This window comes from Phacochoerus africanus, chromosome 15 (genome assembly GCF_016906955.1).
Source record: "Phacochoerus africanus isolate WHEZ1 chromosome 15, ROS_Pafr_v1, whole genome shotgun sequence".
NCBI classification, from domain to species: Eukaryota; Metazoa; Chordata; class Mammalia; order Artiodactyla; family Suidae; genus Phacochoerus; species Phacochoerus africanus.
The window spans coordinates 134,093,902-134,587,190 of NC_062558.1; the positions used below are offsets into that span (position 1 = coordinate 134,093,902).

The 493,289-nt window shown below is 51.7% G+C and overlaps 6 protein-coding genes, 1 long non-coding RNA gene and 1 other non-coding gene across 16 annotated transcripts; 3 read left to right on the plus strand and 5 right to left on the minus strand.

Annotated features, from left to right (window-relative positions):
* Nucleotides 1-43,149: 43,149 nt before the first annotated feature.
* OAT (ornithine aminotransferase) lies at nt 43,150-65,367 on the minus strand. The gene is made up of 11 exons (XM_047760889.1): nt 65,286-65,367; nt 59,749-59,835; nt 57,990-58,217; nt 53,315-53,539; nt 53,107-53,202; nt 49,431-49,558; nt 48,723-48,845; nt 47,702-47,830; nt 46,425-46,538; nt 45,244-45,388; nt 43,150-43,965 (listed from the first exon to the last, which is right to left on the minus strand). Exons 3-11 carry the CDS (start codon nt 58,186-58,188, stop codon nt 43,805-43,807), a joined length of 1,320 nt encoding a protein of 439 aa, XP_047616845.1. The 5' UTR covers nt 58,189-58,217; nt 59,749-59,835; nt 65,286-65,367; the 3' UTR covers nt 43,150-43,804.
* A 23,809-nt stretch (nt 65,368-89,176) lies between these two features.
* Nucleotides 89,177-91,709, minus strand: NKX1-2 (NK1 homeobox 2). The gene is made up of 2 exons (XM_047760165.1): nt 91,496-91,709; nt 89,177-89,907 (listed from the first exon to the last, which is right to left on the minus strand). Exons 1-2 carry the CDS (start codon nt 91,707-91,709, stop codon nt 89,177-89,179), a joined length of 945 nt encoding a protein of 314 aa, XP_047616121.1.
* Nucleotides 91,710-99,894: 8,185 nt separating this feature from the next.
* LHPP (phospholysine phosphohistidine inorganic pyrophosphate phosphatase) lies at nt 99,895-236,656 on the plus strand. Of its 2 annotated transcripts, none has more exons than XM_047762170.1 (7): nt 99,895-100,119; nt 117,044-117,231; nt 126,119-126,272; nt 134,488-134,551; nt 135,382-135,474; nt 152,547-152,638; nt 235,861-236,656. In XM_047762170.1, the coding sequence occupies exons 1-7, from the start codon at nt 99,995-99,997 to the stop codon at nt 235,955-235,957; spliced, it is 813 nt and encodes a 270-aa protein (XP_047618126.1). In that variant the 5' UTR covers nt 99,895-99,994; the 3' UTR covers nt 235,958-236,656. The 2 variants fall into 2 exon arrangements, with proteins under 2 accessions (XP_047618126.1, XP_047618127.1); XM_047762171.1 differs by lacking the exon at nt 235,861-236,656 and adding an exon at nt 152,733-152,821.
* TRNAE-UUC (transfer RNA glutamic acid (anticodon UUC)) lies at nt 129,391-129,462 on the plus strand. Its single transcript has one exon. It is a non-coding gene; the product is annotated as a tRNA-Glu (tRNA).
* Nucleotides 216,629-226,234, minus strand: LOC125116708 (uncharacterized). Its single transcript, XR_007132409.1, has 2 exons — nt 221,541-226,234; nt 216,629-217,727 (listed from the first exon to the last, which is right to left on the minus strand). It is a non-coding gene; the product is annotated as an uncharacterized LOC125116708 (long non-coding RNA).
* Nucleotides 236,657-241,206: 4,550 nt separating the features above from the next.
* On the minus strand, nt 241,207-357,482 carry FAM53B (family with sequence similarity 53 member B). 3 transcript variants are annotated; one of them, XM_047760700.1, is made up of 5 exons: nt 357,360-357,482; nt 319,543-319,804; nt 310,683-310,737; nt 295,605-296,383; nt 241,207-243,950 (listed from the first exon to the last, which is right to left on the minus strand). In XM_047760700.1, exons 2-5 carry the CDS (start codon nt 319,618-319,620, stop codon nt 243,582-243,584), a joined length of 1,281 nt encoding a protein of 426 aa, XP_047616656.1. In that variant the 5' UTR covers nt 319,621-319,804; nt 357,360-357,482; the 3' UTR covers nt 241,207-243,581. The 3 variants fall into 3 exon arrangements, with proteins under 3 accessions (XP_047616656.1, XP_047616655.1, XP_047616657.1); XM_047760699.1 differs by lacking the exon at nt 357,360-357,482 and adding an exon at nt 356,814-356,900; XM_047760701.1 differs by lacking the exons at nt 319,543-319,804; nt 357,360-357,482 and adding an exon at nt 315,558-316,305.
* A 14,899-nt stretch (nt 357,483-372,381) lies between these two features.
* Nucleotides 372,382-396,472, minus strand: EEF1AKMT2 (EEF1A lysine methyltransferase 2). Of its 6 annotated transcripts, XM_047759933.1 has the most exons (7): nt 396,308-396,445; nt 394,353-394,418; nt 393,776-393,890; nt 380,516-380,623; nt 378,460-378,522; nt 377,887-378,103; nt 372,382-372,940 (listed from the first exon to the last, which is right to left on the minus strand). In XM_047759933.1, the coding sequence occupies exons 1-7, from the start codon at nt 396,421-396,423 to the stop codon at nt 372,846-372,848; spliced, it is 780 nt and encodes a 259-aa protein (XP_047615889.1). In that variant the 5' UTR covers nt 396,424-396,445; the 3' UTR covers nt 372,382-372,845. The 6 variants fall into 6 exon arrangements, with proteins under 6 accessions (XP_047615889.1, XP_047615892.1, XP_047615890.1 ...); XM_047759936.1 differs by lacking the exon at nt 394,353-394,418 and having other exon boundaries at nt 396,308-396,449; XM_047759934.1 differs by lacking the exon at nt 378,460-378,522 and having other exon boundaries at nt 377,887-378,118; nt 396,308-396,442.
* A 3,395-nt stretch (nt 396,473-399,867) lies between these two features.
* On the plus strand, nt 399,868-430,785 carry ABRAXAS2 (abraxas 2, BRISC complex subunit). Its single transcript, XM_047759940.1, has 9 exons — nt 399,868-400,349; nt 404,709-404,799; nt 409,983-410,019; nt 412,216-412,282; nt 419,935-420,125; nt 420,950-421,069; nt 422,097-422,181; nt 424,772-424,886; nt 428,611-430,785. The coding sequence occupies exons 1-9, from the start codon at nt 400,203-400,205 to the stop codon at nt 429,081-429,083; spliced, it is 1,326 nt and encodes a 441-aa protein (XP_047615896.1). The 5' UTR covers nt 399,868-400,202; the 3' UTR covers nt 429,084-430,785.
* Nucleotides 430,786-493,289: the final 62,504 nt, after the last annotated feature.

The following is a 493,289-nucleotide window of genomic DNA, read 5'->3' on the forward strand; positions in this document are numbered from 1 at the left end:
TTCCTACACGGTGACCTAGAATTAGGAGGAAGAAGCCAAGGCAGGACCAAGCGCTGGCCCCACCAGGACCCTGTTGGACCCAGGCATTAAGGGGAGTTCCGCTGAGGCTCAGCTGGTTAAGAACCCGACTAGTATCCACGAGGATGGGGGTTCAATCCCTGGCGTTGATCAGTGGGTTAAGGATCCAGCGTTGCGGCCAGCTGCACAGCATAGGTTGCAGATACAGCTCAGATCTGGCGTGGCTGTGGGGTAGGCCGGCAGCTGCAGTTCCGATTGGATCTCTAGCCTGGGAACATTCATATGCTGCCAGTGCGGCCCCACAAAGCAGAAAAAATAAAATAAAAATAAAAAAGACATCAAGAAAGTTGGCCCAGAGGACAGGCATGTCAGGGGCCCTCCGAGGTGAGCTGTCCCTGGCCAGGTTGGCTACTGATGGAGAACGAGAAAAAATTGAGACCGTCTAGCAGCCAGGCTTAGCCTCTGGCTGGAACCCACAGGCCTGCCAGAGCTTGCAGGCCTGACCCAGGGGCGTCACCACATCCAAGGTCACAGGGTCACCACATCCCAGCGTTACTAAGTCACAGCCTTACCACTGGTGCCTCTGGAGGGTTTTCTGGGTCCAGGCCATGGCAGCCGAGAAAATATTTTCCGCAAAGCCATGCCCAGTGACCCACCAGAATCCCCCCGCCCACATAAACATCTCTGGATCCCCGCAGCCCGTCAGCAGGAAAGGTTCATGTGCTTCCCTTAGGGCTTCAACTCTAAACGGTGCCCAGAAATTTTTATAGATCTATTTTTAAAATCAACTCTGGGAGAATTTCCTCATCAGCAGCTGCGGAAGCACAGCCGGGTCCAGGAGCAGGACGACCTGGCCAACCTCCAGCCCCTCCGCCTTCATCAAACCGTCCCCCTGGGCAGAACACATGTCCCCCAACACACCACCTCTGCCCCCAGAGGTCATTTCCTCGCAATCAAGACAGCCAACAAGGCCTATCCTTTGCCCCCAAGGAAGCCTTCAGAGCCAGCTGCTTTCATCCAACCCCCCATAAGTATGCTCAGCCTGGGGCAGGCTTCCAGCAGAAGCACCAGCCCGAAGGTGAGCACCGCATACTTTAAAATCCCAATCCGGGAGTTCCCAGTAACGAACCTGACTGGTATCCACGAAGATGTGGGTTCGATCCCTGGCCTCACGCAGAGGGTTAAGGATCCAGTGTTGCCGGGAGCTGTGGTGTAGGTTGCAGACACGGCTCAGATCCTGCGTGGCTATGGTGTAGGCCAGCAGCTACAGCTCCGATTCGACCCCTGGCCTGGGAACTTCCATAGGCCGTGAGTGTGGTCCTAAAAAAAGCAAAAATAAACAAATGAAATAAAATGCCAACACCACCTACTTCCAGGGCCCTTGAGGCACAAAGAAATAGTTTCTCTGTCTGAGTTTCCAGGTCCCCGGGGGTCAGGGAGCACGAGAAGGACAGTTCTTGGTGCCAGGCCTGTGACGTCATTTCCCCTCCGCATCTGGCTCTGTCACCGTGGAGAAGTTACTTCCCTTCTCTGAGCCTCAGCACCCTCCTCAAAATGAAGGGATAGCACTGACCCCTCTAGCAAGTTCAGCCCAGCCTCCCGAAGCTTGGAGACACGGCTCGGCCACACCCTGTCCTGGGCCAGGCTCAGCAGGCCTACGGCAAACATTGGCTCCTGACCCCGCAGCCCCTGGCATGAAGCCTCAGCACCAGAGGAAGGTTGGAGAAAACGGTGCTCTTTTTTTTTCTTTTTTCTTTTTAGGGCCGCACCTGCAGCCTGTGGACCCAGGCTAGGGGTCGAATTGCAGCTGTAGCCACCAGCTTATGCCATAGACAAAGCAACACCAGATCCGAGCCACATCTGCAACCTACTCCGTGGCTTGTGGCCATGCTGGAGCCTTAACCCACTGAGCAAGCCAGGGATCGAACCCCCATCCTCATGGACACTAGTTGGGTTCTTAACCTGCTGAGCCACAACAGGCACTCCAACAGCGCTCATCCTAACAGCCTCGGGAGCCCTCCTTTGCGGATGCTCAGGCCCTGCAGACTAGAATCTGCTAGAATGGTGGATCCAGACTGAAGGGATCCAGTCCCCGGGGACAATCTGTCCCCACAGGGCTCCTTCCCCAGGTTGTACAGCACGAGCAGAGGCCCCGAGGGTGGTCTTGGGTCGGTAGGAGCTGGGCCTCACAGGGCGGCAACCTTCTCAGAAAATCCACAAGGCCCTCGGGGCCCCTCCATGCTCTGAGTCCGGAGCACAGCAGCCTCTGGGAGGACTTTGGTCGGGGGATGAGTCCTGGGGTGTTCGCTGCTGGGAGCAGAGAGAGCAAGACGGGCTTTTCTGGGGGAGAAGGACAGTCCTAACGGCAGCCTTTCTGCAGGACATCCTGGCAGCCCGAAGTCCTAGGCCTGGCGCGGGTCTCCGCGCGCTCTTGCCAGGCTCACTCACTTAAAGGTTGATTTCGGCCCTTCAGCAGGGGACGTGGCTGTGGAAGATGCCAACAAGAATCCTGCCCTCCGGAGCTTGCAGACAGACACAAATCAAACCACCAGATGAAAAACTCACCCTCTGTGATAAGTGCTCCCCCAGGGAGACAAAGAGGGGGGTGCCCAGGACGAAAACGGCAGAGCCTCCCAAGGAAGAGCTTCCTGAAAAGATGCTGGGCCAGGACTCGCAGGTGAGGGGCCCACCTGGCCGAGAGCAGGGCCACAGAAGCGTGAGTGCCCAGGCTCAAGGTGGGATCACAGCTAAGGTCGAAGGAGCTCTTACCTACACCAGGCACGGGTCCCAGGCTTCACAGGTGGTGTTTTCTCTCCAAAACCCAATCAGGGAGCTGCTGCATTTACTCTTCACTGATGGGGAAACTGAGGCACGGTCCAGTTAAGGGACTTGCCCACAATCATGCCACTGGAAATGGAAGGTGGATTTGAACCCGAGTGATCCGGCTCCACAGGTGGTGCCCAAGGTCACTCTGGCCCAGGAATGGCGTGGCTTGCCCTTTAGCTCAGCCCTGAGGCCAACCTGTGTGGCTCAGGGCAGATCCCGAGCTCTGGAATCTGAAGACAGGGTTCAGCTACTCCTGCAGCTTGCTCCTAAAATCAGAGCTGCACGCGAGGACATTATCAGAGCCTGAACACCCACTGCAACGCAGGGCAGCCGTGTGGCTCAGGTGAGGCCCAATCTACCTTGGGCGGGCAGACGGCTCCCAACCTCCCGAGTTCAATTCCCAGCCCCACCGCTTCCTGGCTGTGCGACCCCGGGGAAGTTACTTACCCTCTCTTTGCCTAAGTTCCCTCCCCTTTAAAACAGAGATGATGGAGTTCCTGCTTCGGCTCAGCGGTAAAACACAGCCACAACGGGAACTCCGAGACCGGGAGACTCTTAAGAGGCAGTTGACGATGAGGCCCTGCTGGACAGCACACGGAACTACATCCAATCGGTTGTGGTAGCAGATAGAAGATGCTGTCCTGGAGTTCCCGCTGTGGCGCAGCAGAAACGAGTCTGACTGGGAACCATGAGGTTGCAGCTTCGATCCCTGGCCTTGCTCAGTGGGTTAAGGATCCAGTGTTGCCACGTGAGCTATGGTGCAGGTCGCAGGTGTGGCTCGGATCTGCCGTCGCTGTGGCTGTGGTGTAGGCCGGCAGCTACAGCTCCGATTCAACCCCTAGCCTGGGAACCTCCATATACCGCGGGTGTGGCCCTCAAAAGACAAAAAAAAAAGAAGATAATATGCCAAAAGGAATGTATACATATGTATGACAGCAGAAATTGACAGAACATTGTAAATCAACTACAATTTTAAAAATTTTTTTTAAAAAGAGGTGGTTGAACAGCCAAGCTGAATGGTAGGTAGGCATGTCGGGGGGGCGGGGGGCAGGTCACCAGACCTAAGAGAAGACCACAGCTGCCTTCCCACTGTGACGTGAGGCTTGGGGTGCCTGTCCTGGGCAAGGGTCACTGACACCTGAGGCTCGCCCCCCTGGGATCCAGCACCTTCTGCTCGCGTTCTCTCACAAGACCACCTCGGGAGCCGGGAGCCCATCTCCAGAGCAGTCTCAGTCCCAACAGGGTGTCCCCAGGTCGCACCCCAGCGAGCTCCCTCCTTCTAGGCCCATTGCTGCCCTCCCTCACCCAGCTCCCTTTCTGGGCCAGGTGGCTGCCAGACCCTAAGTTCTGCAGAGCCGGGAACTCAAGAGCCCCAGCCCCACACCCATCCCCCAGACAGCTGCGGTTAGTCCTCTGAGCCTGAGGCCTGGGGGCAGACAGCACTGGCCGGCTGAGGCCAAGTCCAGTCTGGCTGGACTCTCAGAGGTAGAAAAAGCATCCCCCCTCCACCAAAGCCCTCCCCCAACCCAGTGCAGCCTCCTCCACAGCCCACCCCTGCCCTGGCACCTCCAACCCCACACCTGGGTTTAGAGGTGCAGGCCAGAGGCTTTCCCAGCATCCTACGCCACAGGGTACAATTCCTTGGGGCTTCAAACCAGATGCCAGCTCCCGGCAGCAGCCAGAGCCGGGCTGAGGCAGAGGGGGGAGGAGCCCACAAGGCCCCAGCCCTCACCTTGAACGAGGCTGGAAGTCCTGAGCCGCCCCTGGAGTGGGCGTGCCCATTTCCCCCACCGTGTACAGCCCGTGGTCTCGGGTTCCCTGTGGCCAGAGAAAGCAGGCCAGCGGCGGCCCACCCAGCTCTCCCCCACCACTGCCAACACTCCGGCCCCAGGAAGGAAAATCCTTTTCGCTATGCTCCCGAGCTCTGCTGAGACAGGCAAATTATCGAAGAATTGCTGAGGACAGTGGAAGGCAACCTGATCCTAAGGCTTAGCAAGAGAGCAGGCCCTGGATTCCACACCGTCTCCTCCCACCGAGCTCCCAGGGCCCCTGCTATGGTTCCAGGTCTTTCTTAACTCTTTCTTAGCTTTCTGTGCCAAACCAGGCAGAGATGCAAAGATTGGAGGCAGGCCTGAGCCAGTAAAGGAAACACCCTCCTGGGCACTGCAGGGCGGGGCACTGGGCCGGCCTGGGGTCACGGCACCGGCTCTGGCCGCAAGCCCTGTGAGCCTAGAGCACCGTGGGGATTAGGAGTCCTGGGGGCAGTGCCCGGTGCCTGACGGGGTGGGCATGCACAGCCCCAGCGACCTCACCCCTCAGGTGGTGTCTCCTGGGGTCTCCCCCAGCAGCTTTCTACCCAGCTCGTCACCCCTCGGGATGTTTGGTCTGGGCTGGCCTCCCAGGTGCGCCCTCTCTCTCAAAGCCTGGTCTCGGGATCTGCTTCTCGAAGGTAGGCCAGGAGGGGGAGGGGAGGACCAAACAAGACGAAGGGTGATGAGAAGGAATGCGGGTCCCAGAGCACCTACGGTGCATTGAATTCTCACCCTGGTCCTTGGGGGGTAGCTGTTATTATGCCCACTTCTCATATGCAGAGACTGAGGCTTGGACCTGCCCCAGGTTCCCAGCCAGGGATAGGTGGAATGGGCATTCAAACCTGGGGCCCTGGGATTAGGGCCAGGTCCCTGCCCCTGGACCACGGTGCTTCCAGGCAGGGGGGCAGAGCTAGGAGAAAGGCCGTGTTGCCCGGAAGTGGAGCGTGAAGGCTATACGGGCCCATCAGGTCCAGGACATTGACAAGAAGGTGGTCCGCAGGCAGGATGGTCCGTGTTCTGTCCTCAGCCCTCCCAGGGACAGGCCCCCATGGACCTCGTCAGCCCAGGCACACGGACGGCCCAGCCCGTGGCCCGCACTGAACAGCCCTTCCCCCCGGCCCATCTTAAACTGCCCAGCACTCCGCTTTCTCTTTAAAAGCCCAGCTAATTAGAAGCATATTTCATTTTCTCAGGGGAGACAGCTGTGGGATAAAAGTCGGAAGGATAAACTCTGGCGGTGGATGAATCATCACATTGCTTTTTATTAATTTTTTGATGGTGAAGTTTGTATGGCTTTCCAAAAACACACAGAAAGATAAGCTCATCACTCTCATTATCGGCGATGACTAGGCTAGAGTTCAAGGCTAAGGCTTTGCTCAAACAACCTCCGGGGATGGGGGGACGGGGGCTGATCACCAAGCACCACGCCCACCCTGGGACCAAAGAAAGCGTCTGGTCTGTCCGAGGCCAGACAAGGGGAAGGAGACAGGTGGGCACCTTGGACCTTCCAGGTCCGCCGTTTGCGCAATGAGTGTGTGTGACGAATGAATGAATGAGCCGACTCTACTAAAACCTGTTTAGTCAAGGAAATTAAAATATTTGATGTGTGGTCTGTTAATAAGGCAGAATATGGAGTTCCCATTGCAGTTCAACAGGTTAAAAACCCAACTAGTATCCATGAGGATGCAGGTTTGACCCCTGGCCTCACTCAGTGGGTTGAGGATGTGGCATTGCCACACGCAGCAGTGTATGTCACAGATGTGGCTCAGATCCTGCATTGCTGTGGCTGTGGCATAGGCTGGCAGCTGCAACTCCAATTCAGTCCCCTAACCTGGGAACTTCCATACGCTGCAGGTGCAGCCCTAAAAAGAAAGAAAAAAAAAAAAGGAACTGTGATAGAGCCAGAAACATAATGGTTGGAAGAATACTTAACAATAAGGGGAAAGCATCACCTTCTATCATTAACTGAAAAGCATATGATAAAACAGTGTGCAGAGGAGGAGCCAAGCTCTATCTTCAACATGCAGCCTATACCTGTATAAACAGATGGAAATGCAAGGACAGGCACAAATGCTGATGGCAGTTATCTCCCAATGGCGAGGTAATGCCCGGTGTGTAATTTCTTCTTTATCTTTCTCCGTATTTTCCAGTTTCTGACAATGACAACGAGTTACTTCAGCAATCGGGGAGAAAGCGTGTTCCAGTAACAATAGGACAAAATAACCCACCACAATTGACAGCCTGACGTCCTTGCATGACATGCAGACATGACTGGTTGGAGCCCTTCTGAGATGCTCAGGGACCCCTGGGAGGGAAAGGGACAGAAGACCTGGGCCGACAAGGCGTCATCCTCCCGTCCTGCCTCTACCAGGCAGCCCTAACCGGGCTCAGCCTGGATTTTACTCCACCGACCCTGGTGCCAAGAAATGGAACTTGGTATTTTTTCCAAAGCAAATTAGATCTGACCCTATGATCCCATCCCGCTGGGCTCATGGAAGATTCACTCATCATTATATTAGGGCTCTGTCTCAGACTAGGGTGCTAGTTGCAGCAAATAAAAATGCAGGATGCCCAGATAAATACTCAAATTAGCATAAGTATATCCCATGTGATACTTGAGATATACGTATCCTAAGATATTCTTCATTTCTTTCATCTGAAATTCTATGGGTTTTTTCCTGGCAACCCTATCTCTGTCCCCTAAGGGTCCTGCAGAGGCCTGGGGAGGGTATATAGAGCAGAACAGGTGAGGAGACCCCAGGCCTGAGTGCTGAGTCCAAGCCATGGACCCGGCATAGAGAAAGCAGCGCAGGACCCAGGGCGACCAGAGGAGTGAGAGGAGGGAGTGCCTTCCAGAACCTGGGCACAGAGATCGTGAAGGGGGCTGCTGAACAGACACTGAGACCCTCAGAGGCCCCAGAGGGCAAGATCCCAGAAGAGCCACTCGGCTCCCCTCCCCTCCCCCACACGCCTCCTGCCCCGCTTCCCACGGGCCAAACCAACTAGAAGCCATCGAGCCCAGTAAGGCAGACCCCAAGGGTCCCCAGACAGGCCCAGGGCAGGTGAGAAGGGCAGAGAGAGCAAACGGGGGCGCACAGACAGTGCCCCTCCATGGAGGGGACTCTCTGCCCCAGCCCCTCCTCACACCATTCCCACCCATCATCCTCAGCCGTCCCCCCACCCAAGGCGCCCCCCACAGCCCCTTCAATGAGCCAGACAGAAGGCCAGGGACAGACAGGTCTTCAGGCAATAAGTGGCCCCGAAGCAAGAGGACACAGCAGCCCGTGGTCCTCCTAGAAGAGGGAAGAGGAAATATAAGAGCCCCAACACGGGTTCACATCCCATCTGTCTTGATCCCACCTGCCTCGTGTCGACTCCCACCTAAATGCTAGTTCAAAATGGTTTTGGAGGAGTTCCTGTCATGGCTCAGTGGTTAATGAACCTGACTAGCATCCATGAGGATGCGGGTTTGATCCCTGGCCTCCCTCAGTGGATCTGGTGTTGCTGTGAGCTGTGGTGCAGGCTGGCAGCCACAGCTCCCATTTGACCCCTAGCCTGGGAAGCTCCATGTGCCAAGGGTTCAGCCCCCCCCCCTACAAAAAAAAAAAATGGTTTTGCAGCTGAAAGAATAAAGAAGTGAAAACCAGGGCTGTATGCAAATCAAACAAACAAATGCACCAACTCAAAACTAAAACCCCTACTCCTGGAAACACACAGGTAAACTAAAGCAAAACTGATGATGTATTTTTAGCGTGGACATTAATTAGACCGAGACAGACCCCACTCCACAGAGGATGACTTCCTGGGCTTTTTCTGACCCAAGGATGTGGCTCATTTTCATAAGCCAATCAGAAAATTCCATTTTCCCTGGCCTCGATAATTGGCTCAGGAATGGGTACCCAAGCCAGTCAAAATCAGTGAGGCCTCTTCTTCCATTAGAAAGCAATTAAAAGAGACTTAACCTTTCCCTCTAGAAAAAGAAAAGGAAAAAAAAAAAAGGAAAGCTATAGCCCCAGGAGCTTTGGCATCCATTCTGTGCCTAGGAGGAAAGAATTTGTCAGAAAATACGCTAGTGTCAAGGAAAAAAAGCCAAGAAAGGAAATTAGAGAAGCAAGATGTTGGTTATATCATTTGAGCCCTGGATCAAACCATTCCTGACACAGCTGAGGTACAGACCAAATAAAATCCCACATTTTGCTGAAGTCAGTTTGTGTCAGGCTTTCTGATACAAGTCGGATTCCTAAATAGCACATGGCATATTAAGAACCAGAGGCATCATAGGAGCGCCCTGGTGGCTCAGTGGATTAAGGATCTGGCAGTGTCACTACTGTGGCTCAGGTCACTCACTACTGTGGTATGAGTTCAATCAATCCCTGGCCTAGAAACTTCCTCACGCCACAAGCACAGCTAAAAAAAAAAAAAAAAAAAGAACCAGGAGCATCATTCTTGCTTCTTTCAAGTCCAAATAAATAGAAAACTTCCAGCTTCCTCAGGAGAAAACTGCTCAATCCATCCAGCTGGGAATTAAAATGTTGGTCTCTGATGGAGTTCCCGTCATGACTCAGTGGTTAACGAATCCAATTAGGAACCATGATGTTTCAGGTTCGATCCCTGGCCTTGCTCGGTGGGCTAAGGATCCGGCGTTGCCATGAGCTGTGGTGTAGGCTGGTGGCTACAGTTCCAATTCGACCCCTAGCCTGGGAACCTCCATATGCCGCGGGAGCGGCCCCAGAAAAAGGCAAGGAGACAAAAAAATAATAATAATAAAGTAAAATAAAATAAAATGTCAGTCTCTGCTCAAAGGACAAGTAAGAGACAACCAGGAATCCAACCTTATCACCAGGGCAGCAGGGAAACTCACTACTTTGCCAAAGGTGCTGAGTCTGCTCAGCTCCTTTTGGAGAGACCAGGACACCCCAGTGGTTATGAGCAGGGATCCAGGGCCAACTGCCTCTGCCTCCTGGGATAGACACCGGCTCTATCCCTAGCTAGCTGATCACCTCGGGGAACTTTCTAAACTGCCCTGGGCCTCAGCCTCTGCCCCCGAGGTGTCATAGCAGTGCTGGCCACGTGGGCTATGGTGAAGGCTAATTACGGGAACATCTGTCAAGTCCTCAGGGCAGCGGGTGGCACAGATCTAACCTCATTAAGAGACTTGAGCTGCTCTCTTGGTTGTTGTTGTTACTATTATTAATCCATAAGCCCCTCGGATGGGTTTCGCTCTGGAGGATTGGGATCCTCCTGACTCTTGTTCACATGGGGGGGAATCCTGTGGTCTGCCCTGCGTGAGCCCCACATCCCTTCCCGCCTCCGTGCAAGCTCCCCCCTGCCTGACCCTGAACCTGACCTGTTGGGTTGCCCCAGGGCCCACCTGATGGTCCAGAATCACACAGCCCGAACCAGACTGTGGAGCTTCTCTGTTGCGAGGGACAGATAATTCTCCACAAACTAGGTAATGAGGGAGGTAACTTTACAGTCAGGGTTTGGGGGCTCCTGAGTTGCCCCCCCGCCCCGCGCCCCAGGCCTCCTCTCCCAGGCTTGCGTACTTCTGGGTTGGCTATGCCTTCTGGTAGGTCATTTTCAAATTAAAAACAACTTTTTAAAAAGTCTAAAAGGTTTTTTTTCTTTTTTGTTTTCTCTTTTTTTTAATGGTCGCACCTGCAGCATTTGGAAGTTCCTGGGCTAGGGATCGAATCAGAGCTGCCGGCCTACACCGCAGGTCACAGCAACGCTGCATCCTTAACCCACTGATTGAGGCCAGGGATCAAACCCCCACCCTCACAAACACTATACTGGGTTCTTAACCCACTGAGCCACAGTGGGAACTCCATGGCTGATATCATTCTTAGAGAAAAATTCAAAGCCTTTAACATATTAATGAGACATCAAGAAAAAATGAAAACAAATGTGCATGGCTCAAAGGACTAGGAAAAGAACAACAGTCAACTAATACAAGGGACAAGAAAGACCTAAGTAAACAAATATGGGCAGAATTCAATAAGATCAGGAACAAGGAGTTCCTGTCATGGCACAGCAGAAACAAATCCTACTAGGAACCATGAGGTTGCAGGTTCGATCCCTGGCCTTGCTCAGTGGGTTAAGGATCCAACGTTGCCATGAGCTGTGGTGTAGGTCGAAGACGCGGCTCAGATCGGATGTTGCTGTGGCTGTGGTGTAGGCCTGCGGCTGCAGCTCCAGTTCAGCCCCTAGCCTGGGAATCTCCATATGCCACGGGTGTGGCCCTAAAAAAAAAAGTGCCCCCCCCAAAAAAATTGAGAACAAGACAGAAACAATGAGCACAACAAAAATACAAAAATACATAAATATAAAAAGAGAACAGTAAACAACTCGACATAGCAAAGATTATGTTTGATATTAAATATTTAAGGGATATTATTCACAACCACAAGCCAATACTGTAAAACAAATTAAATGGAAATATTTCTGGAAAAAAAATATGAAGTGCCAAAACTGGCTCAAGAGGAAATTGAAAATTTGACTAGATCAATAGGGGTGGGGGAAAAAAGTAAAAACCCAAGAGAACGGACAGACAGACTCTTAGGAGGAATGGGAGCGTTCAGAACGGCTGCCAGATACATAATCAACATGAGAAAAGCAACAGCCAAAACTAGCTGGGAAAATGTAGCCAAAAATATAATAGCAGTTATCATAGCAATAAAAAATAGAAAACAGCTACGAATTAGCCTATCAGAGATGCACAAGATGGCTATGGAGAAGATTTTGAATCTAGCAAAGACACAAAAGAATATGTGAGGAAGCAGGGATCTGGGCCCTGTTCATGGCTGGCACGGCTTCACATTGCCAAGGTCAGCTCATCTCACAGCATCGGTGAATTACAGACAATCCAACCAAGGTCATGGCCACACACTTTCAGGAAACTTTAGAGATGGACTTGAAAATTCATGTGAACAATAAAGATCCAGAAAGGGCTAAAAGGTCAAAGACCTGGCACTGGCAAGGGAGCAGACGAGACAATCAAAGAAGCAGAAGAGAAATTCCAGTGTCATGCCCAAATGCTGTCGGCACCCTCAAAACGCAGAGAGGAAAAGGTGAATTTTTTAGGAAATGAGGCTGGAGGCATTAACCGGCCATGTGAGGAAGTCCACTCCTCGTGGAGAACCCAGGGCCCGACAGTGACTCACTGACTGGCCGAGTTTATCACCTAAATATCCGGTGGCCTCTTTGACAACCATGAGCCTGGGTATCGGGGTCTGTCGTATAACTGCAACATACATCTGCGATATTTTTCATGTTTAATGCATATTAAGTGCTTACATAATCCCAACTTTTCCCGCATGGAAGAGCAGTTGAAAGCAACAAGTTCTCGATGCAAAGCAGACTTTTGAAATCTTTACACGGAATCGAGGAAGCAAATAATCAGGCTGCTTCATAGGGAAGATAAGCTACTGCTTCTCAAAATGCAGAAGGAAACCAGCCAAGATGAACAATTGCCATCCATCGTCAACACAGCAGCATCGGGGAAGTAAGAAACAAGAGAGGAAAATATTTTGCCCTGGATATTTCACTTCCTCTGAAACTAGAGATATTTTAGATTCTCGGTACAGGTTACAAGGAAAGAAAATAAACACTAAAGCTCTTTAGATACAACTATCAATGGTATTTAGAAAGCCTCCATATTGTACATAAGACAAAAATAGAAAAATGAAAGATAATATATATGTAAAGTGATATTACAGAAAAATATAATATAATACAATATAATATAATATAGACATACATATTCCAAATAGCTTAAGGACTGAAATATGCAAGTTAAATTATAAAGCTAATTTTTTTAAATTTTTTATTATAGTTGATTTATAATGCTCTGTCAATTTCTGCTGTAATAAAGCTAACTTTTTAAAAAAGAGAAAAAGCTTCATGGCATCAAAGATGGGAAGAGTTTCTGAAACAAGATGCCAAAAGAACAGACCATGCAAAGAAAAATGACAGATTCAACTTCATCAAAATTAAAGATTTCTGTTCAATAAAGAATACCACAGACAAGCTGAACAGATGAGTGACAGACCGGGAGAACTTGGTCTTCAAAGTCTGAAATTGATTGTTTTTAAAGTATTATGTAAATTACACAAATCAGTGAGTGAGAGTCAGGCCTCAGGAAAATGAGCAGAGATAGACAGATGGTTAACTGGGGGGAGACGGCGTCTGAGGAGGTCAGGCTGCTGGAGGAATGCGGAAAACCAGGAGGGTACCAGCTACCTCTGCAGCACCCAGGGTGGGCGTGTGGCTCCTGCACAGGGTCCCACAGACATGCCCACAGGGCCACCAGGAGGCACGAAGAAGAGCCCTCTATTCTTGTTACAAAGGCGGGTAGGGCCTTGGCTAAGGAATGGAAAAGGCTGTGTGTGGGGGGAGGCAGGTGTGTGTGTGTGTGTGTGTGTGTGTGTGTGTGTGTGTTGTCTCTGGCTGCTCAGGCTGCTCTACCACCACCACAGACTGGGCGGCTCATAAACAACAGCCATTTGCCTACCACCGCCCTGGAGTCTGGGAGTCCAAGATCAAGGTGGCAGCAGGTTCAGATCCAGTGGGAGCCCTCTTCCCGCTGTCTTCTGGGTGTAACGTGCCCTGGCAGAGGCACGAGGGAGCCCTAGGGGGTCCCTTTAACAAGGGCACTAATCCCATTCGTGAGAGCTCCAGCTCCATGACCTTGTCACCCCCCCCCCCCAAAGACCCCCCCTCCAAATAGCATCTCCTGGGGTGATAGAACTTCAACCTATGAGGTCTGGGGAGACACACACATTCAGCCTATAGCATAAGTACCCTCACATAACGAAAATTCCACACAGCCACCCAGGGTATTGAACCAGACTCACATATGGCAACAAGGTCCCATCTCAAAGACTTAATGTCTGGCCAAAAAAAAAAAAAAACTGAGAAAGACCATGAGATTTATGAGCCAATACCGTTGATGAGGATTTTGACACATGCAAAATGGCACTCTATTCCAAGCAGTCCCTTATATTTTAATAACTGTACAATGTATTGAGAGTGGATTGGCGAGGATGTAATTAAATGCACTAAAGTAGGCACCGTTGGGAGGCGGGAAGGGGTGAGGAGGGAGGAGGGAGAGGGGAAATAATGAAGTAAATAAAACTGAGTGCGGCCTGGCACAGGCCCCTGGCCAAGGGAGCCAAGGCCTCAGCTGGGCTCTGGGACGTGTGTGTGTGCTACACGCATGAACCAGGACGGGGCTGGGGGCCTTTCTCCCCACAGGAACGGGGTCTGCAGAGGGACAGAGGTGGACTGGATCGCATCGCAGTCAGTAGGGGTTTCTGGGACCTTCCCAGGGGCCCCCTCCCATCCTTCTCCCCTCCCCCAGCCCCAGGCCAGCACCCTTGGGCTTTCCTTACCAGTCACAGCTCAGGCCCGGCATCCTCTGCCTGCCTTGGAGGCCTCTGCCCTCTGGCCCAGCCCACCTAGCCCACCCAGCCCTACGCCCCTCGGCCAGAGGTACCAACCCAGGTGAGGAGCCAGAGGCTGCAAGGCGAGCTAATTTCCCCGAGAACACGTCAGCTGTCCTGGGTCCGAGGGTTCCATGCTCTGCCCCTGCCTCCTCGCCACAAAGCCCCCGAGGAGCCCAGCCCACCCTGAGGTGGTCCCTAGAGACCTCTGGGACCACAGAGTCCAAGAAAGACAACCCAGGGAACACCCCAACGGCAGCCAGGCTCAGTTGCTGTCTGAACACTGCTGAGTGTGATTTCTTGGCAATTAGATGCTTCGGTCCTGAGAATTGTGGAGAATGGGAAGGTCCACCCCTATTTCAGGCATCCCTTGGACAGCGAGGGGTGGGCACGGACCTCCTGCAGCAGCAGCAGCAAAGGCCAGAACTTTTTGGAAGGGGCACCCTCAGGGGGTGGCATTGGTTTACCTTCCCAGCAATTATTTACTTTTTGAGGATGAAAGACTGAGACATGGGGGCATTGGGATAAGGCTGGAATAGCTCCCAGAGCACAGGTGCCCAGGAAGTGCCCAGGAATCTATGGCAGAAGGACAGGATGGACGGATGGAAGGCAGGGAGAGAAGGATAATAAACAGAAGGAGGGAGGGAGGGGGAGTCACGCAGGTGTACAAACCATCCAGGTCTGGCAGGCACACCCACTGAGCAAGGCCCTGTGACAACACAGTGCGTTTCATGCACATGTCCGGCTATGAAATAAACCTGTTTCATCTAAACACGTAGCAAGCCGAGCACATCTTAGAATCTTGTGGGCAAATGAAACTTACCCTTTAAGCACCAGTCTTTGTATTTTAACCCATTAGGATAAAAACGCATTGCACAATGTGCTAATGCTCCCGCTTTTCATTACCCACAAAGGCCAAGCCTGATGATGTTTTCACAAAAGGAACATCACTTGGGGCCATTCGTGTCCCCAAGGGTTGGAACCTTGGGCCTGACGGTGCAACCTGCCTGCCCCCAGCCCAACAGCCTCATCCCTCCCCGCTCACCCCCACCCTTCTCCCCTGAACCTCATTCTTCTGTCTCTGACCCCGGCGCCTTCTCTCAGGCTATTCCCTAAGTCAGGACCAACCACTCTCTCCAGGACACTGTGTTGGTTTGGTTCCTCACCTGCTTCCACCTACATTCGGCCAAAATCCTGGGCTCAATCCCCTGTGTATCCCATGCCCAGCTCTGAGCCGCTCAGTCTGTGTTTAGACAAGAAGGGCTGGTCCCCACCTGCCTTGGGGGCCTGGCAGCTACTGCCGGGGAGAGGGGAGGTTCCCAGCTCCCTGGAGGGACCTGACTCCCTTCGTGGAGCCAACAGAGGTCCGAGAGCTGTGACTTGGCTCAAGATACAAAGCCCTCAGCAAGGCCTGGCCTGTGATGGGGTAAGGACGCATGAAGATGCTGGCTAGGACCTCAGCTCAGAGAAGACAGGGATGGATGTGGCCCAGACCGTCTGCCCTCCCAGCTGAATGAGTTTGTGTTCGCAGGACACAGGAGCGAGGGCAGTGGTATGAGAAAGACTTTTGCCCGAAAAGCCTGTCCAGCAGCCTCCCCGTCACCCCCAGACCCTCTGCGCCTTCCTGACACTGCAAGATCCAAGTGCCCGGGGCTTGGTCCTTGACCCTCTTCTCTTGTCTCTCCACCGTCAACCTTGTGACTCTCATCCAGTTTCAAGACCTTAAGACTCTGTATGTCAGAGTTCCTGTTGTGGCTCAGCGGTTAACAAGCACAACTAGGATCCATGAGGACGCAGGTTTGATCCCTGGTCCCACTCAGTCGGTTACGGATCCGGTGCTATCGTGAGCGGTGGTGTCGGTCGCAGGCACAGCTCCGATTCAACCCCTAGCCTGGGAATTTCCATATGCAGCAGGTGCTGCCCTAAAAAGAAAAAAAAAAAAAAAAAGACTGGATGTCAAAATTTTCCAGAAGCTCCAGTCGTGGCTCAGTGGTTAACAAATCTGACTAGCATCCATGAGGACACGGGCTTGATCCCAGGCCTTGCTCAGTGGGTTGGGGGATCTGGCATTGCTGTGAGCTGTGGTGTGGGTTGCAGGCGCGGCTTGGATCTGGCGTTGCTGTGGCTGTGCTGCAGGCCAGCAGCTGTAGCTCTGGTTTGACCCGCAGCCCAGGAACCTCCATGTGCCTCAGTGAGGCCCTAAAAAAGCAAGCAAGCAAGAAAGAAAGAAGGCAAGAAAGCAAGCAAGCAAGAAAATTCCCACATTGATCCTTCCAGCCTGATCCCTTCCCTGAACTATCCAGCTGCCTATTCACACATTTCCACTTGAGTGTCTGACAGATACCTCCGTCAGCCCAAAAATGAGTGGCCCAAAAAATCAAGGTTCTGTTTCTCTCTCTCTCTCTCTTTTTTTTTTTTTTTTTTTTTTTTTTTTTTTTTTTTTTTTGCTTTTTAGAGCCACACCCACAGCATATGGAAGTTCCCAGCCTAGGGGGTGAATCAGAGCTGCCACACACAGCAATGCCAGATCCTTAACCCACTGAGTGAGGGCAGGAATCAAATCCACATCCTCATGGATACTAGTGGGTTCCTTTACCACTGAGCCAGCACGGGAACTCCAGGTCTTATTTCTCATGATTCTCTTGGTTGGGAGCTTGGGCAGGGCTCATCTGGGTGGTTCATCTGCTCTGCGTGCTGTCAGCCGGAGTCACTCCCAAGGCTTCATCCTTCTGGGGGCTCAGCTGGGGCTGGAATGTGGAACGAGGTCCTTCTCCCAGGTCTGGAAGTGGGTCCTGCCTGTGTGTCCACCAGCTTCTCCTCTGGGAATCTCTCCCAGCCACTTACAGCTCAGCGCCTGGATCCCAGAGAGCAAAGCCAAAGCTGCCGGCTCTTCAAGATGAGGCCAGGAATGAACACGGCCTCCTTTCCCCCCATCTCTAGAGATCAAAGCAAGTTACAAACCCGGCCCTAATTCAAGGGCGGGGGAGAGGAAGGGAAGCCATGGCCTCCTGGTGGAACAGGGGGCGGGGGTGGAACAGCAGGGCAGGGTTTGTCCCCGGTCATCTTTGGAAACTCTCTACCAGGACGAGCCAGACGCCTGGCTGACATCTACCCCGTCACAAGTCCTGTTGGCTCCGTTCTCAGAAGCCATGTGGGATCTGACCACTTCCCTCCACCCCCACGGTGCCCAGCCTGGTCTGAGTCACCAGCATCCTTACCCCATTTCCTGGCCAGCCTCCCGAGAGAGCTCCCTAGTTCTCCTCTTAGAGTCTCTTCCCAACACAGCAGCTAAGTTGAACGTTCTAACCTTGAGGTCAAATCATGTCACTCTTCTCTTCACCCCTCCCTGTGGCTTCCTGTTTCCCTGGGAGGGGACCCAAAGCCCTTGGGATGGCCCCAAGGGTGCCTGCAACCCCCACGCACCATCTGGCATTACCACTCTGACTTGGTCTCTGACAGTCGTTCCCCTCAGGCCCAGCCCTCCAGCCAGCCTGGCCCTTTGTCCATCCAGAGAGCGCCCTGCTGCCTGCGAAGCATTCTCTTCACCAGAAGCAGCTACTTGCAGGGCCCAGTGCAAAATGAAAATACAGGCCCTTGGAGAATCTGCTGTGGCTCAGCAGCAACAAATCCAACTAGGATCCATGAGGACGAGGGTTCAATCTCTGGCCCCGCTCAGTGGGTTAAGGATCTGGCATCGCCCTGAGCTGCAGTGTAGGTTGCAGAGGTGGCTCGGGCCTGGTGTTGCTGTGGCTGCGGTGGAGCCTGGCGGCTACAGCTTCAATTCAACCCCTAGCCTGGGAACCTCCATAAGCCACAGCTGTGGCCCTAAAAAAAATAAAAGAAAGAAGATACAGGCCCTTGTTCCAAATTACTACGATTTGTAAGGAGGCAACAGGAGAGCATTAAACCAACAGCAAGGAAAAGTGCAGAAGGTATTAAACGTGTAATCTGGAGCCCAGGGGCCCCCAGCCCCGGGAGCCCCAAAGGGCCCGTCAGGACTCAAGGCAGAGCCCAGCAGGATGGGGCTGAGGGGCAGAAACACCAGGGCTCTAATGAGAGGCTCACAAAACCTGTGAGTTGGCCACTGCAGGTCCCAACCCTGCGTCTGAGTCGGGCCAGACTTAACGACCTGGGCTGGAGTCGCCACCAACATAAAGAATCTTGTTCCCAGCAATTTTTACAAGGTGTTTATGGCCCCAGGACAACCTGGGGCTGAGACTCAGCTTAGGAGGTGGCTGCCCAGACAATGGGGACAAAGAGTCAGGTCAGCACAGGGCCCTGCAGAGCCGAGACCATTCACCTCCTATGCAGGACGGGGGATTGGACCCTCACCCTGTTACCTGGCAGCCCCCCACCCACCACTCAACCTTGAGAAACACCTTCCCCCCCAACAGACCAGAGTGGGTACCCCGCACTGTACCCAGATTCCTGGGGTCTGGGAGGTCTACCCCCACCAGTGTTTAAACGCAGCCCCAGTAAACACCAAAAACAAGGGGGTAGGGTCTCTGAGTCACTGCCCCCAACAGCACCAAGGACCCTGGGAATGCCCTCCGCTCCCACAGGCCTCCCCATCAACTCGATCAGCCCACATGCTTCATAACAGTTCATCCGATGTTGCATTCCCACTACTCAAGCACAGCCGTCACAAGGGTCCAAGGTGCATGAGCTAAGCGCCCACACGGATGCGATTCAAGCATTTTACTTGAAGGCAGCTACCATTTACTGGGAACTTAACATGTGCTGGACTCAGGGAAAGGGCTTTGCATGAATGATGTCATTCAGGCCTCACAGCACCTTGGGAGGTAAGCTTATCATCCTCAACCTATGTCACAGGTAAGGAGTCAGGTTTGGACCAGCTTGAAAACACGCCGAGAAGCCATGGGCAACCCCGGATCTGCAGAGGGTAGCACTGGGCTCCTTCCATCTTGCTGTCCAGGGCCACTCCTCCTGAGAGGCAATCGTGCTACCAGCATAGGGAAGAAGCAGCCTACTCCACCGGGCACAATCAAAGGGGGCTTCCTGGAAGTGGTGATGTCTAAGTTGGGCCTCAAATGATAAATAGGATTTGGCTAAGAAAGAGAAGAGGGAGCGTGTGTAGGGGTCCGAGCATAGCAGGCAGGAACCACAGGCATCCTGGCACCGTGATGCACATCCTCGGAGGCACTGATGCTTGGGGCTCTGCCCGATTGTTAGTAATAGTAACAGCGTCCACGCACACAGCCAACGCTTCCTATGCACTTCACAGAATTACATTTCATCCTCACAAACATCCTAGAAGCAAAGACACTATTGTTGGTCCAAAGGGCCAAAGACCGAGACCCAGGGATGTTAGGAAACCCACCGACTGCATGATCTCAGGCGAAAGGTGAGGCCAGGTCCACATGGTGGGTTTCATTGGCAGCCAGTACTTATGCCCTCAGTCTCCATGCAGGGAGCCTGTGGACGGGGGCTCGTGGGAGCTGGCGGGGACACACTGGCACTGGGATGGGGAAATCCTGCTTCCACGCTCAGCTCTGGCCCTCGCTTCTCAAGCCCAGGCGAGTGACTTCACCTCTCAGCATCTCCACGATGCCGGGGGATGGCATCTCTCTTCTCCTGGGGGCATCTCTCACAGGGGCAGCAGCGGGATTGCAGCACCCAGCCAAGGGACCAATTTTCTGGCTATGGTAGACCCAAGAAAACCCCATGGTTGCTCAACCCTCATCCCTAGAACGGTGACTATGTCACTTTACATGGTAAAAGGGACTTTACAGCTATAATTAGTTAATAATCTAGAGATGAGAGGTCACCCCAGATTATCAGATGGGCTCAATGAAATCACGCAGGTCCTTGTGAGAGGGAGGCAGGAGGGTCAGAGTCAGAGAAGGAATGATGGAAGCAGAGATCAGAGTGCTGGGCTTTGGAGATGGAGGGAGGCACTGCCATCCATGGAATGCAGGAAGCCTTGGGAAACAGGCAAAGAACGTGGTCCCCCCCCCTCCCCCAAGCCTCCAGCAGGAAGGAGTCGCTCACAACCTGACATTCACCCTGTGAGCCTGACTTTGGACTTCTGACCTCTGGAACTGTAAGATAATAAATTTGCGCTGTGTTAAGCCACCAAGTTTGTGGTAATTTATTACAGCAGTGAGAGGAAATTGATATGCTGGCTCTCATACTCTTCTCACGTGGGAGGGATGCCAGCTAGTATTCCGCACCCTGGAAATTTTAACAAGTGTGCCCTTTGGGCGGAGCAAAATGATTCCAAATGCTGGTCCTTGAGTTAGAAAACAGGCTTCAGGAGTTCCCTTCGTGGCATAGCAGAAACGAATCCAACTAGGAACCATAGGGTTGCAGGTTCAATCCCTGGCCTCGCTCAGTAGGTTAAGGATCTGAGGCTTTGCCGTGAGGTGTGGGGTAGGTTGCAGATGCAGCTTGGATCTGGCATGGCTGTGGCATAGGCTGGTGGCTACAGCCCCAGGTAGACCCCTAACCTGGGAACTTCCATATACTGCATGTGCAGCCCTAAAAAGATAAAAAAGAAAACAGGCTTCACGGAGTTCCCATCATGGCTCAGCAGAAACAAATCTCTTTGGTATCCATGAGGACTCAGGTTCGATCTGTGGCCTCGCTCAGTAGGTTAAGGATCCGGCGTTGCCATGAGCTGTGGTGCAGGTCACAGACGCGGCTCAGATCTGGTGTTGTGTGACCGGCATAGGCCAGCGGCTACAGCTCCGATTCAGCCCCTAGCCTGGGAACCTCCATATGCTGCGGGTGCGACCCGAGAAAGACAAAAAAAGAAAACAGGCTTCAGATAATTCCATCCTACTTCCCACAAAGAATTTTGTTTAAAGGAGCTGAAAAATACATAATTACACAAAAAAACACTGTCTCTCTTGATGCCCCCAAATGAAACACATTTTCTTCTCAGAGAGTGATTTTAAGGTGTTTTCTGACAAAACCAGACCTGTTTGGACAGCGTCCGCTGCCTGTCACCAAGGTGGCCCCGTCTGCCCATGGATGCCGAGGCCCGTCGGAGCCAGGCTGAAATAACAGCGCTGGGAAAAGGCACACTGCTGGACAAGCAGGGGTCCTGGCAGAGTTGGGGATGGAGGTTTTGAGCAGGGAGACTTCCAAGAGCTTGAGTATAATAAGTCGACTTTGTGGGCAGAGGAATATGGCCAATTTTATTAATAAGCCTAATGAAAATGCATGGAGTGGGTGTGGGGGAGGCAGAGCCAGAGACATGCTGTCCCCCCACTGCCCACATCACAGAAAACAGTCAATGGATGGTCCTGGACCAAGGTGGGCATCAGTGCTTGGCCATGGAGTCTGCCTTCCTCCACTCTGGTCTGAGCAGAGACGGACTGGGTCATCAGAGCCCAGACAGTTCTGATGGCAGCCTGCCAGCCAGTCACACCCTGCCAGGGAAGAGAGGCCGAAACACGAGCGCCAGAGACAGAGATCTAGTCTCTGCTGGGAGACCAGGCAAGTTGCTGCCCATCTCTGGACCTCGGTGCCTCCAGCCAAGACAGAGCTGCCTGGACAAGAGGACCCAGCCTGAAGGCCCTGCCTCCCTTGTCCAGGTCCTCAAGCTCAAATCTGGCTCCACCTTCAGCTTCTCTCTCGTCCCTCCTTCCCAGATGCGGTCCAGTTCCAGCCAGAGCATCTGCTGCATTCTGACAAAGGAAACTCTTTTCTGCATGCCCCGCCCTGCCCCATCTCCCAGAGGTCTCCTTGAACTTGACCTCCTTTCTTGATCTTGGAGCCAATGGATCATTTATTCTTAACTGTCTCCTTCTCTGGGCTTGGCTCCCCTTTCTCTTTTCTTTTCAGATCTTTACCCTCCGTCTTGGTTTAGGACCCCAGAGACAACCCAGGCAGAAGGACTTGGAGGCAGGCGATTTATCTTGGAGGTGGTCCCAGGAAGCACAAGGAAGATATGGGAAAAACCAAACAAGGTGCTGTGAGTTGAATTCTGTCCCCCAAAATGATTCGCTGAAGTCTTCATCCCTGATAGCTATAAAGGTGGCCTTATTTGGAAATGGGCTCTTTGCAAGGCAGGGATAAAGTCTTCACATGTAATTTAGTTGTAAGTTAGGATGAGGATATACTGCAGTAAGATGGGCCCTTAATGCATATGGCTAGAGTCCTTATAAGGGGAAGAGATGCAGAGATATCTCTGCACAAGGAGGAGACTACCACGCGACACACAGAGGGAAGGCAGCCACATGGAGACAGAAGCAGAGATTACAATGATGGGGCTGCAAGACAAAGACACCAGTGTGGCCAGCAGCCACCAGAAACTGGGAGAGCAAGCATGGCCAGCACCTTGATTTCGGACTTCTGCCCACCAAAACTGTAAGAGAATAAGTTTCTGTTGTCCTAAGCCACCCAGTTTGTGGTCGTTTGTTACAGCAGCCATAGAAGGTGTGAGTGTGTGTGTGTGTGTGTGTGTGTGTGTTTCTTTTGGGCCACCCGGCATCTTTGTATGTCCCTTCCCCACTTCATGTATCTTGGAGAAAGGCAGGGATCCTGCCCTATTGCAGAAGCTGAAATGCCAGAGACCTGTCTTCCCAGCCTCTCAGGCCTCTGATAAGGGGGCTGCCAGCTAAGTACACATGGGAGCCAGTGACTGAAAGAGTTTGACTATTTGGACAGCACGCTGGGGAGGTTGGGGGCAACTGAGACACCCACATGTTTTAGAAGCTTCCAGGGTTGGGTTCAAGCAGCAATGGCCAGCTCATCCACTCGGGTCACCCGCACCTGTGGAGGTGTCAGTTTCCACCGGAAGTCTCAGGTGTCTCTTCCGGGGCAGCCCTGTCTAGTTAGTTTGAACATCCGTCCTGGCAGCACAGCCTCCAAACACAGCTGTCTGACCCATACAGAGATCCTGGGAGCTGCTCGATACCCTTCAGTACATTTCTGTTTTGCTTTAATGAACAGAATTAACTTCAGCTGCTGGCAGCCAGGCTCCCTGATCAATGCAGTTTCTCACGCACAGCTCTTCTGACTTTTGCTGGCAGCCCCTCTGGCTCTAAGATTCTGGTGGGCAGCTTGGGGAGTGGGCTGGGACTGGTCCCTGTGAGTGAGGTCCTGTGGTCAGCATTCAATGTGTTTTTCTTATTTATAACAACTCTATTGCCTAGATAAGATCATTGCTCGATTGTAGAAATGAGGAAACTGAGGCTCAGAGAAGGTTTGCGACTTGCCAAAGGCAGCACAGCTTGAAAGATGGGGCATTTGCTCTGGGTTTGTCCGACTCTAAACCCTATGCTGTTTTTCTGCCATGGGAGGGAGAAGGCTGGCCTCCTGAAATGCTCAAGACATGGGTGAAGGAGGAGAGCCCTGCCGGCAGGGGCCTGAAAAGTCAGCTGCTGTGGGAAGGGTGGGGCTGAGCAGCCTGAAGACCTGTGTATTCTCCAGGGGGTGGCCCTTCTCCCAAGCCAGGCAAAGACAGGCAGTCCTCAGGGGGAGCTCTCCGGACGGAGCAGCTGGCCTTGGCTCGTGTTCTGTCGCTCACTAGCCGTGAGACCAGGGACAAGTCACGTAAGCACCCGTTCGCTGGCTCGTCCCTTCCTCTAACCAGGACAGACAGACCTGAACTAAGACCCTGAGTTTCTAATCATTTGAGGCAAACATCCTGCCTCTCCCAGCATTAAAGCTGTTGCCAATATGAGCTTCTCATCACCCCAGTGCTAACCGGACTCAAACAGTCCAACTCCTTTCTTCTGAATGCAAAATGCCACTTTCCGACCTCACAGCGGCCGATTCCCAAGCGCACGTGACTTCACGGCTCGCAGCACAGGAGACCCTGGCCTTTCTCCCCCTACCCATTATCCCATGTGATGTTAGACTCATGAACCTGTGTATAAGGAACTCTTTTTCTACTATTCCACTTCAAAAAGCTGGTGTGTGCGTCAGTGGCCCCCGACCCTTGAGGGGTGGGAGCTTGGGCAATGAGGGCTGTCCTGCACTCTGGGGCCCTCCATCCCAGAGCTGAACACATCCCAGATATTACAAAGACTGAGGAACACAGCTGGCGCCCCTGCCAACCAGGTGAGCCCACAAGTGAGCAAGGATGTTTGCCAGCTGCCAGGGTGTCTTGCGCGCCACTCTCCCAAAGGTAAAGGAACACGGCTGCTGCTTCACTTGCGCCTTCAAAATCTCATGCAGGGAGGTCCCGTCGTGGCTCAGCAGAAATGAATCTGACTAGCATCCACGAGGATGCAGGTTCAGTCCCTGGCCTTGCTCAGTGGGTTAAGGATCCAGCGTTGCCATGAGCTGTGGTGTAGGTCACAGATGCAGCTCGGATCTGGTGTTGCTGTGGCTGTGGTGTAGGCCAACGTCTACAGCTCTGATTCGACCCCTCGCCTGGGAACCTCCATATGCCGGGGTGGGTGCAGCCCTAAAAAGACAAAAAAAAGAAAAGGAAAAAAAAAAAAGATTCACCAGCTGGGTGCCAGCTTGCTCTCTATCTGCATAACTAAGGGAGACCACAGATGGGACTCTTCAGGTAAGCACAGACAACAAGTTAACTTCCGCCTTACCAGCTGCTCCCGAGGTGTTGCAGTCCTGGAAGCAATGACTATGTGAGGGTATAGACAGAAAACCTCTAGGGAAAGGTGCTAAAGAGCTTTCTCTAAGAGATGAGATTAGAGATGATTCTTCTGCCCTGCTGGGTTTTTTTCCCCCCTATATATTAAGTGCTTGGGGTTTTTTTATTTGTTTGTTTCATGGCTGCACATGCTGCATATGGAAGTTATCAGTCAAGGGGTCGCATCAGAGCTGCAGCTGCCGGCCTCCGCCACAGCCACAGCCACGCCAGATCCAAGCTGCGTCTGTGACCCACCCCACAGCTCACAGCAACGCTGGATCCTTAACCCGCTGAGCAAGGCCGGGGACTGGACCTGCATCATCATAGATATTAGCTGGGTTCTTAACCTCCTGAGCTCCAACGGGAACTCCAAGTCTTTCTCAATGAGTATATACTACTTTTATAATAAAAAAGAACAAATAGAATGTAATCGGGTTTTCCCTCCCTCCTTCATCCCCTCAGAGCAGTTCCATTTAGTTAACAGGTGAAACGGCCAGGGAGGGCTCAGGGCAGAGACGAGCCACCTGTGTGCTGCCTGCTGGCATTTCAGAAACATTCCATAGCTGAGCAAGGCCACTTCTCAGCCTTTCAGACACAGAGGGCATATCTGGGGCACGAAGCTAACCAGGTTCAGCCATCGATCTCTGGTCTTCACGACAGCTGGCCAGTTGTCAGCAGAAATCACGAGGTAGGGAGCTGGCAGACAGGTATCCTCAAGCAGGTGAGATTTACCGGGGGGAGAGGGGCTGGCCCTCTCAGTCCCAGGGGCTGTGTGTGTAATCACCGCCCTGGCCTCTCTGGGGTCACAGGAATCCTAGCCCAAGACCAAGACTGTTTCCAATGAAGGCTCAGGCCCAAGAAGAAAACCACCAGCCAAGAGCCTCAAGGGTTCAATCTAGCTTCTCTCCTGATCCCTTCATTTCCATCGGCATCTGGGAGAGCAGTGCTGGACCATGGACCACCTCATTACATGGATGCAGAGCCCCACGTGGATATGAAACCATCAATCCAGGACCAAATTTGGTTTCCTGTAGCTCAGGGTACATGCCCGACTCTAAGGGCCAGAGAAGCAGCAGGTACTGGAATGCTGATGAGTTTGTACCTTCTGGTTGATACTCTTGATATATGTGTTTGCATTTATCTGTGGAGCTCAGGGAAGGAACCAACCCTTCCTGCACAGTGTACAAAGGTGAGATGTCATCACATGTGACTTTCCAACCCAAGCACTGCCTTGGGGCAGCGGAGAAGCTACTCACTTCTCTCCAACTCCGGAACCCAAGTTTCCATTTTGCCAGGTAGGTTTATTTCCTGGGAGGCTATTGTGCTCTTTAGATGGGTGGCCTGGGCTGTCGTCTGCTGGTGTGCCCCTCAGCCAGCTCTGCCCGCTCTGTGGCCAGGAGGAGGCACATGCATCCCACCACCAACCTCTAGGCCTGACCCATTTTCCTTGGCCAATCACACTCCTGCACAGGCTGCAAAGCCCCATTTAAATGTCACCTTCTCCATGCACATGCCTGAGGCCCCAGCTCCTCCAGGCACCTCCCCTGATGCTCCAGCTCCTCTCCCATCCTCACTTACAGGAGTTTTGCTGTTTGGCCTCTCCCTCCCCGTGACCTTGAGATGCCATATGTCTGCCCTTAGCTCTTGCCCTCTGGCCCCTGGCACTGTTCCTGGCTCCGTAAGCACGCTACAAACTCCGCTTGAAAGTGAAATTGCTCATCGATTTCTGAAATTAACCCAACTCAAGCTTTTCTTGGCAGTTGTCTGTAAATCGATTCAAGATGCCCAGGGGCAAGGGCAGGTGTGCTGAGGAAATCCAGGAAGCCAGCCTCTCCCCTTCTTTGGAAAACCTTCCAGACTCATTCGGCTGTTTTTCCGTCACACGTGTACAAACGCCGGGGAGCAGATGTCCACGCCTGGATAAATATGCTGTTCCCGGTCAGCATCAATGCCGTGAGCACCATAAATCATTAGAAGCAAGAGACACCTCTGGCGGAGGAGGGCGGGAACTGCTTTCCCCAGCACTATCTGAAAGGCAGCGACACCAATAACGCTGCCTGTCAGAGCCAACGGGGGAGATCACAGCGCTTGCTATTGAGCATCCTGTTTAATTGATGAGTTGCGTTCGTGGATTAAGGCTGTAATGAACACAGAGACAGTGAGGATCACACAGCCAGCGGTGTCAGAGCAGGACAGGCGCCAGAGGGCGGTGAAGACAAGCCCCACCTGAGATCAGAGCTGCAGGCGGGGGCTCAGGATGCCTAATCCGATTTCTACCCCTGCTGGGCACCTCTAAGCAGAACCGAGAGACGGCGTGAAGCTAACCGGCTGGCCTCTGGGGGTGCCTTCTGCGGCACCCAGCTCCACATCGCCTGCCGCACTCGTGGGAGGGACTCGATAAAGCTTGCTGGATTACGGATTCTAAACTCTCAACGCTGGCAGTGGGTCAGCCACGGAACCCATAATCACAAGCTCGTGGTCTGACTCAGTCCCCGGAAAACAAATGTGTCAACAGATGCCATGGATGAAATCATTCCTTACTCGAGGGGTGGGTGATGCTGGTTTGCATCTCATCACTGACCAAACCTTCTGGGTCTGAGCAGCGAAATTTTGTTCCAAGGTTTCTCAGCCCAGCTGCGCATCAGAGACACCTGGAAGTCTGATACGAAGATGCGGGTGGCGGACCCAGCCAGGCTGGGTGTGGGTGCTGTGACGGCTCCTCCCACGTGTCTCCAGAGGGCCCCAAAGACAGAGGACCCCGGGTTTGCAGAGGAAGGGTCACTGCCCCAGCTCCGCCACTGGACTCCTCTGAAGTCAGTGCTGGGCATTTCACAGAATCTCTTTTCAGAATCTCAGCTTCCTCCTCCATAAAACAGGGCCCCTTTGACTGCCTGGGCCCACCAAGGCACAGGAACCTCTCTGCAGACCTTATAAAGCAGCTACCTGCTAGAATAGTATTTGATTTACGTAGCAAGCATGGCTTTGCTTCATGACACTCAGATTTGATCAACATCTCATTTGACAGTTTTTCCACATAAAAGTAAACTTGGCTGGAGTGCCCATTGTGACTCAGAGGTTAACGCACCTGACTAGTATCCATGAGAATGCAGGTTCCATCCCTGGCCTCGCTCAATGAGTTAAGGATCCAGTGTTGCCGGGAGCTGTGGTATACGCCGCAGACACAGCTTGGATCTGGCATGGCTGTGGCCGTGGTGTAGGCCGGCAACTGTAGCTCTGATTCAACCCCCAGCCTGGGTACATCCATGTGCCACAGGAGAGGCCCTAAAAAAACAAAAGACAAAAAAAAAAAAGGAAACGTGGCTGAGGCCGCTGACAAGCCCCAGCCTGGATGGACTCCTGGCCTGCCTGCCCCAGGTCTGACTCAGGCACATCTCATGAACAGCTGAGTTGGCCGGACACCAAGCCCGGCCAACACCTCGCACAGGCAGCAAGCCCCCTCTAGCCAGCCTGTGGTTTTCCAGCCATCACCCTGAGACCCTGCAATCCTGCTAAGTTCAAGGTCTTTGGGCTTTGGAAGACCTACGTTATTTTTCATCTCCCAAATCTTAACCCTGCCCAACACCTGGTCCCTGGGCCGGACTGGACTCCCCAGTTGACAGTAAAACACTGCCACTCTGCACTCGAAGTCAGGATGCTTAGGGTTTTGGTTTTTTTTCCAACACTTCACTCACCGGGGTTGACCAGACACCCAGAATTAGTAACACTGGGCCTTTCCTCTGCCCCCTAAAGACAGTTCCTGTTGCGGTTCAGTGGCAATGAACCCAGCTAGTATCCATGAGGATGCTGGTTCCATCTCTGGCTTCACTCAGTGTGTGAAGGATCCAGAGTTGCCGTGAGCTGTGGGGTAGGACCACAGATCTCAAGTTGCTGTGGCTGTGGCTGTGGCCGGCAGCTGTAGCTCCAATTGGACCACTAGCCTGGGAACTTCCAGATGCTGTGGATATGGCCCTAAAAAGCAAAAAAAAAAAAAAAAAAAAAAGGCAGCTGCGCATGAACCCAGGGCCACAGCAGAAGTGGACCGGTCACTCCCACTGTGCCTTTGATATGCCGACCATGAGCTTGGCCATGTGGTCTGTAGCACCTGGTATCTCAGTCCCCAGTATCCAGCCCCGTGCCCACCCCCAACATCCATGCATCTGGGGGGGACACGAGGGCACCGATCCCGGAATCCAAGCCCCAGCCCGTCCCTCAAAGCCCGCAGGCCCTCCCTTGCAAGGACCCAAAGAAAGGCTGTCTTTAGGGCAGCCCCAGAAACACAAAGAACTGTCCACCTGCCTCCCAGGCTAAGGAGGTCGACTCAGAACTCAGAACCTTGGCTCTTGTTCCAAAAAGGGAGACCCACAGAGCAGAAATCAACCTTTTCATTCTTTTCAGCCTCCCGTAGCAGCAAGACCAAGTCCGGTTTCCCACTCAGCAAAGCCACTGGCGTACCAGCAGCCATGTTAGCCAAGTAAGGCACAGTTGGTCTTAAGCACAGCGGGGGCAGGGAAGGGGGGCCAGAGCGCCTTGATACAGATGGAACCTGTGATCTGCATCCAGTCAACAGAATACAGCAAAGGGACGGCCTAGTCACTCAGCTCATTCACTTGATCATAACACATCACGGGATGCTCGGTATCAACAAACTGGAGAGGCAGGCCCTCTGCTAGCCGTCAGGAAATGGGCTGCCAAAGCATATGAGCAGGCCCATAAGGGGGCCCGTGAGGGGGCCACATGGAAAGGTACTTCGGACCCCAGGAACTGAGAGCAGGCCCTGGCCCACAGTCAGCAAGAAAGTGAGACCTCAGTCCTACAACCAGAGGGAGCTGAATTCTGCCAACAACCCCTCAAGCTTGCAGGAGGCCCCCAGCTCTTGAAAGGACCCCACTGGGCGGCTGACACCTGATCTGCGGCCAGGGACACCCTGATCAGGGAACCCAGCTAAGCCCACCCAGATTCCCGACGCACAGAAATGATGAGATCATGAGGGCACCTGCTTTAATCTGCCAAATGTGTAGGAACTTGTGACACACGGCCACGGAAAACCCTGTTTTCGGTTTCTTTCCTGTCTCACGATGCTGAGCAGGATACGCGAGGTAGCGTGTAAGGGTCTGGGTATAAAAGAGAGCAAGTAAAAAGAAAAGGAAATAAATGAATAAAAGTTTAAAAAAATGAAAGAGAGCCGACCCAAACCGGGACCCTTTGCTCTGACTTCTGACTCCAGAAAGAGTGCCGGATCAGAAGTTCAAAGACCTGAGTTCAAGTTCAACTCCTGCTATTAACCTGTTGTGCGTCCTTGAGCAAGTCTCTGCTGCCTGGAGCTCTTCGCGGTCTTAGCTTCGAAATTCAGAGGCTCTAGTTTCAAAAGTAAGACCTTGGGCTTAAGGAGCTCACATTTACTTCCAGATTCTCTCCTCTGCAATTTTATCTGCCCTCTGATCCTTCATGCGTCACAAGAGCAGAGGGTGGGGGAACAGAGGCAGGTGTCGCCTTTCCCGGGGACTAAGATGCCCGAGGTGGGGGCTCCCTGGGCTCCACGCAGGCTCACAGTCCCCAGTCAAGTTCCCTCTCCTGCCCGGAGCTGGAGTGAAAACCCTATTAGGCCTCAAGGCACAGCCGAAACCGCAACCCACTCTTCAGTCCAAATTGGGAATAGCTTTGGGAACAATCTGCTGGCTGGCAAATTTTTCCTACTTTCTACTGTCTGAGCACATTCTTCTGAGCCTTGAGGGGACAATGGGAATCACAGCTCCCCCTTCACGCCAGTCAAGGAATAACTCACACGGGAACTCACTCAGCCCACGGCTTCTGCACAGGGGTCTGCCCAGGGTGGGTGAGAAACCTGTTGCAGGGATGTCCCCAAGCCTCCCTGGCTGGCCCATCAGCAACATGGCAGAGAGGGCCAAGACCTGGGTGCAGCCGTGGAGATCAGGGAGCACCCAAGACCAAGAGCTGTCAGGGCCACCACGGCCACCTGACACCAGGAGCCCCGCTCTGCCCATGCCACAGACCCAAGTGCATTGCAGGGAGTAGCTGGGGACCCCTCTTGCTCAGGACCCATCGGCCCTGTTTGGGACACTCACACTCTGCCCCTGGTGGGACCACCTCGCCCCCCTCAACCTCAGGCCTTAACTCCAGCAGCAGGCAGCTGGTGGCTCCACTCGTCACCTAACTGGATGAGTCCTAAATGAATGCCCTCGGCACAGAGGGTGGGCACAAAGCCAGGGGACCCCAGAGGACCCAGAAAGTGCCCCCAAGGGTCATTCAGACTATTTTTTTTTTTTTTTGGTCTTTTTGCTATTTCTTTGGGCCGCTCCCGCAGCATATGGAGGTTCCCAGGCTAGGGGTCGAATTGGAGCTGTAGCCACCCGCCTACACCAGAGCCACAGCAACGCTGGATCCGAGCCGCGTCTGCGACCTACACCACAGAAAAATTTGCCAGCCAGCAGATTGTTCCCAAAGCTATTCCCAATTTGGACTGAAGAGTGGGTTGCGGTTTCGGCTGTGCCTTGAGGCCTAATAGGGTTTTCGCTCCAGCTCCGGATCGTTAACCCACTGAGCAAGGGCAGGGACCGAACCCGCAACCTCATGGTTCCTAGTCGGATTCGTTAACCACTGGGCCACGACGGGAACTCCCATTCAGACTATTTTTAAGCAAACGAGTTGCTGCTATGCCAAGAATAGCAGCATCTCCAGAAGGAGCTAGTGGTGAGTCTCAGCTGCCACCACTGCCAAGTGGGACAACAGGAGTGGCCATGGGGGCGTGGTTGGGGATCCCCGCAGAGAAGCGGGTCCTGCTCCCCAGAAGCCCGGGCCCTCCCTGGACCTGTCCTCAACTGCCCATCAGCACGTTCAGGAGATTCCCCCTCCCCCACACCCAGAGCCCTGGGGGCCCTGAAGTGTGTCCACCTGCAGTGAGGCCACATGGAGTGGTACCAAGAGGACATCTGGACCCCTGAGCAGGCTGCACACTGATGTCAACTGCACGTCCCCAGCTCCATCCACCCCCAGAAGGCAGAATCAGGGGTAAAGGCCCACCCGGGCACAGCATGACCTTGGGCAAGTCACTCACCTCTTGCTTGGAGCCTCAGTTTTCTTATCTGTGCAGTGGGGCCAATGCAGCACCATCCTGCCACAAGACGAAAGGACAGAATCTGGTGTTTCTCAACCTCTCTCCCGACAGCGCACATGGGAACTGTGGAAATATTTGCACACAGGGAGTTCCTACTGTGGTGCAGTGGAAAGAAATCCGACTAGTATCCATGAGGATGCGGGTTTGCTCCCGCACTGCCGTGAACTACAGTGTAGGTCAAAGACAAGGCTCAGATCCAGCAGCTCTGATTCAACCCCTAGCCTGGGAATTTCCATATGCCTCAGGTGTGGCCCTAAAAAGCAAAAAAAAAAAAAAAAGAAAGAAAGAAAGAAAATATTTGCACAGCCGCTGAGTAAAGGAACGAGGCTGTTTGTGGGATTCCTCCTGCCCCTGAGCCCACCCAGCACCCAGAGCTGGAGGGGGTCCCATCTGGCAACATGGCAGGATGCCAGGGGGCCTCGTGCCCAAGGCCTGGTCCCCAAAAAGCACCAGGCAGGTGCTTCAGCCCCCCACCCAGTGCAGGATTTTCTCGTCTCATCAGGGAGGCCTGGGACAGGGCTGTGCCACCATTTTTATTTTATTTATTTATTTATCGTTGCCACTCCCATAGCATGTGGAAGTTCGGGGGCCAGGGACTGAATCTGCAGCTCCACAGCAACCCGAGCCACCACGGTGACAACACGGGAGTCTTAACCCTCTGCATCATCAGGGAGCTTCACAGCACCACCAATTTTTTTTTTTTGTCTTTTTTGTTGTTGTTGTTGCTGTTGTTACTATTTCTTGGGCCGCTCCCTCGGCATATGGAGGTTCCCAGGCTAGGGGTCCAATTGGAGCTGTAGCCGCCGGCCTACGCCAGAGCCACAGCAACGCTGGATCCGAGCTGCGTCTGCAACCTACACCACAGCTCACGGCAACGCCGGATCATCAACCCACTGAGCAAGGGCAGGGACCGAACCCACAACCTCATGGTTCCTAGTCGGATTCGTCAACCACTGCGCCACGACGGGAACTCCCAATTTTTTTTTAAGGGCTGCACCCATAGCACATGGAAGTTCCCAGGCTAGGATGCAGCTGCCAACCTACATCACAGCTCATGGCAACGCTGGATCCTTAACCCACGAGCGAATTAGCCAGAGATCGAACCCTCATCCTCACGGATCTTAGTTGGATTCGATACCACTGAGCCACACACAACAGGCACTCCAGCACTGCCATTTTTAACCAGCTCCTTGGTGGTTCTGGAGCAGTGGGTGTGCAGGGCCAGGTTTGGATTTTCAGTTCTAGCTGCTCAGAGCCAGCAGGCTCTTCCCCTGTGGGGTCACTGCTCCCCAACCCATCCCACCCCTTCCTGCAGCCCACCCACTGCTAAGGGTCCTCCCCAGCTAATTAGCAGGCAAGTCTCACTCTGGGAGAACTGAATGGGTCCCTTCTGCTCCCCGGCATCCCTCACAGTGTCCCTTTGTAGCCGGCCAGCATCCCGACCAGGCCAAATGGGGTCCTCGGCTGTTTACTCTCCATGCAATTTTGCCTTTGCCTCCTGGCTCCCACCTTCAAAGCTGTGATGGGGCGGTGTGGGGGCTCCTGTGGGGCCACGTTGCCCTCTGGAAAAGTGTCTGGCCATGGGCAGGGCCTGGTACCACAGACAGGTCTTGGGCTGGCTGTTTGCAGGGGCATATCGACCCAAACAGCCAAGGCCTGGCGGGAAGGGAGACAGAGTTCTGGCAAAGGGGGCTGGCGTGGCTCCCACTCCTCTCCTCCCACCAAGCTCCCCCAACACCCATCTGCTCCCCCAGGATGCAGAGCCCCCTCCTTGAGGCGGCCCAAAGAAGGCTCCACGGAGGCAGACATCCCTCCAGGAGAGACCCCTGGTTACAGTAAAGGGCAAACTGGCACAGCCTCCCCGAGAGGGCCAGGCTGCCGTGGGGTGGGGCCCGGCTGGGCCCCAGGCAGCCGGAACAGGGAGGGGAGTTCGAGCCAGGGGGGAAAACTACCACCCCTCCCCGGATTATAGAACCAGCTGGACCCCACCCCACCCAGGCCCTGCTTACCAAACCGGCCCCAAACACTTAGGCTGGGGGGCTCAGGGTCACTGCTGTCTTTAGCATGGGGTCTGGAGTTACCTCCACAGCACAGACGTGGGCAGCAGGTTCTGTGGGGGTCCAGCCTCGCCTCCCACATGAAGACTCTAAGCGCTGTCTGCCGTCTGCAGGACCGGGCCTGGGACCTCCCAACTCGGCAAGGCTGCTGCGGGGACTGAGGAGCTAAAGCATAGGTTGGCCCTCAGTTGGGAAGGAAGGACGTAATCATTATCACTAGTCACCCATCAAGTTAAGGAAAGGCAGGCACCAGGCAAGTGAACCCAGGTCAGAACCCGGGCCTTGAGCACGTGACTTCAGGACTAGGACCTGACCCCCAAGCTACCCAAACCCAGGGGGTTCCTCATTTCCTGGGAGCAATGACACCTCCTAAGCGAAACATCAACTCAGGGTCCTGCCCAGTTTCGCCCGCCCAAACCACGGAAACCCCTCACTCTAGACGTAGCCTTGCAGGTTAATGAGTCTGGGGTGGGTACCACCTTCAGAACCCACCACCCTGGCATCTCCCTGCCCAATGCTGGGGGCCTGTGGGGTCCACAACCAGACCCCAGGAGAAGTGTCCCCAAGGGGGAAATCCCTGTGCCACCCAGACCAACAGCGCCCACCTCTTGGAGCAGAGCCCCAGGTACCTGCACGTTTATCAAGTCTCAGGCAATCCCAGCATCCTCTGGAGCCTGTGAATTCCCAGAAGAGAAGGGCGGGGGCAGAGGAGGAATGAGGCAGGACCCGGAGGACCCAACACTGCCTCTGCTGGCACCCTACTCCCCTTTTCTAAGGGAGGAAACAGATGAGGCTTCAGAACTCCAAGGTTAAGGCGCTGGTAACTGACTAACCTTGACGGACTCCGAAGCCCGGTTGGGGGATGGGCAGCGCCTGGCTCCTGCCTGGACGCCCTCTTTGGCTCCCCTGTCCCGGGCTCCCAGGAAGACTGCACTTGAGTCCAGCTCTGGACCCAGGCTCTGGCCTTGCCCTTGGCAGTCACACACCCAGGGCTGGCAGACCTCGCTAGTGGGCAGGACTGTCGCTATCTCAGTGATCAGGGGCCAACGTCCAGTCACAGCCAAGGGAGCCCAGGCCCCCCAAGTTCACACCCAAGACAGAACTCCCCTCCCCAACCACCAGGGCAGCTATAGTAACCCCACTGGACAGGGACAAAGACTGAGGCCCTGAGAAGCAAAAGGACCCACCTCCCCTCACACGCACACCCCACTCCCTGCCTTACGACCCTGTCCTTGAAGGACCCAGGCTGCAAATCCCTCCCACTGCGCCCCCAAAAGGAGCTTTCAGAAAGTCCCAGGAGGCCCTTTCCACAGGGTCGGAGCGCCCCCTGTCCCTTGCCGTGTGGAAACGCAGGCGACCATTGCTACCTTGTCGGGTAGACTAACAGGCTCTTTAAAAATCACTATCCCTGCGCGGTGGGCGATTCTCCAGGGGCTCAGCACACAGTGAACCGAAGGGGGCTCCAAAGGGGATGCGGCAGGTGGTGCCTGGGCTCTCAGTGGGCCCACGCGACTCACAGAAAGCCCAGAAAGCCGAGCCCCAGAGCCGGGTGTAGGCGAGAAAAGTCTGAACCCAGGCCCCTAAGTAGCATCATGCTTGCAGAGTGTGGCCGTGGGAGATTTGTGTCTACGTTTCCGATTTTCCTAAAAGGAGCACATTTAAGTGTAGTCATGAACAACTTCTGCAAAAGTACACTGCATTCGGCGAGCAATCGCGAGGCTCGGGACCCCACCCCTCGCCCAGAACCCCTGCACCTCCGGCTACCCGCCCAGCTCTCCCCCGCGGGGCTCCGGGACACTGGCCTCTCGGGACACAGGCCCCGCCTCGCCCCGGCCCTCGGAGCCCCGAGCCTCTGCGCAAGCGCAGGGCAGCACTCTGCTGGGGCCCCGGAAGCAAAGCTTTGCGGACAGCGCCCCCTGCCGTCACGAGGAGCCCTGCGCCCCGCGGCTGCCAGCGGCTCCCGCCAAACCCGACGACTCCTGGTTTTGTTCAGTTGTTCTGGGGGTGATGGATCATGGACGACGAGAGGGCAGCTCGCCACAGCGCTGTCCCCCAACCAGAACCCAAAGCCCCCTTCTCTGCGGCTGAGGAACTGACTTTGGGGGAAACTCAGTCAAGAGAGGATCTTGAAACCCGAAACGGGGCGAGTATCTATGAGGGTGTGGGTTCCATCGCAGGCCTCGCTCAGGAAGATCCAGCTGCGGGCATAGGTTGCAGACGCGGCTCGGACCCTGCGTTGCTGTGTCGTAGGCCCGCAGCTACAGCTCCAATTCAACCCCTAGCTTGGAAACTTTCATTTGCCCTGGGCCCTAAAAAAAAAAAAAAAATATATATATATATATATATATATATATATATATATACAGGAAATGAACAAAAGGTGAAGGATATTTACAATCTTCTGCCTGGGGTCAACGTCCCCGGCTCCCCTATGGGTTCAGAAGGCTACTGGCCTGGATGCTCACCGGTTGGGGGTTCAGGCCGCCCAGGTCAGTCCCAAACCCCACCCCCAGAGACCAACTCAGTCAGGACCACCCTTTCAGAAACAATGGCTTAATTTGACCCCTTTATTTCATAAAGGACAGATAGACAGTGACTTGTCTAAGGTCGCAGAACCACGGCACAGCTAGAAAACTAGCAGACTCTCCCCAGTTTTCGTCCCAGCTCTGCAACCACTGCTGTGTGCTCGGTGGCAAGTCCCTTCCCGGAGTCTCCACGGTCTGCATTCTAACATGAATTGATGGGCAGTGGACCCTCCATCATTCCACAATTCCAGAAGTCCATGCATATCCTCACCCAGACTGGAGCTCCCAGATCACCAGATGAACTCCTGCCGCTTTGTGTGTGCTCTTTGCTTTTCTGTTTATAAATTACTCTCAGGAATAATTACTTCTAGGTCGATAATAAGTACATGGCTTGGCCCTCTGGAACCACTAAATTAAAGTGCTTTGTGATTTTAAAAAAAAAAAAAAAAAGGGCAGAAGAGGTTGGAGGCTAATGGCTCTTACTGGCATCTTCACCCTTTTCACTTTCCATCTTAGAGAGGAAGATGCACCTCAATGGCCTGGCAAGGCTGACAAGATCAGAAGGGTCCCAGGCCTTCCACAGCCAATTGATTCAGGAACCAGAGCTGTAAATGTTCCTACCGAAACAGGATGCTTTGAGCCAGGTTCTGCCCTACTCCCATTTATCTTTGGCTGTATCTTTGGCTGCCATCTGCTCTACACATGAGTATTGTGATGCAAATTATAAAGACCATATTTGCCAGATAGTTCATTAACAATTTGAGGGACTGGACCAGTGCATGGGGTAGGGAGAGTCTCATTTCCAAGGTAATCAAAATAAAGGCTAGGGAGCTAATAAGACTCCTCTGAGCCATTACACATGCGTGGAACAGTAGAGGCAGTCCTAAAATCTGTTTTTAAAGAGTGTTTCTTAAAAGGACTAAGCTGTTTACAAAACAGAATCAGGCTGACATATTTAGAAAACAAACACATGGTTACCAAAGGGGAAACGTGGGGGAAGGATAAATTAGGAGTTTGGGATTAACATATACCCACTGCTATGTATAAAATAGGTAACCAACAGGACCTACTGTATAGCACGGGGAACTCTTCTCAATATTCTGTGATAACCTATATGGGAAAAGGATCTGAAACAGAGTGAATGTACCTGTAATCACTTTGCGGTACACCTGAAACCAACACATTACAAAGCAGCTATACTCCAGTTTACAAAAAAGACTAAGCTGCTTTTGTGTCTTTATTATTCATTCGAATGCCTCCTGCTAGTATTTTTAAAAATCCATTCCCCCGAGTTAGGAACCAATTGAAATGCTCTTACACACATCTGGGGCCTCTCAGCCCTGCTCCTGGAGGAGCAGTCCCCTGCCTGTCCCCCCTCCTCCAGCCACTGGGGCACCCGGACCAAATCCTGCCTCCCCTAAGAAGCCTGGTCCAGCCCACCCAGGGCGCCACGGCTCCACCACTTACTGTTTCACCACTTAGTATTTCAACAGCCTAATTCAAGTTCGCCTCTCAAAGCCTTGGTTTCCTCATTTGCAAAATAATGGGGATATTAGCACCTGAGATAAAACTTAACACATTTGGAGTAGCGCCTGGCACATCCTGCTTAACAAATGCTCTTTCTTGGAACCACTGCCTCTCCTCTTGGGGCTAGCCACAGGGTACATATACTACAAGTATATTTATTTTCCAAATAAATATACTTGTAGTAGGGAAGAATAAATCTGACTCCGTATTGGATCTGTTTTTTAATTTAACCTTTGTAGTCTGTTGTTTGTATTCTACAAGAACGCAACCTATAGACTGAAATAGACAGGATTGCTCATTCTCAAAGCTTTGACCTTCAAAGGTATAACACTTTTCATTCGTAGAGAGATTTACAAGTTGTAGAACAAAGATGGAGTTCCCTGGTGGCACAGCAGGTTAAGAGCCTGACATAGTGTCTGTGAGGAAGCGGGTTCGATTCCTGGCCTCGCTCAGTAAGTTAAGGATCCAGTGTTGCTGCAAGCTGTGGCGTAGGTCACAGGCGCAGCTTGGATCCAGCTGTTTTGACCCCTAGCCCAGGAACCTCCACAGGTAGGGGCTGTAAAAAAAAAAAATCCTGCGTTGTCACTGCTGTGGCTCAGGTTGCTGCTGTAGTGTGGATTTGATCCCTGGTCTGGGAACGTCCACTTGCCAGGAGGCCCCTCAACCCCCCACCCACCTTCAAAAAAATAGCATTTGTCTCATTGGAGGTTTACAGGAACATGGTGACCTGACCTACACAGACGGCTGCAAGAACAAAGGATTCTGGGAGTTCCCATCGTGGCTCAGTGGTTAACGAATCCGACTAGGAACCATGAGGTTGGGGGTTCGATCCCTGGCCTTGCTCAGTGGATTAAGGATCCAGCGTTGCCGTGAGCTGTGGTGTAGGTCAGACACGGCTCAGATTTGGCATTGCTGTGGCTGTGGTGTAGGCCACTGGCTACAGCTCCGATTAGACCCCTAGCCTGGGAATCTCCATATGCTGCAGCAGTAGCCCAAAAAATGGCAAAAAGACAAAAAATTAAAAAAAGAACAAAAGATTCTGAGACGTCTACAACAGCCATCAACAGCTCCCTCCCCTTTCAGTATAAAATTCTGACTCGGGTATGAAGATTCTTTGGAGCACCAGTCTGCCATCTTCTCTGTCTACCGACCTTCCGAATAAAGTTGCTATTCCTGCCCCAACAGTGCATCTCTTTATCCGTCTGTCGTGCAGCAAGGAGTATGACCTCAGCCTCAGCAACATACTGACTCAAAAGACCCATGAGGCCAAGTATCATGTCCATCCCTTTCACCAATGGACCCTCAGTGCAAGCCCAGTGCCTGGCATGGTCGTCTAAGTCAATGGCACCTGCTTTGCAGTCAATATCTACTCATGCCCCCACTTTCCAAAGGCTGCACACTAGATGCCTGGGAAGCATTTAATATAGATTCCTAGGCCCTGTACCCAGAGATTCTAATGGAATTGATTTGAGGGAGGGGGCCTGGACATTGATGTTAAGTTTTAAGCACACCAGGTGACTTCAATAGGCAGCCAGAGTGGAGAGCACAGATCTAAGCCTACGAGAGGTCCTGGCCCAGGATTCCAGACTCCCCAACACCACTGGCTCCCTTATTGTTCCCCTGTGTTCTAACTGTTCTCCACAGCTCCCTCTGCTATTCTACAGGGCCTTTCTCAAGCCATTAAGGGCTTCAAAGCATTTAGCAGAAAGCTTACGGATTTGTTAAATTCACCTCCCTTTAGGGCTTCTCTGATGGGTGAGAATTGCTGATGAAAATTGAACTTGACTCCTGAAAAAGAGCTTATGCCTCCAGGCAGCATCAGTACCTGCAAGGACTGGGAGCTAATTGGAGATGCAGAACCCCTTCCCACACACCAATCAGAATCTGCATTCAAGAAGGTTCTCCAGCCCGACTGCACACCAGAATCACCTGGAGACCTTTAACCTTACTGATGCTGGGTGCCACCCCAGATCCTCCAGTCTGGGATAAAGCCTGAGAAATAAACTCAAAATGGACTTTTTAACATATATATATTTTTTATTACTCAATGAATTTATTACATTGATAGTTGTACAATGATCATCACAAGTAATGGATTAAAGACCTAAATGTAAGAAGGGTAAGATTTAAAATGTTCTTTAATTACTGTATGATAGATAGTTTCTTACCACTATGCACTCAGAATTGTCAATTCAAACTGTTTCCAATTTGAATTCTACCAAGTTTTCTTAATTAGTTTCTAACAAGATTTGCTTCATTAATGGAGTTTTTATTATTGTTGTAATTAAAAATAATTATGGAATATGTGCACACTCCTCAAATAAATAAATAAATAAAAAGACCTACATGTAAGATGGGATACTAAAAAACTCTCAGAAGAAAACATAGGCTGAGGACTCTGACCTTCTCAGACCCACCTCCTAGAGTAATGACAATAAAAACAAAACAAGTGGAACCTAATTAAACTTAAAAGTTTTTTGCACAGCCAATGAAACCATAAGCAAAACAAAGAGACAACCCACAGCATGGGGTTGTCTCCAAAAAAATACAAACACCTCCTGCAGCTCAATATCAAAAAAACAAACGAATGATTTTTTTTTTTTTTAAATGGGCAGATCATCTAAATAAACATGCCTCCAAAGAAGACATACGGACGGCCAAAAAACACATGAAAAGATGCTTCACATCACGAATTATTAGAGAAATGCACATCAAAACTACAAGGAGATACCACCTGACACCAACCAGAATGGCCACCATCAAAAAGTCTACAAATAGTAAATGCTGGAGGAGGTGTGGAGAACCTCTTACCCTGTTGGTGGTGGGGATATACTTTGGTGCAACCACTATGGAAAACATTATTGAGGTTCCTCAAAAAAACAATAGAACTACCATACGCTCCAGCAATCCCACTCCTGGGCATCTATCCAGAAACCCTGGTGATTATAATGCACGGCCACAAGGTGACCTGGGGCTCCAGGTTTCGAGATAAGGTCGGGAGCAGCTCCAGCCATCCCCCTTCCTATATATAGTCCCAGCCAGGGGTGAGAACTGGCAGCCTCTCAGCATTTTAGGAGGGACCTCACACTCCAGTTTGCCACGTGTCTTACGAGACTTAACATCTGCAGGGGCTGGGCAGGTCTAAGTCAGAACCCCCCACCCAGACCAATAAGCATTGCCATTGACAGGAGCAGACCCTCCTGTAACAAACCTGGTCATGAACTCCCATGCTGCTAAAAGGCGACTTGTTAGAACCTCAGGGCGGGCAGGGAGCAACAGGGCACTACTGATTAAAATTGTTCCTGCCAACACAGCAATGTACCTCTAGGGGTCTACTCTGCAGAGACACTCACAGGACTGTGTCAGCTTTGTTTAAAGAGTGAGAAATTGTTCACCATACATGTAAATCCAAGTACAGTACATGTCCCATCACACTGTGTACCTTAAACGTATGCAGTGATGTGTGTCAATTATTTCTCAATAAGACTGGAGGAAAAGACAGTGCTATGAAAACTATGCTGCATTTCTAAAAGAAAAAAAGAGTGAAAAACTGGAAAAGACTCAAACATTCCCCGATTTGCAATTACAATATATCCACTTAAGATGAAATACTCTAGTCATTAGGGTGTGAAATAAAATTCCTATTTTATGGCAAGACAAGAAAAACTCGAACAGGAAAAATCTCCTCTGTCCTTTGGTCTCCTCTCTCCCCCACTGTGCACCGTGCATCTGCAATCGACATCCACTCAGCCTCCCCGCAGACAGAAATAACTGCTCGGCCAGAAAGAGCAACGTTCTCCCAGCCACAAAACAACTCCTCAAAGATAACACTTCTTGTAGTCCCCGTTGTGGCACAGCAGAAACGAACCCAACTAGTATCCCTGAGGACGCAGGTTCGATCCCTGGTCTCACTCAGTGGATCAAGGATCCAGCATTGCTGTGAGCAATGTGTAGGCTGCAGACGCGGCTCCGATCCTGTGTTGCTGTGGCTGTGGTATAGACTGGCAGCTATTAACTCCAATTCGACCCCTAGCCTGGGAACTTCCATATGCCACACTTGAGGCCCTAAAAAGCAAGAAATAAAACAAAATAACACATCATCTAATGTATGGCCTCTGTCTCAAAACACTTAACTGTGCTTTGACTTCTAACGGGCAGAAGGGTCCTTGGGACTGTCTGACAGGGTGTTCCTGGGTTATCCCTAACTTGGCTTGAATAAAATTTTCCATCTCTTTCTTGGATTGACTGATTAATTTTTCATTAAAAGAATGAAATACATTTATAATTACCGACATAGAAAAGCACTGTTCAGGAGGACAAGATAAAAAAAAGGCAGAAAATTGTACAATACCATGCATTACTGGGATACTATAGTAAAAGTGGTAAATACTAGTATACACATGGGACAAAAGCACGAACTTTTTTCCTCTTTTTTTGTTGTTGTTGTTGTTGTTGCTGCTATTTCTTGGGCCGCTCCCGCGGCATATGGAGGTTCCCAGGCTAGGGGTCCAATCGGAGCTGTAGCCGCCGGCCTACGCCAGAGCCACAGCAACGCGGGATCCGAGCCGCGTCTGCAACCTACACCACAGCTCACGGCAACGCCGGATCGTTCACCCACTGAGCAAGGGCAGGGACCGAACCCGCGACCTCATGGTTCCTAGTCGGATTCGTTAACCACTGCGCCACGACGGGAACTCCTGTTTCCTCTTTTTTGACCACTCCACGGCCAATGGCGTTCCCAGGCCAGGGGTCAGATCCAAGTCTCAGTCGTGACCTACACCACAGCTGTGGCAATGCCAGATCAGTTAACCCACTACGCCGGGTCAGGAACTGAACCGGCATTCTAGTGCTGCAGAGATACCGCCAATCCCGTTGCGCCACAGTGGAAGCTCCAGCAGTAATTTTGAAAAGGAAGAAGGTTAAAATCATGAGACTTTCTTTTCATAATTTCTCTTTTTCTAGAAATTACCAAGGAAGCAAAAATGTTCTTAGAAAACAGATGAAAAAAAAGCAAGTGAGAACATTCTCAGAAACAGGAGAGTTCCCCGGTGGTCTAGGGGTTAGGATTCAGCACTCTCACCACTGCTGTCCAGGTCTGATCCCTGGTCTGGGAACTGAGATCCAACAATCAAGCCTCTTCACATGATGGGCAAAAAACAATAACAGCAACATTCTCGGAGAGCTTTAAAATGTGAGGTAATTAATAACTCCACAGTAATCACACTGGTCCCAATGTAGACATTTTAAATATGAGATTTATTTAAATTTAAAGAAACACTGAAAATAAACACTTTAAACAAATTATATCAAAACACTTAAAACATAATCTAGGAATGTTAAACATAAATTCTCAATTCAAAAAAAATGACATTCATAGAATACATCTTGGAGTTGGCCAATTTGGAGTTTACTCAAAATCTAGCATTTTTATATAAGCTTCACCATTAACCCTTCCTAAAAGTCTGTGATTGCAATTCAACTTCATAAGGTGAATCAAGTCTTCTATGCAATATCCTCACCTAACTTTTTCCAACACCAACACTTATACCAGCCCGGAAATTATAAAATCGTATGAAACGTACACTGAAGGGCTTGATGAAAAGGCTGTGTCTATATAGTCTGCTTCTCACCTCAGCAAGCACGCACGCACACACGCAAAACTCTCAGATATAAATGCCAGGACAGTCTCTTGGTTACGTTACCCAGCAAAGTGCACGTTTATAAATGGCATTCTATTATGTATGAACTAAAAAATATGTTTTAAAAAGCCCTTGAAACGGGGGAGTGGACTAGGCCTGCATTAAGCACAGAAACGCAGAGGTTTTTACAAGACGTCAACGACCTGCCTGTCTCCAGCTGGCTCCGGGGGGCCGCTGCCCACTGGCATCGCCCTCAGAAAGACAAGATGGTCTTGTTAATGATTTCCACTGACTCCAGAATCTCATCCTCCTTGATCACAAGCGGAGGCGCAAATCTGATGATGTCGCCGTGGGTTGGCTTGGCCAGAAGTCCATTATCTCGAAGTCGAAGACACACCTTCCAAGCGTCATAATCTAAAGACCAACAGTTAAACATGTAAGCTGATCCAAGAGGAACGCCTGCACCTTCCCTTGCCGTGGGCACGGATGGGCAAGGGCGGCCTGGCCAAAGAGAACTCCCACTCACTACTCAAGAAAGGCAGCTCTGAGTTGCAAGCTTGCTTTGTTCCTACTCTTACAAATGAAGTTACTTTTCAGCAATGGTTTTCTGTTTTTTTTCCTTTGGGGCCGTGCCTGTAGTAAGCAGAAAGTCCTGGGCCAGGGATCAAACCTGCACCACAGCAGTGGCCCGAGCCACAGAAGTGACAATGCCAGATTCTTTACCCGCTGAGCCACAGGGAAATTCTAGCAACGGTTTGAACGGTTATGATTAGACATGGTTTCTGTTCGTTTTTCATAAGTGAAAAGTGAAAAAGACCAAGCAAAAAAATTACACGCTGAGGTGGATGTAATTAATTACACAAGGAATCAATGCAAAAAGAGCCGGGGTAGGATACGGAAAATGCACCGGCCTAGAATCAGCAATACTCAAAAACCCATGTTCCTCATCCGGGTTTGCTTCCTGAGCTAAAAGAACTAGACTCTCATTATTTTATAGCACGATCCTCAACCCTGGCTGCAGCAGAATCACCAAAGGGGACCAGTCAATGCCTGAGCCCCCGTCCAGACCCATCAGATCAGTATCTCCATAGTGAGGCTAGGCTTGGATTAATTTGTCTGAAAGCTCCCCAGGTGACTGTAAAATGCAGTCAAGGTTAAAAATCACTGCTTTAAAAGGAAGGGTTATGGCAAGGAAATCCAGCATGGACTCCTTAAGGGTTACAAATGATGCGTTGAACATCAAACACTCAATTAAGTGGCAGCTGGGCTTATTTTTATTATCAACATCATCATTCCTCTTATTGCTACTGCTCCCACTGTCTCTACTGATATGCAAAGAACGAAAGTAACGGAGGAGAGCAGAGCAAAGAGGAAATGGATTGGAAAGTGCCCTGGGCAGACTCACGAAGGGAAAATAAATGGAAATCTAGGGCTGTGCAATTAACCTGACTAACAAATGACTTAGAGGAATAAAAACAGGTGAAATGAGTTAAATGAGCCTTCATGCCGGAAAGAGCTGGTTTTTTAAATCCATTAACAGAAAGCAGGCAACGCTCTGCCCAAAAGACGTGGTCAACGGGAGGCCGGTAGACGGTTTCGACCAGCGGAATCCAAAGACCAGATAAGATGCCACATGTGTTTGGAGCTCTTCCTCCAAAAAAGAGTATCTGGTAACATGGTGGGACTCCGTACCTTTGGTTTCTCTAATGACAATCGCATTCAGTAATCCTTTCCCTCGTACGGTCGTTACGATGTCAGAAGGGAGCTTCATGAGTTCATTTCTCAAGATGGTGCCCATCTTCTCGGCATTTTCAGCAAGGTTTTCTTCTTCCAAAACCTAACGTTTCAGGAGAAATTACACACTCGTTAAGATTGCCTCCTTTGGAGTTCCCGTCGTGGCGCAGTGGTTAACGAATCCGACTAGGCACCATGAGGTTGCGGGTTCGATCCCTGCCCTTGCTCAGTGGGTTAAGGACCCGGTGCTGCCGTGAGCTGTGGTGTAGGTCACAGACGTGGCTCGGATCCCGCGTCCGACCGGCTCTGGCGTAGGCCGGTGGCTACAGCTCCGATTGGACCCCTAGCCTGGGAACCTCCATATGCCGCGGGAGCAGCCCAAGAAAAGGCAAAAAGACAAAAAAATAAAATAAAATAAAAAGATTGCCTCCTTTTACGCTGTCCATCGGAGCGGAATGTGGACTCTAAGCAAAGGAAGAACACGATCAGGTAAAGTCCAGGGTAACTTAACTTCCATTTGCTTCGAAGCCTCACCAGTCGGATCTCTAAGTAAACATACGGTACCGCAGAGCCTTGTTTTACTGACAAACCCATCACCGATCTGATTTCTGTGCAAAATAAGTTTATTTAATGCAACTGGTATGCTTTCTTATTAGGTGAACCAATCAATGACCTAAATATACTTTAACGTTTTAACGGCAATAGTTTCCTTTGCTTTTTTCCCCGAATAAGTCCATCCTCAGAGGGAAAATTTTACGCCTTCCGTAGGCACGTAAGGAAATAGGTCTAAATGCACTCAAACCCACACTTTTAACAACAAAAGGCCAAGCAAGCTAAGCCAGGGGCCCCACAGGCCAGGCCCGTCAGAATGGGAGCTGTGAGGACCCCCCCAGGCTCAGGCGCCCAGACACCCAGGAGACTGCAAACAGGGACACCCACAGACAAGAGTCCCATCTGCTCGGCCACGGTCTGATGACTTTTTGAGAATTCCTTGTCCCGAAAAACCTTTCCTCTGTACTTCCTGCTCTGTAACACTGGGCGATCTCACGGCATTTCTCACACACCCGTGACTCAAACTTCAAAGTCAACTTCACACTTCAACAAGGACTAGCTACTGTACAGCCGCCTCCAGTCCTCACCTCAAGGGCTGCGATGGCCACTCGGCAGCCCAGGGGATTGCCACCATACGTTGACCCATGCTCCCCTGGCTTAATGGTCAGCATTATTTCATCATCACACAACACCGCGGAGACCTGAAAGACAGAGAACTCGGCACTGACTGCGTCGTTTCTCAGACCAACTATCCATATTCGTTTTTTTTTTTTTTGAACTATTCGTATTCTTTTTTTTTTTGAACTATTTGTATTCTTACCAAGAACACAAATATTTATGAAGCTGATACTAAATTTAACATAAAGCTTTACAACAAGAGCTACCCATCTGCCACCTTAGCTACCAACGAAAAACTGAGCGATGCCCTAACACGTGACAAGCACCCCGGGCACCCTTCAATGCATGGAAGAGCTTGGGGCAGGGGGCAAGGGGGAGTGCCTATGCCATGCGGAAGTTCCCAGGCCAGGGATCAAACCTGAGCCACTGCAGTGACACTACCAAGCCCTTAGCTGCTAGGCCACCAGGGAACTCCGCAGAATAGCATTTTATAACTAACCATAAGAAAGCTCTTTCTGCAATGATATAATTTAGAATTCTTTCCACTCTCAAGGTGAATTGTTTTGCTTAACTGCTTAGCAAACAATGTGCTTGCACTATATTCAGAGCCCTTTAATCCATACCAGTTGTTGGCTCTGAATAGCAAACCCAAGAATTACAATCAAACATTAATTCTTTCCAATCTCTATCAGTCATGGTTTTAAACCATTAGTAATGGTACATTTATGAACAATGGGGAAAAAGCATAGCGTCTACCAGAGTACTTCAGGGATAAGATGTTTCCACCCAATACAAGTGCCATGGAACAATTCTCAAGGCACACTCAGTTCTTCAGTTAAAATTAACTAAGTGCATCACCCCATGGAACTCTGAAATGTTTTATTACACATACTCTAGATGACCTATTTTTATAGCACACTAGGTAAAAGCAGGCCATCACAAAGGCATCACTGGGGAGTTCCCTGCTGTGGCTCAGTGGCAGTGAACCCGACTGGTACCCATGAGGACGTGGGTTTGATCCCTGGCCTCGCTCAGTGGGTTAAGGATCTGGCATTGCTGTGGCTATAGTGTAGGCTGGCAGCTACAGCTCCGATTTGACCCTTAGCCTATGAACTTTCATATGCCACAGGTGTGGCCCTAAAGAGGAAAAAAAAAAAAAAGGGCATTATTGTTACAAATGGCTAATGTAAAAATATCTAAGGACTCATGAGAGTAGGGAATAGAAGAAGCTGGACCTTCAACTTACAGGGTATAAGCCACCGGAAAGTGCCTTTCCCAGAAGGATGATATCAGGTCTGACATTTTCATGATCAACAGCCAGCCATCTACCAGTTCTGGCCAATCCTGTTTGTATTTCGTCAGCAATAAACAGAACCTATTGGAAAACAACAACCCAGCATTAATTATCATTTCCATTTCCACAGAGAAAGAGTGAGCTTTATTGTATCTGTCTCTGCACAAATCTGTCATTCTGACCTTCCCTCAGATTTGCGAAAACATCTTAATTAGCCGTGCAACTTCCACAATGTCCCAGGAAAATCCTGCAGACACACCAGCTATCTCCTGGGCCAGGCCACGCTCTCCCCAGAGGCCCACGCTGCACTGCTCTACACGGTGCAAAGGCACGTGTGCAAAGGGAGGGTAGGGGGGCTGAATATAAGTACTCTGGGAAGACATTCATCTCCCTGTTCACTCCCCACATTTATTAATATTTACTGTGAGACAAAAAAAAAGAAGAAAAACAAAAGAGTTCCCGTCATGGCGCAGTGGAAATCCAACTAGAAACCATGAGGTTGCAGGTTCAATCCCTGGCCTCGCTCAGTGGGTTAAGGATCCGGCATTGCCATGAGCTGTGGTGCAGGTCGCAAACGCGGCTCGGATCTGGCGTTGCTGTGGCTGTGGGGTAGGCTGGCAGCTACAGCTCCGATTAGACCCCTAGCCTGGGAACCTCTATATGCCCCAAGTGCGGCCCTAAAAGGACAAAATGAAAAAAAGAATTTTACTTTGTATTAAATGTGTATTAGCTTGGTGGGAAAAGAGGCGGAGAGAGCCTAAATTCCGGAGCAAAGGGACATGACAGTGTCTGACAGGAAGGAAGGTGATGAGGGCCTGGCCAGCACAGCCTCAGCTTCTCTGCAGGTGCTCAGGAGGGCGCGAGAAGCTTCTGGAGCTTGTAGAATGAGGGCTCCCTCTAGTGGAGAGGTGAGGGAAGCGCCCGTGTCCCATCAGCTGAGCCCTAAGAGCAGGAGTGCCGGACCGGACACCACCTGGTGCTGGGTGCAGAGCTCGCGCACGCCCACGAGGTAGCCTGGATCCGGAACCACGACGCCGGCTTCGCCCTGAATTGGCTCTACCATGAACGCGGCAACGTTTGGATCCTGAAGCGCGCGCTGGAAAACAATACGGATATGTCTTTAGGAACTTCCTTTCGAACCTGTTTGGAAATTGGAAATCATATAATGCACGTATTTTCCCATTCATTACAAGTGTGCATGAGTTCCTGTCCTGACTCAGCAGATATGAATCTGACGAGAATCCACGAGGTTGGGGGTTCGATCCCTGGCCTCACTCAGCGGATTAAGGATCGGGCGTTGCCTTGAGCTGTGATGCAGCTCGCAGATGTGGCTCCGATTTGGCGTTGCTGTGGCTGTGGTATAGACCAGAGGCTACAGCTCTGATTGGACCCCTAGCCTGGGAACCTCCATATGCCGAGGGTGCAGACCTAAGAAGACCAAAAGACCAAAAACAATACTTTAGCGGAAGACAAATCTAAAGCGGTTAGTTAGTTGTCAGGATTAGACCACAGAACCTAGATTCTCCCTGTTGGAAACTGACCGATACAAAGCACAAGTCTGAAGCCTTGGCCTAACTTTTTAGATTCTCTGTACAGATGTTTGTTTTTAATTCATACATTCAACAAATTTAACTTCTATTGACCATGAGCAGAAGCGCCAGGATGCTAGTCATGCAAGTACCTCGAGAGCAGGCAGATCACTATATGGAATGATTTCGAAACCTGGCATAAATGGTCCAAACCCGTCGTAACTGGTGGGGTCTGTGGAACTGGAGATCGCAGACAATGTTCTTCCCCAAAAGTTTCCAGCTAGGATGAAGAAATAAACAGTCATTATTTCAAACAAACACCCACGGTTAATAAGCACTATCCTCCCAAAAGATCTTAGGAAGCCTGATTTGATTTGATTTTTTTTTTTTGCCTTTTTGCTTTTTAGGGTCGCACCCGCAGCATATGGAAGTTCCCAGGCTAGGGGTCAAATCAGAGCTACAGCTGCCGGCTAGCAACGGGAGATCTTAGCTGAGTCTGCAACCTACACCACAGCTCACAGCAACACTGGATCCTTAACCCACTGAGTAAGGTTAGGGATCGAACCCGCGTCCTCATGGATGCTAGTCAGGTTCATTACAGTTGAGCCACATGGGAATTCCAGGAAGCCGAATTTTTTAGAAAGCAAGGGTTTCCTACTTTAGAGAGCCTCCAGTGAGCTTATTAAACAAAATCTGATACTTAGCACACTGGTTCATATGACCACTGAGGTCTGGCCTTGCATTTACTATTCTAGGTACTTCTCCACGGAGCCTCCCAACTGCAATACACAGCCCCTGGGGATAGATATTTGTCTTTTCTTTCAATAATCCCAACTCTAACAACGGAGACATTCCATGTATATTTTCCTAGCAATAGTTCTTCTAGACACATTTATGACAGTGATAATGTCACAGAGACGGTCCTTCGAGATCCAGCCCTACAGGCTGTTCTACAGAATGAATTTTTAAATTTCACTTAGATAAAATATCCTCAGGCAGGAGTTCCCGTCATGGCTCAGCAGAAAGGAATCTAACTAGGATCCATGAGGGTGCAGGTTTGATCCCTGGTCTCACTCAGTGGGTTAAGGATCCGGCGTTGCTATGAGCTGTGGTGTAGGTCGCAGGCGCGGCTTGGATCCCGAGTGGCTGTGGCTGTGGCGTAGGCCAGAAACTACAGCTCCCATTTGACCCCTAGCCTGGGAACCTCCATGTGCCGCGGGGGTGGCCCTAGGAAAAAAAAAAATCCTCAGGCAGTCTGACCACCATACATCTTCCCAGCTATTATAAGTTGTTATGTGCGAAAGGACAGACACCGGCCTTTGTTCAGGAACACTTTTTACCCATTAATATATGTAATTTATAATTGGAGGATGGATCAATGACTTTGAATTTGCATTTACTTCATCATGAGTGAGTTTAAGCATCTTTTCATGTGGCTAAGGGCCATGGGCCCATCTTTCGTTATAAACACTTTGTCTCCAGCCTATTTATCTATCAAGTAGATAGAAACTTTTTCTCCTGTTTTCAGAAACTTTTTATTTAAGACTATTGAAATTTTTTGTCTGTAGTTTCAATTGGAATTTTCCCAGGTTAACATTTGTCTTTTTACCTCACATGGTATTGCTTTTCCCGTGCCAAAGTTTTGATTATTAACTTTTTTGATTGATTCTCTCGGTTTTATTTCAGAACCAAGCACAGTTATTGGAGTCATTTAGAAAGAAAGAACCCTGATCTGAGTTGCCCAAGTTCAAAGAAATCACTGTCAGGCACCGGGAAGACGGGAAGACGACTGGCAAGCTCCCTGCGCTCACGGAGTTTCCACGCTGATGGGGAAGAAAGGAGACCCCACAGCACAAGCCAGGGAAGCAAATGCACGAGATAACTTCCATGTGGGTAAGTTCAAGGAAGAGAAGAAACAAAGCAGAATCAGAGAAGCTTGGGGGGTTTCCCACTTTTTTTTTTTTAATATCTTTCCACCACTTCTGCCAGCAGCAACTCAATTAATCCAGTACTGGATTCTCTTCAGTTGGCTTCATTGCGTCTCCAATCCTCCCCTTGCAAAGCTTCTCTCAGCTAGGGCTAATCCCCACGTTACGTATCCACAAGCAGTCACCTACTGGTTCTGCCCAGGCTTGTTTACGAGAAAATGCACCAACCAGCCCATGAACCGATTTGCTCTCCTCCATCCAGCCTCAGGAGTCTTGGGCTCTGCAGCTCAGCCTGCAGGGTAAGGGACTTGCGGCTGGGGACAGTCTTCTGTCTCCGCCCACTGACCAGCCTCCTTCACCACCCAGGGAAAACACCTCTGTACCCCGTGCTGGCATGGGACAGACTGGACACAGTCTGTAAGAACCAAAATCACCAGAAACTCCATTCTTGTTTGCAAAACAAACAAAATGTTGCCCTACAGCTAAGAAGGCACAGGATTCCAAACCACAGATCACAGAGACGTGCGGACTTTTTTCTTCAGAAAAAGAACTGTCACCCCTCCTCCAAATACCAGTCATCAGGGCAACTCTGGATCCTACTATATTATGGGGTTTATACCTTAACTGCACGTGTTCACAAGACAAAATATTTAATGATTTCAACGATCACAAGACAAGCATCTTGACCATGCACAGGGACAAATTTATCCATATTTTTGCTTTTACAAATTAAAATTTTTACAAATTAAAATTGAAGCTTAAAAGTCAGAACGAATGTCTTTTTTCTCCTTTTTTTTTTTTTTTTGCTTTTTAGGGCTGCTGATACATACGGCATATGGAAGTTGCCAGGTAAGGGGTGAAATTGGAGCTGCAGCTGCTGGCCTACACCACAGCCACAGCAAAGCAGGATCTGAGCCGTATCTGCGACCTACACCACAGCCCACGGCAACACCAGATCCTTAACCCACTGAGCGAGGCCAGAGGTCAAACACATCCTCATAGTGCTAGCCAGGTTCATGACCTGCTGAGCCGCAACAGGAACTCCCAGAACCAATATCCACTGAGCTCATTACCAAGATCCCAAAAGTCAGACTATGTCGATAATCTGCATTAACTGTTGGCCTCCCCAGTCAGTACGCAAGTCCTTCCTCTCGGCCATTCGCAGCAATACCTCCAGGGCACCTCCAGCCCTCCACTTCCCACAGTTTCTCATAACACGACACAATAACATATCAAATGCTGAGATTCAAGCTTCCTGTCGTACCCGGGACATGGCCCCCCTGTAACATAACCCAGCCTCAACAACCTCACACAAATGCTCCACCAGTAAGACCAACCAATTAACCAGAAAACTGCTATGGAACAAATCAGAGAAGCAGAGGAAAAATAAATCAGCCAGTCACCCATTTTAGGGAGGGAGGCGTGTTTAGGAGAGAAAAATCCTATATATGAAGAAATACTTGGAGTTCCCATCATGGCTCAGTGGTTAACGAATCCGACTAGGAACCATGAGGTTGCAGGTTTGATCCCCGGCCTTGCTCAGTGGGTTAAGGATCTGGCGTTGCCGTGAGTGGTGGTGTAGGTCGCAGACGCGGCTCGGATCTTGCGTTGCTGTGGCTCTGTCGTAGGCTGGCGGCTACAGCTCCGATTGGACCCCTAGCCTGGGAACCTCCATATGCTGAGGGAGCGGCCCAAGAAATGGCAAAAAGACAAAAAAAAAGAAAAGAAAAGAAATACTTGGAAATAAACCCAAGAAAAAGAAATCCCACAATTTTTATGAAACACACGGCAAATAACACATATATAAGGCAAACACATTAGGAAGATTTCATTGGTAAATTCACATGGTAAGTGATACTGTGTGTTAGAAGCACAGCAGTTAATGCTGAATTTCACATACCTGCAAAAATGATCTTTGCTTTGTATTTTGGGATACCCTTCACCGTATAGCCCCATCTACGAGCGATTTTGCAGGCAGTCTCTCCAGCCTCCACCCCTATTATCAAAAGAGAACGTTTCTCCGGTTTTAAAAATGTTTTAAATGATCGGAAATCCTAAGACTTCCCTGGCTATTTCACAGTGACAACCACAAAAAGCAAACACGTTACCTGTATTCATAGGCAGGACCTTGTGGTAGTTGAAAAGCTTTGTAATGTACTCTTCGTATTCCCCGAGCACGTCATTGTAGAAAGCCCTCGACGTCAGGGTCAGTTTGTCCACCTGACGTTTCAGAGCGTTCACGATCTTTGGGTGGCAGTGCCCTTGGTTCACAGCGCTGTAGGCACTCAGGAAGTCGAAGTATCTCCTGCCTTCTACATCCCAAACGTAAACACCTAAAATGTAAGGGAATTAATTTTAGAAAAATCACCAAATGACATAAAGTTCAAAGATTAAAACTGCTGGCCACCAGCCCTCTGAATACCTACACATAACTCCTAGTCAATACAGAATTGTGGTTACAGCACAATATAGAATAAATTATATTTCATCTGTTCAGCTTTAAACTACATATGTAACAAAAACAGCAAAACATGAAAAGCTTTTATAAACTCTGATTTTATAAAAAGTGAAAGCTTTTCTCTCCTTTTTTTTTTTTTTTTTTGGCCCTGCCCATGGCATGTAGAAGTTCCTGAGCCAGGGATTGAACCTGCAACACGGCAGGGACCTGAGCCACAGCCGTGACAACACTGGCTCCTTAACCTGCTGAGCCACCAGGGAACTCCTAGAGTGAAACCTTTATTCCTGGAAAACTGGAGTTTGGAATTTAAAGCTGGAATTTAATGGTAGAAGTTATGTATAACGTAAAAATCACAATTGGTTGATTACAAAAACCAAAAGAATAGGCAGAAAGGACTTCCAAATCACATCTATATAAAAAGGATCTAGTAGCCAGAATTCTTACAACTCAAGATATACAGAAAGATATACATTCCAGTGAAAAAATGGGCAAAGAGCTCCAATGGACATTTCTCCAAAGAAGATATGCAAGTGACCAACAAGCACACGAAAAGATGCTCAGTCTCATCAGTCATTAGAGGAATACACATCAAAACACAATGATAGCATTTGACACCTACCAGGATGGTTATTCTTCTCTTAAAAAAAAGAGAAGGGTGGAGAAAATGAAATTCTCATATTATCACTAGTGGGATGTTAAATGGTGCAATACCTGTTGAAGACAGTTTGGAGTTCTTCAACAAGCTGAACGGAAAATTACCATAGGAGAACTTCCCGTCGTGGCTCAGTGGAAACAAATCTGACCGGCATCCATGAGGATGCGGTTCTATCCCTGGCCTTGCTCAGTGGGTTAAGGATCCAGCATTGCGGTGAGCTTTAGTGTAGATCACAGATGCAGCTCAGATCTGGTGTTGCTGTAGCTGTGGTGTAGGCTGGCAGCTGTAGTTCCGATTAGACTCCTAGCCTGGGAACTTCCATATGCGGGTGTGGCCCCAAAAAGAATAATTAATTAATTAATTAATTAATTAAAATAAAATTACCATATGACCCAGCCATCCCACTCCTAGCAAGACGTCAAAAAAAAAAAAAGAAATGAAGTGGAAGACAAGTGTCCAAACACAAATGTGTATACTGATGATCAGCGCGGCGTTATTTAAAAAGGTCAAAAGGTAGAAGCGCTCCAAACGTCCAGCAACTGATGAACAGACAAACGTGTGGTCTATTCCTAAGACCGAAGAGAATTCACCCAGAAAGAGCAACGAAGTACCAACCCATGCTACCACCTGGATGAACCTTGAAAACACTGTGCCAAGTGAATGAAAGCAAACATTGACAGTTCACGTACTATGATTCCATTTATATGAAATATCCAGAAAAGGCAAATTCGTAGAAACAGAAAGCAGATTAGTAGCTGCCAGGTTCTAAGGGGAGGAGCACATGGGAAGCGACTGTCTAATGAATATGGGGTTTCCTTCTGGGATAAAAATAAAGTTCCAGAACTAGCTAGAGGTGATAGTTGTACAACATTCTGAATGTACTTAATGCCACTGAATTTCATGGTTAAAGTGGACGATTTTATGTTGTATGCACTTTACGACAATTTTTTAAGTTGATCGTAGATATTAAGTATTGGGGGCTTAACCTCTAATTTCTACCATGTACTTAACATACTGTCAGGTGCTTTTGTCCCTTAGCTCATCAAAAGCCCCAGTGAGAATGTTACTATCCCTACAGAACAGAGATAAGAAGCAGATGCTTATAACCTACATGGGAAAAGAATATGAAAAAGAATGGATGTGTGTATACATGCAACTGAATCGCTTTGTTGTAGCCTGTGTTGTGAAACTAACACGACATTGCAAATCAACTATACGCCAATATGAAAGAAAAAGTTTTTAATTTAAAGAAAAAAGAAAGAGAGACTTCCCGTTGTGGTGCAGCGGAAACAAGTCCAACTAGGATCTATGAGGATGCAGGTTCGATCCCTGGCCTTGCTCAGTGGGTTAAGGATCAGTGGGTTAAGGATCTGGCATTGCTGTGAGTTGTGGTGTAGGTCACAGACACGGCTCGGATCCTCTGTTGCTGTGGCTGTGGTATAGGCCAGTGGCTACAGCTCTTATTCAACCCTTAGCCTGGGAATTTCCATATGCCTCGGGTGCGGCCCTCAAAAGCAAAAATGAATAAATAAGTAAATAAATAAAAGAAAATGGAGTTGCTAAACCATCAAAAACAAACAAACAAAAAAAACCTAGATGTTTGGATTATAACTAGCCCAAGCTGGCTAGAATCAGGAATTGAACCTGGTCAGATTCTAGAGTATATACTCTGCTACTATAAATAAAGAGTATTTTTGCAAACAAAACTGATTCCAAATCTGTACTACATAAATCTAGATTTTCATTTGTTCAAAAGAAGCTTTATCTATATTACAGTATTGGTCCCAAATTTAAAACACCAGCAAACAGGAGTTTCCGTCGTGGCTCAGTGGTTAACGAATCCGACTAGGAACCATGAGGTGGCAGGTTCAATCCCTTGGCTTGCTCAGTGGGTTAAGGATCCAGCATTGCCGTGAGCTGTGGTGTAGGTTGCAGACGCGGCTCAGATCTGGTGTTGCTGTTGCTGTGGCTCTGGCGTAGGTTGGCAGCTACAGCTCTGATTCGACCCCTAGCCTGAGAACCTCCATATGCCACAGGAACAGCCCCAGAAAAGGCAAAAAAGACAAAAAAAAAAGAAAAAGAAAAGAAAAGGTTAATACTCTCACGTACCATCTTCTGGCTCACAGCTTAAGTGATAAACTTTGGTTTTATTTAGTTATGGTTATTATTTCAACATGTGGATTAAATCATCATTTGGCAACAATTAGCAATCATTTACTCAGGCAAGAATCATTAACGGATGCGAAAAGTGGGAGTAAAAATTTGCTGAGTAACCCTGTCTCCACAAGATGTTTAAAAGGGAAAAATAGTAAATTCGCAATGGAGAGGCCTGGCAGACGCTACCTACCAGTACACCCCAAACTGAGGTTCATTCGAAAAATTACTGGCCTGTACTCTCCAAAAACATCAAGGACAGTGTTCCTATCACGGCTCGGCAACAACGAATCTGAGAGCATCCATGAGGACACAGGTTTGATCCCTGGCCTCGTTCAGTGGGTTAAGGACCCAGCCTTGCCATGAGCTGTGGTGTAGGTCGCAAACGCAGCTCAGATCTGGCGTGGCTGTGGCTGTGGTGTCGGCCAGAGGCTGCAGCTCCGATTCGACCCCTCGCAGGGAAACCTCCATGAGCCGCAGATGCGGCCCTAAAAAAAAAAAAGACAGAAAAAAATATATATCAAGGTCATGAAGACAAAGACAGAGGAAACGGTCTGGACTGGATTTATCAGACCTGAAAACTGAACGCAACCCAAGACCGGAGATCTTCATTTGCTACACAGAGCAACAAACGAAACCTGGGTCGGGCCTGCAGATCATCGAACAGAGCTGTGTCAATGTTTTATGTGGTTTATTTGTCCTGATTCGGATCATTCCATTTTGTTCTAGAAAACAAAGCCCCTGTGTTTCAGGGAAGTTCCACCAAGTACTTAGGGTAAAGAGGCATCAGGTCTGCAACTTCCTCTCAAACGGTTCAAGAAAAAAAAAGTGTTGTCCGTGTGTCTGGAGAGCAAAGATTAAGCAAATGCAGTAAAACGCTGGCACTTGGGAAATCTGGGTGAAGTGTAAAGACAAGTTTTAACACCACGGTTAGAGCTTTTAAGCCTAACATTATGCCAAAATAAAAGCGAAAGGGAGGGAGTTCCTGTCGTGGCTCAGAGGTCAACGAACCCGACTGGGATCCATGAGGCTGCAGGTCCGATCCCTGGCCTCGCTCCATGGGTTAAGGATCCGGTGTTCCCATGAGCTGTGGTGTATGTAGGCTGAAGACGCCACTTGGACCCCCCGTTGCTGTGGCTGTGGCATAGGCCAGCAGCTGTAGCTCTGAATGGACCCCTGGCCTGGGAACCTCCACTCTGCCTCAGGGGTGGCCCTAAAAAGACAAAAGACAAAACAAAAAAGCTAAAGGGAGGCAAAAATGACTGCAATATTATAGCACTTGCTGCATGTCCTACATCTCCGCCTGGCAAGGTCCCTCGTGACAAAGGCTGAGTAAGTGCATCTCTGTACCAACACAGCCCCAACACAGCCAGTTCTAGACAGTCACGGAATGTTGAGTTGATCCTCCCTGCAAGCGAGAGATTACACACGTCTGGAAAAACAGCTAGGGAGAAAGGCAAAAGCAATGTTTACAAAACCTTAAAGCAAACCAAAAAAGGGGTGGGCTGGAACGTACCTTTCCCTCTCTCCAGGGCCACAGGTAAAGGATGGTAGTTGTGGGCCCCATACTTAGCTTCCCGCTCAAAAATGTAATCAGAGGATGGAGGCCCTTGGACGGTTCTTTTCGTTGCAACAGACGTCGCAGAAGCCACTGTAGAATGAACGCCACGACGAAGGACAGCGACGGTCTGCAGATGGGCTAGTTTGGAAAACATGGTGTCCTTCAAGGAGGAAGACCAGCAACCTATCCAAAAAGGGAAGGCGTAGAGAGTTAAGACCTTCCAGAGCAGAGGCAGGTCAACTCCCTTGCTGAGCCTTTACCAAAGGGTCAGGAAAAGAGAGAACTAAGAGCCGACTTGAGCCTTGCCTCTGGGAAGCCTGAAGGCGCCCCTGGGAGGACAAGCAGGGACACATTTACAGTAAAACCCAGCAAGCACTGGCATGGTGTGCAAAGTGCTGCAGGCTGGAAACTGCAAGGAGACCAACGAAAGGTGGAAAGGCTTTTTCTTTCCACCAACTCCTTCGAGTACCCCCCGAAAGGCTGTAAAGACACACACACAGGTACACCTTCTCCCTGGGGCATTCAGCCAAGGCTGAACAGCGGAGTGACTCAAGAGTTGGCACCTAATCTTGGAGACTGAGGAACCACTCAGAAAATATTTATTTACGTGGGGGTGTGAGACTTTCAAAGATAAGAGCCCAGAGCCAGAGACCAAATCAGAGGTGCAGGATGCCTGGGAGCCGTGGGGGGGAGGGGGGGGGAGGCAGAGGGGATGAGGACTGCTGTGCATATCAGCTCTGTCCTAGTGAAATTAAGAAAGGATTTGGCTCTACATAGGTAACAGGGATGAACCAAAGCGAAAAGAGATGAGGAAAGGAAAAGTGATTTCTTGGAGGAAGGGAAGGGCTGCTTAGAAAGGCAAAACCTGTTTCTTAGCCACAATTATCTAAAACTTCTATAGGTCCAAATCATCATACACAAAGGTGAAAGGTAAAAAGATGGGGGAAAAATGTTTTGTAATGTGTAGCAAACAACTTTTGAGGAGCTTTTTAAGTGGAAGAGACCAGACACAAAATAAAACAGTATGTATGAGATGCAATGATGCAACTCTGAAAACTGTCTACTCTGCTAAGACGGTGGTTCCTATTAAATTAACCCCCAAAAAACTGCACCACAAAAGCAACTGTTTAAAGGAGAAAAAGGCAACCAGGAACTAGAGAGTATCAAGTTATGACAAGCCAAGAAGTTTAGTAATCTTAAATTGCAAACTGGCATTCATTAGCTCACAATCTATTTATATATTTCAGAGTCAATTTCTCTCCTCTCACCAGCACCAGCCCTAAGACCAGCCCCCATCACAGTTCTTCACAAGGCTTTGTAACCAACTGTATCACTGAGAGTCCTGATAAGGCATGAAGTACATTCTGAGCTAAGGAAGAAGCCAAAAGTAACAAGAAAACGGGAAAATACGCAGCAACCATGTGAGGGCAGGGGGTGGGGGGATATTTTTTAAAGATAAATTCAAGATTAGTGGAAAGTTGCCAAACATGAAACGTACTTAATATGTCTATAGCTATTTTTTTTAAAAGAGTAGTTAATTCATGTTTCAACAGAGCTCTGTCAATAAGTCAAGCCAGCACGCAGTCTGAACTGCCAGATTAGCAAAACCTATTACTTGGAACTTGGCTCACTTCCCAATCAACTTGGCACTACCCAGTAAATCCAATATGTTCAGGCATTCGCTAAACAAAATCCAGCACTTGCCAAGACTCACCTAACTATCCTTTCTTCCCACAGAACAGATGAAACACAGATTTTTCCACTGGAGATCCAGCGACGTCCTCAGAGCGTTCAGTAACTCCTGAAATAAATTGCAGACGTATGTGCATAAGTGCATTTTTCGAAGATCCCTAATTTCCACTAGATTTTATTTCAAAGAAGTGTATTAACCACAACAAAAAAATTACGTACGAATCGTTACACTGGAGATAGCCGCTAGCAGAAATGCAAAAAACTTCTAGTTATACTTGACAGAACTCACCCAAAATATTAAGTCTCAAACATTGACTTTAGGACTTCTCTTGTGGCGCAGCGTTATCACTGCTGTGGCACAGATTCAATCACTGGCCAGGGAACTTCCATGTGTTGTGGGCCCGGCCAAAAAAAAAAAAAAAAAGCAAACAAACAAATAAATAAAACATTGATTGGTTTTTAACTTTATTTCTTGACTAGAGACGCAGTAAGCATTAATGCTCTGTTTGACCAACTTAAAAAAAAAAATTTACTTTTCGCCTTGATCAAATTAGCAGTAAAACACAGTGCCATTTAGATACCGTTTTTTTTGTTTGTTTGTTTGTTTGTTTTGTCTTCTTGCCATTTCTTGGGCCACTCCCGTGGCATATGGAGGTTCCCAGGCTAGGGGTCGAATCAGAGCTGTAGCCACCGGCCTACGCCAGAGCCACAGCAACGCGGGATCCGAGCTGCTCTGCAACCTACACCACAGCTCACGGCAACGCCAGATCCTTAATCCACTGAGCAAGGCCAGGGATCGAACCCGCAACCTCATGGTTCCTAGTTGGATTTGTTAACCACTACGCCACGACGGGACCTCCTAGACACTATTTAAACTGAAACACTTTCTAACCACAATAAATAAAAGCCTTAAAAGTGTTTGTGCTCTTAGACAACTAATTTCACCTTTTTTTTTTTTTTTGGAGGAAACAGAAAAAGTTGCTTTAATCGCCAGGCTACTTAATGCTGTGCTCTCTGACTTCACTCTTAAGATTCTTTTTTTTTTTTTTTTTGGCCGCACCTGAGGCATAGGGAAGTTTCCAGGCAAGGGATAAAATCCCAGCTGCAGTTTCGACCTACACTGCAGCTACAATACCGGATCCTTAATCTGCTGCGCCACAGTAGGAACTCCCAGTTTCAAGACTCTATTCGAAAGAAATAGGACCGCGGACATTTGTGAATAAAGGATGTTCAACAATGTGAGAATGGTTCAACATAATCACATAATACATTCTCATTTAAAATAATTACAGTTCTTAATGACAAGGAGAGATTTTGTTCATTTGTTTTTGGGGTTTTTTTTTCCTTGTCTTTTCTAGGGCCGCATCTGCGACACATGGAGGTTCCCAGGCTAGGGGTCGAATCGGAGCTGTAGCCGCCGGCCTACACCACAGCCACAGCAATGCGGGATCCAAGCCGCGTCTGCGACCTACACCACAGCTCACGGCAACACCGGATCTTTAACCCACGGATTGAGGCCAGGGATCGAACCCGCAACCTCATGGTTCCTAGTCGGATTCAGTAACCATGATGGGAACTCCCATAAAGATGAACTCTGAATATTTTTTCAACTGGGAAGTCAAACAGTTTAATGCATCAAATGCACTAGGATCCTGAAAGCACGTTTCTATTAAAGGACCTTCTGTGTTCAACTTACTGTGCTTGGCATAAGAAGCATTAGACCAGAATTAAGATGGGCTTAAAAATAGCCAACATCAACAATCTCCTCCTACAAAAAGGCTTGGAAAACCAGGACAGTAGCGTGTTAAGTTCCTCAGAGTTTGGAGACCAGGACTTAAATTCTAGCTGGGGTTCTTAAGAGTAGCTTTGTTTGAATGACTGTCAATCGTTTGTAGTTTCAATGCCTCAATTTGTAAAATGAGGTTAAAGTCGTTCAAGGCCATTATTGAGGATTAAATGGGATAATATTAAAGCACTAAACAGAGCACAAAATGGCCCCTCAATGAGTTCCTTCCCTTAAATTCATAACGGAATTAGCCATTTTCTGCAACATGAAAATCAACAGTGCATGGTTTCTTTTTTAAACTGGAGCTTTTCCTCTTTGAAAAAAAAATTTTCCTATTAGGAAAAAATTAGAAACACAAAGCAGTTACCTGCAATTCCATACTTAGGAGAGGTAGCCATTAACTTTTCATCTTTTTCTATGCATAAATAGAAAATTATGTATAGAACACATTAGCTTTTCTTCACCCTTCCCTATAAAATAGACCTTCTGAAGACTCCCAGGAACCTTGCTCGGATGTTTGCCACAGGTCCTAACACTTCAGGACACTTGTTTTCATGCCTGTCCCCCTGATAGAATCCTACCAGGCTCTTTGAAAGGCCAGTAACCATGCCGTAAAATTCACTTTGCATCCCCAAAACCTAGCCCAGGTTTGAGCACCCTGTCAAAGGAACAAGGGTATTTATTCCTAGACAGACTTCAAACTTTAGAGGGAGCCAGGGCAGCAACAGAGAGCAAGGCCATCCAGAAAAATGGTTAAACAAACCACCCCTGATGGAGCTAGAGGAGGCTGGCATGGCGTGACCAAGAATTATCTTTCCAACAAGAATTCACTTCATTAGGTTAGTTCACTCCAGGCTGTGCATTTAAACTTGACCCTCACTCACATCCTGGAGACGAGGTCGAATTGGTACTGACAGCAAAAGGTTTTAACACTGAATGCTTTCAGTAATCCATAGAATTAACAAGGCCCTTCTGGGCGTTCCCTGGTCATCTCGGTGTGGTTAGGATTTGGCATTTTCACCACTGAGGCCTGAGGTTCAATCCCTGATCTGGGAACTGAGACCCCACATCAAGCCTCTGCAGGCCACGGCCAAAAACATAAAATTTAAAAATTTTTTAAAAAACAAGGTCCTTCTTCAAGTTACTATTACTCCCACCTACCTAATCCAAACTATCTATGCTAGAATGTTCCTAAAATAAAATCCCATAAATGGCTGCATTTTGAAGAGTTAATGTCGCAATCACTATGAAATACTATTTTTTTTAATCGCTCTCAACGAAAAACCAGCATAAATTCATCAAAAAGCCATTTAAAATACCCCACTGGAGGGATAAACTTGGTTTTAACTACGTTTGTCAAATATTTACTTTTCCTGAGACAATCACTCGCAAATACAGTTCTTTTTGAAACATTCTGCCAACAAACGTGTTTCTTTATTTTCTTTTTCTTTTTTTTTTCTTACGTAATCTGGCTGAAATTCAACTCCAAGTGCGTCACTCGCAAACACCTTAAGCATTACAACCAAAAAAGGGCTGGCTCAATCATACCACACCTTCCCCACACCTCCAAAATCCATTCATCACTATTTTTACATGTTTGAGATTTCACCCAGGTCCGCTCAGTAAAGGGCATAAAATATCCCCAAGAGTAACTGTAATAAAGTCAGGTTATGGGTGAAAATACAAATATTTTCAGACAGGCTCTTTGAGGGGGAAAAAAAGTCTTTTCAAGAATTGTTACCATTCCAGGAGTTCCCTTCATGGTTCAGCAATTAACGAACCGGACTAGGATCCATGAGGATGCGGGTTGGATCCCTGGCCTTGCTCAGTAGATCCCACGTTGCTGTGGTGTAGGCCCGCAGCTGTAGCTCTGATTCAACTCCTAGCGTGGGAACTTCCATATGCCGCGTGAGTACGGCCCTAAAAACCAAAATTGTTACCATTCCAAATTATACTGGGGGTTTTTTGGGGGGAGCAAATGCAAAACTGGAGTTCCCGTCATGGCTCAGTGGTTAATGAATCTGGCTAGTAGCCAAGAGGTTGCAGGTTCGATCCCTGGCCTTGCTCGGTGGGTTGAGGATCCGGCGTTGCCGTGAGCTGTGGTGTAGGTTGCAGACGCAGCTTGGATCCCGAGGTGCTGTGGCCGCTGGTGTAGGCCTGTGGCTACAGCTCCGATTAGACCCCTAGCCTGGGAACTTCCATGTGCCATGGGTTCGGACCCAGAAAAAGGCAAAAAGACAAAAAAAAAAGAGCAAAACTAATCTTGAATATCATGAAAAACTGTAAAACTAAAACATTTTACTATTTAATTTTTTTTTTTTTAGGGCCACACCCACTGTACATGAAAGTTCCCGGGGTCTAATCCAAGCTGTAGCTGCCAGCCTAGGCCACAGCCACAGCAAGGCAGGATCCGAGCCACGTCTGCGACCTACCACAGCTCTCGGCAAGGCGGATCCTTAATCCACTGAGCGAGGCCAGGGATAGAACCTGTGTCCTCTTGGATACTAGTCAGGTTCTTCTCCACTGAACCAAATCTTGTTTTTATTAAAAAATTCTACTTTCCTACTTGGATCTCTTTTCATAGTCAGGGACTAGATTCTCCAAAGATGGGACCAGGATATTCTAATGAAAGAAGCCTACTGTCTCTTTCAAATGAGTAAGATGACTTTGGATCACATATCTAAAGCTCCAGCTTCAAGTTGAGAGAACCTGTTTACCACACAGAAACTCTTACGCACCCAAAGAGATGCAGAACCGAGAAACCGGAGTTCAGCAGTTTCTTAAAGCCACTTCATTCCAAAGACACGGCTTTTCCCCTCAATTTATCACCTTAATTTATCAAAGAGGTAAAACTCAACACCAAGACGGTTAGAGCTATAGTGACAGAGGGAGGAGACTGTAGGTCACTGAGGGCAAATGTCCCACTGAATTCCACCAGAATTGATTACTGCTCAGCACTGTTGGCAATGGAACTCGAGGGATGAAGGCTTCGTGCTGAAAGCCCTATCTATTGCCCCTAATAGCCTGATACCATGTAATTAACCTGCACGGTACCGTTAAGGTAAGGCTCTACTTTTTTCATTTTTTATTTGGACAAAAGCTGGAGGAGAGAGATAGGCAGGTTGGCTGCGGAGTCCAGGAAACCTACCCGGAAGGACTCGGACCCCGTCCCAATATCTCTATCGGCACCCCCCGCCCTATAATAAAGCCCACCCTTTACTGAGCAGTGCCCGGGTATCCAGAATGCGCCCTCCTGGCCGACCTCAAGAACCCAGCATGCCCGCAGCCCCCGCCCCATGCGCCAGGGCCCTAAACACCTCCCGGGAAACCAAGAGGCGCCAGAGAGGCTCTGGGCCGAGACTCGGAGATCCCGGGGCGCCTGGGCTGCAGGCCGGGAGAACCGAGCACCAGCCTCTACCGGCAGCGCGCCAGGGCCCGGCCAGGCTCCGCCCGCCCTGGCAGGCGAAGATGCCACATCCACGGCCTCTCCTCCGGCCTTCTCCGCCCGCCGCTCCGGGCCAGGATGCGCTGCGCCCCTGCCTGTCCCGACTGCGCGCAGGTCGGTGTGTCTCCCGCCCCCGGTGCCTGCCGCCAGCCACGGAAACCGGGGGCGGAGGTGGAGCCTGCCTACCGGCGGAGGCCCAGAGCGCCCCCTCAGCCCCCTCCCCACGAACCCCAGACCAGAGCCACCCGCACCCGCCCGCCTCGCCCACCAGGATCCGCTGAGCCTGGGCCCCGCCCTATCCTCGGCCCCGCGGTGCCCGAGCAGATACCTGGAGGCGCCGCAGACCACTAACCGGAACACACCGTGTCAACCGAGCAGCAGAGACGACAGAGGCGCGTCACAGAGCTTAAGACACCGCTTCTGCCCCGCCCCCGGACGCCCTCGCCGCCCATTGGCTGGCGGAGGAGGGCTGGGCACCAATCGCCGTGGGCCCGCCCCCTGCCCCCGGAGCCTCGCATCCCCGACTGAGGCTGTGAGGCGGAGTTCGAGCCCGCCTCACGCCTTTTGGGAAGAGTTTTGAGTCCCCGTGTTCAGTCGTGACCAGGGCCTTTTTTAAAATCGTTCACTGGCGGGAAGACAAGGTCCGAAGGGATGAAACGTCGGTTGGGCCCCCTCCTCTCGAGGCTGGACGGTAGGCTGGACCTCCAGCGCTGCTTTCCCCTAGCTGCGCTCCCAAGTCCTTGCTTTGCCGAGCCTTATGCGCGGCGCCAGCCCATCCCAGCCCCAGACAAAGCTGCGGCCCCCATGCCCTTGAACCCTGATGTGCTGCAGCGCTCTTGCGCTTCTCGTGGCTGTTGATACTGAAGTGACTGCAACACCCTCGGCGTAAGTTTATCTGTGGCGCGACTCCTACAAGCCCTTAGAAAACTCAGAGGTCAGAATAGATAGGCCAGATAATCTCTTCTTCGAATTGGAAGGGACTTGGACATTTTTGTTATATACTGGGAGACAGAGCTGGAAGTGAGGAAGCGACTTTTTCAGGGTTATCCCGGAGGTGAGGGGCAGCCCACCCCCGCGTGTCGACCCCCTTCTCTGAGGTTGATGGCAGACAGCTCAGGGACGGGAGTGCACATCAGCGACATGTTCCATTAGACCTCACTCATCAGTAAGGTCCCAACTGCAAATGGGTGGCACACTCCAAAATGGAAAATTGAAGTGTATATTTTTTCCTCTGTCTCTGTGGCCACACCTGCGGCATATGGTGTTCCAAAGCCAGGGGGGTCCAATCAGAGCTGCAGCTGCAGGCCTACACCACAGCCACAGCAACATCAGATCCAGCTGCACCTGCAACTTATGCTGCAGCTTGCAGAAATCTGGTATCCTTATCCAATGATCAAGGCCAGGGATTGAACCTGCATCCTCATGGGTACTATATCAGGTTCCTAACCTGCTGAGCCACAACAGGAACTCCAGAGTGTTTGGGTTTTTTTTTTGTTGTTGTTTGTTTGTTTGTTTTTAAGGAATAATTTAAGCATGAATGCACTACAATGGGATATGAACTACAATGGGGAATGAACTATAAGGGGTAGAGGAGTAAGCTGGGGCTAGTGCACCAGGGAGGCCATTGTCACCCCTTTAGGCAAAGGGGGCTGTTTCCAAGACCAAAAGACAGAAGAGGATAACTGCAGAGTTCCCACTGTGGCTCAGCAGAGAGGAATGTGACAGGCATCCATGAGGACTTGGGTTTGATCCCTGGCCTTGCTCCGTGGGTTAAGGATCCTACATTACTGTGGCTGTGGCATAGGCCAGCCACGGTAGCTCTGATTTGACCCCAAGCCTGGGAACTTCCGTGTGCCAAGGGTGCGGCCCTAAAAAAAAAACAAAAGAAGAAGAGGCCACCTGTCTGGGCAGTGGCCATCAGTGACCTCCTGGGAAGGAAGCTAGGATGAGAAGGATCCTGACCTCTCTCGTGTCCTGCCTGGGTTCTCCATGGACCAAACCTGTTAAGAAGCCAGAGACCTAGGGAGTTCGCCAAGGGCAGGTCGGCCTTCTGCCTCACAGGCAATATGGGGAGAAGATGGCATAGGAGGCCAAATGGAACTCAGTCCACACCCAGAACCATCTGAGATGAGCCTTAGCTTGGTGGAGAGAAAAGTCGAAGCTATATGCGCTGGAAGACGATGGCACAAAGGCCAAGCTGTAAACAGCAGAGTCCATGCCTGCAGCCGTCTAGGGCAAGAGAGCAAGAGATTCAGTCCTCTGTGGCCCCATCTGCCTTAGGCCAAGGTCACTCACTCTGATTGCTATGTCCATGCCCTCTCAGGAGCTCAACGAAAGTAGGACTTTGCCTTTTTTTTTTTTTAATGTGGCTCCATATCCCTGAACACAATGTGAGTAATTTCTTGGTAGTTAGATTGTTCTGCCCGCAGGCTCCAAGAAGAATTGTTTCTCCATGGTCCTTCTTCACAAATCTGGCAGAGGTGTCCAGCCAAGCCCAGTTCTTGGAGCACTTACAGGGCCCAGTAATCGCCACTTCTGCCTTGGCAGGTAGGAACAGGTGCTTCTGTGCTCATGAAGGGGTTGTGACATCGTCCAAGAACTGAGTAACATCAAAATGTGTTGCAATGCTTTGGGGCTTACAGATAAAAGTGCTCTTTAAAGACAAACTTTTCATGTGCCAGAAACTGCTGAGACTGTCTGGGTGGCTTTATCTCTTCTCCCTTATCAGAAAAATGCAATGGGTACAGGGAGCATGAAATATTTTATGGTTTTTCTAGCTAGTTGAAAAATAACTAGCCATTGTTTTTCAGCTTAAGGTGCTCTTGAGGACCTAGACTCGAAAGCAGCTTGTTTTCAACCAAGAAACAGAGCTGCTCTGTTTGTATGCATTTTGTTTATACAGTCTAGGAACATGTGAGGGCAGAGCAGTGACTACAAAGATTTTCAAGCTTTTAGATTTTAAAAATTGCTGTAGCTTCAAGTAGTTAACTATATGGAAACCGTGAAACTAGCAGATGTAAAGACAGACCCCATTACAGATATCCAACACCTAAATTAACCTCTTTCATTCGGTCCACAAATGTCACTTGAGCGCCTACCTGCCAGACCCAGCAAGCTTTCAGATTAGGCAAAAACATGTGAGACTCGTTAATAGGAGGGGGAAGTTCAGGAAGCGCCTCCTCAATGGGTGTGAACTGAACTCTTGAAACTTTGAAAACACTGCAACTACACAAAAAAAGGAGAGCATTCTTCTTTTTCTTCCTTTTTTTTTTTTTTTTTGGTCTTTTTACAGCTGCATATGGAGGTTCCCAGGCTAGGGGTCCAATTGATGCTGAAGCCATTGGCCCACGTCACAGCCACAGCAAAGCGGGATCCAAGCCGCGTCTGCAACCTACACCACAGCTCATGGCGACACCATATCCTTGACCTACTGAGCGAGGCCAGGGATCAAACTCAAGTCCTCAAGGATACTAGTTGGGTTCATTAACCGCTGAGCCATGAAGGGAACTCCTCTTCATTTTCCTACACAGGCAACTCTCAATTGTTCAATCACAGAAAAGGAACATAGGGATTAGGCTGGCCTCTTGCTCTCCATTGCATCCTCTCTTGCCCACTTTGTTGCTACTTGTGATGAATATAGCCCACATCTACATGGACTTGAAATGATTAAAAAGGAAAATCCGAGCTGACAGTCAAGGAGAAAGTCTCATAATGAGACTCAGAAAATGTTTGGTACTTTTTAGCCAGCAGAAGAAAAATTTTCCCCAAGGTTATATTCATCCTAAAAGACATCTTCCAGCAGATTTGGCAAATATACAGAACTCAGGCCTCCTGCCACTACTACAGTGAGCCGGGTCAGGCATTTATATTTGGAGAAAAGTTCTGGAATGGCAGGGATTTGGCAGGAGCCAAGTAAGCAAAACAGTGAGGAGAATTAGAGAGAGACATAGCTGGCAAATACTGTGACCTTAACTCTGAACTGTGGGTGACAGGCACAGATTCAGAAATTGTGCCCTTAAAATCTTGGTTTTGGGGGGGAGGGGGAGGGAGGGGGATGGACGGGGTGTTTGGGGTTGGTAAATGCAAACTATTGCATTTGGAGAGGATAAGCAGTGGGGTCCTGCTGTACAGCACAGGGAACTATGCCCAATCTCTTGCGTTAGAACACAATGGAAGATAGTATAAAACAAAGAATGTATATATATTTAGGACTGGGTCACTTTGCTGTACAGCAAAAATTGAAGGAACATTGTAAATCAACTGCCTTTTTTTTTTGTCTTTTTTTAGGGCCACACCCCAGGCATATGGAGAGTCCCAGGCTAGGGGTCCAATGGGAGCTGGAGTCGCCGGCCTACGCCAGAGCCACAGCAATGTGGGGTCCCAGCTGTGTCTGCAACCTACAGCTCACGGCAACACTAGATCCTTAACCCACTGAGCAAGACCAGGGATCGAACCCACATCCTCATGGATGCTAGTTGGGCTCGTTAACCGCTGAGCCACAACGGGAACTCCACACATTGTCTATTTTTTTTTAATCTTGGCTCTTAAAAATAAATAAAATAAAGTCTTGGATCTGCCCATAAGGATACGCCTGCTGGGATGCTTGTGTTCTCCTCCATAGCTGAATTCCACCTAAGACCTCCAGCTGCAGCTCCTGCTTTTCCCCACAGGATACCCTCCCTGACTCTCCAGGTCAAAAGGATCCCCCGTCACCATCAGCACTGCCTGTCCACTTGTCATAGCACTGCCCGCGGTCATTGTTTGATTACTACATACCTCTAGTTCTATGTCTTATCTTCCTAACCCGACTATAAGTTCTTGAAGGTAAAGCATATCTTACAGGATTTTACAGCCTCCCAGAACCTATCTCCCTGTAACTTTTAGTAGGAATACTTTTTTCTTTCTTTCTTTCTTTTTTTTTTTTTTTTTTGGTAGGAATTCTCATTCACCACTCGCCCCAACCCATCTTTATTCCCCTGAGGCGGAATTAGAGGCAGAGTAAGTGCCATTCTTAGACTAAGATCCTGGGATTCCAAAGCCTAAATGGCCCAGAGCGGCGGTCCCCACTCCTAGAACAGTAACAGCCGTTCAAAGCACTGGAAGCCTGAGTTGAAAGAAGGATACCTCAAACCTTTAGTGTCTACTAACCTAATTCTGCTTGTCCAAGGGCTGAAGCGTTGTCACGTGGGCCTGATACTTTTATAAAGGCATGGGATCTGGAACAGAGCTGCTCCAGAAGGGGAGGCTCAGAAAGGATCTTTGAGGTTGGTGACTGCAGTTGGAAGACAAGGGTGCCTGCCAGCCTGAATTAGGAAAGAGAACGGAAAATGCCCGAAGAAGGATGGAGATGAACCAGGGCAACTCGGTAAAGGGCTATTTAAATCAGCTCCATAGCGAAAATTTAAAAAGAGGCTCAATTCATGGAGCTGTACATTTAGCTAATTCTCAAGATTGAAACATAATAAATGTTATTTTGAACGTATGAAGAGGTAGATTCGATTTTAGAGCTACAGAGCCTGAAAGACCTAATCTAGCACTTTTGAGGACAGAGAACTCCAAGATTCCGAGGTAAAGGGGCCCCAGACAGTGCTACAAAAGAGATGATGGCGCAGCCAGGAAGCCAGGGGCTCCACCGTATCGCGTTCTGTGTTCGAGATACTTAATCAAAAGTAAGAATTTCAACTAAGAGTAAAAGAAAGTTAAAGGAAAATTTTTTGACAAAAATTTGAGTAGTATATTAGCAGCAGCATTTATTTGGGAAATATGTACATTGCTCATTAATTAAAAAATAAAATAACAGACATCGCAAGTACTGGTTAAATATTTACAGCCTTATCTAGTCAGATACTAAAAGTTCAGTGTATTTTGCAACGATTTTTTTTTTATTGATTCCGTGGAGGCCAAATGAATGTGAGACTTGATAATTTTTATTACTTTTCTTTTGAGACTAGTTGCGCTATAGAAAAACAAACAACCCTCCCCCAGAAAACCTGATTTACTGTTTGAAAATAATTCAACTATTTCTCCTAAAAATGTTTTTTTAATTTCAAAGTTAAATGTTATTAAGGAAATATATTATAAAATCATTTCACCTTTGCTGAAGACACAATGTTTGTTCTAAAGTTTTTCACCGTGTTGGAAGGCCAAGTCACAGACAGCAATGCCAGTCTGGTTTTTGGGTCACCAGTATGCTCTGTATTTGTGGCTGTCACATCCATAATCATAGTATATGAGCCTCTCTTTTCTTTTGACTTGAATTCTCCTCCAAAATGATTTTAGCGATCAAGATGAATTAAGCCTTTAAATTAAATTAAGGATGAGAAATTATATTCTGCTCTGACACCTCGTTTGAATTACTCCATTGATTAAAAAATAACTTTGATTTTCTGGTATTTGTATTCATTTAAATATAGATTAAAGCATCAAAAGATCTTCACTATATTGGGCTCCCCATTTTATTTATGTATTTATGTATTTATTTATTTATTTATTTGGCTGAGCCCGTGGCATAAAGAAATTCCTGGGCCAGGGATAAAACACACAACACCGCTGGGATTAGAGCCACAGCTGTGTCAATGCTGGATTCTTAATCCACTGAGCCACCAGGAAATTCCTTTTTTTTTTTTTTTTTCCCTCCTGTCTTTTTTCTTTTTCTTTTTTTTCCCTTATTTTTGGCCAAAAGCACAGCAGGTGGAAATTCCCTGGCCAGAGATCAAACCCAAGCCGCAGCAGTGAAAACACTGAATCCTTAACTGATAGGCCACCAGGGAACTCCTAGAGTAAAACCTTTATTCCTGCTAATTCATAAAACTCAGTGAAAGAATCTCAAGAGAGAATCTAGAAATTGAATAAATTGCAGCTCCTGACTTCAGGGATGTGAGTTTTACTATAATCAACACTCTAATAAAGGTATTATTAGAACATGTGCCAAGAGTTCAAGTTGTGGCTCAGTGGGTTAAGAATCCCATGGCATACCGAAGTTCCCAGGCTAGGGGTTGAATCGGAGCTATAGCTGCCAGCCTATGCCACAGCCACAGCAACACGGGATCCAAGCTGTATCTGTGACCTACACCACAGCTCACGGCAATGCCGGGTCCCAAACCCCCTGAGTGGGGCCAGGGATTGAACCTGCATCCTCATGGATACTAGTAGGGTTTGTTACCGCTGAGCTACGATGGGACCTCCTTAAATAGGTTTTTAGATTAAACAAAATAAAATACACAAAATGAAAATGTTTTGTTTAAAATGTACTATTGAACACTTTTATAGTTATACTTGATATAAGTAAGATGGCCTAGCCAAGAACCAATCTTGTATTACACCTGGCAAACGGATACTGTAATAAGACAGGACACTGCCTTTATCTTTGCATTATCACAGTATGTTTCCTCTACTGGATTATAAGCAACTTGAGACCAGGATTGTGTCTTACTCATTTTTGCGACCCCAGACTCTAGAGTGATACCTGGAAATTATAAATATTAACATGTGTTTGCTATCTGTGTAGATCTTTGCTGATCTCTGAAGCAGACACTCGTGAAAAAGAACACAAAGGAAATGATATCTCTCTTCAATGTTGTATGCTTGGGACAATACTCCGTCATGAAAGAACCTAATAATTTTAATTTTGTGTTGACCCTCAAATGAATATGAATGGCGCAGTTTAATAACAGGCAGGGATTTTGGTGAAAAACAGATTTCTTGTTTAATTTCGGTTTAAAATACCATGATATGCCTTGGTTATCACAGCCTTCACAAACCAACAAGCCAGGGATCCTATAACATTTAGGACACTGATAGGAGTTTAAAAATATATAAGGTTTCATTTAATGTCTGCAAGTATTCTTTTTTTTTTTTGTCTTTTCTAGGGCCGCTCCCCAAGCAGCGTCTGCAACCTACACCACAGCCCACAGCAATGCCAGATCCTTAACCCACTGAGCAAGGCCAGGGATCGAACCCGCAACCTCATGGTTCCTAGTCGGATTCGTTAACCACTGCACCACGACGGGAACTCCTAAGTATTTTTTTTTTTTTGTCTTTTTGCTATTTCTTTGGGCCACTCCCGCTGCATATGGAGGTTCCCAGGCTAGGGGTCGAATCGGAGCCGTAGCCACTGGCCTACGCCAGAGCCACAGCAACTCGGGATCCGAGCCGCATCTGCAACCTACACCACAGCTCACGGCAACGCTGGATCGTTAACCCACTGAGCAAGGGCAGGGACCGAACCCACAACCTCATGGTTCCTAGTCGAATTCGTTAACCACTGCGCCACGACGGGAACTCCTTTTTTTTTTTTTTTTTGTTCCCTAAGTATTCTTGATCGTGATATCTCCTTGTCATAACATCATATTGAAATACCATAGCAACTTAAAAAGTATTTATACAAATGTTAAAAAAAATTAAAAAACTCATGAGACAAACAGCAAAAAAAAAAAAAAAAAAAGAATCCTATGGCTCATCGGAAAAGAATCTGATTAGGATCCATGAGGACGCAGGTTCAATCCCTTGCCTCGCTCAGTTGGTTAAGGATCCAGCGTTGTCGTGAGCTGTGGTGTAGGTCGAAAACGCAGCTTGGATCCCAAGTTGCTGTGGCCAGATGTGGGGCCCTAAAAAGCATATAATAATAATAATAATAATAAAAAGAACATGTGCCAAAAGACCTAGCGTGCACGCCTCGTAGCGGCTAAGATGCAGCCTTTGGAATCAGACAATCCGGAAGTCAATCCTGGATTTTTCTGGTGGTGCAACAGGTTAAGAATCCAGAACTTTGGAAACCTTCAAATTACAGGAAGTCGCTGTAGAACTACTTTCCTCTCTGATGTTTTCTCCCCCAAGCACCTTCTTCTTGTTTTGTAAATAGTTGATACCTTTACGCCATTTACAAATCAAAGCAAATGAAAAAGTACACTCTGGGAAGTCATCCTCTGGCCCCAACCCCATTAGCCCTGGACCCCACCGAGGGCAGCCCTTTAGATTAGCCTCTTGTTTATCTGCCCAGTGACCCTTCATGGAAAAGAAGTCTATATATATACATGTCTTTATTTTCTCTCCTCTATAAACCTGAGACAGCAGCTTTTATGTGCTCTTTGTACCTTGCCTCCTATACCCTCGAGTTCTCTCTGTGTCAATACAGTAAGCTCACCCTCATTATTTTGTTTATAGCTGCATTAATAGCCCTATATTGCTGCTCACTTGGGTTAGTTCCAACCTTTTGCTTTTGAAAACACTGTCGAAAGAGATAACCTCATCTCTGACATTTCATGAAGGTATATCTGTGGGATAAAGTCCTAGGAGTGGAATTGCTGGGTCAAAGAACTGGCCTACATTTCCAATTTCAAGGCTGAGTCTTCTAAATCCAGGGCTCGGAGGAGCGTAGAGCAGGCTGTTCAAGCCTTGCCCGTGGACTGGTGCTGGCTGCTCTCTGCAATGAGATGGTGCAGAAATTGAGAGGAGTGAGAGAACTTGGAGCAATTTTCCTTTGCTGTGACATCCAAGTACCTGATCATCTTTCTAAGTAGTTGATTTTTATTGTATTTTATTATTATTATTATCATTATTATTATTCAGGGCTGCACACACACAGCAGATGGAAGTTCCCATGCTAGGGATCAAATCGGAGCTACAGCTGCCAGCCTGCACCATGGTCACAGCAACACCGGATCCTTTAACCCACTGGGCGAGGCCGGGGATCAAACCAAACGTCCTCATGGATGCTGGTTGGATTCGTTACTGATGAGGCACAAGAGAAAATATAGTAGTTGATTTTTTACCGATTTTATCTGTCTGTGATGACTGGAAAGTTAAAAATGATTTCCGCGACTATGCAAAATCACAAACGGCTGCTTCGTTAAGATGAGACTTCCTTTCAAATCAGTTTAAATTCAGTTAAGTCTGTCATCCAAACTTCTGAAAAACTTGAAAAATAAAGACCCTCCCAGAGTTCCCTGATGGCCTGGCAAGTTAAGGATCCAGCATTTTCACTGCGGTGGCTCAGGTTGGTGCTGTAGCTCCCTTTTGATCCCTGGCCCGGGGAGATTCTGCGTGCTGCTAGGGCACAGGCAAAAAAAAACAAAAACTGGGTTTGTCTCTTGGGAGCCAAAAGACCAACCCAAACCAAAGATCAGGAGAAGGAAGATTTTATTACTTGCAACAAGTAAAGAACACCAGGTATCTTTCCCAAAGCAGTGTCTCCCTGAGCAGCAAAATTCGGGAAGTTTTAAGCTGAGGATACATGCATATTCATGAAGGGGCTTGAGTAGAGGAGAATTCAGCAGAGAATTGGGGCAAAGGTCAACAGAGGCCAAACTTTGTTGAACTCATGAGCGATTGAAGAGGTCAACACCAGCATTCCTTAGCTTCCGGATCAGTCTGGGGTCTCAACACGTAGTTAACCTCCATGCGGGTGGGGGCCTTAGTTCCCAGAGAACAACTCAAAGACCCTTATCCGATTGTCCTTGAGGAAGAACTAGGACTCCTCTGTGTTACTGCTGAACTTTTGTTTCTTGACTGCTTTTCTTCTGTTTCTGCATTCCTTTGTTCTCTTAAGATCACTAACTACTGGAGTTCCCGTGTGGCACAGTGGTTAACGAATCTGACTAGGAACCATGAGGTTGCAGGTTCGATTCCTGGCCTTGCTCCGTGGGTTAAGGATTCGGCATTGCCATGAGCTGTGGTGTAGGTTGCAGATGTGGCTCGGATCCCGAGTTGCTGTGGCTCTAGCATGGGCTGGTGGCTACAGCTTCGATTGGACCCCTAGCCTGGGAACCTCCATATGCCGCAGGAGCAGCCCTAGAAAAGACAAAAACAAAAACAAAACAAAGATCACTAACTACTAAGACTTGTTCAAGGACAAGCATTGCCAGCCAGGCTTAGATGACAAAGTGGCTTAGGTCCAAATGGCTCCTCTTATGTCAAAAAACTCTATCTGGTTCTTTTCCTCTGGGGACTTCCTACCCTATCTGCTTGCAGCCGTTGGTGGAATACAGACATAGTCTGGTGTGAGATGTAAGAGCCATAAAACAAATGGCACAGTTGCCAGGGATGGCGGGCGGTTCCCCCAGATGAAACAAGTAGAAAATGATACAATTCAACAGGTAGAAGAAGCTGGGTGCTACGGTGAGGCCTTATCTTTTCACAAAAGGATCTGGCCACCCAGCGAAAAAGCAAGTCCAGATTCAAATTTTGCCCTGCCTGCCAGGACACCAGTCTCCAAAAAGTGGGAAGGAGGTATAAGATGAAGTAGCGATGCCGGAAAGATGTTGCCAGAATCCGGGTTCTTGTTCACACAGTCGAAGGATGATCTCCGCAAACACACGGGCAGCAAGCAAGCAAAGGCTTTATTAAAGGAAAGCAAGTAGTTCCCAGGGCTGCTGGGATGGGGGAGAAGAGCCCCCCCCCCCTCTCTATTGTCCAATAGGGTTTTTAATCCCTTACACATGGGGGGGTTCCAATGTGGGGTCCAGAAAGATGTGGTTTTCCCCCACTGGCCTTGCTCAATTAGCCAAATCAGTCCTTGTCCAATAGGGGTCCGAGGGGTGGAAAGGTCCTGTAAGTCTCATGGTGTCTTTGTCCTTTTCTTCCCGTAAACTGAGTCACAGGGGATTAGGGATTAATGTACACTCCCTAGAGTAAGCAAGGCCTGTGGGGAAGTGACTCCCTGGAGCCCTTAAGGCACAAATGTTGATCAATGGCCAAATCAGAGAAGGCCTGGAAGCCCAGGCTCCTTCACTGACTCCCTGAGATTATTCTGCCTCAATAGGATTGCATAGGAAGGAAATGCAAAGAGTCTATTTAATTATCTTATCCTTTTAAATCTATTTTATGTGTGTGTGTCTTTTTAGAGCTGTACCCAGGTCATACGGAGGTTCCCAGGCTAGGGGTCCAATCAGAGCTGTAGCTGCTGGCCACAGCCACAGCAGCACCAGATCCAAGTCACATCTGCAACCCACACCACAGCTCATGGCAACGCCTCGGATCCTTAACCCACTGAGCAAGGCCAAGGATCAAACCTGTGTCCTCATGGATACTAGTCAGAATCATTTCCACTGAGCCACGATGGGAACTCCCCTCTTAAGTCCTTTTGTTTTGCAAAGTAAAGAATCTGTTAGCATGGGCAGATATACATACAACCTAAACAGTTGTATATATACTGGGAGTGCAGGCTCACTAATTTTTATTCTGAAAGATTTGAGATTGGAGTTCCCATTGTAGCGCAACGGAAATGAATCCATCTAGGAACCATGAGGTTGAGGGTTCGATCCCAGGCCTCGCTCAGGGGCTTAAGGATCTGGCTCTGCTCTGAGCAATGGTGTAGGTCGAAGATGCAGCTCAGATCTGCATTGTTCTGGCTCAGGCTTAGGTAGCTCTGATTCGACCTCCAGCCTAGGAACCTCCATAGGCCAAGGGTGAGGCCCTAAAAAGCAAAAAACAAACAAACAAATTAAAATTAAAAATAAAAAAAGAAAAGATTTGAGATCAAAACTAAGGGATTGGATGGGAGTGCCGTGACTAGTATCCATGAGGATGTAGGTTCAATCCCTGGACACTCATTGGGTTAAGTTTCTGGCATTGCCGTGAGCTGTGGTGTAGGTCACAGATGATGGTCGGATCTGGCATTACTGTGGCTGTGGCATAAGCCAGCAGCTACAGCTCTAATTCGACCCCTGGCCTGGGAACTTACACATGCACATGCACCAGTGCAACCCTAACAGAAAAAAGCAAACAGAACCCCAAAAGACAAAAAACTAAGGGACTGGAGTTCCTGCAATGGGATCAGTGGCCTCCCAGGAACACTGGGACGCACGTTTGATCTCCAGCCTGGTACAGTGGGTTAAGGATCTGGCATTGCTGCAGGTGCGCCCTAGGTCATAACTGCAGCTTGGATCTGATCCCTGGCCCAGGAATTCCATATGCCAAGGGACAGCCAATAAAGAAAAAAAAAAATTGAAGAAGGGCAATTGCATTGATTGTGTGGAAGGGCCAGAGGCGGGGGGCGGGGGGGGGGGGTAGGCAGGGACCCAGTGTCTTGCACCATTGCACCCCCAGGGACACTGCCTGACACGGAGCAAGCCAGCAAAGAGGAATTATGTGAGCTCTGATAAAGCCTTGGAAGTAAGTACCTGCAATCAAGATATCAGACACTTCTGCAGGTGCAGTGGCTAAATATTTATGCTTCCAGAGATAAAGAGATTCTCAAAATGTCCTATCGTGTAGTTGTTACTCAAATAGTTTTTTTGCCTTCTAGCTGACAGATCAAATTACATCTGTTCATACTCTATAAACATGTGGAGGAGTTCCTGCCCTGGCTCAATGGTTAACGAATCTGACTAGGAGCCATGAGGTTGCAGGTTCAATCCCTGGCCTTGCTCAGTGGGTTAAGGATCCGGCATTGCCGTGAGCTGTGGTGTAGGTCGCAGATGTGGCTCGGATCTGGTGTGGCTGTGGCTGTGGCATAGGCTGGCGGCTACAGCTCCGATTGGACCCCTAGCCTGGGAACCTCCGTATGCCAGGTGGGCCCTAAAAAGACAAAAAAGAAAAAAAATGTGGAATCGTGCTGCCAGGAAAGTATGGATTTCTCTAAACCACTGGAGGTCGTTCTACTTCATCTGATTTTTTTTTTTTTTTATGTGCTTTTTAGGGCAGCACCTGCTGCATATGGACGTTCCCAGGCTAGGGGTCGAAATTACAGCTACAGCTGCCAGCCTACACCACAGCCACAGCAACATGGGATTCGAGCCACGTCTGCAACCTACACCACAGCTCACAGCAACGCCGGATCCGTAACCCACTGAGCGAGGCCAGGGATGGAACCTTCATCTTCATGCATCCTGGTCGGGTTTATTAACCACTGAGACGTGATGGGAACTCCGACCTCATCTTATTTTAGAAAAGCCATGATGGAAGCTACCAACTTTATAAGGGGAAAACGCAGTTATGCTTCATCTCAGGAAAACATATAAATCTAGTCCTTTGAACTTACCTTGGTAATGCCATTAGCGTCTTTGTTAGTCAATGTTCTGCCAGTTCTCCTGTGGCAGTGACAAATGCCTGCAAGACTTTCCTAAAACACAAACCAGGTCTGTACAGCACCAGCACAGCCAAGGTGAAATTAGTAGCATATTTGTTTCCAGTCTGAATTCCAATGACATCAGTGCCAGGAAGAGTGTTTCTCTATACGGAAATAGCTGACAAGACGGCCATGGTGGGGGAGCTCCCACTGTGGCTCAGGTTAAGACTCTGACTAGTATCCATGAGGATGTGGGTTTGATTCCTGGTCTCGCTCAGTGGGTTAAGGATCTGGCATTGCCGCAAGCTTCACTGGAGGTCACAGATGTGGCTCGGATCTGGCATTGCTGTGGCGGTGGCATAGGCCAGCAGCTGTAGCTCCAATTCCACCCGTAGCGTGGAAATTTCCATATGCCCCAGGTGCCACCCTTAAAAAAAAAAAAAAAAAAAGCCGGCCATGGCATTTTCTACATTCTGTTGTGCTGTGCTCATGCCTGTGACGTTCACTCACCGGTCCCCTCTTCCATGCCCAGTTATCATCTTTCTGTTGCAGTCTCAGAGTTTAAGGTGGTGCCTGGCACAGAGCTGGTACCTAATAAGTGTGCTTGTTTGTTTGTTTTTGTCTTTTTAGGCCGCACCTGTGGCATGTGGAGGTTCCCTGGTGAGGGGCTGAACTGGAGCTACAGCTGCTGGCCTACACCACAGCCACAGCAATTTGGGATCTGAGCCACATCTGTGATCTACACCAGAGCTCACGGCAATGCCAGATCCTTAACCCACCGAGCAAGGCCAGGGATCGAACCCACATCCTCATGGATACTAGTAGGGTTTGTTAACTGCTGAGCCACAACGGGAACTCCCCAAAATGTTTTTGTGCAAAGGAAGGGAGGAGGGAGTCTCTGGACAATGTGTTGACTATAATGTACAAAAGAAATAAGGGGGGAAGGATACAAGTGTGTTTTTCTTGTTTTGTTTTGTTTGTTTGTTTTTGGCCATTCCCGGGGCAAATGGGAATTCCCATGCCAGGGATCAAACCCAGGTCACAGCAGCAACTCACGCTGCTGCAGTAACAATATCGGGTAAAGATATAAGTGATTTTAATACATAAAGAATTCTGAAAACTTAACAAAAAATAAGGGATTATTTAAACAGAACAAGGGATTTAGATGGATATTTCTCCAAAGAAGATATACAAATGGCAGCATGCAGAAGTTCTCCTGTGGCACAGCGGGTTAGGGATCCAGTGTTGTCACTGCAGCGGCTTGGCTCAAGTTTTGGGGTTTGTGTGTGTGTGTGTGTGTGTGTGTGTGTGTGTGTCTTTTTAGGGCTGCCCCCGTGGCATATGGAAGTTCCCAGGCTAGTGGTCCAGTCGGAGCTGTAGCCACTAGCCTATGCCACAGCCACAGCAATGCGGGATCCAAGCCACATCTGCAACCTACACCCCAGCTCACGGCAACACTGGATCCTTAACCCACTGAGCGAGGCCAGAGACCAAAGCTGCGTCCTCAGGGATGCTAGTCAGACTTGTTTCTGCTGAGCCACGATGGGAACTCCCTTGGTTTAGGTTTGATCTCTGGCCTGGGGATATCCACATGACTTGGGCTAAGCCAAAAACAAACAAAAACAACAACAAACGGAACGGCAGCAAGCCTATGAAAAATGCGCGATATCATCAATTATTAGGGAAAAAATACAGATCAAAACCACAATGAGCTACTCCTTCCCACCTACTGGAATTTTTTTGGGTGGGGTCTTTTTTAGCGCCACACCTGCAACCTATGGAAATTCCCAGGCTAGGGGTCGAATTGGAGCTGTAACTGCCAGCCCACACCCATAGCCACAGCCACTTGGGATCTGAGCTGCATCTGCGGCCTACACCTAAGCCTGTGGCAATGCTGAATCCCCACCCACTGAGCAGGGCCACTGATAATCTGCATCCTCATGGGTGCTGGTCAGGTTCTTAACACGCTGAGCCACAGCAGGAACTCCCAGGAATGGATTTGTTTTAAATAAGAAATTTGACAAGACTGCCCGCTCAGCTCCTGCATGTGGACTGCTGTTTCCTGCATGCAGTGTTCTTGCCAGGGGAAATCCTGCAGAGGAGGCTGCTCCTGAAAGAGAGATTTATTTAATTTTTTAAAACTTTCATTCTTTCTTTTTTCTTCTTTTCTTTCTTTCCTTTTTTTTTTTTTGTCTTTTTAGGACCTCACACTCAGCATATGGAAGTTTCCAGGCTAGAGGTAGAATCAGAGCTACAGCTGCCAGCCTACTTCACAGCCACAACAATATAGGATCCAAGCCATGTCTGCGACCTACACCACAGCTCATGGCAACGCCATATCCTTAACTCACTGGGCGAGGCCTGGGATGGAACCCGAGTCTTCATGGATACTAGTCAGATTCGTTACCACTGAGCCATAGCGGGAACTCAGAGAGTGGTTAATATAAAATGCAGTTCCCACTTTGGGGCCCGGCTCCAAGGCCCGAGGTTAAATACACCCATTTATAAACTGGCAGGAGGGGACTTAACACGTACTGAAGGGATATTATGGGCCTTGCAGAAGCTTAGAACATTTAGGAAAATAACCGCAGGGGGCAGAGCCAGTAAGTGGTGATGAGAGGAGGTAAAGGGGCTTTGTCCCCGGGACTCCACAAACCACCGTAGCCGTGAGAAAGGAAGGGAGAACGCAGACGGTAACTGGCCCATGCCTGGGACCTCATTGGCCTTAATAAATTCCCATCACCCAGAACAGTTGGCACAGAGTAGGTGCTGCCAGTGTGGCAGGAAGGAAGGAGGAAAGGGAGGGAGGGAGGAACAATGGACACCTTTTCAAGACTGACACTTGACCCATAACTACGAAATGCCAAGCAGCTCTCAGATCATCTAAAAATATATAAATATATTTTAACCAACTATTCTATAGGATTGACAACCCCTCGTACAATTCAAGTTACCCAGGATTTATCTTCTCGTACCAGCTGTGGGACCTTGGGCAATGTCTTCGCTTCTGCATTGCTGCAGCTGTGGCGTAGGCCCAGCAGCTGCAGCTCCAATTCGCCCCCTGGCCCGGGCACTTCCATGTGCCGCAGGTGTGGCCCTGAAAAGGCCCGAGTCACAGTTTCTTAAGTAACATGGGTGATCTTGGGTAAGTCACCTTCTTTCTAAGACTCAGTTTATTTTAACAGTAAATGAAAGGGTTAATCAGGGCAGAAGATCGGATTTGGCCCTTAGTCAAAATAGGGACCCAGTCGCCAATAGGCACAAGGAGAAGGAGTCAGCGTTATTACCCATCAGGAAATGAAAGCTGAAACTCGGAGTTCCTGTCGTGGCTCAGTGGTTAACAAATCCGATTAGGAACCAGGAGGTTTCGGGTTCCATCTCTGGCCTTGCTCAGTGGGTTAAGGATCCAGCGTTGCCATGACCTGTGGTGGAGGTCGCAGATGCGGCTCGGATCCTGCGTTGCCGTGGCTGTGGTGTAGGCCGGCGGCTACAGCTCCGATTAGACCCCTAGCTTGGGAACCTCCATATGCCACAGGAGCAGCCCCTGGAGAAGGCAAAAAGGCCAAAAAAAAAAAAAGAAAATTGAAATGCAAGTGTGACACGAATACGCACCTTCTGGAATCATTGGAATGAAAACACGGTCAATCCTAAGTGATGGCAGGAGGTGGAACACCTGGAGCCCTGGCCAAGCCTGTGGGAATGTAAATTGTGATCACCTCCTGTGGCAGTGGCTCCTGAAGCCAGACCTATGCCTGCCCTGTAACTCCACTCCTAGATGTATTCTCAAGAGAAATATGGAGAAGTATTAACCAAACTATATGAAGACCACTGTTTTATTTTATTTTATTTTCCTTTTTAGGGCCACACCTGCAGCATGTGGAAGTGCCCAGGCTAGGGGTCAAATTGGAGCTGCAGCTGCTGGGTCTACGCCACAGCCACAGCAATGCAGGACTCAAGCTGCGTCTGAGGTCTACACCGCAGCTCATGGCAAAGCCAGATCCTTAACCCACTGAGCAGGGCCAGGGATCAAACTCGGAATCCTCATAGATACTAGTTGGTTTCATTACCACCGAGCCACAATAGGAAATCCTGAAGACCAGTGTTTAATCAAAATGCCCAAGAGTTCCCGGGTGGCTCTGCAGGTTAAGGATCTGGCATTGTTACTGCTGTGGCAAGCGTTCCATGCCTGTCCAGGAACATCACATGCCTTGGGTGCACACACACACAAAAAAAAGGCCAAGAAGTATTTGATCACCCATCAGTCATAGACTGGGCAAATTGTGAACGTGCATACAATAATATGCCAACAAAAACAGGAATAAATGATTGACAATAAGCATGTGGATGGAACTCACAAATAACACTGAGAAAAGTCAGACCCCAAAGAGTGTACACCATAGGATTCAATTTTTATAATTGAAAAGACAGGCACAGCTCATCCACGCTGTTAGAAGTAGGATAATGGTCACCCTGGGGGCAGAAGCATGGGACGATGACACAAGGGGGCTCTTGGGTGCTGGCAGGGTTCCGTTCTTCTTGATTTGGATGCTGATGACAAAGGTGTTGGGTTGGAGAGTTCCTGCCATGGCACAGTGGGTTAAGAATCCAACCGTAGTGGCTCAGGTCACTGTAGAGGTGCAGGTTTGATCCCCGGGCTAGGGCAGTGGCTTAAATGATCCGGCGTTGCTGCAGCTGTGGCTCAGATCCAATCCCCTGCCCAGGAACTTCCATATGCCCTGGGTGTGGCCATAAAGCAGGGGGAGGTGGGCTCTGTGAGGCATCTTTAATGTCCTTTCCACCTCCGACCGGGACAGTAGTTACCTCACTGTTTCGTGCTTTCCACATAAGCTCTCGTTGAGTCCCTCTCTTAAGGCCTCAGAGCCAGGCGCTGTGGGAAGATGCTGAGGCCCAGACACACAGGGAACTTGGCAAGTTCACGTATCGATTGAGGGGTGGAGGTGGCTTTGAACCTGGACACTCAGAGGCCAGGGTCCTCAACCCTAGTCCTTGAAAACCGCAGCCCAAGGGAACCAGGAGGCCTTGGGAGCGGCGAGAACAACCCTACTGGGCACCGCTTACTGGGTGCCGCTTACTGGGTGTCGTCTCCCCCTTTACCTCCACAGACTGGCTCCTCCCCTCCTGAGTTTTCCTCCCACTGGAGGGAAGCGGGGGGCCCTGTTTCCCTGGGTTTCTTTCTCTGAATCTGTGTCTTCCTACTTCTCCTTAGACTTTTTTTAGCAATGCCAGCAACATGCAGAAATTCCCAGGCCAGGGATCCAACTCAAGCCAGAGCAGTGACAACAGTCAAGTCCTTAACCTGCTGCACGACCAGGAAGCTCCCTCCCTTTAGACTCTTCGATGCTTCCCTTCAATGACCATAAGATGGGATTATGTTTTTAAGTGTATTTATTACACATTAAATAATTTCTGTGTTAGCCTACTCATTTTTTTTTTTTTTTGGTCTTTTCTAGGGCCACATCGGCAGCATATGGAGGTTCCCGGGCTAGGGGTCTAATTGGAGCTGTAGCTGCTGGCCTATGCCAGTGCCACAGCAATGCCAAATCCGAGCCACATCCGTGACCTACACCACAGCTCATGGCAACACCGGATCCTTAACCCACTGAGCAAAGGCCAGGGATCGAACCTGCAACCTCATGATTCCTAGTTGGATTCGTTCACCACTGAGCATGATGGGAGCTCCTACTCATAATTTTAAAAGCTAGTTAAATAGATTTTTAAGAGTCATCTCTAAAAAGACAAAGGCACTAGGTTGATCTGTGCGCATAAGATGGATGGGGCTTTCTCCATGGAAGAAATGCTCTCTAATCACTCCTTTAAATAAGGTTCCCTGGCTGCAAGGTTTCAAGTGGGAATCTTAAATGGTCCTTTATTTTTTTAAAAAAATATAATTGTGTTAGCTTCTGGTGTACCATGAAGTGAGTCAAAAATATATAGGTATACAGGTATTCTTCTTCTTCTTTTTTTTTTTTCCAATGGCTGCACCTGCGGCATACAGAAGAAGTTCCCAGGCTAGGCTAGGAGACGAATCCGAGTTGCGGCTGCTGGCCTACACCACAGCCACAGCCACGCCAGATCCTAACCTGTCTGTGACCTACACTGTAGCTCACGCCAACACTGGATCCTTAACCCACTGAGAGAGGCCATGACTGAGGCCAGGGATTGAACGTGCGTCCTCATGGATACAAATCGGATTTGTTCCCGATGAGCCACAACGGGAGCTCCTGGATATTCTTTTTCACACTCTTTTCCATGACAGTGGTTTATCACAGGATTTTTTTTTTTTTCCTTCTGGCCGCCCATCGGAGTTCCCAGGCCAGGGATCAGATCTGAGACGCAGTTGTGACCTCAGCTGCAGCTGGGGCAACACCAGATCCTTTAACCCACTGTGCGCAGCTGAAGATGGAACGTGTGTCCTGGTGCATCAGAGAAGCTGCCAATCCTGTTTTGCTACAGCAAGAGCTCCTATTACAGGATGGTGAGCATAGTTCCTTGTGCTGTGCGGTAGGACTTTGTAGTTTATCCATTTTCTGTATAGTAATTTGTGTCTGCTAATTCCAAACTCCTAATTTATACCTCCCTCACCCTCTTTCCCCTTTGGTAACTATAAGTTTGTTTTCTATATCTGTGAGTCTGTTCCTGTTTTGTAAATAAGTTCATTTTATTAATGAATGCATTTTTTGGCTGCTCCTGTGGCATGTGGAAGTTCCCAGGCTAGGGATGGAACCCAGGCCACAGTAGCAACCAGAGCATAGCAGTGACAACACTGGATCCCTAACCTGCTGAACCACCAAAGAACTCCTAAATAAGTTTATGTTTTTTATTCTATTTTTTTATTCTATGTTTTTACTTTGTTTATTTTTGTGTCGCACATGCAGCATATGAAAATTCCTGGGCCGGAGATCAACCTGGAGACACAGCAGCGACCAGAGCCACTATAGCGACAATGCTGATCCTTAACCTGCTTCATCACAGGGAAAATTCAATAAGTTCACTTTAAAATTTTGTTCATTTGTTTGTTTGTTTGTTTTCCTTTAGAGCCACATCCATGGCATATGGAAGTTCCCAGGTTAGGGGTTGAATCAGATCTGCAGATGCTGGCCTATGCCATAGCCACAGCAACACAGGATCTCTGTGGCCTACACCACAGCTCACAGCAATGCCAGATCCTTAACCCACTGAGCAAGGCCAGGGACTGAACCCGCAACCTCATGGTTACTGGTCAGATTCGTTTCCACTGCGCCACAGCGGGAACTCCAAAATGGTCATTTTTAATATCAGAAACTTATGACCCGTGGATGGTCCAAGTCTGAACAGTTATCTACCAGGCTGTTTATGGGGTATTCAGAACTTGTAAGTTAGTTAATGTACTAGAAATCTGATGTTGATACAATTTACAGCCACTAATTAAAACTCTGAAAAGATGCTTTGCTTTTGCTGGGAAAATGGCTCTACGTGTGTGTTTGCACATATGGCCGGCAAGTGGAGACACTATGTGTGTGTCCAGCAAGGGTCCAAAAAGGATAATTTAAGAAAGACGTGTTAGAGTAGAAATACCCTGTACTGTACTGGTAAGTGCTAGCTGTGGAGGGTGGGGGTGGGGAATATACATGTGTATATGTATATACATAAAACCTCTGATAATTATAAAGTTATTTAAAACTTTGCTGCCAAGAACAAGAAATAAACCAGAAATTATTACAAACAAAATTTATTAGACAAACACTTCAATAGTCTGAGTCTAAGAATTTGGTTGGAAAGCCGCTGGGCCTTTTAAAGCAGCAGAAGTCCAAAGTCACACACTTCAAGCATAATTCTGTTAAAATCTGTAGAAACAGAAAGGTCGGGAATGAGAATATTCCATGCTGGTCCACAGACAGGTAAGGCTCCCACTTCCCTCCCTGGGCCCTCTCTTCGACTGGAGTCTTTTGGGATTCTGGTACCTGAGAGGAATGGAATATTTCCCTGTGTCTTACAGAATTCAGCTTCCTTGTGCCAGATCTTGCCTCTGTACCCTTGAACTGCCTACTCACAATACCTGGAATGTTGCTTTTGAGAAACTTAAGAATTGTTACTGAGGACGTGCTTATCAACAGGCAAAGTGAATAAAATAGTATTTTCTAGTACAGTAACTGCATTTTTAATCTCATCTGGCATCGACTGTCTTTTAGAAAGTTAAAATGCATTGTTTGGGGACACTTCTTGAATAGAAAGAAAAGAATGTAATTAATAAATTACAATTAAATAGGAGTTCCCGTCATGGCTCAGTGGAAACAAATCCAATAGGAACCATGAGGTTGCAGGTTTGATGCCTGGCCTTGCTCAGTGGGTTAAAGATCCGGCATTGCCGTGAGCTGTGGTCTAGGTCACAGACATGGCTCAGGTCTGGCGTTCCTGTGGCTGTGGTGTAGGCCAGCAGCTACAGCTCCAATTCGACCCGTAGCCTGGGAACCTCCATGTGCCATGGGTGCAGCCCTAAAAAGACCAAAAAAAAAATTTATAAATAATACATATTTTCAAATCTTATAAGAGTCACATGAATGTGATATCTTCATTTAATTTGGAAGAAAGGGTGGGATAGTTTCAAATTTCCTGATAATACAACTTCAAGTTTATAGTAATATTAGGTGTTCAGAATTTCAAACTGTGTGAATATCAAACACCTTTAAGAAGCCATTGGTCATTAAATTTAATTATTAATGACAAAGACTACCAAGAAGTAGCAAGGAATATGGTATCCATATAGACATCATGGGCCTCAGGTCACTGAACAAAGATGAGAGTGAAATATAACATGACTTAGATGGGGAGGTCCGGGTTCCTGAGATATGGGCTACAAATCACACTACATGAAAAAAAAAAAAAAAAAAAAGGAAGCGCATTGCAAACAAAGCTGGCAAGAGAATTTTACAGAACTAATTCCTACGGGAGGTAATAGAAGCAGCAGTTAGAATGCACCCTCCATATATTAAATTACTGCAGCTGAATCCATTATGAATATACCTTTTGCTTCCGGGGTACCTTTTTACACTCTAAACCTTTTTGCTTGTTCTTTTACAGCCCCTAAAACTCTTTAGCTTGTTCATCATGCCATCATGGGGAGTCTGTGTGGGACAGATTATCTTTCAGGTCAGAATCTTAGATGAAGCTCTAAAAATGCTGAGTTGGTGCTTTAAAAAAAAAAAAAAAAAAAAAAAGTCCAATGCATCTCAGTGTGTCAGAAGAGCTCTTTCCCCCGCTCTGATCGCTATTGGGAGCCTAGGATTTGAGACATGAGCCAAGACTGAAGTGTTACAGCATCAAATACTGCAAACCAAAATGGGCATTCTCGTGCACAGACCTCAAGATTTTAGCTGAGCCATTGGTCCCTTTGTTCTTTTTGTGCCTTTGGGGCCATTGCCGTGGTCTGTCAAAGCTGTTCTCAAAACTTGCAGTGGTGCCGAACTGCGTCTACGTGAGCGGGCAAGTCGAGCTATCAAGCTGTTGCGTTGCCCAGCACGAACTTCTGATCTCCGAATAACCAGGTACCCAGTGTCTCGGGAATAGTCTGTGGAGAGGCTGTTTGGAACAAGAGTTGCGCTCAAGTCCTCCTCTTAGATGAAGATCTAAAAATGCAGCGTTTTATGCATTTTAAAAATAGTCCATTACCCAGCGGCAGTATGCGCTCATAGACTCAGCTCTCTTCAAATCTGTCCAGTGTCTGGGAAACAATCAGCTATGAAAAGGGAAAGCTGCTCCCTCTGAAGGAGCCAAAATCTTTTCCATCCTAGATGTGAGCAGCTGGAGGGCGGGTCTTGGTTCTCTCTTGCCTCCATCCCCGCCGCTCCCCCAAAAGAGCCCTTGAACAGAATGAAGCCTGGATGAGAGTGAAGAACAAGGTCCAGAAACAGGAAGATTTAAGGACAGACTCTGTCTCCGGATATTATTAAGGATGGCAGATCCTTCACCCTCGTTAGGGGACCGCGTGGATTCAGGTGTTCTGCGCGATGAGAAGGCGCGCACATGGGGTCAGCAGGCGGCCTCTCCCCGCCCTCTGGCGGCGCCTCCCGGCAACTGGAAGGGAAGGGGCGCGGAGACACCCGTGCACCAGGAGGGGGCGGTCCCTGCGCATTGTGAACCCCTCTGCGAGGTGGGGATCACAAGTCCACGCCAACTACTCGTGAGTCCGGAGAAGTGGGGAACGTGGGGCTCTGCGTTCATAGATGCGGGGCGTAGAAAGGGTTCAGGTAGGAGGGCCCGAGAAAGGGCGCAAAGGAGCCCCCGGCGGCTGCGGCGGCGGCGGCAGCTGTCAGCGGGAAGGAGGCGGCGGCCGGGAAGAGGATGTTGGCCGCCGAGTAGGAGGGGAAAGTCTGGAAAGACATCGCGCCGGGGCCGGACGGACCCGGGCTGCCTCCCGAGCCGCCGCCGCCCGCCCCCGCCGCAGGTGGCTGGGGCGCGCCACCTGCCGCCTGCGCCGCGCCTTCGGCGCCGGGGTTCTGCTTCTTCCACTTGGTCCTGCGGTTCTGGAACCAAATTTTGACCTGCGTCTCGGTGAGACTGAGCGACAGTGCGAGGTTCAGGCGCTCGCACACAGATAGGTAGCGCGTGGCCCGAAACTTGTTCTCCAAGGCCACCAGCTGCTCGTAAGTGAAGGCGGTGCGCGCGCGCCGCGGCTTGGAGCAGCTGGGCTCTGAGCGCCGGCGCCGGGGCCGCGGGGAGCCCGGCGAGCCGGGGGAGCCCGCGAGGCCTCCGCTACTGCGCTCCCCGGCCGCCAAGGCCCCAGCCCGAGCCTCCGGGAAGCGCGTCGGGCCCTCCTGCAGGCGCGCAGCCCGCTCCCGCCGCCGCTGCCCCCCATCCTCGGCGTCTTCCTCCTCCTCCTCCTCCTCCGCCTCCTCCGCCTCAGAGCCCACCAGGGGGGACGCCGCTCCTGCGCCTCGGCCCGCAGCATCTAGGGGAGAAGGGACGGTGATCAAAAATCCAGAACGACCCGGCCCATCCAAGTCCCCAGACCTGCTCCTCGAGAGCATGCAGTGCTCTTCCCCACCCAGACCCCAGCTCTACCCCTCGCGGGTATCGCGCTTCCCGCCACTCCACTCCCACCCCCGAGACAGCACAGAGTGGAAAGTCCTTCCCAGGAGTTGGGGTTAGGGTTGCAATGTCTCTTTTCTCTTTACTCATCTACTACTTAGCATCCAAGAACTGTATTTTGAATGAATGAATGAATGAATGAATGACACCCCGCATTAGGTAAAAATAACGACCTTATTGGGCAACTTTATAGGACGGTTATACATGAAGACATCGAGATGTCAAGTCCGTTTAGGGCTGTGTCTCCTCAGTCCCTAGAAGCCTATTTTGGTCTGGAACTCCTAGCAATTAAAAAAGAAGTTATTAAGCGCCCCCTCCTCCCGTTTAAAGTGAAATTCCCTCTTTCCCATCTTCTCTCTCCTGCCGTGTTAATAGAGTTTCAGATTTGTGCGCGGCCGGATCGATAGATGTCATCTATTAAAGGTAAGTTTTAATCGAACAATATTAGGATCAGACAGGGAAAGGGGGTTTGAAGTCGGTACCTGCAAGCTGCGGGCAGGAGATATGCAGGCTCCAGTAATAGAATATCGATCATGGGGCTGGGGAAAGGAGAGCGCAGCCCCTGCGAGGGGCGATCGGAACAATTACTAGGCCGACCGCTCCGGCCCAAGCGCAGCCGCCAGAGGCGCCCAGAGCCCCAGACAATCACCGCTAAACTTGGGGAGGGGAAGCAGGGGGCTTGGAGACTTCAGGCCGCTCCCTGACCTATGCCCCGACCTTTGGCGTCCTTCCAGGGAAACACCGGCCCAAGCCTCACCCTGCTCGGGTCCTGCTGTCTTTTGTCTTTCCTTTCAGACACCAACTTTCCAGGAGCCCTCATCAGGTGTCCCTCAGAGTTAGGAGTTAAGCCAAAAAGGGGGGAAAAGGACCTCAAGCCTCCCATCTCCCCATCTGGCCGGGTCCCAGCACAGTCAACGACTGGGTACAGGGAGAGTGACCATGTGGGGCCTTGGGGTCTCTGCAGCTGTCTCCAGATGTTTGGAAGTGGGCACTGGGTGCATACACCGGACCTCACTGCCTACCAAGACCCCGGACACAGGATTTAGCCCCAGCTTCCTCCTCCAGAAGACGGAGGTGATGTTAACGATGCTGCTACCTCGCAGCTTTTGGACTTTTTCATGACTTTTATTTATCCCAGTCTCCAGCCCCGGGTCCTGGCAGGTGGAGGGCCTCCTAAATGCCCAATACATGAATAAGCCTGGATAAGGTGGGCACCAGGTAAGTATTAGTTTCCACTGCGAGTAAATCAGAATTGGGGTGCTTCCTCGCTTAGCCCCAGGATGCTGGGGTTCTTTCTGCCTAAATTTAATTGAGACAGGCGCTACACTTCGCTCCTGGTGCTAAGGACTACTCACCCGGTCCACGGCTTTTTCCATCCCCCACCCCCCGGCCTGCGCCTTCCCATCGTGTGATCTAGGCTGGGGGCTTTCCAGGCCTCGCATCCTTACCAGGCGTCTCTCGCTGCCGGGCTGGGTCCCCCGGGGTGGCGTCCTTCCCTGCTTCGGCCTCTGCCAAACTTTTCTTGGCTTCCCGAAGAGCAGGGCGCACGGCCGGAAGCGCAGCACGAGTGAATTTCTGCGGGTCCAGGATGTCCAGAACCGAGAAGGAGATCTTGTGGTGGGAGGGGGCCGCCTTGGCCCCGCCGTCCTGCCATGCCAACATACCCGCCGCCTGCGGGTCGGAGGCCGGCGGCGCGGGGTCTGGGATCGCGGCGCTCCGGCTTGCCTTCGGCTGTGGCTCGGCTGCAGCTCTCAGCGGCTAGAAGGGTCCGGGCGGCCAAGTGAAGATGGGGAGGGGGGCGTGGAGGCGGGGCGGAGAGAGAGCAGCGGGGGGCTGTGCGCAGATTGGCACTTGCGGGGCCCAGGCCCTTGCCAGGTGCAGGGCGCGCTCGCAGCAGTCCGAAGACGTCCCTGCGCCTTGCTGGGACCACTAACCTCGGCAGGGGGGCACGTTGGTGCATCCGATGCGCGCGCCCGCCAGGACAACGTCGCAGGCTTGGCGCGCCTCTGCTCAACCTGCGGGTACTCCGGGTGCGCGAGGGCGGGAAGTCCGGACGCTTTCATCCGGGAGATTCCCCCCAACACACGCGCTGAGTCGGGCTTGGATTCGCACCCTTCCCCCAGCGCACCCGCCTTGAATTGAGGATGCCGTTGAGGCCACCACTGATCACTTCAAGGCGTGCTCTGCGCATCTCCTGCCTCGCCAGTGAATCACAGTAATGGCCTCAGACCTGGTCACTCGGATTTAAAAGCCCTCGTGTTTTCACAATTTACAGTTTACAAAGCCCTTCGGCTTGCGTGGTCTCATTTGATCTCTGAGCCTCCTCGTGAAGTGGGTGTGGCCTGGCAAGACCCCGGTTTTAAGATAAGGAAATTAGGGTTCAAAGGTGAGAAGTGATGTTGCTCAGGGTCACTGTTGGTTGGTGACAGTCTGGATTCGAACCCAGGTCTCCTGTCCGGGACCAATATTCTTTTCGGTCCGTCCTGCTCCCTAGGAAATAACGGCAGAAAGTCCTGTACGTGTCAGAGGCTTTCCCTTCCACCCTGAAGCCTAGACAGGTCGGGGCGCAGCAAGGGGTTTGCAGAGGTGTCCCAGCCCCTCGCCAAGACGCCTCACTGCTTTGGAAACCTTGGCAGATTGTGGTCCCAGAGCCAGGTGTGATGCCCTGGTGAGGGCAGGTGAGTCAGGTGAGGGTGGCTGAGCACAATCCTTGATGCCCTTCGTGCCTTCACAGTCACAGATCTGGTTATTTGCAACAGCTATTGTGTCTTTGGGAATAAGGTCACATCTTTGACCCCTATCCTCCCACTAGCCCCAAGAAGAAAAAGGTTAAAAGTTGCTTGTTTGGTTTGGAGTTAGGATCAGAGAATAGAGAAGACGGAAAGGCTTCCATCTGCCTGATGAAGTCCCTTGGGAAGGGCGTACATCAGTCTTTGGGGGAAGCATCCACCAGCCACGTCCTTCTAACACTCCTTCCCCTTTTATCGCTTGGGGAGCAGACTGTGAGCGCTAAGCATTTATCTCAGCGGCAAATTCTGAGGCTTCTCCTGCCCCTCTGCCCACAGCCACCTCTAAGGCTGCCTGTCCCTTTCTTCCCTGCCCCATGGGGTTTCCAAACAATGACTTGGCAATTAAGATTGTGGAGCAGGTAGGCGTAGGAAGGGAGGAGAAACCTTCTCATTAAAGGCCAGTTGGGGGAGGTGGGGCTGCTAATCCCATCTGTTCTTGAAGAGAAGGCCTTACAGACCAGCTTTTCTCATTCAAACCTCGTGGCTCCTCCCAGAGGCCGCCACTGTGTTCCCTGGGGACTTGAAAGCCCTGCCGAAAGTCAAGCCCGCTCTAGCCCTAAAGCGGAGATGGAAGGTGCTTTAAAAGGAAATCAGGAAAGGAAGTGCGCTGGCCAAGCCTGCTGGACCACCTCCCATCAGAAGGAATGCACGCCTTGCAGAAAACAGAGAAAGATGGCCAAGGCACTAAACCTGGTACCCAGGAACCAGGATGGCCCGTCACAGAACCTTCCAGATCAGATAGGGTACTTCGTTTTGTTTTGTTTTGACAACTCTTTCTCACCCAGTTCTCACTTGATTTTTTTTTTAATCTTTCTTTTCTTCTCTCCTTCCTGCACTGATCCCAGCCCCCTTTTACTTTTTTCACCCACATTTATATTTTTTCATGTTTATATTCTTCAAGAGAACCAAAAATAGATCTCTTTAAGGGAGCTCTAGGATGGACATTGCTGGCTTCCCATGGTCCCTCTTCTTATCTGTTCTGTAAGAAATACTGAGGCCACTTTCTCAGGAAGATGGGCGGGCATTCCAGAGAGCACACCATACCCCCAACCAGACGGACAGGGAAGGCACAGAAGCCAAGGGCAGGCCAAATCTGGGTCATTTTCATTTCACTTTATCAATTATCTACACAAATGTTGTATAAATAATGTGAATCATCTTTCCCTTGAGGTCCACAGGTGTTAAATACAGAAACAGAAAGAGGAGAAGCAACACATTGCAAAGTCAAGGACACATAAAGGCCATGTGCTTTAAGACTGTGAATCTTGGGGTTCCCTAGTGGTGTAGCAGAAATGAATACAACTAGGAACCATGAGGTTTCGGGTTCAATCCCTGGCCTCGCTCACTGGGTTAAGGATCCCTCCTTGCTCTTGCTGTGGCTGTGGCCGGCAGCTACAGCTCAGATTCGACCCCTAGTCTGGGAACCTCCGTATGCCGTGGGTTTGGCCCTAAAAAGACACAAAAAGATTGTGAATCTTTAAGAACTCCTTCTATTTTAGTTGGCTTCCGACCCTCCCCCCGCCCCCAGTTTCTTATTTTTCCTGTATTTCTTTGGTGCAACACAAGGTTATAGGAATCCTGGCCCTCAGGACATGGCTTTTGGAGACAGATGATGCAAGAAGCTCCACTGTGTCTCCTGTCAACATCGCAGGAATAGAAAATACTCCTTCTTATCCACCCAACTTAAAGAGAAGCACCCCACCCAAAGAGCAGGCTAAATTCTTCAATTTGGTGAGGTGTGTGTGTGTGTGTGTCGGGGGGTGGGGTGGGGGGGGCGTCTTGGGAAGTTGCTTTTCTGGCCACTTGCTTTGCAAACAACCAGAAGGCAGTGAAACTTCCTGTAGGAACAATCTGGTGATGTATTGACTCGCTAAAGTCCTCACGTGTGTATTTCTGTGCCAGGCGTTCCTACATAATAAGTATATCCATACCCAGCGAGCCGCCTTCCCCCCTGCCGGGAGTTGATTTGTGTTTTCAGCGTGGGCATTAAAATTCTGCCTGAGTGCTGTCTTTAAATTGCTTTGATGCTAGGTGGGTTCCATCCCTGACCTGTCCTGATGGCAAGTGACGGCTGTAACAAGCTCGGGATCAATATTCATAGCGGGTGTCCCGGGCTGATAACACTAGCCGAGACAATGTTCGCTATCAGTGCAGACAGCTGAGATATTGCGCCATTAGGGATGTTGTGTTAAATAACCTGATCCATTTCTGGGGCTATTTAATGAATTTCACAGTTTAGATAGTATCTTTAAGGAGAAGGCAAAGGCTATTCCGGAGGTACTGATGCAAATCCATGGTGCCAAGCTTCCCCAGCTATTCCCCAAACAAAGTGGCCTATAATTCCAGCACAGCCTTGAGGACCCAATGCCTGAGCGGTGAACAATGTTAACATTGGAAAGGATTTGCCATCTCTGCAGAGGAAGAGCAACGTTATAAGCTGCGTTAAAGCACCTTAGATAAAAATCTTGTTTCTCCGATAAAATACAACTTAAAATCTCTAGGTAAAACCCTGCAGCTTGGGCCAGCCTTCGGGGTGGGACATCTGTGCCAAAGAGACAGCTTCATAAGACACCGTTTGGGGACAAAGAGGGGACTTTAACCACGTGCAGCCGTGTGGGCATCCCCATCAGTGATGACCTCAGCCAGCTTCTTCCAAGATTCTTCAACTCAAATTGCCTGCAGAACGGGAGGGGGAGGAACTGGATTTTGAAAGGAAACCACTGATAGCAGTAGAATCAGTTGTTAAATGTTTACTTGACTCTTGCCCTTGTTGCTGGAGAGTTCATTTACAGTCAAAGGTCGAGTTTCCCATTTCCCACCAGGGCTTTGAACTCTGGCTGCCAATCAGAGCAAGTATTCCTTTTAAAGACCTGCCTCGGAGACTTTGATTTGTGAAAGCTCAAAATGCAGCCTTCTTATCTGTCCTCAGACTGCCACCAAAATAAAAATATCTACTCATTGTATTTTGCTTTAAAAAATCAGTATGTCTTGGAGTTCCTGTCGTGGCTCAGTGGTTGACGAATCTGACTAGGAAGCATGAGGTTGCGGGTTCGATCCCTGGCCTTGCTCAGTGGGCTAAGGATCCAGCGTTGCCGTGGCTGTAGCAAAGGCCGGCGGCTACCGCTCCGATTCGACCCCTAGTCTGGGAACCTCCATACGCCTCGGGAGCAGCTCAAGAAAAGGCAAAAAGACCAAAAAGAAAAAAAATCGGTATGTCTTTTTGGAAATCAACAGGTTAAAAAAAATCGACTTCTTTATTTCAGCAATGTGGAGGAAGCATCAAAGAAGGTGATAAAGTAATGGAGGCGGTATTGGTAAGTAGAATACGTGTGAATTGGTCCTGATAACGACAATTAGCGATAACAATAACAGCCATTCTTTCTGGGGCCCTTGCCTTGAACCAGGCACTTGGCTAAGGTTTTTGCTTACTTTGGGTGATTTTATTTAACCCTCCCCATGACCCCAGGAAGCAGGCACTATTATATCCCCAATTTACAGTCCAGAAAACCCAAGCTTAGATGGCTTAAGAGCAAGTTTGCCCCAGAGCTAGGAAGTGGTGAAGCTGAGATTTGAACCAGGGTAGTGAGATTTCAGAGGCTGGCTCAGTAAATTTCTTCTCTGAAGGGAAATTCCATTCCTGCCCCAGGGTGAAATCCAATTCCAGACATTTACTAAATGGCTTTCCTTCAAGTAACCACACAGCTGGGGGATGGAGGAGGACCTTCCAGAAAATAATGGAACCCAACCACTGCCTAGGAGGAGACTTGGTGCAGCTTCCCGGATCCAATTTTGGAAGCTCTTACATTTAGTGTTTCCTAGCATTTTAAGATATTCCCAGGAGGAGCCTAGGAGAAGGGAATTGACAGGCAAGCCAAATTGCTCTGGGCATCTGGAAAAGTAGAGAAATGTCATCGGGAGAAAGAGAAGGGGGTGGGGTGGAGTGGAGAATAGCAGGTGACAGGCTGAGGACGTATGAGGCGAGAACTGGTGGAGGTTAGGGACAGAAGGAGCAGAGGCAAAACACAAGCTCTTTCTGGCCTTTTTCTCAGTGTGAGCATCGCATGTCATGTTCAGACTGTACCAAAGAGAGACTTGTGCAAAATACTGACAAGGGGGTGAGGCAGGACTTGGCCAGTGTACAAAGCACCTGCTCCCTGTTTTAGTGGTGGTCCGTGTGCCCCACGCACAGTGAGGCCAAACAGTCCAAAACATCGGGAGTTCCCGTCGTGGCGCAGTGGTTAACGAATCCGACTAAGAACCATGAGGTTGCAGGTTCGGTCCCTGCCCTTGCTCAGTGGGTTAATGATCCGGCGTTGCCGTGAGCTGTGGTGTAGGTTGCAGACGCAGCTCGGATCCTGCGTTGCTGTGGCTCTGGCGTAGGCCGGTGGCTCCAGCTCCGATTCGACCCCTAGCCTGGGAAATTTCATATACCGCGGGAGTGGCCCAAAGAAATAGAAAAAAGACAAAAAAAAAAAACAATCCAAAACATCAAAGTTTGGAGTGGAGGAAGGTTTGCTGCAGGGCCATGCAAGGAGATGGGTAGCTCATTCCCCCACAATATCCTAAACTCCAACCAAAATTGCAAAGCTTTTTTTTTGGCCACCGGCAGCATATGGAGCTCCAGGGCCAGGGATCAGATCTGAGCGGTAGTTGCAACCTAAGCCACAGTCGCGGCAATGCCGGACCCTTGACCCACTGTGCTGGGCCAGGGATCAAACCTGCATCCCAGTGGCCCCAAGGTGCTGCTAATCCCATTGTGCCACAGTGGGAACTCTGCAAAACTTTTTCTTTTTTTTTGTTTTTTTTCTTTTTTAGGGCCTCACCTACAAGCATATGGAAGTTCCCAGGCCAAGGGGGGAATCAGAGCTGCAGCTGCCTGCCTACACAACAGCCACAGCCACATCAGATCCGAGCCACATCTGTGACCTACACCAGAGCTCACAGCAACGCCAGATCCTTAGCACACTGAGCGAGGCCAGGGATGGAACCCGCAACCTCATGGTTCCTGGTCGGATTTGTTTCCGCTACACCATGACGGGAATTCCTGGAAATCTGAATTCTTATATGACATCTCCAAAAAGTTTTCCATGCTGGCAACCAATTCAAAATGCTGAAAAAACAGGCCATCACAAACATGTCTGTGGGAGTTCCTGCTGTGGCGAAGTAGGTCAAGAATACGACTGCAGGAGTTCCCATCGTGGTGCAGCAGAAACGAATCTGACTAGGAACCATGAGGTTTCGGATTTGATCCCTGGCCTCACTCAGTGGGTTAAGGATCAGGCATTGCCGTGAGCTGTCACAGACGCAGCTCAGATCCTGCGTTGCTGTGGCTGTAGTATAGGAAGGCAGCTGTAGCTCCAATTTGACCCCTAGTCTGGGAACCTCCATATGCCATGGGTGCAGCCCTAACCCACTCCCCCCAAAAATTCCGACTGCAGTGGAGCTGGTCACTGCAGAGGCATGGGTTCAATCCCTGGCCTGGCACCGTGGGTTAAAGGATCTGGCATTGCTGCAGCTATGGCATAGGCTGCAGCTGCAACTTGGATTCAGTCCCTGGCCAGGGAACCTCCATATACTGCAGGTGCCTGTGGGTCAGGAGTCTGCCACCCCAGCTCTGTATGCGTCAAGTGACCTCACCTTCATGGTTTGGGCAATGCCATGGCCACTGTGGTTCACAGGGTGAAGACTAAAGGCCTTGGCACCAAATGTGAAGCTCTCCACGATCTAAACCAGCTGCCTGTGCGGAAATTCCTCCTGCGTCTCTGGAGAGGCTGTGTCCTGGGTGAGGTGAACTGGGTTCCCTGCCCTGTAGGCTATCTTCTCTGAGAGCCTGGTCAGTCCCTGGACCTGGTGAGTGAGCAGTGGGCCAGGTGAAGGAGACATGTGACCTGTGGGCTGGCCTATTCCTGGGCTGCCTAATGCAGAGACCTCAACCAGGTGAGCTGGACCCGTCAAAGCCCTCTTCCAGGAGTTAGGCATGCCCATGGCATGCAGAAGTCCCTGGGCCAGGGATCAAACCCATACCACAGCAGTAACCCAAGCCATGGGCAGGAGCTGCATTTTACTTTTCTCCTGTATGATCAGTCGAGTACACAGTTTCTCCAGGAAACTTATGACCGTGACCTGCACAATTCACTGAACTGGGTTAAAAAGTTCAAATATTCTGATGAATTCTTCACGCTCTCTGTGAATCAAGAGCCTGAGACAAGGTGGCCATCCCAATATGGTCTTCTTTTGTTTTATTTTATTTTCCAGTATAGTCTTCTTTTGAAAATTTAAAGCTAAGTCAGGCCAAGTGAGGTCAAATTTTTTCAAGGTTCCGTTTTAACACTTGAAAGGGTCAGAGGGGAAGTCACTCTTTCCCTTTTCCATGAAATTTATTTATTACAAAATGATGTACTATTAAGCAGAATGTAGAAATTCATCCAAAATCTCACTGGGCTAACACAGTGAAATGTTGCCATTTTCTTCCCAGCCCTATTCCTACCCATCCCTCTTTTTTTCAGGCTGGGGTCTACACACAATTTTTGTATTCTGCTTTTCCATGTAATGTTATAACATAAGCATTTTCCATATTGTAACCTAGCCTTCCTTTTGGAGGGCATACTTCTTCTTTCAGTAGCCTTCTTATAATTTCTTGAACAAGTCCGGTCCTTGAACCTTTATTTTTCCTCTGGCTTGCTTCGGCATCATAGTTTACACTGCAAACATGCCTTTAGACTCATTTCCTTATCATTGATGCACAGGCGCGCGGGAGTGCCAGGTCGATGGGCCCAACTATTTCCATTGTTTTCAGGACGGTCGTCTGGCCACAGGATGGAAACACCAACGAAGATCTTGCCTGTGCTCTTACATTTTTGCTCCTTTTACTTCTATTGCCTCAATTTGCGTTTTTCTGATTTTTAGGGAGGTTGACTCTCTCGTAGGGGAGTGTTTTCTGCTTTGCCTGCCCTTCGTGCAAGGAGCTCTAGGGGGAAACGATCCCATTTCCCGGGCGAGTGGACCCAGGGTCCGTGGCAGCGCCCGGCCGCTCCCCGCCAGCCCCGCCCGCGAACTACACTTCCCAGGAGTCTCCGCGCGACGAGCGCGGCCGCGGCTTGCAGGCACCGGTTGGGACGCGGGGTGGGGGGGCCCCCTTCAGGTGCAGGTCGGGGCGCCATGGCCGCGTGGGGCGAGCGGCTGGCTGGCGTGCGCGGGGTGCTGCTCGACATCTCGGGCGTGCTGTACGACGGCGGCGAGGGCGGCGGCGCGGCGATCGCGGGCTCCGTGGAGGCGGTGGCGAGGTGAGTGGGCCGCGCTGGCCGCCCCGCGCGCGCAGTTCTGAGCTCGGCCGGGTCCCGCCGGCCGCCGCGGGCCGCTGCCCAGGGAGGGGAGGGGAGGGGGGGGCGGGGGCGGGGCTGCTGCTCTGGCCCCGCCCCGCCCGTCGCCCCTGGGCGGCACCTGCTTCTGCTGCTTAGGGTAGGGCCACTGTCCAGCAGGGCAGCCCCTCGCCCCTGGCTGCGGGGCGCTTGGAATATGGCTAGCCTGAATTAAGCCGTGTTGTAAATACACATCTTGTACATCCGGTGCGCAGTCCACACCGGCTTTCGAAGACTGAGAAAAATGTAAAGAGCTCGTTATATGGTTTTATATTGGTTACATGTGGAAATGATATTAATCTGAATATATTCGGTTGAATAAATTGTATTAAATTAATTCCAGCTGTTTCCTTTGACTTTTGTTAATGTGGTTACCAGAAAACTTTAAATTGTATATGTGGCTGGCATTATTATGGGGTTGGACAGTACTGTCTGCTTAGACAGTAGGAGGGTGTCTCACCCACCAAGTTCTTGCGCTCGGAGAACACTGCCAGGACCCCCATGGCGTCGCTGGACCCTGGGCTTTGTAATTGCCATTGGCATCGCTGGCCCGTGCTGCTGTGATGCTGAAGGGCTGCCAGGAAGGGTTACTTCCACAGGACTTTGCCTCCTAGAGTCACTAGCTGGAGGACCCAGGCTTGGTGGCCTGACCTGGCTGGGACTCTCTTTACCTACCTGTAGATGGCAGGTAAGTGAGCTCCCGGACCTCTTCACACACCTCACCCCCATCTGTCTGTATGGGAGCCAGCTGCCCTGCACAGCAGAGCAGGAGGTGTTTGGGAGGCCCAGAACTCAGGAAAGGGAGACAGGGCTTCCAGGAGAGTGTGCCAAGAACACCCCAGCCCAGGAGACTCCTGGGAGCCCTAGGGGTGCAGTCCAGTTTAAGTGGCTTCCTGGCCTCTGCCTTCATCTCCATTTACCCCAGGGCTTAAGACTAGCTCTGTTGCAGATAAGAGCATGGGGGCGGGCAGCACCCATGGGAATGGAGCAGAGGGCGCTGGGCTGTGTTTGGGGATGAAGCAGGCCCAGGATAGGGGAGCAGAAGGCCCCGCCTTGGGACTATGACCTAGGTGGGAGATGGACAGTAGACCTGGACACAGATACATAAATCAAGTCACCAGGTTGGCATAAGAGATGTGAAGTGTGTGACAAGGCCTGTGCTAGAGAGACGGTCTGGTGACAGCTCTGAGGAGCAGGCCTTGGACTGAGCTGGAGCATATAAGGAAGGGGCCATCCAGCTGAAGGGAACAATGGCTGCAGAGCCTGGGGCAGAAGAGAACTCACCACATTTGCATTCACAGGGCTTCGAGGGGCAGGGATGCGAGGGTTCTGGAGGGCTGTCTGGATTTCATCCTGAGTGTATTGGGAAATCAGTGAAGGATAGTTAGGCAGTATAGTCCTGTAGTCTTTTTTTTTTTTTTTTTAATTACTCAAATGAATTTATCACATCTGTAGTTGTATAATGGTCATCACAATCCAATTTTATAGGGTTTCTATCCCGCAACCCAAGCACATCCCCCCACCCCCAAAAACTGTCTCTCCTCCGGAGACCATAAGTTTTTCAATGTCTGTGAGTCAGCATCTGTTCTGCAAAGAAGTTCAGTCTGTCCTTTTTTTTTAGATTCCACATGTCAGTGTAAGCATTGGATGTTGGTGTCTCATTGTATGGCTGACTTCACTTAGCATGATAATTTCTAGGTCCATCCATGCTGCTAAAAATGCTGGTATTTCGTTCTTTTTAATGGCTGAGTCATATTCCATTGTGTATATGGACCTCATCTTCTTGATCCACTCCTCTGTCAATGGACATTTAGGTTGTTTCCATGTCTTGGCTATTGCAAATAGTGCTGCAGTGAACATCGGAGTACATGTGTCTTTGCGAGTCATGGATTTCTCTGGGTAGATGCCCAGGAGTGGGATTGCTGGATCAAATGGTAGTTCTATGTTTAGTTTTCTGAGGCATCTCCATACTGCTTTCCACAGTGGTTGCACCCATTTACAATCCTACCAACAGTGTAATAGCGTTCCTTTTTCTCCACACCCTCTCCAGACTTATTGTTTGTAGACTTTTGGCCATTCTGGCTGGTGTAAGGTGGTACCTCAGAGTGGTTTTGATTTGCATGTCTCTAAGAATGAGTGACATTGAACATCTTTTCATGTGTTTTTTGGCCATCTGCGTGTCTTCTTTGGAGAATTGTCTGTTTAGATCTTCTGCCCATTTTTTGATGGGGTTGTGATAGTCCTGTAGTCTCATATGTTTGTGTGTGTGTGTGAGTGTATTGGCCATGGCATGCAGCAACTTGATAGGGGATCTCAGTTCCCAGACCAGGGATTGAATCCAGGCCACAGTGATGGAAGTGCCACATCCTATCCACTAGACCCACCAGGGAACTCCCATGATCTGATTTATGTTTTAAGGGAATTTAAATGTAAAAAGTGACTGATATAAGTAACAAAAAAAGACAGGAGAAATTCCCTTTGAAATCTTGGCATGGAAGACCTTCTTAGCTATGCTTCAGGGTCTAGAAACTGACGACAGTATCAAATCAACAGTCCCGTAGAAAAATCCAGCAAGGATAAAAACAATTAATTCACAGGAAGAGAAAAACAAATAGAAAACCAAAGGACCAGCACAGGAAAGATGTGCTCAGCTTTACGCATATAAGAGAAATGCAAATTAAAACTATCCTGAGATGCTTCTTTTTTCATCCATTTGAGAACATTGGCAAAAATGCAAAACTTTGGGAGTGCATTCTCCTGATGAGAGTTTGCGGAAACAGATCTTGTCTGATACTGCTGTGGAAGATACATTTTGGCATATAGTCTCCCAGCAGTTCCGCCTCTGGGAACTTGTCCTGCCTCACACATGAGAAGGGACCTAAGTGCGAGGTCATTCATGGCAGAGCCTTGTGAAACAGCCCAAGACTGGAAGCAGCTCAGCTATCCATTGCTGGGGGAGTAGTATGGTCTATTGGTCTACACAGTGGAATACTGTGCTGCATAAAAAAGAATGAGCACGCCTACCATGTAGACATACCATCAGTGAAGACAGGGTATGCATTGTACTGTCTTTTGGGTGGAAAAGGCAGAAATGCAAGCATGTATTCCTGCTGGTGGGTTTGCATAAAGAAACTGGAGGGAAGAGCCACACCTTGTGAAGAACTGGGCGGTTGGGGGAAGGGGTGGGAGCCAGATTCTTTTTTGGTAACTTTGTATATAAACTTTTTTTTTTTTGGTCTTTTGTCTTTTTTTAGGGCCCCACCCCGACATATGGAGGTTCTCAGGCTAGGGGTCTAATCGGAGCTGTTGCTGCCGGCCTACACCACAGCCACAGCAAGGCGGCATCTGAGCCGCGTCTGTGACCTACACAACAGCTCACGGCAACGCTGGATCCTTAACCCACTGAGCAAGACCAGGGATCAAACTCGAAACCTCATGGTTCCTAGTCGGATTCGTTTCTGCTGCGCCACAATGGGAATTCCTGCATGTAAACATTTTTTAAAGCTTCTGAACCATGTGGATGGATTTACCATTCAGGATAGCATATTACAGATATTTTGTCCGTTTCATCTCAGTAAAGCTGGATAAAAAATACCACACCCCCAAAAATATTTTAAGAAGATCTCTCTTGCTGCAAAATGGGGAGTGGGCTGACTTCAGAGGAAATGGGAGACACTTGTGTGGTCCAAGGAGATGAGATGGGGCTTGGACCAGGGGGTGGCAATGGAGGTGAAGAGGAGGTGAATTAAAGAGCTGTTTTGGAAGGAGGACCACGGGGACCTGCTGGTATATTGGATATTGTGGGGATCAAGGGGGATGTGAACAAGAGAATGGCTCCAGGTTCAGACTGGAGCACCTGAGGGGGTGGAGAGGGGGCGGGGAGTGGTGCAGGCAGGTGCCGTGACGGCTCGAGACGTAGGTCAAGTTCTTGGCTCAGTGCTTGGCACGTAGTAGACCCCATATCCCATGTTCATGTAGGAATTCTTGTTATATGTGTTCCTAATTCTTTTAAAATCAAGGCCACTTAAAAACAACTTTCTATTAAAGTAAAATACATATATATTCTTCGGTTGAGGGGGGTATAGTTTCCTGTTTTCAATTATTTTAAATAGTCTGGCCACAAACATTCTAGAACATGTCTTGGTGAATGTGTGAATGTGTTTCTGTTGGGTACAGACCTAGGAGTGGAGTCGCTGGTCGTAAGACAGGTGTACTTTCAGCGTTAGAAGATGCTACAGAATCATTTCCCAAAGCATATACGTGAGAATCCCCGTGGTTCCATGTCCTCACCAACATGCGGGTTTGTCAGTCCTTTGCATTTTAGCAGGATCATTTTTGCCTCTAAAAAACCTAAGAAGTAAAGCAGGTCAAGGCTGTGGACAGAGCCTCGGTCCCTCCTCGTCCACATTCTGCTGAGGCACCAGGATGGATTGAGCAGTGGCCTTGGCATAGGTAGGGTGGTCAGTAGCTTGGGTCTGGTGTGCACCCTTGCCGGCCAGCTGCTCTCAGAGAGCATTTCCTCTGTGCTGGAGGTCCCTGCCTGTGCCATTTAGTCCCTCTGACAGCGGTGGGGGGTGGGGGTTGTCATCTCCTTGGGTCAACTGAGGTCACTGTGGCTCAGGCTTGGCAGTATCTCAGCTGGGATGGGCCAGGGACCATGAACCAGAGCTGCCTGACCCCTAACCATTGTGCCAGACCTGTCCTTTGAGGGAGAAGCAGGCATTGAAAAAGGTCAGGGGAAGAGTTCCTGTTGTGGCTTGGCAGGTGAAGAATCCAACCAGTATCCATGAGGATGCAGGTTCCGTCCCTGGCCCTGCTCAGTGGGTTAAGGATCCGGCATTGCTGTGAGCTGTGGTGTGGGTAGCAGATGCAGCTCGGGTCCCTTGTTGATGGCTGTGGCCGGCACCTGTAACTCTGATTTGACACCTAGCCTGGGAATGTCCGTACACTGCCGGTGCGGCCCTTAAAAACAAACAAGCAGGGAGTTCCTGTCGTGGCGCAGTGGTTAATGAATCCGACTAGGAACCATGAGGTTGCAGGTTCGGTCCCTGCCCTTGCTCAGTGGGTTAACGATCCGGCGTTGCCGTGAGCTGTGGTGTAGGTTGCAGACGAGGCTCGGATCCCGCGTTGCTGTGGCTCTGGCGTAGGCCGGTGGCTACAGCTCCGATTAGACGCCTAGCCTGGGAACCTCCATATGCCACGGGAGCAGCCCAAGAAATAGCAACAACAACAACAACAACAACAATAACAACAACAAAAAAGACAAACAAACAAACAAACAAGCAAACAAAAAACCAGAAAGAAAAAGGTCAACGGCTTTTCTCTAACAGCCTCTCTTGGGTGATTGTCCCCAGTTTGGGGTGAGGCGGGGGTGCAAACACCTGCACAGATTCAAGGGTGTGGCGTTAAGGAGCATGATCCCCAGTCTGGTAACCTTGTGGGTTTGGCACTGGTGTCTTCTGACACATCCCGGGAGGTTTTTGGTTTTTTTATTTTTTATTTTTTGTCTTTTTGCCATTTCTTGGGCCACTCCCGTGGCATATGGAGGTTCCCAGGCTAGGGGTCCAATCGGAGCTGTAGCCGCCAGCCTACGCCAGAGCCACAGCAACGCGGGATCCGAGCTGTGTCTGCGACCTACACCATAGCTCACGGCAACACCGGATCCTTAACCCACTGAGCAAGGCCAGGGATCGAACCCGCAACCTTATGATTCCCAGTTGGATTTGTTAACCACTGAGCCACGACGGGAACTCCAGGGAGGTTTTTATTTTGATTTATCTAGCTGGGTGTCTTTTGTAGCAGCTACACTGTTTAAATCCAGCAGCGATACAATAACAGTCCTGAAATGCATCCCAGCCAGTTTTGTAGCTGAGAGAGGGGAGAAAGAAGTGCCTTCCCCACAGCGTGTGAGATTGTTTTGCTCATAATCTCAGGGATTTATCACTGTGCTGCCCAGGGGCCTGGTCCCTCTGAAACCTCCAGGGCCATGTCCCCACACCTCTTCCCGCTCCACCAGGGCCCTCTCATGGGGTCTTTGCTCCCCTTCTCTCCCTCCGACCCCCCTCCTTCCATTTGCAGGTGGGGTTTTCACTGACAAGCCCTTAGCAGCCCAGCACCCACGGAGCCTGCCCACCCCCGCCCTCCCGCCCACCGCATCACCCTCACTTTGCTTTTTCTCTCTTTAAAGACAAGGCCCCTCCACCCAGGTCTGGCCTCCAGTGGCCAACTGATCACACTCAGGCCCAAGGAAGCCCCCACACCCGCCTGTGGGTGCCCCTGGAGCCCAGCGTCCATTCCCCCTGGCAGTGAGCCTATGTGGGCAACTTCCCCCGGTAAAACATGCCAGCTTTTGGACTTTCCGTGGGGACGTCAGACATGCGGACACAGCTCTTTCCCTCTTGTGGTGGCTGAGCCAAGAATGGGCTCTCCCAGGAATCTTGGCGGGGCGGCCCTGCTGGCCCAGGTGAATACGCTGGGCTTTCCCTGATTTTTGTAGTTTTTGCAGCCACACCCTGCACTCTGTGGCCGCCTTGATATGCGAGGGTTGCTTTGAAGTTGAAACTCCGCTCAAAGGAAGTTCCTGGGGTGAGAGCAGCCCGCAGAAGGGCAGCGTGATGGGGCCCCAGGGTCGGGGAGCATTTGCCTCGAGGCAGGTGCCCAGCACCGTGGGTTCCCGAACAGCAGCCTTTGTTCTTCGAGCCCTGGAGGGGGCGACTCACCACTCTTCTTCCTAGACTTTCTGTGGTGGCCTCAGGTTTTCTGAAAGGTTCCCACCTTTGGGGGGGGACACAGAGCACGTGGGGATATCACTGCTGCTTTTTAGGACAGCATCCACCGCAGTAGTCGCAGTCACCTGTGATGGAGGGAGGCCCGAGATGTCCCAGGTAGATGTTTGGCCGCACGAGCTCCCTTCACAGCCCGCCCTTTTCAGACCAAAGACTGCGGCTCAGAGCGATTCTGGGAGCCGCAGAAGCAGAGAGCGCCGGGTCCGTCTGACTCGGTTGTTTTCCTCGTAATACCGCGCTGCTTCTCGTTCATTTGTTCATTCCCTCACGCACTCAACAGATAGTTCCCGGGTGCTTTTTTCATGCGAAAAACGTGGCTGTAGGCACTGGGACAGTGGGCAGTGAATGGGCAGATGGAAGTTCCTGCCCCCAGGAAGCTGACCGTCCCAGACGGGGAGATCAGCATAGACAGCGCCTGGAAAGGCTGATGTCAGGAGAGACTGAGTGACAGGCAGGGGACAGGCAGGTGTCAGGTGGAGAGAGACTGAGCCGGCAGGAAGCTGGGGGGCCTGAGTGGGGAGCACGGCCTCCCAGATCTGGCGATGGGGGAGCTGGGCTCTGTCATGTCATCAGGCCCAGATGGGAGAACAGGAGGTCCCGGCTTCTGAGCCCACGCTGGTTCCTTCCTGGAGCTGCTGGCCAGGCGGGGCCCCCACAGCTCTGGGACTTGTGGGCGGGGTGGTCATGGGACATCTATAACAGGCCTGGGTCCCTGCAAAGGGCTCTTTATTGGAGTCCATTCTTGGGCAGTTGGGCTCCCGAGGGGGCCATTCAGAGGCAGGGCTGGGCACAGCAGGGGTTGCAGGGCTGGCCCGGCGGCATCTGCATGTGAAAGGCTGCTGGGCATTTACTGCATCCTGTCTCGGTCACTAAAGCACATCTGCCGGCCGGCAGCCCAGCCCTTTGGCGGCCAGCGGAAGGAAGCGGGCTCGGCCCCAGGCAGCCTCATAAAGCAATTCCCGCCCGGGACTAACAGAGCCGAGACCCGAGTGTGCGCTGGAGTGTGCGCCCTGGGACCCTGTTAGGACTCAGGCGCCTCCCAGCAGGTCTCAGAACCCCCTCCTTGAAGCTCGGCCGCCCTGCAGCATCAGGCCCCAGGGTCACGGCTGCCCAGGAGTGGCAGTCGTAATAGTAGCTACTGGGATTCTGGGAGAGCCAGGAGTCTCACTGTTGCCTCGTCCCATCCTCCACGTGTGGCCCGGCACCTGCCCCGGTGGGGGTGGGGGCGCTTAAGGATACCCCACCTTGTTTGGGTTCGTTTAGGCCAACGGGAGCACTCCTGACCCTGTCTGGACCTTGGACAAGGTGTTTTTCCAGAATGCCCTGTCACTTGTGCTGCCCCTTGCTCTGGGGGCTGAGCCGGGCTGTCTTCCGAGTTGGGGTGGAGGTGGGGGTGGCGCGGTGAGAGCAGGATGTTCTCCCAGGCTGAGGCCTTATTTCATACCATCTACAGTTTAAGCTGCACAAGTCAGAGGCGGCTTCCTTTTTGTAAACCGTCCCACTATGCGTGAATACCCTAAGGAAAGTGTCCAGGAGTTCCCATCGTGGCTCAGCGGCAATGAACCTCACGAGCATCCACGAAGACGTAGGTTCTATCCCTGGCCTTGCTCAGTGGGCTGAGGATCTGACGTTGCTGTGAGCTGTGGTGTAGGTTGCAGACGTGGCTCGGATCTGATGTTGCTGTGGCTGTGGTGTAGGCTTGGCAGCAACAGCTCCGATTCGACCCCTAGCCTGGGAACCTCCATCTGCCACAGGTGTGGCCCTAAAAAGCAAAAAAAAAAAAAGTCCAAACCCTGGAGTTCCCTCATGGCTCCGTGGGTTAAGGATCTGGTGTTGTCAACTGTTGTGGCTTGGGTTGCTGCTGTGGTGAGAGTTCGATCCCTGTGGCCTGGGAATTTTCAGATGCCCCGGGTGTGGCCTAAAAAAAAAGGTGCAATTCCTCATCACCGGCCCCATCACAGTCATTCCCCCAAGGGACCCTGCGGTTCCTTCCACACGTTCCCTCTCAAAAGCACAGAGGATCTTAAGAAGTGGCCCCTCCCTGGCTCTCCTCCAACCCCACAGTCTCCCCATCACACCCTCCATGGCCCCCACACTCCTTGGGCAGCCCAGATGGTCCAAGAATACGTTTTGTTGGTTTACAGCTCACCAGAAGCTGGAATTCCCTGTGGATCCCAAGCCCGGGGTTTTGTACTTATGTATCCTCAGAGCATGTATCCCCTAAATGAAATCTGGGGTAGAACCCTCCAAATTTTAAAAACAGGTAAAGAAGCAATATATGAACGGCGTATATTTTCTCTGTTCAAATCTATGACATTGATGATGAGGTCAGCTAGTGGAAATGACAAATGTGTCTTGAATAATAGGACTAAAGTCTCGAGCAGTGGACAGCTCAGTGGTGTAGGGGTGTGTAATTTTATGTTTGTGGCTGGAAGCAACCTGTGTGTCTCTCAGGAGGAGATGAGGGAATAAATTATGGTTTACAGATTGCGGAATGTTCTGCAGCTATAAAAAAGGATGAGGTAGCTCTCCTTGCTGTTGACATTCGTTTCTGTGACATGAATGTAGTATGTGGTCAGGAAAGAAGTTACAGAATCGTGCCTGTAAACACCATGTTCTGAGAGGCAAAGGAGACACACCTGCCGTCTGGTAGAGTAATGACAGAATCGTGACTCTGACTTGCGCGGAGGGAACCTGAGGGGACCCTGGTGGCCGTGTCAGGCTGCACCACAGCCCCACGGCTGGGACAAGGGCTGTTTCTGGGTTTCTGAGCTCAGCCTCAGTGAGATCTGCATCAGGGGGTATAAGAGTTAAGTGAGCTATGGTCCTTTTTTTTTTTTTTGGTTGTGTGTGCGGCAATGCGGAAGTTCCTGGGCTAGGAGTCGAATCCAAGTTGTAGCAGTGACAATGCCTAATCTTTAACCGGTAGGCCCCCCAGGGGACTCCTTAACCATTAAAAAAAAATTGAAGGAGTTCCCCTTGTGGCTTAGCAGAAACAAATCTGACTGGTAAACATGAGGATGCAGGTTCGATTCCTGGCCTCATTCAGTGGGTTAAGGATCCAATGTTGGCATGAGATGTGGTGTAGGTTGCAGATGTGGCTCAGATCCAGAGTTGCTGTGGCTGTGGCTGTGGCCAGCAGCTATAGCTCTGATTCAGCCCCTAGCCTGGGAACCTCCACATGCCTCAGGTGCGGTCCTAAAAAGCAAAAAAAAAAAATCAAGTATAGTTAATTTTGGAGCTCCCTTTGTGGCTCAGCTTTAATGAACCCAACTAGTATCCATGAGGACTTGGGTTCAATCCCTGGCCTTGCTCAGTGGGTTTAGGATCTGGCATTGCCGTGAGCTTGTGGTGTAGGTCGCAGACGTGGCTCAGATCCCACATTTCCATGGCTGTGGTGTAGGCCAGCAGCTACGGCTCAGATTTGACTCGTAGCCTGGGAATTTCCATATACCACACTTGTGGCCCTAAAACAAACGAACAAGCAAAAGTATAATTTACAATGTGTTGGTTTCAGGTATATAGCAAAGTGATTCATATATGTATTTATATTCTTTTTCAGATAATTTTTCGTTATAGGTTATTGCAAGATGTTGAATACAGTTCCCTGTGCTATGAAGTGGGAGGTATTTTCTCTTAAACCAACATTGTGCTTGTTTCACATCTAGGAGCTGAGGGAACATTTCTTTGCTTGAAGGGTCAGCTAATGGTGAAGAGACTTTGCAAATAAGAAGAGTCTTTCAGTTGTTGAACTTGGTGCATGTTCAAAACAGAATCACCAGGCTCAGCCCAGGGAGCTGTAATTTTCACATTTGTCTCTATTTTCACGGGACCAGTGTTAAAGGGTTCGCATCCAAGTTCTGTCCCTGGACCAGTCCCTTGGCCCCTCCCAATCTCAGGTCCTCACCTATAGATGGGAATAGTGACCCGTTTCCCAGACTGTCTCGAGGATTCAGTGTGGGCCTGTGGGGACATGGGGGTCAGGGAGGAGCAGCCACTCATGGGGAGCTGCTGTAACTACCTTTGGGCCTTCCTCCGTCCTGGGTGTCCCAGGGGAGCAGTCAGCCCCGTTTTGCCCCAGGCTCCCTATGCTGGGTTGAACTTTGCCCTCCTAAAGGTGCCCCTGGGTGAAGCTCTCTGCGCTCCATCCACAGGCCTCCCTCACCTGCTGGCTCCTCCTGCTGTCCCAGATTCCTTGCGCATCTGGCTTCCTGTCTGACTGCCTGCCTGGAGGGCCCAGATGTCCCCAGCACCCCGCACGGGGCCTGCCGGGGTGTGGCTGTCGTCACCACCATCGCCTTCACTGTTGTTTATTGAGTAGTTGCAACGGGCCAGGTGCTTCAGGACAGCGCTATCAGGTGGCTGCTGCCAGTGCCCCATTTTACAGACGTGGAAACTGAGGTTGGAGAGGGTGAGCTGGCAAGCCCGGTCATGCCAGGAGGAGGTGGTAGAGGAGCCATGGCTGAGTCTTCTTCCTGAGCCAGGCTCCTGCCTCACCCTGAGAATGCCTGGCCTCTGTTCCCTGCAGTGCCCAGCACTGGACCAGCCTGTGACCACACTTGGAGGTTGGAGAGGGGTCCGACAAATCCATGTCTCCTGGAAATGTGCCCTGTGTCCCTCTGGGTCTCAGTCTCCCTTCTGTGAAAGAGACACTCACGGAGTTCTTGTCATGGCGCAGTGGTTAATGAATCCGACTAGGAACCATGAGGTTGCGGGTCTGATCCCTAGCCTTACTCAGTGGGTTAAGGATCCGGCATTGCCGTGAGCTGTGGTGTAGGTCGCAGATGTGGCTCGGATCTGGTGTTGCTGTGGCTGTGGTGTAGGCCGGCGGCTACAGCTCCGATTCGACCCCTAGCCTGGGAACCTCCATATGCCGTGGGAGCGGCCCCAGAAAAGACAAAAAGACAAAAAAAAAAAAAGGAGGCACTAGCTTAGAAAGGCTCCAAGGTCTCCTCTGGCTTCTAGATTCCAACCTGCTTGATTCTGAGTTGTGCTTGTTAATAAAGAGTGAATCAGGAGTTCCCGTTGTGGCTCAGCAGTAGCGAACATGGCTCATATCCAGGAGGATGCTGCTTCGATCCCTGGCCTTGCTCTGTGGGTTAACGATCTGGTGTTGCCATGAGCTGTGGTGTAAACCGGCAGCTGCAGCTCTGTTTTGACCCCTAGCCTGGGGTGCGCAGTGCGGCCCTAACAAGAAAAAAAAAAAAAAGAACTCAGCAATGCTGTGGGCCCAGTGTGTCCCTTTGATCTGAGCTCAGGCCATGTGTTTCGTAAGGGCCCTGGTTTGGTCTTTTTGACCTCACTGCTGTCCCCCTGAGGTTGCTGGCTGCGTGGCCCGAACTAAGAGGTTCAGCCAAGGCCCCGACTACATGCGTCACCGCCTCTCTCGTTCTCTGTCTTTTATCCGACCAGACTTTGGACTCCGTTTCTTGCCTGGGCTCTGACGACACACTCTGCCCAGGGGAGTGTCAGATGGAGAGTGGGGAGGGTCTCCGGGGACCTCACAGCTGGCCATCAGCCCGGCCAGAAGCTCCCCTCTGGTGGGTCAGTGGAAAGAAGGGGGCAGTGCAGCGGGCCAGCCAGAGCCACCAACAGGGGCCCCTCAGGGTTCCTGCTCCGCTGGTGATGCCAGCACTTGGCAGGGCTCACAGTGTGTCCACTGTCCCCTCCCCACCTTGGAGAGCCAGAGGGCCAGGTGTTTCTATTACCCCACTTCATGGCCAGGACTCAAGACCTGCAAGAGTCTGGCCCGTGGATGCCCAGCCAAGGGCACGTGCAAAGTGCAGGTGCACGACCCGGAGAGCCGGGCCTCACTCTCCTGGGGGCAGAAGCCCTTCTCTTCTGCTTCAGCCACAAGGCAGCCCCCGACTCTGAGCTGATGCCCATCATCCGGGCACTTGGGGAGCTGGACTGGGTCCCCCCGAATCAATGCAGTTGCCTCTAGTGTACATCAGGAACTGGTTTCTTTCTTTCTTTTTTGTCTTTTTAGGGCTGCACCTGCAGCATATGGAGGTTGCCGGGCTAGGGGTCAAATCAGAGCTGTAGCTGCTGGCCTATACTACAGCCACAGCAATGCAGAATCTGAACCGCATCTGCAGCCTACACTACAGCTCACGGCAACGCCGGATCCTTAACCCACTGAGCAAGACCAGGAATCAAACCTGGGTCCTCGTGGATGCTAGTCAGATTTGTTTCTGCTGAGCCACGGTGGGAACTCTTGTTTTTCTTTTTCAAAAAAATGACTGTATGTTTCAACTGCTGAACTGTCCCTGCTTTGTTCATGGGCTCCTGTTTGACCTTCTATTTAAAAAATTGTTTTTTTGGACATATACACACTTTGTAAGTTTCAATTTTCCAAATGTGTATTTTTAATCTCTGCGCCTTTTTTTTTTTCTTTTTATGGCCACACCCACGGCATATGGAAGTTCCCAGGTTAGGGGTTGAATCGGGCGCCAGGCCTACGCCACAGTCACAGCAATGCCGGATCCTTAACCCAGTCAGCGGGGCCAGGGATCGAACCCACATCCTCATGGATATTAGTTGGGTTCTTAACCCACTGAGCCACAATGGGAACTCCTCTGTGGCTTTCTAAAAGGGAAGCAGCCAAAGATCTCAAAAGCAGACTGTGGCTGTTATCCAGCTCCACTGTGCCTTCTCCTGTGGAATCCTCTAGAAACCTTGCACCAGAAAGGATTACAGGCAGACGCTGGAGCAGTGGTGAAGTAGTGCTGCCCACGGGTGGGACTGGCAGGGTGGGGGTTCCTTCCCAAGGTCCTCCAGGGACCAGTGACTTAGTTCTGTTACCAGGGGGGCCCATCCGATCCCGAATGTGGGTCCCTTAGGTGCTTCCCACAGAAGTGTTGCTGTGCTTCGAGGGCTGTGAAAGCCAAGTGGGACGAGAACGGGCTCTGTCTGGGCAGAGACGGCGGTCCAGGGGGCTTCCTGGAGGAGGGGGCATGTGAACTAGGCTTGAAGGAGGAGCAAGATTTGGCCGTTGGGGAGGGGGAAGGCCAAGGTTCAGAGAAACGAGAGGGCCCTCTGGGTCGCCGAAGGGGACAGATTCTCAAGGGCCGGGGCGGGGGGGAGCCTTCTAACCCCCCCCCCACCCCGCCCAGCCCCTCCTCAGCAAGCCCAGAGGGCAGCGGGCTGGGGAGCTGTGCCAAGGTCAGTCGGGATGTCCAGTGTTCGTCCTAGCGCTCTACCTGCTACCGAGCGATAATGAGAGGGTTTCCATTATTTTCGGGTGAGCGCCCCTGGCAGATGCCGACAGCCAGCAGATGTGTGAGGTCCGAGGTGATTTGCAAGGGACCAGTTCATGTGATGCACGGTAATTGCACCGGGCGAGGATGTCACTCAGAGCTCGTCCTGGCCTCCGGCACGAGGTAAAGGTCAGTTCACAGATCCTGTGTGGCCTGGGGAAGTGGGGTGAAGCCCCACCCTCTGGGGGTGCAGTGGACTGAGACCGTGGCCGTCTCAGAGGGGCTACCTTGCTGGAGCCACACCCTGTCCCCAGGGTTCTTGGGTGTTGGGGTACGAGGTGACATGGCCCATCCTGGAGCTGGGCCCAGCCCAATGCCAAAATCTCTGGGTTTGCTCCCTTTGGGAGGCCCTTTGCAGGCTCTGCCCTGAAGCCACACTGGCTCTGGCTTTCCTGACATTGAGTTGGGGTGTTCCAGGCCTCCCGAGGCTGAATTTGACATCTGGCCACAGACCCTCTGAGACATGCTGAGGACTTGGTTCCTCGACTGTCTTAGCACAGAATTCCGCGGCCTGGGGGCTTGGCAGCAGAGGTTTCTCTCCTCTCAGTTCTGAAGCCTGGCCGTCCAGAATCAACGTGCCAGAGGGGTCGGTTTCTGGAGAGAGTCCTCTTCCTGGCTCCTGGGCAGCCACCTTCTTTATTTTATTTTATTTATTTGCATTTTAGGGCCACACCTGCAGCATATGGAGAGTCCCAGGCTAGGGGTTGAATTGGAGCTGTTGCTGCTGGCCTACACCACAGCCACTGAACGCCAGACCCGAGCCGCATCTTCAGCCTACACCACAGCTCACGGTAATGCTGGATCCTTAACCTGCTGAGTGAGGCCAGGGATCGAACCTGCAACCTCATGGTTCCTAGTCGGATTCGTTTCCACTGAGCCATGATGGGAACTCCTGAGTGCTTTGATTTTAAAGCCTGTGTTTGGGGCGAACTTGCGTTGGTGTTTCCAAAGAGAGCAGTGGCTGAAGTGTCCTGAAGTGGGGTCTGTTATTTCCTCATGTTTTATGGGCGTTGAAGTTGTGTTTGGACTAGCAGATGTGAGACACTGTCATCTCACTGTCACACCGATTGCTCACTGTTCTGAGAAGGTCACATCATAATCCATTAGCAATAATTAGTCCCCCGGGACCCCCTGCCTTCTTCTCTCAGCTGCTCCATTAACTTGGGTGCGATCCCACCTCCCCGGCGCCAATCAAGGAAGATCTGTCCGTGACGTACTGGGTGATGCTATTAGTTACAAAGTATTAACTACCCAATTTAAAAATACAAAAAGCTGTCTTTATGAAGGGCAATTAACCACTCAACATAATTGATAATTCATAACCCTCCAATTAGGAAAGACAAATACTAAGAAGGGACTGAATCCCCTGGGCTATTGATTACGACATTGTCAGCATCTCCGGCCGCCTTTGCCCCGTGGATGGGGTGATCTGCCAGTATCTTCCCAAATTGCCTCTGTCGGAGCCCATGCTTGGAGTGTCTGGAGGCTTATTGTTACGTAGGAATGGGTGTTTTCACCCTGGAATCCCACCTGTTTCTGTTGGGGCTTGTGAGGAGGCTGCAGGCTCAGGGTGCCCTTGGGGTGGGGGGAGGCAGAAGGTGTGGCCCTAAGGAACAGTCCTCACCAGCTGACTGTCCATCACTCAGTCATTCAGCAAACGCATATAGAGGTGAGCGGTATGCCAAGCCCTGTGCGTGGGAAGCACTGGGGGAGCTCAGGGGTGTGTGGCAGACCCGCCCCCTGACCTGGTGGAGCACACGGGTCTGGGAGATGAGGAACAGATACATAAGGGAGATGACTGGGGGTACCGTTAGTGTTAGAAAGAAAACAGATAGCAATGGGATGGGGGCGGCGTTCCACAGGATGCGGGGCGAATGGGACGCCTTTTCCCTGGAGCTTCCTGGGCCTCCTGAATTGCAGCCTGGTGTCTGCCGTGACCCCACGTGCTCTCTGCAGATGCTAAACATGACCGCTCCCTCCCCATGGTCCAGGTCCATCCCCGGAGGCCTCCCGCACCTTCCCGTCCTCCCTGGCCGCCGGGTCCCTTCGCCCAGTGGTCCCTCCCAGCACCTCTCTCGTCTCCATCATTAATTCCCCTTGGGAGGTCTCCCCCTCAACTCCATGTCCCCACTGACTGAGGGCTCCAGGGGTCAGAGAGCCTGCCTGTGGGTGCTGTTGCAGTTCTGGGGGCCCAGCCTGGCACTCAGTAGGTGCTCGGCAGCCGTCTGAAGAAGGGTCAAAGTTATTTCCCTGGGGCCTCTTTAGGCCTCGGGCAGGGAGGATGTCAGTGCCGCTGACATCCTGCAGGCATCCCAGGGTCACAGTCACCCGCCCGTGTCCCTGACCACTGCCTGGCAAGCTTTTCTTCAGTGACTGCTCCGCTCGGTCCCTTCATGCTTTGGGGAAATGTGGGTCCAGAGTTAAGGCGGGACCGCTCAGCAAGATGCTAAGTGGAGATGCTCGTGGTGGTGGGAGGTGACCTTCAGCCAGGCAAGGTGGGAAGGTGTCGAGCCGGCCTCGGGTGGTGGGAGAACTGGCACGTGTACCCTGGTGGAGGGTGGGCTCATGATCAGGTAGAAGGAGAGGCGTGGGCAGAGGTCGGGTGGGAGGCTCGGGGAGTCTCAGACGGTGCCAGGCTCAGCGAGGGTGAGAAATCCCAGCCTGGAATCCATGGGGTCAGTCCAGGCCCAGCCCGGGGACCCGCGGCGCCCTGTGCCCTGCCCTGCTCTGGGCCGCGTGGGTTGCCTCCCTCCACTAGGAGGCTGCGCGCACTGACAGCCCCCGTCCCCATCTCCCCACTTCCAGGCTGAAGCGGTCCCGGCTGAGGGTGAGGTTCTGTACCAACGAGTCACAGAAGTCTCGGGGGGACCTGGTGCGGCTGCTTCGGCGGCTGGGCTTCGACATCTCCGAGGGCGAGGTGACCGCCCCGGCCCCGGCCACCTGCCTGATCCTGAAAGAGCGAGGCCTGCGGCCACACCTGCTTGTCCACGACGGTAGGCCTGCTGGACCCTGGCACCTGGGGGTGAAGGTGCCCCCATTCCAGGTGGGGGCTGGGGAGGGAGTCCTTCTTATCTGGGCCAAACCACTGGGCAGGACACAGAGGTAACACCTGACTCCTATGGGCTCCTGGGGACCTGGCCTGGTCCATCCTTGCCTCCCGCAGAGGGCGGTTAGAGGCGGGCTCCACATGGCTCTTTGGAGGAAAACCTTGAGTTTGCTTCCTGTGATTTAGGATGGAGCAAAGGGGCTGGGAGTCGTCAAGGGGGCCAGATTCCATCGTCTGGGTGTGTGTGTGTGTGTGTTTGCGGGGGCTCGGGGAGGGGGGCAGGGGAGAGAGATGGAGGATGAAGGCTGGATTGAAATCCGTAGGTTTCATCGTGGCTCAGTGGTTAAGGAATCCAACTAGGAACCATGAGGTTTCGGCTTTGATCCGTGGCCTTGCTCAGTGGGTTAAGGATCCAGCATGGCTGTGAGCTGTGGTGTAGGTCGTAGACGCGGCTCGGATCCTGTGTTGCTGTGGCTCTGGCGTAGGCTGGCCACTACAGCTCTGATTCGACCCCTAGCCTGGGAATCTCCATGTGCCATAGGAGTGGCCCAAGAAATGGCAAAAAGACAAAAAGACAAAAAAAAAAAGAAAGAAAGAAAGAAAGAAATCCGTAGGTTTCTGAACTGTCTTTATTTGTGCAAACTAGCCCTGCTCTCTGGCAGATGGCATGGCTTTACTTCCTGGTACTAGTCCGCATGCAAGAAAAGAGCCCCTTTGACCCTTAGCAGGGAGTTTTTCTGGAATGAAGAGGAAGGAACAGTATTAGGTACCTTCAGAATTTTTTCTTTTTCTTTCTTTCTTTTTTTTCTTTTTTTGCTTTTCAGGGCCGAACCCACGATATATGGAAATTCCCAGGCTAGGGGTCAAATTGGAGCTGCAGCTGCCGGCCTACACCACAGCCACAGCCACAGCCACGCAGGATCCGAGTTGTGTCTGTGACCTACACCACAGCTCACAGCAACGCTGGATCCCTAACCCACTGAGCGAGACCGGGGATCCAACCCGAATCCTCATGGATACTAGTCAGGTTCGTAAGTAACCTGCTGAGCCACAACAGACATTCCTTTTTCTTTTTTTCTTTTTTGCCTTCAGAGTATTTAGAAAGAAGATGCAGAAGCCTCGGCTTCAGAATTCAGGACACTTTCTTGTCATTGCACTGAGCCCCTTCCTTTCTCCCTTTGCACTTGGCATTTACAAACCTCTGGCAGAAGCAAGCCTGTTTTCCTGCCTCTTCGCGGGGGCGGGGGCTCCTAGAGAGGGAGGGTGCTCTCTGGGGGCTGGGCGTCCAGGCCACAGCCCTGGTGCCAGTCGAGGGCCACATGCCCAGTCTTTAGAAATCATGTTTCTCAAAGCGTTTCCTCTGTGATCTAGGATCTCTGCCAATGTCTTTAGAACAGGTCCTCAACGAGACAGAAAGACTTAAGAAAAATCTTCCCCTCCCAGGGGCAGAGGGAGGGCAAGCGGGTTGAACTACCCGAGATGAGGAGGCAACAGCATGAAGCAGACATTGGAGCTGGAGAGGCTGTGGGGAAGGCCCATGCCCTTCCTCACCTGAGTCCTGTATCTGTTTTCCGTAGGTCCACCCATTTTCAGCCTTTGAATCTTTTCCAAATTTTATTGTTTTTTTTATTATTCAATGAATTTTTATTACATTTATAGTTGTACGATGATCATCACAACCAAATTTTGTAGCATTTCCATCCCAAACCCTCAGTGCATCCCCCCACCCCCCAACCTGTCTCCTTTGGAAACCACAAGTTTTTCAAGGTCTGTGAGTCAGTATCTGTTCTGCAAAGAAATTCCCTGTGTCCTTTTTTCAGATTCCACATGTAAGTGATAGCGTATGATGTTGGTGTCTCACCGTCTGTGTAACTTCACTAGCATGATAATTTCTAGGTCCATCCATGTTGCTAAAAATGCTGGTATTTCGTTCTTTTTAATGGCTGAGTAATATTCCATTATGTGTATGGACCACATCTTCTTTATCCACTCTTCTGTCGATGGACATTTAGGTTGTTTCCATGTCCTGGCCATTGTATATAGTGCTACAATGAACGTCGGACTACATGTGTCTTTTTGAGTCATGGTTTTCTCTGGATAGATGCCCAGGAGTGGGATTGCTGGATCAAATGGTAGTTCTATTTTTAGTTTTCTGAGGCATCTCCATACTGCTTTCCACAGTGGTTGCACCCATTTGCAATCCCACCAACAGTGTACTAGGCTTCCCTTTTCTCCACACCCTCTCCAGCACTTATTGTTTATAGACTTTTTGATGATGGCCATCCTGGCCAGTGTAAGGTGGTACCTCATAGTGTTTTTTTGTTTTGTTTTGTTTTTTTGTCTTTTTGCTATTTCTTTGGGCCGCTCCCTCGGCATATGGAGGTTCCCAGGCTAGGGTCAAATCGGAGCTGTAGCCACCGGCCTACGCCAAAGCCGCAGCAACGCGGGATCCGAGCTGCGTCTGCAACCTACACCACAGCTCACGGCAACGCCGGATCGTTCACCCACTGAGCAAGGGCAGGGACCAAACCCACAACCTCATGGTCCCTAGTCGGATTCGTTAACCACTGCGCCACGACGGGAACTCCTCATAGTGGTTTTGATTTGCATTTCTCTAATAGTGAGTGGTGTTGAACATCTTTTCATGTGTTTTTTGTGTATGTCTTCTTTGGAGAATTGTCTGTTAAGATCTTCTGCCCATTTTTTGATGAGTTGTTTGTTTTTTGGTATGGAGCTGCAGAAGATGTTTATAAATTTTGGAGATTAATCCCTTGTCAGTTGCTTCATTTGCAAAGATTTTCTCCCATTCTGTGGGTTGTCTTTTCATGTTGTTTAGGGTTTCCTTTGCTGTGCAGAAACTTTTAAGTTTAATTAAGTCCATTTGTTAATTTTTTTTTTTTTGGTCTTTTTGCTATTTCTTGGGCCGCTCCCGTGGCATATGGAGATTCCCAGGCTAGGGGTGCAATTGGAGCTGTAGCCACCGGCCTATGCCAGAGCCACAGCAACGTGGGATCCGAGCCGTGTCTGCAACCTACACCACAGCTCACGGCAACGCCGGATCGTTAACCCACTGAGCAAGGGCAGGGATCGAACCTGCAACCTCATGGTTCCTAGTCGGATTCGTTAACCACTGAGCCACGACGGGAACTCCTAATTTTTGTTTTTATCGTCATTACTCTAGGAGGTGGATCTGTGAAGATGCTGCTGTGGTTTATGTTGGAGAGTGTTTGGCATACGTTTTCCTTTAGGAGTTTTATAGTATCTGGTCTTATATTTAGGTCTTTAATCCATTTTGAGTTTATTTTTGTGTATGGTGTTAGGAAGTGTTCTAATTTCATTCTTTTACACATGGCTGTCCAGTTTTCCCAGCACCATTTATTGTACAGGCTGTCTTTTCTCAATTGTATATTCTTGGCTCCTTTGTCATAGAGTGGTTGACTGTGGGTGTGTGGGTTTAATTCTGTTCTTTCTATCCATTCCACTTATCTATATTTCTGTCTTTACGCCAGTACCATACAGTTTTGATGACTGGAGCTTTGTAGTATAGTCTGAAGTCAGGGAGCCTGATTCCTCCAGCTCCATTTTTCTTTCTCAGGATGGCTTGGCTATGCTGGGTCTTTTGTGCTTCCAAACAAACTTTAGAATATTTTGTTGGAGTTCTGTGAAAAATGTCCTTGGTAATTTGATAGGGATTGCATTGAATCAGTAGATTGCCTTGGGTAGTATAATCATTTTGATAATATTGAGTCTTCCAATCCAGAAGCATGGTATGTCTTTCCATCTGTTTGTGTCATCTTTCTTTCATCAGCATCTTATAGTTTTAGAGTATAGGTGTTTTGTCTTTTTAGGTAGATTTATTCCTGAGTATTTTACTCTTTTTGACGTGATGGTAAACGGGATTGCTTCCCTAATTTCTCCTTCTGATCTTTCGTTGTTAGTATATAGAAATGCAGTAGATTTCTGTGTATTAATTTTGTATCCTACGACTTTGCCAGGTTTATTGAGGAACTCTAACAGTTTTCTGGTAGTGTCTCTAGGATTTTCTAGGTATAGCATCATGTCATCTGCAAATAGTGATAGTTTTATGTCTTCCTTTCCAATTTGGATACCTTTTGTTTCTTTTACTTCTCTAATTGCTGTGGCTAGGACTTCTATAACTATGTTGAAGAGTAGTGGCGAGAGCAGACATCTTTGTCTTATTCCTAATCTCAACGAGAATTCTTTCAGCTTTTCGCCATTGAGAATGATGTTAGCTCTGGGTTTGTCATATATGGCCTTTAAAAAAAATTTTTGTGTGTGTGTGTGTGTCTTTTTTGCTATTTCTTGGGCCGCTCCCGCAGCATATGGAGTTTCCCAGGCTAGGGGTCAAATCGGAGCTGTAGCCACTGGCCTACACCACAGCCACAACAACGCAGGATCTGAGCCGTGTCTACAACCTACACCACAGCTCACGGCAATGCCGGATCCTTAACCCACTGAGCAAGGGCAGGGACCAAACTTGCAATCTCATGGTTCCTAGTCGGATTTGTTAACCACTGCACCACAATGGGAACTCCTAAAAAAATTATTTTTTATTTTTTATTTTTCCCACTGTACAGCATGGGAATCAAGTTACACATACATGTATACATAATTTTTCCTCCCATTGTTGTGTTGCGATGTAGGTATCTAGACATAGTTCTCAATGCTACGTATATGGCCTTTATTATGTTGAGGTAGGTTCCCTCTATGCCCACTTTCTGAAGGGTTTTTATCAGAAATGGGTGTTGGATTTTGTCAAAGGCTTTTTCTACATCTATTGAGAGGATCGTATGGTTTTTATTTTTCGGTTTGTTAATGTGGTGTATCACCCTGACTGATTTGCAGATATTGAAGAATCCTTGCATCCCTGGGATAAGTCTCACTTGATTGTGATGTATAGTCCTTTTACATTTGCTAGTATTGTTGGATTCAGTTTGCTAGTATTGTTTTTTATTGTTTTTAATTTTTTTAATTTTTTGTCCTTTTAGGGCTGCACCTGCGGCATTTGGAGATTCCGAGGCTAGAGGTCGAATCACAGCTCTATCTTCGGGCCTGCACCACAGCCACAGCAATGCAGGATCCAAGCCTGGTCTGTGACCTACACCACAGATCACAGCAACGCCAGATCCTTAACTCACTGAGCGAGGCCAGGAATTGAACCTGCGTCCTCATGAATGCTAGTCAGATTGGTTTCTGCCTGAGCCATGGTGGAAACTCTCCTCACGTTTTATTGTTGATAATTTTCCTCCCCAACATTTTATTATCAGAGTTTTCAAACATATAGTAAAGCTGAAAGAATTTTACTTGGAATATTTCTATGCCCTTCAATTCGATTTTACCAATGACATTTTGCTGTGTTTTCTTCATTCTATACTGCCCATCCCTCCATCCGTCTCTTCATCTTTATCTTTTTGATGCATTTCACAGTAAATCACAGGCATTGGTATGCTTTCCCTAAACACTTCACATCATTAACTAGAGTTCAATGTCTGTTTACTTTTTTCCTTTGATGTGAAATTTACATACACTGAAATATGAAATGCTCAAGCATACTTTTTTTTTTTTTTTTAGTCTTTTTGCTATTTCTTTGGGCCACTCCCGCGGCATATGGAGGTTCCCAGGCTAGGGGTCGAATCAGAGCTGCAGCCACCGGCCTATGCCAGAGCCACAGCAACGCAAGATCCGAGCCGCGTCTGCAACCTATACCAAAGCTCACAGCAACACCGGATCATTAACCCACTGAGCAAGGGCAGGGACCGAACCCGCAAGCTCATGGTTCCTAGTCGGATTCGTTAACCACTGCGCCACGACAGGAACTCCTCAAGCATACTTTTGACAAATGCACACATCTGTGTAACTCAAACCCCTATCAAGAGCCTAGAACAAGGAGTTCCCCTTGTGGCTCAGCATGTTATGCATCTGACTCGTATCCATGAGGATGCGTGTTCGATCCCTGGCTCTGCTCAGTGGGTTCAGGATCCAGCGTTGTCATGAGCTCCAATATAGGTCAAAGATGCAGCTTGGATCTGGCATTGCTGTGGCTGTGGTGTAGGCCAGCATCTGCAGCTCTAGTTCAACCCTTAGCCTGGGAACTTCCATATGCCACTGGTGCAGCCATTAAAAAAAAAAAAAAAAAAAAGACCTAAAACATTATCTTAGTGCCTCCTAAAGTTCCCTCCTGCCCTTTTCTGTCAGTATCCATCCCCAGACCTCTTTAAGGCACCCACTACTTGGATTTTTTTCCATTATAAATAAGTTTACTATGTCTAGAATCTCTTATAAATAGATTCATACAATATCTAGTTGTGTCTGGGGTTCCCAAGGCTACCCTCAGACTTGATGATTTGCTAGAAGGGCCCACAGGACTGAGAAAAGTGGTCCTATTCATGGTTACGGTTTATTACAGTGAAAGAATACTGATTAAACTCAGCAAAGGGAAGGGACCTGTGGGCAGAGACCAGGAGAATCCGAGCACCACCTGACAGTGGTGATGCACTGAGATGCACTTCATTCTCCCAGCGGGGTGTGGCAGTCTATGGGAAGGGCTGTCACCCAGAGCGCACTGGAGCCTTGTGCCATAGTTCTTATCAAAGATCAGCCAATGAGTTCCCATTGTGGTTCAGCAGGTTAAGACCCAACATAGTGTCCATGAATATTTGGGATCCCTGGACGTGCTCAGTGGGTTAAGGATCTGGTGTTGCTGTGAGCGGTGCTGTAGGTCACAGATACGGCTCGGATCCAGTGTTGCTGTGGCTGTGGTGTAGGCCTGCAACTGTAGCTCTGATTTGACCCTTAGCCCAGGGACTTCCATATGCCACAGGAGAGGTGAAAGAAAGAAAGGAAGGAAGGAGGAAATTAAGAAAGAAAGAGAAAGGGAAAGGAAGGAAGGAAAGAAAGAAGGAAAGAAAGAAAGAAAAAAGAAAGAACGAAAAGGTCAGCATGCAGCACTTGTGTGGCTGACCTTGGCTACTCAGTCTCCAGGAGCTCAGGGGCCATCTCCTGGGAGAGGGTGGTGGGCCTTTCTCTGGATATGCAGGGTTTAAGCTCAGGCCTGCGAGCAGCCCCGAGTTTGTGTGCAGGGCCTCCTTCACCCACCTTCCTGTTTGGTGGACGTATCAGTGGGTCTTTTCTCTTGACTGTGGAATGGCATTCCATGGTTTGTTTATCCGTTCCTCTGATGATAAACACCTGAGTCATTTCTGGCTTTCGGCTGTTAGGGATAAAGCTGCTGTGAACATTCCTGTACAGTTCTTTTGCTTAAGTACCTAGGAGTGGTCCCAGGCTAGGTGTCTGTTCAGTTTTATAAGAAACTTCCAGCCCTTTTCCCAGAGGGGCTGTATCATTTTTCATTCCTGCTGCTCGGTCTCCTCGCCAGCACTTGCTCTTGTCTGTCCTTTTATTTTTTATTTATTTATTTATTTTTTGCTTTTTAGGGCCACGCACATGGCATATGGAGGTTCCCAGGCTAGGGGTCCAATTGGAGCTGCAGCTGCTGGCCTACACCACAGCCACAGCAGCACCAAATCTGAGCCTTGTCGGTGACCTACACCACAGCTCATGGCAACACCGGATCCCTAACCCACTGAGCGAGGCCAGGGATCAGACCCATATCCTCATGGATGCTAGTTGGGTTTGTTAACTGCTGAGCCATGAAGGGAACTCCTTGGTCAGTCTTTTTAATTCCCACCCTTTCTGTGGGCTAGGAAGTGGTACCTCACTCTGATTACTTTAATTTTTTATTTATTTATTTTTATTTTTTATTCTTTTTTTTTTGTCTTTTTGTCTTTTCTAGGGCTGCTCCCGCGGCATATGGAGATTCCCAGGCTGGGGGTCGAATCAGAGCTGTAGCCACCGGCCTACACCACAGCCACAGCAACACCAGATCCGAGCCACATCTGCGACCTACACCACAGCTCACGGCAACACCAGATCCTTAACCCACGGAGCAAGGCCAGGAATCGAACCCGCAACCTCATGGTTCCTAGTCGGATTCGTTAACCACTGCACTACGACGGGAACTCCACTTTAGTTTTTTAAATCCATAAAGCAGGACAGCGGGACCTCATTGCTCATCCATTCTAAATGCGATAGTTTGCATCTTACCAACCCCAAACGCCCAGTTCACCTTACTCCCTACCCCTTCCTCCTTGGCAACCACAACTCAGTTTGATCTCAGTCTTAACCAGTACAAGGTATTATGCTGTTTTTTTGCCCTTTTTTGGAGGTCTGAGGTCTTCTGCCAGTGTTCAGTAGAAGTTCTGTGAGAATCGTTCTACCTGTAGATGGTTTTTTTTGGGGGGGGCTGTTGATGTGTTTGTGGGAGAAGGTGAGCCCCATGTCTTACTCCTCCACCATCTTTTTTTTTTTTTTTTTGCTTTTTAGGGCTGCACCCTTGGCATATGGAGGTTCCCAGGCGAGGGGTCTAATCAGACCTACAGCTGCCGGCCTGCACCACAGCCACAGCCACGTGGGATCCGAGCTGCGTCTGCATCTTTCTCCTAACAAGTTCTCTTTATTTATTTATTTATTTAATTTATTTTTTATTTTTTTTACTACTCAAATGAATTTATCACATCTGTAGTTGTATAATAATCATAGCAATCTGATTTCACATCTAACAAGCTCTCTAACTGTGGGGATCCAGAATTCTTTCCTTGGTAAAATGAGAATAACACCCCTTCCATGCCCACCTCCCACGGCAGTGGGAGGTTGGGAAAGAGCACCTGAGAACGGGCCAGGCAGACACAGGTGTTTCCAGTGGGAGGTGGCAGGTAGACCACGTCACCCGGGGCTTTATCCTTCTCTCTTTCCAGGAGTCCGCTCGGAATTTGGCCAGATTGACACGTCCAACCCAAACTGTGTCGTCATTGCTGATGCAGGAGAAGGCTTTTATTATCAAAACATGAATAAAGCGTTCCAGGTCCTCATGGAGCTGGAAAAGCCCGTGCTCTTCTCGCTGGGAAAAGGGTAAGTGGGCTGCGGGGAGGCTCCTTTCTGGCTGCTTTGGACAGTGCTCTGTGGGCCTCTGACTTAAGGGAGTCAGCTGAGAAGACGGGAAACGTGGGTGCGGGGGGCGCAGGGGGACGGTCCTCTTCCTTCCCTCCCTTTTTCTTGCGTTTTTCTTTCCTTTCTGCTGATAACTTTTGGAGGAAATGCCCTGTGTGTGTTCAGGAGCTGGTTGGCTAAGCTTCCATGGGGCCTTGGGGCTCAGAGAGGCTGGAGGCAGGGGACGGTCACTGCAGGGGAGACCCCTGGAGATCTCAGGGGACAAGTGTTGACTGTCCCGAGTTCAGGTGCATTTTCACTGGACTCAGCACAAGGCAGCGACAGATCTTGCCAAGGGGACGCCTGAGGAGTGAAAAACAAACTCCCAGGCCTGTGGGGTGCCCTCATCTGGGCCCTGTCTCTGGCTGCAGAGCAGAGTCTCTGAAAGTTGCGATCTCACGTTTTTGTGACCAACATTTTTGTTTGAGTCTTGTTCTTGGGCCTTAGTGTCTCTTTTATTTATTTAACTCAGCGAATTTTATTATATTTATAGTTGTACAATGGTCCTCACAACCCGTGAGTGTATCTTTTAAAAACGCTCTGTTGGAGTTCCCGTCGTGGCACAGTAATTGACGAATCCGACTAGGAACCATGAGGTTGCAGGTTCGATCCCTGGCCTTGCTCCGTGGGTTAAGGATCCGGTGTTGCCATGAGCTGCGGTGTAGGTCACAGATGCGGCTCAGATCCCGTGTTGCTGTGGCTCTGGCGTAGGCCGGTGGCTACAGCTCTGATTCGATCCCTAGCCTGGGAATCTCCATATGCCGCGGGAGCAGCCCTAGAAAAGACAAAAAAAAGAAAAAAAAAATGCTCTGTTGGTCATTTTTCTTAACATCTTTTACCCCCAAGACACTACATGTTTATTGAAGAAAAATTAGAGAATACAGATGAGCACAAATGAAGAAAACGGAATTTATGGTCCCCTTTGAGAGCAAACGGCTGCCATCACTTTGGTGTGTGGCCTTCCATATACTTTCCTGGGCAGAGAGAGCTTCACAGAGAGTCACAAGATCGGTTCAGACCTGACCTAGTTCTGTCGCCCATTTGTAATTGTTCACCAAATAATATTTTGGGAACCATTTTCCAGACAGTAAGGAGGTGTCTCTGTCAGGAGGTTATTCCTATTAATTTCTGTACAGGCTCTCCTGTAGTTACTTTATTTTATTTTTGTCATTTTAGGGCTGCCCCTGCAGTGTATGGAGGTTCCCGGGCTAGGGGTCGAATTGGAGCTGCAGCCGCCAGCCTCCACCAGAGCCACAGCAGTCAGGGATCTAAGCCACATCTGCGACCTACACTGCAGCTCAAGGCAACAGCAGATCCTTCACCCACTGCGTGAGGCCAGAGATCAAACCAGCATCCTCACGGAGACCACGTCAGGTCCTTAACCCGCTGAGCCACAACAGGAACTCCTCCTGTAGTTATTTTATTTTATTTTTTTGTCTTTTTGCCTTTTCTAGGGCCTCTTCCGCGGTGTATGGAGGTTCCCAGGCTAAGGGTCGAATCGGAGCTATAGCTGCCAGCCTACGCCAGAGCCACAGCAACGCAGGATCCAAGCCACATCTGCGACCTACACCACAGCTCACGGCAACGCCAGATCCTTAACCCGCTGAGCAAGGGCAGGGATCGAACCCGCAACCTCACGGTTCCTAGTCGGATTCGTTAACCACTGAGCCATGACGGGAACTCCGAAGCCTGTTTTAAAAACTGGGAAATTTTACATAAAATTCTTTTGAATTTTTCCAGATTCTTTTGGAACGTTAGGTCTGGCAGTACTGGCCCCACATTCCTGAGTGCACAGCAGCTTGGCTGGAGCCACTGGCTCTGTTCGTTCCCCGCACCAAGGACCCCACCTTGTCCTACTGTCCCTTCTCCAAGCCTCAGAGTTGGTGGCCATTCATCTTAGACCGTTTGTCAGTTTTCTCCCAGTGGAGAAGTATTTCTTCATGTCTCAAAATAAGCAAATGAAAGGGATTTCAAGAAAGAGAGACGATTTATTTCCTTTAGGAACTGCCAGTATTCCAGCATGTTTACCATGCCAATAAAACGTATCCTGTCTTAGGCAGTGTTCTCCAGAGAAGCAGAACCACAGGGTATGGAGATGTGTGTGCAGATAGGGCCTGACTTAATCACGAATGGTTGGTTCAAATTATGATTTTTTTTTTTTTTTGAGTTTGCGAGGGTGTGAAGGCTCTGCACGTTTGGTAGAAACCGCATTTCGAGCTTTGAGTTTCACTGTTTGCCTGCGTGCAGTGAGATGTTCTCGTGATGCTGGGCGGGTCCTTGAGCCTCAGCGCCCAGGCAGCCACGCGATCACCAGGTAAACACCGGATACACTTACAGCCGCTCTAAAACCAGCCTTTCTGTTTTTCACGTTCAGTGTAGTAGTCACTAAATTACACGAGCTCTTCCACGTTTTAGGATAAATAGACTATGGGACTTCCTCTTGTGGCTCCGTGGAAGCGAATCTGACTAGCATCCATGAGAACGCAAGTTCAATCCCTGGCCTCTCTCAGTGGGTTAAAGATCTGACATTGCCATGAGCTGTGGTGTAGGCTGCAGATGCTGCTCGGATCTGGTGTTGCTGTGGCTGTGGTGTAGGCCATCGGCTACAGTTCTGATTCCACCCATAGCCTGGAAACCTCCATATGCTGCAGGTGTGACCCTAAAAAGACAGGCAAACAACAACAAAAAAACCAAACTGTGTTGAATGATTCTGCCCATCTGTAGGGTAACGTAGGTGTTCTGAGCACACTTTAAGGGAGGCTGGGCTGAGCTATGGTATTTGGGACGTTATATTTATTAAATGCATTTTTGTGGCCATGCCTGTGGCATGAAGAGGTTCCCGGGCCAGAGATTAAACCTGCACCACAGCAGTGACCTGAGTCATAGTAGTGATAATGCTGGATCCTTAACCTGCTAGGCCACCGGGGAACTCCAAAGGCATTTTTGACTTAATGATATTTTCAATTTATGATGGGCTGATCAGGACATAACCTCATCCTAAGTGGAGGAAGATCTGTGTGTAAAGAGAAATTGAGGGCATTCCCTGGTGGTCTAGTGGTTAGGACTTGGCGCTTTCACTGCTGTGGCCCAGGTTCAATCCCTGGTCTGGGAACTGAGATCCCACATCAAGCTGCTGCGTGCAGCAGCCAAAAAAAAGCAAGAAAAAGAAAAAGAAATTGATTTTTGAGTCTAGGTAAGTCCGAAATATGCAGGGAAGGCCAGCAGGCTGGAGACTCAGGGAGGAATTGCAGTCTGAGTCTCAAGGCTGTCTGCTGGCAGATTCCTTCCTGCTCAGAGAAGTCAGACTTTGTTCTAGTTGGGCCTTCGACTGATTGGATGAGGCCCACCACATTATGGAGGGCAGTCTGCCTTATTCATAGTCCACTGATTTAAAGGTTAATCTTATCACAGAAGCATCTGGTGTACTGTTGGATCAAATATCTGGGCAGCTTGGCTCAGCCAAGTTGACATAAAATTAACTGTCACCTTCTCTTCCTAACCTTACAGCCTGTAACTTAGGTCACTGCAAACCACAGAACCTGTCCTGCTTAACTCTTTTACGCTCCTGGCTTGGTCCTCTAGGCATCCCTAAAGTTACCAACCCCTCACTAGAGAACAGCACAATTAAGAAGCTCTACTTTTTTTTTTTTGTCTTTTTGCCATTTCTATGGCCGCTCCCACAGCATGTGGAGATTCCCAGGCTAGGGGTTGAATCAGAGCTGTAGCCTCTGGCCTACACCAGAGCCACAGCAACGTGGGATCCAAGCCATGTCTGCAACCTACACCACAGGTCACAGCAACGCCAGATCCTTAACCCACTGAGCAAGGCCAGGGATCGAACCCGCAACCTCATGGTTCCTAGTCGGATTCGTTAACCACTGCGCCACGACGGGAACTCCAAGAAGCTCTGCTTTTTTATTTCATTTATGTTAAGACTTTTTCCTTTAAAATTGTCTCAATTACTAAAAGTTATTATTTGAAAAGTAGTCAAAATAGGTATAGTGTTGAAAAAGAAAAAGAAAACGGGATCCGTTTCTTTCAGCTTTGTCATTCTGCAGGAAATTCAGTAGTAGGCAAGGGTTTGTTTTCCAGATAAGCAGTTAGCGGGGTGTCTGGCTGATGGAGGTTCTGACTTGGACTGTGGGTTGGGTGCTCGGAAATCAGAGAAAGGAGCTGACAGCTTTCGGGCCCAGGTCACAGCTTCTTGAGATAGCCCAGGGACCGTTGCAGAGCTGCTGTCACACCTAAGCGGCGGGAGTGGGGGAGTCACCGATGGTGAGGGGCTGCTCTCCGCCAGAGCAGGGCCCCCAGGAGGCGGGATGGCGGGGGCACTGGGGCAGAATGTCCTCCTCCTGGAAACAGAATGATTTACATTTGGCATCTGTTTGGACCGAGAGTGGGAATTGCCTTTGTAATTTCTTCTGTCATGCCGCCGTCAGAAAATTAAGCTGTTTACGCGACAGACTATGGAAGGTTAATGGCTCTTGTGGGATAGGTCGAGTGATCATTTTGAAGGGAGGCTGTGCTGGGTAATCAGAGGCAGAGGAATAAAGCGTACAATCTGTCTGCTTCTCCCCAGCTTTTTCCTGTCTTTCCAGAATATCCACAGTTTCTTCTTTGTGCCTGAAACACTCAGGTTCTCTCCAGGCCTGCTCTTGCTTTGATTATGCCAGTCACAAAAGAGAAGGATATTAGATCTCTTATGTTTGGGGTATAACTTGGGCCTTTATTATAATAATAATAATAGGATTTCCCCTGTGGCTCAGTGGGTTAAGGATTCACCGTGGTCACTGCAGTGGTTCAGGGTGCTGCTGTGGCAAGGAGTTTGATCCCTGGCCTGGGAACTTCCTCCCGCCATGGCTGCAGCCAGGAAAGAAAGCTTTAGCTTCAGTACTGCTATTTACTCTCACTCTAAAAATGTTTTCAGCTAACGGATGGCCTTCAAGATGCCTTTTTATTTCCCTGAATGAATAAGAAATAAAGATAACTCTGGGCAGTACAAAAACAAGACCAGATTGGAGTTCCCGTCGTGGCGCAGTGGTGAACGAATCCGACTAGGAACCATGAGGTTGCGGGTTCGATCCCTGGCCTTGCTCAGTGGGTTAAGGACCCGGCGTTGCTGTGAGCTGTGGTGTAGGTTGCACACGCAGCTCAGATCCTGCATTGCTGTGGCTCTGGCGTAGGCCGGTGGCTATGGCTCCGATTAGACCCCTAGCCTGGGAATCGCCATATGCCGCGGAAGAGGCCCTAGAAAAGGCAAAAAGACAAACAAACAAAAAAAGACCAGATTTAATTTAAAAAGAAATATTAAGGTTTTTTTGTTTGTTTTTTGTGTTTTTTTGGTCTTTTTAGGGCTACACCCACTGCATATGGAGGTTCCCAGGCTGGAGGTCCAATCACAGCTGTAACTGGTGGCCTACACCACAGCCACAGCAATGCTGGATCCTTAACCCACTGAGCGAGGCCAGGGATTGAACCTGTGTCCTTATGGATACTAGTCAGATTTATTTCCTCTGAACCAAGATGGGAACTCCAATGTTAAGTTTTCTAATTTTGATGTAGGGAAGTCAGTTTTTTCTTTAGGTTCTAAAAATTAATGTAAGAGACAAGGTTTTGTCTTTTTTTTTTTTTTTTTAAGGGCCTCACCCGTGGCATATGGAGGTTTGCAGGCTAGGGGTTGAATCAGAGTTGCAGCTGCTGGCCTACACCACAGCCACAGCAATGCGGGATCTGAGCTGCTTCTGTGACCTACACCACAGCTCAGGGCAATGCCAGATCCTGAACCAGCTGAGTGAGGCCAGAGATTGAACCCACGTTCTCATGGATACTATTTGGGTTCCTTACTGCTAAGCCACAGCGGGAACTCCAGTAGACAGGTTTCGAACGAGTATTTTCAGCAGCACATTCATTTTTTTCTTCCTACCAGGACTACATTTAAACTTAATCAAGTGCAGATTTCTGTCACTCTGGAAGGAGGACTTGGAGGTGGCTGAGACGGGCAGAGGCGGTGCTGCGGGGGTGTCCCTGGGGCCTTTCCAAAGGGCGGTGCCCTCCACTTCTGCCTCCTGCAGTCGGCTTGGAGCTGAGGCTGCGCTGGGCCAGAGGCCTCTAGAATCCTGAGCTCCGCACAGAGCTGTGTCTGTGGCAACAGAGTGGCCTTGTTTTATTTCTCCTTGGCGCCTCTCCAGTGCTGGCCGCCTTCTTTCCGCACCTCTGTCCTCCGGGCCTGGCTCACTTCATTATGCCCGGTCCACGGGGGCCCCTCCCCAGCCCTCTGTGCCCAGGCTGGCTCGCACTGCCCCTTCTGCCCCTCCCGCTGCAGGCACCTCATGGGGGCAGTTGTTGGGAGGGGTGCTCTCTGAGCATCTCACAGATGCCTGGGTGCCTAGAGCAGCATCTGGCCCTCGGTGGGGCAGAGGGGGCCAGGCAGGGTCCCTGGGTACGCAGAGCTGGAGGAAGGGCGCAGCCTTGAGCAGCTCCCGGGAGCTCAGTCTTACCACGTCCAATGGGTATGTTTCAGCCCCCACGGACTGGAAAGACCTGTGCTTGTTGTTTCTTCCCCAGGTCGCATCTCACTGCCCATCTCAGTCTGGGCGAGCAGCTATTTATGATGATATTCTCTGACATTTTTGGAGCAGTTTCCGCATGCCAGGCGTCACATGACGAACTTGGCATGCGTTATTCTGTTCAAGCCTCACAATCACTCATGAAGGGGGTACTTCTTTTTGCCCTCTTTATGGATTAGGAAACTGAGCCCAGAGGGCTTAAGCAGCCCAAAGTCCTACAGTTAAAAAGAAGTGGAAAGAGGATTTGTTTGTTTATTTAATTTATTTTATTATTATTTTAATTTATGTTTTTAGGGCTGCGCCCCCCGGCATATGAAAGTTCCCGGGCCAGGAATTGAATCCAAGCTGCAGCTGCGACCTACGCTGCAGCTGTGGCAGCGCTGGATCCTTCAACCCACTGCACTGGGCCCGAGATTGAAGCCACACCTCTGCAGTGACCCAGGCTGCTCCAGTTGGATTCTTAACCCACTACGCCACAGTGGGAACTCCTGGAAAGAGGATTCGAACCCTGCAGTCGGCATGCTTTTCTAGTCTTCCCTTTGCTTTTCCGCATGTTTACTTGTATCTTTTTTTAGGTGCTGCATAGAAGTGACATATGGTATCTGTCTTTCTCTGTCTCACTGACTTCACCAAGTGTAATCATCTCTCGGTCCATCCGTGTGGCTGCAAATGGCGTTACTTCACGCTGTGGCGGCTGAGCGGTTTTCCGTGGTGCATCCACGTGCCGCGTCGTCTTCATCCATTCATCTGGCAGCAATGGACATTTAGGTCACATACACGAATCCGAAGGTTGAGGGAAGGGAGCCAGGTGGCTGATGCGATGGGTCCCAGGACATCTGGACGTCCCGGGTCTCCGTCACCCTGTCTCCGGAGCAGCACAGAGTCAAGTGGCTCTGCTCAGAACTGGGCTTGGTTCCCGTGTGTCCCCAGGGGTCTGTGTGTGGCCTGGGGTGGGTCTCAGCACAGCACCCATGGGAGGGAAGACCCCAAACCGTCTCCAGAAGGCGCTGCTGTGAGCCAGGCCGTCTCAGCCTGCAGCGAGACGGGGAAGAAATAGCTGGCTTGTCATAGGAGCATCTGGTGCCCGTGAAACCTGGCACCTCTCCTGACCTCGGGCTAACAGGAGGCCCGGCAGGGAGCTGCGGAACTAGTGAAGTTTTCTTCTCCAGGCCGCAATTGGGGGTTAATCGTTAGCAGTTAGGGGTCTGCCACCTGCTCCGTGGACCGGCCGTCCTTTCCCAGAACACAGGTCACTTGTGTTTCTCTGCGTTAGCAGCTGGATCCAGCTGCCCCTGGGTCCCCCATTAATCACTGTGGAGGGGTCCCCATGGGGCTGGCAGCAGGGGGCCATTCTGACCAGAGCTGCCGGGCCACCATCTCTCCCACCCGGCATGGTGGCCACTGCTGGCCCCGGCGCGCTGACCTCCCTCGGTCGCTCTCAGTGTGGCTTCTGGACCGACCTCACCTGTGACTCAGCTCTGCTGGGCCGGCAGAACCAGGACAGGGCAGTTCCCATGGCGCCTCCCAGGCCCTGGCCTCAGCTCACCTTGTCCCCTTCTGCTCTCTTCTAGACGCTATTACAAGGAGACCTCTGGCCTGATGCTGGACGTTGGCCCCTACATGAAGGCCCTGGAGGTACATGCCTGGGTCTGTCCCAGCTCTTTGCAGATCTCAGGGCTGCCCGAAGAAGGGGGTGTTTTCGGAGTAGGCCCCCCTATTTGAGGCTTCAGGCTGGCGCTCCCTCTCCTCCAGAGTGGGGCACCCTGGCCATGGCTCTGCTCCCCAGGTGCTCCCCCCCAGCACCCCCCACCCTCATCGCTGACCCCGCTGGCCCTCCCAGGTGCTCTCTGCCGCTCCCTCTCGGATTCTGGGCGTCTGGATCCCTGTGACCCACCTGCCTCCTTGCTCTGCATCACCTCGAGCTCAGTGTGTCCTAACTGGACTACCTCCCCACTCCCTCCTCCAGTTGCCAAAGCTCGGCTCAGATGGGGCTCCCGCTCTGACCCACGCCCTGCCAGCTGCCCCCGGCCGGGCTCCTGGCCCAGGTCAGCTCCTCTCACCTCCCATCTCACTGCTACGTGGGCTCCTGCCCACCTGTGCTCAGGTGAGAGGGGTGGACGGACTGGCGGGCCAGGCCCTGGACCTTCCCCCGGGAGGACCTGTGGCAGAGCTGGGGGCCTGGGAGGCGAAGGGAAGGGAGGAGAAGGAGGAGCAGATGAGAGCACATGGGGCTGGCCCACTGTGGACCGCCTCCTGCTGAGGCCGGGACCTTGGGCAGGTGGCGGGGTGCCTGGCAGTGGGTGCCCTGCACGTCCTGGGCACCCCGACATGGAGCTCAGTTGCCCTTGCCTAGGCACACATTGGGGGCAGCCTGTCCTTGATTCTCCAGAGGGAGGATGCCCCTGCGGGTCGGTATCACCTGTCACCGGGTCCCAGACCCATGCCTTGTCCTTCTCTTTTCCCAGTACGCCTGTGGTATCAAAGCCGAGGTGGTGGGGAAGCCTTCTCCGGAGTTTTTCAAGTCTGCCCTGCGAGAGATGGGGGTGGATGCCTCCCAGGTAGGCTGGCTCCTCCTGAAACGCGTGCGCCGAGGCAGCTGTTGGGGGAGGCCCAGGGTTCCCCGGGTTGGCCTTGGTCCCAGGGATGGGTGTGGGGGCTCAGTCAGCCTGGGGGGTTGTGGCAGCTTCCCTCCTGCACCTCCACTGAGCGCGGACTTGACCGGATAGGGGGAGAAAGATGGCAGAAGAGGCACACTGACTGTTTTCAACCCGTCAGATTAGTTTAGTTTCAGTGTAAGAGTGAGAAACAGAAATGCCTGTGGCTCCTTTTTCTTTTCTTTTGAGGGCCGCACCCAAGGCGTATGGAAGTTCCTGGGCTAGGGGTCTCATTGGAGCTGTAGCCGCTGGCCTATGCCACAGCCACGGCAATGCCAGATCTTCGATCTACACCACAGCTCATGGCAACACCGGATCCTTAACCCACTGAGGGAGGCCTGGGATTGAACCCGCGACCCCATGGTCCCTAGTCGGATTCATTTCCGCTGCGCCACGAAGGGAACTCCCATTCCCTTTCTTATATTATTTTCCATCGTGGTCTATCCCAAGACCTGTGGCTTTTTTTTCAGCAGCTTTAGCTTCTTCTTTGGAAGGATCGGAATTGACAAGTCCTCTCAGTGCATCAGAAGTATTTCATTGGAGAAGTTCCCTGGTGGTTCAGTGGATTAGGGATCCAGCATTGTCACTGCCGTGGCTCAGGTTCCATTGCCGTCCCGGGAACTTCTGCATGCCACAGGTGCAGCCAAAATAAATAAATAAATAACTTTCGAAAAAGTATTTCATTGGAAGGACAGAATACAACAAGACTAAAAGTATATGTAAGAATAAAATCACACAACTTGCCGCTTTTCAGTATAACTATTTTTGAGACAGGTTGCCTTCCAAACATACATCTTAGAACGGAAAACAAAGCAGCTAGGGAGTTCCTGTTGTGGCGCAGTGGTTAACGAATCCCACTAGGAACCATGAGGTTACAGGTTCGATCCCTGGCCTTGCTCCGTGGGTGAAGGATCTGGTGTTGCCGTGAGCTGTGCTGTAGGTTGCAGACGTGGCTCAGATCCTGTGTTGCTGTGGCTCTGGTGTAGGCCAGTGGCTATGGCTCCGGTTCGACCCCTAGCCTGGGAACCTCCATATGCCACGGGAGCAGCCCTAGAAAAGATTAAAAAAAAAAAAAAAGACAAAAAACCAAACCAAACAAAACAAAAAACCACGAAGCAGCTAGGATTTCAGTGCCCACCCCCCCATCCCCCTTCCCAGATGGTGCAAACTCATCCCCTGCAGCCGGTGGCTTCCTGAAGGAACAGTGGGCCCGTGTTTGCAGGCCAGGGCTGCCCTGCTGTCTGATTTGGACACGGCCCCAGGGGACAGTGTCAGCATCCTGTGGCGAGGCTGGTGCCCAAGGAGCCCTGTGATGCTCCCTTGTCTTGGGAGCCGAATTTCTTGTATGTTCTGGTCTTTCATGATGCTGAGAGAAAGATGGACCACAGCCACGAAGCCTAACACCTCTGTGCCCGCATGTCCCCTGAGATTCACAGGTGTCAGAAAACACAGGTCTCGAGGGTCCCCAGGAAATTCCGGGCAGTGCCTTGTGAGGCTCATAGACAAGGAGAGGCTGGTGTTTTGAATGAGTAAAGACTGCAGGAATAAATCACTGGTTTTCGTGACTTCATTTCATAGTGACAAACTTAAGCTTTGTTTTATTGTGCCAAGTTTCAAACATACACAAAAGCAGCGAGGATTCATCACCCATAGACCCTTCATCCAGATTCAATAATTAAAAGATTTTGTCACATTCCCTTCTTCTATCCTTTTTCTTTCTTCTCAAAAATTGACCTCTTTTTTCCTTTGGTTATTTTATTTTAGGCCATATCCATGGCATGCAGAAGTTCCCAGGCCAGGGATCAAACCCAAGCCACAGCAGTGACCTGAGCCATAGCAGTGACAACACTGGATCCTTAGCCCACTGAACCATCAGGGGACTCCTTTTCTGGTATATTTTATTTTATTTTTTATTTTTTTGGATTTTCTAGGGCCTCTCCCACGGCATATGGAGACTCCTAGGCTAGGGGGTCTAATCGGAGCCGTAGCCACCAGCCTATGCCAGAGCCACCGCAACGCAGGATCCGAGCCGCGTCTTCGACCTACACCAGAGCTCATGGCAATGCCGGATCCTTGACCCACTGAGCAAGGCCAGGGATCGAACCCACAACCTCATGGTTTCTAGTCGGATTTGTTAACCACTGCGCCACAACAGGAATTCCATCTGGTGTATTTTAAAGCAAACCCCATACTTAATGCTTTTCTATCCTTTCACGTTGTAGTATACCTTTCAAAAGAAGATGGGTGTTCTAATTACAGTGCATTAAGAAACCTAACAGTGGCCAAAAAACACACAAAAATATGTTCAGCATCATCAGTCATCAGGGAAATGCTAATCAAAGCCACAATGAGATCCCACTTCACACCCACTCAGATGGCCATAAAAATTTTTTTAAATTTATTTAGTTATTATTCTTATCTTTGCTTTTTAGGGCCGCATCTGCAGCATATGGAGGTTCTCAGGCTAGGGGGCGAGTCAGAGCTGCAACTGCTGGCCTACGCCACAGCCACAGCAATGCTGGATCCTTAAACCCCTGAGCAAGGCCAGGGATCGAACCTGCATCCTCATGGATACTAGTCAGATTTGTTTCCACTGAGCCACAAGGGAACTCCTTAAACTTCTCATTTTAACTTTTTAAAAAATTTGAAGTGTTTTTTTTCCTATTCTTTTGGCTTTTTATATACTTTTTATGATTTTTTTTTCATTATAGTTGAGTTACAGTGTTCTATCAATTTCTACTGTACAGCAAAGCGACCCACATATATATACATATTCTTTTTCTCACGTTATCCTCCGTCATGCTCCATCACAAGTGACTAGATACAGTTCCCTGTGCTATACGGCAGAATCTCATTGCTTATCCCCTCCAAAGGCAATAGTTTTCATCTATTAACCCAAACTCCCAGTCCATCCCACATCCCCCCTCCCTCTTGGCAACCACAGTTCACTTCTTCCAAGTCCGTGAGTTTCTTTTCTGTGGAAAGATTCATTTGTGCCGTATATTAGACTCCAGATATAAGTGATATCATATGGTATTTGTCTCTCTCTTTCTGACTTATTTCACTTAGTCTGAGAGTCTCTAGTTCCATCCATGTTGCTGCAAATGGCATTATTTTGTTCTTTCTTCTTTTTGGAGAAATGTCTATTCAGGTCATTTGCCCATTTTTCAATTGGGTTATTGGTTTTTTTTGCTGTTGAGTTGTATAAGTTTTGTGGATGTATATTTTGTTAGGTCCTCACCTGCAGCATATGGAGGTTCCCAGGTTAGGGGTCAAGTCAGAGCTGCAGCTGCCGACCTGCACCATAGCCTCAGCAATGCTGGATCCTTAACCCCCTAAGTGAGGCCAGGGCTTGAACCCGAATCCTCATGGATACTGGTCAGATTTGTATCTGCTGAGCCATGACGGGAACTCTAGTTGTTTGTATGTTTTAGAGATTAAGTCCTTGTCAGTTGCACCATTGGAAACTATTTTTTTCTTTTTAACATTTTATCATAAAACATTTCAAATATCTGTGCAAGTTGAGAAAGCAGTAGCATGAGCACCCAGGTACTCATGATAGAGCTTCGATAGTTATCAACTGATAAGCACTTTTTTTTTTTAATAATTTTTTTTATTTCCCCACTGTACAGCAAGGGGGTCAGGTTATCCTTACATGTATACATTACAATTACATTTTCCCCCCACCCTTTCTTCTGTTGCAACATGAGTATCTAGACAAAGTTCTCAATGCTATTCAGCAGGATCTCCTTGTAAATCTATTCTAAGTTGTGTCTGATAAGCCCAAGCTCCTGATCCCTCCCGCTCCCTCCCCCTCCCATCAGGCAGCCACAAGTCTTTTCTCCAAGTCCATGATTTTCTTTTCTGAGGAGATGTTCATTTGTGCTGGATATTAGATTCCAGTTATAAGTGATGTCATATGGTATTTGTCTTTGTCTTTCTGGCTCATTTCACTCAGGATGAGATTCTCTAGCTCCATCCATGTTGCTGCAAATGGCATTATGCCATTCTTTTTTATGGCTGAGTCGTATTCCATTGTGTATATATACCCCATCTTCCGAATCCAATCCTCTGTCGATGGACATTTGGGTTGTTTCCATGTCCTGGCTATTGTGAATAGTGCTGCAATGAACATGCGGGTGCACGTGTCTCTTTTAAGTAGAGTTTTGTCCGGATAGATGCCCACGAGTGGGATTGTGGGGTCACGTGGAAGTTCTATGTATAGATTTCTAAGGTATCTCCAAACTGTTCTCCATAGTGGCTGTACCAGTTTACATTCCCACCAACAGTGCAGGAGGGTTCCCTTTTCTCCACACCCCCTCCAGCACTTGTTATTTGTGGATTTATTAATGATGGCCATTCTGACTGGTGTGAGGTGATATCTCATGGTAGTTTTGATTTGCATTTCTCTTATAACCAGCGATGTTGAGCATTTTTTCATGTGTTTGTTGGCCATCTGTATATCTTCTTTGGAGAAATGTCTATTCAGGTCTTTTGCCCATTTTTCCATTGATTGACTGTTTTTTTTGCTGTTGGGTTGTATAAGTTGTTTATATATTCTAGAGATTAAACCCTTGTCAGTTGCATCACTTGAAACTGTTTTCTCCCATTCTGTAAGTTGTCTTTTTGTTTTCTTTTGGGTTTCCTTTGCTGTGCAAAAGCTTTTCAGTTTGATGAGGTCCCATGGGTTTATTTTTGCTCTAATTTCTATTGCTTTGGGAGACTGACCTGAGAAAATATTCATGATGTTGATGTCAGAGAGTGTTTTGCCTCTAATAAGCACTTTTAAAAGTTGTTTTTAACTGTTCCTTCTGAAGCAATGTCCCTCACACAGTGAGGCTGCAGAAAAAGTACAGAGAATGCCCGAGTACCTTCACACCTGCTACCCCAAATGCTGACATCTTAGTAACCATCAGAGAACGGGTATAAATGCAGGAAACCAGCCTTGATGCAGACGGTGACTAACCCAGGGAGCCTCCGGTTTCGGACACGTTGTCTCTGGCGTCATGTCTCCTCGTGCCCTTGACTCTGAGCAGTTCCTCAGTCTGTCTTTGTTTCCCAGGACTGGGGCGGTATTGAAGAGCTAGGGTTAGGGTCAGGGTTAGGGTATGCTGAGGTCGCTGAGGTAGCCTCATGCTTTAGCTGTAGGTTATGCATTCCCCGCGTATTTAACTCTGGTTGTGCGCGTCACAGACCCAGGGCTCTGCCCTGCCGCGGTGGCGTCAGCCCGTTACTGGTAATGGTCTATTTGGATGCCCATCCGAGGTGCTGGGTTCTCTGTGACAAAGCTCTTGTCGTCCCTTTGGGACTACAAATGTCTTGTGACAGGAGTTCCCATTCGTGGCTCAGTGGAAACGAGTCTGATTAGTATCTATGTGGGGTCGATCCCTGGCCTCGCTCAGTGGTGTTGCAGTGAGCTGTGGTGTAGGTTGCAGACGCGGCTCAGATCTGGCGTTGCTGTGGCTGCGGTGTATGCTAGCAGCTGTATCTCCAATTCAGCCCCTACCCTGGGAACCTCCATATGCCCCAGGTGCGGCCCTAAAAAGCAAAAAAATAAATAAATAAATAAATAAATAAATAATAATAATAATAAATAAAAATTAAAAACATTTAAAAAAAGTGGCTTGTGGGGCAGTACTGTGACACCATGGGCCTATCCCTTTCCTGTCATTCTTTTCTCCTCCTAATTTTAGCTTCCGTCGACACTCTGCAGCAGTTGCTAACATGGCCTTTGCCAAATAGTGATTTTCTAATTCCATCGTTCCTTCTACATTAATTGATTAGAATTTACTGTAAGGAAGAGCTTTCCTTTTTCTCCCATTTACTCTTTTATTTATTCCAATAGGGACTCAGGGACACCTGCTTTATTCCATGTGTTGCAATCTAACACGATTGCCATTTTTTGTTGCTCAAGTTGCTCAAATCACAGTAAGAATGATTACATGTACTTTTTAAGACTCTTTCTTTTTTGTTTTTGACTGCGCCTTCAGCATGTGGAAATTCCCAGGCCAGGGATTGAACCCATACCACAGCAGCATCCCGAGCCCCTGTAGTGACAATGCTAGACCACCAGAAAACTCCAAGATTTCTTTTCTTGACAGTTGTTTCTTTTTTCTTTTGCCTAGAGCAAATCCCTCTAGAGATTTACAGCCAAAACGCTGTTTTTTAAAGCTACCATCATTCCTCTAGGAACACTTCCCCTTAGGGTGGTTTGTTACCAACGAGACTTTCCTTGAATTCACCTTACTTCTAATTTTTACGGAATTGGCTTTGCAGCATTTAAATTTATTTTATAGTTAGGTAAACATTCGTGTGGTTCTGAAATCAAACCCACAAAACAAGAGACGTTCCAGGAAATCTAGCTTCTGTCCTTTTCCTTCTGTTGTCTTCCTGCCCGTCTCTCATTGTATCCATTTTTAGAAATAATATGGCTTATCTTTTCATTTCTTAAATATAAACCACTGTGTATTCATAGAATGAATGTAAGAGAGTAAATTCTTAAGATAATTTGTTATAGAGTGGGAGAAAGTTTACTGTTATAATGTGAATTAAAAAACCTGAGTTCCCGTCGTGGCTCAGTAGGTTAAGAACCTGACATAGTGTCCACAGAGGACACAAGTTCGATCCCTGGCCTCACTCAGAAGGTCAGGGATCCAGTGTTGCTGCAAGTTGCAGCATTGGTTGCAGATGCAGCTCAGATCTGGCTTGGCTGTGGCTGTGTCCTAGGCCAACAGCTGCAGGTCTGATTCAACCCCTAACCTGGGAACTTCCATATGCTGCACATGTGGCCCTAAAAAGAAAAAGCAAGAGCAAAAACAAAATCTAGAAAATAAGACCAGAGCACCTGAATATTAAGATGTTTTCTTTGGGAGTTCCTGTCGTGGCACAGTGGTTAACGAATCCGACTAGGAACCATGAGGTTGCGGGTTTGATCCCTGGCCTCGCTCAGTGGGTGAAGGATCTGGCGTTGCCGTGAGCTGTGGCCGACTCGGCTCGGCTCGGATCTGGTGTTGCTGTGGCTCTGGCGTAGGCCGGTGGCTACAGCTCTGATTCGACCCCTAGCCTGGGAACCTCCATATGCCATGGGGGCAGCCCTAGAAAAGACAAAAAAAAAAAAAGATGTTATCTTTGGTTATCTTTGCATAGTTGACCTTGGCTAACTCCCTCCCCCGCTCACCCTGTGTTTGTTTGGCATTTTTCGGGCATCGTTTACATTCTAAACAAGAAACTGCTTTCCTCACCCTCTAAAGCAGAGCCAGGGCTCGTTTGGGGATCGGGGTGACCGGGCTTCTCATTTGGCAGATGTGGGGCTGTGGGGGCTGGGGTGGAGGGTTGGGATTTGGGGCCCCTGGCAGGGTGTGGTGTCTGCTGAGCTTGGGGTCACTGTGCTGTCCAGGCGTCGCCAGCGTCTGTGGCCCTGGATAGCCAGGGACTCCGGTGGCTCTGAGCACATGTGGCACAGCTGAATCTTACCCACCTCCCGCGTTATCATTCTCGCTTCTGCCTTCAGATGTCAGGTCTGTCCCCCCCCCCTTGACAGACAGTGGAGTGGCAGTGCCGTGTTCTTAACCCGTCCCCCCGACCCCACGCTTTTCCTAAGCTGTTTATTAATGTTGATTGAGCCTCAGGAGGTAGAGACATTTTAAAGCTGCCTTTTTGAATGAGCTGGGTCATATTCACCAGGCAAGAATTCTCCGTTCCTGCTTCTCTATTTTTAATGAAAAATGCCTGTGAGGAGCTATCTTGCGCTGAAGTGCCAGGCTGCGGCAAATCTTAAATTTTTCAGGCCGCCGTAATCAATAAAGTTACCACCAGTCATGTGCCTTGCTAACTGCTTCTTCCCAGACCCACACTTGGTGGTTGCTGCTGAGGAGTTTTCCGCCTGCACCCAGAATGGATGTAACTCCCCCAATCCAATTTTCATTTTAACCTTTCCTCAGTAGCCCAGGAGTAACAGATTGCTGGTGTTACTCTAATAGATTGGAGATGCAGACCTCTTAGAGGGGACCAGAACCTTTCTCGGATTCAATAATACGGCAAAGAATAACACACGGGAAAGAGTACTTCGAGGAATACCTGATTCTCGTGGTTTAAGGCTTCTGAATTAATGCGCGGTCTTATACCTTCCTGCTAAAACCCTCATGATGCAAAGATTTTGGCCGTTTTCCAGCATTGTAAGATGTTCCATCAGTTGCAAATTGTGCCGCTTTAATGGAAATGGGGCCTCTTGAGACCAGAGCGTTCGGTCAGCACCAGAAGCCAGTGTGGGGTGGCCTGGAAGCCGGGGGCGCCCATTTCACAGATGAGGACCCGAGGCTTGGAGAGGAAGGGCCTTGAATGCTTTGAGTAACCTGTGTGCTCCCCCCACTCGCCCCCCGTAACTGCCCGCACGCCTTTCCTTCACGAAGCCCCTCCTCCAGCCCCCTGCGTAGGCACCCAGGCTGAAGGTTAAGGCAGGATCTCTCAGTTTTGGCACCGTTGACATTTTGGGACCAAGTCAAATAGTGGGGGCGGGTACCCCCTCTTCCCCGAGTTGTGAAATCACAGATGTCACCAGATGCTGCCAAATGTCCCAGGGGAGTGGAATGGATGGCCCCCAGTTGAGGACCAGGACCCTGGGGAAGAGCCACTGGAAAGTCTGCGAGCGAAGCTGGTGGAGAGAGAGGCGGGGACCCAGCCCCCTCCAGCCCTTGCTGTACCCCAGTTCTCAAGGAGGGTCCAGTGACATACCAGAATGCTTAGGTTTGAAAAGGCCTATTTAGTAGCACAATGTCATTTTCTGTTTTGGAAAATATTAAAATATATCTTGTTGGCAGAATACAGAAAATACAGTGAGGCAAGGTCCTGGGTGGTGCGAGTGAGTCCTCTAGAACAGTGTGTTGACAGGCCCAGTGGGTTAAGAATCCAATTGCAGCGGCTCGGGTCACTGCAGCGGTTCCGGTTCAATCCCCGCCTGGGCGCAGTGGGTTTAAGAATCTGGCATTGCTGCAGTGGCAGCTAGTCCTTGGCCTGTGAACTTCCATATGCCTTGGGCCCGGCCATAGAATTAAAAAAATAAAAATAAAAAATAACGGGGGTGAGGTTTGGAGGTTTGTCCACAGGCAGCTGGGCATAAATGTGGACGTTGCCCCATCATTATCCTCCCTGGCTCTCAGGTTTTTTTTTTTTGGGGGGGGGGGGACCATACCCACGGCATATGGAGGTTCCCAGGCTAGGGGTTGAATTGGACCTGCAACTGCTGGCCTACACCATAGCCACAGCAACGCAGTATCCAAGCCATATCTGAGACCTACACTGCAGCTCACGGCAACGCCGGATCCTTAACCCACTGAGTGAGGCCAGGGATGGAACCCTCATCCTTATGGATACTAGTCGGATTTGTTTCCGCCACACCACGATGGGAACCCCCTACCCTCTCGGAGGGAGAAGCGCTTCTCCTGGCAGAGCTGGAGGATAGCTGGAAACCTTGTGCAGTGTGGGCTTTCTTGGGAAAACTCTTTGGCCTTGGAAGTTTGTGTTCTGGACATCGCCACTTGCTAGAATGAGCTTCTCCCCCGGCCAAGGATGGAGAAGCGGAGATCACGGCCAGTGGACCAGTATTTAAGAAGAGGGGATGAGTCTGGTTTTTGAACCCAAACCGGAAAACCTGCCGAACAGGCTCTGGGGCCGCCTCCGGCCCTCAGGTCTCTGTTCCGTGGCCTTTTGCACTGTGACTCCGTCTTCCCGTAAGCGAATTGCCGTCAGAAAGGCAGTGCAACCCAGGCCTGACAGGTGGGGTTTTTTATTTCCCCCGACAGCGCACCTCTCGACCTCTATCTTCTTGCCAATGATTTTTTAAATCCTAAATGATTTGGCAATAATTGCTCCTCCTTGCGTGATTATTGCCCTTCACCGATAGTAAATCCGTGAAGTCCCCAGGGGCCGAGCGCGTTTTGGTATGCGGAGCCCACAAGCTGGCCCAGACAGGCATCGCTGCGCAGGGCGGCTGCACACCCACGGCGTCCCTGAACCCTCCCCTCTGTCTCACGGCCCTGGGCTCTGCCTGGGCTTGGCTGTCGGTTTATCATGCAGAACCACAGCTGCTGCTCCACCGTGCTCTTCCTCCAATTGCCCAGATTTCTCTGGTTCCAGCTCCACGGGCCCTATTGACAAATGTCCTTGCCCAGGAAGACTGGGGAGTCCCTGTTCTGAGTGGGGATGGGCTTCTACTACCTTGGGGATTCTTGCGGCTGGCAGTCGTCTGCATGCACAGAATCTTCTTTTCTCCAGAGCCTGGACGATGCTAGGCATGACATTTAATAATTGGAAGACCCAGTTCATGTCCAAGGAACCTTCTGGAAGGATGGCCCCCAGAGCCTCTGATAGCTGTGGACCGGGTCCTAAGCTGGAATGCTGTGGATGCTCAGAGGCTGACCTAACAGTGCTGGGAGAATTTGAGAAAAACTAGCATCTCATGTTGGGGCTTGTGGCCAGCCCGGCCGCCTAAGCAGTTGCCCGCCTGCCCCAGCCCTGTCCTCCCTGATGAGCTGTGTGGTTGCCCAGGGGACCCTGGCTCATGCAGGTACCCTTAGGCTCACGTGTGTATGCAGCGGTCTCTGTGGCTGGTCCCAGTGCAGGGAACGTACGTTGCCACTGGCTGTTTCTTCTTTGGGTGATGGGTGATTTCCACACAGCTGCGTGGGAGCTTGTAGACACAAAATTAAATCCATTTGGATTTGGCTGTGTTTTCTCCAGCGTCACTCATTCTAGAAAAAGAAATATTCCAATTTTACCATATCTGGATACTAGCCGCTGGTGCTATTGTTACTTAATGTTTCTTTAAATTGACCCATTTTATCAACTTAAATGTATTTTAAAAGGAACTTTTGATCATGACCATAAATGGAAAATCAGAATCACTCACCATAAGTAGATCACTCTGAAAATAGGATTACATTAAAATGTATGTCTTTGTTATACTGAACATCAAATAATATGTCACCAGCATGCGTGACACACTTTGGGGAACATGGGTTTAAGTGGAGGAAAGATCAGAGAAAATGAGTGACAAGTATGCAGTTTAGAAACTGCATACTTGTCACTGGGAAGAAACGCAGTTTATTTCAGGTACCTCGTGTTTCTGTGGGCGGGCAGGTGGTGAGGCGACTACCAATTGGCAGAATTCTCGGCCATCAGCCCGGCTCCCGAAGCTTTCCCGGTGTCTAGGATGGAGGCCCCTCTGGCCTCCACTAGAATGTGATGACACAGCAGGGGCCTGGTCCCTCTTTTTTTTTTTTTTTGTCATCTTTTGTCTTGTCTTTTCAGCGCTGCATCCACAGCATATGGAAGTTCCCAGGCTAGGGGTCAAATCGGAGCCACAGCTGCCGGCTTACACCACAGCCACAGCCACACAGGATCCTTAACCCACTGAGCAAGGCCACGAATCAAACTTGCATCCTCATGGATCCTAGTCGGGTTCGTTAACCCCTGAGCCATGACAGGAACTCCCAGGGGCCTGGTTCCTCTGAGGGAGCCCCATGCTGGTGGTTAGAAAATCCCTGTGTTTACCTGAAACTACCTTCCCGGCGTCTGGGGCGGTGCCAGCTCAGTTTTTGTCCTTGTCCACAAGCTCCTCCTGATTCCTCCTCATTTGATGAGGAATGAAGGCCTGTTCAGGAGCTGTTTCCAAGGACACTTGCCGCAGGTTAATTGGCCTGTGCTTCTGGGAATTCGATGCGTGGCCTCCCCAGCTGAGCGCTGGTGATGGTAGTTGGCACATAGGTGGTGGCTTCTCCTGGGAAGTCTCTCACTCCTCCTCCTAACCCCCCTTACCTCTCTTGCCCTTCAGGGCCAAGCTCATAGCCACACCTCCTCTAGGAAGCCCTCCCTGGCCACCACCAACCCCATGAGATCAGGCCTCACAGCCTCCAGCACTTTTCCTCCCTGTGCTTTATCACAGGTCCTAGCCGTGTTTGTGGAATTATCTGTCTTCCACCTTGACTGGGAGCTTCATGGGGTGGGGACTGTGTTTCTGACTCACTGTGTCCTCACCGCCCGGCCTGATGCAGAGGCGCTGGGGCACCGGAGTGCCGGGTGTAAAGGCCGTGGACGGTCTCCCGCAGAGTTAGGTTAGGAGTTTCCTCAACAAAACATTTTGTCATGTTTTTTTCCCTTTGTTAAAAATTTTATTTTATTTTATTTTATTTGTCTTTTTAGGGTGCACCAACAGCATACAGAGGTTCCCAGGCTAGGGGTCAAATCAGAGCTACAGCTGCCAGCCTACACCATAGCCACAGAAACACCGGATCTGAGCCATGTCTGCAGCCTACACCACAGCTCATGGCAATACAGGATCCTTAACCTATTGAGCAAGGCCTAGGATCGAACGTGCGTCCTCATGGATACTAGTGAGATTCGTTTCTGCTGAGCCATGATGGGAACTCCTGTTTTTTTCCTTTTAAACATGTATAGATAGGGGGTTCCTGTTGTGGCTCAGTGAGTTAAGAACCTGACTAGTATCCATGAGGAGGCAGGTTTGACCCCTGGCCTTGCTCAGTGGGTTAAGGATCCAGTGTTACTGTGAGCTGTGGTGGAGGATGTGGCTTGGATCCCGCATTGCTCTGGCTGTGGTGCAGGTCAGCAGCTGTAGCTTCAATTTGACCCCTAGCCTGGAAAGTTCCATATGCTGTGAGCACGGCTCTAAAAACAACAACAGCAAAAGGTGTAGATAACATTATATACAGACACTGTCCTTGTTGCTTAACTTACATGATTTCATTTCAGCATCACACCAATTATACCAATTTTGCGGATTGGAATGGATTGGATCACAGAGCTAGCGAATAGCAGAGTTGGGATTCGGGCCTAGTTGCTCTGGCCCCATCTGAGGCCTGAGCTCAATCTGTCCATTCTGCTGGCCACACAGGACCAGCCTCTATTTTCACTGCCTGCTCCCCTGCCCCTCGCTCCGGCCAGGATGGAAGCAGATTTCATCTGGACGCCTGTCCTCAGACAGAGTCCAGATCGAAGGGGAAGAGTGCCCTGGTTGGTGACTGCTTCATGGTCATCATTTTGGGTTTTCTTGGTTTTGGTTTCTGTATGTGTCCATTGGTTGGTCCTGCCCAGCATCTGAATTCCAGAGCAACTGGAAGTAACTGTGGAGTAACTGTCAGTTTCAGAGCTTCTCTTCCCATCAACATGGGGACACTCACCCGCCACGGGACCCCGTCTCCCAGGCCTGTCCGACCTCTGACCCTGGACATTTCTAGCTGGACTCAGGAGTGTGTCTGGAATGCGTTGGCATCTGAGGGGTCACACTTTCCCCCCAGTATCAGAATCATTTCCTGAAAAGATTTTGAAGCTTTTAATCAGTGTGGTAGTTGAGTGAGGGAGGCTGCTCTTTTTTTCTTTGAAAATACGTTTATTTATGTAAAGAATACGAGTCAGTGTAAACAGTGACGTGAATAGATGTTGAGATGTCGCAAGGAGATCCACTGATGGTTAGTTTCAACAGCATGAGTGTCGCCTGTGCCACCCACCCCCACTCTTCGTTGGTAACCCTTGCGGGGTTCTCTTGGCTGGGCCTCCTAAGTGTTTCTAGACGTAGACAGCCACGCCTGATTTCAGACGCTGACTCATGAGCAGACGTGTATGGATCAGCAGCGAGCCCCAGGATCAGGGTGAGCCTGCCCTCAAAGGGCCCACGCGTTTCTGAAGGCGTGAGATAAGTGAAGTGACTGTTGCGGTGCGGGGGCATGTGCCATGCAAGGGGTACTCACAGAGCACCCCAGAACCCAGCGGGGTGTTGAAAGGTGCTGGTCCCCTGAGCTGAGTCCCAAAAGACTGTTTGGAGTTGGCCAGCCGGAGAAGGGAGGAGATGTTGGGCAGAGAGGTCACCATGTGCCCGTGGACACCCTTTGTGTCCTTGCTAGATCCATATTGCTAGTTGGTACCATTTTCCTTCTGCCTCAAGGACTTTCTTTTACATTTCCTGTGTGTGGCTCTGTAGGTGATGAAGTCTTTTAGCTTCGGATATCTGGAAATGTCTTTATTTCACCTTTGCTTTTGAAAGAGAATTTTGCTGTGTATAAAATTCTAGGTAAACAACCCCCCCTTTTTAGTACTTTAGACGGCCCTCTGCAAGGATGGTGTTCCACTGTTTTCTCATAAGCATTGTTTTCAACAAGAAATCTTAAGTCTTATCTTTGTTTCTCTGTACATGCCTTTTTTTTTTTCTTCTAGCTGTTTTTCAGATTTTCTCCTGGTCACTGGCTTTGAGCAATTTGATTGTGTTGTGCTTTGATGTGGTTTTTTCATATTTCTTGTGCTTGATGTTGATTGGGATCTTGGAGCCATGGATTTATCGTTTTTGTTGAATTTGGAAGATTTTCAGCCATTATTTCCTCAAATATTGTTCCTGTCGACTCCTCTCTTATCTTGCATTCAGGACTCCACTTATAATACTAGGCCCTTTGAAGTTTTGTTTCTCTGTTCATTTTTTAAAAAATTTTATTCTCCTTGTGTTTCATCTTGGATAGTTTCTATTGCTATGTCTTCAAGTTCATTAATCTTTTCTTTTGCATTGTCTAATCTGGCTTTAATCTCATCCAGTGTTGTGTGTGTGTGTGTGTGTGTGTGTGTGTGTGTGTGTGTGTGTGTTTCACTCCAGTCATTATAGTTTTCATCTCTAGAAGCTTGATTTGGATCTTTTCTTTTATCTTCCCTGTCTCTGCTTAACTTTGGTAAGATGTGGAACCGTTACAATAATTGGTTTAATGCCCTTGTCTGCTCATTCTCACATCTGTGTCAGTTGCAGGTCAGTTTGATTGACTTTTCTCATCATTGCAGGTGGTATTTGTCATCTTTGCTTGCCTGATCTTTTTTTTTTTTTGCCATTTCTTGGGCTGCTCCCACAGCGTATGGAGGTTCCCAGGCTAGGGGTCGAATCGGAGCTGTAGCCACTGGCCTACACCAGAGCCGCAGCAACACGGGATCCGAGCCACGTCTGCAACCTACACCACAGCTCACGGCAACGCTGGATTGTTAACCCACTGAGCAAGGGCAGGGATCGAACCTGCAACCTCATGGTTTCTAGTCAGATTCATTAACCACTGCGCCATGATGGGAACTCCTGATCTTTTTTTTTTTTTTTTAATTGGATGCTAGTTGTTGTGCTTTTTGCCTTTGTGAGTGCTGGACATATATATTTTATATATATATATATATATATATATATATATATATTTTGTGTGTGTGTGTGTGTGTGTGTCTTTTTGTCTTTTTAGGGCCGCGCCCGCAGCATATGGAGGTTCCCAGGCTAGGGGTCTAATCAGAGCTGTAGCTGCCAGCCTATGCCACAGCCACAGCAATGCCAGATCCAAGCCACGTCTGCGACCTACAGCACAGCTCAGGGCAATGCCGGATCCTTAACCCACTGAAGAGCAAGGCCAGGGATCAAACCCTCAACCTCATGGTTCCCAGTTGGATTCGTTTCCACTGTGCCGTGACAGGAACTCCAGTGCTGGATGTTTTTATATGCCCATAAATATTTTTGTGCTTTGTTCTGGGATGCAGTTAAATTGCTTGGAAACAGTCAGATCCTTCCAGATCTTGCTTTTAAGATGTGGGAGGCAGCATTGGAGCAGAGTTCAGGCTAAGGCTAATTATTCCTCACTGCTGAGATAAGATGCTTCTGAGAATGCCACCCAGTGTCCTGTGAATGATGAGATTTTCCCAGTCTGGCTGGCACTGTTCCCAATGCCTGTGTGAGGTCCCGGCACTGTTTTAATTTTTTGATGTGAGTTGTGCCCTGGCCTTGGGTGGTTTCCTCACTCACCTGTGCTCATCAGCAGGCTAGCCAGCACCACATCCTTTGGGGGGCCCTCTGTGGATCTCCTCTGTTCTCCAGGTAGCCCTCTTCTCAGCTACGCTGTCTTGGTCTCCCTGCTCTTAGCTCCATCCCCTCAATTCAGGGAGTCTGCTGGGCTCCACCTGGCTTCCCCCAACCTGTGCTCACGTCCTGGAAACTCTGCAGGCACTTAGCTGGGAACGTTGGCAGGACCCAGGTGGTTGGTTTCCTGTGTCTCAGGAATCATCCTTTATTCCTTGGTGTTCAGTATCTTGACAACTGATACTCCATTTGGTTTGTCTGGTTTTCCATTGTTTTGTGTTGGGGAGGTTGCTTTTTTTTTTTTTTTTCCCCTGTCTTTTCCTGGGCTGCACTTGCGGCATATAGACATTCCCAGGCTAGGGGTCGAATTGGAGCTATAGCTGCTGGCCTATGCCACGGTCATAGCAACGTCAGATCCCGAGTCACGTCTGCGACCTACACCACAGCTCATGGCAACACCGGATCCTTAATGCACTGAGTGGAGCCAGGGATTGAACCCGCATCCTCATGGATACTAGTTCGTTACCACTAAGCCACAACAGAAACTCTGGGGAGGCTGCTTTTTGAAATGATACCCAGGCTGTGAGCATTTTGTGTGTGTGTGTGTGTGTGTGATGTCTTTTTGTGTGCATATTATTTTGCTTTTTATAGGTAGTATCTTTACTACTGAAGACAAAACCTCCTCAACTGGGCTGCAGAGATTTGCCAGAAATTTACTTTGTTTTCACAGAGCCTACAGTCAGCAAAATAATCCGGTGGCAGGGTATCTAGCTGAGGGCGAGAGCCAGTGTGTGTTTGGGTAGAGGTGAGACGGCTGCAGTCTCCCAGTGTGTCCTTTGGCCCCTGTCACTTTCATACCTGCCGAGTGATTTTAAACTGTCCAATTATGCACCGTGCAGAGCTGCGGCCCATGGCGGGCAGTGGGAGATACATTATTCGAGGTGGGCTGACTTTTAATCAATACGATAACAGTGTTACCTTGTTTCATTTGTATGACTGGTGCTTGTAAACATCAAATCGAGAGGCTTATTATGTCAAAAAAAGATGAGGGCGCGCAGGACTAAAACTGCCCTGACACCACTCCTGAGTGCCTTTCGCTGCTCGACAGGCCGTCATGATCGGGGACGACATCGTGGGCGACGTTGGCGGTGCCCAGCGGTGCGGCATCAGAGCGCTGCAGGTGCGGACGGGGAAGTTCAGGTGAGTGCCCCCCGGGAGGCCGGCTCCATCTGCCCGCCCGCCTCCGGGGACTCCGGGGGTGACCAGGTTCTCCTCGTTCGGTTTCCTTCTCCAGAGTAAAAGGGAAAGTGTGGGCATCTGATGACTTTTTGGTGACTCTCCTCTACGGACTGGCCTGGATGCTTTTGTAGCAGAGAGTGGCAGGTAGAGCAGCTTTCCACACGGGGTCTGAGTGTCAAAACTGGGATCGGAATAGGGCGTGGGCCGGAGACGAGTTGAAGGCTCTGGCTGGCATGGAGCCCACTGCCCACGGAGACCGCGCGCTTTTCCTGGCAACGCAGCCGATGCTTCGCTGTGCATGGAGGTTCCAGCTCCTGGGCGCTGGGCCCCTCTGGTCGCCTCCCCCCTCCTTTTCCTCCCCTGCACGCGTCTCTCACCAGGAGTCGACAGGGCTGGACCTCCACCTCCGTGTGTTCAGCTTTGCTGGGTCTGAAGTCACCCTGGCCTCACCCAGGTCACTTGCGGCATGTGGAGGTGCCCTGTGGGGTCAGGGTCTGGCTCACTCAGCCATTGAGAGCGTCTCAGACACCAGAGTGTTGTCTCGCCTTGTTCTTGATGGTTTTGATGGCAGCCATTCAGAGCAAGTACGTTTGCGGATGCTGGAGAGACTTGGTTGAAACGTGATTACCAGGGGTGTTTGCTCGTGGGGGTGGGTGGATTACACCAGGTCCGAGGGATCTGCCTTGAACAGGCTCCGAGGAACAGATTAGAGGGCCCGACCCTCATTCTGAGGCTCGTCTCCTCTGAGAGATCCAAGGGGCCTTTGGGTTTGGGGCAGTGCATGGACACAAGGTGAGCAGGGGGTCGGGGGCCAGGAAGTCTCTTCCATCACCTCCTGGACCTCCCAGGGAGCAGAGGCCCCCTCGCCGCCCCTGGCACACCTGAAGTACGGACTCCTTTCTTCCTCAGGTCCTCAAAGAGGGTTGCCTTGGCTTTGTCAGGCCTACGGGCGTGAGGGAGACCCCTCTTGAAACCCCGTAAACGTCCTTTCCCAGAGGCCAGCCTGGAGCCCCGAGGTCCCCAGTCCCACTTCCCTGGAAGTCGCTGAGCGGTGGTGTTGGTGCCCTGTGGTGGATGCTGTGTGGCACGTGCTGCCCGGCCCGGGGAGCGCCTTGGACCCGTGAGCCCAGGTGTGGCTCAGAGGAGGGCAGAGCGAGAACCATGAGGTGTTTTGCATGGGCTTCTCCGGGTTTCTTAGGGAAAATAACGGGTCTGTCTTGATTAAATCCAGCCTCAGCCCCGTCTTTGAGCCTGGCTTAAGCCACACGCCTGTCAACTGAGGAGCTCCTAACCTTGCCCCGGGCCCCAAGTGTGCCCCCACGTCGCTGGGTCCCTGAAGAAGGTCCGCACACACAGGAAGCCCACCAATGGGCAGGTGGGCGTGTGGGCGGCCGTGCCCCACCTCGCACCACCAGGCCTGGTGCTTTGCCGAGGTCCCCATCGTCCCGTCTCCCTGAGAGAGAAACCCCATCGACAGTTGGCCAAAACCTTCTAGACTGCCTTTTCTGTGTAGGTAGCAGATGGCTAATATTTTGGTTTCTTCTTTTACAAAAACGAGGTTATGATATTTCACAACCTGCCATTTTCCTGAACGATCATGTTTGGTGGCATCTCGCCATGACCGTTCTTCATTATTTTATTTTATTTTATTTTTTATTGTAGTTGATTCACAGTGTTCTGTCAAATTCTGGTGTACAGCAGAGTGACCCGGTTATACAGATGTGTGCATGTGTGTGTGTGTGTGTGTGTGTGTGTACACACAGTTTTTTCTTATTATCTTCCATCACGTTCTATCCCAAGAGACCAGATAGAGTTCCCTGTGCTGCACAGGAGGACCTCATTGCTTATCCATTCTGAACGTCATAGTTTGCATCTACTAACCCCACCTGTTCTTCATAACTGTAAATTCCTAAGAAGATGCTGCAGGTAAGTGCTGTTGACTGCGTGGCGCCCAGTGAGCCCTCAGCAAAGGTGAGGTGACGCTGGTGCCGTTGGCGACGTCACCTGGCTTCCAGGGGCAGCCACACCTGGCCCTGAGTGGCGAGGATGGCCGTAGGATGTCTTTTCTTGGAGGTACTTAACATTTCAGACCTTTCGATTTGTTCCTTATGAGGATATAACTCTGCCCTTGTTGGCAGGTGGGGGGGAGGGGAGGAGCCTCAGTGCAATGGAGCCACCAGGCCCGGAGGCCACGAGGCGGGGCAGGAGGCCAGGCTCTGTGCGCATCAAGACAGGCAGATGCCCTCTCTGCCGTTGGCCACTCCCCAGAGCTGTGCCGTCTGCTGCGGTAGCCACGGGCTGCAGGTGGCAGGGGCACACTTGAAACACGGCTGGTCCAAGACGAGGTGGACTAAAAGGGCTCGTACACATCAGCATCCAAAGACTAAGTGGGAGACAACGTGAGAAGCTCATCGGTGATGTTTTATACCAGTTAACATGTTGCCGTCCTGATGTCTTCTGTTAACTCCACCTGCTGCTTCTTCTTTTTGTTCATGTGACTCCTAGAAAGTTCTCACTTGCCTCTGCGCTGGCATCAGGGCTTAGTGCATTTCTGGTGGACAGACCGCGGGGCCCCTGCACCACCTCCTTCTCCCTGCAGATGGCACTCTCGGTACTTTGCATGGTGCTCTCTGCAGATGTCGCTGGGTTGGCGCCAGTGAATGGCCTTGATACTTTGGCACCCGTGTGAGGAGGCCAGCGTCCTTGCCTCCAGCCCCCCGGGCAGCACCCAGCGCCTTTTTCTCGGGCTGCCCTGCCTGACCCTGGAGCTCTCCACCCCTCTGGCCCCTTCTGAGCCAGCGACCTTGGGTTTGAAGGTCGTCGTGGCCCATGTATCTGCACCAGACGCGAGCCGAGCAGGGGCAGGGTCTGTGGCCTCTCGCCTGCTGGGTCTCTCCTCCGAGTGGCTCCCAGTGGCCTCGCAGGAGCCGAGGGCCCCTGCTGGGTCAGCAGGGCACTGGAAGGCCCTGTGTACCCTGTCCTCTGTTGGTGGCCTTGGTCTCTCTACCCTTGACTGAGTTGGGGAGCAAGGTGGGTGGAGGCTGGCCTTGTCACAGGGCACAGGTGGCAGGGAGCTGATCCGTGAGGGAGCTTGGCATTCCCATCTGGCCACGTGGCTTCTCCACTGGCTTGAGGCCAAGGGCGGGACGGGGAGGCCGAGCCAAGTGCCAGTCTCAACTTGGGAGCTGCCTGTCTCTGGCCCTGGAAAGAGTGGGAGGCAGGAGGGGATGATGTGGGCCCTCCCCCCCAACACTGCACGAGGCCCCTCAGGCCAGCATTTCCTAGCATACGCGCACGTACTCACGCATACACACACATGCGAGATTGTGTGTCTGAGGCCACAGCATGGCTGGGGTTGGGATTTGAACTTGCCCATGGCTGTGAGGCCCCCTGTGTCCTTCTGTGTCTCCATTCCCCTCACTTCCTTCTGCTTTTATTGCACAAGGGCCCACAGAGGAAGAGGTCAAGTGTCATAGTAGGGAGAGGTCCCTGGGTGGGGGGCGGGGGCTGAGCTTGGGAAGGAGGGCTTCACAGGCCTGCCCACCAGGACCACCAGGAAGGCTCAGGCCCCTCGCAGGAAGGGGCTGGATCCCCTCCAGCAACCCCGGCCTTTGGAGCCAGAGAGACTCTCGGGCAGACACTTGCAGACACGGCCCGGCTCCGCAGGCCCGCTGTGGACAGAGCCACACAAAGCTTTCTTTTCATTCCTTGCTCTGTTTGGAAGTCCAGGCCAGCCAGGGTGTGGCTCTCACCTGGCTGGCAGGTGAAGGCCTTTGGGGCGTTCCTCCCACCTGCCCTTTCTGGCATGTGTGACGCACTGAGCCTGCTGGCAGGACCTTCCAGCCTGAAGCCAGGAGGCCACTGCTCCTCCAGGTGCCTCGGAATCCCATCCCAGCTCCACGGGAGCCCTGTGACCATTGATGGCCAGTCTTCCTGGTCCCAGTAAGTCCTGGAGACCTAGAGAGTGCTCGCTCCCCCCAGCCCCCACCCCCCATCCCCCAGACCAGAGGCCTTTCCAGCTGAGTTGGCTGGAGCCTTGCCTGGGGCCACCTGGCGGGGTTTGCCAGAGGCTGGGCTGGAGCCTGGCTGCTCCTTCCCCAGCTGGATGCTTTTGCCACTGTTTCCTCCTGGGAACTTCCAGCCCCTGTGGCCAGATTCTTAGGGGCAGGGGAGTTCCCGCCGTGGCACAGCGGAAACAAACCCAACCAAGATCCATGAGGATGTGGGTTCCATCGCTGGCCTTGCTCAATGGGTTAAGGATCCGGCTTTGCCACGAGCCGTGGCGTAGACTTGGATCCCGAGTTGCTGTGGCTGTGGTGTAGGCCGGCAGCTGCAGCTCTGATTCCACTCCTAGCCTGGGAACTTCCTTAAGCTACAGGTGCGGCCCTAAAAAGAAAAAAAAAATTCTGAGAGGCCGTGGCAGTCCGGCTCCCAGCCTGGCTTCGGGGCATAGGCAGGGCTCCGTGGCTGAGTGCCAGGTGGGGGGTATATGCTTCCCACCCCCAGGCACCTTAACCCCCCTTCTTCTCTCCATCTTCTGTGGGGGCTGAGGCCTGGCCCTGTGTACCCCGCTTCTGGCAAATTCAGGCAGGGGGCATTCTTCCCAGGAGCGGGAGGCCCTGTCTGTCCCCAGTGGAGGCGGCAGCTGTCAGCACACCTCCCTGGCCCTTCATACCTCCTTGTGTTCCCACCCCACCCCGCCTCCCGGGGACACGCTGGAAGTGGAGCAAGGACACCCTGAACACTTTCCCCGTCACTCTGTTCCCCCTGCCACACTGCCCAGCACGGCTGGCACCTGGCTCTCAGGCGCAGGGTCAGGGGTCACTCCTGAAAGGCCCGCACCAGTCACGCTATGTAAATAAACCGGCCCCGCGAAGCCTGCTTTGGGTGTTCTCTTATTTGTTTTGTACTCATGGCTGGAAGATGTTTTATGAGCCCAGAACCTTCTTGACACAGTTTGCCCTTTTGGACTCCTGGGCCCGGATTCTGGATGTCCCTGGGCCGAGGCTGGGTCTCCACCTGCACCGAAGTTCGGCTGGGGCTGGGGTGCCCTTGGGCACGTCCCTCCCAGCAGATCTGAGGTCCCGGCCTCTTCACACAAGGCGGGAGGATGCGGGAGGCAGAGGACTTGAGGGTGGGGCCAGAGGCCAGAGTAGAACCTCCCAGAGCCCGACTCAGCTGCCCTCCCGAGACAGCACTGCCAGAGTGCTCCCTTGACCATGTCTCCTGGGACGTTGCAGCCACTGACTTCATTCCCTTAAGAGGAGGCTCTGATTTTTCTCTTGGGAGCGAAACAGATTTTCCTTCTAGTGTTTGAGGTGATACTGGAGGGAAGAGGTTGAACTGGGCGTTCGTTTTTCAGCAGCTGCAGTTGTCACTGGATATTCTTGGAGTCCGGGGATGCGGGTGGTGGCCGGATCGGCAGACCCAAGAGTCAGGAGCCGTCCGTCCCCGTGACCCGTCGTGGCACATCGTCATGTGTGCCCCAAGAGCACCCCCTGCCCTCCCGGATGAACACTCCCCAAGCCTCAGGCGGGGGAGGAGGCTCCAGGAGCTTCAGGTGGGGCTGTAGGCCAAGCACAGGAACACTTGGCAAGACCACCAGCTAGTGCCTGGCTGCATTCAGCCCGGGCCGGCTGGGGGCACAGGTTGATGCTGGGTGGGGGCTCTCCCTTGGGTCCCTCAGCTCCAGTCCCAGCTACAAGAACAAACCTTCCGGGAAATGGCCCGTGGCACATCAGCGAGCACCCCTGGGCTTTGAGAGGTCACTCGGCTCCTCTGGGGTCACATGGGGGGAGGGGCACATGTGGGCTGGAGCCTGAAGGCTGCCTTTTGTGTTTTTAGTAACCACTTTATAGAGAAACCATTCCTGTGCCACACCGTGCCGAGTTTTTCAAATATTCACAGATTCGCACAGCCAGCGCGACCGTGCTGTACCTTCAGCCATCGTCCCGAACCCCTTCGTCCTTCCCGGCCCCGGGAGGCCACTAACCTCCTTTCTGTCCATTTTATTACAAACATTTCCCCCCAAATCTTTATTGTGGTGAAATAGATAGAACATAAAATTTGCCATTTAAAAAAACTGGGAAGTGGAGTTCCCGTTGTGGCTCAGTGGTTAACGAATCCGACTAGGTACCATGAGGTTGCAGGTTCGATCCCTGGCCTCGCTCAGGGGGTTAAGGATCCGACCTTGCCGTGAGCTATGGTGTAGGTTGCAGATGCAGCTCGGATCCCGTGTTGCTGTGGCTCTGGCGTAGCCTGGGAACCTCCATATGCCGCAGGTATGGCCCTAAAAAAAAAAAAGGTAAAAAAACTGTGACGTGACTAAAATGAGAGTATATGTTTTGTAGAATCATGAAGCCAGCACCCCAGCACCAGCTCTGAGACGTTGTCACCTCCCTAGGAGACCCTGTTCTTGCAGAAGGGAGCCAGGCCACCCTGGTCCCGGTCGCCTCTTGGTTTTCTTTGTGGTTCTCCCACATGGGCCTGCTCCCTGGACAGCAGAGTCCACTCTTCCTGTGCTGACCTTTAACTGGAGTCGCCGCATATGTCGCCTACCTGTGGCTCCTTCGTCCTGGTGGCCGGGCGTCCTCCGTGCTCTGTGATGTGGACATACCTCTCCCTGCCCCTCCCGTGGAGGAGCCACTGGGCAGGGGTCCTGGCGTGGCCTTTCTCCACAGCGCTGCCAGGACCATGGCACACTTGGCACCAGGCGCGAGTCCCTCGGGGCGGGGGATCTGCTTGCAGGTGGAGTTGCTGGGTTGTGGGGGACACACAGGGTTGGCTTTCCCAGATAATGCCGGACGTTTCCAAATCAGCTGTGCCAGTTTCTGCCCCATCATGGTGGGTGAGCCCCGCTGGCTCCCGCCTTCGTCACCACGTGGCTGTCCTGGGAGGGAGGCCTGTGTTCCTCCCAGTTCCTAGTCCTAGGGGCTCGGGGGCACTGCCCGCACCCAGCACTTGGTCTCCAAAGACCCCAGGCCCTATGAGGACTAAGGAGGGACCCCAGGGGCCTTGGGTGGGAGGGTGCTGGAGAGGGAGGGGGCCTGTGTGGTGGGGTCAGTGGCGGGTCAGGGTGGCATCCCCACTCATCGGCTGCTTGGCTCTGGTCGAGTTCACTTCTCTGCACTCTGCTTCCCCTGCCCCCTGATTGGCTGGTCACTGGGAGCAGAACTAGGAACAGCAGCGCCTTCTGGTACTTGACCTGTATGATCCTTCGTGGTCCCTGACCACAGCTGCTTCGTGCCCAGGGCAAGAGAAAAGGTTTTCAAGCTGCAGACAGTTCCGCTGGGCTCTGTGCCCGCCTCGGGGAAAGCAGCCCACTGAGAGCCGGGGCCTCTGGGCTGAGGACAGGGGTCCCGGGTGGAGGCCAGGAGGCGGCTGCAGAGTGAGGCCCCAAGGCCAGGGTCCCCAATTAAGGTCCCTGTTAGTGGCCTCCTGCCCCAAAGGGTTGGCCTCCTGGGAACCTGTAGGCAACCTGGTGGGGGAGGGTGTCCTCGAAAGCTCCGGGTAGTGGGTCGGGGTGGAGAAGGGCTTAGTAGGGCCTCCGTCCCATTGAGCCCAGCCCGACCATCTAGCAGTCCCTCAACAAACGTTGGAAGGTGTGTGCTCTGGGCCTGCCCCTCACATTGGCTCTTCTCACCTGTGTGACACCCGTGAAGGGGGCCAGGGTCACGGTGCCCTCTCTGCCAGGAGCTGGTGAGGTGGATGGAGGAACAGGGCGGGGCCTTCCAGGGGGCATCTCCCCACCAGAGCTGGTACTAGTGCTCCCAGGCTGGTGCTCCCATTCATCTTACTTCAGCCCATCCAAACCTCAACTCCCTGGAGGCTGCCCCTCTCACCCCACCTTATAGATGTGGCGATGGAAGCTCAGAGAGGTCGATTCACCTGCCAAAGGCCACACAGCCCACCAGTGTGGGAGTCGGGGTTCGAACCCAGCTCTGCCTGACTCCAAGGCCTATATCCTGAGCCCTCTCACACCCTGCTGCACCCCAGTTAGCCAAGCCCGCTGGAGCTCCGAGCTGGCGCTGGTCTCCCAAGGAAGGGGGTGCCCCTATGGGGCTCTCAGGACCTCACAGGCCCCTCTCCCCTTGTTGCCCCCACCACACTCCACACTCAGCACTGCCTGAGGAGAGGGGCCTCGTGAGGATGGGCTGTGATTTGAGCAGGGCCTGGCCCTGAAGTCACCTGACCCCGCCCAAGGGCCTGGCTGGGGGAGGTGACAGGTGGCAGCCCCAGAAGTTGCATCTTTGCTGCCTCCGCAGTTGGAGTTGGCTACACCCAAGCCTTCTCTGCTCCTCCAGTGTGGGGTGAGGGGTACCAGGCAGGTCTGGGCAGCTCCTGCTGGCCGCAGCAGACCAGAGAGGGAAGGGGACACTGAGGGCACAGCAGGAATCAGCCTGGCCGCCCTCCCTGAGTGGCCTCTAACCCCGACGCAGCCTTAGCCACAGGCTTCTCTAGATGCCCCGCAAGGACTGCCTGCTGTGGACGCCCCTCCGGGATCTGGAGACACCCTCTCGCTGCAGTACCATTGGCTCCAGGCAGCTGGGTCTGGGGACCCGGAGGGTAGGGGGGCATTCCCCAGAGCTTTCATTGTTGCTACTGTTTATCAACACCCCAGAGAAGACCAAGCACTTTTGCTCCGTGGACGGCATCTCTGACTCCTGGCCCCCGATCCCTCTCCTTGCAGACACGGCTGGATGCAGTTCCTAGCTCTAACCACCGTGCTGTGCCCTATTTGGTTTTCTTTGTGCTGCGGTTCCTCTGTGCTGTGGGCAGGCCCAGGCTGAGTTCCCGGCCCCAGCGCGGTCTTCAGGGTTGGGGCAGCCGGGAGCAAGGCCACACCCCCATCTTCCCCCAGATCCCCAGGCTGGACGCTGGTGCCCTGTGACCGGACCCGCCTGAGCCCAGAGTCAGGGGATGGCTCTCTGCCTTCCCTGTGCTGAGACAGGGCAGCAGAGAGTCAGGGAGAGCATGCTGTCCAGGTGGCCAGAGTCCCAGGGACAGGGGAGGGGAACAGTGGCGGGGGGAGAGCCCAGCCTCCGGGAGCTGGTGTCAGGTCCCGTCGCTCTGCCCCTTGCCAGCCATGTAACCTTGGACATGATGCTCACCTCTAAACCTCCTGTGTCTGGCGGGGGCGTGGGGGGGGGGGGCGGGGAATGGCAGCTGTGTGGATGCTCAGGGGAGGGTTAGGCTTGCCCCCCCCACCCCAGGGGGATGGCCTGGGGACAGCACCCCAGGCCCTGCTTGACCAGCTGATGGGATACCCCCCACCCTGTTGTTCTGGACTCCCCGAGCCTCCCCACTGGCCTCGCTGCCTCTGGGGCGCTCTGCTCACCATGGGTGCCCCCACTGTCCCACTGCCAGCAGCAGGAGGCCCAAGTCCAACTCCTCTTTGTCTCGCCTCCTCCCCAGGTATTTCTTGAGCACCTAGTATGTGCCAGGCACTGTCTGGGGATGAGGGACAGTGATGGGTCCCTGCCCTCCAGGACGGGTCTTTCCAGTGGAGAGAGGGCAGCAGGAGACAAGCGGACCAACCCACGAGCAGATCCTTCCAGAGAGCGAGCCTCAAGGCCCTTTCCAGCACCAGCTGGCCCGGCAGCCCATTCCCACCGGCTCGCTTGTCTCTATGCACCCGGTCCCCGAGCGGGTGGCCCTTCATGCCCCCTGCCTCACTCACTTCCTTCCGCGGCCCTGGCTCGGCCTCCCCGCCCATGTCCCTGCCATCACAGCTCCTCCTCGGGGCCTGGCTGCCCTCTCGGAAGGAAAAGCCTGTCCCTCATGGGGTCCCCATCAGGCTCAGGCCATCTGCCCGCCAGACCCAGTGGTCTCTGGGGCAGCAAGCTGACCGCCTCAGGCACAGGTCGGGGGTGGGGGTCGAGGCCAGGCCCTGCTGCCTCCTCTGCCCCTCACCTGTGGGTCTGGGTCTCAGCCCCTCAGTGTCTGGTCCTCGTTTAGCCCGTTCATTCCCAGTGGGGCTGATGTCGCCCCCAAGGAGGCCAGACTCTTGGGGGTGATAAGCCCTAGAAGGTACGGGGTTTGTGGCCTTCCGAAGGGCAGGGTGCATAGGACGGGCTGGCGGGCATGTGCCTGCCCTCGGTGTGGTCCCTGCGTTCCTTTGGGTCACCTCTTCCAGCCCAGCCCGCCCCAGGACCGCATGTTCCGCTGCGGAACTCAGGCGTGGCTGGTCTGGAGCAGGTGGAGTTCCCGGCCATAGGGATGGGCATGTGATCTGAGCCGGGTCAGTGAGCTGGCCTGGGATTTTCCAGAGCCCCTAGGAAAATGGCCAGTGAACTTTAAGCTGAGAAGTACCAGTGGCCCTCTCTGTCATCCCAGGGGGAAAGCCTGTCTGAGGGCGAAGCGGACCAGCAGGAAAGCAGAGCCTAGAGACGGAGAGAAAGAGAGACTTCCAGTTACGTGGTTTGAGCACCTGGATATAGCTCTACCTGCAGCTGGTCCCAGCCTCCGGCCTTTTTAGTCAAGTGGGCTAGTAAATTAATGTTTTCGCGAGCAGTGCCGCAGGAGCACTGTGTTATCTCAGAGTTGGTCCAAAGAATCTCTGAGGGTCTCCTCAGCTGGTCGGCCTTGTGGGCTTCTTTCTGGTGTACGCCTGCTGGGAGGCGGGGTGGCTGCCCCAGTGTCCTGCTTCCTTTACATGCGTGGGTGACATGAGGTGCAAGCCCCGGCCCCCGTGCCGCCCTTTCCTGAGGGGCAGCTGGAGACCTCGGCAAGGGCCTTCAGCTCACACCCCTCTGGCTGTCTCTGTTCTCTGGAAAGTGCTGGAAGGAACCTCATTTAACCTCAGAGGAAGCTGCCTACGAAGGTGTGTCAGAGCCGTCCCAGAATAGAACGGGCTGCCTAGAGAGGGGCGAGTCCTCGTCACTAGAGATGACCTGGGCAGGCTGGCAGCAGAGGCTGCAGATGGCAGAGCAGCCGCCAGAAGCCGGGGCTAAATAAAGCCTCAGCCCCGTCCTGGGTCTGCTGACATTTAACGGGCACCTGTGGACGCCAGGTCGTTTCTGTACCTCTGGTCCCCAGGACAGTCCTGTTGCCAGTGTTGCCGCCTTCTATCTGCAGATGCGGAAACTGGCCCAGACCGGGCAGGAGCCTGGTGCTCAGCTATTCCTGCTGGGCCTGTCATTCAAGCCTGGCTTCTCAGTCTCTGACCTCCTCCTCTGGGTCATGGGCTGTTGGCCTCAGCGCTGGATCCCAGTCGGTACAGCCCCAGGTCCAGATGCAGGTGCACAGGTAGGTGAGCAGCAGAGACAGGAAGGAAAGTATCCACTTGTTACAGAGGCGTCGGTTATATATATCTTTGCCCCTCGAGGACCGTGTAACACTCTTATCAGAACAAGAGTTTTGTTTTTTTTTTTTGTCTTTTTGCCATTTCTTGGGCCACTCCTGCGGCATATGGAGGTTCCCGGGCTAGGGGTCGAATCAGAGCTGCAGCCGCCAGCCTACACCAGAGCCATAGCAATGCAGGATCCGAGCCGCGTCTGTGACCTACACCACAGCTCACGGCAACGCCGGAACCTTGACCCACTGAGCAAGGCCAGGGATCGAACCCGCAACCTCATGGTTCCTAGTCGGATTCGTTAACCACTGCGCCACGACGGGAACCCCAAGAGTTATTTTTTAAAGTACGTTTGCACCCTCCATAGGTTCGTGAACTTGCAGAATTCTTAAAAAGAAAGGCCTCCTGAAAGTGCAACATTAATAGTTTAAAAACAAACCAGCCTACATGCCCGACACCCCTGAGCCTGCACACGGTGCTAATCTCGGGGCCCAGCCCGGCTCCCGGCTCACACCCAGGTCGGTGGGTCACTGGACACAGGCCTCCTTGTAATGCAGCTTCCACTCCTGGCCCGTGAGCGGGCGCTCCGGCTCCTCTGCCTCCCCGAACTGGGCAGGGGTGCAGCTGCGGGCATCATGCCGCCTCCGGGGTGTTTCATGCAGAAAGGACCAGGGTATGGGCTCTGGTCCTAGTGACTGAAATCAGTGCCCCCTCTGGGCCCCACGCAGCAGTCTGTGACCTCACAACCCAGGTCCGGCACCCTAGTGCGCGCGCGCACACACACACACACCCACCCCTGAGCGGGGGTCCCAGCTGCCCAGCACAGAATGGGTGCCCAGGACTCTTGTGTCTGGCCCCACAGATGCCGACCCCAGGCTGGGGTGATGGGTAAGGGTGTGTCTGGGCAGAGGGGCCTGAGTTCAGCCTTCCCTGGACAGAGGGGGTCAGAAGGCGGACTCAGGGCTCTCCTTGCCCAAGGCCCAGGCCAGCCCCGCTGTGTCCTATGAGGCCAGTCCAAGCCTACCTGCCCCTTGTCACTCCGGAGGCCGCCTCTGACTGGCAGAGGAGGGGCCTGGTGAAGACCAGAGCGGGGTGGGCAGGGGTTCGGCCTCTGGGGCCAGCTGTGCCCTGAGGAGGGTCCCAGGGGAGCCCGCACTGGGCTTTGTTTCCTCCTCCAGACCCACCCCTCCGTGTCCCTATCCGTCCCATCTCCTGTCCATCATCTCTGCCTCCTCCCAGCTCCTTCAGGGCCCGTTGCTCATCTTTCCTCCTTCCTCTCGCCGCTTTTAGATAGGCCGCTAGAGGGCGCCTGGCCGCCAGGCCCCAGGTGCAGTGGGCGCACACCGGCTGCCCTGTTGCTCACGCAGCACACTCCTGCACGCTCACAGCCAGCCCCTCCCCTCCCTGCACACGTAGACCAGCTCACACATCCCCACACCCCCATGCCCGCGCCCACGCACCCTCCCCTCCTCTCTGCCCTGAGGTTTCTGCCCCTGAGAACCAGGCTTCTCTGGCCTCCCCTCCCCCACCCCCAGCCCAGGGCCTCATCCCTCCTCTGCCACCCCTGGTGGGTGCAGATGATAGGGTGCTGGGCCCCGGGTTTCCTGCAGCTGCAGCAAATCCTTCCTGGCAGTGGGATCCCGGCCCTTCAGGCAGGTAGAGCTGGACCCCATCAGCCTTTTTCCTTTTCCATCTGGCTCCTGTGCAGGAGGGGTGCGCCCAGGAGACCAAGTCTCCACTGAGCAGGCTGCCCTCCAGCCCCTCCAGCTCCCCTCCCGTCCCTGTCCCCACACCCCTTCCCCGGGTGGTATGAATCCTGCTGTCTTGCGGGGGGTTCCCCCATGTTGGAATTCTCATGAGCTTCCCACCTGGAAGGGCCTTAGGGGACCCCCAGCTCTATGTGGGGAGCTGGCAGTGGGGGCGTCTCAAGGTCAAGGGGATCCTGTGTCAAGCTGGGGTCCGTGTGGGCTCCCACTCCAGGGCCGCTTCTGTTCCTCCCCAAACGCAGCTCACCTCCGGGAGAATTACCTAGCATTTCGTAGAGGTCTCATAGCCTGCTGATTTCCAAACTGTTTTTGAGATTTTCAGAAAAGATTCCTCTTGTCCTCCTCCCAGAGCCAGATCCTATCCAGCCTCACCAGTTATTCCCTTAACTCCTCTGCTGGGATTCAGTCTGGGGGCCAGTAGCTCCAAGGTCCTATCTCTAGACGCTGATCTAGGGCACTTCCGAGGTCTCGCCTTGACTGTGACATTGAGGTTTTGAAGACTAATCCTGTAGGACGGTCGTTTTTGTCTGATGCTTCCTCCTGATGTGCATTTGGGGCCAGAACGTCTGAGGAAGGATGCTGCATGCGCGCGTCTCAGTGCACCTTCTCAGGGGGGTCCCGTGTCCATTTGCCCCAGTATTGGGGTGATGTAACATTGTTTCATTGAGATGGTGGCTGCCATAAACTTAAGTTATGGGTTTTTTCCTCTTTGTGGTTAGTGACTGTGTGTGGGGAGATACTCTTGAGACCGTAAGTCCTGTCCTTCACCCTCCTTTCACCCACTGGTTTTAACATCTGTGGCTGCTCCTTGAGTTGATAATTTCCGGAGCGTTGCAAGTAATTCCATCGTTCCTTATATTTGTTATCGGCGTTCTGCTGTACGGAAGAGCATTTTCTTCCCCCCACTTATTTGTGTATACCGGGGTGGACTCATGGATTCCTATTCAATCCATAATTGTTGATGCTCAAATGGTCCCCCGTGTGGCCATTGGCAGCCTCTTCAAGCTGGCTTCGTGTCCTTGGGACACCTCCCCACCTCCTCCATTCCTGAGCCCTTCCTTACTTTCTGGCACAGAAGGTGTTTCAAACTCACCAAGTTCCGTCTTTGCCTCAGCCCGGACTCAGCCATTTCTCCAGGGAGCCCCAGTTCCTTTGAGTGGAAAGTGCTATTTAGAATCGAAAACCAGGGCCCTAGAGGTTCTTGTATTGCCTCTGGGTGTTCCTGCTCTCAGACCCTCTCCATGGACAGAGGTAGGCAATGTGCATGTATGTTCACATGTAATTCACACGTCCATCCATTCTTTGTGGCTGCATCCATGGCATGTGGAAGTTCCTGGGCAGGGATCAAACCCATACGACAGTAGTGACCTGAGGAAGAGCAGTGTCAACACTAGGTCCTTAACCTGCTGAGCCACCAGGGAGCTCCCATCCATATGTGTCTTTATTCCACTCTGTTACCCACAGAAAACCATGAGTTTACACTGATACCTCGATTCCAGTCCCGCATCGCATGGCTCACAGAGCCTGTGCCTTTGCAGGTTTGTGTCTTTGTCCTCCAGCAGGCAGCAGCCTGCTTTCGCGATTCCCTATTTACCTAATCACTCGGTCCCCCTGCATGTAGCCAGTCTCCGGCCCTGCTGCTCTGTGCCCCTCCCCCACCTGCCCACGGCTCTCCCTGCGTGGGACTCCCCCCCTCCCCCGTCCCACCGACCAGGACACGGGCTGCCTTCCCACCAGGCAGGAAAAGCCCACACCTAGCTGGCAGCTCCGTCTCCCTGCTCTCTGTGTCTCTGCTCGTGGCGTGGAAGGATGGGATCTTTGCCCATTTTGTTGTCCCCACAACGCTTCGCTTGCTCCTGGTGGACGCTCTGGTCTTTTAAACTGAATGACAGTGGTCGTGGGCATTGGGGGGGGCCAGAAGACCTCTGGTTTGCTAGTCTGTTTTCATGTGTATGGTTCTCATCCAAGCCTCACGGGTAAGCAAAGAAAGTCTTGTTTTCTGGAGGAGAGGCTTGTCCGGGGCCACCGGCTGGTCAGGGTTTTTGTTCCGGTTGCCAGCGTGTCTGTTGATGTTGTCCCTTTGCCCCCATGAAAGCCTAGCCTGGTGATGTAGGAGTGTCACCTGGGCTGGTGCTACTGTGGAGAACTTGGCCTCCAAAGATGGAGAAGAACCAAGGGCTCAAATCCTGGCTCTGAGCCTCAGTGTTCTCATCTGTAAAATGGAGACGTTCTGGAACATTCTCTCGGTATCCTCAGCACCTCTGGTACAGGAGCTCGATGACAACATGATTGCAGGAGACATGTCTGTGAGCCGCACGTGCACGGCACACGGGGCCCGAGGCTGCTGGCCGGACCCGCCCATGCCCGGCCTCCTGAGGGCAAGCTTGGCCAGGTCCGTGCTCCTGCGTAGAATCACAGGGATCACGAATCCGGGTGGTCAGGGCACCACTTTGAACATCCCCCCCCCCCCCAGAGATGCCCCCCCCTTGGATTTCCAAAACACATTCTCCCAGATGGGCTCCCAGCCTCCCCTGGGGTTCATGATCTTGTTGCCATGGAGCCAGCTGCTCTGAGAGGATAGATGCTTGATTAGAAAAGTTGACTTTTCTGTAGGGAGTTCCCTGGTGGCCTAGTGGTTAGGATTCGGCACTTGCACCACTGAGGCCCAGATTCAGTCCCTGATCTGGGAACCGAGTTCCCACATAAAGCCTCTGCATGCCACAGCCGAAAAGAAAAGAAAAGAAAAAGAAGAATGGACTTTTCTTTAAATAGGGCCCAGTTGGCTCTATCCGGCTTACTGCGTGGGGAGGAGGGGCGGCTGCTCCTTTCCCATGCCCACCCCATCCAGTGCAAGGAGATGCATCCTGCCCTTGCCCGGGCTGCCTGCTCCTACCACGCAGAGGGCACCTGAAGGGCAGCCCAGCTTTGCGGGCACCTTCGTGTGCTTAGCGGTTTGTGGGGAGACCATGTGTCCTGGAGGGTCCCCTGCCCAGTGCTGGGCACAGAGTGTGTGTCCTGGGGACTTGGGGGCAGCCAAGGAGGAGTCCATGAGATGCAGAGTGTCGGGGAAGAGGGACATGGGGTGGGGTGGCAGTTCTGGGACAGTACCTGCCCCGTCGATGTCCTACCACGTGTGTTCATAGGACCGGACGTGCTGCAGCCTCTGAATGACAGAGTTTGGAGATGGGGCTGAGGATACGGGGGCCTGGGATGGGAGCCCTGAGATGACGGGCCTGCTGCAACAGAGCCCTTGCTGCAGCAGGAATCCCTTCAAGGCCCCAGCGGTGGGTGGGCTCAGGAGGTCCCCCTTTAGGAGCCTGGCCTCGCCATCTTTCTCCCAATACCAGGGAGCTCAGGTGCTGCATCTGCCCGGATTTCTTCCTCCACCACAGCACCATGCTGCTTGCTTTCATTTTGGGGAACCTCCCATATGTGAGGTTGTAAAGAGAGCCCGTGGCAGGGAGGGGGCAGCATCGGCTTGTCCAAAGCTGCAGCAGCGTGGGCAGGAGGCCTGGGCCGGTGGCTCTTGGCCTGACCGCCCTGGCATAGGATGGAGGTGCTGGAGGAGGGGCCAGGGCTTTGGGGTCTATGGCAAGGGATGACATGACTGAGCCACCGCCTAGCCAAAGGGGGACCCGGCGTGGGCCACTTTACCTCTCTGTGCTCCATTCTCATCTGTAACAAACAGCTGGAACTCCTACTCTTGCAAGATGCTGTGAGATCCTGCAAGGGACACAGGTGAGCCGGGCAGGGACAGGTGAGGCCATGATGAGCCCTGTCCCTCTCTGGTGCCTGTCCTGGGATCTCTCACGGTTTCTGGCCCTGTAGTCGGGCTTACACGGGGCTGGGGAGAGCTCGCTGCCTGGGCTGTATAAAGTAGCAGTCAGGACTTGCAAAGAGTTCCTCCTAAAGCCTTTCACGGGACCTGGGTATTGTCTCATGAATCTTGGTCCTTGGAACCTAGTGGTTAAGCGCACAGGCTCTAGGACCTGCTGCCACAGTGTGCTCAGCTGTGTGGCTGTGGGCTAGTTACTTAACCTCTCTGTGCCTCAGCTGTCTGTGGATGGGGGTCGTAACATGTCTCCTTCCTAAAGGCTGTTGGGAGAACACTAATCGTGACAGCAACAGACACAGGACCTGCTCCAGTGGAGCTTGTTGCCTTAACTTATTCACCCTCGAAACAATCGTGTGAGACAGTTAACATTATTTCAGAGAGGTTGAGTAACTTGCCCAAGGTCACAGAGCAGAGGCGAGCCTGTCTTGGAACCTGGGAGTCGGCTCCACAGCAGGTGCTCTGAACCCTCTTCCGCAGGCAGTGTTACCCCCAGTACTGTCTCTCCGTTTGTTTCTGGGCCGTTTGAGGTTAGTCCGGGGGAGTATTATATCTCATTAGCCCCCAGGGGGCCATGCTCCTGGGCAGGGGGGCCGGTGCTGAGGGGAGCTGCTCAGCTGCCGGAGGAGCTTGGAGCCCAGGGGGAAAGGATGCTGGCTCGGGGTCTGTCCTCAGGCCAGAGCCTAAGCCCCTGCTCTGCTCTGGCCCTCCAGGGAATTAGGGGGAGCAGGGGGCTTCCAGACCCTGCCCTAATTCAGCCCGAGCAGCTCTCTTGTCTGTAGCAGGGCTTCTAGCAAATTCCACTGGGCTGGGGGTGGAAATTCTGCTACTTTAAAGGCTTGAGGAGCCTTGTTTGGGATGGGAATGCTATAAAATTGGGTTGTGATGATCGTACAACTATAAATGTAATAAAATTCATTGGGTAGTTAAGAAAAAAACTTGAGGAGCCTGGATGTCCAGACTGAAGCCCCACCCCCTTCCGGTGTACCCTTTTACAGGTGGGGGTGCTGAGGGTTGCTGCAAGTCGGGGGCAGGCACTGGCTCTGGCCCGAGGTCCCCCGCCCTGATACTCCCACCCCCCCACCCGTGCCTGTGAGAAGCCCCGCCACGCACCCGCATGGGCTCAGGTCTGTCCCTCCATTTGTCTCTGAATGTTTGACCCCCAAGGGCTCATGGGTCACAGATGCTGTGTCTGGGGCCTGGCAGCATCCGGGCGATGTGTCCAAGTCATTCCTTGTTTTGTGCTGGCCAGAGTCGGCCAGGAGGGAGAAGAAGGGGTTAACCTTCTTTGGATCCCGCCAGTAAAGAGGAAGTGTTTCCACATGAAATGGTTTAAAATAAACTCCTGTCCAGCCCCGCTAAGGCCGCCCCAGAGGGAGCTTGCTGGGGCCGGATGGAAGCTCATGAGCGCCTCCTAGTGTCCCAGTTCCTCTCTGCAGGCCTGAGGGCCCTGGGCCGGTCCTGGGCAGGACCTGGGTGGGCAGGCTAAGGGACCAGGGCCTCCAGGGGACTGGCTGGTGTGTCCCAGAGCCTGCATGGACGTCTTCCTGAGTTCTGTGAGCCCAGGCTGCTGAGGCTGAGGGAGAAGGGCCTGGACTGCTTCTCTGCCACTTGGAAGGGACCTTCTGAAGGCAGGATGTAGGCCAGGGCCCATTGGACTGAAGTCCGTTGGGAACCTGAGTTATTTAAAAACAAATCCTGTGCAGCAGCTCCGAGCCCGGGAGAGTCTGATGGATCTGGCAAGGGTGGGTTTGGACAGTGGCCCCGGATGGCTCGTGTTGGAAGCTGTCGGCCCTTGTTTGGCTGCTGAGAGATGGATGGACTGAGCTGTAGGTGCTGGGTGCCTGGTCTGTGGTCCTGGCTCTGCTGGGGACCGCCCGCTGGTGGCACAGGCTTTTTGACCTCTCTGGTGATAAAATGTAATAGGCATCTTTTCAGTGGATGAGCCGTGGGATCCTGCTGTATAGCAGAGGGAACTATTTCTCTAATTAGTTGTGATGGAACATGATGGAAGGTGATGGAGAAAAAGAATGTCTATATATGTATAACTGGGTCCCTTTGCCGTACAGCAGAAATTGGCAGAACATCGTAAATCAATTATAATACAAAATTTTTAAAAATGGAAATTGGGGAAAATGGAATTAGAAGAAAGAACCTGGCACCTGCTGGTCTTCATATCTGGACCATGTCCATGGCGGGCTCCCCCTTGCCCTTCATAACTTTTGAGGCAAATAAATACACGGACATTTATAATAAAAAAATAATACAAGACCATCTTTTTAGAATAATCCAGCGCTGACCGGGTGCAGGATGAGCGCTTCTCTGCCCAGCAGGGCTGTAAGGGGCACATAGGGTCTCTGGGTTTTTGGGGCATCAGAGGCGGTAACCACCTGGTGGCCCCTCGGCGGGGGGGGGAACCAGGTATGTCTGACTCCAGAGCCCTGCTCGCAGCCTGCCCTCAGCTTGCACGACTCAGTTTCCCCCGCTGCCCTCTCTGCCTTCCTGCTGCTCTGAGAGGTTCCGGGAACACAGAGCTGGGGGGTATTGTGGGGCCTAGGGAGATGCTGGGGGTGTCAGGGCTCTGCCCACGTGGCAGGATACCTTGTTGTTGCTGGAAGTGGGAACCCAGGCTGAAGGCTCCAGGCAGCTTGAATTGGGCCTCTAAGAGTGGGTGGCGGGCATGCCCAGCCCAGAGCTGGTTGTGCAGCTGGGCGAGGTGGGAAGGCCAGGGCCTGTCAAAGGCTGTTGGTGTCAGTGGAGCCTCTTCTGCCTCCCGGCCCAGCCCCAGGCCTGAAACAAATGCCAGGAGCCCAGACTCTCCCTAAGCCCTTGTCTAGGTTCACCAGTAGATGCGTCTCCGAGTGCCCCTTGTAGCTCAGTGGATTAAAACCCGACCAGTACCCATGAGGATGAGGGTTCGATCCCTGGCCTCGCTCTGTGGGTTAAGGATCCGGCATTGCTGTGAGCTGTGGTGTAGGTCAAAGATGCGGCTCGGGTCTGGCCTTGCCGTAGCTGTGGTGTAGGCCGGCAGCAGTTCCGATTCAACCCCTAGCCTGGGAACCTCCATATGCCTCGAGCGCGGCCCTAAAAAGTAAAAAAAAAGAAAAAGGAAAAGAGAGACATGCATGTGAAGGCCGTTCCCCTTAGTGAGAGCGGCTGGGCCTCAGCTCCCCCTCGCACGGCCCCCACTTCACAGATGAGGAAACCGAGCCAGGTAGCCAGCCCAAGCGCCTGTCCCAAGACCAGGCTCCCCATTCCCTGCTCCTGTGGGCCCCATTTCTGTGCCCACTGCCCTGGGGGAGGGGAGGCCGGGGTGACCCAAGCCTTTGGCAGTATCGGCCCGGTGTGAGTAGTTCAGGCTGCTTTGTGAACAAGAGCCGCTGGGCTTATTTAGCACCCCCCAGAGCGGAGGCGGAGACGTGGGCTTGGGCAGGTGTGGCCCAGAAGCCACGTGGACAGAGGATGCTCTTTGGATCACCAGGTCCTGGATCCTCTGCTCTGACTGCGCCCTCCTCTGGGCACCGCTGTTCTGTCTCCTTCCTGGGTGAACCGCCAGAACCTCCCACCCAGGTGCTGATGGGGGGCCTGCCGCCCAGGGCACCGCCGTTCATGGGGGCTCCCCGCCGTCTGCCAGTCTCACTTCCGTGGGCTGGACCAGCTCACCGTGCGGTGCTGCCTTCTGCCTCCCGGCCACCCTCCGCACCCCATCGGACATTCTGTGTGAGGAAAGGAGAGGCCGGTGCCCCAGGCCAGCAGACTAAGCGGAGCAGGTGTCTCCCTGGCCGACGGGCAGGTGGTGGACAGGGCGCCTCCCCCTGGGACTGAGGCCACACGCGTCCACCCTGAGCCGAACAGGTACCACACGGAGTGTCTGCTCGGACGCAGAAGAGACTAGCAATGAACAGATGTGGCCGGTCCTGCATTTCTTAGGATCGCACACATCTGGGAACCTCTGGGGGTTATCTGCGTTCTTCCCTCCTCCCCTGGCCCACAGAGAAGTGAGCTCCAGCACGGCTTCGGACTTGCCAGCTTGCACGGCTACTTGGAAGCTGACTCCAGCTTCCCAGAGAGGGCCTGGGTCCACTCACAGCCCCGGCTCTGAGTGCCTCCTAGTTCCTGCAGGCAGGGGCGGCAAAGGAAGGAAGCGCTCCCGGAGAAGTTTGTGCCGCGCCCGTGGTATTGCAAAGGCACTTTATTTCTCAAAATATGGTGGGGATTGAATTGTTTTTAGCCTGCCCTCCTGGGCTCAGGGGATGGGCTGTTGTAACTTGGGCGAACAGGCTTCAAGTGTAGAATGGTGCCTCTTTCTGGAGGGTAATTGGAGGAAATGGGGGTGCCCCTGAGGCATACCAGGGTCCCCCCAGGTGTTCCCCGTGGCTCACCGACATTGAAACCAAAATGCCCTCTCTCATCCCCTGAGCTCCCCCCTCACCCTCTGAGTTCCCCCAGGGTGCGAATCCAGGCCACTTAACCCCAGGGGATGCAGCAAAGCATCTCCAGCCAGAGCCGTGCGCCTGAGTTCATGTCCTACCCCGGTCACCTCAGGCCTCAGTTTCTTTATCTTTAAAATGGGAATATAAGCGTAGAGCGCCCCCCCCCCCAGGTGGAGGGAGAACACAACAGCGTATCATGCAGAAAAGAGCATTCAGCACGTTTCCTGGCACATAGTGAGGCCTCGGCAAACACTAGCTCTGGGCCCATTTATTGGTGTTCCCATCGGTGTGTTGATGACCTGGGGAGCGAGGTGCTGGGATGACCATGGAGGGAGGGGCTTGGCTTCCTTAGCCCGGCTGTCCCTGCAGCACTGCTGTCCTTCCCGGCTGTGGCTCCGGGTCTGGAGAGGTGCTCCAGGTCGTGGCACGTGTGCCTGTGCCATCAGGCCTCCAGAGGTCAGAGGTGTCCCACCTGAGCAGGGACCTGCGGCCCAGGCATATGGTGCCACCCTGCCTCTCCAGGTCCCTGTGGCCACAGGCCCCCACCCGGACAGGCCTTTCACTGTGGTCTGGAGCCTTGTGCTTACTGACCTCTGGAATTGCTCTGGAGGATTCTGAGGGGAGTTGCCCACCTAGACCACCAGGCCTTGGAGTGTTGGCTCCTTCCACCAGGCGCCCCCACCCCATCCGCCTGGCCCTCGTGCAGCCTGCTCTGTGTGCTCTGCTCCACCATTGGCAATTTGGATTTTTTGGTACAGGCCTGAGGGCTATGGGACCATGAGCATCTTCTCCAACAGGCCCTGCCTTGCTTCGGGCCCTGAGGGTCTGCACATGGGGTACCAAGACCAGTGGGTCAGGGTGCCTGGTGGTTCATAGCAGATACTTCTCCCCTCTTCTGCCCCTGAGCCCACTCCTAGGTTCTGGCCACAGGCAGGGCTCCAGACCCTCCCAGAAACTGGAGCCAGGCATTGCAAAGCCTGGGGATCATGATATCAATCAAGGTGTTTTAATTTCTTTTAAAATTAGAAGACAAAAAAAAAAAAAAAATAGAAGGAACCCCCGTCCAAACCTCTAAGGTCAAAGGCAATGTCTTAATGCTTTTTTCTCATATCAGAAATGCATGAGGAGTTCCCACTGTGACTCAGCAGGTTAGGAACCGGCTAACATCCATGACGATGCAGGTTTGATCCCTGGCCATTCTCAGTAGGTTAAGGATCCAGTGTTGCCGCAAGCTGATCACAGATCACAGGTCACAGATGCAGCTCCAGTCTGGTGTTACCGAGGCTGTGGTGTAGCCTCAGGTGCAGCTCCAATTCCACCGCTAGCTTGGGAACTTCTGTATGCCACAGGTACAGCTCTGACAAGAAAAAAAAAAATGCATGATATTTTTGAGGCTCATGGAAATCTATTAAATTATTTAAATTTTTTAATAGGAAAGGGGGCCCCTGAAGTCATCAAGCTCCCAGCCTTGTGAGGGCCTCCATGTCCACTCTGCAGGTCAGTGTCCCCAAGTACCATGGATCGGGAGCCACCCCAGAATGGAGGCGTCCACCGTGAGAGAAGAGCTTGGAGCCCTGGGGAAGGAGAGCGCCCACCAGGCCTGCAGGGCCCGGGAGGTGGTTTAGGTCTGAGCCTAACTCCATCGATGACTTTTATCCAGAGCTGCTGGGGGGGGGGGCTCTTGGGCCAGCAGGCATGTTGCCCTTGGTTCTGTCTGGCCATGTGTGATGGACATTCTGAGCCCTGAGGCTCATGGATGAGCCCGCCCCTGCTAGCTCCTGACCTGATGGAGGGGTTCCACCCCGCCCTCCAGTGGCAGACAGGTCCACAAGTCTCATTTCTGTGTGCATGATAGCAGTGTAGACCCAGGGCTGCAGCAGGGACCTGCCTGGCCAGGAGGGGCACTGAGGGGGCGTCTTGGTCCTGTCGGCACGGAGTCCCCCTGACCTCATCCCTCAGTACAGGCTGCAAAAGCTTCCTTGAGCACCCCGGGGCAGGGGGCTTCTCATGCCATCTGCAGAGATTTGTGATGCTGGAGGGCAGGGCAGGGCGGTCCCCTTTACCCACACTCACCCCTTGAAAGGGTGCCGCCTCCCCAAGGGGCTGGGGAGCTGCTGCTCTCTGCGCAGTGGCAGGGCGGCCTGTGCCCGCACTTGGTCCCTGCCAGATGGAAGGGAAGCAGCGAGAGGGCTTTGAGGGGCTCTCCTGAAGTACACCCCCCGCCGACACCCCCTCACTGGAGGGCCCTGCAGACCCCAGTGGCTGAGTCATCAAAGGCCATGTTCACGCATTTGCCCTCCAGACCCTCTCGTGGTGCTTTGTGACCCGCAGTTAGACTCGAGGGACATCTGAGGCAGTTGGGGCCGTGGGGCTGGTGCTGGGGTCAGCAGGGAGGCGTGGACTGTGACCCTGGACGAAGCGGTCTGCAGGCTCAGGTGCAGGGTGACTTCCATCAATAAAAGGCATGTCTACAAATATGTGCCTGAAGAGGCAAGTGCTAAGTTAGCCCCATTTTACAGGTGAGGAAACGGAGGCAGAGAGGTTGAGTTACCTGCCTCAGGAAACACAGGAGCTGGAGGGATCTGAGCCCTGACACTGTGCCTCCTGCCTGTGTGCTCTGGCTGGGGGTCTCTATGGCAGGTGGTGCCGAGGGGGCCTAAGGTCTCCTAGGGCCTCCCACCCTCTGGAAGGAAGTTCTTCCGCTTCTGTGCGTGGGGACCAGAGAGGGGGCAGGAAGGTACCCACCTGGGGAGCTGAGAGAGGGGCAGGTCCTTTCCTGGCCCCCATCTAGCCCCTGGCCGCCTGGGACTCAGGCTCACAGGAGGCCGTCTTTCCTGGAATCCTCCCTCCAAGCCCATTCCTCGTGCCCTCGCTGCCTGGCTCACAGCTTTCCCAATGGCCATCTTGCTTCTGCCCACCTTGCATCCCGTCTGACCTCTGTTCACATTCATGGGGTGCCTGCATTTCGCCACTGGTGTCCAGCCGTCTCCCTGGCTGCTGTTTGCTCAGACAGACCCAAGTTCACGACCCATCTGAGGAAGGCACTGCCTGTCCGCCAGCCCTCGGATGCCCCCTGCTGGCCCAGGCCAGCCTGGGGTCCCATCACCCTACCCTCTTCCTGGAGTGGGCACATTCGCGTGACAGGCAGGTGCCAGGTCACTGTGTGCAGAGGTGCCCCAGCAAGGCCGTGAGGTCTGGGGGCCCCACAAGGGCCAAGACCAAGGAGCCTGGGAGCAGGGAGGCTTCCTGGGCTCAGGGCCTTTCTCTCGAGATGGAGCATCCTGGTTGCACAGAACTTTCGCTGCTGGTAGCGGGTATGCTGGGGTTTATCTTGCGTTTCTCATCTGCCATGTGGCAGGCTTAGTGGGGCCCCTCTGGGCCCAAGCACAATAGCCCATGAAAAGCCATTTTTACCCTGAAGAATTCCATTAATCCTTCTCTTTTTTATGTTTTTGACTCTGCCTCCAGTGTTTTTTTTTTCTTTTCAAAAATTAATGTAATTTTTCAAATTACATAAGAAATGCGTGCCTTCTTAGGAAAAATACAGAAAAGCACAAAGAACAAAATAATCTACAATCCCACCACCCAAAGGGAACTGCTATTAGCATTTTGTTCTGCCTGTTTCCTAAAAAAAAGAAAGTCAGACTAAATGCAATTATATATAAAGCACAGTTTAAGATCAAACCCACGAGTCACTGGCATCTGAGTGTATTCCCCTCTTGGGGACGTGGTTGTGCCTTCACAGACCCACAGTCCCCCTGGGCCCCCCGATCTCACCACGCCCCCCCGGCCGGGGGAGTCTGCTTAGGAGGCCCCCAGCCCAGCCAGATGGGGGGGCATGCTGGGCACCCCCCCCAACCCCGGGATGACATGAGGGACAGACAAGGCCCAGGCTAAGCACTTCCCTCCCCTCTACGCACTGGGGGGGGGCCTCTCCTGCCCTGGGTGCGGAGCTGTCCCATTGTGTCTGCAGGGGATGGAGTGGAAGCCCCACCCCTCTCTGGAACCCCTGCGTGGGAGGAGGTGTCTCTCCCATAAATGTCCATGGCTCTGGGCAAGCCAGCCAGCCCTGCGTGTCCAGGGGCCAGGGGCAGACCAGCTGGGGGCACAGTGGAAAGGACACGAGGCAGGTGGTGACAGGCAGGCACCAGGGTCCTGGTTCAAGGAGTGTGTGTGTGTATGGGGGGGGGCCAGAGATCCTGGGGGAGGGTCTACGCGTGACTTTCCCAGCCCCACCTGGACTGGGGGGCGCAGAGCCAGCCCTGACTTAGCCTCCTCAGGGGGTGGCCTGCGCCCGCACCCCCATGGGCAGCAGTGGCAGAAGACAGAGAACCGGCCCCCCCTGAGCTGTAGAGTCAGCTGGGCTGACAGGGCAGGTGAGTGGCCTCTACACCCCTGGCTGTTCTTAGTCCCTGGGCTGGGCTTTCATTTACTGTAGTCAGAAGTCTAAAAAAACCCCCAAAACTTCCTATTGGAGTTGCCACCATGGCGCAGTGGGTTAAGAATCAGACTGCAGCTGCCTGGTTGCTGCGGAAGCTCAGGTTCAGTCCCCGGCCTGGCGCAGTGCTTTGAGGATCCAGCGTAGCCTCAGCTGTGGCGCAGGTTTCAGCTCTGGCTCCAGCTGCCCCTTATGAGACGTGCTGTGCAGGACTGAGGGTCTGTCACCCGCAGTGAGGGCTTGAGTGGAGGGCAGAGTCCACGTGAGGCCTAAATGTGGGTGAGCAGGGACAGTGGACGTGCGGTAGAGCCGTGGGGGCTGGAGATGAGGCGTGGCTCTCCCCGAGGCTGGGCATCAGGGGACCGAGGGCAGGGCGGGGTAGCCGGGTGCGGTTCCAGGGTGAGGAGGGGCTGGCACCGGCTCCACTGGTCCTGGAATTACTGATCCTGCTCTGCGGGCCATGGGGCAGGAAGAACAGTGGCCCATTGGCACTTTTGCTCTGGGTGGGTACTGACCTGGGCAGAGGCCAGGGCCCATCCAAGAAGTGCCTCTGAGTCGCATCAGGTTCACACTGTGCAGGGGGCACTGACCTTGTCCTTATTTGAGAGCTGAGCCCCCTCCTCATTCTGCCTTCGAGGTCCCTGGGGAGCTGGATGGGCCCGGCCTCCTTCCAGGACCCCCTCTGGGACACTGGCATCAGGCAGGCCTGTCTGCTCAGGCCTGTGACAAAGCTGTTGATGGGCCGAAGGGCCCCAAATTCATCTGTTGGCCGGCAGCCCCCTCCCTGCAGGAGACTCACACCTGTCTTTATGCTTTTTCACCATGAGGTTGTGTGGGGCGAGGGGGAGAGGGCGGGTGGCCGGCCAGGCCGGGCCTCAGTGTTCTCACCTCTTCAGTGGGGAGAGGGGCGCCTACCTCCCACAGTCGTGTCAGGATGCCTGGTTCCCTTCCAGAAATGTAAGCAGCTGACACCGCTCCCAGCGAGCCAGGAGGAGTGGCTGAGATGTAGAGGCAGCGTGAGAGACCCGGCAAGGGGTGTGTGTGTGTGTGTGTGTGTGTGTGTGCATGTATATAAGTGTGGGTGTGTGTGAGGGTATGTGTGTGTGTGAGGGCATGTGTAAGTATGTGTGTATAAGAGGGTGCGTGTATGAGCATGGGTGTGTATGGTGTGTATGCACGTATGTATGGGTGGGTATATGTGAGTGTGTGTGAGAGGGCGTGTCTCTAATCATAGCTATGCGTGAGTGTGTGCCCACGTGCATATAAATGTATGTATGTGTAAGCACACCCTTGGAGAATATTTTTTTAACACGTCTCCTGCGGTTTGCGATTTTCTTCTGTTTCTGAAAATCAGCACCCAATCTCAGATGCAGTCCCTGATCTGTAAGGTGACATCGTCATTGCGCTGCGAGTGGGGCGGGAGGCTCTGTGGGGAAAAGCAGCTGCCTGCCCTCTGTTGGTAGGTGCCCCTCCAGTCCAGCTCCAGACACAGGCGATTACAGCTCTGATCCAATGTCAAGAAGGGACAGGAGGTGGGGCATTGATGAGGCGTCTGTTCCAGCATGTGCTGTGACATCCGGGGCGCCAGGCTGACCTCCAGTGCCAAGCCGGTGGGAAAATCCAAGGTGTGCCTGACCCCGCAGAGGCCACCTCTGTAGGAGCAGCGGGGGGTGGGAGGGACATAGCACTGGACCGCTGCCGTATCCTTGGGTGGCCACTGGCGGACAGGGTGGGGAAGGTCACTTCGTGCCAGCTGTGCCCGGAGCCGTTCCGGGTGCTGTGTTCAGTGGCAGTCAGCCCCTCACCTAGAATTCATCCAAGGTCTGCCCGGTGTGAGGCCCCTGCCAGGCACTGGGATGTACCTGCCAGGAATTTGCTCGTATTATTAGCTAAATAAGAAGACACCTGCTCTAGAAGTCCAGAGCCATCCTCAAGTCTTCCTGTCTCGTGTCCTGCAGCTGATCCCTGGGGTCACCCCTGTACCGTTCAGGACGGCTTTGGCTGCAGTTGCCAGAACACTAGGTAGCAGTGGCTTCAACCGTGGGGACAGGCATTTCCTAAGAAGAACGCTGGCGGTCCTCGGACTCAGGGCTGGCCCTGCACTTCAGCTGTCTTGTCTTTTGGACCCACCAGCCTTAATGTCCGAGTAAATCCAAGCTTTCTGAGGTCTGAAGTTTAGGCAACGTGGAGGAGGAGGGCGATTTAAGAACAAGAATACATTAGGCTTAATGAATACAAAATTAGGTGGGAAAGAATTGAAAACACATGTCCACACACAAACGTGTACACGAACGTTCAGAGCAGCGTTATTCGTGCTATCCCCCGAGTAGAAGCCATCCAGAGGTCCTTCAGCTAATGAGGGACTGGACGCAGTGTGGCCCATCCAGGCAACGGGCCTCACTCGGCCCTGGAGAAGGAGGTACCAACGTACGCTGTGACACACACGGACCCTGGAAGTGTCGTGCCAAGTGACAGAAGCCAGACACAAAAGCCGCAGCTTGTGGTTCCCTTTGTTGGAATCGTCCAGAACAGGCAAGTCTTTAGAGAGAGAGGGTAGACGAGTGGAGCCAGGCGTGGTGAGACCAAAGACTTAATGTATGTGGGGTTTCTTTTTGGGGTGATGAATTGTTGTGAAATTAGACTGCGGGAATGGTTGCATCACCTTGGGAATGCACTGAAAGCTACCGAAAAGGGGTAAATGGGGGGTGTTCCCATGGTGTCTCATCGGATTCAGAACCCGACACAGTGTCCATGAGGAGTTGCGTTCGATCCCTGGCCTGCTCAGTGGATTAAGGACCCGGCGCTGCCACAAGCTGTGGCATAGGCTGCAGGTATGCCCAGGATCTGGTGTTGCTGTGGCTGCAGGGTAGACCTCACCTCCAACTCCGATTTGACCCCCTAGCCCAGGAACGTCCATATGCCACAGGTGGGGCCATAAAAAGAGGGAAAAAGAAAATGGTAAATTTTGTGTAATGTGAATTTTCCATCAATTAAAAAGTGACTATTTATGTGAACACTTTTCTGGGGCCCTGGAAGGCGCCTACACCACTTAGGGGCCCGAAACTGAAGAGTCTTTAGCTTTGCGATCAATCCGCCCCTGCTTAGCACACTGGCTTTTCATTCTGTTTGTCACCTCATGGTCATAAAAGGGCTGCCATGGCACAGGGTGTCACAGTCACCTGCAAGGCAGGGCCAGTGACCTTTTCTCCGAGTGTCCCTTTTAAGTGGAAAGCTTTTAGTGAAAGCTCTCCCCATGGTCCCCGCCTTTCCTAACTTCCAGGCTTCTGGTTGTATCTTTGGAACTGGCTCACACGACCGTGCCTGATCAGGGATTCTGGGAAGGGAAGTTCCTGGCAAAGGCGGTGGAACTTTCACCTGGCTTCGCCACGCGTCTCCACCTGAGAGTCGGCCCACTGCTGCTTCGAACAAAATTTGGGTTAGAGTAGCCAGAAACCAGCCCCCACTTCATCCCTCAGGCTGGCCTTCCAGGGGCTTAAATCTATGTGCCACTCCGACCCAGGACCGCTGCCTTGCACACCAGGCCAAACCCATTTGCTTCACCATCTGCTAGACTTTGCTGGGCTGGCCTCTGCTTAGCTCTGGGCAGTCCCTTCTCGCACGCTGAATTTGGAATTCCCAGCAGCCTCCTCTTCTTTGGCTGTGGGTCTTAGGGCTCTGTTGACAGCGGTGACAATGACAGCAGCTGGTGTGGAGGGCACACTTCCCCAGGGCAGGGTGCTTGTCTGTTTTTACCTCATTTAATACTCATTGTCAGGCGATGCCTTGTTTAGCAGATAAGGTACCTGGGCACCAAGTGGCTGAGTGATCTGTCTGAAGTCACGTGGCTTGCAACAACAGTACAGGTGCCCGTCCCGGCAGCCCTGCTCCCATGTGGGTGAGGACGGCACCGCCACCGAGAGTCACAGCTCTCATCTTCTGAGCGCTTGGTCCAGGCCGGCCATAGGAGATTCGGCCGCTGTCACCTAGTCATTATAAACCGCCCAGTGGGGCTGTGGCTCTTGACTGTTGAGGGGACTGCAGCTCTGAGAGGCCGTGTGTTGCCCAGGGTCCCAGAGTTAAGTGGCAGCTAGGCTGGATTCAGACCCACATTCCCTTCCAGAAAACCTTGCAGTCCTGGTGCTCAGAGACAAAGTGAAGGCTGGAGTTGCAGCAGGGAAGGGTCTTGCCCAGCTGGGGCCCCACAGGTGCCCACCCCGAGAAGGTGACCGTGCTTCCCCAGGACCCATGGCCTTCCCCAGGTGGGCTTCTGCGCTGTCCCGACCCTTCCACCGGGGGCTCCTTGCACTAGATGTGCTTGTCATCGAGGCCATGGCCCCGTCTGCCTTGTCCCCACCCAACACCTTTGTTGGGGCCACTGCTCAGCCAGCCCGTGCCCTGCCATCACCCTCCTCGGTCACCGTGACCATCCCTCCTCTGCACCAGAATCTGTGCCCCAAAGCTCACACCGACACTGGCAGCGGCTGCTGGCTGGTCCCGGGGCTCCATCCTGCCCTCACCCTCCAGTCCACCTTCCCGGAGCCGGAAGGAGCTCAAACACAAATTCCCTCAAGCGCCTCCTGCGGGGTTTCCCATGGCCCGTGGAGAATTCCTATCCTTAGGAGCCCTGCTCCCCTCCAGCCTCACCATCGTCACCTTCCCTGGAGTCCCCCACACATGGCACACTCCATTCTCCATCCCTTGGTGTGTGGCGGTCTCCTTTATATCAATTTTTAGATACTTAGAATATTATGGTTTGAGTTTGGTGTTGGACATTTTCACTTAACACTGTATCCCACGGGTTGTTCTATTTTCCTGTGGTCTTTAATTTTTTCTGTATCAGCTCTCTCTCCTCTCTCCTACCCCCACCTCCAGAATAACGTGTTCACGACCTGCCGTGTGCCTCTCTCTCTCTCTCTCTCTTTCTCTGTCTCTCTCCACACACACACACACACACCCATGAGGGGCAGGGGTCGTCTTGTTTGTTTTTTAAAAAGCAGAATTGCATGTTTTTCTTTGCACCCAGCTTTTCTCACTTCACATCCCGGACACCTGCCAGGTCCGCGGCAGAAGTGCTACCTCACACCTTCTGCTCACGAGTGCCGTGTCCTTCACACGGGTCCTAGGTGTGGGTGCTCCCGTAGACTCCTCCAGCCCCCTTTTTAATGCATTTGGACTTTTTCCTTTTCTTTTCTATTCCAAAAAGAAAGAAAGAAATGCTTCCTGAAGCTTATTTTCATGTTTAAAAACTGTTTCCAGTTTCTCATTTAATGGTTTGGACTTTAGATTCCATTAATGATTCTATTAATGCAAGTCATTGTGGAGGAAAGAGAAGTTCTGGAAAGTCACAGCTGGTTCTCCCTGGTGTCCACCAGGCAGAAGTTTGAGCACGCAGAAGGGGTCAGCCTCTTTTCCGTCTCCTGGGAACACACGGAGAGCCCCCTGGGCCCCCGAGGCCTCTGGCGTGGCTCCGGGTAGCATTGCCTAGAGTTTCTGGCTGTAAAGAGGAGGCCTGGGCTGATGGAGGGATCCAGAAAAAAACTGTTCCAGGGCAAGGCCTGCCCAGGCTGGGGAGATGCTCAGAGCCCTGTGAAGCTGAGCTTATTTGGCAGTGGAGTTGTTGCAGATTTAACCAGTGAAGCTGAAGCTACACTGGCGTAGGGTGGGCCCTTAATGCCATGTGGCTGGCGTCCTTCAGGAGGAGAAGAGGCAAAGACAGAGAGAGAAATCAGCCGTGTGACACCACAGCAGAGGTGGGAGGGACGCGGCCACAAGCCAGGGAACGCCTGGGGCCACCAGAAGCCAGGAGAAACAAGGAAGAGCTGCTGGATGGGGTGTGGTCTTGCCAACACCCCAATTTTAGACCTCTGGCCTCCGGAACTGTGAGAGAAGAAATCCGTCTTATCTTCAGCCCCCTAGGTCATGGTACTTTGTTGCAATTCCTGTTAGCCAGGCCCACGTAGACTAATTGAAGCAAACATCAGACCTCACATCTTTAGTCTGAAAACATTTCGGTCCAGAGCTGGGGACAGGCAGGCTGGGGAGGGGTGGGGAGGGAGGGCCAGGGAGACTGCGGGTTGGGGACCCGAGCTGCTGGTGGGCTTGGGGGTTGGAAGCTGGGCTGTTAGGGCAGCCCAGGGCTGGGGGCTGTCCTGCTTTGGCCTCTGTATGATGGAGAGGTGTGTTGGACGTGCAGGTGGAGACCCTGGCTGGCCGCAGGTCTTTAAGTCTGGGTCTCCGTGTGACAGGCTGCAGCTGAGCCGAGCTGTGCATCTGGTTGGGCAAAGCCTCGGCTGGCACCTGAGCCCTGGACAGTGACGTCGGCTCTTTCTGCTGTGTCTTTCTCATGGGACAAGGTCAGTGGCCTTGAAGCCTCCCTGACCTGGAAAGAACAGAGAAGGGGGACATTTTAGGATAAAAGCATGCATTTTTAAAGGCGTGACTTCTTTTAAGTTAATAGTGATTATCATGTTTAGTTCTGAATGGGAACTAGTGTTTCTAATATGAAAATCTAGTCTAATTTCTGCAAAATAATTCCTAGCAATGCATCGCTGGCGTGAAAGCCTCCTAATGAATGAATCTTATCTGCTCCACACAGAGCTTTAAGGGAAAGGAAGGAACTCGGTTTCTAAGCCCTAGTTCTGGAAAGAAAGGGGCTTTCTTTTCTTTTATAGTGCTGGTCCTTTTTGTTTTAAAGCCTTGGAAATTCATAGAAGAAGCCATTTGATACTCTTTTTTTTTTTTTTTTTAATTGGAGCCCAGTGTATATTGGATTCCTCTGGTGACCGGTGGTGTGATTTGCTGGAAGGGGGTCTTCCATCCGTGGAAGGATCTGCCAGGCAGGTGGGCCTCTGGCTGCAGCAAGAGGCATGGTCTCTGGATTCAAGAGGCCCGGGTTTGAATCCTGACTCAGTCAGAGCCAGACTGGGCCCTTTGGGGCCAGGGATCAATTCCCGAGCCTTACTTTTCGGTCTGCAGATGGGTCTGGGCATGTCTGCATTGTCAGGTGTTACAAGGATGAAATCAAATCACGAAGCAGCTGTAAAGCACCTGGCTCGGTAACTGCTGGCCATGGGGACAGTGCTGGCCTGGCAGGAAACGGGTGACACATGTCCTAACCTCGGCATGCGGAGCTGGTGGCTCCGAGGCCTGGGCGTTGGATGGATGCCTCTCCTCTTCCCGCCTGCAGGCTGGACTTGAACAGCCCCGGCGGCAGGGGACTCCTTCCTGGCCGAGGGAGCCTGTCTCCTGCCGAGACCGTCCTTTCGGTACCCTCTCCCAACCTGTGCCTGTGGCCTCTGCCCTCAGGCAGCTGTGGGTCAGGGGGCTCTGGAGGGACCCCCTTTATGGTTGTTGAGCCCTTGCTTGAGGATGACTGCCCCCCAGACACAGCCCTTGTTGAGCCGTCAGGCACGAGACCCCTTCTCCACTGTCTGTGCGTCCTTGTGCTCAGACAGTACAGCTGCTTTTGTTCATCTGGAAGATTTCTAGAAACCCAGGAGGGGGGTATCATGTGTTTCACGTGCAGTGGGTGGTTCAGCTGCTGCGGCGCTGTCATAGCGTGTTTATGTGCACAGGGGTGTGTGCCCGGCTCTTCCCCTCGGTTCTGGGAAAGGGGCTCTGGATGCCAGCTGCAGATGAGGGCAGCCAGGGCTGCAGGACGGGGCCTGCTGGCCTGCGGAGCCTGAGATGGCCAGGCCCGCTGCCCACAGCGTCCTCTGTGCCCCCAGGGTAACCTCCATGCTCAGAGCAGGAGCCTGCCCGCAGAGGGGCTGGTCTGGGTGGGATCTAGAGCCATCACTCTAGAGCCATCACCTTGCCGTCCTGGGTCCTCTGTGTGGGCCTTGCGGTGCCTTTTTTTCTTTTTGTAGACATACCTGCGGCACATGGAGGTTCCTGGGCTAGGGGTTGAATCAGAGCTACAGCTGCTGGCCTACAGCACAGCCACAGCAACATCAGATACGAGCCACGCTGTGACCTACACCACAGCTCATGGCGATGCCAGGACCTTAACCCACTGAGTGAGGCCAGGGGTTGAACCCACATCCTCCCTAGGTCAAGTTCTTCACCCACTGAGCCACAGCGGGAACTCCTGCACCTCCACTTCTAATAGCTCATCTCTAAAATGAGGCCATAGGAGCCACTACCTCCTGTGAAATCGTGTCTTCCCAGGATTGGTACCTGTTGTCATCATTGTCATGCCCGCCAGCACCAGTGCCCACCTGCCCTCCACAGTTCCTGAGGACACAGCCCCCAGCCTCAATACCGCCTGCCTCTGAGACCAAGTGGAGGGGAGGCTGGTGGCTCTGATGCCCAGCTAGCCCTCTCCCAGAGGTGCCCAGCTTGTTCTGCTGCCTCAGGCTCCAGACTCCCACCTCCGCCCACTGAGCCCTTCCACCGCCCTCTCGGCGGTCACCCTCCCAGGCTCCAGACACCCATCCTGGCCCGCGTGCCCTCACGGAAGCTGACCCCCCACTGCAGTGCCCTGCCCCACACGCTGCACCTCCTGGATGGGGCTCCTCCCTCATCTTGATTGAGTGGAGGGCCCGCAGGAGTGAGGGTGGGGAGGGGGCCGGGCCAGGGCGGCAGCAGGGCTGCAGCCTTCTGAGTCCAGATGTTGACAGTCCCTCGGCTGGCTCGGCCTCCTGGGGTGCAAGTTCACAGCTGTGAGGGTCCCACAGTCCCTCTGCCCCAGCTTGGGGGCGGGGCAGCTGGCTTAGGAGGGAGTTCCACCTCTGGTCCCCTCAGAACCCCTTCCACCGACCGCAGGGACTTCCATCCTCTCCTCCTGCTCCGCTGGGCTGTCCCCATGGTTACCCCCTCCATCCTCCAGGCTGTGGGTGGGGGGGCTCTGCACGCCATCAGCAGAGGGGGGCCTGCCTTCCTGCTCTTGGCAGCCAGCTGGCCCTGCAGCCTCCCTACCCCCCACCGTGGAAAGTGGGTTAATAATATTCACCCCCATCCAGAGATAAGGAGAGAATCATCTCCCCCCGGGGGGCCGAGGGCCATAATTCAGGGGCTGATGAGTGTCCTGATCTCCTTGAGGGACAAGAGGGGGGCCCCTGGGCTGTCTTCACGGAGGGGCGACCAAGCTGGGCGCAGCTTTTAATCCTCCAGCCGCTGCCTCGCAGGCAGGGACTCCACCATCCCCCCGCCCCGCTGCTGTGGTCATCTCTAAATCAGGCCTGGGCCTGGGCTGCCATCCTTCGGAAAACACCGGAGACTATGCAGCCCACCTCCCTGTCCCTGCCTCCGGACCCTCAGTGCCCCTGAGCCTGTGCAGGGCCAGCCCCGTGCAATGCCCTTAAAGCAGCAGCATTTTAATAGCCTGACCCTGAGAATGAGGAGGACCCCTTGGCTGATTTATATGCTATACGCTTGGGGTTTAATTGGAGCATAATTGTAATCCATATGCCTGTTAAGGTAATTACACTTATAAACCTAATATAATCCATAGATCAATGGATTCGGAGCTAATTAAGGCAACTGTAATTAACATTTACAAAAAACCTTGCAATTACCGGAATATCCTGTAAGCTGGCCTTTGGAGCTGATAATGAGGCCAGGCTCCACGCTCCGCAGCCTCCCAGGACCCTGCTTCTGCACCCGGGCCTCGGGTCCCAAGTGCCTGCGCCTTACCGCACTGGGGTAGGTGGGGCCAGCGCCCGCCGTTACCACCCCAGGGCTCTGGGACAGGCACCCGGCTGATGACCGTAGCACTGGGGGAGCCGGATCCTTGTGACTCGGCTGTCCCCAGGGCTCCGCTTGTGTTCTGGCTTGATAAACTCAGCCCCACAGAGCGAATCTTGGAGAGAGAGGACGAGAGGTCCCCATGTGGCACTCCCTCCGCTAGCCTTGCACGGGTCAGAGGGCCTCCCTCCGGGCTTTCTTCTGGCCCCACCCCCTGCACCTGCAGCCGGGCTACACCTGTGCTCCCTTCCGCTGCCCTGGGGCCGGAAGTCGGGTGGGGATCAGGCTGCCCTGGACACTGGCCTGGCTGTGCCCGAATTCTGTCCCCACAGACCCTCCCCACGAACACCCAAGGAGAAAGAGAGCTGGGCGTGGTGGGTGTGGGGCTGCAGGTGGCTGGGACCAGGGGGCTCAGCCAGGGCTGGGGGCTGCGTCATATCATGGGCCAGTGCTCTGGGGAGCCAGCCAGGAAATCCAGATTCCCTGGGTCGTCTGTGGCTTTAGCACAGCCTCCAAATCCACGTGTCCAGGAAAGAGGAACCCTCTCTAACACGGAATGTTCCAGACCGCACCCCTCTCCTCTCTCCACCCTTGCCCAACCCCAGGAAAAGTCCGGCAGCTGCAGGCTAGGGCCAGGATTGCCCCTGTTCCTGTGCGTTGCCTGCTTCCTGGTCGTACTCCCAGCTTGCTGAGCCGCACAGAGGCCCCCCTGCCAGCCCCCCACCCTGTCCGGAGTAGGAGATAAGCAGCAGCCCCAGCAGGCAGTGTCCACTGTGGGATTACCATGGGCTAATCTATTTGGAACCGGTTCTTTTCCTGCTCAGGAAAGCAGTGGCGCTCTGGGAGGCATGGGGATGTCCTGTTGTCCTTGCTTCACTGTCCTGCGGGAACCAGGTGCTCCTTTAGACAGCGCCATATGCATCCTTTGGGAGGGATTCTGGCATAGATAGAAGGGGATATGGCAGGAACTTTGTTAGCCTGGGCTGCCTGGACTCAGATTCTGTCTCTGCCACTTGGAGCTGTTATGACCTTGACCAGGTAGAAGTTATTTAACCACTTTATTTATTTATTTATTTTTGTCTTTTTTGTCGTTTCTAGGGCCGCACCTATGGCATATGGAGGTTCCCAGGCTAGGGGTCTAATTGGAGCTGTAGCCACCAGCCTACACCACAGCAACGGCAATGCGAGATCCGAGCCACGTCTGCGACCTACACCACAGCTCACGGCAACACCGGATCCTTAACCCACTGAGCGAGGCCAGGGATCCAGCCTGCAACCTCATGGTTCCTAGTCGGATTCGTTAACCACTGCGCCACAAGGGGAACTCCTATTTAACCACTTTAAAACTCAGTGTATATAATGCAGAGATGACTAAGTTAAATAACGTATAAAGTGCTTAATTAGCAAGTGCCTGGTACACAGTAGGTGCTCAGCTAATGCCGCCGACACTGTTGCCATCGCTATCATTGACAGGAGCCATGGAGAAGAAGGACACCAGGGCCAGGTGGGGGCTGGGCCAGGTGCGCTCAGGGCCAGGTGGAGTGGGCCAGGTGTGGGGGGGGGGGGGGCTGATGGAGGCCAGGTCAGCTGGGGCAGGGCCAGGTAGGGCAGAGCCAGGTGGCCTGTTAGGAGGCCCGGTATCCACTGTCCCCACCGTGTGTCCTTGTGTCTGCTGGACCTGGTGGCCTCAGCTCTTCTCCCTTCCTTCCTGCACACTCGCCTGTCTCTTCCTGGAAACTCTGCAACTCTAGCAGAAATCTCCAGACAGGACAAGGTTCTTTAAGGGCGGAATGAGACAAACAGGTGCAGGGGACTACTCCCTGGGGACCGGTCTTTGTTCCTTGAGCGCTTACTGTGTGCCAGACTCTGGGCTAAGCACCACACGGACTTACTCACTGACTCCAACAGCAGCTGGATGCAGCTGGCGTTTTAGTCTGTTTCATGAACGAGAAAATTGAGGCTCAGAGAGGCTGAGTCATTGGCCTGAATTGATCCAGTAAGGGTGCGGCTGGGCCATGGTTTGTGCTCTCTCTCCTTTGTGGGCCAGTGTGGCTGGGGGAGGGGGTGGGGTCGAAGGCAGGCTGGGCTGCAGGGGGCCTGGGGCCGGGTGGGCGGCCCCTTTCTGGGCCAGAGGGAGGAGCCTGCATGATGCTCGGAGCAGCTACTCTCTTCAGAGGCCTGAGACCTGTGCCCTGGAGACCTGCCTGGGCCTGTGAGGTGGGTTGGGGGTCAGCCAGACCCCTCCTTCCTGCAGGGATCCTGCAGGGATGGGGACCCCTGTGGAGAGGTGGGGTCTCAGCTGACCCTCTTGAAGCCTGGGGACAGGGGCCCCCCTCCCTGCATGGGGACCACAGCCCTGCACTGCTTCTGGTCCAGGCCTGAACACTGTCCTACCATGTATTTGATCCCATTGTCCAGTTGCTTGAAGGCAGGAGACTTGTTCTATCATGACCTCTAGCCTCTTTGCTTTTTTCAAAAATTCAGTGTAATAATTTGTACTTTTGCTTGTTGATGGAGAAGAAAACTGTGGGCATTCCTGAGCTTCTGTTCTGGGTCCAGCTCTGCCTGGAACTGTTCACATGCGTTGCCTTGCTGAAGTCTCAGGCTGAGCCCGAGATGTGGGTGCTGTCATGATGCCCCTTAGAGATGAGTTCCGCCACTTGCCCAAGGTCACACGTCTGGGATGTGGTGGGAGGGACTGGGGGCTACCCCTGCTGCTTACAGGCGCTGGCTCCTTTTTGTCCCTGCCGCCTCCAAAGGCCACAGCTGCAAGGGGGCAGTGGCAGAATTCGAGCTGTCCAGCTCTAACCTGTGCTCATGGTCACTGTTGAACACACAGGAAAACCGGGGAAAGAAAAAGGAGAGTAAACCTCGGACCAGCCCATCATCCAGAGGTGACGTCTGATAACATCTGGGGGTCCCCCTTCCAGATGTTCCGTGTAGAGTACGTGGGTTATGTATTCCATCCAAAACATGCATGTGCTGTTTTTGCAGCTCTTCTCTTCAGTGACCAGTTCTAGAACGCCGTTCTCATCAGGGGCATCCTCCCGTGTCACCGTCTCGATGGCTGCAGCCTCCGCCGTGTGCGTGCCCCATATTGCTACCTGCTCCGTTGTTTCCAGCTCTTCTTTAGTGTGAACAGGGGTACTACTGAGTGTGCTCAGAGCAGGGCCTTGTGCTTATTTGTGATTTGTGTGTGTGTGTGTGCGTGTGAAGCAAATTCTCGCATATGGCGTTGCTGGGTCAAAGGATATGCAAAATTCTGAGGGTTTCGGTACTTCTGCAGATTCTCCCTCCCAGCATCAGTTGTGCTCCCATCTGCGCTGTGCACAGTGCTCTGTTACTTTACTTTCTTGCCAACAGATCATACCAGTGAACAGTATCATCCTTTTTAAAAATTGTCTCTATTGATAGAAAAAAAGGTACCATCTTTGATTGCCAAGGAGCCTAAAAGTTTTTTCATCTTCTTTGGTCATGGAAGTTTTTTTCCTTCTGTAAATTGCAAATTTATATTCTTTCTTCTGTATTTTTAAAACCAAGGCCTTTTTTCCCCCTTTCTTTCTTTTTATGGCCACACCTGCAGCATATGTAAGTTCCCAGGCTAGGGGTCAAATCAGAGCTACAGCTGCCACCTACACCCCAGCCACAGCAACACGGGATCTGATCCTCGTCTGCGACCTACCTCACAGCTCACAGCAACCCTGGATCCTTAACCCACTGAGCGAGGCCAGGGCTCGAACCCGCATCCTCATGGATACTAGTCAGGTTCCTTATGCTGAGCCATGATGGGAACTCCAGCCAAGGCCTTTCTTTAGTGAGAAATCTGCATTTCATCAAAGATGGAACGCAGAGTCTGTGGTCATTTATTCTCTAGAGAAGAGGCTTCTTTTTGTTCCTCTGATCCAATCAGATACCAAGACTCAAAGATTTTGGCAAATTAATTTCCGGCATGTGAAACCCGTAGTCAGCGTGTATCAGGATCCCAGCCAAGAAAACTACATTTTAGTCTCAGTTACTCCCAGTCGAGAGGCCACTTAAGGTGACACTGACCTGAGGTTGCCATCACACTCAGCTCCTCTCGGGCACTGCGACCTGGAAATGCCCCTCAGCCACTCAAAACCGTCCCTTTCAGGGAGCTCCCGTCATGGCGCAGCGGAAACGAATCTGACTAGGAAACATGAGGTTGCGGGGTCGATCCCTGGCCTCGCTCAGTGGGTTAAGGATCTGGCGTTGCTATGGCTGTGGCATAGGCTGGTGGCTATAGCTCTGATTCGACCCCTAGCCTGGGAACCTCCATATGTCATGGTTATGGCCCTAAAAAGCAACAAAACAAAACAACAACAACCTAAAAAAAAAAAAAAAACCCGTCCCTTTCTGGGACCCCTGTGGTTGCTGTGCGGTTTACATGAGACCTGGGGTGGATATGACGGGCCTGATGCTGTGCCGGATGCTGCGGATGGAAGAGAAAGGTCGCTTTTCGGATGGTGCGGGTGCTGGGTCAGGCCTCGCCCCTCATGCTGTGAGACTGTCAGGCAAAAAGAGGAAGGACGAAATGCTTGACTAACTTGCCTCAAACCAGCTGGGGCCCTGGCTCCACTAGGGCAGCAAGCAGCATGCTGATTAGGTTGGGAGTGATTTTAAAAAAAAGGAAACAAATCCAGCAGGGGCCCTGGATGCACCAAGGGGCCGGCAGGGGGAAGGAAAGCCAGAGCAGGCCTGCCGTGAGTGAGGGGCAGAGTGGGTGTGGGCTTGGCCGCCAGGGCACTCATGGGAATCACTGATGTTTACTGCGCGTTTGGGTTAGTGGTGTCTTACCCCCACTTGGCAGTGAGGGAGCTTGGAGGGAGGAAAGCAACTTGCCCAAGGGGGTAGGGGCAGCCCCCCTGGGACTTCAGCTCATTCCCGACCTGGTCCTGGGTGAAGGGTCTTTGAGGTACCTGGAGGGCCTCCCCCACCCGCTTCTTGTCCTGTGTGTGTGCACCAGGGGTCAGGCACGACCTAGCCCCTAGCCCTGGGCCCTGTCAGCCTGGAGGGGCAGGCAGGTGCAGAGGCCGCTCTGAGACTGCACAGGGTGCTGTGAGCATCAGATCCAGGGGACAGGATGAGACAGTGGCCTCCACCCAGGTGGCCTTCGGTTCCATTCTAAGGTGAGGCCACTTACCCTGGATCTGCCACGTCATCTTCAAAGGGAAAGTCTGAACTCTTGGGCCCAGCACTTGAGATCCTTCTAGAACTGCCCTCCCCAAACATTCTGGTCTCATTGGCCATTCTCCTTCCCTCACAGACCAATTTCCAGGTGGGCAAACCACAGCCAGGCTATTCCAGGCCTCCCCTCTCTGGGACATTCTCTTTTCTCTTCTTGTGAGTGTAGCCTCCTCCAGGAAGCCTTCCCTGGTGCCATGGGGAAATTTTAAGCATTTCCTCACTTAGCCTCCCAAGATTCCTCATTCGTGCCTTTTTTTTTTTTTTTTTTTGGCACCTGTGGTCATGGAGGTTCCCAAGCTAGGGGTCGAATCAGAGTTGCAGCTGCCAGTCTACACCACAGCCACAGCAACGCAGGATCCAAGCCGTGTCTGAGACCTACACCGCAGCTCATGGAAATGCTGAATTCTTAACCCTCTGAGCAAGGCCAGGGGTTGAACCCAGATCCTCATGGATACTAGTCGGGTTTGTAACCTGCTGAGCCACAACAGGAACTCCCCTTCGTTCGTGTCTTGGTCACGGCTGTGTCGGATCCCTCTTTGCACTAGCCCAGAAGCACCTGAACTCCCAAACCAGGGTCCCTGCATTTTCTCCTTCTCTTGTCTGGAATGTGCTGCATACCCGATTTTGAGCTGATGAATGAATGAATGAATGAAACAGTTGGCAGACCCGGGCCGGCCTGGTGCCCAGCAGTGCTCAGCAGATGCCGGCTGGGTGAGGGGTGGCGCCTGGGACTCTGCATGCCGAACACGCCTCAGACGCATACGTACCAGCCCCCGCATTCGTGTTTGGAGTTTGAGTCCGCTGACGGCGTTGCGTGGTTTACCTTGTACTCAAGCCCCCGGAACTGAAGAGACGGGGATGTATCAATAAATGCTGTCTGTCTTGGAGTAAAGCACAGTCCATTTGTAAGATCCATTTTCTGGAGGAGGGTTGGGGTGCTGGCCCTGGGGTGGGGCTGGGGGCTGAAGCCTCGTGCGACTCAGTCATCGCTCAGCTGGTGGGCTCATCCTGGGCGTGGCCACTGTGGGGCCAGGTGTCTCCCCTACCCCACGGCAATGCTAGGCCAGGCTGGCCACTGTGGGGAGGGGACACAGAGGGCACTGGGTCAAGGAGGCGGGCCAGGAGTAGACTGTGGGTGGTCGGGGGCCAGGCCTGGGGCCAAGTGGTGGAGCACATGGATGGAACACGTGAGACCTTGGGGTATCCAGGGGTGGGGGTGCAGGGGTGGTGGGGAAGCATGGAGGTAGCTGAGCGGTGTGGCGTCAGCCCCCGTCCCATCCGCATGTCTTGACACCTCAGTTGCTCACATGGAGTCTGTCCTCTTGCACCTGCTTCTTCTCTTGTCCTTCTGTCCTGTCTGCCTGGTGCTTCAGGGTCACAATAGAGAGGTGCCTGACAACTCTGGATGACAGTCGAGGGTGCATGAGGCTGCGAGAGAAGCAGCCACGTGGCCCTGCATTCTCACGCCGCACCTGGAAGCTGCACCTGCCGCCTCGGAGGCCGCCCTGCAGCTGCTGGGCCACTGGCCCCGGGAATGCGCCCGTGGCTTCCTGGGTGTGTTCTTAGAGCCTTTCTGGGGGAGGGCGGCACGGTGACCCTTCTGGAATCTGAGCCCCAGGTCAGGGAGCCACTGGAAGGCTCTCTGATCCTCCCTGAGTGGACATCCTCCCATGGCTGTTGGGATCCTCGACCCCAGGGAGCCGCTAGGTCCCCTACACTCGGCGGGCCTGTGCGCAGCTCTGCCTGTTCCGTCCGGGCGTGGACATGCACTGCTCGGCACGGCCCACCTTCCAGATGCGGTCGAGGAGGGTGGGAGGCGGGAGCCACTTGCCCAAGGTCTGGCCGGTGGGAGGCAGATGGGGTCCAGCCCTCAGCAAACTGGCTCTGGAAGCTGTGCTCTGAGCCACTCGGCCAGTCTTCCTCTTGGTTGTGGGGAGCCCTGCCTCCCCGGGGTGGATGCACTTGGCCTGGGTTTGCCCACTTCAGACCTGGGAGCTCCTGGGAAGGCTCACAGGAGAACCCTGGGGCAGAGCCCTGGGCAGGGGCGGGGCTGGCGGGCAGCAGGCAGGGGGCTCTCCCCACGCTGCCACGACGCCTGCCGCCCACCCAACATGCGACCCAAACGTCTCGGGACTCGCTTTTATTTTGGTAGGGCTTTTGGTCCCCATTTACATGTTTTGTTTTTCCTTTATAGTCCCAAGTGTCGAGCCTGGCAGAGCACAGATGTCTCCCAAACAGAAATAGATCCGCTCCAAGGAGGCCCTGCGGCCGCAGACATTCTCAGGCTCTCAGCAAAACCAAGGTCCCTTGCCAAGCGCTCTTTGGGAGGATGTTTGGAAAAAATGTCAAGGCGTTCATTTTTCTCTCGACCTTTTTGGTTGAAATTGTGGGGCCTTAACACTGGAAGTAAAAGAAGTTATAAATAAAGACCCAGCCAATGGCCAGGCCTGGGCCTGCTCTCCCAACTGGCCAGTGATGGTTTCTCTGCAGATGTTGCTGAGCGCAAGGGGCCCACGGTGGCCCCGCCTCTGTGAAAGGAAGTTCATGATCATTTCCAGATAGCAGAGGGACAGAGAGCGAGGTTTCCATAGCCCGTAACAGCAGAGAAGAGGAGAGGCCTAAAGGGGGGCAGGGGCAGCGGGGGACACAGCCTGGGAGGCCTTAGGCATGGGTTCCTAAAAGACAGGGCCATCTGAAGATGCATTTGAACTCAGAATGTTTGCTCGGTCTGTCCTGGAGTTTGGAAGTGTTGGTTCTTCGCTGCCCTCTGGTTCTCTGGCAGCACTGACCATCTGTTGGAGGAATCTGGGCAGGTCCGAGGGCACCTGCTTTGATGCCCACCAGCTGGCTCTGATGGCCTTCACTTCACGCTCCTGCACTCGCCAGGCTGTGGGTCCCCGGCTCCTGGCCAGGGGGCTGGCTGGCTTCCCCAGGGCCCACACCCTTCCAGGGAAGCCAGGACCCGAGTTGCTTGCGGAAACGAAGGCCACCCACTAAGGCCACAGAGGGTGTTTGTGTGTGGTGGGGGTCGGGGGGGGCATGGACGGATCTGCGGGGGAAGATGGCACACGTGGACCCCAGTTGGCCCCGGCCGGAGGCCACCTTGCTGTGGAGTTGTTTCATGCACGATAACGAGCGATCCTTTTGTCTCTATCCCGGAGGGCTTCCTCCAGCAAGAATGGCATAGACCAGGCTGAATGCGGAGGGGTGATGCTTAGCAGCGTGGGGTTTTACTGCATCTTTGGCCCTTTGGTGGCACTGACTGTTGCGGAGCCTCAGGGTGTCTGTGTGGCGTGTATGCTGCTGGCTGCTATTGAGAGTAGGTTCTCGGGGGTCTATCTTTGGCCAGAGCTGCAAAGCAACTCCTTGCAGTGGAGTCGCCACCAAAGCTGGACCCCTCAAGGCTGGCAAGACAACAGCTTCGGGTGCCCAGGGAAGAGGCCTCATTAGCACTTTCCAGGCCCTGGATCTGCTTTTCATCTCGTGCAGTGGCACCAGAGTCCTATCCTGACCACCACTTAGGATCTTAAGATATAAACCCAGGTCCAGATGAGATGAATAGCCTTGGGATGGCTTCATATACTCACTTGTTAGTTTTTAAGGCAAGAGAATTTGGGGGGGGGTTAAAAATTTGTTTTTAATTTTATAAATGTAATATGTTCTCTTTGGAAAATTTGGAACTTATAAACAATCTGAAAGAAGCAGTAAAAAAAAAAAAATCCTTGTGTAATCCACCAATAATATCAATTAACATTATGGCATGTTTCCTTCCAGCCCCCTCCTTTTTTTAAGTATTTTTAAACATAATTGAGATTGTGTTTTATGTGCAGTTTTACAGCCTGTACTCATCAGCTTTGAAATAGATTCATCTGCATTTTCAGTATGGGCTCCAGGGAGAAGACCAGATTGCTGAGGTTTCACTGAAGCTGTGGAAGAGGGAAATCCAAAAATACCCTTCTCCTTGGCTTTGCACAAGGAACAGCGTGGCCTCGCGTTTTCCTTCGTAAAATAAAGGCCAAAGAAAATATACAGGTAGCACATCAACACATAAGGTGTTCAACACTATTAGTCACTAGGGGAATGCAAAACACGCCAGTGACCTACGGCTCCATCCCTATCAGAGTGGTTTAAGGTAAACAATAACAGGAATTCAGAACCCTGTACACCAACTATAATGGAAAAAATTTAAAAATCATTAAAAAAACAACAAGCAGGAATTCCCTTGTGGGGCAGCGAGATAAAGATCCCATGTTGTCACAGCAGCAATTCAGGCCACTGCTGTGATGCAGGTTCCATCTCTGGCCGGGGAACTGCCACATGCTGCGGGTGTGGCCAAAATAATAATATACTACTAATAATGCTAATGATAATAATGATAATAGCAAATGCTGAAGAGGATGCTCAGAGTCTGGGTCATTCAGACATTGCTGGTGAGAATATCAAATGGTCCGACCACTTGGGAAAATAAGTTTGGCAGTTTCTTAACCATCTAAACATACAACCCTCATATATGACTTGGCGTTGGCATTTTAGAGCCTTTCTCACGGAGAAATGAAAACTTATATCCACACAAAAACTGTACGTGAATGTTCAAAGCAGTTTTTCTCCAAACCAAACTGGGGACCACTCAGCTTCCATCAGTGGGTGAGTACTTGACCTGAATATCCACTCCACGGAATGCTACCCAGGAAGGAAAAGAAACTATTGATGCGGTGATTAAATCTCCAGTGAAAAAAGGCCTATCCCCAAAGATTCGGTCCTCTCTGATCTCTTGTCTATAACATTTAAAAAGAGTAAAATTATAGGCGATGGAAAACAGCTTGGTGGTTGGCAGGGATCAAGGGCTGGCGGGTGGGAGGGAGGTGGGCACGGCCATAAGGAAAACAGGAGAGAGCCCAGCAGTGATGAAAATTCTCTCTGTTTTGACTGGAAGAATGTCAGTATTTTGGTTTTGATATTGTTTTATAGTTTTGCAAGTTGTTGTCATTGGGGAAAGCACGTGTGAATCTACAGTTACTTCCAAATAAAAGGTTTACTGAGAAAACAATGAAACGGGGAGCGACGGGGAGTGGGGGGGGGGCCTTTGTATGCAGCAGCCCAGAACCATGCCTATGATGTAATCTGCCGTGATGGGAGCTGCATGCAGACTTTCTTGCTTCAGAGTGATGATAATTCTGGAATACGCGTGTTTCCTGGGGGAAGGAGACTGGAGAGCAGTGTACCCGGATGCTCATGGTGGTTGAGTTAGAGGATTGAAATCGACCTGTCATTTGTCTCTCTGTCTGTTTGTCCAAACATTGGTCCCCTGCGGACCTTCCTGATCCCCCAGGGAGACAGATGAGGAGAGGGGCAGTGGCGGTGTAGGGTGCTGAGCCTGGGGTGGGCATGTGCACTGGGCTGTGAAATTGCGGGTCATGTTTTCTTCTTATCTCTAAGTTCTGAACAGGTGATATGATGATATGAATTTTTTATGATGGGAGAAGTTACATATTAAAAAAGGAAACCACGCTTGGGCAAAGTCAAGTGCTTCTGCTGGCCGTTCCCAGGGAGCTTGTAGGATGCCCTGGGTTATGGTACAGTCACCTGACAACAGCTCTGGGTTCTGGGGACTTGCTCTGACCCCTTTGCTGCTGGGTTTTGCCCCTGTTCTTACCCGACGCAAGTGCATCCCAGAACCAGATGGCTGGTGGTGGGCCCCATGGGCCAGACACGCCTGTTCCAGCCTGTTTTCCCACAAAGCAATAAACCAGAAGGCCGTCTCCAGGCAGGAGTGGGGTGGGGGCTGTCACGGGAACCCGGGTCTCTGCTCAGCCGTAATGTCCTCACCCAAGCCTGTCCTGTGCTGTGTCTGTGATAGTGTGATTTATAATAAGAAATATGTATTATATATTTGGCCTTCATCTCCGTTCCCGGCATAGAGCCCCTAAAGCCTTTGGAATTTCCTAAGTGAGAAGGGCAATAGGGTATCTCTCATTCATAACAAACCCCTTTCAACCACCTCTGAGTTTTGTTAATGGGGTGATGTTTGGAAAGCACCTAAGGATGGAGGCTGGTGACCAGGGGATTAGGGAGTTGGTACTTTCACCTCCCCCCCAAACTCTCAGGGGAGGGGCTCGGGGCTTGAGGTCAGTCACCAATAGCTGATGCTTCATCAGTCATGCCTACAAAGTGAAGACTCTGTAGAACCTAGAAGGATGGGCTTCCAGAAGCTTCCAAGTTTGTGAACCCAAGGAACTTCTGGGCCCCGGGTGGAGGTCTGGAAGTTCCCCACCTTTCATTCATACCTCGCTTCATACCTTATTTTTATTTTTTATTTTGCTTTTTTAAGGGCCATACCCGCAGCACATGGAAGTTCCCAAGCTAGGGGTCGAATCAGAGCTGTACCTGCCGGCCTATGCCACAGCCACAGCATTGTGGGATCTGAGCCGCTCCTGCGACCTACATGACAGCTCACGGCAATGCCAGATGCTTAACTCACTGAGCGAGACCAGGGATCGAACCCACATCCTCATGGATACTAGTCGAGTTCGTTACCTGCTGAGCCACAACCAGAACTCCCTGTATCTTTTCAGATAAACTTGTAAACTAAGTAAAAGTTTCTCTGAGTTCTGTGAGCTGCTTCAGCAAATCTATCCACCTCGAGGAGGGCGTTGTGGGAAGCTCCGATTTCTAGCGGGTGGGTCAGAAGCCCGGCTGGCCCCCTGGACCTTGGCATCTGAAGTTCGGGTGAGGGGCCCTTGTGGGACTGAGCCCTTAACTGTGCAGGTGGACAATGTCGGAACTGGACTGTAGGTCACCCAGCTGGTGCTGAAGAACTGCTTGGCGTCGGGAGCTCCCCACATTCTTAGAGCACACCCCGCTCAGATGGGCGCAAACATCAGGCCAGGTGACAAGCGAGGCCAGCCTGAGATGCGCGGGCTTCCCTGGTGGGCCGCCCCTTCCCACAGCATCCCACGGCGCGCTGAGAGGCAGGTCTGAGGACGGCATGTTTCCTCCCTTGGAAATGCTTTCTGGGTGAGGGAGAGGGTTTTATTTGTCTGCTTGCTTGTCCGTGGTTCATGTGCAGAAGGAAGGACTAGCCTTCCTCACATGCTTTGCTGCAAGGACACAGGTGCTGCCGGCCCGCAGGTCGCAGTCCCCGAGAAGTCCCTTACCGGACCGTTCTCTGCTGATGTGCATTTAGATTTCAGGTTACAGTTTAGTTTGGGGGGAGCGGGACCCATCAAATTGGGTTTCTGGATTTTTCATCTATTTTCAGAAAGGGCACTCTTTGAAAATCCAGAGCTGCCCGCTGAGTCTCGGTCTGACCCCGTGTCCTTTGGAGCCGACATTGGAAGCGGCCCAGGGCTCAGAGGCCTGACACCGAAGTCAGGCAGCCCCGCTTCCTGGGTGGCCACCTTGGTCCGAGAATTTCAAGGTCTTTTCTGGTATCAGTTCTTGGCACGTCCGGTTCTGTCAGGCAGGGAGGAAGCACAGCTCCCGCTGTCCCAGCGTGCAGCCACAGACCTGGGGGCATCTGGCCTTGCTCAAGGTCACAGGGAAGCAGCTGAAGAGGTTGGCAAACAGAGCCTGGACTGTGGCTGCCAGCTCCCTGCTCCAGCCCGGAGATCGGGTTACAGGGGGGCCAGCTGGCTTGGAGACCCACTGCTGCCCCTCTGTGTTTGTGTGTGGTAAAAAAAATCAGATTTTACACCCCCAGAAACCTGACAAGACAAAGGCACCAAGTGGAGTGTCCCCCTGCTGTCCTCTGAGAGCCTCGGGGAGGTGAGCTTGGTGCTGCCCACTCAGCCCCTGGGTGGCCGCATGCTGGGGCTTGGCTACCATGTACTGTTTATTGTGGGCAGTCGCCATGCCACGCTCAGCCGGCGAGGCCCAGGGACAGGTGCCCTGAGCCCGGTGGTTCCCCAGCCTGCCTGGCACCATCTCCGGTTTCTCTTAGGGGCCAGATCCTGGAGATGGGGCTGGTCAGCCTGTCCTCCCAGTATCCAGAGTCTGATTAGCATCATTGGGTCCCCAGGGACACCACCCTTGGAAGGGCTGTCCTTGCACCTCCAGGGGTACACTGCTTTCTTGTCCCTGGGGCACTGAGCTGGGAGACTTTGGGTGCTGGCCGCCACCTGGGGGCTGCTGCCTGCTTTCCCCTGGTGTTCCCAACATGGCCACTAAGCCATTGGGCTCAGGTGCCAGGTATAACTGGTGTAACTGAAACTTAGGCCTTTGGAGTGTCGGAGTCAGCTGAGGACCAGCCTGCAGGAGCCCGTCACGTGCATCCTCCCCGCCCTGGTCACCGACGTGGACCAGTGCTGGCAGCGGGGGAGGATGACGGCGGGGTGGGCCAGCAGGTTCTGCGCTATGTACGAAGGCGAGAAGGGCTCTAGACGATGAGTGGGTATAGCAGAGTGGGGTGCCGGCGCCGTGGGTGCAGGTGCAGCTGTAGGGGGCGTGAGGGGGTCAGGTTTTCTACTTCTGTTCCGCCAGGGTGGCCCATTGCGGGGTTTCCACAGAGGCCAGATATGAGCTGACTTAAGGTGTTGAAGGGGTCCCTCTGGCTGCTGTGTGGAGAGATGACGGGGCTCGGGGTGAAGGCAGGAGCAGGGGGACCTGCTAGGAGGCTTCTGCAGTAGTGTGCCCAGAGGCGGTGGTCGCTCGTACTGAGTAATAGAAGCACACTGCAAAGAAGATACTATGGGAGCTCCCTGGTGGCTCATGGGGTTAAGGATCCAGTGTTGCCACTACTGTGGTGCAGGTTCTATCCATCCCTGGCCAGGCAACTTCTGCATGCCGTGAGCATGGTCTAAAAAAAAAGAAGGAAAATACTCTGTCCTAATGACATAAAATACATCCTCTAGAAAGTGGATGCCACTTCATCGTTGCTGTGATGACATGACCGTCACTGTTACAGTTTGACATAGGCCCCCAGACTCTTTTGTGTGTTTATAAACACACACTTTTTTACTTTAATGGGATTGTACCATAAGTATAAAGCTCAATAATCTTGTTTTTCCCCTTAATATGCCCTGGGTGTCTTTGACCGTATGTGGAGTTACCTTTCTAACAGCCGCAAGGCGGTACTGTTACGTGTGTATCAGTTCCCAGGCGTTCCTAGACGTTGCTGTTTCTGCTTTTTCACTATTTTGAATGACGATGCAGTGAAAATTCCTATACAGACATATGCGTGGGTGTTTTTAAAAATAAACTTTTTGGAGTTCTCACTGTGTCGCTGTGGGTTAAGAACCCGACTGCAGTGGCTTGGGTCAAAGCTGCAGCTCGGACTCAATCCCTGGCCCAGGAAGTTCCGTATGCCATGGATGCAGCCGTTAAAAAATTTTTTTAATTAAAAAAAAAAAAAAAACTTCTGCTGTTGGAGAAGTCACAGGCACGGAAGAGTCACCACGGCGGCACCGAGGGCTCCATCCACTCTGACTGGGGCTCCTCTCTCGTCACCATTTGACATTCCATGGGCCACTCCTCACAGCCAAGAAACCAACACTGGTCAGTTAACTAAACTCCAAACTTGATCTGGATTTCACCACAAACGTATAATATATGTTCGTATATTCATTTGATTCTTTTTTTTTTTTTTGTCTTTTTAGGGCTGCACCTGCGGCATATGGAGGTTCCCGGGCTAGGGGTCGAACTGGAGCTGTAGCCGCCGGCCTACGCCAGAGACACAGCAACGCCAGATCCGAGCCACATCTGCAACCTACACCACAGCTCATGGCAATGCCGGATTCTTAACCCACTGAGCGAGGCCAGGGATCGAACCCACAACCTTATGGTTCCTAGTCGGATTCGTTTCCGCCGCGCCAAGATGGGAACTCCTGATTATTTCTTTAAGGTAAATTCCCAGGAGTGGAGCTACTGGGTCCGAGGGGACGGTAGTGGAGGTCCTGATGCCCACGGCCTTATCGCTCCCAAGAAGGACGGTGCCGAGTGGAGGGTCCTGTTGCCTGTGCCCCCGCCACCCTCATCCGCCCACCAACCTGACTGGCTGCTGAGAGTTGTCACGAGAGTGAGAGCACAGAGCTCTGGACTCTGGGTCACCTGCACCAGCTCAGTCATTTTGATGATGAGGAAGCAGCCCCTGCTCCCAGGTGCGGAGCGATGAGCCTTCGAGTCCACGTGGGGCTGACCGCTTCCCGCTCCCAGCAGGAAACCAAAGAGTCCACCTTCTCCAGCGGTGATTTCATACCCCTGAGACTTGGACAGGCCCAGTCTCAGGCGTTTGAGACCTGGGAAACCCAAAGCCACCCTCACAGCCTCTGGGCACATGGGCCCGGGTGCCGCAGTGCAGCCTCGCTGACCCTGGGCTCGTCATTGCTGTGCCCGTGAATGTGCCAGGCTTAGGCGTACCACCCTAGCCTGGGTGCCTGGGAGCCGTGTCTGGGGTGGTGCCTCGTTCGGTGCAGGTGACTCAAAACCCCAGTGCCGGCTCCTCTGAGTTACACCTTCCGTCCAACGTGTGTCCTCTGTGTGTGTGTGTATGAACCTCCAAGACCCGCAGATGAGACCCTCCTGCCAAAACATTTGTTGTTCACAGAATAGAAAGTCACTTCTGACATCTGGCTGTCAACACACAGCTACAGCAAGTGAGCGGAGTGGCGCTGAGGGCCACAGGCTTGCTGGAGGGTGGGCGTCGGGAGCCTCCGTCGCAGCGGGCTCAGCTCCCTACGGAAAAGTGCCCTCAGGATCAGTCCCCTCCACTTGAGGTGACCTTGTCACCTCAGATCCCCAGAACTTCACACATTCAGAGCCTGACTTCAACACCCAGGGTTGTTGGGGGCTTATCTTTGGCTTTAAACTCTGCGATGTATCCTGTGTGCGGAAGTGGTCGGTGCGTTGGGACTGTGGAACTTTAGCCACCGGGACCTGCTCCCAAGGCCCAAGGTCACAGGGAGTGGTACCCAGCCTCCGTGCTGTCCCAAGGGCACACCCAAAGTCCTGAGGCGTCTGGGCCAAGGGAGGGGCCTGGTCACAGCCCCCTGGGCCGCTGGAACGGTCCTGGAAGATGCAGCATCCAAGTTGGGCCCTGTAGGCAGGAGGGAGGGTGTGGAGGGACCCGAGGGGGAAGGGGACGGGAGACAGAGATGCAGAGGGGCGTCTCGCCCGCCGAGGCCACGCGTCTCCTCGTGGTCCTCTACACGCGGCCGTCCTCGGGCTGCTTCTCGGTCTCCGTGCTGGCTTCCTCTCCTTCCTGGTCTTTAGCTGCTGCCGGCTCCGGGGGATCAAGGTGAATGTCACCTGCACTAAGACGTCTCCTGACACTTCGCTGCGAAGGGCACCTCAGCCGTGGACCCCTCTCACAAACGTGGGGAAACTCCAGACATGCTCAGTGGGGAAGGAATTAAAGGCAGGGAAATGAGCGGATCCTCAGGCACAGATGTTGGAGCACCGTTCTGCACAGCAGCTGGAAGGCAGAAGCGACCCCAATTCCATCTGCTGGGGAACGGATAAACAAGATGTGTTGTTCCATGTCATGGAATATTATTCAGCCATAAAAAGGAATGGCTTTCTAGCGCAGGCTACAAAACGCGGATGAACCTTAAAGACTTCATGCTCAGTGAAATAAGCAGACACAAAAGGACGAATATTGTGTGATTCCACTTATGTGAAAGATCCAGGAGAGGCAAATTCCCAGAGCCGGAAAGCAGAATAGGGGCTCCCCGGGGCTCGGGGAGGGGCTATAGGGAGTTTCTGTTCGATGGGGACAGAGTTTCTGTTTGGGGTGTTTTCTGTTTCTGTTTTTAAACCTGTTGAAACTAGTTAGTGGTGGTGGTTGCACAACGTTGTGAATGAAATGAATGCCACTGATCTGTACAGTTAAAATGATTACAGTAGCAATTTTTATGTTCTGTGTATTTTACCACAGTTTAGAAAACTTTGAGATGTCATACTGCAATACCCACTGGTTTGTATGCTTTATTTTGTTTCACTTTTGGCTCCACCCACAGCATGCAGAAGTTCCCAGTCCAGGGATCGAACCCTCACCACAGCTGTGACAATGCCAGATCCTTAATCTCCTGACTCACCAGGGAACTCCAGTTTTTTTTTAACAGATTCGCAAATCATATAAGTCACCTATTTGAAGAGTGCAGTCCATGGTAGAGTTCCCTGGTGGCTCCGTGGGTTAAGGATTTGGTGTTGTCACTGCTGTGGCTAAGGGTCGAAGCTGTGGTGAGGGTTCGATCCCCGACCTGGGAGCTGCTGCATGTCATGGTCACGGCCAAAACCAAACCACACTGAGGGGTATTCTACAAAATGGTCGCTCCCTCCCGGGGGAATGCCACATTGACACCCCCCCCCCCGCCCGCCACGCTGCCAGAGGCCATGTGTCAGTTGGCTCTGGCTGCACAGACCGGGGGCTTACACAGCTGGGGGGCTTACGTGTATCTTCTCAGTTCTGGAGGCCGGAAGGCCATGATCGAGTTGTCCGCATCTGTGGGAAGAATAGTCAATGAGGTGCCGGCTCTCGTGTTCACCTCCCCGCTGTGTCCCTGGCCCCCTTTGTCCTGTCCTCCTCCTGCGCCAGCTTCCCCCAGACCCGCTGCCACCAGTGCCACCTGCTCCGGGGGACAGGGGCAGGGTCTACTTCCTCCACCCCCCCGTGTGAGTAAAATTCTCCCAGAAAGACTAAGCCTTCCATCCTGTTGGGGCAGTGGGCGTGTGAGCAGCAGGGGTGACACGTCTGGACAGCAGGGCAGGGGCCAGGCAAGGATTCCAGGTGGCCTGCTGGCCACTCCGAGGCTTGCAACCCGTGGGCATCTGCTGCGATGTTTAGTGGCAGCAGTTCGTAAAACTGAGGCAGGAGACAAAGGCACGTGCGGTCCCAACGGCAGCGGTCATTTCCGTGTTGTCCGGAGCGCTCAGGCCTGGTTTTCTCAATCGCTTTGTTCTCTGAACACCCAGGGTTTTGATGATGAGCTGCTGAGGATGACCTCACGTGGAGATTTTACTGCCTGATGGAGTGCACACACACTTTTTTTTTTCCCCTTATGCCTTTTATTTATTTATTTATTTATTTATTTATTTATTTATTTATTTTCCCACTGTACAGCAAGGGGGTCAGGTTATCCTTACATGTATACATTACAATTATATTTTTTCCCCCACCCTTTGTTCTGTTGCAACATGAATATCTAGACAAAGTTCTCAATGCTATTCAGCAGGATCTCCTTGTAAATCTATTCTAAGTTGTGTCTGATAAGCCCAAGCTCCCGATCCCTCCCACTCCCTCCCCCTCCCATCAGGCAGCCACAAGTCTCTTCTCCAAGTCCATGATTTTCTTTTCTGAGGAGATGTTCATTTGTGCTGGATATTAGATTCCAGTTATAAGTGAGATCATATGGTATTTGTCTTTGTCTTTCTGGCTCATTTCCTCAGTATGAGATTCTCTAGTTCCATCCATGTTGCTGCAAATGGCATTATGTCATTCTTTTTTATGGCTGAGTAGTATTCCATTGTGTATATATACCACATCTTCCGAATCCAATCATCTGTCGATGGACATTTGGGCACACACACTTTTTAAAAAACCAGCAGGACAAGAGTAAAAATACAACTTTCCCAGAAATATATTTGAAGAAAAAATCCATTAGGAGCCAGCAGAACATAAAAAGCGCTCGTGTGAGGTGCGAGGCAGCGAGGGGATGCGGGGGCAATGCTTGGGCCGTGGCGGTGGGTGAGACCCCCAGGCCTGCCAGGGGCACGGCTGCAGGGTCCCTGGATCCCCCGTGAAGCACACGCCCACCTCCTTCCTCCCTCCCTGGGTGCCACGTGCCCGGAGGAGGGGGAGGGCTTCTCCAGGGCAAGGCCTGTCCCAGATGGGGTGCCCACAGTTAGGGGCCCTGCTTCCAGAAAGAGCCCTGCCGTCCCCCGCCTTCTCTTTCCACAGCTGACGGTTCCCCAGGCTCTGCCTCCGCCCACCCCCCACCCATCTGGCCTGTGCCCAAGGTGGGCTGCTGAACGCCAGACCAAGGCCAAGCCTCCATCTGCCATGGTCAAGGTGATGCTGTTTATCATCCTGAGCTCTCAGGTGTGTGTCCTGCCCACCCAGCAACCTCTAAAGGAGGCAAAGCAGGGGCTGCTCTTTGCTTTCCAACCTTAGGGAACTTGAATAATCGCGGTGGTGCCCACCGAGCCCTTACTATTGGTAAAACGCCTGGTGCTGACTCTCCTAATGGCGCCTAGGAAGTAGGTACTACTTCATCCTCAGTTTAGTGCCAGGGCAACAAGGCTGAAAAAGGTACCAATCCCCCATTTGTGGTTGACCAGGAGATGAACCAGGTGGGCTGGCTGCTCCTGGTCCCCAGGGTGGGTGCCCTGAGGCCCCAGGCCAGGGTGGCTGGCCCAAGCTCTCGCCAGCCAGAGATGGGCTGGCCCCTGGCCCCACCCCAGCCTCCTGGGCATGGGGGGGGGGGCACTCCCACCCCGAGCCCATCCGCGCGCCTTGTCCTCCGACTAGCCTTTTCTTTAAAGCGACACATCCTCTGGAATGAGCCCACCCTGAGATTGTATTGATCCAAAGAAAAAACTAAATTATGTTCATAAACTGTCACTCCTGACACTCCCCAGAGGGCTGCCTCCGGCTCCCGGGGCCCCGGGGAGTCCCGGTCAGGAGCCTGTCTGTGCCCACAAAGGATTGTTCTTCCTCCCCCTGCGTGTGTCCAGGTCCCTTGGCCCTTCCAGGCCCCCTCAGGTGTGTCACCCACAGGGATTCTTCACAGACCCCTCCCCACCACCCCGGCCCTGGTCTCTGGGGGCTGCTGGCTGTGTCGCACAGGGGGCCGGGGTCCTCGCCTACATTCTGCCAGGCCCCCCACCCTGACAGGTGGGGCCACAGGGCACAGGCGTGGCCCAGGGTCCCTGAGGAGCTGGCAGGATGATGTCAAACCACCATGGCAGGGGGAGGAGGTAACAACTCAGGAAGGACATTCCTGTGTTCGACCTGCGAACTGTGCTCAGTTGCCCAGGGGCCAGATACCCCCGGGGACCCAGACACAGCCACTGGCCACAAGGAACTCACACCCTGCTGTGTGTCTGAGGCTGGTGGGGTCTGAGCAGGGCCTGCGAGCCCCTGGAGGCCTGGCCTCTGCCCTCTGGCCCCGGTGCCCCCGCCTCGAGCTGCCTGGCCTCCAGGATCAGTCACTCCTGACTCACACACTTGGGTTTTGGCCTTCGGAAAAAGAGTTCTTTGCATCCTTTTTTTTTTTTTTTTTTGGCCTCCCCCATGTCTGCTCGGAGGCCCCATCCAGGGCCAGAGGGGTTTCCAGGAAAGGGGATCATGTGGAAAGGGTCCCGCAGACGACTAACTTGGGAAAAGCTGGGCTGCTTTAGGCGAACGTGCCTCCGATCCCAGCCACATCTCCCGAAGATGTCCGGACGCCGTCACCGGATCTGAGTCTCTGTTAGTAAGGAGACCAGCATTGTGAGTGGCTAGAAGGCCGAGTAGCCTGCATCCCCAAAGGGTTTGACCCTAGAGCCCTTCTCTCGAGGGGCATTGCACACACCGGGGTTTGGCCCACCCTCTGCAGAAGGCAGCCTGCTGCCGCCACCGCGGACCTGGCGAGTGAGTCAATCCCGCCCCTTGATGGAAAGAGTCAGCTATTGGAAAGGTGGAAGAATCCTAGCACTGAACGCCTTCCAGTTTCCTCCAGCGGCATTCATGCAACATGGCACCACCAGGGAAAATCGCACATAAGACCTATTTATTTAGAGGCCTGGGCAGCCTCGGGAAATGAGCGTTTCAGGGCTGGCCAGGAAGGCGGCCAAAGATACGCAGTGGCATTTCAATGTATGGCCGTCCCGCAGTTTGCCTTCCAGTCTCCTGTTGATGGACGTGTCGATGGCATCCAGTTTTTTCACGATAGTAAATCATGCTGTCACGAACCGCTTTGGCGCGCCTTCTGTGCAAATGCGCTAGGTTTTCTTTAGAACCATTTTCCCCACACGCGCTGGGTAATAAGCATCACCTGGAGAGCTTGTTCAATATTCATATTCTCAGGTCCCTTCCCTGTAAGGTCTGAGTTTGAGACGCAGGAATCTTTTCTTCTTTCTTTCCACGGTACTTCATTGCTGCCTGTTATCAGGGAAGTTCAGCCAAGCCCTGATTGGGAAGCAGGAGCGCTGGCTCAGCGAACGTGGTTCACAGTTTACTAATTAGATATGCTGATCTCTCAGACTGGATGCGCCCAATTCTGTCCCCTCCAGCCGTGGAAAAGAGTCCCATTTCCCCAGAGCCTTGCCAGCTCTTGGTACTGGAAGGTTTAAAAAAAAATTTTTTTTTTTCCAAATCTGACGTCTTGATTTACTATAACTGCATTCCCTGTACCTTTTGGTGTATGCTTGAGCAAATTTTCAGTGTTTAATGACCATTCAGGTTTCCTTTTTGTGACTGATATTTTCATAGCCTTTGTCCGCTTTACTATGGAATGCATGTCTTTTTAAAAATTAGTTTATAACAACTCTCTATCACATGTACTGCTCCGATCCTTTGTCAGTTGTGTTGCAAACCTTTTTTTCCGGTCTGCTTTGCTTTTCATTTTGTTTAAGGTGTCTCATTGAACAAAAGTTTTACACTGCTATATCATCAGTTGTATTCCTCTGCTCCATTTTCATTTTCGTTTCGTTTTGGTTTGTTCATTTTGCATCTTGTTTAAGGCCTCCTCCCCTCCCCGTAGTTACAAAGCTAGTCTTCTGCGTTCTCCTCCAGAAGTCTGCAAGTTTTGCTTTGCACACTCAGATCCTAGATATACTTGAATTTGAGGTGTGTGCACAGAGTGAGGCAGGGATTTAATTTTATTTTCTACGTGGATAACCACTTGTTCCAACAGCATTTTTTAATAGCCCACCCTTTCTGACTTGTAGTTCACTTCTGTCCTGTGTCAGCTTTCCATATTTGCTTTTATCACTCTCTTTGAATGTTTTTTTGGGGGGGTGGGGAGTTCCTGTTGCAGCTCAGCAGTAACAAAGCTGACTAGTATCCATGCGGATGCGGGTTCGATCCCTGGCCTCACTCAGTGGGTTAAGCTTCCAGCATTGCCACAGCTGTGATGTAGGTCACAGATACAGCTCAGATCCAGCATCGCTGTGGCTGTGGTGTAGGCCGGCAGCTGCAGCTCCAGTTCGACCCCTAGCCTGGAAACTTCCATATGCTGCCCCTGTGGCCCTAAAAAGCAGGAAAAAAGTGGGGTTTTTTGGGGGGGGAGCCACGGGCTGCACCCACGGCGTGCAAAAGTTCCTGGGCCAGGGATCAAACCCTCATCACAGCAGCAGCCCAAGCTGCTGCAGTGACAACCCCGGCTCCTTAACCCACTGCACCACCAGGGAACTCCCAATTCAGTGGTTTTTAGCATAGTCATGCATCATCATCATCAGTCGATTTTAGAACATTTTCGTCACCTTGAAAAGAGACCAGGTACCACTCTCACCACTTAGCTACCCATCCCCCATCTCCCCAGCCCTGAGCAGCCCCAACCGACTTTCTCTCCATTATAGAGTCCTTACTGTGGAACTATAGAAATGAAACCATATCATATGTACTCTTTTGTGACTGGCTCTTTTCACTTAGGTATATACCTAGGAGTGGATTTGCTAGGTCACGTGATAACTGATTCTGATCATTTGAGGAGCTGCCAGACCGTTTTGCAAAGCAGCTGCACCATTTGACATTCCGACCAGTTGCGTGTGAGCGTTCAGATTCCTCTGCATCCCTGCCTACGCGTTTTATCTGACTGTTTGATTGTGGCCGTCTCAGTGGGTAGTGAGGTGGCGTCGTTGATTTGCACTTCTCTGATGACTAATGATGCCAAGCGTCTTTCCATGTACTTATTGGCCATTTATGTATCTTCCCTGGAAAAGTATCTATTCAGATCTGTTGCCCATGTTTAAATTGTTGTTGTGTTGTCGTTACGCCCAGTGCATTCAGAAGCGCCACAGCAGAGACCCAGGCTGCTGCAATGACAGTGACGGATCCTGCACCACAAGGGAACTCCTGGGTTGTCTTCTTATCATGGAGTTGTAAGAGTTCTTTATATATTCTGGATATAAAGTCCTTTTCAGATACATGACTTGCAAATATTTTGCTTCATTCTGTGGGTCGTCTTTGCATTTTCTTGATGGTATCCTTTGAAGCACGAAAGTTTTTAATTTTGATGAAGTATAAATACTCTGTTTTTCTTTTGTTGGTCATGCTTTCCGTGTCCTATCAAAGAATCCTTTGGCAAATCTAAGGCCATAATGATGTGCCCCTGTGTTTTCTTCTAAGAGTTTTATATTTTTAGCTTTTACGTGTAGATCTTTAAGCCATTTCAAGTTCATTTTTGCCTATGCTGTGAAGTAAGCTACAGCTGTTCTTTTGCACATGGTTATCCAGTGGTCCCAGCACCATTTGTTGAAAATATCATCCTTTCCCCTTTGAATGGTCTTGGCATCCTCGTTGAAAATCAGGTAACCTGTACACATAGTGTTACTTCTGGACTCTCAGTTCCAGTCCATTGAGCCTCACGGCCGTCCGTGTACCACACAGACTTGATTACTGTTTCGCTCTGGTGGGTTTTGAGAAAGGGCATACTTTGTTCTATTTTTCAAGACTGTTTGGACTGTTATGGGTCGTTTGCAATTCTGTATGCACTTTAGAATCAACTCATCAATTCCTACAAGTCAGCTGGGGTCTGACAGAGATCGTATTGAATGTATAGCTCAGCTTGGGGAGTTTGCATCTTAATGATGTTGAGCCTTCCGTTCCATGAACATGGGATGTCTTAACGTTTACTTAGCTCTTTAATTTCCTTTAACAGAATTTTGTAGTTTTCAGAGTATAAGTTTTGCATTTCTGTTGTTACATTTATTCCTAAGTATTGTATTCTTTTTGCTGCTATTGTCATTGGAATTGCATTCCTGTTAGATTTTGTTTTTGAAAGCCTGTTAGAGTAAATTGCTCTTAAGCTCAAGGCTAACATCCTGAAGGTCCCAGGTAGTGAAGAGGCAAGTCCCGAAGGATCTTGCTCCTTCCCCTCCTAGCCCAGCAGTTGTTCCAGCTGTTGTGGTTGGGTCCCTGCCTTGTTTCCTTTCTGCCTGAGAGGCGGGAAGGAGGAGGGAAGATCAATGAGGTTAATCAGTCCTCCCTCTAGAGGTGGGGCTGGTGGAGAGGGGGGCCTGACACGTTCCCTCGGTGTTCCTCTCTTCTGGCAGGGGAGCAGAAGGCAGGGGAAATCCCTTCACCCCCCACACCTGATCTGGTGTGGACTGTGGTCGGTTGTGAGTATGACGTAGCTGGGCTCTGCCCTGGAGGATCTCTCAGCTTTCTTGGGAAGAGAGACACACACTCACCGAATGGTAGGGCTGGCTCGGGGATTCCAGGCTCTGCTGGCCTGCTGTCTTCATCGTATTCATCTTAACGACGGAAAAATTGTTCTGCATTAAAGATTTTCTCCTCTGAGAAGTCCTTCCCTAGTAATAGTAATTAAATTTTATTGTCATTATCTTGGAAATCGCTCTAACCTGCCTCTGTGAACCCAGGCTTGCTTACATGTAAGCATATGAATCACTTTCTCTTGGAATTGTTCCTAACCTTGAGGTACCTGGAGGGGTGACAGGTTCAAGTGGAGTGCTTTTCTGCGCCCCCCCTCTTCTGGGGGGGGGGAAGCCCTGATTGGTAGTGCTTGCCACTTTCCATGGTGTAAATGCTCCCATCATGGCCGATTTTGAGCCACGGACGTGGTGTCACTGCACGTGGAGTTGGGAAGACGTGAGTATGGTCAGTACCAGCCACTAAATTTCTGTTCTCATACGGGAAATGGGGTCCCCCGACTCGCTGGGATGAACCTGGTGTCTGCCGATTTCATCCCTGGTGCACGGTTGTGGTTGTGTTGATGTAGCCCTGGGAGAGGATGGATGGGTGGGGGTCACCCGAGAGGAGGCTGTGTGTCTCCTCTTTGCAGAGCACAGAGCCGCGAGCTCTGTGAACAGAGCAGAGGGGTTCTGGGGGAGTTGTAGAGAATGGAAGAGAAGAAGGCAAAAAGAGCTAAGAATTCTCAGTCCTGTAGGAAATGCCGCCCAGCAGGTGCCTTTCTAGGCTTTGACCCCTGCGCCAAGCAAGTCTAACAGCCCGGTAACGCTCAGAGGGGAAAGCCAGGGCTCTGGAGAACAGCTGTATAGCTCTGCTCCTGACCTCTGGACCCTGGTCCCAGCCAGCACTGCCCCTAAGATGCAGCCTGGAGGGCCCAGAAGTGGCCCCTGGCAGTGCCTTGGCAGCTTTAGGGAACTCCCAGATGGCCCCAGCCTCGGTCCTTCCCACGTGCCAGCCACTCAGGACTGAGTGGGGTGGTAGGTCCAGGGGGTGTGGGAGCCATGGCTGAGGCATGGGCCCCTGGGTGGCAGGAGATGGGCCCCCACAGAAGAGTGAGGCTCCCCCACACAACACATCATGCTCGGTGAGAACCCCTGCCCTGTCATTTTGGCCGAAGTCATCTTTCTCTCACACCGGATTCCGTAACCTTACCTTCTGCTCGATTCAGTCTGAGCATTTGTTTCTCTCTTTCTGACCAGCCCCTTCTTGTGCAGCCCTTCCTTCAAGCTGGCTGAATAGCAGCCAGCACCCTCGCCCATACCCGCATGGGACCAGATGTGCCCCAGCCCCACTGGGCCCTGCCCTGCCCGCCTCCACCAGTGTTCCCCCCACTCTCCCTCTTCCGGTCAAGTGGCCGGAACCCCCCTGTGTTTTAAAAAAGAAAATTCCAGGAGTTCCCGTTGTGGCGCAGTGGTTAATGAATCCGACTAGGAACCATCAGGTTGCGGGTTCGATCCCTGCTCTTGCTCAGTGGGTTAACGATCTGGCGTTGCCGTGAGCTGTGGTGTAGGTCGCAGACGAGGCTCGGATCCCGCGTTGCTGTGGTTCTGGCGTAGGCCGGTGGCTACAGCTCCGATTCAACCCCTAGCCTGGGAACCTCCATATGCCACGGGAGCGGCCCAAGAAATAGCAACAACAACAACAACAACAACAAAGACAAAAAGAAAAAAAAAAGAAAAAGAAAATTCCAGAAACATTTGCTGAGATGTTTCAGGGTCTGGCACTGACCCCGCAGGGTCAGAGTCCTGCCTGAGTGTGGATGCAGGTTGGGGCTGGGGCTGCCAAGCTCAGTAATGATGGGTATCCCAGACCCCACCCCCACCCCTGCAGACCACGCCCATGAGTGCTCAGTGTGTGGAGAGGAAAAGGCTGGGAACACATGGTCCTCTGGGCGGGCGTATGATGGGGTTCAGGATCTCTGGGCATTTCCAGACTGGAGCAGCCAGGGGCATTGCACGTGACCGCCAGGGCCTCACCTGCCAAAGTGACTATGGGTCTAGCTGACCTGAAGCATTGCTCTCTGGAGCAGCAAACTATGCTTTCAAATTTCTTTTCTTGGAGTTCCCATTGTGGCTCAGTGGTTAACGAATCCGATTAGGAACCATGAGGTTGTGGGTTCGATCCCTGGCCTTACTCAGTGGGTTAAGGATCCGGCGTTGCCGTGAGCTGTGGTGTAGCTCACAGAGGCGGCTTGGATCTCTTGTTGCTATGGCTCTGGCGTAGGCCGGCGGCTACCGCTCCGATTGGACCCCTAGCCTGGGAACCTCCATATGCCATGGGTGTGGCCCTAGAAAAGACCAAAAAAAAAATATATATATATATATATATCTTTTCTTTCTTTCTTTCTTTTTTCTTTTCTTTTCTTTTTTTGCTTTTTAGGGCTGCACTTGCAGCATATGGAAGTTCCCAGGCTAGGGGTCCAATTGGAGCTGTAGCTGTCAGCCTACACCACAGCCGCAGCCACAGCAATGCTGGATCCAAGCCTCATCTGCGACCTACACCACCACTCACAGCAACGCCAGATCCTTAACCCACTGAGCGAGGCCAGGGATCGAACCCGCATCCTTATGGATACTAGTCAGGTTCGTTAACTGCTGAGCCACGAAGGGAACTCCTATGCTTTTTAATTTCAAAAAAAGGAGTTTTTATAAATGTCTGCACAGAAATCTACATATTGGTGGGTTCTTGCTTCTCAGGACTTGCTGTGAGAGCAACTTGCAGGGGGGTAAGTCTGCCTTCTGAGGGTGGGGACACTTGGAAACTTGCAGGGGGGCATTGGGGGACACCCCCCACCGAGGGGCCAGCCTACAGGTTGCATTGTGCTCTGGGAGCCAAGGACAGAGGAGCAAAGGTTAGCGAAAACCAGACGCTGTTTTCTGGACCAGCTGTGCTGCCCGCAAAGTGGTCATTTGCGAGCACAGCGGAGCATCCATAAATCAAGGCCTCCTCCAGCAGCGCAGCTAACGAAGGCTCCGAAATGCTCTTGCGGTGCCCCCACTGCTGAAAACCATCCGAGAGAAAACGGGGCCTTGCCTGCCAGGACCCAGGCTTCTCCCGAGCCTCGTGCAGGCCTAGATGAAAACTTGGTGGGCGGCGGGCAGTGCGCGGCGGCACCTTCTCCTGAGTAAAGCAGCCTAGAGCTTTCACGACGGCGCCTCCTTGGTGGCGGCCAGGCTTGCTCAGAGCATGCATCGTGGGGCCTATATTTTTTTTATCTGTTCCAAGAGCTGCCGACTGCTAGATTGAGCTGGGCCCACCATTCTGGCTTCTTAAGCTGCCTCCAAAGACAGAGGCCAATCAGCAGAAATGAAAATTTGGCTTCAAAACAGTGATGGGGGCTGAGCCATAGCTACAGTCCTGTGGGCCCACGCAGGATTGCAAGCCAGGTGTGGGCCGTGGCCCCATGGGCTCAGCACGACCCCTTTGTCCAGGTTTGGATGGTCAGGGAGGAGCTGGGCCGCTAACGCACATGAGAGCCCCTCCAGGGAAGGCCACGGTGCTGGAGGGCCCACTGCTCAAACTTTAACCAGTTAGGGATTGGTCCCCTAATTTTCATCTGCTGTCCGGAATCATGCCTTTTCCTGTCCATCCATCTCCACGGACCCACCGGCCCTCCTGCGTCTGTGGGGACAGGTCTCTGGGGTTTCCCACTGGGCAGCTGAGGTCAAGTTTTTGGTTCAAACCCAGGGGTCCCTGGTACCGCAGCCCCTCTGATCTGCAGGCCCCCTGCGTGCACCGACTCTCCAGCCCCTGGGCTTGGCTTTGAATGAGTTCATTATTCCCAGCCCTGAGGCAGCGTGCTGGGCCGCCAGTTTCTTCAGGCTGGCAGTGCTCGGAAGCGGGCCACTGCCAAATCCAGTTGTTTGACTTAATGTTTCAAGGCCAAGTCCTTTCAGGAAAGTTCTCTCCATCCCGACCCTGCCCCCCTTAGAAAAATAGATGTGCAATTGACTGGCTTTGCAGGTTTTTAATCCATCATTCTTTCCGAAGAATAGCATGAACGGCTCATTCGTGCACGCACACAACATTCTCTGTCTCCGTCTGTCTGTCCTTCCAAATGCACATGAAACGGAACTGGGAGAGGATGGAATATGGGCACTTGGGGTGGAGGGGGCAGAATAAGCACTGGCTGTGGTCCGTGCACAGAAAAGGCCCCAGGCTGCCAGAGATGGAGGTGCCCATGGGCGGCCATGGGGACATGCTGGAACCTTCCATGCGGGATTTGCTGCAGCTGGATGTCCTTGTTGGCATTCCTTTTTATGCCTGTGATGTTCGAAAAGCCCAGGCCTCATTAACGATCCATCTATGTATTTATACACCCACCTCTTCCCCATGGCGGGGGCCGGCGCCAGCGGGCTCTGGGCTTGGCCTTCCTTGCCTTTCCTGGGGGCAAGGGCGTGCAGGACACACACAGTCAGGGGGATGGTTCTTATGCTCCAAAGCCACCATCAGGGCCAAGAGAACTTTTCCTGGCTCAGAATTCTGAGTCAAGGTGTGATGTGGGCACTGGGGAGGGCGGGCATCTCCAGGCCTCACAGGGGCAGCCACTTCGTGCCGGCGTTGGGGGACTCTCACACCCTGGCCCCAGGCTGGGAGCGGTAGGGGGGGTGGGGTGGTGTCCATTTCGTCTCCCCAGGACTCCCCTAGTCTGCACGGTGGGCAGGATGCACCCAGTGACAGCGGGAAAGGGGGAGAGCCTGGACCACGAGACAAAGTGGGTCCAAAGCTCAGCACAGCCACTTGCCTGCTCTGGGACTGAGGGGTTCACGGCCCCTTTCTGAGCCCGCTTCCTTGTCCATAGAACAGAGGCCAGATCATAAACCTGCCCAAATCGAGGGGCAGAATGGGCTCATGGGCATTGGCTGCGCCCATCCACAGTGTGTCCAAGAAAGCACTGTGGTTTTTAGCAAATGCCGTCACTCACCTCTTTGCAGAGACTGGGATCCCTGTCCCAGATGGAAAAGATCTCGCCCGTCCTGAGGTCCAAGATCACTGTCCTTCCGTGAAGTTTCCTCCTGACTGAGCGTGAGGCATCCTGTCTCCGCAGCTCTCTGTGTGGGGAACACAGCCACCTCCTAAGGGGGTGAGTGGAGCTTGCGGCACATGAGCCGAAGGGAGGGCGGGAGTGTGTGTGTGTTCAGAGCAGTTTTGGAGTCCAGGCTTGTTGGTTAAAGGCGAGGTGGGGCAGGAGGTACACGTCCCTCCACCTGCCGTCAGGAAGCATCCTGTTAGTGTCCCAGCGTACAAGCCCATCCTGACTGTCCAGCTGGGGCAGCAGCTTACAGGGAGAAAAGACCATTTGGAGGGGAGGTCGGTGCAGAATTGTGGAAGGAGGTGCACTTGGCCACCACAGCATCAGGCGGAGTTTCCTGATGGTGGAGCAGGCCTGGGGCGGGGGGTGGGGGGGTGTTCATTCAGAGGCCTGAGGTGCGGGGTGAGGGATGGAGTTCATCCCACCCCCGTGGAGGATGGGAGGAGGCAGGACTCTTGAGGACTGGCAGCCTGCCTCCCACCCTCCCGCCCCCAGGGTCCTTTAGGAAGCCGGGGCTCCAAGCAGCACAGGTGGAGAATGTCAAGTCTAGGACAGAGCCTGGTGTGGAAACTAAGGCCCAGAGAGGGAAGCAGACTCACCCCAGACCACACGGCCACTGGCTCATTTTACAGGGGTGGAAACAGAAGCAGCATCTTGTGGCAGGTGGCTCTTTCTTCCTGCTGGGCAGCCCTTGAATGGTCTGTATGTTTCAGGGAGGCGGTCCTCACTGCCCATTAGAGTCACCAGGGGAGATTAGACCCGCCAGCCCCCAGGCCAACCCCAGACCAACTAAGTGAAATATCTAGGGGTGGGCTGCAGGCATCAGCTTTTCTAATTGATTTTTCAAAGAACCAACTCTTGTTTCAGTGATTTTCTCTGTTGTTTTCCTGTTTTCAGTTGCTTCATTTTCTGCACTGATCCTTATTGTTTCCTTCCTCCGCTTGCTTTGGGTTTATTTTGCTCTTCTTTTTCTAGTTTCTAAACATGGGAGCTTAGATGATGGATTTTAGACCTTTCCTTCTATAGAAGCATTTAGTGCTATAAATTTCCCTCTGGCTCCTGCTTTAGCTGCACTTTACAGCTTTGATAGCACACAAGTCCTTGTTCTAAGCTTTCTGAGTTATTCTAATAAGCAGCTGGGTTTGGGAACCAGCATTCTCATCTCCTATTTGATCTTGAGCGTCTGGAAATGGAACTGACTTCCCATTTCCTAGTCTACACCCTAGGGTTCCGAGGACGAAATTGGGCTTTTTCTACCAAAGAATCTTGTTTGGGGACAATTTGACACCAGCAGGGCCAGCTGCTCTGCTCCCTCCTACCCCTACTTTGTAACACACCCTGGGGTGTAGAAATCGGTAACTTGTAATGAGTTAATTTTTATGCTTGTATGGCAAAATAAGCAAGTATATAGTCAGGAAACCTGGGGGCGGGGAGAGTGAGGGAGAGGTCCCCATTAGATGTTAAGTATAGTTTAAAGCCCTGGACCCTGGAACAGTAGAGTCCTGGCATGCACCTAGGCCAAGGGACCAGTGAGAGATGGCTTTCCTGTGGTGACAGCCCCTGTGCCCAGCATCTGGTGCTCAGGAAGGAATAGTGTAGCAGATGGCACCCAGAGCCCTACTTCCCATGAGATCTTCAACCCACATAGCACTCAGAGGAGGCAGGTCCTGTTAACCTTCCTATTCGTCACCAGACTGGCCTGCCCACCCTCCGGTCCCAGCAAACCTGAGCCCTTCAAATACACTGACCCTTGGGCTCAATCCCAAAGGTCACTGGAGGGGGACTGAGACTGAGGGGTGGGGGGAAAGATGAATCACTGGGTCTTCCCCAGATTTGGGGAACACCTGAGCCCCAGAATCCTGAGCCTAACTGCTGCCATCAGCCAGGCTCCCCCTTCTGGTCCTGTTCCCCCCCTCTGTAAAGAAGACAGAGCCCCCCTGAGGATCACTGAGCAAATGCACTTGAGGGCTGCCCCCACCTCCACCACTGCCAGATGGGAGCTGCTTCCCCTGCTTTCTGGAAGCCAAAGGGCTGGGTTGTTTGGGGCTGGATTATGGCTTCCCAGTAAGTTGTGGGGCAGGACCCGGGTCTGAGGAAAATCAGAACAGTGTTGAGTGAAAGTTCTGGAGGAGCAGCTTGTCTTCCAGGCTGGAGAAGAAAGCAACATTCCATCTAGGAATCGTCCAGGGCACGGCGGCCTGCCAGGAGCCAGGGCAGCTTGGACGGGGTCCCTGCACGCACAATCGGCCCAGTGTGGGTCATGCCGCCCCGGCAGGCTGGCGTCCCCGAGGGCCGGAGCGAATGGCCCCCTCCCTGGGCGGCTTTGACCATTTACAAGGTGCCGTCTGGACTGTGATGAACGAGGTGGCGTCCGTCAACTTCTTGGGGAACCCGGCCGGGGCGGAAGGTGCTAATAAATACAGGGGGTGGCGCTGGCCTCCCCACTGGTTCACTCCAGGCCCTCCCTCTGTGCCTCAGTGTCCCCAGCTGTGCGCACTCCTCCACGCCCCACCCCGTGTTGTAAGCACGGATGGGGCAGAGTCCTGGCAGGCAGGGAGCCCAGGAACTCCTTCTGCTCAGGCCTCTGCCTGGGAGTGGCTGGCTCAGCGCTCTGGAAGGACAACCTCATCCTATCTTGGTGCAGCCTCGCTGGGCTGCCTCAGGCCAGCGGCTGCCCCTCTCTGGGCCTCAGTTTCCTCATCTAAGAAAGGCTGGATTGTACCCCAAAGTCCCTCTAGCTCCTGGGTTGTGGGGGCTCATTTATGGGGGGCTGGTTTCATCCAGTGGGACAATGAAGATGCTGGCTTTGGAGTCAAAACAGAATCTGAGTCCCAGCCCTGCCACATGCTGGCCACGTGGCCTGAAGCATACCCCTTACTCCTGCGACCCCCCTCTCTGGGGGGTGGGATGTGAATTCTCCAGGTGGACCTGAAGGCGGTGCCACCATGGATATGCTAGGGGGACCCCCAGGGCTCTATGTCCCAAAGCTGCTGGGTTCAGGTCTATCCAACACTGCTGGTAGCTGGGCAGGAGGTCTCAGGGGAGGGCCAGTCTTGGGTGGTCTCCAGGGGACACTTGTTTGATGTCCCAGGTAACGTACATCCCAGGGTTACCCTGGCTCCCTCAAGGATGCTCTGTAATGGCCTCTTTTTTTTTTTTTTCCGTTTTTTAGGGCCGCACCCGTGGCATATGGAGGTTTCCAGGCTAGGGGTCGAATTGGAGCTATAGCCACTGGCCACAGCCTCAGCCACAGCCACGGCAACGCAGGATCCGAGCTGCGTCTGTGACCTACACCACAGCTCATGGCAACTCCGGATCTTTAACCCACTGAGCGAGGCCAGGGATCGAACCCCCATCCTCATGGATGCTAGTCAGATTTGTTTCCGCTGAGCCACGAAGAGAACTCTGAGGATGCTCTGTAATGAACCAGTGTGCTCTGCAGAGCAGATGGCATTTGCCACGCCCGGCTGAGCCTTTGGCCCCAGGCTCAGGGCTGGCCTGTACCGTCCCTCCCATGGCTCGCGAGCTGCTGGACCTCAGAGGAGCTGCTGTGCCTCTTGTTGTGTCTGGCTGGGCTGGAGCGTAGCCTTGACCTTCCAGCCTCCTTAATGCCTGCTGTGAAGCGGCGGCAAGACAAAACGAGAAGCTGCTTTTATTATTGTATACATTATCAAGTCAGCTTTGCTGGGGCCTCCGAGGGAACTTAGAGGAACGGGCCTCCCTGTACGCCCACCACGCCGAGACAGCTGTTTATCTCCTCTGGGGTCCTGCCGGCCCCCTTCTGTAGCCGGGGTCACGTGCACCTGTAACTTCCATTTCTCCCTCTCCCTACCGTTGTTCGCAGCCGCGTCTCACTTTACAGAGCAGGAAAACCCGAACTGCGTGGCTCCTCCGTGGCCGGATGATGCGGACTGGCTCCTTGCTGCGAATGATGCGGTTGTGAGCATCTCTCTTGTGCCCATAACTCTTGACCTTCAGTGCAGCTAACATTTATTGACAGTCTTCCCCATATCAGACTCTAGATGAGCTCCCTTTGGAATTTATCTTTAGGAAGATTTCTAGGAATAGGAGAACTTAATTCTTTTGCTGGAACTTACAATCTGTAGCCAGATGACCCTCCAACATAATATTATCGTTGGTGAGGGGCTGGGAGGACAGAAAGGGGCCGCGCCCCGGGCGGGGTGACGATGCCAAACAGGCCACTGAGGAGTCATGCTCAGGGCGAGGGGAGGCTGTCCCAGAGGCAGGGGGGCCGCCAGTGAGACGCACCCTTCTGGGAACAGTCCCTGTGAACAGATGCGTCCCTTTCAGCGAGCCGTCTCTTGGAAGCATGTCTCGATGTCTACCTGGGACCATTGGGTCCTCTTTTGCCGCCTGGCCTCTCACCTCTGATGGCCATCAGCACTGCTGCCTCGTCACCCCGAGCTCACACGGGCTTCCCCAGGGCAGCCTGACCAGCGCACACCGTCCTGTTTGGTCCTCACGGGGACAAGGGGAAGTCCCCTGCCCCGGTGGGATTTGGACTCCGGCCGCAGCTGCCCAGGGCCCCTGTGCCAAGTGTTCCCTCCAGGTCCTCCGCACTGTGGCCCCCGCCGACCCTGGAGGGCCCAGGAAGGTCTCCTTACCTCCCTGTGTGTGTGAGGAGCCGCCAAGCTCCGGGAGGGCAGCTGATGCCAGGAGCTGGTCCTGAGCACGCTGGATGCAGCTCCTCCCTCTGCCCGTTAGTGCCGGAGGCTCCCGATCGTGGTTAGTGTCAGGCGATGACCTCGGGACCCTCAGAACCCAGTACATTGGCACTCAGTGCCTGACATTAAGTGTTTCAACTACCGCCTTGTTTAAGGGGGACAGCTGCCTCCTTAGGATGGTGTCCTCTCCACGTGGGGGCCCTGGGTCCCCCTTTGCTATCTTGGAGGGACCCTCGTAGCACATGGGAGCCCTGGCCCTGCAGGTGGTTCGACTCAGCCCCTTCCTCTGCGAGGGCCCTGGGCCGGGCTGAGTGAAGGAGGAAGGCGCCCAGCAGGCTGCCGGGGAGGGGAGTGACGGTCCCCCATCCCGCACCCCAGGGCCCCCTTCATTTGCATCTCCCTGGTGGCTGGAACTGGTGGTACTTTTGAGCTCCCTGTGGCCCCTGGACTGCCTGGTTTGTGAAGTGCCAGTTTTGACCCACTTTAAGTGGAATGGGCATAGCAAAGTAGGTGGAGGCTGGTAGACCAGAAGCCCACGGGAGCCCTGGAGGCCTTGGAGCTGATGAAACTGCGCTTCTGAGCTCAGGCTGCATGCGCCCCGGAAGGAGAGCGTCACGCCCACGCGGGGAGGCCTGGCCCAGCCCATCCCTCAGGACACATCCCTCCCCGGAGGCTCTGGGCACAAGCCCCGCTCTGCAGCAGGCTCTGAGCCTCATCAGGGAGGGGAGTCACCTCCCAGGACAGCTTGGCATCCCCGTCATCAGCAAGATCCCCCGACCCAGGCACCCAAGTCTTGCCTGGTGGAGACGACCGCAGGCCTCCAGTGAGTGGGACTGTTCACGCCCTTGGCCCCCATGTCCTCTCCTGGGCCACCCGTGAGAACCAGAGCCTGGGTGTGCAGGCTCAGGACCCGCTGCTCTAGCCGCCGGGTTTCGTGATCCGGTACAGCCTCCAGAGGGGAGCGATGGGTGGCATTTCAGGGGGAGGTGGGGAGTCAGTGCCCCACCCTGGTCCCTGTGGGCCTGGGTGGGGCACAGGCGGACTTCTCAGGGGATTTGGCCATTGGCGAGCACTGGAAAGGGGCCGGGCCAGCTGCTTTTAATCCAAACACACACCAGGTGTTCAACATGTTTTTATCAAAATATTCTGAACAGCTGTCAGGGGCTCCTCTGCAGTGAAGCCAGGTGCCCAGCCCCCAGCAGGCTCACCCTCTGCCCAAACAAGCCTTTTAAGTGGAACCTTGCCTCCCACCTGCTGGCCCAGCCTCCTGCTCCTGACAGGGTCTGGACAGTGCTTCTGGCATGTTGAGAAGGCACCGCTCTGTGACCCCAGGCAGGCCACTTACCCTCTCTTAGCTTCTGCTCTGTCAGCTGTAAGATGGGTGCAGTAGCACCTACCTCCTGGGCTGCTGCGCAGACCAAAGCAGCTATAGCATATGCATTCCCTCTGCAGGTCCCCAAGGGACAGGCTCCCAGTGACTGTCACTGTTATGAATAATATTATGAATAGAGCATCCCCTCAGCTTGGAGAAGTGGGTCCCAAGGGTGGGCTTGGGGGCACCAGCTGGGCCAGTGGCCCCCAGAGCCTGTCCCTTCTCTCTCAGAGAAGTGCAGAGTCCCCAGGCCCAGCCGCACAGCGTCTCTGTGGTCTGGCATTGGCCACCGCCAGGCCTGCTTCTCCCCCTCCTAGCGGGAGTGTGGGGCTTGTCCCCGGCAGCCTGGCTGGCTGCTGTCTAGAGCCCCTGGGGGAGTGCCTCCCTGAGGCATGTGGGCCCCCGGGCCTGCCGCCTTCTCCGCGGACATGCGGAGCCCCAGGTAAGCCTCCCCCAAGGCCTGCCCCTCCCCTCTGGCCACTCTTCACTCAGCACCTGCCCTGCCTGCCGGCCCAGAGGGCGCATCCTCTGTGGGCCCACCTCCCTGCCCCTCCACCGCAGCTCTGGGCGGGGGGCCCTTTCAGCACCACTTAGAGGCCAGAGAATCAAGGCTCTCGGTGTCTGCCCGAGGTCAGCGGTCAGGCCAGCTTAGCCCAGACCCCTGGTCAGACACCCTCTGCCAGGCCCAGAGGGCAGGAAAAGGCCCTCCCAGTTCCCCTTCCGGGGCCCTTGCTCAGGTGTGGTTGTAATCAGGGATCCCTAGGGTCAAGCCTGACCTTTCTGGGAGCAAAAAAGGAGGAAGAAAAGAGACACCGCCCTCGCTATTTGACCCCCCATGGGAGTCACAGGGGCATGTGATAGCTGACTGCTCAGGCCTGACTTGGGGTGCCCTGGGGGTCCCTTGCTCCCAGGGAGCTGCATCTGCTCTGTGGACAGAGCCACTCACTTTGGAGGTACTCTTCCCAGGACACTGGAAGGTCCTGACCGGATTCCCTGGGCCTGTGTCCGTGAGGCCTTCCATGTATTGTTCATTCATTCATTCATTCATTCAGGGGGTGGGAAGGGTCCTGAAGCCTGTGGCTTGGGGAGGAGTCTCTGAGTGGAATCAGGGAAGTGGGCCCGAGAGGATGTTCCAGGCAGCGGCTTGGACAGTTTGGAGAACACGAACAAGAGCCGGGGGGTCATGGGGACATGAGAAGCAGAGGGTGGCTGGTGGGCTCTGGGGCAACCTCATGGGCTGTGTTAGGGAGACTGGATTTAGTCCTGCTGGCAGTGGGGAACCCCTGGGTGATGGGGGCCCCGCCCAGACTCCCCAGACCCCTTGCTGCTGTCGGTGCAGCCCCCCCCCCCCGCCCCCGTGTGCTCTGCCGCTCTGCTTAGGACGCCACCCTTGGGCTCTGGAGGCTGCTTAGCACAGGCGCAGAGCGTGGCTGGCCCGTGTGGGCACAGGGGTGCTTGTCTGTTAGGGTTCAGTTAGACCGGCCACAGACAGGGCTGGCTCAGGCTGGGTTTGTGGGGAGAGGGCATTTCATTCTGGGAAGTGGTTCTCTAGAAGGAAGTTCTCTGTGGCCTGGCACTGCCACCCAGACAGAGCTCTGGCGTTTGGGGGCTGGGCAGCGGTTCCCCCCCCCCCCCCACCACCAGGTGAAGTTACAGAGGGCCCCGCATGCTAGGGCCTGGGATCTAGGGAGGAACGGATGGTGAGGCCTGGCCGGGGTTCCAAGGCCTGGAGCCTCAGACACCTGCTTTTCTCCCCATCCCCCCATGGCTCCCGGGACAGGTTGGTCCCCGTGCCTGGGCGCCTAGGACAGATCAGGTTTACAGGAGCCAGATGCCTGTGATGACACTCGGCTCTCGGATGCTCAGAAGGAAGGAAGCCACCTGCTCATCTGCTCAGGCAGTTGGCTGACTAGCCCTGTCTCTGCCAGCTCCCAGCATAAGGCCACCACAGGGATGCCCTTGACCTCAGGGAGCTCATAATCTGGAAGGAGCATCACACAGGTAACCGCGGGGCACAGATCAGGCACCTAACCGTGGTGAGGGCTGGGGAGAAGGCTTCAGGGAAGGCTTCCTAGAGGAGGTGACTTGTTCCTTAGGAAATGAGTTCCACGTGGCCTGGGGCACAGCGGCGTATTCAGAGACCTGCAGGGATGGGCAGAAACTGGCGGGGAGGGAACCAGGCCTGGTCTAAGAACAGGGAGACGGTGGAGAACGGTGGGGAGTATGGCACACTAGAAGCTGCTTGCCGCTTCAGGGGAGCGGCAGCCACCCTGGATCCGCTTGTTTTTGCCTATAGAATTCCAGCCCATTGTTGCTGAATTTTCCAGATTTTCAAAAGAAGCCAAATTCCAAGGTTCAATTTTTTTTTTTTTTTTTTGCAACTCTGGCCTATGGAAGCTCCTGGGCCAGGGCCTGAATCTTGTCTGAGTCACAGCAGCAGCAACGATGAACCCTTCAACCCACTTTGCTGGGCTGGGAATCAAACCTGTGTCTCCGCAGTGACCTGAGCTGCTGCAGTTGGATTCTTAACCTCTGAGCCACAGCAGGAACTCCTTGAGCTTCTGTTCTTGAAGCTCACTATGTGGGCCCAACCAGCCATGTCCAGGGGCCACTGGTTTGTGACTCCGGTCTCCCTGTGCATGTGAACTGGGCAAGGTGGAGGCAGGGGCTCCCGCCAGGGTTGTGGGTTCAAGGGACCGTGTTTGTCAGAGTGAGGGCATCTCTCAGGCCTGCCAGCGTGCCAGCAGGCAGCCGTGCGGCACCGCCCACTTGTTGCTGCACATCTCGCGCCTCTGATCCACAGGAAACAGCTGGTGCGTCGGGTGGGTTCTGGTTGACAAGGTGCCACCAGGCTGAAGCAGGCTGTAAACAGGCCTATTTCCTCCCTGTGGACAGCGTGGCCTCAGGATGGCTGCCAGGTCCCACAGCGAGAGCCCTGCCGGCTGGGCTCGGGCCCCCCACGGCCCTCTGCCCGGCTCAGCAGGCCTGGTCCTGGGTGCTGGGGACCATGCGACCCAGAGAAGGGGTCCTGGGGTCCCCGAGGTTCTGCCCGGGTGCACCCAGCCATGGGAGGCTGCTGCAGCTCTTGGGACTCCATGTGCAGCTCCAGTACCAACTGGCCCTTTTCTTTGCCAGTTTGCACAAACACCATGCTGTGTGCTGTACATTAGTGGGGCGGGCAGACACTTCCCCGGCCGTGCCTGGCCTGGAGCAGACCCGAAGGTGAGGGCGCACCTGTGCACAGAGCTCTCGGCCTGGTGAGGGGGGGACCTGCCACCTCTGATGATTCCCAGATGTCGAATATGTCCTGTGTACCAAGGGAAGGCTCGCTCAAGTGACCCCAGATTTAAATCCAGACACACGGGATTGAAGTCGCAGCTCTGCCATCTCCTGCCTGTGACTTTGGGCAAGTTCCTGCTCCCCTTGCATCTGTGTCATCGTCTCTGGAACGGGCCGGTCATGGTGCCCACCTGGGGGCATCGTGCAGGGCACATGGGAAAGAGTCCTCAAAGTCCGCCCACAGCAGCCCTGGGGGCTGGTGCCCCCTTGTCCCCTTGTCCTTGTGGTGCAGCGTCTGAAGCTCACCCATCCCCCAAGCCAGGCGAGCTCTGCCGGGTCCCAGGTCCTGCCTTCTGGCCGGGTGGGACTCCAGTCTATGGCAGGTCTGGGCTCGGAGCCCCTGGGCCTGGTCCAGCAAGTCCCTCCTTCTGCTAGGACTGACTCCTGGTCCTTCCCAGCTGCAGGACGGGTGAGCCAGGGCAGGCTTCTGGGCCCTGGGGCACCACTTGCCTGCAGGAAGGGGGCGTCTGAGGACTGCCCAGGCTGCAAGGTGGAAAACACGGATGGGACCTTCCATTCTCTCTGGGTGGCACCCTGGCCGACCCCAGCCCACAGGTGCACATGCAGCAAGGGTGTGTCTCCCAGTGGGTGGGCACAGGACCCTCCCCCGTCTTTAGATCCTCTGACACGCGGAGGTGGGAGGGAGGGGCAGAGGCAGCCAAAACTCGAGGCCTTTGCCCCCTCCCCCTTAATGTCAGGCCACCTCAGGGTTCACCTCTGCTCCCTCATTCGCAGAGGGAGGAGGGGTGCTCTGGGGACCGCTTACCTCCTCTCCCTCCCCACCCCTGCCCATTACAGATGAGCAGGCAGACAGAGGGCCCGGGATGGCCCAGGCACCTGCCAGGAAGGGGAGCTCTGAGTGGCAGCCCCCTCCCCCGGCAGAGCTCTGACTCTGAGGGAGGTCCCAGCCAGCAGAGGTGTTTCCCCTTCCCCTTCCTGGCCAGGGAGCCGGGGTCCTCAGGGGGCCCCGAGGCAAGGACTGTCTCAGGCCTGGGCTTTTAGTCCAGTGTTTGGGTCTCCAGGTGATTTTAAAGCTGCGTGAGCCAGTTGGGCGACAGGAGGGCAGCTCTCTGCCATCAGTGGCAGGAGGTGCCCCAGGTTGCAGGGTCCTGAGGTGGGGCTCAGGGGCTCCAGGCTGGTTTCAGGTAGAGGCTGAGCCCAGGCAGGTGGGACTGAGGGGGGATATTGGGGGGCACGAGCCAGAGGAGCTGAGGCCTTGGTGGACGGGGCTGGGGGAGGGGGCACAGGAGCAGGTTTCTGAGAGAGAAGGGCGAGCTGAGGCTGGGGCTGATGGCAAGTCCAGGCAGGATGGCACAGGGCCTGGGGCCTTGTCTCCCGGTGGCCTCCCTGCAGGCAGAGATGGGGTTAGCATCCCCTAGTGAAGCGGGGCTCGGGGGACCTTGGCAGGATGAGGCATGGGCTCCTCAGGGAGCCGCTTCTGCGTAGGTTTCTCCGTCAGCCGCAGGACCAGTGGTTCCTGGAGGCGCCTGGGGTGTCTGCCCAAGTCTGGGCCTGCCCCGCCCGCCCTGCCCCACCTCTGGGACCTGTGGCTGACTGCGCCCTCCCCATCTCTCCACCACGAAGTCTCACCTGCCAGCGGCCAGCTCAGGCCGGGAGATCACTGGCTGCCCCACTGGGTCCCAGCATGCTGCCGTCTTAAGAGTTACTGTCAGGGCCAGCAGGTGGGTGACAGCCCAGGAAGCCCTGTGCCAGGGCTCGTGGCAGGAACCCCTAATCAGGCTTCAGAAAAGCACGGGCGAGGGCAGGTGGAGGCAGAGCCCAGGCACCGTCCTCCTGGCATTTGCTGGAGGCCACACTTTGGCCTGAACCATCTTAGAAACCGCCACTCAGGCCCGGATCTTGGACCCCTGGGGCTTGGATGGAAAGATGCCCAGCCTCGTCACCTCCGGCCTCATGAATCAAAGCCCTCTGTCCTTTTCCAACTTCGTCAGCACAGCCCAGAGTTGGCGTCAGTCTCAATGGCGTCACACCCGGATCCCGGGCCCGGTTCCCTGGATTCACTGGGTCAGTCCACCCCCAGCACTCGGCCCTCGGCCACCAAGGGGGCGGCTGGCCCTTCCAAAACAATCGGGGACAAGGACGCATGCCCCTCCCTGGCTGGGCAGTGCTGTGGCCCTCGGTCTTAGGAGGCTCTGCCCGGCTCTGCCTGGAGCTGACCCTGGTGGGGAGGTGCCGGGCGGGTGGCACAGATTCTTCAAGAACTTCACAGGGAGAGGCTGCACCTGTGCCCCCTCGGTCAGTGGAGCAGAGAGGAGGTGCTGGCACTCCTGGGCCCCGGGAGGAGGAGGTGGGCGTGGAGACGTCCTTGCTGGGCTCCTCTGCTGGCTCCCAGCTGCCACTTTCCTTGGGTTGGTATAAAGACGGTCCCTGTGTCACTGTCCAGGCCTGGCACGGGTTGGCCTTGCTCTCTGCCTCTTGTTCCCTCCTTCCCTCGGCTCACAGGGCATGAGGGGGCGGAATAAGTAAGGACAGGCGGTGCCCTGCCGGCTGGGGGCCTTTGTTCATTCACTTGATGGCGGATACTTCCTGGGTGCCTGCTCTGAGCCAAGCCTATGTGGGTGGCCGCCAGGGGCAGGAGGCCTAGCCCCTCCCTCTAGGCAGCCCAGATCAGCAGGGCCCCAGCAGGTGCCCAACCAGAATGGGTTGAGGGGCAAGTTCTAGGAACTCAGAGAAAGGGAAACTCACCCTGTGGAACGGAGCATAGAGTTGGAGATGGGAACAAGTAGGTGAGGCTTTGAAGGATGAGTAGGAGTTTGCAGGTGGAACAGAACCTAGTGATCATTCCATTTCAGGACATATCATGGACAGAGTTGTGGGAGCGTACGTGTCCTGGACCCTGGATGACTAGGAAGGCACCCAGTTACGACAGACTTATCCACTCTGCTGGGGAGCTGGTCTGTGACATGGGCAGTTGGGAGCCACAGCAGAATTTACACAGATGGAGGTGGGTGCTGCTGAGGAGCAGGAGGACCCCTATAGGTCCCCAGGCTCAGACTCAGCCAAAGACACCCACACCACCCATGCACGAGAGCCCAGGAGATGAGAGGAACCCGCCACTCCTCCATGGGGCAACTTTCCCAGGGAGCCTCCCTCTTCCTCCAACTCTGAGGGCTGTGCTCCAGTAGATGGTGGGGGGGTGGTGCTAGAGATACAGCCTAATGCCTCCTTTTCTGGAAGCTTCCCCGACTCCTGCATGTCCCCCGACCCCCAGCATTCTTTTGAACCCCTGGCCTTCCCTTCCCAGCCCTGGTCACGACTGTGAGTATGGGATTGGACGGTGCCCCGGGAGGGCAGAGGCCAGTCCCAGCATTAGCCTGAAGACCCCCAGGTGCAGGTGAAGTGCCAGGTGCTTTATTCTCAGAGTGGCTCCGAGAGCCAGGCCATGTGCCCACCTTACCGATGAGGAAACTGAGGCTCAGGGAGGGGAAGAGACAGCCAGTTGGGGACAGAGCAGGGACCCACCCTGTGTGGGCCTGGGCTGGGTCTGGGACAGGGGAGGAGCAGTGGTGACCCGGGCCGGGGGGGGGGTGCTGGCCAAGCCTCAGCTGAGCCTGTGGGTGCAGGGAAGGTCCCCCCCCCTTAAGTCACAGTGGGGCACAGTGGAGTGCAGGGGTGGGCAGGGCACTTGTGACATGGCCTGCTCTCCGCCAGGAGACTCCGGAGTCTTGTCTCCCTCGCCTCTGTGCGCTGGCTCTCGCTCCTCTTCCTCTTTTGCGCTCCTCCCCTCCAGACTGCCCCCCTCCTCCTTGACCCCTGCCCTCTCCTGCCTTCTTTCCTCCGTTGTGCTGTGCCCCCCCCCCCCCGCCGCCCCCTGCCTGCTCTGTTTCTTTCCTTCCCTCTGTCTCTCTTCCCGTCTCTGCCTTTCCTCCTTCCTCCCTCCGAGTGTGTGTGTCTCAGTGTCCTCTGTCTGTCTGTCTGTCTCTTCCCCACTCCCGCCTCGGCCCTCTTGGCCCAGCTGTGCCCGCCTGTCCCCTCCTCGCCCCATGCCCTGCCCGGGGCCGGCAGGGGCAGCTCATGGCCAGGGGGCTCTCTTGGCCTCTTCCCCTGCTTCTGTCCCCACTGCCACAGGGCACATCTCTACTGGGTTTCTTGGTCCAGCTTCTCTAGTGTGACATCTTTGAGGCCTGTGGATCGCAGGTTACCAGCCAGTGTGGCGTGGGGTCCATCCCTGCCCAGTGAGGCCCAGCATAGGGGGCATCAGGGCAGGTGGGCCCAGAATGCGTCCCCTCCATGCAGCCCGGCCCCCTGAGAGCTGCAGCCCACAGCAGCGTCGTGTAATTAAGACATAAAAGTCCACGATTTCTTCTGTGTGTTGGCAAACAGCGGCTGGCTGCTAATGCAATCCTTTCCTTTAATGGATCCTTGAATTTAAATGATATGTAATTAAACATAATTAGCCATGTACCCACTCGGCTCGGTACCGTATGCTGGGTGGGGCCACCTAGAATCTCATTACAGAGCCTCATCTTTTATGGCAGGTTTCTTGTTCCCTCTCGGGGTCAAGTTCATTTGACTGGACAGTGAGGCTGGCCTGAGGGCCAGTGAAGGTCGGAGGAGGGCAGTCCTGGGGCCAACTGCCTAGGGATGCGGAGGAATCGGGGTGCGGTGCTTGCTGGGGGAAAGTCCCACCTGCCCTTCCTGTCCTGGACAGAAAAGTTGGGAATCTGATGGGAACTGGTGGATAGACGTGGCCTAAAGATGTCCCACTCTCCCCTAAGTCGGGGCTAGGGCACTTCCATGTCAGTGAGCCGGCCTGGGGTCTGCCCTCCGGCCCCAGGGGCAGCTGAGGGAAGCTGGCAAGGGTGCAGCCTCAGGCACACAGGCTGAGCTCGAGGCAAGACCAGGGTCCAGGCCAGGGCCACACCTGGCTGCTCCCTTCAGGCACTTGGCCACTGGGGTGCCCCCTGGGGTTCTGGTCCCAGCCTCCCTGCCCCTCCCTCCTGCTGCCATGCCTGTGTTTGCATCTGCCCCCCCACCCCCTGGCTGTCTTCCCTGTGCCTCAGAAGCTGATGGCGTCCAAGCGTCTCGTTTGTCTCCCCACCAGCCCGCCTGCCCCATGGCCAGTGCCCTCCCAGCAGCTTGCAGACTCACTAGTCGTGATCACGGGGCTGGATCCCCCCGTCACCCCAGCCCACCCCCACTGCCAGGCCTGCCCCCTCAGCCTGGCGTGTCTCCCGCACGCCTCACCAGAGCCTGGGCTGTTCCAGGAGCAGGGACGCCACGGCCTGGGGGTGTACCACGCTTACCCGAGGTCACCAGTGGGTGAGGGCTGGAGCAGTGCTCCACTCAGGCACAGATGAGGAAGCTGAGGCAGAGAGACCGTTTGCCAGGGTGGGTTTACTGCCATCAGGTGGGCCATCACCATCTCTCTTGGAGGGTCCCTCTGGTCCACCTGTCGGCCCACCTTGCTGTGCCCTGGGTCCCGTCTCAGGTAGAGCTGCTGAGAGAAGGACCCTCCCACCCCAGCCTGCTCTGGAAAGACCTGAGTAAGGGGAGCCCCCTCGGTCTGTCTCGGGGAGGGGGTGCTGCCCACCAGGGGCCTGAGCAGACAGCGCTGGGGTCCCAAGGAGGACCCTCCCGCAGGAAGGGTCCACAGAGACCCCGGGAGGCCGTGAGCGCCCTCTCCTGGGAGGATGGAGAGGGACTGGCCCATGGAGGGCGGGCAGCCAGAACCAGGGGTCCCAGAGCCTCGGCTGCAGAGGCCCAGGCAACACCTGGTTCAGGCTTGCAAGGCACGTGTGGTGTCTGTTGCACATTCTCTTCTTTATACAGTTTTAAAAATGTAAAAACCATTCTTTTTTTTGTCTTTTTTTTTTTTTTTTTTTTTTTTTGCTATTTCTTTGGGCCGCTCCCATGGCGTATGGAGGTTCCCGAGCTAGGGGTCCAATCGGAGCTGTAGCCACCGGCCTACGCCAGAGCCACAGCAACGCGGGATCCGAGCCGCGTCTGCAACCTACACCACAGCTCACGGCAACGCCGGATCCTTAACCCACTGAGCAAGGACAGGGACCGAACCCGCAACCTCATGGTTCCTAGTTGGATTCGTTAACCACTGCGCCACGACGGGAACTCCGAAAAAATGTAAAAACCATTCTTAGCTCGAGGGCTGTGTAGAAACACTGCTGGCAGAATTTGACCCATAGGCCGTGGAGAAGAGGCTCGTAGACCCCTCGCACTTGGGAGATTATATGTAACTTCTAAATTTTCAAGGTATACATCTCAGGAGCATGTTATGTATATGAATGTTTATTGGCAGGTAAAGTGCAGTAAAAATGAATGGGTGGAGTTCCCACTGTGGTAGAGCAGTTAAGGACCTGGCCTTCTCTCTCTCAGGTTTGATCCCTGGCCCGGGGACTTCCATGTGCAGATGTGGTGGGGAGAAAAAAAAAAAAAAAGACGGTGTGATGCATTTTCCCTTGTGTGCCACCCCTGCAGTCACCACCCACTGCCAGCACCCCTGTCCTATTCCCCCAAGAAGGAGCCACCTTCTGGCCGCCACACTGGAGACTGGTGGCTCTGGTTCCTGAATTTGGTACAAACAGGTCGACCGGTTTGTGTTCCCGGAGCCTGGCTTCCTCCGCCCTTGTGATGTCTGTCGGGGGTGGTGGGCAGACCCGGCAGCCTGGAGAGTGAGCCGCTGCGGGTGGCAGTGTCCTGCGCTGATGCGTGTGCATTCCACCCCCGTCTCGCTTCTCCCATTGGTAAGACGTGTGCAGCGTCTGCCCTTTTTCTATTACTGAAGCTGCTTGCAACGCTCTGGTACATGACTTTGGTGAATATCCCGATGCATTTGGTTGTGTTGCACACCTAGGAGTGGAGCTGGTGGGCCACAAGTAGGAACCAACAGTTTTCCAGAGCGCGTGCCGCCCACAGCCTCTCGATAGTGCCACGTACGTAGTTCAGCCCTGATGCAGGAAAACGTGGATCTGAAACTCCACTGTTCACTAGACTGCTTGACTCTGGCAAGAACTAAATAATATCCCTTAAAGCACCTCCACTGACACGAGAGAGGTGCTGACCTGGCGGGTGGTGGCGAGTGCTCCTGCACTTGTCCCCTTGTCTTGTCCCAAAAGTCATGCACCCTCCAGAATGCCATGTGTGAGGGCAGATCACGGCTGTCCCCCTCCTCCCCACACCCCAGCCCCACCCCTCCGACTCAAGGCACACTCACCTCCCTCCTGACTGTCCCCTCCCCCTGGACACCTCCCTGAGCCCCTTCTGCTTGCTCTGAGCCCATGGCAGAGTGACCCCTGGCCCCTGCTCCATCCATGCTGCCAGCAGAAGATCACGCCCTTGAGACCAGGACCCTGAGCTCAGTCTTGCTCTGAGCTTCCTGCCCGAACCCCTGGGGCTCATGTGCCACCTGCTCAGTGCCCTCCGAGGCTGCTCCCACCCAGCAGAGGAAGGCTCCTGGCACAGCTGCTCTCTGGCTGGGATTTCAGCGGCTAGACCCTCCTAAAGCCTTCCTCCATCTTCTCCTGGATGCTGCCTGAGGTCCAGCTGGATGCTGAGGACACAGTATGTGTAGAGGCCCTTAGGGGTCTGTGCAGCACCAAGGGGGACCCCATGGGGGCTTCATGGAGGGGCTGCGGCTGAGTCCTGAAGTGGAGCAGGCCTCCAGGGAGAACTGTAATGGGGCCAGAGCCTCGGCCACAGGAGGGAGGAGGAGCTGAGGTACGTGGGCTCAGGGGGCGTCCCTGAGAGACCTCACAGTTCTGGGAGACCTTGTCCCCAGGGCCGTGGGCAGCCTGAGTAGCTGTGAACTGGACATGGGGTCCTGGTGACAGGAAGGCCCCTCCCTACAGCTCATGGGCTGGAGCTTGGTGGGGGTGGGGTCCCACCCCTCGGCCAGCTCCCACGGGGGTCCCTGCCGCTCAGATCACCCCAAAGTCTGACCCAAGCACTCTGGGAACGCCCAAGACAGCACCCTGCCGGGATCCGGGCCACCACCTCGGAAGCCCCACCCTGGTCTGGAAGGAAGTTCGGTTGAAGTTCATTCCGACAACATCCTACAAGTCAAGTTGTCCCTTTAGAGGGTTGGGCGTCTGCAAAGCCCTTGACCCTGTATCTGTCGTGGGCAAAGGTGCCTTTTCTCTTAAAGCGTTTTCAGCCCTGGGGCCTGGCGGCACCTCCCGGGGGGCTGCTGAGACCCAGGACCTGGGCTGGGGGGTGGGGGCAGGGAGTGTGTATACTCCTTATGACAACGACGATGGTGTCCACCTTTGGCTCTGTCCTGTCCCTCACCCCCCGGGGGACCCCTGCTTGCCCACTCTTGTGCGGACTGTCACTCTCCTTCCTGCCGCAGTCCCCAGGCCCAGCCCTAACACGTCTCCCATCATTCCCTCCTTCCACCCTTGGGGAGAAAATGGGGGCTCAGAGAGGTTCAGAAACTTGCTCAAGGCCACACAGCAGGGAGAGTAGAGCTGGCATCTGACCTGGTTCTTCTGGTTCCCGGCCATATCCTGGGTGCCTGGGCCTCTGAGAGCATGCATGGTCCCACCCCTCCAGGAAGGTCCCGGATGGGCAGTGCCCACCCCAAGCAGAGCCACGTAGAGATGCCAGCGCTGGTGGGCATTGCTCCTCTGGCTTCCGTGAGTGCGGCCGCCCTGCCCAGTGGGGCACAGAGGGCCTGCAAGTTTCCCACAGGCAAGAAGCTAGATGCCGGGAGGTTCCAGTGGCTTTCGAGGAGCCGCCGTGGAACTGGCGACTGACTGCTTTGTGGTCCTGCCCCCCAGGCCCAGTGACGAGCATCACCCAGAAGTAAAGGCCGACGGATACGTGGACAACCTCGCGGAGGCCGTGGATCTGCTGCTGCAGCATGCGGACCAGTGACGGGCCTTCCGGGAGGGCCCCCAGCCTCCTGCCACCCTCCCCTGTACCCAGACCACCCTAGACCCTGCCCTCTGCCCTGGACAGGCAGACGAGAGGGTCTGGGCCGGGCAGTTCTGGGCTCCCTGCCCTGGGCCACCAGCCCCTCCTGTGCCTCCCTCTGCCCACACCCCCCTTCCCAGCACAGTTCGATCCCCACCCGAGGGCCTGGCCCCTGCCTCGCTTCCCTGCTGAGGTCAGGAAGTGGGCACACCTGCTGGATCCCCGCTCTCACTCTCCACTTGTGCTTTAATTGAGCTGGCACACTGGCCCCGGGCATTTGCCCACTGCGTCTTACCCTCTAGTCCTTGCCTTTTAGGGAGGCGCCTGGAAAGAGCTGGGCCTCCCGGGCATGGGCCTTGCAGCCCAGAGCTGAGCCAGCCTCCCTCCGACTCTGCCCAACGGCCCTGTCCCCGCCCAGCGTCAGGGAGGCCGCTCAGTGCTCCCCATGCCCCCCAAGGATTCAGCCCACCTTTCCGTCCCAGGTCCCCTTTGGAGCCGGAATAGAGAGGCACCCGGGGCCCTCGGGAGGCATCGTCCTACACAGCAACAAGTGTTACCTTGGGAATCCAGGTTGCAGGCAGAGGGTACTTCTGGAGCCTTAGCTCAGTGGACCCAGGGGGCACAGGAGGAAACAGTTAAATAAAAACTCCTTCCTAACTGGCGGCGACTTGGGCTCTGACTGTGTTGGGGTGGGAGGCGCTGTCCCTGACCCTCCCCTGCACTTGAACCTGTAACATCAGAGGGCCAGACCCCTGAGACGCCGCACCTGCCCCAAACCTTCATTTAACAGGCTCCACCCGGACCAGGTGGACCGGGACAAAGGTGGGCCTTCCGCTCGCAGCAGCCCGAGGCTGGCCATGATGAGCCGCGGGCATCGGGAATTCACTCGCAGCTCAGGTTTCAGGTTTCGGGCTCAATCAGAAAACTTGATTGCTCTTTCTCCCCAAGTGCATCCAGAAGCCACTGGCAAATCTTGGGAGACTCATAAAAGAAGCCACGAGTCCTCCCCATAGGAGAATTTCCTTTAAACAAAAGGCAGATGATGATAAAACACCAGACCTTGAGCCTGAGTCCCCAGGCTCTGGAGCCCAGGGGTGGCAGGGGTTGTGCGTCCCTGGGCCTTGCCTACCAGGCTGGCTCCAATGAGATCAGGATTAGGAAGAAATAAGAGGCCACTAGCCAGGTGGGTGTCACTGGCTTTCGAGGCAGGAGAGGCGTTGGACCTACTAGCTGGAAAATATGCCTCTCACCTGCATCTGGATGGAGCCCCCTCAGTCCAGCCCTTCAGGAGACCAGCCTGGTGCGGTCAGCAGGTATGCAGGGGGCCACATGCAGCTCACTGGGCTTGGAGGGTGACGGTATGGGCACCAGCCTGCAGCCTTCTATCCGGTTTGCTTCCATTTTTCTTCCTCCCTTTTTCACGGGCCGTCCTTGCTTGCTGTCCTTGGCTGGGCTTGCAGCCAGAGCAGTGCAGCTTCAGAAGGAGGGAAGGAAGGAAGGAGGCTGGCAGTCTCACCATGGACAAGTGGAGCTGCCCCTTGCAAGGTGCAGCTCAGGAGCGGGGACAGAGAGGGTGTCAGAGGGACAGCAGGTGCAGACGCCTGCTTTGGGCAGAGAGCATGCCAGCCCCCGAGCTGTGGGTTCAGGAAACTGTCTTCTCCCCAGAAACTGAGGTGCAGAGAAAGTGACCTGCCTCTTGGCCGACGGCTGGCAAGGGCAGAGCTGAGGCTTGAATCAAGGTCTGGCTGAGCCTTCAGCCCATGGCTCTTCTAGTCCCTTCCACGATTACTCCCTGGAGGGTGTGGCTTTCCAGGTGAGCCAGTGCACAGGCATCCTCTGTAATGAAATATTCTCTGGGGCTAAGGTCCGGCCAGACTCTGAGGTCGCCGTACAGCTCCCGAACCCCAGCCACCTGGCCCTTTCCTGAGCCCTGTGGCCACCTGGGATAACGTGACCTCCCTCACTCCTGGGTCCTTCCGGCTGCCAGGCCCCGGCCTGCAGCAGACCCCTCCTCCACACCCAAGCAGATGGGCCCAATTCTCAAGCCAGAGCCACTGGCCACCAGCGGGGCTGGGTTCAGGGCTGGCGGTGGCCCTGTGCTCAGGATGCACCCAGATCTGCTACACGGCCAGCAGAACTTCCCAGGCTCTGGGGGCACCCAGCAGAGCTGCTGGAAGGGGCAGCGGAGGGAGGGATGGAGGGGAGGGCAGGCCGGGGGAACAAGGGCCTCTCCTACCCCAGATCCCTCAACGGGAGGGTCTACATGGTTCCAGCCCTGGTGAAGACCCAGCTCAAACTGGGTTAATCTAGCAAGAGTTTACCAGCTACGTAATTTCGAAGTCTAGGCCTGGCTGGATCCAGGTCCCAGGCTGTCCCCGAGGCAGGACAGCAGCAGTCCCGTCGTTGAGGAGGACAGGAAAACGGGACACCTCATGGTCACCTGCTGATGGGGGCTGGGAGTTGGGCCGAGGAGTCCTCGCCTGCGCCCGCCGTGGGGCCCAGGGGGCTTAAGCGCTTGGACAGGGTCCCTCCAAAGGCCTGGCCACCCACTGGGTCATCCCTGCCCCGCTGCGGGAGGCCTCGGAGAGGGACACGTGGGTGCCTGCTGCCCGCTCACTGAGCCACCTGGCACCCAGCCTGACTCTGCAACAGCTCCACCTTTCAGAACTGTCCCGCTTTAGATAAATGTCCTGAGCATTTCGTTTCAGCTCGTTTTTTCTTAAGATTTTAATTTTTTTTTAAAGATTATAAAAGCGGTATGTATTACTGTAGGAAATTTAACAGAAAAGTAGAAAATGGAGCCACGAGTCCCTCGGAGCCTGAGCGTGAACTTCCTGTCACACTCATTTCCCTCGTGTAAAGATCAGTGTTTTTTTTTGTTGTTGTTGTTGTTGTTTTTTAGGGCCGCGCTTGCGGCATGTGTAGGTTCCCAGGCTAGGGGTTGAATTGGAGCTGCAGCTGCCGGCCTAGACCACAGCCACAGCAGTGTGGGATCTGAGCCCCGTCTGCGACCTACACCACAGCTCACAGCAACACTGGATTCTTAACCCACTGAGCGAGGCCAGGGATCGAACCTGCATCCTCATGGATACTAGTCAGATTCGTCTCCCCTGAGCCACAATGGGACTTCCCTAAAGATCAGTACTTTTCTCGCAGTCTGGATGGTACTGTACGTCCAGGGTGACACTGGGGTTTTTTTTGGATTGTCGCATGCAAGCCCCAGAAGTGTCACGAGCCCTGTCTACACTGAGACGGCTGTTCGCAGTCAGCCTATGTCCCGGAGGCCCACAGACGGTGCCCGTGTCCCATGCAGGTAGCTCACAGTGGGGCCAAGCCCAGAGCCCTGCGGCTGGACCCGACAGCAGCTGGCGGGCTGCTGCCTGTGAGCCCCAGAGCCTGTGCTCACGGCGGTGTGCCCACCGCCGCCACACGCGCGGAGGAGGCAGCAGGGCGAGGGAACACACGGGAACCAACTCCCCTGGTGCTGGGGACCCCGTGGTCGTGGCCGTGGCCAGCCCTCCCGCACCTGAGCCTCTTGACAGCTGAGACGTCCACTCTCCCCATTTTACGGACCCGACCCCAAGGCTCGGAGGGGACAGAAGGGCCCAGGCTCTGCCCATGCCAGCCCAGAGCTGAAGGTCCCACGGGCAGAGGGGGGGGACCCTCCCGCCCGCCACCCAACAGAAAGCACACAGCTGGCTCCCAGCAGCTGGGTACGGAACCAGGAAGCTTTATTTACACAGTAAAAGTAACAAGCAAATTCCTGAGACTAGAGCGGCTCTAGTGCAAGACAGTCGTGGCCCGTGTGGAGGACAGGCTGCGGGGGGGTGGGTGGGGGGCGACCCAGCTTGTCGCCGGCTGGCAGGGAGGGGGGCCTGGCCCGACATTGCACGGCCCGGCCGCCACCCTCCTTGAAGTGCCACGGAGCCCACGGGGTGCAGCTGGGGAAGCACACAGGCCCCAGAGGAGCCCCTCTCCCCCCGACACGCCGGTCCCGCGCCCCCAGGACCTTGCCCCCCTCGCTGAAACACAATTTATTTGCCAAAGACTATGCTAGAAGGTCAGACTATCCTACCTAGGCTACACGATCTCCACGGCGGTCTGGGATTTTCTTTTTTCATCTTTTTCTCTCCTTCCCTCTTTGAAAGAGGCATGGTTTTCTGCGGCGCCAGTGGGAGGGGTTTGACCATCTGCGTGGCTGTGGCAAGAGACGGCACCCGTGCCCGGACAGAGACACTGCCCTGGCGGGGGGTCTGCTCGCGCCCCAGGCCGCGGAGCCCGAAGCGGTCATTGTTAGGGGACTCTGGCCGCGAGGAGCGCAGGCGGCTTGAGCCTGTGGCGGGGCGTCCGGGGCAGAGTGGGATTCGCGCGCCACCCCCGTCCTGGGGACCCCTTTGGACGCTGGGTTTGTTTTCTTTCTAATGTGGACTTCTCCCTTATTTAAAATTTCTTTCAGTGTACAAATGCACAAAACTTTCCTGCTACAAAAATTTTGTTGAAGAGTAAGGCTTTCTGAGAATGAAAATCCGTATGTATGATCAGAACAAGCTCTCCTGTGGCCCGGGCCCGGCCTCCACCGCGAGTAAGGCAAGAGGGTCTGCGGTCATGTAAACGGTGAGGCTGCGGCCCTGACCCCCAGCCCGGCCCCCAGGGCAGCAGCCCCTGTTCTCCAGTGGCTTTAGCAGGTGCGCCCGCTGCAGTAAGCCCCCTCCCCATCCAGCTCTCCTGGAGCCACGACCCTGCTCTTATCCTTCGAGGCCCCATGGGCAGGTGGCCAGCCTGGCACGGCCCTCCCTCCAGCTCTGAGCCTCCTCAGTCTCTCCTCAGAGGCAGGAGTTCATGGGCATTGGCGGCGGCGAGAGGCAGGGCCCCAGCAGAAGTGGCTCAGGGACAGCCCTCCCAGACCAGAAGTCCCGGGACCAGGGGAGCAGGCACAGACGGACCTCTCTGGCTGGGGGGTGTGGTGGCCCCTTCTGGACAAGGTCTGCTCCCTTCAATCAAGACAGACATGAAGGAGTTCCCGCTGTGGTTCAGGGGGTTAAGATAACCCGACTAACATCCACGAGGATGTGGGTTCAATCCCTGGCCTTGCTCGGTGGGTTAAGGATCCAGCGTTGCTGTGAGCGGTGGCATAGGTCGCACATGCGGCTCGGATGTGGCATTGCTGTGGCTGTGGTGTAGGTCAGCAGCTGCAGTTCTGATTCGACCCCTAGCCTGAGAACCTCCATATGCCGCAGGTGCCGCCTGAAAAAGACAAAAAGAAAAGAAAAAAAAAAGACAGACACAAAGCCACCCGAGGGCCATCTCTTTCTCCGAGAAGGGCCCCTGGCCATTCTCTCCCCTCCCTGCTGCTGTTGAGGGCTTGGGCAAGGAGCTTCCACGAGGGTGGGAGCAGCCAAGGAGTCTGGAAGAGGCTGGGGAGGGCCAAGCCTTGCCTTGGGCCGGGATCCCTTCTGCCCAAAAGTGCCCCATGACTGGGCTTCTGGCCAATAGGACCAGCCAGGGGTGGTGGTGGGGAGGCTGGGACTACTGCTTGTCCTTCCCTGCCACTGGATCTGAGAAGCAGGGGAGTCGGCCGGCAGGGTCCGAGGGTGTCCCTGCACCACCCACCACCACGTGCCTCGTATCCTGCCCGTCCTGGCTCGGCCCCCGCCCCTCCCTGCAGGGAAGGGAAACAAGACTCTGCTTCTCCCGCCCCAGGAAGGACTGCCGTCCAGGGCATGAGGCCTCTGTGGCCACTCCCGGGCGGGCCAGGGGTCGGTACCTCCCACCCCACGCTGTCTGAGACTGAGGCACCAGCATGTACTCTGAATTCACACACTGCCAGATGCCACCCAACAGCCACCCAGCCTCCCCTGGACCAGCTCTGAGAAGACACGGTCTGCACAACCCACCAGGTGGGGGTTGAGCCAGGCGTCTTCCTCTGCCCAGAGCCAAGGCCCCCGGCTTGGCTCTCCGGGGTCCCCAGGGGACGCGCCTTGGCGGGACCTGCCCAGCGCTGCACACTCATTAGGCTTTCCACACAGTCTAGGGGGCCAGGGAGTTGGGATTTTCTGCAAGCATCTTATGGCTGATCTTTAAGAAAAGCCAACTATAAATCAGAACTTGAGCCACCACATTTTTGATGTAAAAAAAGCGAAGGTTTAAGTTTCCCAAATATGGCCTCTCTTTAGTAGAAGGAGAGTGAGAACCATCTGCACCCAACCTGCAGCAGCCGGGCGCTCGCCATCAGCCGAAGATGAGCTGGAACAAAGTGACGCTGAGAGCGCCTTTGCCACGTGGCCCACGAACTTGAGGGGACTCACGGTTATTTTTAGCCTCATGGGCAAAGGAGCCACTTGCTCCTGAGCCCACCCGATGCTACTGCCTGCGGAAGATGCCAGGTTGCCAAAAGCCAGATTCCAAGAGAGCAGAGAGCCGTGTGGTGTGCCTGCAAGCCGGGCTGGAGAGGAGCCGGCTGGGGGCAAAACCACAGGGGGCCGGGGCTGCTTGTCCCGGGGGAGGAGGCTGCTGGGGTGCAAAGGGCCTGGGAGGGGGTGGGCGTGAGCCTGCGTCACGCAGTGGCCTGTGGCGGGGCTGCAGTGAGGAGGCGGCACTTACACCCTCTGCTGCTCCCACTGACCAGTCCCCAACCCACCAAGGACAATGTGCTTAGAACACAGCATGGTCCCCGGGAGGCCAGCAGATACCTTCGTCCCCGAAACATGGCAGGGCCTGGCTCTGTTCCCCTGCAGGGAGCTCTTCCTTCCTGAGGATGTTTTCAAGAGGCCGCCCTTTTGTGGGGACTTCTCTCCACTCACCTGAATCCTCTAAGCTCGTCGCTCAGTGACAGGGTCGGCACGGAGCATGGCTGCAGGCCACCCGCCCGCCCAACACAGGCCCCAGCGGGGCACAGCGCCCCAGGGCCAGGCTCTCCACCGCATAGGAGGGGCCGGTGGGTCTGTCCTTTCAGCCAACAGATCCACCAAGCGTCTGCCCAACCAAGGTCCCCAAGTTGCTCCCTGGACCCCAAGAGTCCAGACATGAAGGCGACGCCAGCACCCCGGGCCTCTGTCTCCCACACTTGGAATTAAGGCCAAATGGTTCTGGTGTTACTACAGAAGGAAGCCTCGCCCGACCCTTGGAAGCCTGAGCCCCGGGCAAGAAGGCACGGAGTACAACTGAGGGAGAAGAAGCCGGGGAGCTGGCTCCCCAGCCCTGAACCTGAGCAGGAGGCCAAGAGGGGCCTGGACCCCAGTAGATGGACCTGAGCCCAGGCGGGAGCCCGGCTGGGAGGCGGCATGCAGAGCGGGCCAGCCCCGCCGCAAACGCCCACGACGGCCCAGCGGGGATGGCCCAGCGCCTGTCCTGATGTCCCACAAGACAAACAGGGGAGGGACCGCAACCGAGAAGCTTCTAGCGGCTACAGCAGTTCCGTGGGCCGCGGCTGCTGTGCCAGCAGGGTGGACAGCGGCTCGGGGAGGCAGTGGGCCGGCTCCCTGGGCCCCGACCCCTTCCAGGAGGCTTTGATCGGACCCAGGAGTGGAGAGGGAGGCCCGTCGATTCTGATGCACCCCTGCCCCCGACCAGGGCCCTCGGCGGCCCCTCAGTTGTTCTCTATCTGTTCAATGTCCAGCTCGCCGTCCAGGGAGCAGGGGCTATTCCGGGTGGCCCTGCGGTCCCGCCAGGCTGTGGCCGGCTCCCCCCGCCTGGGGCAGCCCTCGTCCAGGGTGCAGCCGCCCGACTCCTCACAGCACAGCTCCTCCCGGCAGGCGAGCTGGTCATCCAGGGATGGGGGCAGGGGCTCGGGGACTGGGGTCCCGGCGGGGGTCCTACCCCCCAGGCCGGAGGCCGAGGCTGAGAGCAGGGCGGTCCAGGACCTGGTGCTGCTGACGTGGAGGGTGAAGGGGCTGTGGGGGCCGCAGTCCTCCATCCCCGCGCTCAGGCTGCTGAGGCTGCTGAAGGTCTGACAGTTCTGTGGGGAGAAGACACACAGGTCACTAAGGGCCAGGCCCCCTTCCTGGAACGCAAGGCCCGCACGCACACCCCACCAAGCCAGGCCGACGCCCCTGGGGCTAGCCGGTGATGGGACCACCAGGCGGCGGAGAGGCACCCAAATCCTGGCCGCCTTCTGCACCCAGCCAAAGAAGACGGGGCCGTCAGTAACTCATGAAGCGCTGAGTTAATAAAGAAATACGGGAGTTCTCATCGTGGCTCAGTGGTTAACGAATCCAACTAGGAACGATAAGATTGAGGGTTTGATCCCTGGCCTTGCTCAGGGGGTTAAGGATCCGGAGTTGCCATGAGCTGTGGTGTAGGTCGCAGATGCGGCTTGGTTCCCGTGTTGCTGTGGCTATGGTGTAGGCTGGTGGCTACAGCTCCAATTCGACCCCTAGCCTGGGAACCTCCATATGCCGCGGGTGCGGCCCTAAAAGGACAAAAAGACCAAAAAAAGAAAAGAAATGCAAAGCCCAGTTGTTCGCCTGCACATGGCAAAGAGCACAAGGTCGCTGCCGCCCGGTTCGGGGGCACTGCAGGGAAAGTGGGGGCACAGAGCCCCTCCCCCAACCTCCCTGAAAGGATCGGACTCCTTCGTCAGGCCGTCTCACTTCTCAGATTTTTATCTAAAGAAAGCAGCTCGGACACGTGCAAAAATTCAGTGACATGTATGTTCCTTGTCACGCTGTTAAACTGAAAAGGAGGGAGTGACCCAATTCCCCGTGATAATGGTTCCATAAAGCAGGTTTTTTCAGACGAGAGCAGGCTCTTCGGCCCCTGAAAGAACGCTGCAGGGTGGATCTACTGACGCACCCAGGGAAACGCGGCCAGGATGCACAAAGGGGCTGTGTCGTCCAGGCCACCTTCTCGCCGTGATGGGGAGGAGGGGTGGGCCAGGAGGGTTGAGCTGATGTCCAATCCTCGTGCAGATCACAGCCCCCGGGGACCAGTTTCCACGTGAGCCCTGGGCTCCTGTGCCCTCGGCAGGCACCCAGCTGGCAGATGCCACAGCTTGGCTGGGGGCCTCGGGCAGACCCCTCAGCCTCCCTGGGCCTCGACTGCCTCATCTGAAGAAGTGAGTGATGGCCCCTGCCTGTCCCGCAGGGCCCTCTGTGGCCCCCGTGAGAGAACGTGGCAGGCCAGAGCTCCCCCAGGCCAAGCACTGCCTCTGCGTGGCGCCGCCCTGGAGAAGGAGGCATCCTGGGGCCTGCCCAAGCACTGGGAGCAGCTTGAACTTGACCCAGAGGTGCTTGGGGCCACCTACCCACCCACTCAGAGGGGGCAGGCCCAGCACCGCGCACAAGTGGGTCCAGTTAAACGCCTTTAAGCGCTGGCAGAGCATAAAATCAGGACAGAGAACCACGCCAGCAAGGAAGCCTGTGGCCCAGCCCTGTCATCCCCAACAGGACGAGTGGCAGGGCAGTCCCTTCTCAGGGACGAGACAGAAGAGATGTATGGCGAAGGCAGCAGGGAGGAAAATCTGGGCACCGCCCGCCTGCCAATGCCAAGGTCACAGGCCCGTCCCTAGGGCCCTGGTCCTTTCACAAGCTGCAGTGTTTGTGTGTCACTTTGAAATAAAGACGACCACTGGCCGTCACAGCGAACAAGCTGCTGAAACAGGCTCGGCACATGGAAAATAACGGGCGAGCTCTCTGGAGGAAGGTGGCCTGGGCCGTCGTGCATGCTCGCTCCTGACCGTGCCACGGAGGACACTGGTCTGAGGGGGTCGCTTGTCGTGGACTCTCTTGATTAACTGAGAGAGGAAGGGTGGGGGGCTGGGGGTCCTCTGGGAAACAGAGCTGGGATAGAGGAGAGAAGGGCAGGGCCACCGATTACACCTGAGACGCTGGCCCAGGCCGTGCTGGGGCCCCCCATGGTGCCCCCCTCCCAGGGGCCACCGTGGGGTTCCCTGAGGCCCCAGTCGGCACAGGGCACATCCCCTCTACTGCCACGCAAAACAGCCCCCGAGATCCTCCATGTTCCCCGGTCAGGACACAAACCTGACGCTGGTGGCAGAGACCCAGACACCTGCAATGGGAGGGACTCTGAGGCCCCTTCTAGCCACTGTCCTGACTGGCCTAGACCTGAGCCAGGACGGAAGGAGAACTGGGTAGGACAACAAGAAGGAGTGGGGGCTGGCCCCACTCGGGCAAGCGTGTCGACCCCCGCCCCCCGTCCCCGGGACGCCTCAGCAGAGGAAGCTGAGGAGTGAGGCCAGGGAGTCGGGTCCAAAGCCCCCCACGTGGCCGGGTGGTCTGTCTCTTGCCGCATAGAAGCGGTGGCGTGCAAGGAATTTCCGGTGATGGCAGCATGGCTCCTGTTACAAATGATAACGTCCGGCACAAACCTGCTGTGCTCTGAATGGGTCACAGGTGATGCTGGGTCGCACAGATGTCCCCCGCCCCCACCCCCCGCCACCCTGGGGTCCCTGCCGTGGCGCTGTCCCCTCAGTGGGAAACATCTGAGCCGGCGTCACCATCTCGCCTGAGCCGGGCCGTGAAAACCGTGTCCACCTGAACAGCCAGCGCTCCCGAGTCTGCATTCGCCCCCGGTCCTGCCCGACCTCATGGATGGGGGTGGCTGGCTTCACAGGAAATGGGACAGCATGTGTCTGGGCACTCAGCATGCTACACATCAGCCACGCCAGCAACAGGGTGCTAGGGACCCCAGTTCGCTGGAACCTTTCAGAGATGTAGTCTTTGCCTTAAGTGTGCCCTGGAGAGGGCCAAGGTCAAAGCCCATTACAGACCTGGGCTCTGCCACACACAGGCATGACAGCTGCAGACGAGACACTCCAACGTCTGGGCGCTGGCCCTCCTGACAAATAAGGGGTAGACCAAGGGCACCCGGGCCACCCCCTTCTGACTCTCTAGAATAACTGGGTCCTTTTCGCTTGGCAGCGGGGCAAGGAGCTGCAAGGTTTGGTTGGTGAAGGTTGTTGCAAGCAAACCCCAGGATGCCACTGAACCCCACCCTCTGACAGTCCCCAGAGGCACCTGCTCTTTGGCTGCAAAGCCAGTGTCACTTTAGAAATGTTGCCGACTCAAAACTCAGCTGTTTCAGCCACAGCGAAAACCAAGACCCACCTGCTGAATGGCCCAGCCAGTCGCATGCCCCACCTGCGGGGAAAGGAATGTGACTGCCACAACGGGGCAGTGTGTGTCCTGCCCAGGCTCCATCCCAGGCGAGCCCATCCTGTGCCCACATCCAGGGCGCGGCCCACACCCAGGCCCGAGGCAGCCCTGTGCCCACCACGCCCTGGGGGCAGGGTCCCGCCCAGCCTCTCCTGGCAGCTCACATTCCCCAAAGCTCAGCTCCCATGGAGGGACGCTGCACGGGCCTGTCGGAGGCCTGGAGGCCTGTGTGCCCTCAGAAAGACCTGGGGAAGCTGCAGAGCTGCAAACAAGTTCAAAGGACCATGTGAACACATGGTGCCTGGGGGAAGTGGTTCCTCTGAAACACAGTCCCCCAGTGCCAAACTCTGCCCTCTCGAGGAGCAGTGCTGTCCCGTGACGGAGCTCCGGGAGAACTGTCCACGTGGCCTCAGGCTAACGGCTGGAGACCCCGGGGTCAGCACCCTAGTGCTAGAGTCTGAAAGGCTGTTTCCATCAGACCCTCCGGCCTCAGGTCTAGCCAGCTGTGTCTGCCCCCACCCCCCCGACTCCCCAAGGCTTTGCAGCCGGGAGCAGTGGCCCCTTCTTCTGCATAGCCCTCCTGTGCCCTCTTTCTTGGGGTCCAGGGGGAGGCCCCCAGCCGGGCCCTGGGGGCCGAGATGAAAATCCCTGCCTTCCGGGGCTTGGCTCTGGTGGAACTCCGTGCTGCCCTCACTGCAGACAGAGGCCCACGACCTGGGCGGTGAGGGCCCCGAGGGCCAGGCTGGCTCCTCTCCACACCCAGTCCCAATGCCCACACTGCGAGAAGCCGAGAGGACTCAGCCCTCAACAGCGAGGGCACCTCTGCCCTGAGCTGCTAACATCTCAACAGACTGAGCCCCGTCTTCTCTGACCACCACCCATCCTGCTGCGCCTTGAGCCATCGGCTCCGTCCCTTCCCCAAGTGCCTGGGCTCCCGATGCCAGCCTAGGGCAGCCGCACACGGCCAAGGCAAGGCAGGCTGTGGGGGTGCTGTGGCTGAGAGCAGGCAGTGGCCGCCCCCTTTCCCTTGGTCATCTTACTAAGGAGGACAGGCTGTGTTCCTCGGTCCAGTCTTCCTGGGCCCAGGTGGAGCCCTGTGGGACACCGGTCTGAAGTCAGGGGAGCTGGGCCCAAGTCTGGCCTCTCCTCCGACAGAGTCGGGGCTTATGTGGGAAATGGAACAGTCGTCGCCGGCCTGGCTGCTCCCTGGGCCACGGCAAGGGTCCCACAATCAAAGGGCTGCTGGGGCACTCCCCGCAGAAGCCCATTCCCCGGCACCTGAGTGCTCCCCTCGCCCAGGCGTGGCTGATTCGGGTTCTGGAGCTGCCCGGGCCTGCGGGGAGCAAACCCCAATGCTCTTCCCACTGTGGGTCCCCGGGATGGGACTGAGGGCTTCTTCTCCACCCTGTCTGCTTCCCTCACTTACTACAGGATTCTCCCAAGGGCCTCCCAGCGTCTGGGCCAGCTCCCCCTCTCTGGCTCCGCTTCCAAGGAGCCGACCTCACACGGGCGGTGAAAGCACCTGCTGTCAGCTGCTCCCAGTCCAGCTGCTTCTGCCAGAACAGGAGCACCAGGTGCTGGTCGGAGGCTGGCCTGTCCAAACCAGCCTGCCTTGTGTTCACTGGGGAGCAGTGGTTGCTGGGGACTTGTCCTTGGTCAGACCGCGTCCTGGTCATCTTGGTGCCCAGATGAAACTTCCTCTCAGCGTCAGACTGGGACAGATGACGTCTCCGCGAGCACGTGTGTGTTTCCCCTGGTCAGACACCCAGGCCTCCCACTTCCCTCTGCCGGCGCCAGCACCAGCCTTCAAGGCTGGCACATCTGCTCTTCCTCTTTTTAACCCCATCTCTCTCTGTGTCATCCAATTTTATGGATCTCGCTGTGTTACAGATTTTTAGGGAACTACCTTAAACCCCTCTAGAAGGAGGGGCGTCCTCAGGCCCAACCAGCCCGTCAGGACCACCAGGCCAGGTCCCCACCAGGTCCTGGAGGCTTGCAGCCCCTGTGCTGCAAGCTGCTCGGCTTAGAGCTCTGGCTAAGCGGAGGCATTTCCTCCCCAAACAGACGCCTTCACGAGCGCAGAATTCTCCAAGAATCAAGAAAGCACCAGGCCAGGAGAATGGCCAGCGGCCTGGAAATTTTCTAAGTCTCATTTATGCTGGAAGCTGGCACAGACACAACCGAGGCAGAGAGGCATGTGGTTTCCTGGGGTGGTGGTTTTTTTTTTTTTTTTTAAACTATCTCCGAAGAGAGAAAAAGGCACTAGCATATTTTGGGCCTATCTTTAATCCATCTTTGGTAAATCTGAATTCTGCATGAAGGCTGGACTGTCTCTCACAGGAAGCCCCGGGCCCTGAGGGGTCAGGCGGTAGTGCTGCCCCGGGTCAGGGCTGTGGCTCTGGTGTCGGGCAGGTGCTGGAGGAGGCCAAGGGCAGTGGGTGTGGCCTGCCCGGTGTGAGGGGTGCCCTCCGGCCCTGCTCAGGCCAGGCCCTCACTCCAGGCCTCTTATGACCAAGTGCAGGCCGCAGCCCAGCTCTGCTTCCTGCTCCGTCAGGCCTGCATGGAGGCCCAGCCCCCTTCTGGGACGTGCCTACCTTTGGCCCCCCAGGAGGCAGCCCTTGTGAGCCTGGACTGCTTCCCTCCGCTCAGGGTCAAGGGAAAGACAGGCGGTGCACCCCAGAGGGGGACAGGGACAGGGAAGCCAGTGGCCTGAAGCCAGGAAATGCATTTGCCTCGAGGGAGCCTCTGGGGCCCAGTGAGGCCCACTGATTGGGCCCTGGACACTCCAAGCTGTTCCCAGACCACAAGTTCTAGAACCAAATGGTCCGGGGAGGGCAGGGTGGAGCTGGGGAGTGGGGGCAGCACTGGCAGCTGCTGGGAAGCCCCTGCCTTCCTGTGCCATGTCCCCAGCTCACTTCTGCAGAGGCCACGGATGCTCCCTGAGCACCCAGCCACCTGGCGGGCTCCTTCTCTTGTCCCCCAGAGCCCTGCTTTGCGACGTCCCCTGCAGAAGCCAGCCCCAGCCCATCTGGACCCTGTTGGACCCCCACGGCCCTGAACCCCAGCAGCTCACAGAAGGTGCTAGTGCAGCCTGGGGAGAAGAGAAGGAAGGACCCGCCCAGCCGGCCCCAGGGGCTCAGCCTGCGCATCGGCGCAGCCCTGAGGTCCCGGGGCGCTGTGGGCACGTCCTCTGAATGGTGGCCGAGCCCGTGATCCAGTCCCCTTCTGCCTGCGCCACACGGGCCATGTTGTGGCAAATGTTATTTCTGCACCAGGCCCCCGGGGGGCAGGTGGCCTGCCTGAGCTCAGAAGGTGTGGAAGCCGACGCCAAAGGGCCTCCCGGCACACTCACAACTGGAAAACAAACACTGTTTCTGCGGTGTGTGTTCCGGCCAGCACACACTCAGGACAGGACTTGTGTAACCACCTCGCTCTCAGCTTGGCGTGAAGAGAATTCTTTGCATGACAAAAGTCGAGGACAATTTCCAAAGCACACAGGGCTCCGGCGGGGGGGCCAAGGCTAAGGTGCTGCCGAGACACATGGGGAATCTGGGGGCAGCTCCTGGGGGGGGGGGCGGGGGGCACTGAAGTGGGTCTGAGGCCCCAGAGGGCATGGTAGACACTGGTTTTTGTTCAGCTGCCTGGAGCTGGGTGCCTCGAGGGCCACGTCAGGGCACAGGGAGACAGGCCTGCAGGGCCCTCGAGGCCCCCACCCCACCCCCAGCAGCTCACATCTCTGTTGTGACATTGGTTTCAGAGAAAGGGGGTGCTTTTTGGAAAAAATGAGCAAACTGCCTTACTGTGCAGATGGGCAGACGGAGGCCAAGAGGCGGGTGAGGCCGGCCCCAAATCGCACAGCTGGGAAGCTCCCATCCTGGCACAGCAATAACGAACCCGACTAGCATCCATGAGGATGTGGGTTCAATCCCTGGCCTCTCTCAGTGAGTTAGGAATCCAGCGTTGCCATGAGCTGTGGTGTAGGTTACAGACTTGGCTCGGATCCCGAGTTGCTGGGGCTGTAGTGTAGGCCGGCAGCTGCAGCTCTGATTTGACCCCCAGCCTGGGAACTTCCATATGCTGCAAGTGCGGCCCTAAAAAGCAAAAAAAAAAAAAAAAAAGATAAATCGCACAGCCTGGTTGACGTGCAACCAGACCTCCTGACTTCCTGGCTGAGTTCAGGAGAACATTCGATCCTTGGGCAGGATGGCGGCCTAGAAAAGACTGGACAAGCCTGGGCTGGAATCCCAGCTCTGGTGTACCCTCTGGGGCCCTTGGCAAATCGTGAAACCTCTGAGTCTCCATTTCTCGCTTGTGCAACAGAGCTAATAATAATAAGAGCCCCAGACAAAGTCACAGGATTGTCTGGGGAGTTCACTTTGTGGAGACCTCGCGGGAGGCCAAGGAGGTGCTTGGCAAACCCGAGCTCCCTCCGCCGCGGCTCCATCCACCCTGCTGTGCTCAGGCTCAGAGGGCATGCTCGTGGCTCTCTGCGGACACTGCACAGCCAGGGGGGTCAGGGGGCTCGGCTTTGGGGACAGAATCTGTGCCAGAGATGGTCAAACCCACGGCCCTTTTTAACCAAGACCTGCTTTCAGGAGCAAGGAGACATGGCAGCTGCATGAAAAGTGAAATCTCATGGAATAAAAATACCAGCATCTGCCAAACCGATTGGAAGAAAACCGTATAGAACACAAACGTGGGCTTGAACAAATAGAAAGATAACCGTGCTGAGAACGGGAAGATTCGACCTCAAAACGGTGTGACTTCTCCCCACGTGAACTGGTAAATCTAACTCGGTCCCAATCCGTAACATCAACCCCCGCCCCCAGTCTGACGACAAGCCGATTCTCGAGTGTTTCATGGAAAAATAAACAGCTGAGAATGATCAGGAATGCCTACGGCCATACCCCACCCTGAACGTGCCGGGATCGTGTCTGAACTCGGAAGCTAAGCAGGGTCGGGCCTGGTTAGGACTTGGATGGGAGAAGAATCAGGAAGCCGCAGTGAGAGCAATGAGGAGACTGGTCCCACGAGATGGTAAAACCCACGACGGAGCATCAATACTCAGGAGTGGACTCACATGGACAAACACTGGAAAGGGCTGAGGCTATTTGTGGATGCTGAAATGAGAGGTGATTTTTTCGTTTTGTCTTTCAGGCATGTCTATAGTGTCTAGGTTTTATTTATTGTGAAGCTAATAATAAAGTAAGAAATAATTTGGCATGCACTACATGAGGACACACGGAGACTAATGAAAGAGAAAGAGGATGCCGTGAAATAGCCCCAGTTCAGCACACGATAAAAGGGGAATCTCACAGCAGCGAGAAAAAGACGGAATTTCAATAACCAGTATTGATACACATATTAAAGAGGAAAAAAAAAACGTTGGCTCCATGTTCATACCATGTACAGGATAAATTCTACTTAGACCAAGTATTGCCATATAAAAGCATAAAAACACTAGAAAGAAACACAGGAGGATTTCTTTACAGTCTTAGGATAGAAAGGCCTTTCTAACATCCAAAATCCAGAGCCAGAAAAGAAAGAATTAATAAATGTGATAAAAAAATACACATGCTGGGAAATGCCCAAAGCACTGGTGGGAGTGTAAGACCGTGCAGTTGCTGTGGCACAGAGACTGGCAGTATCTCAAAATGTTAAACACAGGCTTACCACAGGACCTGGCAATGCCACCCCTCGGTATACACCCAAGAGAAATGAAAACATGTGCCCATGCAAAAAAACCGTGTGTGCATCAGTGCTCGTGGCGGGATTATTCACAATGTCCCCAAAGAGGAAACAACCCAGATAGCCGTCAATCGGCAAATGGATAAAGAAAAGGTGGCACCTCTGCACAATGGAATATTTTCAGCCACGAAAAGGAAAGAAGTCCTGATACACGCTGCGATGTGGACGAACTCCGAAAACATTATGCTGCTCAGCGAAAGGAGCCAGTCGACAGGCGACCACGTACCGTATGACTCCCTTTATACCAAACACCCAGAACAGGCAGATCCAGAGAGGCAGAAAGAAGATGAGTGGTTGCCTGGGGCTGGGGATGGCTGAGGGCGAAGAGTGACTGCCAGTGGGGATGAGGTTTCTTTTGGGAATGATGGAAATATTCTAAAATTGATTGCGGTGATAGTTGCTCAATTCTGTGAATATACTGACAACCGCTAAGATTATTCGCTTAAAATTGGGTGCGTTGTATAGCATGTGAGGTTCTTAAACAACGCCAGGAGCGAAGTCGAAAGGTAAAGAACAAATCAGAGGTGAATATTTGCAACTTGTATCACCAGCAACAACTAATCTCTGTAATGTGTAATTGAGAAAAAGAGCAACAACTGGATTTTTTTCCAAAGGGCAAAGGAATGCAGCAGAGGACGTATGAATGACCTTTAACTCTACAAAGAGATGCTCAACAGATTAGAAAAATGCAAACTAAAACGACACTGAGAAACCCTTTTTTCACCCATACGATTGGCAAAATCCACATCCTCGACCAGAGTCTGTTGAGGCGTCGGTGGGGAACGGGCCACCTGCAGCAGCCCATGGGGTACGCGGCTTCCGCAGCCCCGTCACCTGGGCAACATCCTCCCAGACGACCAACGCACATGACCTGCAGCCCAGTGACCCTAGAGGTGGGCTGTGTCCACAGAGGATACACCTGCGTGTCTGAGAGGACGAGGGAGCAGCGCAGTGCACAGCTGAGAAGAACTGCCTCCTGGGCTGAGGGGTCTGCAGCCAGGGCCTGGGAAAGAAAGCGGGGCACGTCCCTGCAAGGGACCCTCCTGTGGCGGAAAAAAGGCAGCAACAGCTCAGCTCTGCACAGAAGCACCCCACGGTCTATCGCTGAAGAAAGCAAGGTGCAAGAGTTCCCACTGTGGCTCAGTGGGTTACCAACCCGACTAGCATCCATGAGGATGCGGGTTCGATCCCTGGCCTCGATGAGTGGTTTAAGGATCTGGCATTACCGTGGCTGTGGTGTAGGCCAGCAGCTGCAGCTCCAATCTGATCCCTAGCCTGGGAACTTTCACATCCCAAGGATGAGGCCCTAAAAAGCAAAAAAAAAAAAAAGGCAAAGTTCAGAAAGCTAGGTAGTAGCATGCTGCTATCTTTTGGACAAGAAAGGCGGATAACGAGTACATTTTTATTTGCTTATATTTGCATAAAGGAATTCCAGAAGGTCCACAAGAAACCAATAAACGTGAGGGCACGGTGTACGGGCAGGGTGGGGGCAAGACTTTCTCCCGTGTGTCGTTTTAATTTTGGAACATGCGAATGTGCTGTCAAAAAATAAGCACGTGTGCTGACCTGACGAGGAAGGACATACTGAGTAGGGAATGAAGAAAAGCATGACTCGCAGGCCAGAAAAGTCTGAGTCAAGTGGTCACTTAGATTCTCAGTTTTAAAAAGAGGCCCCCTTATCCATCTCCACGTTCAATCATTTGAATGTTCCTCCCCCAAAATTCTTTTCGACTTTCCTTTGGGCAGGAACGAGGCGCGTGTGTTTTACGAAATGGCTCTTTGCAAAATTGTGCAGACAACCCCCGCCCCCACCGAGTGCCTGTACTTAATAATCACCAAATTAAATCTGAGTTTCACACAAGCCCAAGACGTGAAAGCATCAGGAGGGGCCACACATGTGCCAGACATCTGCACGTGGGCGGTCGGCCTGTGGGCCTTCTCCCCGGGCAGGGCAGGGCCCTCACAGACGCAGGCTGGTGGGTGGGGGGGACGCTGGAAAACATCTCCCCATTTAGAGGTTCGCGGGGCTCCCTGCCCACCTGGCAGGGGCCTGCCTGGGGCTCCCCGCTCCGTGGGAGAACACGGCCAGGCTCTGTGAATGACCCAAGGCAGGGCTGGGGCCACTTTGTGCCCAAACCCCCAGCTTTCCCCAAACAAGGCCTGTCCCTTGGACGGCACCAGCCTCGTCCAAATGGGCCAGTGCTGGCCATTCAGGGCAGCTGCCCGACCCCACCCCAAGGCCGGGCAAGAAGGAGGCTGCCTGATGGTCAGAAACGGCCTTGGGGGAGTGGTCCCCTGGGGTCTGCGAGGGCCCCGGTGCCCAGGGAGCCTCAGACACACGTGGAACACGGACACTGGGGCCAGGCGCTGGCAGTTCTGGGGCATGTGAACGCGGTGCCCCCATTTCCACCTGTCACCGTACTTCTACACCTGGCGAATAGATGAGACGCAGAGATTAAGTTCAAAGTGTCAGATTCAGCTGGATTTCCTTTCTGTTTGGTGGGAGGAGGGGGGATCGCGTCTCTCCTCCCCAACAATAAAACCTAAATCATAAAGAAGGGCAGGCCAGCACTGCGGAAGCACAACTGACTGATTTATCTGCTCCAACGGGCCTCCGCCCGGAAAACGCCAGAAGCAAACAGACCCCACGCCCCTTACAGACGGCCCCTGTCCATCGACAAAGGCCCCTCCCTCTAGGAAGGACCCCCAGGTGCCCTGACCTGGCTCCCACCCTCTCGGCTCTGGTTCCACTTCTTCCAAGCTCTGTACCTCCGGGCCTGTGTCCCCTGACTTCAGGGAGGACAGTGTTCGAGCAGGGCCCAGAGGCCACCTGCGTAGCTGGGATCCATCCCTCGTCACTGGCTCCTGTATCTATAGTGACATCCCTGGCACTGGAGGAGTGAGCTTCACAGCACTGGCCACTTCGCACGGATCCCCAGCTGACCTGTCCACACCTGAGCGCCCGGAGAGGAAAAGGAAAGGCATGTCCCCCATCTGGAACCTCAGCCACCTCCCAAGGCCAAATAAAACTTGCCAGAATCCGGCTGAACTCCAGGCAAACCCAAGGCCGAGAGCCTACGCCAACCGTCTTCAGACCATCCCAGCACCTCAACTCCCGGGAGCCAGTATCCTGGCCGCGCCCAGACGCACCGCTGCCCCCGTGCTCCGTGCCTGTGGCCTGGGAGGCCAGGCCTGGGGAACAAGGAGGGGCTGGTGGCCCCAAGGAAGGGGAGGGGGCCTCTCCCCATTGACTGGACCACGCACAAGGCACCCTGATCTGCCCAGGTCCTCGGAAAGGGACACAGTGAGGCCCCTGAGGCCCCAGATGGCCAGCACATTGATTCTGGGGGTCAGTGGAGGGGCAGCCCTGCCAAATCCAGAGGGGGCCCTCATTGGCTACAAAGCCGGCCATGTCACAAGCCACAAGCCCCACTCCTGTTATCTGTGACCGGGTCCAAGGTCAGGAGTCCCAGGGCGATGGCTCTCCCTAGGGAGGCACTGTGCCCATGTGGGAGAGTCAGCCCTGGCTGGGGCGTCACAAACAGGGTTCATGCGCAGCTCCAGGTCCTTGGCAAACCCTGTTCCCCTTGAGGCTGCCATCTGTCCTCTGTTCTGGGACACGCGGGTCCCCGAGGACCTCGAAGCAACCTGCAGAAGGTGGGAGAGAGCAGGCAAGTCCCAAGGGCAGTGGGGTGCCTAGGACCCCTCTGACAGGGTGTGGGCACCTGGCTCCACATGCCATGCACTGGGCGTGTCCTGGGAAAGTCCTGGGCCCACATACACAACCAGAGTCGTTGGTCCTTGGAGCCTGGCTGTCCCGCCCTGCCTCACCTGCGGCACCCCCACCCCCCGGACCACTCAGGCTCCCTGGAGGCACTTAGCTCTCCTGGGGGCGGGGGGCCTCCCTCAGCCAGGATCACCCTCTCAATAAACCTCTCTCCCTTCACGGCCCAGTTAACAGGCTCTCCCCTGCCCCCAGCAAGCCCCTGTGGAGCCTCCCCGTCCGCCCTGCACCCCCGGAGGGCCTGGCCAAAGAACACCTCCGCTCGATTCATCCTTGATGCCTGGAGGAACGGGGTCCGGCGGCTGAATGATGGTCCATCTGGAGTGGACTCCTGCCTCGGCCCCCACGACCGGTGTTCCCTTGGGTCCTCATGGGACCTGCGTTTCTCTCTCCCCATCTGCAAAATGGAGAAATAAAACTGCCCTTGTGGGGCTGCATCGCGGCTGGAAAGGGGTTGCTCTGGAGGCTTTGCACACGGCTTCGCGGGCTCCAGCCGCACCGAGATGGAGGCAGAGGGCCGGCTGCCGCGAGCAGCCCAGGCAGAAGCAGCGGAGGGGGAGCCCTTGCCCCCGCAGCTGTCCCACCCGAAAGTGACTTGAGAGAGCAGAAATCCCAGGCACGCCGGGGCGGAGAGTGGCTGCGCTGGACAGCAGAGCCCGTCGGGGGCGAGGAAAGGCAGCGGTCCAGCTGGGCTTGGCCAGCATGTCCCAGCGTGCCCGGGCAGGGCAGGTGGCCACAGACGTGCCCGCTGGCGGCGGGTTCGGCAGGACATTCCCAGGCACATTCCGCCCCCGTGGGCTTGGCTGTGCCTCCCTCAGAGCCAGAGCAGGGGGCAGGGACACGGCGTGGGGCCCTGGCGCTCCTGAGCCCCAGAGGCCTTGTTAGAGGCCACGCCTCCTGGCTTCATCTCACCCAGAGGCGGGCGAGATACTGACTTAGCTACCGGGCAGGGTGCGGGGACTCGCCCCAGATTCTTGCCCACAAGACACTATTCTGGGGTGGCCTGTCCTCTCACCCGGGTAAGTCACGTCTCTCCAACCAAATCCGTCGTTGCAGTGAGCAGGGCCCGCGTCTCAGGGGCTAGGAGGGGGCCAGGAGCCGTGGCTTGGAGTCCCAGCTCTGCTTCATGCTCTGGGGTGGCCTGAGGTCTCATCCTCTAGGAGCCCGGGGCGCTGAGCTGCAGTGAGGGGACCATGGGAGCCAGAGAGGGTGCAAAGATCTGGGAGCCTATGTGGTGCTCCCCGGACCTCCCTGGGTGCTTGTGGCCACCAGCCCAAGACTCCCCAGGCTTTGCTGCCCTGTCGGGGACCCCGAGTGCAGGCCGGGCTGAGGGGTGGGAGCATGCGCCCAGGCTTCTCCACCAGGACCAGGCCAAGCCCAGCCCAGCAGGAGGTCCATATTCTGGGCCAGGAGCAGGCACCCAGGAGACGTTTCGTGAAGGACTGGAGATGCCAAGAAGGCTGCTGAGGGCGAGGCCTGAGCGCACAGGTGTGGCCTGGAGTAGGCTCTTTGTCACCAGATGCAGGAGTGGAGTGTCGGCTGCTCTGAGTGACTCTGGGCAAGTCATGTCCACTCAGAGCCGTGATGGAATCACGCAGCCGACCTCGCGAGTGAGCGTGGGGAAGACCCCGCTCCAGGCCACGAGGCGCCAGCAGAACACGTGTCCCACGTGGAGGCCTGACCGCGGGCTCCGGAAGGGTTGGCCAGGGTGGGTCCCTGGTTCTTTGACTTTCCCAGGGACACACCTCGACAGAACTGTGAATTTCCTGATAGGCTTATTTTTTCCCTTTTGTTCATTACTGTTTAAATGCTTGGCAGGATGTGGAAACATTGCACCAGCATCTCGAGGCATCCAGAAGCCTGTGTGGTCCAAGTTAATGTACCGGGGGTGGGGGCAGGGCCCCCACCATCTCATCAGCTAATCCAGGGAAGCCACTCTGCCAGCATCTCCACTCCATGCAGAGACCAAGGCTGAACCCGCCGAGTGCCACGGGTGGTGGCGGGCCAGGCTCGGCCGACGTCCTTACCTGTCGCTCTGCACTCACTGCTGTCAGAAACGCCCCAATCCAGCCTAATTTCCACCCCCTCCAGGCACCCCAGCGAGTCTCATCTACTACTTTTTAAACCTCCCAACGACAACAGCCAACAGCCCTTCTGACAAGGAGGGCTCCAAGACGGCCCCAAGGAAGACGCAGGGCCCGGAGCGGCGCTAAATCACTCTTAAACCCAGACGTCTCTCCCCATAAAGAAAATCACCCCCTGAGGTTGAGCTACCGTAATCTCCACCCGTCATCCCCTGGAATCGGAATCTTGTTCCAGGAACAGTCAGGGCATTTCTGGGGATTCGTTCTCACGTCTCAGCAGCTGCGGAGCCTTGGACCTACTAAACATTTTCCCTGAGCTTGCTGGGGTGAACCCTCACAACACCCCCTAAGTGGGGACGGGAGGCACTATGGTCCCCGAAGGTTCGGGAACTGGCCAAGGCCACACAGGGAGTAAACGGGGAGGGTCTGAACCCTGACAGTCTGACTCTGGGACCAAGGACCCGAGTGCAGGAAGGACAGAAAGGAGGAAGGGGCGGGGCCTCCCTGGGGCAGAACCCAGCGAGGAAACAGCCCTGCAGGAGGCCGGAGGGAGGCTGCGCCCAGGCTGACCCCATGTGGGGCCAGGCCCTCAGCCAGATGGGAGGAAGGGCCAAAGGCCGTGAGCATACACTTTCCCCTGGAGTCACCCTCAGGTGATGGATGATGTGTCAGGGGAGATGCTGAAAGCGCCAAGGAGAAGGCAAATCAACAAGACAAAACGAGAGAAGCCAGCCAGCGCCTGGTGACAAAGTCAGGATGCCCGCAGAATCCCCGGCGTCTTCCCGAGGGTCCCGGCTTAGCCCTCACTCCCTTCTTCCCCTTAGACGTAAGTTCACGCACGTGTGTGTGCACGCCTGCTTCACATGCACACACGGCCCCACCGTCTTGCAATTACTTCAAGATGCTGCAGTTCCTACAATGATGATCACGTGGTCAATCTGACCCTGACCCCTTCGTGGCTGTGCTGGTCCTGTGAGGTGAGCTGTGATGCAGCAGCAAGGGCAGCTGCCAGGCCTGGGCCCCAGCCTCAGACCATCCCTGGCTGAGCCCAAGTAAGGAAATAAGCCTGCTTCTCTCTTGTACAAATGTCTGAGGATTTGGAAAAAGCTCAGAACCCATGGGGATGTCTCTCGCTTTCCACCTGCAAGTGGTTGCCACCAAAAGAAGCCAGCAGACACCGTGTCACCAGCTGAAGCCTGGGTTCACTCAGAAAGGGGGCCGGGGCCCCAGGAACCTCGGGAGATGAGGTTCGAAAATCCCTTCGGGTGCCGCCACCATGGCCTTAAGGGAAAAGCAGTCCTAGGGCCAGCCCGCCCCCAGCAGGCTGAGTCCCTGCCCCTGGACCAAAGAAAAGCATCCCTTCTCCACCCTGTACCTTCCAGGCAGAGAGGTGGCTCATTAAGAAAACAAGAGCTGATGCACTACTTACAATAGCCAAGACATGAAACAACCTAAATGTCCATCGACAGAGGAGTGGATCAAGAAGATGTGGTCCATAAACACAATGGACTATTACTCAGCCATTAAAAGGAATGAAATACCAGCATTTTTAGCAACATGATGGACCTAGAAACTATCATGCTAAGTGAAGTCAGCCATACAACGAGACCCCAACATCAAATGCTTTCACTGACATGTAGAATCTGAAAAAAAGGACAGACTGAACTTCTTTGCAGAACAAATGCTAACTCACAGACTTTGAAAAGCTTATGGTTTCCAAAGGAGCCAGTTTGCGGGGTGGGGGAAGGGCTTGGGTTGTGGGATGGAAATTGTATAAAATTGGATTGTGATGATCATTGTACAACTACAAATGGAATACATTCATCAAGTAATAAAAAATAAATAAATAAATTGCTAACATAAAAAAAAAGAAAAGAAAACAAGAGCTGATGGAGTTCCTGTTGTGGCTCGGCAGGTTATAAACCCAACTATTATCCATGAGGATGTGGGTTTCACCCCTGGCCTCGCTCAGTGGGCTGAGGATGTGGCGTGGCAGTGGTTGTGGCATAGGCTGGCAGCTGCAGCTCCGATTCAACCCCTAGCCTGAGAACTTCCATATGCCGAGGGTGCAGCCCCAGAAAGCATTAAAAAGAAAGAAAGGAAAACAGAAAAAAAAAAAAAGAAAAGAAGAGCTGATAACACACTCCCCTGATCTGGGCATGCACTGCCTACTGTGTGCAGGCAGGGAGCGTGACCTTGCTGGCTCCTCCAGAACCCCTACGAGGCTCGTGTCCGTGCAGAGAGCCCGCCAAGGTCAGCACATGAGAGTGGAAGTCTCGGGCCATTTTCTATCTGAACAAAACAGCACAGGCATGCACACATGTGTGCAACATGCTCAAGTGCACACACACACACCAGCCTGCACACCTGGAAGGAAAACGCGCGGGGCGGGGGGAGGGCCTGTGGGTCAGTCACTACAGCTGCAGCCAGGGGTTGTGTCCCCAGGGCTCGGGGCACGGGGCGGTCATTCTTCTGTCTCCAGGACACTGGCCCTGCCTAGGCTTGTCAGCAATCTGCCGTGCAACCAGGTCAGATCTTAACGAGGCTGGGCCTCCAGACAAGACGGGATGAAAGCCGGAGCCACGCATGTGGACAAATCCACAGTGACGGGTTCCCCTCTCATGCCAGCGCCTCTCCTGGCCATTGTGGCAAAAGCAGGTCAGCTTTGAGGGTGGGGGAGGGACAGTGACTCTACTGCGACAGAAGGGCTGCCCGGCAGAGCCCAGACAGCCCCAGATGCCACCCTCGCAAGCCTGGCATGTCCTCTCTGTAGGAGAACAGGACTGGGGAGAGGGCCCCCCCCACCCAGGCAGCCCAACAGACAAAGCGCTCAGGCAGGCTTGCAGGCGTCCCGCACAGCATGACCGCAGCCAGGCTGACCCCCTGTGGTCACAAAGTCCCCAAGGGAACAAGGAACCTGCAGTCCTGTGAGCCCCACAAACACACAATGTGGGACAAGCTGTGACCTTCTCTCTCTTTTGCACTTAACACGGGGGCTCAATGCAAAACTAAAGAAATGCCCCCAAAATTGTCCTGGCAGGCTGGGGGATCCAGGGTAAACCCTTCTAAACTGCAGCCTAAAGCTCTCCAGCAGCCTGCCGAACCGCTTTCTACTTTCTGTTGTCCCTTGTGCTGCCTCCTCTTTAATCTCCACCATTGTCCCTTCTAAGGGAGACGTCACAGTGCTTTCCTGAAAGCAAGAGAAACTGACATTCCTGAAGGAATTGTGGGACCTGTCGAGGCGGACTCGCTCACATATGCCTTTTTTTCTCACTATTAGCTTGAGATGATCTTGGAGAAAGGAAGAGAGAGAGAGAGAGACGCACACACAAAACACAAACAACAAAGTCCCTTCCTCAATGGCCGATGAGAAAGCAAACTGCTCTCCGTCTCTCGAGAGAAACATCAATGGCCGGGCGAGCTCAGGTTAACGGAGCAGCACGGAGCCGAGCAGCCCACTCACCCCGCTGAAAACAAGAGAGCAACTTCCAACTGATGGGGGGAAAAACAATTAATTGCCGCTTTAGAAAGACGCTTTCTCTCCAGCAGGACCTCAGGGCCACGGGAGGCCCGGCCGCTTTGCAGGGCGCCCGCCGGTTTTCGCCATTCACCACTGGCAGGTGGCTGATCAATTTCCCAGGGTTTATCAGCGAGGCGATCGTGCCGGGCTCTTTCAGCGCGGGCGGCAGGAATCCATACAGGGCCACTTAAATCAGTCTGAAGCTGTGAAAGGTTCCATCACTCGAGGCCCAAGCCCAGCCGCCCAAACAGAGCCCCGGGAGAGCTGGCGGGCGGGCGCGGGGCCTGGAGGATGGTGCCAATTAAAAGCCCAAGCTGCTGGGCCTTTCCCTTCCTCGTTTTCATCTCTACAGCTACACCATGTCCACTGGCAGCAGATTCCAGAAGCAAGGCGGCTGCATTCGCCTCCCAGGGCTTTAGAGCTGCCATTCCCACACTGGGCTAATTAAGAGCGTGGTCTCTCCCAGGCTGCCCTTGGGGAGCGCGAAGATGGGAGGCTGGGAAGACAGGCCTGACTGTGGATGCTGGACTCTGCCAGGGCGGCTGGCAGTCTGGGAGGACAGGTCTTCTCCAGACTGTCACCCCACTCCCAGAGGCAGGGGACCTGCGGGCAAAAGGGCCCAGCCGGGCATCGGTCCCCAAAAACGCCTAGTCCCTTGGGCCTCTAGAACATTTGAGCAACCCCTGCTTGGGCCAGAGGCCTCCAAACTTGCTCAGAAAGACAGCAAACCTGGTGCAGGAGGGATTGGGCTGATCTGCAGCCTTCACGGCCCTGCTCCAGGGCTGCGCCACCTCAGGAGGAAACTCGCCCCCCGCCCCCATGCCTGGGGTCCCTATGCTCTTAGGACACCCAGTGGACAGCAAGCCAGCCAGCCAGGGGTCCTTGACTCTGGAGACGGTCACAGTCAAGGGGGCGAGGGACCCAGGCCTGGCCACTTCTAGCTGTTTATCCAAGCCCCTGCCACGCAGCCCCTCTGGACGGGCTTCACCTGGAAAAAAGTGACAAGGAAGGCGACCGTGCAGACTTGCTAGGCCAGCATGGTTCAGGGTGTACCCACAGCCTCCCCCGGTGACAGCCACCACCACCACCACTAACCACGGCACGACCAAGTGGCCACCACCCCTTCTGAAGCTCCGCCAGCAAAACCAAGGAGCTCTGGCAAATCAGAAGCAAATCAGAAGCCCAGAAATGGGACGCCCCCCACCCCCGCCCGCCCGCCCTCTCCAGTGGCCTTTCGAATTCCAGGACGGCTCCTAGCCCAGCACTGGATGAAGATGTGGGTGGCAACTCCGCTCTTTCAACGAAATGCACGTTAATTCCGGCTGACCTGCACGGCATCCAGCAGCCCTTCTCCAAACTACCCGGGTACCCGAGCGGCCGCACAAGGTCCTCCTCCTCGGAAATGCACCGCTCCGAGGTTCTGGCCACAGAGGGAGGCCTCCCTGGGCTGCTCAGATGGGCAGTGGGAGGGGGCATCTGGAGAGATCGGCGAAGCCCAAGAATGTGACCCCAGAGGGCAGGCAGTGGTGATGGACGTGGGAGAGGGCGGCAGAGGAGGGCCGCCCGGGCCAGCTTTTCCAGCCAGAGCCTCCTCTGGCCAGGAGGCGGGGAGACAGAGAGACAAGAGGGGACGGTGTGTCGGGCCCTCTGCTGCGGGACCTGACACAGCACCAGGGCGTTTGCCCCCGAGTGGGGGAGGGTGGCCCCACCGCACCCAGAACCCAGGGGGCCTGCCCCTTGCAGTCTCCTCTGGCTGAGAGGGAAAGGAGGTGGGCGGGTGGGTGTCTGCAGGGCAGAAGCCAGCCCTAGACCCCAGCAATGGTCCCCTGGCTCGGGGACAGCAGCAGAACGGTGACCAGGCTCAGTCTCAGCAGGACAGCCCTGGGTGCCCTGTGGCCTTGCAAGGAGCTGGGCCGAGTGCTCGGTGCAGAAAGAGGTGTCCAGGCCGGCCAGCCTGGGGCTCCCTGGACACCTCCCTGGACGCCTCTGTGTAGGGTGACGTCTGTGGCCTCCGTGCAGGGTGGCATCTGTGGCCTCGCCTGTCCTGTTCTCAAGATCTTTTTCCAGGGACTACCCGGGAAACCGGCCCAGCTTCCTTTTCTTCTTTCAAGTTTCTTTCCTTCTTTTTTTTTTTAATTTAAACTAGAGAATTATAATAAAAATAACACTTATTCTAAACCAGCGCCTCCTTGGGCCCTGCGGAGAGGTGCAGTCTTAGCCCTGGGTCAGGCTCTGGGCCAGGAGTGGGCTGGGTGTGGCTGTGTCCTCCCTGGTCTGGCTCCCAGGAGGGGCAGGGGACAGGGCAGCTCTGAGGGCAGACAGGTGATGGTAAATGGAGTAGGGCTTGTGCCAGGCAGTTGCTAAGATCTCCCCGAGAATCCTGAAATCCTGATTAATGGGCGAGATGGCTCTGGGCTTTGGCAGGGGACTCGGGCGCCTTTTCTGATGAAAAGCAGCGACACACACTGCGGGCGGCTGTCTGGCAAAACGCCTGTTTGCCTGGCCTCCCTGGAGGGGCTGGGGGAGACCCTGGCATTGCCTAGGAGCCGGCAGGAGAAGTGGGCCGAAAAGCCATCACACAGTGTCCCTGCCAGCTTCTGGGGACGGGGACTCGGGGACGGCGAGGGCAAAGCGAACCAACCCATTCCATCGGGGTCACGGGACACCCTGCCACCCAGCCCCGCCCAGCCCGCATGGCACCTGAGCCGAGTGGGCACTGAGAAGGCGCTTTTCCTTTGCCACTGCCCGGTTCAGAAGAATCAGATTTCCTGTCTGCAGCCAGACGTGTAACAGGGCCCCAGAGGCTGCAGCACCAGGGAGGTCAGGGTCGTTCTTTCACTCCCGTCAATAGTCTCAACCGAATAATGTCACCTCCGGGTGACTGTCCCTACTTGGGGAGGGGGACCTCTGGGCATCTGGTGGGTAGAGGCAGGGGTTCTCCAGGGCAGGGCTGCTCCCTGGCAACACGGGATCATCACAGCCCGGAGGCGAGGGCCGCAGCGGACAGCTGTCCTGGTCTCAGCATCACAGTGTTTGTCCCTCTCATCTGGAAGCTCAGTTTTCCTTCTCTTAGGCATTTGCCAGGTGCCTTAAAGAATATTTCCACTGCGGCGTCCATGCAGACAGCTAAGTGTGCTCTGTGCCCCCCCCCCCCGCCAACGGGTTCAAACATCTGCCCCAGGTCTTCAGTGCCTGGCAGGACCTGGGAGGGAAAACACACACATTCTAAAGCCCAACGTACAAGGAATCCCAGAACCAACGGAGCCCCTCTGACCAGCCACCCCAAACAGGGGCTCTCCCAGTGAGGCCACCAATTCCACGTCCTCCCTTGGACCTTTTGTTACAAGCTCTGGGCCTTTGGGGCTCGAGACTGCGTTCGCCATGGATGCCGGGGTTTATGGTAACTCAGTGTCCCTGCCCTCCAGTCCAGGTGACAGTGGTCACTTTCTGTGGCTCTTTCCCCAAGTCTCCTGCTGCTGCTGGGGAACCAGTCTGTCCCCACCCCACCCCACCCCCCGGCAGGTGACTTTCCTTCTTTCTGAATCATCAGCCTGTGACGCTGGGGTGACCCATATGACCAGCATGGTGGACGCCCAGGGATTCGGGGAGAAACACTGGCATCTTTTCCCCACTGGAGGGGACATGCCTGCGACAAGCAAGAACCAAAGCTGGAACACATGGGTGCCGTCCTCTGCGGGTCTAAAGTGAGGACCCAGCCCCCAGGATCACGACGGGGTGACCTGGCCCACCTCCTGGCAGGCACCGCGCTCCCCTGGGGGCCTGGGAGGAGGCCAGTGGGGAGGGGCTGCGAGTGGGGAAGGGTGTGCAGGGCGAGGTCTCAGGCCAGCGTTTGCTGAGCCTCGGCCGGGCGCTCTGCCAAGCACTTTTGAAATGCCATCTCATTTAATTTGTACCACTTCCCCGGGAGACTCAACTTTATTATTATAAACGGGGCATTTGAGCCTCAGTAACGCGAATGAATGGCTGGCAGAAAGCCACCGTGGGTCCCCATCCCCCGGCAAGCAGCTGCCTGGGCACCCCCGGGCTCGGCCGTTTCTCCCGATCCTGACCCCACACGGTGATAATCAGGGGCTTCAGGGGCTCAAGCTGGATGCTGAATTGTCCACTTTGAGGTCCCAGAGTAACTGAGGGCACCCTTCAGATGGGCAGGCAAGAAAAGAAAGGGAAAGAGGCTGTGGGGGGCCCACCAGGCCCAGACCCTTTACACTAGTGCCACTGAGTCCCGAGCCTGTCTGGGGACATATCCCCACACATGCATGGGCTGAGGTACCGCCCAGTGTCTCAGCTGGGTCCCCCTGGCACCCGGCTGCAAGTGCAGGGGGCAGACCCAGCATGAGCCAAGGAAGCCTCTTGGGCTTCCAGAGAGACACACAGTAGGAGCTTCTAGACTCGGATGGTACCCTACCGTCTGGGCAGGGGTCAGGGTTCCTGCTGTGCCCGGACCACCAGGGAGGCCCACGGAGGACTTCACTACCAGCCGGCGGGGATCAGGGTGGGGCACGGGGTGGAGAGGAAGTGGGTGTGGGAAAGGGAGCGTCAACAGGAAATGCACGGGGACGTGTCTGCGAACCACTGCAGCCCGGCTGCCGCCGCGGGTCTCCCTCGGATGCCGGCACTCTGCTTGCTTCTGCAGGGCACGCTCTTCCTCCTCGAGAAGGCCCCCTCTTTCTGGGCGCACAGGGGGCACCGAGGCTTCTGAGAAGCAAAGGCACTAAAGGCTCTGGAAACGCTTGCAAGAAACCCCCAAGTTTGAAAGCACAGGCCAGGAAAAGGCAAAGGGCCAAGTCTGGGGCAGGAAACCACCCACATGGAGAGGGAATGCTGGGCATGGCTGCCCCCAGCCGCACGTGCCCAGTCCCCGCGGAGGGAAGTCTGGGTGGGGGTAACCAGAGGGAGGGTAGACGAGCAACAGCCTGCTGTGTCCTGGCCTGAGTCTACACCACCTGTCATTACCCATCATCTCCTGCTCCCCCAGAGCCTCCATCTCCCCATCTGAGACATGGCAACAATGGCCTCTGGCCAGCTCACTTGGTAGGACCGCTGGACTCGTCAAGCCTGGTTGTCAGGAGGCGTTGGGAGAATCCACTGAGACCAGAGCAGCAGAGCCTCGGCTGCACCCCCAGCAGCAACAAGCCCTGAGAGTTACGCTTCTTCTTTTCACTTTGCAGATGAGCAAGCAGGCTCAGAGCAGTTAAGAAACTTGCCCTAGGTCCCACAGCTAAGTCACACCAGCAGCCACCTGCCCCACAACCTCCCCGGCCTCAGGGCTTCTCCTGGTGCTTAAGAGGCCTGGCTGGGATTAGCCATGGTGGGAAGCTGCCCTGCGAAGAGAGAGCAGCAGCCCAGCCCTTGAGGAACGTGCAGCATCATGGGAGGGGCCCGTGGAAAGTGCCTGCCGCACCAAGAGAGGCGCTGGGAGTCTCAGGGTGCCGCCCAAGGAGGCCGGATGAAACCGGTGGGAGCGTAGGGGCCCGTCCTGCCATCCTGCCAACGTGCAGGACCAGCTGCAGGTCTGCTGGGGAAGGTGTGGGGGGAGGGCAGGCAGCAGAGTGACGCAGGCCCAGGGCTGGTTGCCACCCGGTCACCACCGACTGACTCACTCTGTGACCCTGCGCAAAGGGCCTCGCCTCTCTGGGCCTCAGTCTCCCCAGATGCGCAATGACAGGATTAGCGCTGAGAACTACAGGTGCCAGCTAGAACCTTCTGCACAGCCCCATCCTCCGAACTGGAAGTGAGGAAGCCAGCTTGGGCTGTCTTCCTAGAAGAAAACACTCTCGTCTCAGTGGACACCAGCACACCGACCTCGGCAGAGGCCCTCGCCTTGTTCTTGGGCCCGCCTGGCACCCCCTGACCACCCGCCTGACCAACCAAGCCAAGGGACAGGTGGGGAGGGTGCTGCCTGGCACGCTGGCCACAGCATCAAAGGCAGCGGTGGGAGCACAGAGCACAGCCCCGCCTCCACGTGAGTCAGCGGCTGTTTCTCCCAACACGCTTTTCCTCCACAGTGTTCCACAGGGTCCTGCCAAAATCCCGACAACCACGCGGGTTTGGACAATGCCATTCCAAACACATTTCCAGATTAAGCTGGATCCACGTTTACACAACTGTGTGAAGGACGCCTGCTGTGAACGGTACCCAACTGGAAGATGGCAGGACTCGGGAACCAGATAGCTGCCAGATACCCCCTTCCCTGGCACCCGCTGAGAAGCATGCCCTTTATTCCTTCTATCCCTTCAGGCTCCAAAAGCAATGAACGTTTACTGAATGCACAGCTGTCCCATGAACGGTGCTGTATCTCCAGTCCTCACAATGCCTCTAGAAGGCAGGTATTGTTAACCTCATTTTTCAGGAAAAACAAACAAACCAAAAAGAAAACAAAGCCCCCCACCCCCTGCCCCTATGAGGCCCAAAGAAGTGACTTGTCCAGGATCCTGCAGCTTGTGAAGGACAGAGGTGGGGCTGATGGCCAGGCCCCGTCCCCTGGCTGCCCCCCTCTCTGCCCTATGCTCCGTTCTCTACTCACCTAAGATATTTATAGCATTAAGAGCTAAAGTCATAACAAGATGATCTGGCGACATGTACAGATGACATAATTATCTACCAGACGACTTTTCTCCCTCATGGAGCCAGAATATTTTATTCTTAGTAATATCATTAAGTATAGGATAATTTTAAGATACTGCAGGCTCTTCCTTGCTCTCAGAGTAAGTGCTAAGACGACAGCAACTAACACAGAGACCTCTCCCTACAAGGAAGAACCTTCTCCCAGTTGGAAGAGGCCAAAGGTGAACGAGCCTTCTTAAAGGGGCAGAAGCCCAGGTCACTGCAGTACCCAAGCGATGACAGGGGCTCCACTACCGTGGATGCTGAAGGTGATGGTGGTGGTGGTGATGGTGGTGACGGGGGCGTGATGATGACGGTGGTAGTCATGGTGATGGGGTTGGTGATGGGATGGCGATGATGACGGTGGTGATGATGAAGGTGACTGACGGGGGCGTGATGATGACGGTGGTAGTCGTGGTGATGGGGTGGCGACAATGATGGTGATAATGACGGTGGTAGTGATGAAGGTGATGGCGGTGTGAAGACGGTAGTGGTGACGGTGGAGGTAACACCGACGGGGGTGACGCTAACGACAGCAGCTGCCATTTACCAAGCAGCCACACAGTGGTCAGATGTGCTAGATGCTTTACACTCTTCGACCTGGGTGATAGTCACACCAACCCTGTGAGGTAAGTTATCAACCCCATTTTCCAGATGAGAAAACCGAGGCTCAGAGTGGTGGGCACCCGGCTCGAGAGGGGTGAGGCTGAGGTTCAGACACTAGTCCACTGAGCTCCCAAGGCATCGTTCCTCCTCTCCTTCCAGCCTCCCCAAGGCACCTGCTCCAGCAGAAACCATTTCTTCTGACCACCACTTTCCAGCCTCTGTCTCCCCAGTACAAAAAGTGGGGGCTTATCTGAAAGGCAAGGGCCCACCCCAAGTGGACTGACCTTGTGCGCTCCAGGCCCTGAGCCCCGCCCTGCCTCGGTGAGGGGAGGAACCAGGAAGACGAGAGAGGACTGCTGGGTGCTGGGAGGGTGCTGAGAGGTGCTGCTGGGCTGCGTGCACCTTCTTTCCCCAAGGGCTCCCCAACTTCCCTTCAGAGGCAGATTCCTACCCAAACCACCCCAAAGCCAGAGCCGCAGCAGCAAAGGAGGCGACAAGGCTGAGCCCTGGAGGGGGCCAGTGGCAGGGACACAGGCAGAGCAAATGCTTTGTTCTTGCCGGCCAGTTTCTGCCTCTGCATGACAGGGAAAGGGGACAAGGTCACCCTCAACCCACCCCAGAGCCTCCGATGACCCATGGTCAGCCTGAAACCAGGAGTTAAGGCCCAAGCATCCTGGCTCACACCCTGGGTGCTGAAGAGCAGGCGGCCAGGGGTGCTCCTGGTGCCCTCCTGGGTCAGCTGTGGCCTCCGAATGGGCACAGGACAGAAAGGGATGGAGCTGAGGAGGGCCACCGGGGGAAGGACAAGGGCGGGGCCGTGGCCCAGGCCTGCTCCTGACCCACGGGGACCACGACGGGAAGCCCAGCGCCGAATGAAAGTACAAGCACACGAACAGGCCCAGGGGCCCCGACAGAGCGCCCCACTCTGACGCCTCCTGCTGTGTCTGGCCTCCCCCTTGGGCATCCCAGCCCAGCAGCCTCCCTGCTTCCGCCTCAGGGCAGTGCCATGCAGTCAGTCAGCTGACATCCTGCCCTGACCCCTCCGGAGGAGCAGGGCCACAGGGCCTTGGGGCTGGTGAGCCCAGCCATGGACACGTGGCTCCAGCCCCGGATCGGCACACCCCTCAGCTTCTCCGGCACTGACACATGGCCCCTCACGTCCCCGCTGATCAAGCCCAGAATGTTCGTGCCAGCCCCACATCAGGATGACCTGAGCCTGGAGGGCCAGTCTCAACCCAGGGGGCCTTCGTCCACTGGCTCCTTTATTCATCCTCATCTGGGAAGCACCTACTACGTGCCAGGCGCTGTCCTGCGCTCCATGGACTCAGGGACCAGCAAGACAGGTCCCTGCCCTCCAAGACCCCCCTCCCCAAGGACATGGCTGGGCATTTCAAACCCAGCACAGTTCGGACTCATCAGGGTACGGAAAGGAGAATTCTTTCGAGGTTGGGTCTGCGTCCCTGGGTTCTTCATTTCCAGCCCTCTCTTCCACTGGGGTTCTGAGACTTCCCCAAGTCTGTCCCTGCAGAGGGGAAAATCATCCGTTTCCAAATGTTTCTCCTCAGCAGGACTGAGTCACACCAGTGCTTTGGGGCTTTCTCACTCACACAGCACGTCCACATCCAGCCCTGGCGACCCCGGGCGGCACGGACACGCACCCAGAGCATGTTGCCGCCAAGAGGCAGAGGCTGCGGCCTGGCCTCTCTGCCCTGTGCTTTGGACAGCTCTGGGGAGGAGCCTGGTCCCAGCCGTCAGCCCTGGTGACAGGCTGCTGGGTGACCCAGGCTCTGCAGCTTCCCCCCCGCCCCACCCAGGGCCTCAGTGGCTTTGCCTGCAGAGTTAAAGCACTGAAGGAGCCCAGTGGTGTTTGGTGTTTCTGGATGTGGACGTGCCAGGGTTAACACCCCACATGTGGCATTAGTGGGAAAGAAGGCGTGTGTTCACGGAGAAGCGCTGAGGTGCGGGCTGAGAGCAGAGCCCTGCCCTGCCCTCCCCAGCTTCCAACTCGGGGCCCCAACTCCTTCAGTGGTGGGGGGTGGCAGGAGCCCCAGAGGAAGGCTCTGAGAGCAGATAGACTCTCCAGCTGAGACTCTCGGGCGAGTCCCCAGGACACAGACTGTCCCCCCCTCACCCCCCATCCCTCCAGCCCGAGGCGCACACACGCACGGGGTGCTCTCTGTGGGCCTGGGCCTGACCGGATACATCCAAGGGACAGCAGACAACAGGGCACCCAGTGCCTCGGCCACAAGGAGACTCTGCTGGCGGCCCTAAGAGGGACGGGCCATGTGCCCACAAGGCCAGGACAGCACCTTCCAGGTGGGTCCCCTGGGGCGTGCCGGGAACTCAGCTGAAAGGAGCCTTGGGGGCAGTCTGTCTGCACCTCGAGTGCCCCCCTCACACTGTCCTGTTTTGCTCCTCAAAGCGCCTTAGGTTGACAACCTCCACGCCCGCTTTGGGGAGTGGAGCCCCTTCAGCTCACACAGGCTTTGAGGGGTTTCTCTGAGGAAGCCCCCAAGCTCCAGGCCAGGGGGTGATGCGGTGGCCGCCTGATTCCCGGATTTCATGAAGAGCTGGGCCTGAGCCCAGGGCGGCTGGCTTCCTCTATGCCAAGAAGGTTGCGTATGGCAGGGCCTGGCAAGAAGGGCCCTGCTTGGGATTCTGATGCTGACCAAACAAGGGCACTATGGAGCCACAAGCAGTGGGCACTGCCAGGGGCCCAGGCAGCCAGGCCTCCCTCTCCACCCGTTTTTTTTTTTTTTTTTTTTTGTCTTTTTAGGGCTGCACCCGCAGCGTATGGAAGTTCCCAGGCTAGAGGTCGAATTGAAGCTGCAGCTGCCAGCCTACACCACAGCCACAGCCACAGCCACAGCAATGGCAGACCCAAGCTGCATCTGCGACCTATGCTACAGCTCACGGCAATGCTGTATCCTTAACCCACTGAGTGAGGGCAGGGATGGAGCCCACATCCTCATGGATTCTAGTCGGGTTCCTAACCTGCTGAGCCAAGATGGGCACTCCCTCTGCCCCCTACTTTCAAGTGGCTCTGCCAACGGCCAGGGATGGCTGTGGCTCTGATGCTGGGGTGCCACCAGGGCGGCAGTGTCAGGCAAGGAGCCAAACAGACCTGGGCTCACAGTCCTCTCTGCGGCCACCCCCACCCTGAGTGGCCGTGGGCAGGCCGCCCACCGGAGCCTCACTCTTCTCATCTCCAGGCTGGGCGAGCAGAGCCCGTCCAGAGGGGTCCCACGAAGAAGAGATCAGACAGAGTCATGAACATGCTTTGTGACTCTAACGTGTTGTATGCACGGCAGGGGTCCACCCCATGGCAGGTCTGGAGCACCTGTTGTCCAGTTCAGGGCCAGTGTCAGTCGGAATTCTCCACCTTATGTGTTTACACTGACCAGCACTAGCCAGAGGCTCGGCTGGCAAACCGCAGGGGCCAGGTTCCACCTGGCAGGCTTCTGGCCTTTGCAGTCAGCACGCTTCCCAGGCTGAAGCCTGCCAGGCTGTGTGGACACAGGGAAGATGCCACTCTGAGCCACTAAGGAACCCACAGGACAGCAGGCACCAGCTAGGCTGCCACATCTCCCTTATGTGGTTCTTTCCTTATGTGGAAACTCTTAGGTATAATCCTAAGAAAAAAGGCTCCTATCATTACCAAAGGAAATAATTACAAAGCATTAAATGATGGGGAGTTCCCTTCGTGGCTCAGTGGTTAATGTACCCGACTAGGATCCATGAGGATGTGGGTTCGATCCCTGGCCTCAGTGGGTTAAGGCTCCGGTGCTGCCGTGAGCTGTGGTGCAGGTCGCAGACTCGGCTCGGATCCCACATTGCTGTGGCTGTGGCTGTGGCTGTGGCTGTGGTGTAAGCTAGCAGCTGTAGCTCCTGTTCGACCCCTAGCATGAGAACCTCCATATGCCTCAGATGTGGCCCTAGAAAGAAGAAAAAAAAAGCATTAAAAAAAACAGCATTAAATGACGAAAACATGCTGTGAGCTAAATGCTGGGCCTGGGAGCCACCACTAAGGGCTCAGAGAAGGATCTGAGATCAAAGGACCCGATGCCGTGGGCCCGCCTGGCCCTTCCAACCCCTGAGTCTGAGCAGGGATGCTGCCCACAGAGGGACCAAAATGGGACTGCAGTGGAACATGGCCTCTGGGACAGGGGCCCTCCTGCTCGGCTGCCACCAGGGACGATGGAAAGGAAGGGGCACTTCCGTGGACAAGGCTTCACCGGGCGTGAGGATGGCAGTGGGGATGGCAGCGGGTGAGGGCTCATTTTCCACTTAGAGCAGAACAAACAGAAGCGAGTCACTGGAAGGCAGAATCCGCCTCTGATTCATCTCCCCCCTCCAGGGCCAGGGCAGCGGGAGACTGGGGGGGAGAAGGTGTCCTTCCCAACCCGCAAAGGGGTGATGGCAGGAACTCGCTCCCTTCCGTTACGGGAACGGTCAGCGCTGGCGAGGCCCGGATTTGGGGCGGGGCTGCAGGTGGCTCGCATCCCTGCAAACCCACACGATGCCCTCGGCGCCGGAGTCCCCGGGTCTGCAGGCCGGCTACCATATGGGAGCCCCGTGTGCCCCGCCCCGTCGGCATCTGGCCCCAGGAGGTTCACACCAGGTCACCCTGGCTGCTTTTAGAAGCGAGACGCACAGGAAGGGTGCAGCGGTCACTCTGCCAACAGTCAAGACTGGCATAAGCCACAGGTTCCAAAACAGAGCCCAGGTTACATGAGCCCTTGGTGCACACAGGTCACAGGCTTCTGGGAAGCCCCGTGGTCACCAACGGTGACACGGAATATGAGCCTGAGGGTCTGGGACTGCTTCCCCAGGCCCTCAGTCCAGCAGCCCATTCATAACCTCACTGCCTCCCTGGACACGCCCGTGGACAGGGGGCGCCGCCCACTGTGTCCAGCCACATTCGGGCGACTGGGCTGCTGAGAAGCTGAAGGACGCATCAGCCCTCATCTCCCACTCACGCCCCAGGCCCATCCCATGGTGACGCCTCCTCTCCACAGAAGGCTGCCCCTTCTGGGGCTGGGTGTGTCCACGTGAATTCTGGGTTTGTCCCAAGACCTGCTGGGCTGGTGAGGGGCCCAAAAGCCACAGCCCTCTTGGACGCCAACAGGAACACGAGGGGCTCCATGAACTTAACACCTTTCCCCACCCAGACATTCCCTCTCATGAACTTTGAAGACAGTATCACAGGACACCAGATGCTGAGGAAAGGGGCCCGGGAGAAAACCCCAGCACTGGGATTCCGGGGGACGGCCCTTCCTCAGGGATGCCTGGCCACCCCAGGTGACAAGTCATCTTCAGCAAGGGCACCACTTAGCAGCAGGGCTGGAGCTGGGCCAGGTGCGAGGGCCTGACCCTGTCCCCAGCTCCAGCCCCAGCACAGCCAGCGTCTGGCAACCAAGCCCCCTCCCCATGGAAGGTCCTTCTGCTCCTCTGGCCATCACCTCTCCCCTGATGCTCGTGCTTCTGGTCCTCTGAGCACTGATGCTCATGTGGTTTCTCTGCTCCTGCTGACTGTTTGCCTCCACAGGGGGAAGCTTCCAGAGAGCAGGGCCTGAGGCCATCCTGCCCCACGCCACATCCTCAGTGCTGAGAGCAGAGCCTGCGCATAGTAGGTACACGGCGAACAGCAATGGCCCCAGAATGAATGGGCTTCACCTGAAGGGAGGGAATGGGGCCTGGCCTCTGTTCTCCTACTGCAGCACCAGCACAGTGCCCAGCACACAGTATGTCCTCAGGGAGAGGTGCTGGACGGAGTGGGAGGTGCAAGAGATACCCTTGAACTTGGTTCCTACATGGGAACAAACAAATCCAGGAGGAAGCCTGCTTCTGCCCGGGCAGGGGCTGGCAGGGGTGGGCAAGGCCTGAAAACTGGGGGTGCAGGCAGGCTGTGCAGGGCCAGTGTCAATGCACAACAGGCCCCCCCCCCCCCATGAGCGCGTCCTGCGGCGTGGGTCCGTGGGCTCCAGGGCACCTGGCTGTGGTGGGGGTGCAGGCGGTGCTGGGCATCACGGCCCTAAGATGGAATGGTTCACTCAGAGAAAGTGACAGTCAGACCAGCTCCCCAGACTCCTGTGCAAACTCTTCATAAAGAGCAAAACCGAAACGACGGTGGGGCCCTGCCGCGTCTGCAGCCCTGCCCCAGGTCCGCAGTACAGGGCTGACGTTGGAAGTGACTCGTGTGCTTGGATGGGCTGGAAGCACTTGGCCAAGCTGTGCTTGGTGCAGCCAGGCCAGCAAGGCCTCTGAATGGACGCCGGGACGGATGAAATCATAGGGGGTGCGGTGTCCCAGCTGGTGGGGCACGTGCTGTGATGTCAAAGGGAGAAGGGCATCACCACCCATTCGCGGTACAGGAGACTCGACACGCTCGCCACAGACCTGGGACCAGACAGCCTGGAAGAATTCAGTTCTATCTGAAACGGGGCCAAGAATTTTGTGATAATTTGTTTTTAACTATATCCGCTTTTCCTAGTGGATACAGTGAAAAACCAGTGCTAAGCTCAGATATTTTCTATGTGAATAAGCAGTATTCCTTCCACCTCTCTCTCTCTGAACCAGCAGAATCAAGGGACCTCCAGGCTGGAAGGAATATCAAGGGTCTCCATTCAGTGACAGCTGTTTAGAAAAAAGCCCGCAAGGATCTGCACCAAACACTCAAGGACGGCACTTCCAGGGACGGCTGGCAGAGGAATTTCATTTTCTGGGTTTTTAACATTTCTGAAATGCAATTTTTTTTTCACCATCTGAACTTCGAATTTTTCACATGTATGCATTAATTCTATAGTCAGAACAACAGATAATGAATCCGGAAACTGAGTTGCTATACAGTGCCTGCCCCCTTTCCAACAAGAATATTGTTATTGCCATGACTCGAGAGTTAGGTGCCATTATGCCCTCGATGTGAGACAGACAACATCTCATTTAACTCCCTATTGTACCCATTTTACAGACGAGGACACCAAGGCTCAGAGTCCCACAGCTGGATCCGCAACATGGGCTGTCTGCTTCCAAAGGCCTTGCTCTCAGCCAGCCTGCTTCACAGCTCCCAGCAGAGCTGAGGGCTCCTTTACGCCTGCCACTGAAGAGCAGCTGCCATTCCAGCCACAGATGACACAGACCACAGGACTGGGCGGGCCGTGACTGGTGAAGAATCAGGTCAGCCCGTCCTCGCTCAGCAGACTGTCCCGTGCAGAGGAAAGGGCAGGTCAGCAGGGCCCCGGGCAGTAAACTGCAGCAGACGCTGGTATATTTGGAGACAGGGATCCCACTGGGCAAAGTCGGAGGCCCAGCCATCTCTGTGCTGTCCTGTCCTGTGCCCTCTGGGAGGCCTCAGGGCCAGAAGCCCGGGGCCACCTCTGCTGGGGTCCCAGGCCATAGACCCCAGAACAGATGCCAGCGGGTCCCCTCCCGCCGAATGCCACATGCCCAGCCCCGATAACATGCTGATGGTGCTTCTCAAAGGTTGCTCCTCAGCCCCACGCATGCATGTGAAATTCCCCACCCCTCCTGGAAATACAAGTGTGTTCAGGCTCTGAGAGCTCCCCCTCAACTCTGACGGATCTTTGAAGACCTTCTGTACAAGCCCAGCAGATGGAGGGGATAGGCGAGTATCTAGGAGTGGCCAGCAGCAGGGCTGCGGGGCAGGGAGGTGCAGGGCACCAGGCGCCCGGGGCAAGACCCCAGGGCTGTGTCCCTCACCTCCACTCCCTGTCTCTCTCTCTCCACCTGGGAAATCTGCAGCCTTTGGACCCTGCCCCCTGCACCCGAGCCTGCACTGTGCACTGGCTCGGCACTCACGCCCAGCCAAACCACCGCGGTCAGAGCCCACACTTGCCAGGGTCTGGCTCTGAGTCCCGGGGCAAGTTAGTTATCAAGTCTCTGCAGTAACGTGGCTGACGTGAGCGTGAAGTGAGCTCACACGCAGCCAGCATCTAGAGCAGCGCCCAGTGCACAGCAGGGGGGTCAGAAGCACCTGCAATGTCATTATCGTCACCCCGTCCGTCTCAGGGACCCCCGAATGTTCCTGGGACCTCAGTTTAGCATGTGCCTCATCCTGGCGAAGTGCTTTTACCCGCAGGCAGGGACTGAGGCTGGCGTCTCCACACTCGGCCCCAGCATCCTGCACACAATAGGAGCTTAGCTTAGGACGTGCAGAATTTGCACAGTCTGTGCGCAGCTACATTCCTCTTTGGGAAACTGTGACACCCTGACCTGGGCTTCCTGCTTCTCGGCCACAGGAATCCTTCAGGTCTGGGCAGAGCTGCCCATGGCTTGGCCGCCCCTACGGACGCAATGGGAGGAGAGGACTCCCAGGGGACCAGCGTCAAAGGGCGACGCCCGGCTGCCCATTCTCAGCCTCTACTCCTCGCGCCCCATCTTCACTGAGCCGGCCTCCCGGCGGGACCGACGCCAACAGCCCTGGTGCAAGTGGCTCCTGGTTGTACTGAGAACTTTCTGACCGCGCTCCTGGCCCACGAAGGCGATCCGGCCCAGGGCACCTGGGCCCTGCGACAGGGCGGCCTCTGCTGACTGAGTCTGAGGAGCAGCGCGGGATGAGAACCGCGGCCATCTGAGGCTTTTCAACGTCAGAGCCAAGCATCCCACCCTTCTTTGCACAACGCTGTTCCAAAACCACCTCATCGGGCCAAGTTCTGTTACCACAATGTTAATATCCTCTAGCAACTTCCGAGTCGGTTGTCCGCCCCGGGCGCCAGAACACAGCTGGCCAGCAAAGAGCCTCTGGATCCCCGGCCAAGGGCGAACTTTCTAGGGCTTTGTCTCCAGTGACGGGAAGCCTGGGGCCGGCCCCGCCGTTTCGCCTGCGTTGTCGTCTAGCACCCCAGGTGAAGAGCCTCACCAAGATTCTTCGAGGGAGGGGAGGAAGCGGAGGGAGGGAACGAGCCCCACTCTGGCCTGGGCTCGGAGCGGGCATGGCAGCGACAGAGGGCGGCCTGGAAACGACGGGGCGCCGGGACGGGACGGGACAGGCAGGCCTGCAAATGCTGCCGGAGCAGGGCTGCTGTGAGAACGTGGTCCTCGCTCTTTATAAAAAGGCAGCAAGCGGGCGCTTGTGCCCCGAGGCACGTGGAGTAACGCATTCTGACACCCAGGCGCCCCCCTCCTCTCATCTGCCACTTGAGTGGCACAGGAAAAGGCCGCACGGGGCCACGTCTGGGCTGGGCAGAGCCCGAGACAGTGAGGCGGCCCACGGGACAGACCCCAGGCTCCTGCCCTCCGGGGACCCGGAGCCCGGCCCTCCCCGGGCCTAGCTAGCTCTCTGTGAGACACCGCCACACCAATTCCAGCCGCTTTCCAAGGGGGACACCGAGGCACGGGGCCATCCGCGTGAGGGGCTGGTGAAACCCTCCTGGCGGACCAGAGAGGAAACACTGCCGGCTTTGAGAACCACGCGGTCTCTCTCATAATACGAAAGCAGACACCGGCAACAGCCAACAGACGGGCACGGCTGTGTGCCAAACCCCGTGTCCAAAAAGGGTCATGGTGGCTTGCTGACCTGGAGCAACAGGGTTGAGATGACCTAGAAGGCATGGCCTTAGCTGCACAGCACCACTGACGCCCACGCAGGCGGCGCCGGGGGCCCCTTGGGGGGGCTCTCGTTAGAACATGAAATCTACTGTTATAACATGTTAAGTCACATCCCATACAGAACTCAACAGACAGGGGACCTCCGTGTCCCAAGGTCCTGCTCTGTGACAAGCAGGACCTTGGGACAGGCCCCTCCCGGTGGTCCCAAGGTGGAGGGTCAGGGGAGACGGGCTCACGGCGGCTGCCCTCTGTCCCACCTAAAACCGCCGAGGAAGAAGGGAAGGCATCAGCGGACTGAGACAGAGGCAAGTCCAGGTGCCCAGGATGCCCAGCCTCCAAAGAGACCAGACAGGGATTCTGCAACCTGGGGTTCCACCCATCCTTCTCCCCACCGGCTGACTCTAGGACAAGCCTTGTGGCCACCAGCCTGCACTGCTGGGTCTCTGTGGCCTGGACCATTGGGAAAGCCCATGGACGGGCCCCTCTTTTTTCCTCCACGCCAGCCTCCTGTGCTGAGGCTCAGGCCCTGCTTCAGAAGAGACCTGGGACTCCTCGTGCAGGTCCCCGGGCAGCATCAAGGACCCCATTGGGCCCCCCCCCCCCTTGCTCAGTGCCACTGCTTCGATCTGGAGTTTCAAATTTCGCTAATAATCCAATTTTAGCCTATTTCATCCAGAACAGTGACAACTGTCACCTTAGACCGTCTAGACAGCTCCAACAGCTGGGGGAGCAAGGACCCAGACTGGGCTTCCCTGGTGATGTCATGTGAGAGCCCAGTGGCCACCCCAAGACTGGGCACTAACCCCTGAGCTAGCCACTGCCCTGCCCTCCCACAGAGAGCCCCAGGTCTGGGAGAGCCCCAGGCCAGAGCCAATGCGTCCCACCAAGGGCCACCATGGCCAAGGAGAAAAGACTCAGCTCCGTGACTCCAGCCCCTGTGTGGACATGTGAGATGATGGCATAGGCCTGGCACCCTGAGCCCTGTCTAGGCCCCCTGGTGAGGAGTGGAACAAGCCTGGACCGCACCCAGCCCTGCCACACCCAGCCTTGTGAGCTTGGCTGCCACGCTGCATCTCATTTTCTTCTTCTGCAAAATGGGAACAGCAATCCTTACTTCCTGGGACTCTAATAAAGACGACATATAACTACACGAACGCAAGCCCGATCCCCGGTCCACAGAGCGAGGCAGAGCACAGGAGGCCGCCGCCCAGGGCCAGGGTCCTGAGCGTTATCTTCTCATTCACCTGCAGACCAAAGTCTCTAGGGGTGGGGCCCACCCACAGCAGGAGTGGGGCTCCGGCTAAAGGTTCTCAACATAGGCACCAGGCTGTCCTCATTCCTGGGGAGAAGGGACAGTGCGGGCAGCAGGCTGACCAGGCGCATGACCAAAGGCAGAAGGCCTCATCCTCCCACGGCTCAGGAGCAACCCTCTGGCTTTCTTGGCTGCTAAAAGGAAAAAGGGAGGCCTTTCCGACTCTGTTCACTTCCCTACGGACAAACACAGCCAACCTCCTTTCCCCGACGAACCCCCCTGTCTGAGGAGAGAGAGGGAGAGCTCGCTCGCCTGAGGGGCCTGGAAGATTCACCTTGGCCTGCGGCCCTGCCATCCAGTCTGCACCAGGCCTTGGACCCTCGGGCTGCAGGAACCAGGCAAGGAACGTCCCAGAGACTCTGGACCCAAGCAGTTCACCCGGCCCGCGTGGGACTCCTACGGCCCCCCGCTCCACTGAGGGCCACCAGATACAGGGGCACGGCCTTCTCTCTCCGCCCTGGGGGCTCCCTGCCAACCTACCCCCAGCCAACCTGAGGTTCAAAACCCCAGCATCCTGTTCAAAACTGTCCTTGGCCCCCCACTGCACCCAGAACCAGGCCCCAACTCTCCAGCTGGTTCTCAGGGGCCCCCGTGCTCCATCCCAACCACAGCTCCAGCCTAAAGGGTTAGTTTCCGGTCTGGGGAACACCTCTGTGCCACGTCTTTCCTGTTCCCTCCAGCTGACACCCCGAGCCTAGGCCCTCCAGAGCTTCTCTGCTCCCTTGCAAGGAGCTGAGCCCTGCACACATCAGGGCAAACCCACCACGGGCCCCTGGTCCCTAGTGCAGGGTTCCTGGAACGCTCCTGTGAGGGTAGCACATGCCAGTGAGTGTCCGTCCTGCAGTCACCATCTTCTTTAACTCCAGCAACAGCCACTATGGATTCTTTTCTCTTCTTCTTCTTCTTTTTTTTTTTCCTTTTACCCATGGCATATGGAAGTTCACAGACTAGGGGTCAAATCGGAGCTGCAGCTGCCAGCCTACATCACAGCCATACCAGATCCGAGCTGTGTCTGTGACCTACACCACAGCTCACGGCAATGCCGGGTCCTTAACCCACTGAGCGAGGCCAGGGATCAAACTTGCATCCTCATGGATACTAGTTGGGATCTTAACCCACTGAGCCACAACAGGAACTACCATGGTAAGGAGACCAAGGGCAGAGGACAGAGCTGCGAGCGTTGGTCACACGCCCCAGGTTTCTATGTGACAATGTGTGACTGCTGTGACCTCTAGAAGTCTGGAGCTGACTGTCCTGTCTGCTGCAGCACAGAGAGGCCCTGGCACAAGCAGGAGCTGGGAGATGTGGCTGAAGGGGTGAGTCCAGAACTTGAATCCAAATCCTCAGAGGACAAGACTAGCGCTCCAGCTTGCAGATGGCTGCACAGACACAGCTGCCCTCATCTGACCCCTCTAGAGCCTGCAAGCTCCTTAAAGATACGGACCCTTTACCTCGGCTCTCCCCGGGGCTCCTGGTCCAGGCATTCGTACACAGCTGGCACTCAATCAGTGCATGCTGATTTGAACCAGCTCACAGGGTTGTTGCCGCCTGGAGTCTGAAGCCCCAGAAGGTTCCCATGAAGGGTGGGGCAGGTCTGAACTTCCCAGGTGGCTGAAGCTGTAGGCCCCATCTTTCTACAAGTCCCTCCTGGCAGGGGGCACAAACTAGAACCACGAACACAATTGTGCAGGAAAACCATGGTCAGGAGGCTGCCAAGCCCCAGGGACAGGACTGCTCTGGAGCCACATCTGCCCTGGGCTCTCCCACACCTGCCTGAATGCACAGGGCCTAGAGCCAGCCAGCTGTGCGGAGCCTGGAGCATGCGGTGTGCTCAGGGGACGTGTGGGGACATGTGCACAGCCCAGCCATCAGAGATGAAGACAGCAGCACAGAGAAGGGACCCAGGGCTTGTGGCACCACACTGCCTGTGTCGGCATCTCTACCCAGACCCCCGAGAAGGGCCCACCTGGCCGCCTCATTTCACCTCATCCACTGGCGCCCCGCCCCCCGGCCCCACCCTGGGCCCCTATGGGACACAGCGGGGCTGCACAGGCACAGTAACTTCAGGAGAGAAAACACCCAGAGAAGGCAGGATCTCAGAGGAATGCCCCCCCCCACCTGCTCCACGGGGGGCAGCGGGATGAACCCAATCCGTGACAGAGCGATCCTTCGAGCATCCCAATGTTTCCCTGCCCCTGCCTCCCAGGCTCACTCTTCCCTGACGCGGGTCCCCTGGCAGAGCGAGCGCAGCGCCACGGCATCAGCATGGCACAGCAGGCCTCTTGTCAGCCCCTCCCGACCCGCTGCTGCCCGGGGCCTCGGGAAGGACTGGGTCTGGGTGGCAGAGCCAAGCCCCTTAAACCACAGCTGAGTCCCATCCCTTCCGTCCACACCTCAGAGCCCCCCACCTGCCTGTGCCATGAGCTCCCAAGGCTGACCGCTCAGCCACCTAATGCCATGTGACCTTGGGCAGCTGCAGTGTCCACTGCAGGAGTCACCAGCCACAGTGAGGGGCCACCGAGCACTGGAACGGCGGCCAATCCAGGCTGAGACATGCTGTAAATATAACGCACGCCCTGATCTTGGAAACGTCATGTAAAAAAACCTTGCACAGCTCATTAATGACTGGTTTCTATTGATTGCATGTTGAAACGACAGTGTGCAAAACATACTGGGTTAAACAAAATATACTATTACATTAATAACTTAGTTTTGCCTGTTTCTTTTTTCTTTTTCACTGTGGCTACTAGAATTTAATCTCTGTGGCTCACATTCTGCTTCCGTCGCGCAGAGCAGAGGCTCAGACACTGCCTCTAGAAGGAGTAAGACGCATCCACCTCACAGGGCTAATTTGAGGAGAAAATTCACTAGGAGAGTTTCTTCTGCAAATCCGCTCCCATCTCACCTGCCTCTTGCTCCACCTGTGTGGTCAGAGGCAGCCCTGTGTCCCCAGCGCTGGACAGGGACCTCTGCGGGTGGGCAGGAGAGGGGCCAAGCCCCTGGCCCTCCCGCACGCTCCGCTCCAGCCCCCCCAGCCTCCCTCAGGCCTCCAGGCGGGCACACTGCTTCCCTCCCGGGGCTGCCAGCAAGCTGGTGACAAGGACTTCAAGGCCACAAGCCACGATATGTCAAAGAGAGAATAATGATGACAGTGGTGACAGCACTGGTCCCAGAGCCAACCCGTCCTGAGCACGTCTGCACAGCAGGCCTGCTCTAGGTGCTCTCACCAGCTGGATCCTCACATGATGCAGGAGAGGACACTGAGGTCCAGGGCCCAGGGCGCCCCCCTCCGAGTGGCACAGCAACACCCCACGATCTCCGTCTCCCAGGTTGCGGCAGACGCGGGCACCCGTATTTCCCCACAGCCCATCCCCCCACCCCCGTATGCATCGCGCTCGAGTCCTGTGGTCTCTGCTGGGTGACAGTTACCCTCACACCACCTCGGATGCCATCTCCTTTCTCGTGCCAAATGGTCAATGCTGCGTAATCAACCCACGTCTGCTAAACCACTCACCCCAAACACACTGCACTGTCCCGCGCCCGCCCGGGCTGCTGCTGAGCAGGCCCGTTCCCAGCACAAAAGGGTCTCTTCTTCCGCTGGCTCCTCGGCCTGAATACTTGTTCCCCTTTTATTTGCCATCGATTCTGGGAAAATTCCATTGTCCAAGGCTGTTCCAGATGAAAGCGAGATGGAATTTCTCCAGGTGGATTAGGCCTGTTGAAAGTTAGTCCCAGCTATCAAGGGGTTGCGGGAAGGGTGTGCTGGCCCAGAGCTGGAATGCAGTCAGAAGCGTCCAGACCCCTGGACCACGGCACCGAGTCCCTCCAAGGGGACACGTGACACTCGAGACAGAACGGCATGATGGGAGAAGACGACTGGAGGGCCCACAAGGCCCTCCCCTGGTCTCAGAATCTTCTCAGGGTACCCACATGAGAAAGAGGTGATAAGAAATGTGGGGACAGGGAGAAAAGGGCCCCTTGTGTGAGTGTGGGCACAGCCCCGGCCTGGCCGAGCCACACGCACAGCAAACCCTCAACGCCACCTTTGCTCTTCTTTGCCCAGTCAGCTCAGTAAGGGGCTTGGTAGGAATTTTCCTTCTGGGACACAGATGGCCCAGTTCTCGTGCCTCTTCTCCCCACATGCAGGCAGGCCCATCATTTCAGAGCAAGAGCAGGACCCGAGGGGGGAAGGGAGAGGAGTGCCCAGCAGCTGCATCCAGAATAGCCTGGCTGGGCGCTGGAGGGGAGGCCGGCCAGGCCCTGGGCTTCGCCAAGCGCAGAGCTGGCTGGGAGCTCTCCCCAACCCATAAGACAAGCCCCTCTGGGGATGAGGGGGGATGGCGGTGGCCAAGGGCTTAGGGATCTTCCAGCAAATCACAAAAACGTATATGATGGCTCTGCTTTGGGCGCTAAAAGGATGATTCCAGATTGTGACACATCCATCTGCAGAACATAACCGACACTTTCCGGACGCCTCCCCTCGGCACAGCCAAACCTGACTGCGGGCCAGTCTCTTGTGCTCCAGCCTTGTACAGGGAAGGGTCTGGAACCATCCTGCAGGAAGGCAGGACCATCCTGCTAGGGCAGAGCTGAAACGGCCTCCTGGGAGGCCCTGGGGCCAAACCACGGGGCCCCTTTAAGGCCAGTACCCGGGTTTGCCAACCAGGCAACTTGCGGCTCAAGAGATGCAGAGTCTGCCCAAGGGCTGGGAGGACGTGTCTATCAGACGGCCTGATACAGAGTTTCAAGGCTTCTCAGCAGTGGGGGGGGGCGGTGGTGGTGGCGATAATGGCACGGTAAATAACAGCCACGCTTCCTGAGAGCATCCTGAGACTCCGGGTCATTGCAGCCCGGGATGAGAAGGTCACCACCCTCGCCTGACCTTCAGGGGACCCCAAGCCCAGAGCAGGTCCCAGACCCTTTCTGCGGTGTGAAAGTGGTGGCAGAACCCACCCCAGCAAGAAGGGCCATGGCTCCCAGGCTTCGGGGGCCGAGGGGTGGCCAGGGCTCCCGTCTCGGCTCTGCCCCCGGCACGTGAGCAGGTAGCCAACACTCATTTCCTTCCCTGAAAGGATGGAGAGAAGCCTAGCCCAGCTGGATGAGGGGACCGCGCCCTGAGGGAGGGCCCCAGAACATTCCATGCCCCCTGCCACCGCAGATGCGGGCCAGCACGGTTAGGAGGGAGGACCTGCTCCCCAGCTGAGCCCGGCTGACGTGTGAAGGGGAAGCGGGGACGAGCCAACAGCCACTTGCTGCCACTGGCCGGTCAGCTGCAGGGGATGGGAGCTGGCATTCCACCTCGACAGGCACATGGCAGCAGGCCTGAGTCCCTCCCTCCAGGTCCCCCCAGCCCTCTAACGTTGGGGTCCCTGCCTAACTGCCTCACACGCCGTGACCTCTTGGCACCACGGCCTCTCCCAGGTGTGGCTGAGGTTAAATCCCCCAAGCAACTGATTCACAGGGTCCCAGACCCAGTGGATCCCATCAGATTCTGGCTTGAAAACCATGCTGGCCTGCCCTGGACTTAGGACAAAGGTCCCAGTCAAGCCAGCCCTGCTGCCCCCCACCCCCTGCAGCCCCTCCTGCACCCCTGCCCCCAGCGCCCCCAGTCGCCAGCTTGCTGTGCCCTGAATTGGCCAAGCCCAGCCCGCCTCCCAAGCTCAGGGTTTACTTCCTCATCCTTCTACTCAGGATGCTCCCCCTCACTTCCCTGGTGTGGCTCAAGGCACCCTGTCATTGGATCACCTCCGCAGGGAGGCCGCCCGCCCTCCAGTCTGCAGCCGGCCTCTGCCACCCCCTCTCCCCCACCTGGAGTTCTGAACACACCAGCCTGCTTTGTCTTCCTGACAGCACATGTCGCCACTGGAAGTACCTTGCCTACTGCCTACTTGCTTATTATCCACCCCTTTCTAGAAAGTAGCTTATATGGAAGTAAGACACACTGTGTGTGTCTTACAGAAATACCCCGGGCCTGGCTGATGCCAGGCGCCCGGCAGATGCCAGGTGAGCATCTCTGCTGGGAGTGGAGAAGAAAGGGGAGCACGTCCTCAGGTTCCTGCTCTAGGTCACCAGATGGCAGTGAGAGCAGAGGGCTGGGCTGGGGTCTGCACAGCCTGCCCCTCGGCCAGGCCCTATGACGCAGGGGCTGCAAGGAGGAGGGGGCCCAGGGCTCCCCAGGCACCAAGGGTCGGCACTAGAGTCCAGTGTGCTGCTTTTCCAGCATCCACAGAACCAACTCTGTCGCCCTCCGTGACACCTGGGGTTCACGCTCGGCCCCACCAAAACCTGGTTCACAGCTGTCCGCATAGAACTTGCTGGACACACGGGATGGTGACTGTGTCCTGCAGGATCCTGGTGGGTCCAGGCGGCCTGCCACACTCCCCGTGTACACGGCACGGCTGCAGCCCCCTCCACAGCCACCACCCACTCCACGAAGGGACCCTGCACCACTTCGGTGAAGGGGCTGGCCTGGGGGCCTTCGGTGACATATTCCTGATGTGAGCTCACTGCTACGGCTCACAAACGAAGCTTCTGGTGGTTGCCTTATATTTGGGAAGCAACCATTTCTTTTGTTTTCCAAGACAGAAAAAAAAAAAAAGGCCACCCCACCCCCTCCCCAAAAAGGAATTATCCAAGAGTTCTACTGTGCCGAGCTTTCAAAGGAGGCATTGTTAATTTTCTTGCCATAAATAGGCAGTTAACACCCACTCCAAGTCCAGTCAAACCGAGTTCCTGCCAGCTTGGGGGCTTGGGGACGCAGCAAAGGGCTGGCCCTCCTGCGCGGCACTTGCTTTCCTAGTTCTCGGCTGTGGCCTGAAGCAGCAAGAAAGGGCAGGAATTCGGGACGGCGCATTCCGCAAAAATGTTATACTTTTATTTTATTTATTTACTTGTCTTTTTTTTTTGCCTTTTCTAGGGCTGCTCCTGCGGCAGACGGAGGTTCCCAGGCTAGGGGTCGAACTGGAGCTGTAGCCGCCGGCCTACACCTCAGCCACAGCAACGCAGGATCTGAGCCGCATTTGTGACCTACACCACAGCTCACAGCAACTCTGGATCATTAACCCACTGAGCAAGGCCAGGGATCAAACCCACAGCCTCATGGTTCCTGGTCAGATTCGTTAACCACTGCGCCACGACGGGAACTCCAAAAAATGTTATACTTTTAAAGGGCTCCGGTCAACAGGGGTGGGGGTCTGCATCGACGCCGTGCTCGGGACCACGGAGGACTGCGTTACAAGAGGCAAAATGGGCTTAGTTTCACCCTGCGCGGGTCCCCACGGAAGCCAGCAGCCTGGACTGGATAAAGCGCCGGCAGGCAGCACACATGTCGTCAGCTCGGGGCCGGCTGGGAATGAATCACACGTCCATCTCAGCGACACCTCTCGCTGCTTCCCCGTCTCCAGCCCGCCCGGGGCTTGGCGCTCCTTCCCAGGAGGCGTTACCTGACATCCCCAATAAGCCTGGGATGCTGAAATCCTTCTGGGTTTCTGTCCACCGGCCCCTTCCCCTGCATCCTCCAGGCTGGGCAGGGGTCCCTGGGCTCTATGAGTAGATTCACAGAAGCCACGACAGGCCCCACATTTTCCAGAGATGCTGCCCCAGCTGTTGTCAACAGACCAGATGCGGCACGGCCGTGACAAGCTTTCTAGGCCGAGCGAGAACTCTCCTGCGGCTCCGAGCTGCCCCGGCCTTCCCCAGCCAAGTCCAGGATGGAGGCCCAGTTTCAAGCGGACAAGGACAGGGCTTCAGCAAAGGAGCCGGAGACCTGGAGACCAGGGTGTCAAGAGAGGGAAGCCTGGGCTGGCAAAGCACTGAAGCATAAGGGCTTGGGGGCGGGATGGTTTCAAGGACACTTGTGGAAGCAAAACACATCCCTTGTGATGGGCCACACTTCACTTCTACTGAGAACAGATGGAGAAGAAATACAGGCAAAGTGAGGGCTGCAGGTGAGACAATAAGAGGGACTTACGATCCACAGAACCTAACCAGTGTGGCTTTGGGGGTCGGGGTGATTGATTCTCAGCCCAGTGGGGTCTGTGGCTAGGGTGACTTGGAAGCTAATGACAAGATCAGCCCATTGGCCCAGCCTGTTGGTCGCACGTCCAGAATGTCTGAGCCCCTATTCGGAATCAATGTGTCCACTCCCCCTGCCTTGATCGAACCCACGCTCACGTCTGCCGACAGCCCCCCGCCTCCCTCAGACCCCTCAGTCCATGTGGCTCCCCCCAGCCAGAAGGGGGGATGCTGTCACTCCCTTGCACTCAGAATAAAAGACAAACATGTGCAGAGGACCTACCACGAAGGTACCCACTGTGCTTGGCGCCCTGCCCCTTCAATCGCCCGGCTCCAGCCGGGCTGGGCTCCTCCAGCCCCTTCCTGACTCCCACCTTTGCACACATACTTGCGCAGGCCCACGCTCACCCTACCCAGCCTTCCAGGGCCGCCTCAGGGTTTATTTCCACGGATCCCATGATTCCAGTGCACCATGGGAACACTCTGGAAGCCTAGCCTCTTTTATATGCCAGGGACCGGAGATGCCCAGCACACACAGCATCTGGACAGGACACTGACAGCCACGCCGGGTTCCTGGTCATTCACCCTGCCGCCCAACACAAGACCTGGGCCACTGGGTGGGGATGCAGAACGACCACGCAGAAGGACCTGCCTCGGGAACATCCAACCCTACATATTAGAGGTTTTCCAGAGACTCGCCTTCCACCTGCCCGCAGGCTGTGGACTCCAGAGGGCGGGGCATCTGCCTCCTACCTACGCGCGCAGCACCCAGCAGGGCTTGGCATCATGTGCGTGGTGCTCCAAGCTCGCCTGGGGAGCGGGACGGGCTCCCATCTGGACAACTGGCTACGAAGCAGAGACCCCGCTCCAGAAAGCCCTGGGCATCCCTGAGCTTTGCTGCCTCACATCTTCTCCAACGCCCTATGGCTCCGAAAGCTCTCAATTAAAGCATGGAAAATCACCAAGTGCCATGAAAAGCTGCCTCCCTGGCATGTCCCCAGTTGAACTCCTTCTCTTTTTCCTTCCCCAGGAGATCAAAGCTATTGTGTCAACACTCAGCCTCGATCTGAGTGACCTTAAGCAGATTGCTTATGCAACCTGGTGGCTGTGCCTGGGGACAGCAAGGAGTGAGCCAGGTGTCTGCACAGGGGTTTCCTCAAATGATGAGAACGCCATCAGGGGTCCCGTGGGGTTAGAGACACGCCTCTTCCGAGGGAAAGGAAAGACTAGAGAGGGAGCTGAAGCTGGCCTCCCAGGCCCACCCCAACCTGGGCAGGGTCCCGGACTGGCGCTGTCACCGCCTATGCCAGGAGCCGCAAGCCCAGGGGATGGACGGCAGGGCCTGGCCCTGTTGTTAATCCAAGTATTCACCCGGGGGCAGATCCAGGCCACGTGACTGCTGCCCATGCCCATGCCCATGAGAATCAGGAACCTTGATCCCCACTTTACAGATGAGAAAATGGAGGCTCACAGAGGGTGACCCGCCCAAGGGCACAAGGCTCGAGAGTGGAAGAGTGGGCAAGTGAGCCCCACCTGACCCCAGGGCGCACTTTCACCTCTCCGCCCTCTGGGTCCTGCAGGTATCGGCCACCTGGAAAGGACACCCCCGGGGGCGGGGGGAGGCGTCAAGGCAGCAGGAGGAGCCCTCCTTCCGCAGTCAGGAGGCCCCGGTTCCGGCCTTCCCAGGCCTCTTCAGAAGCCTCGCGGCTTTGGGCACGTCGCTGACTCTCCTCACCTCTCCCCTGGGGCGGGGGGGACGGCAGCGGAGGTGGCAGGTCAGTCCTAAGCAGTGGCCGCCAAGATCGCGGAGAGGAGCCATCCAGGCCGTGCCCTGTGTTCAACCCACAAGATGGCCTCGACCCAGCAGCAGTGTCTGTCAAGCACGTGGAAGGAGCCCCTTAACAGCCGCCGCACTGACGGCCCGGGTCTTAAAGGCTCTTCCTTCGTTCAAGCCCATCCTGTTCCCTCGTCAGAAGCAACTGTCCTCATGTGGTGACGGTGGTTTTTGCCTTCACTTTTTTTTCTCTCTTTTTAGGGTCACACCTGCAGCATATGGAGGTTCCCAGGCTAGGGGCAGAATCGGAGCTGCAGCTGAGACCTATGCCACAGCCACAGCAGCACTGGGTTCGAGCTCCATCTGAGACCTATCTACAACGCCAGATCCTTAACCCACTGAGCGAGGCCAGGGATCGAACCTGCATCCTCACGGAGACAATGTCGGGTCCTTAACCCCCTGAGCCCAAATGGGAACTCCCGCCTTTACTTTTCATTTAGCCCTTACTTCACCCCAGCTGGAATCCAGGGCTTTCCGTGACGGCCTCTCAAAGATGGTCACATCCATCTGCATTTCGCACTGGGAAAGGCGACCCACCACTGGCCGCCTCCGCTTGCTGGCGGCGCAGGTCGCCACGCCGGCAGGAAGTTGTGCTCAGGCTGCAAGGTGGCAGGAAACGGGGCCAGCGAGGTGGCAAGCCGTGGCAGCGGTGACCAAAGGCCATAAAGACTTGGGCAAATCAGGCCTGAGCCCAGGGGTCCTGCCAGGGAAGAGCACAGCTGCCTGCAGCTGCTGGGCGAGAAGGGGGTGCAGCCAGCACCGAGGGCCCCCCACGGTGGCCAAGAGGACCACCTGTCGTTTAGGGCAGCCCCCACCCCAGCACAGGCAGAGCTCAGGGGCTGACGGGGAGGCGGGGGGAGCCCTCACCCAGGGACCACCCTGCCAGCAGAGGGGCAGGCGTTACTGACGAGCAGCTCTGATGACCCTTCGGGTGGCTTCCAGCATCAGCCCCCACCTTCGGAGCCCCCAAGGCCCTGGCCACCCCGCTCTCCTGGACTTGTCCGCAGCACCCCGGCCCTCGGTGGCGTTTCTCCCTCAAGCGTCTTCCCCACCCCAGATGGCCCCCCGCCAGCTTTCACGGGCCCCTCCAACATCTGCTCACACCACAGTTGCTGCCTGTTCTGGGGCCGGCTCAGCGAGGCTCGGGGGCTCACTGTGTGGGCAGCTGCAGTCAATCCAACCTCTGTTTCAGCATCCCGACTCTTCCCACCAGCGTCTCCCTTCCGTCTGAAGCACTGTTGTTGAGAACTACAATTTGTTGCTCTTTCAAGCTGACCAGCTTGGGGTTAAACATGCAGCAGGGGCCGTGACACCCAGGGCACGGCATTCGGCGGGTGAGCTTTAGCTGTTGCTTTTTCTGAAATCTTGGCTCACCCGCACATGATGCACATCTAAACGGTCACGCACGGCCCAGGTCTCTCGGGGAGGCAACCAATGCTTGGTGGCCAAACCAGGTCTCAAAGAAGCAGTAACTCGTAACACCGCCAGCACAAGCCCCACTAACAAACATCTCGCATGCTCAAGCTGGGCCCTGCCCTCCACAACAATGTCGTCATTCTGCAAAAGGGAGGTTGTGGCTTCAGATAAAACACCAGGCACCCGGTTCCCATTGTGGCTCAGCAGTAACGAACCTGACTAGCATCCATGACGATGTGGGTTCGATCCCTGTCCCTGCTCAGTGGGTTAAGGATCTGGCATTGCCATGAGCTGCGGTGTAGGTCGCAGATGCAGCTCTGATTCAACCCCTAGCCTAGGAACTTCCGTATGCAGCAGGTGCGGCCCTAAAAAGCCAAAAAATAGTAACTAAAAAACCCCAAAAATCCCACCAGGCAGAAGGGGCCTTGACAGACCAAGTGAGGAAGGCTGGTCAGCTGGTGGGGAGGGAGGTCAGCAGGACAGGACCTGGTACAGACGGGGCAAGACTGGCCCTCGGTGGCCTTGGAGGGTCTCGTTCTTAGACCGAGGGGCTGCAGTTACGGTTACAGGAGCGAGGGTGGGGGGCGGCGGGCAGCCTTTGGAGGCCAGGTCCCTGCGTCATCTCCTCCCTTCCCCTGGGGCCTCCCTCTGACCATCACCGTCCCTCGCTCAGGACCCAGCTCCCGGCCTATGAGCCGGGCACTCCGGTTTTCAGAAGACACGAGCAAAGACAACCCAAAGGGCATTTCTAATGCCCCCTCCCCATTGCATCACGGCAGCCTCCCTGCTGAAAGGGTGACAAGGGCCCTGCTGCTTCCACCTGGACAGCTGGGCCTGGATGCTGGCTGTGGAGGGTGGGGCATCTGGAGGGGCGCCTGGTGGGCTCCAGGGGTCACTTCCACCCTGGTTCCACAGGGGACAGGCTTGAGAGGAGAACGTTCACACACACCCAACTCCTCTGGCAGCTGGTGATTCTGGTTCTGTCGCCGTTGGCTCCAAGCTCGGAGGCAGCACGGGCTGGGGAGAGCCACAGGGCAGGCCTCCTTCCCAGTTTCAAAAGAAAAGGATGAGGCAAGAAGAGGAACCCACAATAAGAAGTAAGTGGCAAGGGCAGAAAAGGGGCAGTAAAAACAGAAGGAAAGAGACGGACAAACACGGAGAAGGGGAACCTTCTGAGCGTCACGCTCTGGGCCCAGCTCTGCCTCTGGAGTCGCCAAGGAGGAGCCCACGCCTCCCCTCCCGAGCCCGGCCACTGTGACGGCAGCCAGGGCACTGGGGGATGTGTGCATGTGCGGGTGCGTGTGTTAACAGATATCACAGACACACACACAAACGTGTACACATCCACATCCACATACAGACACACACAGACACGGTACACCCGCACGTGAGCACACGCACTTACTTCCGCTATTCCTCCCAGGTCCTATGGTCGGTGGTGGCAGCAGAGCTGCTATTATTTGCTGCACAGATACGTTAAGCACTTTGCCCGGGGCTGCCAGCTTCCTGCCCATCTCTGAGGCCTTCTGATTTGTCGATGTCCCCCCCAGCTTGGATCTAAAGGAAACACCGTGTTCCAGTGGGCCTGTTTCCTTGGGAGGGGCTGGGATGGACGTGGCCCGAGGTCACAGCTACCTCGTCCGCCCTTTGGTCCTAGCGCAAATGTGCCCTGGACCTCGGCACCTTTGGGCTCCCCTGCAGTCTGAGTCTCTCCCTGGTTCCTTTCCTGCTGGGAGCTTGGAGAGGCTCTGGCTGTCATCCTCGCTCTGGGGGGCACGGCGCTCACATGGACCGGGTCAGGGCCTCTGGGGGCCAGGTTTATCAGAGCTGCCCATTTTCCCAAAGGTCCGACCGACAAGGCACTCACTCTGTGTGTCTGAGTGTCTCACACACTGGGGCCCTGGGCCAAGCACTGGGGCTCCTTGACGGCGAGGCTCGTGTGGCTCACTGGCCCCCAGGCCTCCGCCAGGTAGGTGGCTCTATAAACCAAAGTCAAAAACCCACAAGAGAGAGACTGGCATCCAGCTGATGGCAGGACACACGGAGCAGCACCAACCCTCGGTTCAAGCCGGCCTTCCCACAGCCAGGCAGACCTGCTCGCTTCCTAGCAGCTACAAATGCGGGGAACGCCCCGCCCAAGGCCAGGGTCTGGGGGCAATGAGTCACCATCTGGCCGAGAGCAGGTCCCACGACACCAGCACACAGGGTGCCCGGGCACAGGGCCCTCCCTGCTCTAGGCTGCATCCAGGCTCTTCAGATGCACAGAGGTAGCCACAGGCCAGGCTCTCGAGGCTCTGGAGAAGCAAGGCCCACCTCCCGAGGCCATAAATCATCCCGCAGGGGAGCCAGAGCAGGCAGAGCTCCATGGAAAGAGGGCTGGCTGCATCTGGAGGCTTGGTGGGGGGCAGCTCAGGGCCCAGCCGTCCCCAGGGTGCTGGCCAGGGCCCTCTGGCCCACATGCTCCCCAGAGGCCCTTTCTCTGCATTCCCTGGACTCTGCCCGCTCCACCCCCCACCGCCCTCGGGCCTCGAGACAGGCAGAATGAGGGCAGCCTCCTCAGTCAGGGTCTTGGAGGCCTGCCTGCAGCTGATGAAGCCATCTATACATCTGGGCACAGCCCCACTGAGAAATATATTTTTAAATGGTTTCTACCCAAGTGAGGACGGGAAATGTCTCCAGTGATGCCAGCGGTGTTATTCCAACTTGTGGCTAGTAAAATATAATAACACGTGTAAGCTGTTTTTATTACCTATCTAGCTTATTAGCTAATAAAATAAGCTCAGCATTAAAAATTTAACTGAAGCCATTTATCACACCCAGAACTCAGGGCTCTGGGTATTCCTTCAGAAGTCACCCAACTCTGTTACCTTTCCCGCCTTTGTTGCCCATTTAAATGTCTCCAGGAAGGAAAATTCCACTCGCCCGTCCAACTTAAATGCATGTGTTTGACGGTTGTCTAGCTAGCAAAGCACTTAGGACAAAGAAAGGGACACGCCTGGAGCGGCGATGGATGGAAGGGAAGCTGAAGATGAGGGCAGCAGGTGGCATCTGCCTGGTCCTGCCCAGCTCTTCCCCAAGCCAACCCCGCAGGGCACCACCCACTGGTCCTCCCGCTGCCCCAGGCCAGGGCCTGGGCTCTGGCACAAAAGCGGCCCAAAGTCTGGACTTGGGGGCTAGGTGTGGGCTCTAGACTGGAGATTCCTGCACCCCTTCTTTTGGGGGGACCTCAAGGCTGGGCGGGAACCCTAAAGGAGACAGAAGGAAACTCCATGCGCAGGAGCTATATGTTCATCGTGAAATGAAAGGCGGCCCAGCTGAAAAGGTGGCACCAGCTCCTGATGGAAGACATTGTGCCACCTGAAAAGCTTGCCTGCCCAGACAGGGCCACACTCACAGGCAAGACCAAGCTCTCACCCCGCCCAGCCGTGACCGACGCTTACGTAACAAGACCAGGGCAGACGGTGCTCGGGCCATGGCGCTGAGCGCCCGAGGAGCCCCTGGACACACCGGGCCTCTCGACATCCATCTGCTTTTGTGCCCCTACCACTGTGTGGCAGCAAAAGGGCTCTTCGGATTTTTTTTCTCTTGTGGCGTCCCCACAGCATATGGAGTTTCTGGGGACAGGGATCAGATCTGAGCCACAGTTGTGACCTACCCTGCAGCCAGGGCAACACTGGATCCTTAACCCACAAGTGCTGAGCCAGGAATTGAACCTGCATCCCAGGGCTCCGGAGACACTGCTGATTCCACTGCACCACCAGGGGAACTCCTCATTGCTGATTTTACAGGGAAAGAAACAGATGACTGTACAGGAGGGCTTGCTTTCAACTTTCACCAAATAGGCTTCTCAAAACTAGGAAATCAACCCACTCCTGGGCCTTTCTGAAGCTGGCAGCTTGCACCTGCCTGGGACGGGCCAGGGCTGTGGCACCTCAGGTAAGCACCTGGCTGCCTGGGCGGCACGATCCAGCACCTTCTGGGGCTCTTACCTGTGCCATCTTGGCCAGGTCCAGCGAGGGCCTCTGCTCCTGCACCTCCTCAGGGCGCCGCCGCTTCACACCGACCTTCTTGTCATTAAGGACACAAGGCTGCGAGCGGCTTCGGGACAGGCCGCTGGAGCGTCTGGCCAGCTCTGGCGTCGAGGCGGGCGTGCTGTTGGCCGAGGGCGGACCGTACTCCGCAAAGGAGAACTGCTCGTGCGAGCAGGAGAGGGACCGCTGCATGTCAAGCCGGCCCCCGGCCACGGGGCTCGGGGCGGGGCCCCAGAGGTCGCCCACCTGTCCACCGGCAGCCGAGCCCGGCGCCCCTTGGCAGGGCTGGATGCCAAGTCGGTGGCGCAATCCTGCCTGGTCGCAGGGCGAGGAGAGCACGCTGGCGCGGGACGGGAGGCTGAAGCTGGAGCTCCTCTGCATGGGGCTCAGGCCGTTGGCGTAGCGCTGGACGCTGCCCCCGCTGTAGCAGCGCCGCTTTTCCACCGGAGTCCAGACCTTGGACCCCAAGGGCCTCCACGACGTTCGGCAGCTGGACATCTCGTCAGAGAAGGACAGGGACCGGCACTGGCGCTTGCTGGGGGGTGCTGAGGGGTTCCCGTTGTGGTCACTGAGGCTGAGGTCTTTGATCAGGTTGGTGACCGCGCAGGTGGTGGCCGCCTCCCGATGCCACAGGGCGCTGTCCTGACACTTCTCGGGCAGGCACTCCCAGATGCCGGCGCTCGGCTGGTCGATCTGAAGAGGGCACTTCCTGTCCAGGTCTCGCCATCTGTCATTTTCTGGTGCATAAGGGACAAAGAGAAACAGGATTTGAGAAGGCCTTTGCCCGGCCCTCTCTCTCCTACCAAGAACCCATCTTAAGCAGGACGTTAGAGCCGGAAAGCTCTTAAAAGCCATCCAGGCCCACCTCGCTTTACAGACGAGAAGCCGAGGCTCGAGCGGGGACGTGCGTCCCAAGGTGTTGTCAGAAGCGGAGCAAGGCCTGGGCTCCGGGCATCCCTGCCTCCGGAGAGGGCTCTCGCCACCAAACCGGACCTCCTCCCGCAAAGTCCAAAACACTACTGTTCGCCCCAAACGCTTCTCATTTTCTGGAAGGGAAACTGACTCGCCCCACCCCCGCCCTGGCAGGCAGCAGAGTCGGGCAGTGTCTGTCACGTCCCATCTCAGGGCTCTGCTGCTCTGGGGCTGGGAATCGGGGCCCTGGCGGAAGATCATGGCCAAAGACGAGCCCGTCAGTACTTGAGAGGGGCTGGAGGTGCCGCCAGGCTAGTTCCCTGGGATTCCACCTCTAAAACACTCGCTGACAAGAGAACCGGACATTGGTCTGCATTACGTCCCCTCTACCCAAGTGCTCCACCACAAACAACAGCTGCCAATCACCGAGGGCTTCCTTGTGTTCACTGGCTCTCTTGCCGAAATGGAGGATAAAGTGGCTAAAATCTAACAAGCAAGTCTTTTTCTTTTTTTTTAGGGCCACGCCCACGGCATATGGAGGTTCCCAGCCTACGGGTGGAATCAGAGCAACAGCCACTGGCCTACACCACAGCCACAGCAACACGGGATCCGAGCCACGTCTATGACCTACACCACAGCTCATGGCAATGCTGGATCCTTAACCCACTGAGCAAGGCCAGGGATCGAACCTGCATCCTCATGGATACTAGTGGGGTTCACTACCACTGAGCCACGACAGGAACTCCCTGAGCAAGTCTTGGGCTGCAGAGACTTCAGGGTACGATAGGAGCTTGCACATTCGGGTCTCCACTTGAATGCATGCGTAAACAAGCTAAGCCTGCAAGAAAATGCTGACTCTGCACTTGAGCCCTTGCTTTAGTGAAAGAGTCAAGAACTATTTGCTGTTTTTCTACCATGCAATCGGGCACTGTGCTGAGACTTTTAGGACAGTCAAGACAAATGTGACAGAGTTCTTGCACTTGAGCTCGTAACACAAAAGCCGAGTTAGGAGATGTGCAGTGCCGCCAGGGATCAACGTGTTAGCACGTTTCTATTTTTCCTGATCTACACACATTCATAAACTGTGCAAATGTGAATATGGAGAAAAGTATGGTTTGAGTCTGTCAGTCAACCGAAGGAGAGAATGACATTCGGTAGGTGTTCCACGCACACTGATTCTCGTGGGTGGTGTATCCCCCATAGCGCCCTGCGTGGCCAACTTCCCTGCCCACAGGGGGAGACCCGGGCTTGGGGTGACTAAGCCACACAGCTAACAATCAAAGCCCATGCTCTTTTCACCACACTGCAGCACAGAGCTTCGTGAGCCAAAGGAAAGGCCAAGTCGGAGCTGAATGTGACGCTCCTTCCTCGAGGGCACCCCGTGCAGCCATGAGATGCAAGCCGGAGGGGCCGGGACCCTGGGTCAGGGACACAGCCAGAATCGGCCAGAGGTTGCTCCCCCGGGAGGGCCTTAGAAGCTGGAGGTGCAGCAGAGAGATGGGCCGCAAGCTGAGCCAAGCCAGCTGGGAACAAGATGGGACTCACACCGAGTGTCCAGGTCATCTCATCCCTGAAATCTGCTGGGGCCCAGTGAGGCTCAGCACACGGCCCCTGAACTGATTCGGACAAATTGCTACCCCAAATTACTTTTATGAAAAGAGCATTTATGTTGTTCACTACTCCTTGAATATTCACATTTTTTTTTTGTCTTTTTAGGGCTGCACCTGCAGCATGTGGAAGTTTCCAGACCAGGGGTCAAATCGAAGCTGCAGCCACTGGCCGATGCCACAGTCACAGCAACGCCAGATCCGAGCCCCATCTTCCACCGACACGGCAGACTGAGGCAACGCCGGATCCTCAACCCACTGGGCGAGGCCAGGGATCAAACCCACATCCTCATGGATACAGGTCAGGTTCTTAACCCGCTGAGCCACAACGGGAACTCCCACATTCTTTTAAAAAGGTTTCAACTAGACATTCGTCAGCAATTGAACGTTCAATAAACTAACACTAAAGTAAAATTTCTAAAAATACAAACACTGAGTGAGTCACGACCGTCTCTGTTACCTGATTTTGAAAAAGAAAAGTGATCCTCAGAAAAAAGGGGCCTTTATGTCTGAGAATGTTTTTCAAAATGAGAGGCGTGATAGCAAAACAGTAAACACAACTAAAATGTCCTCAAGCAGGGGGCTGGTTAAATAAAGCATCAAGGAATAACATGGACCATGAAAACAGCAGTTTTAAAGAATATTAATGAGGGGGGGAAATGGTACTGACGCAATACGAAGCAGAAAGAAACAGGATATAAAACTGTATAGACAGCATGATTCCTCTGCAGTAAAATACATGCTATATGGGGCGAGAAAGAGGAACTGAACCAGGAAGGCCATGGTCGAGTGGCAGAGAGCTAGCTGGCTTTTCTCTCTCGTCTCCCTCGCGCTGATATGTTTCCTACGCGGACCTGACCACCAAGCCTCCTGGGGCTGCGCCCGGGTCAGCGCCCGACTACGACCCCAGTCTGCTCTGGGGGTGCTCCTTTGGTTTCTCCCATCCAGCGATGCTGGCCACTCACTTCTCTCGCGGGACGAAGCATTCTGGCGGCGCCAGATGGGCCGTGAATGTGGCCGACTAAGGAAGGAACCAGTGGGCCCAACAAGAGCAGTGAGGTCCCAAGTGGCCCCGCGGTGGCCTGGACTTAAGGAGCCCGAAGTCCTCTAGAGAAGGGCTCTAGCGGGCCCTGGGAAAACCCGAGAAATGGAGATGGATCCCATCCTCGGAAGACACCACCTTCTGTTCCATTTTGGCCTCACTGCCCTGGAATTTTCCCCATCTCTAGGGAAATCACGAGAACAAAAGGGAACTGGGAGCCAGCTAGCCTTGCGCACTGGCCCTCGTTCGGCAGCATCCTTGCTCTCCGTGGCCGTCCCGTGATCCTGACTGGACCCCTCTGGGCCCCCGACTCCCGTTCCGGCTCCTCTCTGCCTCAAGAGAACTTTCTGAGTTGCCTTTTCGTTGCCTCAGAAGGAAAGGCAAACATTTCAGCCTGGCATCCAGAACCCCGCCTACTCATGGTCTCTGCAGCAGGGGCACCAAACTTCCTGTGACATCAGAAGTCAGAGGAGAGGCAGGCAGAGCCAACATCATCCCTGAGAAATGCCTGAAACAGCCCAGAAAGCCCGCTGCTCCTGGTTCTGGGTACGCAGCCCTGAAGAGTAATTCTGCTGCACTGGCAATTCTTTATAAAACTGAAGTTTAATAAATCGATGGCAGGAATGGGCATAGGTAACATCTGTGTGCCGGGGGGTCCGCGTTCCGTTTGTTTTTTGGTCACCTCTCAAGTCCCCAGTGGGAACCGGGATTGGACGGCAAATCCTACCGCGTTCCCACTCGCACACGGACCGGCTCCACTCTGTTCTAGGGGCTGAGCTTCCCGGACCTTAATGCACGCGATGTCTCTGCTGTGGAGAGGACTGAGTCCGTCCTCCACCCAGTCCACCGGTGACACGCGGGTACAGTGCCACGGCAGTGGGGCTGCAGCTTCTCCTTTCACAGCTCCACACCTTTGCAGAGGCCTGGAATATTCTCCCGCCTCTCTCCTCCCTCCTGTCTTGCATGTGCTGCATCCTCTGCAGATCCTCTGGGCACCTGCACCTCTTCACCTAGACTGTCAATCAGATGGCTCAGGTTAACCGGACCTGAATTATCTGCTTACATCTGTCTCCACCTCTTCTACCGAGCTCCAAGTTCGAGGACACTGGGCACGAGGGACACTCCAGGGCCTGTGCAGAGCGTGGCCTACAGGGGACCTCAGCCAGCGCTGGGCAGAGGAAGGAGAGGATGACAAAGGGCAGATGCAAACTGCAGAGCAGACCGTGGCCATTCACTTGGTCCCACGTAATCTTCTGTCCCTGACACAGGTAACTGTCCCTTGGCCGGGCAGCGCCAACCCAGGCTGTGCCTTGAACTCCACCCCCACCCCCACCCCCCAGCCCGGGCCGTGGATGGCTGGGTGTGAACTTTCTCCCGGGAGGCTGGCTGGCCCGGCAATGTTTCAGATACTTTGAAAACACAGAGCACTCACGGCTCGATACCGAGCACTGCTATTGTGTGTCAACACCAGCCAGGTGGCCACTTGTTCTGTCTGCGGGGCAGATAATATTTTAATTGTTTCTATCTTTATCGCTTCAAGAAGCACAATATCAGAAAAGTCAAAACAATCGAGGCTATGTTTAGCCCTTGTGTTTTCCTCCTTCGCTCAGGGAACAGAAGGCGATTTGCTGGGTCAGGTCACCGGACAAAAGAAACAGGAATAGAAGCTAATTTTTAATGGCAAACCGCCCTGAGCGTCAGGCCTGACATCACGTTATACAAAAAGCCGCAGTGAGGCTTCAAGGAGAGGATGCGGGCGCCCCCGCCCCTCCATTCAATATCGCTGCTGCACAAACAACTGCAACGCTTTCAAAAGCGACAATGGCCATGGACGTGGAGTCCACCAAGCAGGGCTCCCTTGCTGTGGTGGGAAGGGTGTGGACCTGGGTTCGAGCCTCAGCTCTGAAAGTTGCTTAACCTCTCAGAGCCTCAGTTTCTTCCTGTTAAAATGAGGGGGACGGAACGTAACCAGCTCCCAGAGCTGATCTGAGAACGACACGGCCGCCCAGCACAGGGCCTGCAAGGACAGAAGGGACTCTCCCGACGGCGGCCATGACCGTGACGGCAGCACTAGAGAAGCCTGGGAGAGTGGAGCCTCCATCCTCCGGCCCTGGGTACCAACCCTGTGGGACCTGGCTGGAGTGGGTGCCCTGATGTGCTGCACGAGGCCTCCTCCAAGTGTGATGTCAGGACCACCTGCAGGAGCAGCCTCTGGGGACTAAAATGCAGATTCCTAGGCCCAGTCCCCAACTTGCCCGATCAACAGAATCCCTAGGGGCAGGAACCTGCGTAGCTTATTTTAAGGTAAAGTTGTTGAGAACCAGTGCTCTAGACTACAGGCTAGGGGCCCGGGTTCTCAGACACCTCTGCAGCAGCGCAGTCAGACCGTCCGGCCACATCAGGAAGCTTCTGGAGGGTTGACAATTCCAGTCCCTACAGACCTGGATTCAGAACATCACTGAAAGTTGGTGTTTGGGCGTCTGTTTTGTTTGGGTTCAGTAACACGGTAGAATTTCAGAGAAGGATAACCTTGCCCTTCGAATACCTCAAAGTCCCTTTTCACAGGAGGGGGTGGGGACTCCCAGTTGCACAGCACATTCTGGGGGGAGAACCAGTGCAAAAGGCCCGAGAAGCCGACAGGTCACGAGAAGGGGATGGTGTGACCCGTCCCTGCCCCCGAGACACGCCCCGGCCTGAAGCCCCTCAGGGAAGCTCCAGGGACCGAGCCTCCAGCAGACATGGCACAGCCCCGGACACTGGCAGTGGCCACTTAAGTTCTAGGCGGTCCCTGTGACTCACCGTCAGGAGCATCGACAGTTTCTCTATGTCTCAGCTTCACGCGTTTGAGATCATACACGGGAGTGGGTGCATGTGTGTCGGGGGGGGGTATAAACACACACAGAGGTTTTCCTACAGAGGAGCAGGCCAACCACGAAAAACCACAAACAGCACACAGACCATCTAGTTTTCTCACAGATGGACTGAGTCGATGACCTTTCAAAGCTGAGGCTCCGCCTGCAGCGTCTGGAAGCCTGGGCGGCATCGGAGCAGCCGATGCTCACACACGTGGGGACAGGAGCTCAGATTCCCCTCCCGGGCTGTGGTCCTGAGACCCCTTGATTCAGAGCAGCAGGAGGCGGCTGGGTGCACAGATCTAAAGCTCAAAGGAACACAACACCCAGAAGAACACAAATAGCATCTGACCTCAAATGTTCTTGTTTCCATTTCTGCCCTTAAACTTGAAGGGAAATTCCCAGGGCCCAGATTCTCAGTGGACAACAAGCCTTCTTATGCTGAGAAGACAGAGGCGATCTAGGGCCCCGGCCGGCGCTGTGCTGTGCTGACAGGCCGCCTCGCGGGGACATGAGCGCAGCAGAATGCGGTTTCTAGAAAAGGTTAGGCACCTGAAGCACAGACCCAGGACAGAAGGTTCTCGCAGCCGCCCGGGCCGGGTGGCAGGCCCCAGCCAGATCAAGGCCGGCTGACTCATTCTTGGATGTCGCACCTGTCAACTTGTGCTGACATCGGTCCCCACCCTGCCCTGCGGGCTGGGTGTGCTAACTTGGTCTCAGGGCTGCAAGGACTCTATGCAGGATTGGGAGCGGGGGAGGGCAGCTCACCAATCCTTTCAGTGGGAAACTCAAGGGAATCGGGGTGTCTCTCTGAAGCCGGCTTCAGCAAAGCAGGCTTATGAAATGAACGCAGGTGGAAAACACACAAGACTATGACTGAGCTACCCCCCAGTGGTGTCCCTATCTTTAAATGAAATTGGGGGGGGAGTGGGGGGGCATCCCGTGGCATTTGGAAGTTCCCAGGAATTGAACCTGTGCCTCAGCAGCGACAACGCTGGATCCTTAACCTGCTGAGCCACCAGGGAACTCCCTTAGATGAACTTTGGAGCTCCTGGCCCACGGCAGCACCTCTTTCCCTGAATCACCAGAATGGAGGCTCAGCTCGGAGCCATGTCAGGAAGAAAAGGTCCCTGGGCTTTGCCTGCCCAAGTGTCCTCCTCTATTGTGCCCTCTCACCTGCAATGCATCAGAGAATGTCAGAGACAGCAACATAGGATACCATGCTCCTCAGCCAAGGCGCGAGGCTGCGGGGTTAGGATGGCTGGATGTAACGCTCCACTGGCCCTGCTGAGGGAAGACTGGCTCCAGGGGCCCTGGGAGATGCCCGAGAGGCCAGTGGCTTCAGTGTGGTTACTAGGGTCCCGCTATCACCAGCCGACCGGGGGTGGCCCATGGCAGCTGCCACTGCTTCTGGAAATTCTTGCTCTTACAAAAAGAGGCCCAGTGGGATCTCCGGACAGTATAGAGGTGTCTTAAAAGACCCCTCCAGGGAGTTCCCATTGTGGCTCAGCAGGTCATGAACCCAACTAGTAACCAGGAGGATGCAGGTTCGACCCCTGGCTCCACTCAGTGGGTTAAGGATCCGACGTTGCCATAGGCTGCAGTGTGGGTCACAGACAAGGCTCAGATCCTGCGTTGCTGTGGCTGTGGTGTAGGCAGACAGCTACAGTTCCAACTGGACCTCTAGCCTGGGAACTTCCATATGCTGTGGGTGCCAGCCCCACCCCCTCCAAAAAAAAAGAAGAAAAAACCCTCTAGACTGGGCTTTAGGAGCGTGGGCCTCAGTTTCCCGATCTGTATGAGGAAGTATGGGCTCTGGATGGTCCTCCTGCTCCATCCCCAGCCTCCAGGGGCACTCAGAAATACACGGGGGAAAGCCAGGATTTGCAACGGCAACAAAACTCTCAAGAGACAGGCCGGTTTGCCCGGTCTCCTTCAGATTCCCACCCGACTGTGGGTTTGGACAAAGTACTGGAAACGGGCTGCTGCTCACGATTCATCTCGAAACCAATGTGTGTGTCAGGCTGGGCACCATCACACAGGAGCAGTCAGGAGAGTGATTCAGGAAACTGTCAATAAATTCTCATTATTTTTTTTTCTTTTTTGGCTGCCCCACAGTATATGGAGTTCCCAGGCCAGGGATCAGATCTGAGCCTGTTGTGACCTGCGCTGCAGCTAGGGCAACACCAGATCTTTTAACCCACTGCGATGGGCCAGGGATCAAACTTGTGTCCTGGTGGTGCAGCGACAGGGCTGATCACGTTGCACCACAGTGGGAACTCCAACTGTTTTGGTTTTTTGTTCTGTTTTGGTTTTGTCTGTTCGTTTGTTTTTTATTTTGGCCACACCTGCAGCATGCAGAAGTTTCCATGTCGGGGATCAAACCTGGGCCATGGCAGTGACCATGCCAGGTACTTAACCTGCTGAGCCACCAGGGAACTCTCAAAATAACTGCTAAATAACTGACACCCCACTGAGATCCTTGCTGAAGGTGGGAAATAGCATGAGCACATACTCCAAGCATAATTCTCATCTAATGGCACTCCCTCTGTGACTGATGGGGAACCCAAACCTCAGAACAACACCCCCGTCTCGCCCGTTGACACACAGCTAGCAAAGAGCAGTCTGCAATCCCAAGGCCGTGCTCTCGCACTTGGGCCAGGCTGCTTTCTAATGCCTATTTTTCCATGTGGAAGGCCACCTGGTGATGCACCATGTGAAGGTGCCCACGGCCAGTCTGGCAGCCACCAGTCCCTGTCCTCTGGCACCTCTGGGGCCCCCTCCCCATGTCAGACCAGACGGGGCGAGAAGGCAGCCCGGGAGGCTCCCTTTCCACTTGTCACCGTAAACAGCCATCACGTGCCAACCACACTCGGCACCGACTTCCATCTGTACTGTAGTCCAGAAACACGGTCTGAACCCAATAAATGTTTCAGGGAAAAACTGACAGCCCTCTGTACGGAAAATCCTGACAGTTTTTTAGTGCTGGGAAAAATCATACCTACGACTGCATAAAAAATAAATAAATAACTAATTGAAATAAGTTTTGTAAAAAATCATACATATGCACACTTGCCTACGGGCATACTTTTTAAAACGGAAACATGTCTGAGCCGAGCCTATTTTGGTTAATAATCAGTTTCTTTTAGGAGGCCCTCGTCCAGCGATGATGTGCAGAACAGCCACCTCCGAGAGACCGAGAAGGCGGCAGAGGCCAGAAATTCGGCCGAGGAGCGCTGGTTTTGTTACCGCTATTGTTCATTTTGTTTCCATCATGTGTTCATTTGTTCTTGGAAACCTAAAATGCTCCACCTCTGAATGCTGGCGGTTTCCTAAACAGTGTAGTCTACATTCCGGTTCCAGCGACAAACGGCGACAGAGGGAAAAGACCCAAAGCTACCAGATCTCGAGGCGAAATCTTTTCATGCTACACAACACAGCCAACTGGTGTACCCCGTAGAATTAGTCCAGAGGGTGCCCCCAGGAGAAATCCTTCTATATCACAGAGCAGACTTTAACCGCCAAGTAATTCAACACGGCAAGTGAGGGCTTATAATTAAAATGCTGACAAACCTGAATCGGAGTGGCACAAGTCGGGCTGCTATAATATTTTTACAATTCCTTTTTATACATAATGTATGATCCTTCTGCTCAAGTTTCCTCTATGTTCTTTGCCTGTGAAATAATTTACATTAATAAATAATTTATTATCATAACTCCTAAAGTAATTATGGGTTTCCACCCAATTTTTGTTTCCAGCATGTGAACTCTTTTGTTCTCTGTCCACTGTTTTCTATCTTCTTTCTTTCTTTTTCGTTTTTTTTTGCTTTTTAGGGCCACACCCGAGGCATTTGGAGGTTCCCAGGCTAGGGGCTGAATTGGAGCTGTGGCCACTGGCCTACGCCACAGCCACAGCAACGTGGGATCCGAGCTGCGTCTGCGATCTACACCACAGCTCACGCAATGCCGCATCCCTGGCCCAGTGAGCGAGGCCTGGGATCGAACCCGCATTCTCACGGATTTTCGTTGGATTCGTTTCCGCTGTGCCACGACGGGAACTCCCCACCGGCCTGTGTGAACACGACTTCCCTAGGGGCCTTTGGGCGGCAAGTGGCGCATGTGCTTTCTCACGTTTTGTCGGATTTTCCAGTCTCCTCCTGGCTGAGTGGGGAGGAAGACGGAGTGTGCAGCATCCAGTGTTCCCGCAACATGGAACTCACGTAATGGGTGCGACTAGCCAAGCCGAGGGTGCTGAGTGGAGGCTGCTCTCACCCCACTGGCCCTGTTTCACCCAAAGAGATGCAACGAGCGCACACGTGAGCCTGGACCAGCGTGAAGCATCACCTTCCCCACGAATGGTGGAGGCGGGGGAGCAGCTGTGTGCTAAGGATGCCGGGGCACCCCTCCCCCCGCCAACAGCCAGGCCCCCATCTTCACCCACTAGAAATCACAGCCAGGAAGAGGGTTTGGCTGGCCTGTCGGGCCAGCTGACCGGTGGGTGGGCCACGCCCATGAAACTGCCATCTAACCCAAGTTTCCTGTGTCAAGGGCGTGCACGGCTCTTCCCCAGAGAAGCTGTTGGCGGAGGAAATTCCGGTTCAGCACAGAAGGTGTGATGAGGATGGTCTGGGAGGTGAGAAAAGAAACCAAGAAGCACAGCCTCCTCTCTGCTGGAAAGGGCCTTGGGGCGACCAGGCTGGGCGGGCAGCCTAAGAAGGGGCCCTCAGCCCTGGCACAGAGCGGGCCGGCCGGCCGCTTGGCTCCGCTCCGCCCCGGCTTCTCCCATCCACCCTTCGTGCTGCCTTTGTTCCCCTCCCCCTTTGGAAAAGAACAAAACCACTTCTTTGTATCAAGTCCCCAAACTTGGAGGGGGTGGGGGGACGAAGGTGGGGCGGGGCCTGGAGTCCGGCTCACAATAAGGGAGCATGAAGTGCTTAGAAACAAAACATTGTCGTGAGCGCTGATTATATTCGTAAAGCATTTTATCTCAGCGGGTGCAGAGGAGGCTGAGCTACTTGCGAGGGTGGCTTTTTAAGAGGAAGCAAACAGGCACTCCCCACCCTCACGCGCCGGCCTGGATTTTCTTAAGGGGATTTCTGAAACTCCAACGCGTCCCAGCGTCCAGCTCGGACCCTCGCGTGGGGGCCTAGAAGGAAAATGCTCTGAGTCTCGGGGCCAAGCTGTCCCCAGCTCTCGGGAGAATTCCACTGATCGGGGCCAGAACCTGAGTCCTCTATCTTCAGGAGACAGGCGGGCGGGGGCGGGGGGGTTGGTGATTAGAATACTATGACATTTTATCTTCACAGAGCATTGTCCAGCCCTGGAAGTGCCCCAAATGCCTTTTTTTTTAGGGCTGTACCCCCAGGCTAGGGGTCCAATCGGAGCTGCAGCTGCCGGCCTAGGCCACAGCCACAGCAATGCCAGGTCCGAGCCACATCTGCAACCTACACCACAGCTCATGGCAATGCCAGGTCCTTAACCCACTAAGTGAGGCCAGGGATCAAACCTGCATCTTCATGGATACTAGTCAGGTTCTTAACTCACTAAGCCACAGCGGGAACCCCCTCAAACCCTCTTGAGAGGTCTGGCTGGACCCACTGGGTGTCTGTCTTCTTTGCTGCTACTGAAAAGCAGGCGTGGGATGACGTCTCACTGCAGCTCATGTCACAGGGCAAGGCCTGGGGTTCACTGGGCTGCAGGAGCCACGGGAGCGCCCACCAGCACGCAACCCGGGCGGGACCACTGACATTCCCACCTCAGCAAGTGCAGGAAGGGGAGAGAGATGGGAGGGGCTGAGCCGGCACCTCCTGTGTGCTGCTATCTCTTTACATCCTATGAACACCTGCCAGGTGCAAGATGGGGTGGGGGCAGAAGATGCACCGATGTGCCCAGAGCTCTGAGGGCCTGCCGTGGGCACGGATGTGGAAGTCGCCCTCATCCATGGGGATTTCACTGCTCCCTGGTCTTTATCCTCCATGAGACAGAAACCTGCCTGAGGGCAAGGGCTGAGCCAATCGATTCCCACACGGAGCACCTGACACAGAGTAGCTACTCAATAAATACCTACTAGGACAACACTGAAACGAACTGATGGACTCTTCTACAAGCCCTGGCTGTGCGTGCTGTCAGAGGCATCAGGGTCTCCCAAAGCAAGGAGGGCCTGAGAACAGAAAGATGAGCACGTAGGAGAGAGAAGCAGGGAGAAGCCAGGGGGGCCGCACAGACCCCACGGCACAGCTGCCCCCCTGCCCTTCTGCCATCTGGGGTGCCCTGGCGCCAGACCGCAGAGCAGGAGGGAGGCAGGGCCCCTGGGAAGGGAAGAGCCCCCAGGCGAGGGAGACTCTGCAGAGCCCTTCCTGAAGAGCCACCTTCCAAGCCGGAACCTGGAGGAGCAGCAGCACAGGCCGTCCTAGAAACACAGGCCAGAGAGCGGCCCCCAGCAGGAGGCAGGCCGCTGCGCCCTATGGGCTCAGAACGATTCTGCCGGGGATCTGGGAGGAGATCTCACACCCCACACTTGCAGCCAGGGCTCCTGCCTCCATCCCGGGGCCTGAGGCTCTTGCTCGTGAGTGCGACTCTCTCCCCTACACCTCCTCCCCAAGGAACCAAGGTGGTCCCTTTGTTTGGGTACAGAGACCCCTTGCAAAAGCAGGATTCTCCATGCGGCCTCAGCCCTCTCCTCCACCCACGCTGTGCCCACCTTCTTCCAAATGTCTCCCAGCGTCCTGCCGGCGGCAGGCCGGTGCTGACGTCACGGCCATTTTACAGATGAGCAAACTGAGGCTTAGAAAAGGTAAGCAGCTCTGAGGGACTGTGTGAGCACCAACACCGCCCATCGCAAGCCCAGAAGCGCTCCAACTTGTCCGTGATGCACTTGGAGCAAACAGCAAGGAAGCCTGATGCACGGACGGCCTTGAGACACAGACCAACATGTCCACAACCCGGGCCACTCGTCTGGCTCGGTTCAGAGCCAAGGTCCTGGGGGGCCACAGGGCAGGCGTGCCCAGGAGCCCCCCTCCTGCCCGGACATGACAAAGGAAAGCAGCCCAGCCGGAGCTCTACAGGGAGTCTGGCCCAGGAAGCCCGCCGAGAAGCCGGCTTCTGGGCCACCCAGATGGGTCAATGAGGGTGTGTTGAAAGCCACCACCGAGTGTTCAGTGAAGTCCCCGGCGGGGACGGGCCTCAGAAGTGTGTCACAGGGGTACAGCAAGGTCAGGTGAGCCCCTGTTTCTACGGCCTCGGGGTGGCAGCACCAAGGGGGCTGCCCAGGGTGCTGCCACACAGCTGTGGCTTGTGAGAAGAAAACAATCCTTCCTCCCAACCCAGGGTCCAGCTCTGCTGACCATGGGGCCTTGGGGACGTCACCCCCTTGAGGCCTTGGCTTCGCCAGAGTCACGGGGACCCTGGCACAGCACTGCGCTCACTGCGACACTCACTGTGACACCCCCAGCACCACCCCCGTCGGGTCAGCCCACCTACGGGAACTGGGTCTCAAGAAGAAAAAGAAAACGCCAGGGCCGAGACAAAAGGCCACGGGGACTCTGCGCAGCCCTGCGGAGACAAACCTGAAACCCGAGAGCCCGCACAGGGGACCCATCGAGGAAGCCAGGTTTCTGCCCCCGCGCAGACATTCTAGAAACACATCTGGCGAGGTGTCCCCGGAGGGGGTGGGACTCAAGGAGAGACGGCACGGGGAGACGCTGTGCCCGACCATCCGGAGCAGAGAGAAATCAATGCAATCGATACGTCCTCTCTCTGGCCCCCTCGTAAACAGGGTCATTCACGCTGGCATGGGAACAGGGGACCCAGGCAACCTTTCTGGAAAACGTGTCGGAAATATGAAGCAAGAGCCTGAAAAATGTTCCTGCCCTCTGGCCTCTCCATTCCACCCCTGGGGACCGTCCCAAGAAATAATCCAAAAGGCAGAGCAACATTCAGACACTTAGCCACTGTTCACCAGGACGGCAAGCAAAACGGTCCTTCCACCCCACAGTCAAGAAACAGTTACATCATTAAATACACCGAATCACCCACACAATGCAGTAGTACAGACCCATTAAAATGCATGGGATGGGCAGTTTTAGTGCCATGGGGAAATGATGCTAATTATTATGAAGTTAAAAGCCAAAAAAATTGTGTGTGTGTGTGTGTGTGTGTGTGTATATATACACACATATATGTAATTTCATATAATCATATGTTCATCGTGGACCTGGCTATGTAAAAAAATGCAAAGAACATAAAATACAACAAGATAGCAACAGTAGTCATAGCTGTGGGTATCACGGCCGCGAGATATTTTTCTACTTTACACTACGGTGCGTTTTCTGAATTAAAAAAAAAAAAAACTCAACATGATTAATAATCAGACAGAAACTCTCAATGTCGTTGGAAATAACATTCGCAAACCACACACCAGCGCCCGGCCACTCACTTAGCCCCCGCAGCCCCTGCGCCGCTCCAGCACCGCTGAGTCCGAAACAGTTCAAACACACCGAAAAGAGGCCCCGCCGCTGTGCTTCGTGCCTGTGTCCAGAAAGTGCTTTGAGCGTCTCACCTGGAGGACTCAGGCCCTGGCGGAAGGGCTAGAGAAGGACTGTCCCCAGCCACCTCGGTTACTCACCCATAATTCCACAAGAGAAAAGTGTCGGTCCTTGACTCATCTTCTTTGGCGTGTGCTGAAAACAACCAGAAAAGCTATCACTCTTCAAGTCATAAGAAGCACGTTTGCACATGACCCTGCACTGATCCCTTGCTAAAGTCACCATTAAAGGGGTAACGTCAGATTAGGAAAAGGAGGAAAAAAAAAAAGTATTAAAAGAGACATCTGCCTATGATTAGGTCTGGACTCTTTGTCTGGAGGCTCCGGTGAGCTAGGGAGTCCATCAAGTTCATGGGCTTTAAAAACACACAAGAGAGCCCCGTGACTTCTGACCCCGGGGATCTCTCCACGTGAGCGACGCGGAGGTGGTGCAGGAGGAGGTGTGATGCAAACAGTTCACCGAGCTGAGCTGAAGACAGGCCTCCCCACAGCCCCGGCGAGGAGAGGGGACCTCTTCCTGTCCACGGGGACAGGAAGAGCCTCAAGGGCAGGGCAGAGGCCCCTTCTCACCCTCAGAGCCCTCCCTTCGCGATACCAGAACAGCTCTTCCTCCTCTATGTAGAAGCATCAGGTAAAACTCAAGAGGGCAGCCCTCGGCCTGCAGGCTGCTGTGCAGCTCGGAGGCCCCCGGAGGCCCCCTCGTGAACTGAAACAGAGCCCCAGAGGTCATGTTTGGTCCCAACACATAGATAGCTGTGGCTTTTCAAGCCCTTGGCACCGTATTTCCACAAAGGTTCCCCTTTCCACTGTACACACTGCACAGCTCCCCTCCAACCCCGCACCCAGCCTCAGCTCAACTGGGGCCGTTGGGGGAAAAGCCAGGGGGGCCTAGAGGCTACCCAGTAACCTGCATGTGGAACAGTCACCCGTTCCCTTGTGCTGGCTGAAGCCCAGGTCGAGAGGCCCGTTCTGGGCTCCAGTGAGAAGGAGACTGTGCTCGCCAGGCCCCGGGAAGAAGGTCCACGCACTCCTTCCTGCATTCATTCATCCAGCAAACAGGTACCAGCGATTAGTTCCGGGCAGGCTGTGCTAGGGTTGAGCATGCGATGGTGGAAGCAGCGCTCAGCTCCAGAGGGGTCGGCTGGTCACAGGGGGCCCTAACGTGTGAGAGGAGCCCCACGGGACAGGGACACGCAAGGCTTCCACTCCAAGAAGTGGGCTGGATCCCAGGCCCGGCTCTTTCGGGCCTGGAAGGAGGAGGGTGGGGCTGGCTAGGAACACCTGGCCCACCCAGATAAGACAGGCCAGCGTCTGGCATCAGCTCCCCCACCCGTGTCCCCAGCTGCCCGAGTCAGGGACCCTTTGCCCTCGGTCACCTACGCGTTCATCCAATCAGGTTATTAAGGGTCCGCCCTGACCAGCCTGGAACACAGAGGTGAGGGACGCCCTTGTTTCGTAGAGGCCACGGTCACCAGATAAGCCGCTACACTGCAGTGTGGGACCTGGGCCAGGCCATGGGCGCTGGGGGCCTAGAGGTCAGGGCTGGCTCCCTGGGGAGACAGAAGCTGGCTCTGAAGGACCAGGCGGAACTTATGGGGGTGAACCGGAGCAGGATGGTCCTCCTCTGGCCCGCTTCTTGGGCTTAAAACATGCCTCGTGTTTTCAAGATAGGTCTCCCTCCTGGATCCCATCCAATCTACAGCCAGCCGCGGAAATATGTGGAAAGAGTTAAAGGCAGCAGCTGCCTCTGCCTCTCTCCCGGCTCACACCAAAGTCACCGAGTGGAAAGCGGGTGGCAGTCACCCAGAGCCCTGCTTCCGGGCAGCGCCACCTGGGGAAGCCAGCCAGCCAGGCCCCAAAAAGCTACAGAGAGCCAGATAAGGGGCCTGGCCGATGCCACAGACCCAGCCAACCGAGGGAGATGGCCCTGATGCCACAGGAGCCCCCCGCACAAAGCAAACACCTGCTGGGACCCCCAGCCCCCACCCATGCCCAGCCCACCCCCGCACCTGGTAGGGAGGGGAACTACCCAGGCTGGGAGCCCACAGAAACCCAAACCAGGACCCGGGCAGGGGAAAGCAGAAGGCGTGAGAATGCAGGAGTCGCCACGCTGCTGCGATGACAAGCAGGGGCCACCGGGGAAGGCGTGGGTTCACAGATGAGGCAGGAAGCAAACCAGCGAGAACCGAGAACCACTGTCAGGGGAGCACTGCTCACTGGCCTTTCCTCCCATCAAGCCGGCATGTCCAGACAGAGGGACACGTCGGGGCCCCTCCCCAGGAATGGGGACTGGCGAGTGGGCGCCAGGGATGCTGGAGCACCCACAGGGCCATGCGCAGCACTCCTCAGGCCCTCGATCATTCACTCACTCACTCACTCATTCACCCGGCAGGGACTCGCCCGCCTTTGCCGCAGACACGCTGACACGCTGGCGGGGCTGGAGAACACACGCTCGGAATGTGACTGCTTCTTACGCCCCGTGCTGCCCGGCCCGAGCCCCACCGCCCTCCAACGAGGGACCGAATGAGTCCCCAACCTGGTCCCCTGCGTGCGCCCAGGCCCGCCATCTGTCCTCCATCCTCCACACAGACCCAGGGAGACCAGCCCACGTGGCTGCACAGCTTACAACCCTCCAACCATGTCCCACGGCTACCAGGATAAAACCTAGCCGCGCCTCCTCCCGGCGGCCCACCAGGCCCACGTGAGCCAAGCCCCCGTCCACCCGCCTCACTCACGCGGTTCGGGGACCGGCCGGCTCACTGCCTCAGGGCTTCGCTCCGCGGCTGGTTCCCATCACGCGGCCTCCTTGGCGGCCTTCCCTGACCATCGCGGCCGATGGGCCCTACCCACCCGCGCTTTCTTCCGCGTGGCCTTGTTTAATGCTTGCCCTACGTGCCCCCGTTCGTTTGTTTCTGTGCTCATACTCTGCCTCCCCCAAAATCAAGCTGCTCGAGGCTGCTGTCCCGTCCACAAATGCTCCCAGCCCAGAGCAGGCACCACGTGACTCTCCGCTGACTGCTACGGCCACCTGTCGGCCCCAGGCTGTCTTGTTCTTGCGGTCACACGCCCGGCAGATGCACGGCCGATGGAAATGGATTCCCACTGGACAGAACCCGCTGTCTCCCCAAATCACCGGGCTCATGCCAAGGCAAAACTCTCGGAAGAACAGGGGAGCGCACCACCAGACAAAATTGGGGTTGAGCCCCCCATGGGCCGCTTGGGTTCCCCACATGCCCTCTGACTCTGTACCCAGGGGCATGAGGGGTTCCGTGATCGCGTGCATGGAGATCTTAACACTTGAAGGAACACCTTTTCCACGTCCCCTGTCCTGGGCGAGCCCCACTCCCGGTCTTCTCACTGAGCATGTGAAACTGCGGCCTGGTGGTGCACCCCCCCCTTCATCCACTAACAGCACCCCAAGTTCACACTGGGACTCCTCCCCTCCCTCACTGGGGTGGGTGTGGCTGACCGGCCACCCCTGCTCCTAGGCTTGGACTCCTGAACCAAGGGGGTGCTGGGCTGGCGCACCCAGCAGGGAGACTCCAAGCCTGCCAGGAGCCCCCGCTTCCAGTCCTCTGAACTGCCTGTCCCTGCCTTCCTGGGGCTTCATTCACCAGCTGCTCTCCTACCATCCTCTCCATCACTGCCGTGGGTCCTTGCGGTGTAAGTCAGCTGCTTACATCGGAGGAATCCCAGCCAATTTCGGGCCAGACTTTTTTCTGTGTGTGTCTTTTTATGGCCGCACTCATGGCATATGGACCACAACCAGAGCAACTCGGGATCCAAGCTGCGTCTGCGACCTACGCCGCAGCTCACAGCAACGCCAGATCCTTAACCCACTGAGCAAGGCCAGGGCTCGAACCTGCATCTTCATGGATGCTAGTCGGGTTCACTAACAGCTGAGCCACGACAGGAACTCCCTGGCACCAGACTTTAAACAGGCTAATAATGGTGGAACATCAGGCAGCGACTCGAGGTGATGTCTGGACTGAGGCTTCTTGTACCATGAGAAAATACAGTTGATAAGTTAAACCTGCCTTAACGGAAAAGATATAAGAAAACCTGCCAAAACACGTGCAGTGAGGTTTAGCTCCAACCCCACCCCACCCCCTGCCAAAAACGCTGCTTCCTCCTCTTTCTTTTCCTTCGTCTTCTTCATGACGCTCAACTCAAACTGGCTTGTGTGTATAGAGTCATTCCACTGAAGTGGTTATGGAGAAACGCTGATAGCACAGTGGCAATGTTAAGGTCAAACACAAGGCCTGGACTAGTCATGGGCTGACTACTTCCGCCTGGGGCTTTCTGCCTCCGGTCGATCAGGGTTAAGAAAAAGAAAAAAATAAAAATTACAGAAAAGATGGATCAGGGCCTCCATCTGGCTTGCTGAGCTCCGTGTCTGAGGCTGGGCTGGCAGTGGACAGGCCAGAACACACGTAGCCGACAGCTTCCCAGGATGCAGGACCCGGGCACATGCTAACTGCTGGACAGCTTCCCTGGGCCCAGCTCCGAGGGCCCCACTGGGCCCCAGCTCATCCAGAGCCGGGCTATTCCCACTGCCTGTGCCATTCTGCAGCCAGCCTCCCCTACCCTCCGGGCCCGCGCACCCACGGTGGGAAGGATGAGCCAGTCACTATGTGGGCGATGCGGTGAGGCGAACACCCCGGGGGAAGCTCCCGCCACCTGAGGTTTCCCAAGACGTTCAGTGCTTGCACACAAGCACGTGTCCGGGCCCTGGCCACTGTCTGCAGGGCAAGAGGACGCTAAGCCCCGCTCCCCTGGGTACTTCTCCCCCTCCGAGCCGCCGTTCCTGAGCCTCCCCAGGGAGCCTGGTGTCCGAGACTCGGGGATCACCAGAGAAGGCTTGGGAATGAGACCTTCCACAGGAAAGGCAGAAGCTGGACACCCAATCAAGGCTCCAGGGGCCATGTGTCTGGAAGGCTAGAAGCCCTGACTTACATAAAGGCACGATCCAAGTCATCATTTAATTCAGACAGAAAACAGCCGGGCTCATCTCTGGCCACAGTCGTGCTTCTTCGGAGCTCTTCCCTGGAGACTGCGGACCAGAGCCATCAGGTCACTCTCTCCTCCCGACGCAGGGCTCCAGGGGCCCAGAGGGCAGCACCGACACTCGCACACTCGAGGGGCACAAGCAGGGTGCCCCAGCCTCCAGAAGAGAACAGGGGGAGCCTGGGCCATGGAAAGCAGAAGGGCGAGCCAGGCCGAGAAGAAAGAGAAGCTTAGGACGGAGTCGCACCCCTGGGTGGAGGCCCTCCGAGCTGCTGATGGAGCTGGGGCAGGCAGCCCCGGCTCCCTCGGCCGGAGGGCGGGCCTTGGTGTCTTGGCTTCTGCGGGGCAGTGGGGGCGGGGGGGCACCCGCCGCCTCGGACTTCGAGCGCTTCTGGATTCCGACCAGGGATCCTGGCTGGGGCTGTTGGGCCCCCTGCCAACCTGGGGTGACGGGCAGGAAGCCGACCTTGGGTGCCCAGGCAGCTGGGTGCAAGGCCTGACTCTCCTGCTGGCCAGCTCACTTGGCCTGGGCATCCCAATCTGACCAGCACGGAAGGAAGTACCTGCTCCCCAAACTGGTGTCCGCTGTTGCCGGAAATAGTTCGAAGCTGAGGAAAGTGAGGCAGCCCCGCTCCGCCCTCCGCCCCCAGCTCCCTGTGGGCTCTGGACTTTAGGGAGGGCTGGGAAACGGGGTTGGGGGGGGTGGCCATGGGGGGAGAACAGACCCTTGGCCTGAGCGTGGGCGTGCGGGAAGGAGCGGGGGACGCTGCTCCCGAGGTCAAATGTCTGGGCTGCCTTCCAGCAGCTGCAGCTAATGTTAGACACTCAAGGAAGAGGAAAGGAAAGAGGGAGGAGTGGGGCACGGGAACCGAGAGCATGAGCCTGGCCAACCCCCCCCTCCCCGCCCGGAGAGACCGAGGGCTGATCCCGCCCCCCACGGGAGCAGGGGCAGTCACGCTGTCACCAGCATTTTTAGAAAAAGGAGAACAAGAGAGCCATGACATGGGCCCTAAGCAGGCGGGGGGGGGGGGAGGGGGGGGGGCAGGCGGGTGTGTCCAAGACTCCCTCCCTGTGCTTCCCCATCCCCACGTGACCTCCACCTGCAGTTTTAGGCTCTGTCCCCACTGCGGGGCCTCTAGGCCCAGCTCCCATCATTCCAAAGTGGCCTGTGGTGATTCATGATTCCTTTTTTAATCTGAACCCCCTACTTCTGTTATCTTCTTAGTCTGATTAGAAAACAAAGGAGACAAGCCTCTCCATCTTTCCTGTTATTATCTTGATGGTATTTACACGAGGATGATGTTACCCGTTTAGGAAGCTGAAGCAAAGCCCCAGCTTCCTCTCAACCTTGCTGGCTGCTCAGAGCAAATCCTGATCAGTTCATCTTCCATGCTGCCGCGTGGATGTCACCACGAGGCTGGTCTCATTTGGGGTCTTTCTTTGGCTGTTTGCAGCTGTGCATCTCCCCAAGGCCGAGGGGAGTTCAGGGACAACCGCAGCCTCAGGAGCCGGCCAGCGTGAGCAGGAGGGCCTTGGTGGGGGGCACAAGGGCCTGGACTCAAAGCCTACCATCCTGGCACCTTGCTCGCCAGCTGTGCGCCCCTCAGTAGGGCGGGGGTGGGGGAGGCTCCAGGAGAGGCAGGGGCGACAGGACCTCTACCGGCCCCACGCACCCTACTCCCGCCCGCCAGGCCTGCGACGGGCTGACCACCTGTGACGTGCCAACAAACTGACACAGGAGAAGGGCCCTCTCCAAAGGCGGCTGCTCCCGGCCACTGACCTGCCCATCTGGGAAAGGAGGGAAGGAAGAGGAGGAAGACCGATGAGAAGGGGTGGGTGTGGGAAGGAAGCCGCAGAGCCCCCTTTGAGGGCCGTTCACTTCCCTTGGCCGTCTCTCCTCTCCTCCTCTCCGGCTGGGGCTGGGAGGCCACGCTCCGGCCAGGCCTCGGGCCCTGTCTCCTCAGAGAGCAGTTCAGCTGGCTGTGAGCCCGAGGGCCCTGGAACCAGCTCCACACCCACCCCCAGGCCGGCCCACCCCGAGATGTAACCAAGTTCCACGGTGACGACTAAGGCAGCGGCATAGCTGGAAGCAGACAGGGAAGCTCCCTGGGGACCTCCAGGAGGCCCTCACCCTGAGAGCCACTCCTTTTTGCTCAGAGCCACTCTATGCAAGTGCTTTAATTCCACCAGGAAAATAGCCACTAAGAGAGGAAACCAGAGCAACCCGTGCCTACACCCCCTCAGCTGTGAACTTGGACAGCAGAGAAGGGACTAAAACGATGATGAGCCGAGACGCTGGGCTACAGGAACCCACATTCATTCACTGCACAAAAGTCCTCTGAGCACCTACCATGTACGAGGCCCCAGGGGCAGGCACTGGATGTGCTGCAAGAAGCAAAAGAGGCAGAAGTCCTTGCCTCGGGAGGCTCACATTCTAGTGCAGGAGTCACTCAATGAGCAAGATCAAAACATCAGAAAGTTAAGTGTCTGGGAGGGAAAAGAGACGGGAAAGGGGACAGAGAGCATCCAGAGCTGTAGTGGAGTTAGCCTCAGGCCACGTGGCCAAAGCAAAGGAGGGAGGGGACAAGTCCTGCTAAGGGGGAGTGTTCCAGGCCACAGAAGAGGTGCAAAGGTCCTGAGGCACGTCTGAGCAAGGAGGCCAGCATGGCTTGAGCGGAGTGAGTGGCGGCGGGGCGCGGGGGGGGGGTGTGTGCATGTGGTCTCAGGGGCCAGAGGTGGTGGCCCCTACACATCCAGGTAAGGGCTTGGTGGTTGCCTGGCTGGAGGTGGGAGGCCAGGGGGAGGTTCTGGGCAGAGGAGGGACAGTCTGACTTGCATTCCCTCTGGCTGCTGGTGGAGAACAGGCTGAAGAAGCCAGAAGCATAAGAATCCCGGCGAGAGAGGACGCGGGCAGGACCAGAGGGGCAGCAGTGAGGGTGGAGAGAGGGCATCTAATGATGGCTACATGCTCACTGGGAGGAAGGAGGGACGGGCAGACTCGCCTCGTCTCGTGGCACTCTTCCAGCCCAGGGCCTGACCCACCCCAGGTGCAGGCCTGCGGAGTCGACACAGGCCTGGGTGGCTTTCGCAAGCTCCTAGGGAGACCTGTGACCCCTCTGCCAGCAGGTGTGAGATGGGGGAGGAAGCACACGAGGTCTAGAGCTGGTTCTCAGGAGGGCTGTCAAGGCACCAGGAGGGGCTCCGGGCCACGTGACTGTGGCCAGTGCCCTGTCCCTGATGACTGAAACTGCAGAGTCCTGGGGACTCACCCGCCTGCGAAACTCCTCCGCAGGAGAGTTTTTGCCTGAGGGGTACTTCCTCCTCCTCCCTCTGCAGGAAGCAGCCCACTCCTGAGGAACTGGGGCTGGAAGGAGGGCGCGGAGGCCGATTTGTTCTCTCTGGCCCAGCTCGTCGGGCCACTTGGCCAGAGGACGGCCTCGTGAAGGGTGGCCGCCACCGGGCCACCAACTTGGCCGCCAGGCCGACCTTCCTTCTCCATCGTCTCCCACTCCTGACATTCCCGAGGCGGCAGCGCTCCCTCTGACGGCCCTTGGCAGGCAACAGTCTCATCCTGGCCCCTGCCCGGGGACCACCCCGCCTCCTGGAAGCCACCTCCTTTACCGGGGTGGAGACCAGAAGGAATGCCCGTTGCAGCCTGGCAGAGGTGGCAGAACCATGCGTGGGGCTGGTGCCCAGGCTGCTGGTCCCTCCCTCCCTGCTCACCAGACTCCGGTCTGGGCCGGCTGCTTCTTTCCTGCGAGTAGGCAGCCTGGCTCGGGGTGATTCTGCCCCACGGCCCGCCTGCCAGTCTCACGGAGCTCTGCTCTCAGGCCCTCTGGACTCGGTCTGCTAAGCCTGCTTGCTCAGTCCACAGCCCCTCTTGGACATCAGGCCTCAAAAGGGCATCAGAGAAACGAGGCCACTGGGTCCTTACCAGCTCAGGGCTGAAGGTCCTGCATGCTATGGGGTCGGCTCCCTGCTTGTCGAGGCTCTGACTCAGGATCATCACCATGGTAAGGGCCTCAGGCGCTGGGCGCCAGCCCAGGGCGGGCACAAGCCATCCTCGGCGGGGGGACACAGGCAGAGGCGACCTCCTGGGCACCTCCTGGGTGAGGACGTCAGCAGAAGCGGCTCCCCACTGGCTGCTCACCCTCGGGTGGGGCTCTTCCAGGCAATGGCCGAGCGTGGTCAGCGCCCTGCAAAGCAAAAGAAGGACAAAGGGGTTCAGGGCTGGGGAAGACGAGGGCCCCCAGAGCGCCACCCACTTCTCTGCATGCTGGGACCCTGCTGGGAAACGGAACGCTGAAGGAGATGCCCTCCTGGGAGGGCCACGAAGGCCAGCGTCGCCTTCCCGGGGGAGAGCCTCACCCCCCATGCTGGCCTTGGGGAGTCCCTAAAGGCAACCCCCTGGTGGGCCCGACAGTGAATCTCAGATCAGCCTCATGGCACCTTTAAGAAGATCCCCTGGTGGTCTGGGCCACTCACACTCTGCTGTCCCCAAAGCGTGCTGAGTTATGAGGCCTCTTACGATGAGCTGCTCTAAGGACAGCGCAAGGTCGGCGAGGCTAGACGTGCACCCACCCTGCAGTCAAAGCCCGAGGAGCGGCCTTCGGGCAGCCAGCAAGGTGGCCGCTGCTCCGCACCCGGGTCTGAAGAGCAGCTCCTGGAAGGACGAGGAGGGCCCACGGAAAGACACAGACCCCCAGGCCCCAGAAGCACCGCTGTTCCACATGACACATCTGCCACACTGTCCCCTTCCTCCGAACGAGCCAAACCGAGTCATGGCCTTGCAGCACCTAGGCCCCCCGCCGAGCTGCCAGCAGTGGCGGGACCCTCTGGTAGCCTCGTGCCACTCAGCCCTGAGTATCTCCCACCAAGCAAACGCCCAGAGCGGGGCCTTGGCTGCAGGGTGGGACAACCACTCCTTACAAATTAATTCCTCTGATCCTATCTCCATCCCTCCCATCGGCGGCGGTTTCACCTTCAGAGAAGTCCCCTCGATCCAAGGGCCCTGAGGATCCCCATCAGAGAGGACAAAGCAATGATGACAACAGTCACAAATAACCAGTAACTGAAAACAAACTGGTCGGTGCTGGAAAACGGTGTAGAATCTGCTGCTCTGCGTAAAAATGAACTGCCCCCTGGCATCTACTTGCCGTCCCGACTGTAAATCATATTTTCCTGTTTACTTCGATTAGACTTTACAGTGGGTGTTATTGAAATTGCTCCATCGCGGGCCAGCTGGCAAACGCAGGAAAATTACCTTCGACTGTTCTTCGAAAACAAGGTTCATCCAAAGTGCAGAAGCAGGAAGGGGAGGAGGGAAATCAATACGTTTGCAAAGGGCTGCCTGTTGGGGAGAGCAGCCGGGTAGAGCCCATGGGGCCCCAGGTCGCACTGGGGGACGTGATGCGGCGTTTCAGAGCCACGTGCCAATCTAGAGGTGACATGTTCGGACCAAAGGCAAAGAATTTCAGATTGCTCCTCCAAGCCTGGCCAGAAAGCCAAGCCAGGAATGCCTGCCAGCCCCCTGGACGCTGGGCTTGGGAGCGGCCGGACTCTCCCCTCAAAGGGACCCTTTGTGCCACTGGGACGGGGGCGAGGCCTGATGGCAGCCGCCTTCTCTCTGGGTGCAACCCCGATTTGGTTCTGGGCAGCCACCCATTGTCCCCAAGGCTGGGGGTGCTCTGCCCTCCCCCCTCTCTCCTCCCCAACAAGGCAGGAGGGTTCGGTGGTTACAAACTCAGGTCCCAAGTCGAGGGCACCTGAGTTGGAACCCCTGCTCTGGAATGTATTGTCTGGGTGACCTGCTTGCCAAGTCACTTACTTTTGAGCCTTGGTTTCCTTTGTCACAGAATAGGGACAACAGGCTTGCCTAATAGGACGACTGTCTCATAAGAAAACAGAGCTCCAGCCCTTTGCTCAGTGAGAAGCCCTCGCTCGTTTGAAGAACCGCTCCATAAACACTAGCTCCTGTCCCTAGTTTCATGGGGGAGAGAGACTGTGGGTCCCGACCCTTTCTCAGCCTTGGACACCCAAGCATCTGCCCTGTCAACATGTCTTTTAAAGGGAAAGCCCATCAAAACTTCAAAGCTAGAGTCCACCAGGAGGGAACTGGCTCAATCACAGCCCCTCCCTCTGGTGAAACAGTAGGCGGCCAGGAAGAAGGATGCTGTGGAAGTCTATCGCCATGGAAACACGTTAGCCCATCTGAGGCAGCCGCTGGGCACCAAGCACGAAGCTGGTCAGTGGAGGTGGGGCAGGCGTCCTGGCTCCTTACAGCTCTGCCCCCGCCCGGAGCCCCTACAAAAGGCCAGGGCAACATGACTCTCTGCCCCCAGGAGTCACGGGAAGGGAGTACCATGCACGCAGGCACCACGGCACCGAAGGCAGACAGGAGGAGGGGGCGCTGGGGCTGAGTGGGAAACAGACCCCTCCGCTCGGGGGGCCAGCGACACCAGCACTGCCTGTAAGAGCCCAGGAGTGGGGACAACCTCGATGGCCAGGAGCAGGCGGCTGCTTACAGAAATCATGATGCAGCCATGTCAACAAATGCCATGTCACCTTCACCACAGCCTTAACGCATCAATTCTAACGGCACAGATATGACAAACTCTCCAAGAGAAACGAAAACAGCAAGAATGAAAACAGTGAGAAGCAGAGAGCAATGTGGTCCCACGACCACGTGGTCCTGGAGTGGGAGACGGTACTTTGATGGGACAGCCTTACACACGCACGTGCTGTTTCGTCCAGTGCATAGAACACCATTTTAATTAAAAAGAAAAGAGGCAAGATTTCAACAGGAAGAGAGGAGGCACTTGGGAAGAGGGAAACTTCTGGTGGCCTGGCCCGTGTGGGTGGTGGGAGACGGTGGGCACACTGGTGGTGGGCGCTTTGGGTATGTGGAGAGAGAGGAGCAGGAGGATAAGGGGCTGAAAGACAGATCCACACCAGAGGGAAGGCTCTGAATGCCAGACAGAAGGGACGTTACCACGAGGCCATAGGAGGCTCCCCAGGGGGCTGGAAGTTGGCTGAGTTGATCTGTTCCAAGTGATTCTTCCTAAACACTCTGCAACACCCAGCACTGTGCCTTCTTTTCTTTTCTTTTCTTTTCTTTTCTTTCTTTCTTTTCTTTTTGTTTTAGGGCTGTACCTGCAGCATATGGAAATTCCCAGGCTAGGGGTCAAATTGGAGCTGCAGCTGCTGGCCTACGCCACAGCCACAGCCACGCCAGATCAGAGCCACCTCTGCAACCTACACCACAGCTCATGACAACACTGGATCCTTAACCCTCTGAGTGAGGCCAGGGATGGAACCTGCGTCCTCATGGATACTATTCGGGTTCCTTGCCACTGAGCCACAACAGGAACTCCCCAGCACTGCGCCTTGAGTATAGTGAGAGGGCCACATGTTTCCGGAATTAGGCTAAATCGTAGCAACATCTGAAATGATCTGGAGCATATTCTCAGACCCTGTGAGGCAAATCCAGACCAGCAGAGCCTGGCACGATCTGGAATTCCTTGGGATTCCTCTGATCTGTGGCATGGGCCTGGCCAAGCTCCCTGGGGAAAGCCAGGGCCCATGGAGACTCAAAGCCCAGTCTGAGAGCAGCACCAGGGAGCAGCCAGCAAGTGGGGCTTTGAGAGACCACTGGGTACATAGCTCAGACCAAGGTAAACAAGAGGTGCCCCAGAGCCCACAGGTGACAAGGCAAAGGCCTCCTGAGGCCACCTCGGGGCACAGACCCAACCCTGGCCTGGGGTGGGTCACCTCTTAACCCACATTAAGAGCAGCTTCAACTACCGAGCATCTACTGTGAACCCGGGGCTTTAAACACATCAGTTACATGACAGGTGTAACTTGTAACAGTTTACAGACAGATGAAGCAACTCACCCTGGTGCTTCCCACCACAGCCCACCTGCTGCGTGGCCCCCACCCCACCCGCCTCTCCATCCCAAACGCATCCTTCAAAGTCCTGTCGAGCAACCACCATGCCACCCAGCCAGCGCGCTCCTTGGCATTCATCCCAGAGAAAGGCAAGCTTAACGTTCACACAAAAACCCGCACACGAATGTTCATGACAGCTTTATTCATAACAGCCCAAAGCAGGAAACAACCCCGATGTCCTTCAACGGGTGACTCGCTAAACAGACTGCAGAAGAGGCAAACCATGAAACCCACACACGGCACCGAAAAGTGACGAACTTACTGATACCGGTGTGGACGGATCTCCAGGGAATTATGCTCCATGAAAAATCCCAATCCCCACAGGTTAACACTGCATGATTCCACTTACATCACATTCTTTAAATGGAAAAAGTATATACACAGAGGGGTTTGAGACGTGGGAGCCGGAGGGAGGCGGGTGTGGTCATGAAGAGGCAGCAGGAGGGATCCCTGTGCGGACGAGACGCTGTCTCCCCAGCATCAGTGTCAGTTTCCTGCTTGTGGATGTGCACTATAGCTTTGCAACATGCTTCTGTTGGGGAAACAGTACATGGGACACAGGACTTCTATTACTTCTTACAACTATATGTCAGTTAACAGTGACGTGGTCAGACGTGGCTGGGATCTGCAGCTCTGATTTGACCCCTGGCCTGGGAACTTCCATATGCTGCAGGCGCAGCCCTAAAAAGACAAAAACCAAAAACCAAAAGGGCACAGCCCAGAGAAGGCGCCAGACCTTGGTGCCCGCTCCCCTGGGCACAAGTAGCCGCCGTGGTCAGCACGTCTGCTGACATCATCCTGGCACATCTGCAGTCCCCCTGGTCTGGGAAACCCCGTCTGGTCACTTCCCTGGCCCTGCAGTTACTTCCCAATCAGCACTCACAGTAGACAGGGGGCCTGGCACCCCACCTTCCCGCACACCTGCACCCTCCCCCGCTTCTGCCAGAGGAGGGCTCGCAGGGCTCTCCCCTCCGCAGGTGATCAGCCAACTCAAGGGACCTGCTCAGTCTGGCTGCCACCCCGGGAGCCTTCACGCAGTGACTCACCTTCCCCTGGCTTCCCATCAGGAAAGTAAAGGGCAAAGTCAGACCTTCTACTGACCAGTGACTCCAATTCTCCCACCATCCTCACGTCCCCAGGGTGCAGACATGGTGGCAGAGGGCCCTGCCTTCGGCCCAAGCCCCGCCCCTGCCCCCCGCCGCAGGCATCTACCCAGGACAGCGCAGCACTGAGCCCAGAGCCAGGCCTGCAGGTGGGAGGGGACTCGCAGACGATCGACGCCAAGGGACACTGCCCACAGCCAGAAAGAGGCCCCGCCCCCCCAGAGCGACCTCCACCCCCTTGCGCCCCCTCACACCCGAGCTCCCATCTTCCTGAGCACCAGCTAAGGTCTGGGCTCTTCTCGTTTCATCTCCCGAATTCTCATGAATGGACCCTGCAGTCAGGAGTATTCCCATTTCCCAGATGAGGAGACTGAGGCTCCAAGAAAATAAATCAAGCATTTGCCCCAGTGAGCAAGATCTGAATCCGGGTCCACCTCCTCAGGATTCTGCAAGGGACAGGGGACAGGTTCCTTTCTCCCCGGAATCCTTCCCAGCTGGAAAGTCTCTTGCTTTTGTTCTGCAGTCTCCGAGGTGCCTTCACTGGTCTGCAACCCTTGAGCCCAGCTGTCTGATACCACCCTGGTCGAGACGCACAGCTTCTGGCAAATGGGACTCCTGCGTGGCCCACTAAGGGACTTTCTATATGCAAAGACCTTTTGTAAACTCGAAAATTCTACACAACTCTAAAGAAGATTACAGGGGGTAGCAATGCATGTTGAAGCGCTATCCCTTCAAAAGAATCTGACCACGCTGGAAACCACCCAGACAATTAAACGTTTCCTTCGTTTAATATCCTTATCCTGTGTTTACTACTTGTGCAAGTTAGTTTTATAGCAGAAGAATATCTCACCACCCCAAACACAGGACTCAGAGGAAAACCTAAACGTGACCTTGGCCGCTGACTGTGATTTTCCTGATGGCTCGAGCAAGTCATTCCTCCCCGAGCTTCCATTTCCCCCTCGCATTAAGCCAAGGAAGTGGGAGGGAGCCGGCAATGCTACAAGGTCCCCGGGGAGGCCACATGCCCTTTCAAAGGTTCCTAACTCCAGCTGCCGGTGTGACCACAGCAATCTGAGGGCAGGATCTAGAAGCAGAGGCGTGAACTTTGGGGAAGCACATCTTGCAGTGGGTCCCGCTGCCTTCTGCCAAATCCTGTGACAAAGCCAAAGAGGGTGCAGGGGAGAGATGAGGCCAGGGGTCGGCACTCAAGGCTCCTCTGCCCAGCGAAGGGAATTTAATCTGCCGAGGATGCCTCTGGCTTGCTGTTTGTGAGCTAAATCCTGCGAGTGTAAAGAATGAGGGTTAGGAGCTGCCTCGGAACTTTATCCAGAGCCCGTACTTGCCCAGACCGCGCTGATACTGGGGAGAGGGGGATCTGGGGTTTCCATAAGAGGACGCGCCCGGAGAATGTGTTTCCCAGACGGCGGCGGGACATTAAACTGACTTCCTCAGCCCAGGGTCCCAAGGCTTCAGGGCCTACTGACGGACACCCAATGAAAGACAGCTACGCCTTCACCGCGGGCCCTGCCCCGACAGAAAAAAGAGACGGAGGAAACCCCTGCAGTACTTGAACACAGGACATCTGCTCAACAGCCAACTTCGCTGATTTAAGGCAACGCCACAACTGAGGCAGCATCCAGAAAAAAATTGTTGCCATGTTCCTGGTATCCTCTTGGTCTGTATTTGCAGAAATAATGGATGATAGGAGTTTATCTTTTTTCCTTCTCTACGGCCACACCTGCAGCACACAAAAGCCCCCGGACCAGGGGGTCAAACTGGAGCTGCAGCCGCAGCCCACAATGGATCTGAGCCATACCTGGGATCCACACAGCAGCTTGCAGCAACGCCGGATCCCCAACCTGCTGAGCAGGGCCAGGGATCAAACCGGAATCCCCAGAGACAACGTCGGGTCCCCAGGGGGCTAAGTCACAACGGGAACGCCTACATCTTTTGACAGGGCATGAATAAAATCAGAACGGCCACAGCAGCAGCGCCAGGCCCAGGCTTACTGCATCCTGTATACCCTGCAAGTGGGCACGGCTGTTATTCCATTTTATAGAGGGACAAGCTGAGGCCCAGGCTCCAGGCCCCCAGCTGTGAAGGGTAAAACAAAGACTCATGCCACATCTGCTGAATTCCAAAGTCTTTGTCTTAACCAATAATGCTTCTACTCGGGGATCTGTAAATTTTGTCATAATTCTCCGGTATTTGATTTCTCAGTTAAACCGACCAAAACGCTGAAGCACAGACGCTAGGTTTGGCAAGACCTTCTCTATAAGGTCTTCCTAAGGTGCTCTGGACCACACCTCAAGCTCCTGGACTTAATGATGACCCGGCACTAGTGGTTCCTCGCAGGTGAGGGGTGGGGGCAAGAGGGTGTCTGGAGAGGGTAGGGGTGACATATAAAGGCAGTGCTGGAGTTCCTGTCGTGACACAGTGATTAACTGGAACCATGAGGTTGCGGGTTCGATCCCTGGCCTTGCTCAGTGGGTTGGGGATCCGGCGATGCTGTGGGCTGTGGTGCAGGTTGTAGGCGCAGTTCGGATCCCGTGTTGCTGTGGTAGGCCAGAGCAGCTACTGCTCCGGTTTGACCCCTAGCCCTGAGAACCTCCATATGCCATGGGAGCGGTCCAAGAAATAGCAAAAAGACCAAAAATAAGTAAGTAAATAAATAAATAAATAAATAAATAAATAAATAAATAAAGGCAGTGCTTCCCAGCCCTAACCGCACGGACAGGAAGCCGTGCCGGGTGCCATGCAGAGGTGAAGGGCCCTCCGGGGAGCCCAGGGGGTGATGCAGGCTCCCTGCCACATCAGCCAGCATCTGTGTCCCTCGTCCCCCCACCTCCCTGGGCCTCTGCCTCCTGCTGCCCCTCCCCCACAGCCCACCCTGCTCTTCTCTCCATTTCCGGGGTGTGCACGGGGAGCCCTCCCCTCCACAGGCATTGTCGGGGTGTGGAGCTGCCTCAGGCCTCCTCTGGTCTCAGCCCAGAACCTGCCACGGCAGGAACCCGATCAGTGTCTGATCAATAACACAACTGGGGACAAGCACTGGTCTCAGAGCCAGAAGTCACACTTCCACGCCCAGCTCAGCTCCAGATGAGGCTGTGGCACCCTGGGTGAGCCGAACGACTTCGCTAAGCTTTGTGCTACCAGGAAGTGATCCTTGTTCTGCCCTCGAGTGGCAAGTTAAGGAGGTAAAGTCTGTGAGGGGGGCACCTGAGGAGGTGCCAGGGGGCACCAGGTCCTCAGGTGAGCAGTTTCAAGCAGTCAGCAGGCCTGTACTAAGTGCTTGCAAACTGCTAAAAATGCTCATGTCTCCATAGCTACAGCACGAGCTACTGGGCAGGGGACATGCCTGGAAATCCTCCAAGCCCCTCACTGGGAGAAGGAGCTGCTGGACCATCAGGTCCATTATTTTTTTTCATTTTTTATTTTATTATTATTATTATTATTTTTGCTTTTTAGGGCCACACCTGTGGCATATGGAGTTTCCCAAGCTAGAGGTCAAATCAGAGCTGCAGCTGCTGGCTTATGCCACATCCACAGCAATGCAGGCTTCGAGCCACATCTGTGACCTACACCTCAGCTCATGGCAACTCGAGATCCTTAACCCACTGAGCGAGGCCAGGGATTGAACCCACATCCTCATGGATACTAGCTGGATTCATAACCTGCTAAGCCACAACAGAAACTCCCGAGATCCATTTTTTCTTTTTTTGGGGGGGGGCTGCACCCCTAAGTGCAGCATATGGAAGTTCCCAGGCCAGGGGTCTAATCGGAGCTACAGGTGCCGGCCTGCACCACAGCTCATGGCAATGCAAGATCCTTAACCCACTGAGCGAGGCCAGGGATCGAACCCGAAACCTCATGGTTCCTGGTCAGATTTGTTTCCGCTGCGCCATGACGGGAACTCCCCGAGATCCATTATTGAGTCTCATGCTCCCCTGTGTGCCCTCTTGCCTGTGACAGGTGAGGGGCTAGGCCCAGAGAGGCAGTACGACCAGGCTAAACCACACGGCAGACGTGGTGAGGGACGTAACACTTTCTTGCTGCAAGAATAAAGCACCTGCTGTCCTTAGAGGGCACGCCCGCCCCACCCCTGCCCCTGGCCCCAGACTAAGGTGTGTCTTTCAATTACTGGGATGAATACACATCCCCTGAACAAGACCTTCAGGCGATCAAAGGCCTCGGAAGGCCCCTGCTCAGGGAAGGACTGGTGGTCCCCTTACCGGCTAGAAAGGGACCCACTCCCGAACCCTGGGCTGGACAAAGAGGCCGGGGCTCCCTTAGGAAGCCGTCCTAATGGAGGGAAAGCAAAGCAAAACAAAACTGTAGGATGAGCTGTTGAACCAAAGTGGGACTCTGTTCTCTGGGACTCGACACAGTCACTCTCACAGCGTCAGGGGGATTTTCTGGGGCTTTTTAAGCAAGTGACATTTCGAGAGGAGGGGGAGGAAGGGCATTATTCAGGGACACGAAAGTGTTGAGACCCAGAGCCAAAACAAATCTGAACCTGGGAACGAGACAGCCTGTGCTGCTTCTTGAAACTGAAGCCAGCGGCACGCCTGACCTGTCGAGAGCTCATTCATCAGTGAGACGTAGCTGATGGCGCCTTTCCCACCGGTGCCTGCAACTCCTGCTACCGCTCCAGCCATCCCCCCCCAAACCCACGAGAGAAGAGGCCCACGGACTAGAACCTGCCTCGCGAACTCAAAAGGAAGGAAATGAAGGCTGAGCGGCGGGGAGGGGGGCGGGGGGGAGAAGAAGCATCACTTACTGAACGAGCACAGACTACCGCCTTCTCCTCCAGACCAGAGAACAGAGCAGGTGAGGCACCCCAGGGCCCCAAGATAAACTACTGCGACGTTAAGCCACTTAGCCTAAGGCGACCCTGACCTACTCCTCGCACAGACCTCGTTACGGATCCAGCGAATTTAACCAACCAGGAGGATTAAAAACCAAATGAGAAGGGCTAAAAAGATAAATAAATACATACATTAAACAAAAAGAAAAATGGAGAAGCCCGAACAAGAAGGAGTGCAGCCTGTGTAAAGACTGGATCTCAGGAAGCAGGAGACCCGGCCCTGCCACCGAGCAGCCCTGGCCCGTTTGCCAAGTCACTTCCCCTTCCTGGCCTCAGCTCCTCACCTGACAGGGAAAGGCTGGGCCAGATGGGCTCTGCCTCTGCCTTGCGAGCATCCACGGGCCGCACGGCCACCCGTGTGCTTCAGCCAGACGGTGCGGCCTCGCTGAGCCTCAGATCCCTCACCTGGGACCTGCCGCGGGAACCCCAGTGAGCGCCAGACTCAGCAAAGATCTGAAGGTGCCATGGGGGCCGGGAGAGGACCACACGGGCAGATGACGCCTCCCAGTCCCACTCAGGCCTGACCTGTACTGTTCCAGGTCCCAGGACACCGGACAAGAGCAAAGGCCAAATTCTCCCGGGGCCGCCATCCCGAGCCTCAGCCATGACCTTCCATGCGGCCAAGTGGGGGACAGGCACATGTGCCCACGTCCTCTCGGGACAGGTAACGCCTGGGTGGCCCCCCCTTTCCTTCTATGGTGCAAACGGGGGTGTTGGCACACGTGCATTTTCCAAGCTCAGGCCTTAAGGGCGCAGGGCCACCTTGCGGCGTCTTGCAGGGACATGAACACCCTTCAGAATTAAGGAGTTTCTTGCAAGGCCAGGCGCTTAGTCGCAGTCTGCACACCTTCGACTCCGACCTCCCACCACAAGAGTATCCCCTTCCTTTCCAGGACGTTTAGGGACCCTTAGGGCCCAGGGACAGCGACATTCTCTCCCCCCTGCAGGGTGATCCAGCCCCAGCCCAGGCCACACGCACGCTTTCATGCCAGCGTGGCCCAGAAACTCCTTGTGTGGGGAGAAGCAATACTGTTCCACCCGGTCCAGCCACGCTCCAGCCCTGCTCCCAGAGCCCCCAGGCCAGCGCACAGGACCAGCGCAATCTCTCAGCAGCTGGCACTGGGGACACAGCTGGGAGGGCAGCCATCCCTTTACCTCGGGGATCTGGGGGCAGGTGGCCCAACACGGCAGCGCAGGCCTCACCCTGGAACACTGGAGGTGCCGCGGGAGGGGACCAGGAGCGCTATTAGCCCTGTTGGGGATGTGAGAACCAGGCTGCTCATCTGCCACCCACTCAGAGGTCACAGCCTGGCCTCCTCTCACAGACCAGGGCTTCACCCCCCTGATCCGTCCGAGTCACATGTACCAACTGATTTGACAGGGGCCGGGCTAGAAATTAATCAGCCGGGGTTAACCAATCTACACCGAGGCTTCCGCCCTCTCCCCCAACCCCGTTTACACCGCCAGCTCGGCCGCACGGGCACGAACGTCGTCACTGGCCAAAACAAAACCCTCAGAGAGGCCCGGCGGCAGGAGAGGTCCGATGTAGCGACAGGCACACCCTGACTCCGCGGCACCTCTCTCTCGCATTCCCCAAGCCGCCTCCCCGGTTCTTCCCAGGGGGCTTATGAAGAGTGGGACAAGCTCCAAGACGGCTCTGACACGAGCTGCAGCACAGTCACTGCGTGTGACAGCAGCCACCTGCCTGCAGAAGAGCCACAGCAGCACCGGGCTGCTGAATCCTCAGGACAAAGGGGCTGCAGTCAGAAGGGCTTCCCTGAGCTCCCAATTCAAAGCAAAGCCCAGGGATTCTGCCCTGAATTACTTGGAGTTGGTTGCCGAATGAACTGGAAGAAGCCTGGGGGAGCCACTGCCAACTGGGTCTTGAGCTAATGCTTTACTTTCTGGTGGGGCCCCTCCTTTGCAAAGCTGTCCCCACTTCCTTCCCGCACTCGGGAAGGACGGCCCAGCCGTATTCAGAGCAAAGCCTCCAGGGGCTCAGAAAGGAAATGACATAGCCAACCAGACTCAAGCCCTGCTGACTCTTCCAGAACCTTCCATGACAGCTCTAAGGGAGACTCAAAGAGCCTGACGGAGTTAACCCGGCTTTCCAGGGTAGGCAGCTCATCTTCCTCATCAGAGACAGCGCGGCCCCGGAAGAAGAGGCAGGTCATGCACTGTTTGTCCACGACACTCCCGGAATGTGCCAGCAGCTGCCCTAGTTGTCACGTTACTGTCATTGGCCCCTAGTGGAGCCAGCAGAACCGGGTTCTGGTGCAGGCTTATCTTGCCCTCAGGAAGCTCATTGCACTAAGCAGTAACACTCTGCAGCCAGGCCTCGGGGCACCTCCCAATCCCACCAGCGGGCTGGCCTTCACCTCAAGGGGAAGGGGCTTCGCACTGGCCAGGAAGTTGGCCTGGAAGAGTTACCACGTGCACGAGAGCAGGAAGCTACACATGGAATGGGTACCACCAGCCTCCTTGGCCAGAAGCAAGCCAGGGGAGGTGGGCATCAGATATCAGTGTTCTCAGAGGTAAAAATAACACCAAAGGTTTTTTTTAAAAAAAAAGCTCTCAGACCAGAGTTCCCACTGCGGCCCCAAGGGTTAAGGACGTGTCTCCATGAGGATACAGGTTCCACCCCTGGCCTCGCCCAGTGGGTGAAGGATCTGACATTGCCCTGAGCTGCGGTGTAGGTCGCAGATGCGTTGCTGTGGCTGTGGCGTAGGCTGGCAGCTGCAGCTCCAACTTATCCCCTACCTAGCCTGGGAACCTCCATATTCTACAGGTGCAGCCCTAAAAAGAAAAAAATATGCAAACAAACAAAGACTAAATAAGGGGACAAGATCAGGATGGATGAACATTAACAGAGGTCAAAGGGCAGCATTTGGACACCAAAACCAAGTTCCAGGCGCTCTCAGTGAATGGTCGCCAGCAGGCTGTCCTTCCCGCAAAGTCTGATGGGACCGGAGTTGTGCTCATTCACTCAACAAGTGCTCATCAAGTGATTACCTTGTGCCTGCAAGGGTGACGACAGGGCCATCACTTCCTCTGCCCAAGGGAGTACAAATTATTAACTGATGCATGAATGAAATAAAAGTGAAATAAAATAAAGCAAATAGGAGGCAGAGTGCACTTTAAAAGACAAATACCGCGATAACATACCCGGGCCTTGTAAAGTTTACGGAGTGGGTGCAAAGTCAGGTTGGAGTTTTCCTCTCCCACCCCCTGCTGGGTTCTCTTCCTGGGCAGATCACACCAATTATCAATAAATTCACAAAACATTTGCTGGAGCCATGAGGTTCATGAAGCACAAAGCCCGCCAAGTGCCCAGAAGGGGCACTCACACCCACTAGGCCCCAGCAGACAGGTCTGGCAAAGCCGCTCCCCAGGCTGCTTCTCAGCTCCTGGTCTGGCCTTGCCTGGCCACTGTGAGTGGCAGGAGGGTCTGAGTCTGGTCCAGGTGCCCAAGGGACAGTCCCTCTGAGCAATGCTGACCACACCCCTGAGTGAATGAGTGGCATTTCCTGAGCCCACAGGGGGTCCCCTTAAGCAGAGGGGTCTGTGCTGCTGTTGGAAATCAACAGAATAAAACAGTTTTTCCTCCAAACTCTCAGCAGCACCCGATTTTAAAGTTACCTGCCTTCTACAAAGAGGAAGAAATCAACTCCTGGAGAGAGGCGGCCAAGACACAATGTGGGTAAAGGTCTCTGTGCCATCCTGCTGTCATCCCGGCGGCTCTCCCCTGGGACTGCATGCGCCTCAGATGCCAAATGAATCTGCCCTACAGACAGTCCTGCTCGTGTGCACAAAACATGCACCCTACAAACAGCTAAGATCGGAAGCAACTTCACTGCCTAACAGTAAGGACAGGATAAACAGATGCCCAGATATCCATGCAAAGGACAAAATACAGCTTTTTAAGATGCCATATGGACTTTCTGCTGTAGCACAGTGGGTTAAGGATCTGACTGCAGTGGACTGGGCCGCTGTGGAGGTTTGATCTCTGGCCTGGTGCAGTGAGGTAAGGGTCCGGCGTTGCCACAGCTGCAACGTCCCTGGGAACTTCCAGGTGCTGCAGTTGCAGCAAAAAAAAAACAAAAACAAAAACCGACAACAACAACAACAATAAAAAAAAACTCACTCTGTACCAACAGGAAACCATCTTCCAGTCTAGTGTTAAGGGAAAAAGCAAAGACAGACCGTGGACAGAGTAAGCTCCTATTTGGGCAAGACAAAATACATGTAAAAATAATACAGAAGTCTCTGGAAGGGTACAAAAGAGATTTAGCGTCAGGGTCTTCAGGGAGAGGAAGTGGGTGGCTGAGAACGCTGGGAGAGGAGACTCTTTGAGGAAAAGCATTTTGCACGTTTTGAATTTTGGAGGTATGACCGATGCAAAAAATATGTAAATGTTTACAATAGAAATGACATATAGGCTTATATATGTTTGCACATGAATGGAATATCCCTGGGAAAATAAAAAAGAAAACAGCAACAAGAGCTCTTTTACAGAAAGGAGAGCTGTAGCAGGGACAAGGATAAGGGAAGAGTTATTTTTCACAGTTGAATTATTATTTTTTCTTTTTTGGCTGTACCCATGGCATATGCAAGTTCCCAGGCCAGGAACTGCCTAGGTCACAGCTGCAGCAATGCCAGATCCTTAACCCACCCAGCCACAGCGGGAACTCCTTTCACAGCTGAATTTGTACCAATTGCCTCTTCTTGAAAATTAATTTACACACACGCACCTGCACGTGCACATGCACTCACGTTGCCTGTAGTTCCCAAATGCACCATGCGGTTCCGTGTGTCCAGACCTTTGCTCGTGCTGGGCCCTGTGGCTAGAACTTGCTCCCTGCTTCTCCCTGCTCCTCCCTCTGCCTCCTCAGCCTCCGGCTGAGCTAACCACCCTCAGCTCTTAGCTCAGGTGTCTCCTCCTCCAGGAAGGCCTCACCCACACCACAGAGCACAAATCAAAGGAGCATGAAATGAACTGGCAGTGTGTCCGTCTCCTCCACGGACTGTGAGCTTTGGGAGGGCATGAACCCGACCACGGTCCCCAGTCCCAGGACCTGGCACGAAGAGCGGCTCAGGGAATGTGTGCTGAACCAAAGAAAAGGCACTCGCTACATTAAGTCAGGTCGTGACTCCACTGATGCCAAAGGCTATTGAACCCTCTCTTGCCGGTGGGGTTTCCCACAGCTATCAAAACCATGCTGCTGACACTAATTCGAAGCATTACACCTCCTGATCCTCAGAGGGGCTGGCCTCAAAGCTGTCTGGGTTCCACAGCATCGGAGCAAAAGCAGAACCTGCAGTCGGTGCAAAATCACTGCGGCTGAAAACACGCACCCCCTGGAAACGCACAGACTCCTCAGAGGCTCCTCGGGCGAGCAGGCAGCCGGCTCTTGGCACAGCCAATCCTGGAAAAACCTCAGCCCAGGGCCCTTCCCTAAGGTTTTGACTTCCAAGTTCTGCTTGTAGGGCAGGCACCTGGCTGCTCTCGGGGCTTGCTGGGAGGCGGCACTTCCAGCGTCCCGACCTCTGCTGCACCCCCCGCCCCGGGCTGGTGTCCCCCTGAGAACAAGGTCCCAGCAGCCTGTATGATGGGTGAAGAGGGTCAAGGGGCAGGATCATCCCAGAGATGTCAACTGTGCGTGTGACGCTGTGCTGCCAAACAAAGGCTAGCTTATGAGGGGCTTTTTTTCTTATTTTTCTTTTTACGGCCACGCCTGAGGCATATGGAGTTTCCCAGCTCGGGTCGAACTGGAGCTGCAGCTGCCGGCCGACACCACAGCCCCAGCAACACTGGACCCGAGCCACACCTGCGACCTACATCACAGCTTGTGGCAACGCCAGATCCTTAACCCACTGAGCGAGGCCAGGGATCGAACCCATCTCCTCATGGACACTGTGTCAGGTTCTTAACCTGCTGGGCCACAAAGGAAACTCCCTGAGGGGCTTTACCTCAACAGGCAAGTCCTATGCACACACAGTGCCCCTTATCCCATTGTTACTTCCTCACGTACCAGAGCCCCCATCCCAAGTCCCAAACCACGCCCCCCCCAGGCGGGGGCTGGCTGTGCAGGGGACTGCGGTTAGGGAGGCGGATGAAGCCAGCTAAGCTGACACAAACAGCCAGGTGTTCAAGCAGGTATGCCGCAAGCCACAGAGATGCCAGGATAGGACGCATGCTCCTGGAGAGGAGGGAGCCAAACCCCAGGTGGGGAGGTACGGATCTGAGGCGGTTCTGGAGGTGGCATGAGTCTTGGGCTCTACGAACAGACAGGAGTTCAACAGGCAGAGACAGGGCGAGAGCATCCCCGGAGGAGGCCAATCGGTGCTAATGAACACCCTGAGGTCCCTCCCCAGCCCCAGGGGGACGCAGCCCCTGCAGGCACATATCTGGCTGATGCCCATACCCTACACAAGGCCCTGAGGGGTGGGGGCTCTGCCACACAGGGCAGTCTCAGGCCGTGCTGGCTCCCCCACTCCCAGCCCAGGCCCTCGCTAGTTCTCGGGGGTCTGCCCCACGCCTCTCCTGCCCTCCCTTCTGCCTGCAGGACATCAGGTCAACACATTGAGCCATGGGGGGCACCGGCTGATGGTTTCCTCAGGGGATCCTGACAGAGCACCCCCAAACCTGCCCCTTTACGAACTGGCGGTGCAGAGGTGCACAGCCGCAAAGCAGCCATTTCTACCTCCAGGGGACCAAGAGCCCCGGCTCTGACCCGTGCAGCTACCCCAGGAGGCCAAGGGACAATGCAGGGATTATGAGCTCTCTTGGGAAGGGGAGTGGCCACGTCCACCCCCACATGAGAATGTCACGATCATCTCAGACTCCCGAGTCACAAACACGTGATCAAGGCATGTGCCGAGCACGCGCTCACCACGTGTTGGCGTGGCTATGAAAGCACAAAGGCACAAGGGCCAGTGTGCTTCAGCTGCGGGGGACTGGGCCTCGGGACGCAGAGGGCCGGGGGCAACCGGAACGGAGTCAGAAAAACAGCACAGAAACGCTTCATTTAAAGCCATGACTGCTTTATTGTCCCCCAGTTTTCGAGGAGCGGGTGTAGAAGGGGGGGACACTCCTTTACAAAACAAAACCGCAGGGATCACTGCAAAGCCAGGCAAAGCTGGTGACCGCCACCTCCACCCAGCTAGTCCATCTGCAGCTTAAGACACGAGTCAAGCGGTAATTTCAGATTCACTCTGGACAACCGAAAACCAAAAAAACGAGATCAAACCGATCTTTGCAGGGGGCCAACCACCACGGACGACTCTGATCCAGGAGGCCTCGGGCTGCCTCCGTCCGGACTCCGGTATGTCCCTTCCTGGCTCTGGGCCTCGGCCGCCCAAAGGTAACAGGGCTCCCTCACCTCCCGAAGCCCGAGCTGGGCCTCATCTGTTGGCAGGTGAAAGAGAGAAGGGATGAGGCAGCTGACTCTGGGCCTGGGTGGCACCCCAGTTCCCAGCACTTCATGGGGACATGGATCTGGGACACCTGAGCCAAAGGGCACTTCAGCCTCCGGCACTACCTGGCATGTCTTGGGAAGCATCCAGAGAGCAGGTGCACATGAAGGGCACACACACGGGTGCCCGGGAGGAAGCAGGGTTACCCAGCATCTCCCAGCCAGATGTTAGCTCAGCCCAGCCGGCGCCTTCCTCTGGTAAGAATGGGTGAAATAAACCTATCTAGGAAATCAAAGTTCAAAACTTAAAATCACCAGAGTTTCCATCACGGCGCAGGGGAAACGAATCCAACTGGGAACCTTGACGTTGCAGTTTCGATCCCTAGCCATTAACCGGGTAGCTCAGAAACACTAACTTCTCAGAGTTCCCGTCGTGGCTCAGTGGTTAACAACTCCGACTAGGAACCATGAGGTTTCGGGTTCGATCCCTGGCCTCGCTCAGTGGGTTAAGGATCTGTCGTTGCCATGAGCTGTGGTGGAGGTCGCAGCTATGGCTCGGACCCCACATGGCTGTGGCTCTAGGGTAGGCTGGCGGCTACAGCTCTGATTAGACCCCTAGCCTGGGAACCTCCATATGCTGCGGGAGTGGCCCTAGAAAAGGCAAAAAGACAGAAAGAAAAAAAAATTATTTCTCGAAGTTCTGGAGACAGGGAGGTCTAAGATCGTGGTGTCAACGGATTCGGAGTTGATGGCCTCTTCCGCACGGACGGTCTTCTTCTCCCCGTGTCCTCACACAGCGGAAGGGGCAAGGGCAGTAATTCCACTCATGAAGGCTCCAACTTCGTGACTCGGTCACCCCCCCAAAGGCCCTACCTCCTAACACCATCACTTTGGGCATAAGGTTTCAACCTACAAATTCGGGGGGTGGAGGGGGGATGCACTCAGTCCAGGGCAACTGGAAAACGATACCTCTCTGGACATCAGGTGACGTTTCCCAGAAGATAAGATGTAAAGCACAGAGAGACAATTAGAGGGGAGACCCGGCTCAAGGCAGGACAGGATTCAAGTCGCTGGCTGGGACCTGCAGCCTCACCGAGGTAAACCCGCTTCCACAACGAGGTTCTAGGGTGGTGGTTTTCAAAGCGTGGCCCTGGGACCAGCAGCAGCAGCCTCGCCTGGGAACTTGTTAGGAACTCAGAGTTTCACGCTCCACTTCGCGCTCCGTTCCACGCTGGCTGATCAGAGGCTCTGTGAGTGCAGTGCGCCAACCAGTGTTTTAAAAAGCCCTCCGGGTGATGCTGCTGCTCCCGAAGGTTTCAATACCCGTGTCTGAGTGGATTTGGGACCTAGAACCCTGATACCTGGGAGGACAATTTCGAAGCTGAAAAAAACGGGTCCATCAAGATCAAGTCTCTTGCAAAAGGCCAAGAGGTCAGAAAGGGGTGGAAGGCCTGGGCCCCATCCCCGGCACTTTAAGTGGGGATCTAAGGATGACGCAGTGCTCGTCCTTAAGGAGTTCCCAGCAGTCCCTGGGATGCGCTCAAGTCAGTCCCGGCATGGTCAGGGCCTCTGGGCCCCTTGTCAGGAGTCTTGGCCCAGCAGAACCCGAAGTGGGACAAAGCTCCAGGCAGGGAATGGCCTGGCTGGCAGGAGGGGGGAGCAGATGAGGATGGCACACTTCTGCTGCAGACCAGCGGGCAGAAGGGCTTTCAGGCAACGGGATTCAGGGCTCACACGTCTCAAATTCAGCAAACAATCCAGAATGATACTGAAAACCCCAAAAGTGACCATGTAGTGAAATGCGCGAGAATTAGACACAAAGAAGGTTGTTTGCAGAATATGTGTCCTGGGGGAGGGAAAAAAGGGTAGAACAACAAAGAAATGAAAGGGGTGATTGATATTAAATATTTAGAGGAACATGAGAAGAAAAACCCAATTCCTGAAAAAATATAAAATGCTACTTAGGGGCTCTTTTCTTTACTTTCATTTGCTTCATTGAGTCTCTGCTGAAAAGAATAAGCTCGTAGGCTCTCAGAGTGTGTTCTCATTTACCCTACAAAATTTTCCACTCCCTACCACCAGCAGAAGTTATCTACTTGATACGTGGCAGCAAGACTGCTTGTCAAGATAATTTAGAGATTAAATCTTTGTTTAAAAAAAAAAAAAAACCAAACACCTGCATCTGTTAAATTCATGGAAGCACTTTTAGACGAAGAAGGTTAAATCGGGTGAAGCACCTGAGTGACTTTAGGCGGGTCAAGGGGGACAAAAAGGGCCCCCAGGTCACTCAGCGTCACAAGGCAGCCAGAATGAACCCTGGGGTGGCGCTGGGCTGAGACTGGCTTCCCAGCGTCGCAGCCATATTTGCGGAGCTGAATGGTCCTCGGAGCTGAGTGACACGCCACCTGCCCCTGCTCTGAGCCCAGCTTCTCTCTCCCGGTTTCCCTGCAGGTGGAACAGATGCCGGAGGGAATGACCGTGAGCCCAGGCGCTTCCACCAGCAGCTGCCACCCGTCACTGCCTGCCTGGCACCATACAACCTGGACGGCCAGAGACCCTGCGTCTGTCCTCTGAATGTTCTGTCCGCCCCAGGGAGCTCAAACCCAAATGCCTTCCAGAACCAAGCAGGGAACATACACGAGAGAAGCTCGCCAGGTGGGACCGGCGATGCCCAGCAGAGAGCGTGCCCCATGCGGAGGACGCCAGCGCTGCGAGGTGTGTAGGGGGGAGGGCTCGGGATAGCCGCAAAGATCTTCTCCTATCGCAAGAAACACTGAAAATCTAAACTTTGTACAATCCCATTTTTTTGTCTTTTTAGCACCACACCCGCAGCATATGGAGGTTCCCAGGCTAGGGGTCGAACTGGAGCTGTAGCCGCCAGCCTACACCACAGCCACAGCAACGCAGGATCTGAGCCGCATCTGCGACCTACACCACAGCTCATGGCAATGTCGGATCCTTAACCCACTGAGCAAGGCCAGGGATGGAACCAGCATCCTCATGGATACTAGTCGGATTCTAAACCTGCTGAGCCACAACTGGGATGCCATACAATCCCATTTTTTAAATGTCATCAAGAAATGCAAAAACGCATGTAGCATCATGGCAGAAGGACCGTATCTGGCCCCCAGACCATAGTATACAACCTCTGGCCTAACAGACACTGACTTTCAAGCTCTGAAATCACCTAGACAACTGCATTTTCATCTTGGCCCGAAAAACCTGCGGATTTGCTTGTCTGAGCGCCCTACAGTCACGAATATCCATGTGCATCTCTCCTGGCTCGTTCTGAGTTAGCTGAGGGCCTAAAAAGGACTAGAAGCGCAGCCTGTCTGAAATCCTGAGCACATCAAGGCCATGCTCCAGCCCCAAACAGCAGAAGCCTGCCTTCCCAGGCACGTCCTCGGAGAAGCGGGTGAGCTGTGGCATTGTGGGGGCAGAGGAGGGCCTGGGGTCTGCCCTGCCCTCACCAGGAGAGCTCCCTTCAGGCCTCTCCCACGGTGTGGGGTTGGGAAAGGAACGTTTCCACACCAAATACTTTAAACAAATGCAAGTAAACCCCGCAGATGGAAGAGACGACTCTGGATCCCTGACGCCTACGGACGGCTGGCTTTGGTCAGGTCAACGTGAACAGAACAGCTGCTTCCTCAATCACAGCTCCTGCACAGAACACAGGATTCTGCTGTGATGACTCCTATGCAAGATAGAGACATGAGAGGGGGCTTTCCTGCCTTCTATTTGCAAAACAGCCCGGGACAAACGAAGACTTCTTGTACCATAACAACACTTTCAAAGGGAAAGCTCCATGAAGTAGGTTTTCTTAAATGTCAACCCACAGAGCAACCTACTTCTCTGCCCACAGGCTATGATAAAAATGCGAGTGGAGAGCCCATCCAGACGCCTAAGATTCCTCTCCCAAATGGCAGCATGGTGCATCATCGGGGATAACCCTGGGTACTGAGGAGAGATGGGCTTTGGGGCAGATGAACTGGGGTCCAGGCCAGGCTCTGGCCTGTCAGGACCCGAACTCTCCGGGATAAGCCTGGAGCTCAGTGCCTTCCTGCGGAGCGGGGCTAATGCTCCAACAGCCGGTTGAGGATGGGACCATCAGATGAAATACGGGCACAGGGCTCAGCACACTGCAAGGGCTCAACAAACACCAGCTCCCTCCGTGAAAAATGACTTCCACTGGAAGCTTATCTGGAGCAGGGTTATTTGGGGGCACGTGCAACTCCCCCCCCCTTTCTGGGTGTGGAGGGTCTGCCGCCATCCCAGCCCTCCACCAGCTGCAGAAGCGGACACAGGGGACCAGCCTGGGAAGGGCTGGCTGGAGGCAAGCAGACTGTCAGGGCGGGACGTGAGAGCACATCTGGGCTTCCAGGGCAATTCCTTCCCTTTTCAAAGCAAGAGGGGGTTAAAAAAAACCTCTCTGTGTGCATCCTCTTAACACCAACTTCCTCCTTACCAGGCACTTCTTTCATGCAACTCTTTTTTTTTTTTTTTTGGTCTTTTTAGGGCCACACCCACAGCATATAGAGGTTCCCAGGCCAGGGGTTGAACTGGAGCTACAGCTGCTGGCCCACACCACAGCCACAGCGACTCGCGATCCGAGCCTCCTCTGCGACCTACACCACAGCTCACGGCAACACCAGATCCTTAACCCACTGAGTGAGGCCAGGGATCGAACCTGTGTCCTCATGGATGCTAGTCAGCTTCCTTAACCACTGAGCCACAACAAGAACTCCTCATGCAACTCTTTTATGGCTAAATTCACTGAATTAAGCTGGTTTTCTCCTTCCTCACGCTCGCCCAAGGTCCTGAAGCTCCCTCCTCCTGCTAACTGGCTGCTCCACTTTAGAAATGCCTTCATCCTGATTGTAAAGGGAGCGGGCCCTTGGCTAAGTCAGGGAGAGTCGTGCGGACTGGACCCGAGTAAACCCAACACAGACAGGCCCAGCTGTTCCCAAGATCGGGAGTGGACCCGACTCCTGGCGAAGCGCAGCATCTCATTAACGCAGCTACCCCCGTCTGGACACCCGGCTCTTCCCCGAGCGCAGCCCCTCGGCACCCACCAACGAGGGGGAGACGGGGCCGGCCCTGAGCCATTTGAGGTCCGGTCCAAAGAGTATCCTCCACACCTCGAAAGGACTCCGCCCCCAATTAGCTTCCGAGGAGATTCCTATTCAGGGAACATCAGAACCAAGCAAGACAAGAGCGGCCGCCGAGCCCGGCCCCAAGCTGGTCAGCAGACGGCCTCGGTGTGGCGGCTGACGGCAGCCAAAGGAGAAGGCCCCGGGACCTCAGCTGGCCGAGGGGCCTGGAGCTCGCCTTCCTTCCTCCTGCTTCATGGGAGCCCTCACCCTGAATGAATAAAGTAGTTCCTTATCCGTGGCCCGTCCCAGCACGGGAGGCACAGTGGTGCAGCCTACAGGGTCCAGATGGTCCAGGGCCGAGCAGGCTCTGAAAACAGCAAAGTTTGGATTTCTGTGCATTTCCGCAGGGCCCAGCATGTGCACACACATGGGGGGGGGGGGGATGCAGGGGGCACTGGGCACTGCAGAGCTGATGTGGCCACTGGCCCAGGTGAGCCAGGAGCTGCGGAGAAAGGAGCTGGGCTGACTGGCTGGAGGGCGGCAGCGCTGAGGGGTCCTCAGGCAGCAACTGGTCCCTTGAGGTTGGGGACTGTGGCTTGCACAGTGCGGGTGGCTTGTCCACGGTCACACAGAAGGTCTGGGGGCAGCGTCTTCGCTCCAGGCCCAGGCTCCCTCTGTCACACTGCACATTCTCCATCACTTCCGAGCCAACGAACTCATCTTTGATTCTGGGGTTTGGGGCCAGGAAAGGCGGTGTCCTTTCTTGCACTGGAATGCCTCCTCTCCGAATTGGATTTTCCACACACAGTCTAGTGCCCTGAAAGAACATTCTGTGTTGCTAAGTTTCATATCTGCGCTGTGCTGCATGACAGTGAAAAGCCATGTAGCTCCTGAGCTCCTGGTGAATGGCAGTGCAAGCGGAGAAGTAAATTCTTAATCCTGTCTTGTTTTAAATTTAAATAATCATCATTGTGTCGATTATCCCTCCATAGAGCTGGGGGAAGTTTAAACAGTGACATGTGGGGAGTGGCTGTCATACTGGCCAGCGCAGGGCTGGAGTACAGAGCATCCTCAAGGAAAGGGGTCAGCCCATTTCTTCCCCAAAGGGCTGGGCAGTAAGGGTTTCAGGCTTGTGAACCATATGGTCTCTGCGACCACTGCTCAGCTTTGCTGGTGTAGCACAAAGGCAGCCACAGACACAGGTACAAAAATGGACGTGGCTATGTGCCAATAAAACTTTATTTACGGAAACAGGCCATGGGCCAGATGCGGCCTGGGGGCTTAGTTTACCAACCGCAATACAGAGTACAGAGCTGCCCACCAGCTGGACAACCTTGGACATCTTCATCTTATTAAACCTCAGCTTCTTAATCCCACTCCTGGGCATCTATCCAGAGAAAACCATGACTCGCAAAGACACATGTACTCCGATGTTCATTGCAGCACTATTTGCAATAGCCAAGACATGGAAACAACCTAAATGTCCATCGACAGAGGAGTGGATCCAGAAGATGTGGTCCATATACACAATGGAATATGACTCAGCCATTAAAAGGAATGAAATACTGGCATTTTTAGCAACATGGATGGACCTAGAAATTATCATGCTAAGTGAAGTCAGCCGTACAATGAGACACCAACATCCAATGCTTTCACTGACATGTGGAATCTGAAAAAAAGGACAGACTGAACTTCTTTGCAGAACAGATGCTGACTCACAGACTTTGAAAAGCTTATGGTTTCCAAAGGAGCCAGTTGGGGGGGTGGGGGGATGCGCTTGGGGTGTGGGATGGAAATGCTATAAAATTGGATTGGGATGATCACTGTACAACTATAAATGGAATAAATTCATTGAGTAATAAAAAGTAATAGTTATATACATCAAATGCATTATATTATACAGGAGATAAAAAAATAAAATAAAGTACAGGTTGGCAGGCCAAAAAAAACCCCAAAAAACAAAAAAAAAACTCAGCTTCCTCATCTCGAAAAAGGGGACAATCATAGCACCCACTTCTCAAGGTGGTTATAAGAATTAAGTGGGAATCCTGTGACACCCTCAACACAGGGCCCACACACAGTGGGCGTTTACAAAATACTTCCGGGAAAAAGCTCTAATTCAAAAAGATACATGCGCCCCAATGTCCCGAGCGGCACTGTTTATAACAGCCAAGACATGGGCAACCTAAACGTCCACTGACAGATGAATGGAGAAAGATGCGGTGTGTAAGTACAATGGAATATTACTCAGCCACAAAGAAGAATGAAATAATGCCATCTGTAACAACATGGATGGACTTAGAGATTATTATGTTAAGTAAAGTCAAAGAAAGGCAAATATTATATGCTATCGCTTATATGTGGCTTCTAAAATATAGTACGAATGAACTTACTTACAAAACAGAAACAGACGCACAGATATAGAAAAAACAAACTTATGGCTACCAAAGGGGCAAGACGGGGAAGGGGGGTGAGTTGGGAGTGTGAGACTAACAGAGGCACACTACTGTATATAAAACAGACACCCACAAGGTTTTCACTGGACAGGACAGGGAACTCTATTCAGTATCTTTTAAGAAACGACAATGGAAAAGAATTTTTTAAAAAGAAGAAGATATATATATATACATACATATATAAAACCAAATCACTTTGCTATACACCTGAAACTAACACAATACTGCAAACGGAAACTAACTATACTTCAACGAAAAAATTAAATGAAAATTTTATTTAACCTGTAATGTCAGGGGACTGGCAACTAGATAGGTACCGGGTGCCCTGACAGTGTCCTGCTGCTCCCCCCCCTCCCGGGAGGTGGAACACTATTAGCCTCAGTCTACAGAGAAGTGGCTGCTTCAAAGTCAAAGGCAATGAAGTGACAGGACTAGAACCCAGGGCTCTGTTTCCCAGCTCCTTGCCCTAATTGCTCTTCCTCTCGGGCTTTTCCAGTGGACATCAATCAGCCCTGCCCAAGCTTCTGCCGGGCTGGCATTTGAACCACTTTGTCTGGTAAGAGGCTTGAACCCTCTGCGAAGGAAATGGTTAAGAAAAACAAAGCCGATCTCCTGAAGGCCCCGTGATGTCGTGTTCTCCTGATTCCTGTTCTGTCCACTGTTCTGGAGCCCTTGTCACCCACCCTCGTGGAAGGCTGTTGGTCACCAGGACATCATGGGACACTCCGATACTCCGTGGCGGCCCCCCTTTACCGGGCAGGGTCGGGCGCTGCACGGCCGAGTGATGATGTGTCTGTCGCTCTTTGCAGCACTGCCGCCCACAAGTCCTCTGAAGCCAAGGACTGCTCCCTGGTGACGGGTCACAAAGAGATGCTTCTGCAGCTCCTTAGAGAGTCGCACAATCTCACGGGAGCAGGCCCAGCTCAAATGTGAACTGCATGCTGGCTTCCATCTTCCTCCAGGCTCCTCGGAGCAGAAGGGGGCGCCAAGGGCTTCTCCCCCATCTCACAGCAGGTCTGCGGGGACGTTCCTGAGCAGAGGAGAGGGCGCTCAGGCCCTCGGACATGCCGGCCGTGACCACCATGCTGGCTTTGTAGCAACCAGGTGGTTGAGCCAAAACAGCAGCAGAGGCCAAGTCTGAGATGGGCAGCCGGACGGGGCAGGGGGGCCGTAAACCCCTGGGCCCAGCCCTCTCCTTCAGCTACAGAGAAGGGCTGACAATCAGAGCCCTTGTCCCAGAGAGCACCCGAAGCCTGGCCAGGCCACTGACTGCCTTCCACGAGGGACTGCCTGGTCTCCCCACAGAGCCACCTGGAAATGGGGCAGAAGTGGCTGATCGGTCGCTCACGCGCACGCAGAACTGATCGGGCGTCTACACACAGGTTCAAAGCCAAGGAGGAGGTCCGCAGGCCAGGAGCTCCTCCGGCCAACACGAAGCAGATGCCCTGCTGGCTGCGGCTTTCCTTTCGCAGCTGAGCAGAGGGCCCTGTGCGGCGCCCCAGGGCAGAGACGTCCTGGAGCCTTTTCAGCAGCACTCAAGGATATGCCCGAACGTTATACAAGTTTAAAAAATTGATTAAAAAAAAAATTAGAATGATCCACCATACCCTCTTCAGGCAGCACCCTGGGCACTTGACAGGTTCGGGTCTTGGCCCCGCTCCTGGCAGCTGGCTCTTCCGCTGCCGTCTGCAGTTCACCTCGTGGCCTCTCTCGCCTCGGCCGGGCCTGAGCGCTCTTACTTTTCTTTCTCAACGGTAGGGGTGTTTGCTAAGCGCGCTGGGAATCTGATGGACAGGAGGCTGACCACCAAACTTAAGGCCACTCGCAGCTAACTTACTTCTCTCCGCAAGACCAGATGCCCGTGAGCAAAAACCGCAACGAGGCTCGGAAAAGACACCCCAAGCCAAGGTGAGCTGCTGAACTGCCGGTCCTCGTAGGCTCATTATGTTCCTTCATTCTCCTCCTCTGGGCCCGAGTCACATGCCACACGGCCAGTGGGGCCTGGAATCTGGGCTGGCATCTGAGGGTGTGGAGTCCACAGGAGCGCCAGGCGCCAGGCGTCAGGTGACCCCGGCAGAACATTCCCGAGTGTCTGTGTCAGCCACTCCCCCACCCCTGGAGAACACCAGCGGGAACACGCTACGACAGAGCCCAAAGGGCGCCCGAGCTCCTTCTGTAATCACACCAACACGGTTACTTTCTTTGCCTTTAAGGGGTTGGGAAGGTAGTTTTACACCGAATCAGGCTTTTCCAACTCGTGCAATGCCAAAAGGTTTTATTCGTTTTGATTTCCTTCGTTCCAGGACAGGCACAGGCAAGAAGCTTTGGAAGTTCTTGGGAATTCCAAGTGCCCCCCGCACCAAAGCAAGGGCTTCAACTAAAACACAGACCACTCCCCTCTGGCCAAGCAGATGGCACTTGGTGAAGAGTCCATGTGTTGGCGCCTGGTCTTGTGCCCTCCAAGGAGGTCACTCCAAGGTCAAAGGGATGGGGGCCCTGAGCAGTCTCCCCGCTGCCTCCTCCTCCTGCTTCCTCCCCGGCAGCCAGCTGGTGACCAACCAACCAACTGCCACCCCTCTGGCCTCGCCCTGCCCTGGGCAGCCGCCCCTCTCCTGGATCACTCTGTGGTCTCCCAGGTGTCTGCTCCAAGCCCCACTCAGCAATGCCACCCCGCAGGCACCGAGCCTTCCACAGTGCAAGCACCAGCATGTGGCTCCCGGCTCCCATCCCTCCGGGAATAAAGTCCGGCTCCGTCTGGCGCCCACCGCCACGCTGCCGGTTGGCACGCCTCCCACCCTGCAGCCAAGGTTCTTCTCCCCCGCGAGGCGGTCTTGAGAGCCCTCCTCTGCACACACCGCTCCCCGGTCTGGAACATCGCCTCCTCCCAGTTCTGCATCCGTCTAAACTCCTGCTCGTTCAGGACGCAGGCAGCCTTTCTCAGGCCTCCTCGATTTAAAGGACCCACCTGTGACCCCTCAGGACCCTGTGTACCCACACCTCCACAGCACTTAGTACACTGTTGCTGGTACCCGGCAGGACGCAAATAAACACAACTGCAGCTCGAGTGACCCAGACACAGGCCTACAAACTCCTCCAAGACAGGGATTCGGTTTACACATCTCTCAACTCCCCAGGGCCTGACCACACATAGTCACTGTGTGACACTGACTGAGCAGACCACCAGCACAGCGGAGTGTTCTGTGGTCACCACGGAATCAGTGACAAGTCTGAAGAGGACCAGAGGGCAAGGAAGATGAGTTCTGTCACCTCTGCCAGGACCAGAGGCAGCCCAGACGCCTCGCTTACCTCCCTCACACAGCCCCCCATCACCAGGCTTCGCGACATCCAGGAAGAAGGTCAGCGTCAAGGCCACCCAAGCCCAGCCACTGCTCTCTCTGGAGAGAGCTCGCCAGAGCCGGCCCCGACCAGCAGTGCCAGCTTCTGAGGGCAGGGTCTGCTGCTGCAGCATGGAGTCAAGGCACCCGCCCAGACCCCAGAGAATGATGAGTCTTCAGAGCCCAGATGGAGGGGTGCCCCCCAGAGGTGCCCAAAGTACAGCAGGCGACCTCTTAAGCCAAGACCGCCCACTCTGTTCACCCCACACGATGCCAGGCTGGGGCTGCCAAGGGGCAACACTCAGGAGACCATCAGGGACCACTGGCCGCACCAAGGGAGGCCGGCGCCTGCGGGGGAGGGAACGGCCCTTCCCGCCATCGTCCTAGTCGAGGACTCATTTCAGAAGCTGGGATGAGCTTGGATGAGCTCCTGCTCCTAGAGAAGCTGGCACCACGTTCAGGTGGCAAAGGGGTCCGGAGGCAGCAGACCCCGGGGGCCAGGCTGGGGGCAAGCGCCTCAACTGCGACCGTGTAACCTGTACCAAGGGGATGCTGGCCGCAGCGGTGAAAGGCAGCTCGGCAACTCGAAAGAAGGGGCCAAATGAAATAAGGCGGCGGCTGCAGAGAATCTGAAAAGAATCTCAAAGGCAGGAGGTGGACCTTCCTCTCGGTACAGATACAGGCGGGCGGCCACGGAGCTTTCCCAGGATTCCATCCACAGAAGGTGGTGAGAGCAGAGCCAGGATTCCGAGGCTCCATCGTGACACTACCTGGATTTAATTTTCTGTATTTAGGGCCAAATTAAATCACCTCTGGTAACCAGAGATTTTTGTTCCCTAAAGAGAAAGCATAAAAGATTTCCCTAGTTTTAACTCTGGTGAAGAGACACCCTGCACCCTAGACTGAGCCACATGCTTTCAGCTCTTCCTCTCCCCTCATCTCAAAACATCTGAGAGCGGGGACCGCTGCGTGAGGAAAGCTGCTCCAGCCGAACCCGTCCAGCCAAGCGCGGCTCAAGTTTGAGTCCCCTCTGCTCTGACCCTCATCCTGCTGCCCACTGGGGCCGTGAGGACAGTTGCCCTGCTCCTTCCCCTGGAGCTCCCAGCCCGCCATCTGTCCCCCCAACAGCACGGGCCTGCCACAGGCTGCACACCAACACCCTCTGGGCTTGAAGTGTCCCCAGCCATGGTCTCGCTCGGTGCCCCAAACCCACGGGCTGGGTGCCACAGTCCAGATGAGGGAACTGGGCGGGAGAGGCAGTCAACTGCCGAAGAGCAAACGGTTGACAGGGGTAGACTGGGATCCGAACCCAGGCGTTGGTTCCAGGGCTGAATGCCACCCTGGCTCTAAATGACACAGCCCTGGGTTTCACCTCCGCTCTGCCCAAAGGTCCTCTGTGCTTCGCTGGCATGCAGCCCACCCTGAACCGTCTGGCAGAACTTCTGCCCATCCAGTCCAGCTCATGTGGCCCGGTGGCACCCACCCCTCAGGAGGGGCTTCCCAGACAGGCGGGCTCTCGCATGATCCTCCTGCAACCCTCGGGAGGCAGGGCCAGCCAGACGAGAGGGCCCACAGCACGTTAGGTCCAGCGAGACAGCGGTCGTGGGCTGCAGCTTCCCCCCAACCCCAGGGGGACCCCACCATCTGACTGCTCTGGGAGAGGGGCTCCTGCATCCCAGCCCTCGTCTGCAGGCTCATCAGGACCACTGACACCCTGGCCCCCCGGGCCCCTCTCCTCACCTGGAGCGTGGAGGCGACCGGCCGAAGAGGACGCTGTCCCTCCAGCTCCAAACACGCAGGGAGGCTGTGCCCCGGCGGCAGCGGGAACCTCCCTCCACTCCCAGGCCCCTGGCCAAGGTGAATGCCAAAGCAAGGGGAATTCCAGGCGCAGTGCAGGCCTCTCCCAGCTGGGCCTTGTCCGTCAGGGCACCTTGGCCAGAGGGCAGCTGGGAAGGAGGGAGGCCTCCCCAGGGTGTGGGGCGGGCAGGCAGCGCCAGAGGCCGCAGGAGCTGCCTGTCTACGCGGGACTCCAACTGTCCAAGTGTCCAACTGCTGGGACACAGAGAGGCCCAGGGAGGCCCTGCTCTCCAGGATCCCACCGCAGCCCCACCCCCCGCAGGCTCTGCCACCCAAGACCCTCCTAGAAGTAGCAGCCTGGTAGCCCGTCATTGCCAGGGACCACCCCCTGGGCGATGCCCCCTGCTTTCAGCACGAGCCACACATCCACGGCACGGGGGCAGCCCCTGGACGCAGAGTAAGCTCAGTGCGGGGGTAAGAACACAGGCCTGAGGCCCTCTGCAAAGAGTGGACGCCCCCTGCCCCCCCCACCCCCACCCTCGGGGAAGCGTTTCTCTGAGCATCAGTGTTTTCAGCCATAGATGGAGCTAGAGCCTCGGCCACGGACTGTGCTGAGGATTAAGTGGGCTAATGAAGCAAAGTGGCAGCTCCACGAGGACCCCCCCGCAGGAGCCCAATCAGTGTCTGGAAACGGATGCGGAGTAATGATCCCCCTCCCCATCTCATCAGGCCCCGACCCAACTCCTGGCCAAGGAGAAAGAGCACTTATTCACCACCACCACCAGCGCGCAGGAGACAAACCTCTGCCAAGGTGACCAAAGCCCTCTTCATCAAGCTCAGGGTTTCAGGGCTTTCCGTCAGGACTCAGTGTCCCTGGCTGCGGGATGACACTCTCAGTGGGCTGTAGGATGCTTGCTGTGCACATATCAGGGGAGCAAGTAAAGACTGGGACGCACCGGCCAAGTCCACCAAGAGCGATGATGGCACGTTCCACCAGCCTAAAGAACTCTGAACCGTGACCTTGCTGCCTGTGGGTCTGTGCTGCAGCTCGCGGTCTGCAAGCGAGACTGTGTCTCAAAGTCTCAAAGGACAGAGGGCGGCCCTCAAGCAGGGGACCCGGGAGAAACGTAGGTTCAGGTCCCTCCGTGCACTGGCCATGTGACCTTGGGGCCGTCACTGCATCTCTCTTGGTGGGATTTCCCTTCTGTAGGATGACATCAGCAGGCCACGGAAGCTCTCGCTCTCCTCGGCCAACCCCGGATCATCCTAAACACAATTCTATGACATGTAATCAGTCCCAAGTATGTAAGAAGACGGGTTCCCAGCCGTCAGGTCCAGCCAGGTGGCCGACAGTATGACACTCACTGCAAACTAAGGAGAAAAGGACCAACGACACACTGAAAATCACCAAGATGCACCCTGGACCCAAACTGCATCTTCCCTCCTTTGAGCCCCAGGGGGATACCATGTGCCAAGCCTTCAGCAGGAACAAGACACTGGAAAGACCAACGGGAGCAGGAGGGTGGCGGTGCAGGGCACGCAGGACAACCACCCTGAGACAACAGACTGAACAAAAACCTGCCCTCTTCCTTCCAGAAAGAAGGTGGCTCAGAGGGGCTGTACTGGTTCCTGTGCAGGGAGGCGCACCCAAGACCCGGCAGAAACAGGAACTACCTGGCTGATGCCTGCAGCAGGCACTTTGCCCAGGGGTGGGTACATTTCAGATTCTCCCTCACAGAGACCCAGCAGCAGGCTGCGGAAAATTTCAACAGGTTTATTCCACTCCTCCACAGGCAGGTCCCTAACCCCCTGGGAAGGGGAGCGAGGCAGAGGCAGGGTTCATCCCGGCTCTCATTCTCAATCTTCAACGCACAACAGAAGCAACTCAAAATACTTTAAAATACCAGCACGGAGTGGTACGCCTTCTCTCCAAGATTCTGACGTCACCGGTCCTGGATCCGGTCTGGGCATCCAGATTGGTAAACCTCCCCAGGTGATTCTAATGTGCAGCCAAGGTCAAAGACCACGGCCGTCCATTCTAAAACCTCGGGGTCGAGGTCGCAGGCCTCTCCCACAAACGCTTCAGGAGCAGAAAGGCCAGCAGACCGAGCCGGGCGGCCCTTGCTGGAGACCAGCACCCTCACCCCAACCCCGCCCAACCCGCCATCAACCTGCAAAGGGCCATCTGTCTGGGACAGAATGCAGGGCCTCTGCCCAGCCCTGGCTGGGGCATACCAAGTGCCCACACGCTGGAGAAGGCACAATTGTGTTCCGTTATTTGATCACCTGAGGCATGTAAACAAAACATGACATTATACGAACCTGGGGGGGGGGGCAAGCACCCCAAGATGATTTCCTCTGGGACATCCGAATTACTAATGAAAATTTTTAAAATGCTGGAAACCCTTTTAACAATCTCTTTAATGGCTCTGAATAATGGGTGATGCTTCTAGTGGGCGGCCAGATTGGTCCCTGCTTCCCCCAGAAGGTCACTGGGAAAGATTGTATTTTCTTGTGAATCTGTCTTTTGTCAGAAGGAAGCAAAACATTTCAGTCTTCCCATCTGAGGCACCGCCTCTGATCCTATGGTAGATACAGAATCCAATCACTCCTTTAAAGAAAAAAAAAAAAAAAAGTGGGGGTGCTATGGAAAGGGAGGGCAAGAGAAAGAGGCAGTTACAACGTCTACGTGTTCCCATGGTGTTAACAGACTAAACAAAATTTGTGTTTTGAGATAAAACAGAACCCTGTACCTCCACCTCCTGAACACACCAACCAACAGCGTGGTGTATGGAGAGCAGGCAGACTCTGCAGCCAGACACACCAGAGGAGAGCCACCAGATGCTTGGCCTTCCAGCTGTGTGGCCCTGGGCCAGTTACTTGGCCTCTCTGAGCCTGTGTCTTCGGCTCTAACTGCAGGACGGCTTTGAGAATTAGAGGGAACATCTGCAAAGCCCCTGGCCAAGGGTGAGCTTTCAACCACCACTGGGTCCTGCTGTTGTCCTTTGAATAATCCACACCCACCTGGGCTCAATGCCGCTGCACCCTCTTTGTGGGCCTGCATCCTGGGCTCTTGGGAACCATATTACACCAGTACAGGGGGGAGAAGCTGGTTCTTTGTTTCATGGGAGAGCGAACAGAGCCAGAGCAGCCAGGAGTTGGCCTGCTCCTGCGTCCTGGGATCAAATGCGCTGTTTACCGACCGCCCACTGCTTTCAACTCCTGAGAGGGGCCAGTGCAAAAAGTCCCTCCGGGGACTCCGGATGCCTAAGGGGTGCTGTTGTTTCCGTGACAGTCCTGCACAGTCTGGCCGGGCGGCCCCCATCCCCCCCAAGGCAGCTTCCCGAGCAGCCCCCATGGCAGGAGAAGAGAACGGTAAAGAAGCGGGGTGCCTGTCACACTTCTCCGTAACCCCTGACGTGATGTGAAATTCTACAAGGTAGACCCTTTGAAATGCAAAATCTTCCAGAGTCCTTCAACTGTGTTTTTATTTTCTCGGGTTCCTAAGGCTGCTTTCAGACCCACCCATCAGCATTTCCCCTCTCAATCAACCCACACTTCACAAAAAAAGGAAGAAGAAGAAGAAGAAGAAGATGGAAAAGGAGGAGGAGGAGGAGGAGGAGGAGGAGGCAGCTGCAGCAAAGACGTCTCTGTTTTTTGCAAAAGCTCAAGTATCTCCAGTTGCTGTGAGGGGAAAAAAAAAAATAAAAAGGCCTGTCCTCCGCTTCAGCCTCCCTACATCCCTCCTCCAAGACAGCCTGAAGCCAAGTTTCCTCTGGAAGATTTCCTCCCATCCTAACCAGCGCGGCACCAGCTCTGCTGCTGCTCAGGATCTCGGAGGACTTGGTGAAGACCAGAATCTGGGGGGGCCCCCCCGTGACCAAAGTTCGGGAGGGCGAGGACCGGCACCACCAAAACCACAACCCGCAATTTTCGAGGCCCAAACCTTGATCCCAAACTGCGGGCACAGGAGGTTTGGATTAAACATCAAACAAGAAGTTACCTTAAAACAAAGTTGTTTGGCAAAGAAAATTACTTCACCATAAGAAGAACCCTGGGGAACGGTAAATTGCTTTTGAATATAGACTTTGCAGTGGCGCGGGTCATTCATCATGGTAATGTAAACTGCGCTAAAACAAAAAATTTTCTGAGCAAGTCTCCGGGCACATCAGCATATCTAAGCCGCTGGGTTTGTTTCCAAAGTTCACATCCCGGCACGCAATGAAACTGCTGTTAATGGGGTCAGCTATTACAGTGCAGTCCCCGACCTTGGGCCATAATAAAGGTGACTCAGCCGTGTAGAAAGAACCCTCATAAAGTTCGGCAGGAAACAAACATAGAAATTAATCACAGAAAGAGAGTCAATGATTTTGGAAAGTTTATTCATTGGGCAAGTTTAAACAACAACTCTCCCTGGACGATGAGACATCTCGGAGAGGGGTGGAGGGAAACCAGTCAGCATTCCCCACGGCACCCAAGTCCCTTTGTAGGGCACAGGGCGGGATGGCAGCTGGACCAGGCGAGCAGAGTGGAGCCCGGCAGAGTTAAGCTGCGCTGAGCCCCGCCAGACCCGGCCATGTGCTTCGTGTTGGCAACAAACCGGTCCTTTCAAGAGAGGAAGAGGCTGACAAAAAGGACAGCTGCAGCAAAGCAAGAGGCTGAGAGGCAAAAACCTCGAAAAAAGCCCTGGGTTTGGGATTCTCTCAAGTCAAAAAAAAAAAAAAAAAATCACCTCCGGGGTTTGCAAGGGCTAGTTAATCTATTAAAGTGTCCCCCTTGCTGGATCAATTAAAGAGAACCCCGGCACATCTGGTTTCCATCTAAAACCGAAACCTGTATTATCAGCATATTACATAACAAATTATGCCTGCAGGTTTCTTTTATTACACATCAGAGAGGTGTGTATAGTGATGGTAATGATGGGGGCTGTGCTGATGTATTTGCTTATTTCAGTCTTTTTTTTTTTCTTTTTTTTTAAGGGCAAGAACAAAGTTTTCCACACAGCACGCAATTCAAAAAAGTCGCACTGCCTGCATGAAACATCCACAGTGGGCCCAGGCTCCGTCTTGAGGGCCCACAGCATCAAGCAGTGGGTAAGGGCGTGCTTTTTTAAAGAGCAAGGCAAAGATACACCAAATTGCTCCGAGGCGTCCTCTGCTGCCAGCTCCGGGATTTTACACAAGGCTTCCTCCTCTCCAGCCTCCTGCAGGGGAGGAGAGCTGGCTGGCCTTTCCTGAGCTTCCATCATGGGTCAGGCGCCTGCTCCCTGAACCCACCTAAGGGACACCCAACCCACTAGGTTCCTAGAGCACAAGGGGGATGGAGAGGCAGGCAAGACTGGAGGAATCAACAGGAGAATGAAGACTCAAAGGAATGGAGAGAAAGAGCCTAAGAACTAACTACAGGACTTCCCATAATATGCCATTTAACTGTAGCCACCACGTTTACAATAAGGTATCGCCAAGCTTTTCCTCAAAGAATTTTATGAACTTCTAAAATGCTACTACATGCAACATACCCGAAGTTGAAAAGAGAGGAAAGAAACTGACTGAAAACATCATCAATCAAAACAGTGGAATGCTCTACTTGTTCTGCCAGCCTTAGGACGTTCAAGTCCACTTCTTCAGCAACTACACTGCTGGCTTTTATTTAAAAACTTGTCTTTGATGTTTAAATGACTGCACAGCAACATCACCTTCTCATGGGAAAAGAAGTCCTTGAGCAAAATTACTGTTGTTCTCTGGAGGGGCATTTGGGAGGAAGACACAGACCTGCCCCGTGGCTCTCCTTCACTTTCTGGACTGGAGCAGCACCCTGGGAGCTGGATCAGCAGGTTCCTAGGTCTGCAGCATGGCTGGCAGCGTCCAAGTACTGACACCGGGTCAAGGGCTACCCATCCTGAATTCAAGACCCAAACTTTCTCCCACTAATGCAGGCCTACCAACTAGGGCAGATGGCTGGGTTTTTGTTTATCTAGTTATCCTTATCACAGCTAAGGAAAAAGGGGAAAGAAAAGCAAGAAACCCCTACAGATCTGCAATTCTGTATCAGAACTGTAACTGAGACAAGTTACTGTTAAGTAGATAAATTAAAATGAAACCAAAACCTGGCCAAGTCAGGAACAGTGAGTTTCACCCAGTCTACTAATTCCATTCCTTCCCAAGTCCCCAAACCTGGTGGCATCTTTTAACCTAGAGTCCAGGATCTTGAGCAAGAAGGGATTCCTCTTCCAGCCAGTGGGAACTGCTGGGAACACATATGCTAGTATGTCATTTGGAAGTCTGCTAATATGTTGTAAGCAGCACAAGACGCTTGCCTGGCTTCCCAGGCCAATAAACAATGCCGTTCCAACTCCTGCGGCAGTCAATAGAAAACAGTCCCTTGTCTCCACCATCCAACAATTCAACAAACATTTGTTCCTGTTGAACAACCGTCAGCCTGACTCCATCTGCACCCGCTCCAGCAAGGCGAGCGTGGTGGTGGTGGTGGTGGTGGTGGTGACGGCGGCAGCGGCATCGGCGGCGGCAGCGGCACAAATGCCCTACCCAGGGTCCCGGGCCCGGAATGCAGCCCACCGCGGGGGCCACTTGCCCAACACTACCGAGTCCGGAGACTGTAACGTATGGAAGTCTCGGAGTGTGGCCTATAGGAGGCAGAATCCCATTCATCAATTGCTGCAAAGAGCTGTTCTTTGTTCACCATCGTACGAAGTACAGTACGTGTTAATGAACCCCGGCGGTCAGACAGAGGGAGCCTGCCTCAGGGGGCGTCGGGGGGCGAGGGACTCGAGCAAGTCGGCTCTGGAGACTCGCCGGTGCTCTGCCGCCCCGTCCCGAGCCACCAGCATTGTTCCCCAAGTCTGCGGGCGGGGGTGGGGAACTGGGGGGTACCCCAGAAGCCACTTGGGGCAATGCAAACCGAGGGCCCTTCCCGGACTCTGGGCGTCCTCGCCTCCTTCGTCCCCGCCCCATCAAGAGAAAGCCCGAGCGGAGAAACCGACTCCCACGGGCTTGCAAATCAAGGGCTGACAAAAATGTGACTCGACCAGTGTGCCCGTGCCGGACGGCCCTTCTCGCCATGTGCAAAAGCCACGCCGCCGGCGCACGGCCGCCCCCCGCCCCGCAAATCCCGCAAGTCCCCGCCGAGGCCACCCCGGGGGCTTCCCTCGCCCAGGACAGATTGCCCTCTCACCCCCAACGGGACCGCCCCGGCTGATCCAGAAGCCGCAGAGCCGGCCGCTGAGGGTCCGCATCCCTGGGGTGGCGGACGCAAACTTCCGCGAACAAAAGAGTTGTCTGCAAAGGATGCGGGAACTTCGAGGCGAGCGGGGACGCCTGTGTCCCGGGGCTCGGCGCCTCCGCCACTGCCGCGAGCCAGGGCTCAAGTTGAGACGCAGAGAGGAGGACACCCCCGGGCACAGCAGTCCCCGCGCCAGCCCCGGGAAGCGCAGACTTTTCCGCAGGGGCCGGGCTGGCTCGTTCCCCTGGCTGCGCTCTGACAAGTCTCACGCATGCACCAGCGGCGACTCGGCGCCCCAAGGAACCACCCGCCCCAACGCGAAGCAAGGCGGAAAAAAAAGGAAATCGGCAAGATAAAAATAAAAATAAAAGGGCAAGCCGAGCACACACGCGAGCTGGGCTCCCTCCAGCTGGCTGCCGGGGCGCACACGACAGGGACCTCCGCTCAGGACCGGCCCCCTCGGTCGCCACCGCCGCCGCCCGGCCCCGGGTCGCTTACTGTGCGCGGCAGGGCGCTCCGGGCGCGGGCCCCGCGCCGTCGCCGCCGGCGCTCGCCAAGTCGTCCGGGCTGCCCGCCGCGCGTCCGCCGCGCGCACGCTCTCCTGCCGGCGCCGAGCGCTTTGTACCGAGCGGCTCCCAGGGAGGAGGAAATCGACTTGTCACTTCCTGAACTGTTTGCAACTCGTCCCTTTAACCGGCCCCGGCCAGGCCGCCCGCGCCCGCCGCGCCCGCCGCCGCCGCGGGGCCGCCCGACCGCGGCTGCGTGTAGCTGGGTCCGGCGCTCTGCGGGCGGCGTCGCGGGCCCGGGCGCTCGGCGCGGCGGCGGCGGCGGCGGCGGCGGCGTGCAGGAGCCGGGCGGCGTGCGGCGGCGGCGGCGGCGGCGGCGGCGGCAGGCGAGTGTGCAGTGCGCGCAGCCGCCGGTGGGCGGGGAGTGGGGGGGCCGCGGCGCGCCGCCGGCAGGGCTAGAGGGCGTCCTGCGAGCCGAGCCGCGCGCCGAGCTCGCGCCTGCGAGGCCCGGGAACGCGGGAAGTAGCCCCGGGTCCCGGGCCCCGGGCGCGGCGCTGCCGCCGCCGCCGCCGCCGCCGCGACTGCCCGGGCGGAGAGCCAGAGACCCCGCGGCCGTCTCCCCCCGCCCCCCTGCACGAGCCGGGATGAAAACCCCGGGCCGCGTGGACTTCAGACGTCCAGCTTCCGGGTTGTTGGGGTTTTGAGGTTTTAAAGAAACGACCATTTCAGCGGCGTGCTGGGCGGCAAGGGAGGGGGGGGAGCGTGTTAGTGTTGTCACACTTTGGGAAAATAAAGCGCTACTTTCCTAACTCGGGGCGCTGATTGCAATAAAGGAATGTGTACTTCAGAAGCCACATCCAAAATATATGCAACTGGTGAAGGAAGGATTTGTGGTTGCTAAGCAGAAGCAGAGCATGTTTAGTTCTGTAACTTAGGATGTTGACTTAAGTTCAGGAATGTAACCCTGATAGAATAAGCAGAGTATTTTCATTGTGCTGCTCACCTGGGGGAGGGGGATTGTTTTCCTTGTGAAGTGAAGCCCTAGATTTCCCATTACTCCTTCCTACTACTGGTGTATGTTATTTTATTGACCTTGTATCCAAAAGGAGATTTTTTTTTTTTTTTGAAGAGAAGGTTTTTAAAAAGAACTCCCTATGCCTGTTTTGTGTTCTCCTTTGCCAAAAAAACAAAACACCTCATTACTTTACATGGATTGTGTCTGCGCCATTTGAATGGTCCTATTCATAAATCAGGAAACTTTTTCTGTGGCTTCTAGGAACATTTAATTGGTTTTAATCCAATGTTTCAATCCCGGTATCAAACATAAATGAACAATTAACTTCTTGAGCGTGTGCGCACTTGGGAAACTATTATATTTCATGGCTATTACTAAAATATTTCAGTTTCTCATCACACTGGACCCATTCTTCTTCAGGAAGCCACAAGCTAACATCTCCTTTCACACTAACTACATACAGCTCACTCCAGTGACTTCTGTTCTAAGATCCGGATGGACAACACTACAAGAGCGTAAGTATTCATTCTAGTTGATGACGTGGGACATGATCAGTTCATCCTAAGACAGCCAAAGCGAGCTAATGTGCAGACAACTAAGGTACCAATATCCTTTACCCATAAACACTGCTTTTAGAAAATGTATCAAGGGCCAATGTTGAAAGAAGCAAGAACCAAGTCCTCCTAGATGGAACAAAGAAAGGCCTAAGGGATCATTCGAGAATGCTGCTACATTCCCCCCGTGCCATCGCATCACAGTGGCACCTCAGCCTCTGAGAGCTTTAAGGATATAGTTTAATTTACTTTTTATTAGGAGGCCTAGAGTGACTCCTGCTGGCAAACATTCAGTTTATTCCTGCAATTACTAGTTCATCAGGTCAACTTAAAAAACAAACTTCACAGGTCCCAAGCCTGGAAACAATTATTGCAACCATTATTCTTGTTGCTTTCAGGGTGATTTTAGTCTCACAAAACTCCAAGGATTGTGGTTATGGCAAGCTCCTTTGCTGTAACACCTCCTTTCCAACCTAAAGCAGCCTGTTTTTCTGGTTCTGAGGCTTTCTTGAAAGTGTACAAACTAAAATATCTGTTTCAAGAGTAGCTGAATAGCTATTTCTCATTTGAATGTTGAAAGGCTAAATATATACATGAAGGCCTGTGTCACTAACCTTCCATACTGTGGGCACCTTCCCACGTTATGTATTAAATAAAGTCCCATTTTTTCCCCTGCTTTTTAGGGCTATACTACATAGTTCTTTATTATAAAAAGCCCAAACCCAAAGGCTGAATATTACAGTTGCTCAATTCCGAAGAGTAAAATATAAACTCAGTCAAACTCTGGATTTAAAACGATGTAAAGTACAATCAGGAGAACTTTTGTTTCACCCTAAAAGGTCAAAAACCAAATCAAAACCAGATTTAGAGCACAATCAGACACCTAAATGCAAAATCATAGGTCAATTTGGGAATAAATCCATAAATAATCTAAAAGTAATTACCTATAACTTTTCCATTATCCTCAACCAATATTAGTCTGGTTAAGCCACAGAACACCCTGGGAAGTATAAACTGTAGGGGTTACATACCGTCTCACTCCAAGACCGCTACATGAAACCCAGGGAGAAAACAGCAATACTGGCATTCCTGGCTCCCCTCAAAGCAGAACTACCAAATGAAGGAATGCCCGTGTGCACGGTATGCACCATGTGTCCCTTCAGCACTGCCTGGCATATATAAACTGAGTATCATTCTATACTAGCCAGTTTCCCCATGCCAAATTTAAAGCTCTTAAGCAACAGGAGACAATAAGGGTGTATTTTCTTAAGAAAAGGGTGTAACCAACTACAACCTGTATCAACAAGCTAATAAAAATATTCACCTAAGCACTTCTGTGCAGAGGAGGTAAAGACTGGGGTTTGATATGCACTAAGAAATGTCCTTGGGAGTCCCCATTGTGGCTCAGTGGTAATGAACCCAACTAGTATCCAGGAGCATGCAGGGTCTATCCCTGGCCTCGCTCAGTGGGTTAAGGATCCAGCATTGCCATGAGCTATGGTGTAGGTTACATTCTCGGCTCGGACCCCATGCTGCTATGGCTGTGACACAGCTGCAGCTCTGATACAACCCCTAGCCTGGGAACTCCCGTGCACTGCAGGTGCAGCCCTAAAAAAAAGAAGAAAAAAAAAAGTCCCTGGTCGTTAGCGGGTGTTTTATTTTCGTGCCTTTATTTTTTTTATTTATGTTTTTGGCCACACCCAAGGCACATGGAAGTTTCTGGCTAGGGATCAAATCTGAGCCACAACTGCAACTTACGCCACAGCTGCGGCAACGCCATATCCTTAACCTGCTGCACCATAGTGGGAATTCCTATTTTTTGTGCCTTTGGAATCAGATAAACATGATGTTCAAACAACAAGGAGCTAAATTTTGAAGTTTGAACAAGTATCAGTCAATACTATTCAGTTTTTCCCATCAAATCTATCTGTACCTATGATGGTAAATAGAGTTCAGCACTAAAAAATGGTAAACTGGTTTGTTTCTGAGAATAATATTCTTTTCAGACCAACGATGTGAGTGAAACAAACATCAAACGTGTTCTCAATTGGCCCTAACAGCAGTATGCAGATGCATGTGTATTAACCCCACTATTCAGCTCCCAAAAGCCACTGCCTCTTTGTCACAACTGCCGTATTAAAAGCCAGTCATTCACATTTCACACTGTCCTTTCTACATCTGAAAAGATCTTTTTAAAGCAGAACCTTTTAAAATTGCTCATAATAGATGCTGGGAAGACATATCACCTGAAGCATTTTCAAAGAGACTGCCTATTGAAAACAAGTTAGCAAGATATACTTCTTCAAAAACTATGCGAGGGTTTTGGTTATAGATGCAAGCCAAAAAATCTGAACCTACCATGAGGGCCATTTTCTTATGCAGATCTTATTGAGAAAACTAAGTTCTATAATTGTTTTCCCACAGCTATGATCCAGCTATAACTAACAGCCCTACCTACATAAGCATGTTATGACATACTAATCCTTCCGACCTTTCCTTTCTGTTGTTTTTTTTTTTAATGTTCTGTCCTGAAACCTTTCCACCGATGAAAATGAGTCAGCGCTCTGGCTGGAATCTCATATAGATCTACATACACAGACACAGAAATCTTTCTCCCATAGACACACACCTTTTAAAAGAGGTACTCTGGATCCTGAAGACAGTTATTTTTTGATTCAAGAGCTAAGTAAAATGAATTTATTTTCACTGAAAAATAAGCAAAGCAGTGAATTTAATGATACCAATCTAACTCCTTTGAGTCAAAGTGAGAGTTGAAAGCAGCTTGAAGGGGACGCCTATTGAAATGAGCGCATGTGGATCTGCACAGCTTTGTAACCGAACGTCTAGCACCATTGAGGTAAGAAGCATGCCAGCTGGGACCGCATTGTGCACCACAAAGTGTGGGTTGTAAGCCTGAGTCCTGAGCACAAACCCTGGTTTCCAAGTTGGCAGGTGCTGAAAACACAGCAAATGTCACGCTTGCAACTCATTGGGTAGAAGGGCTCTGCGTAAAGTAATGCGAAAAAGAACAGAGCAACAGTTAAAACTTATTTCAATCTGCTAATGCTTTTTCTGTGCGAAGTTAATGGTAGCTACTGGTGTTATGAGCTAAAAGAAAACTCAAGCATGAAAAGCAGACACTGAAAAGTGTATACATGGTATATATGCAAAAAGAAATGTAATGAAGTATATCTACATTCAAAGTTAGCGACATGCAAAACTTACCAAACCTATTTGGAATATTTTAATACTAAGATTTAAAAGCATAATCAATTCTTAGCCTTAGCCTGATCTATTTATGATCTTAGCTGAAGGAGACTCTAACTAGTATCACTGTAACCCATAACCCAGTCTGCCTCAGTTACGCCACCAAAAACACAGCTAAAACAAGTGGCACTATTTTCACATTACCATACATTGAATTTTATCTAGAAAATATTTCAACAGCACACCCAGACAAAATGTTTATGTTATTTTCAAGCGGAAACTATCTCATTTTTTTCTTAAATATTCTTTAGTGAAATTCAGATTTAGTATTTGAAACATGAGCCCCAAATTTAATTTTGCTATCAACTATCTGCCATACAAGTCACTGCCTCGAGAAAAATCGATTTTTAACTCCTCTCTAGTGATATGCTCAAAGCTACCGCCATCCTGCCTATTACCCACAAAAATGAAAATGAGTGAATTTCATTTTCATTAAGTACAGGGAAACTGAAACTAGACACAGTTGGTGATTTCACAGAACTGAAGTAGCCAATCCGAAGACTGAATCCTCTGGAGCCACAATGTCAAGAAGACCAAACTAGTCTCTGGCTCTGGCGGTGGAGCCTCCCGGGGAGCAGCAGGAAAAGCAGGTTGCTTGTGTGTTATTACATCGCTCTCCTCGGCACCCTGGTCATCTTCTACGTTAACCAAAAGCAAGGATGTTTTATCAGACCCGTTTCTCTTTGTAAGAGGGACCAGCCTGGCCTATTTTGTCCTAGCATCCTGCAGCGGACCTGAAACAGAAAAGAACTGATATGACTGAGAAGCTGGCTTGCTATTTCAAATACTATTTTACATCTCCTTTTAACTTTCCCAGGGAAACAAAACAAAATCCTTGGTCAAAACCAAGTTATTCAACCAGTGAACTGTTAAACTCCCTAATTTGAAGTAGTAAAGCTCTGAGTATGTTCTATCCTGACAACGTACATCATGTTGTATTGACCTCATCTCTGTAGAACTTTTTTAAAACGATTCAAAGACTTGACATCTTTTGAGATTAGTTAGAGAAAATGACACTGCTCTGGCCAGCATTTTTATAGTTATATTAAGCATTCCAAGCATTGAGATATTCATTTAACCACCAATAAAAAGGTTAAATAAACAAACTAATCTGAAAACCAACTGTTTTCTAGACTAGCATAAATGACTGATTCACTGTACTCTACATACTATACTGTCAGTTCCAGGATAAACCGAGGTTGAATCCGATAAACTACTCGTATTGCCCAACATAAACTTTAAAACGCCACTTTAAAGGTACTGTAATTCAACTTAACAGCAAGGAAAATAAACATGACTCAATGATTAAAGAAATCAAACCTGGAGTTTCCGTCGTGGCACAGCAGAAACGAATCTGACTACGAACCATGAGGTTGCGGGTTTGATCCCTGGCCTTGCTCAGTGGGTTAAGGATCTGGCATTACCATGAGCTGTGGTGTAGGTCACAGACATGGCTCAGATCCCGCACTGCTGTGGCTGTGGTGTTGGCCAGCAGCTATAGCTCCAATTTGACCCCTAGCCTGGGAACCTCCATATGTCATGGGTGCGGCCCTAAAAAGCACCCCCCCAGGGAGGTCCCGTCAGGGCTCAGTGGTTAACGAATCCGACTGGGAACCACGAGGTTGTGGGTTGGATCCCTGGCCTCGCTCAGTGGCTTAAGGATCTGGCATTGCCATGAGCTGTGGTGTAGGTTGCACGGCTCGGATCCCGCATTGCTGTGGCTCTGGCATAGGCTGGCGGCTACAGCTCCGATTGGACCCCTAGCCTGGGAACCTCCATGTGCCACGGGTGTTGCCCTAGAAAAGGCAAAAAGACAAAAAAAAAAAAAAAGCCCCCCCCAAAAGAAAGAAAGAAAGAAAGAGAAAGAGAAAAAAAGAGAAAGAAAGAAACCAAACCTACATGAACCGAGGTATAAATCAATGATAAAAATCTTAGCCCACAGCCTCCTAAATGCCCAGTCAAAGACCCAAATCCAGTCAACAGCACGTCAAACCTGCAGTGTGGGCATCTGGAGAATCTGCGCTCAGTGCCCCGCTGGCTGTCACTGGAAACACCGCCTTGGCGTTGGGGCCTAACGAAGGAAGAAGGCGTGCCACAGCCTTGACCATTTGTTTTCGATTCAAATGCATCCACATCAACATTTTTCCCACTATACCTACATTTATTACTAAATCATTACCTCTTAAACAGAAAATAATCTTCAACCGGAGGAGTATTCTCAGAACCTGCCGAAGCACATCTTAAAGGACATTTCATGAAAATCCAGCATTACGCTATCTGGTCCTCATGTCTTTCTTTCTTTTTTAATGGCCACATTAAATGTTCCCCGGCTAGAGACTGAATCTGAGCGGCAGCTGTGACCTATGAGGCACCTGCAGCAACACCAGGTCCCTTAACCCGCTGTGCTGGCCAGGGATCAAACCTGCAACTCCACAGTGACCCAAGCTACTCCAGTCAGATACTGAACCCACTGCACCACAGCAAGAACTCCATGGTCCTCGTTTCTGTAAATAACAAGGTGCTTTCAGCGCCAGCCCTATCTAGAGACGGAAGGAGGAGGAGCTCCACAGTGTAATTTTTTAAGAGGTTCCCAAAGGCCCACTATCCAGACTTGCCCTCCTACCTGTCTACCACTCACCCTCCTCTCTTCACTCATCCACTCACTCCTGGAATACAGATGCCTCACATGGAACCAAATTCATTAACATGATGCACCGAGGGTTAAAATCCTGAGCAATTCTACATATTAGCTCCAAAGGAAAGACGGCTTCCTTGGAGAAAAGAGTATTTGATATTGGTGTGTGCTAGGAATCATACGAAGAGAATTTATTTTTCTCTAATATTCACAACCCTATTATGTAACGTCTACACAACTGCCTCTCCCTCCATTAAGTCAAAGTGCTTCAAAAAATGTACTGAAGGGATGGAGTTCCCGTCGTGGCGCAGTGGTTGACGAATCCGACTGGGAACCATGAGGTTGCGGGTTTCATCCCTGGCCTTGCTCAGTGGGTTGACGATCCGGCGTTGCCGTGAGCTGTGGTGTAGGTTGCAGATGCGGCTCAGATCCCGCATTGCTGTGGCTCTGGCATAGGCTGGCAGCTACAGCTCTGATTCCACCCCTAGCCTGGAAACCTCCACATGTCGTGGGTGCGGCTCTAGAAAAGGCAAAAAGACAAAAAAAAAAATATATATATATATATACTGAAGGGAAACCGACTTGAAAGAAGTATCTACCATCCATCAGGCACTTTGCCAGCACCTTTAAAATACTATGATTTTCCTGAGGGCATAAGCAGCTACAGGACACACTGACAGTAGCCCAAAGAGGTACAAGGCCTAAGAAGGGAAGGCCACGTACTACACTCAGCCTGGGCCTGTGTGGCTGAGAAGGTGGAAACCTCAAAGCCTGGGCCGTTCAAGCGGTAAAGAAGGCCCTCTGTGAGCGTGCAGTGAGTGTGTGTGTCTTGGGTAAGGAAGCATCAAATGAGGGAGATCCCTCGGGTTATCATGATTGTATATAAAATTACGGTGGGGCTAAACAAGTGGATGTAAATTGTAATTGTTAGATAAAACATCTCTTTGCTCAATGAATATAAACTGAATTATCAAATATATATCAGAGGCAAATCAGTACTCATATCTAAAGTTTACCAATTAATGTACAAAGACCTTTTAGAGTGAAAAGCACTCATATATTTTTTCATATGCATGAACAGGTATCTTGGTTTAAAAGAATCATAAAGTGACCTAACAAATGATATTTAGCTAATGGAGTATTTAAACTCCCCATATACAGTGGAAATCTATTTTGTAAGCTTTCTCTAAACCTCAGATCAATTTCGGCGGTTACTATGGATTGAATGTTCGGGTCCCCCAAAAGTTTATTTATGTTGAAGCCCTAACACCCAAAGAAACGGTATTTGGAGATGCGGCCCTTGGGAGGTAATCAGGGTTGGAAGGAGTCATGAGGGTGGGGGCCTCACGATGGGACTGGTGCCCTTATAAGAGACACTCAGGAACGTGCCCCGTGGTACAGGGACTGGCGGTGTCTCTGCAGTGCCAAGATGTAGGTCCAATTCCCAGGTTGACACAGGGGGTTAAAGGATCCAGCAGCTATGGCACAGCTCGCAACCGCGGCTCAGATTGGATCCCTGGCCCATCAACTCCATATGCCGTGGGGCAGCCAAAAATGAAAAAAAGAGAGAGACACTCAAGACTTATAAGAGACAACAGGGAGTTTGCTCACACACACAAGCATGCACAAAGACAACCTGTGGACACACAGGGAGATGGCAACTCCTTACAAGCCAAGAGAAGAGACCTCAGAATGAAACCTACCTTGCCAACGTCTTGATCTTGGAATTCCCAGGCTTCAGACTACGAAAAATAAATTTCTGTTGTGTTTGAGCCACCAGTCAATGGCAGGCCAAGCTAATACGGGAGCAGAGAAGTTTAAATACCACCTACTACATTCTGGTAAAAGGAAAATGACCTGCCTAGGGTCCAGTCATTTTTTTCCCCCAAATTTAATATTAAAACAATCATTAAGACATTTATCCTATTACTTAACAGATTTTAAGGACAAATTATCTGCTACTACAAAATGAAAAAAAAATAAATAAATACATTTCGAGGTCAGAAAATAACCTGATAATGCATCTGTTGCAAATTCAGTCATTCATCAAATAGACTTAACAAAATGCTCTCTCTTAATTCTGGTGATGTGATGCGTTTATCATACAAAGGTTCCAGGAGGAAACCTCAGCTCACTAAATGAACAACTTCGGGAAAGGGCAGGAGGTCACAGTGAGGTTCGGCACATGGCACGGCGCTCCTGGTTGAACCCAGTTATTTACTCTTTCATTAAATGAGAACCACAACAATTGACACTTCCAACTACAAAGCCATATGGAATTCCATCCTATCTCTCTCTCCTTTTTAATTTAATTTTTGGCCGAGCCATGGCATGTGGATGTTCCCAGGCCAGGGACTGAACCTGTGCCACTGCAGCAACCCAAGCCACTGCAGCAACCCAATGCCACTGCAGTGACAATGCCGGATCTTTAGCCTTCGGTGCCACAAGGGAACTCCTCTCCTATCTCTTGAACAAACTATATTATCAATGATTTGACCCAACTAGTTCTCTCTGTACAGAATCAGAGCTTTCCTTCTAGACCTTTTAAGGTTTCCAGAGGGAATAAACAGCTCTGACCTGTGTGTCTTGCTCATGACCGAATCTCAAAAATCAACAAATATTATTCTCATTCAAAAAACAGCATGAAAGCAGTTTCACTGAATCACAAATGGACCTCACAGGTCCTATTTATCAGTAACACAACATGTAGTTTACACTCACAATTTCAGGTCTTTCTTCTAAAACCTGCATACAGCTCTTTAATTCAGCCCTGTATGTTTTATTAAATACCATGTTATGATTTTCCCCATTCAGACTCCAACTATCCTTCTTCCTAAGGACATGGAAGGAAAACCTAATTAGTGCTGCTCCAGTGCATCTAAATTTATTTCATCACAAAAATCAACAGAACAGGGGCTGGATGCTGTCAGAGAAGGGCAGACGGATATGGAATGTCAACTGCTCTTTCCTCTGTTCCCCCCCGCCCCCCCCACCCCCCCGCCACGCCCTCTGAGTCCCACGGTTGGAAATCATCCTAACGTTTTTTTGTTTTTTTTTTTTTTAGCCAGGATGTACTAAAATTAGATGGGAACAAAGGACTGACATTTCCATATTAGAGGAGGGGTTAGGAGGAAAATGGGAACTGGCAGCACCCACTCTCTCCTGCTTTTAGCCTCTCCATCCTGTCTACTCCCTTACCTTTGAGGCAATAAGGAAGGGAAACAGCAGGGGAACTACAACTATCCGCCAGCGCTTCTATTCCGCTATCATCACAGAACGATAAACCGCTTCATCTGTAAAGACGTTAATGAAGAATGATGAAGATACTTCACGGTCCCCTTAGTCAACCAGAGTATTTTCATATTTCTCTCTAAGCGCCTCAGGAAATATCCAGGATTGGCTCATTGCTGGCTCATGTGTAAATGTTTAGGTGTCTGGGAAAACAACTACGTTAGATTTGCTTTTCTTAAAAAGCTTCTGGAGAGGATGCACAATAAAGCCCACTCCCTAGTATACTTATCATTTCCTGATGCAGTAATAACAACATATACTTTTAAATATTAATATAGAAGAATTTATCATTCCTTCAGGAGGGATCAATTATGAAAAAAACTATTTTTTTATATCTTCCTCCAACAAACTAGAAAAGTAATTTGCAAATACTTTAAGGCACAATTGATCTCTTGGTTGTAAGTCTTTCTTACAATGGCATCAGCATGACAAAAGCACATTCTGCCAGCCTCTACATCCCAGTGTTTGAAGTTCTACTCCATAAAAGCAGGATATTGATACATTCATGTCTCAAGAATTATGCCTATCTTTTTAATTTGGTTTCTCTGGGCCTAAACCATAGGTCCATGCACTGACAGCTCAGAATGCAGTTAGAGAAGCCCTTTTAATGATTCATCTAATGCACTGTGTTGTAAAGATTTTTAAAACTCAGTAAGTACCAACTCAAGCTCTCTTTTTTTTCTGGTTACTGGAGCCCATCTTGACATCTAAGCTGGAAATGAATGATCTTTCAACAACACTCCAGGGATTTTGCTAAGGTCATATTCAATCATTCATTAGGCTTCTTACCCCTCGCTTTTCAGAGTTCCATTGTAGAGCTGGTTTTATTCAGCATTTATGTAGCCTGTGGGCTTGGGTATTTGTCTGCTTAATGTTGAGTTTCATTTCTATGCCCCTAACATAGGAATCCATCAACTGACCAAAGAATTTCAAACTATTCTTTTACTTTTCTAACAAATTGCATGGTATGTATGAAGAATAAATTAGCATTCATTTTCTTCCATTAACTGTTAATAAAACATGCTCATGTGCTCCCCCTTCTTTTAAGGACATCTCTGTTTTCTGCCTAGCCAAGAGAAATGACAGGGTTTTCTAATTTTTTTCCCACTATGCAACTGTCCTTCAACTCACATACCCCTCATCCCCCACAATCAAACTCTAGGTCACAGGCAGCCTCCCTCCAGTGAAGTGTACCAGACAAAACTCCTTTCAGAGCCCATCAACAGCCCCCCAGCACACACACACAATTAGCTAAAGAGGTTACTACAGTGGGACACAAGATACTCGGTCTCTTGCTCTCAAAGCAGACGGCTGTCTCTGGAGCACATACACGCTAGCTCACAGTGCTAAAAATAGGAAATCAAACCCAAGTCTCCTCATAGCAATAGAATGCGGACCTAGACAGCAACTAATTCTTCACATTTATATATATTTTCATTGTAGGTTACTAGACACACACACACACACAGAGTCTATAAAATAAATAAAGTTATTTAAGAACACATAAATCAAAGTCTATTTACATAAGCAGGAATACTCATTTCTTTGCATATAAATTTAAGAACAATTATTTCAAAGCCACAGGAAACTGAATTACTCACAGAGGTTCTTTCAGGTGTCTGTTATGCCCTGGATGAACATGAGTTAAGGTCAACAAATAGTCCTGCATTACAGTATCATAGAAATTTAAAAATAAATACTAAGTGAATCAAAACATATTACTTATACAAAGACTAAAAATCTTTCAGGTATGTTTATCTCTCTTCTTCTCCCAAAACAAATGGAAAATTACATGCATATTATAGATGGAGAAAGGCAACCTCACCGCTACTACAATGGGGAAAACAAATCATTCAAGGACAGTCTGTACTTATTTTAAAATGGCTTTTAGTCAAGCTGCCAAGAGCAGCGTCAGGTTTGAGTCTCAAATGCGTAAATGTCAGTCCCAAAAAGCAACTCCAACTTGTGCCCCTGGCTTAAAACAAAAGGATGTGAAAACTTTCTATTTGCTAATTGGTATAGCTCATCCATTCAGGCCTCCAATCCTTCTGGACTTGCATATGCACTTCCTATACACAGAAGTGGCCTGTTATGCAGCAATAACATCATAATGAAAAGCAACAATTCTGTGCGGGGACCCAGAGAGAACTCTCGATTGCATTTCAAACCGGTTTCCTCAAAATAAGGGTGTCTTTTGATGAAGTAAAATTCCACTTCCAACTTCTTATCTAGTTAAAACAGTGTTCACCACCTAACTTACTCCTCCCTCTTATAACTGCGTGGTAATTTCTTTCACAGTTACCCACATATTCATATGACCTAACAAAAAACTAAGTTTAGTATTAATGTCCTTATGACTTGTTTCAGTAACTTGGGGACATTTACTGGCCTGGTTTTTAAAGTGTGGTATCATTTGAAAATACTAATAATTCACTATTAGCATGTTTGGACCTTCCATTTGTTCGGATTTCAACGTGAGAGGCTGGCTTCCAGCAGGATTAAACTGAGAAGAAGAGCTGACAACTCCACTTCCTAACCTTACCAATAGCTCCATGATTCCCCCCCAAAAGTCCCACATCTCTGTGCAAATGGAACAGACAGACCCCTACAAGAGCGGCTCCAGGAGCTTTTCAAGAAAGGCCCACTCCAAGTTATTAGTGAATCAAACCAAATGGCTCGGTCTGGTTGCACAGAAAGCCTATTTTGTTCCTTTGATGCTTTAAAATAACACGTACTTAAAAATTGAGAACTCTAAAAGTACTTACATACTATTACCATATTTAAAAATCAAAAAATGTGAAAAACAACAAAGATCTCCTCAATAAATTGTAAAACTATGTTTCTGTGGTTTAAGATCACATGTCTAATTTATAAAATCAATATAAATAATTTTACATGTTTAAATCACATATATTTTAATTTCTCACTTTTTACATATAAAAAATTAAAGTTTTTCCAAAAATATCAATTGTGTTGAGCATTTATGTAAATATCTTCAGTTATCTTGTGCAAGGCAGAGAGTAATCTTAATGGTTAAATAATGGTGATCTCAAAATCCAACCACCCTTCTCCTCCCCCGTCCCACACTGGTACAAAAAATGAAAAGAAAAAGGATGTGATGCTAGACTTACTCCATACTGGAGCAACATCTGCCAAACAAACAAAAATTCTGTTTGTTTTACAAACCAAGAGGCCCCAAAAGCTGAAAATCATAAAAATCACATCACTTTTTAAAAAACCTCATGTGCGACTCCAATATTAAAATATTAGCCCAAAAACAAAATGGGATGAAGTATAAAAAATAAGACTTTCTCTTTTCAAAAATGTCCATAAATAAACTGTCTCTCTAGCCAATCAGCCCCCACCTAGAACACCTGTATGGCCACAGCCCTGAGGGTGTATATGCTTCCACGTGGAACTCCCCCGACCTCCTGCAGATTAGGCAAGTCTTTTGAGAGAGGAGGGAGATGGGAAAAGGGGTGAAGGATGACTCACTGCTCTCACAGGCCACAGACCAGCCGTCACTACAGAGACGGTGCAAGCCCAGCTCCACCAACGGAATTCTCTGTGTATGGTCCCAGTCCCCCAGCTGAACTGCCAATGCCATAAAGGCAGAGCCGGGAGCCAATTATGCTGAGCCAATTATGCTGAGAATCAGACCCAGAGGAGAATCTTGACCCCCACCATGTCCTAGCTACCTGACATGTGGAAACAGGAATAAGTAATACGTGCCTTGAGAAGACGCTGAGGGAATTCAAGGACTTACTAAGATAAAATAAGATGGTGCCAGCATAGAGCAGTATCGCTTAGTCATCTGTCCTTCTACTTCCTATTTATTCCTCACGTGTAAGACCATCAGCCACAAAATACAGGCTCAATACATACTTCTTTATCAACTGATATATTTACCTGGTTTTGTTTAGTTATATACATTAGGGCTGGAGGGTTTTCTCAGGTATTAAATTATTAAAAAAAAAAAAAAAACCACCATTCAGGAGTTCCCATTGTGGCTCAGCAGGTTAAGGACCCTACACTGTCTCTGAGGATCAATCCTGGCCTCGCTTAATGGGTTAAGGATCCAGCATTGCTGCCAGCTGCGGTGTAGGTCACAGATGTGGCTTAGATACAGTGCTGAGGCGGCCATGGCCTAGGAAGCAGCTGCACCTCCAACTGAATCCCCGGCCCAGGAACTTCCACATGCTGCAGGTGCAGCCATTAAAAAAAAAAAAAAAAACCACGCTTCAACCCAAAATATCATAACTATTATATTTAATAATAGTGTAACAAAACATTAAGAAAGTTAGTGGCTTATTATTCTGGTCCTGGAATAGTTTGGTCAAATCTTCATAAATAGCTATATTCAATTCAACTTTACAAAGGTGTAAAAATCAAGAATACATGCTTTCTGAAAATTCATTTACTGCTTTAAAGTTTGTTCACTGTTTAGTATTTACAGGAAATTGTTTTAAATCAGAAAGAAAAAAATTTACATCTCAAATATAAAAGAAAATTTTAAATTATTCTTGATCTCTAGAGCCCAACCACTGACATGCTCATGTCATGATTTTTTTTTTTTTTACCAACCCACTGTATCTATTCAACATGTGCATCCTGTGTACTTACTAACCCTTTATCTGCATCTGCATGTTCTATGTCAGGTTTACTTGGATGTGGAGCTTCTTAAAAAGGCAAACTGCACTTGTCCAACGAACAGTCTCACGTTTTCTGGAAAACCAGTGCTGCTACACTGTTCCCAGATCTGCCTCCAAAGGTGAACTTAGGTGTCGGCAGCTCTTCGAACAGCTCAAATCCTGTCAGACAAAATGAAAATACTTTTATTAGGGACTGAACCCCACAGTTAAGGGATACTTTGTTAACAAATGTACTTCTGAACGCTGTATAAAACTATGGGATTCCAAATTCTAAACGGTGACGAAATTTCACTTCAGATTTTCAATTCTTCTACACATGTACAATATGGATATACACCCAAAAACACCTTGAAATGAACAAGGAACAGACAACATCAAGTTGAAAAGGCTCTCTATCCATCCCCCACTCCCTCCACTTCCCATTTATCACCTCTCCACTCTGCATCTTCTTTAGCCTCCTTTACCATCAGGCTGTAGGAAGCAGCTATCATGCGTTGAGGTCTTACCATATATCAGGCATTGTTTTGAGTGCTTTATATGTAGTAACTCAATTAATCCATATCACACAAATAAAAACACTTAATACAGAAAGGTTAAATAATGTGGAAATAAAATGAAAAAATCCTGAAGTTCTCATCATGGTGCAGCAGAAACGAATCCGACTAGGAACCATGGGGTTTCGGGTTCAATTCCCGGCTCAGTGAGTTAAGGAGGTCACATTACCATGAGCTGTGGTGTAGGTGGTAGACGAGGCTCACATCCTATGTTGCTGTGGCTGTGGTGTAGGCCGGCAGCTGTAGCTCCACCTGACTCCTAGCCTGGGAACCTCCATATCCCGCAGGTGCAACACTAAAAAGCAAAATAAATAAGCAAAAAGTAAAAAATTAGGAGTTCCCGTCATGGCTCAGTGGTTAACGAATCTGACTAGGAACCATGAGGTTTCGGGTTCGATCCCTGGCCTCACTCAGTGGGTTAAGGATCCAGCATTGCCATGAGCTGTGGTGTAGGTCGCAGACGTGGCTCAGATCTGGCGTTGCTGTGGCTCTGGCACAGGCTGGCAGCTATAGCTCCAATTAGACCCCTAGCCTGGGAACCTCCATATGCCGCAGGCGCGGCCCTAGAAAATACAAAAAAATAAAAATAAATAAAAATGAAAAAATCCTGGAGGATGGTGGTAATGACTGCACGACAATGAGAATGTACTTAATGCCACAAAACTATACACTTAAAAATGGCTAAGAGGTAAATTCCGTATTATGTACATTTTACCACAATAAAAAAGAGCTTGGGAATTCCCTCGTGGCTCAGCAGGTTAAGAATCCAGTGGCACAGTTTCAATCCCTGGCCCAGGAACTTCCACATGCCATGGGTACGGCCAAAAAAAAAAAAATTTCTAATCAAAGATAAAGACCCAAATTGAACTGAACTTGCAAAGACAAGGAAGTAGTAACTTTCAAAGCAGAACAGGGTGGTTTTTATTTTTAATTACACGAATTCAAAAATCCTGGGTTCAGGACCAAGCTACCACTTACTAGGTGAAAGATATTCTGGTCAGTATACTTTAACCAGAATCTTCACTTTCCATACAAGAAAGTTACAGCTGTGAATGTCCCTAACTAACAGGTTTTTGCGAAAATCAAGATATGAAAATGTACTGTTCTCCTAAACTATAAAACAAAACGAAAATTTAATGTTTTTTTTTTTAAAATGAGAGGAGTTTTAAAAAAATAAGATACATAGTTAACTGAACTCTTAGTCAACCATGGCTTTTCCCTCAGTGATGAGACTATTACTTTGGGAGAATTTTTTTTCTTTTAGGGAGAAAGTATCTGTATTTTCTAAGTTTCCATGCCTTGAGCTTGAGCTCAAATAACTTAATAAACAGCAAAAATGCTTGAAAAGATACACATTACTCTACCAATTGGTCTTTTATACTGTTTCATAATTCATAGTCTTAATTAAAGTTCACCGATCTCAACAAATAATTAAATATTATATATTCCTTAAAATATTCATTAAAAACTGATCATAAGAAAGCTTCCAAAGAAGGTTAGGCTTTTTAAATAACACCATCTAATTTAGGGCTAAAAAACAGAGCCATTGTGGTGGGTACATGGGTATATACCCATATCTGTCTTCTGAAATTTTACATAAAATATATGTATATAGGCCGCACCCACAGCATATTTAGGTTCCCAGGCTAGGGGTCTAATCCGAGCTGTAGCTGCTGGCCTACACCAGAGACACAGCAACTCAGGATCCGAGCCGCATCTGAAACCTACACCACAGCTCACAGCAACACCGGATCCTTAACCCACTGAGCACGAGGCCAGGAATGGAATCCAAAACCTCATCATTCCTAGTCTGATTCGTTAACCACTGAGCCGTGATGGGAACTCCTGAAATTCTACATAAAATATTTCATAATAAAAAATTTTTTTTGTCTTTTGTCTTTTGTTGTTGTTGTTATAATAAAAATTTTCAAGAGAAAAAGGAGCTGTCTGTATGAATTTTCTGGGACTAATCTTTTAACTCCCTGGACTAACCCTTTAAATTTATTACATTTCAGTGGATAATACATAAAAGTATTAAAAAGTGGTTGTATACCAGAGATAGATAATGAATTATTTTAATCTATATGCCTATGTGTTGGGATCACTGGGTTTTTTTTCTGGCCACACCTGTGGCATGCAGAGGTTCCCAGGCCAGGGATCAAACTAGCACCACAGCAGTGACCCACGCCACAGCAGTGACAACAATGGATACTTAACCTACCGAGCCACCGAGGAACACCTGATGTTTTAAAATTTTTTTTCGTAATGAATATGGATTAGTCTTGTAGTAAGTTAGGTTGGGGGATTTTTTTAAATTCACTAGTTAAAAGACAGTCCTTGGATATCAAATTAGACTATCCTAGTATGTGGAAGATGACTAGGTAATCCTCACCAAAACAAATGAGAACACAACATATTTACATAGATCTAGCTATAAGGGAAAATAAAAGATTCATTTCAGTAGATTTATGAACATTCACATTTCAAATAAGGAAAGAAGCAAAGAACCTTTAAAAATTGGCAAAGTGGAGTTCTCGTCGTGGCGCAGTGGTTAACGAATCCAACTAGGAACCATGAGGTTGCGGGTTCGGTCCCTGCCCTTGCTCAGTGGGTTAACGATCCGGCGTTGCCGTGAGCTGTGGTGTAGGTTGCAGACGCGGCTCGGATCCCGCGTTGCTGTGGCTCTGGCGTAGGCCGGTGGCTACAGCTCCGATTCGACCCCTAGCCTGGGAACCTCCATATGCCGTGGGTGCGGCCCAAGAAATAGCAACAACAACAACAACAACAACAACAACAAAAGACAAAAAAAAAATTGGCAAAGTAAGCTTTATTCTATGCAAAAGGGATCTGACCATGGAAGCCAATCTTAAAAGCTAATCACAAGCCCCTCAGCAGGGATGTGTATCCTGTCAGTGTCTTGTATCTAACGCCAAAAACCACTGCTAAGAGAAGCATGCCTAGAAAATGTCTTCGATTGCATGTAATTATTTCTTTAACGTTTCCTGCTGTAACATTTCCCTTAAATTCTGCACTGAACTCTAAAACTGAACATAAGTTACCGAATGGACTTGGTGGTTCTCAGACACAGACACATTTTTAAGCACTCTTTACCAGGCTAAAGTCTGTTCCTCATTATCAAAGACAGACAAATATGTTTTTGTCTGGTGGTTCCAGGAGTAAAAGAGAACACCTGTATTTAAAAGCCAGGAAAGGAACTTGCCCTACACAGTGTAACTCTGAGCATTTATTAAAACTGTCAAGCTTCAGGAAGAAAGACTATTGATATGGGCCTCCAATAGTTCTAAAGGAAACAAATTTAACATAGAAGATAATAAAATTAATGACATGAAATAAAAGACAATAAATCACATATAATTCTTGTTTTCCAGAGGCAACAATAATGAAGCCACAAGCTCACATTTCAAGCCTCAAACACTTCAGGTTTTACATTATACAACCTGCCGAAGCCACTGAACGCACACAAAAGGACCTGCATTCTCCCTCCTCCTGCCTGTTCCCTTACTACCAAAAAGAAAACAAACTCGGAGATCAAGTGCACGCACTTTAGTCCTAAATTCATTTCCCGTTAGCACATGACAACTGCAGTTCAAAACTTAACCACGTGTTCAGCACCATATCATTTCTTAGCACTGCATTCTGAAAATTCCTCCTATTCCTTTAAAAAACTTAACAGGAATCTGAAATGGGTCTAAGGAAAAATCAAGCCAATACCTAGTTAAAGGTTCTCAAGGTACTTTCCCAGAAATGCCTGTGCACTGCATGAATAAAGGGACAGGTAAAATAACCTTTGAAACATGCCACAGAGCTCAAAGTATTTATAGAGCCTTGATTCTCACAAGATTCCACTTAGTAGACCCAGAAGTAATTATACTTTGCTAATGAGGCAAAAAAGGATCCTATCTTGACACTAAAACCTTGCAAAAAGTAGGGATTTCCTCACAAATTAATACGTAATACTTCTTCTATCAAGTTCCAACATTTAGTCTCTGTACAATGTTAATAAAGAATTGTTCTACATACACTGCAAACAAGAAGATAAATCCTAAATACCTAAAAGACAAGTAGGCAAGAGATAAAGTATCCATAAAATTAAAACCCTCATCATAAAAGACTTTAAAAACACTACTACCATCTGCATTACTACTGATTACGTTATTACTAATTGCCAGTACATCAGCACACGGAAGGCAGAAGCACAATGTATGTGCTTTCTTTGTTTGATTCTCCAAATAAGAGATTACACAGCTTAAATGAAGAACTGAATTTTTACAGGCTCATAGATTTTAGTACTTTACTACCAAGATTTCTTAGAAAATTTTTAAAAGGACTCTGGATCTCAACCAGTATTATTCTTCTGCTCTTTGCATATACAGTTCAAGGGACCACCACGGTTACTAATGAAGGAAAAAAGGAGGCAACTCCCGTAAATAGAAAAATTAAAACACTATAACATCAAGGGAAGAAAAAAAAACAATTTCAGTGCGTTAAACCTGAGGTGAGCACACATTTAAACAACATACAGCCATTTACCTTCACTGAATTCATTCAGCAACTCTTCCTTGGTCCAATTACAGGAGGTGATTAGAAAGAAGCCTTTCACGTTCAACGCCCTAGAGAGAGACTGCACATACTGCTTCCTCTTCTCAACCGCACTGTCAGGATGAAGGCTTATGGCATCGAAAGTCCCTTTGTCAATACAAACGTGAAATCCAGACAGCTTTGTGGAAGGATTCAAAAAGTCTTCTACCTGTATTAAAATTCTCTAGGTGAGAACCATTCATATACAACCATTACTGAATACAAGTGATAATCTGTAAAAAACCAATTAATTATGATGGCATTTTACATATGATAAACATATTTTCAACTTTATTGCTAACTCTTAGGTGCTTCATTCCAAGATCATTAAAGCTAAGATTAGTCAGCAAGACTGACAGTGTTTCCTAGACATTCCAAATCTCTACAAATTTGGAGACAAATGAAAGCCAGGTGTACTGCCTAATAATACCAGCACATAATGAAGCTCGTAAGCCTGGTTTATGAAAAAGTTATTTCTGTCGAAAAGCAGAATATTTGACATATTTTTTTAAATGATAAAAATACCTGGAACTTAAACAGGTCATTGGAAATAAAGTGACATGTAGCTGAAATCACTAGTTGTGTGACCTAAAGGAAACACAGTAAGTCAGTATTTCTTTGCCTTGACTCAGCAGCTTACAGAACAAGTAAGGGATACAATGAATGGCACAAAGCTTATGAAATTAAAGGACTGTTTAAACCACATTACTTAACTTTTCTTTTCTTTTTTTTTTTTTTTTTTTTTTTTTGCTTTTTAGGGCTACTATCGCGGCATATGGAGGTTCCCAGGTTAGGGGTCTAATTGGAGCTACAGCTGCTAGCCTATACCATGGCCACAGCAACGCAGGATCCGAGCTGCATCTGCGACCTACACCACAGCTCACGAAACACCGGATCCTTACTTAACCCACCAAGCAAGGCCTGGGATCAAACCCACGACCTCATGGTTCCTAGTCCCCTGCGCCACGACAGGAACTCCTGCAATTAATTTTATAAATATCATGCACTTCAGATTTTGAAAGTCATGAATCAGCATCTCATCCATTTTCAATAACTTACTGATACTATATTAGAGTATGAAATAGTGAGCTGTCTTAATTTTATAAAACATTCAAAATAATTTGCCAGTGTAAGTTCTGAAAAACTACTTTGAAACGGTACATTAGCAATTAGCTCATGATTATTCCTATCAACTTAATAAAATAATCATAAATAGTGCATTAACTAAAACGGTTTTATTGTTTGACTTAAAAACGTGTATTACATGTTTACATACATGTGAACATAGATTTCTCATCCCTGCCCCAAAATGTATTCATTGTATCTGAAGCAGAATATTACCACCATTCTTAAGAGTCAAGTTTGGAGAAGTTCCTATCCTAAACACCTATATGAATGTCCTCATTTACTCAACAATATTTCCTAGACACCTGTTATATGCAGGAACTTTTAGGCCCTGGAAATATAACTGCAAACAAAACAGAAAAGGTCCCTGTATGAGAATATATCTTAAATCCCCTAAAAGGAGAAGCAAACATAAATAAGCAAACCAAATTATTTCAGATAAAGTGCTATGAAGAAAATAAAAATACCAAAGACAGTAAGTGCTGGGAAGAGAACCGTTTTGGAAAAGGTAGTCAGAAAAGACCTCTTTAAGAAGGTGATATTTGAGCAGAGATCTGAATGATGAGAATGAGCCAAACAAGCTAAGATCTGGGGCAAGAACATTCTCGACAGAGAGCAGCAGGTACCAAGACTGGAGGAAAAACAAGGTTGACATGCATCAGGAGCAAGAAAAGCAAGCCAGTGGGACTGGCGTACTGGTGATAAGGAAAATGGTAAGAAACAAGGGGCTCTGTACGGCTGGGGGGGTGGGGGGTCAGATTCCATTCTGAATGCAATGGGGAAGCCCTTGAGGCTTATGAGCAAGGACATGACACAAGCAATTTACATTTTTAAAAATGACTCAGGCTGCCAGGTGGTAATGGAGAGCAGAGTGGAAATGGGAAGGCCAACTGCAGTCACCCAGGTCAGAAATGATGGGGGCCTAGACCGGGGGGCGGGGGGATTAAGGAAGAAAGCGAAAGTTTCATTTCAGACTAACCAAAAAACTATTAGCTATCCAAGTATAATTACAAAATATGCAGTATTTATATAATTCCTGAGAAGCCTAGGGTAGAAATAAAATTTAAGAAACATCATCTCCTCACAGATAACAGGACACAAAAATAAACTAAGTAATCTTTGGTGGCATCATACCGCTTTAGGCATTTACAACTTTTTAATCTAATTAATCCAAAGTTAGCTATTATTTGTGTGTATTTGCAAACAAGGGGGGGAGATGGAGAGAGAGAATGAAAAACACTTGCATACAATGAAGAAGAGACAATAACTTCCCCAAACTAACTAGACTGAAAATTTTAATACACTTACTTAAAAAGCATGATTTTCAATTATTTTTGATTGATCCTTAATTTGAGTTCAAAGATGTCAATAAATTAATATACTTCAGAAACATTTAAACTTTATAACTTTTACTATACATAAAAATAACAGCTACAGTAATATAAATAATAGTTACCTTCAACTTAATGTTAGATAAACCTTCTTTCTCTATAATACTTCCAGAAAGTCGTATTGCAGAGGGAGAGTAATCAATTCCAGTAATATTAGAGAAACCAGACTTTGCCTAAAGACAGAGAAATAATTTTATACTATAGTTTTTATAAGTTTTAAATAAGGTTTTACCAATGAATTATATTTTTTTAGGACTAGAACTGTTTCATTTTGTAATATATCAAATGACATGTACCTTCCAATAATCTAAAATGTTTAAATTTTATTGTAGAATCTTCGATAAATTAAGAGAATGTGACAATTCATTTGCTTTTGTGTGTGTGTGTGCGTGTGTGTGTGTCTTTTTAGGGCCACACTCTCCACATATGGAGGTTCCAGGCTAGGAGTCGAATCAGAGCTGTAGCTGCCAGTCTAGTCCACTGCCACAGCAAGGTGGGATCTGAGCCGTGTCTTCGACCACAGCTCACGTTAATGCCAGATCCTTAATCCACTGAGAGAGGCCAGGAATGGAACCTGTGTCCTCACGGATACTAGTCAGGTTCATTTCCACTGTGCCACAATGGGAACTCCTCATTTGCTTTTTTCATATTGGACTTCTTCAAAAGGAAATCCACTTTCTCAAAGACCATGAAAATACATATATCTGCCCTAAAGCAGAAAAATGTAGTATTAACTTCTGATGTGGATATGCCCTAAATCTGTCATAAATTTAACACAATTAAGTTATATGGATAAATTAAATGCATATGTAGTAAGTCCTTGATTTAAAAAAAGTTTCCTTCAGTGTAATTATAAATCATGCAATTCTCCACCAACCAGAGAATTATTAACTACCCTACATTTGTATAATGTTTTGAAATTTTTTTTTCCTTTTTAGGACCACACCTGTGGCATATGCGAGTTTGCAGGCTAAGGGCTGAATTGGAGCTGCAGCTGCTGGTTTATGCCACAGCAACAGCAACCCTGGATCAGAGTGGCATCTGCAACCTCCACCTGCGCTGGATCCTTAACCAACTGAGCAAGGCCAGGGGTCAAACCCATGTCTTCACAGATACTAGTCGGGTTCTTTATCGCTGAGCCACGATGGGAACTCCTCAGTTTTGAAATATTTCATGCATTCCAATATACCTTTTCAAAAAAACTGTGAGTTAAGTTGGGCAGGTATTAATACCCCCCAGGAGTTAAAGAAAGTTCATTGGACTTAAGCGTTTTGAGAGTAAAGCAGTCCAGGTGTTCACTGACCTTATGAACCCAACCAAGGGTGTATGGAGCCTGAGGCAAAAGCATGATGGCGCCTGGTCTTCACCCCTTCCTATGCTCAACACTGTTAGACCAATTCGGCTAAGGTAATTTCAAAGAAAACTGAGGAAGAAATGAAGCTGCAAAGTAGAGTGTAGCCTCAAATTCTCTTCCTGCTCTTCATCATTTATTAAATGGTTACTTCCTTCAAAACCACTTGACCTACTCCAACACCATCCAATAAGACTTACCTAGACTTTTCCACCAAGTGACTGATTCTTAAACTCAAGCAACACAATTATCATTTGGCAGAGCGTTTTGTTCCCTTTGCTCATTTTTAATTTTAGTCTTACGATTTACCCCTTCTTTGATGCCAACCTCCTAGTCTTTTAGTGATCTGAATCAACACGTTTCAGGATCTTCGTTTTCTCCCAGTTTCCCTCATTTCCTTTTCTATCAGACCTAGAATGTAGGATGATTCTATTAACTGACTCTTACCAGTTCCTTCTTCTCCCAGGACTATTTGTTCTTCCAAAAGAACTTATAAAAGTCATATATGGGAATTCCCATTGTGGTACAGCGGAAACGAATCTGACTGGTATCGATGAGGATACAAGTTCAATCCCTGGCCTCGCTTAGGGGGTCAGAGATTCGGCATTGCCTTGAGCTGTGGTGTAAGTTGAAGACATGGCTGAGATCCCATGTTGCTGTAGCTGTGGGGCAGGTTGGCAGCTGTAGCTTCGATTGGACCCCTAGCCTGGAACTTCCATATGCCATGGGTATGGCCCTAAAAAGCAAAAAGAAAAAAAAATCATATATCAATATTTTAGGTTTCTAGAACAAACATCCAGAACTAATACTACTGCCAACAATTTTCACATTCAATTTCTGGCACTCAGTGAGAAATAAGCAGACATCCAAAGAAATAATAAATAACCAAAAACCAAGGGGGGAAAACTTATACTAGAAAAAGACCCACAAGAGACCCAAATAAAAGAATAACCAGAAAAGGATTTTAAAACAACTAAATTAAATGACAATTTGAGAACTTTAACAGAAAACTGAAAACTTTAATAGAGAATCATATGATCATCTGATTAAAGTGCAGTTTAATTAAATTAAGAAACTCAAGAGTGTGCTGGAGAGCAGATTGGACACACACACAAAAAAATAGTGAAGCGGAAAAAAAGCCAGAAGAAAACACCACTGTTAAGCATAAAATGACAGAAGACTATGAAATTAAAAACAGGAAAAAATACAAATGACATAATATAGCATAGAGTATAAGATCTAAATATATATAATAGGAATCTTAGAAAAAGAGGAAATGAGAATGGGGCAGAAGAGAAAATGGTATATGATTGAGAACTTTTTAATACTGAAAAAGGATCCTAAGCAACAGACTCAAGAAGCACTATAACCCAAGGCATGATTAAAAACACAGATAGCACAGCACAGTATAATATATGTAATATACCTGATGAAATATATAACTTCTATACAAAGAGTATAATATATATGTTGAAAATTAAAAACAAAAATCTCAAAAGCATTCAGAAGGGGGGTGGAGGATTCAGGGACAGATGACCTTCAAAAGACCATGAATAAGAGTGACAGCTGACAATAGGTCATAGAGAACGGAAGCCAGAAAACAATGAAAGAAAAACACCAATCTGAAATTATATATATCTATCAGAAATGTAAGTGATCACTGAAAAAACACTGAAGATAAGCAATGGTTGTTAATACCACAAATACACAGAAAATGAAACAATGCCTGTCACATAGGCAAATATACACAACCACCTACTAAGTTTACTCATTTTATTTGTTGTTGTTGTTGTTGCTATTTCTTGGGCCGCTCCCACAGCATATGGAGGTTCCCAGGCTAGGGGTCGAATTGGAGCTGTAGCCACCGGCCTACGCCAGAGCCACAGCAATGTGGGATCCGAGCCACGTCTGCAACCTACACCACAGCTCACGGCAACGCCAGATCGTTAACCCACTGAGCGAGGGCAGGGACCGAACACGCAACCTCATGGTTCCTAGTCGGATTCGTTAACCACTGCGCCACGACGGGAACTCCAAGTTTACTCATTTTAAATCCAACTAGGAACCATGAAGTTGCCAGTTCAATCCCTGGCCTCGCTCAGTAGGTTAAGGATCTGGCATTGCCGTGAGCTGTGGTGTAGGTCAAAGACACAGCTTGGATCCTGCGTTGCTATGACTGTGGTGTAGACCAGCAGTTGTAGGTCCGAATCGACCCCTAGCCAGGGGAACCTCCACAAGCCATGAGTGCAGCCCTAAAAAGAAAAAAGAAAAAAAAAAAAAAGGAGTTCCCGTCGTGGCACAGTGGTTAACAAATCCGACTAGGAACCATGAGGTTGTGGGTTCAGTCCCTGCCCTTGCTCAGTGGGTGAACGATCCGGCGTTGCGTTGAGCTGTGGTGTAGGTTGCAGACGTGGCTCGGATCCCACATTGCTGTGGCTCAGGTGTAGGCCGGTGGCTACAGCTCCGATTAGATCCCTAGCCTGGGAACCTCCGTATGCCACGGGAGCGGCCCAAGAAATAGCAAAAAGACAAAAAACAAAAAAAAAAGTGAATTTGGTAAAAATCTGTGAAACAAAGGTAAACAAACTTTGTTTTTTTCCTCTTTTTAAGGAACAGAGCATAAATATTTCAGGCTTTGCCAGCCATGCAACCCGTCACAACTACTCTACCACTGTGGCACATAAGCAGCTATAGACAATATATAAATAAATGAATGCGGCTGTATTCTAATAATTTTTTTTTTTTTGGTCTTCTCTAGGGCCGCTCCCATGGCATATGGAGGTTCCCAGGCTAGGGATCTAATCAAAGCTGTAGTTACTGGCCTATGCCAGAGCCACAGCAACGCGGGATCGGAGCCGCCTCAGCAACCTACACCACAGCTCACGGCAACGCCGGATCGTTAACCCATGGAGCAAGGGCAGGGACCGAACCCGCAACCTCATGGTTCCCAGTCGGATTCGTTAACCACTGAGCCATGAGGGGAACTCTTCCAATAAATATTTGTAAAAACAAGGGAAGCCTAGATTTGATTCACGAACTGTGGTTTGCTGACCCTTATTCTAGATCTAACTTCTGACCTACAGAAAACAGAGAACAGAAAACATGTTAAATGATATTAGAGAGGTGCAATTAGAAAGTCCGCACTGTAGAAGATCATTTGGGACTAATAAATCACTTTCTACAACAAATAAATCACCAAGTTAAATTTTAAAAAGGTTAAATTAAAAGAGCCTTAGAAGGAGTTCCTGTTGTGGTGCAGAGGAAACAATTTGACTAGGATCTGTGAGGATGCAGGCTCAATCCCTGACCCCACTTAGTGGGTTATGGATCCAGTGTTGCCCTGAGCTGTGGTGCAGGTTGCAGACGAAACTCAGGTCTCACGTTGCTGTGGCTATGGTGTAGCCTGGCAGCTGTAGCTCCAATTCGACCCCTAGCCTGGGAACTTCCATATGCCACAAGTACAGTCCTAAAAAGGGGGGGGGGGAGGTCTTAGAGGACTATCAACCAACTCTAATATGTAGACTTAACAGCCGAATGGAAATGACGAAAGTAATTAAATTTGAAGACACAACAATACTAGTTATCAAGTCTGATCAACAGAGAGAAAGATAAATGGAAAAAAATGAACAGAGCTTCAGAGACCTGGGGAACAATACAAAAAGGCCTACCGTTGATATTTATAGACCCACAAAAGGAAAAAAGAATGTGATGAAGGAAAAAAAATGAAGACGTAAAGGTTGAAAACATCCCAAATTTGGCAAAACACATAAGCTCTCAGATTTAGAAAACTCAGTGAACTCCAGAAAGAATAAGCAGAAAGAAATCCAAGCAGTAGTACAACATAAATCAAACTAAAAGACAAAAGAAAAAACCTTGAAAGCATCCAGAAAAAGGATGCATTACTTACGGGAACACAACAATTCAGATGACTGTAGATTTCTCATAAAAACTATGGAGGGGGAGTTCCCATTGTGGCACAGTGGAAACAAATTCGACTAATATCCATGAGGATGCGGGTTTGATCCCTGGCCTTGCTCAATGGGTTGGGGATCCGGTGTTGCTGTGAGCTGTGGTCGCAGATGCACCTCGGATCTGGTGTTGCTATGGCTGTGGCGTGGGGGTCCAATTCAATCCCTAGCCTGGGAATTTCCATATGCCCCGAAAAGAAAAAGAAAAAGAAAAAACTATGGAGGACAGAAAGAAGGAACTTTTTTTTTTTTCTTTTGGCCAAAGCATTTGGTGGCTTCAGGTCCCAAACCAGAGACTGAATCTGGGCTATAGCAGTGAAAGCACTGAATCCCAACCACCAGGGAACTCTTGGAAGTGATACATTTTAAAGTACTGAAAGAATAACTATTTCAGGATTATATATTCAGCAAAAACAGCCCTCGGAATGAAGGTAAAGACATTATCAGATGATGGGACACTAAGCAAATTTCTTGCCAGGAAAGCTGCTATAAAATCATCCCCGAAGGAAGTTCTTGATACAGAAGGCAAACAGATAAACAAACTTGGAAGACCAGGAATAAAAAAAAAAGCTGTAAAAGCAAATATCTGCATCAACATAAATATTATTCTCCTTTGCAAGGAAATATTATAGCCATTATCCAACTGGATTTTCAATGTATATAAAGGTAATATAAAAAAATTAAATAAATAAAGGCAAAATCTAAGACAACGATGATATAAAGGAGGGAAGATTAAAAAAACTCCTATGTTGTCCATTGACAGAGGAATGGATAAAGAAGATGTGGTATGTATCTACAATGGAATATTACCCAGCCATAAAAAAGAATGAAATAATGCCATCTGCAGCAACATGGATAGACGCAGAGATTATCATAAGTGAAGTTAGTCAGACAGTGAAAGACAAACATCTTATGATATCAATTATATGGTGGAATCTAAAAAAAGGATAGAAGTGAACAGACTTTGAAAAACTTAGGGTGACGCAAGTGGACAGGCTGGTAGGGGGGATGGGCTGGGGGTTTGGTATTGGCATATGCACCCTGAGGTATGTGGAATTATTGGCCAATGAGGACCTGCTGTATAGCAAAAAGAACTCTACCCAATATTCTGTGATAATCTACATAGGAAAAGATTCTGAAAGAGAATGGATGGTGTACATGTATAAATGAATCACTGTTACAGAGTAGAAATTATCAAAACATTGTAAATCAGCTATATTTCAATAAAATTTAAAAATGAAAAAACCTATACTTTAATAAAAAAAAATATTTTTTCAAAAACCCATGTGTTAAGGTTTTCCACATTCCAACTGAAATAGTAAAACATTATTCTATGTAAACAATGTAATTATAATCTGTACAGCAATGACTAAAAAAGCCATACAAAGAGATACAGTCAAATCTTTATAGCAAATATTAGAAAAAATATACAAAGACATTTATACAAATAGATATATCTAATTAAAATGGAATACTAAAAAATGTTCAAATAAAACAAGATAAGCTGGAAAGGAGCAAGGGAAGAATGAAAAACAGAGGTAGGAGTTCCTGTCGTGGCGCAATGGTTAACGAATCCGACTAGGAACCATGAGGTTGCGGGTTCGGTCCCTGCCCTTGCTCAGTGGGTTAACGATCCGGCGTTGCCGTGAGCTGTGGTGTAGGTTGCAGACGTGGCTCGGATCCTGCGTTGCTGTGGCTCTGGCGTAGGCCAGTGGCTACAGCTCCGATTCGACCCCTAGCCTGGGAACCTCCATATGCCTCGGGAGCGGCCCAAAGAAATAACAAAAAGACAAAAAAAATAAAAATTAAAAATAAATAAATAAATAAAATAAAACAGAGGTAACGAAAAAATTATAAATAAAATGGAAGACCTAAAACCAAATATATCACTAATTACATTCAATATAAATGTTCTAAATAGATAGACATTATTAGAACAGTTAAAAAACATGACCCACTTATATGCTGGCTAAAAGAAATTCACTTTAAATATAATGATACAGGAGGTCCCATCGTGGTGTAGCAGAAACAAATCCAACTAGGCAACATTAGGTTACAGGTTCGACCCCTGGCCTCACTCAACTGGTCAAGGATCTGGCATTGCCGTGAGCTGTGGTGTAGGTAGCAGACAGGGCTCAGATCTGGCATTGCTGTGGCCATGGTGTAGGCCAGTGGTTACAGCTCCGATTAGAACCCTAGCCTGGGAACCTCCATATGCCACGGGTGTGTCCCTAAAAAGACAAAAATAAATAAATAAATAAATAAATATAATGATACAGGCTGGTTAAAACTGAAAGAATGGAAAAAGATATACTATGCAAAAATTCATTCTAAAAAACTAAACAGGAGTTCCCGTCATGGCTCAGTGGTTAATGAATCCGACTAGGAACCATGAGGTTGCAGGTTCAATCCCTAGCCTTGCTCAGTGGGTTAAGAATCCGGCATTGCCGTGAGCTGTGGTGTAGGTCGCAGACGCGGCTAGGATCCTGCATTGCTGTGGCTGTGGCATAGGCTGGCAGCTGTGGCTTCGATTAGACCCCTAGCCTGGGAACCTCCATATTCCACGGGAAGTGGCCATAGAAAAGGTAAAAAGACAAAATAAAAAAAAATAAAAATAAAAAAAATAAACAGCACACGCACAAGGATGGTTATTATCAAAAAGACAGATAACCAAAAGTATTGGTGCGAATATGGAAAAATTGAGACTTGCATACTATGTTCATGGAAATGTATAATGGTACAGCCTCTGTGAAAAGAGTCTACCGATTTCTCACAACATTAAATACCAAGTAACCATATGAACCAGGGTATATACCGAAGAGAAATGAAAACATATGTCCACACAAAAACTTGTATACGAATTTTCACAGCAGCATTTTCTATAATAGCCAAAAAGTAGAAAAAATTTTTTTGGCTACACCCATGGCATATGGAAGTTACTGGGCTAGAGAAAAATTCAAGCTGCAGCTGTGACCTAGGCCACCACTGTGGCAATGGGGAACCCTTAACCCACTGCACTGGGTTGGGGACCAAACCCATGCCATTGCAGCAACCCAAGGATCTTTAACCCACTGTGCCACAGCGGGAAATCTGCAGAAACAATTTAAGAGTTCCCATCGTGGCTCAGTGGTTAACGAATCCGACTAGGAACCATGAGGCTGTGGGTTCAATCTCTGGCCTTGCTCAGTGGGTTAACGATCCAGCATTGCTGTGAGGTGTGGTGTAGGTTGCAGACGCGGGTCGGATCCCATGTTGCTGTGGCTCTAGCGTAGGCTGGCGGCTACACCTCCGATTCAACCCCTGGCCTGGGAACCTCCATATGCTGTGGGAGTGGCCCAAGAAAAGGCAAAAAGACAAAAAAAAATGTTCTTCAACTGATGAGTGGATAAACAAAATGTGGTAAATCCATATAAGAGAATCTTAACTGGTCAAAAAAAGGAATAAAATATTTATACATGCTACAGTATGTATGAACTTTGAGAACGCTATATATTAAGTGAAAGAAGCCAGACACAAAAGACTGCATATTGTTGATTCCATTAATATGAAATGTCCAGAATAGACAAGCTCACAGAGACAAAATATAGATTAGGGACTGAAAGGAGTGGGGAATAAGAACTGAATGAAAATGAGAACAGTGTTTCTTCTTGGGGTGACAAAAATACTCACGAATTAAAAGAGTAGTGATGTTTGTACAAATTTGTGAATATAATAAAAACCATTCTAAAAGGATAGATTTTATAGTATATGGATTACATCTCAATTTTTTAAAAAAGCTTAAGTGGTTTTATCATTAGCATCAAAGTAAAATTCAAAACAAGGGAAACTGTCAGAGTTAAAGAGGAACATTATACAATAATAAATCACCAACACACACACACACACACACACACACGCACACACACTCCTAAATGTCTGTGCTCGAAATAAGAGAGCTTCGAAAATACATGTAGCAAAAACCGACAGAAATAGAAGTTAAAATAGACAAATCTACCAATATAGTCATACACTTCAACACTATCAGTAAGGTACAGATTTGAACACCATCAAAAAAAATAAATCTAGTTAACGTAGAAAATACTCTACCCAACAACAGTAGAATACACATTTTTTTCAAGTGTACATGAAACATTCACCAAGATGGATATATCCTGGATCATAAATTTTAACAAATTTAAAAGAATGAAAAATCATACAAAGTATGTTCGCTAACCATAATTGAATGGTTACTAGACTAGAAGTCAGTAACAGAAAAGGAAAAACCCCCAACATTTGAAAATTAAACAGAGAATTCTAAATAATCCATGAATCAAAGGAGAAAATTAGAAAGTATTTCATACTGAATGAAAATAAAAATACGACACATCAAAATTTGTAGTGGGAAGAAGCACTTGTAGAAAAATTCATAGCATTTATATCATTCAATGTTTATATTAGAAAAAAGGAAAGCCTCAAATCAATAAGGCTTAAGAAGCTAGAAAAAAAAGAGCAAAAATAAATTTAAAACAAAAAGAATGAAAAATAATGAAATTAAGAGCAGAACTGAATGAAATTGAAAACATAAACACAACAGATAAAGTCAATGAAAACAAAAGTTAGTTTTTATAAAAGACATAAAAATAATGAATCTCTAGCACCAGTATCAAAGAAAAAGAGAAGATACAAGTTATCAATACTAGGAATGAATAAGAGGATTTCACTATAGACCCCCAAGACATTAAAAGGACAAACAATAATACTGTGCAAAACTCTATACACACAAATTCAAAATGGACTAATTTCTCAAACACTACAAACCACGCAAATTCACTCAAATGAAGCAAGTAACCTAATTAGAACTGTGACTAATAAAGACTTTTTTTTTTCTTTTTAGAGCCACAGCTGCAACATACGGAAGTTCCCAGGCTAGGGGTCAAATCTGAGGTACAGCTGCCAGCTTACGCCACAGCCACAGCAACGCCAGATCCAAGCTGCATCCTCAACCTATGCTGCAGCTTTCAGCAACACTGGATCCTTAACCCACTGAGCGAAATCAGGGATCAAAACCACATCCTCACAGAGATCACATCAGGTTCTTACCCCACTGAGCCACTATGAGAACTCTATTAAATAATTTAATTCATATTTTAAAACTTCAGAAAATAAATCTCCAGATTAAAAGGTTTTTTCATTGTGAATTCCACCAAACATTCAAAAAGAAATAACACAAGTGCTACACAATAGCTTCAAAAAGGAGAGCTGGAGTTCCCGCTCTGGTGCAGTGGAAACGAATTCGACTAGGAACCATGAGGTTGAAGGTTTGATCCCTGGCCTCACTCAGTGGGTTAAGGATCCAGCTCTGCTGTGAGCTGTGGTGTGGCTTAACAGACGCAGCTTGGATCTGGTGTGGCTGTGGCTGTGGCGTAGGCTGGCAGCTGTAGCTCCGATTCAACCCCTAGCCTGGGAACCTCCATACATAGGCTGCAAGTGTGGCCCTAAAAAAAAAAAAAAAAAAAGAGAGAGTACTTTTCAACTCATAAGGCCGATCAATGCACTGGGGCCAACACCAAATAAAGATACTACAGAAGAGCAAGGAAAACTGCAAACCAATATCCTTCTAGGACACAGATGTAAAAGTTCTCAACAAAATATTAATAAATTTAATCTACCAATATATAAACAGAATTACAGTCCGTGACAAAAAGGGGCTTTTTCTACAAATGCAAAACTGGTTCAATATTTGAAAATCAACTAATATAACCCACCATGTTAACAATCTAAAGAAGAAAAACTCATGATTATATCCATGATGAAAAAAATTTTACTGGCTTTCCCGCTGTGGCGCAATGGGATTCAGTGGCACCTTGGAAGCACTGGGACGCAGGTCCGATCCCCAGCCTGGCACAGTGGACTAAGGATCCAGCATCGCTGCAGCTGCAGCTTAGGTTGAGACTGTGGCTCGGATGTGATCCCTGGCCCCAGGAACTCCATGTGCCTTGGGTCAGCCAAAAAAGAAGAAAAAAAATCTATTTTTTTTTTCTTACAAAATTCAACAATCATCCTATAAATACAAGGGAACTTCTTCCACCTGACAAAGGACAGCTAAAAAATTCTGTGGTTAACATCACAATTGGTGGTGAAAAAACAAAAACACTTCCCTTAAATGGGAATAAGCAAGAATGTATCTTCACCAATCCCAGCTAATATTGTACTGGAAGACCTATGTAGTGTAATCAGGTTGGAGGGGGGAGGCATATGAACTGTAAACAAAAAAATAAAACTGCCCCGATTCAAAAATGACGTGATTGTCGACACGGAAAACCCCAGGAAATCCTCCCAAAAACCTCCTACAACTAATAAAATGCAAGATTACAGTATTACACACACACAAATCAACCATATTTCTACCAATAAACAATAGGAATTTCAAAAAGCAGTACCTTTTAAAATACTCAAAAAAAAAGAAATACATAAGTCTAAAAGATATGCACAGATCAGCATGCTGAAAACTAAAAAATGCTGATGAAAGATAAGGAAGTCCAAAATAAATGGACTTTTATGTCCATTAAGTTCATGAATTGGAAGAATGTAGTAAAGATGTCGATTCTCTTGAAATTACACATTTAGCTCATTTCAATCAAACTTGGACTTTTTTTATAAGTATTTCCAAATGGACTCTTAAATTCATTTGGAAAAGTAAAGGAACTAGAAGAGGAGGTTACAGACCCAACGTTGTCTCCATAAAGATGCAGGTTCAATCCCTGGCCTCACTCAGTGGGCTAAGGATCCGGCATTGCCATGAACTGTGGTGTAGGTCACAAATGCGGCTCGGATCCTGTGTTGCTGTGGCTGTGGTGTAGGCTGGCAGCTCCCATTCGACTCCTAGCCGGGGAAGTTCCATATACTGCAAACGTGGCCCTAAAAAGAAAAAAAAAAAAAAACCTTCATGTCTTACAGACTGTTTCCACTTTTTGTTTCGGCCATGCCCACAGCACAGGCCAGGGATGAAACCTGTGCCCCAGCAGTGACACAGGTCACAGTGGTGACAATGCCAGATCCTTAACCCCCAGAGCCACCAAGGAACTCCTCCCGTTTCCGATTCTTGAAATTCTCTCTTTATACTGTACCCTCCTGCAGCACAATTTCCAGCCAACTTGGATATAGCTCCTCCAGGGTCCTTCCTAACCATCTTGACTCTCTTTCCTATACTCAGTACATCCAGCATCATACACATCAAGCTACAGCGTTAGCTATTTATGTCTATGTCAGCCTATCCTCTATTGCACGGTGAACAACTCAAGCAAACGGTCTAAATTTTCACATTGCCAGTGTCAAACGTATGGTTTGGCATGTGGCAGTCAGTTAATACATTTCACTGTTATGTATATGCCCTTACAAATTAAAACAGTCACAGCATTTAGGATGAGGCCTAAGTCTTACACTTCCTCTAGAGCACTTGACACAGCAATGAATACACTATAGGCATGTAGCAATGATGGTTTAGCTAGTACTAGAACCTGTTCCAAAACTCAGTTCCATGGACAAAATGCTTTTCAAACCATATGCAAAACACTCTTCAAACCATATGCTCACCTAAGAAAAGGGATTTATGTCCTACTGGGAGTGCAAAAAGTCATTTTCCTTTTATTTTATTTTATTTTAATTTTATTTTTTGTTTGTTTGTTTTTCAACCGCAGCTTTGAGCTAGAAGAAACCAACAGAGATCACCTAGTCAAAATATTTAGAAAAGAACTGAAGCCCAGGAAGGAAAAAAATATAAGTGGCTTGCTCAAGGTCAAGAATACAGCAAGAAGGGCCAAGCCTAGGACACAGATCCCCTGGCTTCTCATTCAGCACTTTTTCACTATCCAGGCAGCCTCCCTTTTGTACCATGTGACTTCTCAGGGTAAGTGGTATGACTGCTTTACTACTTTAGACTTAGATGGCTAGTATCCTTAACGGTAAGATTTTTTTCTTAATTTTATTTTAAAATTTGGCTCTAACACATGAATACAAAAAGTACCAACAAGTTCAACCAGGAAAACACCATTTCCAGTTCCAATATCAAGCACTGAAGCATCCAATGGAATCTTGTGTTTTTGCATCCACCTTATTAGTCGAGTCATACTTTCTTCTCCAAACCTATGAGAAACACAGAATCAGTTAATGAAGTAACAGAGGGATATAAAACAAAAGCTTCAACTATATTCCACTTAAGCAGCTTATTCAATATGCTCAATTAAGTCTTTTTTGAAAGTAAGAATATCCATAAGTGCTTAAGCTTCATCTCCACTATTATTTAGGAGAAAACATTCTTAAGAATAGAACAGAAGAGATAAGGTTGGTATGTAACTTTTTTGTTTTGACCATGCCCTCTGCCTGCAGATGTTCCCAGGCCAGGGATGGAACCTGCACCACAGCAGTGATCCAAGTCACAGCAGTGACAACACCTTAACCCACTAGGCCACCAGGGAACTCCAGTAATAACTGTTACTTATTAATGTTTCTCTGTATCAGTATTAACACTTGCACATGTTGGTGGCTCAAAACAGTGTTGTTTATTGAAAAAAGACAATGACAGTTCCACTACTTTCTCTGACTCACCAGATTTCTCCTGTATCTCCATATTCTTGGAAAGTTTGTAGTTCTCTCTCATACACAGCATCCCAACTATATAAATAATCAAATGCAAAGCAAATTACTGAATTAAACTGTACTATGAATGAAATGCATTTTTTTTTTCCTTTTTAGGGCTACACCTGTGGCATATGGAAGTTCCTGCACTAGGGGTCAGTTCAGAGCTGCAGCTGCCAGCCTGCATCACAGCCACAGCAATGTGGGATCTGAGCCCCATCTGAGACCTACGCCTTCACAGGGTCCTTAACCCACTGAGCAAGGTCAGGACTCGAACCCCCATCTTCATGGACACTATGTCAAGTTCCTAACCTACTAAGCCACAACGAGAATTGCTAAATACATATTTCTAATACATTACTGGGACAGTTATGACAGAAATTTAAAACATGATTACTGTTGATAAGTACATAGTATTCAATCTCTTAACATCCTTGCGTTAAAAGAATGAAAGATAGAATGTGTTTATACATGTAAAACACTTAAAACAATGCCTAACATTTAAAATGGTATGTTGTTGGAGTTCCCGTTGTGGCGCAGTGGTTAACAAATCCGACTAGGAACCATGAGGTTGTGGGTTCGGTCCCTGGCCTTGCTCAGTGGGTTAAGGATCCAGCGTTGCCGTGAGCTGTGGTGTAGGTTGCGGATGCGGCTCTGATCCCGCATTACTGTGGCTGTGGCGTAGGCCGGTGGCTACAGCTCCGATTCGACCCCTAGCCTGGGAACCTCCATATGCCGCGGGAGTGGCCCAAGAAACGGCAAAAAGACAAAAAAAAATAAAAATAAAATGGTATGTTGTTGGAGTTCCCCCCGTGGCACAGCGGAAATGGAACTGACTATTAACCATGAGGATGCTGGTTCGATCCCTGGCCTCACTCAGTGGGTTAAGGATTCAGCGCGGCCGTGAGCTGTGGTGTAGGCCACAGACTCGGCTCGCATCCCTCACTGCTGTGGCTGGGTGTAGGCCAGTGGCTACAGCTCCGATTCGACCCTTAGCCTGGGAACCACCATATGCCGAGGATGCAGCCCTAAGAAGACAACAACAACAAAAAATAAAATGGTATATTGTTTAAGCTTAAAAAACACAAAGAAGTATCTGTCCAAGGATCCCTCAGTCCCAAACACAAGTCCAAAAACTGACTGCAGAGGCATAGTGTCACTACAGCATATTTCAGTCTAAAACGTGCAGATTCAAAAATTTTCTACCAATTAGGTGTTACAAAGAAATTCACCAAAGATAAACTTAAAACTTAACCTTCAAGCAGAGCTTAAGACGTACTCTTACTCCTTTGAAATAAGACTTTACTTTTTTCCCTCCAACGGGCTTCTCTTCCTACTTCATCTCTCTAGAATCCCCCCAAGTTACCTCTCACCATTGCCTTTTCCCACCGTCATGCATTCACCCGTCTACTAACCCATTAAATAATTACTGAGCGTCCTTCTCGGGTCAGGTCACTTTCTCCCAGCCCGAGATATGCCCACTGTCCTCTCTCTCCTTCCTCAGGCCATCCCCCCACTCCCCACTCTTCCAGCCTCCGTGTCCCTGCCCTCGTCCCCTTAACCTTTTCAGCCCCCTTGGCTGCGCAGTTCCCCCCCGGTCTCCAACCGTCGCCCACCAGCCCGAATCGCCAGGCCGGCTCCCTCTCCCTTTCCCCAGGCTGGCCCCAAAGATCCAAGACCCCTAAAAAGCCTCCCCAAGAGCTCAGAGTCCATACGGCACCCCACGAAGCCCGCAGACGTCAACTCCTGAAGTGCCTCCTGACCCACGCAGCGCGGCCCCTCGGGAGTCCAGCCCTGGCACCCCCGGGCCCTCGCCCGAGGCGGCCCTTCGGCTCCTCTCGCCACGCCCCCCCGGGCTCTCCCCGTCCTCCGCGGCCCCATCCAGACAGCGCCGCTCACCCTCCCCTGCCCTGCGCCACACTCACTGCTCTCGGGTCCCCAGCGCCGACGGGGCAAAGCCATCCCCTCCGGGACTGCCCCCCGGGGACCGCGCTGATGCCCCATCGCCGCCACCGCCGCCGCCGTCCGCGCCCTCGCTCATTGCGCTCCGCGCCCCGGACGGCCGTTGGGACCGCCATAGAGACGAGGCGCGGGCAGAGCGGACGGGCGGGCTGGCGCCTCTAGGAGGCGGGAGGCCGCCCTCTCTACTGCTCCCGGCCCCCGCGGGGGTCGGCCGTCCTTCCGCGCCTTTCCCAGCGCCGCCGGGGTCTAGAGTGCCAGGTCTCAATCCCAGGCGTGGGCGGGGCGGGGCCTCGCCTTGGTCCCCACTCTCACTCCAGCCGGCGTCAGGTGCACCCCGTTCCTTGAGGTGCCCGCCTAAACGCTACTGTATTTGGGGCGCGCCGGGGGTCGGGGGGGGGGTGTTGTTTGTAAGGGGCCACTCCAAGCATTGCGTTTTGGAGAAAAGCTGGCGGTGGGGGAGCCATACCGAATACCTAATCCGACACTGCTCCCCCCAAAGGTGCAAATCACCTCCTCTCTCCACGTCGTGGGCAAATCTGAAGAATGGGTGGGACAGTCCGTCGCATTATTTGGCTTTCCGGTCAAAGGCGAATTCCATTTGCGGCTGGCATCCTGCCTCGAAAACAGCACTCTGGCCTCTTCTGACTTGACGTCACTCGTGGACAAGGGAATTTTTGCCTGGTGAAATGAATGCTCTAGACACCCGCCCCACTCCCGCCTCTCATAAGTAGGCCAGTCATGGGTATCAGAGTGCTTAGTGAAGAAAGAACTCTGAGGGTCAAGATGCCTGTCTCAGCTCTGCCCCTAACCAGGCATCCAGCCCTACCCAAGAGGCTTAGGCCTCACTTGTGTGTGCCTCGATTTCTTCACCTGCACCTCGCTGCACCTGCACTGGTGACTGCTTCCCACCAGTGAACCTGAGAGGTATCTGCTTTTTGGTGGGACTGATACTGGAAGTTCGGTAGCATAATCCCAGGGGTCTTAGGGGCCAAAGGTCTGAGGGGAACTTCTGTAGCAGCAAAGACATACTGGTAGTTCAAAGTCCTAGGCAAGACTCTCAAAGGGCCCTAACTAGGCTGCCTTCCAACCAAAACCATGTTTCCTAGGCCACGTTTCTGTTGACATAGCAGAGAGAAGCCCAGTAACAAGTCCCTGGAGGTAAGCGGCATCAACAGTTGCCTTTCCAGCTCATGGAAATCCCGATTCGGACTGCATGTGCATCTCCTCTGATGCAAGACGTTCCAAGATCTTCAGGCAACCGCTGATGATAGAATATGGTAAAAGACAGATGGGAGCCTATGTCCATAGCGAGTAAAGAACTCGAGAAAGTGCGTAAGTAACCTTATTACAGAGAAATAAAACCACCCGATGCCACAGTCAATTAGTGCTGCCCTGAGTGAATGGTTGTGATCTTTCCTAGACGCGCTGCTAGAGAGAATAGGCTGGAATGTGACTGAGTGCGTCTTATAAAAGTGTTAGGTTCTAATTAAGAAGCACCCATGAAAGATAAGGCTGTCTTCAATCTGATGTCTTGCCAACACTTAAGATGTTTTTGCTGTGTGTGACAAACGCTATAAACAGTTGTTGGTATGGAGCCCTGGAAAAAAACCACGGTTTATACAGAATTCCTTCTCTGGCTCCAGGATTCCTCTGGCTGTTTAGTCCTGAAGGCTGTGTGGGGCACCATCTCTGATCTCCCAGGGCAACAGATTCTTGGTTGGGGTGGAGAAACTCTATCCCAGCAGAGCTGCCCATCACCAGGGAGAAGCTGGAATGTGCCAAGGAACACGGTCCCTCCCACTCGGTGCCCATTACATGAGTCAAGGGGGAAGCACTGAGAGTACACTGGGTTGCCTGTCTCCCTCTCACTCCACCAATCCCTGCAGCCCGGAACCCTGCGCACCTACAACTTCTCTGAAACTGTGCTTTTGGGAGTTCTCAGCCGCTTCCCAATTGGCAAAATGACAGTCAAGTTCCAGGCAATCCCAGTTAGGGTCATAATGGAAGCATCCTCTGAAAAGGTAGCATGGAGTGAAAACCTAAAAGAGTTTGTCACAAGTTGTGTTCCTGGGGAGCAGAGTGTAAGACCAAGCAGGAGGAAGTTTATTAGGGTGTGCTCTCAAGATCCCCACCTACTGGGGAAGGGAGAGAAGCAGGGTTAGACAGAGGAAGTACTTAGACTGGGGTATGGTTACAACAGAGCCTCAGCTAACACCCTCTCCCCTGACAGAGCCCTGGGAAGCCAGAGTGATCCTTTGGAATTTTGAAGTTTGATTGAAGGAGCTGGGTCTTTATTCATCGGCATTGACCAGGCATTGAATGACTGTTTGCTCAGAACAGGAGAATTGATCTTGGGTGATTAGACTCTTCCTCTAAAGGTAATTCCAAACGCCCCTACAGCTGGGATAATAACTCAATCAGTCCCGCACGGGGCTGTCTGGGTCCCACGTCACCAAATCTAGAGCAGAGATCATGGCACAAACATTGCAGCTTTCTGGGAGAAGAGCATTCCAGGCAAAGACAACAGTGAGTGCAAAGCCCCTGAGGTAGAATGAGACAGGAATATCTGGGAAGCAGAAAGAACACAAGTGTAGCTGGAACAGGGTGAACAAGGGGACAGACGCAGGACGTGAAAGAGCTGGGTCATCGGAAGTTTTGGGATTTGACCAAGAAGCAACATGATTTAAGTTTTGGCATGACCATTTTGGCTGGTATGTTGAGGACAGATTTGGCAGGAAAGGGGTTAAAGGCAGCCGTGGGAACACAGGATTTCCTAACCTCATTCAATTGACATGTGTGTGGGGGGGATAATTCTTTTTTGTGAAGGTCTGTCCTGTGCATTGTAGGATGTTTAGCAGCATCCTTAGCCTCTAAATGGAAGTGGCACCCTCTGCCCCGTTGTGACATCCAAAAATGTCTTATTTTTGTCAAAAGTCCCAAGGGGCAAAAATGCCTCCAGTTCAGGCCCCATGACTTAGGGGCCCTTACATTGATCCAGGAGAGAGCAGATGATGACTTGAACCACTGTGATGGGTGTGCTGGTGGTGAGTTGTAGGATTCTGGATACATTTTGAAGACTGTGCTGACTGATCAAAGGGGACTGTCAAGAAAATGCCGTGCTCGTGGGCCTGTGTGACTGTCAGAAAACAGTTGTGTTGCTGAGTTCAGAAAGCATGTGGTAGAAGGAGCTTTGTGAGAGATTAAAATCCCAGTTTTGAACCTGGAAGGTGGAACAAATTGAAGACTAATGCATAGAAAGGTTAGTTCCTTCCCTGAAGTTAGTTGTAGATCATTTTCAGTTTATTATTTATGTTGTTTTTATCCTCTTTCCATGCTTTTCCATTAAATTTGTCTTCTTTTGTCCCCAGAATCCAAAGGCTTCTTAACACCTCCACTGCTACCACCATCTCACTTCTCACCACCCCCAAACCACTGACATCCAGCGTCTGGATTATTATGATAGCCTCCCGTCCCCCTTTTCCCTTCTCTGGCACCGTATTCTCAACACTGCAACCAGAGTGGGCACGTAAAAACTGAAATCACATCATGTTACTTTTAAGACAAACTCCAAACCATAGAGTTGCCGGAATCCGCCTCCTCCTCCTCCTCCTATCCTTGAGCACGGCAAATGCTGGCTTTCAATCCCAAAAAGTTTCGCTTGGAAAGGAAAACCGGTTTGGGGAACTACCACGGGCTATTAGAAGAGGCAGTGACTGGAATGTGCCGGGCGGGCGCGAAATCCGCGCCAAGGATGCAGGGCCTTGGTCAGTACTGATCGCCTAAGGCGGCTCTTCTCAGCCCTCACTCCAGGGCGCTCAGGCCCCTTGGCTTCACCCGCCGAAGACTTCATTTCCCAGAATGCCAAGGGGCGGGGCCGGCCGGAAGGCTAGGTGCTCTCCGCAGGGCATGATGGGGGAGTTGGAGATTTCCATCATGGCGGCTTCCATTTCGGGCTACACCTTCAGCGCTGTGTGTTTCCACAGCGCCAACAGCAACGCCGACCACGTAGGTGCTGGGCCCCCCACCGCGGCCGCTGGGGCCTCCAGCCTCGGTCTCAGGCCGACGCCTGCGGCCAAGCTGGGATCACCGGCGGCTCGCCCCCCGGGCTGGCCCGAGGAACTGACGACCCGGGAGGAGGCTCCCGCCCCCGGCGAACTCCTGCTGCCCGGGCTTCCTTCGCCCCGAGATGAGCCCCCTCGCTCGGTGCCTCCCGCAGTCTGGCCGTCCCGGGACAGCTGTCTCCCGGTTAGGAAAGCTTTCCTGGCCGGCCACCAACAGTGTCAGGAGCCGCTTAGGGGAAACTGAGCGCCTGCCCCTCCCTGAGGGTCAGGCTTCTAGACTTGTGAGGGGCGTCTGGGGTCGGGAAGGAGCCGAGAGACCGGGCTGTAGTCTCGAGCATAGGCACCCAGCCGCGCCCGCTGGTCTGACAGGTTGTTGGGGGTGCGACGAGGGAAACCGTGGCTGTCACTGTTCATACTTGTTAGATACGGTCGTGTTTTCTTCGCCTCGATGGAAAATGGAGATGTAACCAAGAGTGTTAGGTACAGGGTCTCCTTGCTTTGAAGTTGCATGTTTAGTTCCTTGTCGAATGTTCAGAAACCACAGAACTAGCCTCGGTGAAATAGGGAAGTGACAGGCCTACGTATGAGTGATCGGAAATGCATTTTTAATGTCACTGGCCTCTGGCTGGAAATTCTTTGTGAAACTCGATAATTTTTATCTTTATAAGTATTTGCCCACCAAATTGAGGGATTGTTTTAAATTATCTGAGTAGTAAATTATTCAAATTCATTAAATAAATGTTGGAGGGGGGATTGTGGTTGTCATTACAAAGCAAAATGAGACACTGCAGAAGAAGGAACTGGATTTGTTTTGCTGTGTGCAGTCTTAGCTTCCATTAATAAAAGCTGGTTTCCTAGAGAGGAGGTTCTGTTAGGAATTCGATGGCATTAAATTGTTGTACCGTTCATCTCTTCAGTTTGATGGTAGAGACTGATGATAGGAATATGCACAACATAGGTTTTTCCAGAGGCAGCTCCTGTCTCCGGACACTAAGGCCTTTGATACCGCAGCCAGCTGCTTAATAATGTAATGCAATTCCATGTATTGGTGGTTTGCGATGTTGCTAGTGTCCTGTGGAAGTATTAAATATGGTTTCGATAATGCTTCTTAACCTCTCCAGTTCTTGGAGTACCTAGTAGTATCATAATTTATGTATAAGGCAAAATTACTGTTAAGAATAAGCAACCTGTTGAAAAATAGGTTTTTACAAACCGCGTGGAGATAGTGATGTTACTTGGATTGTTGTCAATTTAATTCTGTGCTATATGCAAGGCATGGTGCTGGACCTCATAGCACTTTTCACCCCTGACAGTAGTTTGCAACTTGCATCTGATATGAAGATACCTGCTTATATTAACCTTGCCACAATTACATAAGTGAACTACTTTAAAGGAATTTCAATTTCACTTAGAGTTGAAGAACCAAGAGTTTGTTTTTATAGTACATTCTTGTTTTGTCCTGGCGAGAAATTACTTTAAAACCGCTCATTATTCAGTAGAGCTGGAACTAGCAAACTTTTTCTGTAAAGGGCCAGACAGTAAATATTTTAGGCTTCATAAGCCATGTGGTCGTTGTAGCAACTACTCAGCTCTGCTGTTGTAGGGAGCAAGGAGCCATACAGAAAAAATAAGACGACTGCTTCCAGTAAAACCTTATTTATGGACACTGAGATTTGAATTTCATATGATTTCCACATGTCATGAAAGGTTCTTCTTATTTTTATTTTTTCTTCAACAGTGTAAAAGTGTAGAAACTGTTCTAAGCTTGTAGATCATACAACAGCAGGCATTAGTTGGGAATTACCCCCCACACTGTAGTTTGCCTACTTTTATAAAGTAGCAGTGGCTTAGATAACCCAAGCCAGTAGATAGGTAAGCATTCATGTTGCACTTGGCTTTAGAGTGTCTTGATGTCACCGTTGAGTTTTTCAAAGCGAGGCCTGTGGTGGGGTTGCCAGGTAAAGTGGAGGACACTCAGTTAAATTTGAATCTTAGATAAATAATAAACCGTTTTTTATCTAAAATTGTATAAGTACATCCTGTTGTTTATCCATTGTTTATCTGAAGTTCAGAGTTAACTGGGTGTCCTGCATTCTTATTTGCTAAATCTGGCCACCTTAGACTGTGGGGCACTAGAAATATGTTCTTAGTCTGAAGTGCCATAGGACTCTTAAATTGGATTTTTCCCTTTGAACCTGCTACAAAGACAAAGCTTGTCTTTTGTAGTGAGAGCTCATAACCGAAAGACTTTGAAAGGATAAAACAAGTTTCCTTAGTCATTGTTTTTCAAGACCAGTAGTCATGGACGGTCTAGGTCTGAAAGAAGGTTGCTTGTTTGTTTGTAGGGATCTGTATATTAGTTAAGTTTGAGAGATGCCCTGCACATGACGATCTGGGATTTTAGGATGCGCCACCCCGCTAATCCAACACAAAAGCTGTGCTGAAAAGCATCTCTCTCTCCCCGCTCATCACCACAGATTCCAGCTGGGAATGGGTTTTAAAGTAGGAAACTTCTTTAATTGGTGCAGAGAATCACCTGGGATAGAAAGGACACTCTTGCATCAAATGTATTCAGCTTGCTTTTATTGAGCACCGCCTGTGTGCTGGGCGCTGTCTTGGTGCTGAGACGCAATGAGCAAGCACATAGTCCCTGCTCACGTTTCAGTAGGAGTAGGCATTTGTTCATACGTGTAAATACGTAATAGGGCAGATAGTGAGAAGACGAAAAAGAAAAAGGGTACAGGGTAAAGAGAGCGGTTGCTGGCCTCTGATAAGGTGCCATTCGATGGGAAGGAGTAACTCTGTGGATCTCTGGGGAGGGGCGTCCAGAACAGCCTCTTAGTTAAGCACGTACAGGCACATTGTTTCGACATTTAGAGTAAGATGTTCTTCAGCTGTGCTTGTGCTGACCCCTACAGCACGTGCTCAGACAACGGGTTATGTGCTGAGTGATCCAGAATTGATGATGGTGGTAGGTGTTCTCCAAAGGTGTAAATAAACCTCAGCATTGATTACAGAAAAACTTTTATGTGAGTGATGACTTATTTGCTGAAATCCTCATTTCCCACACCAGCCTATACAAGAGCAGTTAGTTGAGCTTTGTGTTAACTTCCTTATCCTTTTATCATTGGCAGTGTTTTAACGTCCTTATCCTTTTATCATTGGCAGTGTTTTTTAAAAAATGAAGTGAATTACATGCTGTTTCAAGAAAACAACCTTGGAGGAATTCGCGTCGTGGTGCCGTGGAAACGAATCCAACTAGGAACCATGAGGTTGCAGGTTTGATCCCTGGCTTTGCTCAGTGGGTTAAGGATCCGGCGTGGCTGTGAGCTGTGGTGTAGGCCTGCAGCTGTATCTCCAATTTGACCCCTAGCCTGGGAACTTCCATATGCCACAGGTGCAGCCCTAAAAAGAAAAAAAAAAAAAAGGAAACAACCTTGGAATATTTCTGCTTCCTGAGCTTTTCTAATGTTGGTTGTTACGCTTAGTAGGATTTAGGTGATGAATTCGCTCTACTTATTTTCACTTCAAAACAATGGGGTTTGGGGGAAGGAATTAAAATAATATTTCATTCTGTCATGGAATCCTTTTTTCCAACAGTCCAGTTAATAACTATATCTCAGGTTGCTTTAGTCTTCCTTGTGGGGCTGTGGAATAGTAGTTTAGATGGCAAGTTTATTTGATTATTAGAATTGTTACAAAATTGTAATGTCAATTACTCTTTTTGTTTGTTTTTGTTTTGTCTTTTTAGGGCCACACTGGTGGCATCTGGAGGTTCCCAGGCCTAGGGGTCGAATTCAAGCTACAGCTGCTGGCCTACACGACAGCCACAACAACTCCAGATCCAAGCCGCATCTGCAACCTACAGCAAAGCTGAATCCTTAACCCACTGAGCAAGGCAAGGAATTGAACCTGTGTCCTTTTGGATAATAATCAGATTCATTTCCTCTGAGCTACGACAGGAACTCCCTCAATAACTCTTAATTTCACTGAAAATCTTTTTTTTTTTGTCTTTTGTCATTTTAGGGCTGCACCCAAAGCATATGGAGGTTCCCAGTCTAGGGGTCTAATCAGAGCTGTAGCTGCCAGCCTATACCACAGCCACAGCAACGCCAGATCCGAGCCATGTCTGCAACTACACCACAGCTCACGGCAATGCCGGATCCTTAACCCACTGAGCGAGGCCAGGGATCAAACCCGCAACCTCATGGACCCCAGTGAGAGTTGTTTCCACTGTGCCACAATGGGAACTCCAAAATCATTTTTATTTTTAGCTACAGCTGTTGTCTCTCGTTACTTTTAGGAAGGATTTTTGCTGGGAGAGGTGAGACAAGAGGAAACCTTCAGCATCAGTGACTCCCAGATCAGCAACACCGAATTCCTGCAAGTGATTGGTAAGCGGGTTCATCACTGACCTTAGAGATACTCCGCTCATACATATGTGCTTGTTTTCGTTCTTTGGCCCTTAACTGATTTGAATCTTATAGTAGATCCAAAGAGTATGTCGAAAACCCACTAAAATCACAGTGCCAGTGATTTTCACTAGTAAATGACACGAAATGTTCTTCTGAGCCAGTATGTACTCAGAGCTGTGAGTGCAGGTCCTCTACGAAGCCACCCCTTCCCCACCGACTGGCCTGCCCCGCTGAACCGCTGTGCCATGCTGCACTCGGTGGACACAACCACAGTCCCCCTGGAGTTTGCCCATGGGGCTCTACCCATTGTCATCATCACCTCACACTCTGACAAAAGTATGTGATGTGCTGGTCCTTCTTGGAGGATCCGGCAAAGTTGTTTACACTTGTTTACAGGAGATATTTGTTAAACCTACACAGCATTCTGAGGAATAAGCCAAACAGTCAACTGGGGGCCGATTGCTGGGGAAAACAAAGGAGTATTTGTAAGTGCACCCACTCTCTGGGTCAGTCTCCTTTTGATAAATAAGGACCATAGTCCTTTCAGCTGCACCTCAGGTCACCAGACGGCATGTCCTCATATGCAGGACAAAGCAAGGGACAGTTCGTTCGTTCGTTCATGCAGCCAGTGGTTATTGAAGAACATCCGTGTGTGAGGCAGGTGCTGGGCAGTGAGAGGAATGTTTGGATTCTTCGCTGCCTTCCAGGCCCAGGGGGAGGATGAGCCAAGCAGACAGCAGTGCCGGAAAGTGCAGGATGAGTGCTGTAAGGAAGGGACAGAGGAGCTCTCAGGAGTTGGAGAAAAGGGGAGAGAAAAAAAAACTGCTAGTGGGTTAAATCAGCCAAGATGTCACGACAGAGGTAAACCTAGGGCCAGTGGGTGGTACCTTCGGGGGATCACAGAGGAAGGAGTGCATAAAACGTTCAGGGGTCTGGCCTGTTTCCATGTGACTAAAATACAGAATGTGTGAAGGCGAGTGGTTTGTGGTTTGAAATACTGCTGGAAGGTTAGGTTAGGTTGGGGCGAATTCGTCAATTTCAGTCTGTTCTGACAGCCTTCCCTCGCGGGGTTGGGAGGCCAGGATGAGGATCGAGGTGGTTAGGATCAGGGCGGGGAAGGACACAAGAGACACCTGTTTCCTAAAGAACCAAAACTATAAAACCCACTCGCTACAATATTGACTCGTTAAATAAAGGCTTAATACTTGTTCTACTATGTATAGCTATTCTTTTGTTGAGGTTTTGTTTGTTTTGTTTTTATGCTTTGCTTAACTCTTTAAAATCTTAAATTAGAGAATTTGGTTTCATTGGCCATCTGGGCAATTATTTATTGTTTGCCCTTGGGTTTTCCAAATTAATTTGGTATATGATGGACCCAATAGCACACCATGCAAGAAAGAGCTCTTTTGCTTGGCATGGTCACAAAACTAGCATTTCTGATGAGTGTTCTGGCTGTTTCTTTATCTTTAAAGGAATAGAATGGTAAAGTAATTCAAATTCTCTAGCACAGTGTCCTGTATCTTCGATTCATAAACCTTCGGGTTCTTGCAGTAAATGCCAGTTTCCATGGCATTGGAGATACATGGACGTCCCGATCGATAGCCCTGGTTCAGCAGTGCCATGACAACCATCTTCTACTGTGCAAAGTTTAATTTATTAGCTGCGTTCGGTTCATTGTTTGAAACAGTCATGGATCTCATGAACACAGTACTTGCCAGAATTATCTTAAATGTACTGTTAGCATTGTAGTGTTTTTCTTTCAAAAATAAATACATATTAGAAAAGGTAAACCAAGAACTCTGGAAAACCTGGATTGAAAGGCCAAATGTTAGGGAATGTGCCATGAGTCATATTCCATACCACTAGTATGAAGAAATTTGCTGGCATAGAGTAAGATATTTTAAATCAAATAAATTGACTAAACTTCTTATTTGCTGAAAATGTCTGAATCCAGACACACATGCCTTTACCCAACTCTATGCAAGAAGGAGGGCTTTTTTTTTCTTTTTTTATTTGTATTGCTTTTTAGGGCCGCACCTGTGGAGGTTCCCAGGCTAGGGGTTAAATCGGAGCTGCCGGCCTGTGCCACAGCCAGAGCAACTTGGGATCTGTGTCTGCGGCCTGCATCACACTCACGGCAACGCCAGTTCCTTAACCCACTGAGTGAGGCCAGGGACAGAACCCACAAGCTCGTGGTTCCTAGTCAGATTCGTTTCCTCTGTGCTACGGGAACTCCAGGAGGGCTTTTGTATAAGCTATCACATTGCGATCTCAAAGTATCTGTGTCTTCTTTTGCATGCATATTAATTTTTAAAGCTCTGCTCACTCACTTTAGGCAAAGCCGTCCACCCTTCCTGCTGGGAGTGGTCGGGAGGAGCCAGCAGCAGCAGAGCTCCCTTAGTTACTGAGGTGATGCAAGGAAAGAAGGAAAGGAGAGGAAGTGTTCAGCTCACCCACCAGCAGAGACAGGAAGACAAGGAAGCACAGCAGTGCGTCCCAGGGAGGAGTTTTAAAGAAACGTGTGCAGAGGGGTCAATGGTGTGGATGAGCGCCAAGGCAGGGGAGACTGCAACCCCAGGCCAGGCTGCCCCATCTGCCCTGCTTGCAAAAGTGCACCTGTCGGCTAACGTGCCCACCAGCTTCACTCCAGTCTGCAGGCTGGATGCTTGAGACCAGTGCCTGTTGGCTCATGGAGTGCTTAGTTAGGTATTGCAAGAATCCTGGGAGAGAAAGCTTGAACTTCCTTTAGAAAACACCCCATGATACCTAGAGCACGTCGTCTTCGTGTCTCTAATCCAGGTTAAATCATGAACGAAGTCTGCTGGGGCGGATTGCTGAGTATTCAGAGTTCAGAATTTACTCTAGGGAATTTTCTTTTTTCTTTTTTTTGGGAGGGTGGAGGGAATTGCTTTTTAGGGCTGCACATGTGGCATATGGAAGTTCCCAGGCTAGGGGCTGAATCTGAGCTGCAGCTGCCAGCCACAGCCAGATCCAAGCTGCAGACGTGGCAACGCACACTGGATCCTTAACCCACCAAGTGAGGCCAGGGATCATACCCACATTCTTATGGCTACTAGCCAGGCTTGTAACCTGCTGAGCCACAACAGGAACTCCTCTAGGGATTTTCTTTTCTCTCTCTTTTTTTTTTGTCTTTTGTCTTTTTAGGGCCACACCTGCAGCATATGGAGGTTTCCGGGCTAGGAGTCTAATCGGAGCTGTTGCCCCGGCCTACGCCAGAGCCACAGCAACACCAGATCTGAGCCATGTCTGCAACCTACGCCACAGATCACGGCAACGCTGGATCCTTAACCCACTGAGCGAGGCCAGGGATCGAAACTGCAACCTCATGGTTCCTAGCCGGATTGTTTCCGCTGCGCGGTAACAGGAACTCTGGGATTTTCTTAAACAAAGTATCTTTCCTTTAAAGTAGAAGATGGAGTTCCCGTCGTGGTGCAGTGGTTAACGAATCCGACTAGGAACCATGAGGTTGCGGGTTCGGTCCCTGCCCTTGCTCAGTGGGTTAAAGGATCTGGCATTGCCGTGAGCTGGGGTGTAGGTTGCAGACGCGGCTCGGATCCTGCGTTGCTGTGGCTCTGGCGTAGGCCGGTGGCTACAGCTCCGATTGGACCCCTAGCCTGGGAACCTCCATATGCTGAGGGAGCGGCCCAAGAAATAGCAACAACAACAAAAAAAAAGGTAGAAGATGAGTTTTTTTTTCTTTTTCCTGAACTGTAGTTAACATTTTTACTACAAATGTTCTGCAATCTAATTACTAACAGTGTGTCTACACCAATTTATGATGGTGCGCTGTATAATTTGGGGTGATGAAAGAAGGAAATGGTCCTAGATGGTGTTTTCTTATTTGCATTGCTGTACTAGCAGTTATACTAGGCAAATGAACTTTTCTTTCTTGTGGAAGTTTTGGCATTTCTGCGTATGTTTTGGCAGCACTAACATCAGTGGAGAAGCTAATGGGCATAGCCCCATGTCCTTCAGACTTGTGGTTTCATTTTAATTGAGTTAAAATTGCAGCCTGGAACTCTGAGGCTATGGCTTTATAAACAGCAGGTGATGAGTTGCTGTCCAGGAGAATATTATTAATGGAATTGAGTGGTTAATTAGTCTCTTGCTCTTATAAAATAACACAGACCCTAAACCCCTGGTGAGCTTGAAGAAATTGTTCTCTATGGGTGATCTCAGCAATCTTTTCAGAGGCCATTAGGATCTGCCTTATAAGGGACTGGTTCCCTTGGTGCCGAAAATCTTTGTAAGGGTTAATAAATACACAGAGTTTCCTCCCCCTCCCTTCAAAATACCTGGTTCTGTTGTCCTGAGTTGTTGGTAGGATACTGATGGTAGGTTAAGGCCCTTCTCTTGCCAGGCTGTCCTCACAGCTTTATCCACCTTGAGTAAATGCTTCCAGTCAGTGGTTCCTTTTTCCTCTTAAGCTTTGTTTAATAGGTAAGATTGGAGTTCCCCCATGGCTCAGTGGGTTAAGGACCTGGTGTTGTCACTGCTGTGGCTTAGGTCGCTGCTGTGGTGTGGGTTCAGTCCCAGGCGCTTCTGCATGCGGTGGGTGCAGGCAGATAGATAAATAAAAATCTTGCTAATAAATAAATAAATTATAAGTAAGATTGACTAAAGGCACACAACACCTGCATGTTCCCAAATAAAAGCTTTCAGACGTGTGCTTATCATACCTGGACACATGGAAACAACTTTTTTTTTTCTTTTTACAGTAGCACCTGCAGCACTTGGAAGTTCCCCAGCTGGGGTCAGATTGGAACTGCAGCTGCCAGCCTACGCCACAGCCACAGCAACACAGGCTCGGAGCCTCAAACTACAGCATAGCTCACGGCAATGCTGGATCTTTAACCCACATCCTCACGGACGCTATGTCAGGTTCTTAAGCTGCTGAGCCACAACAGGGACTCTAAGGAAACAGAGCTTTCATTCTCCAGTTTACTTTGTTCTGCGAATGTGTCCCTGAGTGTAAATGTTGAAAGCCACGTTGCCTTCACTAGTGTACACACTGTTTGGGAGAGGACAGCTGTCTTTTCATTGCCTGAGATTTTGGTTTAAAAAAAAAAATCCTGAGCTGTTTTATAGTTGTCTGTATCTTACATAATTAACTGAGATGTATTTCCTCTTTCTAATTACAGAGATCCATAACCATCAGCCTTGTTCAAAGCTTTTTAGGTAAGCCACATCCTTTGCAGCTTTTCGGCCTTATTAAAAAATTGCTAAGAACTAGTGAATTTAGACCTGTATCTGATGATGGCTATAAAATAAGTATAATTGAGCGCATCCAAATTCACTTATTTATCAAGTCCCAGATGTGTGTGTGGCACTGTGTTAAGTTAGGAAAAGGGGCGCTCAGACGGTATAAACCTTGGCCTCAGTGGTTTAGAATGGGAGCCTCTCTGCCAGATCCCCTCGCAAGGGCTCTTCAGCCACAGAGAAGGAAGTTAATTAAGATCGTGTATAGATAAAATAATTGGTGTTTCTCAGAGAGATGAAAAATTTTCAGTGTGCAATTTAAAATGTAAGGAAAAAGAACAGAAAATTTTTTTGTGTTTAAGTTGATATACACCACTTGCATCCTGTAACCACCGAAAGGACAGAAAGAGAAACGAGAGGAGAGACATTCAGAGGGAGAAAGCAAAGGACAGAGAGACGCGTGGAGGACAAAGGGTGAGGGAGAAAATGGCCAATATCTCCCACACACCAGCCTTCTGCCCAAACCACAGTCCAGGCCTCTGCCTTCCTTCTCAACCCCAAACCCTCCCGCCTGACAGCTGGTCTGATGATTTCCACTGTTTCTTAAAACTCCCCGAGGCCCTATTCTTGTCCTTTCCCCAAAGCCAGGCCAATACCTTTCTTGCAGTGCTGCCCACACTGGTTTGATTCTGCATTTTTGGTCAGCACCTCCTTCTTTAACCCCTGCCAGCCCCTGAGCCCGGCTCTTCTGCTGTGCGTCCCCTGCAGCTGTTACCCTGACCTCACCCCTGTTCTCTGCTGACCCAAACCTCCAGCCTGTTGCATCTAAGAACCCTGGGACTTGGGTCACGTGCACCACCACCCCGTACCCCAGGCCCTGCCGCACACACTTAGCCATCATTTCAGGGGACTGTCACCGTGCATGACGACTACCTGTGAGCAAAGTAGCTGAGAGCCTCGTCTCTTCCAGGGTTACACATAACTGAAAGAAAAGTAGGAAGCAAGGCAAGGAACCAGCAGCTCATTTGAAAGGAATCTGAGAGCCAGTGAACTGATTCAGACCCTGGTCCGCACACAGCCTCTGTCTGGTTCCGAAAGGGTCCTGTTTAGCCCAGACTGTCCAAAGCTTTGCTTGGTGTGCTCTGCCTTGCCTTTCTGAGGAATTCCTTAAAACATTGCCAACAAAGTAGCAACCAGAATATAGACTCATAAACTCATAATTTGAATCATAGACTCATAATTCTTAGAGCCGACAGAAACCTTAGAAATGGCCTACTCCCAACTCTGTTTTGCCAACAGGGAAACAGAGGCCAGGTAGGTTACAGTGATTTGCCTGAGAGCGTATGGTGAGAAGCAGAACTGAGCTGGAGCTGGCGTCTCCTGATGTCCAGTTCAGGGTTTTTACTATACCTTGAATCCTTCCTGGGCTTATCGTGGCAGGAGGAGAGCACGAGGGTGGCAGTCCTAAAACCATGACTGCGGGTAGACAAGCCCACACACCATCATGCCTGGACCACTCATCACACGATCCTGGTCAGATTGGTTTCTTCTCAGGCTAAGTGCATTCAGTTTGAAGCTGGCCAGACCTGGCTTCAGATCCCAGCTCTTCCATCTACCAGCTCTTAGACTGGAGACACGTCACTTAACCTGAGTATCTTTATCTCCAGAAATGGGAAGAACACATGTTGACTTGCTGGCCTGAACTAGTACTTCCTCCCAGCATTGAGGCCAGAATGAAATGAATTACCATGAGAAAGCATGCAGCTGGGTGTCTTATTAAGGATTCAGCAAATACCATTTCCCTCCTTTATTTCTCAGAAATTGAGCTTTGGCATTCTCTTTTTTCCCCATAGGTAATTGATACTTAGAAACAAGGAAAGGATGTCATAGCCATTTGCAACCACACATTTTGTAATTACTTGCTATCAGCACCTCCCACTTATGGAAGCAATACCCTTTGAATGTCGCAGTCTCTTGAGTATTCTTGATGCAAAAGATTTCTCCTATCAGTAAAGCCTTTAGATTGATTTCTCTTTTTATACCTATTGAAGACAAGCAATTGTGTTTTTATTACCAAGCTTTAGGGTTAGGTTACCCATAGATACAAGGTACTAAGCATATTCGTGTCAAAATACTGTGTAATTTTAATGAAATATTTTTTGTCTAAAAATACAGTTTTTATGACTATGCAAGCAAAGTTAATGAAGAGAGTTTGGACAGGATTCTTAAAGATCGGAGAAAGGTATGTTCTCTTTGTCACCCAGTCTGATTTGGAAATCACTCCTTACCTTCTCACCCAAACTTAAAACAAGAAAGGAATGTAAATTGAAGAAATGTGATTTGATAATATATAAGAATTCTGTTAAGTAGATTTTTTTTTTTCTTTGTAGGGCCGCACCCGTGGCGTATGGAAGTTCCCAGGCTAGGGACTGAATTAGAGCTATAGCTGCCAGCCTACACCTCAGCATCTCAGGATCCAAGCTGCGTCTGCAACCTACACCACTAGCTCACGGCAACGTCAGATTCCCAACCCACTTGAGTGAGCCCAGGGATCAAATCTGGGTCTTCATGGATACTAGTTGGATTCATTTCTCCTGCACCACAATGGGAACTTCCTGTTAAATGGATTTTAAAAATAAATCACAATGTGACATAATGTTCGCAATATATCAGAAGAACGAAATTTAGATATTTGGGGTATGATTCCATTATATAAAAAAATCTGAGGAACCCCCATTGTGGCTCAGATATCAACTAGTATCCATGAGGACTTGGGTTTGATCCCTGGCCTCACTCAGTGGGTTAAGGTCATGGCCAGTGTTGCCATGACCTGTGGTGTAGGTCACAGACTCGGCTCCTATCCTGAGTTGCTGTGGCTGTGGCTCCAATTTGACCCCTAGCCTGGGAACTTTCATATGCCGCAGGTGCAGCCCTCAAAAGCAAAAAATAAAAATTAAAAAATCAGAAAAAAAGAACATGAACTATAACCCAGAAAGTTAATAATAATTGAGTTGATTCTTGGTGGTTTTGTCTTCTTATTTTAAAATTTAAAAAATGATTTTGCCTACATTTAATGCACATGCATTAATTTTATAATTAGGGAAAATGTTTTTTAAAAATGTAAATTGCAGAGTTCCCATCATGGCGCAGTGGAAGTGAATCCTACTAGGAACCATGAGGTTGTAGGTTCCATCCCTGGCCTTGCTCAGTGGGTTAAGGATCTGGCATCACCATGAGCTGTGGTGTAGGTCACAGATGTGGCTCAGATCTGACATAGCTGTGGCTCTGGCGTAGGCCGGCAGCTACAACTCTGTTTAGACCCCTAGCCTGGGAACCTCCATATGCCACAGCTGTGTCAAAAAAGACCAAAAAAAAAAAAAAGTAAATTGCAATCAAACATCTTTGAATATGTTATTCTTTCAAGTTCAGTTAACGTGAAACATAGATATTTTTCCAGAAAGTCATGTATTTTTTATTTCTGTCATCATACACATACGATGTTCTGACTGTGTGGTAAGCAAGTCTGAATAGAACTGACAGGAACCAAAGTTTTATTGCTGTAGTATTGTCTGATGGTCTCATTTATAATTTATTGTACCGTGTGTGGGCTTTACTTTCTTAATTGCAGAAAAATAGATTGATCACTAAACCATCACTTGAGGGGAAAAAGTACCAATGAAAGTTTTCAACTTATCAAACAAAACAAACTGCCTTTGTTTAGAAGCATGTGTTATAAAAAAGCTTTTAAAAGATTACCTGTGCATAAAAACGGTCATGGCAGAGTGGGGCTCCTGAGGGGTCTGAGAAAAGGCATCAGAAGTAAAAGTGCAGCTAGAGTGGATGAGCACTTCCCAGGGTACGGGCTATCTCATACCCATCAGGTGTGAGGGCAGAAAGAAAGGCAGGAAGGATAAAGTGAAAAACGGGAAGTGTGGGGGATAGGTCTGAAGAAAGGACAAGTGGCTTTACAGATGACCGCAAACTCAGGAAGTGCTCACTCTTGGCAGAGAGTCTAACCCGGTCACCTGCCCGGCTGAGGCGGTTAGAGCAGCCACAGGTATCACAGTCTAGCTCTTGCATATTCAGTGACTTGTCTGAAGCATACATTCTGGGATTACTTTCATACTTTAGATAATGAAGCTTTATTATGCTTTCTAAAACTACGGAAATTCTCATTGAAGCACAGTTGTTTAGAGTACTCAGTACATATTAAAAGTACCAGAGGAGTTCCCACTGTGGCACAACGGGATCAGTGGCGTCTCTGCAGCACCAGGACACAGGTTCCATCCCCAACCCGACGCAGTGGGTTAAAGGATCCCGAGTTGCTGCAGCTGTGGGGCAGGTCGCAACTGCAGCTCAGATCTGATCCCTGGCCTGGGAACTCCATATGCCACAGAGTAGCCAAAAAAGAGGAAAAAAAATTTTTTTAAGATAAAAAACAAAAATACGAGGAAATTTTTTTAAATAGATGAAAACATTTAAAGTGAGAAAAATGAATATAGAATATGAATAGGAAAAGAACACAAAAGAAAAGAAATCTGTGGATGACTACGAAGTAAATGGGAAACGGCAAATTGAAACACATACTACTGTTTTTTTGGTCCATCCGAATGGCCGAAGTGTAGAAGGATTGGTAACATGAAGCCCTGGCAAGTGCAGGAAATGAGAAAGCTGTAGTTGATGGGAATGTAAGCAGGCATTGAGGGGGAGAGTTTCGCAATAATAGAATTTTAAATGTGCAGTTCCACCTCCAGGAGTCTGTCTCAAGTAAATAAATGCATCTAGACATGAATAAAAAGCTGGCATTATTGAACACTTCAACTCTGTGCCAGGTCGTGTTCTAAGCACTTTCCAGGTGTTGACACATTGAATCCTTGCAGCAGCCCATTGAGGCTATTCTCATTATCCCCATTTTACAGTCGAGACCACCAAGGATAAATCACTTGCTTAAATTAAGGTCACCAGCAGGTAATGTTGGCACCGAGGTTTAAACTCAGCAGTCTGTTTTTTTTTTTTTTTTTCTTCCCAGGGCCACACCCTGTGGCAAATGGAGGTTCCCAGGCTAGGGGTCCAATTGGAGCTGCAGCTGCTGGCCTGTACCACAGCCACAGCAATACCAGATCTGAGCCACATCTGCCACCTACACCACAGCTCATGGCAACATCAGATCCTTAACCCATTGAGTGAGGCCAGGGATTGAACCCGCATCCTCATGAATGCTAGTCAGGTTCGTTACCACTGAGCCACAATAGGAACTCCAGCAGTCTGGTTTTTAATCCAGCATACAAAGATGTGTATTGCATCTTTGCACAATGGTGAGAATTCTGAAGTCACTCTGAATCTCCACCAGAGGCGAATGGTTAAATGAATTATGTCGGTACCTCCATGGTAGCCTCCATACGTAGGCTATGGAGCAGCTGTTAGAAAGAATAAAAGAGGTTCTCATGAATGACATAGAAAGATCTTGGAGTTAATTGGAAAAAGCGGTGTTATAATTTGAGCCTACTTTTATAAAAACAGAAGTCTGAATGAGTGTTTAAATGTACAGAAAAAGATCTGGAAGGGAGCCAACCAAACCTAAAAGTGGTACTTTGGAAACGGGAGCAGAAATGCTGCTGATGAAGGGAGACTTTACATGATAAGGTTTTTTAGATTGTATTTTATAATGGAGTTCCCTTGTGGTACCTCATGTTAAGGATCGGGTGTTGTCGCTGCTGTGGCATGGGTTTGATCCCTGACCCGGGAACTTCCACATGCTGTGGGCACGGCCACAAGGAAAAAAAAAAGCATAAATTTTATTTGATATTGAAAATAAATTGGGAAAAAGAAAAGTACTCTGCTATGTATTTTTTCAGTAGTAAATAGGAATGTGTTTCCAGTTTGGGCATTTTAAATTTAGATTTGCTGTTTTGAGACACCCCCCCCAAAAAACAATCACGGGTTATTTACTGGAATGAATTTTCTTTTCCTGGGGCCAAGATTCTCAAAAAAGGTAAAAGTTGATCTGCAGTTTTGATTATGTAGGGCTTTGTGCTAAAACAAATGTTTATATTTTTCTTTGCAATTAAAGATAGGAATGGAGCTCCCATTGTGGCTCAGAGGGTTACAAACCCAGCTAGCATCTGTGAGGATGCAGGTTCCATCCCTGGCCTTGCTCAGCGGGTAAAAGCATCTGGTGTGGCTGTGGCTGTGGCCGGCAGCTGCAGCTCCACTTCCACCCCTAGTCTGGGACCTTACGTATGCCACAGGTGTGGTCCTAAAAAGCAAAAAAAAAGACAGACGTTTGTTGATTCAGTTTACTTGGAAATTATATTTTATTTGCTGTGGAATTTGCTGTGGAATTTTATGTTCATTGTATTTCCTGTGGTATCTTATATGTAATATAAACTCAAGTTTTTTTTTTCAAAAATTCATATTTCTAGCCCCAAAACAAAGATGGTATGTAACATTTAGACTGAAAAGCTTTATAGTTGATTTGGGTGGGGTTTTTGTCCCCAGAGATGGTACAAAATTGTATCTTCATTTCAAAAGGGTTATAATTCTGGAGTTCCCGTCGTGGCGCAGTGGTTAACGAACCCGACTAGGAACCATGAGGTTGCGGGTTCAGTCCCTGCCCTTGCTCAGTGGGTTAAAGGATCCGGCGTTGCCGTGAGCTGTGGTGTAGGTCGCAGACGCGGCTCAGATCCTGCGTTGCTGTGGCTCTGGCGTAGGCTGGCAGCTACAGCTCCGATTCGACCCCTAGCCTGGGAACTTCCATGTGCCGCGGAAGCGGCCCAAGAAATAGCAAAGAGACAAAAAAAAAAAAAGGGTTATAATTCTACCTACAAAGATATATTTTAAATGTTAGGCTTAAAAATATATATGTACTTTAAACAATATCTGACATATAAAAATATTTTTAGTTATCAATTCTTCAAAATGCTGATGGAAACTTTTCAAAAATTGACTCTTTGTGTAAATCAACTATACTCCAATGTAAAAAAAAAAAAAAATTTAGGGAGAGCCTGTCATGGCTCGGTGGTTAACACACCCAACTAGTATCTTTGAGGACACGGGTTCAGTCCCTGGCCTCGCTCAGTGGACTAAGGATCTGGCGTTGCCATGAACTGTGGTGTAGGTCGCAGACTCAGTTCAGATCATGCATTGCTGTGGCTGTGGTGTAGGCCAGTGGCTACAGCTCCAATTTGACCCCAAGCCTGGGAACCTCCGTGTGCTGAGGGTGCAGCCCTAAAGAGACAAAAAAAAATAAAGTAAAAAATTTAAAAATAAAGGTACTAAAAATTATTTTAAAAAATAAAAATAAAATTTAAAAAATTAACTCTTTGCCAGGCCAGCTTCAAATCTAATATTTAATTGAAATATCCTAAGACTTGGATGAAGTTTAGTAACTACATAAAGTTCCCTGAGTCATAGAATTATCTATTAGAAAACACAAGTCAATAAAGATTTTTGTCACAATTAAAATATAAAATGCATTCTTAGAAGTATGTTTACTAAAAAAAAATGTGACTCTTGGAATTCCCGTTGTTGTGCGGTGGAAACAAATCCTACTGTATCCATGAGGATTAGGGTTCGATCTGCTCAGTGGGTCTGGGATCTGGCATAGCTATGAGCTGTGATGTAGGTCGCAGACTTGGCTTGGATCCTGTGTGGCTGTGGCCTAGGCCAGTGGCTACAGCTCCTGTTTGACCCCTGACCTGGAAACTTCCATATGCCGTGGGTGCCGCCCTAAAAACCAAAAAAAAAGAAAAAAGAGGAAAAAGTGGCTCTCAAGTATAGAAACTCCAGAATATTGATAAAACAGCTTTTTTAAAATTAAGCTAATGTTTTTGATATGAAAATCCTCTAGTAGGGCAATTTTTGGGTACTCAGTTACCACCCTGGCAGAATCCATCTTGTGTTTGCAAAGTGTCCCCCAGCCTCAGGTTTTGGGCCCAGGCCAAAAAAGCAAGTGAGAGGAAGGTTTCTGCCTTCTTGAAAGCATCTGCTCCAAAGTAGATCACGACAGCCCTAACTGCTGTCTTCATATCATCTTAAGGCCGGGAAGAACCCAACCTAAAGACGACAGTGTGCCCGGTGGTGGGATAAATTGCTTTGGCTCCAGAAAGTGTAAGTGAATGTCTAGCACAGAGTAGACAGGAGAATCTTTGTGAAATACTGTCTGAAGTTTCAGCAGAGATAAGGTTTTCACGAAAGAGCCTCGTAATTTTCCATCGTTGATATCAGGAGCGTGCTGCTCCACACCAGTGACCTCGTCTCCCAACAGCCTTGCAACCAGCTCGTTTGCTCTAAACGGTAGAATCGCAGATGTCACGAGCATGAACCATTTTGGCATCTCATCTTTCATTGACCAGAATGAAGGGGTTGTCTTGTTAGCAAATATCAAAGGAGTAAGTTGATTACTCTCGGTTGATATCCAGAATAAATGTATAAGCCTCCTTGCTTCTCAGAGAATGCAAGCGGAATAAAACAATTAGAATCAGCACAAGTGAAAAGCAGTAGTACCTATCCAGTAGCCACTTGCCAGACTCCGTTAACCAGCAGACATGCTGAGCTGTTCGGGCCTTGGCTGGAATGGGAAGGCCCCGGTCCTGTGGAGGAGCTAACCCAGGGCCAAACACAGAGTGCGCAGACTCGGTGAAAAGAGCAGTGTTCTTTAGCAGCTCTAGCTAGGTGATAATTTTTCTTATCTTTTTTTTTTTTTTTTTAAGGAAAAACTACTTTTCACTCTTTTATGACCACCGCTGTGTGAATAATGTGGCATTTTAAAGTGAGTATAGTGCTATGGGAAAAGGCAGGCAGGTTCCAGATCTTGGCTGTCACTCGTTAGCCTGTGACCTTGGACAGAACCTCTTTTATAAGACTTACAGTGTCAGATATGTTTCAGTTTTCTTTATATTTAAAGAATATCAGAAGCAGTTGCTTTAATATCATTGGAAATTATGCTTTCTTTACAATAGTACTCCTTATAGGCAGGAACTATTTCTTTGCTTGCTGTAGTTCCTGGTATGTGATGTGAACTCAGTGGAGAAAATGCCACTCACCTCCCAGGGTGTTGTGATAATTAGTGAAAATATTTGTAACATAGCTACTTGGGAGCAAGAAAGAAGCTGTATGAAGATTAGTCGTTGTCGTCTTCTTTGTTATTTTAGGGTTGCACTCATGACATACGCAAATTCCCAGGCTTGGGGTCAGATAGGAACTGTAGCTGCTGGCCATAGCCACAGCCACAGCCATGCCAGATCTTAGCTGAGACTACATCACAGCTCACGGCAACCCCAGATCCTTAACCCACTGAGCAAGGCCAGGGATCAAACCCACCTCATGGATATTAGTTGGGTTTGTTACTGCTAAGCCACAAGGGAGACTCCAAGATTATGAGTCTTCTTATAAATAATTAAATTGTTAGTATAACAGATTTTCGAACTTTAGTATGCATAAGAAAAAGCTTAAGAACTTATTTTATTTTTTTTTTTTTGTCTTTTGTCTTTTTAGGGCTGCACTTGCCACATTTGGAGGTTCCCAGGCTAGGGGTTGAATAGGAGCTGTAGCTGCCAGCCTACGCCACAGCCACAGCAACAAGGGATCCAAGCTGTGTCTGAGATGTACACCCCAGCTCACGGCAATGCCACATCCTTAACCCACTGAGCAAGGCCAGGGATTGAACCTGCAACCTCGTGGTTACTAGTTGGATTCATTTCCGCTGTGCCAGGACGGGAACTCGTGTCTGCTCATCTGTTGATGGACATTTGGCTTGTTTTCAGTTTTGAACTCTTGCACATAACCCTGGCTATGAACATTTGTGATACAAGTGTTTGTGTGGATACATTCCACATTAAATCTGCAAGATTTCATGCCACTTTTAATACTTTTTTCCTTCTGTTTTGGTTGCAGAAGGTTATAGGGTGGTACAGATTCCGGCGGAACACACAGCAGCAGATGTCATACAGGGAACAGGTCATCCACAAGCAGCTCACCCGCATCCTGGGGGTGCCCGACCTTGTCTTCCTTCTCTTCAGCTTCATCTCCACCGCCAACAATTCCACTCATGCTTTAGAATATGTTCTCTTTAGACCAAATCGAAGGTACAAAAAAAAAAAAAGCATTCCCACCAGCCCCCATAACTAGGAAAGATGTTGATCCAGATAATTGAGATTTAGGACTTTGGAAATGAGCATTGTATAGCATCTGCACAAAAAAGTGTTTATAATTCTCATTTAGCTAGTTGTCTTTGTTTTTAGAGAAGGTATTTTCCTGTCAGTTAGTTATATAAATTAAAATTGTTTTTGTATCAAGAAGTATTAGCAGGATGTTAATTATGCATCAGTTCTTATAGGAATAAACACCTGGAAATCATCATCGCTTCTCCATAATCCATTACATACAAGTAGTTTCTTGCACTGGCAGCTGATTGTAATTTTCAAACATGGACTTCAAAGACAGAACTGCAAAATTGATCCACCTACTGGTTAAGGAGGGTTTTGCATTGTGAACTTATTAAAAAAAAAAAAAAATCATATGATATGGTGTCCCTCCAGAACTTCACAGGTAGTAGGAGAAATTAAATCGACATCAGTGAAAACAATTACTGTTAAATAGCCACTTGCAAGAGTTCATTCCTTAGTCGTAGGTTCTTGAGCACTTCAAACCTCCTCAGCACTGTCAGTTGCTGTGGAAATGCAAAAGGTGCATCAGACATGATCCTGCCCTCAAGGGGTTTACAATAGCCTTTCTACTTTAAGAGAAGGGGGAAGCTTCCAGTTCCCGGGTCCCTGGGTCGTCTGTGGACGGAAGGGCTCTGTGAGACCTCCTGTCAGTCCCCAGCGCAGAGACTCTGGCCTCTGTTGCCAAGATGTATGCTTCGAGTAGAGCAGCGCTTTCAACGTGACCTCTCTCCGTCCTCCCACAGGTATAATCAAAGGATATCCCTTGCTATTCCCAATCTAGGCAATACTAGCCAGCAAGAGTATAAAGTGTCTTCAGTGCCAAATACTTCTCAGAGTTATGCCAAAGTTATTAAAGAACATGGGTAAGTTGAAAGGTAAAATGAATGTATCTTCCTTTCTTTTGTTAACAGTTTTTAAAAGTTTTATGTAGAAGTGTGAACTCCTTTGCTATGAATAACACTGAAAAATGCGGTAAGGGAGTTCCCGTCGTGGCGCAGTGGTTAATGAGCCCGACTAACAGCCTCGAGGACTCAGGTTCAATCCCTGTCCTCACTCGGTGAGTTAAGGATCCTTAAGGATCCGGCGTTGCCATGAGCTGTGGTGTAGGTTGAAGGCGCGGCTTGGATGTGGCGTGGCTATGGTGTAGGCTGGCAGCTGCAGCTCCAATTCAACCCCTAGCCTGGGAACCTCCACACGCTGTGGCGAGGCCCTAAGACAAAAGACAAAAAAAAAATGCAGTATAAGATAATTCTCTAGACCACTGCCACTGTGTACCAAAATCTTACTCTCATCTAAAGATTGTTTACTTTTACCACAGATTTTTTCACAATTGATACGGAAGTTTGTCTTTTTTTTTTGCCTTTTCTAGGGCCACTCCCATGATACATGGAGGTTCCTAGGCTATGGGTCTAATTGGAGCTGTAGCCGCCAGCCTACGCCAGAGCATCGAAGGATCCAAGCCATGTCTGTGACCTACACCACAGCTCACGGCAACGCCGGATCCTTAACCCACTGAGCAAGGCCAGGGATTGAACCCGAAGCCTCTTGGTTCCTAGTTGGATTTCGTTAACCACTGAGCCGTGACGGGAACTCCAAAAGTTTGGATAGCCTATGTGTATTTCCGAAGTTCTAAAAGCTAACTGTGGTCGCTAAAAATGTATAGAGTGAACTAGGAAAAATTAAACTTTTAATTATTTTTCAGTTGTTTTGGTAACACAGGCCCTCTTTTCTTCCCGTCTGTAATTCTAGGGCTCTGGGCATGTTATAGACGGAACGTTGTCACCTTGGAGTTGCAGCGTTTCAGTAGTAGATTGAGGTAGAAACGATGGAAAGGTGTCTTCCCTTTCACGGAGGCTCTCATCACTTTGTGTATCTTTCTCTGTCTTCTAGTACTGACTTTTTTGACAAGGATGGAGTAATGAAAGACATCAGGGCGATTTATCAGGTTTATAATGCACTTCAGGAGAAGGTGCAGGTAACCGATTTATTTACTGGTTTTCATCTCATTTCTGTTGCCCAAATGCTTTTAATTCTACTTTAACTGTGGTTTGTTTTTTTTTTTTTTTTTTTTTTTTTTTGGCTGCACCCATGGCATGTGGAAGTTCCTGGGCCAGGGGTGGAATCTGAGCCACGGCTGCAACCTATGCCACAGCTGTGGCAGTGCCAGATCCTTAACCCACTGTAATACAGTGGGAACTCCAAATTCTACATTTGGAGTTACTGTTGTGGCTCAGTGGAAATGAATCCGGCTAGTAACCATGAGGATGCAAGTTCGATCCCCGGCCTCCCTCAGTGGGTTAAGGATCCAGTGTTTCCGTCATCTGTGGTGTAGGTTGCAGACAAGGCTCGGATCCCGTGTTGGCTGTGGCTGTGGCTGTGATAGCTCCCCATTCAACCCCTAGCCTGGGAACCTCCATGTGCTGTGGGTGTGGCCCTAAAAAGCAAAAAAAAAAAAAAGAAAAAAATCTACATTAATTTTTAATAATCTCACAACCGGGAGTTCCCATTGTGGCTCAGTAGTAACGAACCCCACTAGTATCCCTGAGGACACAGTTGGATCCCTGGCTTCATTCAGTGGGTTAAGGATTGGGTATTGCTGTGAAGCTGTGATGTAGGTTACAAGATGAGGCTCGGATCCCAAGTTGCTCTGGCTGTGGTGTAGGCGGCAGCCGCAGCTCCGATTGGACCCTTAGCCTGGGAGCTTCCATGTGCTATAGCCGAGGTCCTAAAAAGCAAAATTGTCATCATCACCGTCATCTCCCAACTGACATGTGAATTGTGGCCCCAAAGTCAGTTCACACTTTCCCCAAATGAGATCAGGCGTGTGGAGTAGTTACTCAGGCCTGCCTCCGAGGTAGGGGCCTGTGCCTGAGGTAGGGGCTCTGCAGTGCAGCGTCAAGACCACTGTTTTAAGTACTTGTGACCTCTCTAATGACAGCGTTAGCGTTTTCCCAGGGAAATGCAGTCCACGTTTAAAGCAGGATTGCTAAGGACGCAGCTGTCCCGTCACTTTACTCTAAGGAGAGACAGCACCGGGAGCACCGGAACTCGGGACAGCTCTGCTTCCCACTCACGTGGGAGGATGCAGGCGAGCCTCTTCATTCCTGGTCACTCATGCAACAAGTATTTATGGAAACGTCTCCTACAGGCCAGATCCTGAGCTAGGATCTGACAGTGCTTTCCCACGTTCTTTTCATCATCCCAGAGAGTTCTTAGGAGTGATTTGCTCTAAAACCCTAAGAACAAAAGAGCCTTTGAGAACAGGAAGGAACGTGGTGGGGCTGAAGAAGCCCTCCCAGGCCTGGAGAAAGCCTGGCTTTGAGGAGGAAAGCCCTAAGGGATAGAGAGAGGAATGAAGGCAGCCACTGAAAAAGGAAAGCAAACTGAGTTGAGCCCCGGGCAAAGAAGAAAGCATGCGAAGGGCAGCGTCCAGTGTTTGCGCTCCAGATTAGGGTCCTGGCACACGCAGCAGCGTCAGGAACTCTGAGACGGCCTCGCTCACGGGTGACCGGCCTACTTCCCTGCCCTTTCTGGTATTTCTGCTATGGAAGGAACGTGCAGTGAAAAACAGTTTTTTGTCCTGAATTCCTGACCGTGCTCTTTTCAGACTAACAGCACTGTCTAACAGGCTTCAAAGTGACTGTTAAACGTTTCATTGCCTATTGAATAAGGCCTGTCCTGCAAACACCAACATCACGTCCACTTCCCTGTAGGCATGGTGAAATCGCATTGATAATGGTCTCAAATAGTTACCTTTTCTTAAATCTTGACTTTGAAACAACTTTATCAGCTCTCTCTAATTATAGTTTCTGTGAAATAAATCTACATGTTGTCTGATTCTTGATTGCTGATTGTAAATAAAAGTTGAAAGCATCTCATTCCTGGGTTTCATTCATCCTTGCGTGCCAGCCTGGTATCAAAAATTCCTTCCCTAGAGTTCCTTTGTGGCTCAGCAGGTTGAGGACCCAGTGTTACCACTACTGCAGCTTTTGGTTAGATCTCTGGCCTGGGAACTTCCACATGCCACAGGTGCGGCCAAAAAGAAAAAATAAATCCCCTTTCATATTAATAAAAATGGGTAAGCAAGGGGAAAGATGAAATCTCTCTCATTTTATCTTTCTTTTTCAAAAACACATGAGCTAAATAGCATACTCTCTTAGACCTTCCTAATTTTGTTCTACCTTAGGTGTCTTCTTTTTTTTCTTTCTTTCTTTTTCTTTTTTTTGTCCTTTTTAGGGCCGCACCCATGGCATGTGGAAGTTTCCAGGTTAGGGGTCAAATCAGAGCTGTAGCTGTCAGCCCTCACCATGGCCGCAGCAACACGGGATCCGAGCCACGTCTGTGACCTACACCACAGCTCACGGCATCCTTAACCCCCCATCAAGGCCAGGGATCAAACCCACGTCCTTACAGATACTAGTCGGGTTCATTACCACTGAGCCACAATGGGAACGCCAGGTGTCTGCTTTTTAACTCTTCCATGGGTTATAATCAATGCTGTCTTTATGAAATGCCTTGTGCTTGTATTTGAAACTAATTGTTCTTTGCTGTCATTTTCCCCTCAGGCAGTGTGTGCAGACGTAGAAAAGAGTGAGCGAGTTGTTGAATCTTGTCAGGCAGAAGTGAACAAATTAAGAAGACAAATCATTCAGAGGAAGAATGAAAAAGAACAAGAAAGAAGTGAGTTTCCTATTAATCTTACCATTCAGTATCAAACGAAACAGTAAACTAGGTGACTTCATCTATACTCAGCAAGCCCCAAGTTAGGCCGTGGGGGAGGGCACCGACGTGTCTTCAGGCTTTTCCAAAGTTTTTCATGGCCTCCTGCTCACATCCCCGAACCGGAAGCAAAAGAAGACCAAAGGTAGAAAGGCTGAAGCGAGTTGGAGTAAACCCCGAGAAGCGATGCGGTCTGTTTACAGTGGGTGTGATGTTTCTGGCCTGCCATGCATGTGGGGACTGTGTCCTGTGTGCTTTAGAGCCACATAAAAGAGCTACCTAAGGTTCTCTTAACTTCCTGTTTGATGCCTAGGCAGGGTCCCAATGAAGGCTTTAAATGCCTCTCTCTTGGTGGCCGTGGATTCCTGGATACCATTAAGCTAAAGAACCAGCTGATTGAATGAGAATTAGGCCCAGGATCTATTGTATTTAGTTCCAGCGTGGTAACAGACATATTTGCTATAATGCCACCAGATTTAACATTCGTAAGTAAAATCTATAAAATACACGGCAAATAACATCAAGTGTAAACGAGAGAAGAGGATAACTTTTCAAATTTAATAATATTTGCAAACCAATTAAAATGTAATTTATATTTCCAGGTAAATGATGCCCGATCCATTTCTACTGTTACGTTTTTCTAAAAATAATCAGAAATGGCAGCGGGGATTTATGCATAGGAATGTTAATTACAACTTTGTAATTCTAAAATCTTGGAAACAACCTGTTAGAGTAGTTGAATAAACAACAGTAGAATAGTTGAATACATTTTGGTATTTCTATATAATGGAATATTGTATGGCCATTGAAGTGAATTTTTTTTTATTTTAATGATTTTAATTTTTTCCCATTAGAGCTGGTTTACGGTGTTCTTTCAATTTTCTACTGTGCAGCAAGGTGACCCAGTCACACATACTTGTATACGTTCTTTTTTCTCACATTATCCTGCTCCATCACAAGTGACAATAGATGTAGTTCCCAGTGCTACACAGCAGGATCTCATTGCTTATCCATTCCAAAGGCAATAGTCTGCATCTATTAACCCCAAGTTACCTATCCTTCCCACTCTCTCCCCCTCCCTCTTGGCAACCATGAGTCTCTTCTCCAAGTCCATGATTTTCTTTTCTGTGGAAAGGTTCATTTGTGCTGTATATTAGATTCCAGATATGTGATGTCATATGGTATTTGTCTTTCTCTTTCTGACTTACTTCACTTAGTATGAAAGTCTAGTTCCATCCATGTTGCTACAAATGGCATTATTTTGTTCTTTTTTATGGCTGAGTAGTAGTCCACTGTGTAAATATACTACATCTTCTTAATCCATTCAAATGTCGATGGACATTTAGGTTGTTTCCATGTCTTGGCTATTGTGAATAGTGCTACAGTAAACATACAGGTGCATGTGTGTTTTTCAAGGAAAGTTTTGTCTGGATATATGTCCAAGAGTGGGGTTGCTGGGTCATATGGTAGTTCTATGTGTAGTTTTCTAAGGTACCTCCATACTGTTCTCCGTAGTGGTGGTACCAGCTTACATTCCCACCAACAGTGCAAGAGGGTTCCCTTTTCTCCACACCCCTTCCAGTATTTGTTATTTGTGGACTTATTAATGTTGGCCATTCTGACTGGTATGAGGTGGTATCTCATGGTAGTTTTGATTTGCATTGCTTTAATAATCAGTGATGTTGGGCATTTTTTCATGTGCTTGTTGGCCATCTGTATTGAAGTGAATTTTTAATGACACAAGATAGTATATAATCTTTTTTTAAAATGATTTTAATTTTTTCCATTATAGTTGGTAGTATGTAATCTTATGAAAACACTAGGATATAAAATGATATAAACATATGATCTTGGCTCTGTTTAAAATACACATATACAGGAGTTCCTGTCATGGCACAGCGGAAACAAATCCAGCTAGTTATCTGTGAGGATGCTGATTCGATCCCTGGCCTCGCTCAGGGGATTGGGGATCCAGCGTGCCTGTGGCTGTAGTGTAGCTGTAGCTCCAATTCCACCCCTAGTCTGGAAACATCCATGCACTGAGGATATAGAAAAAACATGTACACACAAACACACACAGGCTCGATAATAAAACTGGAATTCAGAAAAGTTGGGGGCCTCACAACTAAAGTTTATGTCTTTTAACCCCAAATCTGTACTCTTTTCACCAAAATTTTAACAGTGTTATCTGGATAATAGAATCGCAGGCTATTTTGTTGTTGTTATTGTTCTTTTCTAAATTTTTATAAGTATGTATCATTTTAATAATATTTTTTAAATGTACTTAAAAGCAATTTAAGGCTACAAACTCATAGATGTGGAGGTGTTTCAGTTTGACCACAATAAAAATGCAGTAAAATTATGGCCTAGTTCCTGGAAAACTAGCCACTTACCAACCTTTTTTTGCTTTCCAGGGTTTCAACTGCAGCGTATGGAAGTTCCCAGGCTAGGGGTCCAATCACAGCTGCAGCTGCCAGCCTATACCACAGCCACAGCAACGCCAGATCCAAGCCACATTTGCAACCTACAACACAGCTTATAGCAACGCTGGATCCTTAACCTACTGAGCAGTGCCAGGGATTGAACCCCCATCCTCACAGATATTATTTGGATTTGTTACTGCTGAGCCACAACAGGAACTCTTGACCTTTTTTTTTTTGTCTTTTTGCCTTTTCTTGAGCCACTCTCGCGGCATATGGAGGTTCACAGGCTAGGGGTCTAATCGGAGCTATAGCCACTGGCCTACACCAGGGCCACAGCAACTCGGGATCCAAGCCTCATCTGCGACCCACACCACAGCTTATGGCAACGCCGGATCGTTAACCCACTGAGCAAGGGCAGGGACCAAACCCGCAACCTCATGGTTCCTAGTCGGATTCGTTAACCACTGTGCCACGACGGGAACTCTAGGAACTCTTGAACTTTTAAGAAGGAAGAGATATTGGAGTTCCTGTTGTGGCTCAGTGGTAATGAACCCCACTACTATCTATGAGGATGTGGGTTTGATCCCTGGCCTTGCTCAGTGGGTTTAGAATCCAGGTTGCCTTGGCTGTGCTGTAGGCTAGCAGCTGAAGCTCCGATTTGACCTCTAGCCCAGGAACTTCCATATACCACAAATATGGCCCTAAAAAGACAAAAAAAAAAAAAAAAAAGGGAAGAAGAAGAAGAAGGAGATGTTTAAGAGCATTTGAAAAGTAGTTGTCAAGAAGTATGTTTTTTGATGTGAAGCCTGCCAAGGAAAAAAGTCACATTCAAATGACTGCCAGGTGGTGAGGACTGCTTATTTTATCCTTCTGTCCCCACAGTCTTTGAGCACGGGAAGCAACAGGTGAGGGAATCAGCACCGGCTTTGGTTGAGTATCTGGGCCCCGCTTCCAGCGGTTCTCTTAGAGAAGTTCCCTCAACCTTTCTGCGCTCTGCTGCTTTGCCCATATGACGGAAACAGCGGGGGTAAATGATGGCAATGAGACTTGCCAGGGCGGTTTTGAGGCTTAAAGGAATTGCTGTATAGAAAGACATTTTGTCAGTTATAAAGTACTGTGCAAATGTAAAACAATTAATAGTGATACTAAATTTTGCCGCTTCGTTGCAGTTTCCCAGAACAGTCAGGTTGACCATTTAATGTATTGAAATGCAAAGCTGTGAAAATACCGAGTGTTACGATTTTCTTCCTGTTTTCACCCAGGACTGCAGCAGGCAATGCTGAGCAGGCAGATGCCATCTGAAAGTCTGGACCCAGCGTTCAGCCCTCGGCTGCCCTATCCTGGGTTTGCAGCTGAAGGTCGAAGTGCACTTGGAGACGCAGAAGCCTCTGATCCTCCTCCCCCTTATTCTGATCTTCACCCAAATAATCAAGAAAGTACTTTGAGCCACTCTCGCATGGAAACTAGCGTCTTTATGCCTCGACCTCAAGCCGTGGGCTCCTCCAGTTATGCCTCCACCAGTGCGGGACTGAAATACCCTGGAAGTGGCGGGGCGGACCCTCCTCCACCCCGAGGAGCAGCTGGAGACAGTGCCGAGGAGTCCGACGACAGTGATTATGAGAATTTGCTTGACCCCACAGAGCCCTCTACTAGCGAATACTCACATTCGAGGGATTCTCGGCCCGTGACACATCCCGACGGGGGCTCCAGGAACACTCAGACCTCCCAGATTTAACTAAACAAAAGGAACTCTCCACCGAGCGCTGTTTTCCTCCATCGCTTGTTGAGAGAGTTTTCTTGCAGACTTACTCTGGGGGACAGCTGCTCTCTCAGGCCCCTGGTCTCCCCAAGACAGGATTCCCTGGGCCCAGAACCTATAGGAGCCTCACATCTGCGGGCCTCACCTGCAGATGCAGTGTGCAGGTTTCACGACAGAATCATTAAGATAATCAAATTGTCCTCATTCTGGTGCGATTCATGGATGTACTGGTCAATTTAGGCAAAGATAAACTTATCAACTAGCTTCTGTTCTTTAAAATAAATTGGAATTTAGAGACTAAGCACAATTAGTCTATAAATGTTCTATAAATCAAAAACTTACCTCTTGCACTATCATGCCTTGAAATTTACTTTTTTTCAAAGGGAAACTAGTTTAGCAGCAGCCTTCAAAGAACCTTCTTTCTATGATGAGCCAAATTCATCTTTGCCAGAAAAGAAATTTTGATAATTCCAAGAAGCCTGTTTGGAACAAATCAGATGTACCTTCTTTTGTCTGCATGACTTTGTGAGATCAAAAGAGAGGGCTTTGTTTCAACTTTTTTCTACTAGCCTGATATGTATTGTCACTTAAAATGGTTGCCTTTAAAAAAAAAATGTAGAAATACTAATTACCAGTAAGTGATCATCCAAATAAGTATGTCATGAAATAAATGACTTATTTTTCTTGCGAGGAATTACAGTGACTGCTCTGTTGCACTAGCCACATTTATGGTCTGTGTCGTGGAGTCTTAAATGAAGGACACACAGCAGCGGACAACAGAAAGGAGTTATGTTCCAGGGCCGAGTTTTAGGAGGAACAGATTCCAGACCCAGTGGATTTAGCGAAGTTCACACGTCAGGAATATAACTCGCTTAGATCTGCTGACAGATCCTAGTGTTAGTTTTCTATGTGGAGGAAAGACACTTCCTAAACTGTTTGGGAATCTTGGGAATAAAGGTTCATTTCCAGTCTGAATAACCATCCCTTTTTTTAAGAAGTGGCCATTTGGAAGATAGCTGCGAATGTATAGAGACTTTGTGTTGGGCTGCGCTTACGTGTTTATTCAATTCCTGCTTGTTTTCTGGTCTTGCCCAGAATACCTGAAACCACTAAAGACGTTCTGAGCATGACAGGCTTCTGGTCTGGAAGTGGCCGGACCACCCACCCTCCCCTCACTGATGACGAGGTCAGCCCACGAAGCTAATGCTTTGGATGATAACTGCCTTTCCTTTGGACTAGTTCAGACCTGTAAGAATGAGGAAGTTGTTGAAGAGGCTTAAGATCCAGGTTCTGAAGAAGGTGGTTGGATTTTGTAGGAAGGTCGTTTACTCTCGTGTGACTGGAAATGAAGCGCTCGAGCTGCCGTCCTTCAGCTGTCTGCTCTGTGGGGTCTCTACCTTACCCTCCAGTTTTGTTGGCCTTAGACACTCTGCCATGCAGTTTGAAATGTTGCAGCCCCCGTATCTGCACATACGTTCCCATGTTTATCAGCTCCCTTCTAGCGGCTTCAGCACCAGTGTGAATTTCCTTTTTTTTTTTTTTTCCAAGTGCCATCGCCACCTCCTCTGTTCAGATTTTGACATTCAGGAAAATATTTTTATTTTTATGCCACACCAAAACCTACAATGTATATCTGACAAAGCAGTTAAATGTGACAATAAAAACTTACTTAATCATGGTACCATCGTTTTCCTGTCTGTCTCACCACTCACCAAGGTCTTGCTCAGTTTACTTACTCTGGCCGTTCTTAGTCGACTTCGCATGGTGTTTTAAAAGGCGTGAAAACTCATCTCTATACAGGTTTGGTCAGGCTGGTTTCCAGGGAATTCTTAAGAATACAGTTTACTAAAACGTTCCTGTTGACTTCAAGAATGTGTTGAATATCAAGTTATTGAGAGAACCGAGGATCAGTTGAGTAGAAAATTGAACCTTAGTCCCCAAAAGGCACCTTTCACATCAGAACTGTCCTTGTTTGAAGAGACTGCTCAGCCTGAAACACCCAACCATGGAGATGGTCGAGAAGTTCGTGCACTTTGCGTGTCCTTGGCGTTACAGAATCGCCTTAGAATGCGTGTCTGCTGGCTGGCTGACAGGTGCATTCTGGATTCTGTGGGGCCATTCCAGTTTAGTCCTGCATCTCTTCCAGAATCCAGGGTGACAGTCTGTGTTCAGCAGGGCTTTAAAATGTGAGTTGTAGCTTTTAGGATTCTATTCTATGTCTCCTCCAACGAATTTAGAGAAAAGAAGGCTGGATTCTCTTAACTCAGAAGTCTGGAAATGCTTAATAACGTGTAAGTGGCTTTTCTGGAAAAGGCTCAAGAGGTAAAAACAGAAACCTCATCCCCAAATATTCAAACCTTAAGAATATATATTTTTAAAATTTTAGACACAGTGGGGCAGTGACCATAACTGCTTTAATAAAAAGATTTAAATTGACCGGCTTGTGAATCCCTGTTTTAAGGAGGTCAAAAAACAGTTGGGGACTATAAAATTAAAATACAATAGAAAGAAGCAATGGTTATTAACCGAGTCCTGGGTCTGATTTGCCTCGAAGGTACGTTTCATTTCAGTTACTAAAAAATCACTCTTGCAAGGTTCTGCTTCATCCCTTCCCACAGCAAACCTTAATTCTGCTAGAGAGGGAGCCTGAAGGCAACTGGTTCTGCAAATGTGGTGCCAATAAATAGTGGAAAATGTTGATTTTCCAACTTTATGATGAACGGATTTGGGAAAAGTTCTGAGATTTAACTGCCGCCTTTTTTAAAGTGATTTTTGTCATGTCCTGAATAAGGTAATGGGGTCAGGACACTACCTCCACGCTGGGTCCCTCCCGGCCTGCTCTGAACTCTGGACGCTGGGGGAAGGGCACCCTCCAGCACTGAGGCTCTGGAACAACAACAGTTGTTTGTGTTTGTTTTTTGGGCCCTCCCTGTGGCGTGTGGAAGTTTCAGGATCAGAGGTTGAACGTGCACCACAGCAGCAGCCTGAGCCTCAGCAGTGACAAGGCCGGGTCTTTAACTCACTGTGCCACCAGGGCCGTCTGGAAGCTGTCCCTTTGAATACCATAGGCTACATGCAATCCAGAATGTAGCACCTGGAAGTGGCCTTCTGTTTGTGCAGATGTAGCAAAAGGTAGTGGCTTACAGCGTTTTTTTAATAACCGGAAACGAATGCTGATGATAGTGGAATGGCTGCGCTTTGGTACACTCGCAGAAGCGAGAGTCTGCAGCTACTCAAAGTGTTGAGGGAGACGTCAAGAAGATTTCTTGGCATGGAAGGATGCTTCTAGATACCAGATGAAGAAAACCGGGTTTCCAGAGAGTGTGTAGGGTGTGATCTGATTTTTGTGGGGGAACAATTGTACGTGATCGTCCAGTTGATAGAAGATAGTCTAGAAATGATACCGAAGTGGTGACAGGGGTTGAGCCTAGATCGTGGCGGTTCTTCCATCCTTCACGTGCTGTGTTTTCTAACATTTCTGCAATGAGTGTAAAATAAAAGACTCCAGGGATGTCGGGTCATTGGCTCCATCAGTTTTTTCATGCACAGCCCCCGAGGTGATTCTGGAAACATTCTCGATTATCTGGGTCTCTTCACCACACTTCATTTTTTTTTTTTGGATTGTGGCCAGTGTAAGGTCAGTCTTGTTGATGCTCACTTCCTTGTGTTCAACTTTTATTTCCAGATGGCCTTGTACTTACACTGGTTTTGCGTTGACACTGGTTTTTTTTTTTCCCCCAGTGAATCTAGAGCCATTTCCACTTTTCTTAGTTCAGAATCCATTGCCTAAATTTCCAGGAAGCACTTGAAAAATGCCTTCTGAGGTTGAAAGCGCTTCACAACTGGAGCAATTACTAATGATATTTCTCTAAGGCACAAGTGCTCACTACAAAATGCATTTTTGGAGTCTTAATACACAAGAATGACTTCTTTGATCTTGCAACTAACTCTGCGAGATTCACGTCCTGCTTGTGGTTATTCTCTCGCACGATGCCTTTCCTGCTCCAGGAGCCTTCGATTGTGTTACGTGTTGGGAGGTGTAGACCTTTGATAGTCCAATCCACAGACAAACAAGTCTGCGAGGGGTTTGATTCCATAGTAAATACATGCTTGCTTGGGACGTTCTCTGTGGCCAACTAGCTGTGGGCACTGCTCTATAGAGCTCAGGGCCGGCAGTCATGAATCTTGACTGATTAGAAACAGATGTGGTTCAGGGTTAGCTGTGCTGAAATGTGGGTCACCCAAAATGCCTTTCACGCATCCTACCTTGATTCACAGGGTGGGTGTGTTGGAGAAATCTGGGGACCATAAGTAACCACTGTCTAGCAGAAATAGCATCGGCCCTCTGTATCTGCGGGTCCTGCACGTGCAGATTCAGCCAGCCTAGGATTGAGCATATTCAGGGAAAAAAAACACTCTAGAAAGTTCTAAAAGACAGCATTTGAACTTTCCATGCCCTGGCAACTATTTATGTAGCATCTACATTATACTATGTATTGGACGTAACTTAGGGATTTAAGTAGAGTGGAAGACGTGTGTAGGTTATATGCAAACACACTACCATTTTATATAAAGGATTTGAGCGCCCTGGGTTTTGAGCATCTGTGGGGCCTGCACTGGGGGGCTGTGGGGGTACCCAGCCATCCCCCATGGGTACCAAGGAATGAATGTACTAAGTCCAAGGTAGATCTCTGCACGTGTGAAATGGCAAGTTGAGACTGACGTTGTGCAACTTGCATCCTTGGAAAGTTCTACATCTTCTCAGTCTGTCACAATCATACTCACTGTTAAGTCCCTGCTCAAGTGTCACCTCCTTTAGGGAAGCTTTCTAACTCACCTGGAAGGCCTGTGCAACCTCCTGCCTTGTTCAGACCTGTCTGGCCCCTGGCACACCTCTTGGTGTGGCACGCTGCATGCCATGTGGAGCTGTAGGCCCTACGTCTGACTCCCCAGTAGGAGGCGAGGCCTTCAAGGGCAGGAGAAGGATGGGGCCTCTCAGAATTCCCAGCACCAGCACAGGCTTGCATAGAGTGGTCGTCCATACAATAAGAGTTTGTTGCCTGAATGCTGAATAAAAGGAGGGGGACCCAAATAAAACTACCCATAGGTATACTAGTTTCTGAAGAATTAGGTGCAAAGACAGAGCCTCTCATGTGGAGAGGTTACTAGCAAAAAAATTTGACTTCTTTAAACGAACTTCTTTTTTTTTTGGCCAGGCCCGAGGCACGTGGAAGTTCCCAGGCCAGGGATCAAACTTGTGCCACAGTGGTAAAAATGCCAGATCCTTAACCCGCCAAGCCACCAGGGAACTCCTCCTAAAGAACTTCTCGATTGACGGTTTCCTACCAAGGCCTGTTTGAGCCATTACCTAGGGCACAGGCTACGTAGGCACAAACTGAGCAGAGTATAGAGCAAGACAGAGGACTGAGAATCAGATTTCTGCTCAGGATTCCACGATCTTATCTGTAAAATGGGCTTGAGGGTGATGCTACTCGCCCTCCTGAGGGAGTTCCTGAGAAATGTATAAACATGCCTTTGTAAACTGTAAAGCGTCCCAGAAGCAATTACCTGGCGGCTGGCCAGACCTCCTTTGAATGTCTTCCTGGTCAAGTGCTCCTGGAAGCCAAGGCTTCCAGGGAAAAGAGCTGCACGCCGTGCCCTGGAGAAACCAGCAAGGGCCTGGAAAGCAGCCCCGTGAGAACCAGCTCTTCCCTTGACTAGGTGTTCCTCTAAATCCAGATGGGTTTCTCCAACCACATGTGACAGCGGGGCTCCCGGAACTCTCTCCTGTGAGGATGGAAAGGTGCTCAAAGAGAAAGATCTACCACCCAGAGACAGCAGTGGTTGTCAGCTTTGTCCTTTGTCCACTTGGGAGTATAACTTGTGACCCTTCTCTTGGGCCAACAAGTATGAGTGAACCTTTGAAAGTTAAGATTGGTGAAAGATACCTTACCCTTTAAAAAAGAGGTGAAAATAGGAGTTCTCGTCGTGGCTCATGGGTAACAAATCTGACTAGCATCCATGCGCATGCAGGTTTGATCCCTGGCCTCAATGTGGCGTTGCTGTGAGCTGTGGTGTGGGTTGCAGACACGGCTCGGATTCTGCATTGCTGTGGCTGTGGTGTAGGCTACAGCTCCGATTCCACCCCTAGCCTGGGAACCTCCGTATGCTGTGGGTGTGCCCTTAAAGAGACAAAAAAAAAAAAAAAAAAGTCATGAAAATAGTATGGTCATGAGAGAGACTCACCTAGATTTTGGGAAATACAGGCTGTATGTTTAGGGGCGAAAAGTCATGATGTTTGCAGCTCACACTGAAATGGCTCAAAACCCACATATACAGAGAAAGACAACACGGCCAACAAGGTCAACAACTACTGAACTGAGTGATGGGTATATGAGTGTTCATGGTACTACCCTTCCGTTCTCCGTCAGTTCAAAAATTTACACAATAAGCTGGGGGAAAATAAAATAAAAATAAGATAGGGCCGATTATTCTTGCTTTACTATTTCACAGGCAGGATGATGCTAAAAATATTCAGTGACTAGTGTGGAATATCAATATAAAAATTTTAAATTAATATATTTTCTTTTTCTTGAAAAATCCTAAAATATATAAAGATATTTCACATCTATAAAACGAAGGGGTATGTATTGTCATATGAACTATTCACCCCATTATTCTTTTGTTGTTGTTGTTGTTGTTGTTGTTGTTGCTATTTCTTGGGCCGCTCCCGCGGCATATGGAGGTTCCCAGGCCAGGGGTCTAATCGGAGCTGCAGCCACCGGCCTACGCCAGAGCCACAGCAACTCGGGATCCGAGCCGCGTCTGCAACCTACACCACAGCTCACGGCAACGCCGGATCTTTCACCCACTGAGCAAGGCCAGGGACCCATGGTTCCTAGTCAGATTCGTTAACCACTGCGCCACGACGGGAACTCCTCACCCCATTATTCTAATAATTTCCAAATTATTATTATTTTTTTTAGGGCCGCACTGCAGCATATGGGAGTTCCCAGGCTAGGGGTCAAATCGGAGCTGAAGCTGCTGGCCTGTGCCACAGCCACAGCAATGCAGGATCCAAGCTGTGTCGGTGACCGACGCCACAGCTCATAGCAATGCCAGATCCCTTCACCCACTGAACGAGGCCAGGGATCACACCCTCATCCTTGTGGATACCAGTCAGATTTGTTTCCGCTGAGCCACGATGATGTGGAGAAACTTAGCTTGAGCTTTCGTGCAGCACAGCTGTCACTAGCTAAACAGCGCCCCGTCTGCTCCTTGGTCTGATTTAGGAATTGCATTCAGCTTTTCCAATGGTTTTCTCATTAAACCCATACCATTGAGTGACACACATTCTAAGTAGAGAATCACTTTTATTATCAACAGCTCACTGTGGCCACCGGAATCTCTCTCAGCTAAACCCAAAGCATCTACATTGGGAATTTTTCTAGCTTTTATCATAGAAAGGTTTCTAGATACCTAATTTCTTTATTATCAACTACCTTAAAATATTGTGTTAGAATGTCATATAAGGTGGCTAAATTTTGTTAACTTTTGTGTACTTAAAATCCCCAGAGGGAATTTCCTGGTGGCTCAGCAGGTTAAGGTTCCGGCTTGGTCACGGCTGTGGATCTGGTTAGTGCGGTAGTTCCCAGGTTCAGTCCCTGGCCTGGGCACTTTTTCATGCTGCAGGCATAGCCAAATAATAATAATAATAATAATAATCCACAGAACTTTGCAAATATAAAATGACATAGATTTATCCCTTGTGACTATAGAGTCTTTGCTGACACCCAACCTTCAAGAAGCTTCCAGTCTAGAATTTCAAAAGCACCTAACACAGGCCCCCCACTCCTCTGCTCCCATGGTAAATACATGCCTGTGGCTTGGTTAATTGTTGGTAAGAGAGTAAAGGCTAAATCGGTGAATAACTGGGAATGGGGTGGGGGTGCAGAAGGAGGGGTCAGAAGATGGTCTAAGGGCCTAGCGAGAGGCATGGCTTTAGGATGCTCGCAGACAAACCCAGAGAGACTCCAGTGTGCTAGGCGTTAGTCTAGACCCCAAGGGAGCAGAGACGAGACAATGGATGCGGAAAAAAAAAAGAATATTTGAATACAATGTGGCCTGTGAAATAATAAACACACCTTCAAAACATAGGAACAGCACAAAGGCAGGTCAGGAAAAGGCTCTTGGGAGGAAGGGACACCCAGGCAGTTTTGAAAGATGGGAGAGGAGTGCTGGGGCTGTGGTGCCGGCCGGCAGCTACAGCTCGGATTCAACCCCCAGCCTGGGAACCTCCATACGCTGTGGGGCGGCCCTAGGAAGACCACAAAAACAAAAAGATGGCAGAGGAGATTTCCAGACCAGTAAGAGGACATGGATGGCGTGTACAAGACCTGGGAGCCAGGAAAGCAGACTGCTGTGCTCAGTGGGTGACCAGAGGTTTTTGTTTTTTCTTTTTTGTTTTTAGGGCCTCTCTTGCAGCATGTGAAAATTCCCAGGCTAGGGGTCAAATCCAAGCTGCAGCTGCCGGCCTACACCACAGCCACAGCAGCACTGGATACGAGCCACATCTGTGACCTACACCACAGCTCACCCCAACGCCAGATCCTTAATCCACCGAGTGAGGCCAGGGATTGAACCCACATCCTCATGTATCCGAGTTGGGGTCTTATACCACCGAGCCACAAAGGGAACTGCACATTTTTTGAAATAATAAACTTTACTTATTTTTTATTTTTTGTCTTTTTAGGGCTGCACCCACGGCATATGGAGGTTTCCAGGCTAGGGGTGGAATCAGAGCTACAGCTGCCGGCCAACCCCACCGCTACAGCAAAGCGGGATCTGAGACGCATCTGCGACCTACACCACCACTCACGGCAACACCAGATCCAATCCTCAACCCACTGAGCGGGGCCAGGGATCGAACCCGAAACCTCACGGTTCCTAGTTGGGTTCGATTCTGCTGTACCATGATGGAAACTCCTAAACTTCTTTTCTTAGAGCAGTTTTAGGTTCACAGTAACACCGAGTGGAAAGCACAGAGTTCCCATGTGCCCCCTGCTCCCCCACAGCCACAACCCCCACTATCAACATCTCGCACCAAAGTGGTACATTTCTTGCGGTGGACGGGCCTACACTGACCCATGGATTCATCCGGCGTCCGTAGTTTCCCTTGCTTCGTACACCTGGGGTTCTGATAAATGTATAATGACACGCGTCTGCCGTCATAGCATCATCCAGAGGGGCTTCAGTGCCCTAAAATCCTCGGCGCTTTGCTTACTCATCCTCCCCACTCCCCAACTCCTGGCAGCCCCCCATCTCTCCACTGTCCCCCAGTTTTGCCTTTTTCAGAATGTTACACAGAGTCGGAGTCATACACTGTGTCACCTTCTCCGACTGGCTTCTTTCATTTAGTGATACGCATTTAAGTTTCTTCCCCATATTTTCATGGCGTGACAGCTTAGTTCTTTTTAGTGCTGAATAGAACCCACGGGATGGATGTACCGGAGTTCATTAATTCATGTTCCCACTGTGGCTGGACCATGGAAGCCTTCCCCATGGCACGTGGGAGCTGGCTGGTCCTTGTCTAGTGGGGACAAGGAGCCACCAAGGGATGGTGGGCTTGAGGGAGTAAAGTGAGGATGGGGCCTTGGTTCGCGGAGGCCGGGTCTGGAACCACACATGGAACAAGTTACCGGTGCGGGTTCACCACTTAGCCTTAGTTTAGTCACTTTATAATGGGTCGAAGCTAATGGCCTGTGCCGCCCGCATCACAGGGTTGTCGTGGGGGTTACCTGAGAGGACTCAGGACAGGGCTCTGGGAAGTGTTAGGCACAGGCCCCCAGGGGGAGCCCCCAGGAAGCCCCCTCCCTCCCGTCCTCATACTCTGCTCTCCTCCCATAATTTAGAGGAATAAGCCCAAAGCAGGGTCCCCTCAGAGGAGACAGAGCAGACTGTCTCCCACGGAAACTGGGACACAGGCTACCTGAGGGCTTCCTCCTGGACTCTTCTCCACCTGAGGTTCATTCCCTGATCCTCTCAGAGCCGAGCGCAGCCTCTTCCCAAGCCAGGCCCTCTTGCTTGGCCCACCCTTCTTTTTTGTTCAGTTTTTTTCTTTCTTTCCCTCTTCCTTTCCCTTCCTTCCTCACCTACAGTATATGGAAGTTTCCAGACTAGGGGTCGACCCGGAGCTATAGATGCCGGCCTACACCACAGCCATGGCAACGCTGGGTCCTTAACCCACTGAGCGAGGCCAGGGATTGAACTCGCGTCCTCATGGATGCTAGTTGGGTTCGCTAACCACTGAACTACAATGGGAACTCCTACCTCTGCTTTCTTGTTCGTATCAGAGCGGAGGCACTAATCTCTGCCCCCCATCCCCACTCCCCACCCTTCCCCTGCCCGGGCCATCCACTCTGGTCCAGCTGGAAGGATTCCCTGTCCATTCAGTCCTAGCTTCTCTCCTGAGCCCCTCCCCTGCACACCTGCTGTCCCAGGGGAGTGCTGAGGCCTTCTGCACAAACTCGCTCCCTGTCCAGTGGTGACAGAGACCTCCTCCTACAGAGCATGACCTTGGGGGCCTTCAGGTCACTTCTCCTAGGCCTGGAAAGTAGCTTAAACGCGTGCTGTGAGATGGACTTTGGAATCAGAATCGCCTGGTATTTGAACTCCTTAACTGTGTGTCCTAGGACAAGTTACTCAACCTCTCTCAGCTACATCTGTAAGTGGAGATAACCAGTAACAGTTTTTTTCGTTGGTTTTTTTGTGAGATTAAGTGACATACATAAAGCCCTGCAAAGAAAGCCTGGGAGGTGAAAAATACTAATAACCCATGGCTACTGTTGGCTTAAAGTCTTCATCCCAGACACAGAGTCTTATAGATAATGGGTCAGCCAGACACAGAGTCTTATAGATAATGGGTCAGCCAGACACAGAGTCTTATAGATAATGGGTCAGCAAGCCTGGTGCTGGGCGCTTTTCTGCAGATGGGGCCCTGGGGAAAAGCCTGGGAGCCACAGTGGGATGGGAAGAGCCTCAGGGGGCTCTCTGGCTGTCTCTTCCTCTGTTGATCTGTTGACTACATCAGTCTTTAGGGAATGAAAAAAGGTCATGAGGAATTCCTGTTGTGGCTCAGAGGTAATGAACCTGACTAGTACCCATGAGGATGCAGGTTTGATCCCTGGCCTTGCTCAGTGAGTTAAGGATTGGGCACTGCCATGAGCTGTGCTGTAAGTTGAGGACACAGCTTGGATCCGGCATTGCTGTGGCTGTGGTGTAGGCCGGCAACTGTAGCTCCAGTTTGACTCCTAGCCTGGGAACTCCATGTGCCACAGGCGCAGCCCTAAAAAGATTAAAAAAAAAAAAAAAAAAAAAAGGGTCATGGAACCACAGACTGATCTGGCCCAGCACTGCCCAATGTAACTTTCTGTGATGATGCGAAGTTCTGCTTCTGCCCTGTCCAGTACAGTAGCCACTGGCCACACTGTGGGCTGGTACGGTGGAAGAACTGAGTTTTAAACTTCATGCAATGTTAACTAATTTGAATCGAGATGTAGTAGCCACATGCCATGTGATCAGTGGCTACCACACTGGGCAGCACGGGATGCTCACCCCTTATGTCGAGGGAACTTGGCCAGGGCAGCCCTGGGACATGCCCCAGGCCACAAGGCCAGTGGAAGAACCAGAGCCCAGGGAGTTCCCATTGTGGTTCAGCGGGTTAAGAACCCAGTGTAGTCTCTGTGAGGATGAGGGTTCAATCCCTGGCCTCGCTTAGTGGGTTATGGATCCAGCGTTGCTACAGGCTTTGGTGTAGGTCACAGATGTGGCTTGGATCTGGCATGGCTGTGGTGTAGGCCGGCAGCTATGGCTCTGATTCGACCTCTAGCCTGGGAACTTCCATATGCCGCAGGTGTAGCCCTAAAAAGAAAAAAAAAAAAAAAGAAGAAGAAATAAAATTACTTATTTTTTTTAAAAAAAAGAACTGGAGCCCAGGCCTCCTGCCTCCTCTCTCAGCTGTGTCTGCTCCAGACCATGGCCGACTCTGAGCCCCGGAGGGACAGCTCAGGCGACATTTGTCCCAGATTAAAGGAAACAAAGAACAGACTGCAGCATCATGCGGGAGCCCCCGTGGGGCTTGGCACCCTGCTCGGGAAGCTTGGCTGTCCTCAACGCAGCCTGCAATGCCCTTGTGGTGTCTTGGCTGGAGACGGACGGGGTCAAGGGACCTCTCCTGGGTGGCTGCTGTCTTGGCGACCCCTTTCCGTCCCCTGACCCAGCTTGGATGGAGGTGGGGCTCAGCCACATCTCTGCAGCTCAGACACACACCCCACCTGCCCTTTCCCTCGGCCTGCCCACTCAGAGGTACCCAGGTGGAGGATCAAATTAATCCCTACTCTTTATCCGGAGGTTGGCACTGAAATCTCCACCCACCCAGGGAGAGTGGGCACAGAGTGACGAGTCAGGCTGAGTGACATCCAAGCCCTCAGGAGAAGGGGGACGGCGCGAGATCACTGGCAACTTCTCCAGCCATCTGTTCCCCACCAAATCCAGCCCGAGTGAGCTTTGCCACAGCCAGTGCTGGCAACCTGTGCTCCGGGCTCCTGGAGACCTGGTGAGACCAATTGTCAGCCCCACTTCCCTGGGGAGAAAGGGGCTGTGGCATCTTCTCAGCTGCCTCCCTTTCTCTCTTTCTTGATTCCCCAACCCGCTTCCCCTTCCCTTCTCTATTGTTTGAGTAAATTTTTTTTAATCAAAGCCTAACGTCTATCCAGGAAGAAACACAATTATAAATTATGGATGGTGGAATTGTCATAAAGCAAATGTGCCTATGGAATGAGCCCGAAGATCAAGAAATACTCATATTGCGGCAATCATTTCCCAGTAAATACTCATATTGCGGCAATCATTTCCCAGTATGTAACTGCAGGAATTCATGATGTCAGACACCTGAAACCAATAACATGCTCTGTCAATTCCACTCCAGTTTTTAAAATGTGCTTCCGAATGCCCCTTCCTGCCCCTTCTCCGTGTTACTGCTCCTCTCCTGACGTCTCCTGGCCAGGGACTCGGTGTGTCCTCTCAAAATTCCTGTGTTGAAATGCTAATCCCCCGTGGGATGGAATTTGGAGGCAGGGCCTTTGGAAGGTGATTAAGGTTAGATTAGGTCACGTGGGTGGAGCCATCAGGATGGAATTAGAAGCTTTAGACCCAGGGAGACACAAAAGAGCTTGCAAACCAGGAAGAGGCGCCTCAGCAGCACCCTGACCTCAGACGTCCGCCTCCGGAACTGTGAGGAATCCATTGCCTTTGTTTATAGACACCCAGTCCAGTGGTCTTTTTTTTTTTTTTTAATTTTATTGGGGCATAGTTGACTTACAATGTATTAATTTCAGGCAAAGTGAATCAGTTATACCTACACATCTATCCATTCTCTTTTCCCATGTAGGTTATTTCAGACTGTGGAGTAGGATCCCCTGAGCTAGACAGAAGGTCCTTGTTAGTTATTGCTTTTATATCCAGTAGTGTATATATGCTATCCCCATCTTCCTAATTTATCCCTCCCTCCGTGGTATCCCCCAGTTTGATTTTGAAATCTGTGAGTTTGTTTCTGTTTTACAAATAAGTTCTTTTGTATCATTTTTATTAGACTCTTTATATAAGTGATATCATATGGTATTTGTCTTTCTCTGACTTACCTCACTTCCTATGATAATGTCTAGGTCCATCCATGTTGCTGCAAATGGCATTATTTCATTCCTTTGATGGTTGAGTAATATTCCGTTGTATATATGTACCCTATCTTCTTTATCCAGACCTCTGTCCATGAACTTTTAGGTTGCTTCGATGTCTTGATTATTGGAAATAGTGCTGCAATGAGATTGAGGTGCATGTACCTTTTCAAATTATGGATTTCTCTGGCTAGATGCCCAGGACTGGGATTGCTGGATCATATGGTAGCTCTATACTTAGTTTTTTAAGAATGTGGTGTTCTGTTAGAGCAGCCCAAGCTAAGACGGCACACCATACATTAATTTGCCACAAATTAATTTTGTCTGTTTACAAACTTGTCTACTTTTTTTTTCTTCACTCAACACTGTTTCTCCCCGGTTGTCGAGGGAGCCATTGTCTAACTGCAGGTGGGCAGTGGAGACTTTTCTGGGCAGAGGCACGGCTGCAAATAACACAGGTGGGAGGGTTCTCATCATGCGTTTTGGTAAAACTACGTCCACATTTCCTCTGAGGACGTATCTGAGTGTATTGCTGGTCAGAGGGTATGTAGCTGTTCCACTTTCGCAGATCCCGTCTTCCGATGTCGTCACTCCAATTCATACTCCCAACAGCCAGGTATGAGAATTCCGGAGCTCCATCCTCACCGTGCCTGGGATGGTCTGTTTGAGATATTTTAGCCATTGTGATGAGTGTGAGTGGCGTTGAAGATCTGCTTGCCTGCAAACTAGTGATGTTGAGCATGTGTTTCTGCATTTATTGGTGATATGCATAACTTCTTTTGTGAAGTTCTTTTTTGGGCCCATTTTTCTGAAATGTTGTCTGCTTTTTTCCTCTTTGATTTGTAAGAGTTCATGTCTATTCCTGAGAGTAGCACTGTGTGTGTGTGTGTATACGTACACATGCATGTGTTTTATGTATGCATATAGACATGTACATGTAACCAAAAAAGATATTCTTTTTTTTTTTTGTCTTTTTTGCTATTTCTTGGGCCGCTCCCGTGGCATATGGAGGTTCCTAGGCTAGGGGTCTAATCGGAGCTGTAGCCACCGGCCTACGCCAGAGCCACAGCAACGCGGGATCCGAGCCACGTCTGTGACCTACACCACAGCTCATGGCAACGCCGGATCCTTAACCCACTGAGCAAGGCCAGGGACCGAACCTGCAACCCCATGGTTCCTAGTCAGATTCGTTAACCACTGCACCACGACGGGAACTCCCAAAAAAGATATTCTTTCCCCGCTCCATGGTTTATCTTTTTTACTCTCTTGAAGATTTTTTTTTGCTATACAGAAATTAAAATTTTCAATCTAATCCTATTTACCAATTGTTTTCCTTTATGGTTAAGTGGTTTTGTTTGTTTGTTTGGGCCATGGCCACAGCATGGCAGAAGTTCCCAGGCCAAGGATGGAAACTGTGTCACCACAGTGACCTGAGCCTCAGAAGTGACAATGCTTTATCGTTAACTGCTAGGCCACCAGGGAACTCTGGTTAAACACTTTTGCATCTAGTTTAAGAAATCTTTACCTGTTACAAGGTCATGAAAAATTTTCCTGCTGAGTTCTTTTCTGGAAGCTTTATTGTTCAACTTTTCGTATTTTGATTTTTCATGTGGTATGAAATAAGGGTCAAAATTTCTCTAGGTTATATGACCTAATGGTCAAAATTTCTCATTTCTCTATGAATGTCCTTGACTCAGCAGCAGTTAGTAAAGCTAATCCTTTCCCCCATAGAACCCCATTGTCTCATTTATCATAAATCAAATGCAGGTCTTTTTCTGAGCGCTTTTGTTCTGGTGGCCTATTTATTGTCACATAAGTTTATAATAACTGTCGATATCTAGTAGTATAAGGACTTGAGTTTTGCTCTAACATCTGGCCATTCTTCGCTCTTCGCATTGCTTTAACCTTTAGAATCAATTCGTCAATGTCCACATCTCCCCCAGTGATCTTTCTGGGATTTTGACTGCATTGAATCTGTACATCAATTGGGAAGAATTGATAGCTTTGCAATATTGACTCTTCTAATCCACAAACCAGATATATCTGTCCATTTATTTAGGGCTTTATTAATCTCTTGCAATACTGACTTGTGTTCTATGTAGAGCTCTGGATCTCTCCTTTATTAGTTTTATTCCAAGGCATTGATGCAGTGTGTGTGTGTGCGTATTCACATATAACATTATAAAAAGTAATATTTGTAATTTTTTTTTGTCTTTTTAGGGCTGCACCCGCGGCATATGGAGGTTCCCTGGCTAGAGGTGGAACTGGAGCTGTAGCTGCTGGCCTACACCACAGCTGCAGCAACATCCAATCCAAGCCATGTCTGCAAACTACATCACAGCTCACGGCAATGCCAGATCCTTAACCCACTGAGTGAGGCCAGGGATCGAACCCGCAGCCTCATGGTTCCTAGTCGGATTCGTTAACCACTGAGCCACAACGGGAACTTCAATATCTGTAAATTTTATTTCTACTGGTTTTTCACTGGCATATTGAAATATAGTTGATTTTTGTTGATATTGACCTTGTATTCAGCAATCTTGCTAAATCGCTTATTAATTCTGAGTTTATCTACAGATTTTTAAATTTTCTATGCATGCAATCGTGTTTCCTGTAAATAACCACAGTCTTATTTCTTCTCCTTCATTATTTTTATACCTGTTAGTCCTCTTTTTATCTTTTACTCTTGCTGGTACGTCCATTTAATGTTAAGCAGGACTATTGGTGGGGCACATCTTCATTCCTGATCTCAGGGAGAAAGTTTTCAATCTCTCACACTTAGTAAGGTGCTTTTTTGCAGATGTTCTATCAGACTGAGGAAGCTTCCTTATCTTTTTATAACCTTCTATTCCTAGGTTTCTGACAGTTTCTTTTTATTTCTAGGAATGAATGTTGAATTTTATCAGATGCATATGAGTTTACTCCTTATTGCTACTTTTACTACATTTTGTTACTAAAATATATTGACTTTTTAAAAAATGTTAAGACAAGCTTTCATTTGTAGAATATATTTTCTTGTCATTATATCCTTTTCATTGACTGCTGGATTTAGTTTGCTAATACTTTGCCAAGGGATCTGGCCTCAGTGTTCATGAAAGAGGGTCACTTGGAGATTTCATTTCTTTTAATGTCCTTATCAGATTTTGAAATCGAAGTGTTGCTTGGCCTTCCTCGATGAGTTGGGCAGGGTTCCACTTCTTTCTCTTTTGTGGAAGAGTTTGTGTGAGATTGGAATTATTTCTTCCCAAATTGTTTGAAAAATCCTCTGGTGACGCCATATGTACCTGGAGAGTGTGTGTGAGTGCATGTGTGTGTGTTACCAGTTTTTCTAGCTGTTTTCAGCGGAAAAATTTGTCTTAAAATGACTGCCTTATAGCTGGAAGCAGAATTCTCTGATAGTCTCTTAAAAGGAGCTTTGCTGCAAGTGGCTGAAAGAATGAAATGTGACAGATTCCCTGTTGTGGCTCAGCAGTAACAAACCCAACTAGTATCCATGAGGATGCAGGTTCGATCCCTGGCCTCACTCAGTGGGTTAAGGATCTGGTGTGGCTGTGGCTGTGGCATAGGCAGGCAGCTGCAGCTCCTATTTGACCCCTAGCCTGGCAACTTCCATATGCTACAGGTGTGGCCCTAAAAAGCAAAAAAATGTTAAATGTGAAAAGCCTGAATCCCAGCCTCACATGTACTGACAAGATGCAAGTCCGGGCAGTGGGCTTGCCTACCCAGCAGTCTCAGGCCCACTTGGGGAGCAGAAAGTTGGCTGGTGTGGCAGAAGGATAGGGGCAATTGGACCCATCAGATGAGGATGTGAATTCTGACTAAGGGATCCTATTCTTGGTGAGACCTTAAGCTAGTTACCAAGCTTATTTCTCTATCTAGGAAATAGAGACCCTCCCTCTACCTCATCAGGATGCTGTGGGAATTAGAATTTGTCTATTTCATGTGAAATAGGCAGGATGGGCCAGACCCTGAGGGAGCCCTCAAGAAACAGATGGTAACGAGGTTATTGTTGTTGCTAAAATCACTGGACCTCTGTCCTCAGTATTCTGCAGACCATCAAAGGCCTGGAAGGTGTGAGGCTGCTGCCTGGCTGGCCCAGCTGCCAGAAGGAGGCTGGTCCCATCCTGCAGTGGGCTGCCCTTCCCAGACCATGGGGAGGAGTGCTACTGGACCAGGACCCACTCAGGGCACCCCGTGGGTTTGTGCAAGGAAGCCCCACCGGGATCACAGCCTAGGCTAGGCTCGACCTCTGACCCAAACAGCCTCCTGGGAAAGTGTCCTCCCTGCCTCTTCCTGACTAGGGTGGCGGCTCAGGCCCTGCTGGCTGAGCTTTGAAGTTCTGCCTTTGCGTAACAGCCTGTGACTTGGCCCCACGGCAGGGATGGGGCCAGTTGGCTCAGCTGTGCTGAATTCACACCTGAATCCCACCGGCTTTGGATCTGTGAGTCCAAACGATCAATTCCAGCGGTGGCTCTCCACCCTGGCTGCCTGCACTCGGTAATCCTCCCACACCCATGGCTGGGACTCTCGTCATCTAACTGGTTTGGAGTGGAGCTGGGCCACTGGGATGGGTAAAAGGCTCAGCTGGTGCTTGTAAGGAGCAGTCTGCCCAGGTAGTCACATGTGCAGCCCCCTGATGCAGGAGGGGCCCCAGGGCACCTCAGTCCAGGCCCTGGAGGAACACTTGGGCCGGTGATGGCAGGGTGGCGAACAGGCTCTATTTCCCGCCCCGGCCACTCTGAGGCTGCTGCATGACACAGCAGTCCCCTTTTAGGGCACAGCATGGCAGTGAGCCAGCATCCCTGCCCCAAACCAGGTCAGGCGCTGGGGGTGGAGCCACCGTCACCCACGGCATGCCCGCTGTCTGCCAGGCTCGGGGCACTTTATGGGCATCGCAACAGTGACAGTGTCTATACTCCATGGGGATGACAGTGAGGCCCACGGGGCCAAGGCACGTGTGAGGAGTCATCCCCACACGAGGCCTGTGTGTATCCCCTTATACCCCGTCCCTGGCAGGCCAATGAGCCCAGAAGTCAGACCACAGGACCCCTCCATGGGGCAGCCCAGGAGGCTGAGGAGAGGGGAGCCAAGACTGCTCCTCCCGCCCTCGGGCGCTGGGAGCCCAAGGGCCATCTGGTCCTCGTGCAAAAAGTTTTTCTGCAAAATCCGGCCCAGCGATGGCCAAGCTTTCCCAGCCTCACCTCTGGACATTGACGTATTCATTCACACATGTCTGCCAGTAAAAGAGAGTGATGGTCATTTGACACCCACATGTTCCCTTTCAAAACCAGACTGATATTGATCCTCTGAAGAGAGCGAATCCTTAAATAGACGGCTGAGCGCACATCCTCCTGATTCACAGAGAAACGACCCTCCTCTAAGTTAAACAGGCCTCTACCCAGCTCACCAACCAGTGGGGCCTCTGTCCACCGTCAGCTGAAGCCTCCCACTCAGGTTTAGGTAAATTGGAACACCACTGCTTTCTTTTAAAGGAAGGTATTTAAGCATGTTGGCAGGAAAGGCAATCTTACATTTTGGGTTTAGAAAAATGCTTCTGGGAATTCCTGCTGTGGCTCAGTGTGTTCAGAACCAGATATGGGGTCCATGAGGATGCAGGTTTGATCCCTGGCCTTGCTCAGGGAGTTAAGGATCTGGTGTTATTGTGGCTGTGGTGTGGGCTGGCAGATACAGCTCCAATCCCACCCCTACCCCAGGAACTTCTATATGCTGCACTTGCAGCCATAAAAAGAAAAACCATGCTTTCGGAGTCCCCTGGTGGCCTAACAGTTAAGGATCTGGTATTGTCACTGCTGTGGCTCAGGCCACTGCTGTTATCCCTGGCCCGTCATTCTGTACGCCATGGGTGCAGCCAAAAAATGCTTCAAAGGACATGAAGTATCCCCATTGGATTTCCCATGTGGCCTCCTGGCTGCAGGGAGCCCCAGTGGGGAAGGAGAGACCCGGGGGCTCTAAGGACCAGATTAAAGCCACAGCCTGGCCACCAGCTGCCTGCAGGACCTCAGATCGGCTGCTTTTCCACCCTGCCTCCAATCCCCCAGCTGTGTAGGGAGGAGACTGAAGCAGCTTTGCTGTCCACAAGCCTGGCCACCCATCAGGAATACCTGGAGAGCTTTTTGGTCCATTGGCCCCTTAAGCTCTCTGGTCTCTTCTGAACTCCTGGCCAGCTGATCGCCAAAGCCCTCTAGCTCCAACGTTCGGCATCTGGAATGAGAGCAGCAGAGCTGTGGATGGCACAGCACATCTGACCTGAGATCTCTTGCCCACTTCAATGCCCAGCATGCTGGAAGGATGTCCGACCCTGGGGCTGGGCCCGGGATAAAAACCACAGCTGACATCTGTCAGGCCCTTAGGGAGAGTCAGACAGGGGCTGCCTGTGGTTTTTCTCGCTTAACCCTCAGAACAACCGAGGAGGCAGCTCTGACTAGTACAGCTGAGGAAATAAAGCGATTAAGTAACAGGAGTCGGTACTGGAACTTGAACAGCTCGTCTAAGCCTGTGGCCTTGACCACTCTGTCGTTAAACCAACGTCATGGGGCTGCCCTGAGAAATACAAGGTGACCCAAGCTAGGAAATAGCCTCCCCCAAAGCAGCATCTCTCCCCTCCCCAGGCCCACGTGTCCCCTGACTTCTGTTAGACGGCCGTCCTCAAAGGTACGCAGAGGACCTGGTTGGGGCTGTGACTAAACAACAATGACTCATTCCCTGAATATCCAGTTCCTTCTGAAATGGGTTGGTCACCCATGTGCTGTCCTCCCTGTGACTCTGGGAGAGAGGGCTCTGGAAAACACCTGCCACATGCGTGGGAAACGTGAGTGGGGCGTGCGTGGGCACCTCACCAGCGTGGGCAGACCTGGGCAAGGGCCGCCATCTCCTAGTGCTTGGCTGGGCACTTGCCATTAGGCTCTGTCCCCAAACTTGGTCCTGCACGTGGACCTGAGAGCCTCCTTCCCACGTACACAGGAGACCTTGTCTGGTATCCAAGGCCCCTCCAGCTCTTCTATCAGCTCCAGAAAGTTCAAGGAATCTTTGATGTGCCCATTATCATTCTTTTTTCCTTCCCGGATCTTTCCAAACCACAGTCAGTCCAGCCCAGGCATAGGCATGGCCCCCAAATACAAGTGTGCATGGACATGTGTGCCCTTGAGGGGGCGAGGAAGAGCTATTTAGCCAAGGAAGTGGACTCGAGATTGCTGCTTCTGGGGGTGGTGATGATGGAGAAAGGGAAAAACCACATCACGGGCCAGTGACTGGTCTTTTGAACAAGGACTGCCAACATTCCAAAAAAGATGGTTACGAATGCGCTTGATGTTTGAACAATTTCAGACACACCCAGGCCCAGCTGGATTTATTTTTCCCTGTCCAAGTCGTCGTGAACTTGCAAAACGCAAGAGTGTATCTTGCCAAGTGTAAGACCAGTGAGAGGGGCTGCTCGCTGGACTTGCATTATAAGGGCCTTGACCTCATGGGGAGGCAAGACCCTGAGAGAGAAAAGAACCTTTGATGTGTGTGACGATGAACTTTTTCTTCCTTGCCAACTGGGTTTGCAAACATTGTGCTAAATTGGAAAGCAGATATCAAGGTCCTAAAAAAGATGGCACGAGGCCGGGCTTGATGAAGCAAGAGGCTAATGTTCGCGGAGAGAAGTTCTCATTCAGTCAGTCAATTTAAAAGCAAAGGCCTTGGGAGTTCCCGTCATAGCGCATCGGAAATGAATCCGACTAGGGACTATGAGATTGTGGGTTTGATTCCTGGCCTTGCTCAGTGGGTTAAGGATCCGGCGTTGCCATGAGCTGTGGTGTAGGTCGCAGATATGGCTCGGATCTGGTGTTGCTGTGGCTGGGGTATAGGCTGGCAGGTGTAGCTCCAATTAGAGGCTAGCCTCGGAACTTTCATGTGCCACGGGCTGCCTTGATGGTAGCTCCTTGTGATGGGTGCTCTCACAGGGTAAAAATAGTGAAGCTATATCAGCAAACTGTCCTCCAGCCAGGATGCATTCAATAAATTATGGTACCTGGAGTTCCCGTCATGGCGCAGTGGAAACGAATCTGACTAGGAACCATGAGGTTGCCGGTTCTATCCCCGGGCTCACTCAGTGGGTTAAGGATCCTGTGTTGCCATGAGCTGTGGTGCAGGTAACAGACGTAGCTCAGATCCTACGTTGCTGTGGCTGTGGTGGAGGCCGGCAGCTGTAGCTCCGATTAGACCCCTAGCCTGGGAACCTCCGTATGTGGCTGGTGGGGCCCTTAAAATAAAAAAAAAAAATTGCTGTAGCTTCATAGCATGGAATATAGTCCTACCTTTCTAACAAACCAGGCATATCTATATATTTACCCCAATGCAGTAAGATCTATTTTTTTTTTTTGGTCCTTTTTGGCTCACACCCATGGCATATGGAGGTTCCCAGGCTAAGGGTCTAATTGGAGCTGTAGCTGCCGGCCTACGCCAGGGCCACAGCAACACCAGATCTGAGCCTTGTCTGCAACCTACACCACAGCTCACGGCAATGCTGGATCCTTAACCCACTGATCAAGGCCAGGGACCGAACCTGCAACTTCATGGTTCCTAGTTGGACTCGTTTCCGCTGCACCACAACGGAAACTCCAAGATCTATATTTTATAATTTATTTTGTTGAAGTACAGTTGATTTACAAAGTTGGGTTAATTTCTGCTGTAAAGCAAAGTAATTCAGTTATGCATGTATATACATTCTTTTTCATGTTCTTTTCCATTATGGTTGAATACAGGTTACTGACTAGAGTTCCCTGTGCTATTCAGTAGGGCCTCATTGTTTATCCATCCTATAAATAATAGTTTGCATCTGCTAACCCCAAACTCTCCCTCCATCGTTCCCCACCCACTGCCCCCTGCTGCCCCTGCTCTTGGCAACCACAAGCCTATTCTCTATTAGTCTGTTCCTTTTTCATAGTTAAGTTCATTTGTGTCCTATTTTAGATTCCACATATAAGTGATACCATATGGTATTTGTCTTTCTTTGTCTGACTTACTTCACTCAGTATGATAATCTCTAGGAGGTTCATCAGTGTTGTGGCAAATGGCATTATTTCATTCTTTATATGTATATATTTTTAGGGCTGCACCTGCAGCAGCACATGGACGTTCCCAGCCTAGGGGTCGAATCAGAGCCACCGCTGCTGGCCTATGCCATAGCCACAGCAATGTCAGATCTGAGCCGCGTCTGTGACCTAGGCTGTAGCTTGCAGCGGTGCCAGATGTTTAACCCACTGAGTGAGGCCAGGGGTTGACCCCCCATCCTCATGGAGACTATGTCAGGTTTTTAAGCTGCTGAACCATGATGGGAACTCCTATTTCATTCTTTTTTACGGCTGAGTAGTATTCCATTGTATATATGTACCACATCTTGTTTATCCATTCATCTCTCAATGAACGTTTAGGTTGTTTACATGTCGTGGCTGTTGTGACTAGTGCTGCTGTGAACAAAGGTGTACATGTAACAAGATCTATTGCTAAGGAAGAGGCACTTTTCACTGTGTGCACATGGATTCTTTTGCACATGTTGCACCTTATGACTGCATAACCCATTCAAGAATAATTCGCTAAAAAATGTAACAAAATCAATTAAAAAATGACTGCTTTTGTCTAAACCGAAGATATTCACCAAAACGATCACTGAGGTTATCTCTGGATATGGAAATTTGAACAATTTCCACATTCTTCTTGGAATGTTTATTATCTTTTAGTAATAAACGTGTCATTTTGATAAATGAAGCTTTTTAAATTACTACATAAAAGCCAAGGATTTCATGAACATCTCCTTAAGAACATTTAGCGAATGAAATAAATGTGGTGCAACTCACTGGTTAATAACTACATCAGCTAAACCCTGGTGGAATATGGAGATAAAAGGAGAGAAGTTGGGAAATCATGTTTCTAATGTCATACGGATAAGAGAGAATTGCTTTCAACTTTGTCATGATAAAAGAAAAGTATTGCTTTAAACATTTACATGAAATTAGGAACATTCAAAAAGGAGAAAAAAATTACTTCTAGATTCTTCCCAAACACAAACACAGTTAATATGCTCACACATTTCCTTTTAGTCTTTTTTTTTTGTCTTTTTTGCCTTTTCTAGGGCTGCTCCTGCAGCATATGGAGGTTCCCAGGCTAGGAGTCTAATCGGAGCTGTAGCCACCGGCCTACGCCAGAGCCACAGCAACGCGGGATCTGAGCTGCATCTGCAACCTACACCACAACTCACGGCAATGCCGGATCCTTAACCCACTGAGTAAGGCCAGGGATCGAACCCGCAACCTCATGGTTCCTAGTCAGATTTGTCAACCACTGCGCTACAACGGGAACTCCCCTTTTAGTCTTTTATTCTAGGCATAGGTATCCGTGGTATCAGATAGTCATAGCACAACCTCATAACCTCCATTAACCTGGTTAGTCAGCCACTGAAAGGGCATGGCATTAACTCCTTATTAGCTGTGGGTTCCCAGTTTACATGCTGAAGCCAATGTTAAACATTCGCCATGATGCCCACAGCATGGACGCCATCCACGGCAATTGTGATACAGATTTGAGTGAAGACACTACCTCCAAAATGAAACAATTCTGTTCTGTGACCACAGACCACGCATGAGAGGGAATTCCAGGTGGAAAAAACATGTGGCCACCTCATCCTTCTGTCCTTCCGGAGCAGGCTGGCATCCTGCTTTATACCCAATCACCCCAGGCAGATCAATGGTACCACAAGGTTGAACTCGGCTCCCAACATGATGAGCATATGGGGCTCAGGTCCTCAGAAGTGGAGGACATTATACTTAAGGGTCCCTCAGAAATGACTTTACTACCCCCACCTACCCCTGAAGCTGAGGGACCAAGCTCTGTGGGGCCGAGAGGGGATAAGAAGGAAAGGGGACAATCAGCAAGGGAATGGGCTGCAGAAAAGCAAGTCTCAGAGTTCCCTGGTGGTTCAGAGGGTTAAGGAGCCAGTGTTGTCACTACTGTGGCTCGGATTGCTGCTGTGGCACCAGTTCGATCCTTGGCCTGGGAACTCCTGCACGCCCGGGGTGGGGTGGGGGGGCTGGAAAAAAGGAAAGGAAAGAAAAGTAAGTCTTAAGGGAATATAAAATGGCACAGCCATGAGGGCAAATCATGCGAACATGAAAAATCGCACATGAAATTGCCATGTGAGCCAGTGGACTCTACCTCTAGGTACAGACCCCAAAGAATCGAAAGCAGGCTCTTGAAGAGAAATTTGCACGCCCACCTTTGAAGCAGTGTTATTCACAACAGCCAAAGGGTGGAAACAATCCGAGTGTCCCCTGACAGATGAATGGATAAACACAACGTGGCGGATAGACACGCAATGGAACATCATCCAGTCTTAGAAAGGAAGGAAATTCTGGCACCTGCTACAACGTGCATGAACCTTGAAAATATAATACCTTCATCCTGCTGAGTAAAATAAACCAGTCACCAGAAGACACATACCATGTGATTCCATTTGCATGAGGCCCTAAGAACAGGCAAACTCGTAGAGACAGAAAACAGACTGGTGACTACTGGGGACTGGGCAGTCGGGAATGGCGAAGTATGGTTTAATGGGCAGAGAGCCCCAGGTTTGCAAGACGAAAAAGCTCTAGTGATGGATGGGGGGATGGTGACACGGCAGCGTGCATGCGCTTAAGGCCGCGGACTTGCACACTTGGAAACAGTTACAACGGTACACTTTATGCTACGAAAGCAAAGAAATAAGCCAGTTCCCCTAGAACAGAAAGGAACCCCCACCCCACCCAGGACTCCCTTCCTGCTGCCCCTCTGAGGACAGTGTGGTTGGGTGGGTCCAGGGCTGGCTACACGATTTGTGAGGGCCAGTACCCGATACAAACGCGGGGCCTTGTTCAAAGAGCAGGAAAGTCGCTCTTTCTCCCATGGTCCCTGCCCATCACTCTATCTGATGTGCTGTGTAACCTCGTGCTCCTTCAGGCGTGGCGAGACTGGGATCCCGCTTCCCGTGCAGGACAAGGGCCCCCAGCCTGGTGGTAGGTGCTGGGTGGGGGTGGGGAGGCGTGGCCGTGAACTCCTCCTGGAGAGCTGGGAAGGCCCGGGAGCTGAGGCTCAGAGTCCCCCCTCGGAGCTCCATTGCTCCATCAGCCTTCACTTACAAAGCACAGATTCACCAACTATTAGGAATGTGAAGGCCATGACAGCAGGGCACGAAGCCCCAAGCCTGGGGCGGCTGCTGAGGGTGGGGTCCTGCGCCAGGTGATGCTGGTCTTGGGTGGGTATTTCTGGTTTCTGCGAGACTCTCTTTGCTCATCCATCCACATTCCTTGGTGCTTTTCCTGAGCCATCACAGGGAGCTAAAGGGCAGGGTGAGAGGTGGGCAGGGAGTGGGAGGGGTAAGGTCCAGCCCCTCCTCTCTGTCTACAGAGACACCAGGCCAGGGTCCACGTGGCAGCACTTGGGATAGGCTGCAAGACCCCCTGCCTCAGAGCATGTCCCCCTCTCACCTGCGCGTGATTCTCCCCCCACCTCCCCCACCACAAACATGCCATCGCCACCCCTCACCACCCCCCACCCCTAGCCATGCTGTGCGGCAGCGGCTTGATGTGGGATCTCAGTTCCCAGACCAGAGATTGAACCCAGGCCCAAGCAGAGAAGTGCCAAGTCCTAACCACTAGATGGCTGGAGAAAGCTCGTGATTCTTTGTCGGCTCACTCCTCTGTGCCAAGGCAGAGACAATATCTGTCAAAAAAGGCAACCCTTGAAAAATGCAAGGGTGGAGTTCTTGTTGCAGCTCAGCGGTAAAGAAGTCTGACTAGTATTCATGAGGATGTGGGTTCGACCCCTGGCCTTGCTCAGTGGGTTAAGGGTCCAGCATTGCCGTGAGCTGTGGTGTAGGTCGCAGACTTGGCTTGGATCCCGTGTGGCTGTGGCTGTGGCTGTGGCTGTGGTGTAGACAGGCAGCTGCAGCTCCAATTCAACCCCTAGCCTGGGAACTTTCTTATGCCATGGGTGTGGCCCTAAAAAAGAAAAAAAGGAAAATGCTGGGGTTAGGGGCACGACCCTTCCCCCATCCCCAGAGCTGAAAATCCACCTATAACTCTTGACTTCCTCCCATATTTACCTAACAGTCTGCGGTTGACCAGAAGCCTTACTGATAACGTAAACAGTGGATTAGCACATACTTTGTACATAGGTATCATACACCATATTCATACAAGAAAGTAAGCTAGAGAAAAGAAAATATTAAGAAAATGGTGAAGAAGAGAAAATACGTTTATGGCACTCCACTGTATTTATCCAGATGGTTAAGTTCATATCATCTGTTTGCAAGATGGATTCTGGAAGAACCTCCATCAATACTGTCTAATATGATACAAAACACTGTAGATATTGTACATGCCACTAATACTAGACCTCAAAATGAAAAGATAAGGTGAAAAAGAAATACGTACTTACTTATAGGTACAATTCCCACGCTGATTTGCAGAAGCAGCCATATGCTAGCTTTAGGGTTTCCTAGTGTGATCAATACAATTGCTTCACAATAACCTAGCCTGTACACCAATGAATGAATTGTTATAAAATGTTTTACAGCAAACAGTACTACAGTGATATTCATAATACAGCATTGGAAGCATTGCTGTTTTTTTTAAAAACCACTTACCTGAGACGACAGGCTGGTAAAGTTTCTCCAGATATAATAGAGGCACACTGCATGATAAAGTAATTCTTGGAAAGCCAAGTTATAAAACAGTAAGAAGACGAAGGCATTGTTCATTTTATATAATTATTATTTGACTTTTTATGGCCACACCCATGGCATATGGAGGTTCCCAGGCTAGGGGTTGAATCGGAGCTGTAGCTGCCAGCCACCGCCACAGCCACGTGGGATCTGAGCTGTGTTTGTGACCCACACCACAGCTCATGGCAACGCCGAATCCTTAACCCCCTGAGCAAGGCCAGGGATCGAACCCGCACCCTCATGGATACTAGTCAGGTTCATTAACCATGGAGCCACGATAGGAACTCCTAATTTTATATTAAATATCACCCACCTTATGCCTATGTAAGGAAAGACAAGGATCTATGAACATTTTATGCATTCATGGCATATCTTTTTTTTTTTTTTTTGGTTGTTTCTAGGCTATGCTGTTTGTCTAAGAGTTTTTTCAGATTGTCACAAATCTCCAGCTTTTCCAATATATTTATTGAAATAAATCTGCAAATCAGTGGACCCAAGCAACTCAAACCTGTGTTGTTCAAGGGTCAGCTGTACTGTTTGTCTGGAGAAGATGCCGCAGTGGGACGAAGCCGGGGGTGGCCCTGGGCCTGGGCTGTGGACCCATCCCCTTCATCCTGTGCTGCCGCAGGACGCTGGTCTTGGTCACCACAGGTTCCAAGGGCCTAGAAAAGTGCCTGGTGCAGAGTGGGGACCCAAGAGGCAAGCTTGGACAATGGCTGGGTGTGAGCCACAGCCCTGGTGCCCCAGAAGTGTGTGTGGGGGGGAATGCTAGGAGCAAACCGCTCTCCCTCCGAAATGTCTCAGAGCCCGTGTTGTTTCAGGCTCCTCTGAAAAGCAGGAGCCAGTCCGGAACACGAGGGGTTTGAAGCAAGGCCAGTAAAGGTGGACCGTGGGGACAAGTGGCTCCCAATAAGCCCACAGTGGTGAGAAAAGCCAGCGTGGGGCAGGGGCGGGGTGTGTGTGACAGAGGACGGGTCTGAAGCTGGACAGGCCTGAGGCTGGGGTCTGAAGGCCTGGGGTGGTCACTGCGTGGTCCCTACAGGCTGCCGAACCTTTCCTCCCAGAGCCCCAGTGTCTCACCTGCTAAGCAGGAGGATGCTCTGCCTTCTTCACGGGGCAGCTGTGAGATCAAAAAGCTACCGTGTGGGAAAGTGTCTTATAACCCTTAAAGGGCAAGACGATGTGTCTCCCTCCCTCCCTCCCTCCCTCCCGTTAGATCCCCTCAGACCTCGCCCCTTCACCTGCCCATCCTTCTGAAAGCGATGCCACTGGTCCCAGCTTTCCCGCTGTGGGAAGTCCCTGCTTCTCTGCCTTTCCCTGCCTGGGGCAGCTCAGAGGAGCCCGGAGCCAGCCTTGCAGGGTCTGCTGATCGTTGCCCACCCCCACCCAGTATCACCTTCCTGCTTGGAGACCAGCCCCCTGAACCTGCAAAGTCACGGCCAGTGGGTGGGGGCGAGGCCCTTCTCAGGGTGCCTGGCCGTGGGCATGAGTTGAGTGGAGTCTCCAGAGCCTCTAACCTGCAGGGCCACCTCCAGCGCAGGTGGGCAGTGACATTGGGGCGTCCTTTCCGTCCCTGTGTCGGCTGAGGCATGGCTGACAAGGTGCACGTGGAGGTCCGGGTGACTGATGACCTGGGTCACAGAGCCCCGCCCTGGCCTCAGTCTCCCCAAGTCCCAGAGGCTGCCCGGAGCCCTTCCCTGCTCTGGAATTGCTGCTCTGGCCCTGCTGCTGGGGCGAGTCCCAGGTCATTTCCTGCTCCTCCGTGGGTGGCATGGCCACCGCAGGAGAGCAAGGATCAGGTATCACTGCCAGGCTGCAAAGGAGCATCGTGGCCACCTCCCTGCCCTGCCGGTCAGAAGGCCGGCTGACCCTGCCAGGAGAGGACCTGCTCTGAGCCAGGCACCGCGTCATGCCTCGACCTCCCTGAATGTGGGTTTTGCACGATCCAGGTTGTGTCAGATACCAGAAGCAGACCCAGGACAGGGTCAGACACGCAGAGATTGAAGGGAAGGATGAGGGGGAGGAGCTGGGGGGGGGCCCTCTGCGAGGAGTGCAGAGAGGGGCGGGGGAGGACGGTGGGCTCGAGCTGAGCTGCCCGGACAGAGGACAGAACGCCAGGCCGCGGGCTCACCTGCTTACAGTGCTGGAGGCGTCGAGTCCACGGTCACCGTGTCAGCAGTTTGGGTTTCTTTTGAGGCCTCCCTCCTCGGCTGGCAGGTGGCAGCCTCCTTGCTGTGTCCTCAGATGGTTTGTCCTCTGCGTGCCCGCACCTCCGGGCCCTCGTCTCCTCTTCTTATAAGGACACCAGTCAGACTGGAAGGGGGCCCACCTAACGACCTGGTTTTAATTGTTCACCTCCAATAAAGGATCGAAGCAGTGCCACAGCAGCAATCCGAGCCACAGTGGTGACAGCACTGGACCCTTAGCCCTCTGAACCACCAGGGAACTCTGGAACTTGCTTTTCTGCAGCCTATTCCCTTGCTAAGAGTTACCTTTCCTCCTCATGCCCTCCAAATAAAGCCACAGCCTGTGGTACTGGGTATTCAACATACGGAATTTAAGGTACACAGCGCACCCCGTAAGAGCAAGGAAGAGCTGCGGGCCTCAGCACAGTTTTTTGTTTTTTTTTTAATTTTTAAGGGTGCACCCACGGCATCTGGACGTTCCCAGGCTAGGGGTCCAATCCACTGGATCCTTAACCCACTGAGCAAGGTCAGGGATCAAACCCACATCTTCATGGGTACAAGTCAGGTGCATAACCCCTGAGACATGATGCGAACTCCCTTTGCACAGCTTTGGAAGAGTCTAGGCCAGGCTGATGGGGAGGCCTTGAGCCCCAGTGCCCAGTGGGGAGTCCTGCCTCCTGCAGGAGTAGGTGACACAGATTTCCCACCCCTGCCCCCACCCAGCCTTCTGTGCTCAGTCACCGGCTGGGAATAGCTGCAGAAGGGGGCAACACCGGGGTGCTGGCCGTCGGGCCCCAGCAGCGTGTCCTCTCAGAGGAGGTATGGGCAGTGTGTTTCTGTGGCCGTCACCTGAGTATTGATTTGAGAGAAAAGGTGTTTTTCCACCAAAACTTGGACAAAAATGCTCTTATCACCTTTATCAACATAACCACCAACTAGAAACACCCCAGCTCTCCAGAGATGAGTGGGTGGGTGAATATGAGCGGTATGGCCATGAAGTAACAGAAATGAGTCAAAAGAATGGGGTGCGGATGCATGCAGCAGGGGGGACAAATCTCAAAAATACATTATGCTGGAAATTCAGACACAAGGAGTACGTAGAAAATGATTCCATTAATAGGAAGTCCACGAAGGGAAAATTAATGTCTGGTGACAGAATGTGAGCCTAAGGAGTTGAGGATTGGGGAGTTTACTGAGAATTCACTGGAGTTATGGAAATGTTCCATATCTGTTATTTTTTTTAAGGGCCACACATGCGGCATATGGAAGTTCTCAGGCTAGGTGTTGAATTCGAGCCAGCCTACGCCACAGCCACAGCAACATGGGATCCGAGCTGCATCTGTGATCTACACCACAGCTCACGGCAATGCTGGATCCTTGAGCCACTGAGTGAGGCCGGGGATTGAACCCGCATCCTTATGGATACTAATTGGGTTCGTTACCCCTGAGCCACAATGGGAACTCCCAAATGTTCTTTGTCTTGATTTGGGTTTTGGTTATACTTTGTCAAAACTCATTGAAGTGTGCTGAAAAATCTGTGCATTTCAAATTTTGTAACTCTTACCTCAAAAAAGGAAAACATGCTCACTTTACAGATGCGGTTCAGAGAGGTTAAGGGTTTGCTCAAGATGCACAGCAGTAGGGCTTGGGTTAGACCCCCACCTGCCCAGCCCCTAGTCCATGCCCATCTGAGGCCTGGTGTCTCGTGGCTCCCAGGACAGACCCCCAAGGCTCTGGTACAGTCCCATAAATTCCTGGGTCCCCACTGGGGCATGACAGCTTTGACTGCTGGGGGATCAGGCTCCTGAGCTAGGGTCTAGCCCCTGTCAGTGGACCTGGAACTTGGCCTGAGTCACGCTCGGCAGCAGGTGAGCACCCAGCCCCAAACAGGCACTGGCTCTGTTAGACCTGGGCCAGGCTGGAGGAACTGGCCTCTTTGCACAGATCTGCAAGTGATGCCTCTCTGGGGCTGGGAGGGCTTGGTGGGAGATCAGTCAAAGCCAAATCTTAGCTCCACCCCTTACCACCAGCTCAGTAGCCTGGCCCAACAAGTCTGAGAATGTTTGTTCAGGAGTAGACTAGGGGTAAGAAACAGAGCTAAAAGGAGAATACAAATGTCAAAGCACCTGAGACTGAGTAGGCAATAGCATTGTTCCTTTCACCTATCCTACTAAACACTTCACTCTGTCATTCAATCAGTCACTCAACAAATGTTTATCGATTCCCTGCTCTCAGCAGGAGGGTGCTACGCCCAGAGATAAATCAGTCCTGTAGTCAATGAGTTCACAGCCTAGTAAACAAATTATTGGGTTTACTAGTAGCTTTATAACACACTTTAATATCTGGTTGGGTTAGTTCTGTCCTCTTAATACTTCCTTCTCTGAATTTTCCTGACTGTTCTTGAATGTTTGCTTACAGAAATCTCAGAAGCAGTTTGTCTAGTTTTCAAAAAATTAGGAGTTCCTTTCGTGGCTCAGCAGGAGCGAACCCAGCTAGTGTTCATTAGGATGCTGAACCCTGGCCCCGTTCAGTGGGTTAAGGATGCAGCATTGCCATGAGCCGTGGTGTAGTTCACAGACACAGCTCAGATCTGGCGTGGCTGTGCCTGTGGCTGTGGTGTAGGCCGGCAGGTGTAGCTCTGATTTGACCCCCTAACCTTGGAACTTCCATATGTCGCGGGGGTGGCCCTAAAAAGAAGAAAAAAGAATTTTTTTAAAGCTTAGCGTACAGAATGATTATGTATATATGTATTTCAAATCAGTGAGAAAAAAGGTGGATAATTTCATTAAAATATGGAAAAAACTAGGTAGCCACACACACACACACAAATCCCAAAATAAATTCCAGAAGGGAAAAAAGTTTAAATGTCAAAAAACAAAACAAAAAAAAATTAGAAGAAATAGTCTAAGGGGGAAAGAACTTTCTAGACATGACGCAGAAACCGTAAAAGAAAGGCTAATCAATTTGTCCATATAAAAATGAAACTTTTTTTTGCCTTAAAACTTAGAAACAAAATCAGAGACGAATGACAGGAAAAAGGTATGTGCAGGACATATGACAAAAGCCCATTTTCCTTAATGTATGAGCGAATTCCTAGAAATCTTTGTGTAAAAAACAAAACAAAACCAAAAAATCCAAATTTAAAAATGAGGGCATATGAGCAGACAGTTCACAGGAAAGGGAATACGAGCATTTTTTTATTTACTTATTCATGTATTTATTTATTTTTTTTGCCATACCTGTGGCATGCAGAATTTCCCAAACCAGGATGGAACCTGTACCACAGCAGTGACCTGAGCCACAGCAGTGACGACACTGGATCCTTAACCCACTGAGCCCTCAGGGAACTCCCACAAATGTCTTTTAAAACAAGCTTTATTCTGAGATAATTGTAGCCTTACAGACTTGCAAAGATAATACCGTTTCCATGTACCCTTCACCCAGCTTCTTCTAATATTAGCATCTTACGTAACTCTAGTACAATTATCACACCTAAGAGTTCACTTCGGTATCAGGCGGAGTTTCTTCGGGTTTCGTTCGCTTTTCTGCTGATATTCTTTTTCTGGTCCAGGATCCAGTTCGGAGCCCCATTTTGCGTCTAGTTGTCTTATCTCCTTGGTTTTCTCCCATCTGTGATAGTTGCTCAGTGTTTCCTTATCCTTCAAGCCCTTAACACTTTTATGGAGCCCTGACTGGATACTTTGTAGACTGTCCCTCACCGTGGGTTTGGTATTTCCTCCCGACTCTCCATGTATCAGCAAGAGTCTGTGATGGCGATGCTGACCCCGGTTGCTTGGCTCGAGGGGTGTGCGCTGTTTCTTCACTGTCAAGTGACTCTTTTCCCCTTTGAAGTCATTAAATGTAGTGAGGGAGGTATTTTTGGAGACTGTGCAAATATGCTCTTTGCTCTTAAACTTTTCCCCGCTGATTTTTCACATCCATCGGTGATTTTTGCCTGCAGCAGTTATCACTGTGATGTCTTAAGGGCGATCCTTTGTTACCAGCCTCCCCTGCCTGGGAAGAGTCGTAGGAGGAGTTATCACTTCGCTCCCATGTATTTACTTACTCCGTTCATCAATACAGACTCACAGATATTTATTTTATTCTTTGGCTTGTAATCCAACATTACTTATTTTATTGCTCATGTCGTTCCCAAATATTAAACACAAGAATGCTTTTTTGAAACTTCCATTTGGGAAATGAATATTAAAATACAATGGGGTAGAGTGTTTTTCACCAATTTGTCTAAGATGAAAAAGCTTAACTGATCCAGTGTATTTGTGAGAAAAAGGGAAACAGCGCTTCTCTCAAGGTGGGTTTGGAGACTGTACCACCTCTCCCGAGGGCAGGCTGGCATTACTAATAAAAATGTAAGTGCACGTATGGTTAGACTGAGAAATTTAACTTTCAGAGATTTTTCCTAGAGATACATTCTGATGTGGGAAAGGATGAAGGTGTAAGGATGGTATTAGCAACATGGCCTAGAATATTAAAAGACCGGAGGAGTTCCCATCGTAGCTCAGCGATAACAAACCCAGCTAGAATCCGAGAAGACTCTGGCCTCTCTCGGTGGGTTAAGGATCTGGCGTTGCCATGAGCTGCAATGTAGGTTGCAGATGAGGCTCAGATCCCACGTTGCTGTGGCTGTGGTGTAGGCTGGCAGCTGCATCTTCGATTTTAACAACAGCCTGGGAACTTCCATATGCCATAGGTGCAGCCCTAAAAAAAAAAAGATTGGAAGCTGCAGAAATATCAGCCAGCTGAAGACTGGCAGGGAAGTTCTCCTGTGGTGCAGAGGGTTAAGGATCCAGTACTGTCACTGCAGCAGCTCCGGTCACTGCTGTGGTGTGGCTTTGATTCCCTGGCCTGGGAACTCCACATGCCACAGACGCAGGAAAAAAGGAAAAGACTGTTAGGTAATTAGGAATATCGAATAAGGGAGCACCATGTGGTGGTTATAATGAGACAGGTTTTTAAGCATTGCCATTGGGAATGACCCTTGAGTAGTGAAGTTAAGTGAAAGGTCAAGTTTTTCTCTTTTTTTTCTTTTTTCTTTTTTTTTTTTTTTTGCTTTTTAGGGCCACACCAGCAGCATGTGGAAGTTCCCAGGCTAGGGGTCCAATCAGAGCTGCAGCTGCAGGCCTACACCACAGCCCTAGCAACACCAGATCCGAGCCTCATCTGCGATCTACACCACAGCTCACAGCAACGTCAGATGCTTAGCCCACCGAGCGAGGCCAGGGATCAAACCCCCAACCTCATGGTTCCTACTCAGATTCAATTCTGCTGAGCCACAACGGGAACTCCAGAAAGTCAAGATTTACCATGTGTATATAGGACACTTCCAGGGAAGTTTCTTAGATTATTTATCTGTGATTCCATCCCCTTTATCTTCTTGGTTCTCTATTTCTAGGGGAACTGGTGTTATTTGTAAATGGTGTCTCCTGGACTGGTCCTCTGATTTTTAATCCCTTTTTTTTTTTTAACTTTTTCATTTTTGGGTCTTTTTTTTTTGTCTTTTGTCTTTTTTGTTGTTGTTGTTGTTGCTATTTCTTGGGCCGCTCCCGCGGCATATGGAGGTTCCCAGGCTAGGGGTTGAATCGGAGCTGTAGCCACCAGCCTACGCCAGAGCCACAGCCACGCGGGATCCGAGCCGAGTCTGCAACCTACACCACAGCTCACGGCAACGCCAGATCGTTAACCCACTGAGCAAGGGCAGGGACCGAACCCGCAACCTCATGGTTCCTAGTCGGATTCGTTAACCACTGCGCCACAACGGGAACTCCTATTTTTGGGTCTTTTTACTTGACTTTCTGGAAAATGTCTTCAATTTTGTCTTCTAAACCTCAAACTTCTTTAGTGTAATTTAGGAATTCCCTCTTAGCTCAGTGGATTGGGGATGTGGTATTGTCACTGCTATGGCTCTGGTTACTCCTGTGACTCAGGTTTGATCCCTGGACTGGGAACTTATTCATGCTGCAGGTGCAGCCAAAAAAAAAAAAAAAAAAAGCTTTTAAAATGTAATTTAATTTTTAAATTTTTATTTTCTTTTATTTTTTTGTCTTTTGTCTTTAGTTTTTTCAGGGCCACACCTGAAGCACATAAAGTTTCCCAGGCCAGGGGTCTAATCAGAGCTACAGCTGCTGGCCTACACCAGAGCCACAACAATGACAGATCCGAGCCGCGTCTGCAACCTACACCACAGCTCACGGCAATGCCGGATCCTTAACCCACTGAGCAAGGGCAGGGATTGAAGCCGCAACCTCATGGTTCCTAGTCGGATTCGTTAACCACTGCGCCACGACGGGAACTCCTAAAATATAATTTTAAATTGAAGTATAATTTACCTAAAATGCACATTTTTTTTTTTAATTTTTAGGGCCACACCTGTGGCATATGGAAGTTCCCAGGCTAGGGGTCGAATCAGAGCAGCAGCTGGTGGCTTATGCCACAGCCATAGCAATGTGGAATCTGAGCTGCATCTGTGACCTACACCACATCTCACAGCAACACTGGATCCTTAACCCACTGAGTGAGGCCAGGGATTAAACCTGTGTCCTCATGGATGTGAGTCAGATTCGTTTCTGCTGAGCCACGACAGGAGCTCCACAGCTTGATGACTTTTGATAAGGTGTATATTGGGCAGTGGTTGCCACCACGCAATCAGATGTGTGTACATGTCCATCATTCCAGTGAGTTCCCTCTTGCTCCTTTCCAGCTGACCTCCTGCTCCCTCCCCTCTCCCTTATACAATCACTGTTCTGATTTCTATTAACCAAAATAAACTTCTGAAGGATGAAGATGTGCAGACTAAAACCATTAAAATACCAGAAAGCGAGCATTCCAAGTGGGAAAAGAACTTCCTCAATAGAACAAGTGACGACATTTTTTAGATGAATAGACTTCATTTTTTTCGAAAAATCTTAGGTTCACAGAAAAACTGAGCAGAATGGACAGTTTCCTATAACCAACGCCCTCCACCTCACCCTGCATCAGTGAGCCAACACTGACACTCATCACCAACCAAAGTTCACAGGTTATGCGAGGGTTCACTGCGGGTGCTGGGCACTCTCTGGGTTGGGACAAGTGTAAAATGATGCGTGTCCACCATCATAGCATCATTCGGACTCGGGTGTTTTACTGCCCTAAAAATCTCCTGCGTGTCCCATGTTCCTTCCTACCCTGCCCAGCCCTCTTCCGCCCGCCTGCTAACCACACATCTTGTTATGGTCTCCAGGATGTTATGTTAGTTGGACTCGTACAATATGTAGCCTTGGCAGACTTCTTTCACTTAGTGCTACGCATTTAAGTTTCCTCCAAGTCTTCTCGTGGCTTCATAGAGCATTTCTTTTTGGTGCTGAATAATATTCCATTGTCTACATGTGCCATATTTATTTTGTTTGTTTCTTTGGTTGGTTGGTTGGTTTTTTTGGACCTTGCCTGCAGTGTGCAAAAGTTCCCAGGCCAGGGATCAAGCCTGAGCCACCACAGTGGCAACTCCATATCCTTAACTGCTGGGTCACCTAGGAAAGTCCTGTGCCATGGTTTATTTATTCATTCACCTACTAAAGGGACTCTTAGTTGCTTCCAGGTTTTGGCAATTATGAATAAAGCTGCTATAAGCTTTTATGTGCAGGTTTTTATGTGAACATAAAGTTTTTCAGGTCCTTTGGGCAAATACCAAGGAGTGTGATGGCTGGACTGTGTGTTGAGCGCATGTTTTGGTTTGTAAGAAACTGCCAAACTGTCCTCTTAAGTGGCTGTCCCGTTTTGCTTTCCCTCCAGCAGTGAACGGGCGTTCCAGTAGCTCCACATTCTCACCAGCATTTTGTGGTGTCGGTGTTCTGGATTTGGGCCATTCCATTAACTGTGTAGTGGCATTTCATCGTTTGAATTTGCCATTCTCTAATGAGGTCTAAGGTTGAGCATCTTTTCATTTGATTTTGTGCCATCTCTGCATCATCCTCTTGCCCTTATTTGTGTGTGTAATTACAATTTTTAGTTATTTGTTTTTATTTATTTACTTATCTATCTCATCTTTTTAGAGCCGAACCGTGGCACATGGAGGTTCCCAGGCTAGGGCTCAACTCGGAGCTGTTGCTGCCACCCTGCACCACAGCCACAGTAATGCAGGATCTGAGCCGCTTCTGTGAGCTACACCGCTGCTCACTACAATGTCAGACTCTTCACCCACTGAGCGAGGCCAGGGATCGAACTCACATCCTCATTCGGGTTCATAACCACTGAGCCACGAAGGGAACTCCTACAATTTTTAAACTTATCTGTTGCTAGCGTCTGGAAACACAAAGAGGCTGGGAATGGGTGTTTTCCAGAGGCAGCTGTTAGCAAGCTGGAGTTTGGAGGGATGGACTGGGAAGTGGGTGGAAGGCAGAAGAGGCTCATCTTGGGAGAAGGGGAGATGCTTCAACTGGAAGTGAAATTGAGGTTTGGGTTTAAAGCAGATCATGCTCTTTGTGACGACCCAAGTGAGGACTGTTGGTCCATCTCGGGAAGCCTCTGAGAAGCTACGGAGAAGGTATGGGATCTGCCAGAGATGTCATCTGGGCGGGACATGGCCAGCGGAGGAAGTCGGCAAGGCATTGTTGGGAGGAGAATGCAGCTGGTTCCTGACGGTAGGAAGTCCTGCTCAAGAAATGGATTTCACTTCCGGTAAGATAAGGAAAGCGCCAGAGAAAACACTCATTCGAGGAGGGACGCGCGCCCCAGGGTCCACAGCGGCACTGTTTACGAAAGCCAACGCATGGAAGCCACCTAAGTGTCCATCAGCAGAAATGGATAAGCATGTCTCTCTAGCTCGCCTGAGAGACGTCTGGGGCAAATTCAAAGAACAAGATGAAGTTCAGAGATCGGGAAGGAGATTGGGCAGACAAGAGGGGAACGGCAGGGCTCTTTGAGGGAGCCTTGCCTCGCATACAGACCCGTTGGCATCACTGGCGGCCAGCTCTATGGGACAAACTTTACAGTCGCAGACACATTGCAAAACCCCGTCGCAGTAGTGATAACGCTGCTCCGGGAGGCCTCCCTCCAGGGCACTACTCTTTCCTGCCAAGGCCGACCCCTCTGCTGCCGCCTTTCAAAGGGCCGTAGACAATGATCCCGGCAGAGCCTTCTGTCACGCCTGGGACTCGACATAGGAATAACCGCAGGAGCCAGAGCGTTGGAGCCACGGCCTGGAGGGATGCAGGAAGCACAGGTTCAAGGTCACCACGTCTGACAGAGAAAAGGAAGGCCGTGGCAATAGTTGCAGGGCTGGAGGGGAGCCGAGCGTAAGCCACCCAGGGCCAAGGAAGGGAGGTGATGTGGGGAGTGCGGCACCCTCCAGCTGGCACCTGGGAGTCCACCTGCTATGGTTTCACTCTGCCCTGTGGTGGCCCCAAGGCAGGTGAGGCCCAGGCACACAGGGCCATATTACAACCCCTCTGACCTCCTCGGTCCCCTTCCTCGGGGCAGCAGCTCTCATCCCCAAGTCCCGGGGCAGCCTTGCTGCTGGTGGACTCCATCATTCTCTGTGAGACTGATGTAGGAGCAGAGTCAGAATTTTCCAGACCCTGGAGACACATGCACCTTTTCTCTACATGTTTTGAAAGCTGCTTTTTATTTATTTATTTATTCATTTATGTATTTATGTATTTATTTATTTATTTAGGTCTTTTTTAGGGCCGCACCCATGGCATATGGAGGTTTCCAGGCTAAGGGTCGAATCGGAGCTGTAGCCACCGGCCTACACCACAGCCACAGCAACGCAGGATCCGAGCCGCGTCTTCAACTTACACCACAGCTCATGGCAACGCCAGATCCTTAACCCCCTGAGCAAGGCCAGGGATCGAACCCGCAACCTCATGGTTCCTAGTCGGATTCGTTAACCACTGAGCCAGGATGGGAACTCCGAAAGCTGCTTTTAAAAAAAAAAAATTAAACTATACTTGATTTGCAATGTGAAAGCCGCTTTCTTAAGGGTCCAGGATACACATCTGGGTCCTGACTTTGTCTCTTCGGCCACTTCGCAGGCCTCCCCCCTTTGTCTCTCTCTCCCTCTATCTCTGTCTCTCTGTCTCTGTCTCTGTCTCTCTCTCTCTCTCTTCCAATGATGCTGCTTCTTCTCTGCCATTGGTCAGTCCCTCCCACGGGTCAAAATAAAGACCAGAGGCAGAGTTAGTTCCCTTTTGTCTCCTCTTCTAGAATATATGAGAGAAAACTGTCAGGTCAGTAATTTATCAAGCCTTTGTGTCTTAAATTCTTAATTTTAATTCCTTGAGTGAATGAGCTTGTCATGGAAAGGCTGCAGCCGCTTCCTTTTCCTTAGGCCTCAGGCTCAGGGGCTTGAGCCTCCAGATGCGGTCCTGTGCTGTGAGCCTGGGTTGCCATGGAGCTGGCAATGGCCTGTGAATGCTGAGATGCTGGTGCCTGGGGGCGAGGATGACGTGTTGTGTGTAGATCTGAGTCACGTGTGCTTAAGCTGCTCAGCGACGTCTGAGTTGTGATTTGGTGTTTCTACCAGCTTCAGAGCCTAATCTGATCACGCTCTTGACTCTGTCAATTGACCGAGTCACAGTCAATTGCTAAAACAGCCAAATAACCCATTTGGTAAAGGGATGCTGAATTCCAAGCTGCCGGATGACGCCCTTTTCTGGCTTTGGTCTCTTACTGCGTTTACAAACTCTGCTGCTGCTGGGAGTAGAGAAGTCCCTCTGGATTTTGGACTGGTGGCTGTTAAATCTGCCAGGAAGCACTACAACCTTCTAAGCATCCTTTCTCTGCTCCCCAGCATTGGCCTCAGGACCCCATTGTCAGCCCTGCTCAGCACACTTCCCCCTCAGCTCCACTCCTCCTCAGGGGGAATGTAAGCAGCCTCGGGAGAGGCGCACTTGAGAACCAAATCCCCCCTGCTCTGACCTTCACCTCTAAGCCAACCAAACAACCGTTTGTCATAGACACACTTGGTAAGGACACACTAGGGGCACCGTCACGGCCCTTCCTCTGGCTGTGCCCCCGCAAGGCCCTGGTCAAGGGGGTGGAGCTAGGAAGCCTCATGTCTTTGCATAGAGGCTGCAATTGACAACTCATGTTGCACAGTATGTGCCAGCATCTTGGGATTCTACACCCTGAGCCTGAGGCCTAAAGAAAAAGAAGTGGCAGAGTTCCTGTTGTGGCTCAGTGGGTTAAGAACACGACAGAGCCTCTGTGAGGATGCAGGTTCGATCCCTGGCCTCGCTCAGTGGGTGAAGGAGGCAGCGCTGACACAAAGTGCAGTAATGGTGGCATTTGCAGCTAGGATCCAACATTGCTATGGCTGTGGCTGTGGCGTAGGCCGGCAGCTACAGCTCTGATTTGACCCTGAGCCTGAGAACGTCCATATGCTGCAAGGGTGGCCCTAAAAAAGAAAAAGTGGCTGCTGCATTTAGATGACAAGCTCGTTGTTTGCACTAAGTAACCTCAGCTCTGGTCAAGGCGGATTGAATGAGACACCTCACCTCTGCCGTGTGGTCCCAACCCCCCAGAATTCCAGCCGGAACCACAGTGTCTGAGTTAGATGGTCCTGGTGCGGTGTGAGGGGTTAGCGCTCGTGTGGACCCTCTCCACTCAGGCCCACTCTTGGACCACCCACCCCCTCCAAGTTCACCCCTACTCGTGCCCCTGGGCCTTGCAGGATATGTCGGGTCTTCCTAGCAACTGCTTTGGGCAGGTCCCTGGGTATGTTCACGTGACCTTGCCCCACCTGCTTACTTTGCTTTGGTTCTCCCTGGAGTTGTACCACCTCTCCCGCTCCAGGATGCGCATCCTAGCTCTGGCCAGCACCCCTGCCCCCATCAACTAATTCCAGGCTCTATCCTTCCTTCCTTCCTTCCTTCCTTCCTTCCTTCCTTCCTTCCTTCCTTCCTTCCTTTCTTTCTTTCTTTCTTTCTTTCTTTCTTCCTTCCTTTCTTTCTTCCTTTCTTTCTCTCTCTCTCTCTCTTCCTTCCTTCCTTCCTTCCTTCCTTCCTTCCTCTCTTTCTCTCTTTTCTTTTAGGGACCTGCAACATATGGAAGTTCCCGGGCTAGGGGTCCAATTGGAGCTGTAGCTGCCAGCCTACACCACAGCCACAGCCACGCCACATCCAAGCTGCCTCTGTGACCTACACCACAGCTCACAGCAACATTGGATCCTTAACTCACTGAGCAGGGCCAGGGATCAAACCTATATCCTCATGGATACTAGTCTGGTTCATTACTGCTAAGCCACAATGGGACTCCTTTTTTCTTTTCTTATTCTTTCTTAAGGTCAAGGGCCAGTAACCAGGGCCTGGGAATGACTTGTACAAAGACCCAGAGGGAAGAGAGGAACCAACAGAAAAAAATGCACCCTCTGGGGAGTGGCTATGACACACCGCGCCTGTGGGGTGGGCTCTTCCAGCTCTTCCTACTCATGACTAAAGGACAGGGCGCCTCTTGACGAGAGGCCGTCAGAGCTCTTGTGATGCAGAATGGAGCTGTCCAGCACTTGGGTCACGCATGTGCCAAGGATGGGGGTCTGGACCCAGGCCTTACCCAGCCATCAGCAGGGCCAGGGAGTGGGGAGGGAGGCCCACGTGCTGTGTGTCAAAACATTTAAAAGTCATTAACCAAGTCCTCCAACCGATGCACAAAATCCTGTTCTACCCTCCTACCTGGACAAGTACCTCTCCATAACGAGAAAACAGCAAAATATATTTTGTGAGCTTTTATTTTCAGGAAGTCAGCAAAGTATCAAAGGCAACTGATTTTATTATCGTAGGTGCCTAGGTGCTCTGTTAACAGGCTGGCGACGTTTGTGTGAGTAGTTAAGACATGCAAAATGTATAAACTCTCCTATGTTTGTGCCATGATATTTGTTTTTCTCTCTTGCATCTCCGCAAATCCCTGTTTGTGTTGTTAAAGGCACCCTTTTCATGCAACTCGTGTCCTATTGACAGTCATGCCAAATTAGACAGCTTTTATTGAGTCGTGGTAGTTCTTAGGTTTTTTCTTATTAATTTCAATTTGGAGAAACTTCACTTGGTTGGGCTAGAATTGTCAGTAAAATTATTACAGCAATATTTAGCTTCAGAAATAAGCCATGGATTTCATATGCAACCCTGTTACAATGTTTGCATCTGATAGGTGACAAATTATCTTTATTGCACGAAAGATTACAACATACCAAATTTTATCATTTAAATTGCCATCGCTTGAATTGCAGTTTCCCCCATCTCTAAAAGCAATATCTACATCCATAGCAAAAAAACTGGCACTGCGCTTCCCACATGTTACATTGAGACCTCCTTACAGACACATTTAAGAATAATACGAATCGTGTAATATTACACAGTGTTCCTTGGCTACCCCGTGCAACTATTGTGAAAGCTGTAGTTATTTGTGAATACCTTGTGATTCTGAATTAGACTATGAAGGGAAGAAAAAAAAAAAGGCACACAGAGCCACTGGCAATGATGCTTCTCTATGCAAGAATCCTTTTGAGGATTAATCAGTTTGTCCTCCTCTGACCCAAGATCTCCTCCTGGCCAAATCCTGCAAAGCAGTATCTGTCTCTAATGCTGGTGGCAGCACAACCACACATCTCCCAGGTGATCAGACACAGCCAACTTCTGTTTAAGGACAGAGGCCAGGAATTGTGGAAAAGTCTTTCCTTGAGCCCTGACAAGTATTGGTCCTGGGTGAAGATGTTTGCCGTTCTGCCCCGTGCTGAACCAGTGCTCAGCATAGGATCCCAGGTGGCAAAACACCCATGTGCCCTTTTTTTTTTTTTTGTCTTTTTAGGGCTGCACCTGTGGCACCCAGAGGTTCCCAGGCCAGGGGTTGAATCGGAGCTGTAGCTGCTGGCCTACACCACAGCCACAACAATGCCAGATCTGAGCCTTGCCTGTGACTTATACCACTGCTCAGGGCAACACCAGCTCCTTAATGCACTGATCGAGGCCAGGGATCAAACCTGCGTCCTCATGGATGCTAGTCAGATTCGTTTCCTCTGAGCCACGACAGGACCTCCCCTATGTGCTCTTTAATCCGCAGGCTTTGTGTGTGTGTTTGTCACATGTATGAGGCACATGGAAGGGGCCTCTCTGACGCGGGTGTAATCATGATACTTTCCACCAAAACCCCTCTGTGATGATATAAAAGCAGCTCTGTTTAATGCAGCGAGGGGCGCGACAGACACCAGGGAAGATCCTGCTCGGTTCCAGGTCTTGTGCTAAGTCTTTCCTCCCTTCCTCCCTCCCTCCCCCTCTTTCCTTCCCGTCCCTCCTTCCTTTCTTGCTTCCTTCCTTGAGAAGGAACTGCTTGCCACTAATAACAGATTGTAACCACTGTGCCCTAAGGCCACCAGGCCAGCCCTGGAGAGCGGTACCCTGATTGGCAGGAGAAGGAATGGCTTCAGGAGAACCCGGCTCCCGGGACCTTGTTGGGAACTGGGCCTGGGGGCAGCTGGCCTCCTGAGATTCGCCAGGACTCCCAGATGTAGCTCAGACCCAAGGATGGTTCATTCCCTTTGCTACTGCTGCGTTGGTCTGCCGGGGCGGAGAATGCAAAGGCTTAGCTTTTGAACACAGGTTCAGAGCAGTGAACAGGTTGAATTTAAGAAAACTTTCTGGACACGAACCAATCCTCTTGCAGGGGAGACGGATGTGATTGCTTAGTGTGTTCCTTTCATTTCAAAACGCACGGCTTTCTCCTTGCCAGTTTCGCCCAGCAGGCAGGCCCAGCATCACCTCCACGCGCCCAGATTCCCTGCCTGTCAACCAGTGCCGGGAGGTGCCGGAGTTCCCGAGCTGGTCTCAGCAAGGGCGGCTTCCACAGCACATGGCCGGCAGCTCAGAGGCTCCTCATTGCTTTCCTCCTTCCCTGTGAACAAGGGAAAAGCAACAAAGACAAACCAAACCTGTACGGGTGTCGCCTGTGTGGATGGACGTGCCTGCAGGCCTCAGGGCACTTAGGCTGGGCAGGCTGTGTTCCTTTCCTGAGGCTTCCGTACCAGATCACCACACTCTGAGTGGCTTGAAACAGCAGGAAAATGGAGTTTCTGGTGTGGCTCAGTGGGTTAAGGACACGACATTGTTTCTGTGAGGATGTGGGTTCGATCCCTGGCCTCACTCAATGGGTTAAGGATCTGGCAGCGCCTGACCGGCTCTAGGGGCACATCCTTCCTCGTCTCCTCCCGGCTTTTGGTGGTTGCCTGAGGTCCTTGGTGTTCCTCGGCTTGTAGACACAGCACTGTAATCTCTGCTTCTGTTGTCACATGGCCCTCTTCCCCGTGTCTCTTCTGTCTCGTGATGTCCTCTCTTCTCCTTAGAAGGACACCAGTCATGTAGGCTGCAGGGCCAGTACACTGTGACCTCATCAGAGCTGATGGCATCTACAAGATTTTATTTCCAGAAATGGATCGTGGCCAAGGAGACCAGATTTGTGGTTCCCAGGGGGGAGGGGGGAGGGAGGGGCAGGGACGGGCAGTTTCAGTTTTGGAAAACAACCTGCTATATTTGGAATGGATGGGCAATGGGGCCCTACCTTACAGCACAGGGAACTGTGTGTGGTTGGCTCACTTTGCTATACAACAGAAATTGAAGAAATACTGTAAATCAACTATACTTTAATAAAAAAAAATTAATGATTTTACTTCCACATAAGGTCACATTCTGAGCTTCCAGGGGGACGTGAATTTGGGGAGACCTTGCTGGACCTAGGACACAGGGTTAAAACAGGAAGCAAAGACTTCATTGTGAAATGTGTCCCATATTCAAAGATATTAAATGTGAAAAAATGTACATCTTAAACTCCATGAAATACAGGGTCTTACAGACACACACACACGATTCTACAAGGTAGTTGGAAAATGCGGTCTCAAAAACTAGAGTGAGAATCTTTTGGTGGGATCCCCAACCGGGGGGCTTCAACCTTGATAAACCAGGGGACCTCAAGTTCTCTAGAAAAGCTGAGTTTCTGGAGAAGGACTTATTCAGGATGAATTGGATCCTATGGCAGATAATGGTTGTGAAAATGCTTTGTAAACAGTCGGAAGCAGTAGCAATAAAGGTTGATGGATACACGGGTTGACTCACTTTATGCCCATTGGAAAAATTGTCCATTCCATATGCAAATTTGACAAGAATGAATTTTCACTTGTCCCAATGGCAATTCCCCCCCCTGCCAAAAAAATCCTTTTTCACTGAGGAAAACAAAGGATGATTCCTCCTGGTTTGATAAACAGAAACTCTGTTTTTCATCAAGGGATCCAGCAGCCCCACCTGGGTTAACTCATCTCTGAGCCCTTGGAGTGGGTTTCCCATGCACAGGTTCCATGTGTGAAGGAGGGGCTCTGATCTCCGATCACAATTTCACTTACTCCAGGATTGTGCATATTGTTTTGGAAAAGCAAAGGATGATGAGGCTGTCATTTCAAAAAAAGTTAGTGGAATTTTATGTTTGGCGAGCTCCCTTGTGGCGCAGTGGGTTAAGGAGCCTGGGTTGCTGCTGTGGTGCAGGTTCAATGCCCGACCTTAGAGAGAAATGCTGGTTGGCCCTCAGGCAGGAGTTGGTGGTGGAGTTTGGGCTTGAGGAGGACCTGAAGGAGCTTCTCTGAGGCACTGACCCTGCTGCTAAGGGAGGGCTGGCATGTGTTCGCCATTCAGTCTTCACAACAACCCTGCAAGGTAGGTATTATTCCATTGCACAGGGGAGGAAACAGAGGCTGCTTCTTTTTTTTTTTTTTTTTTTTTAATGGCTGCAGCGGTGGCATATGGAAGTCCCCAGGCCAGAGATCGCATCCAAGCTGCAGCTGTGGCAACACCGGGTCCTTTAACCCACTATACCAGGCCGGGGATTGAACCCATGCCTCTGTGGTGACCCAGGTTCTTAACCGACTATGCCACAGCGGGAACTCTGAAGTTGCTTCAATGCAACATCTGGCTCAATAGCATGAGCTGGTGTTAGGTGACCCAGAGCCCAGGCTTATGACTGTCTCCCTGTCCAGCTGCCCAGGCAAAAGCTGTGAAGGGGGGTTCCCATCGTGGTGCAGCAGAAAGGAATCAGACTAGGAACCATGAGTTTGGGGATTCAATCCCTGGCCTTACTCACTGGGTTAAGGATCTGGCATTGCCGCTAGCTGTGGTGTAGATTGCAGATACAGCTAGGATCCTGTGTTGCTGTGGCTGTGGTGTAGGACGGCAGCTGCAGCTCCGATTTGACCCCTAGCCTGGGAACCTCCATGTGCTCTAAAAAGCAAAAAAAAAAAAAAAGGAGTTCCCGTCGTGGCGCAGTGGTTAACGAATCCGACTAGGAACCATGAGGTTGCGGGTTCGGTCCCTGCCCTTGCTCAGTGGGTTAACAATCCGGCGTTGCCGTAAGCTGTGGTGTAGGTCGCAGACACGGCTCGGATCCCGCGTTGCTGTGGCTGTGGTGTAGGCCAGCGGCTACAGCTCCGATTCGACCCCTAGCCTGGGAACCTCCATATGCCGCAGGATCGGCCCAAAGAAATAGCAAAAAGACAAAAAAAAAAAAACAAAAACAAAAAACAAAAAAACGCAAAACACAAAAAAACAAACCAAAAAAACCCAACAAACCCTCTTGGGAGGGTCAACCTCTTAGGAGCAGTCCCATCCTCCACCCCCAAGAGATGAGCCAGGATCTATTTCCACAAACTAGAAGATTTTTCTCCCAGCTTTCAATGTCATGATAAATTTTGTTTTGTTTTGTTTTGGAGTTCCCGTCGTGGCTCAGCGGTTATCGAACCCCACTGGCATCCATGAGGATGCGGGTTCAATCCCTGGCCTCGCTTAGTAGGTTGAGGATCCAGCATTGCCATGAGCTGTGGTGCAGGTCGAGGACACCGCTTGGATCCGGCATTGCTGTGGCTGTGGTATAGGCTGGCAGCAGCTCCGATTGGACCCCTAGCCTGGGAGCCTCCATATGCTACAGATGAGGCCCTAAAAGACAAAAAGACCAAAAAAAAAAAAAAAAGAAATATTTTTGTTTGGTTTTGTGGGGTTTTTTTGGCCACACCCATGGTATGTAGAATTCCCCGGGCTGGGAATCAAACCCTCATCATAGCAGCCACCTGAGCCCCAGTAATGACAACGCCAGATCCTCCATGTGCTGCGCCATCAGGGAACTCCATCACTGTGAAGTTTTGAAAGGAAACAACTGTCTTTATAAGTAAATGAAATCGATCGATGAAGAGAAGGTTTGGGGGCTTCTAGAAGTGGGTGGGAATCTCAGACCATCAAGGGGAAAGTGGAGATATGGCTCAAGGGCTGGCAGCCTGATAGGGAACCTTCCGCCTGGAAAGATGCCCAGCCCTGTATGTGCGGATGCGCCCCTCCACCTTCCTTGCTCTCAGAGTAGCGGATATTCATCATTTGTCAAGGTTCCGTCCGGAGCTGTCATTGCAGCTTTGCTGCTGCTCTCGCTGGAGGTTCAGCCTGGTACCAGCACAGGCCTTAGGGCCGAGGTGGGACTTCTTGTCACTGAAAAGCTAACTAGACCCTTGTGCTTTCAGACGTGTCCAAAATAAAATTCAGGGGAAAAAAATAAACAACCCTCCAATCAATCCCAGTTTTCCTTTGCACTAACTTTCTTCTGTCCTCCCCACCAGCTGCTTACTGCTTAAAATCTAATGAGTCGGTAATGAGTCTTACTGAGTGAAAGAGAATAAGGAAACCGTTTGAGGGAATCATGTGGAGTGTGTAGGAATTATGAAACCATGTTCGCCGCAGAGACAATGTTCTCTATTGTATTCTGGATGTTTTCTAGCCCTTAGCGGAAACTAAATATAGACCAGCTTATGGAGATCTTGATACAGCATCTCTTAAAATGTAGAAGTGCCTCATATTTTTCCTTTTCTACTTTCCTTTCTTTCTTTCTTCTTCTTCTTCTTCTTTTTTTTTTTTTTTTTTTTTTTTGGTCTTTTTAAGGCCTCACCTGCCACATAAGGAGGTTCCCAGGCTAGGGGTGGAATCAGAGCTGCAGCTGTTGACCACAGCCACAGCCACAGCAATGCAGGATCTGAGCCCTGTCTGCAGCCTACACCACAGCTCATATTTTTCCTTTTCTACTTTATCTTTTTCCACTTTTTAGGGCCACGCCCTTGGCATATGGAGGTTCCCAGGCTAGGTGTTGAATTAGAGTTACAGCTGCCAGCCTATACCACAGCCATAGCAATGCAGGATGCCCAGCCCTGTATGTGCGGATGCGCCCCTCCGCCTTCCTTGCTCTCAGAGTAGCGGAGTTCCCGTCATGGCTCAGTGGTTAACAAATCCAAGTAGGAACCATGAGGTTGCGGGCTTGATCCCTGGTCTTGCTCAGTGGGTTAAGGATCTGGCATTACCATGAGCTGTGATGTAGGTTGCAGACACGTCTTGGATCCCGTGTTGCTGTGGCTGTGGTGCAGGCCGGCGGCTACTGCTCTGATTAGACCCCTAGCCTGGAAACCTCCATATGCTGCAGAAGCGGCCCTAGAAGTGGCAAAAAGACAAAAAAATAAAATAGAAATAAAACAAAATGCTCTAGGTCCTTCCGCAAAGTACAGACCAACGCAGAAGCTTGGAAATGGGAAACATTTCGATTAACATTGGTCAACAACCTGGAAAAATCATAGTTATTAGCATGACTTTTTTTCACTACAAAATCTTACATGGAGGCAAAATTTTAGGGCTGGAGAGCCTTTAGCAATCGAAGGCCGCTGTTGTATGTTAAAGATCCTACATGGGGTTATTTACACATTTGGTATTTTTATTTACTGGATGTAACTAATCTGGCACATATTTTTAAATAATAACGAGTGATTATTTAAGGGAAAATATGAGCCAACCCCCTGCATTGGAAGTTTGTCAGTACAATGCAAATGTCAGGTCTTCGTTTATTCCACTAAGCTGATTAGCTAGTACAGATTCCATTTGACCTCAAAATCTGCCAGGCACCAGAAGGCTGTTCCTTCAGCCTGCTGTTTCTGGTAGGGAACAGGGCCAATTTCCTCAGGGAACACATTTGAAACATTACTCTTAAACTAACCAGGCTCCCAAGGCCTCGTCCAAGTACGTTCGTCTTTTTATCTGTCCTTCTTTGGTTACTCTGCTGGGATTTCTCTCCACAGACCCAGCAAAAGTCTGCTCCCAGCCTTCTCGTTGTTTTTTTCATTTTCAGAGATACAGAGATATTTGTGGATGCAAGGATGATGATGTTTGGAATTTACTTCAAAATAACATGGAAAGCGGAGACGCAGACGGGGATAACATTGCAACAAAACTGGCCATGAGTTGATCATTGTTGAGGCTGGATGGTGGATTATGGAGCCTGTGCTTGCAACCCTGCAGTGAACACCCTTGAGCACATGTGGGAACTGCTCTCAGCTAACCCAGGGAGGGAACGGCTGGGCTTAGACACATTGAAAGTGTTCCTGGAGACCATCAAATGGCTCTACAGGAGTTCCCTGATGGCACAGCAGGTTAAGGATATGGCTTTGTCCCGGCAGCGGCTCAGGTCACTGCTTTTGCACGGATTTGACCCCTGGCCCAGGGAATGCCCCCATGCCACAGGCACAGCAAAAAAAGAAAAAGGAATCTCAATTTGCTCTCCAAAGGGTCTGAACAAAATAACACTTCCCCCAGTCCTATATCTTGATGAAACTTGAGAATTACCATTTTTATCAATCTGATTTGATTGTTTGTTTGTTTGCTTTTTTAGGGCTATACCTGTGGCACATGGAGGTTCCCAGGCTAGGGGTCGAATTGGAGGTACCACTGTGGGACTATGCCACAACCGCAGCAATGCAGGATCCAAGCCGTGTCTGCAACCTACACCACAGATCACGGCAACACTGGATCCTTAACCCACTGAGTGAGGCCAGGGATCAAACCTGCCGCCTCGTGGTTCCTAGTTGGATTCGTTTCCGCTGCGCCAGGACGGGAACTCCTTCTCATTCCGATTTTTAAAAAGTGGTATATCTCCTCTTCATTTTCATTTGACTTATCTGAATCCCTTTGAGCATATTTTTCACATTTGCTGGTTCTTCCATTTTTTTCCCCTGTGAATTATGTGTTTCCTGTAGTTCCATGTTAGAGATGAAATCACTGCAAGTTCTCATTCCTCTTCCTTCTAAGAAGTCCTGTGCAGCTGCCTGCTTATGTAGTGAGCTTATGAGAGCCAACTGTTTAATTTCCTAGACAAATAGTGGTTATCAAATATTGGTAGCTCAAAATTGGTGCTGGTGGGAATACTGACACCACGGCAATCAGCAAGTATTACAAATCAGAGAGCTGACTGTTACACACGTACCCTCTCCCACCGCCTCTGAGTATTTACATCCAGACATGGTTCGAAAGAGCATCAAGGTGAACCCGAGGCATGGAGGATGGACGGGCGCCTTGCCCTCATCCTGGGTCCAGAAAGGGCTTAGCGGCTCTGTTCCCTGTGCTCAGCATTCTCTGGTGGACCTCAGTGGGGGGGGGGGGGGGCTCAAGGGCACCCCTGGGAGTTCTTGCTCCTGCAGCAAGGCTAGACAGGCTTGGACACAGGCCCTGGGGTGGAGTCTCTTCCTGGGCCCCCTTTACTTCGGTGCCAGCTGTAGCCAGCTCTGTAATTTGGCAGGTACGGGGTAACATGAAAACATGGGGCTCCTTGTTCAACAGCAAGAAAAGACTTTCCTTCCTTTGCCCAGGATTTCTCCACCAGGCACGGTGTTTCTCTATTTGCTATTTAATGTTACGTTCTCTCTCTCTCTCGGGCACGGGGACATTCATGGGGTGAATGGATATAATATCCCAGAGTCGCCTGTGGTCTTGCCAGGTGCCCTGGGGTGTGCGTGACCCACCTGGATGCCTGTGCCCAGGACATCTCCCAGAGCGAGGGCAGCTGTGGTCCTTGTGTCGCCACAGGGGAGTGGGTGGCTGAGTCTCCATCCTGGGGACGCAAGGAGCCAGTGATAGGTGGACTCTGGGTGAAGCCAGGCTTCTGTTCCCTGGCACATCCTCCACTGACCCATCCAACATCACTTGCAAAACACAAACTCCAAGGTAAAATTATTAAGACATTCAAGACAGCAGGCCACAAGGGAGCACTGGACTGCTGCCTGTGTGCCCCTGGGTGGTGCTTGGGCTGCATATCTGAAAGCTGCCCCTGTAGCCAGGGAGCACCCAGGCCACCAGGCCTCTCGGCAACTGAACCCTCCCTGGGCGGCAGCAGTGTGAACCTAGGCGTCCTCCCCCCATGGGAGTTACCATCCACTTACAATCCAGTAAGAGAGCGGTTTTGTTTCATGGTTTTCCTTTTTTTAAAAACAATTTAAATTTTATTGGAGCATAGTTGATTTACAATTTGTATTAGTTTCATGAGGACAGCGAAGTGGATCAGTTACACACAGACACACACACAATCCCATTCCTTTTCAGATTCTTTTCCCATGTAAGTTATTGCAGATGACTGGGTGGAGTTCCCTGTGCTATAGAGTAGGTCCTTGTTAGTCACCTATTTCGTATCTAGTAGTGTGTGTGGCTTAATCCCAGACTCTTAATTTATCCCCCCACCCTACATTTCCCCTTTGGCAGCCTTGAGTTTGATTTCAAGATCTGGGGGGCCTGTTTCTGTTTTGTAAATAAGTTCACGTGTATCCTTTTCAAGTTAGAGTCCACATCCAAGTGATATCATATGAGATTTGCCCTTCTCCGTCTGACTTACTTCCTGAGTATGAGACTCTGTCATCGTCTTCCTTTTATAGACCCCTGTATGTGCACTGAGGAACTGCTGTGGGCCAGACACTCGGCTAGGTCTGAGGCTTACAGATGCAAAAACAATTCCCTGACCTCATGAAGCTTCCCTTTTGGCACAGGAGATGGGCAACAAATAAGATATAATTTCTTAGTTTTTTTATGGGCTGCACCCATGGCATATGGAGATTCCCAGGCCAGGGGTCGAATCGGAGCTGTAGCTGCCAGCCTACACCACAACCACAGCAATGTGGGATCTGAGCTGCGTCTGCGACCTACATCACTCACAGCCCACGGCAACACTGGATCCCCAACTCATTGAGCAAGGCCAGGGATCGAACCTGCATCCTCATGGATACTAGTCAGATTCGTTTCTGATGCGCCTCAGCTGCAGAACTCCCAAGATATAAAGATTTAAAAAAATACATGTAGAGGAGTTCCCATCGTCGTGGCTCAGTGGTTAACGAATAGTATCCATGAAGATGTGGGTTCAATCCCTGGCTTTGCTCAGTGGGTTAAGGATCCAGCGTTTTCATGAGCTGTGGTGTAGGTTGCAGACAAGGCTCGGATGCTGCGTTGCTGTGGCTGTGGTGTAGGCGGGCAGCTGTAGCTCCGATTTGACCCCTAGCTTGGGGAACGTGCATATGCTGTGGGTGCAGCCCTAAAAAGACAAAAGACAAATTTATACATAAATATATTGCTAGATAGTGGTGGGTGCTAACAAGAGAAATTAAAGTGGGGGTGGCACTGCCAGGCATGAGACTGTTAGAATTTTAGATGTTGGGGTTTGGGAAAGTGAGCAGGTCACCTCACCTGAGTTGAGGGAGGTTCAGGTAACATTCTTATCCTTTATTCCACGTTCTCCTTGTAAATCTAAGGGCTGATCAGCACCCTAGGGATTTGTGGGTATTGTGTACCACCACAGCCTTTTCAGCCAAAATGTGCACGCCATTCAATTTTTGTAGAAGTCATTTTAAACACTGAAAAATGCCATATCCAAAATATACATGTCAGAAACCTTTTTCCCGCCCATGTAGTGTTTATGGATTCGGTTTCCTTTGAAGCAGATCCTTCATTGATTGTCATATGTTCAGAAACTTGGGAAAGTTATCTTTGGCATCTTCTGAGGATTAAAGACTTTCTGCAACGATCTTTTCTCCCCTCGTTCTTTTCGTTGCTCAACAGGGTTTAAGCAAAAGCAAAGTAGAGTCTTAAGTAATAAAAATGTAAAGATGCAGGAAGCAGAAAAAGAAAGAGCAATTCTTCCACATGAGGAAGTGGAGTATTACTCTATCAGGGTATCTGAAAAAGAAAAGCCCCCAATAACCGTGGCTTAAATAAGACTGATGCATCTTTCCCACACACGAGGTGTCTAGGGCAGGCTGCCCATGCACGGCCTGAGTAATGGCTCCAGGGTATTCTCAGGGCTTCAGACTCCCAACCTTCTCTACCATCCTCAAAACTACCTCATGGTTCAGGGATGGCCACAGGAGCTCCAGCCATCACATCCATACTCTAGGAAGGAAGACATGGTTAGCAGAAAAGTCCATTCTCTGCCTTTCAAGGAAAATTTCCATAAAATCCCTCACAACACTTTGGTGTGTGTGTGTGTGTGTGTGTGTGTAACATTATGGATCAGAACTTAGTTACATGGTCACACCTACCTGTAATGGAGATCAGTACAAGCATTGAGTAACACTTTTGTTAGTAACTGATGTTTTGTCGCTTGGCAGGGAGAGGAGAATGAATGTTGGGAAGAGTCTTGAAGAGGTTCTGTCACACTCATCAGCTTCGTTTTCTTTTTAAGCCCATGATGGCTACCCATCTCGGGAAAATAAATAAATACTGACCTCCTAGGGCCTTGAGAAACTGTATTTTTAAATGTTCTTATTCTGGATTTTAAAAATTCTGATGGGTATTCCCTGGTGGACTAATGGTTAAGGATTTGGTGTGGTCCCTGCTGTGGCTGGGGTTCGATCCCTGGCCCAGGAACTTCTGCATGTTCCCCCACCCAACCAAAAAAATTCAGATGAAAAATTCCCATGGGGAATTAATGTAGATTCTGTCATCTGTTTTATTTTTATATTTGTTACTTCAATAGTCTAGCATCCCACCTGCTTTGGAACTGCACACTAAGCAGTCAAACAAAAGAAGATTTCACTCCTGTGCTTTATAGGACAGGTTACATTTTTTTCTCAACTCACCTTGGAGGAAGGAAGTCATAGCAATGGGTTGAGTTTAAGTCCTGTACTCTAAAGAAAACATTTCCAAATGGACACCTGATACCTTTTTTTCAGTCAAAAATAATTGCCCACAAAGCAAGCGTCTTTCTCTTGTTGACCCATGCCATAGTGAAATACCTGCTCAGGCAGTTTTTGTACAGGGTAAGTGGCTTTCTGGTGGAAAGCTAATGCATTTTTGCTTTAAAAAAAAAAAAAAAGAAGAAGTCTATTTTCTTAGCTCTTGAGCAAGAGCATGTCCTCCTCTTGAAGATTCATTTTCTTTCTTTCTAAGGGTTGGCAGATGTTGTCTGCCAGCACAGCAACATGAGAAAAATGTCATGCTTCAGTTCCGGTGACTCCAGGCCACTACAATGTCAGGGCGATCTGGGGATTAAACTGCTCATCTTTTATTTGAGAGGGGGGGTTTCCTGTATAATTGGAGAAGCTTTCAGGAATATTGCATTAACACAAGGCTCCATGTCATTTGTGAATCTCTCTGCTTTATTAAAATATATTTATCTCTGAATTAGAGCTGGCTTCTTAATGTAATTCTTTCCTACTTAATAACAGAAAAGATTCCTTGTCTCTAATCCTGATTTCACTGATGGAAATCCTGCAGACTCGAAACTATACCATATGACAAAATTCTAAGAAAAAAGTCTATTATATCCCCCAGCTGCAGAAATATAGCTTCATTGTTTAACACATGAGGATGACTGGCATTAAATTCAATCTAGGCTCTTACCTTTTGTAAGAAATCATTTCATTCCAAAAAAAGACACTGCTAAAGAGATAACCTATCAGTTTTATGGACTTAAACTTTTTTTCCAACAATTTAGGAAGGGTTTTCTTGATGATGCTCTATTATTTCACTGAATAATGAAATAATGGAGTCTGTACCATCTCTGATATCCATCTCTTCTGAGTTTTAACTCTGCAATGGATTCGTACAATTCTCTTTTTATGACATAAAAACATGCTGTAGTAGAAAAAGGAAATGTCAGAATTTCTCAAAATACATTATCTTTGGGTGGAATAGTCTTCCCCTTAGGCAAAGGGATTCAAAATGGCCATAGTCATTGCCTGCAAGCGAAGCTCTGGAAATATCCATTCTTTTACGTTTGCTCTGCTGGAGTTTCTGTTGGCTGGAGAGTCTCCATTTAGCCTTCCAGACCTGCCCTCCCCTTGCTCTCTGCCCCTGGGCCAGACTGACCCACAAGGACTGGATCCGTGGCTCCCTAGCCTTAAGGTCACCAGTTTGGTTTGGCCCATGGGAGGCCCTGGGGGAGACTGGCGGGAGGAGAGAGGGCTTAGGATATTTACTCTGGCTCGTTCTCTAGGAGGGCCATGCCTCCTGCCAGGTGGTTCTCCTACATCCGCTCTCTCCAGTATGGGGTAATGACCCCCAGTTATGGCCAGCTCAGGGCTGTTTTACCATCCTTGTTGGTTTTCTTCAACCCTACTCACACCTGTGTAAAGAACGTCCCTGTCCCCTTTGGTGTGTGCGATGCATTTGTGTCTGGAACACGATACGCAAGTCTTCTAAAGACAACCTCCAGGAATGGGGAGCCTGGTTATTTTGCTTCTGACTTGTTGTGAGAAATGTTTTCACTGTGGATGGAATTCAAAGCAAGGCCCCGGGCCGTGTGAGCTTTCCCCGCGGTTTGTTTTTCACTACCAGCGTTGTAAATTGTTTACATCCTCCCAGAATGCAAAAGAGGAAGGATGCAGTTCTGCAAGGTGCTTGTACAACTTAACCGGTTCTCGAGACAGGCGGCCCACATTTTGCTAGAGTGCCCAGAAGGATGCCAGATGGTGGTCTTATCACCGTGGGTCAAGGTCGGATGAATGTGGCCCCCTGATCTGGGCAGCATCTTCTTTCCTGGTCCTATTTGCCCTGCAGGGAGCATGGACTCTTCCTCATTCCCTTACCTGCTTGCTTCCTTATCCTGTCATCCTCAGAGTGCTGACGCTGAGACTTCCAGAGGGTTCAGGCAAAGCTCCTGAAACAAAGCGCTCTAAAGTGGATGCTAATCCCCTGTCCGGAAGGGTTGGGCGAGAAACGTACTTATTTTGAGCACATTCTTTTCTCAAGTTCAACCCAGGTTGAGTTTGGCTTCAAGGTGGGTACTTATGCAATTTCTTTTCTTCTCCATCATTGGGAAGGATGACTTTTATTTCACAAGTGTGATGAGGCCAGTAAATTGTGATCTTCTGATAAATTCTATTAGCAAGGACGGCTTCTTAATTTTTTTGTTTGGTTGTTTTTAGGGCCACACCTCGGCATAGGTAGGTTCTCAGGCTAGGGGTCCAATCAGAGCTACAACGGCTGGCCTGCTACAGCTGCACCTGCGACCTACACCACAGCTCACGCAATGCTGGGTCCCTAATCCACTGAGCAAGGCCAGGTATTGAACCCAAAACCTCATGGTTCTTGGTCAGATTCATTTCCACTGCGCCACCATGGGAACTCTAAGGATGGCTTCTTGAAAAAAGCAAATCTTAAAATTAGAGAAGACATTGATATTTAGGCTTAATCCATACACCTTCTACAGAAACATTTGTGAGTTGTGTGTCTTTCTGGGGCCCAGTTAGGTAGATGGAAAAGTGTAGGGGGAGGGTCACGGGGTTGTGACATTGACATCGAGAGCCATTGATATTGACAGCCCATGTTCTAATTCCCCAAAAGAAAGTCCTGTATTCTCCGTCCCTTGGCTTCCCTTCAATCATTGGAGATAACACCTGTTTGACAAAACTGATAAGAATACAAGGACAAAGTACCTTGAAAATGTAAAGATCCTAAAAATACAAATTATTGTGGTTGCCTAAAAATAGATAGTCTAAAACAGTGGTATTTAACTTTTGTGGGGTCATGAATGCCTTTAGAGAAATTGACGAAAGCCTCTCTCTCTAGAAAAGTACAAGCCATCCGAGAATTTTCTTTAATAATTTCACAGCACCCATGGATCTTCTGAAGCCTTGGAAAAATTTCATGAAATGTATCTTTTTTTTGGCCACACTGGCTAGGGATAGAACCTGAGCCACCGTAGCAACCCAAGCCACTGCCGTGACAACGTGACAACGCCACATCCCTAACTCCCTGTGCCACAAATCAACGCTCATCTTATTTTTTTTTTTTAAAGATTGCTAAATGCAAAAGCTAATGTGAGGAGTTCCCGTCGTGGCGCAGTTGTTAACGAATCCGACTAGGAACCATGAGGTTGCGGGTTCGGTCCCTGCCCTTGCTCAGTGGGTTGACGATCCGGCGTTGCCATGAGCTGTGGTGTAGGTTGCAGACATGGCTCGGATCCCGAGTTGCTGTGGCTCTGGCGTAGGCCGGTGGCTACAGCTCCGATTCAACCCCTAGCCTGGGAACCTCCATATGCCGCGGGAGCGGCCCAAAGAAATAGCAAAAAAAGACAAAAAAAAGATGATGTGAATGTTAGATATGATTTTCTTCAGCATTCATTTATAACACTTGACATTTAAAATTTGTCACAAGATATATAAATTACAAACCCAAAGAAAAAATATCAAAAGGAAGTATCAAATGATTCTAGGTTCTTGAATCAAAAATGCATTAGAGGGAGTTCCCATTGTGGCGCAGTGGTTAACGAATCCGACTAGGAACCATGAGGTTGCGGGTTCGATCCCTGCCCTTGCTCAGTGGGTTGACGATCCGGCGTTGCTGTGGCTCTGGAGTAGGCCGGTGGCTACAGCTCCGATTCGACCCCTGGCCTGGGAACCTCCATATGCCGCGGGAGCGGCCCAAGAAATAGCAACAACAACAACAACAACAACAACAAAAATGCATTAGAGGAGTTCCTGTCGTGGCACAGTGGAAACGAATCTGACTAGGATCCATGAGGTTGTGGGTTCAATCCCCGGCCTCGCTCAGTGGGTTCAGGATCCAGCATTGCTGTGAACTGTGGTGTAGGTCACAGATGCGGCTTGGATCTGGTGTTGCTGTGGCGTAGGCTGATGGCTACAGCTCCGATTCAACCCCTAGCCTGGGAACCTCCATATGCCATGGGTGTGGCCCTAAAAAGACAAAAAGACCAAAAAAAAAAAAAGCGTTAGGTTATGGAACTTGAATAATGATGGTTGAAAAGATCCTGAAGTATAAAATCAAGAAAAGCAAACTTTACTCATTCATTCAATCAGTATTTCTGGAGCCAAGGTATATGCAAAGGGCCATTCCAAGTGCTCAGAATACACTAGTGAATCAAACAGTCAAAATATCTAAAATACAGAGATGAATACCTTCTATTCATTGCTAAGGCTGTTAAGCTCCAGGTAATGTATGAGTCCTAGCAGCCAATGAGCTCACTACTTACATAATTCATGCTTACTCCTTATGTGGAACAACTGAATACTTTTGTATTGGTCATAAAAACTACATTTCTGGAGTTCCATTGTGGCTCAGCGAAAATGAGCCTGACTAGTATCCCTGAGGATGTGGGTTCGATCCCTGGCCTCATTCAGTGGGTTAAGGATCCAGCATTGCTGCAAGCTGCAGTGTAGATTGCGGATATGGTTAGGATCCTGTGTTGCTCTGGCTGTGGTGTAGGCCAACAGGTGTAGCTCGATTTGACCCCTAACCTAGGAACTTCCATATGCTGTGGGTGCAACCCTTAAAAAGCAAACAAACAAGCAAGCAAACAAACAGACTACATTTCTTTATGATCAGTCCCCTCTTAACAATTAGCTTGATATTTTAAACTTATAGCTACTAAAAATCTTCCACAGTGAAAGTAATAAAATATTGTGAACTTTATGGTTTCAGCCCAGCTATGAAGCTGCCACGCAGATAACTCTCTTTGGTCCACAATTTGAACTTACATTTTTTTTTTTAAGGCAGTACCTACAGCACATGGAAGTTTCCAGGCTATGGGTCAAATCCAAGTCGCAGCTGTTGGCCTACACCACAGCCATGGCAACACCAGATCCCAGCCACATCTGCAACCCACACCACAGCTCACGGCCACACGGGATCCTTAACCCTCTGAGTGAGGCCAGGGATCAGACTCCCATCCTCATGGATACTAATCGGGTTCTTAACCTGCTGAGCCACATCTGGAACACCCAGGTTTTGTTTTCTGTTTGTTTGTTTTTTTAACATTGCATAAGCTCTTTATTGGTTTCACTTAAATCGGGAACTTAACGTTTTAATCCCCTGGATACTTGACTATGTGTCAATTTGGTAGCACTGTTTCCTTCTAACATCCAGAGCCGAGAATCACTTTAATTTGTTTTCTAAAAGCTCACTGAAGAAATAATCTTTCGTGCCATGCTTAGAAGTACAGTTGGGCTGAGAGAAAGAGATCCAAAAAAGAAAGGCTTAAACCTTAAGACTGGGGGCAGGCAGGATGCAGCTGGTGGGGTGGCTCTGAGGCATGAAATCCCGCAAGACTCAATTCCTTTGAGCTTCCTGCTCAGCCATCCCTGAAGAATGGCCCTTGTTCTTGAAGTTCAAGGTGACAGCTGAAGCCCCAGAAAGCAGACCCAGGTCTTAGCTGCAAGGCTGGCTGGAAAATGCCTGCTTTATCCCAGGTGTCCTTCCGTCCAGCTGAAAGTCATTGAGGGCTCTGTTCCCAGCGTAGAAAGCGAGGCGTCCCTTTTTAGGGCAAGCCTCTTTTCCAGCTGAAAAGTCACAAAGGGAAAACGAAGAGTATAAAGAAGACTGATTGGCAGCAACTTTTTTTTTTTCCTTTGGAGGTTTTTTTTTAGAGGCACGTGGAGGTTCTCAGGCTAGGGGTCCAATCGGAGCTGTAGCTGGTGGCCTATGCCACAGGCACAGCCCCACGGGATCCAAGCCGCTTCTGCGACCTACACTACAGTTCACTGCAACACTGGATCCTTAACCCACTGAGAAAGGCCAGGGATTGAACCTGCAACCTCATGGATCCTAGTTGGGTTCTTTAATGGCTGAGTCTTGAGGGAGCTCTAGCACCTTTGCAGACCTGATGCCTACGATGAGTCAGTCAGTTTCTGGATCTCTCTCTGAGGGAATTGCTCCACATGGAACAGTAGATTTGCTATGTTTATGGGAGGAAGCAAATTCAGGAGCCTCCTTTGCCGTCATCTTGGACTCCGTGGGTCCTTGGCTCTCCCCCAGGAAAGCAGGGGTCAGTGTAGCCCACCGTGGCGACAGAACACTGGAGACCGAGCTCCCAGGGAACAACCACAGACTCGGACTCTCCTGGAGGCTGTCACCCTGGAAAAATCCGGCCCCACCCCTGCATACTGTTTTTGAAGCAAATGAAATCATGTGTATGAATCACTCTAATTAATTTGAGAAACACTTGAATGACATCATGAATACTTTCAAATATTTTGAAATATTTTTAGACCGCGTGGTCTTTGAAATGATTGGAAGGAAAGGAATGAAAAATATTGTGGCATTGCTAACTTTTTAGATTATTTGTCATCTTTGCGTTTGACAAAACGACAGAATATTTTCAATTCCATGAGTGTTATGTAATAAGACATGAAATAAAAGTATTAGATTCTAGGTCAGAATTTTTTTCCTGTGAGTGAGAGAGGTTTTATGTGGAGGTGTGTGTGTTGGGGATGAGGGTGGAGGAGGGCAACCCTGAAATGGGAAGAGCTTTTTGTTTTGTTTTGTTTTGTTTTGTCTTTTTAGGGCTGAACCCATGGCATATGAGGTTCCCAGGCTAGGGGTCGAATTGGAGCTGTAGCCGCCAGCCTACGCCACAGCCACAGCAACACCAGATTGAAACCGGTCTGCGACCCACACCACAGCTCACAGCAACACTGGATCCTTAACCCACTGAGTGAGGCCAGGGATCGAACCCATGTCCTCATGGATGCTAGTCAGATTCATTAACTACAGAGCCACGATGGGAACTCTGGGAAGAGCTTCATTGATAAAAACAGTACGTGGGGTAAATACTGAGGTTGTTCACGTGGGGTTGGATTTAAAGTGTATTTGAGGTTGGCTAGTAGCAGTTTTTCCATTTCTCAGGGTTTCCTAATTGAGACACATCTTATTCCTCACCGAGCCATCCATCTTTCTTACTATCTCCTGCTTCTTTTTCTCGTCTCCTTGCTCAGATAACTGTATTTACCTGCAAAAACACAGGTAACACAGCTAATCTTTACTTCCTATTCCTACTTTCCCAAAGAACTGGATCCTTGCTACCCTGTGCTCTGTATTGCAACATGAGGGATCCAATCGTTTTACATGAAATTTGCCTTATTTTTCCTGAGAAATGAATGAAATTCAACTTTCCATGAATTAGATTAGGGTGTGTGTGGGGGGGTGTGGGGGGGTGATGGTCACTTTAGAATTTTTTTTTCTTTTCTTTTTTTGGCTTCCCCTCGGCAGCCGGAAGTTCCTGGGCCAGGGATCAAATTGGAGCTGGAGCAGCGACCTACGCCACAGCTGTGGTAATGCTGAATCCTTAACCCACTCCACCGGACTGGGGATTGAACTCGAGTCCCTGCTACTGCAGAGATATTGCTGATCCCATTATGCCACAGCGGGAACTCCTGGAAACATTATTTTTTAATGTGTAAAAGAAATAAGATTAAAAGGAGAGGAATAATGCTGAAATACAGTTCTCAAAATACCACAAAGTCTGTTATATTCATTTAAGTACTTTCAAAATAACATGAAATAACAAGTTAGTGGCAGGTCTAAGCCACCATGATTTTGTAGTCACGATGAACATAAACCATGTTCTGAGATATCTACACCTGTCATGCATTCTAAGAAATCTATGGTTTCTGTGGGTGCCAAAGCCACCAGGTCTGTTAATACTTCTGTGGTTTGTTGATTATACTGATAGTTGATGTAAATGCTACCTTTTAGTTAAAGGTTAGAGAAATGAAGATGTCTTTTCATCCCATCTGTGTTCACAGACTCTGGAGGGAAAGGGGACCCCAGGGTAAGAACTGTCCCCCACTCGACTCTTGGCCCCTCAACGCAGAGAAGCCTTTTTGCGTGTGTGCGCGCGTGCGAGCGCATGTGCACATGTGCGCACAGCCAGCATTCACCCCAGTATCTGACACAGAGTATTTCCTCAACAAACATCTGAATTAAGTGAAGCACAGAGCAAGGGAACCAATTTATGATTATTGCTCGGGCTTCTCACCTCTTATCTCATTGAATCTTCAGTAAACTGCCAGGGAAATAGGACCCTGTAGTTCTCAGATGAGAAAACTGGAACTTAGAGAATAGCGATGAGGCAGAGCAGCGCTTAAACTCGGTTGTTTGACTCCAAAGTCCGTGTCCTTTCCACCTCCCCCAGCTGCCTCGTATAAAACGTTTCCAGGTCCAGAGAGTGACACCAGTGAAGTTGTTCCAGACCGTCGATGTCTCCAACTTCTTTAAAAGACTCAGTAGAACTTCGATAATTCCTCTTGTAACTGAATAAGTCTACTGTATAGGGATGCCTCATTCAAGGTTTATGACAATTCCTTTCTTTCTTTCTTTCTTTTTTAAGGGCCGCACACGTGGCACATCAGGGTCCTGGGCTAGGGGGTCTAATTGGAGCTGTTGCTGCCAGCTTACACCACAGCCACAGCAACGCCCAATCCGAGCCGCGTCTGTGACCTATACCACAGCTCAGGCAATGCCAGATCCTTAACCCACTGAGCAAGGCCAGGGATCAAACCCGCAACCTCATGGTTCCTAGTTGGATTTGTTTCCGCTGCACCTCGACGGGAACTCTTTTTTTTTTTTTTTTTCTTTTCATGGCCACATGTGAGGCATATGGAAGTTCCTGGGCTAGGGGTCTAATCTGAGCTGTAGCTGCCGGCCTACATCACAGCCTTCCTTCCATTGTCAAGTATCTTGGACAGGTCTATAGTCACAGATTTGACACCATACACGCCTTCAGCTTTTGAAATCTGGCTTCTATCCCCACCATCCTATTGAGAACTCTTCTCTGGAAGGTCGGTAAGGCTCTTATCAAATACAGGGACCTTTTCTCTTTTCTGAGGTCTTCTATGTTCTTAAGGCTCTCCTCCCCTTTGGCTTCTAGAATCCCTTTTCATCTCCTGGTTTTCTGACCCATCTTTTCCTCTTCCTTTGGCAGTCTTTCTTTTTCTTTCCCATTCCTATGGCTTCAGTGGTAACTTCTACCTAGATAACTCCCTGACGTTTATCTCCAGATCCAGCCTATGAAATTGTCAGCATCTCCTGAGCCCAGGATACCTGGTCTAGCAGTTCACATCCCTTCTTGTCTAGTTCCTCTCCTGGGTTTGATTCTGACTTTTCATTCCTTCTTCGCCCTAGATTCAGACACTGGCAAACCCTGGATGTTCTACTGTCTCCCTATTTCACTTCTGTCCCCTCCTTTCCATTTCCACTACTTCCACTACTTTGGTTTTAGGTCTTTGACTTTTTTTTTTTTTTCTGGCTGCACCCTTGGCATGTGGAAGTTCTAGGGCCAGGGATCAAAGATGTGCCACGGCAGTGACAATGCCAGATCCTTACCCACTGAACCACCAGGGAACTCCAAAAAGAACTTTTAAAGAAAACAACAGTGGATACTTTTTTCCCAATGAAATATTTCTCAGAAATATATATAAGGA

Excerpts from the sequence above, each read along its gene's own strand:
- OAT (XM_047760889.1), bottom strand. The coding sequence starts at position 58,188 with ATGTTTTCCAAACTAGCCCATCTGCAGACCGTCGCTGTCCTTCGTCGT. Across the intron at positions 49,559-53,106 it reads AGCAAAGATCATTTTTGCAG|CTGGAAACTTTTGGGGAAGA; the intron begins GTATGTGAAATT and ends TCTTCATCCTAG. Across the intron at positions 46,539-47,701 it reads TTTCCGGTGGCTTATACCCT|GTCTCCGCGGTGTTGTGTGA; the intron begins GTAAGTTGAAGG and ends TCTGTCTTTCAG.
- NKX1-2 (XM_047760165.1), bottom strand. The coding sequence starts at position 91,709 with ATGTTGGCATGGCAGGACGGCGGGGCCAAGGCGGCCCCCTCCCACCAC. Across the intron at positions 89,908-91,495 it reads CCGGCAGCGAGAGACGCCTG|ATGCTGCGGGCCGAGGCGCA; the intron begins GTAAGGATGCGA and ends CTTCTCCCCTAG.
- LHPP (XM_047762170.1), top strand. The coding sequence starts at position 99,995 with ATGGCCGCGTGGGGCGAGCGGCTGGCTGGCGTGCGCGGGGTGCTGCTC. Across the intron at positions 117,232-126,118 it reads ACACCTGCTTGTCCACGACG|GAGTCCGCTCGGAATTTGGC; the intron begins GTAGGCCTGCTG and ends CTCTCTTTCCAG. Across the intron at positions 126,273-134,487 it reads CTCTTCTCGCTGGGAAAAGG|ACGCTATTACAAGGAGACCT; the intron begins GTAAGTGGGCTG and ends GCTCTCTTCTAG.
- FAM53B (XM_047760700.1), bottom strand. The coding sequence starts at position 319,620 with ATGGTGATGATCCTGAGTCAGAGCCTCGACAAGCAGGGAGCCGACCCC. Across the intron at positions 310,738-319,542 it reads GGACCTTCAGCCCTGAGCTG|CACACGCCAAAGAAGATGAG; the intron begins GTAAGGACCCAG and ends GGTTGTTTTCAG. Across the intron at positions 243,951-295,604 it reads ACCTGGCCAAGATGGCACAG|AACTGTCAGACCTTCAGCAG; the intron begins GTAAGAGCCCCA and ends TTCTCCCCACAG.
- EEF1AKMT2 (XM_047759933.1), bottom strand. The coding sequence starts at position 396,423 with ATGAGCGAGGGCGCGGACGGCGGCGGCGGTGGCGGCGATGGGGCATCA. Across the intron at positions 378,104-378,459 it reads ATGACCTGTTTAAGTTCCAG|GTAGAAGACTTTTTGAATCC; the intron begins GTATTTTTATCA and ends ATTTTAATACAG. Across the intron at positions 372,941-377,886 it reads GCTGAATGAATTCAGTGAAG|GATTTGAGCTGTTCGAAGAG; the intron begins GTAAATGGCTGT and ends TTTGTCTGACAG.
- ABRAXAS2 (XM_047759940.1), top strand. The coding sequence starts at position 400,203 with ATGCCAAGGGGCGGGGCCGGCCGGAAGGCTAGGTGCTCTCCGCAGGGC. Across the intron at positions 400,350-404,708 it reads CCAACAGCAACGCCGACCAC|GAAGGATTTTTGCTGGGAGA; the intron begins GTAGGTGCTGGG and ends CGTTACTTTTAG. Across the intron at positions 421,070-422,096 it reads AAAGTTATTAAAGAACATGG|TACTGACTTTTTTGACAAGG; the intron begins GTAAGTTGAAAG and ends TCTGTCTTCTAG.